Below are 556,960 nucleotides of genomic sequence, written 5' to 3'. Positions count from 1 at the left end.
TGCAATTCTGGACTTTGCTGTAAGAAGCCCCCTGACTATCCTACTGGAGTGTTCAATAACTGCGATAGTTACTGCAGAACACGTCGTAAAACTTGCGTCAGCGAACAGGTGCAAGTGTATGGCTTTTATCTTTCGAAGATCTCTAACAACACTTCTCGGGACTCTCACGTTTCTCAATTGCTGTCTCCACTTTACCCAATCTTTGGCTGTCTTGGGCGACACTTCACGATAGATACTCTTCCCCTTTCTCATCGCACGCTTCCCGATAGATACTCTTTCCTTCGTCCATCGTCGGAGATATTAATCCTAAGGGATCGTATACGCTACTAAGTACCTCAAGAATATGTCTCTTTGTAACCGGAGTCTCAAGGTTTGCAGGTCCTGTTAAAATCTCAAGCCTGTCATCCCTCTTGTCCCATTTGTGCCCGAGTATTTTGCTGGGATTTGCTTCGTTGTCCAACTCTTCGACGTTTGACTCCCATTTGTGAACTGGAAATCTCGCATCTTCCAAAATTATTGTCGCTTCCCTTTTGAAGTTTTTCAGTTTCGTGATAGCCGTTTTTCATTAGGTTGTCAACGTAAATGTTATCTTTCAAGGACTCGGCCGTGTTTCCGTACTGTTCTCGTTGTAGATCGAAGTGGTGTTGTAGCATGACGCATCTCGGTCCTCGTTCTTCAAGCCAACCTGTAAGAATGCTTTCTACAGGTCTGCGAGCAGTAGATGGGTTGACATTCTGGCTTGGATTAATATGTCCCATAACAAAGGTTGCAATGGGGGACCATTGTGCATGCATTCGTTGACACTATTTACAAGAGGGTGGGGTCGGGTACTGGCGTCGAATACCATTCTCACCTTCGTCGTAGAGGCATTCTCTTTAACCATGGGTTTGTGCGGCATGTAAAACACGCGTTCGCTGAGAGACTTTCCTTCGGTCTTTTCGATGATTCCATCTTTCAATTGCTCGTTTACAATCTTTTCGTACGTCTCTTTTAGCTGTTGATTCCGATTCAATTTCTTGTTGACATTGTGAAGTCTTTTTCTGCTGGGCTCTTTATTGGTATTCGACAGCACAGCTCCTGGGATCCATGGGACAGACACTTCGTATCTTCCATCATCTTGCCTAACGATTTTTTCTTGAAACTCTGCATATAGCGTCGACTGATCTTGCTCCCCTCGGTCCTCTACTTCCAACACGTCCAATGAATACAGCTGCTCGTAGTCACTATTCTCTCGAACAAACATGCACCTCGAGTCTGCATAATCATGCCCGCCGTGAAAAACCTATCCGAAGTTTGTTCCTTCAACAATTGGATCCTCTGGTTTACCTTTGTATAATTGGTCAGTTCGTATTTTGCAATAGGTTGCGTCCCATCATCTCAACGCCAGAATTTAAGCAAGAGCCATTACGAATGTCTCCTCTTACTACAGTTAGCGTGAACTGCTGAACTGCCGAATAAGGATGATTGAGCAAAATATTTCCGTTTTTTGGTATTCCAAGAAGACGGAAAGTGTGATAAACGGAAGAGTGATACCCATACCATGAAGATCCTTACCAGGTAATACAGAAGAAAGGAACTATGATCACTGCTCAGGTGGAAGAAGGGGAAAGAGCTACTAGACTAAACTAAGAATAAAGTATGAACTCTAAAACCGCTGTTGCTGCAGAAAATCCAATCCCAAGATACAAGACTCACGAATCTCTACAACACAAAACAACTGTAAAATGTCTCGATTACGTATTGTAAGTCTAAGGGTAATGGTTTCCAAAAAAGGCACTTTTTCCCCGGTTACAGATTTTAAGCAGTTGGGAACCGGTTGAATACACAGCAAATCTTTAGCAATGTACTTTAGCAATTCGGGAGTGACAATGGAAATATTACTCCCAGTGTATACAATCATATATACCGTTTTTCCTTCAAGCATTCCCTCGAAGAACAGTTTTTATTGACAGTCCCATTGGAGATATCCTTCTGAACCACAATTCCAACACTTCCTCTTTACTCATTGTCGCTTCTAACTACTTAACGAAGCTCGGAGGGCATTTTCTTCAATTCATTCAAAAACCCGCCATTTTCTCCATCGTTGCATGTCGCGTTCAGCCGCGAACCTATTTCTTATCAAAAAGAAAGACAATAAAAATCCCCCAAAATTGTCCTCGAACATTCAGCACATATATATTTCTTCTCGCCAACAATAACTCGTACACGCCCTATTCATATTTACATTTACATTCTTTCAAAAGATGTCCCTCTATTTATATTTATATTTACATTACCATACGCCTACACTGTACTTTCACATTTCCCATTTATATTTACATCACATTACGCCTACATTGTACTTTCACAGAAATAATAGAAACTACGTAATACAAATACTTTAACTTGAACGTCCGCAATCGGTTTTTGCATCTCGTGTTGGTAGTGGGGAACCTTCCGGCCATTTGGAGAGGTAATCCATAGCGAGCAACACATAACGATTTCCTTTTTCAGACAATGGAAAAGGTCCCATACCATCTAGTAACGGCTATCCTCTCCATCGTTGCCCCAACCAATATCTGAATTATATTCTGCAACGATTGTAGGTTCGTAAATAGAAACACTTGTTGTATAGACTTCTTTCCACTCAAGTTCCTAACTAATTTTTCCAGGCTCGGCTCGACAACGTTGTCGGAGACACGTCTGCGGGACATTGCATCCGCATTTTGTTGTTTCTCTTCCTGCCTATATACTGGAGTTTGAATATGCAGATCATATTTCTGTATCTTCTGCAAGCAGCGAGCTTTTTGTCCTTCAGGACGTGTAGAATTTAGAGACCAATAAAGCGTTCGAGGAGTGGTCCGTTTAGATCAGGAATAGTCTTTCTTCACCACCTTGCCTAGTTGCCTTAAGGATAAAACTGGCTGCCAAAAAATGACTCTCCAACTCTGTTACTAGGGATGAAGTTGATACGAAACCACTGTCGCATGACCTTTCAAGCTTGCTACGTGAAAAGCAGCTTTTTCTTCTTGTTTCCATTGGTGCAATACCAACATATAGGCTCCTATATTTACATATTGTAGTTCACTCACTCGTGCAAATCCCTAATTTAATTAAATATCTACAAGTTTATGTACATGAAACAAACAATAAGATTTTTATTTATCATTACGATCAAACTTTGAGTTTGTGCGCAATTTAACACGATAAATCAAGCTAATTGTATTCCTACTAGTATTCCTAATTTGCATTTCAACTAAATTTGTGTTTTCAAAAACGTTATGTCAGTTATGCGATTTGCACTACTACTTCATCTGCACTATTTTCACACACCTCTATGTGCGGATGTACGGATCGGGGTACAGGGAAACCCCCCGCAAAAACGTTTGAATCTAGAAAAGTGAAGGCAAATTTTTTATTGAATTTATCTATTAGTATACCAAAATTCGGGCAATCTGCTGAAATAGTTTTGATTAGTCCGGCAATTTGTACTCTTGAGTCGGGTGATTTGTTCTGAAGTTATTCTTTGAACCTTTCCAGGCTAATATTTCTGTAGAAAAGTTTTGACTATTTATGCATGATAAAATGCTTTAAAAATCGCGACAGTTAACAGGAGAAAATTATTTAGTACATGCTAGCCATTAATCAATAAATAGCCAGAAGAGTAGCCAGTTAGAATATATAGCGTTTACAATAGCACTCCCCTAATTTTTGCCAATTATCATTTTTGTTTCTAACAGATAATACTGTTAAAACTAAAGCAGATCCTCATGATGAGCAACTGTGGATCAATCAACACAAATCACCCTTGGCAAATGGAAAGATAAGTGCATTTAAGCATATTTCATGATATGGTTTTCTTATGGTCAACTTAAGGTCCTCTGTTTCTGTTTGTTGATATCACTTTTCGATTTGCTTACCGCGGTAGCGTTCATTTATTCGGCATCGTTCATTTTTTCGGCAGCGTTCATTAATTTTTCGGCATGCGTATCTAGTACTTTCGATATGGCTTTTCGTTTCGCTAAATGCGCAGCGTTCATTTCTCCAAACGTATAAGTCCCCTGTTAACGACGGAAGGTATGCTGAAATATGCCACTAGTACTTTCTTGTTTGTTGATATGGCTTTTCGTTTCGCTAAATTGCGGCAGCGTTCATTTCTCCAAACGTATAAGTCCCTGTTAACGGCGGAAGGTATGCTGAAATATGCCACTAGTACTTTCTTGTTTGTTGATATGGCTTTTCGTTTCGCTAAATTGCGGCAGCGTTCATTTCTCCAAACGTATAAGTCCCTGTTAACGGCGGAAGGTATGCTGAAATATGCCACTAGTACTTTCTTGTTTGTTGATATGGCTTTTCGTTTCGCTAAATTGCGGCAGCGTTCATTTCTCCAAACGTATAAGTCCCTGTTAACGGCGGAAGGTATGCTGAAATATGCCACTAGTACTTTCTTGTTTGTTGATATGGCTTTTCGTTTCGCTAAATTGCGGCAGCGTTCATTTCTCCAAACGTATCAGTCCCCTGTTAACGCGGAAGGTATGCTGAAATATGCCACTAGTACTTTCTTGTTTGTTGATATGGCTTTTCGTTTCGCTAAATTGCGGCAGCGTTCATTTCTCCAAACGTATAAGTCCCCTGTTAACGGCGGAAGGTATGCTGAAATATGCCACTAGTACTTTCTTGTTTGTTGATATGGCTTTTCGTTTCGCTAAATTGCGGCAGCGTTCATTTCTCCAAACGTATAAGTCCCCTGTTAACGCGGAAGGTATGCTGAAATATGCCACTAGTACTTTCTTGTTTGTTGATATGGCTTTTCGTTTCGCTAAATTGCGGCAGCGTTCATTTCTCCAAACGTATAAGTCCCCTGTTAACGGCGGAAGGTATGCTGAAATATGCCACTAGTACTTTCTTGTTTGTTGATATGGCTTTTCGTTTCGCTAAATTGCGGCAGCGTTCATTTCTCCAAACGTATAAGTCCCCTGTTAACGACGGAAGGTATGCTGAAAATATGCCACTAGTACTTTCTTGTTTGTTGATATGGCTTTTCGTTTCGCTAAGTTGCGGCAGCGTTCATTTCTCCAAACGTATCAGTCCCCTGTTAACGGCGGAAGGTATGCTGAAATATGCCACTAGTACTTTCTTGTTTGTTGATATGGCTTTTCGTTTCGCTAAATTGCGGCAGCGTTCATTTCTCCAAACGTATAAGTCCCTGTTAACGACGGAAGGTATGCTGAAATATGCCACTAGTACTTTCTTGTTTGTTGATATGGCTTTTCGTTTCGCTAAATTGCGGCAGCGTTCATTCTCCAAACGTATAAGTCCCCTGTTAACGGCGGAAGGTATGCTGAAATATGCCACTAGTACTTTCTTGTTTGTTGATATGGCTTTTCGTTTCGCTAAATTGCGGCAGCGTTCATTTCTCCAAACGTACAAGTCCCCTGTTAACGGCGGAAGGTATGCTGAAATATGCCACTAGTACTTTCTTGTTTGTTGATATGGCTTTTCGTTTCGCTAAATTGCGGCAGCGTTCATTTCTCCAAACGTATAAGTCCCCTGTTAACGACGGAAGGTATGCTGAAATATGCCACTAGTACTTTCTTGTTTGTTGATATGGCTTTTCGTTTCGCTAAATTGCGGCAGCGTTCATTTCTCCAAACGTATAAGTCCCTGTTAACGGCGGAAGGTATGCTGAAATATGCCACTAGTACTTTCTTGTTTGTTGATATGGCTTCTCGTTTCGCTAAATTGCGGCAGCGTTCATTTCTCCAAACGTATAAGTCCCCTGTTAACGGCGGAAGGTATGCTGAAATATGCCACTAGTACTTTCTTGTTTGTTGATATGGCTTTTCGTTTCGCTAAATTGCGGCAGCATCCATTTTTTCGGTAATGTTCGTTTTTTGGTAGCGTTCTTTTTTTCGGTAGTGTTCATTTTTTTGGTAGCGTCCATTTTTCAATTAGACCAATAATTTCTTGTTTAAGTGGCGTTGTACGTTTTCGCTAGTTACTGTTGTGTTTTAACAGATCATAACAAAAACAGTAAGAAATCTTATGATGAGCGATCGTGGATCAGGGCATCACAAAGAAGAGCTGTACAGATTGGCAAATCGTCGAGAGAAGTCGAAAGAAGCATTGAACAGAAAGTGCATTTGACCAGAAGACTGCACTAACATTCGCTCTAAATCAAGATTGTTGAAAGGCCACGTGAGATAAGGAAACAGCATCTTCATAAAAATGCTGATATTTCATCTGAGTGATACATAATTATCATCGTGCAGCATTGGACGTATATACAATGCGTCCCATTTAGCTGCTATCCACGTATTATGAACGACGCTGTAATAACAATTGGAAATGGTCAAATCTCAAGTGTATTAAAACGAAATGACTGTAAAGTAAGTTCTCCGTGGCAAACATTAACTCGATATTACTGAAATGTGGATTTGAATTTATGCTTCATCATGGTTGCTGGGCAGTTCGCTGCTGAACAACCTAGCCTCGTGGTGCTGGAGTCCCAGACGATAAGAATTAATTGCACGGCGGGTCGCCGAACGTTGACGAAACAGATTTCCGACCGTCGTCGACCAGAACCGTTTTAAAACATTTTTGCTAAATTCTTGACACCAGCTGTTAGCTTAAATCGGAATGCTGGACTTGAACAAAATCCAAGAGTTAGTGCTGGCGTAATCCAACAAAACCCCACGTGATCCAGCATAACGTGTAGCATTTTGCTTATGACTTATTTGTGCAAGGAAATGCTCACTTCTGGCCTAATCTTGTCATGTCATCGGCGTCAATGAAGCATCAATAGCGACCTTAAGCATGTAGGACGCGAACGCGACGACGACGGCTATCAATACAATGGGTCATTGAAAAGAAATGAAATATTAAAGACCCATGATGGGTTTTAGAAGTCGTCTTCGTTTTTTTTCACGAAAACGTGTTTTTTTTTACGTCTTGCCTAGAACGGGTGCATACAACCGAGTTGTTATCTGTTATAATGTTTTATAATATATTTGCTATTAAATTTATCTGTGATTTTTTTGTCCGGGTGAACAAATTCCAATAACCACTTAATGATAACGTATGGTCCTTCCGAAGGTCGCATCAGCTCGGTGCTCCCTTTTTTTGTGGGGATTGTACAGTCAAACCTGATCAATCTCGTTAAATACACAGGCTGCACTGTTCCCATCGTACCATTTTTTCATCACTTCAAAACTTTGTCCAATATACTTGCGCGAAAACTCGTGGATCATTTGCAAATTCTCTTGCAGCTCTTCAACATAGGTAGAGTATAAACTCTGACGATCCTTTGTATCAGGTCGTTCGTAAACCAAATCAATCGGCATTCTAATCTCTCGTCCAATTATCAATCGTAATAGGCTGCTTTCCATTGTTCATATGTGCAACTCCTTGTTTCTTGGGGGAGGGATTAATTGGTACCAGCGGATGTTGTTGCCACAATATTGGATTAGGGTTATCTTCGGTGGAGCATACTTTATCACTTAATTCAGGGTCTGAAATAGGTTGTCTTGGGGATTGAGAAGGACTAGTTGTTTGAAACGGTCGGATATTTGGGTCAAGATCACTTGGCTTCACTGTGCTTTGTGCGGGCTGTGTTATTACGTTGTTTACCAATGAATTGGAGCGAGTTCGTAGTGGTTGAGAGGTTCGTCTGGGTGAACCATTTTCAGTGGGATCTTTCATCCATAATAGAGACAATCGTACGGGCTTCCTCTGTTCTGTGTTTAGCTAGTTCCAATTCAGCAACTTTCCCAGTTCTCGAGGTATTTTGAACCGAATTTTCAAATTTCAAAAAATTGACGAAAATCAGGATTTTGTTTGGTTCCCCGTTACCAATTTGCCTAAAATTTCGAAATTCACCAAAGTATGATTTTTGGGTTCAAATGTTTTTTTATGAAAAAATGCAATTCTACTTAGTTCTCAACAATTTCGAGGTATTTTGAACCGAATTTTGAGATTTCAAAAAATTGACGAAAATCAGGATTTTGCCTTTGGTTCCCCGTTACCGATTCGCCTAAAATTTCGAAATTCACCAAAGTATGATTTTTGGGTTCAAATGTTTTTTTATGAAAGAATGCAATTCTACTTAGTTCTCAACAATTTCGAGGTATTTTGAACCGAATTTTGAGATTTCAAAAAATTGACGAAAATCAGGATTTTGCCTTTGGTCCCCGTTACCGATTTGCCTAAAATTTCGAAATTCACCAAAGTATGATTTTTGGGTTCAAATGTTTTTTTATGAAAGAATGCAATTCTACTTAGTTCTCAACAATTTCGAGGTATTTTGAACCGAATTTCAAATTTCATAAAATTGACGAAAATCAGGATTTTGTTTGGTTCCCCGTTACCGATTTGCCTAAATTTCGAAATTCACCAAAGTATGATTTTTGGGTTCAAATGTTTTTTATGAAAGAATGCAATTCTACTTAGTTCTCAACAATTTCGAGATATTTTGAACCGAATTTTGAGATTTCAAAAAATTGACGAAAATCAGGATTTTGCCTTTGGTTCCCCGTTACCGATTCGCCTAAAATTTCGAAATTCACCAAAGTATGATTTTTGGGTTCAAATTTTTTTATGAAAGAATGCAATTCTACTTAGTTCTCAACAATTTCGAGGTATTTTGAACCGAATTTTCAAATTTCATAAAATTGACGAAAATCAGGATTTTGTTTGGTTCCCCGTTACCGATTTGCCTAAAATTTCGAAATTCACCAAAGTATGATTTTTGGGTTCAAATGTTTTTTTATGAAAGAATGCAATTCTACTTAGTTCTCAACAATTTCGAGGTATTTTGAACCGAATTTTCAAATTTCATAAAATTGACGAAAATCAGGATTTTGTTTGGTTCCCCGTTACCGATTTGCCTAAAATTTCGAAATTCACCAAAGTATGATTTTTGGGTTCAAATGTTTTTTTATGAAAGAATGCAATTCTACTTAGTTCTCAACAATTTCGAGGTATTTTGAACCGAATTTTCAAATTTCATAAAATTGACGAAAATCAGGATTTTGTTTGGTTCCCCGTTACCGATTTGCCTAAAATTTCGAAATTCACCAAAGTATGATTTTTGGGTTCAAATGTTTTTTTATGAAAGAATGCAATTCTACTTAGTTCTCAACAATTTCGAGGTATTTTGAACCGAATTTTGAGATTTCAAAAAAATTGACGAAAATCAGGATTTTGCCTTTGGTCCCCCGTTACCGATTTGCCTAAAATTTCGAAATTCACCAAAGTATGATTTTTGGGTTCAAATGTTTTTTTATGAAAGAATGCAATTCTACTTAGTTCTCAACAATTTCGAGTATTTTGAACCGAATTTTCAAATTTCATAAAATTGACGAAAATCAGGATTTTGTTTGGTTCCCCGTTACCGATTTGCCTAAAATTTCGAAATTCACCAAAGTGATTTTTGGGTTCAAATGTTTTTTTATGAAAGAATGCAATTCTACTTAGTTCTCAACAATTTCGAGGTATTTTGAACCGAATTTTCAAATTTCATAAAATTGACGAAAATCAGGATTTTGTTTGGTTCCCCGTTACCGATTTGCCTAAAATTTCGAAATTCACCAAAGTATGATTTTTGGGTTCAAATGTTTTTTTATGAAAGAATGCAATTCTACTTAGTTCTCAACAATTTCGAGGTATTTTGAACCGAATTTTGAGATTTCAAAAATTGACGAAAATCAGGATTTTGCCTTTGGTCCCCCGTTACCGATTTGCCTAAAATTTCGAAATTCACCAAAGTATGATTTTTGGGTTCAAATGTTTTTTTATGAAAGAATGCAATTCTACTTAGTTCTCAACAATTTCGAGGTATTTTGAACCGAATTTTCAAATTTCATAAAATTGACGAAAATCAGGATTTTGTTTGGTTCCCCGTTACCGATTTGCCTAAAATTTCGAAATTCACCAAAGTATGATTTTTGGGTTCAAATGTTTTTTTATGAAAGAATGCAATTCTACTTAGTTCTCAACAATTTCGAGGTATTTTGAACCGAATTTTCAAATTTCATAAAATTGACGAAAATCAGGATTTTGTTTGGTTCCCCGTTACCGATTTGCCTAAAATTTCGAAATTCACCAAAGTATGATTTTTGGGTTCAAATGTTTTTTTATGAAAGAATGCAATTCTACTTAGTTCTCAACAATTTCGAGGTATTTTGAACCGAATTTTCAAATTTCATAAAATTGACGAAAATCAGGATTTTGTTTGGTTCCCCGTTACCGATTTGCCTAAAATTTCGAAATTCACCAAAGTATGATTTTTGGGTTCAAATGTTTTTTTATGAAAGAATGCAATTCTACTTAGTTCTCAACAATTTCGAGGTATTTTGAACCGAATTTTCAAATTTCATAAAATTGACGAAAATCAGGATTTTGTTTGGTTCCCCGTTACCGATTTGCCTAAAATTTCGAATTCACCAAAGTATGATTTTGGGTTCAAATGTTTTTTTATGAAAGAATGCAATTCTACTTAGTTCTCAACAATTTCGAGGTATTTTGAACCGAATTTTCAAATTTCATAAAATTGACGAAAATCAGGATTTTGTTTGGTTCCCCGTTACCGATTTGCCTAAAATTTCGAAATTCACCAAAGTATGATTTTTGGGTTCAAATGTTTTTTTATGAAAGAATGCAATTCTACTTAGTTCTCAACAATTTCGAGGTATTTTGAACCGAATTTTCAAATTTCAAAAAATTGACGAAAATTAGGATTTTGTTTGGTTCCCCGTTACCGATTTGCCTAAAATTTCGAAATTCACCAAAGTATGATTTTTGGGTTAAAATGTTTTTTTATGAAAGAATGCAATTCTTGTGCCAATTTTTTTTTTCGTGTCAATTTTTTTTCTTCAGTCCTTTTTTTCTTGTCCATTATTTTTCTTGTTTGACAATTTTTTCTTTGTTCAAATTTTTTCCAGTCAATTTTTTTTGTTCTGAAAACATGTAAAATATGTAAAATATATACATAGTAAAAACATGTTCAGAAAAAAAATTTCAAACTTCTAAAAAACTCGTGTTCACTTACCGTAATTTTTCTTCACGAAAATTTGGCAGGGTGATTTTCTCGATATTAAAAAAATTTATATTTTTTTACTTCTTTGAAAATCTGCTACCGGAATAGTATATACACATATTGAAGGCTGGTATTAACATGCCATCCGGTGGCCCAGTGGTTAAGGCTGCGGCCTACCAGGTTGTAAGGGTAGGTTCGAATCCTGCATGGGAAAGGTTCGATTTTTCACACCGAAATTACTATTTAATTTAAAATTCATCGAAAAGGATTAGGTCAAATAGAGAACAATAGCTTTCGACAAATGACGCGGTGGTCTAGTGGTTAAGACGTTCGTCTCTCAATCCGAAGACAAACGTTTCAACTCCTGGCAATGCAACGAAATTAGCCTGAAAAATCTCGGTGTGATTTTGGAATGTGTAAAACAGTGAAAAGACTTCTCGGACTTTGCGAAAGACTGTAAATTGAAAAAAATTTGAAATAAAAAAACTTAAAAAAAATTATTGCGTTCAAAAGTACCTGAAAATTGAAAGAAGAGCACAAGTAAAATAAGTTTTAAAAACACGTGTCTTCTAAAAAGCCTGAAAATGAAGAAAGTCAGACGGAAAAAAAATTTAACAATTTCCCGCTTTTAAAAAACTCATGTTTACTTACCCTAATTTTTTTTCACGAAAATTTGACAGGGTGATTTTCTCGAGACTGAAAAAATTTAATTTTTTTCACTTTTTTGAAATTCTCTTAGATTTTTTTTTTGACAAAGAAGTATTTTGTCTTGGGCTACCTGTGTCTGTCTTGGGCTACCTGTGTCTGGCTTGACACAGGTAGCCCAAGACAAAATACTTCTTCGTCAAAAAAAAAATCTAAGAGAATTTCAAAAAAGTGAAAAAAATTAAATTTTTTCACTCTCGAGAAAATCACCCTGTCAAATTTTCGTGAAAAAAAATTAAGTTAAGTAAACATGAGTTTTTTAAAAGCGGGAAATTGTTTAATTTTTTTCCGTCTGACTTTCTTCATTTTCAGGCTTTTTAGAAGACACGTGTTTTTAAAACTTTTTTTTTAACTTGTGCTTTTCTTTTAATTTTCAGGTACTTTTGAACGCGATAATTTTTTTTTTGTTATTTTATTTCAAATTTTTTTTCAATTTACAGTCTTTCGCAAAGTCCGAGAAGTCTTTTCACTGTTTTACACATTCCAAATCACACCAAGATTTTTCAGGCTAATTTTGTTGCATTGCCAGGAGTTGAAACGTTTGTCCTCGGATTGAGAGAAGAACGTCTTAACCACTAGACCACCGCGTCATTTGTCGAAAGCTATTGTTCTCTATTTGACCTAATCCTTTTCGATGAATTTTAAATTAAATAGTAATTTCGGTGGAAAAATCGAACCTTTCCCATGCAGGATTCGAACCTACCCTTACAACCTGGTAGGCAGTGGCCTTAACAACTCGGCTACCTCAATAACATATATATTAAGGCTGGTATCAACAACCAATCCTACGGCCCAGTGGTTAAGGCCACGGCCTACCAGGTGGTAAGGGTAGGTTCGAATCCTGCATGGGAAAGGTTCGATTTTTCCCACCGAAATTATTATCTAATTTAAAATTCATCGAAAAGGATTAGGTCAAATAGAGAACAATAGCTTTCGACAAATGACGCGGTGGTCTAGTGGTTAAGACGTTCGTCTCTCAATCCGAGGACAAACGTTTCAACTCCTGGCAATGCACCAAAATTAGCCTGAAAAATCTCGGTGTGATTTGGAATGTGTAAAACAGTGAAAAAGACTTCTCGGACTTTGCGAAAGACTGTAAATTGAAAAAAAAATTGAAATAAAATAACCAAAAAAAATTCATCGCGTTCAAAAGTACCTGAAAATTAAAAGAAAAGCACAAGTTAAAAAAAAGTTTTAAAAACATGTGTCTTCTAAAAAGCCTGAAAATGAAGAAAGTCAGACGGAAAAAAATTAAACAATTTCCCGCTTTTAAAAAACTCATGTTTACTTAACTTAATTTTCTTTCACGAAAATTTGACAGGGTGATTTTCTCGAGAGTGAAAAAATTTAATTTTTTTCACTTTTTTGAAATTCTCTTAGATTTTTTTTTTGACGAAGAAGTATTTTGTCTTGGGCTACCTGTGTCAAGCCAGACACAGGTAGCCCAAGACAGACACAGTAGCCCAAGACAAAATACTTCTTCGTAAAAAAAAAAATCTAAGAGAATTTCAAAAAAGGGAAAAAAATTAAATTTTTTCAGTCTCGAGAAAATCACCCTGTCAAATTTTCGTGAAAAAAAATTAAGGTAAGTAAACATGAGTTTTTTAAAAGCGGGAAATTGTTTTTTTTTTTCCGTCTGACTTTCTTCATTTTCAGGCTTTTTAGAAGACACGTGTTTTTAAAACTTATTTTACTTGTGCTCCTCTTTCAATTTTCAGGTACTTTTGAACGCGATAATTTTTTTTTAAGTTTTTTTATTTCAAATTTTTTTCAATTTACAGTCTTTCGCAAAGTCCGAGAAGTCTTTTCACTGTTTTACGCATTCCAAATCACACCGAGATTTTTCAGGCTAATTTTGTTGCATTGCCAGGAGTTGAAACGTTTGTCTTCGGATTGAGAGACGAACGTCTTAACCACTAGACCACCGCGTCATTTGTCGAAAGCTATTGTTCTCTATTTGATCTAATCCTTTTCGATGAATTTTAAATTAAATAGTAATTTCGGTGTGAAAAATCGAACCTTTCCCATGCAGGATTCGAACCTACCCTTACAAACTGGTAGGCCGCATCCTTAACCACTGGGCCACCGGATGTCATGTTAATACCAACCTTCAATATGTGTGTATATTATTCCGGTAGCAGATTTTAAAAAAGTAAAAAAATATAATTTTTTTCAATATCGAGAAAATCACCCTGCCAAATTTTCGTGAAGAAAAATTACGGTAAGTGAACACGAGTTTTTTAGAAGCGGGAAATTTTTAAATTTTAATTGAAATTTTTTTCTGACTTTTTAATTTTCAGTCCTTTTAGAAGACAACATGTTTTTACTATGTATATATTTTACATATTTTACATGTTTTCACAACAAAAAAAATTGACTGGAAAAAATTTGAACACAGAAAAAATTGTCACACAAGAAAAAAATGGACAAGAAAAAAAGACTGAAGAAAAAAAATTGACACGAAAAAAAAAATTGGCACAAGAAAAAACATTTTCGCAAGAAAAATAATTTTAGTAAACACGAAGTCCTTAGTCTGTTCACAATCTACTTGTACTTCTATACGCGCAATTAACTTGTAGTTATTAATTAAGCAATGTAATTAACTATTTAAAGCTACTAATTACAACTAAGGATTTACCACTTACTCTATAATTTCTTTAATTAACAACCTCTTTATACAACTAGACCAGTCTTGTTTTCAACGAGTATATAGATCCACTTGTTTTCTCTAAAGTTATAACTACTTGTTTTCTCCAAAATTATAACGAGCTATCTTCCTCGGCGCAAGATTAAAGCCCCGGTCAAAACGAGAATGAGAGTTGATGAGAATAGAGAAGAGAGTTTGAACGACAGTTTTCTAAACTCTGGTGCGATGGCAAACAAGAATGACACTTAAGAAGCGAGAGTTGACTAGTGAAGTTGACCGAATGCTATGCAGGGATGCGTGCGTAGCAGGGATTATTTTGTACTTTTTTTACTACATTGCTGAGCCTGCATGCTACTACAAAATGCAAACCGCTAGCTGTTATGCAACTCTCATCAACTCCCATGACCGACCATACCAACACGACATACCAACAACTCTCATCAAATTTTGAACCAGTTCGAAGTCGATGGCAGTTGATGCGAATGCACGATAGTGTGCTGTTGAAACTCTCATCAGCTCTCATTCTGGTTTGACTGGGGTTTAAATTCTGCCTATAAATTACCTCTTTATTTGGACCAAAGTTCTTGAATCACTCTAAAATACCATGCAGTAATCGCTCTGTACTGAAATTCAACAGGCCGGTCTGGGCGTCTGGCCGTTTTTAAAACCGCCGTTTACGCAACATTCAGACGAGGAAAACCCTGGGTACGAGTTTGCGGATCAATCAGTGGTTTTAAATGACGCAACTTTCAAAAGAGTTTGCTGATTTAAGAACCCTCTTTACAGGGAGTGTTGTCTTCATGGTTTTGAATTAGTGATAACATTATCGTACCGACGTTCCTAAAATAGTCCGAGTCGACATTTTGACCTAATTAAACCTCGCTATCAAAATTGTCTTCATTTTCCAAACTTATTTGGCGAGCTACGACAGACCAACGACGATTGATTTCCCAAAATGCTCTACAATATGGCTTCATACAATGTAGATAGCCACAACAATAGCAGAAATAAGCAACTGCTACAATACACAGGCAATATAAGGTGATGCAGAGAGCGGAGATACATCTGTTTTTTGCTATCCAGATCACCATGGCCAGAAACATAAACATTACTACGCTGTATAAGAGAGATAACGTTGTTACCGCATCACATGATTTTGGTTTTTGCCACTAGAGTAAAAGAAAATTCATATTTTAGCCGCGGAACAACTTTAACGATAACCACCGGCTTAGCTATACTAGAAAATATCGATCCCCACTTGTTTAATGAATGATGTATACATACCTTCCAAAAAGGTTTAATTCCCTTGCAATGTATTTCCATATTAAAGAGACAAAGTTCACATGTTCTTGATCCTTTGTAATTAATCCACTGCAATAGGCAGGTCTCGTGGGCATATTTCGTTGAACCAGAGCATAGACATGGTGTTATAAGCTTATCATAAGTCGATTCACCACCATAACAGATCCGGCATATTTTATCCACATCTTCTCTCGATGATATTGTAAACATTGTGTCGTCGGTGTACACAGAAAAGTCTCCATCTCCATTTGATTGATTAGGTGTCTCTTTCAAGGAGTCGTGATGATCGTGGTGCTGAGTATCGCTGTCCATAACATTGGATGTCTGGTTTATTATACAAAAGAATAATGTTTCCAATGTCGAATAAGGAAGTCATTTGTATGTGAAAGTATATGTGAGTATTAAGACTTAAGTCACTAAGATTTACCTCAATCCTTATCTAATTTGTACGTTAACCTCCTTTGTTGCACATGCAGTTGAATGAATTGCAACAGACAGCCAATGATACAGGGTGAGTTTGAGTATAGCGGCTACGGCTTATAAAACAAAATCGTTATAAAATTCGTTGAAAATCAACTATGGCGTGGAATAGAATCTACTTTTGATATAGCTGATATCGATAAAACACTTGTATATTCGCACTTTTTCCCTGTACATAAACCATAATTTATCTTCATCTTCATTCTCAACATTTGTGTGTGCTTTACTGCATGCAGCCACGGTGATGCTGTTCACGCGTTTCGAGTTTTAACAATGCCGATTAAAGTGATAGAGTATAATAAGTAATTCTTACACAAGTGTCGTTTCCTTATATGACTACAGATTAAGTATAATCATTGTGCAATAATTGAGTTAAATTTGGGTAAATTCAATAGGAATATCCTAGATATATTATTCCATATTGCATTATATAGCCTACTGGATTTTTAATGTTTATGAATTTTATGTTATTAAAAGCATACCATCACAAAGAATGTCTAAATTTATTGTAGCAATGGATTACAATCTAAAATTATGAAATGCAGAAAATTTGATATCTGCGACATGCAGCCTATTGTAATATTGGAACGTCTAATCTCAATGCTATATAGAGAATGCATGCTGTTTGTTACTGCATGTATTATAATTTCAAGTCTGTTCGCTTCAGCAGTACAACAATTTGTTCAAACGGAAAATTTTATTCGGATGAAAAGTTGTTACGTTTTGTGTTTTAACGCTTATTAATATATTTCTGAAATGAAGAAGTTTGTTGATTTCAAATGAAAAATGAAAAATCCACATCGCGTTTTTAAATTTGAATATATTAAGTAGCTTATTTGGTAAATATATACTGTCTGATAGATTTTTTGAATCATTGAAATGCTCATGAGTTGTCAACTGAGCATATTTTATATATATAGCTATATATCATATTTTTCTAGTTCTGCATACTATTTGATATGCCGTAATGCTATATAAATGATATATATAGTAAAAGCAGAAAGGCAACGTCAATGGACGTGCTGGTCGATATATTTTTTAGTGTCAATGTTTCGAACTCATTGTTATAATTTTTGAACACGATTGAAGACAAAAACACAATATGACAGCGACTTGGTTACTTACAATGTTACCTAACAATTGTGGTATATAAAAACATGTCGCCAATCGTGCTTTATCATCCTTGTCAGGTTCTTCCACGAGCCCTCCTTGATCCATTTTATTTTGAAGAACAACTGAAGAGACTGCAGGTTACTTCACAATATTAGTACACAACCGGGCCAGTGTCGATTGTCAAAACAATAAACAACCTGTTATCACGTGCTACGGTATAGATATTGATCTCATGTGTATCTGGAGAAGAACAATTCTTGAATTAGAAATTATTGAATACTGCGTTTATTTTCAACAACGTAGTTTTCACCCATCATTATGGTGGCCGACAAAAAGCAACACAAGATTCTGGTGACCGCATTTTACTATATTTTATCAAATTTAATTGAAACAATTGAAGTCTTTTACCTCTAATTGAATCGAGCTTATGGTGCAGTTTTTTTTCTGGGACGCCTATAACAAAAGGCTTCCTCTTTCGTCTTAAAAGGTTTGTCAAAAATTATGAACAAACCATTCAAGAAAGTCTCGATAGACATCTGGGGTCAGTTGTATAAAAGACTAGTTAACTTTTAACTGTAGTTAAGAACAAAATTGGCCAATCAGAGTTGTGTATTTCTGAGTTAACTAGGATTTAAAAAACTAAGCAAAGTGTAGTTAAAGAGTTTTATACAACCAGTCCCTGAAAGTCCAGTGCACTCATTACTTACGTAAAACATAATTGTTTGTAAATGGTAAAACGCACTTTGTTCTGTGTCTCGCTGCCGTATTATAATAAGAGGAAAATTGATGACTTTGATGAAACTGCATGACTTTTGAACGACTGCTGTTGGAAAGCACATAGAAATGAGTTAAAACTTAGCTATTTAGACAACTTAAAACGTTTTTAAGTTTAAAAATATGTTACTATAAAGACATCTAAGCATAGACCTTTTGTTTAAATCACGCACAGAAAACAGTTGAATTATGGCTTAAGCTATCACATGCATAACGTAGATGTCACTCGATAAATAATAGTTTTAAATTGGCGAATAAATGCCTTATGATCATGCTTTCTTCTCAAGACCAAATTCTGAGGGTCCCATCAGAGCCGGCAGAAAGCAAGAATTCTCCAGTTTTGTCAAACAAAACTGTTTGAACAGCCTCCTCGTGGCCAGTAAGTTGAGATTGTTTTCCTGAAGCAATGTCATACATTCTGACAGAACCATCATTACTAGCCACGGCTAGCACCGTACAACCTGGATCAAATGCTACCCGGTTAGCCGGGTGAGGACCAAGATCAACACTAGCAAGACATCCAACTGTACGAACATCCCATAACTTAATAACACCATAAGAATCGCACGAGGCTACTGTATCTCCCTAAATTATAGTACGAAAAAAGTTATATATACCATTTTAATTACATGCAAAGTAAAGAGGTTAGACATGAAGCAATACTTACCCTCAAATTGAAAACGCAGTGATTGATAGAATGCATATGACCAAAGAAGGTTTGACCACACAGACTCTGAAAATAAAGGAGAAAGAAGAGTCAAAATTTTGTTTTTCATTTTATTCCTCATTATAAAATAATTTTAAAATAATACCGTTCTTGCATCCCACAAAGAAATAGTCTTGTCAGCAGAGCAAGTCAGTAAATTATTAGAATATGGCAGAAAAGTAATGCTGTTTACTGAGTCAGCATGACCACGAAGAGTTGAGCGACATCTTTCGCTAAGAAATAAAGGAAACATGAATTGTAAAGAGCAACTATATTATCACACATCCTGCATGGGTAACGATATAGTGCGGTATATATCATACCTGTTAACATCCCATATTTTTCCAGTACAATCCATTGAGCAAGTGGCAAGAAAGTCACCGCAGGAGTGCCAGGAACAGCCCCATACCGCATGAATATGGTCAGTAAATGTCAAAACACATTCCGATTTGGTGAAATCCCAGATCTTGACTGTTGCATCACCAGAAACAGTCGCCAAACTACCACCACTGAAACAATTTTTAAGTTAAAATATCAGAATAAAGGAATGGTCAGGATATGATTTTACGGTACTGGAGATCTATCTATAATGTTAGGCTTTAAAAAGTTGCTGCAATTTGTAAAGAGCAATGTTCGTGGGGTACAGAACAACGTTGCTTAGCGGAACCTAGTTCATCTACCGAATTCTCTATAGTGTGACATGAATATATTATTCCATCAAAAACCGTTCGACGCGCCATTGCTTGTTTGACGATAAATCTTTCACTTACCCTGGATGAAAATCACAATCTGCAATCCAGTCTTTATGTCCTTCGCCAGTCATTATAATATCTCCACTGAAATAATAAACACGCATGCAAGAGTTTTTTACAACTTCCTCCTGTATTTTCCATATCGTGGAATAAAATTTTACTGCATGACGCTTTACGTTGACGAACACTGGCATATAAGTACCTTGGAACAGACCACATTTTCCACGTGTGATCATCACTACAAGTTGTTAATACTTGCTTGCGAGGATGAAGGGCAATGCTGAAATAAGATTCAGTTTTAAACAATTAAAAAAATTATATAAAATGAGTAAATAAACTGCAGTGTTTGTTCTCTTAGAAACTAAAAGTAAACTACTAAAAGTAGAATCAGTCAAGTAAGGCGCCAGGTGATAAAGACTGTTTACACTACAAGTACTATGCCTTCTCAACATCACATGCGATGGCAGCATATCAAATACATAAAGCTATACTTACGAACTAACAGCCATATTATGTGCAGTGATTGTATTGGTCAGTCTAAAACCACCAGCTCTAGTGAGATGAGGCGATGGTCCTTTGTGTTGAATAAGCAATGGATTGATTCCCATATCCTGAGGAAAGGCACTATCCTACACAGGATCAAAGGAGACACGTATTTATACAACACAATCATGCTGGAAAATAAATTATGGCTTGTGCAGGAAACAAGATTTGCACATGCTTCACATAGACGATGACTAACCTTTGGATGTTTCACAGGCTTGTTTTCAGCTGGGACATCATTTTTGTTCGGCGGACTTTCTGGATCACTTTTCTTCACTCCAAAATTTTCATTACCTGCATGATCGATGTACAGGAGAGCATCATTACAAACAAAAAGCTGTAATTTGTTTCACATGACCATAGTAGCTACATGTGGTATATAGAATACCGTACCTCTACTTGCGAGAGATTCCTCCATTTCCACGTTTTCAGCAGTAGGTTGAAAACTTGCTTGAAGACCAACAATCTGCAATTAAGCGACAATATTTATGTATGTTGCATTCGCTAAATCCACACATTTTTATAGACTCGATTATCAGGATTCACTATCGAATGACATGATTACAGAATATCTGTTGTTATACGGTAGCTGTGCTAAAATAAAATCAATAATGCGCACCTGTCCGACCGCTCGATCTCGCTCCAATTTTGTTAACATTTTTTCCTTTAAAGCGACCTAACAGGAATGTATTTTTTACACATTAAACAGTCACAAATGTCTCTCATGCATGTGCTAACGCACTTAAATATTTAATACTGAGGTATATATAGCTCAGCTGATTATCTGTGCATGACAGTGAAACATGCAGATCGTGTACAAATAGCACCCATGAATATTAAATTGCACGCTTACACGCTTTATATAATCTTAAAACGAATTTTATACCTCATATTTCTGTTTTAAAGTTTTCAAAGTTGGTTCATATGACGCATAATGCTTCTTGAGTCTGTACGAATGTGAGAGAAAAAGATGAATGAGACCAAGTATGTTTCTTCGAAAATTTCAACGATTACTGTAAGACCTTCGACCCAGCATGCATGTACTTTTTTTATCAGTATTTACTTTTACTCTCTACGTGGAATGTAGTTCTCACCTCCTGAGATCTGTAATCAGTTTATTTTTCTCTTGAACGACTCTTTTATGATGCATTCGATGAAAATCTCTTTCTTTTCTTAGACGCACATACGTTTGACGTGCACGACTGGAGAATGGAAAAATAGGACATAATTTTAACACAAAATTTTAGCATTTTAAAAAGTATTTTTATATCCGCGACAACCATCTAGACCATGCCAGTGTTAAGAATATAAAAAATGTTCTCTGTTGATACAACTGCAATAACATTATGAATCAGAGTGAAAGCAAAAAGAATTGTAGACGTACTCTGCAGCATCCTTGAATCGCATAACTTCGTCGCGTAAAGACTTAACCAGGTCATCTAAATGTTCATTTCTAAAGAAATAAAAGAAATTTCGACCATAGTCTATACAGTAGGAATTAAAGTAATATAAAAAACCAAAGAATAGAAAGACTAACGTTTTGGCATGTCGAAAGACAAATTCAAATCGTTTTAAATTTTTTTTAAAATACAAATACGAGCGGTGACGTAAACTGACAGCTTAAATCTGAAAAAATATTGAATGGATAGAAATGCAAACCTGACGTAAATATCTGGAACAACTTGCACCTCTTCTTTATTTATAAGCCCACATTCTTGTAATTCGTACCTTCACATTTGAACATAAAAATAACGAATATTAGCCACATGATAAAATGTAATACAGTGGTTGAAGACGTCTTGGACCATGCGACCAATCAATCCGTCCCAGAAAAGTTTTACTCCCAAAAGAATCTCACGTCATCGCACCGCAGAATTTCTTCTCTACGTACGGCCCTGCAAGCTTGTATTGTGGGCTATTTATTTATTTTACATGGTTGTTTGTTCCTATATAGTTAATAAACTATGTGCATAATAGTTTATATTATATATTATGAACATCTAATAGAGGATAATCAATTACATTTATGATTCATTATTGAGATTGGTGGAACTGTACCATACTTACCACTCTGTCTGAAAACAATCCAAGGTCCGTTTCATTCCCATTTTTACCAGAAAATTTCTCACAAAATCATCAACCACTTCCGGTCTCTGAGAAAAGTAATTATATGTTATAGTCATGCATTAGGGGAATGATACTAACTCTTGACCAAGGCCCTATACGTTTGAAAAAGTTTCAAGAAATATTTTTCACATTCCGGCAGTAATTTTATACCACATTTGACTAAAGTTTTAAGTCATAAAAATAAATAATGAACATAATGAATACTTCAGGTGTGAAAAACCTACCAATGTAACAGTAGCTTCAGATGATGTAGTTGTGGTTGGCTTTTGCTACAGTGAGAAATTATACTCATTAAATCATTAAATTAATCATTAAATTATTAATGAACCCAATACACATATAGCCTCATTGCAAAAAAAATATTAAACAAATCTTGATCTTTTTCCCTTTTGATATGGAAGCTAATTGGCAAAAAGAACAATGGCAACAAAACTATATTATTCAGAAAAGAGTTCCTTGGGTAATGTTCATGATCATGATGAATGAGAAATGCACTAAAACTACTGAAAATCGTGCTGGAGCTGGCTAGCTGAAATGTAGTTTTAGTGTAAATTAGATGACATATATTGACACTTTGACCCCACCAGAAATATTTAGGGTTATACTCCTAACAGAACTGAATTTATTCATTATCATGACAGTTCTAACATAACAGTGACACAAATCATGTTTAACTATTTACCTTCATTAAAGGTTTACTATTATCTCTAAAACCTATATTTCCTTAAATTAAATACTAATACCTGTAAAACAGTATTATCCACAATTTCCTCTTTCAATGCTTTGATTGCAGTTTCAAAATCTTCACTTCCTTCTGCATGGAATAAATTATATGTGTTTGTAAAGTATAAAAAATATAATATCAGTGACAATAACTCTATTTGGCCCAGAAGTACACATGTGTCTAGTTTCACAATGTGGTCTAGGTAGGACTTACTATGCACGCAAAAGTTCTTTAAACTTGGAAATAGTTAGTGTGCTTATATGGACATCTTGTATGTACTTTAAAATTGACAGACATGAGTGAAGAAATATTATATGGATGCCACATTGAAGATGTCCAAACATTAGTACTGTAATTAATCAGTCATACATACCTGACACAGAAAAGTTGTCATCAACTGGAACCTTTATTAAAAAGTGATGGAATATTATGTGTATTATATTATTAATAAAATTATAAAAGTGGTGAAGATTTTGAATGAAATGTTGATATTAGGTAATGCATATTTCTAGAGAGATGCAATTGTTTGAACTTCACCTCTTCATATATGAAATCCTCATCATTGTAATCAGGAATTGTAACCTCTAGTACAGTAGTTAAGTTAAAAGCATGTATAATCGCTCAACTGAGATAGTGGGAGTGCAATTTTTATGTCTTCTACTGAACTATTTATTTACTCGTATTTTTTGAAATCTCTGGAGCGCGATTTGCACACCTCCAGAATTCCAGTCAGCTTAATAGATAAAATGAAATTTATAAAATAATTATACATCATGAGGTCCTAAAAGCAGTCCGGTGGCTGTGTTATGTCAAGACCAATAGTGACTGGTCCCTGAACTAAGTGAACTAGTACAAGTACAGTACTCAAAGGAGGGAAATTGCAGCAATTTCGAGAAATTTGATCACATAAAGTGAACGAGAATGTTTTTTGAAAAAATGTTGGCAATATAAAAGGATACGTTCCAAAATATAGCCATCTTCGTCCATATCATTTGGCATTTCTGACTCTGGATCAGCCAAAACAGCCGCCATGTTTCGTTACCAAGGTGACGTGAACGTCTCACCGGCAACCACTGACCTGTATATACAGGTAGCATGACTGTGATCAGTGACATATTTGATTTGACTTACTTTTATTTGAGTTTACTGAGTATTATTTGTTTTTTGTTTTGTTAGGTATTAACGTTTCCCCCCTTGGCCAGCTGATCTAAGATGACGACGTCATAGGCCGTCACAACAAAAGTGAGTTATCATGTGAAATGATTTCTCAGATTCCTTGCTTCTGAAAGTTTTAAAATTAAATTATTAGGGCACCCAGTTTTATTACGCAATTCACGAAGAAATAAAAAGCTTTCTGTACAAAAACGATGGAATTATGAAGTACAAAAGTTGAACTGAAGAAGACGCTGGAACAACGATTTCGTCGATGCGAGGGCAAAGGGGGCAGATTTTGTGTAAGAGCCCTTCTGTAGCGAGGCATACAAGTTACGATACGATACGATACAATATGCCTTTATTTAGACACGATATTAATTTTTAAAGCTACAAAGCTTGTGGGTTCGTGTATTTAGTTAGTATTATAAGTATTATTAACTTAGAACCTAATTTTTTTACAGTCTATATATACACAAAATCACTTTTCCTAAATCGTGAAGTTGAAACAGACACAATATCGAATTGAAAGTCTTTAAAATAGTCCTTTGACTGTTCCAGTATGTCGGTTGGCTGCAGATTTTCCATTCCTTGAATTGGTCAGTTTTTGCTAATATTGATCAGGACGCTTCCTGAAAAGACTAGTAGATAAAGATTGGGGAAGTCTTTGTCTGTTTCCCTTATAAAATATTTTTAATATTTCCAGTTTGTAATAAAAGAAAAAAGTTGCATGTCCTTAGGCAAGTTAAAAATAATTTTTGCAATGCAAACAAGAGAATGTTTGCAAAACATCGTTTGTTGACTTTCATCGTGTTTTCTCTTTTCAAGATGATTTCGGTGTCTGGGGGTTTTTCCGGACGATTGTGCTTTTCTTGAAGCTCGATGGTCGCACTTTTACTTTAAATATAGAATTGAACAAAAAATGAAGACCATTTTTCCCCCTTGATCAAGCGTTACCGCTTACCGTAATAGACTGAAATGTTCATAACTGGTGATTGAGGAGAAAGATCGTTTATATAAAAGCTAGAGTGAAACACACTGCCTAATAACAAATAATTTAATTTGGCAGGTGGCATTTTAAATTGAAGGTTTTTAGGGCTACACTCACACCGTAAAAATGGATGAAAATTTGACCGCTTCTGCGTGTTCAAACGAGAAAAACGTGTGATTCTGTGTGATTTGTGAATGTAGTCTAACTGGCTAAATGTTTGAAAGTCGTTGTGTTTCACTCTAGCAATTTTATAGAAAAAATTACCAAACGGATTTTCCGTGAATGATTGCATGATCCATTCGATTTTCGGAATTAAGTCTCGCTATACATCCCTCCGTCATGCAATCCTGCACGGAATATTCCTGTAGTAATTGTAAACATAATCATATGCCAAAACCATGATGCTTTGCAAAACCATTTCTGACGTTTGGTCATGTTAAAAGCCAAACTGTATTAAAAAAATAAACAGGAAAATTGAAACAAGTAAAAGTGTATAATTACTATAAACATGTTTTACAAACGAGCCGAATATTAATTAATCGTGGGATAATGCCTTGATATTTACTGGTACAAACATTCCGATCACTAAAATATTACCCTGTTTATATTTTCACAAATCTCAAAGTCTTGGCTTGACCGGAAAAACGAAAAGTCGCAATTACATGAATTTTTCCCGAATATTAGGTTTCTCGAATCTATGGAATTAACGGATACATCACCCCAAAGTCGTCCGGCCATTCATTAGTGTCGACGAAAGACAATAAGAAAGACAAAACTGAATTCTCTGAAATCTGAAGATAATTGAACCGCGCCGTGCGTACAGCCAATGCACACCAATTTCTAGGAATGCTGCTTTGGCTTCATGGTCCTTGCATACATCAAATTAAGTTTAGCAAAGTTTTTAAATTGACCTTAGGAACTTGGGCAACAAAATAGCTATTTTCCCGACGGGTGTCTTTAGCTAATGAATCATTAAAAAGAAAAGCAACTGCATGTCAGCCAAAATTGTTCACTGACAAATTTCGAACCTATTTACAGATTTTTTGTGTGGGATTAATATAACAGCTAAGTGTAATCCATTCAACTCTATTTGCAAGTGTTAGTTAAAATTATTGCACCACCACATCAATAGCTTTGAAAAAACTGACCATTGAGCTTAAATCTAGAGAAATCCTATGTTTTACACCTCTCAGACGGGCAGAAAAAAATAATAACGGTATTGTTGAGATCGTTTTGACTCTCGACTGCTATTAGGCGGAACGCTATGAATATCTTTATAGGAGATCTGTTGTAATCTAAATTTAGCAAGCATTTTAGGATTATGATGATTATACAAATACATCCGCTCCCAGTCCCCAAACAACGGCCTGCGTTCCCGGAGGCTTCAAAGTCATGACAACATTTTAGTCATATCCAATAAAAAGTGGCAGAAAACGGGCCGAAAGCCATGTTTTATACTATATTTTGGTTTATCTTCGTAATGTTTTCACCATCATATTTTGTCCTTGCGTCATGTTTGGGTTTTGAAATTTCGATGAGAATAAAGATAATGATAACAATGAAAAAATATCTTAGCTCACAATCCTACGCAAAATAATTTAGGCATGCATGAATAGTTCACGTAAACACTTTTCAGTAATACACCAATGAGGTCGACTGGTCGACATGAAAGAAGTATAAGCATGTCGTTGAGATCGATTTGTTACCGTTTTGATTTTGATAGAATAAATACTCAACTCATGCAAATAACACCTGTATATTTACCTAAACAAGAGTTGCCCTAAAACCAGTTCTATGCATAATTAAAAGAAAATTTGAACGAAAGCCGGTGAACATGGATTTTTCTACCTTATTTATGCCTCTATTCATGTTTAACACTTGTGGAATACAAAACGGTGTTTGAATGACATGTCTTCTGTTTTATGTTTCATTGCATGTCTTTGGTGTCCGTGTACTTTTAGGTTTTACAGCCGATTTAACATCATGTGCGAGACGGGTTCTGTGGAGGCGACACCCTGGGTATGAGGTTGGGTGACATCTCGAAACTTCATCTGTGGTCTTATAAATTGATCTTATTCAAATCATTCCAAACAAAAAGGATATTAAAATATAAAAGTTTTAGTTGTACATCTTTCTCAAGGATAGAAATTTGAAACCAGATATAAAGCTTATTTTTTTTAGGTAACATCCTGTATGTTTGAAAGTGAAGCAAAACGTAGCAGCCATTATGACGTAGCTATAAACATCCAACGTGCGTAATCGCCTTTTAGCCATTTGTAATTGTCCTCGCTTTATGATAATATTATCAATATCATATTAAACAAGTTAGCAGCATAAAAAATGTTTTTCCCTAAATCGGTTTTAGAGAAAAATCACAAAATCTTGGCACACTATTGACGAACCGCGGGGACAAGAATGACTGTTGAACTTGAACGACATTAACATAATTGTTCTTTTTACACAAACTGTGAAGAACAGAACACTTGAAAACAACAGTATACTTTACAAATATAACTAGTCAGTTTTATAAAAACCACACCACACTGTAACTACAGTTGAATTCGTGACCGTATTGCATTAAGAGATATATGTATCGAGGGAAGCAATAGTTATGAAACAGACTGAATGACGTGGATTTGAATTATCCATGAGCTATTTGTTTCCATTTGTTTTCTTGGCCCTGTTTACTATGTAATTAGTCCATCATTTGTTTACTTCATCAAAAAATATGTAGGCTTTTTGACGATTTTCATTTGTAAAGAGTTCCATTTGAAAACAAAACACTATCGCTTCAGTATCGCCAAAATATTGATGCGGTTAAGATTAAAAACCAAACTCTGAATTGGGAATTTTTAGCTTTGTTTCTTTAATCTCTTGTGTTAATATTTAGCGGTCCAAGCGCATTGTGTTTGTTTCAAGTTGGGTTGTATCGGTTGAATGATCTCACAGCATGACTGTTTAACATTGTTAAAACCTGTTTATAAATCCAATTTACTGCACGAGCCGCAGTAATTAGTCCGCTCACACTTGAACTTATAACAGTATATACTACACATTCATTTGTCTGACCAGTTCACATAACCTGACGTAATCCCAATCGTATACCTGAATATACCAGCAAAATGCAGATGCTTGTTCAGAAATTTAACATATTGCGCGGGCGGGAAACTTTTGTTGCGGAAAACTGTGAAAGCAATAAAATTTCCATGCTGGTAATAGGTGTGTCGGGAGGCTCAGTTTAGTGGGTGTTCTGATTATAGGAATGTGACACGCAACAGCTTCGTGAAAGAGAAACTATATTGAGAATGTTTTGATGTTTAAAAGTCTGACAGAATCTAATAAACAAAACATGACCCATTTGATCTCAAAACGGAAGAGAAAAGTGAAATTTGCAGTGAAAAGATTCCGCGCGAAAAGAGCAGCGCGCCTGTAGAAAAGAAACGGCAAGATGAAAGGTATCATTTGTCTTTGGTATTCGCATCGTGGGTGAGGTTGCAACTACTGCGGTCTTTTCAAAGTTAGTTTATAAAGTCCACCCTATTGTTCTTAAAATACACATTTCTTGACCAAAATTAGACCCAACAGCAAGTGTTGGACCAGCATTATATCCCCCATCAAATCAAAATTAAAAGCCAGTTTTCATCACAAGTTGTCGATGAAAGATATTTTTATTATGACTATCTTTCCGCTGAATGCAGACATGCGCAATAATTATGTGCCCCGTTTCCGCCTTGTAGGTCCTCGCCGAATAGCATTGTGTCCCGGCTCTGATCAACATAGATCATCTGTAGATAGATCATTCGGTCGGTTTTTCTACTGTCGCAATTTTGCACAGAGGGTTCTGGAGTGCTGGTCTGTGAGACGCGACCGTGAGGGAAATCAAATATGCCGACTTTGCGAGATGTTTATTTAGCCAAGCCGCGGGTTGTGTTTTAAATTACTTCGGCGGAGGATGTTTGTTAATTTGCGACATATGGCTTACAGCCTACGATGGCCTGCTATTTTAGATCTCTTTAAAGCTACATGGATATTTGAATTTATTAACAATGAAGCATGCCTAGCTTTTTACATTTTTTATGAAAGCATTCTATCCATATTATGACTGCGCATTTTTTATAGCATATCCTCGCCTTTTATGTATGTTTTACCACTTTCTTTAAGAACTAAACCAGTAAAAACTATAAAGGACAATGTCATATTATTTTCTAAAAAAGGATAGTAAAATAATTGGAACATTAAATGGAAAATTAGATTGATTGAGATAAGTCGTTATGAAACAAAGAAACTTTAGTTTCAACCCTGAACAGTTTAAACAATTAAGGCAATAAAATAATGTATCGTGATTTTGCTAACAGGATTTTCGGGGCATCTCAAGTGCGGTGATGATGTACGAGCCAAGTGGCTCGTGGGGCTCTGAAAAGCCTCGAATCTGAAAAGCCTTATAAAGTGAATGTTAGAACGATAAGCATCTATCGAAGTAGAAAATATTTAAGAAGAAGCTGAGCGGAATCGTCTTTGATCTCTGTATCAGAACTCTTTAATTAGTTTTCTCCCGCCACTGATCTTTTGATAAAAGCCATAAAGTCAGCTTTCTACGAGGTTATTATAATGTAATTAGCAAGATAACACTTGTTGCTTTGATTAAATTACTTTCAACAAGATACCAGTATTGGCCACACTGTGAGTGGTCTACCTTTGCTAAAGCCCGTTCCACCGGCTTTAAACTCTGCAGCATAATTTTATATAGAATGAACCTATTTTGCATAATCTGCGCTCTGTAAAGGCGTGCGCTTTTAGTTAAACAATTCGAACATTTGAAATATTTTACTGCAATAGTTACCAATTGATAAAGTTGTAACTTATTTGCTTTACTGAATTTTAAATGATTTGTAGACAAAAAGCAAAATAACCCTTGGGAGGTATTTACTTATGATGCTATGAATTTTATATGTTTAAGTTAGCCTAACTAATGGCTTTAGCAGGTGATCGGGACTGCGGCTAATTTGTTAGCTAGTTAATAACACGTTCTCAATGTTTGTGTTGCCGTCGCACTGATAACTTGAGCCTCAAAAATATGTTCCTCACAGGAACACTTTCGAAACAAAACTTGAGTATGGCCGCTAGGTTTCTCATAAAACCAATTGTTTTGTTTACTTCTTGAACTCTGACGCAAAAGGCAATGTTTTAGATGCCTTGTGTTTCCGATGGCACAGTCGCCGCGTTAGCCGAGGTGATCGACATACAAGTGTATCAATTACCGTGGCTTCACGTGGTGCGTTATATACGAGTCTGACGTGCTTCGGCATTTTCAGTTGGCTGGCTGTTTCAGAGCACTGAAGTGAAGATCACGAGCTTGCTATTATACAGATGTATGTTTCACAACAGAGAAACATGTATTCCAGTCCCGCAGCATTTGGATATGCAGGAAGCCATACTGGTTATAATATTGGAACGCCAGAACAAAGCATACAAAATACACAATCCTGTTATTACAATTCTCCTGCGAGATATAACTTCAATAACTATGCACGAACTCCTTCTCAGAGTTTTCCAAACCGCTGCAGTTATTCGCTTCCTTCGCTGCCGTCTGTTCCTAATGCGGCCAGAGTTTCAGCTCAAAACTGTAATATGAACGTTTACAGTGATCCTCTTCAAAGCAACTTCAACAGATCTAGTCTACCTACCGAGGCCTTACTCCATATCCCACGACATCCAGCAAGAGATTTACTGCCTGAGCTGGACGAGAACCCCATCTCACCAATTTCTGATGGTAAGTTCCTTGGACATAGAAAATTAGGTTTAAAATTACAATACTCTCTAAAACACAATGTTAGCTGTTTATGAAAAGATTTTAATTTCATGAAGTGCTAATTCTAATTTATTTGTTCATAGACTATATAACACTAAACTATTTTCCTAGTCATTTTACGTTTAAATCTTAATCAAAAAGATGATGGATATGCCAGACCTGGCTGGACGGAATGATGTATATATATATATGGCGCGCGACATATACGTATAATTACTCTTCCACGATCGTTCACAGAAATCAAGCTACAACAAATTATCATCGTGTTTTAATGAAACTTAAAGGTTGAGGTTTTCGTGCGGAAACGAAAAATGTAGACAAACACGATGTGCTTGTTTGTAGATATATTTGCAAGTGAATATATATTTTGCCCTGGAATTTCGTTTGTATTTTAGTTGACCCAGCACGGGTACTAATTCACACTATCGTAGATAAAGGATGCAAATGTGATCACTTGTCAATTATATATCCATATTTTATACACACTGGTATAAAGTTGAACATTTTATAGCTCCGAAACTATTAATGTTACTCGTTCAAACCTGCTGAATTTAGACTATGCGCGTATTTTTAGGGCCTTTTAACCCTTATATTGTTGCATTTGGCTTCAAAGTCGCCTAATAGAAAGACTAAGTATATGTCTTAAGTGCATGCCATTTTAATCGAATTTATAACCTAAACCCAAAAGACTTAGGAAACATTTACGAGAAATATAAATATATTAAAAGTGTATAAAACTATTCAGGGTAAATATACACGAGAAAAAATTAATCTTCACAAAGCAAAATTAAAACAACACTACATGTATAAAATATTATTGCCTATTGGCGCACGCATGCATGCATAATTATTTCAACCCTTTTTTTATTTTACTCAATGAATAGTTTCCTTTCGGTTCCTCAAAAAAACGCGCGAATGTTTGTCACTTGGATTCTGTTACTCATTTGCACACATTCTTCTTGGCAAAGTTGTCATTCTAAACCAGCACAAAATAAGCCAAATCTTGAAGACATATGCTTCCCACCTTTTCTCCGTGTTTATTTAAGCGGGTTTAATATGATTCCGACGCAGATAAATTAAGCGAATATTTCTGCTAACAAATGGTGTAAAAAATTTTAATGACTAAATGAGGTGGGAAATTGTGAATTGCGATTATTTTTCACTGGAATAGTATAATCCCTATTAACTCCAGATATTCAATAACATCCTATTGGTCGGCATTTTTCAAGTAACCGAGAGAAATCGTGAAATTTTATATCGTAACAAGTTCCTCTTGATAAAGGAGTAAATTTCATCATAAATATTTCCATAAAATTAATCTGTTTACTAAGATATTTATTTTACTGTCCAACGTTCCAAGGGTCAATCATTCGGATATTATATACTAGTCAAAATTTTGCACCGAAAACGACATTTAATACTTCAGTTTTGCCGGTGATGCATCGCCTATATTGCCTATGATCCGTATATATATATAACAACGTTTATATATAAGACAAGAGATTAATGTATGAATGTATCATGTGAGTACACGTAAATATAGATAAATATACTTAGTGAAAGTTCGCTATGTCACATGCGAGCACTTTTCGGAAATTACAATCTATAGCCTACTCAGTTTTTCTCATGCATTGCATGGCAAATTGACCCGAGTCGATCAAGAGGTTGGAGTCGATCTTCCGCGTTTTGTTTGAGCATATTTATATATTCCTACATCATGTATCCAAGGTGAAAATGCTGTATAAAAAACATTATCAGGTTAATAGCTTGCAAAAACATGATTATTGCCATTTTTCTTAGTATATATTAGTTATAACTAAGAATCATGCATCTAATGTGAAACTATCACAAGACCGGAGCACTTCTTAAGAGACACAACTGTGTGTCACGAGAATGCGGGATTATTGGGTTGTATTTCCAAGGCTAAGCATTAAACGTTGTACTTTAATAAACATTCATTCGCGAGTTTTCCTTATTGTAAAGCAGAATGAAGATAATAGGATAGTAAATATAGATTTCTAACTATATATATAACTATACGTTAACGTCAAACGATTTAGGACGGTATCTATATATTGTCTTATAACCGCGCACGGAGTTTTAGTTCACATTCATTCCTCCTTCGGAAACATGCAAAGAAAAATATGAAAATATAAAAAGGTTTTCAAGCAATAGAATACAAAGTACATTCAAAATAAAGCAGTAATTTTCCGAACTTTTTCGTTCAATATAACAAATATGATCTCACTCTATATTTAGTATATATGACCAGCTACAAGTTAACCGCCCTCCTTCATAAGATGTTCTTATTGGCTTGTATCTTTATTAAAACTGAATGAAGTTGATATATATTCTTCTACATTTTCTAATATCTTGTTCGCTTTGAATTGTTTTTTTATCTGCAGAAAGCCTTTACAACTACCGACTGCGACTGATGAGTATGGCTTTCGAGATGCAACAGCATTTACCACAGTTCACAATTCCGCATGTCCTCGACCTTCATGTTCACACATTTCCTAATTAATTCTGCAGACAATCCTATCGGCATGATCTAGGAAAAAAATACCGCTTTGCCTTTGGAAAAACTGAAACAATTTTGTTTTTGGAATTTGAATATTTTTGTTTTGTCCCTGCTTAATATGCCTGCAGGGTTACACTGAAGCTTGTACTCCTTTTACCCGTGTAATAAATGATTTAAATGTTCCACCCTAGCTAGTCTATGCGCATTATTAAAAGTTATCCCCTTCAAAAAAGGTTTATCACTTTTCAAAAGCGTCGCTAATATAAATTTTCGTAGCCGCTGAGATCACATCGAGACTTTTCAGTTCGGACTGAATTCCAGCCAGTCCTGCTAACTGAAACTTCAGCCCAGTCTGGTCTTGTTATATAATCCTAATAAAACATAGCTCAGTCTTACATTCATGACAATGCAAGTTGTAAAATTAAAAGAACTTTAACCATGCATGCTGGCATTAACGCTAGCGCCCGTGAGACATACTTTGTCTTTTTCTATCTGCTGCAAAAATGTGTAACATTCTACAGCAAAATTAAGAATATAATGGTGTTAAATTTTCATTTACCCATGCATACTACTCTCTATATATAGTTATCTAATATATCATCTGCGTCATCATTTACGTATGATGATGAGTATAAAAAAATGGGCAATATTACGCGTGTTGTGGCTCAATTGGCTGTCAAACTATATAGATTCGTGATATAAGTTCGTTAATAATGTAATCGTATAAATACATGCATTTCTAACGAAAAGTTACTACGAAAATCTTTCTATCGTGGGAAGGCTGTATAGTTATTTTGAGTTTTAAAATATCGGTTCCGTGTAGGTCATGCATGCATTTCCCATAGGCACTGAAAATCAGAAACCAATCAGAAAGTGTAAAACAATCAAAATAATTGAGATGCAAAATAAATGAAGAGTAAATGTGTCAATATTTAACACATGAGAATATTGATGGTGATGAAGGGCTGATAGACCTGCGATCAACGATTGTTTTTTTGAAAGCATTTTTACACATCATAAAAATTGCATTAAAATGAAACGTATTTTAAAGCATCTTCGCGAGAATGTACTGATTTATTGCACCCTAATTCATATTCATAAGGTAACTTTAGCAATTCTTTTTCGGCGTTTCTGTCTCGAAAAAGGCCAAAATGGCAGCAGTTAATGATGTATCCTGGTGATTTTAATGAAGTAGGTTTGTTAAGCGTAGACCGAAACATTTGAGCAATTGTTAACACGAGCCATCTTAATGACATGTGGATATTAATAAAGTCGGCAAGAATAGAGAGCGCGCTCATGACAGCTTAAATTATGAAGTGCCCAACCCAATTCCCGACGTGGTCATGTGTGGCATGTGTAAAGGAAAATAGTCGAAGAAGGTCAATATAAACTGATCTAATTCTAAACCATCGCAATTTTTATATTGTGGTGCATGTATGATGATTAAATGATCAATATTTGGTCTTTTTTCTAGCTATATATTTTCATTCTCTTTGTATAGAAAAATAGATAAAACCGCCGAGATTGCACTTTTGCAAACTACAAAACAAACTTCTAAATATAGCAGAGTATGTGTTGCCAAGCAAAATAATAATAACGCATACGTGATAAAAAATGAATTGCTGACCTCTTGCATCACATGGACGCTTCAAGCCATTTCAAATGGAAACCTTTTGATAAAATATACATACAGCAACAGCAATATCTTAAGGTCATATGTTGATATTTATACATTCTGTTTCCCTGAGTGGTGAAAGGAGCATCACCTTTGATTAGTCCGGCCTTTGTCCAAAGCGGCAAAGCGCAAACATCGTATGAGACATGCAAACACATAAAATATGGAAGAGTTGATTATGAATATGGCAGTTAGGTGTAGGTCAAGCTGTCGAAATCTGCTTGGAGTTGACTAGCATGACGTGTAAAACTATAGAGAATGGTTTGCAGAATTTTGTGCGGGATGCTGTGATAATACAAACGAAAAAAGAGTTTAGGAACATAGGTATCAGTGCGCAAAAATAATCTCTGCGAATAATACTTTATGGCTTTCTCGCGCGTTCCGTGAAAATCATGATCGCATGACTGCATGCATGGTGCTGTATAGCGCGAATATTTCTGTAGCAGCGCACGCATAATAAATTATCTAATAGTATATTGTAGCTACGGAATGTTACTAAAAACACATTTCCACAAAGGATCTCTTGAGGGAGGGTTCTTGTAGATTAAATTAAGAGACAGATCTTTACTATAAATATTTCGTTGCCTATAAGAATAACAAATAACGGTTGCAATAAATCATGCAGGTCTGCAATCAAAAAACAAAGAAAACATACTGATAATCAGTAATGCGTGGTGAAGTCGTATATTAATTCAACGATGACCATGTTGCAGCCAGATTTCTAAAAACCAAATGTTTTAAATATTTGGTTGACAAAACCTTGATTTTCCATCGAAAGAAAACCACATATGAAAAATTTTACTTGTTATCGGTGAGTTATAAGAGCACTGTGCGCAATACCAGAGATAATCACGAAGGTAGATCACATACTTAAGATGAAAAAGACCCGTCCAATCTACTGATAGGATCTCTGTGTTTTATTCACAATTATTGAGAAAAAAGGTTTTCAGAGTAAAAGAACTAGACAACTTTTATTATTGCGCACAGCTTTTATTATTAGGCACAACTTGAATTATTGCGCAAACTTGAGATAGAACCCCTTAAGGTTATTTTGGTTTATGCAATATATTTTGGGTAACTGTTTCCTCGTATTCACGCCCACATTTGCTTTAGAAATGTTTTTCCATACTGGCCAAAAAATATTTTTACCTTTAAACCACGACGGATTTCATCCTTTGCGGTTAGGAAAAAGTGGCGATTAGGAAACAGGTTCAAAGAGAAAATGTAGTGAGCACCTAACTTCGTACCCAGGGTTTCTCCACCTTCGCTCAACGGCCCACGCTGCGGTGAACATCAAGCACAAAAAAGCACGAAATGAAAAACACCCAAACAGGGAACATGAAATATTGACACAAGATTTGCCTGATCTTCTAAGTTTTCGTTTTACCTCTTTGAATGATGAACAGCAATGTATTATAGTAAAATGTTAATTCAATCTTTTTCGTTATGGCTGATCAAAATGTGTGTGTTTTATCATTCTACCGGAATCAACTTCGCCGTTAGACTAACCTTAGTGCCACGCTGTCTTCATTCGGCGATGAAAAATTGCCTGATACTCATATTACCGTTAGGTCACATTGTCACAGGCAGATGTCGCCAGTATATGGCAATTTTGCCTATTTGCATAACGACCGTTTCTAATAAACGATTAGTTTTCCTAACTTTTCATTGCTCAAAATTTATTGACTGCACGATTACTATTCCAATTTGTTATGACATAGGTAACATAACGGACACAGTTAAATAGCCAGGAAACTTATATAGACCTTTATAAAAGTATGCGTTACGACTTAGTTGCGGACAAAGCATGCAGCTGAATCTAGAATATTCATCGTCCGCTACGTTACAGCACAACTTTTACAGAACATTAGGCAAAGGCGTACAAGGGAACTCCGAACTCGAAAGAATTGGTGAAAAATTGGCCGCAATTTGTGTTCGATAGCCTAGGAATTTTCTTTGAATGTCAACTCCATAGGAAAAATCTCAGCCCAAAAGGCAAATTAATCGCTTGTCAAACACTCCAAATTATTAAAAATTTCCCCCGTCATCCTAGCCTTCGTACCGTCGTATTTTCCTAGTTCATCGGGGGGTTGGTTGCTTGTAATTTATGCCCGGAATTTCGCACACTGGGTTGCCTGACACAAATAATCTAATGAATACAACTATATAATTGTTTTTTAGACAAAATCTCCTCGTGTAAATCAGCGAAAAAGAGAAAAGAAAGAACGGCATTTACGAAACATCAAATTCAAGAACTCGAAAATGAATTCAATCGTAACAACTACCTGACGAGACTACGTCGTTACGAGATAGCCGTGAGCCTCGACCTGACGGAACGCCAAGTCAAGGTTTGGTTTCAGAATCGACGGATGAAATGGAAACGAGTAAAAGGAGGAAAGAAACCGGAGAAAAAAGTTGCAGGAGTATATTTACCACAAGACCACACCACCGGACTTGAGAATCTTATCCCCGAACCAAGAACTAATTTATAATTATTTAATGTAAAATAAGGTAAAAGAATAATGTAGCATACGTAAGAACCGAAACTCACACAGACCGTCGTTTTATATATTTGTAAATATTTTCCCGCAATATATATTTTTGTGTTGGCTTTGAAGAGTTCTCCTATGGTGATCACATCTCGATCTGGAGAATATTTAGCGTATTACAATAATCCTAAGGCTATCATGATCAAGGTGGGTGTTCATTACGCCCCGGGCGCTTTTTTCAGTCCATCTGTCCCGGGCCGCGTGAGGAGACCTTCGCCCACACGGAGCCTAATTTACACAACGCACGATTTGGTTTGGTACGAATGAAATTTGGCCAGTTTTAAGCAATTTATTCAGAACATATTTTCAGATGTTATAATTGGCATAGATGACTGGGTGTAGGGAAATAAATATATGACCAAAGTAGCTTGTTACATTAATGCATAATAATTGAAAATATAACAAGCTTTCTCAGGAATTATTTGAACAAGATGAATTAAGTAGTTCCACAGGAGAAGAACATATTTTGTTTTTTCGTAGCCTTCATGAGATAAAATTGTTTTCGTACACAGTAACCCCCTCAGGATCTAAACAATCTTCAATATAAGCACATACAATACTACAAGTACAAGTGTATACATAGTCATTTGCAATGTCATTTCAAACATGGATTAAAGTGGTCTAAAAATCCCTCAGGTACTATTTACAGTTTCCATGATCTAGCTGCATGTGCTTTACACAGTCTGTTCTTGTCAGTTATAACCAATACTTCTATCTTTACTCATCTAAAAAAATGTAAAAATGAAACAATTAATAAAACAGAAGTGGACTAAAAACCAAACTGCAATTCTATTGTTATTCAAATATCATTCCCAGATGATGCTTTAATATATCACCTATTCACAGTATCAAATTATACAAAGTTGCTGAATGTCTTTCAAGACATAAGATAAATGAAATGAACATATTAGACACAAGATTCAAAGAAGTTACTATGGTAAGATAACCCAGGACATGAGGTTCTTATTGAACTTCTAAGTCCATTTTCATTAAACTTAACATTTGTATCTGGTCAGATAAAACTCAATTATATCTCTATAGTTAGAGGGAAGGGCGGTGCAGATTTAAGGGAGCCAATAATAGCTCTAAAACATTGCAAAGTGACCAGTTTTAAAAGAGTTAGTCACATTACCCTTGTCCCCACCATCATCTTCATTCTTTTGTATCCAGGTAACGCGATCTTCATAAAATTTAATTACTGTTTGTGGACATTTAGTGTTGCATTCTTTTGCAAGAACCAAGTCAGCATCATCTGAGCCTTTCCTAAAAAAATAAGAAAAAATGTTACCACTAAATGATCTGTTTTCAGACTTTGCTCTCTGAACACATTAAGTGTAGCTTTATAAAGATGTTTTTCTGAATTAAATTTAATAAGCTAAAAACCATTAAAAAATTAGTATGACATTATACTATACCATTTGACAAGAAAATGGATTTCATTATCAACTTCAGTAGCACCAAGAATTTTTTCAGCTTCAAGGCCTCGTTCAAATCCAGATACTTGATCAACTTCTTGACCATTAGCTGCACTTATTTCTATTTCTGCCTCTGTAGTAGTTGACTTGTCATCATCATTTCCATCAGATCTTGAAGCCTTTGTTGAACCAGAGTTAGTTTTCTTCTTCTTTGTTTTTCTATATGTGTTGTTTTTAGCCTTGTCAAATAACTAGCAAATAATGGCTCTATGCTAAACATTTTGTTAGGCAATAGGCACCATGAACCTTGGTGATGCTAACATAGATGAATTATCTTCCTTATTGCATTTTTCTTTTTTTCAATTAATTTCAAATGTTTTATAGGAAAACATATATGTGGATCTTAATAAAGGGTAAAACTGTGGGTTTATTTGCTGAAAGGTGCTGTTTTAATGCATGGCAGTGTATTCTATAGTTATTCCAATCCTTCAACCATATTGCAATGCTGAACAATAATTACGCTTGCTTCAAGTAAATTATGATGCATAAATTATCAAGAGCACATGCAGTTGAGAATCATCATACTATAATACAAGGACTATTGTCTCAAAATACGATAGCGAAAGAAAGAACAGCCCTTTTTTAATGCAGTGGACTATTTGACAGAATAACACATACAAGTAGAGTGCACATGTAATAGTGTAAATGTGTAAAATCTTACGTTTTAGAAATCTTTAAATCGGAACTTGAATTTGTATTTTCATCAGCTTTTCTCTTTCGCGAATCCGATTCTGAAGACGATTCTCTAGGGGGAACTCCGCCTCGGGTCTTCTTGAACTGTTCAAGAAGCTCAGGACAATCTAGATTATTTGCGGGTTCCCATGTGTTATCGAGCGAAGAATAACCCTTCCACTTCAAGAAATACTCGAGTCTACCATCAACTATTCGTTCGTCAACAATTTTTTCAACCACATAATCTTCCTCTTCTTCTTCAACTTCTGGTTTGTATTTTTGTGCATTCTTACCTCGTTTGCCCATAATAATGCTTAAAGATATGTTCTTGTTATAAACTAAATTGATGAAAAATACAGCAAATTCTAAGATGGTCCAAACAAGATGGCGATTGGCGACACAACAGTTTACGTCGCGCGAGCTTCGTCCTTCCCACGCGTGGAAAGTTTTAGCCAATCAAAGGAAAGAACTCTAAATTTGGGGGAAAATGGCGCCAAACTTGCTTGTTTTCAGGGACTGGAAAGGGTGGTGTTGCAACTTGCAGCTCCTCGCAAGAATGATTTTCATTGGCGTACAATAAATCTCTGTTTTAACCAATAGCATAGCTTCGTTCTTTAGAAAGCATAGAAAAGCATTATTCGATTGGACGAAAGCTTCCGAGAGACTGGAATTAAAGTGTCGGGCACCCAGAACGCAATGTTAGTTTTCTAATTTTAGAGATCAGATTTTTTGCGGCAGAGAAGGCTAGGATTCCATCAGATGCAGGAACACACATACAGAATATTTCAGAAGGAACAATAATCTTTGGTCCTGGCTTATATTAACATATGGTATTCTGCAGAATTTCGCAGTAGCGCACAAAAGATAATTTCGTTGCAACAACTCACAATTGCGCATTTGAAACGCTCTTCTTAGGATGATGCGAAAAATCAAAACTGCGCAGCTTACGCGGGCAATCATTTACGAGATGAATTTTAAAAATCAAAATACTCTGTTTGCCCTTCAAATTCGCTTTTCAACTCATTTTATTAACCAATGCAGTTAAATATGCATTGGTTATGCATACAATGAAAGATAGCTTGCAGTATAATTGTATAAATAGATGTGAGACGAGGTATCAAGTTATATCTTAATATCTACGAATAATACACCACAAATAAACTAAAGATATGTTTCATGGATACATAATGCATGCACGCATACAGAACTAAACAACGTTGAAGCCTATATGCAACAATGGCAATGCCAACAAATTTCGAAAAGCAACCCTCTACGAGTTCTATGAACGATTAATTAATAAACAGTAAATATTTTAAGAGGAAACCGCCGATAAGAAATCAAAGTTCAGAATGGGTCTTTTCAAAATATTCTTCAGGTGTTTGAAAGGCAATCCCAACATTTTCTGCAAACTTTCGATCAGAGTCACCATGGTCGTTTGGTCTTCCTGCAGCATCTCCAACATAAATGGCAGTTTTCATATTAATCATTTTAAATTGATTCAATGTACAATAGTAATATTCCCACATACCAACGTCTGGCTTGCGATAATTGTTTTCCTTTGTTGCAGCAAGTACGAAGATTGGTATATTTAACTGAGATGTTATATCTTCAATTTTTTCCATCCATTCCAGCTTGTCTTGTAATCCCAGACCAATGCCTCCTTGGTTACTCATAATAACGTTATTAATACCACCCTTTTGGTTTTCTTCTAACTTTAGTTTCACTTCTTGAGACGTAAAAATCCAGTCGTTCTTGTCAATTGGAAAATCTTTGCCACTTTTGGTTTTAATAATTGTCCCATCAAGATCAAACGCAGCGACCGATTCTCTACTATATATTCTGGAACTAGTTTCATAGATAAGCAGACCTCCAGGCAACTCCGTCCACCAACCTGATTGACTATCAAGAGGTGGATATTGTCTAGCATACCGACGCCCAGAGCTGGCATAAACCGTTTCCAATAAATATCCGGCCACATCTTTATACCAATCTGCCTCTGGAGATGCGATCATTGCTGAGGTTCGGAAGAAGGCTGATGAACCACCATCATCTCGAGCAACAACTTTCTTAGTTGATACGTATCCACTCGCTGGCAAGTTCAAGTCTGGTTCTTTATAAATCAGCTCACGATTGGCATCGTTCGCATGCTCCAAAACAGAACAAGTTTCCTTTTCGCAATTCAACTTAAAACAATTTTTGGATCCTGGTACCTTTCCTCCTTCGCCATGCCAAGCACCAGCCTTTTTCCACAAGCTATCAGGATTCACACCAGAATATCCTTGACACCAAACAACAAACACATACGGATCCACTTTGTGTCTTGGTCCAGATTCGCGTTCCACAGTGCTCGTTTCTTTTCGATTAAACTCAGGATAACTATCAGCATTGCAATAACTTGCTTTTCTCCTACCACTTAGCGTTTCTTTTACAAGAAAGTCAACAATCTTACGTTCATTCACTTCCTGAGTACAGACAATCGACCATTTAAAAATCATAGCTGATGTATCCTTTCCTGTTGATATCAAGTCTGGAGTCAAAGACACTTCAAAACACTGAAAACATTCAGCCTGCAGTCTCGACGTAATATCCTTTTTGACTCTGTTCAGGAATGGCAGATCCGCATCCTTCACCATGGGACTTGGTATCTCTACGCGAACTGCAAGCTTAATGTATTTTAAATACTCAAACTTTAACATGTCAGCAAGTTTTTCCCCCATTGCGTAAAGCGTTGCTGCTGGGTTTCCGTCGATTTGCGTAGCAAATGCGGAGGCATCGCAGACTCTAAGAGAAGAAACGCCTTTCACCCTCAAGAATTCGTCAGAACACTCGGGCATTTTACACGTACCTACTGGATGCAAAGCAGAAACTAACATTCCTCTCAACCAAGCATCAAATTTGTCATCGGTATCAATATCATGTCCTGGAGCTACTTCGCTTACTACTAAACGCTTTAGATCTTCCCTAACGTTATCACCAAAAAACATCTCACGAAGCAGTTTAACTTGTTCACGGAATAGTTGGGAAACTTTTTTAAATTCATCTGAGGGAACACCGTCTTTGGTGTATGACCAACCATATTCAATTTCAGGTTTGTCAAAAATATGTGGTGTAACTGATTTGACGGAGCCGCGATATTCAGGCCATTGGTCGATAATGCGAATGGTTCCCTGAATAGTGTCCTTGTCGTGTGATTCATCTTCTTCATCTTGATCATTATATTCCGGGGGGTCGGATGTACACAGCGCATCTGTCTCGTCAAAGAGTTTTGAGTTGCCCATTACATACAGTTGAATATCGGACATTTTTTTAGGGACTCGTGTGATATTAGAACGATAATGCAAGATCCAGGAGAAAGGGCCATTGATGGATTCCAATTTCTTTGTTTCATACGAAGCGCCATCAATATCGACTCTAGGTATAGGGTCCGTTTCATTTGTACAACATAACTCCAAAGATTCTTTACTTAGTTCTAGAACATATGGCACAGAAATATGATCCCATAAATTCTTTCCGACTTCCTCATTTTCGGCCACTAATTCTACGCCAATTTTTTTAAGAAGGTTTCGTGGACCAACTCCGCTGACTTGAAGTAAATGAGGGGTATCGAAGGTACCGCCACCTAAGATTACTTCTTTACGCGCATTTGCTACCTTTATTTCCCCGGTTGTTTTATCCCAATATGATACACCAACTGCCTTTCTTTCACCGTCAAAAATTATCTGTGACACCGGTGCAGAAACACTGAGGTAGGGTTTCGCGTCATTATGTTCGTAATAACCAGTGTAGCTACTACCACGAGCTGTTTTGGATGCACGATTTCTTCTAGCTTCGTCGCTTGGATAATAATCTTTATCGGTTCGGAGTTTATACTGCTGGAAAACGCTGCAGCTAATTCTGTCACTCTCTGGCCCATTGTAATCACTTTTATAACCATTCCATGGCTTCTCCTTGTCTTCACATAAATACTTCATTGTTCTTGGAAACTTCTGAAAAGCTTCTTGTACTTGTGAATTTACTTGCATCGGTCCACCGTGTCCATGCCATTTCTCACAAACATTTTTTGGTATTCCTGTGACGTTTGCCAGGTCATAGTAACAATAATGATCTTCTAATTTCTTGTAGTATTGCGTCATATCTTCATGTTTCCAACCATTCGGCCAGAGATCTAGAACTGCAGGACTAGCTCGTCTGACGATTGCCCCATAGACACGTGAAGTTCCACCACGGCCACGGAACCGAGGAATGTAAATCAAGCGGCCATCTTTGTTTGGATTGCTCCAGTAATTTCCCTTCTTCACCAATGTTTGAAGCGTTGGTTGAGTAAGCCATAATGGGTCATGCGGACTGGTAAATTTGTAGCTATTTGTGTACCAACCTTAGAAGCAAAGTGTTTAAGAATAAAAAGTCTTAGACAAACGACGAAGAGTAAGGTGTGGCGCACGGTCTAAAGTAGGTAATCTGTAATAATCAGATTGGTTTGTTTCTACCTTTCATTCTTTCTTCCATTGGTCCTCTTTCAAACACACATACTTTCCACGAGGAAACCTCAGCAAGTCTCGCTGCTAGGCCGAGACTGGATGTCCCAGCTCCAACAATGATGAAGTCACACCATAGTTCTTCTTCTCCTCTGTTCAAGACAGAATAAATAACAATAATATATAAATAACATCAACTAACATGTTTTAGATATAGTTACTCAATAGTCAAGGGCATTTTTTATGAATTTATGATCCTACGGTAAAGTGAGTTGTGAGTATTAGCTCACAACGCTTCAAACATATAATAAACGCGACAATGAAACAGATTTTTTTATTGTTTTCCACAGGGATAGAAGGCCTATACCTATGGCCCAGCAGTTACATGATAGTTAAAAAATGCCCTGTAAATATGCCCGTCTGAGTGTTACATCTTAAGATTAGTTACCTGACATGGGCAACAATAGCGAAGGCGAGCAGCAAGCCTACGACCAAGCATTTTTCACTTTCTACCATTATTCTTTTCAACCTAAAACAAATTGGCGCGTTAATCTGAAATAAAGTAAGTGGTATTTGGGTTATATAATTAATAAGGCTGTGTTCTGCAAAGCCAGTCCGGAGGCTGAGAGTTATCAATGAAAGTGGATGCATGCGCTTACCTGTCGCTTATCTAGCTGTGCTTATATGGGTGTGCTAATCTGTCGCCTTCCTGTGTTTGATAAATCGGGCTTGTTGAGTTAAGTCTCTAGTTTTAAGTACGTATGCCTGCATGTATTGTATTAATGGCAATAACCTACCAATATAGAGTATGATATAGTAGATATTGATCATGCAAAAAGGTATACTTTGGATGCCACCAGCAAAGAATAAACGAAGTAAATATACCGCCCATTGATACTAAAAACTATGGTTGATGACAGTATGTATCTACGACTATATTTTTATCGCATATCCTCTAGTGTTGAATATGAATTATTCGCTGAAGGCGATGTGATAGAAATAAAAATTACCTCCCGCCATTTCAAACAATTCAATCGAATTTGACCGACGGATAAATAATTAAAAGGCGTTCGATAATGCAGAAGTATTCGAGCATATTCGAGCATATACGCCTTGTTTTTAATCATTATACCCTGTCCCTGAGCTGCATGTTGATTTGTATCTGAATTGGTATTACGAGCACGGATAAAACACCGTTAGCCGTGCAGTGTCCATAAATTGAATGTGTGCATGCAGTGTAATCGGACATTAGTCAGATCAATATTAAAACATTTACTAGAATGTAGAAAATTTCATTGTGGTCGGACCCCCGTGCATGGGCTGTGTGGCATGTCTATATATGAAGCACTGATCAGTAATATAAAGGCGCACACGTCAGTTGGTCTCCATTTTCAATTTGTCTTTGGCTCATTCGTTCCAAATTGTCCAATCAGTGAATTTGCCTAATATGAGTCTTCTAAATTGGGAACACACTAAAACGTTGGATTCAAATAAAGCTCTTTGTTTTTAAGAACAATTCTTCTTTACTGGTTATCAACAACAATGACCATTTACACTGCCAGCGCTGCTCTTTGACAATTTTGAGAGTTAACTTGGTACCTTTTTTTGGCATTGCATTTATTTTAGTTGCTAAATCATTCTTCTAGCAAAGTTACCCAATAAAACGCTGGGCCTTGGCTTTGGGGAACTTTTTTGTAAAGCATGAAATATGCTAAAAGCTAAGAACAATATCCTGTTCATAGCTACTAATAATCAGTTTATTACCTCCGTCGTGTTTGAATATCAAAATAATGTATCACATTACATTGACAAAATATCATATCGGATGTTTGGCAAAGCTTGCAATGCCAGTGAAATGTATCCGGAACTGGTCGACCATGCGTCTCAGTCAACGTAACATATTCATAAAAGTATCTATATTCCATGCAAACTCGTAATTACTCACCAGTGGCAGTGCAAAGCGTCAATTTTTCTGCGATCAATGGAAAGCTTGCGTTCATAAATGTACTGACTTCTTGTAACGTAAACCTCGACGTAAACGGTAAACTGCCTGTAAGTGTCAAGGTGTGATCAAGGACTTACGTAATTACTTAAATCATAGGGAAATAAGTGAATGTGATTGGTCAATCATGACAGTGACGTCAATGCATAAAACAATTCCAAGTGTATAATTTGAATTTTTAGTTTAAATTTTGATCCTGTGGTCTTTCGGATTCTGGTATCGCGCTCGACCATGAATTAGTCGACCCATGAATACTGTAGAAGCAAGGTCATTCTCAGGTCAAAAACTGCTTTCTGACGAAGAAAAGCTCGATACTTAACTAGTATCCAGCAAAGTTTGGTAACACGATGTTTAGCATGACACAAACTTAGCCAGCTACCCTGGCTTAGACTTTAAGAGTGGTAGACTAGCCCGTATTACTGGAATAGTGCAGAACAGAAGGCAGCCTTTAGAGAAGGCAGGCTTTAGAGAAGGCAGGCTTTAAAGAAGCCAAGGCTTTAGAGAAGTCAGGCATTAGAGAAGGCAGGCTTTAGAGAAGGCAGCCTTTAGAGAAGGCGCCAGAGCACCCAATGAGGGCGTTTTCTATTAGGGAGCAAAAGCCGGTTATCAAGTAATGATGCTATCAATGCCAATGAAGTGATGGTGTACACAGTATACGACGCAATGATAAAGCCACACCGAGGAATGATATGTATAATTTGCATGGGATGTTCTATGGAGCAAGGCCAAGGGTCTGTAATCTGAGCTGCCCGTAAGGCTATTGCTAAAAATTCTCATCAATTCAAAAAGACCAAAACGAATTAATGCAGTTGGTTTGTATTAAATAATAATGCAATGTCCGTTTGAGGTGTTCGAAATATAAAAAGTATGTAAGTGAATTGTAATTGTGAAAAAGGGTAAAACTAATATTCGGATTTTGTCAGCTTAGTCAAGTGGAAGCATATATATATAATATATAGAACAAAATTAAAAAATAGCTAAACGAGCTGTACTTTATAATTCTTCCTTCTTGTTCGAAGTGGACGCGGTAGATGAAAACTGATCGAAAAAGGAAAGAAAATCTTCAGAAGTCCTCGAGTTTTCATAATTCACCGTATTGCGTCCATAATTATAATATTTAATAGTCGGATATCCGCTAACGTTTTCTTTTCCACACAATTCTATAAAGAACACAAAACACAAATTTTATATCGAAGTTGGCTGAAAGCTTCGGATGATAAAAAAGGTTTTCTCTTTTCTTGGAACCAAATGTTGAAATTTTTCTGTGAAAAATCTTGGAGCCAAGGCAAATGTTTGTGATGCCAAATTTGCCAAAATATCACAAGTAGCGATTTTTTAATGATCGTGGAAGCAATTATTGATACGATTGAATGCAGCCCAACTGTTGGGTAACAGAATTCATTTTTGTCAAATATATTTAAAAGGCTGCTCATGATACTAAGTATGTATATTTTATGAATAAAGCAGACTATAGTCTATTAAGTTACCATGCAGTTAATTTCCAGAAAATTCTGCAAAACCCAAAACGTTTCTTGGTTACCGTGTTGTGAAATTATGTAATAACTAACCTGTCTCCACCGTGCAGTCAATAGCAGCCATTAACTTATTTTTTTCATCTTGTATTTTCGATGCTGCTTCTTCAAAATGGGGTTTAGTATTCTTGCAATGACCGCACCCTACGAGATGAAATAGTTCATATTTAGAAATTAAATCTGGACAGAAGGAAGACAGACAGCAAAGTGCATGGAGGTTATAAAATGGATTAATATATTTAGTCATACTGGTAGTACTGTACTTACATGGTGCAAAAAACATAACTAAAGAATGTTCAACTCCAGCTAAAGTTGTTTCAAAATTATCCTGAGTCAGTTCTTGGACAATTTGAAATTGCCATTTGTCTTCATTTTCGTCACTCTTGTCCTCCTGGTCTTCATCTTCATCTCGGTCTTTTCTACAGCAAAACAATTCCTCCATTATTGCAACTACAAGTGAAACTGGTCGAAGTCACTGGGTAAGTATCAGGGTTTCCACAATTGAACCACATACAGATCAAGCTATGATTACAGTTCATGGAATATACGACTGATTTCCGTAAAAAGTCCTTACGTTTTGACGTATTTTATGATATCCATTTTACTTCTATTACCCTCATATTCCTCAATTTCCTCTCCATTTCTAAAAGCAACGATAGACAATTTAATTTTAGCTTTAATTGCTTTAGTTGTTTGACTGCATGGAATTAGGATACAAATGAAATCAAGAATCTAAATTATGTAGTTTGTGTGATTACAAAAGAATGGCATACGTAGAGTAGCTAAATGTTTTTCTTACCGGAAAAACTTTACTATAAAGACAAAAGAAAAGATGTAGAAGAATCAGAAAGACCAGTTGCATTGACGAGAATATATACAAAAATGCAAATATAAAACTAATGTTGTACTTGTTGGATAGCCTGTAGTGACATGTTCTTTAGCAGTTGTGAGGTGTTTTGTCGCATCCATTGCAGCCAATACTATATCAGACTGGCAAAAAATATAGAAAGTTTAATATACTGATTGATAGGGGGAATTTATCTGAACCTGGTACGATTGAACCTACCCCTTCTGAACTAAGTTGTTCAGCAGCTGCAATATAGTCAGGTTTCATAGTTTTGCAATAACCACATCCTGGAAAATATATGAACTATTCACCTAATCTTATATTTTAAAACTGTTAAAATACACGAGTACGTGGTTTACAGTCGACTTTCCACGCAAGTTCAGTATGGCGTCAAGTTAAACTTACTTGGTGAATAAAACATGACAAGCACAGACTTATGAGCTTTCAACACGTCATGAATGTTGTCGTCTGTAAGATGTTTCACTTTTCCAGGAATTGTATCCCATTCTGGCTCCGGTGGCTGGGGACTGGAAATTAAAAACGTTATTATGAGCACATGTTATAGGCACACACAGTAGACATCTGGGACCGGTTGTAGCTATGGACCGGTTGTAGCTATGGACCGCCTGCCATGCAGGCTAGTTGTATCTATAGGGCGCTTAACTACACTTTGAAAAGCTAAAAAGTTACACGCCATTTTGAATTTGTAAATCACTTACTTATAAATCATAAAATAGTGTATTGTCTACTTCATGTTAACAGTAGGGATTAGAAAATGCGAGTAGGTTGAAAACATGATAAAACTTACTTTGTCATGAATTCAGTGAAAGCTTTTGCAGTTCTTGCTTGAAAATATTTAAACGAATCCTCGCCCTCTCTGAAAAACACAAAAATGAACATGGGTAATAGAACCGAGCACCAAAAGAAAACGCAATAAAACGTTGTTAATCAAATAAAATAGTTTGAAACTTACTTGAAATACTTTACTGTAACAAAATTATGAAAATATTATTAGTAAAAGCGAAAGATGTTAAATAAAGCAAATTCAAACTTAATCAATTTTACATTTAATCAAATTAATTTAAATGAAAAATAGAACAGTGGCTAATGAAGGCTTACTAGTTGGATATCCTGTGACATCGTATTTTGAACAAAGCTCTTTGTCTTGTGTGCAATCAACAGCAGCCATTTTACCAAGTCCCTTTTTAAAGGAATGCAAATAACATTTTTGAGTGAGGAATAGTCAACTATATCTGAATCTGAAAATGGATTTTGTTTATATACAATAAAAAAATAAAAAGCGTTAATGATCTGCGATTTATTGTACATACATACAGTACCTCCTTAATATTGAACGTTTCTGCTGCTGTTTCAAACTCAGGTTTGGTTTTCTTGCAATGGCCACACCCTTGAAATCAATAACAGAAAAAGTCAGATTTGAGATAAGCAAGCTTCTTTATTCTTATGCATGTCCCCCTTCGTTCCCATGCATGCATCTCTACAATGAAAATGATCACAGACCAGAGGCGAAGTAAACTTACATGGCGCATAAAACATGACAAGAACAGAACTATGACTTTGGACAAATTCTGCGAAATTATCCCCAGTTAAGTGAATAACAGAGTTATCCTCATCACTCCAAGGAATATCATTCTTTACAATGTTGTTAGGATTCTTGTTTGCTTCAGATGGACTGTAAAAATATCATCGGGGGTTAAAGGCTCGTTCACACTTGCAATTTTTGTCGCGATTTTCTTCTTTTGATAGATGTGAACGAGTGATTAGTTACGAATGCTCTGATGTTTAAAACATCAGCAACTGAATTACTCATTCACATCTACCAGAAGAAGAAAATCGCAGCAAAAATTGCAAGTGTAACCGGGCCTTAAAACCTTTCACTCGTACAATATTCTCGTGAGTCGTCTCTACATTACACGGCGCAGTACGAGGTTTTAAAATTATAAATACATTTGCACTTACCTTCTCATAAAATCTACTAAATCATCTTTTGTTCTCGACCGAGGGTAGTCGTAAGCATATTTACCATCCCTGCATAAAAAGTTATTTGTTAGACTTACAGCAAATAAAAATGTTGTATGACATGAGTTTATATCAACTGCATGTAAATTACAGTAGGTATAACACCGAAACAGGCCTATAGAGGGAGTAAAAAACAAAGTACACTTACTTGAAATACTTGACTAAAATCATAGAAAGAGGAAGAAAAAGAGTAAAAACAAAATTAAACAAAAACACACCCGAATACATGTGCAATGTCTAATATCGTGTACCTGATGGAAAACCGCTGACTTCATATTTTTGCCGTAATTTCTGTTCTTGCATACAATTAACAGCAGCGAGCATGCCTTTGACCTGAAACAAAAAACAAGACTAAATAAGCTTTCTTTGTCACTGCCATAGACTACCTTATTGTTTACTATCACTATAGAAACCGTTCACATATAGGATTATGGGATACAAAAAGGAAAAGCATCATGATTCTCCTAAAATTTCTATCAGTCATAAACATTTCGCACACCTTTTGAGCTTTCATCTCCGCGGCTGCTTCCATATAAGCTGGTTTCATTGCTTTACAATGACCGCACCCTACGGTAAAGATCTGGAATTAATATCACTCCCAGTGCAGTAATGATGATTATCCTCAGAATATTCCTTGTGAAATGGTTATACCAACTCGATGGCTAAGCAAATATGGGCATTTCAGAGTTGGCCCATTTTTCCCTCCCTGCCTGCCTGAACAACGCTGGGACTCATTTCTGTTTTCATGGTCAAATGTAATGTATCGAATATTTTAGGATGTAAATGTAATAACTTACAAGGTGCATAAAACATAACCAGCACAGAGTTATGTTTTGACACAAAATCTTCAAAGTCTCCATCAGTCAAATGCTCAACAGCACTGGGTTCATCCGACCATTGTTCTTCCTCGGGTTCAGGTTTCACTGGTTCTTGTGGGTTCTCCATGAACTTAATAAAGTCATCTTTAGTACGTCCTCCAGTATATTTCTCGTCATTCTTACCATAGTTGAAGTACTTGAATGTTGGATAGCTATTTTGAGTAAACGTAAATCTGTTAGGACACCACCAAATAAGGAATTTTTTTTCAACCGTATCGTAGCGAGATGTAAAAGATATCACTACTTTAACTCAAAATATAGACATATAAGATATCGTATGATCTTTATCAGTACAATATTACAAAGGTTGTTTTCGTTATCATTCTGTACCATAAATGTACAGTATTACAAACCCTTCAACTCCATGGGCACCGCAAACTGCAGTCTCCTTAGTACAATCTACGGCAGCAAACCCAATCTTCATAAAAGAAAATTAAAAAAAACCTTTTTTACAAGCAGCTCAAGGTTAGGTGGTTATAATATAGACTTTCTTTTATGGATAAAAAGTTGCACCTTCTTATTTTCAGCATGATGTTTTGCCGCTTCAGTAAATTCAGGCTTCGCTTTTTTACAATGACCACACCCTAGTAAATACAAAGTGAATACACACAAGCGATGTAATCATTCGCTGATAGGAGTAACAAACAAAACATGACAAAAAGTACAGTATTTAGCCTTGAATTTCTTGGATAAAGAAATAAGACCCCTACTTAATAATTACTTAATAATAATTACTTAGTAAGAGACACGTTGATATCTCTAAAGAGTTTCCAGAAAGAGTATAGAAAGAACAACCCACCCCCCCCCCTAAAGACTGGTGTAGTGGTGATAGAAGAGACTATATGGAATGAAAGACAAGTGACTTATATAAGAATACGATATATGGAATAAAAGTGTTGAAATAGAACCATACAAGGTGCATAAAACATGACCAAGACATGCTTCTTCTTCTTTAGGAAATCTTTAAAATTATCATCTTTTAAATGATTGATCTCAGTTGCAGTTTCACTCCACTCAGGTTCAGCTGGCGGCGGAGGTGGAGGTTCTTTCGGACTGGAATATATCAAATATATCAAATCATCACAAGATTTCACGTTTCTCTTGCGAGCGGGAAAAACGAAACAACATTTATATCCGAACCATTTGAACATGGAGAATTACCAATCGATAGCTTACTAACTTTTCTGTCTAAGTCAGATTTTGTCAGAAATGAGACTTTGCTTCACTCTTACATCCATTTTCAGCAATTTAAACTAGATTCTCACTACTTGCAAAAGTTTATTCAGGCAGAAAAGTTAGTAGGCTATCGCATTGTGTTATGCCTCGGTTTGCGTAAGGTAAGGTAATCAGCCTTAATTTGGCTTCGCTTCAACCAAACCGGTCCCAGATCACAACAGAATATACTCACTCCTTCATAAACTCTACGATGGTATCAGTTTTCCTTTCATTCATATCAAATGCGAACTCACCATCTCTGAAGCGAACAAGTGAAATTAACAAGATCCTGACAGTTAGACGTTGAGGAACGTAGATAATGCGTTAAAACAACATAAACAGAATATTCCTTACTTGAAGTATTTAACTGTTTTCCAAAACGTCCCATTAAACCAGAAGAATCAAAAAGACAAAAAGAACATCCAAGTCAGTGCATTGTAAATTTAATGCCGGCAACAGATTTAAAGATCCAAACGTACCCGTGGGAAAGCCTTTCACTTCAAACCTTTTCCCAAGCGCAGATTCTTTAGTTGCGTCTACAGCTGCTAATGTGCCTGAAATCTAAAGTACAGTCTGTTGCATGAGACAAACCTAACGAAAGTTGCTTGGTATAACTTAGTATGAAGAATTTTTAACGTGTCAGTAGGTCAGTTTAGCGCATGTTTAGCGCAATGAGATACAAATTATTCTGTTCTTAGTTTAGAAATTTTCATTTTTGACTTACATCTTCATCCTTCATCCTTTGAGCTGCGTCGACATATTCAGGTTTCATTGCTTTACAGTGACCACACCCTTTAGAAAAACGATCAAACATCATGGTTCATTGTGAAAAGAGTAATGTTATCACGTACGTTTAGGATGTTGGTAAGGTACAGCACTTACAAGGTGCATAAAACATAACAAGCACGGAGGGATTAGCAGCAACATAATCATCAAATGTATCATCAGTCAAATGAACAACTTCACTCGGCGTATCCTTCCATTGCTCTTCTTCTTCATCTTTTGGACTATCGTCTGTGGGACTGAAAGTTGAGTAATTATGATAACTGAAGGATTTGTCTTTTTATTTAATAGTTTGGAGTGAAACCATTGATTAAGAATCAACGTTAAACCATAAGAACGCGAGACACGTCAACGCCAACACTAACGTGGAATAACAAGAACCAGTGACCGCAAATGAAAAATCTCAACATGCAGCAGCAACATTACAAAAGCAAGAACGTGACGTAATCACAACAATTATCATATCATCCAGCATGTGTCACTTACTTTTGTAACCATTCAATCAGAATTTCTTTCTCGTGCTTTCCTTTATATCTGTACAATTCCTTACCACCGCTACACAGAGGAATGAGGGAGATATCTGAATCTTATGTACATGAAATTCATTTACCCTGACAATCGCACATTTCTAAGCCAAAATTAGTGTAACAATTGGCAGTCTGTGTTCGATGTTTACGATAAATTGATTCAGATTTGGCTTATAGGGGTTTTAAAAGATACATACAACAATTAAACAAACAAGCTCATATTAATAACCACATAAAACACTCAGCATACAACTTACTGGAAATATATTAATGTTGGAAATCCAGTGATGTTAAACTGCACTCTTGTGTTCATACTTTCAGCATTATCAACATCCATGCCAGCAAGAATCTAGAAAGATTTTAATATTGTATAAAAATACAGATAAAGTAATTATGACCATATAGCTGTAGTTTAATAAATACAAATACAAAATACTTACAATAGACTGTTTTAATTCTGAGGCTATTTCCTGATAAGTGGGCTTTAATCTTTTGCAGAATCCACACCCTGTAAAAAAGTACCACATACACTGAAAACGTATTACACATTTTCTATTACAATTCCCTCTTGTTTGTGACGTCTCAAATCTGCATTTATCTGACAGCTTTCCATGTTTTCCGAGTAGTCAAAATTATGGTGGATAACTTACAAGGAGCATAGAACATAACAAAAACAGGTTTTTTCTCTTTGGCTAGTACCTTGGCTAAATCCTAAAAAGCAGCAAAAGAGATTGTTAAGGTCAAATCAACTAGTATAGTGACAGCAATTACTATGGAAGTTGCCACTATAAAAAGGATTGCAACATCGTTCGTATGTTTAATGTTGAATTTTGTTTCCCATAACCTAAACTCTAAGTCATTTAACTTTGTTTGCAAAGAGTGTTTTTATTTGATATGCTGTCACTTTTTTGTTCTGGTGATTTAGGATAAAGGTTTATAAAGTAAACAACACCTTATCACCATCAATATGTCGAACAGTTTCTGCCCCAGGTTCTTCCTCCCATGGAGTGTCTCCAGTTGGATTATTCATAAATGTTGTAAGAGACTGTTGTTTGAGAAAACACAAACAATTACTCAAAATTTCACATAAACTAACACCTGTTTGCAGTCATTTTCTAATGAAAGCAAATACAGAAATAGTATACCTTTAATGTGTCTTTTCTATTATAGTCTTTATTGAATTTACCATTTCTGTAGAGAAGAAAGCATGCTCTAACAAAATGCCTCTTCTACTTGATATTGGAAGACAAAAGTTCTGTGCAAAGAAATACACCATCATAAAATAATATAACTTACTTGTAATGTTTTAATACTGGACCATACTTTGCTGAAATTTTAAATTTCTTGCATAATTTTGAATACTCCCTTAAAAACAAGAAGTCACACACTTCACAAAGTGAGAAGAGAGGAAATATTTAAATAGTGGGGGGAAAAGCAAACAAAATTGAAAAAGATCAATAGCCAACTTGATTTTAGATCACTGTTCCACCATTACTCAATAGAGACATGGGTTGGAAACTGGATTGTATTGTAATACATACTTGTTCTATCATTTTGTTTGTGTTTACTTGGTGATGTGGAAACAATATAATTTTTAATAATTAATAAAGTAATAATTATAAAGGATCACACTATCAAATTGTTTCCAATGCTTCAGTACATGAGAGAAACACAATGTGCAAAACAGGCCACTACTGTATACCTTATTAGTTGTTATGTTGCTATATTTTTTTTTCAGAACATTATAATAATGTACAGGGATAAAAAATAGGCTAAGGATAAAATATACTATGCATACTGACACAAAAACACATACAGCAGCTGTTCATCTAAAACAATTCAACTTACCCACAATTTACAAAGGCTATTGATCCTTTGCCTTTGAAATCCTTTGCCAAAGTACCCAATAAGTTCAACTTGTCTTCTACTTCTTTCTCTACAAAAAAAACAGAGACTTATCAGTAGAGTCTTTTAAATTTGTCTATGTACAACTATGTACAACTATAGAATGATATTACCAATGGAAACATTGCCATATTACCAAGGAAAACAGAATGTTGCAAAGAAGGGGAGATTTGTTGAATTGTTGTATAAGTGTTTGAAAAATCTTGGACACTTTACTTTATGGTATTTTCTTTTGATAAATGATCTTAGTGACCAAGGGTCAGACATATGGGCTAACATGAATCTGAAAACGTCTATGACTGCATATCTGGCATATTCTGAATTACTGTATGAACAAATTGCATTGAATCATTCCATTTGAAAGGGCATCATTCAAATTGAAAGAGCAAGAGAATGCCTTGCAGCGCACCCTCCACCTGATCCTTCCTATTAGCGTAAGAGGACCTTAATTCCCACTAGTGACATTGATTGATAAACATCAACACTCAACCCTACCTGACTGTGAAAATAATACGAGGAGATTAGTGTGCGTTTTCATAACTTTTTTGAAAAATTTAACATCGTTGATAATTATAATATCTTTCCTATCACTATTTTTCTGCTTCTTACACTGCACCGTAAAAACGCACTAGAAAATATAAACAATGTATGCATTAATCACTGTCACTGCTTGCTCATTTGCGTGCATTCTGGTTGGTGTAGGTAAGGCTATTTTATAAGGACTCAGCCTAAAATTGAACTCACCAGTAGTAAGAAAAAGAACAAAACTCCCTTCATTCTTGTTGCTTGCAATATTCAGGTATAAATAAAACAAACACTAGAGAGCAACTGCTTTATGCCACGTGTGGACTCCACGACTTAAAATAAAAATTCCAATCAACATTAACTTTCTGGAAAGTGAAATGCGTCTGTGATCAGTGATTACAGCGCCTGGGTAACGACATGCACTGCTTCATGTAAGATATTTTAATTCTCACACTTCTTACAGCGTTGATTTCAGCATGAATGCATGATAAACAGCACCATTTCACGCATACGGGAGTAATTTTGAAGTCGTAGAAGTTCTGTAGAACTCTTACGAATTCGTTATGTAAACGATTGAGAATTCGTTTGTACCTACAAATGTATGAATCAACTTCTAATCAATTAACAGTTAACACCTCAGTCCTCATTTACTAAATCTTATAAATCTTTTTTAAACTTTCATCTACCATGCACAAAGGTGGGTGCATGGTACACAGAGATGATTAAGATAATATTGAATACACTGATTATACTCCATAAAAAATCCTTTTTAGAATTTATTTTCATTTACAGTTTAGCTATATTGTATATATATAGCTCAGTGGTTTGCGCGGTAAAATCCAATATGGCTGCCAAATTCCAGGATTTAGCTGCTAGTGAAAGCAGAATGAAAGCGTTAAAAAGAACGCAAAATGAACAAAAAAATTTGGTTATTATCCTTCTTGACTCTCAAATTGTGACTGATCAGTGGATCTAGAGTAAGACTTAATTGAATGTGCATTACTACCTTTCATTTAACTTGTAAACATGACATTTAATCTATGTTTATTATGCATAAACTATATTATAAAACGCCAAATTGAGGTTACAAAATTGCATATGTTGTTTGTTTGCTGAGGTTAAATGACTTAAAAAGACGAGATTGATCTATCACTTCATTTGTGCCTGAATTCATTCTGATATGTACGTTTATAGACAGTGAATAAGGTCATAAGGATAGGTACTATGAATAACAGCAGCCTGTCAGCACATAAAATAAGGCGATTAAGGCCTAGTTTAGATCTTACATTTTCGTCAATTGATAAACACTATTACCCCTAATTTTCATCTCATTATCTTTTGCTTTAATGGCATTTTATGCAGTGAAAGCATTAAAGCTATCCATTATACTATATTTTAAAATCATACACCAGGGGAGTTCATGCCATATAATAAGATAAATCAGTATCATTGCTTAGCATTAACTACCCGTCACAACTTTGAAGGCTGACTGAAGGATGCAGCTGGTCTTGAACTTAGTCTCCTCTGTTAGTATCAAACGAAAAAAACCATGGCCAAAACTATCTTGGATTGGGCAGGTACAGTATAAATTGAAATAAAATGATACAATTCACACAATCAAATTCACTTCTGAGGAATGTTTCTCGTTGCAACGTATATGGACAGAAACTCAACTAAAGGCAATGCAGTACTGCTTTATCAATCACAGGATACATTTCACGCATCAGAAGTGAATTGAATCAGACAAAATTGGATCCTGTGAATGGACCTTTATTTTGTCTGTAATTCCTAAGCAAAATAGTTCACTTGTTTTCTCCCATCATTTTCATTTCTTAACACAACAGACACATTGCTTGAAGGCTGCATGAAATACTGAGCTGTTTATAGTGATTCAGGTTTAAATCCAGTGTCAGTGGTCTTTGGGGGCCCAGAATATTTACTAAACTGAGCTCTTTACTTTTGTAAGAAATATTCAAAAACTGGCAATAAAATGCGTGTGAATTCAGAATTTATATTATTTACAAATGTACATGATCTTTTGTTCGTTTTAGTGGATCACAATTTATAATTCTAATCTTTCATAACACCATAATTGCGCACGCCTACAAAAGTAGTGACGTCGAGACGTACATACACGTGGGGCCTGAGACTAAGAGCCCGTATTTTTCTCCCAACCGCCAGGTCCGAAAATTGTCAGTCCGGTCTGGAAAGGAGGAAAGTTCTTTCCTTTTTAATGACCTAAAACAAATTGAAAATATATAATAGATTCTCGTGAACTTAGTGTTCTCACTGTAAGTGTAACGCAGTGGTACCGCCATGGAGTTTACAGCGGGTTCGGTACAGACGGGTTCGATCTCTTTGGAATCAGTTCGTTGTCCGCTTCTTTTTTGAAACGTATCCTGTTACCTTTTCATAATAAAGTAGTAAAAGTACGATCCCTCAAACATTTAATTTTTAAGCCCGCCTGAGCCCTGAGGGTAGCAGTGACCAACCAAAAATGTCAAGAGGTCGCCCCAGGCTACGCAGCTCAATTTATGGGTGTGCGGGCGAAGCATGTGTTGCAGGCGTATATCGTAAGCCAGTGATCGTAGGCTAATGGAACGAACGGAGAAACAACCAGCTGAGCATAATACTGTGCACGTGCACTATGCAGCCGATTCTTCACGCCATAATTTGCATTTGTCTAAGTTCCATTGTTTTATTACAGGAACAAGATGGTCTATTTATTTTGGATGGCAAACGGGTCAGTCAACTTTATATTCCTTCAGGGAAAGACAAAAAAGAAAATTGCTAAACTTCATACTTTGATGGATGATGTCTGTGCTTTGAATGTGTCACAGAATGGTGAGGAACTGATATATGCAAGATTTATCTTTCATTAAGAAAACGTTTTATTATCAAGCTGTTTTGCTTCAATTTTTTTGTCACTAATGTAACATAATTTTGCGCTGATTTTTTGGGACAGTGAAAAAATAATCTGCCTCGATTTATAGAGATAATGGGATTGTCACTAGTTTTCATTTGGCGCCTTACGTATATGCACTTCTTTCAACCAAATTTTTAATTTTATAGGTCAGTTTTTGTGTGGTGCTTTATGCGATGGCAAGATTTTTTTATGGGATCGAGATAAAGTTCAGTTTATTACGGGACTGCCTAAAGTATTCAATGAGGCGGATAAAGGTATTAGCTACATGCGTTTGTTCAATCATTTTCACTCTCATTCCTCGTTATACGTCAATTTATAAGCAAAAAATAGGCAAATTATAGCGTTTTCATTGTAGTTACAGTGTTATAATTTCAAAACGGCCCCGAATTAGGTCTCTGGCCAAGTTCCGGAAAGAGAATATCTTTACGTATATATGACATTTGACATCCAAAATTCATCATTCAGAATTATAGTTATTTTACTATTGTAGGTAACTCAAAAAATCGAATCTTTCTTTCCTCATGTGGAAGCATGTTGCTTTTAATGATTGGGTTTGAAAAGCTCTTCTTGTGGCAAAAGACTGAGAAACAAGATTCAGGTACACGTGCGTCTGAACTGTGAGGAAATTCCCTATCATTGTTCCTTCAGCGCCAGCTTTACGTTTCGATGAAGTCTTAACTTTTACCTTTTGCTACTGCTTGATAGATAATTCTCATAACATCATTGGAACATGGAGTCAGGTTCATCATGGTGAATATTCCCTACCTAGTCCTTCCTGTAAGGAAGCGACCGTTGATTGTGTCCTTTATTCAGACGAGGTAAAACGGTCGTGACGAATTAAGTCATCTTTGATTTTATGTATTGGCATACGTTAATGTTTACGCCTAATATTTTGCAATGAATGTTTAAGATTGTTGGTAGATGTGGTGCACTTTCATACGTCTTCAACAAAGGACCAGAACTTGCTGTTACCACTTTAATTGTGAAATCACGTGATGAGATGATGTTTTCTAACCTTGCACATAATATTCTTAACCAAGATGAAGAAACCACATCCCCTGAAGGTATTGTAATGGTTTTGTTTTTGAACATGAAGAATATAATAACATATACTGCATGAGCTCAATGATATACACTACTTGTATATACAATAATTGTAACTGTTGGGACATTCGTTGGTCCAATAAATACAACATTCTGCCGTTGTTTGAGAGTCAGTCGAAAATTCTCTAAAACTGTACAATAGATCTGTATTAACCAAAGCAATATATTTAACTTCTTGCTGTATAGTTGTTGAGAGCGTACGATGTTCCATCAAGTGGAAATCACTTACGGCCGTTATACAGTATAACTCCTGCCTCAAGATTAGTGAAAGGAAGGTTCGTCTATGTCTGTCGTTACTCACCGGACGGTCAGATTCTTGCGATTGTGCTCAATCAAAAAACTCGCCAAGAATACGAGATTAATATTTTGTTCAAGCCTTCATTCCACAACGTGCGTCGTAGACATGAAATGTTGTGGTGGTTCTGGCTTATCAACAGGAAGGTCGGTATTTTGTGATATCTCTGCTTAGTATTTTACGTTTCATACCTGCATGCTCTCTGCTACAGCCTGGCACGCCCTATTGCAAGAGTTTTAATGAGACAAAAAGATAGTGGCTGCATGTCTTCAGAAGGACTTCCGATTTAGATAATATTTGTATAATTGCAATAGTACTGTATATCTGTTTAGAACATGGTGGGTTAGTGACATATCGTGGACAACAGATAGTTTGTTATTGATTGGTATTACTCGTAATGGCGCATTGTTTATAACATCAAAACTCGGGGAGCCTGTCAAACTCGTCACAACAGGTCATGGTATGAATCTAGGACCAAGTCTTTTTCTGTCCCTCCATCCACGCATTACTGTAAAGTAAGTTGCATTGTTTTGAAGATTCAACATAATTTCGTAACGTTATATAAGAATGAACAATCTGTATAAATTGTTAAGCACCTATGGGGTTCAGCTAATAGAATCAACTGTTCATGTACAATAATTTATGACAACTGTTTCCATGTTTTAGATCTTTCCAGGAAAATATTCCACCTGAAAATTCCGAGATATCATCCGGTTCGGAGAAGGATATTTTCCATCAGAAGTTCTCGGTTTGTGTTCATCCCAGCCAGCCTCTTATGTTGTGCTCTGATGGATATATGGTTACCATATTCGATTTAAACTCAAAGCCTGATTATAGCGAACTCATTACAAAATTAACTAAAGATGCCACACGATTTCTGTCCAGCGATTCAACTTTACACGAGTCAGAAAATACAACTTTGGAGAAAAGCGTCACCGACGTGACCGCTGCTAGCACGTTTATGGCGAAATATGGAAAGGATGTTGGTGAACATAGCTCACCTGGAAGCACGTTATCAGAAACAGCAACAGGTATGTCAAGCTTTAGAGGAGTATGATGACTGGTTGACGTCGAGCCTGACTTGTATTTTGATAAGTTTCACAATTCTAAGTTTAAATAAGTTTTAAATAAGTTTCATAATTCCATAGGTTTTGGGATTGTGCAAGATATTGAAGCTGGTGTAATTACATTCGGTGACACGGAGGATAACAAGTGTAGCTTTCTCAACGTTGAGGAAATGAGTGTCAAGCAGAAAATAATGAAAGCAGAAAGCATTATTTTACAAGGATTCGGAATAGGGACATCATGTGGGATACACTGGTCAGCAAACATGCATGTGGCTTTAAACTTGCTCATTCATACGTGGGTTAAATTGTTAACAATTTTACTGGAAGATGAAAGCCATTGCGGTCTGGCGAATAATGATGCGTTGCTTCACAACATTGCATCATTTGTTCAGTCCTGTTTTGAAGCTTTTCGTTGGGATGTGATTTACCAACACTGTTTACCATGGTTAACTCAGTTCGTTCATTCCACCATAAAATGCTTGGTTAGTTCAAACAAGTTTGATTTTCAAGATATAATTGATTTATGTAAGACGATATTGCGGATGGCAGAAGTCTTTCTTCGTGAAATATACTCGTGGGCAGCTGCTGGTAACTGCACTAGTTCGCATTTCTTAGGCGACAACTATTCGCCGTCATTTGACAAATGTTCTGAACCTTGTTCTCATTATGGCGGTCCAACCATTGAGAAATGCGTTAATCACGACTGCAAGTTAGATCAATCATGGTTAACCTTGTACCATTATGTATGTAAGAAATACAAATCAAACCTCAAGACTGGGGTTCGAAAGACGCACACTTCTGATGAAAGATTGCTTCAGATCCTTTGCTGGATTCAGAGAAAACTGCAAGCCATGAACTCGTCAAGAAATCTTACTTTGCCAATAAGTTTAGAAAGTCTGTCTGATCAAGGTTGGTATAAAATATGTGAGATCAGAAAAAGGTTTAAAATTTGACTTAATGGTGTTGATGTTAAAGAATATCTTCATCATTGGTGCAAGGACTGTATCTACTGCCTTTTTGATGTTTGATATTTTTTTCGTGTAGTTTACTATAAATGTACATTTTCAGGATACAAGATGTACTTAGATGGAAACTACAAGCAGGCTGTTGACCTTTTGGAAAGATCTTTTCATGAAAACAACAAAGAAATTTGTTTATCCGAGGTGAAGGATTTTGTCACATCTTCTTCTTTGGAATTAAATCAACCTGATTCATTAGGGCGGCGACGTCTGTCAAGTTTCGGCGCTTCTCTGATAGAGGAAGACCTTTTCTCGAAGTTATCAGCAGATATAGAGACTCTGTTGACTATATTGTATATCAACCTGGAGAACTATGATCTCAAAGCAGCTTTAGGCTTAGTTTATTCATTTATTGATACAACTCGCGATGTTAATCTTCGGGATATCTTAAACACAACGTACGAAGGAAATCAAGCACTCATTACTGTCGATGATACGGAAGTTAAAGTAACATCCTCGTCTTCGTTAAAGATGGTACAGATGTCAGTGTTAGTGAAATATCCCCTTGCCTGGATTACAGATAATCGTGGGATACCTGTTGTTCAACAGTTAGCAAGATTTATGACTTGTTATTTCACAAACCTACCCCTTGTCATACCAAAGCCGTTTCGGTCTCAAACAACAACAACTTGTTTCAATGAATCATGCGAAGGTAATGATAATAGTTCTTATTCTTCTACAGGATTACTTTTCACCATTGGTTTGAACAAAATCACATATTGCACGTGATGGAAGAAAAGGGTTTCTTTAACTTCAAAATACTATACTAATTCTTTCTATACTAGATGTCATCCCCTCAACCCACACTTCTACCATAAAGAATCTTTCTCAACAAAGATTGACAGAAGTTATTAGTCAACAAAAACTCGAACATCTTTGGACCGCTGATCACACAATGGAAATGTTACTTGTTTCTGGTTTACTTGGAGAAGCCGCGTGGTTTGCAAATTGTTTAGGGGACTGGAAGATAGCATTTCTTTTGTCTGTGACGGAGCAATTTCGAATGAGAAACGAACGATATGTTAAGAAGTCATATGATCATGCAAAGATGGCCATTGAGGTGCCTGAACCAAAACGGTTAATGAAGGAAAGAATACATACTATTTTGAAACTTGATGGAAATTTTATGGTAACATTCATTTACAAAATGTTTCTTTTACTAACGATCTCTATTTTTAACACGTGGAAATTATGAATGCTACAAATTTCTGGGGCATTTAATGACAATTGGTGTGTACTGTTCAACCAATTACCTAATATTTTTCCAGGAAGGTGATGTTGTTGATGGAACACGAGAGATATTTGACGATGAAGGTATATCCAACCTGCGAAATCTTTTGGAAGCCAGCGTGATTACAGAACTCAACCTTGTTCCCGAGATAATCAAACAATTGATTGTGATATTAAGAAAGATTATTTCAAAACTTGATTGGATGGTTCCACAAGATCTTTATTTGCCTGCACCACCATTATACTGCCCTCAGCCAGCAAGAAATGATGGGGTAAGTCCATTACTCGTATTATAACACCCACATCATCATCAGGTCAGACCATCATTCACAAATTTGCGAATAAGAACAGTCGAAGATTCCTTCTTGGTGCGTACCAACGAGACCAAGCAACAAGACTGACGCGTACTGAAATTGTGTGAAAGTGTATTAGAAGAATATGTTCCCCATCCCCATATTAAATTGTGAAAGAATATACCCCCATCCCTATATTAGGTTGCGAATCCCCCCATCCCATAAGTAAGTGCTCAATGTCCCCCCCCTCCCTAAATTAAGTGGTCAATCTTTGTGGTATATTTTTAGGATGTTTTAAGTGAAGAAACACGCAAAGAAATTTCCTTACGAAGTGAGATCGCCATTATTGTTCAGAAAATTTTAGCAATGTACAGAGCTTCAAGTTGTTTCCTGCACTGTGCTCAAGAATATTGTAAACATGTTGTAAGAAACCGGAGTGATGATCATGCTGAAGCATTGCCGACTATTATTAAAGAAATTATCAGTACAAACAGCGTTTACATTGATACACGTGATTACGAAAATCTGGATTCAGGTTTGTCAACACTACTTCGTAATCAAGTACAAATATGTCTATTTTCTATAGGTTTACCCTATAACAGCTAAAAATATTATTTTCCTGAACTATTCTTTTAGTATTTCTCTGCGTGTATTTTGTTTTTTGTTCTAATAACTTTCATTTTATGTTGTGAGAAGTAACGCGAAGCTTCCAAGAATTCTGTATCCTAATGTGGTTACTTGATGTGAGGAACGAACTTGCTCTTTCATCACGAAAATACAGTAAAGTGAAGCAGAATCTATCCCCAGTACGTACTAAGCTATACTCTCGCAATATGTTATATCACTGCATATCACACACCTCATACACCTCCCAGCAAGTGACTTTGCACTGTTGAAGTTCATCTATCTTTTAAGTGGTAAAAGAAATTCGGTTGGAATATTTTAATGCAAGTATATCCATGCAGTTCGTGCTCAAAAAAATTCACGGGCCTCAAAAAGCCTGCCTCCCTCAGAACACAAAATCACTCCTCCACTTATTATTACGATTCGGATAGCATTTTTCATTCTAGTTTTTAGTTCAACGACTCACTCCGGTGCTGACTCAGTACATTTGGGGTTATTTTGTTACTTTTAACAACTTGAATGAACCTTCTATTTAACAAGGTTTCAAAAGACGAGGAAAGACAAGAAGTTTTCAAACATTGTACGGATGTGTTAGTGTGGTTGCAAAAATTGTTGCCATTTTCTAATTTTCTTGATGCTGACGCTGATGTGTTGGATGGTATTCTCACTTTGCTCTCTGAATCACCTCTGACTTATGAAACTGTTGATATTCTCGCACAACATTTCCACACTCCTGATCCCGCCATGACTATACCTACCACAGATAAACTAAATAGAATGACTCGAAAGATACGCAATTATGATGAGGAGTTTGAAAAAGGTGAATCACTTACAGTTCGATTTCAAAAGCAGTGTAAGAAACAAAGAAAAGAGAAGAAAAACGTTCCTGTGCAGCTTGAGAATCAATTCTTAGAAGTTCTCCCTGATTTCTGTGAGAATCTTGACTTTCAACATGATTTTGCTTTCCTGCGCTTCCTGGACACCTTTCTACTCATCACTTTAGCAAAGAATGTTACAAGCGAGGATTACAAGAAAGTACCGTTGATTCTTCCATATAAAGATATGCCGGTACTCGAAGCAGACTTGTCTTCAGTGGAGACAATGGCGAGGAGGAAGGTAAAGGCTCCTGGAAAGAGTAGCTTGAGAATCCAACGGAGTGAAAGTTTTCATGACGTAGGAAACATAAAGAAAAGAACAGAAAGTGGTTTGTTTTCATCAGATGATCACGACCTGAATAAGCATACACCATTAAAACGTACCAATAGTCTGATTGACTTGCGTAGAATTCAAATATCGAGCTTTAGCGAGGAATTACAAGCGTTTTTGCCTAAACTCTTGTGGTTGAAACGCTGGTGTTTGATAGACGAAACCCAGAAAGGAAATCCAGCAGTCAACAGGAGTTACTCATTTTTAAATACGACTACCTCACCGACTGCTATCAGAGTACAGCTCCCTCTCAAACTTGTTGTTAATACCTTGTGGTTGTTTGAGAATTATTACAACGATTTTGCCAAAGCAAAAGGGAAGTGTGTGCGAGGGAAACCATCCCGTGTAAAAAAGAAGAAAAGATCCTTTAAGAAAGGAGTTCCGCCATTAAATATGAGGAAAGATGATCCGGTTGAAGGTGAGTCAAAACAGGATGGTGAAGTTCTACCTGAGACTGCAGTGGAAGTGGAAAAAGGCAAAGCAGAGTTACAAGGTTTTGTAAGCAGCAAGGGAGCTGATGATCCTTCTTTATTTGCTGCCGTTTCGCAAGAGGACAACATGGAAGAAGCTGGAAAATCTTTTGAAAAAAGCGAGGTACAAGGATTGGAGGCAAAAAGCAAAAAACATGCCAAAATGGATGAGCAAAATCTCCTAAATGTGGAGTCTTTTAGTGAGAGGGGGTCACAAGATTGTGACACTGTAAGACGAAGACGCAAAAGAGGAACAAAGAATCAGGAGATGAGGAAACACGAAGTAGAAAAAAGTTTGACACAGGAAAAATTTGTAGATAGCACAGATGAAACTATGGGAGTAAAGACGAACGGCCAATTGAGCGCAACCGAAAGAAAAAAAGAAAGACAGAGAAAAGGAATCAGAAATATTTCAGTTATTCTTGATCACGACGAGGCAGGTAGATCTGACTCACAAGGTAATACTAATATTACTGAAGAACAAGCCGATTGTCGCCATAATCGTCCCTTGAAGAAAATACACGCACCCATATTAAACCAAACGGAAGGAGAAATGCGGGGTATTGCAAGTATGTCTGGAGTAAGAAATAAGAACTTCTCTCCAACCTCATCTTCATTAGGTAGCAAGTGGAAGAGTTTTGGATCCATCGACGGAGATATGCCTTTGTTTTCTTTCACATCTCAAGACGACTCTAAAATCGTAAGTTTATTTTTTGGGCAACAACGCAGTTGGTATCATTGCAATGATTTCCTGTCATCAGTAATCGAGGATGACTCGACTGGGTCGTGAAGGTTCGAGGGTATCACGACAATGTCTGACTTTATTTTTTTTCTAGGTTAATGGTAAGAAATATGGATCTTTAAGTGAGATGGTATCTGCAAGTGATGTTAACGAAGCTGGTGTAGTTGGTGCCTATCCAAGAATCTTTAGTGTGGATGACATGTCGCTATCCTCTGAGTCATTGAGGTAAATTTCGAAACGGTTTCCAAAATGGTCAACATGATAAAAATATTTCAAGGAAGATTGAAAAATAGTATTGACCATTTTTGATGTTCTATGTACACTTTTCCAATTTACACACGTCAGAACTTTTTCAATATGTCGCAGGAGAAAACTCTTCACAGAGTTGGGAAACAAGCGCAACAGAACTTGTATCCTAGGTTTTTATGAATTATTTGTACCATTACCGTTTAGTGTTGGACAGATACGTAATAATGTTGCAGTTAAAATGAAACTCGCAGCTAACATGAATTCGGATAGTTCGGTTACAACTGCAAGCAACTATAAACAGACGAGACATCGAAAAACAACCAAAAGAAAAGTACAAAAAGAAAGCAGTAGTTGCGATTCAGCAGAGCAGCCACGAGTGAAGCCTGTCGATGAGGGGGATTTGTTAAGAAGGATAATTAGATCTGAAATGAGAAAGTTTATAAAGGTAATTTAATGAATTGGGTTCTACTTCTATGTTTTTACGCTTTTTTAACCATTTCTTGTGGGTTTTTTTACTTTACAGGCGCAACAGGCTGAACACAGATCGCAGTCATCGACAAGTAAGTCATACCATGTTCTTAATTTTGACACAGGATAAATTAATCAATACTATCCTATATTTTACAGTTAATACAACTGAAGAGAATTCAAGTGCTTCCATATACAAAGTAAGTGATTAAACGATGCAAATATGTTTGCTTCTTCCAATAGAAACAACTTGCAGGCTTCAGACATATAAAGCGTTTTTCGGCACGTTCATAAAAAGCTACGGCTTCCTAATTTTCATATCATTTTGCACAATGCGCATGTGTAACTGAAACAATCAATCTGATATGATGAGAATGTATGCAATGTAGGTTGAATGTACATAACGTCTAGACCTAATTTGTTTTATTATTAAAGGACGAATTACACAGGACAAACAATACTAGGAAAAGTCGATTTAACCGGAAAATAAGGCAAGAACCTTCCACGTCTTCTGGAAAGAATCGTGGCAAAACAAAGAAGGATCCTGTGTATGCATCATCTCAACAACAATATAGAGACAGTCAGACATCATCAGCTCCTGTATACAAACAAGCAACGAGTGATCAAGGAAAAATATACCAACCTTCTACGGATGAGGGTAAAACATCACATCACAAATCATCCACCAATCATCACGATACAGTGGAAAACTCTCCTCGCCCACCTGACATCAATGAGCTCAAACTCTCCGAAGCAACGGCTTTTGTCCCAAACACTTGTCCAAGCAATGATAATAGTGGAATATTGAATGCTGCAGCACCAAACCAAACACAGGAGTCCGCTCACTATCCCTTTCAAGTGTTTCCACCAATTGTCAGTGACGTTCAATTTCCAAGCGCTACAGGATGGCCAATTTGGTACAATCCAACACTCCCCCCTCCACCCTGGCTTTGGTCAAACGCTGCTCCGAGAGTTAACAGTGACAAAGGAACACAAGTTGAGAAAATTGAACAAGATCATGTGACTGAGAATACCCGGACGAAACCTTCCGTAGTCGAGGTACCGTTGACAAACCAGGCGGTGGACTCCCATGATAATATCAAAGACAAAATAGTTAGTGTTGCTGTCCAAACAACAGATATTGTGGACAAGAAAGAAGAAACTTTAATCAAACGTGATATTAGCAGTGAAGAACCAACTCCGAATAACGTTCCTTTCTTGTTATCACTAAAAGACCAAGTTGATGCCAGGTATGTTCAAACAATTTTTAAAAATCAGCGAAGGGAAATATGATGTATTTGACGTCTTTTTCATTAGCAATGAAGACCACGAGATGAAAGAGCCAGATACTGCGAACTACATTCTACCTCCACAGAAAGCACAAGCATCAAACACAGGCGATGATCACGAGAAACACAATGTTTTCACAAAAGACCTATCCGATGTTGAATATTCGAATGACACGAGAGATCCTAAAATGAATATTGCTCCCACAAATGACGACCCTTTCACAATTCCTCTTCTAAAATTTCCAACTGAAGTTCATAGCCATACTCCAGACTCATTACCATTCAAGATTGCTTGGCCAGAACACGCCGACCCACAACGAGTTCCAGATAGAGAACTACCACTATTACAACTCAGTAATAACGAACAAACTCAAGATCCGGCGGAATATTTATCGTTCCCAGAACAAGAACCGATGATAAGGCATTTTGAAAACACTCCTTTCCTGCATTTCTCCAGACGAGACAACGAAGACAGAAATTTCGATGATTTTCGTTTAGTCCAAGTACCTGAAAATGACGATTTTCAGTTTCCATTACTTTACCTACCTGAAACAGATATGGTCCCACCTAACCTTTACCCAGAGTTTGAAAGTAGATATGCCGGTGATCCCGAGAAAGACAAATCAGGAAGAAATAAAGGAATTTCAGACAACGATGAATTAGTAGGCGAAAGATCAAAAGCAAGGTATGCCGAAAGTTATTGAGAATATTTCGGTTAAAATTGTGGCCGGAACAGTGGCCTCACTTTGGTAAATCATTTTTGAAATACTCTTGAAGATCAATTTTCACATTCATTTTTTACCACTATATAAAACATTTTTTACCACTATATAAAACGATTCTTCACCTAAAACAGAGTCGTTTTAACGAGTTGTTGGTATTAAAATATGTTTAAGGGTAAAAAGACGAAACCAGCTGTATATGAATGTCACCGCAAGACCAACTGGTGCGCCTTTCTCAAAGAAAACGTCCAGAGATGGTCCTTTTGAAGAGGCAGCAGGTGATGCCACGCATGTAACTGTTCAGTCTAACGATGAGAAATCTGCTTCTCGTAATGGCAAAAGCAAGAAAATGAAACCAAGACGTCGTAAGTTAAAAGAACTTAATGACATCATTCGAGATCTTCAACGTGACGTAACGAACGATGATGACCTGATTGTTTCTGAGGTATCTTCAATATTGAGCCCTGGGGTACGCTATGAGAATTTCGAAACAAAACCCAGTAAGAATTACAATGAACCTGGAAGTACAAAGAAAATACCTACCATGATGTCGCATAAGGATGAAAGGACGCATAGAGGAAGCAATGTAACATCAACAGCATCTTCACGTCTTCACAGACCTTCACAAGTGTCTGCTCGTGATATTCACACTGAAATACCGTCTTATATTCCGGAACCGTCAATAGCTATTGATGCGAAAGTTGGTACAGAAAATGTTCTTCGCTTTCCAGTTTCTGTTCAAACTGACACGATGGTGGACGTTGCTCGAGAAACATTTTCTAGTCCACGACACGAAACAACTGAACCTATTGTTGAGACCAGGAAACCCAGAGTTCAAACTAGAGAACTAAGCATTCAAACAGAGAAAGAATACAAAAATATGCCAGCCAGGATCGACACGTGTGACGTTGCCATTAACACAGATAACATACAAAAACATGAGAGCAAAGCTGTAAGTTTGGTTAAACAAAACTACATAAACATGAACATTTTAGCGTGCTTTTTTAAGCGTGTTTACCTTCTTTATCTTTAATTCAATTTCAATTGTGATATTATGTTTTAAATTGATAAGTGCAGCGTCTTATGAATTGCAGTTTATGACAAGTATACGGTTTTAAAAATTCAATTTCTTAGGCAACCAGTCTTTTCCCTCGTGTCCCAACTGATGTGTACCTCGATATTCAAGACATCGATCAAAAGCAATCAGAAATCACTTCATCGTCTAAAGATGCAGACCGAGAAAATGGACCGAGAATGTTTCTTAGTGTTGTCGATGTTACAGAGGAGGATGTGAGAAGGCAAACACAGGATAAAAAGGAAGCTATTGTTGAAGAGAAAGAAGATATTGATTATCGTAAGAATGAAAACACGCCTAATGTTGAGGGTTAGAAAATTTATCAATGTTCTAGTCCTATTGATCTATTCAGTCAGATATTTATCAGTTATTGCCTGCGAACATATGGGCATTCTAATCTTATATTAACGGATAAAATTGAATCGTCTCTAAAGTGGATGAGACTATAGAACTGGCCCTGCACGCCAAAATCGTTATTTTGTGAGAACCTCTGTAACTCTCATTATGGCTAATAGTGCTACCAAAGTTTGAGGTTTTGTAATTTTTATGACCTTTAGAGATTGCATGTAGTTACGTCTGTGTTCTTCAGGTATAAAGAATTATAGTCCCGTGTCACCGACGTCCCAAACATCTGAGAAAATATTGGTAAATGACATTGAAAAAGGTGATGGTACAACAGTTGCTGTTTTCTCTCCAAAGGACTTCCAAAGCTCAAGGTTGGTCAGTTCACCGTGCAGAATGCAAAATTACTAATTTAAGTTGAAGTGAAATGGTGCATTTCAAACCTATTGGGGTTTTCCCCCTTTCTTTTTAACAGATTGAATCAGCAAACTAGCCGTGGTAATACTCCAAATCAAGCACAAAGAATTTCGAAAGGAAAGCTCTCACTGCAACTGCAAGAAATGAATGAACAGTTTGATGCTATTGAGGAGTTAACCCAGAATATGGAACAGGATTTACAAAGGTCAAACAGAGTAAGTATATTCATATAAAGGATAACCAACGGAAAATACAGTATACCTTGCCACTGTCACACATGTGTGAGAGCCTGCAATATGTTTTAAGCCGAGAAGAAGAAGTTATCCCACCAGTCTTTGGCTGTCATATGGATGTCAAGAGAGCATACTGTAATCATACTAGCAATTCTATTATTAAGACTTTCTCTCTCTCTTCATTCATACAGTTGCTACGTACCATTGAGAATCTAAACAGGGTTACTGATCACGCACCAAAAGTCGACAAGTGGAAGAGAGATGTTGATGAAAACGTTGAAGGAGGAACCAGAAAGCAAACACGCAACGCTGCTAAAGTCAATACAAGGATGGCGATGTTTCCTGAAACTGAGAACACCAATTATCATGGTGAATTGACGGATGAAAACGAAATGTCACAGAAAAGCAGTCATGTTCAATACGAGCATAAGAAATCAGTTTTAAACACTCGTCCTTGGGTTAATAAACCTATGGAAGAATTAACAAACTTCGCCCCCGATGATCGCAATGGTAAACTTCGTATGTTATTAAAACACTTCATTATATTTTGTTACAACAGCACTCACAGTCAGAGTTCAGGAAATATATATATGAAATTTCCAACCATGTTTAACCTTACGATTGTTCTTGCGCGTTATACGTTATGCTGATCTTCAATAAAAATTTCCGTTTTTACTCAGAAGAGAGAAGCGTTGATTCTCTGGAGAACAGTCGGGAGAAAACGCCGATAAAGACTAATGCTGCAAATATGTCTGATGCCTCGGACGAAACGTCAAGCTCTAAAACTGACTTTACAGATACGAAACTCAATGGTGATTCAGAGGAATATAAGGATAAACGGGAGGGTATTCAAAGCCGGAGGAGTAGCGAATCAAGCCGTCCTATCAACATATCGGAGTCACGCGTAAAGAAGTCGGAGCTGTCTGAAACTATCGGAGCTGATACGTATGCCATTTAAAAGATTAGCTTAGTATCTTTTCATCATCCCATTATCAATTATTTGAAATGCATTTGACGTGACCAAAATGCGACGTATAAACCCAGCTATTGTCGATTGAGTGTACATCTGCTTTCTTTGTTATAGATTTAAGCTATCACTAACGCCTGAAGACGTATTAAATATCTCTAGAGAAAAATTGACAGAAATTTTGATGGGAACAGCGACCCCAACTGTCGCTAAAACCAGGTTTGTAATTTAGCATGATGTCTTCTTGTTAATAACAGTCTGCAGCTCTTAAGACACCAGTATACGATTACATTTTTCAGCGACATCTGTGAAAACAGGATGCCAGTCTACCTTGTACACCAGCCAGTCTTCAATCTTAAAAAGGTCGATGGTATTACGTTTGTTTCTTTATTTTAGAAGTCGCGATAAAACCCCCCAGAAACAAGAAGAGTTGCGAGAGTGGATGGCGAGAAGAAGAAAACTACGACATAAAGAATGGAGTCAGAAACTGGATGAAAAGAGAGAGACAGAGTTCAAACCATTCCAGAGTAAAATACAGAAAGAGAAAGTGAGTCTGCATGATGGTTTATATATCAAATTTAATTTTCCATGCAGGCTTGTGTTTGGTTAAACTGTATCGATTTTCAGGTCCAGCTATCGTCAAAGAAACTTAAAAAGTGCGAAAAAGAAAGGCAAGATAATCGAAGGTATTATATATATCTTCTTTCAAACTCTCTTGTATCATCGTTCGTCGAACTCTGTCCGACACGATTTTGTTCATTCACTGCATCTTATACTAACAAAATTGAACAAGGTGCAATCTTTTTTTTCTCAAGAACGCAAAAAAAGGAACATGTCGATGAAAGATTGCTGTCCGCTTACGATCTTATGAATGAAATGGTTGCAGAGCACGCACCAAAAAGAGCTCCTTTAATCACTCAAAATTCTGTGACAAATTCCCAGCGTAAAACCGGCAAGAAAACAACTCGGGTGAAGGCAAACAATCGCTACAAGGAGAACAGAAATCTCGACCGTAAAAAAGGAAGAAAGAAACCAACTGAGAAAGCAAACTGGAAATCAACGAGAGAACTTTCTAACACTCGAACCATTCCTAGTCAGGCTGGCTTGACAAGGTTAAACAGTTCAGTGAATACGGAGCTTAGCGTGCAAAACAGCGATTTACCAGAGTATGCATATGATGTTGAGGAGTCTGCAAGACAGTTTATCACAAGAAAAAGTTACGAAAGTTACCAAAAAAAGATGTCAGCGAGTTTTGATTTTAACCAGAGTATATCATCAATACACGGGGGTAGACCATTCCTTAGATCCACGTGTTGATGAATTGCTCGAAGATGTGTCTCTGGGTGACCCCCTTGATTTCCAGAGATTAGATAATATTGATAGTCTGCTCAGTGGAGATAGCGAACTACGAGATTTGTTAAACGATGTCATAGAAAACAAACAAAGTCGTCGCAGTTTGTTGGAAACCGACGGAAACCGAAGGAACTCGATGGAAGGCAGATGGAGGGATTCAAGCCCGTTTGACGAAAAGAGAATAATGTTGGATACTTTCAAAGTAGATCGAATGGAGAAGGCGAAAGATTCACATGAGAAACATCCTGACATTTTATCAGGTATGCGTATATATGCCTTCGTTCAGAATACAAAATTTCTCAAGTCAATCAATATAAACAGCAACCTCGAGGGACAATTTTGAATGTCGCAAAATTTGGACTTCTAATCACCAAAATAGTATTTGGGATTCTATCTCCTTCAACTGACATCACATTTTTTTCATTTTTTTATAAGTGAATGAAGAGGACAACTTAGAAATGTCTGATGAAGTCGCTGCACTTTTGGTATGTCCCCAAGCAACGTTTTGTGGTTAACGTCCACGTGTATTAGTACAGTTTACCCGATATTGTTGACCTATGCGGTTTTGTATATTTATTCAGGCGGAAGCCAAAGCAGCAATTGGGGATGATTTTTCAGGAACAAGCGAAGTTGGAGATATTGATTGGAATGAAGTTGACGCGGTGTTAGAACAAAATAATTGATGTAGAAGATAGTAAAGTTTATGCGTCTATTACTTCTGTTTACATCTCCAAATGTAACGTAAAAATAACTGGAGTTGCATGATCATATAGAAAATTGACTTTTTCGTGTGTTAAGTCCATTTGCTGCCACTTGAACTACTGTACTGTTGTAAATGCGTGAAGGGTGTCAGTTTTAAAAATACGGGAACTATTTATTAATAAATATTTATTTGAAATATTATATTGTCTCTATGCATTATTTTCTATGCATTATTTCCTTATATGTATTCAAAGCTTCATTGATTGTTGCTACTGAATGCAACCACTGCCTTTATAGACTGTGTGTTATGTGAGAATGATGTTGTGGTTTTCTCAGCTTCCCTATCTTAGGCACCGCTTTATTACACAGCTGTACAGGACACAATAAGCACGAAAAATACATGCAATTGTTTCCACAATGCTATAAGCCCGTTAACTAGACACAATAGTACTCTATTTCTATTAACTGCGCACGACAAAATACAAACTTACATTGGATGAATGATTGCATCATATTGTAGCACTCTTGAAATACGCGACCAGACATAAATTTTGGTTAAGCAGAAAGTCCCAACATTTCTTGTGTTGTTCCTCAAGTCTTTTTGCGCGTTCGATTAAACTACTCTCCGAAGAAATAATATCCCCGTGAAGCTGCAATGAAGAATTTCAGTGGTGTTATCGCTTTTGATTTTTGCAATGTTGGATAGTATTCGCATTGCAAACAAAATATCACTTTTTTCCAACATGACGGCAGTGATGTCAGCGGCATTCCATCTAAAGTTGTTCACCACATATCACAAAACTCTTACAGTACAATTACTGATTCACCTAAAAACTGTCGTATCTGAGCCTCAACAGTACTGTATGTATAAATAAACCATTCAAGCTATACCTTGAGAAATAAGGCCATATAACCTTGTATTAATTCAAAGTCGTTCCGTAACTCTAACTGAGTGATTAGAAATTCCATCATATTCTCCATTAAGACGACATCCCCTCCTGCACCTGGCGCCAAACAACGAAACTCAGCGTCAATGGCCGATGGTCCCAGTTCTTTTAACTTGCTTGACAGCCGCTGGTCTGAAATATCAAGGTACATCAATATTGCTTCAATTTATTGCATTACGTTTCTCTACCATGTACTTAACATTGAAATTACTGACGTAAATCACGACATGGACGTCAGAAAGTTTTACTTACAATCCTGTCTAGCGCGACACTCGACAAGTAGCTGTTGGAATTCGGAATATTCCGTAAAGTTTGTGATATGACGCATCTTAGACGGAGCCTAGGACAAGTGATTGTTAATGATGATTAACTTAATATCAGTGTTTTCGTTAAGAAGAGGATTATATAGGCATTTCCTGATGAATATTTTTCGCCTACGGTGTGTATTATAATGCTTCAATTTTAATCAGTCAAATACATTCAAGTACATACTATGTACATATATGACAACAGACTTTATCCTACCGCTGTTTCTGTGTCGTCTTTCCCAACATCAAATTTCAAGTCAACCCCAGGAATTGTTGGAAGAAAAAATGGCGCTGATTTAGGAGCTTTTGGCGGTTCTTTTGGTTTGTTACGTTGCTATGAAAAGAAATTTAGATTCATTGAGTTCTCGAGGGCAAAATAATTTCGAGGGTGATGGTTACATATGTAATGACCTCAGCTGAGAAGCTGCGTATCCCAAATTGGTCAAAACAACAAATTAATGAAGTTAAAATCGACACCACGATACGTAGTGAATGAATTTTGATCCTTTGTCATCCCAAATGATTCCTTACTTTGATCACATCAAGATTCAACAGAGTTCTCCATCGAGACTCCGGAAGTAAAGACAACGTGATGAGTTCAGAAGAGATTTGATCTGGTGATTTGTATTTTTCATCTGTTATCATTTCTTCTTCCATCACAGTTTCTTCATTCGAGTTTTCAACGAATTTTAAATCTTCATCCTCGTCTAAACATAATTATTAGAGTTGTTCGTTTTATGGCGATTGAATGAAAAATATCAGCCAGTTTTACATACAGTTTATTTTTTTTACTGTTCAGGTTTATTCACAATAAAGAATGTTCAGACTTACCGTCTTCGCCGAAACTGGTTTTTGCTGATGGTAAGTCAACAAATGATGGTTGAAAATCCGCAGGAAGTGGAATGATTGAAGCGTTTGAATAGAGTGCTTTGTTTGCCCTGTACAAAAAATAATGCCATTGTAAAAAATTACAATATGTGTTTCAGGATATTCCTAATAATTTCCCCCAAAAAAAGAAAAGTTGTCACGCACTGCCTTTAGTAGTCCATGCTGTGTGAAAATCGTGCGAGCCAATATTCTAATTTTGCCTACCATAAATATATTCCAACATCATCAACATGGGCAGTTGCAAGAAAATCTCCAACAGGCGATATTGATAAGCTTGTAGCAGGTGATTCCACAAGGAAGCAATCTAAAATACTTGAAGTAAAATATCGGTGAGTAATTTACAACCCATCTTGACATCCATAAATTATGATAAATATTTATTTCTGTAGAAAGGTATTTACCGTCCAGAAGGTAAATCCCATGTTCGAATAGTTGAGTCCAGAGAACACGTAATTAACCATCTTGCATCGGGGCTGAATGCCTAAGAAAGATATCTCGTTCCTATTAACCTTATAATGAAGTCACAAAATTTTGCCTGGTACACTCGCTTCATTTAATTGTAAGCTAACCGCCATGCGTCTTTTGAAGTGGTTCCCAGGCAATAAGGGTGTATTTAGACGTTGCTTTTACCGGCCTGACTTATCGAACGCAGAAAATACGACATCAAAATCTCAACATGAATACAACAGTTTAAATCTAAGTGCATTATTTCTGAGAAAAAGTACAATAATTGCTTGAAAGCAATTTGGATTGAAAACATAATACACAAGACGTAAATAAAACCATGTCAGCTTACCACATCAGTTATTCGGTTTCGATGACCTGAAAACTGACGTACAACTCTCTTGATATCAGTGTCAACAATTTTAATAGTGAAATCATCCAATGCGAAAGCCATTAGTGCGCTAAAACATGAAGTGGGAAAGATACATTTACGGTGCTTATGATTTGGGAAATTCTAATTTGCAGGACATTTACTATATCAAATAAGTATAAATACAGGAAAAATTAAGGTGAGAATGAACTCTAAGTGGCATTCGGTTGACGGATGATAACATTTGACGTAATCTTACCTCTCCCTGTGCAAAACTATCTGAGAAACACCAACGTCGAGTCTCAACGTCGCCTGAAGACGCTTTGATTTAAAATGCCAGAACTAAAAAGTTTGTTTTTAAAAAATGTTGATCTTCTTTTCAAATTCTTCCTTTTGCACCCGTCAGGGTAAGTTAGAAACGAGGTGAATTTTTATTCACTTAAGAAGGAAATTCTGCTTTTAAATAGCGAAATCTTTTTTCCTTCTATAAAGCAGTAATTCTAGTCAATGTCGTGCTATAGAGACGTAGTATCACGGTATCAAAAACATTTCTACACTACCTTCACTGATTTATCAGATGATGCTGTTATAATCTGTTGATTAAGACCATCGATCACAACGCCACGAACGATTCCTTCGTGGGCTAAACAAAACAATACACGTTTCAATAACAATGCACAAACAAAACATTACCATACTGTAGCTAATGTTACACATACTGTACCTTTGCCTTGTCCTAAGGAGCCACGATGTAGTCCTGACTGAATGTTGTAAATATCAACATGTCCAGAAGAATGGCCAATGATTGTGAAATTTCCACACGAACTTATTGTTGCGCACTAAAAAATGAAAAGCTAAAGACATGGAAAAATTGCAATATATATTATACACCTTATCATTTTCCAAACTTATGAGTATCGCATGTATATTACTAATTCTTTAGAGCTAGTTAAAGTCCTTTAAGAGAAGTTTGAGAGTTTCCTATAAATAAAAAAAGACGAGGGAAAAAATTCATGTTTAAAATATAAGCTTGTTTGAGAGAAGACGTTAACCTCTCAACCCTCCCCCCCAAATAAGACTTCAAATGGCGGATAATTCTCACCAGTGCAACAGAATCGTTTACTTCATGTTTTGGTTCAAGAGAATGCTTTCCAATACATTTATTTTGAAAATTCCACGTGCGGACTTGAGAAGTTCCATAATGACAGGTCACGATTCCATCCCAGTCTCCTTGTCGTGTTTCTTCTACAAAAGATTCAAAACATATTGATGGCGAATTGGGTGATTTCTTGACTTTTCAGAAAGTACGCATACAGATAATCATTTCTACAAGATATAGTAAAAACTTGTTATTTTCATCAATATTATGTGCAAATAAGCATCAAAACATTAACGACATTTTGCTCCGCCTTTGCATCTGTCGAATCTTATTTCCACATTTAACGGGCAAAATAAAAAAAATTCCATTCCATTGTTAAAAAAGATGTTTTGCATCTTTGCCCATTAGTTCGTGAGTGGAAGACTTAAATCCACTCCATTTAAGGTGGTTCTGGAGATCTCTCTTAAAGCATGCATGTCTGGTAAACTTGAATGTCTAACGGAATGTGTGATCCTTACCGGAGGCAAAATCAGTTACTATTGGTAACTTGAGGTTTTCCATTTTCACTCCAAGATTCTTTGATTTTTTAAGAAATGAACCTAATATGAAAACATTGAACTATACTTAACAGATTTATCAGCGTTTTCATAACTGACAACTACAGATCAATTGATATGTTTTGTTAGATTAATTTGGCAAAAAATCTTACGATTCTTTATGATAACAAAGACTGACTCGACCTTAAAACTTGAAATTTGATTAAATACAGAAAATGTGATTTAGTAAAAGCAAAAATGGCGAAAATACTGTGGGTACCTTGCGATAGTTCACAGTTTTGTGAATCACGAATGGTTGATGTTATTCTTAAACTTCTGTCTTGACCTTAGAATAAATCGATTTACAATATATTTACATGAGATTTTAAAGAGATTACGATATATCTACATGACGTTTGAGGTTTTGATGTTTTAATTCGTGACGAACGTTTTAACTGCCATCAGCGGTCATTTTGACACTTGAACATATCTTGGCCCTAATTGGTATTCGCCGTATTTTTTGTTACATTTTGACCCTTCCGTTTAACTGTGTCGGGTTCCCTAGACCCAGAATCCTAAACGTCGAAGTACTGTAGTATATTACGTAATTAGCTACGATCTGGTTCAATCCTGGCCAGACATTTAAGTTCATTTGATTTGCACTGACATTTTACATCATTTTCTATCATAAATAAGTAATTTACAGTACAACAAGTGAACTAACCTGCACTAAGTATTGTATGACCACGTGAACCATGAAAGCGTATTCTAGAAGGAGGTCCACTGTGACCACAGCGGGATTTAAGAACACGACCACTACCATCTGGTTGATCAAATATCCACATCTAGGTACACATAAAACATACATGTACTTCTGGGTGAACAATTGCAAAGCTTTTCGCCAAGATACACATTGTATTGCTTGGATAAAAGAAAATTGCATCATTCATTTTAGCTGTCTCTGCAGTCTCGGTAGATTTGTTAAATTAATCTTAAAAGAGAATTCATGAAGGTTATTGCAGGGACCTATAGTCTCTGGTGGTCTTATCTGGTGCATGCACAGACTATGGATGAAGTAGTTTACTCACTTTTAAAGAATTATCAGGACTAGTGGATATGAGAAGTGGTTGAGATTGAAGAAACCTTATTGCAGTTATACTTCCATCATGAGCATGACGTAATGTACTGGATAAGCATCTTTCTTCTAAATTCCAGAGAGCAATATGTCCCAATGCACTGCCTGTTGCCATAATAGCTTGACTATCTGAATAAATACGCCGATTTAGATCAAGGCATGGAAAATAGTGTGGCACTTTAAAAGATGGGCATATGACATACCAAAATGTCATCATCTTATTCTGTCAGATACATGACAACAGCAAAATAAGTTACTATGGCTTGACCTTAAACATTAAAAACATGTGGCCAAAAACAATCAGGGCCTGGCAGTAACTGCACAAACGAACCTGTCCTAAAACTGATGGCAGTAACTGCTCCCCAGTCTTGCATGAAACTCATCACGGTTTCATCAAACTTTAAATTGTGAAGAATGATCTTGCCATTTTGTAATCCAACTGCAACCACATCAACAACTGGAGCCTACATTAAATACAACACCGTGTACGTGGTACTCTGTAATTGTCAAGGAAATTCTCCAGTACTCCAGCACTTTGTTGGTTTCATATCTGTATAGTACTACATGCATTGCGTTTCAAACAAATATCGTACGCACTACGAACCTGTTCAATTACGGTGATTGGTTGAGACCATCCTGCAAAGGTGTAAATCATTTTGCTGCAACATAAGAAAATGATGAAGGCTGGTAAATTCTCATCTTGCATATCAATAAAATAACCAAAATAAATTTGTTAATTACCTGGTCTTGATGTTCCAAAGCTGCATTGAACCCTGCTTGCTGCCCAAAAGTATCTTGTTCAGATACGTACTTGGATGCATTATGGTTGTTATGTCAAATGATGATGCATCAAACTCAAGTTGCAAATATAACTCTAAATATAAATTTGAATATAGGGCTGGTATATATTCATTACACTAGAGTGAGCAAAAGAACCAAGCAGTTATGTATGAAAAAAGTATTTTCAATTTTCAAACCTGAATATAATTAGATTGATAAAACAGTGAACATTTATAAGATGTAAAATTCTCGACTACTTACCAGTAGATTTTATCTCCCAAATCCGTAGACAGTTATTTTTATCGACAGATAATAAATGATGAGCAAAAGGAAGGAGAAGGTGAACATCACTTTTATGACCAATATACTCATATACCTAGTAAAAAATATTATTAAATATGACATAAAAATTATATATGTTATATTATATTATATAATTAGATTAGACCTATGTGCCTGTCACAATCAACCTGTTTTCCTCTTTTCCATGCTTTTATTTGGTTTCCAGCAGCTGTGATGACCAGCTCACTATGAGTGGTAATACAGTTAATTGCATTACTTTGGGGTGTACCTAAAAATTATCAAAATTTATACATGTTAGACAATATATACATTTAACTAGTACTATAATAGACTAGGAAGTCGGGTGATTACCCATGGCCTAGAGAAAACTACATGTAGGCAGACTTTTTTAGACTGATTTACTCTAGCTGTTATTTATAAGTTGTGCTATTATATTGCCCCAGGATTAATCTACCCATTTGATAAAACCCTACATACATAACCATCTTACCAACAAATAACAGGTTTAACTTCTTACACTACAGAGAAAATAGAAGATACAGAGTTTACTGTTTAAACATCATTCTTATAACAAGGATGTCTGCAATCATAGGCAGTCATAGACATACACAACATTCTGTGTCCCTTATTACTTAAAAAGTCCGAGAAAATTTGATCTGGCGTGGCTGACCCATTGATAAACTGGTAGTCTAGGCAGCCGACCGTGTTTATATTTCTAGACAGATTATTACGAGAGAACGTGACTATTTGAGTACGCTCTCATTTTATATTGGTGTATAAATACAGTTATTACTAACATTATAGAGGTGGAAAGATCTTCCTACAACAGTGGCAATAAAATGTTCACTCCCTAGAGCTTGCAAAGCAAATGGCACACCATTTGAGATGTAGCCCAGCGCTCTAAATGGCGAAAACAGTTGACTGCCTGCAATACACATTCCTTTAGAAGACGCCATATTGAAACATACGCACTTCCACACGTGCACTTCTCGTAATAATTATTAAGTGTTAACCCGGGGGTATACGGTATGTTCGACGACGTCATTTTCGACATGTCTCGATCTTTTTTGTTAAAAGATTTTTCTGTGGTGAGTTTACAAAAAAATACGAAATAAATGCTTGGAAATTTACCTTTGGGTTTTAAGTCGAAAGCATAGAAATATTATGTAAAATGATAGGAATATTACGGCTCTAAATTTGGAATGGATAGGGTGACTTTTTGTTTGTTCACAATTCTTTCACCCCCCGTACATGCAGAGCGTTCTTCGTTCCCAATATACTTAAATGGTTGCGTTGACAGGAAGTGATTTCGCAATACATTGTCTTTGTCTCATTTATTTTATTTTGACAAGGAAGGACACCGGTTAGATAGCGTTTGCCTTTACAGCACCTGTATTTGCTTGTGTTGCCACAAAATACTCCTCTGTATCAAAAAGACGATGATTTATAACGTGCGGTGAAAGCTTTTCAACTGTAATAAAACCTACACCTCTGTCGATTCGTGCTGAGAGAATTTTGAGGTCCATAGTGATAGTATTTGTACTACTTTATAATTGGATGCAGTGTGCTCATTGTTTGTTCAGAGTGCGCACTTATAACAACAGTTTTATACCGAAGAAATCGCAAGATCTTACTTGGGTATGATGTTATTAAATCAGTCATTAAAGGTCATAGCTCTAACGACTTTATTTTGGTTCTCTGCCATGGTATTAATGTTCATGTCGCATGATGATTTTACACGGAACTCGTTAGAAATGCTCAATGCTCCATTGTATCGCAATGATGACTATAAATTCATGCACAAGGTCGGTGTTGAGCCTTTAAAGCCTATAAATCACGATATAAAATATCCCTGGCAGCAAGGAAGTCTAAATATTTCAAGACAGTATAAAAAGAATTCAGGATATTTATCAAGTTTATCAAAGAAAGTAGGAAAACTAATACACGGGAATCACAGACCTGTATACGATAATAGCAAACTCAAAGAAACAGATCCATATGCTTTAGGCGCTATGGGCAAAGCAGCTTATCTTGTTTCAGAGGAAGATAAAAAATTAGCACAAGACCGTTTCTCTGATCATTCATTCAATTGGGTTTTAAGTGATAAAATTTCACTGGATCGAACCTTAGATGACTATCGTGGCTCAAGGTAAGTTTTATTTTGAATTAGTCTTAAATACCTTACCAAAAGTAAAATCGATACTTTTACAATTGTGAATTTTCGATAAATATATGGTAAATATAAGTTAATTGCGTGACATTGTACACATGTATTAATGTGTATTTCAAGATTTGTCAGACAGCCCGTGTATGTGATGATTGTTTTTAATTCAACATTGCTTCCGGTTTGTCATAGCTCTTGTGTAAATGACAGTCTATATTGTTTCACCCGGTATTTCACTAGTATTTGTAATTTATGTACCAACATATCCTTCAATTTAACAGCTATAACAACGTTTTTAAAATTCATTGTGTAATACAGCACTAATTAGTTCTTTGCTTGGACCCTTCTTCCCCTTTAACAATGGAACAAAATTCTCTATCCAATTTAAATTACTGCAATTAAAATAGGGAATTATTGGCCACTAGTGTAATTTAGGAAATTGCCTAAAAATTACGCTCTCCCAAAATTCTGCTACCTTGCCTTCCCTATTGTATATAAAGAACTTTCAGGGTGCTTTAAAACATGAAAATGTGATAGTTTTCTGGAGACCAGAAGTGAGTATAATTTCAATGATGAGAATTATTGTAATGTACATGTAACTTGTGTATGTTTACAGATGTAAAGCAAAGCATAACAACTACCCAGAAAAGTTACCGACAACAAGTGTGATCATATGTTTTCATAAAGAGCGACTCTCTGTATTACTACGTACAATACACAGTGTTATCAATAGAACTCCACCAGAATTATTGGCTGAAGTTATTGTTGTTGATGATTTCAGTGAAGATGGTTAGTCTATGTATATAGTTTCATAGTCCAAACACAATTGTAGTGGAATTTTTCATAATTCCTGGCTTAAATTTAGAATGGATATGATTTTCAGTGGCAAACTAAAATAATCTGTTTGAATTTTCGTTTATGAGTGAGGTGCTGTAAAATAAAAATTTGATGTCATAATTAGACATATACACCAGGTCTTGCTGACACAGCAATGTCATAACAGTGCTTGTGTAAACCTTTAATTGCATTACGTACACCAGGAGTTTTAATGATTACAACTTAGTGATCTGTGTAAGGGTTGTCATGTACAACTCAAATAATTATAATTCTGTTAATAGATCGCCTTTCTGCACCTCTTGATGATGGTGTAAGGAACTTGCCTAAGGTGAAAGTTTTGAGGAACACGAAACGCGAAGGTCTTGTGCGAGCCCGATTACGAGGCGCAAATGAGGCTACAGGGGATGTCCTGACATTTCTTGACTCACATTGTGAAGCCACACCAGGCTGGGTTGAACCATTATTAGCACGCATTAAAGAAGACACAAGAAATGTTGTATGTCCTGCAATTGAGGTCCTCAATGCTGATACGTTTGCCTATCAAGCTTCATCAAATGCTGAACAGAGAGGAGGATTTAACTGGGATCTTTTCTTTAAATGGAAAGGCATACCTCCAGCAGAACAGAAACTAAGAAAAGATGATACCGATCCAATACGGTAGTTGTAGATTTTGTTTAATTAGTTTGTGAGAAATATATTACTATACTTGTCTAAATATTACTATATTTGTTTAGCAATCTTCTCTTGTTCACTTTAAAATTTCCCCCCCCCTAGAAATACTTGATAAATACAATAATTGATGACACCCCCAATCACAACCTAGATTCATTTTGAGGCATTCATTTCCTGATTTCATTTCATGCTGTTTTACAGTACTCCAACTATGGCTGGAGGATTGTTTTCCATAGACAGAAAATATTTCTTTCATATTGGATCTTACGATGAAGAAATGGATATCTGGGGTGGTGAAAACCTGGAACTCTCATTCCGTGTAGGTTCAACTTTTTTGCATCAGTGTTCAGAAGAAATTTTAAATGTTCAACAATGTCAAAGGAGTGTTCATTTGTGATCATGAGAGACATTGGATAACTAACAGTAAAGTTTTTTTAGGAAGACACAACTTTTAATAATAGAGAATTTCGTCATTTTGGAGCCATACTCTAAATTTCAACTTTTTTTCAGGTATGGATGTGTGGAGGAAGACTGGAAATCATTCCCTGTTCACGAGTTGGGCACGTGTTTCGTAAAGTAACAAGTCCATACAAATTCCCAAATGGCGTGGATAAAACATTAAGTAAGAACTTTAATCGTCTGGCAGAGGTGTGGATGGATGAATATAAAGAGTTGTACTATAATAAGAAACCGCAGAATCGCAATCGAGATTTTGGCGATATCACTGAAAGAAAGAAACTACGAGAGAGATTAAAGTGTCATTCGTTCAAGTGGTATTTAGACAATGTTTATCCTGATATCAGAATGCCTGAACTCAACCCACCAGCGCAAGGGGAGGTATACACATTTTATCAACTTACGTATCTTTCACTATTCCTTTTCAGGAAATAAACCCAGAGAGAAAAACAGAGTATTCTTGTTGTGTCGGGATATGTAGCTACATTTAAAACCCTTGCCTTCGACTAAATCAGCTTTGATTCATCTAAATAAGGAAAACGTTTTCGCCTTCTTCTGTTTTATATAGGTTCGTAATCCCGAAAGTAGTTTATGCCTGGATTCTCTTGGAATGAAATCAGGAAATAAGTTAGGTTTATACGGTTGCCATGGTCAAGGAAATAACCAGGTATACAATAATTACTCTTACACAAACGTGCTCCTTACAACATTTTAACTCACTTTTTGTAATATGTGTGTAGTATTTCGTGTTCTCTTCACACGGCGAAATCCTGTGGGAAAGCGAGAATTGTGTCGATAATTCAAAGTATGAACCTGGCGCCACCGTTGATCTCATTCCTTGTCATGGTATGGAAGGAAATCAAAAATGGACTCATGACCGAAAATCTGTATGTATTTGATAGATTTCCCTGTCTTGATTTTCAATTCCTACCGCAGTTTTTTAAAACCAATCAAATATCGATTAATGTTTTTGTTTGTATGTAAGTTGTCACTAAAGTTGCTAGTCTGTTGTAACATGATCGTTTCAAAACGGGAAAGGAAAAAAAACATGGAACAATGTGGGATGTTTGTAAAATCTCACAAAATAGACGTGTTTGTATAATTCTCAAACAAATCAGAAACATGTAAAACGTACTTATTTCTAACTCTATTGTGCTTTTAAAATGCAACGAATGCAACAAATTGAGACGAGTCAATTGTTACACATACCATCCACCTTAGCTTGTTGTGGTAATCCTAGGGATTACCTATCCTACGTATTACCTACCTATTTCAAGGTCGGCATGCAAAACCTCTCTGCTCTTATAATATTTTTTAATATTTCAGGGCACAATCAAACACGACGTCAGTGGCCAATGTCTCGATCGTGGTCCTTCAATGGATTCACAAAATCCCGTAGTGAATCCTTGTAATGGAAGTCCTTCACAAGTTTGGGTTTTCTCAAGATATAAAACTGAATAAACTTAATTGAAAGTAATACGGACGATTCTTTAATTTTGGATTATTGTATATTTAAATGAATTTTGTAGTATTGGTATATATACATGCGTTAAATACATAAAGATTTTCTATTAGGTTCCGATGTATATGTGTTATCTGATTTAACAAACAATCGTTTCAGAAAACTCTCCTGACAAAGGCTCAAAACGTCGAGTGTGTGTTTTTGTCAGCTATATTAGGAGTGTATTTGTCAGCTATATTAGTCAGTTGTTATACCACATTTAATGCAAAGTCATAACTTATAAGGATTCATGTTCATAAAGAAATAATCGTTATCCAACGAATCAGTGATGTCCACCCTCTGCACACTCTCTCCCCCCCTGGAACCGGATTTACCAAAACTGGGAAGGCTAAACCAAGGAAAAATTAGTTTGCGTTTTTAAAAGTGTTCGTAGTTTGGTATAAAACCTGCCTAAACATACTGGTTTAAAGGTTTCACTACAGCAGATGCCAGTCTTCTTCTTTCTCTCATTCCAGGCAGTTCTACCCAAAATGTATTTCCAATTGTCAGACATTCTATCGAGCTGAGATATCCCAGCTCCTGATTCCATCCACCCATAACATAAACGATGCCATCGACAATAACAGCCGAGCTCCCGTATCTGTTGTACAACATTGACGGCAGAAACTTACTATTTCCGCTCACAGTTTCATACATTATGACGCTGTTTAAAACACGATCATTCTTATCCGCCCCGCCGATTACGATGATATTATTGCCCCATGTCACTGTGGACATCCAGAAACACGATAAGGTAACGATTCGCATCGCTTGCGTTCTTTCTGAGCAATATCGTAAGACATTACAGTGTTAGTGGAATCTGCACTCAAACCTGTGTGTGTTCCTCCCAAAACGAACAGTAAATCATCAACAAGTTCTGCGCTGTGGTTTCGTCTTGCCTGGTTCATTTTAAATATCCGCTTTGAAGTGTAGGGTGGAAAAAGAGAAGTCTCATGGATTGCGTTTGATGTTTTGTTCTCAGTAGAGTTCATTCCCCCAATTGTGATCAGTTTATCTTTGTAAATTACGACACAATGACTAGACAAACTGGCTGGGAGTTTACCATCGAACAATCTCCACTGCAAAGGCTGCTGGTCCATCGATAAGATCTCTATACTCTCAATGCAAACACGACCATCATACCCACCTGTCACGATCACATCGTTGTTGTAGACACACGATGCTGACTCTACCCTCGGGTGATTCATACAGGCCAGCTGAGCGGATTTTCCTTCTGTCATATTGATGATTTCTACTGTATTTAATATTGTGTCTCTTCCTGGAGCGTTCCAACCACCCATGATGATAACCTCTGTTTTATCAATTGCTGGAAGTACTCCATTTCCATTTCCGGAGGTTGTGGTCTAATGTTTCTGTTGGGCCCTTGTAACAACTGGTTTAACAAGTCGGTCACTGTCTGAAACTGTTGCCTCATTTCATCTTTGAACGCCACTTGATCTCTTTTAATTTCTGCTTGTGCTTGTTTAACCTGGTTAACATTTTCCTAGATGGTGGATTAAATTGGGAATTAACATCGCATGGAATTGTACTTCAACAGAAATTTACATGCAATTTTAGATCAAGTAAAATATATAACAAAATATCTGGTTGAGACAAAGATCATGAGAAAATAAAATCTACATTTTCTTCAGAGAATTGCGGCAAGCAGCCACGCATGTTTTAGTGGAAAATCTTGTATAATACCATTACCAACTGCACTTACATTTAACTGGTCTACTTTACCATTTATCACATCGTGTTTCCTTTCTATCTCTGTTATTTGGACTTTCATTCGTTCAAGTTCAATATTTGTTTGATTCTGCCTGGCTCGAATTTGTTCTTGATTTTCCCTCATCAAATCTATTCCTACTCTTATTTTTTCCTGACGTCTTTTGGCATAGTTGCAGTCGTGACATTTTGGCTCTTCAGCAGTTTCACATGTTTTCCTTTCACCACTATTTCGACGTCCAGGGTTTCGGGATTTTCGCCGTGTGCTCGGCAATCTTGATTGTTTTTATCTTTTCTATTGACCACCATTCCACATCTGTCGCATATAACTGGTTTGAAGTCGCATTTTTTTATGTGGTTTTGCAAATTTTCAAGCCGAATATAATCAAAACACCCACGGTCCTTGTAATCACAGTTAATCTTGAGGTTTGATAAAAAATCCATTAAAAATCTTGGTGGATTTTTCAGTATCTCTGGAGTGAGATGTTCGCGGCATTCTGGGCATGTAAGAGAATACTCAAGATGCTTTGATATACATGCGTAACAAAATGGATGTTCTTTATTTTGACAAGCTCTTGGGTTTCTGAGCACGCATTGACAAATAGAGCAAAATAGTCCTGGGTCGACTGGAACTTCAAAACGCCTTTCATCAAAACCTTGTTCATCATTTGGCTCCATTCTACGCCATGGGTTGTGTACCCTATTAGACGAATTTTTAAATATATAGATATTTTACAGTTGTACACTAACATTGTTATATCGTAACCGCAGAGCATGGCTACTTTGTCGTAACAAGTAATGTTAAAAACATATTTAACATGCAATAGACTAAATCAATATTTAAAATCACTGAATTCTCTCGGTTGGTATCAATGGATTTTAACTTTTTACATCTAAAAAATGCACGAAACGAATTAAACTTGCGGTATACTGCGATATTTTTAGGCGAATACAATTTTGCATAGATAAAATAACCAATTCGTATCAACTCTTGCACAACATCATCTTATTAAAGCAAAGAAAGGTTGTTACCATTGGGGAATGGGGATGTTTTTAAAGTTAACCTGGGCCTGGGGGCAATCCCCATGCAGACGTAATCCCAGGGGGCATTACCCTCGCTACCCCATTCCCGCCGTTCATCAAAAGTTCTGTAAAGCTGTGATAATAATTTTAAAAGTTTTTTTTCATATTTTGCCTCATCGTCGAACAAAAGAAAAAAAAACCATGAGAAGCAGTCCAGCTCCCGATGTTAAAGCTCTCTAGAATGCATCAATACAGAAGTGCTCTTTCACGAAAATCCGCCCACCCTAATGAGAGTGTATTTAAGTAGATATATTTTTCAAGGGAAGCAAACATTGCATGATTTTGCGGTCAGCAAATGAGTGTTGCATATCTCATTAACAAATACCGAAAAACTTAAGTCATTTAATTTTTCTTTAATCACCAGAAATTCCAATTTCTGAACTACGTTCACTTAGACTTCGTGTTTGTGGCCACTACTGCAGCCGGAAATATTATGAACAACAACAATATGTACTTTTCTGATTGCTGTGTGGTGATCGTATTGATAGAATAACCACAAAAGAATACCATGCATCTTACCTAAATAACTAACATACCAGAAATCTTGAGACAACGAAGTTGACCTGTAACTAATATTCTAATAAATAATGTTCTTTGGGATCTTGAGCAATATCTGATATGACTCCTTTCTTCCCGAGCCGACAAAGAGCGTATTACGAAATCTGGACACCTATTGCATAGAAGCGTCTCGTGACTAGAGGTCGTGATCTCATTATACCCATAATTCCTATATACCTGCATACATAAATAACCTCTCACGATGACGAATGTGACGCCATTTTTGGGGTAATTTTTTTTAATTGTAAGCGCAAGACCTTGTCAGGGCGGCTGTCTTTAATCAGTTCAAGCTTAATTTATTGTTCAAATGGTCTATTGACTCTTAAAAAATGCTTCTTACATTGGTATTATTGTTGGAAAAAATTGAAAGTACCCCAAAAATGGCGGATATTCGTCATCGTGAGAAAGGCTAATTCTATATTTGCTTTTTTACGGTAAATATTTAATAAACTTTACTGCAGAAAAAGTTGATCGCATACAAAGTTTTAGTAGACCAAGTAGAACTCGAAATCCCCGAACTTTTGAATACGTTAGCCCTCTCAATATAAGTTGTTTATTAATATCAAGGAGGGTGATAAAATTGTGAATACATGCACGCTATGCTACAAAGCCTGTTTTTGAGTAACACGTTTCCACGCGCGAAGTAACTTTTCGTTTTACATTTGAATGTAATATTAGGTAATGTTATTTAAAAGTATAATAATATGAAAGAATGATATTATAAAGATTTTGTAATGTAACCGTACCTCGAACGCGTTAGCAGGTAACTGAATCAAATATTTATACAATGTATGCTTTAGAAATAAAATAGATAATTTTGAAAAACATTCTCTCTGAAGAACACCTCAGCGACAAAACCATTGCTATAGCTAATATGAGGAGACAATATTGCTCCTTGTACCGAGTCACTAGCTTTGGAAGGAAAGGTAAAAAGAGATACTCCTGCGTCCTGCACCGTTGAGGCGTTGACAGTTGAATAATAATCTTCATCTACATATCTACGTGTAATTCTACATGATGACAAATTTGATCACCAGGAGGCGAGCGTTCAAACGTGATTCTAATCACAAGCTATATTTGTCCCGGCGTTGAACCCCCGGTTTTATGAGGCCGATCCCAACTGCATGTTTTGTCGTCTTCAAGGTTTATTTTAAGCTAAGTTAAATACTGAAATATGTGCCTAACCCCACTATGTTTCAGTTAGCTCTTCCTAAATGCGTGATCTCGTGCAGAATGAAAATACTTGGGTTAAAAGGTCAATGTGAAAGTTGACGAATATATTTAATAGGCGTCAATGAAGGGCTGGGACGTCAATCTCAGTCGCGAATGAATTCGTGCACGCCATTAGTCATTCACTAGACGTGAGTATTTCAAGTTTGGAGCCCGAATACAAACACAGGGTTGAAACAAGAAAAAGTTTTAGACAAATTTGGCTTCTTTCAAACTTCTTGGCGAGAAGTTGTTGAGACTACCCAGCTCATAGGAGAGTAATAAGAGGAACTTTATTTAGTTAAATTACAGTGGGGAAGTTTTTCGTAAGGGAAGAAAATTATGACTATTTTTGACTTTCACATTTTCTTCCCCCAAAAGTGATGAGGCGGATATTTGAAACTCATCGTCTGCACTACCCACGCGAAAATTAAATTACGCAAGACAGCTTCCTTCTAGGAAATAAGGGATGAAGATTTCCTAAATAACGTTTTGTGATTTTACAAAACGTTTCGTTTCATTTCAGTTCTATTTTTTTTAGTGAATGACCCAAGCATCTTCAAGCATATTACGTAAAATCTTCTCTCGATCTAATCGCCGATTATATTCATTCATAAGGAAACTTTATGTCTTTCTAGATTTCCTTTCAATTTTTGGCTAAGTAACGTTTACATGAAGTTAAAATGTAGGCGGGTATAAAAAATGTTTAACTGGCTCACAACTTTCTGAGTAAGGCTTAGCTATATGTCGTAATCTGAATTTCCAATGATCATGCAGTGTCGTAATTCGATGGTATTCGTTGTTATGCAATAGTTAAGGAAGACAACGACCACCAATACAATGAAAATTATAATGAAATTCGTCTGAATATTTCTTAACTTTGTTCTCGCTCTGGTTTTACCCTATCATAGAGGTTTCCGTCTTGTGACAGCGGACAGCCCCTGATCTAACAGCAGCACATAAGCCAAGTGCCGTACTGTCCTCATGCAGGATAAATTGTGTGCATGTGTAAACTGACTATAATCATACATCGCGCGGTCATCTTTGCGGAAAATTTTGAGCAATTCAATTTTACGTATATATTTTGCCTTTTGTATATGAACAATAAAGTGGTCTCGTTCATTTAAAAGCATGATAATATGCATAATACACCGAAAGATATTTATTCCTATATTACCTTAATTTACCTATATATCAGTTTCAGACAAACGACGCTCCTATGACGTGCAACACGACTTTTCGCTTTTTCTTTGCATTATCCGCTTCTGAGTTTCTTCCTCTCGCTTGCCTTTTCTTTTCTCTTTCAATCTTTCAAGATATTTACGATTTTTTTGCTCCCGTATCCCTAAACCTAAAATTAACCATTCCGCCGTGCTTTTATCAGCGCCAATTTTATGAGCTTCCTTACCCAGCACTTCTCAAACTTGTTTCAAAGAAGCCTTTGCGCGCTTCTCGTCTCTTCTTATATTTCTAGCTATGCATGCATGATAAGCATCACTGTGGTTCGGATATGATTTCATATAGTCAACGAATGATTCTGCCCATTGTAGTCTACATGCATGCATTGTCCAAAAGGTTTAGTGCTTGAGGGCTGTTTACATGGAGCGAGTTTTCCCGACTAGGCGAGGTGAAAACTGCATATAATGAAAGACTAATCAGGTTAAGTCTTCGATCTGATGCGCTTTTTACCTCGCCTAGACGGGGAAAACTCGCTCCATGTAAACAGGCCCTTATTCCTAGACTACCGTTGTGAGTATTCTTTGGTCCTTGGCAGGGCTTATTTTGGTCTGATCCACGTTCTCTTCTTCCTATACCGTAATAAAATTTATACTGAATAAATATCGTGTTCACCACTCACCAGTGTTATATGCTCTTTTATAATGCCATGTTATTACCTATTGTACATGAACAATAGTATTCTGAACTCATCCTCTCAAACAATTGAGAGAGTCTTTAGTGATTAACTACAGTTCAAGACTTCAGGCAGATTTGACTGTGCACGATCAAACCGTGAGATCGGTGAGAACGGTGATGTGATTCGAATTTTTAGTTTTCAAAAGCAACTAAGCTCGATGTTATGACTTATAATATTCTCCATAATTATACCAACAACAGTATTTTTTTGTTTGGTGCACGAATAGCTCTTACAATTTCCTTCCACTTCCATGCAGAATTGAATCCATGCAGAAATGAATTAAAAACTGAAAATTCGCGTCGCGTTGCCGTATTGCGCCTAGTGTGTGTCTCGGCCATAAGGATAATTTAACACAAGAAAGTATGTGCATGTTTGATCTCAGGAATAGCATCAACTTAATTTGTCAAAGAGTACAAGCCCGTGCTCGTCTGTTGAGGAATGAAAGGATTTGGACACGGTCGAGCCGTCCGTCTTAGCTCACTGTAAGAGAGAAAATACTGATTATCTATTTATTGGACTCTATAATGATAATTCCTAACCAAACATCTCCATTTGGCTTAACATGCGTGGTTGAAAATTTCTACTTCTCAATTTACCCACTGGCAAAACGTGATCTGTTGAAACCTGTGTTTCTAATTGCATCTCTCGTCTTCCGGTCGTGTGTTCCGGACATAACTCTTAAAGTAACCTCTTAATAACTGGAGGAAGTTGAAACATGTCTGAATTGACTAAAGTGATGGCTAGAACTAAACATCCTCCTTGTTATGATATACTGACATGATGAACTCCAAATAGTAACACAGCAATATGTAAAAGCTTACAGGTGCCAACTTCAATATAACCAATTTGTTTGATTAAATTCCTCGCCAAGTGGTCTCTATGTTTCAATGACACCGGAATGGCAACAATGTGGAAGAATTTTCTTCCAGTTTAGACTTCTGCTCATTCAAGTTTCTTTTAATCCCGAATAGGTTTGTGGAATTACGTTTTTCGTGCAAGGATTTAAGTGCCAAGGAAATACCGTACATGAACTGCTCGCGGTATTTCCTCGCCACTTAAATTCTTGCAAACTTTTTTGGGAATCAAAAAAAAGTTTAAATGTTGACCACAATTAATCTGTTTACACAAATATGAATTTAATTTTAACTTTGGCAAAAATCTACAATTTAATTGCTACGTACAGGAGAATGAATAAAACGCCAAACTCGTAAAACGGGAAGGCTGGTGATTTCACTAAAAAACAACGGCACTAAACTGATGTAAAATATATCAACGCAATAGTTTTAAACAGAGTAAACCTGCGCTTTGAAAACTACTGTGAAAAACACGCCCGTCTGTTTTGAGAATCACTTCAGAGGGCGTTTTCCAACGATAACTCACGACTGGTACACGCAATGATTTTAATAATCAACTAGCTTGCATTTTCCCAGGTTGGGTTGCAAAGACGTGGGAAAATTCCGCGAAATAGAATTCTTTAAACTATGCCAATGCGTAATTCAATTCTTCATGGTGCCCCCATAATCCCCATTTCTCTGGCGAGGCCGGTAAAATAACGTCATAACAGGAGAGTCTGCGTGGGTGAAATGCACACAGCACGTGTAGTTTTGTTGATGTTATACAAACTTGCATGTGGTATGCGATTTAAAGGTTTACACAGCGATTTGTGTTGTGTCATTTGGACGCCCGTTAAATGATATTTTGTAATATGGTATTATAAATAAAACGTGACAAGCGTAGGCATGATGACATCATCAAACTACCAACATTCGCCAAACATTTTTCAATTGTCAAAAATTGGCATGAGAATAAACGATCGATGTATATCACCAAAACGTCATGTTATTAGAAGATATACAGTAGTTGGCTCAAATTTTCAGAGAGAAATATGTAGAAGTTCTTATATAACATTTTAGCTAGACAATCTAATCACCACCACATAAAAATGATACTATTCGAAAAACGTTCTTGTACGGACATTTTCCCACGTTCGAGTATATTATATATGACCAAGTCCCTGTGCCATTATTTATACAAATATTTGAGCGTCTTCACTTGTTTGAGCTTAAGGTACTTTATTTGAGGGGTGTTTTATCATGATACGGAATAATGAAAACTGATGGCAACATTATATTCAGTATATAATACTCATTTCAATGGATTTAAATTGAAGTTGTCAGATGAAATGTATAGGTGGGAGGCGGGACCTGGCGGGTACACATAATTCACTCGCCATTTTCACAAGTGTTATGACTTTGGGCAAAGGTCATAGAAGGTCTAATTTTCAGCCAAGTAATTACAATGAATTTGTCGCGGCAATTTTCGAAGAACGTTAGAGTAAACACAGGACAGGAACCCGAAAAACTGGCCAAAGTCAACAGTCTAGTTTTTGCGGACATTAATTATTTATACTGTTAGACATTAAACTTCATCTGCCACCGTGGAGTGTTTATACTGCTTAACAATTCTTAAACAAGACGTGTACTTTAGTCAAAATCATTATCTTTACGAGGTTTTAGGTCACGTTTGTTGGGGGTTGTTGAGAGTAACTGAGTGCATGGGAGTGCATTGCTCTTACAAATATATCAATACTCATCTGCTCCGCGATATTATTGTTTGATTACTTCTCGAGGCTAAAAGCAAAAAGGGTTTTCGAATTAGATGCCTTTTTAGATAGGGTAGCTCTACAGACATGAATTATATTGCAACTGATGTGCACTTTTGTTTGGTTCTTGTCTGCGACAGTTCTCCTTGAGCAAGGTAGAAAAAACTAAATCGCCATATTTGGATAAAAGTTTCTTTTCCGGCGGAAAACGTAGTAGGTGGTTATGTGGTAACTGGTATAAAGCACCACATGATTATGACACTGTCATCAGGAAGAAGCAATATATTATTAAGGTGTTTATAATACTATCTTAATTTATATAATATCTCTGTTTCAGTGGGCACTAACAATAAACTGTTCTCGAAAGTGACAAACTCTGGCAGAAATAACCATCTGGCCATTTTAAGATTTGAGTATAACGGTATTACCTAAAACATAAGTTAGCTATAAAAGCTTCTTTTAACGAACAGGTCAACCGAGTGTAACGAATAGTCGTCTGCACAAGTCTACAGACAATACTGCAATACTATAAACATCACTGAATACGACTGCCAAGAAAGTTTGGCAAACTTTCAACAGGGGAAACTCTTGCACGGCTGTGTTGTTTATTCTGGCGGGCAAATTTTATGCAAGCTTCTTAACGAGTTCCTTCTGTTGCCAAAGGAATTGATAAAAAAAACCCAACAAATGCCAAGAAACAGAGATTAGAGTTCTCAGACATGAATGTATTGTTTAGTTTAGCAGAAAATTAGCATTAGCAATCTTCGTGTGAACATGCCCGGTGTGAAAAGACTTCAGGAAGTACAGATACTATGACGCAAAACATGATAGCTTCACCATCCTGACAACTGCTAATGAACGGTAGTTGTAACGATTATTGTGTCATTACGCATCAATAAGAAATCGGCATGCATCATTCTTCCTACCTGGGTTTTGCATGTTAGTTATAAAGACGAAACATTTATCCTGAATTTATAATATGTAGACAAAACAAATTATTCATGATCAAAATGCACTTTGTACCATATATCAGTGATTTTGTCACTAAATAATCGAAGTGAAGCCATCTAAGGATAAGCACACACGATGATATTTTGAGCAAGGCCCAATATTTGTCACTCCTAAGTGGCTCAATGAAACCACAGTGTGAAATTGCAAATGAACGTCTCTACATGCCATCCTGATAGACTCAAGTAGTTACAAGAAGTTTCATACCAACTTTTCTTTTCGTTTATGTATTCGATGTACCAATATTGGTATTTTGTTTGAAAAAAGTGTAGCTCGATGATTATTAAACTAATGATTATTTATGAATGAGCCCTTTTTCCCAGCTTCTGAGGAAGAAATGTTAGCCGGACTGTTTATTGTTACTAAACTTAGGTTGTCAGCAAATTTGGTTACATCCGAACACCTGTAAAACATTCGCATTTCAAAATATGTGAAATATTTGATGGGTAGTCGATTTGTGTAAGAAGAAATCAACCAAAAATAAGCCACGGACCAGAAAAAGAGGTATTTTGTTCGAGAAGGAACCGGTAAATTCTAGCATGAAATCATTTGAAATATGTATACAAGTTACGTTTGTCATTCTCGGTAATGACACCAGCATGACATTGATAATTCAACCATGTGTAGTCATCAGCGCCATATAAGTAGGGTGTATACGAGATCATATTACTTTAACGTCACACTCCTCCCACACAAAGCAGAAATAAATTTAAGCTGGAACCCAACTGCTCATTCATCATTCAACATCATACTCGCTGGCTCCAACTGCAAACATCATATCAAACGGTATTGGATTGACCACTACTCAGAGACTTTACTCGGTGAGTATAACTGGCATACGAAATAATGTCATAGTTTGTAAATGTTGTATAAATTATATAGGTTAGACCGCAGGAGACCTTTTATGGTCTCATATCTTGCTGTGGATACGCGGAACAACATTAGAAAGTTTTGTATTTTAGTACACTTGTTTGTATTGTACAATCGTGACAAATAGTAAAGGCGTAGCAAAGTGTTCGTTAATACCACTGTCGCTTCATGCTAAGATTTTAACCTACAGGCCAATTTTTTCACGGGTTTTAAGAATGCATATTGTCATATACCTTGATATTATATTCAAAATCTTCGTAACGTATAGTCGAACACGTTGGTAGGATTCAAATGTCGTGAGCTACGTTGAATATAACTGGAAACTTGGGGCAGCATTGTTCAACAAGCAACCAACACAGGTCATCATATATACCTTTGTTAATGCGAGGAACACGCTTGGACATGCAGAACTGTTAATCTTGAAAACGTTTGCTCTGAAGGTTGCGAACAGTTCCATAATGGCAGTTGCCTTTACAATCGATACTGCTCCACTTCTCTGCGATTTCATTAACTACAAATGTTATAGCGGCCAAAAACAAATAAATCAATTATTCATTAGACTCATGTGGGTGTGAAAGGTCACAATAAAGAAAGCTGTTTTAAAAGCATGGCAAAGTCATCTGTTTCCTTTTCACATTCACTTGAAATCATTCACCCCCCACTTCTGCTGACGGGTGGCCATGATGGCTGTTCATCCTGTTCTCGTTTTTTAGAATGGTAAATTAATTCTATTTAGGCTACACTACGAATGTATTTCGATCTCGTGAGTGTCCAATCGCACATGTCTACGAAAGCATTTCGTATCAAATTGCAACTACGTGCGTCCTCCTGTTTCAATGATTCTAATGACATATCATAACAGTCATTCCAGAATTGTTTCCAGACACCAAAGACAGCACTTAGGATGTTCCTTAGTGAACAACAACTTCTCAGGAATTTGATATTTTCGTTTAATCCCTCGAATTTTGTGCATTTCTTTCATAGAAGATTTATAGCATCAGAAAATAATCTAATTAGTGAGATCGCCGCCATTTTATTTGTGTATTATAGTAACACATAATATTCCCGAACAAAGCGCTTTAGTCATTAACTGAATCGTGTTAGGCTATATCAAAATATAGAGTATAAAAGTACCTCTTAATGAATTACATTTAAATAGACATGTTTCGTTTAATCACATTCTCATCATCATCTTACTGACGCTTTTTGCAAGTTAGAAATATTTCATAATTCGTTGGGTTACTCGTTTGCACTTTGGCACTGAACTTGAGCAGTTACCGGAAACCGTTGAAAGTAGATTATTATAATTTAAAAAAGGCAAAAAACCCGTTGGCTCTCCACTGAAATGTTTTTAACTGCTGATATTTTTGTTGTACCTCTCACGTATTTTTCTCCGGGCATAAGAATGTAAGAAGTACCCTCATTGCACACGTTTGGACGTTCTTAATCAATCTCAGATCGAAATTACTACGAGCACCTATAATTATTATCCGGTTACGCTGCTCCTTAAAACTAAACAGTGGTTAATTTATAAAATAGCAAGTTAAAGTTAAAGTTACCGTTAAAGTTAAAGAAACGTCCTAAATGTTCAAACTTGAAGTAGGATTGCACTGCATATTATAGTTTAAAATATATTAGTCATCTCCTTCATTCACAAGAGATATTCCTGTTCAACATCAAAGATAAGTAGAAATTTTACTGAATGTTCGGGATGAGACAGAATTATGACCTTTGAACCACTATCAAGAAAGTAAATCAATTAAAAAACCAAAAAAATTCAAAATAACGTCATGCAGAAAATTCCGCTTCTATATCGTCTTCTGGCAGCTGCAGTAGTTGAAATACCTTAATTATATTTCGTGCGCGTTCCTGTCTAAAAATAAAGACGTGAATGATTGCATGTCATTTCACTTATTATATTAGGCCAAAGTGCGCTGCAAAGGAGCTGAAGTCGGGAATTAATCAGCACTGCTCAAAACAGCAATAATGAGACACAGCAAATTCATTGTGTGTAGGAATAGCATTCATTAATCATGTTAAATGAAGTTCAGATATGAATTATAGTATAGTGGAAGTTTTCTGTGTACAACACTATTCTACGTCTAGGCATGATTAATGATATTCTGAACAAACAATTTTAAGAATTAAGATTGTCATGAATAATTACCTAACTTCCGAACTAAGTTTGCTCATTTGCCTTGCGGTTATAGGTACAAATAGAGTATTGGAAGGTCAAAACAACAAAATATTCACGTTAGGTTAGGTTTGGTTATTAAAATGCCCTTTGACTAAGCCTCCTGTAGATTATATGGTGGGTGTATGAAGTATTTTCCTTTTGAAACTTCCTGTTTTTTAACATGTTGTTTATATATAAATTACCTACTAAATTGAACGATATCCTAAAACCAATCTAACCGTCGTCCTGACTTCTGCGTCCACTTCTTATCGCATGCATGGACAATTAAGATTTCTTAAGTTGTGATAATGAAGTCGCACGGACCGAGTTTGGAAACATAAACTACCTTAAAATTAATTAAAACAGAGTTGGTTTTACTAGAGCATATCCTTATAAGTTATAACTAGTGAATTTAATCTATTGTTTGATTATTTCACGTGTGTATTGCTAAGAAACTAAAGACTAAATTGCTAACGTGTATTGCTAAACGTGTATTGCCAAATTGCTAACGTGTATTGCTAAATTGCTAAAAAACTGGGACTAGAAAGTTAATGCTTAGTTTATGGTCAGTTTAACTGTCAACTTTTCATTTAAAGTCTGCTTATTCACTCGACCGTGATCTCAATCTGAATGTGATCTGAACAATGTCAATTTCGTTGCTCAAAGTCGACCAGCCGTGGAGGAGTGAATACAGAACAGCTGTCAAAAGTGTTAAGGAAAGGATTAAAAACCATAACAAGCTTATTTCGTTTTCTCGAAAGGTCGTTTCTGGTCATACTATTCTGTTATGGTGTCATTTAAAGAGAGCATATTGTTTATGATCAGTTCCAGTTTCCTTTGTCGTCATACGCACTAACTAACACAGGGAATCATGGGACAGGGCCAAGATAAAAAGAAGTTTCACCTCATTCATATATTACCACTTGCCTGTTCCATCTCTTATAAAATAGATATCAGATTACACGTAACCTATATCCTGTGTTTATTCTAAATAAAAATGCTCTATCTTTCTATTTGTTTGCTGTTGTTACATAGAAACTGTATCCAAACGCACTACAGAGCCACCCTAAACTACAATATAGAAATAAACCAAACAAATCTGTAGAACTGATATTACCTTGCATCAGTTGCACAATCTCTTTGTGCAAGTGACTCTAGGAGCCATTAAGCTCTTTATATATTGGACTTTATAATTTACATGGAGAAATATATTCGTCACACTTGATGATGCCTTGAGAATGATTATTACTCTTAGATCTTCTCACTGAATGCGATTTGGCATTGAACTTTTGAGCTTACACCTTTGGGTTATTGTGACATTGTGTCACCGCTGTCATGGTACGATTTATTATTGATTGTAATTGTATCATTCGAAACAAAGTCTGGCAATGTTTGAGCCTTTCAATCATCACTTCCACACGGAACGAAGCGGCCTACATTGCTGCATTGTCTGTCCGTGATATAATCTTTTATGTTCTATATCTCATTGTTTTCTTTCTTATATAGTGATTCTGGATTGTGTAATGAATTTGAGTGGCGTAAATACGAGATACATTTTACTCTTTATTCTGGTTATCTTCACTGGAATCGAATCACGTTCGTTGAAAAGGCGAGCACTAGGAAATAATTGTAGCCCTGAAAGTACCAAGATTACTGTCAAAGTACCGACGTGCAAACCTCGATCGAATGTACCATTGCAAACTTGCCGTGGAAAATGTCTTTCATACAGTACTCCACATGATAAAGATGGTTCTACGACTACAGTTACTACATGTCGTTGCTGTAAGGCTGTGTCTACGTATATCCTAAGAATTCAACTATTTTGTCAAGACACCAGTAGTGGGAAGATTGTTAAAAAGTATCATGATATTGTGTCCGCGAAAACCTGTACATGCAAACCTTGCTGACAGACTGGGAAAGTGAAACGACTGACTTTGCTTTTTTCTTGGGCGGACGAACAATAGAGCTCTGTAAGAATATTATTGCAAACTAAGAACAATAATGAAGTCTAAGAATATATTTATCAACGACGTGATTCAAAGGAAACGTGTGTACAATGAACTCTAGTAGAGAAAAGTAATATTTGATAGAAATAAGGTATTATTGCTTAAGTTATTTGAAAAATTCTTCTCTTAATGAAGTAGATGCAGCTGGTCTAACCCTTGCTGTTATTTGATGACACCATAAGCCTCTGGTTATAATTTGACGAACACAATCGTTTGACAAACATCTTACCAATAATACAGAGGGCAATGGGTAGTTGTTGAAATAAAATGGTGTTATACAGAGTGTCCGAAAAGGTTACCCCCCTGATAATAATTTGAATGATTAAGACACCCTGTATAGAAAGTTGTACATACCTGTGACCTGATTTTGTTTATAACTTTAATACAACGGGAATAGTCAGGACCTCACTTTCTTCTCTAAAGATCGAAGCAAACGAGTGTCAGTCGTTCAATATCATACTGATTATTTTTTAATTGAAATTATATATAACATTAGAAAATGGACAAACGGTCTTGTGACGTGGTAGATGTAAGATATTACTCAACTCTTTACACAGGACATACTTTATATTTAGTTCAATGTAAATATTATGGGTGGGTGTAGCATGCATGTAGTTATTTTATCTAGCAGTTATTTATATTGAAAAGATGTTTAAATTATATTTCAATAATAAAATATTTATCGCTGTATGACTGATGTATTGTAGCCGCTGCATTCCGGCTTCTGATTTCAGTACGCCTGATTTTATGAACAGAATTCATTTCAGCACGGCTGGAAGGGCTCCTGAGCAGGACTCTAGGATATTGCTAAACAGGGTTGCTGAACATGGATGCTGGGTGGATTAATTAACATAGTTATTTTTATTGTTTCATGCATTTAACACAGTTTGCTTACCTAGTCATTGAGGCATGCTTGCTTTTGGTTTTATCTGAGGATCGAAAGACTGCTGCAACATCGCCAACTTGGAAAATAAACGTGAAGTTATCCAGGTTTTACACTGAAGAACTTTCCCGGCTTTCTTGCTTTGTGTCGAATATTCCAGTAGAATAAAAGTCGAAAATGGACCAACTCCATGAAGAAGGCACTGAAGTGTGTCAAATGTTTAAATAACATTTTTCGACGTTCGTTCTTATAATGTACTAGAAGACTTAGAAGATCTATATACATTGTCATGAGGGGGATTAAAGCAGCGTTGCCTCGCGGTCTTTTAGTCTTTGACAACTCCGACCTGTTTCAAACGTTCATTTCGCAAGTCCTGATTATTTATTCAAAGCAAAAATGATCAGTACCTGTACAGCTAGGGTGTTCTATACAAAGAACCTAAAACTATAGAATTAACTATTGTTTAAATTTGAATGGCTTGTTTGCGATTTTTCCCATGGGGATTAACGCAACTTTTAAAATACAAATACAAAAATTTAAGCTTTGATTTGCTAGAGATGAGGGACATGTATGTCGAGGGTAATGGGTGTTTGAGTTGTCAATTCAAATCTTGTTACTCATACTTGTCATGCATAAAAATGCTTATGTCAAACATTTATATGTACACTTGTGGGCCCAAACACCGTGCTTAAGCATTCAAATCCTAACTATACATCGGCGATTTATCGTTGGTAACCGATAACAAATAATTTTTTTCAAAATAACAAGGCACTCAGTTATTCTCCAATGACCACTAAAATTAGACATTCCCGACCGTTGTGGGAACCAGGATTCAATTCTGATTACCAATGATCACCGACAACCGCGAAGCCAAAGGCTATTGTCGATGGTCGTTGAAGAATAAATTGCTTCGTTATTTTGAATAAATTTTCTTAGTCACCGCCGGCCGGCTGAATGGGAGTAGTCAGCGTGAGCCAAGCCTACACATAAACATGTTTACATCGGTAGGATATCTGAACACCCACACATCTCTCATAGAGATTTTGCTTCCTGTTGTTGATTTAATATCATTTTATCACAGGATGAGAGATGTTGAAAATGAAACAAACAAGCAAGCAAGGCGTTCTCGAAACTAGGCTGGCCCATCTTCCTACGCGTTGAAATAATAAAAAATTGAATGTCCTTGAAGGACGTTGATACGGAAGTAAAAGACTCAAAATGTACCCACGTGAAACGTGCTCAAAGACTGACGTATTTTATATCAAACCTTCAAGCCCTTTCTTCGCCGGATTTTTGCTCTTACCAATATTTATTTTATACACATTGTCAATAATTCCAGATATAATTGAACACTGAATCTTTCGACAATTAGTGTCAGCGAAATTTCCAGTGAAGCCAGCCTCAGCGTCAAATCTTAGAGCATTGCTTATTGACCATTATATAACAGTAGGGAAAGTGTAAACATCAAGATCACATGCATCATGCATGCACGTATCCGCCAAAGATCTGAAAAACACTTTCCGTATCTACAATTATCCATCCGGTGTTTTCGCCCGACAAAAGCGGATGCACCATGTGAGGGCGCTCCCAAACCGCCTCGGTTCATCAACCGTCTCTCTTTGGTACGTAGACACGTGTGGGCGGCCTATCACAGATTAAAACAAAATGAAAAATGATGAAACAACTTATCTGCTTATAGCTGATTTCAGTTTCAAAAATTCATATTAGAAACATCAAGAAGCGCATATAAATATTAATATATTTAAAAAATATACATGACAATTAACGGGAAACTTCATTCAAGCAGGAACTCACCTTTTCAGCCATAGCAATCAAATCAATCAAGTGCTTGCATTTCAGCGAAATTTGTCAACAGAAGGATCCATGCATGGAATCTTTTGAATTGCACTGACTTTTTTTCACCTTTATGTGTCGTGGCCAAAAGTGGTTAAAAAATGTGCATAAATACTTGTAGGACGACATTTTCTTTGGGAAGGAATACTAATTATAATCCGTTCTCAAATCTATCTAGTGTTTACTCACTTTACTGCTGATCTGAATCACAGATAAAATAAATTGTTTGTAATAAATCTTCATTCTCACACACATTTCCAAAAGTGTATATTATGTATATATTTTTTTAACGGTCTAAATTTATCTATATATTCTAGGCAAAAAAAAACGAACAACGACAGCAAGATGCTATTTACAAGTACATCTAAACAATTTCTACTTCACCGTGACCCTACTCCCAAACTCAATCTCAATGCAATTTTGGGAATATATCTTTCATTCACGAGCGTAAAAAATATAAAAAAGGTTAAAATATACGACCATGGTTTGTAATTTATCCTAACTTTATTCCAATCGATATCATGATTTCCACTTGTACCTAGTCCTAGCTAAAACAGACATTTCCAAGTTCTATACCAAAGTGTTCTCCATCATCTCCCATGTCATAAACTGCAATGTCTCGAATAGGAAGCCTTGACGTTTTTTCAGTTAAAATTTCTAAAACAGTGCTCCGTTTTTCGTCGTCCTTTACCTTCAGATTGAATGACAAAAATATACTTTGTGAGCCTAAAAATTCATTTCAATTTCTTCAAAAATGTTCAATGCTGGTCGGTCTTAAGAACGCAGAAATTATCAAAAAGTTGACAGGTTTTTCCTAATTTCTATTTCGCAACAGTTGGGGCCTGCCTTTTAGGCGAGAATTAGTATTATGTTACTAACATGTGCTCAACAGTAGAAGTTCTTAGGCGAAACCAGGATTCGTGATTAAGTTTCAGACGTTTCAAATATTTATTTCTTTACGAGCTTTCGGCTGCCAGCCTGCAGCCTTCGACGGGTAATCATTTTTTGATATTGTAGAGCCAAAGCTGGACAATGATTACGCTGTTCTTCCCAAAAACAAAAGTCTAAAAGAGCCCCTAAAGCGACTCCTAAAGTTATACGATATTCAAGTTACCACAAAGCCCCTCCGCACACTGCTACAACAAATATTCCCAGTCGGTTAAAGACAGGTCACCCCCCGAAGACCAGACCAATGTAGTTTATCATATTGCATGCTCAGACTGTTGTTCATGGATTTATATTGGTGAAACAGGAAGGTCCTTTTCAGAACGGCAAGGTAATTGACCAAGGCAACTATCGTCACCGAGCGATCTTAAAATCCTGGCACACCCCAATCACGACAAACGCAGATAACAATTCTAAGCGATTAACAGAACAATGTCGTTTTTTGGTCAAGAAACACTATTTGTAATATTTTTATATATAGGTGGGCAGAGTGGCTTCATCTTATATCACCTCTATAATAATATCACATGTAATCTTTGCTTATACCTTGTTTTTGTCACTCTAGTTGACGCTTTTATCATTGTAATTACCCGTCGAAGGCTGCAGACTGTCAATCGAAAGCTCGTAAAGAAATAAATATCTTAAAACAGAGAACGTCTGAAACTTTAAGTAGAAATTATATTCCAAACTAAAGGTGGACATACATGTACGCCATATGCATGTGGCATTGATCTTCCTGTGTTATTTTCATGGTCATAACAAAATCTCACGACAGAATACCTTGACAACAATAGAAACTACGTGAAGACCATACCTTACATTCATCGCTAAGCACTGTGGGACGGTGTTTTCGTGGAGTACTCGCTTCATATACCCTTTCGTTATCACCGAGCAACTTAATTGAATGCGTGATGTCATTCGCTTGATCACGCCATGCAGTGGAGTTAATGCAATGATAAATAATCTTTTGTTTTGCTTTGTCGCTGTGCAACTGCAAGAACGTGAGTTGGTTGGACTCCACCGTATAGCGGAACTACAATACAAAACGTATGATGGCTTATCACATGATGTTCTTCCAGTCAATAAATATTTTTTTAACATCTTACCTTGAAACTGTCAGCTATATCCTCTTTAAACCACAAATATCTATCACCGCCCCTATACCACTGTTTTACTTTCGTCTTAGAAACACAACAAAATTCAAACTCAAATGAATATTCGAGTTCACAAAAATCAAAGCAACGAGAAAGAACATATTGAAATACGTGGACGGCTAACGACTTCTAGGGCCGATTGTACAAAAGCCGGATAGCAATCTACTTGATTATTTCGGGTCGTTCTGAAATTACATCATTCTAAAACGCTTGAACCTATCACTCTCTGGTGATCAAGTGCTATCAAGCCTTCGTACATCTCGTAGTACAATTAACCTCGTGATGAATATAAAAACACGATAAGAGTTTAACCTTGTTAACAACAGGGGAAATACAAGTTAATTTCTCCTCGGAGTCACAATAAACTTGTACAGCGTCTTCCACAGCACCTTCGTTGGGATCAAGCCAGTACATACCTTGTGGAGAGAGGCATTGGGATTATCAAAATGCGGCATTACGTCGATTCATTAAACTTCCTAACTTAAAAGACTTTTTCGAACAAAGATAAGAGAGCTCAGAAACATTGAGAGTCAAGTTGGTTCATTTGTGTTTGATCATTAGCTATACCTCTTAGGATTTACTACATGCAATTTTTGTTAGATTGCGAGAGTTTTTTTCCTATATAGTTTGACTGCTATTAAATGAGCTATATTTCGCCAAATGAAACTCTTTTTTACTCAAGTTACCATCAACTCTCATCTTCATTAAATCAAGCTTACGAAATGGTCAATTGATTTGATCCATCTTACCACTTTTTAAATGTGAATGATCATTAAAGAGATTTTTGCAAGTCAATGCAGGGAATTGTTTGTTTCCAGTTGGTTTTTGAAAATTTGCAAAATCATTGTAGAGACGGTGCAATCTGGTTAGTAACTCGGCTTCCTATAAAAACATAAATAAGAGGACGCGTTACTAAAACAATTCATTAATGGAAAAATAAAATTTCCCAAAATAAAAAACTCATTTTAGCCAGCCCTAGTTAATACTATCGGTAGTGGAGGTGTGGAGAGTCTAACACAAGCTATGGATCACATCAACTGAATCACACATATGAATCATATCTTTATTATAAATATCGGTGAATTTCCCTTGCATTAATTAAAACAAAATTATTGCTTTCAAATTATTCCGAAAGAATGAGAATAAATTTATTTCCCCCTTACGAGTTCTTCCACTGACTTCGATACTCTATTTTCAATACCATGATGACTATCCTAAATAAATATAGGAACTCATAAGGCACACAAATACTTATAAATGAACTCTGGTTTTCTTTTCAAAATAAATATCAGAAAATCAATAGTTTCGAAATGAAAAGTATTATTAGAAAGTGTTTTGCCAGGAATAGAAGCTTTTGAAAAAAGCTTGCACCATTAGACTACCGTAGTTATAGACTTGCTGCACAATGATTCCAATTAGGGCGAAACTGATCCAACCGAGTAGTCTGAAACAAGTGCTTTTCACCTCGGAATGAACAGAACCGACCCCTGTTTGTGCAGTTATCTGACTATATTCAGCTTCAGTCACATGTGAGAAGAAAGCTACTGTTTGACTCCACTCACACCAAGCACCGCAGATTTTCTCCTGTTAACTTTTTCTGCAGTACCATTGGAGTAATAAAGGGGTTTCTTACTGCAATACCATTGGATTAATAAAGGTGTTTCTTACTGGAAGTCTATGTATAATAGTCATTTAAACCGAAAGAAACAAAAATATTTCTGCTACGACATTAAACGATATAGCCTGGACACCCACAGCTAGAACGAAAACGGAATTAACATCATAGAAGACAAGGCAAGGCAAGAAAACAAAACAAGGGTTTCCTCTTCTTCTGAATGCAACACTGGACCAATAAAATCAAGAAAATAATGCAAAGGAAATCCCGAGGGAAATCGATTTTTACTAACCTCATCTTCTCCATGATAATAATCGGGTGGTCTGCCGGTATCCAGGCCTCGCGCGCCTCCAGAATTTCGAACAGACCCAAATGATGTTTGCTTAAAAAATATAAATTTCGTGAGGAAGAATATATTCAGTATTTCATAAACAAAAGATATGAATTATCAACATGTATAATTTTCGTGGAAAAATAATTTATACCTGAGTACCACCTGCGGGACCAGGAGGGCCGGGAGGTCCCTAGGATTTACAAGATTACAGAATTTCATATTATAAAACTTAATCATAAACTACGCCGATTCACAAGTATTTTGTACGAACCAAATTTCGCACTCTGGGATTGTTTTAGAGAAGGTAGCTTATTTAACTTCAACACGCTATTGTGAGCAAAACCTTTGTTCAACCAGCGTAATTTCTCAACATTAACATAGATCTACGTTTTGCTGTTGAATGTCACTTCTTTTGCAACCAAAGAAAGAAAACCGGAATGACCTAAAATCTATGTTTCTCATTTGAATTCAATTCGGCACATGAAAAGTTTTGCGTCTGAAACAAGCACCAAACAGCAAACACAGAGGTTGAAATATGATATTATCACCAAGGTTTTTAATCGAATCTTGTTTCCTAATTTTACCCAAAATGGTACAAAACCATGTCATGCATTCAACGGCGAGACACTTGATCTATCTTGATATAAAAAGAATCGCCACTCATTAAACAAGTGACGCACAATACTCAATAGCGTGCTACGTGATCTCTTGCAGGTGAAAACCTCAATAATTAAAGCAGACAGAGGATGGGAAACCAGTCTCGTTTCAGACACTTCCATCTGTTCCCTGTCAAAAATCACACTCGAAAAAAATGGAAGAATGGAAGGAAGGAGAAACGGGAATAAATAAGATACTCGGAATGGATTGGGGATTAAGAATTTTGGCACGAAAATTTCCTCATACCGAACTTTTTTGAATGAAATTATTTGTCCTTTGAACCTCTCCTGAAAACAGGAAAGCCCTTCCCTGTCGCGATCTCCGACATCCGCTGTAAAACTAACCGTCTATTCTTAGCGTAACTTTAGGGAACGAAAGGAAAATGGATTTATACGCTAACAGAGGCGGCGGAACCACGGTACCGTAGCAGCAGGGCGGAGCAACGGAACTGCCTAGTCTGCCCCCATGGTCCTTTGCCAACGGAGGAGGGCGGAGGTCACCCTGCCCATACATTCATTATTTTAACTCAATAATTACAATAGTATTATTGAAAATGCGTTCTCCCGCGGTTTCCTTTTCGTGTAGTTGGTAAAATGAATGTGCCCTTTTCTAAAATCTACTGCCGTTGCCCTAAACTCATTCCTGCGCCCTAAACTCATTCCTGCGCCCTAAATGCATTCCTGTATTCACAATGTTTTCACAACAGACCGTCGGAGTCTCGAATCAGTAGCTTGATCCGTTTAAAGATACGATTCATAGGAGTTCTTTGTTTTTCAACCAAAAGTTGTTAGATGCAAACAACAAAAGATGTGTATGTATAATATTTACCCTTTTGCCAGGAAAACCCTAGAAGACAATAATGACTTATGTAAGTTAAAATAATACTTCTTTAGATAAATAAGGATCTTTATTAGTTTATGATCAGTACCTTTGGTCCTCGGTCTCCCTAGAAAAAAATATTGTTTTCGTTAGATGTGGATTTTTGGTTTACTTTTCCCTATCGGCTTAGACGTAACTGACTGGTTTAACGTCTGTGGGTTTAGGATTTGGAGAGACCAAAATTACGAGTACTTACTATCGGACCTGTTGCTCCCAATTGACCTTTTACTCCCTGTAAAATCATTTTAATTATTCTTTCTAAGAATGTTACCGTATTATTGAATCATCGGTTAATTAATTAAAATTTGCAATCAAAACTGAAGTACCTCTTCTCCCTGCTTTCCTTCGTCTCCTCTTGGACCTAAAAATCCTTTATCACCCTTTACGCCAAAAAAATAGTTCATAATAAACAACTACTCTTGATCTTATGTCTGAACAACCATGAAAGTTTCATTGTACCTAATTGTACCCAATTACCATGAGGACAAATGATAAGGCAATACATGCACAAGATGTGATAAAAAGTTAAATTTAATAAGAACATGTCAGATATCGCGTACTATATCTAGCCTTGTCTGACTATATCAGTACTGACATATCTTAATAGATAGCTTGATTACTTCGGAAGCTAGAGTACATTTAATTGTGATAAAAATCAATGGAAGTCAACGAGAATGAGTATTCAACTCTGATATATTACCATAAATCCCTTTTCTCCTGGGCTGCCAAGTTTACCAAAATCTCCTTGGTATCCCTGGTGTAAAAATACAAGTTCATTCCACAAGTTTATTTCATGAATACAACTTTATTCCAATAACCTGGTAAAGTTAATGATACATATTGAACACCGCAAAATAAGTACTGTAAGTTTTCAATCGAGTGGTTTGGAGGGACAATGCGTTACAAAAAGATGCAGGAAACATTGTATTTTATTTAAAACCACTAAGAACCACTTTAAAACCACGTTAATCAATCATGTTTCGGGCAAGCTCACAGGGTTTGGGATAAGTATATAAGGGTCCTGGGTTGGGAAAGGGAAATTATTCCTTATTGTTGGCTGGCGTACAGTGCACAACTTTAGCTGGCATCGGTTAGTTTATTTTATTCACATTATCGGTATTTGTGGCCGTCGGCATTTGAATGTGTTCTTTTTAAGAAATAGAAAGGAAGTAATTCTCTCCATGCATGTGATATACCGCGCATTGAAATATAAAAGCAAATGAAAGGCGAGCAATATTATGATCATTTTACCTCCCCCGTCGATAAAAACAACCGACAAAAAACCCAATACTGATATAGCTGGCTACCACACGTATGTATAAGATCAGTAAAAAATACTGTTTTTTTAATTAACGAGCAAAGGAATTTAACTTATACCCCGGCTATAACCAGTACTGTTCTTTATGGTATCAATCATTACCAAACTGGACAATTAATCTTACAAGAACAAGTCAAGGATTTTGTGATATATCTAATCACAATGATATATATTACATACCCTATCGCCGCGTTCCCCTTCAAAGCCGTACGGGCCAATCTCGCCTTGAATACCCTAAAAAACAAAAATAACTTTAAAACACCGCTTAAGACTTCATGTTAACTTCTGCCGCATCGCAACAGGCTTGTTTGTCTTCCATCGCATCGTCGAATATTTGAAGGTCAGGGGCTGGTTCGGTTAGTATAAGTTTTAGCAAAATTGATTAATCAGAAAAACTATGTAACTTGGCAAATCAACTCTTGGGGAACAAAAAGTTAACGTTCAGCGCACGTTTATATTGTTTGGTTACAAGTGTAAGCTACTACGTTTAATTCAATCCACAGTAACGTAACTAATAGATTAGGGAGTAAGTATATAAGCATGGTTCTACTTTACGTCAATGAAGCAATCAAACAACCTTAGTTCCCTCATAACCATAAGGGCCAGTCACACCACGCCTGCCCTTCCGTCCCTATATTGTAAAACAGAGATTTATAACATTTTTAGGTATAGAATGCATGGGAAATTTATATTGTTACATTGTAGTGCAAAAGAGATTTACATCTCAATAGATGTGGTTGTAACATCATAACCTAGAAACCTTGCTGCTTATAGTTGGCAACGGCCTTTTACTCAACTGATTACTTTAAATCTTGAAACTTTGAAAGTCTTAATTCTGAAATCGCAGCGAAATGGTAAGTCGCAGTACTACAATCTCAGCTGCATTCCGCAAGTTTGTTTGCTAGCCTATATTAACTTTAATTTGCCACCCGAAATATCGGAAGGCAAAAAGTACGATTAACAACGTGACGTGACTTGCGAGGGACTCGATATACTATTTCTTTATGTCTCAATTGACGTTCTACTGATTGCATAAGCAGCATAACGACGTATAGTTTCAGGGATTTTGACAACCATAGCAGCTCATAGCCTCATACGTATAGCACGACTGCACGAGAAACATGTGAGGACTCAAAAACTTACTCGTGGGCCCCGAGGGCCAGTTAGACCAACGTCACCGTCTACTCCACCGTCACCCTAAAAATACAGAATTCCTCATCATCCTACTCCGACGTCATCTAATTTGATGCATGTTGAGTTTATGATTTTATTGCTATAAAGATAGTTTAAAGAATCAAAGACACTTTTATTGATGTCATAGGATAGTCCTATATATTTTCAAACTAAGAGTAAAATTGCTGGGCATGAATAAAGTGTTTTTGATGCGTTATTTTCAAGTTCCAAACTCTCAAAACCTCTCTTCCTAGGCTTCGTATACCAGAAGTTTGTACAGAGGTAAAACAGTAATTTCTTAATCCATGGATTTTAAGATCCTAACAGAAATACTTATGCCCATTTCACAGTAATAGTATATTCAATGGTTGCCTCATCAAATCTTGTTCTGATAGGTTTTGTTTATTTACCTTTTCTCCCTTCGTTCCCTTGTCTCCTGGAGCCCCTGAATAACCAATTGGACCAATAATCCCTGGAGATCCTTGATCACCCTGGTTACCATAATCACCTGGCATACCCTACGAATTTTTTCCATGAGAAATATGTAGGTAATTAGTATGCGGGCAAGATAAAGGTTTGAAAAAATCAAATGTTTAAAATAAACCTTAAATCCAACTTCCCCATTGACACCAGCTGAACCTGGCGGCCCGGGAGGTCCCTGAAATAAATCAAACATTTAGTTAAGTGCTGTGATTAAATATTTCTCCTAAAGTTTCGCTAGTTGCAGTGGCGCCAGCAACAGGGAACAAGTACATGTACTGGATACTTTGATTATATATACGCACCTGCTGTCCCATGCCCCCGTAACCACCACGTATCCCTTTATTTCCTTTGTATCCCTAAACATATTTGGTTCATTAAAATGATTCAAACGTACCTTCGTAATATTTCATAACATGGGAACAATAAGAAGAGAAAATGCACTTGGTCTTTCATTGTCGGTAAATGCATATAAACTCGGCATATACGAGTTTCGGCATCTGTACAATCTGACAGATTCTCCACCGAGTGTTTCAGAAATACTCGGTTGTAGTAAAGTCGTTTGGAAAGGTGGCAGATTTGAAAAAAATTTTGGTAACCAACCTGTTCACCGTTTGGTCCCTGTTTCCCGCGCTTCCCATTTACTCCAGGTAGACCCTGGAAAGCAAATAAAAAAGGAAAAACAATGTATACACTATATGAATATCATATATAGATGTCAAACAATTTTATTCTTTAAGAAAACCTTACAATAACTTTTTTATTCACTAAACCACTTCACTGAAAGGGAATTATTTTACTTACAGACGGTCCTTCCTCCCCTCTTAGTCCTGGATAACCGACACGGCCGATATCACCCTGTAGTGAAAAATATTGAAACATATTGTCAAGAAAATATTTGTAAGATTTCGTTTATAGCTGTGCCATTTTTTTTAGCTGAGAAGAAATCTTGAATGTTGGCAGTACAGGTGTATAACTCAGCAGAGTGCCTGACGATTTACACTCGCTGTGTAATTTCTATGTTGTTATATTTATTTTGAAGTGCATGGATCGTCGGGCTAGTTACATCTCTAAAACTTGAAACAAATATGTAGAACAAAATTTTCTCTGCACTAACCGGAGGACCGAACGCTCCTGGAAGCCCAGTCAGACCACGAAGTCCAAATTGAGCCTAAACATGAAGAATAAGGTTGTAGTAAGAAGATTGCAAAAGGAAAGATAAGAGTTTACTCAGACTTTATATTAAAATAAAACTCACAACTTGCGCACTATCTCCTGGTTCACCCTGAGGTCCATCTTCACCTTTTTGTCCCTAGATAAGAAAAAGTTATTTAGCTCGCCATTATAATATTTATACATGCATGCTAAATAAATATTATATAAATCGTAAGCATGACCTAACATTGACATTGCCAAGTTTCTGTACTTACTTGTGGTCCTACTTTTCCAGTGTCACCCGAAATTCCACTATCACCATGGCCTCCCTAATACAATATGATAACAATTCAAAAAATGTTTACGTGACTGTGTCTTGTACGGGAAAAAATGTGTTGCATGAATTTCAGTGCATGAAATCTCATATTGCCGTCACAAAAAGAGCGAAAAAGTCAAACGTTGCGCGGTGATTTTATAGAACACCAAATTGCCTCGTACCTAATAGATAATAAAACAATTCCCCAAACATTTTCTCCTATTATTTTTACCTTATCTCCAGTTGTACCAAATACTCCTTCGGTGCCGCTATCTCCGCGAGTTCCCTGAACAGAAAAAATTAAAATTCCAACACGTAAAAATGATTCATCTCAAGAATTATACTTACAAGGAAAAGGCGAGCGACGTACCCTGTGTCCTCGGTATCCCTTAGGTCCAGAAGGTCCTTGAATACCAGAAGGACCCTAGGAGATAAACCTGCTTTAAATGATGATCAATAGGCAATTGTACAATATAAATACAACTCACTAATTGTCCTCTTTCACCTCGTGTGCCGGATGGTCCAGGAAGCCCTGGTTCTCCCTAAAGCACAATACAATTTAAAGGTTGTTGCAATGTCGTTGTTCTTGCTGAGAAAATGTTTTTTTCTAAATAAGTTTGTTTATCAGGAATTTCTTACCTGATCTCCAGCATATCCCGGCAATCCTCGAGCTCCAGGAATACCAGCGTCCCCCTTGAGAAAGAGTAGCACAGGCTTACAGGCATGCTCAGGTGAATCATACGACGGAGTATCTATATATTCCCAATTGACTTAAAAATAGTTACAAGCATGCATAATACAGAAGCAGGTAAATCTGGTTGTACACCGATGAGAAAGCACTTCAAGGTAACAGCAATATTATTCACCTTTTCACCACGCGACCCTGTCTCGCCGTGTGCCCCATATGCCCCCACAGCTCCCTAGAGAAACACAAATAAGAACATTCAAGCATTCGCCATTATTACATCAATATGGCGAATTTGTAAACTATTCATCACATTTATGTATACTTTTCAACTTACCGGAATTCCAGGTTTACCAGGTTTTCCAGGCATACCTGCAAGACCTTTCCGGCCCTAAAAAATATTAATTATGAAAGTCGTAGCTATATCTTATCATACACACTGTAACTAGCAAATAATATCATAACGATCTTTCCTACACCAAGTAGCTAATAGCAACTATAGTGGAAATGAAAGTTCCGAGCAAATTAGTACCGTTGGACCAAATTTTCCTGGACCACCCAGGATTCCTGGAATGCCTTCGCCCCCCTGCAATTATAATTTGATTTTTGTAAGTTAATAATTAGATTTTGCAATGCAACTTCAGCATTCTACAATCATGAATTGTCTCTACATAAGTTTTTTTTAATCAAGCAGTCGACGTCGATATCGTTTTTCAGAGTAACATGTCGATTTAACATATGCTTCGTTGTATTTCAGACTCAGATGTTGAATGTGCGTGATAGATTATAATATGGATGTAAATACCTTTGCTCCTTCTTCACCAGGATCGCCCACAGGACCAGGTCCGCCATGAACACCCTATATAACAGAAATGTCAGTTACATGACAAATGAGTTAATTTAATGTTCCTCCAACAAGAAATTTCATGATCCAGCACTTCATACGCTACTTACTGGATCACCATCACCCCCAGGTAACCCAGGCGCTCCTTCAATTCCTGCATCACCCTAACAAATGAAAGCAGAAACAGTGACTTTAAGAAGATCACAAACGGCAAATTCTATTTTAACACATATAAGATGCGACAATAAGAGAAAAATGGAAAATGCGGGGCAGTAAAGTTAAATCCTTATAGTGTGGTTTTCAACGGGCTCGGCTAATAGAGGTTCGAATTCCCTCACATATTTTAATCAACAAAACATATATTTCTTGAACAAATTGCAGGTGAGAAAGACTTTTTCGCATTTCTTTCTGAAAAATTTTTGATACTTTCCAAAGATCATATACCGGCGATATATCTCAAAATGATGAACTCTCTTTCTTTATTGCTTTTAGCAAGTTATCAATAGACAGGCGGAGTAAAGAGGTGTATATCCAGTACAAAGCCTAAATATGGACCAATGTTATTTTCTACCTTCTTGCCTTTTGATCCAGATTTCCCTTGCAAACCCGTGTTCCCAAGAATACCCTACATAAACAAGCGAGAAAGTTCAACAGAAAATGATGATTTTCAGGAAGCTTCATGAATGTTTATAATTGCATACAATTGCATACCGCAATGCCAGGTTTACCAGGTTTTCCTGGGATACCTGAGGGACCTGCAATGCCCTGTAAGAGGAAGGAAGAATATTGTATGCAACATTTTGTACGCTCAGCTGAATCGGCTCAGTTGTTTTGTCAAAAGAATGTAAACATGACTGCATGTTTACCAAAGCAAATAATAAAATTAAGGCTTTTTGTACAAACTTAATCAATGATCAAGGTGTACGTATAACTAGGTGTATATATAACTATAACATACTCTAATCATCTTGAAAGTGATTCAAATAAAAATTTCACCTACATTCATACCACGTTGCCCACGATCGCCAATTCCTCCTGACGTTCCAATTAAACCCTAATAAATTATCAAGGAAAATATTACTAAATTAAAGTAAAAAGAGCAAAAATAATACGATTGCAAGTTGTCATTCATTCCTTCTATGTCATTACAGTCGAAAAACTATTTTTCGCTGACCGAATATTGAGATACTCACTGGCGCGCCAATGTCTCCTTGACGTCCGGTATCCCCACGCTTTCCCTGTTAAATATATCAAAGATTTCGTTTAGCTTCACGTTAAAAAGTATTTAATATTTCATTTTTTAATTAAATCAGGCACACAAGAATGGTGATATTCGAAATATGAGAGATGACGCATAAACTATGCCCAGTAATTCTAGTTTATGCCCTTTTTCATAAAGTGTAAACCGACCTATAGAAAGCATTATATTATAGGGGAGAGTCTATAAGTGTTTCATCAAGATCAGGTCAGAACTTTGTTTTCGTGTTTTCATTCATTTAATCAGATGTCGAAAAGTAAACAATATAATTTATTTACTTACTTCATCACCAACTTCTCCATCTATGCCTTTCTCACCGATAGGTCCCTAAAGAAGAGTAAACGCGTGTAAATTTTTCTTTTTCACCTTTTATAAACCTGTCGTTAGATGAAATAATCACCAATGAAATAATGACGTGCCAAAATCGCATCTTATTCAAGTTGACATTCAACATTTTGTTAACATACCTTATCACCCATTGCTCCTTTCATTCCCTTGTTTCCCGGTTCACCTGGAGGACCCTTGAAACATAACAAAACATTTCACAACAGCTCGCAATACGGAGATGAAAGTACACCAATATTTGTTCCCTCTTTTACGTTAAATACGTTGCACTGTTGGAACGCACAGGTAAGAGTAGACAAGTTTAATATTAAACATTTTTTGTCGATTAGTATTTACTGCGACTTGCCTGTTGTCCTGACAATCCATCCTCCCCGTTTAATCCTCGTATACCCTGTTCACCCTGTCAATATTTTCATAACAATAATTAGAGAAAATGAGGTTGTCAATGAAGTGGTTGCAGGAAATGATCATAGACTCGCATGAAATAACTAAATTGCATAATGAACCTTCTCTTACCGACATTCCAAGAAAGCCTGGCAATCCTGGATCACCAGCGTTTCCATCCATTCCCTGAATTTTTAATTAAGCATGGATGTTTAAATTCATCGGCGATGCTTTAAAATCCATTGTCGGTGACCAATGAGGTGTATAATTTTTTCCAAATACAAAGCATTTTATGAATTATGGACCACCGACAACAGGATATCGCATAAAAATGAAGGGCTTTATAAGTCTTTACTGGTAGCAATTCTAATGTTGAATTTTTTATTCTCAATACCTTTGCACCTTGCCCGCCAAGCGCACCCTGTGGTCCCGCCAATCCTTGAGCTCCCTTAAGATGTATAGAAACCACTCACTGGTACGTGTTATAAATACTTTATAACATCATTATAATAGACTGAAAACCTACATTAAAGAACTACTTACTGGTGCCCCCTTAGGACCCATTTCTCCTTTAACCCCGGCATATCCCTTTATACCCTAAATAAATAAAAAGAGGTTACTTGATTGAGTCATCGTGACAAGCAAACAACTAACAATTGAATGAGGTAAATAACAGTTCAGTGAAAAATCAGAATTAATGGAACAATCACCTTCACACCAAATGATCCAGGAGCTCCATTATCTCCTGGTGGTCCCTAAATATAGCGAAATAAAAAAAATACACAAACCTTATTCTTCAATATCGATATCAAATAACTTACTGATTTGGTTAATTACCACATCTCCAGGTTTACCATCGCTACCAGGACGACCCAGGCGTCCTTTCGAGCCCTAAATTGACAACGCCGTCAGTTAAAAAATCTTATATTCTCACGATGGGCTGACTGATGGGCACCTTCATATGAATTTACTTTAAAAACATGCATTTTATCTCACCCGCTTTCCGGGCTTTCCCTGGGGACCAACTTTACCGTATCTTCCCTGTTAAATAAAATGAAAATGCAATACGAAAATAGATAAGTACATCCAACGTACAGAAGTCGTTAAATCGTTATACAAACATGCATAACAGTCACCTTAGAACCCTTTCTACCATTAGTCCCGAGAGATCCGCGATTACCAATCTTTCCCTGTCAATAAATATAACATGCATGATTTTATATATCGAGTGTTTAAGCCCATAAAAAGTTCACTATATATGCACCAAATCCACACAACACAGTCTTGCTCGCGTCGTACATTAATTTCGCTTAAGATTGTTAAGTAAAAAAAGTCTGTGATCCTAACATTCTGATACTGGTGATAATGCAAAGACTCAGGTGTGTATATTAATGTATATGTGATGTTGCTACTCTGAGTCACCAACCGGGCAAGCTGAAAAATTAGCTTGACGAAGAGCATTGGACTAGCAAACCAAAGGTCGCGGGTTCGTTTCCCACCGTGGTCAAGCTAATTTTTCAGCTTGCCCGGTTGGTGACTCAGAGTAGCAACATCACATATTCTAATACTGGTTGTCCGATGTAGGAAAAAAGGTATTTGTTAAAATCCCTTACTTTGTCACCTGTTTTGCCATCAATTCCTACAAATCCACGTGAACCTTGAATTCCCTAAGCAATACAGCACATCGTACACTTTATTTATAAGGGTATTTCAAAATGCCTTAGGAGTTGAGAGAGGAAGGCAACTTTCATGCACAAGGAGTGTTTTTTTTTTCTTCAATTTCTGGGGAGTTCAACAATAATTACTCCTGTTAAAACGGAATGAATCAAAGTACCTATCTTATTATTAGAAATCTAGCAATGCTGTTCAGAAATTATTATTTTTCGTTACCCTTTCTCCAACGCCACCTTCAAGACCAGTTAATCCTAAATCACCTTGGATTCCCTGAAGGCAAAAAAACAGTATTGAGGCTGTGCAAAAACACCTACTAAATATGAATATACGAAACGCAGCTACATAGACGAAACCTTCTGGGGGGGGGGGGTGAGCTTGGTTCAAACTTGATAAAGCATGGATAACGTTATTAATAAAATTCAAAATTTTTCCACAAGGTGTGATTAAATTTATATAGCTCAACCTTGAATTTTGTAAAATTTGAAGTTATTTGAAGTAGGTTATTTTGATTACGATATGCTTCAGAGTAGAATCGATATTCACGAATATTCTAATGCAGTTGAAGTATGAATTAATTGCGATCAAAAGTAATGATAATGTAATTACCATCTTCCCTTGCGCACCTTTCACACCATAAACACCTGGTACTCCAACATCTCCCTGAAAAGAGAAAGAAAACAACCAATAAACTCCACTTTAGCTGGATGCAATAATAACAAATTGGCGTCTCATACAGAAGTTACAGAACTATTAATATTTAAAAATAATACCATCGCTCCTTTACTGCCCATGGGACCTTTCAGACCTGCTTTTCCGTCGTCACCCTGAAACGTTTATAACATATTAATGTACGACACTTTCGTCAAGTTCAAAACGTGCACAGCGGAAAATCATGTCTCACCCGTTTCCCTTTCAACCCAGATGAGCCAACAGAACCTTTGAATCCCTAATATCAAAGAAGAACGTTAAACTGAGTAGCATTGAATTTATTACGGTTCACTTGCATATCTATATAAACGATTATTCCCAGAAATTAATAATTATATAGCCATACAACAGCTGCGAAGACCTGCCGAAAATTTGGCAGGTTATTAACCTTCAAGGTGCTCTTCATAGATTCCTGGAATGCACAAAATTTACCTGCAAGGCTGTCCTACTAGCAGGACCTGTTGCACCAGTTGGACCTGGGTCACCCTGTGGAAATCGTGAAAAGATTATTTTGGCAAAGTCGGAAACAAAAGAATAAAGATAAAGAATACTAAGACGAAAACAGAGAGAAACAAGAAAGAACTGGTATTTAACAGAGCCATATCAAACTGTTTGCAAGAAGAATGTTCATGTATTCAAAGCTGAGATTCAAACACGTTGAGTGTGGTTGATGGGTTATAAAAATCGGATTGGCCAACCACTGTCACTGCTCTATCATCGAGCACTTATTTTAGATTCGAACGAAAGATGTAAACATTTATAACTTTATGATAAACCTACCAAAGATCCTTTTGATCCAGGTTTTCCAATATCTCCTTTCTTTCCATCGGCAGCTGGCGGCTGGTCAAAACCAGCTAAACCTGGTGAACCCGTTTCTCCTTGATGACCACGAGGACCAGGAGGTCCTTTTTGCCCATGATATCCCTTTACACCTCGCTTACCCAACACACCGATTGTCCCTGGATTTCCAATAGGACCCTACATTATTACAACATATTATCAAATCAACAAACCCGCTTCAACCTTTTAGAAAAGAAATTACAAGGAAACACTTTTAACCACAAATTTCTCTAGCGAACTATTTCTCTGTAAGTCGAAATCCATCCTTATAGTTCGCATTTTGGTTGCGTCGAATGCAATTCAAACATTAAGAATGGATAATGAGATGATAATGAAGCTAGGTATGGACGATGAAGCTATGGACCAAAAACCTAGGCCTAGGCATATACGAAGTCACTGTATTTAATTTTGAATAAAATAGTCACTGAGTTTGACTTACTTTTGGTCCATCATTCCCTGCAGCCCCTTTTTTCCCACGATTGCCGATTACACCTTGTGGTCCATGTTTTCCCCCGGTTCCTGGTATACCCCCAGCACCCTATAACATATTGTACGGTTGTTATAAGTAAATTTCATACAACAATGAAAGATTCGTTACATCTGTGCTGGTTGCACAGCGAAATGAATTTTATATGCAGCTATATACCGTCGTTAACTATCGTCACCTTATTTCCTTGTTTTCCTCGTTTTCCTGGTGAACCAGTTGCTCCCTTCATATTAATAAACATAGTTAAGTAATAAAAGTAAATGTGTCACTGATAACAAGAAAACTTTTAACTAATCCTGCTTCACACGCATTTCCCAAACAGAATAACTTGACTATAATTTTACAAATAACAGAAATAAGCTGGCGTGGTGGTCACCAGGCTATTTTAGGCCTTGAGTCCATTGTTTAGTTGCCTAAATAGTCACAGCTTTCCCCGATATTGCCACATTTTCTAACAATACAACCACTCAACTTACAGATTGTCCTCGTTCTCCATGGATTCCTGGTTGGCCAGTTTCTCCTTTGTGACCCTAACCAGGAACAATATAGCAAATAAATGTGGCGTTATTGACTCTGTTCTTTCTTTCCCGGTTCCTTAGTTGAGCCAGATCTGGCGACAGTCATTATTTTTCTTCATTAATCTCAGTTCATCATTAACTCCTCTCATAAACTTGTAAATCGTTAATATATATGAGAACATTTTGCAGACCTTATTTCCTTTCCTTCCGAAACCAGCAGAGTTTCCTGCATCACCTCTCACACCCTACAAGAAATTTTCACCAAATTTTCAGAAAACTAACTTTATTCAATAAGCTCTAATAACCTTTCACTCTCCACCAATTCCTCCTACCTTGTCACCAGGTTCTCCCGGTCGACCAGGATTTCCGTTTGAACCTGGATTACCCTATAAAAAGAGTTTGCTTGAAGATTATTTAGAAGTGAAATACTGCAATTTTTTACATTGCAACTAGCTAAGCTTTGTGTTTCATAATAGATAATATTCATCCAAATAGACATTCGTTGCACACAAACCATTTTGCTATAGCCATATGCATGGTAAAAGCATTTATTATGCCAACAACAAGGCAAAGTCCTATGTCCTCACTACTTGTGGAAATCAACCTATACATACAGTATACACTTACAATGGATCCGAGATTTCCGGGTTCGCCTCGTGCTCCAGGTCGACCTGGTGTGCCCTAAAAATTAGGAAATTGTTTAAATATTGTTTAAATCTTCGGCTGTTAACTGCTTGCGAACCGCAAAAAGTCATGTAGAGCGAGAGTCGGGCAAAATATCAGTATCAATTATAAAGCTTACTGTTTCACCCTTACTACCATCACGTCCAGGACCACCTGGTGTTCCTGGGGCACCCTATGAGAGAAATGATCATATTGTTATCTTGACGAAATGACCATTATTCATAATACAATTTTCGAGATGAAAATCTTGAATATATTTACTCACCGTAACTCCTCGTGCACCTTTAATACCGGGTTGACCGACATTCTAAAAATATGATAGAAGTTTACTCATAAAAAGAAGATACTAAACAATAAAAAAGAAGATTGTTTTCCTTTTTGACCCTATTGCACCGAGAGTGGATTTTTACTGCGCTGTCGGTGAATAAGCACCGCCGCGAGTTCCAGTTCCAGTTGAATTATTGTTGATATTTCTTCTAAAGTATTGCCGTTCGAGAGAAAAGGTGGAAACATGAAAAGTATGTGACCTAATTTAGAAGTAGGTGTTTTATCCAAGTCACTATTTTTGTCCAACCTTTTTGTTCATTTTGTTGTTTTGCGGCACAGAATGTAGAGCTGTATATATTTACAACAATATACATACCCGGGGTGCAGATATCATCACTCGTCTTACTTGACCATTTGAATCTTGACCCGCCATTTGCAAATACTATAAAAAAATTAAAAGCAATTTTTCATTGGACGATTTTATGATGAATATGTTTTATTCGTCTGCTTTTTAGACTCAATCATTTTATTTCAAATCGACGAGGACAGAGAACTCTACACGCCTACACCTAGCATGAACTAACTATATTTTCACCCATCAAAACAGCGTAACTAAATACAAATCTCACGTGATTACCCCCTATCATTTTCTTGCGAGGAAGCAACTGGTGAACAAGGTTAGTTTAAAGATAGATTTAACTTACAATCGGTCCAGGTGGACCCGAAGCTCCTGGAATTCCTGGGGAACCTCGCCGTCCTTCGGAACCTGGTATGCCACCAATGCCACGAACTCCCTGTTGGTCAATCGAAATGAGACATCCATGCAGTCGCGGAGAAAGGAAGTTAAAGTTATTTTCGGAAAAATAAGGGCTGAAGATATAGAAGGGCATTAGCTTCTATACTCACATGTTGTCCACCAGCTCCTAAAATTCCAGGAGCTCCTGGTGGTCCTGGTCTACCCTGCGAAAATAAATCATCATTTCAGGTGAAGTTAAATTGAGTGAAGGAAAATGACAATTGGGAACTTAATACGACTGTGCTTAAGGGTTGAATAATAATAAATCATAGCATGTCCTTCAATAATCAGGAAAACAAAATCTGATAAATCCTACCCGTGGTCCACGGTTGCCATGGACACCAGGAGGACCTTTGATCTACAAAGTTTAGCAAGAACCGTTTGTGAGTTGTTACAATATTATTCGAGTGATAATTCTCTATACTAAATTAACTAAATGTTAAATAAATTCTTGCTAATCAACATTTGCCAAGCGTATGCATGGTTTAATATCCGGCTTACAATGTACTTACGAAACATACAGTAAAACGAATATTTTGCAACCCAATATTTTATCTGTACGTATTACTATACTGTATTATTATGAATATACTACAATAGTATATTACGTATACCCAACGTTTCTCAACTACACGCTATAGTGCTATTTTAAGCACCTGTAAGTGAATATAATTCCACTTCGCAGTTGAAAACCAGTGCGTGGCACAAGTGTAGAATCGAATATATCAGTAGATTTAAATAAAATTTCAAAATGACTTACCACCCTTACAGGTTTTGGTGGTGCCTCAGCTAAAATGAATGTTAATAAAAAGATACAATTTGACTGAGTGACGTACTACAGCAGTTCAAGGGTAACCCAAGCAGAAAATCATTTGACTTGGGCTAGGCGATGCATCAGTCCAATGGGTCTAGTGAGAAACGTGACTTTTCTGTAATATAATACACTATATACGTGCCTTTACAAGCTTCTTGTGATATTTGATGAACATATTGTATTATAGCAGGAAGGGAGGTTGCAAGAAACACGTGCTCAGCACTGGATTCTGAGGCAATTTCTTTTAAGGCAGCTATGTTTGGATTCTTCGAGGCAGCAATTGGATATATAGCAACGCCAGCTCTCTTTAATGACATTGCTTCTCTGAAAATATTTGTGTTATCGCCCGGTAAAACACCATCGGTTATGAATATTAAACCCTGAAATAGAAAAGCTATATGCGGAAAAGGCTTAGGTCGTAGTTAGAAGCTTATTTGGGGAGGGGGGCGATATTAATATATTTGTCTTATGTCCGACTGAGAGTGAAAATGTTGGATGATTAAGCAACGCGTTAAATGTCTCGTCAAGTAACAAAAAAAGTAAATTGCAGCACTTACTTTAACAGCCAAACTTCTTGAGCCACCAGCAGTGGTAAATAGTTTCCTATGTGCTCGACGTAATGCAAAATGGGCTGCAATATTGGTATCTCCACTGTACGAAACCCGATCTATTGCGCGGATGATATTTCTTTCTTTGTTCAAAATACCTATAATGTGGCCACAACTGATAATTCATTATCCAGTGGTATATTACAATAGATCTTTTCGGTAAATACGTCACACTATTTTAACATCACAACGTTTTAAATTTAGAACCACCTTAAATGAGATGGATTTCAAGTTTTTCTCTCACGAGCCACGTGCAAAGATGCAAAATATCCTTCTTCTACACATGTATGAAAAAGATTTTTATTTTGACCAATAAATGTGTAAATAAGCCAGAACACGAGAGCGAGACTAAGGGGCCAAGACCGCGAGCCTCGTTCCCGTGTTATGGCTTATCCCTATACTTATTAGTAAATTATGCACTGGTTATAGAAGGTTGTTTTGCATCTTTGCAAGTTGCTCGTGAGAGTAAAACTTGAAATCCATCTCATTTAAGATGGTTCTAAATTTAAAACGATAATGTTGTGACGTAATTACCGAAAAAGTCAATACGCAAAAGAATGTATGAATATAATTATAATATACCAGAGCTGAATTACCTTTATATTTTTTGAATTCAAAATGAGTTTTGACAGTGTCACTGTACGAGAGAAGGGCAATTTCAGTTTGAGAATTATCAACATTTAACGCCTGAACGAGATCTTTTGCAAACATTTTCACTTTACGAAAGTCATTTTCCTCAAGGTTTCGTGAAGATTCCAACACGATAGCAAGATCCAATGGCCTCTTACATACTGAAAGATAAACACAAAATAAACGGATTTTTAAAGCTAAGCTTCAACTAAGTGTTGGCATATCTACTTAAGACCTTAGTGCGAATAGTGCTTCAATTATTACGATCGTTATGCTAGTTATAGTGCCATGGTGATAAGTGGTGGGAATTAATACTCGAATATATGGTAGGATGATCTTTGCCATTGGGAAAACAGTTAAAATATAACTAACAAAATGACACGAAAAATATAGCTGGATATATTTTAATGATACGTACCCCAAGAAGGATTCAAACAGATTTTCCGACATCCATCATAGCAGCATTTGGAAAATCCTGGACATTCGTAGTCACTTTCACAAAAATTTCTCTGGCTCAAACAAAATGTTTTCACCGGTTTTGGACACTGACCTGCTTTTTCTATAAAATTGGTATTTCAAAAAAAATCATAGTCAAAATGAACTGCTTTTGCACCCGGGTCGGAAACAGGGGCGATAATTTTTATAGTTCATCTCTTAAAAACAAGAAGTGTTTTTTCCTATGCTATGAAGAAACCTTGGTGGTTCGGCTAAATCATGTAGAACAATCCAGACCATATGAACAATGCATGAGACAACACTACCTGAGCAAATTTTTGTAGTGATTGTAGTTGTGAATGGAGATAGGTTTTCAAAAAAAGTTGATCTGTGAGTTTGGGCTGAGGTGGTTGCGATATCTCTGAGATATTGTGAGGACGATTCAGGTCCACTTCCTACTGTCCAGATATCCACTGAGCTCTTTAATGATGTTGACAGTTCTGTTAATCTATTCAAATTACTAGTTGGAGTACCACCACTTAGTATAATCAAAACATTTGGAACTCCCTAAATGAAAGAAAAAAACAACGTAAAATGCCTTCCACAAACAGGTTTGAAATAAACCAGAGATGATAATACAGAAATACAGAATAAGGACTAACCTGACGTTTCCCTGCATCGAGTGAAAATACCTCGGACTTAATTTTTTCCAAACCAAGATGAAGTTGTCTTTCCGAATTACGTGTTTTGTCCAAGTTATTAATATGAGTAAAAACACTCTTTGCGTTACTGTTGTCTTTAAATTTCAATGGGACTCTTACGTTTCTATCATATGTAACGATAGAAATCCTTGTTCCAGTTTCAGAAATACTAAATCCATTCACAATTTCTCTCATAAAATCTTTCATCCGATGCAATTCCTCGTCACTCACTGAGTATGATGTATCTACCAGAAATGCTATCTCCAATGATTTGAAGCAACCTTGAAGTAAAGTAAACAAATGTAGAGAAGTTGAGAGCATCGTCATAATGACCTATGACCATTGATGGTTAATTTCTGCTCAGGAACACCAGAAAGAGCGGGGCTGTTGTCCCGCAATGATTTCCAGAATCTTTGTTCAGACTTTCACTTGCTCAAATTCAATGAGAGGAGGGGGGAAAGAGGGAAGGGAGTTAAAAATTTTGAAGTTTTAGGTCAGAGAATAAAAATCTATTCCTCCCAGACTTTATAATTTCCTAGATTTTGCCGCTCCAGAAAGAATCTGGCAACGCCACTGTCTGTGCTCAGCTGCGCAGGAAGGAACGTAAAGTTTGAAATAGTTTTTACGTCTTGATAGTTACCTTTCTTTGGTGCGCTGCATCTCCGATCACAGCCACGTTGACAACATTTCTGTTCATTTGCACAATCTTTATCAACTTTGCATTCTTCAAACCTATTGGCAGGACAACTTTCAGGAACTATTGTGTAAGGACACTTACCCATTTTACCTATAAACAAACTGTAATTAATCAACTATAAAACTGAAAAACGAAAAACGATAACGTGATTGCCCAGGCAGCAGAAAATCTGGGTTGGTGAAAACAGGACTAAGCAATGTCATGCGTGAAGGCTACACCCCACGAACATGGTTGTTAACAAAATGCAGCCCAACGTGTTAGCCTTCCAACAGATTGGAAGCCTGCAGTAGAAAACTATATAGTGAAGGGTTATATGACAACATGCATCTATCGTCTGACTAGATCATGGCGAAGGTTAGCTTACCTTTACAGGTGGATGTAACGACTGATCTCGGAACTCGACTTAAAAGTTCCGTGATGGTGGAAGCCACTTTAAAGTTTTCCTGTTTTGGACTGCTGGAAATCCGTCTAATGGTGGACGTATCTACATTTGAACCATAAGCCACTCCAATTACGTCTACTCCTAGTGATTTTAATTGTTCTTCAGCAGCATAGATCGCCGGCCTATTGGAGAAGACAGATGCCACACCAACTACTACCAACTTCTTTGATGCACCTAAACAGTATAACAAGAACCAATTAGGGTATAACCAAGATAAAAGTAGTTCGGTAAAACGATATGAGCCAATCTTTTATAGCAAAAGAACTTTCCTCTCTGCATATTATGGCCTGACTCTACTCTCTAAGTTTTAACATGGCATCATGAGAAAGTTCCTAATTGAATTATTACAATCAATCAGAGCAAACCATATTAGGCAGTTTATATACAAAAAACGGAAATGGTAACCCTACTGAAAGCCAAAAACCTTTCTATTCAAAAGAATTTGTTTACTAAATAATTACCTTGACGAACCCCACTACGAAGAGTAAATAAATCATTAGCCGCAGCTTGGAGTGCTAAATCCAATCTATTCTCATTCCGTCCAGTGTCGATATAAGGAATAGTGTCGACGAGCTTTTTAAGTTCTGATAAATCAAATTCTTGATCAAATTTGATGTACACTTCAGCATCTTTGTGATAAAGAATAAAACCAACGTGTACATTATGTGCCCCGGCAACGACATAATTCAAAGATCTTTTAACAAAGTCTCGGAGGTCTTCAAATTGGGCAAATGAATTCGACGGGATAGCGAAACCGATGTCAACAGCGTCACTGCAAGCTAAAAGAAAATCAGAAAAACAGTCAACTATCTGCCATAGGCCTTTTTTATACCATTAATAGAATTCTTGAATGATTCGTTTTTAGTACAGTACAGAATTTTGGTACAGTTGATCTAGTATATCTAGTATACAGTAGATCTAGTGTATATGAAATAGAACTAACCTTTGCATGAACGTAGAGCAACGTTTTTATATAAAGTTCTAAGATCAGAAAACTGTTTCGGATTGAACAAAGTATTTTCTCCGGATGAAATTGCTTTGAACTCATCCATTCTGACGTCATTGCCAATCGCAACAACGAGGATCTCAACTTGTCCATCTTTCAAAGATTTTGCAAGCTCTTGTAAGTCACCAAAGTTTTGACTCCACTCATTTCCAATCCCGTCCGTTACAATAACAAGAAACTGCATAGTGAAAAGTATTACGAAGGAAAAGTTAGCTTTATATTTGCTGTTGCTATTGTCATAATTGTATACGAACGATGTGGTGGGCGATGTAATCTAATTAGGTAAATATTACTACTATATAGGGCAAGTACGAAAAGTGATAAAGGAATTTAATTTAAATTTTAATAGATACGTTTTATCTGATATCTTTTATGAATAATTATAATAATTACCCTCGGTGTCTTATCTCGTTTTCCGCCAGCGAATGAGAACATGTTATCTTTAGCCATTGTCAGAGCTAAATCCATTCTATTTGACCCGGAAATTTGTGGAATTGCGTCTATTTTTTCTGCCAAGTTTGCTCTCGTTAGTTCACTTCCTTGCAATTCGTTGAAATCAAACACCATTCTAGCTCTATCTCCAAAAGCAATTGCAGCCACGTGTGTCCCGCCCTCACGAATGTCAAACTCGTTCACGAGGTCTTTTATGAATGTTTTCATTCTGTTGAAGTTTGATGGCGTTATGGCTGTTGAGGCATCTACCACAAAACCAAGATCTACTGCGATGTCACAGGAGACCTCTGTAAAAATCAGATCAGTTCATATCAGATAACCTGCAATTGTTGGTTGTTTCTTCGTTTATCTTCGTTGATGTACAGTATATCAAACCAAAATTATTCGTTTGTACATCATTGTCATTGCACCATATCATGCATGCATGGTTGATTCTACAGAGTTAATCGCGATGATCACTTTTTACTAAAGAGAGCACACTTAGTTGATTTACTTTTCTTTGTTTAGCTATTTGTAAATGCTCACTACCTTCCTCGTCTATTTGAGATAGTGTCACGATGAAAAATACGATTTGTGCAGATGCTTGGGATAAACAATCCATGCAAGTGGTAAACAGGGTTGATAGGTTATTGAATAAATAAGCCAAATTACTTATCATAACAAAGCACCGCCTATATATAACAATGTTTGGTTTATTTATTTAGTAATTTGGCAATCCTGTCGGCAACTGCAAGCTACATATAAACGTCTTTGCGATTGGCTGCGGCGCAGTGCGGGTGCCCGTCACTTCTCAGGCGTCTACTTTGAACAAGACGCTTCTCAATTGAATTGGGTACTATACAGGTTTAGCTAACCTGAGGTGGTATGCTCCAGTGGGTATACCCTAGTGCTTAGCGTGTTTGAAAATCTGTTTAAACACATGCAGGGCACTTGTGTCGGGCATTCAGTAGTCAGTCCGCAAGTAGTCACTTCAGTAGTCACTGCGCAAGCTCAAGTTTTAAGATGGTTTAATTGCATGAAGACTGCATCAAAACAGGTTTTCTTACCAGATACTGTATCCCGACAAACTGTGTAACCACAATTATTATCACAACATTTTTGTTCCCCGGGGCATTCAATGTCTGCAAAGCAGGCATCATTTAGTTGTCTAGAACAAATTGTGTGAGACGGCGGTGGACAACTTCCAGGTTTGGATCTTGTTCCTAAAACATGCAGAAAGCAAAGAATATTAACGAGCTTATAAAAATTGTTTTTCCGCAGACTAGGAATATGAGCAGGTAATAATTGTCACGAGCTAGTGACATGTGTGCATGCGTTCTACATACGTTCACCAGTATTCGCCAGGCTTTACGTAGCTAACACTCTATACTATAGCTCCGTGAATTAATGAAGCGAAATGAATAAAGCGAAAAAGTTGAGAATTTTGGAAGGTCTTTGTAAGGTCTTTCGAGAAATTGTGTGAGGAAAATGAGTTAAGGTAAGATATTCGTATTTCCGGATTTTAAGAGCATTTTAATGATTATAGACCAAAAGTATGCCGGATATGAATTAAAATATTTCACGCGAATTAGCTCCATTGAAGAAAATTATGGTTTAGACTGTGTCTAAGTCAGATTCTTTAATGCTATTTATAGTTCAGCTATTAAATAGCTATAAGTGATAGCAATCATTACTAAAATTTTTGACTCAGCTGGAAGATGTTGGCGCACAATCTCGCAGCTAGATACAAAAAATTTACTGGTTGTTAATATGTTGGATATTACGTTGAATCGGTTGAGCTGTCGAGGATTAAGTCTCAGGATGAAAACTCCTAATCTGCCCCTGCTTGCGGGCTCTCTCGTTTAGGTCGTATGGATTTGATTGGAACTGCGAAATACGGCCATATATGGAATGGGCCCATACGCTGAACTGAGTAAACTTATATTGTGATTATGCCTAAAAAAAGCCTCTATATATTGCCAGTTACAGATGAGAATCAAACGTAGAAAAAACTAAAATTTTCAACGTAAAAAATTCGTATAATACTGACATATTCTTAGGTAAATTTGCTAATAAATATAACCATTAATTTATAAAATATGACAACTAGGCTGTGCATGACTTTTTATGTGCACCTATATATTCCTAAAAACATTTGCTTTGTGGTCTATCTAATTTTTCTTTCTTGAGTAGATCATCAAGTACCAAATTCAAGAAACAAATTCTTCTACAGTTCTTAATCAATTTCCTAAACTTGATATTTAACGGGAGCAAAAAACTCAATCGCAATCTTATTGTTAAAAACCTGATTATGCATGCATGATTTCACAACCTGGTAGACATTCATAAAAACTTACGGGCTAATCACTAATGTATAGATTGAAAGTGTCGGTGCAAAATCTCGCAAAAAATGCTTTGTTTTATTTATTTATATCATTCATTTAAATCATAAAGCAAGGATTGGCCCAATAATACTAGTCATCGTTTGCGAATGGTGCAAAAATGTAGAAGTTATTAGCTGTGAATGGAATCTTCCGATAGCTTTTGGTAACTCTAAATGCTATTAAAGAGATTTCCTGAATAGCATTGGACTGTCATCACCACAGCGGGAAATGAAATGCCACGAGACATTCTAAATTCTAAATATGCGATAAAAGATGGACAAATGTCTCACATAGGCGCTATAAATAATGATTTATCATTAGAGCCTATTTTTTGGAAGTTGTATTTCTGTATATGATGTCAGGTAATCTTGTATCCAGCAAAGTGCTAAGCTATAACTGATCGGTGAGAAAAGCTTATCTCTGTATTTGTAATTGCACATTGAGTATCCACTCAAGGCAAATGGACTTGGAAGCCGATAGTTTCTAGCGACCTTAAACTATAGTACAAGGGCCGGTTGTATACGAAAGTCGCGGATAGCCCTATCCACCGAATAGTGAGATTTTCAACCCCTGTAAACATACCCTCAAAGCAATGAAATTATAGTTTTGGAGCGGACAGTTATGAAAGAGGATCATTAATTTAGGAATACGGAATACCAAGGTTTAATCAAAGCTCTACCACCTAACAACAAGAAATGACAGAGCGATTGAAAAAACCATGATCAAGTGGATAGCGCTATCCAGCTTTCGTACAACCAGCTCCAGCTGCATGTACAAGATAAGAAAATGACAAAAAATACGTAGCTGCAAAACCTGAAATATATATTATAAATTACATCCTCTCGATATATTCTAAAGTATGAGCACCATAAAATGAGAAAGAACTTTATCCTTATTGGCAGTTATGTAATGAGTAAGGTATGAATAAATAATGGTAAAATAGTTGGACATTAAATAAACAAAATGTTTGCAGAGATTTCTCCGAGGTGGCATTTTCACTCATCGAATAAGTGATAATATTACTCTACCAAATTATTTTGAGTAATCAAGCAGATGCTCTTTTATATCTACATATAACTCTCGCATACAAACTTAATAAACAGGGCAAAGGTGAGACAAGTGATTTCGCGTTTTTTCCGTTTCACCCATTGATGCATAATGTATGGCAGACAGTAATGGAGGTGGTTTCATCACCTTTAAACTGTCCGCGCATTTTAGGACAAAACGCTTATTTACGTAGTGAATAAGATATTCATGAACAAAAAATGTACAAAAAACTGTAAATGGTTCAAAATAGAAGCAATATTTCATTGATATTTGGTTTATTACCCAATTCATTGTACACACTAACTAAATGCTCGCAATTGACCCATTTAGTTCATTGGAAGCGACAATTGCGAATGTTGAATTTTCACTAAGATTAATTGACGCCCGATTTCCTTTCAAAAAATGTTCTTTTGAACTGAAATACATCGCCACCTGTTGTCACTACAGATCTTTTTTTAGGATTAAAACACCTAATACGACAGAAAGTTGGCGTGTTTTTTTTCAGGACTCGTCAAGCATGTATTGGAACATAGATTCTAGCTCATCGTACAATTATTGTTCATTGTGCAGACACAGAAGCACTTCAGATAGCTATCAAGTAAAAATCTGTTGATCGATTTGTGATTACTTTGTATGTTTTGATAAACCACCTTCTGGTTGACCTCCAATTTTTAAAAATCAGCATGTATTAGATATTCCGATAGAAAGGAAGGCATGATAGTATAACCGATTTGGGCATTGTTCAAAGATTGTGAAAGTAAAAATAATGTCACATCGATGCTTGTATTTTTATATTTGTATATCACACAAAACGCGCAAAAATATCCTAGCTTATGTCGTACTTAAACTAATAATATATCGCACTTACTCTGAGCATTTGTTGACAGTTGGTAGACGCAGGTAATCAGCAAAGATAAGAGGAAACGTCCTCCACCAAAGATAATCATGGCCAGGCTTTACGTACGGGAACAATGCTATCAGGCGATGCAATAATACCAACAATACGTTCAAAACAGCCAGGTCACCCCGCTTGAGCCTGTGAAACGTTGAACAAGCCCTTTACAAAAATATAAAGTAAACAGTTTTTATGTCATTTGATCCGCCGACCCATGCAGGGAACAGCTCGTTAGTTTTCAAAAATACCCAGGTAAGATATCCGTATTCTGTTCAGAATGAGCTTTTTCTATATTTATTCTTTTTAAAACAACATACCATTTGTTCACGAAAGTGCAAAAAAAAACTAAACTGAGAGAAGATTTTTAACAAAGCTTGAAATTTCCAGAGACGCAAGTTGACCTTGTCTCACCATGGTTTCAATAGCTTAAATTTAATAACAATGCCATAATTACTAATCGTTTTTTCAACTAATCAGTCAACCTAATCAGTATACAATTAACGATGAAAATTAAACTTTAGTTTCTCCCGTGTATTTCAACACGTTTTTTGTTTTAACACATCCTTTATCCTTGTAAAACAAATGAAACAATAGACCGTGCATGCAGTTAAGAAATAAGAGAAGAATCTTTGATGGTAAAGCATTTGATCACCAGTAGTCAATAACATGCAGGCTAACGATATTCCAACCACAATAATTCGAAAATGCACCGTTTCGGGCAGTGACGATCTCCTTAACGTGCCTCTTCCCCTCACTCGGCACCATATGTTTGTCCCATTCATCATTGAGATGTCAATGAGCATTTTTCTTGCATCTCAATCCTATCTGATAATGTTTGTCATCAGCAGAGTAAAGGTGTTCCACTTCCCGCCTTTTTGATTACACGAATAACCAAGTATTTTTCGTAAATATAAAAATATTTGACCACGGTATAACTATACAACCTTTCACATATAGAACTTTCATGCAACCTGTATTTTTTCCAAATGATTTAATTCGATTTGAAATATTTACAACATTTTGGAAACAAAATGCTTAAACAGAAGCCAGAAGGAAAAAATATACATTGTCATTGTAGCGATTGTACACAGCAGTTGCGTGTAAATACAACAAAAACATTGAACCATATAATAACAAATCAAAATGCCGAAACGTTTTTATTAATATACCAAACTTTGTCTAACACACCAGATCAATGACATAAATTATATCTAACTATTCCTGTCTTCTTTTTTGTTCTCTATTGCGAGAGGTTAGTTTCTTGTAGAAGCCATTATTTCGACAGATTACATGATCGAGGAACCTAGCTTATTTCACAAATCCATCAAATTAAATAATTTTTTGATAATGCTTCGGTACTTTCCAAACAAGGGCGTTGTATGGTTTGCTGATCTGACGCTATACATGTCATGAATCATAAAGAAACAGAGTATAGAGGGCATAAATTTGTTGAAACCTTTCATAATTTATTCATATTTTCAGTTTCTTCCTCTTTTTGGATTTCTTTTTCTCTGCTTCTTCGGCCAACCTCTTCTGCAGATTTTCACGACGTTTTAATTCCGTATCCTAAACACACAAAAAAGGTTGATAGGATTTGCCATGACTAATTTACCTTATGAAAGTTATGAAAAGCATAAACATTGTCACAACGATCGTTTGCTAATATTATGTTATTGTTTACAGTCACGTTGTCAAATGTGAACTATTTCCTCACTTGTAAAGATGATTTTTCTGGTGATATTTTATTTGGGCTTTTCGATGGCGAACTCATTGGTGAACGTTTTTCAGGTGACGTTTCATCAAGCAAGGATGGAGGAAGTCTTGTATCCCACGATGATCTAGGGTTACCAATGCTTGATAACAATCCAATTGTCTGTGAGTTCCCAATAGTTTCAAGTGTATCTTCTTCAACAGGGACTGCAAAATTCAATGAGAAACATAAATGCATAATAATACCTTCTCTTACTGCACTTGGCTCTTTTATTCAGCGCATACCTGGATTATTTTTGAATTCTATCCATTTTCTCTTAATCATAACTTGTTTGTACAATTCTTGATTTTCTTCATCGCATACTTTCTCTGCGCAATTCTCGACCACTTGAAGAAATCCCTACGTTCAATTGCGTTTGAGCACATTTTGCGCAAAATGAAATTAAATTACTTTTCTTGTATTTATAAATTAAATATATCAGAAAACAGTCTTCTTATTAATTTAATAATTGATTTAGTTTGGGCAAAGAATAGACAAACTGAGTCTTCTCCAGATTTGGGGGGGAGGATCCAGGCCGGAATCTGACCGTGTCTGAGGTGCAACCGCTATATAGGGGCGTCCGGGGGCACAAGACAAAAATGTAGTAGCTTGGCAGCTGTTTAAATATCATGGAGTCAAAATCATGAAATTGGACAATAACTGCAGTTATATATGTACCTCTGAAACAGTCATTCTTTTAGCAAAGTCATCTTGAAGAAATGGCTGTGTCTCAAATGATTCTGCAACACAGATTAGTTACATGAATCTTTTTTACTTTCTGTCTTTTTGTTTTTATGAAGTAAGAGAGTTTACTAACTTAAGCTAAAATTTGAATCCTATATTAAAATCCCATGTAAAATTCTATATGATTTTTTTACTTCACATATGTGACGAGGTAAGTCATCTAAGTACTGTATAAAACTTCACCTTGTAAAAATTTAATCACATCTCTTACTTCTTGGTAAAACAGCTCCAGTATTTTTATATTCCTGTATTTCATAATCTTTCCTTTTTAAAATCTTAAACAATTCTTTCTGTCTCCGCTGCAGCTCACCAACCATTGATATTAGGGGTAACACAAGATTATCTTTCATCTGTATGCATAGTTAAAATTAAAACAAGAAATTCAAGTAACCTATTAGAGTTGGTTTGTTATTAGCACCATTTATACAGTTATAATTTTTGAAAATAATATAAACGTTTTACATTATTTTCAGAAATTATAATTGTATAAATGGTGCTAATAAAAAACCAACTCTAATAAGAAAATATATCTGCCAATGATTCATTACCAAATATATTTTGTATGGAAGTAACAGTTTCATGTTGCTAACTTATATAAGCTCTATGACATACTCAATCATCGTACTGTACAAAAACTACAGGACATTGCTGAATTCCGAAGAAAGAAATATCAACCATTAGTACGTGCTAGCAGCTTATGACCCATAATCATGTCTATAGTGCACTTAGCCACTTACCATTTGCTTTTGTTCTGGTGCACAGTAAAATTCCCAGGAAAATGGAATACCAGCAGGTAGTTTAGATTTTAAACACAAAGAAAAGCAATCACTTCCAGTACCTGGCTACAAATAAATCACCATTAATTATTTTAGTTTTTACTGCAGATAGTCAGGTTTACAATTTGCAAAAAGTTATTAATAACATATTAATTGCGATTAATAAGTAATTTTAATTAATCATGACTAAAAAGAAGTAGAAATTTCACCTCCCGAGCAGAAAATGTTAATCCAGACAAACCAGTCAAGCAATCAGACAAGTGTTTTATGAGGTACGCACTTTGAGCCTCAATGTTAGGATTTAACTTCTAGAAAAAATATGAATTTCAAAATTTCAAGCAGGCACCTTCTTAGTCTCGATGACATCGTATATATTAAAAGAGTTCTGTACTTTGGCTCTCTCACAGAAAGTAGCCTCATTATCGACATCCTCGATCCAAATGCCTTCACAATCTGTCACGGCAATTTTGTACGAACACAACGATTCTTCGAAATAATATTTAATCCAATAAACTTTACAGTCCACATGAATAACTTTCCATGCTTCTGTTTCAAATTCAGGCTTCCAATTTCTGCGCCAGGAAATTTCATCCGCCATTTTGCTTTAACCTGCGATCAGGAATGCTAACCAATCAAAATCAACGATTAAAAAGAGAAGAAAATTTAAAAGTTGCAAATAACTGTCTCCGATGAAAGAGCTCGAGAGAGAGACGCTTGTATAAACCATTTGAAGTATTTACGTGCAAATTTAAAAAGTACGATAGTAATAAATGGATCTGAAATCTCCAGAAGGTGTTGCACACACTGTTTCCACAATTAACATCCCTTCATCGCCTTTTATGGCGAAGCTTGGTTGTGGAACAGGTGTATCAGTCTACAGATATAAACGGAGTCCGGAAAAAAATGGCAAGTACAATTCACCTTGGGCAATTAAAAAAAGCAATATGAAAGCCAGTGATAATATCAGAGAGAGGTTAGCTGTTGAAGCCAGTGTCTTGAAGCAGATTGGAAATCATCCATATATTGTAGGATTCCGTGCTTTTACTGGTACAAAAAAAGGAGAACTCTGTCTAGCAATGGAAGACTGTGAACGTTCCTTAATGGATATGATTGAAGAAAAATCTTTCCTTGAAGAAACCTTTACAGCTAACCAGATTCTGAAAGTTGCTTGGTGCATTTCTAATGCCTTGAAGTTTCTGCATAATTCGCATAAACTTTTACATGGTGATATAAAGAGTGCAAATGTATTAGTTCGTGGTGATTTCGACCAAGTGAAGTTGTGTGATTTTGGAGTTTCATTGCGTTTGAAAGAAGATCTCAGTGGCTTGAAAAACAAGGATGATATTTACATCGGGTCAGAACCGTGGAAACCCAAGGAAGCATTCAAATCTGAAGCAATAACAGATAAATCAGATATTTATCCATTTGGTTTATTACTATGGGAAATGTTGACACTAGCTATTCCACATGTAAATTTGTTAGGTAAGTTAATAAAGACATATATTTCTTGCTTGTGGTCACTAAAATAAAAATAATAGTCAATACAGTTTGCATATATAATATTTTATTGACCACACCATGGCCTTATTAAGTTTGGTTGATTTAAAAAAAAAGTTTACTTGTCAGTTTACAACAGCAGTTCAAAGTCAAAGTAACTAAATGATTTTCCAATAATTTTTTTTAGATATGTCATCATCGATTGATTCCTCTATGTCAGAGTTGATTGACACAAGTCAATCGATCAATTCTTTTGTTGAAGATAATGAAGAATACTTAAATGCTCTTGGAACAAGACCATCAATTCCAAATGACTTCATAATGAAAGATGAATTCATGCCAGTTGTTGCTCTGTTCCACTGTTGTACTGATGAAGATCCAAAAAACAGGCCAAGTGCAGCAACTATTGTTGCCTCACTTGAACCAATCATTAAAAAGATGGGAATAACTCCTTAGCATGACTAATATGACCTGTATAACACTGATAAATATCAATAAAAGATAAATAGAATACTTATATATAAATAAATACTTAAATATGTGTTGCACAGTTTTCTGAATGAAGATTAGACAGTTTCATTTTTTCTACCATTATAGTGGGACTGGGAAAATGTCACTTGTGAAAGTCGGTCTCGACTCTCGAAAAATATTGTACAACTCCCCCGAGAAATATTTGGAATCTTGTGGCGAGAGGTCACGCGCAACAATACGCAGACCTGGCCAAGATTTCTTTGAGTGGTATTATAGAGTGCTATCAAATTTAAAATGCTGCCTTCACATTTTAGCGCATCAAATTATGGTATCTTTGCTTGTGTTGTTATATTTGCGCTCTTATATTTCCTGGTTTATTTTGTAAGTACTGTACTAGTATACATACGCAGATTAAATTTACTACTCGGTGTACAATGTTGATGAGTAAAAAAATACTCAAGCTATAATTATTTACTTTCGTTTGAATCTTAAGAATACGAAGACACGAAATTCTAATTTGCCTGGTATTTGTTCCAAGCACCCAGAGTAAGTAATAAGTACTGTTGTAATTATGAAATTTGGCCATATAATATATTAAATTTACATTCGTTTTTCATTCGTTATGAACTTATGGTAACTGGAGACTCGTGCAGACATGAAACAGGCTTTGTTTAGACTTATAATAAATATAAATAAATATAATTTAATGTAAGATTTTGATTAACAGAGTGCATGACAGTGCAGTTTTGAAAACCCTGCATTGCATGAAGGTTGACAAATCTTTCTGTCTAATCAATATAAGTTATTTTTTATAGCAAAGGAAATTTAGAAGATATGCAGGATGCTGGAAGTCTTCATGAATTTTTAACAAATCTTCATAAAGAATATGGTCCATTAGCAAGTTTTTGGTGGGGAAAACAGCTTGTTGTATCACTGGCATCACCAAAATTGTTTGATGAAATCAAAGTACTTTTTGACAGACCAAGTAAAAAATTGCATATAAAATTGGAAATGTTTCTAGCAATTAAGGTTATATAATGGCTCATGAGTGACTCACAATGGCAGCCAATATCTTTTTTAAAAGAATAAATTTAGGATTTAATTGATGATCATGAATGACAATATAGCTTTTATTTTCAAATATGTGTATATATATATATATATATATATATATATATATATATATATATATATATATATATAAATAATTATACAGTAGCAATATACAGATGACATAATTTATAGTATCTCATGTAATCCTCACATACATCAGAAAAAAACAATGGTCTACTTTTCTATCTCTTAACTAGAATATCTATTTGAAGCTTATGTTGATTTCACTGGTCCAAGGAGTATTCAGTTTATGAATGGTGCTGAAGGTCGCAAGAGACGTCATTTGATGGATGAAGGGTTTAGTCATACAGCTGTTGCTTACTATTATGATGATTTTGTCAGGGTTTGTGGAATAAAAATTAGTAGTGACTTGACCAATGTTTGCAAGTCACAGTACAATTAACTAACATGTTTTTAGTATATAGAACCTTAATTGTGACAAAATATATTTAGAATTATTGAGTATCAAATGGAAATCTACAAGCTACAAATTAAATATATATCATATAATATTTTTTGGACAGGTTGCAACAGATGTTTCTGAGAAATGGGCATCTCAACCATCAGAACAACATATCCCTCTTGTACAAGATATGATTGCATTAAGCATGAAAGCTATTGTTCTTTCCGCTTTGGGAGATGGCATGAGAGATGAACAACAACTTCTCAAAATGTCCGAGGCTTATTCTATTGTAATTGTAATTTATAATACTATTTTACCCATAATATGCCCTTTATGCACAACTTGTTATATAATACAGTAATTCAATTAGTGTATGGCATGGTGCGCCAGCACTAAGACTACAATGTGGAATTAATCTTTTTGGACATTTCTTGGGCCCCCAGATTGATTACTGTAGTTGTTAATTAAACTTCTATATGTCCTAAAAAGAAGTTTGAAATTTAATTTGAGGTATTTTAAGCAAAAATCCCCTAATATATATTGTCTTTTATCAGGACACACGTTTTCTTTTCTCCAATCAAAGTAAATGACAGACAGACATGATAAACCATGTTAATTTCTGACAGATTATAAAAGGAAGAGTTTAATACCCTATTATACCGAGTTACTAATTATATAAAAGCAGGTTAAAACACCACATTAGTCCATTTTCTCTGACACGTGCATTTTTATGCCTAAATCAATGCATTTATGTACTTGACAGTGCTGGAGAGAGGAAGAAGAAGCATTGAAAGGAAATCTGCCAGAAGAAGGAGACGGACGCATGGAAAAGTTCGCAGAAAGTAAGAAAATAATTAGTAAAGAGAATAAAACTTAAACTAAAAGCCACTTATTCTAAAGTTTTAACCGCATATTTTAACTGACTCAACTAATCTATCAGTGCAATTAATTAAGGTGGCTCCCTACAATTTTTTGAAATATTGAAAACTTGTGGTTTTGATTTAAAATTTTAGCACAAGATTTCTTGGTAAGGAAGAGAAATTTCTCAAATATATTAACCAACACTCTAACAGTCAGAAATTGCCCATAAGCATGACGTCATTACCGTTGTTATGGTAACAATGGCGATTCAATATGGCCGACATTTTACCTATTCATGCATTTTACTCGAAAACAAGTTCGGTTACCCCAATTTTTTATTTTGTAAAAAGTTTTCTTACAAAAAAATGGAAAACATGAACCAGTTAAAAAAAATTCTATGGAGCCAAAATTATTAAAAATGAAAAAACGTAATTTTTCGTTATAGAAATTTTTTGGCTCCATAGAATTTTTTTAAACTTGCTCAAATTTCCTATTTTTTTGTAAGAAAACTTTTTATAAAATAAAAAATTGGGGTAACCGAACTTGTTTTCGAGTAAAATGCATGAATAGGTAAAATGTCGGCCATATTGAATCGCCATTGTTACCATAACAACGGTAATGACGTCATGCTTATGGGTAATTTCTGACTGTTAGAATGTTGGTTTATATATATTGGAAATTTCTTATCCCTACCAAGAAATCTCGTGCTAAAATTTTAAATCAAAACAACAAGATTTCAATATTCTTAAAACTGTAGGGAGCCACCTTAAGTTATTTAGTTTAACTTGCGTCGTAATTAAGGACCCACTGGACAATTGGTAGCGAATATTTACTTTAACAATCGTCTATTGACCATTGTGTTAGAATAGAGCCAAATGCGGTTGACCAAGCCTTGCAGATACCATTGTGTTTGTACATTGTGTACATTTCACCAATACTTTACAGTACATTGAGATTTCGTCAATTATTATTGAGATCGAGAGTATTTACGGAGGATCATAAAAGACGTTATTCGAAAAAGAAGAGACCAAAAAGATAAAAAAGATCAGATCTTTCTGGATAGCCTCATGGATGCTGATTTTATTGACGAGGAAGAGGTATGTTTTATCATGATTCCTTTTTAAAATAAAGTTTATTCATTGAACGCGAGTTACCCCACGCCAGTCTGTATGAATAGGAATAACGGAGCAACTTACTAGAATCCCGAGAAATGAACCAAATGACCTCCGTTGTATGAGTGTTCCTTCGTGTTTGATACGGGAACGTTTGTTTCTTCATAATTCAGTTGATGTTTTCGCATTTCATTCCTGCAGTTGGTAACCCAAACTATGACGTTCTGGGTTGGAGGTTTTCATACAACTGGAAACAGTAAGTGAAAATATTATCGCAGCTCATTTGAAAAATCATATTAGTTTCATAGGAGCTTCTTTGTGAAAGTTTACCACATTTTTACTATTTTTTCACTCTTCACTGTTCACTCTTCATATCCTTTTTCGCTTGCTTGTGTATAGCGTTGGCGTGGTGTTTGTATTTTTTGGCTACACACGAAGAAGTCCAAGAAAAACTGTATCAGGAATTTGTTGATGTTTTGGGAGAGGAAACAATTACAGCGCAGATTTTACCGCAATTGAAGTAAGAAGTTCGTAGTCTTCAATCTGATCCAAAACATGGAAAAACGTACTGTTCATAACAAAATTTTCCAAATAGAAGGATTCCAGCAAAAAAACAGAACTGCTTAAAACATTTATTCTCTTTTGTCCAAATAATGAACGAACTTGGCCTTGGGGTGGATGTGATACCCCAAGATACCCCTATATACCCCATTCTCGGCAGTACAAATTTCTTGCATGGAAAAAATTCTTCTTTGTTCTGCTGTGATGATTATCATATCAGATATTGTGGATAGATAATACAAATATTCCTCGACACAACAGATTCTGCAGGCAAGTGACTGATGAAACAATGAGGTGTTCTGTTCTTGCCCCTTGGGCTGCCAGATATGCAGACTATGATATACAAATTGGAGAGCACGTTATACCAAAACAGGTAAAATGGTCCGTAGCTTCAGAAACGCATGGTAAATTAACTCACCTTCTCTACACTGTCAGGGTGTTTTGTTGAAGAGAAGTTTGTTAACCAAACCAAACATTTCATTTCCTAATTATTTGTTTGTGGTTATAAGTCGTCGTTTCATATTCACTGTGCTGCTCTAGGTCTCGTTTGATAAATGCAATGTATAGTTATCATATGCTAATGCTTTACCATTATTTTAGACACCTATGATTATCGCTCTTGGTGTCGTTCTCAAAGATGAAGATGTATGGCCTGACCCAGACAAGTACGATAATAAAACTGTGCTCTATTATTACACACTGGTATATAGCCAAATTTTTAGAAAATACTGATAATATTTCACTTTGACCAATTTACCGGATAAATCCCAAACTGAAACATATATATTGTTATTGGTATTTCCGACATGAGTTTTAGATTGACGTTTTTCGCTCAACTGCAAACGATGGCTTGCATGCAGCATGCAGTACAACTTTTGCTATTTGACGTTTGTGATCCGCGGTTTTAACCTCGTTTAGTGTTTACCTCATGCAGTGTCGATCTTATCGTTTCAATTTTAGTCGCGTTTCACGTAGAAACTAGTGCCAGAATGAATAATTGATATCAAAATATTGTTTCTGACAATTTTCTAGCTCGTTAGCAATACGAGGACGGTACACTGATTTTTGCAAAGAATGCTGCTAAAATTGATTATCGCTTCGTAGCCGTAGACTTTGTCAGTGAAGTTAGATGTCAATAAAGTTTAGTTTTGCTGTAACCAAAAGTACCAATATTCACCGAATATAGTTTAGGTTTACATTACCTCGGCATTTCTCGACCATGGTTACGTTGAGTCATTTACCATCGCATCTATTACAGGTTTGATCCGGAGCGTTTCAATGCCGAAGAAACAAAAAAGCGCCATCCAATGGCTTTTCAACCTTTTGGCTTCGCTGGCAAACGTAAATGTCCTGGTTATCGTTTTTCCTACGCTGAAGTTGCAGTGGTCCTATCTGTTTTACTCCGTCGTTTCAAAATTCACTTGGTTGAAGGTCAAGTTGTTGAACCCGAGCACATGTTAGTGACTAAGCCCAAGGCAGAAATCTGGATCACTGTAACAAAACGATAGAATATCCCATTGAACTAAACACCATAACAAAGTTTTTTTACAATAGTTGTAAGTAGAGACTAAAGACAAATGAAGACGAAATAGAATCCGTATACGGTGAAAGTAGATTAGAGACTCAAGTAGAGATTGTCCTAAATTTGACACTAAACAAAAATTGACTCTCAATTACAATTTCAGAGGAAATGCTTTGTAAAGAGAGAAGATTATGAATCCAGCACTGTAATGTTTATAATATTGAGCTCATAAAAGTGACGCTATTGTTAGTAATTTTTGCGTTCCGTCTACAATTTGATACAGATAAGGAAGGGCAAGTAATTTACCAGAGTTGAAAAGTGAAAAGAGCGAAGTGTTGTAAAATGCGAAACATAGTAGCCTATATAGCGAAGTTTGCAAAGATGTTTGACACACGAAAATTTTTACCATTTTCGGCCTGAATTTCTACGGCCCATGGTTACTCTAATTCTAATTAGCTGATTTTTTCATAGCCTGTTGCACTTCCTTGTCTATATCGAAAGGTAGTCAATAGGCTAATTTTTTCACTAAATAACTGGTTACTGCTATTTTCTAATACAACCCCCGTTACCCGTCTGATCATTATTACATTTATCCACTCCTTCAGATCCTTCAAATGAAGGAAATAATTATAAAAATATAAAAAAGGATTCACCGAAAATTCATATATTGCTTTGGCATCAGTGCTATCCGCGGTTTTTGACGATGTACAACCGGCACTTTGTACCTATCGAAATTCTATAAAAACTTCCGGTAATCCGGTTGTACCTCTGGCATTTCCATAGCGCATTCACATGTAATGCTACGTTGCTTTGATGCATATTGCAGATCAATTTTCATTTAACTGATTTTCCAGTGTGTCAAAATTTAAAATGCTGCCTTCACATTTTAGCGTATTAGATTTTGGTATCTTTGCCTGTGTTGTTATATTTGCCCTTTTGTTGGCACTATTTTTCCTGCTCGATTTTGTAAGTATTTCCTATTTGTGCCATTTAACAATAATATATGTCTAAAAATTAAAGAAAATGTGATTGAAAACTATCATCTCTTTTAAAATATATAGAATGCAAAGACACGAAGTTCTAATTTGCCCGGTATTGACTCTACAGATCCAGAGTAAGTATTGTGTATGCAAAATCAATGAGGTTTGTTTAAATTAGAACAAGATTTTGGTATCAGAATAAGTAAACTCAGGAAGTGCTTTTTTCTCAAAGTGCTAATTAACCTTCTGTGATGATATGATATGAATTTTAACCATAGATGTATGCAGGACAAAATATAAAAAGATTTTTCTCAATATATGAGCAAGTCAAAATATAAATAATGGATGGTTTGAATCAGGGTTATTATTAGGGATAACGGTTGTGTATCAAGTAAGGGTAAAAAATTTTGCATGGGAATAAGATAGAGGTTTTTTTTATGCTTCACCTAAACAAATTTACCTTTTTTATATGACCAATTAGACCTTCATCAAATTAAGTGTTTCTATATGTACAAAATTTATATTATATAGCAAAGGAAATTTTGACGATATTCAGGATGCTGGAAGTCTTCATGAATTTTTAACGAATCTTCATGAAGAATATGGCCCATTAGCAAGTTTTTGGTGGGGAAAACAGCTTGTTGTCTCATTGGCATCACCAAAAATGTTTGATGAAGTCAAAGCACTTTTTGACAGACCAAGTAAGTACAATATTATAGAACTTGAAGTATTTCTAGCAATTTGATTCGTTGATGGACTAATGGTTTGATTGGTTCTCTGTTTCTAGAACTTCTATTTGAAGCTTTTTCTGATTTAATTGGTAACAAGAGTATTCAATATGCCAATGGTGCTGAAGGTCGCAAGAGACGTCATTTGATGGATGAAGGGTTTAGTCATACAGCTGTTGCTTACTATTATGATGATTTTGTCAAGGTTTGTACCTATCTCAAAGGCAGAAGGTTATTGTCACCTTTTGATCGTCTGACGTTTGCAAGTCAATGGTACCAAATCACCACTGGATCATTGAATAAAATTTGTAATCATGCAAAATTTTCTGCGCAGGTTGCTACAGAACTTTCTGAAAAATGGGCATCTCAACCATCAGACCAACATATTCCTCTCTCCCAACATATGATTGCATTAAGCATGAAAGCTATTGGTCTTGCAGCTTTGGGAAATGGAATGAAAGATGAACAACAGCTTCTCAAAATGTCCAAGGCTTATCATGTTGTGAGTAATTAGCAATGAGTTCTGTTTATGCTGCTGTTATACTGACTCAGGCAAGAGAGTTGTCTCTCAGACTCTGCAATTTCCGAGGAGATAATGTAATAAAGAGTTAAAGTTTAATTCATCAACAAGTTGATTTCAAATGTACTTATGTACCTGACAGTGCTGGCAAGAGGAGGAAGATACATTGAAAGGAAATCTGCCAGAAGAAGGAGACGGACGCATGGAAAAATTTGCAGAAAGTAAGAGTGTAATTTTTTACTTTTGACTACAGAATCTGCTAAAGTGAATTCCATAAACACTGCACTTTGGCTCAAACAGGCTATTACTAAATAATTTAGCTAATTGCACTGCAACACCCATTACTTGGGACATTTGGCAGCAACACTTTTATTATTGACAAGTGAGTTAAGATGTAGCTGAAGAGCAGTATGCTTAAAGACAAGAGTAATGAGGTTAATGGTGGTGGTGTCAGGTGGTGTTTATGTTATGCCCTATGTTTCCACTTTGAATTGTCACAAGTTTATTATTATAGGCCGAGACTACTTACGGAGTATCATAAAAGACGTTATTCGAAAAAGAAGAGACCAAAAAGATAAAAAAGATCAAATCTTTCTGGATAGCCTCATGGATGCTGATTTTATTGATGAGGAAGAGGTGGGGATATTGTTTTTGACATTGTATCCAGGATTCTATCAGCAGTCAGCACTCTCAGAATTTGGCAGTTTTTCACCGTTACGAACTCACCTACACGCAAACGGCATATTCTGTTGATGAGATTGGTCTCCTTTACACAGGTTATGGGAACGTTTGTTTCTTTATAATTCAGTTGATGTTTTCACATTTCATTCTTGCAGTTGACAGATCAAACTATTACGTTCTTGATTGGAGGTTTTCATACAACTGGAAACAGTAAGTAAAAATATTATATTATTCCAGTATAATAAAAAAATCAAGTTCATTATTTTTTCTTCGTATGTATCACTTTTCATGTTTTTGCTCATTTTTTTACTTTCCTTTCATAAACTCGTACGTTTTGTAAACTCATTTTGGAATCGCTTGCTTGTGTAGCGTTGGCGTGGTGTTTGTATTTTCTGGCTACACATGAAGAAGTCCAAGAAAAACTGTATCAGGAATTTGTTGATGTTTTGGGAGAGGAAACGATTACAGCGCAGATTTTACCGCAATTGAAGTAAGAGTTTCAAGTCTTCATTCAGGGAAGCTAAAATTTATTGTTCATTTCACTATTCATGTAGTTTTGTTTTATTCCTTTCGCTACATGGCTGTTAACCTTGGCTTTTAGAAGGATGTTGAGTTAAGCTTAATTTTGGAACAAAATTTGGGTGGGGTGTCGCCACACCCCATAACCCTTCCACATTACTGCTCTACTATATATATATTCTCGTTGTTCACCCTGTGATATTCATATATCAGACTTGATATTGTGCATGGTATGTCCAAAGATATTACTAATAGCCTCGACACAACAGATTCTGCAGGCAAGTGACTGATGAAACAATGAGGTGTTCTGCTCTTGCTCCTTGGGCTGCCAGATATGCAGACTATGATATACAAATTGGAGAGCACGTTATACCAAAACAGGTATTGTTTCATCATTGATGCTACCCCGGAACTTGATTGTTTACAATGTACAGCCGGGTTGGTTTAACATTTCTTATAATTTTAGACTCCTATCATTACTGCCCTTGGTGTCGTTCTTAAAGATGAAGATGTATGGCCTGACCCAGACAAGTACGAAATATATACTTCAATAATAAAATATACTATACAAAGGTGTATGTACGTGAACAAAGTTCTATACTTTGACATGAAAACAACCATTTAGCCAAATTTTAAAAAGGGAGCACGATGGCGGTTTTGATCTTTTGATTACCCGTGTGGATAAATTCGACTATAATGATTTCAGAGGTTGTTTCGTGAGTATTTTAGAGTTTTGAAATTTTTTTGTTCTTTGACGTTTGCGTTTCATGGTTTCAACTTTCAACCGACCTTTCATTGCTATTTTGTCTCATTTCAAATAATTACCAATCTTATATCGCGTGCATCCAATTAATCTTGTTCGTGACAATTTTCAATACAGTACTGTACGCTGATTTTCTTTAAGATTGTTGCTGCTACGATTCAGTATATAGCAGTTAATCATTATTATATCAAAGTTTGATAGTCGCGTCCTAAAATGGTACAAGTTCACTGTGTTTCTTGTGTAAAGACGGCGTTTAGTTCTATAAAATTTTGAAGCAACTGCATGAAGCCAGCGACAATGTTTATGGTCCAAAAATAGAGAACTTTAGATTTGACTGAACATTTGGTAAAAGATTTGAGTGAAGATTTGATTTCTATTTTACTTAACATTTGATTGCATGCACTACGGCTCCCGCTACGGCTACGAACTTGGTCAACGTGGCGCAAAACACACGTGCGTATGCACACACGCCACCTGGCGCTACACGTCACGTCACGTCGGCGCCCACTTCACACCTAAAAATCTCACATCTTGTTAATCTCACAACTTATAATAAACACGTGTTCTATAAAAGTACTTCGAAAATATTTACGCTTGCCATTTCGAAAAATACACCCACAATCAAAGCCTCTCTCAAGTGTTTCAACTGTATATGTTCTCTCAAAGTTCTCTCAAGTGTTTCAGCTGTATATTTCTAAAAATAAAAGAGAAAATATCAACTCGTGTTGTTTTAAAAAACACGTGTTGAAGGCTGACAAGATTTGTTCAAAATGTGATATGGGCGAGGGTGTAATATCGCGAATATCACGTCAATATGACAAATCTCGGAGCCATTCAAATTTTCACAAAAGCGAGCTTAAAATTTAGGACTATAGTCTTATGACACGAGGTAGTATGTGTACATGTACATGTAGATGACTGCAAATTAAATGGCGGTTTTCCGAAAAGGCCAATCATAAACTTCCCTGATGAAACATTCCCTAAACCTGCACCTGAATGAAACTTTAAACCCTGCATTTGGTGTTGTTTGGCAACAGCTATCCCGGATTCAAGTAATTTGAAATACCCATGAACATTCTTTAGAAGTTAGCTGAATATTCGACTTCTAATTGTTTACTGTTCTGACACACCCTGTCTTTCGAAATGCCAAGTGTCCGCATTCCTCGACCAAAGTTATGTAGGGTTATTTACCATCGCATCTATATTACAGGTTTGATCCGGAGCGTTTCAATGCAGAGGAGATAAAAAAGCGCCATCCAATGGCTTTTCAACCTTTTGGCTTCGCTGGCAAACGTAAATGTCCTGGTTATCGTTTTTCCTACGCTGAAGTTGCAGTGGTCCTATCTGTTTTCCTGCGTCGTTTCAAAATTCACATGGTTGAAGGTCAAGTTGTTGAACCCGAGTACCGTTTAGTAACCCAGCCCAAGGAAGAAATCTGGATCACAGTAACAGAACGATAGAATATCTTATTGTCATGCATGTTTCGCGAATAACAGTGCAGGATATTAAAAATATAGCTACTGTAAAATTATCGTTATAAGTGAGCATAATTTAGTGTATAATTTAAAGCTCCAAAATCCAAATTAGTCACTAAAATAGCTATTAACAATGAACTCAAAATTATAATAGTTTTTTCCGTTGCATGTTATTCAGACAAAATAAATTTAAGAAAGAATCCCTAGACTGAATGTAAAGGACTCAAACAGGTTGTCCTGAATTTGACACAAAGACGAAATTTGTTTCTTTGTTTGAGAAACGAGGAAAAGAATGCATAAATTGATTTTTGTATTTTGTATGTAGCTATCCAATTAATAAAAAATTCAGGATTATTATTGTGTTAATCATGTCAAATAAAACGTGTGTTTAGATTTAGTATTTAAAATACAATGAAATTGCTTCGATCACTGTGTGAATTTATTCATTGCATGGTTTGCAGTTTATATAGTGAATATAAGAGACTCATTTAACGCACTAGCGTTCGTTAAAGACGTGACTAACATATACGGGTTAACGATGAGTGGGATTTCAGTGCTACTAGCTAGTCAAATGTGGAACGTTATGCGCCACAAGGTATGAAATGATATCGATATTCAAATCATGCAACACGCAAGACGTTCAGATTTTAAATAGGATTTTTAAAAGGAATTAAACAGTTTAGTCAAGGTAGATTCGATCTTAGATAAACTTTAATAAGAGTAAAAATAAAATACAAAGATTTTGAACCTGCACGGCCTCATAGTGACTGACTAAACAGTTGCTCAAGATAATCAGATTAATATCCATACTTGCCTAAACCTTTTGTTAGTACTTTTTATATATAAGTTTATAAACCTGCGTTTTAACAATAGACATTATATATTTATGAGACACACTGACGCCTTTCCTGCAGACAAATACCAAGGTTAGGCTTACGAAGTCCATTTTAGAAAGTTATGTGCTAAAGGTATGTATATCAGTATGAAACCTTTTTATTATACTATACATATAGCATGCATGCGAATACCTTATGAGTCACATGCACTCACCCTAGTTCATCCTATTTTTGGAATGAATGCAAGGGCAACTGTAATGTTGTAAAAGTCTTTTAGTAATGTTGTAAAAGTCTTTTAGTAATGTTGTAAAAGTTTTTAAATTATGGGGCTGTATATATAGCATATGTATATGTATATGCAACTTCTAGAAATGTAATGACTGTTGCTACTTCATCATTAAATTATAATAATTATGTGATTTGCTGATTCTTATAAAATATGTTATAATATATATGTTATATACTATAGTTTTAAAATTGCGTTTGTAAGCTGTAAGCAATTTAAATCTATGTTTTGTTTTTCTCCGGACAAGAAATCATAAAAATTCCAAAAGAACTGATTTATAAAAGCAATTCTTTCACTAAATATATTTCCTGCAATTATATTTTTTCGTATAATTCATGGCGAATATTATCCAAAGTCAAAGAATATCTTTCAATTGAAATTTGGGAGTTTTTAATAGTGCATGAACCTTTCTAAGATAGGGTTGTTTTCTTACACTGCATTGTTCTCTGCATCTTTCATTCAATAAAACCGAATGTTATTATGTAATATTATAGTTCCATACAAAGGTTCCGATCAATTGATTTCTCGAGGATTCCTTCATTATATATATAATATTTCAGTCAGTATCTGAGTATATAGTAACTTATAAAAATTACTAATTCAAGTGTAATTGAGTCAAGAAGGTTTTTCTTACTTTGAAATTTTAACCAGTTTACTCATATGTGTATTGATCATTGTACTTTCATTTGCTAATGTTAATGAATAGACGCCTATGCTGGAAGCGTTGGCGTCACATCTTAATGATTTTTACAATCGCATTGTGACGTTTATAATAAGAGAGACATAATTGCAAAGAAGTTTTGTTCAAAGAAAGGTCAAGTTACAAGGAAACCGCTTGAATCCTCCGACCACAGAAAATACGTATATTTTCAGTAATTCCAAAGGAACCGGAAAACTAAATGCATGCCATAGTCCTTACTTGCGAAGTGTCATTCAGTAGTGAGAGTTTAGCTTTGTCCTTTCACTCATTTGAGGCTTCATTTTAGCCCGCTTATTCCACAAGTATGACAAAGCGTTTTAGAGAAACCTCTCACAGAGAATGATGTTAATTTGAACAACGGATATGCAAAAGCCCTCAATGCATGGTATGAAAATGCCATAGTCAGGCATGCAGGCAGGCTGATATGGTATATACTGATTTTGATATCATCAGTATTCGAATAGTCCAGTCAAGGATCGAGTGGCCATTTTGGATGGGGAAATTGTGTTAAAAGGCGCATAGCTAACACTGAACTAGTGACATGTAATATGGCAAGAGAAGGATGTTTTGCATTAATCGATTATTCTAATTCTTCATCTACCGGTATAACACGGATAACTATAAGAAATTACAAAAATTTAAATATTCTATATATGATATTATTAAATTGAAAAAAAATAATGCAAATAAAATCTATGAAATTTCGTGTGGTGTAAACGCTAAGAAAAATATATAAAGCCAGGCTAACTCTTAATTATAGATAATTTCTAATATTTTATTGTATATTACAACTAGCTATATACATATAGGAAGTGGTAATTTTGAGACAATTCAGGAAGTACTATATAAGGCCTTGACCGCATGGTTGGAAGCTAAGCACAAAAAGACTTTGTTACCTGATTACACTGAATTAATTTCGTTTTGAGTCTATTATATGCCCTTACTGCGTGGATCAATGCATGCATGTATGACTACATATATATTCAGTATTATGTTTATAAACGCCAACGCTTCAATAATTATATGATATGTAAATTTTTATCATGTGGCAGATGAAAATCTGCTCAGACTGTTCTTACATTTATGGTTGGTTACATTTATCTTCAAAGGTAATGAACAATATAATTAGTGATTATATAGTGTGACTATACGAGTCTATAGCGCTCAAAGTTTTTCCAACCAAGTTTTTACCCTGAATATTCTCTATATAGATACTGCATGTATATTATTTATATAAACAAATTTAGTTTTACCGTGCAATACAAAAAAATCCAAAAATTACGTTAAGCCGGTAATGAAAGATGAATTAAGAATTACGGCAGTTCAAATATCGGAAATAGCTACCGCATGCATGCACTTGTGTAGGCGATATGTGCGGGTGTGGTTTTCAAAAAAGACAACCATTCTTGTGGGCCACTAATTATATTGCATGGTCTTGTATCCAAATCAGAAAAAAGAAAAAATTCGTGACGAGTTTTTGGTTGACACGTCATATAAAAAACACACAGCAACTTTTAGCCAAACTCTAGGGCTATATAATATACATGCATGCAGATATGAGAAAAGAAGCAAAAAAGTATTATTCTAGTGGGTTGTATAAGTTTTTGCCTATATATAACTAAATTAATGTTTATATTATATACACGCGCTTTCTCCACTGACTGCCAAGCCAAACGTCAATTATTTCGGCATTTAATAAAACGTCTTTTAATAACTGTTTAAGTGTCAAGCCCGACATAGTTTTTGAAAGAATGACATTTTTGACGTTTTATTATGGTCAGAGAGCATAATTATACGTTATTCCTTTATTATAATATCTCCACTTCACCCACATTCTCTTGTGACTTCAAGTATCTCTGCAGACTTCCATTTATTCTGCAGCTGCACCCATTTTTTAATCTAAATTAAGAACAGCACTGAACACATAAAAAGAATTGTCGTTTTGTTTCGTTGACATATCAGCCAAAACTGTTATTGAATTCAGATAAAGAAAGAGAAATTGAGAAGGAATATTGGAAAGATGTTCAAGGTATTGTAATATTACACTTATAAATTTACAAATACATTGACAATCATTTACCAAATTGAGCTTGGCAATGCATAAAAACACATTTTTACTTGACGTTTAAAAGAAAGGAGTCCGAAGTGCTTCATACCGAATGCCAATGAAGAAAATTTTCATCGAAGATACTTTCATTTAAATTAGTGTCAACTTAGCTGTAAGACGCAGAAATGAAGTTAAACCGGCTTATAAATTTCTCATATAGCTATAGACCAAATGAAAAAAGTTCATTGAGCGGAAGATGTTGTCATAAGGCAATGAATTTAACCGGAAAAATTCGTATTTATACAAGGCACTGGAAGTCGATTGCTTTCGTGTACGTTATCGAATAGTGGCCGTGTGTAAGAAGACTGTATATAAACTATGTATATATGCAGCCAAGATATAGCCGAAATAACATTATCCAGACCAAGTAATTTAAATTATTTGGCCGCGGTTTTGTCGAAAAGTAGCTATACAACAAACGACTTCTTATAGTTACAAATACGTTACGATTCAGTTATTTTTCAGGTTATTCAGTTTATGTCAGAAGAAGCTGTTTTTTTGAAGAAATAGCATGCTCATGACCACTTTCAACTTCCTATAACATTAGCGCGGAACAAAATCAACACGGTTCTTGTCAGAAGTCTTTATAAAAAACATGCATGTATATAGTATTGCTATTTTTCCTCTATTTTTTATATGCAGGAACACAATTAATATGTTAATGAGATGACATTCAGTCACAGTGCATGTCCCATTTATACAACTTCATTTATCATTTAAGCATAACTCATACTTATCATATATCAAAACAAAGTAGTCCTTTTCAACAGATACTTTGAGCAAATGTTCATTTGGGTAACTCACTGCCTTTTTCCATATGTGCGACGGTTAAAAATATTTCTAAGATTGCAAGAAAGTAGCACACAAACAGCGCCAATCAATACGTCGATACTTTCTGGAGTTCTCTAAATTTCAACGATCCATTATCGTGTCAATTGTAATGTTTCAATTCATTTCACTTAAGACGTTGAGTAGAAATTAAAAAAACAACATTTCACTTTCCTTAACTGAAAAATATCAGTATACATCTGTCAAAGTAGCTACTTTGACAGATGAACTGCATGATAACAATTTACAGCAGAAATGTTTTATTCACTAATTCACCGTTTACAACATACATATATGTTAATTATAATATAGTAACGTTAATAAATATATTGAAAGTTAACCACACAGAAACTATATGTGAGATACGCTTTATATATTTAGGTCTTGCTGATCATTACTGCATGCTTCCTATCGGCAGATGCAAGAAAACTCGACCTTTTTGGGGATGATAACAACGACAAAAATATCATGTATGTATATTTGGAATAATCTTTGGTATATAACCATACAGGCTTTGTCTATATCTGAGCACTAGTAGCCTAGTGCATGTACATATAGATCGATCTGTACACGCATATAGAGGATTCTGGAGGTTTAACAACCGCCCTTCCCACGTCCTACATGAACACAATAAAAGCAGCTGGTGCAAGTCAAACAAAGCCCAACAACATTCACTTGGTCATTTCATACTCATGCATTATTGATTTGATAATTTGTAAATTTACACGGCTTTTTCGACAAAGTATTATAACAAGTCATGTAGCATGGCGTTCCTACTTTCACCGAAAAACCATTTGATACCTGTTTTATAAAAATCTGCATTTAAACAATGGCACATTTAATACCTTGGTAAATGCAAGTCAATGAATCGTTGCATACACTGTATATGGTTTCTTAGCTAAACATTATATTTTAGTGACGACGTTGGAAAAAGATCGTATAAACCAATACAAGTTTGTCGAGATCTTCGAGAAGAAAAACTGGTCGAAACTAGCACTCTTGTCAACAGTGCTGGCTATTTACATCCTCCCAAAATCCTGACAGTAAGCTGTTCTAAAGAACAAGGGGATGCAACAGGAGTAAAAGATCCAAGCATCATTTGTCAAACCAAAACGAAAACTTTGGAAGTTGTTGAATATGATGACGAAGGGACACTAATTAGACCGCATCAGGTCGACGTCTCTGTGGACTGTGTTGCTTATAAAATTTAGTGCATTTAGTAAATGAATACATGCAATGACTGACATTAGAAAAATAGAAATTGCATTGAATAAATGTATATTTAACTTGTACGTCCGATAGTCAATTTCGTATTTCTATATGCTGCAGTATGTCAATCCGATGTAACTTTAAATGCATAAAAGGAGACCATGTATACCAGGCATTGTTTAAAAACTAACTCTTCGATTCCGAAAGAAGGTTTGGAAGGATCTTAGAGACAGAAAACAACTACTATATCCTCCAATTAATTCCGTTACGTTCTTCTTCATCATGCAAATTATGCAGTTTGGTTTAGTGAAAGCCAGGTTTTGTTCAGTCAAAACCAGCCATGCTTGCGATATACGAAATCTGGTCTTTTACGATATACGAAATATTTGGCCTGTTGAGTTTCAATTATATGCAGTCAGGAAGAACTAATAACACTTTAGTCGGGGAATATTTCAAAGAAATTCAAAGACTTATTACATACTCATTCCGTTGAGAAACGTGTTCCTACCTTCCTGGAAACAGGCTTTTAAGGATTTGTGGTTCAAATGTGTAGGAAGTCAATATAGCTGCGGTATACGAGAATTTACCATACAGTTCATTTGGGAACAATTTCAATTAGGAAACATTTTTTTAAAACCAACGGCGTTATATATGAAATGACAATATAAGGCTTTAATTAACGACACTGTTGACAGAAAGCGTTTTATTGATGGCAAATGCATGTCTCATGTAGTTAAAAATCATTCACCTATATATTGTCTCACAAGTAAGGGGAACACCTCCAATATTCATAACGCATCATGTCGACCCAATCAATTACTGTTCTTGGATTGGCCGCATTTGTTTCTTTGATTGCTATGATCGGTACATATCTATATGCATGCATGTTTTTGTATTCTTGAGGTCGAAACTTCGAGAAGTGTTATTGTCTATTTTATAGCCGAATACCAATATATGAAGTGGAACTGTTTATAGGGACATGTGCCATAGCTAAAGATATTGGAAGTTGAAGCAAGGAGACCATTCGTTGATTAAAACTTCAAAAGTGCAGTATTCTTTTCCTTAATGACAATATAGTCCGATGCGACACTCTTAAATTTTAGACAAGGGGTCTGCATGCTTGTGTGCAAATTCAAGTATATATGTTTATAAACACTAATATATTTGCCTATATGCTTTAATTACAATATGTAAATGTTTCGCGGCGTGCAGATGAAAACTGAAGGTTTTTGCTTAATGTCAATAAGTTAAGGTCAAGTTATACAAACTCTAGATAAAAGGGCATGCATCTGCACGCGTGACTGATAAGAATTATATTGTGGCATTCATCGTATAATAATATATTGAAATTATGTCGATGAAGTCATTTCAACTCTTTGTTCTCCATTAAACTCCTTCAAAGCCTTACAAAACGAGAAAGAAAGTAGCCGGAAACTTAACCACCCCATGCATGCAGTTTAAATAGATGTTGTGCAGAAATGACACTATACTGATAGTATCAGTACTATATAGCTGCTAAAAACGTTTTGACGTTATTATTTATGGGTCATTAATGTGCACGAAGCCTTTCATAGCCAAACAGATACTGCATGAGGATTTACAACTATTCCGTTTTTACATATAAGAACTGATTTATACATTCAGTATTTCCCAAAAGGAATCTCATTACAAAAATGATTGTATATAATTTTCGTAAGTTGAAAGAAAATTCGGCATTATTCTCTGTCGTTCATTTACAAGACTTACGATTGAATATATAAATATAATGTCTTTCTCATTTTAGGAGCATTTGTAACGTTTTATAACGGTCAGGACAGGAACTTCAATTATACTCGAACATAAATATTTTTGCATAATTATTTAAAATGGCAGAAACCCGCCCACATTTTCTAGCATTTCAAGGATTCTGCCAGACTGGGCGTTTAACTCTCAGCTGCACCCAACAGGAATCTATTTTAAGTATGACTATATCATCGCGGTGTGAATGGTATAAAAAGGATGGGCGTTTGATTTTGTTATTATAAGAAGAAGTCTGCATTTGAATGCTGTTGAAGAAACAAGCAAAGTTTATACAGAAACTGTAAGAAAGAATGTACAAGGTATCATAGTTTATATACAATACAACTTGTAAATTCTTCATATAGCTTGCATGAATGTATATAGGACATTGTCCCCTGGGCCGTACCCATCTGATCTCTTCGGACCTATTCTTGTAATAATGTAATCAGTTTGGCGTTAATAAAACTCGTCAACTACAGCAACATTGAGCCACAATCAAGACTAACAAAGTTGTTTTGAACAGTTGAAGTCAGAGTCATCTTTTCTTTCGACAATTGCGAATTAATGTCGCCTAATTAACAAAATGTTGTTTTGTGAATGTGTAAAATAAATTAACTATAAAACTGAAGTTATCAGTATAAATAATAATGATTTTAATGCATCCTCTAAACAAAGAATCCTTTTGTCGAATGCATCATTTCCTCCTGAGTTTCAAGGCAAGCCAGAGCAATATAATGGGGCATCCTGAGGATGTTTAATCTAAATTAAAACATCACGTAACTCTCAACAGGAAGAGTCAAAGGAAGTTTACAGTCAGTGTGTTTCATATAAATTTTTTTGAATATGGATTTTGTGTTTTGTAGGACTAGGTTAAGTATATATATATATATATATATATATATATATATATATATATATATATATATATATATATATATATATATATATACATGCAGGGCGCTTGTTGAGAATGCACTTACATGTTTTTTTGAGATATTTTACTTGGAACGTTAGCTTTATATGTATACTTATCTATTATATTATATTTATAGCTACATTTTTTCTTAGGTTTTTCTGCTCGCTTTTGCATGCCTCATATTGGCTGAAGCACGAAGATTCGAAAAAATTTGGTCACGAAACGACAGGGGAGAAAACTTCGTGTGGGTATTTTATTAAAGTCAACGACAACATGCACCCGCACTTATCATGTCCTGAATGATCATAAGTTTATATACGAGCCGTCTTTCTTTTCTTAATTTCATTATATGAAACCTACATATATGTGTATAGGATGATGTCCCTCAACTTTCGAAAACATAAAACATGTTGCCAGAACTAAATGGATTGAAATGGCCGCGTGAATGCATGCACATGCAGCCAAACAAGAATGATTTGGCAGCGGCCGAAAAGCGTGCAATTTTCGATCACGGGTCATACACACAAGGAAGACAAAAAGACGTTTATTCATACACAGTTCTAACTCTATACATATTCAGTATCGATTTAGGGTGTTGTGAAACAGAAAATATGTTTTATAAAATAAATTATACGTACTTACACGACTACACAGCCGGCTCGCATCTATTTCAGACAGTTTAAATCCATTGAAAAGTCATATTATTGCATATTGACTGCAGCAAACCATGTCGTTGGAAGCCGAAATAACTTGTGATTGAGGGGCACAGCCCTGCGCTTCAAGAAGTATGTATATACATACACAACATCGTGCCGGCCAGATAATTTCAAACTTAAGCACATGAACGAACAAGTACCATTACAAGTGAGGTACCATGGCAAGTACCATTACATTAATTAGTGCATTATACAGGGTGTGTGCACAGAAAAGCAGACCTTGGGCCGATATACTATTGTTGGCTGTTGTTTTAATTTGAATACCAGAACGCTTTGCTTTGGTGCTATGGAGCGTGAACACAATGCATGCATGGAACTGAATTTATGCATGCATGGTCATCAGCAGAGGATGATTACCCGGCGCGTATTAGCGACGATTGCTCAAATTGCGTAAAATTCATAACATTATATTCGTGGTGCAGCGTTTCCCGACCTCCCTAAAATTGGAGCGTTTTTAGCCGTGTATTAGCTACATCCATACTGAGTTTGGGTATAACCTTATCTTAAATGAAAACTTTTTGTTAAAAGTTCACTAAACATTATGGTTTCAGGAACAAGAGATTGTTTGGACCAATACAAGTTTGTCGAGATCTTCAAGAAGAAAAAGTGGTCAAAACTAGCACTTTGGTCAACAGTGCTGGCAATTTACATCCTCCCAAAATTCTGACAGTACGCTGTAGAAAAGAGGACGGAATTGCAAGAGGAGTAAATGATCCAAGCATTATTTGTAAAACGAAAACGAAATCATTTGAAGTGGTTGAATATGATGACCAAGGGACATTAATTACACCGCACACTGTTGACGTCCCTGTGGACTGTATTGCTTATAAAATTGTGTAAATAGAAAAAGAAAAGACAATAAGTATATAGAAATTGCTTTAATAGACAATTTTGTTGTAGATTTAATAGAAAAAGTGTGTTCCATGCAGGTTGCAAAAGTAATCGTTTCATTGAGATTCTTGAATAAATAACAACAGTTCCGTTTATTGCTTATAGTTATTCTTCATAAGTAAAGATGGGGCATTGAATAATTCTTTGGATTATAAGTTTTGAACCAAGCCGGTTGACGTCTGGGGGGTGCAAGAAAACTGCATGATATATTCATAAATCCTCAGGTTATTCTTTACTTCTATCATCTTCGACTTGAATTAGCATCATGTTTTAAAATGAAAAGTCTGTTCTACACAGTAGTCTGTACTGTCATTCGTATATAATTATTTCTGTTTCTGCGAGGAACAGACAGAGAAGATAATTATTGCTTCGTATCTTTTTGCATTTCTTCCAGTTTTGCTAAAATTTCCTCATCGTTGTTGTCCGTAAATAGTTTAAGCATTTCAATTTCTAAAAAGTGCATCTTTCCTGGAATGACAAGGGAGTGTAGAGGTGATCCAATATCAGTGTCTTTCATTTTCCTCAATGTTGTGCACACGATATTTTGATCATCGCATCCCACTCGTGACAAACCAACACATAATGTATTTTCATCGTAACCTTTACAAACAAAAAATGATTGTCATTAGGCTTGCAGTAACTGCTCAACTTTTTGACACGTAGCTATATTTCTATTATCCATATCTCCCAACCAGACAGTGATTTCTTGGCAACTTAATATAATTGAGGAACATAGCACGCAATATAAATTCACAACTCACATGGCTGTTCCTGGAAGTCACGGTTTTTAAGAATTTCTAGAAGCTGATCAGCAGCTTGCTTTGCTGTCATATACCTGGGTGGTTCGAATACTTTATTCCCTCTATATAATAAATTTTACAAAATATGATCAAACATCATCAACCGAGATAGCTTAATGCTTCCTACGGCCCCTGATATTAAGTACATGCACTAAAGCTCCTCGACAGTCCTCCCCAAAACCTTGCAGCCTGAAAAAGTGCGTGTAAAACATGCGTAAGGAACGTACTGTGAAGTACGTTGCTGGGATGTTCAACAGGGGTGTAAAAGAGGTGGAACAGACGTGTGTGAAGCATGTAAAGTAGAAACATGTGTGAGGCGTTTGAATATGTTGCAAGTAACGTGCAAGGAACGTGCAAGGAAAGAACAAAGAAAGTGTAAAAATATATATATATAATTATATATATATTATATATATAATATATATATATATATATATATATATATATATATTGGATTATGGTAGAAACATGTACGGGTTTTAATTCCTACCTCATCATGTTTTCAATTGATTGTTCCTTTATTTTAATATCTACATGCATGTAAAAAGGTTATATGGTTATATCTGTTAAGATTTGACAAAGAAAACCAACCAGTGGTAGTTTCCTGGTTTCCTCTCTGTCGGTGAAAATAAAGATTTTATTTAATTATTTAATTCAAATTACCCAGAAGGCATAAGGTATGAAGTCCGTTTTTTCGATTTAAAGCAATCTTATCGTAAAAGCTGTCGGGTTTCCAGGTATCATCCCAAAATACAATAGAGACTGTCTCACCAAAGTTGTAAAGCTAAAGTAAATAGAGTTTTGAGCAGAATGTATCAACAGCAGAATGTATCTGACTGTGAAATAAATGAACGTTGCACTGGACCCACAATAAACAAATTGTCAAGTACCTGCACTACCTAGCAACTACATAATAAGCTTAATGAGAGTGCTGAAAAGTATTTTAGCCGAATCTAATAGAAAGATTTTGTTTGCTTTTATGATTAAAAATTTCTGCAATAAAATAATTTCTGTTCTGCTAAAGAAGTAATCCAACACAGTGAAAACTAAGAGACACTGCAAAATATATTTGTTTACCTGTAGTCCACAACATGCAACTGCATTCATTATAGAAGCATTATGAATAACTTTGTATGCAATTCCTTCTTTTCTTGCTCTTAATACTAAATCAGTGTGAGTTGTGGCTCTAGAATTGTTTGAAAAAATTGTGTGATGGCTTACAATGCCTGCTTGGTTATTAATGAAGTATGGTGTATAATTAGGTATAACTGGGAATTTAAAATATATAATACATATAATCAAATAAACTTTTACTAACCCAAATGGATCTCCAACAACAAGGAAAGCAACATCAAAATCTTTTGCATTCATTAAAATAGAATCTAAAAGTTTAAAAGATGAAGCAATTATAAGATGCCTGCAGGTTAATCCAACTGGGGGATCACACACAAATTGTTCCCAAGAAAGCTTTAACACATAAATTGAACATATAAATCTCAGAGCACCACAATTGATCACCTTTAGAACAGATTCCTAACATTAGTCCTAAGGCCAAGTGTTTCATAATTGTACTAGTCTATATTTACCTAAAAAGTAGTGTTTCTGTTGTTACCTGAGTTCTGCTCAACAGTTTCACGATCTGCCAGTATAACTTCTCGGCCATAAAACCTCTCCTAGAGCAATTGTGTTTGCATAGTCATACAGATATCATTTTGGAACCATAAAGAATTGTCAGAATTGGGGGGGGGGGGGAAAGAGAAGGAGAAACTGTTTAACTTCATTATTACGTACTCTATGTGATGATCTATATTTGCATGAGTTCTCTAAACATTTTTAGGAAGGATAAAATCAACAAATATTATATTCATGAAACTTACCAAAACATCTTTTCCAACTGTTAAAATAGAGGTGTAGGCCTCAAGATAAACTTCCTTTGCATTCCTAACAACTTCAACTCCTTTGACACTGATGTCTTTTGCATCACCTAGTCCTAATCCTATAAAATACAACATCCCGTCCTTCGAGTAAAATATCGTGGAGTCTATGGTGATAAAATGTTTTCCATTGCATGGGATATGTCATATGTGGGGTGGTGTGGTGGTGGTCAGTTCTGTTTCGAGAGGCACACGTGGGTAACCACGAGTTATTCAAATTTTCTTACATGAAGTTTTGGATAATCGTCATCCACTCATCGACATTTTCTGAGAGGTAAATTCAAAGATTTGCAATATTTTGTATTTTTTGAAAGAAATGGTGAGATCTTTAAAGTTTCACGAAAAGAAGTTACTAAAAAAAGTCGACTTTATTTCATGGAAAAGTGATAATAATATCCGTGAAGTGAAAATATTACGAAAATATCACATTCAGAAGCGGGAAGACTACACAAAATACAACAAACTTTGCAATATGTCCAAAGCTTTGGCACATAAAATCAAAGAACTAAATCCTAAGGATCCCTTCAGGGCTGAATGTACAGACATGCTGTTAGAAAAGCTTTATAATATGGGTGCAATTCCGACGAAGAAGAACCTGGCATTGTGCGAGAAGCTGTCTGCCTCTGCGTTTTGTCGGCGGCGTTTGCCTGTTGTGATGGTTAGACTACGTATGACACAAGCCATCAAAGATGCTGTGAAATATATTGAGCAAGGTCATGTCCGTGTCGGACCCGAGGTTGTCACAGATCCAGCCTTCATTGTCACACGGAATATGGAGGATTTCATTACATGGACTGATACATCGAAGATTAGGAAACATGTCATGGAATATAATGATATGAAAGATGATTTTGACTTGTTGTAACCTAGCATAATGCATACATTATATTCATCATTACCATAGGTTTTCAAATTTCAAATTAGGTTTTCAAAAATAGATTCGAACAATAGATAATGCGATGTTAAAGAGGAGATGATTGTTTTATTGTAATTAGTTTTATTAGTTTTATATTGGGGTTAGTAGACTGGCTGTCTAGAAAACAAAAGAACTAGTGTCTTTGTGTGAAAGGCTGCTCTTTCAACCATAAACCATTCTTTTTTCCAAAGACTGGGTGCATTCGCTGATATTCGCTGTTTTTTCGATCACAAAAGATCGTAGGCCCCCTAGGAATTATTGAGAGTGTGTTTTATATAGATACACACTGCGTGTTCAAAATTATTAATCTGTCTGGCCATCCTGATATAAAACTGAGTAAGGGTGTCATAAAGGCCACTTGTACGAGCACGTTCATCAAGAGAAACATTGAACTGACTTCTAAAATATACAGCAGACTGCGCAAGAGATCTTGATATTGTTTTATAAAATGACTCATGAAGGACCACAGTATCATGCAATCGACCCTTCAATTAAACCAGACAATTCTTCTTACACCGAGATTCAACTATTTGGAGACGCACCAAGCAAAGGCTTCAGCTGGCTTGATGGCTTCGAAAAACTTCATTTTGTCAATGTTAGTTCTGCAAAACCAGAAATTAAGGTTATATTCCCAGTGAGTGACAGTGTAGTGATGTTTAGAGCAAATAACATCGATAATAGTGGTATGGATTTGGTGCGAACAGCTTGTGGTCCGCATCATAAGTGGTGTGAAGCGACCTTTATGTACAAGAAACAAACGATGTGGCAAGGTGAACAGGTCAAAGGAAACGTTCAGTTTTACACAGAGGAGAAATACAAATGCCCAGATTTACCTGCATAGATTAGTTTGAAGTCAATTTGTATAAAACGCAAAGTACTTAAATTTATGATCTATAACTATGGTTTAGTGAACAAACACAAGATGAAAGTACTCTGGTCTTCACAATATTTCTTTGTAATAATTTTATTGAATGTTGAAGAAATTTAGCATTTATTTAATAAATTATCCCATATATCTATGTCAAACTATTGATTTTATTATTATTACTATACTTTGAAGGTATACACTACCGTTACTGCATATTCACTAGTTACGAAAGGTCGTTCTTTAGCTCTATCTATTAAAATTTTATGGGTTTTATATTAGGGTAATTTCGTACATTCTAATAAACTACGATATCTATATAAATTAGAAATGTGAGGGCGGGGGGGCAGTATAGCAAGGTTAGCATGCATTCATGGTTTTAGGATTTTAATTAAAAGGCAGTTTACATGCATGAGACCAGTTACCCGATATTTAACGAAGCGTAATATGACTTTGAGGTAAAGAAATAAGTTCTTATGACACCAAACAGGCACATGCTATTGTCAGGCTGATTACACGATTGCCAGAACATTGATTTAACATTGTCGTGTTATCTCACTAAAAACATCGCACTCTCTGGCACTGTCATATGCGCGAGGTCATGCTTGTAAACAGCCCTAAATATTTTTATTACTGCAAAGTTTCCATCGTTAAGTCGTGCCAGCGTTGTAATACACGTGATGACCTTCAAAAGGATACCAATTCATCCAAAATTCGTTCAATAATTGTCAAGCAGCACTGAGTCGCGGTTATATCAGCCAAGTATATGAGAAGAGTAAAAGCAGTCTATATATGGACGTTGTAGATTATAAACATTTCATACGATCCACTTGCAATTTGTCCGCCATTTCATCCTATGTTGTAGAAAACAGAAATAATCATGGACAACCTGGGAAAATCTTGTTGATACTAGTGAAAACGTGGTCCGTTTTTTACGCGACACTCTGATTCAGCAGGTGCATGCCTGCATGGCACTGACAGGAATGCACAGAATAGGATTATTCATTGAAAAAACGCTTAAAATTAAACGCTTTTGCCTCCATAAAAAACCTCCATAATAGTGAATATATAATATATTTGAATCCCCAAATACCGAACACGCACCTATATATAGGACGCAAATATATACTTACCAATGACTTCAGTAAATTTACATGATATTGTATCCCACCATTCTCTTTGACGTCAGATATTTTTTTTCTCTCAGGATCTCCAGCAACTAACACTTCAGACTCACCAGCCGCCTAAGAAATGTTTTGACGACAAACCGATAGTTATATGCTGCAAACAAAGTGGTGGATGATGTACTACCAGAAGCTTACCGGTTCCAAAGTACGACAGTAATTCATCAAAGAACTTAAACGGTCTTCAAAGCCTGGAGCAAAAACACTTGGATCTATAGCGACAAAACATTGGCCCTAAAAACAATAGGAAATAGTGTCCACAAATGCCTAGCATAGGTTCAAGATAACTGTTTTTATGTTAAGATTTGCGCACACATGGGTATGCCCTACATAATTTACTATCATTTTAAAATAAAGAGAAAATTACCAAGAGTTTGACTTACTAAATCAGCGACAACGTCACTTTTGTCCCATCTTCTTACATTTGGACCAAAAGCACTACCAGACATTATACCACAAAATAATTCGACCATAAAACCCAAACCATAACCTTTATAACCACCTGTGAACAGAGGGGGAAAGACATCAAGATTACTGCATTTTATCAGTGAGCAGACTTTGGGGTTAGAAAGCTTGAGACGACATTTTCAATGAGTGTCAGGTAAAATTGCAAATACAATGTATACTGACAATATACAAAATTCATTAAAATGTTTACACTGATTAAATCAATAAATGTTTATACAATTGTTTAGAGGTAAAAGATATACGTGCATGGTTGACCTAAAAACAGATAATTATATTTCTTACTTGTCTTCTCCCCACCACCAAGAGGCATCAGTCCGCCATCATTCATCGCTTTCCGACCATCGTTAGTTTCCTATGAAAAGAAAAAACGAAGGAAAAAGAATGGAAATATAACCAAATGGCATGCAACCAAACGTTTATAATTGTGTCAGCTAACGCCACAGAAATTGGTGTTTATGCAGTTTTAATGTGCAGTTTCGTGTCAGCTGAAAGGACTGTGGAGGATAAAATTAACCAACCTTTCCATCTTCATCCACTGCCCAGCCATTGGGTAATTCTTCGTTTTTGCGATTGCACATTTCGATCTAAATAATAGTGCATTTTTATGGCGAACTTTTCTGGCCAGGTATTGGTTATTTGATATATTCAATCGGTGACGATCATCTGCAGTCTTTCACATAATATAGTTGAATGTTTGATACTTTGAGTGTCAAGTTCTAATTACCTTTCCAACTGCTGCAGATGTAGTAGCCATATCTAAAACAAACATATCATTTTCGTTCTTGCCAGTTGCTGCCACTGATAATGCGTTTGTTCCCAGTGTGGTCTGAATGTGTTAACATAAATATTTAACAAAATCTATTCTTGTAAAAATACTTAAAATAAAACTGATAAGGCACGCTTTACACTGTCACAGCTCTACACTGCATACAATTATCCAAAAATGGTCAAAAATGTGATACAGTTACTGTCGCTAATATCGATATTTATTCACACCCCTTCTTCCCCCTCTCAACCTAAAAAACTTGTCAACCCTCTTGGCTTTGCAGGAAACAGCCATAAAATTTCCCATACCGTTTTTGCTCTTGTTGGGACCATAAGTGGAGAAGTATTAGTAAACGCCATTCCCTATTAAAACACGAGCATTACAGAATACAGATACAGAAGAAAGAAAAGAATTCCATTCAAAAAATTAGATTAAAAGACATACATTTAAAAAAAAACTCACAATTAAACCTTGTTTTGCTGCCATCATACTATAATAACCTGCAATGCCAAAGTGATTTGCCCCTATAACAGTACAATTACTAGTCAAATTAAAATTCATTGCTTGGTTGAAACAATAAGCCACCACGAGAGACCACGGCACAATTTCCAGTCATTAACCCAACAAGCTTGTTTGTTACATCTGGATCAACAGCCTCACATGATGCGAAAATGGCCAGTCTTTGATTCTTTGTGTGTGTGTCGGCATGATCTTCTATTTAACCTCTTCTTCACTTTTTTCAAAGATGTTCAATGAGGTTTACGTCATTATATCAGCAATCTTTTATAGCCCTGGGCTGGTCAATATCACTTTCTATCAGGTTTTTTTCTGTATGACATGGTGGCCTATCTTACTGGAAGATAAAATCTCCACCACAAAGCCATCTCATCTTTTAGGAAAGTTCTAGATACAAGCCAAACATACCATTTTCCATATCTAGTCGAAAATTTACGATCTTAGGACCTTCTAAAAGGCGGAGAGCTTTGCAGTCGAGACTTTATCTTTGAACAAGATAGGGCACCATGTGACAGAAAAAAAAAGCCCAATAGAAAGAAATATCAATCAGTACAGGGCAACGAAAGAATCCGGACCTAAACCTGATTGAATATCTTTGGGAATAAGTGAAGAAGAGGTCAGATAGAAGTCCATCTCGACATCTGGAGGAATCAAAGAGGCCATTTTTGCATCACATTCATGAGGCTGTTGATCCAGATGTAACAAACAAGCTTGTTGGGTCAATGATTGGGCATTGTGCTGCAATAATGTTCTCTAATGGTGGCTGTACCAAGTGCAAGATCACTACAAGCCTTTCTACCTAGCATATGTCTTGCAATACCATGAATTTTATTAACAAGTGACAATTTTACTGGCCTGGGTGCCTAAAACTTTTGCATAGTACTGTAAGTGTCAAACATATTTTAAAAATTATAGCTCTAATAACTAAATATAATCACAATTTAATGAAATGTTGACAAGTTTCACAAAGAACAGTAAAAGTTATAAAAGATTAAATATTGCACAATGCATTTCTATCTCGAGAACTCTTTAGAATTAATTAATTACTATAATTACTAATTGAGATGTAATACACTATATATATTATGAAAGAAATAAAATTTTATATAAATAATTACATTTTCCTCAATTTGTTTGCTTATATATGGTTATAAAAATACATGAGAGAATCATGCAGTCTTACCATGACATGACACCCATCCTATCCCAGTTTCCTTAGCTTTCTTCATTGCAAGATCCATACAAAAATAACTGCTTACCTGAAGAGTAATAATAGGAAACCACAATTGTGTCAATTAGAACACCTTTTTATTTACTGCATGTGTATTATTAAAAACAATACGAAATGCATTAACATATGAGTAACCGAACTTGTCTCTCCCTAAGTATAGTCCTGAATTTATCTGGATTTAGTATGTTTTTTATTTTGGTTTGCACTTATATTGACAAACACAATCCTATTTACTTACTGGACCTAATATATTATTAGCATTCACTAAGGCAGTTGAAACAGTTTCTTTATCGATAGCTGGTTGACCATCGGCCAGTGTTGTTCCTGATTTAATGTCACGTACATACATTCCTGAAAAATATACAAACAGTAAACAGTGAAGGGGCATCCTACATTTAGATTCTTATTTTCCCTTACCACAAAATTTTCCTGTCTTTTTGCTAATTTTAATATATAGGCAGTCCAAATCCATACCATATGGTATGGTACATATATACCATTACAACATTACATGGTACATATACAACGTTAACAATTTGGTTAGACATTGGTTATATGTGCCTTTTCATATCATTTGTTAATGTTAATGAAACATAATCCCGCATTTGAAGAATGATCCTCAAGTGAGGGGGCAAATAGTCAAGGAACGTGAATATATGAATATTTGCGCCCTTATGCTCTATTATCTTCTCCAGCCTCCATATGCAATGACATGTATTACCTAATCTATTCAAACCATGACTGAAGTGACCTCTACAATCAGCAGCAACTAGTAGCTCCGCAAGCTGTCTTGCGTGATCAGAATTGGTTCCAACACTACACATGCATCGTTGAACAAATCTGCTAACTTCGTCAACAGTTACGAGCCTAGACGCCATATTTCAATTTTGTCCAGTCTAGGTATAGAAATATTGACCACTGTGACTCTCTGAAATTTTGCTTTGTTTAAATGTGTTTGTCCGTCTTGCGGCTTATGATGAAACATTGAAGTGATTGAACCATTGAACTGTACCGGATACACTTCACCTGGGCATAGTGGGGTCACCACATCCGGCAATCTCTACAGGGTGTCCCCAAAAAAAGTCACCCCTATTGAAATGAAGCTTTTGTTTTGCCTATGCATCTATTCAATCGTATATTTTATAAGTAACATTTAAATTATTTTAACTTTTACGTGCGTGTACGTACGTGCAAAATATGTGACAGAGCTCAGAGGAACGTGACTTTAAAATTATACATTCATCCATTTTGAATCGAAGTTATACTAGTTACCCCAGAATTAAAAAGCTAAACCACCAAAGCTAGCAGGTTTATCGTTGGGTTTCGGTGATTTCACCTCTATATTCTTCATCAAAATTTCTATTTCAAAATATGACTGGCTTGACCATTGTAGCCGCTTAAAAGAGAACGCCTTAAGTTCTGCTGGGCATAGGGCGTAATGATATTTATCAATGATTTCATCATCTTCATCAACTTTGATGACACTTGGGAAAAACACAAAAAGATGTAGAATAATGTTCTACATTATCTGTACAAATTTTGAAAAAAGTCAGTGCTGTTCCTTTGAACTGATATTGTCTCAGCAAGGGTTGACATGGCCGTAGCAAGCCTAGCCGCTAATTCTAGGAGCTTTCGCCGCGTTGAAGTGCTTGCGGCCTTGCATAAGCGCTTTTTTTTATAAAATTTCGCCTGCTGATGTTTAGAAATGTTCTCTGTTCGGTAAATTAAGGTCTGAGACTGATTGGACGGTTATGTTAATTAAAACTGTTGTAAAACATGGTTAAAGTAAAAACAGTACTGTGTACGTGCTTGACCAAGGTCTTGACAATTTCACTTTGAAATGAAAATGGAAATTTCACTTTTTCATGGACCACGATTAAAATACAGCTTTTGAAAAATTACTACAACTAGGTAAGTAAAGATTTCTTGGAAAGTTGAGTGGACCTCTTCAGTATTTCTTGCGTTTGTGTTAAATACATTAAATATCCCATGCTGGCCGAATATCGCAAAATGTATAGTAAAATAAAACAAGTTGTTAAAAGAATAGAGTTTTCTAAATCTATTCCAGGTGAATTTATTCTCGCAAACTTGTCCAGTTATCTCTCCTCGTAATGAATGATCCCTAGCTTATTTTGTTATCTCATCTTCTTTCTAGAAAAGAGGGCAAATGCACAGTTTAACTTAGAAAGTGGATAAATTTACTCAAATAAACCCAAAACAACAGTGGTGTGGGACTTGGAGTGCACATATAAATGTCTACACACATTTAGGACTGACTGTGTACTCTAGCTATACAACTTTCAGACAACTTTACATGCCCTGAGATCTTTTACTGTAACAGGATCAGATTTATATCAGATTCATTCTTTCTACAAACAGGATTTGTCAATTTGGTGCCAGTATTTCGATCAATCCATAACACTAAGGTAGACTTAAGAGAGTTCTATAATGAATTACAGTGCAACTGCTGTTACTGCATGCTCACAAAAAACATTATGCAAGGCTAAGGATACCTGGCCATTAAATGATATATATTCCCATAAACATACAATTTGCTGCTCATGACTTAATTTATCTTTAAGATATCAATCTTGTATAAATACCTTATGACTTATGTAAGATAGAAATACATTCCATAACAAGGTAACAAAGCTGACATATGCAACACGATATTGTCCTGGAATAACATAAAAATTCACTGCTTGTGCTGCTGGCCAAACAGACAAATCCATCTGAAGTCAAGAGGAAAAAATTATAGATATGGTTAGATATATAGCTGAAAAAGTCTGTAGACAAATACACCTGCATGCCCCACCTTGTACATAGGCCAAAATTTAAGCTTCACTTCATTCCAACATCTTTCAAAAGATTGTCCTTCTAATTTTGCCATACCTATATTGGTATTAACCAGCATTTTTTAGTACAACATAGAAGATAAATCAAGATAATAACCACATGTAGACAGCAGAGCAACATGAACGCAAGATCCTTGAACCAGGAATGTTGAAGAGTTAATTTTGGAAGCCATTTTAATTTTTTTTAAACTTGAGCAACCCTCAAGGACCAAGCCATCCTGAAGGGGTTCAGGTATGCATGCATTAATTATTGCCTTATAACAATAACATCAATGAAATTGTTTCATCTTGCAAGGCAATGGCAATGGTGATGACTAATCAATATATGTTGTTTACTATTGTAAATATACTGCTATCCATTAGGTATGAGTGAAATAACGGCTTACCGCCCAAAAAAGCAACCCCAAGGACAGGTGACATTACCACTTCATCAGCAACAACTTTCTTTAACACCATTGAATGAATGTTACCGATTATCATTTTGTCCAAGACAACGTACCAATAGTGAATAAAAGGACTTAACAAACCACCAATTATCACCATGTCTAGAGTCCGTCGAAAATTATACGGTTTCATTTGTAAATTGCATTTCTTATGGCGTTTAATATCGTACCGCTCTCTTTGCTGTTCGATAAAGTCACCAAGACCAAACAGGCTGGCAAAGGTCACAGAGTTCGCGATGAAACTGTACCGTTGAAAAAAATTTTTTAATATCATTCATACGATCACAAAAACAACCAACATTCATTTGTCCATCCATTGATCATCAATCATTTACTCCATTCTCATTCTCATTCGGATCAATGATCATTTTCGAATATGTAGTCGTAGAGATCAGTGACTTTGCCACGTGTGATGGGTGACCGCATGTGATCTCTCCATTTGTTCTCCACCATAGAGATCAGTGACTTTGCTACATGTGATCTAGGATCTGGACCAGTGATCTAGACATGTGATCTCTTAACTAAAGTAAACTGGAGCAAAGCAACACCCGAACACGTACACAATTTAAAATTTTGTTTAAAAAATGTAATTCTACAGCAAATTTAGGTAAATAAGTTACGGGAATGTCAGAAAAAATTGGTGAAACGTATTTCCTATGTGACTACGTTGCCATCTACTTCATTTTGTCATATGCCCTGATTTTGTCCAACATCGACAATACGCTCAATTCGCCTCCATCTGTTGAATTAAATATATGCATATGGTGGTAAAAAATAAAAATGTCTGCAAGGCAGGCAGTTAATAATTTAGAATAAAGTAGTAAATGCGATAGGCGAGCGAGGCTTCAATAGTATTGCCGTGACAATCAATATAAAACTTTGTCCAATCGACTCACACATCACATACAAGGTGTGGTGATGTTTGTAATTCTAGAGAGGAAAACTATTGGTTCCATTCCTCTTCTGGCTACGAATAAAACACCTCAATCGATACAGACCAAACAAAACAAATTGAAAAATTGGCGATATTACAAATACAGTGGCTAGCATTGCAGCCGAGATTTGTCCAGGGTCGCCATTTTCGTAATCTAAAACCTTGTATATAAAAGGATCACCATTAACGGTCACTCCTCCAGCCGCCCAGAAAATAACACTGAATAAACTATACGCTATTGAAAATATCATCACATACAACACGTGAAGGATACGGACAGGCGTATTAGCAGTGAACAACTCTACCAACACGACAAAGGAATTGAGTGCATGGACAGCAATATCCATGAAATCTGTCGGGGGTTCGAATATCAGAACCCAATAATTTAAAGTAACAACTAATGCAGCATTTGATGAAACAATCCACAGAATCCATACTCCTAACAACAGAAAAGAGATTCTCATAAATAAATATTCTAATTCTTAGAAAAGATTTATCAATTATCATAGTTTTTGTATCCAGGACCCCAGGTGTAATTATTTGGTTTTCTATTTGACTTACAATAATTATTTATGTCAAGAATAGAATCAAGTTTGCAGTTTTCTTGTCCGTCTTTAGGAAAAAGTCCAGTGATTACAAACAAACAATTTAAATACTTTATGTAATGATATAAAAAATATCGCCTTGCCTTTCTCGTACCAAACCAATGAATTTGATTCCACGGCTTCATTTACTTCACTTTGAGCTGGCCGTCGTTCAGGCTCCGTTATTTCACCGCGAGTGCGCATCTCTTGCTCGTCTTCAGTACCTGTAGTAGTTTCAGAATTCTTTATTCTTCCGTGCATGGGGATCATGCTAATGAATGTAAGACCTGCCAAAGCCATCGTTAGTAGGAGTAAGCTCCAGTTTGTGAGATAAATAAACCATCTTGGATCTGCTGTTCGTACACCACTTACGAGTGTAATCGCAATGCAAAACGTAGTCAGAGCGAGGCGGAGCATCAACAGAGACCACGGAGGAAGAATCTACAAAAAAGTGCAAAACATTTCATAATAATGAATCGTATCCTTCATCTTTAAAATTCATCTTTTGCAGTAAAGATTGATCGAATACAGTCTCAATTAACGCCGATGGAAGACCGATATCTCGATTCATTATTGACCCCAACCTTCCCCATTAATTGACAATGTTGAGTTGATATTTTCAGCAAACCAAAAGCAATTGGTTTGAAAAAAGGTCAGTAGAGCATAAGACGGATATTCTAGCGACGACCCTGTTTGGTTGCACTTGGCAACATGAATGAAAAATCGTTAAGTGCGGAACTAATATTCATATATTCACATTAAAGATTAAAAGTTATTTTAATTTAATTGTTTTTACGGTCTGGTAACATAGAAATGTGAATATGATTATATACCACTGGTCAAAGTTTGGTGTTCACAGCGTTTTATTGGTCGAGAGCGAAATTTTGATGCCCCCGCACCACCACCCGCGCGTTCAGCGCATATTTCGGTGTTTCCTTGTTGTTTGATTTTTCTTTAACAAGACAGCGGTATATAACGAAAAACTTATTTACCGAGACCTCATGCAGCCGAAACATTATGTTTTGTGGACCCTGACCGTCGATATCGACCGCTCTTGGCTCTCGGGTCTACGAAACATAATGTTTCCTTCGGTAATTTCGGTCGCGGTAAACAAGCGTTAAATAATAGCTCCCAATCCACTTAACGATCTTCCGCATGCAGTCTTTGAAGAGTGAAATTCCGAGTTATTAGAGTGAAATTTTTCAGAATTTAAGTACCTTTAAATTTAGGTATGAAAAGGAAGCCTGGCGAGTTAGAATTTATATTTCATAATTTTTTTCATTCAGTACTATTAATCCTGACACCAGAGTATTGACGTCGTCTAAAAGTCTATATACTCTGCATGCAGAGAAGCGAGGGTCTGCAGCGGTCTTGTTTTATTCGCCCAGAATTACAACTAGAATGTTATAAAATCTTCCATTGAATTTCATAATATAATATCCACCTTTATTTCCCTTTCACTATATATCAATTTAAATTAAATTTAACAACGTAGCGGTAATTAGACGATCATGGATAAACTGCCTTTTCCATTAGCAGGTTCTCATAGATGTAGTCTACATAACGTCTGCAATATATATTATATACTTACCCATGACCTGTGAATACTTTCGTCTTTGTTGGTAAAGTTGAGAGACAATTTCTTCCAGGAAAACTCGCTCTTTAAAACGCTTTTTACTCCATTCGATGTCATTCTTGAGTATATAGGGATATAATATTGTCTATGAAAAATACTTGCTGCGTAGGAAACAATTGTCACTAAAGTGACATAATATGCAAATGCATACAATGCATGAGCTGGTTATGCAAACATTTCCGTTGTCAGGCAATGGACCTTACCTCCATTATGACGTTTCATCGCCTTGTTTAAGTAGGACAAAAATCCTTTGTTAAAATTATGACTGATTGCTCAATATAGTATATTCCAAATGTTTCTGGTCTTACCAGGGTCATCAGTACTTTGTTCATAGAGACCATACTTCTAAAAATCGCTTCTGTTTTGTTCTAGTGGCGTAGTCAGCATCGACAATTGAGGGGGATGATATTCATATATTCACGTTCTGCAATCTGCATTATCAAATTATTTTCAAATTATGATGCCCCCCCTCCAATTTTCGATGCTAGCTACGTCACTGTTTTGTTCATATTACTTTCTACTGTAAAAACCGGCCAAGCTAGCTCTGAAAAGATACCTTTGAGCTAAGACCTTACAATTAAATATATTTTTGACCCAATGATCTCATTAATAAAATCCTATTTAACAAAGCCAAAGAATTTATGTGATCTAAGTTGATAACAGATGTTTTTGCAATAATGACATTATCTTCATTATCTTTATAATGACATTATTTCATTTTCAAGGATCGTGCTTCAAGTAGCCTTACTGTTGCTTGATACCTTGGGCTTGACATCCCCGTGGAAACGTCAATAACAATCAACAATAGTTGATTCACACCACTTTACCACATTCAGGCATAATAAAAAGATAAGTAAATGAATGAAAACTTATATAATGATCAACGATATATTTAACGAGTAAATTACTCCTTATTTAGAACAATATTATACATAGCTTCATGGATTCTACTTTATTTACAAAGCAAGATTTATGTTTCCATAAATTGCGTCCCTTTTTTTCCGCAAGTAACGCTGCTTTAGTCGATGCAGACCAAACAAGGTTAATTGTAGAATTGGTGATATTAAAAATATAATGCCGAGCAATACCGCTGAGACTACTGCAGGTTCACCATTTTCGTAATCTAAAACCTTGTATATAAAAGGATCACCATTAAAGTGCCCCTGACACAAAATGCGATTTTTACACTGTGTAAAGGACTCGTGTGTCCGAGTATTTCGCTGAAAGAATTTTTCGATTTCATCAAAACGTCGCAATTTTAGAGCCGTTTGAAAGCCTCAAATTTGGGGTTTCCAGTGGTACATGTCCGTGTTATAAGGAAACTGGAACGAGGGTAATTTTTGACGTCATACAAGTGAGTCGGCTTTTGAGTGCTTTTGAGATATAACTATGTTCAGCTATATTCTGTATAAGCATACTAACTTATGTCTATCGTTGAGAGTTTTATGCGCATGACGCAGAAACCTGTCTCATTACGTGAACGCACATTTTAAAAGTTTTTTTGTAGCTATAAACATAATAACATACCCGATATTAAATATAGTTTCAGTGAGGATTTAATATATGCCCGTACGTAAATAACAAAGAACTATGGTGTAAAGTTACGTATTTTAAATTCGCGTCTTGGTCTCATATAAGTGACTCCGTACATTTATCTATCTGTAAAAGTATAAACAGACATTTCGCTTCGTGAGGAGATCGATCGGTTTCGCATTTTACACGTATAAAGACAAAAGACAACACACTGCATGATCACGGTCAAAATCAGTGTATTACAAATTCGGCATGTCGCGACTATAGGTCGAAACTGTGATGACTATTCGCTATATATAACCCGTCTGGCATTTCATACATTACACGCAGTTTGTTATGAGATCTTTCTGTGCCTTTTGCTTTTGGTAGGCTTCTGTCTATTCATTGTCATCTAGAGGCTTTTCACCACATGCTAAAGCGGGTACAATTCTGAGTCGTCATCGCGACTCATCATAGCATGCGCGCTTCAAATCGCGCTTCAAATACCCTTATTCTTCAGCATCTTCTCTTCCGACGATGCAACGTATAACATTTAACCTTAATCCTGATACCTAGTATAAAAATTGAATCCTGCGGTCGACGTGATTTGAAATAATGTGTATTAAAAACAGCATAGAACCCTAGGAAATACACTGTGAGTTTGCAGCGACTCACTTGCGTGACGTCACGAAAATCGCTAGTCCCAGTCTTCTGTTACGACGGCCATGGGTTCAAAAATATATCGATTCAAGAGGCTCTAAAATTTGTTCCTTTTTTTAAAATCGAAAAATTCTTTCACCATAACACTCGGACAAATGCGTACTTTCCATGGTGCAAAAATCGCATTTTGTGTCAGGGGCACTTTAACGTTCACTCCTCCAGCCGCCCAGAAAATAACGCTGAATAAACTATACACTATTGCAAATATCATTACATACAACACGTGAAGGATTCTCACGGGTGTTTTGCTCATAAAAAACTCTACCAACATGACAAAGGAATTGAGCGCATGAACAGCAATATCCATAAAGTCTGTTGGAGGTTGAAATACCAGAAGCCAATAATTTAATGTAACAACTAATGCAGCATTTGATGAAACAATCCACAAAATCCAAACGCCTAAAAATAAAGTTCAACGTATATTGTATAGAGATTGTTTTTAATGGCCCTAGCTCCTAGATATATGGTTAACATATTTTTTGCGTTTCTGCCGGTTCCCCGGCTTAAAATATTTGCATTCGTTTGATGAATTAGACTGTTTTACCTTTTTCGTACCAAGTTAACGAGGTAGGGCTAGGCCCAACTTTATTCGCATTATTTTGTGAAGACGCACATTCCGCGTTCGCGGTAATTATGGCACCACAATTGCGCATCTCTTGTGAAGCATTTTCAGTTGAACTCGATATATTTTCATATTCCCTGATTATGCTAACTAGCGTCAGTCCAATCATAGTCACGGTGAGAAGAAGAAAACTCCAGTTGGTAAGGTAAATGAACCATCTTGGGTCAGCCTTTAGTACACCACTCGCGATTGTTATAGCAGTGCAAAACGTAGCCAGAGTTAGACGGAGCAACAATAACGACCGCGGCGAAAGAATCTGTAGTGAACATTCATTCATTTAATTATTCATATATAATTAATATTATGTATAACGAGTAAGTTTCTGACTCAAAAGGAGTATGCACAAACGGGACGCGAAGTCCCATGCAAGGTGCAACCCTGTACGTACGAAATACGTTCACAAATACACACACAAATATATAATATCCATAAATAAGTAGACCCCCACTACACACCGTGAACAGCACCACAAGAATGATTCAAGAGTAGGTATAATGATATATAAATGATAATACTCACAAAGCATTATGTGGTGTATTCAGCTAATGCAATAATGGGAACCGTCTAATACAACTATTTATGGCATTTATTATTTGTGGCACGGGCAGTCCCGCACCAGTGTCCACGTGCATGGCATGTCTACGTCAAATGTTGTCGTAAGCAAGTTTGCATATATGTGGCTTTCAGAGATCTTTGAAGATTTTTCTGTAAGCTTTGACGTGATTTGGAAGCAGGGCCGACGAACGATGTAAAGGTGAGGAGAGGGGCAGGGGGACAAGTGGGACAACGGGTTTTCCTTGAAAGACACTTTTCAAGGAGTGTCTTTCAAGGAAAGTGTTGACTTAAAGTGTTAACTTTTCAAATTTACAAAAGTTGCCTTAGACAATTTCGGTGTCTGGAGGTTTTCCGCCAGACGATTGGACCTTTCTTCCAAATTTATAACGAATTGCAATGCCGTATGATTGGAAGCTATTAAAAGCTAAGCATAATTTGAGAATTATTTTAAACAGGAAATACATATAACAATACTATAGAAAATGTTTGCAAAAAAATTACGAACCCATGACTTGCATATATTTTCTTCTTCGTTAGTAAAATTAAGAGACAACTTTTTCCAGGAAAACTCACTTTTAAAGATGTTGCTCATCTTTTACTATAGTTTCATAAAAAATGCCGTTAACTGGTTTGAATTACGACAATTGTGTTTGATACCGTGATCCTGCTGCGCGCGCATGAAAAATCATCCGGGAACGCCTACGTCACAGAGGAAGAATATGTAGAATATAAGAATAGGAAGAAAATGATCTTTAGTTTGTGCCTACGTTGAAATGTACGTAAGAGCAGATGTGTCGTATTATTCTGCGACACGGAAGAAGATTCTAAGAAAACAATATATCTTATAATCTTTGTTATGAAAATTGTCTTCGTGAAGTAGATTTATTAAAATTTAAGTATATTATACTGCCTTCAGCGCCATCATCAGTCGTAGATCGTTTCACTGAGCCGCAAATAGCTTTTTGAAAAGCCGGCTAAAACAATCATTGGTCATTGGTGCAATATGTCTTATATATAGTATTACAGTAATTACACATCACTGATGGGAATACGAACTGGAGTTACAGTATATGATACAGCATACCTGATATATATCATAAAATAAAATCATTGACAAAGAAATATTACAAAACTCAGTTATATAGTTCGCTACACTCTGTGTTTCACGTTTCTTCTGAAACGATCATCAGGCGAATGATTACTCTTGAAAAATTGAAAATGCATCCAGCAATATTGTTCCCACTTAATTAGTATATCAATATTTCAATGTCACTTTTAAAAGTATAATATTGGACTTTCAGATGGTAACGTTTGCTAATTAATCGACGCGAAAGCCTATGTTTATGAACATCATGATATGCATGCATGCAGGTGTTTTTTTAGAACCAGACAGAAAAGCCCATATATGTGTACAACTCGAAGATGAATGTTACTGCGGCAAGACATGAAATCTTTATTAAACATTGCATTTTCTTAAACGAGGAATTCCAAGTGATTCTTCACTTTCCGGAGGACAAGCAAGAATATCTTATCAATCACGTGTCGCTGTGTGTTGTGAACAGCATTATGGTTTTTCCAATCGTATTCTTGAACTGCATATCGGCTATGACGATTTTAAGAAATCGTCAATTAAAAGAGAAAGCGACCTATTTTCTTATCTCACTGCAGTCCATTGTTGATGCGACGATTGGGGCACTTGTTTTACCTTCATTAGTTTATATCATAGCCAGCGAAATACACGGCTCTCCAAGTTGTTCTGCGCATTTTCTGCTTTTCAAAGCAACATACATGTTCACGGCGCTTTCCGTACTAACATTGTGCGCTATGACATTTGAAAGATACTTGGGCATATTTCACCCACTTACTCACCGTGCCAGCTTGACGAACACTCGCCTTTTATTGGGTATTTGTTGTGGAACCTTGTGGCCAATTCTGTCTCTAGTTGGCACTATTGTATACCCGAGATTTTATAAGATAAGTAGCTCAATTGGAATAACTTTGTTTTTATCTTTCAATGTATATGTCTATGGTAAAATTTGGATTTTCGTAAAATCAGCTCGTCGGGCGATATCACGAGGCGTAAATTGTTTGACACAAACGTCGGACATAAATGAAAGAAAAAAGATGGAAAGGGAGACAAAACTCGCAAAATCGTGTTTTCTAGTTATACTTTGTTGTGTTATCTGCTTACTGCCAATTTCGCTCAATTCTGTATATCAAAACCTGGATATATTTCGAAATAGGGCTGGATATATGTGGTCACTAACATTTCTCATGTTTAACTCTGTTTTGAATTCTTTGATATTTTTCTGGCGAAATCCACTGTTAGCCAGAAGCGCAACGGTTTTGAACTGTACATGTAAATAGTAGAGAAAAAATCACTGTAACTAGCTATATAGTGACAATATTGTTGACTGCATATAAGAGTGAATAGCCGAATCTATATTAGAAGACGGATTTTCGTCTGAGACGCAAAACTCGACGCAGACGGGTAACTCGTCTTGATATCAAATTCGGTAAGCCACAGGTTCTTCGTCTTAATGTCTCCGTCCAACTTTTCCGTTCAAACGACGGAGATATTGGACGAATTTCTTGTCTTTGACGGAAAACTCATCCTAAATTTATATCTGACGAATAAATCAGACAAATTTTAGCCCAAAATAGAAATAAAAGACTGGTAATTAAGCTTCGCGGTGTATATTGGGATACAAAATGTCGTCCAAGAAGAGAGCACAGGTATCAAGGCGAGTTACCCGTCTGCGTCGAGTTTTGCGTCCGTCAAATGGAAATCCGTCTTTTAATATAAATTGGGCGAATATAACCTTTGGTAGTAGCTATATAATGTATCAATATATTTTACAGTCAATATAATATTAATAATGTGGGATTTCGAAATAATCTTACTCACATATTCATGCCTGGATCCAGTTTCAGTGAATGGTTGCTTGATGGAGCCAGGGAAGCTATTATAAAACAGTTTATAATTTATAAGTCAAATATACCTTAATCAACTATTTTTATTTTTTATGTCCCGGGGCAACTGTATACAATTAGCCTTTCTCACGATGACGAATAGCCGCCATTTTTGGGGTACTTTTTTCAAAAACCGTGATTGTAAGACTTTGTAACGGCGGCTGTCTTTAATTTTAGCCTGAATTTATTCTTCGAATGGTCTGTTTATTCTAAAAAAATGATGATTGATGTATAAACATAACTTTTAAATCCATTTCAGAAAATTGAAAGTACCCCAAAACGTCATACTATAATTCCTATACTATAGTCTATATAGGAATTATAGTAAACCTCAGTGACTCTAATCTACTCGTGGCCGTGTGAAGCCATTATATAGAGTTTCCCTAGCATTCAGCGAACAATCACACGCCTATTTCATAGATTATCGTGAGTTTAGTGTGAAGAGAAAGGATGATTTGAAAAGGCCGGCCGGTATGAGGACCCTCAGTTACCACCAGTAGCTATGACTGATGTTATGCACAGGTTGCAACCTGATATTACAATCAGAGATTCACTGACACTAACAAAGCAACAAAGCATTGCCAAAGTTTCTATATCATGACAACACTCAACAGCATTATGAGTAACAGGACGGTGATATGTAAAAAGAAAATATATATGGTATCTAAAATGTCGAAATTTCATTTCCTCAGCGATTTCCATAAATTAATTTTAATAACGGAAATTCTTTTTATAACATATTTTTGCCCATGTAACTCGTCGAAGGCCCCATGGTGTAATGGTTAGCACTCTGGACTTTGAATCCAGCGATCCGAGTTCAAGTCTCGGTGGGACCTCTCGTTTTTGTTTTACCCCAAAATCCTTCTTTTTCGTTTACTTTTTAAAAAATCCTTCGATTTTCATTTAGCGGACTTTTGTCGCATGTTTTTTTTACCAATTTTACAATCACGTTTACCAAATATTGATTAAAACTCCGATAATATAAATGTTATTTTGTTGAATAATTTCGTTTCTTTAGGTAACCTGCGAACGGGTTGGACAAGGAAGTGGTTGCTCGGCAACGTCGGACAACAACATCGGTGGACAAGACGAACAAATTGCCATCGATATCTTATAAGAAGAATACAGCTGAATTTCACATGAAATTTTAGATCAACAATCTTTTAAAGATACTTTTTGAAATTTTCGAGTATAAGGGTATCCAACAATGTCTATTGCATCAATAACTGCTAGGCATGCGTTTGGTATCAAAGGCGATGTTCCCAACAACATTTTTCATTTGGATGAACAAACTATTGTCTATCCAACTGGATCAAATTGTATCTTGTACAACATCGATCAGAAATCACAACGATTTATTCCTGGCACAGATAAAAGTCCTGGTATTACAGCCATGGCGGTTAGCCCTAACCGACGTTATCTAGCCATCGCTGAGAGGGGAGAGAAAGCAACGATCACAATTTATGATTTACACACCTTGAGGAAAAGAAAAGTGCTTACATATACAGATGGTGCGGCGACAGAATATGTTAGTTTAGCTTTTTCCCCTGATTCCAAGTATTTGATATCTCAGGGTGGCAAACCAGACTGGATCTTGTTGTATTGGACTTGGGAAAAGGCAAAAGTTATGGCCTTTGCGAAAGCAACAAATCAGACAAACTCACCAGTGCATCAGGTATATTTATATGGATGTGTATAGATTACTACCATGCCTCCATGATACTTTGTAGACTGTAAAATGTAGCATTTGAGCCCTGAAATACCCAGGGTTGAGGGGGAAGATGCAGGTAGGTCCCCAGATGCAGCAGAATTGATGTTTAGTCAAGCCTAAAATGCAGAAAATTACATTTCTGTCCTCCTCCTCCCTAGCTATGTATTTTTTATTGTTCTTGCCACATTCTTTATACCCAGTGTGATGCTTCTCTATATTACTTCACAGACAATGGTCAAATGTATATATAGTCTTTTGATTAGAAGTGAAAAATATAGCTGGTATAGTGTAGTTATAATCAGAATGCGCTATTTGCAAAAATGTAGCACGTATACTCCATCAAGCTTTAATGCTAATTAAAAGAGTAGTATACTTATGCTGATAGGCAGGTAATGAAAGCAAGAACCAGGACCTTAGTGTGTTACATCAGTCACCTTCCTCAATTAACTAATTCTTGCTAGTCTAAATAATGAAAGCACTTTCTTTTTTACTTGGATTTTAGGTGTCGTTTAATCCTCAGGACAACACACAGCTTTGTGTTGTTGGCCAAGGAATTTTCAAACTTTTCCGCTACAGTGAAGGAAATCTGAAACAGTTTGCGTTCCAAAAATTGGATCCACAAAATTTTCTATCTCACGCTTGGCTCTCTGATGAAAAGATTGTGGCAGGTACAGACACTGGACGACTACTTTTGTTTGAGTCAGGAGAATTGAGAAATGAACTTCATGTAACAGGAGCTGCATCTACTGGAGTAAAGTAAGTTTTCTTGGTTTTCTTTTGAAGATTAATTCCCATTAGTTTGCTAGTGTAAAGTTGTTTGTTGCATGCTATTATATGAAAGATCTTATTGCCTAAATCCCAGAATCTTTGGCTAAAATGGTGTTTCCATTTTTGTTATAGTAGGTGACAGATAAAAAGTATTGTTGATAGTTTTCTACGCATTGTTGCAAATACACACAGTAGATCGAATAAAACAGCTGAGTGTGCTAACAAGTACTAAACTAAATAGTGTTATTCTTATTTAGGATGGCAGGCATGGCTGCCATACCTGAAACAAGCTCTGGTCAAGATCTGCTACCAAAGGTCACAAGTATAGCTGCATTTTCCAAAGGATTTGTTTGTTCAGGCGGAGCCGGCTTCGTTCATTTGTTTGAGAAAACAGACGAAAAAGACGCGTTTAAGAAAACGAGAGAGATCAAAGTTCCAGTAGATAGTCAGAGTCCTGATCCGCAAGCCTCGATCGCAAATCAGATCATCTCTACATTGACAGTCAGCCCTTCTGAGGAGACTTTGGTGTGTAGTACCAAGGCAAATCAGATGTACTGTATTACAATGTCCAGTGCTGATTTAGGCAAGGTAAAAACGCTTTTTTCTCTGTGAATTTTTTTGACGAAAAGAGATCGCGCGAACAGCTACTTCTGGCCGGTTGAAAAACAGACAAAACAGACCGCTGCATGTCTATAAAACAGTCCCTTTTTTGAGGTAATTTTCTGACAATATGTAAAAATTATTCAGGGTGATCAAGTGACATTTGAGCTGCTCTGCCAATCATTTCATAACGGTGTAATAACAGGTTTGGATGTTTGTATTCGCAAACCACTCATCGCTACGTGTAGTCTGGATCGTTCCGTTCGTATATGGAATTATGAAACTTGGTAAGTTTCGAAGGAGACATTTTTTTCAAGGTTTCCGATCATTTCAAGTTTATTTTCTCCATCCTGACACAATCTTGCTCGCTCATATCATTATGCTCACATTACTATATGCTGTCCTACTCCACTGCTTTTGTATGTAATTCACATCATTTGTTGTGGCACATACCGTGTCCATACCGTAGCATTTACTATTCTTTATAAACTACACCATACATTGATACATAGTCCATTTTTTCACCAGTTCCCTGGAGTTATCTCGCGAGTTTCAAGAGGAGTGCTATAGTATCGCTCTTCATCCATCAGGACTTTACATATTGGTTGGATTCAGCGATAAGCTGCGCTTAATGAATCTTCTCATTGATGAGATCAGAACGTTCAAAGAGTTTACAATACGAGGATGCCGTGAGGTATAAACACATGAACACAAAAATTCCATGTTAATGACATTAGAGAGATGGACACTCGTTTCGTCCAAGCCCAGCCTATTAGCTGATTTACATAATGGTTTTGTGGTCTGTCACTTTATATTGGTAAAACAGCGATATATGGCAACCAGCCTACTCGTTATTACCTCGGAATGAAACAGTTTATGTTTTGGGCTTTAATTTAAAGCAAATCTTTGATTTCCTACTATCGTTAATTTGCCTCTTCATAGTATGATTGGATTGTTGAGAAAGGAAATATTTTTAATACTAAAAATATTTTCATTATTTCTAGTGCTCGTTCAGTAATGGTGGACATTACTTTGCCACAGTTCACGGAAATGTTATTCAATTGTACTCGACCACAACGTTTGAAAATGTCGGAAATTTAAAAGGACACAATGGAAAGGTGGGTACGGAGAGGGAAGATCCAGATTATGGCCAAAAGGAATTTTGTTCATGCAACAAATCTTTGTTTTATATTCATAATGCATATTATATTATTTCTTCAAAATAGGTTCGGTCAGTTATCTGGAGTCAAGATGACACTAAAATTATATCTTGTGGTATGGATGGAGCAGTGTATGAATGGAATGTGTACACTGGAAAACGTGATGGTGAGAGTGTTTTGAAGTCGTGCAGCTATACTGGTGTGGCTGTTTCCCCTGATGGTAGAACCACATACGCTGTTGGTTCAGATAAGACTCTGAAAGAGATTTGTGACTCACAGGTATGTATGTATATAATTGTGCATGTCTTCTCGAGAGGTTATGCTGATTTTAAGAGGATTTCTTTGATTCAAAAATCTTACGATTTCTTTAAAGTAGTGAAAGTATTTTATACTTTGCTTCCCGGGCGTTCTTACAGACGACGCTGGCCAGAGTGTTAAAAGAATGATAGATTATTAATAATTGGCATGATGCCGACACGTTTATCTGCATGCATATACTACTTTATTTTATAGATTCTTCGTGAAGTGTCGTCGAGTGAAATGGTCCTAACTCAAGTGAGCATGTCTCGTTCAGGTCGTATGCTGTTTGTAGGGACCAGCACTGGTACTGTTCGTGTTATGAAGTTCCCTTTAACAGTTCCTGGCGAATGGCAGGAACATCAAGCACATACCGGAGCTATTACGAAGGTAAAGTTCACGAAGTTCACGGAGGTTTGAACTGTTGATCTCATCTAATGTACCGTACAGTGACTATAGTGCTCCATGAGGATCACTTAATTTGAGGCTCAGAATGCAGCATTCATTTCGAATTCGACTATAACTTCAATACCTTTTACATCTATGACCGAATACTGTAGTTAGGAAGAGGACTAATGGTCTAGTTGATTACAAATTGTATAATCAGATCTTTCCAATTTCTCGAGCTAGATGCGAATGTCGTTTGACGACCAATATCTTTTTACCGTGGGCGAGGATGCATCCTTGTTTATCTACAAAGCAACAGACAAAGAAGGCCGTGGTTTAAAAAGAGACAAAGAAATTGTTTATGCAGACGAAATTCTTATCACCAAGTCGGATTTGGAAGAAAAGGTACAGCTAGTAGAAGGAGTACAGAATGGATGCATGAAGACAAAAAATGCAACCTTCCCTTTGCCATCACAATTCCATTATTCATTGTACAGTACAGTATAGTACAGTACAGTACAGTGCAATTGTATTGTCGCCACTTGAACCAGAATACCAACAGCATTAGGAACATGCAACAATAAAAGTATTTGGAAAATATTTCCTTTTTGTAAACTCTCCACACTCTACTCAATAGAATTCTATGATGGCTGAACTAAAAACGCGCGTTGAGGAATTAAAAATGGAGAATGAATACCAGTTGCGACTGAAGGACATGAATTACAACGAGAAGATCAAAGAACTCACGGAGAAGTTTATCCAAGAAATGGAATCGCTGAAAACCAAGAATCAAGTTTTAAAAACAGACAAAGAAAAAGAGGAGGCAAAACACGAGGAAGAAATTTCTGATGTTCGAGAGAAACATTCTCGTGAACTTCAGGTAGAGTATTTTCAGAATTCGTATGATTGCTCTACTTTAAAGCAATCAGGCCCATGCCTCCTCCTAACACCAATATAAATGGCGAGATATTTGTATACGAATGTATAAAACGGAACAAATTATTTTACTGCTTTATATAGGATTTAGAATCAGCAAATAACCAGAAATTAATGTCTGAGTATGAAAAGTATCAGGAACTACAGTCGAAGAGTCAGAAAATGCAAGAAGACTATGATCGACAATTGGAAGAAATGGAAGCGTCGAAAGGACAAGCTTTGTCCGAACTTACAGAATATTTTGAAACAAAACTACAAGAAAAGACTGGCCATCTGGAGCAGGTGCATGAGATATTTATTATCAGCATAACCAACCGGCTTGCAACAGCAGCTTAAAATAGCCTGCATCAGCATTACGTTACCTTAGGCCGGTGAGGCATAGTGTGCAACAGCCTTGCCCGCAACAGCCCGTAGTCCTACGACAGCCTCGCCCGCCCGTAAATGAGCTTGCTTGATTTTATTTAAAGCTACCCTTTGTTAGCTAGGTCACAGCTAGTACACTTTATAGGAAAAATGTTTGCCAATGATTGTGTTTATAGTCTCAAGACGAATCAAGACAGCAGGTGCGCGAACATGAAGAAACAAAACGTCAAATAGAAGAAGACGCTGACCGTGAAATACTTGATATAAAGAATAAATACGAGCGACGTTTGAGAGAAGAGAAAGAACAAAATTTAAGATTGAAGGGAGAGACAGGAATCATGAGAAAGAAGGTAATTATATCTTGCTAATAACATGAATATGCTAGACGTGTCGCCTCACCTGGCTAACCTACTTCATTCCGTATTCTCCGTTTCATCATGTCCTGGCAAGTCCATTTCATTTCGTAATCTTACTTTTGAATGCGTCGTTGTCCATTTAATGCAGGAAGCAAGCTAGCTAGGAAGCATGATATCATATTATCCACGCCGGTTTTAAGTTTTGCTCAATTACAATTTTAGTTTACCAGTCTTCAAAAGGAAATTGATGATTACAAGACTGAGATTCAGCGTCTCCACGGGGAACAAAACAAACTGCAAGGTGTTATCAAGTCCTTGGAAAAGGATATTTATGGATTAAAGAAAGAAATTCAAGAACGAGATGAAACCATACAAGATAAGGTACCTGCATGCAGCTAGCTAGCATTTTATACGTTTATGCATGACTCGCTTGGTTTATGAGATTGTCTTTGAATGCATGCTTGACAAATATACTTCATTGTATATACGGAATTGCATAGATGTTGATGAGAATCTGCGCATTGTAGGAGAAACGTATTTATGATTTGAAGAAGAAAAATCAAGAACTGGAGAAGTTCAAATTTGTCCTGGATTACAAGATCAAAGAACTAAAGAAGCAGATTGAACCAAGAGAGAATGATATAAAAGCGATGAAGGAACAAATACAAGAGGTAACTAATTAAACCCCAGTCAGTATTGGCAGGACACCCCACACACGGCATAAGAAATGATTTCATGATTTCACGAAATCATTTCGGCATTGGGATTATGGGATTAGAATAATCGTTCAATTGTGCACCACTTGGGTGTCCACAAAAAGCTTTACTGTGGAATATGCAACTGAGCTTTGTTATACATCCACACTAACGCTGGACTATTATCCTACCTAAATTTTAGATGGAAAGTGAATTAGAACGGTTCCATAAACGTAACACATCATTAGAATTAAATATTGATGTGCTGCGTCAAAAGTTGAAAGCAACAGACAAAGAGATGCATATGGAGAGACAAAAGGTAATAAAATAATAAAAACATTAAAATATATACACGATTGTCATGTGAACTATCAAGCCTGGTCAATGCAGTTCAACAGCAGATATTTTACTTTTGGTAAACCGACAAGCTGCATGGTTATAGCTACAGCACCCCACACCGTTCAGACCTCATGGTCTTTTATCCATGCCCCTACCCTCTCGTTGCATGCGAACATAATTTATTTTCTTCCGACAGGTTACCGACATCGAGGCGGTAGTAAAACGGTTCAAAACAGATCTTTATAATTGTGTTGGATTCATACAAGAACCTAAGAAATTAAAGGAAAGTGTGAAGCAGTTGTACCAGAAATATGTTCAAGACGATACGGTACGTTAGGAACTTGAGCACACTTCGCGTGTTTGCCTCAATCATGCAACGTGCACCATTCGCGTGCAACAATTTGGCACAAACATTTTTACATTTACTGTAAAACTAACTTTCTCTATTTCCGTGCAGAACGAGTCGTCGGCCAGTGTTGACGCAGATATTCAGCGTGAGTACGCGCGTCAAAGAGAGCACTTGGAACGCAGTGTAGCTTCCTTAAGGAAGAAACTTGAAAAAGACAACGAAATTCATCGTGCAGATAATGTCAGAATTATGCAGGTACGGCTCACATGCATGCAGGTGGAAGAGATCAAATGGAATAAGCGATAAAAAAAGATGCTTGAAAATTTTCACGATATATGAAAATCTCAAATAAAACTTTGTTGTTCTTTAAGATTCTTGAGAGAGAGCCCTAGGGCTGATAGCGGTGGACATTTTAGGGACGGGATTCTTACTAAAGCATATTAAATTAACCCTAGTCTTATTGTTGCTCACAATTTCAACGAAAAATCATCAAATCATCACGCGCAGGCTGCATGGTTTAGACTGCTGCGTGGAACAGGGTCTAACGTAATATTCTGAACTCTTCTCTTGCAGGAAAATGTTTCACTGATCAAAGAAATAAACGACCTCCGCAGGGAGCTGAAGATCGCTCGCACTCAAGTACACGACCTCGAAGCAGCCCTCGGGGTAATGCGTCGAACACAAGGAAGTGGTGGAAAAGGAGCGAAGTCAGCTCCTACGAGAAAGAACGCCTCACGGGAGAGCGCATCCGATGATCTAGAGAAAATCATCACCATTCAAAAGAATGAAATAAGAAAGTTGCGTGAACAAATTCATGAGTTGGAGAATCTTACCGTAAACAGACCACCGTCAGGAGGACGACTTCCTCCGGTAAATTGATGAACCATTGTATAAATGTCATGTAATATAGCTACCGCTTTAGATATTTGGCGCAAAAATAATCTCACAGAAAAGAACTTGGTAATATATATTTGTACGTAGTAAAAACGTGTATATATTAAAATGCGATTCATTGAAATTGAAAAAGGCATGCAGGTGTTCCATTATATGGCCTGGTTTTTAACTAAAAAAATTAACTGATTGAATTGTCGTCAAAATGTTAACTCGACTATTTAAAATTTTATCTATGATTACTACATGGTTTAGGAATAAGAACGCCATGGTCTTATTATATGCGACAATATCATTCGGACTTTCATGGCAATCTGCAACAGATAATATTTGTGGTAGTGTTTGCATGAAGAAATGTTTGCTTGAAAAAAAAGCGGGGCTGGATTGGACAGCCCTGTTGGTGAGAATAGAGAATTACGGATTTGATTATATTTTAAATTTTATAACGTTTGCAAAAACGACGTCTATAAATAGAGTAGGCAATAGACGTACATACCTGAATTACAACCAATTTAGTGATCAGGATCAACCTCATAGAGAAATCCCGTGTCTGGCATCAGTACACGATTATATGACGTACTTTGAACAAAAACCCGCCATTTCTCCAGATCAGTTGGCTTAATTTTGCCCGTGCCACCAGCGCCAATCATTCTGCATGCTTCAGGCCCAGTATACATGTCACCAGAGACCTTATCTACCAATACAACCTCCTTTTTATCCGAGATCTTTTCAGCCTTCGTGAATTCGTAAAAACCTCGCCCAGTGCGAAATAACAGACTGTTGCGTTGAACGAATGTTTTAATATCGATACGCTCGTCTACATCAAGTATTTGAAATCGAGAAGGACTGATTGGCACCAGATCACACGATACCGCTTCTTTATAAGTTGAAACTTCTCGACCAGCGAGGGTGTCAAACAATGCATGTAATGAACGGTTCATACCAGCACCTGTGTTTGAAATAAATTGATAAACTGATGACTGAGCACGTGTAGAACAATATAAATGATCAGAATTAAGACAAAGAATATAGAGAGGACCTCGTTTCTTTATGTAAAAATATGCAATCAACTGATCAGAAGGAAACGAACCTTTCCCGCGTCTTTTTACTTCCTCTTCAAATGCTTGTAGTTGCTCTATCGACTGTTCTCTGTAGCAAATGGCGGTCAGGAAATCCACAATTGATGCAAATTGATCCAGCTTTAGATGCCAACCACTTGTAATTTTCGCCAGTCCACTACACGAAAAATATTTAAACAAATTTGCCAGTACTGCCATGTCTAAAAGAATTACTTATAGTTATAGTACATTTAAAAAGAGGGCTAAAGCCAAATCGTGGTAACGCGTCTAAATACCCAGGGGCCAGGGATTCACAAGAAGTCAATGTATATTTAACTCTACATCTGACCTACAGTACATGAAGATTACTGCATGTACTCTGACCTGTAAAATGAAGTGGAGGAAGCGTTCCCTAAAGCTTGGACTGCATAAATATGAACATTCATATCTTCATACAACGTCTTGGCTTCATCTTTCCAGTTGATTTTGAGGGTATTGAGATGGTACGCGGGACCATGTGGAGGTGCATCTCCGATCATTACCAGAGCACGTTGAGAATTTGGACTCCACGACAGCTCCGTCCTAACCTAAAGGATAATAAAGAGAGAAAAGGCGTTGCTAATGCAGTGATGAAACATCTCACATGCCGGAGTTATAATGACGCCATTAATTCCCGCTCTGATCGGACATAACTGGACGATAATCATTTCTAAACTCCAAGAGTCCAAGATCCAAGGCAAGATAGTATATTAGCAAACGCAGAATTGCAAGAATAGATTTATGTTTCTTTTGGAAAAATTGCTTGCATTGGTAAATGTCGTACGAATTCATAATTCGCGATTGTAGAACTAAAAGTATTTAATTTGAAATGAGGTGAAATGGTCCCGGCTATGTACTGGTTGACTGGTGAAGAAATATCATACTGTACCTGTCTTAATACAAGTTCATAACATTCCTCAAAATCATAGCCACATGTTGCAGATACATCCTTTACAAACGTACAGAGCTTATTCTCGTCAGTAGTAAAATCTACCCATTTCGTATCGTATGTACTTTCCTTGTCCTGATAATCACCATGTGCAAACACTGCCACCCTGATGTTAGGAATGTCTTGAAAAACACGTTTTATTGTCTCTGCAACTTTACGTCGAACCTAAAACATAATAATATAATCCTCATGCATTGGTGTATTGATCAGCAAAAGGAATATGTGGAAGAAATTTCTTTCATTCTCGAGACCTTCGTCTAACAATAATCACCTGTGTGAGACAAGGATACATGGACCCTGTTGTATCAAAAGAAAACACAATTTCTTTAACACCAGATGTTTCAGTTGGGTTGGTTACAGTGGCTGGTCTTGGCTTTTTACTTGGCGATGGTTCTGCCTCGTCCTCTTTTGCCTCATCAACTTTCTCTGTGTCACTCTTTTCTTCAGCCTGCCAAGGGTAATTATACAATGAAATAGTTGACAAATGTGGAAGATTGTGAAAATAATTAAATGAAAACAATTCTCAGTTACATACACAGAGCAAGCCATATATAAATGAGCAGAAGGCAGTATGTATGGAAATCAATATGACATATATAACCTGTGGTGATTACAATACCTTTCCACCGCCTTTGGCAGTTCTGCCTCTTTTCACAGGTTTGGTTTTTTCTTTGGCACCTGTGTGAAAACATTTACAATTATGTAAATGTACTTGTATTTTTGATTTCATCTTTGCACTTTTTCCTCTTGAATTTTTTATTTCATCTTTACACTCTTTCCTCCTACATTATTTTTGTTCTCTTTCCTCTTGGATATTTGCTATTTCCGCTTGAAGATCGAGTGCAGCAGTATCAGAATATTTAACGAGTATGTGTTTTGTCTTAGACTACAGGTAAGCAAGTGGACATATTTCTAAAGAAACTTTGCAGGATGAATTGCATGACTTCTTTGTTATGGAAAGGATATTAAAAAAGAAGAAATACAGCAACATAATTTAAATTAAGTAGAATCATGTGTTTAGCTGGTTTGGTAACAATTTGCATGGTGGATTATGATTAACACAAATTACTAGTAACCTGTATCAGTTGATGTACTGGGGGTGCCAGCACCATCCTTTGCGTCGGATTCTCCAGTATCATACAAGAAATCCGAATCTTGTACCAAAATACGATTGTATGATGTTGACTGGACAAACACATCAAAATCTTGCAGCTTTTCACGATCTAGTTTAAACTTGGCAGTTGCCTTGGGAATATCCAGGACATCACGTACCTTTAATTTTAAACAACTTAGAAGTTAAAGAAAAGTACTAAATTTACTATAGATAACTCCAGATGCTCCTGTATATTTGTGGTCATCATTTTATAGTCATTCATGTTATATGCATTGCAGTTTCACCTTTCTCCTGCACCACAAGGGCAGGAATATGCAGAACCTGAGGGGTATAGAACATGCAGAATTTGTTAAAAGGCTATAAAAGGCTCTGTTTTTTAAATCGCAATATGAATGTAATAATTTGGAAGACAATTGCATCTAATTTGCAACTATATTCTGCAGCAGATGCATCTATAAAGATGATGATAAACGATATAACGTTTCATGGTCCCACAAACCTCGTCGCCAGTCACAATTTTGCCATCAGACTTTCTTCTCACGATAATTTCTTTATTACCCTGGATAGTTTCTGGCTTTGTGAGCTGGTAAAATCCTTTTCCTGTTGCAAATTCCAAGTCGTTTGCCTTGAAAAACTCGCGAATAGAGATACGTTTCGTTACTCGTAAACACCTGAATCTCGAAACTGAGACAAGTTTCTTTGCTTCAGATTTCTTAGCTTTTCTTGGCGGCATGTTTAAACTCCTTTATCAAAATATATCGTACAATTTTCTTAAAAATTCTTTAAACTATTTTGGAAACCAAAAGCGTCCAAACTATTGTGGTTTAATAATAGACAAACAATGAGCAAAACAATCACCCGATTCGTACATTCTATTGTACGCGATATTGAGTCATTGACATTTAGATCAAGTTAAAATATAAATTAATCCTAGCCATTTTTCGTGGTTTTACATTATTTGACTGATAATTGGCACATTCAGTGGTCCTTATAGAGTCGTGAAGTGTATGCTACCCGGGATAGGATGATGTCATGGCAAAATTTGGTGCCTATCAAAAAATTATTTAAAATTTCGATACCCCATGATAACCATGATTCAATAACAGCAAACAGTATTAAGTCATTTAAGTGTTAAGACTATATTCCATCACATTAAACAGCACCTTTACTAAACCTGTGATGATATCTTTTTATTTTATACTCGCTCCAAATACATACCATCTCATGATAATTGCTGCATTTAATTAAAACACATAGACAATTAAAATTAATATAATTTAAAAATTCAATCTTCTTTTTAAAGATTATATACATTCCATTGTTGAAATTAAATAACATTTACATAATTATAGAGTCCTAAAGGTGTTAAACCTTAAGGATTGCTCAGTTTGTTAAGATAAATCAACGCACGTGCACGTGCACGTGAAGCATGTTTCAGACGCCGAACTTTTCATGTGCCAAATCGAATGCAAATGAACTTAAGAAAAGTTCAACGTTTGGAACGGGCCTGAATTGAATGTACATAGACCCAGAATTGATTTTTTCACCTGCCACCAACAATACATCGTCGACTATCGGTGAGATCCGGGGTTAAACAGTTAAATCGTTAAATGATCAATTTTCTCTAAAAACGTGGGATGATTGTGGTACAGGTTTTTCAGGTTTCGAATAGATGTATGTTGCAACTAGAACAGCTGTCGCACCAGCTAAAAATTGTCTAAATGAAAAAAGATATTTGTGCAAATCAAGGAACCACAAGGTGGTTAATAAGAGAAACTAAATATCTGAAAAAATTAACAACCTTTTAACTGGCAAAGTTCGTGTTTGGGGCAAAAGTTTAGGGCATAATAAAAGTCTGATCCATGAACCCATTGCATGCATGCAAACGGAGCAAAAATAACGAAACTGGAACGGCTAAAAACATGGTAGCTACACATCAACTGCTATTTCCGTTGCAAGAACGTATGCGCTTTGGATCCCTCAAACAAAGTTATCTATATATACCGCCCCGTTGAGCTATAAATGGGATGAGTAGTGAAAAAATCCTTGGCGGAAAAAAATATTGAAATTTATACACTGTTTTGCAACATACCTTGATACTTCAAAATCATGAAGGAAATAATATGATATAATGGAAGATACTATGATTGATATCGATGTGGCAAAACCTTTTAAAATATTATCTGCATACTTGACAACCGTCGCAATAACCAAGCCATTAAAAGCCTACACAATTTAGAAGAGATGTAAATTTATCAAAAGTGTAATACTTTTAGCGATGAAAAGTCTTGAAAATTTAGATCAATAATAATTGTCTATACCTGTAAAAATATAACTGCCCAAGCATATTTATTGTATCCTTGAAAAAATCCATTTTTTTGAATTGCAGTTCCATCATTGATATATACGGCACTAAGGCCAAGTATTATACCAAATAACGCTGTAAAAAGAAGATAAATAACTTAAAATAAAAGTCAATCATGAATGAAATCATAATATCAACCGTCAAATACATGCACAAGTTGCATGTGGTGTGGTGAGAATATTTTCCTTGGTTTAAAACAACTAGAAATTTATTCTCAACAGAAAGTGAGGCGGTCCAGACCTCCCTTTGAGGCCACTGGATGCGTGCAGTGACTATCATCCTTACCTAGCTGAACATTTCTCATCCATAGAGATAATTTAGAGGTTTTCAGTACTTTCTCAAAATATACTCCGGCGAATCCACTAGAAAAACATGCACACAGCACCGCCACAAGTCCTACTAGGGATTTAGAAATATTTCTTTGTTCGGCATTATCTTCTACATCTACTTGTTTACGCTCATCTTCGACTCTCCACTGTAGCAATAAAAAAGTTTTTATTACGTAATTTTCAGTTCAAACCTCTGCTATTTTCATTCTTTTTTATTTAACCGTCGGACCATAAACACGCCAAAATGGAGGAGATGAGAAAATACCTGAACAAGTGTGACTCCAAACATTAGAATAACTAGTGATAACCATTTCAGTCTACCAAGTTGCTTTCCAAGAAGTAATACACTGAACAACGCCGTTGTTAATATCTTGAGTTGATACGTAACCTATGTGAGAATCAATTCATTAAATAACATACGCTAGAAAGAGAAAATCGGCTACAGAAATCGTGCATGGCCGTTCAAAGATGAACCAATACAATGATATTGGTTGTATCATTTTAAATAACTGAAACTGTTGCGTACGATGTAGTCTGCTTCCTTCCCCTAATTCGTGGAAATGGACAACTTGCACACTGCATGGAATGGAAATGCACACACTGTATCGTTTTTTATCAGGGCACTTATAATATATATAGTGTAAGCGCCCTGGTTTTTATTGCATGGGGTGCACGGTTAGTGGACGTTAGTCCCATATCTTCATCACATCAATAGGAGGTCCCTTAATTTAAAAGTCGTTTTCAGGTCAAGTTCTACTCTCAGTAGCTATCTACTGCGCACTACCTACTATATTAAGTAAGGCTGGGTTTTCAGTTGCAGAGAAATAGTTCGCTAGCGAAATATTTGCATATTTTTTTAGTTTTGAAATCAGAACAGTCCAGCTGAACTAATTTATTTATTCTGTCAAAATCCAAAAGAAAATATGCAAATATTTCGCTAGCGAACTCTTTCTCTGCAAGTGGAAATCCAGCCTTATAGTTATACTGACATAGTATAAGAAAGCAGAAATAGACTGATTTAGGAATGCTATAACTTAGAATCATGACGTAATGCACAATTTCTGTTTATGTATAAAAACAAAAAAAATATTCGTTTTCGAGATGAAAGGAAAGTCGAACTCGAGTACCTACACGTTTGCGAAAGCGCACATTATTGTCACGAATCAAAAGACACATGATAAAAATGATAAAATAAGGCAGGGTATTATCAAAAAGATGCTAAAAGATGCTATCCATTCCGTGGAAGTACGTTTGTCTTTTTCTGCTTTTTCATATTTATGGTCCAGAAATAATAAGCAAGAAGTTTGAAGAATACACAATGTTGCTCAATCAAGAATATTGCAAAGACACAGAAAATAAACAACAATGTACTGTTGAGCAGATAAGAGGTTTGGTATTGCTTGCGAACGATACGTATCATTCTTTGCTTGCCAATCTAACGAAATATTTCGTTGATTCGGGTCTTAAGCGAGCTTTGAAGACGTATTTTAGCCCTTCGGAGAAAAAACGAGACCTGAAGAACCTTTACAAGAACCCATCTCGTAAAGAAAATCAAGAAAATGTCAATGTAAGCCTGGCTATGGCGTCAATGATAAAAAAGTTTCAGGAAAGTTATGAAAGCACCTTGGAAGGCAATGCAGCAAAGAACATAAAAGAACGATTAGATACGATTGCATACGATTACAGAAAGACCAACGCTTTTTGCACAACAAAGTTTGGTATTGACCCAATAGATCTTTTCAACCTTATCAATGACGTTGCAAGAATGACAAACATGTCGCAAGAACTTCAGAATATTCTTGAGACGTCGGTTACAGTGGTGAACGAGGAAAGCAGCATGGTTGAAAACACGGATTTTGCTGTTGATGGAAAGGTGCATTATATTCTTATAGCAGTTTATCGCAATGGTAAGGATATCATTAGGATTATATTAGAATTATACAGATCTTTTGTGATCGAATAGAAAGCATTTATCATGAATATTTAGTGGTCGCGTTTTTTTATACACGCTGTGGTGATATGTGAGTGCATATGACTCGGGTGTATGATAGTGATGCTGAGTTATCAACCAGGCAAGCTTAACAATTAGCTTGACCACGGCGAGCTCTTAACTAACCTATTGGAACTTTTATTTTAGCGTTTTTTTCTGTTCTAAAATCACACTGTAACTCAAGAGTCAGATCCTTGACCTAGCGTGGGCTGTGGAGGTGCAGTGGTGGAATATGGGTGGTGGAGTATGGGTGGTGGAGTGTGGGTTGTGGAGTGTGAGTGGTGGAGTGTGAGTGGTGGAGTGTGGGTTGTGGAGTATGGGTTGTGGAATGTGGGTGGTGGAGTATGGGTGGTGGAGTGTGGGTTGTGGAGTGTGAGTGGTGGAGTGTGGGTGGTGGAGTGTGGGTGGTGGAGTGTGGGTTGTGGAGTGTTGGTGGTGGAGTGATGGTTGTGGAGTGTGGGTGGTGGAGTGTGGGTTGTGGAGTGTGGTGGTGGAGTGATGGGGTTGTGGAGTGTGAGTGGTGGAGTGTGGGTGGTGGAGTGTGGGTGGTGGAGTGTGGGTGGTGGACTGTGGGTTGTGGAGTGTGGGTGGTGGAGTATGGGTGGTGGCATGTGGGTGGTGGAATGTGGGTTATGTAGGGTAGCTCCAAGCTTTAAGTAAAAGCCAGAACACATTTCTTGATTGTGTAAAAATTATTTGATCATGTGAACAGCTAAGATTAGAATACTTCTAATTGCTCATATAACCAACATTTACTCACATTTCCAGCACACAACTCATTTGATATTGCCCTGGCAGTGTTCTACACTTACTATAAGATCAGCCCCTACGGTTATCAGAAAGATGCTGACCAAGACTTATTGAAAAATTTAGTGCGCTTCCTAAAGACCGCCACAGACGAAGCTGATGGTCGCCTGGTAAGCAAAGGGCAGGATGATTTGGAAGCTTATTTCTATAGAAAAGCATATGAAATGTTTATGAACAAATGTCCCACTCTGTTGACTGGATTTAAAAAAGTTCAGGAGGAGATCAAATCAGATGTTGATGATTGAAATATATATACTAAAGATGGTGGATTTATTTGTGGAACATTTTTAAAACACATTCTTTTAATTTCAGTTGTTATGTAAAAATATTTTATTATAGCAAGGCATTTGCTTCTATTTGCTTTGTCAGAGACAATTGGTTTAGTTGCAAATATTTCATAAAGATGAGTCACATTAACGCTGGGGTAGACTAGAGATGAGTGATGCAGGGGGGTCAACCCCAGATGACTATTAAAGTCATTAGATTGGCACCCATGCACCTTCTGAAACATGAAGTTATTGAAATGTCACAAAATCTGCCCCATTTTTTTACAAATATACAAACAAACCTGATAAGTAGCAGCATCCAAATTCGACAGTGCCAGGTACAAAAGATTATTTTGCACGGTATATAAAAATGCAGGAACACACATTTTTAAGTATCACTGTTGGTTTAGAGAAAACATCCTGATATAAGGCGTTATAAAACTCTTTGGGATGAAATCTTGAGTCTTTAAGAACAATAAAAAGACAAATAAATAGTTTCAGGACTTCAGATAAAAATACAGCGGTCGAAGATAAGTAAGGTTCTTGTCCAGTCCTATTGTTGACAGTTCTTGAGTAGCGAAGCACCAAAACCATTGTCGACGTTTGAACAGTTAAAACTCCCAGAGCCAAGTATTTTAGGCGAAATCGAAATATTCCGACTAGAAAAAATACAACTATGGTTATCAGTAATATTTTTAGCGTCAAGAGTTTAAGAACAAACATATTTAATACCTGTTACGAATCGTTCAACTCCTGAATGCACGACCGCCATATTGGTTAATTTCTACTGTTTGTAGAGTCGGAACTGGTCGGAAAGCTTTGGTCTTCGGCGCTTCCCTCCACTGCCACTGGCTTCGGCCCGGCCGCACGTTTGTAAAAATGTTAAAAGTATATATGTTATGTAAACTTATGCTACACTGTATATGCAAACGAATCGGACAGAGGAATGCAGAATAATACTTCAATTATCGAAAGAATAGTGTTAGTGGTTCACGCAATAAATCATCAAACAAGAATTATTTATTTCGCCACGAGTACAAATACGTTTAGTTTTACACGAGTACAACTATTAAAAAAGACACATTATCATCTTATTATCATTATTAAACATAGTTCACGCAAATACATTCAAAACTCAAATCCATCCGTAGCTTTTTCACGTCGGCCAAAACATCCACAAGATGAAATAAAATAAAACAGAAATTGAATTGAGAGAAATCAAGTTGTTTTGCGCAAATGGAAAATCTAAACACTTTCTACCATGTTTCTATCATGTGGTATGTGCTTACAAAACTACGCGTCATGGGCACAGGGGCGGATCCAGGGGTGTTTAAGGTGTCTTGAGACACGGTCAGATTTTGTGTGATGAAAATTTATCCCTTTAGTGGCTTTATACTGATTACTCATTCGCGTCAGTGTTCATTACTTATTATTAGTTGTGGATACAATTTGTGGATACTCTAATACATTGCTTTAAAGCAATCTGAGTTTCACAATAACACTTGCCAGGTTGGCATTATGCAAAATAATAACAATAAATATATATGTGATAACACTTGCCAGGTTGGCATTATGCAAAATAATAACAATAAATATATATGTGTACTGTGTACACGCCTATGAATTATGATGTGGATAATATATACTAACAGCTGTTCCTTTTAGGTTCAACACTGTTATTCTTAGATTTAAAGGGTCTTAATTTCGAGTGGAAATTAAGACACTTTAAACCTTTACGGCTTTAGAATTTACCTGCATCGAGTGAAGCGCAAAAAATCCTAACTGATTTACCCTAACTATTATTCTTAGTTTTCCGGCAGACTTGATAATGGTCGAATACGCCGTTTTTACGACGTATTTCAGAGTGCGATACACATGTCAAAACTATGCCTATTGAAAGCCAGAAAAATCTGAAAAAATGGAAAAATGTCCACAATCCTGCGCCACCGCGTTGAATCTGCAATTTATTTAAAATATTTTGAGACAAATATCTCTACAACTTTTTACTAAGTAAGAAGTTAAAGCCTACGATCTGGAATATTGTAAAAATATACTGTAGTTCTATGAAACTAAATCCTTGCAAAGCCTTAACACTTCCATAAACTTGTTATTCTTGTACGTGCTTTCTGTGGAAGAAGAACGACATACCCGGGAGCTTTACATGGAAGAACGAGGAATGTGACCAAGTTGCAAGGATAATCTTGTTATATATATGTATATATGTAAATGTATCTAATATACATAATTGTATATATTATGACTCACTCAAACGAGGCAACAATGATCTCTTTTTAGTTCCAAACCTCTCGACATTACCCAAAAAAAAGTTCGAACAGAACCAACAATAATACTTGTCAGTAATGGCTACCGCGTTTGAACGAGCGTCTCTATTTTTCTATAAGTGTTCTACTGACTTCTAGTATAAATGAAATCGCATGAATAATTGGAAACGAATGATTTGGTAGAATGAATTCAGACTAAATATTTTTACTGTTTAAATCAACCACTTGTTGAACGATTCTCGCCATTTGTAACGGATTATATATAGGTACTTTAAAAACTTATGTTTTGTGTTTAAAAGCTAAAAGTTGGTGACTAATCTATTTTTATCGTCCTTAGTTGTTTTTGAGTAATCACCACCACCATCACCATCATGTTCATCTTCAGCTTTCGCGTCTTTTCCTTTAAAGTTGGCGTACATCTGTTCATCAAATGACGTCAAAAATGCTGATACGACGTCATAACAGAAGATATATTGTGCCTACGAAAACCAATATTATAATTAATCATATTCATATACTGTAATAGCTCACACCTTCTGTATGTCACCTCCTATATCTGTATGTCGAGCCTGCGAATTGTTTTTTCTGGCAGGCTGTGATCGTTAGTTGACACGTGAAAAGCAAAAACGGACGAGAAGTGACAGTATTAAAAAATAGAATGATAGCATGAAATAATCTCACATCCTATACAATATAGGCTACAACATTTTGTTTGCTAACAAACCTATATTGCGCAGCGAAGCCTAATTGATAGCAAAGAAAGTAGAAACCTAGCCTAATGAAGTTCGGACAGATCTGACGATTTAAAAAATGGACCTTTCAACTCTACTTATATTTCACTCATACAGGAATAATATGCTGAGTCTTTTATACAAACAAAAGTACCTCATTTGCTATCATCTCCTTTCTTTGTGCTTGAAGATTTCGAAGAGTCATTTGTAAATCGATGTTGTTTTCAACTTTGACACGTTCGATGCAAGATACCAGGGCGCAAAATGTTCCAGTCCGACCCCCTCCGTTACTGAGGAAGAAAAAAAATTCAATGTACATCTTCGTTGTTTTTTTACCAAGTAATAGACCTTTCTTGAGACGTAAAATGAGAAGAGCCTGGTGTTACACGAAGTTTGATTGGCTCGTTATAGTTTAGCTGAGGAAATCAAACTCCGCAATAGTTGGCCTGTATTATCTCATAGACGCGTCAACCTAGGAACCTTTTATTTCAGTAGTGTTTAATCAATTATTGCCACTATTGTGGCCTTTCTGCCGTAAAACGGTGGGTGGTCAATACTTACTCGCAATGGACTGTAACCAGCCTATTTCCAGATGATCTTTGAGCCTTCTCGACCTCGGCTAACAGGCAGAGCATCGACGATGTCGAAGGCAAAACTCTTTGGGACCAGCCATCAAAATGGAAATGTGTCACTGATAAAGAACAGCCAACATTATCCTAAAATAAAAGAGAAATAATTCTTTGTTACACTGTCGTGTAGGTATAGTCTGTAGGTATACACAAACTGCACTAGGTGTAACTGTATGCAGTTGAAAATAATGCACTTCACTGTAGCTATCTCGAAGAAACACATGAGACCGTAACGAATACTACTTCCTGCGTGTGCAAAAACTTATAGTAGACTTACCCGAGTATCTGACAGTTTGAAATTTCTTATGGTAAATCCAGAAGCAGCAAAATCTCTGTTTATTTCTTCAAAAGCAACTGTAATCGGTCCATACGAAGTGTAACCGTCCTCTGGCCAATATGGACCAAGCGCATTCTTAAAAAGTGTGAAGAGTAAAATAAGGCCCTTTCGAATTAGCGTGCCGGTGTCTTCAGATAGAACACTGCATAAAAAAGAACTACTGTAAAAGCTTTCACGCCCCCCATTGTCTGGAAGTTACTACAATAAATGCTCCTGAGGTATGTTTATGCAAATTTTGGTCACCTTGATATCAACTTAGACGACACAGAATGATCATGATAGGCCTAATTACGATTATCATATCATTTGTATTTGACGCGATCAAAATTGTTGAAAGAAATCATGAGCAAAGTTCTGCAAAATCCTGCAAAATCACAAATTTGTGCACGGTTTACTAGAGGGGGTTCACTAAATCAATTACCCGCCATAGTAGTCAGATGGGTGAATTAGAATTTCTCTAATAATGGTGATTGGTAATCTACCAAAGGGAAAAGGAATGGTAAGATCCAACGTCTCCTGATCCAAGGTATCTTTTGTAATTGTAATCAAGGTGACAGCAGTTCAGATATTTTGATAAATGTATCTCCTGGTCAAAGGGTACTTGCAGAAACTCGATTTTTTTAACTCACCAACTCTTCCCTGGTCGAAATTGCTACAACAACGGCGGATTTCTGTTCGTGTATCATTCTCCAGAAATCATTCACCGTATTAGACATTGGGTGTTGAGTTGCAATGAAGTTCTCGGCAAATTGATATCCCTGGAAATGGTAAGGACGAGAATCTTAAGGCTTGTATGCGGTATGATTTTCGATATAAATTTACCTAATTTAAACTTACACATATAAATGAGGCATTTATGTAATCAGTTCTGTTTTGAACCTCCTCCAGGTGGACCCGATTATAATCAACTATATTAAAATAAATAAAACGATGAAATATCAACGTACAATATATTCTCTTTTGTTCCCGATACTTACAAGGTAGAAGTTGAGATCTGTTTTTCTTCTGGTTATCACTTGAAAATCCATCTTCGCAAGATTCTTGCTCGACTCTCTTTTGTAGGTTCTAGAGTTATTTTAAACATGCAGAGGTATTGCTTGAAAATGTCTTTAAATCGTGCTGCAAAAGCCAGAAGCATAACTATTTTTTACGACACACCAATTCTTAACAGAATCTTATCCCCCCTAATTCTAACTTCTAAATTTTAACGTATGTATTGTCCAACTATTAACTAATAACAAAAACCTTTTCCTATTTCTATCATCAGTCCGGGAATCGCAATCTTGATCCTGTATCAAACTCAAAATAGTTAAAACTCATAATACAAAGTTCTAGGCTCTAATACCTCGAAAAGCTCTTTCCCTTTTGTTTTTATGGTGCCAGGAATATTTTCCCGTAATGAAGCAGCTCTTTCACGAATATCAGTAGACGATTTTTCCGTATCAGGAAAGGAAATTGCTTCCAAGATTGCATGATGGATAAATCTGTATTGTGCCTAATAACGAAACAAAAACAATTGCCAATAACCAAAAAACAACTACAGAACCCCCGCCACCCACAAGAGCAACAAATATACACACGTAAAAAGAGAACAAGAACGACCATAAATAACCCAAGAGAAACTAAAACAATAACACTATATCACAACGATGGTAGACTGACAAAAAGAAAGCCATACGAGTAACGTGAATACAAGAATAACAATCCAATTAAAAAGACTATGGCCGAAGCTAGACCGTTACGTAACTAGGGAGTAGGGGCGAGATTATTAATATTTATGTTTAAGATCAGTGGCGCGCGGATCTAGGCTTTATACTCAAACTCTATTTCATTGTACCTGGATAAGGATGGGATTATTTCCAACTGGAAGGATATAACAATAAAAAAATCAAACACTTACCTCGGTTTGAACCATGTAAACACGTTGTTTTCGCATCTCTCTAACAACATTTGGAATATCAATCGAAGGATCATCATCTTTTTCCTCATCCAACTTATGCAATATGTAATCAACGGCAATAAAGGTTCCTGTTCGACCCACACCAGCACTAAAAAACCAACCATACCTGTTACCTACCCCATGGTGTGAAATAACATGCAAATATATGCTATATAGGGCTTGTCTGCCTGCCGGCACTAGGATTGAAAATAAGCTAATAATTTGGGACATCAAACAATAGAAAATTCCTGATATTTATAAGGAGGCAGCAGGGGAAGTACAATATTTAGTTAGTGTTAATATTTTTAAAATAAGTTTTATTTTAAACTATGATCAATTTGAAAGACTTCACCGCTAACCTGCAATGAACTACAACTGGTTCTGGGCCTGACTGCCCTGCCAATCCTGATCGGTATCGTTTATGGAAATGTAGGAGCGGCCCTGGATATTTGGGGACTCCATGATCAGGCCATGCTGTGAAGTGAAGATGCTGAACGAGACGAACCTGTCCCGTCTCTATCTCCTGAAAGAATTGAACAAATATATATAAAGTCATGCATAAATAATCCTACTTAATTAACTTTTTGAACGGGTTAAATCTAAAATTCGTGAAAAAGTACACATTTTAAATTAAAAGAAATTTTTTAATCGCTTCTAAAGTTGGGTTAGATGCCGACACGTTTTCGGCTTTGCTATATTATCTCTTGCTAAGCATCTTGCACGCTATAAATTTAACTGCCTAAAAAACCTCAATCACCTTGCGAACTATGTTTCGAAAATTGTGATAGAACGTACCTTTATTTCAAAGTATCGTGTTGTAAAATCAGCAAGTTTTGTTTCACCAGTTAGTTTGAGTTGTAATTTGCCGTATCGTTTCTCATCACTGTTAGCAGGCCAGTATTGGTAACACTTCACCTGTTATTATAATAAACAGTCTTAATAGCGGCACTAGAAAGAATATTTCAGAGCAACAAATTGCTGCCATGAGAGAGTTTCGAACTTGCATTTCCCCGTTGTCATGCATACACCGCCGTTTTACTGTATCAAATAACTTCTGCATGTACTTACAATGCCTTTTTCCTCTAAACCTGTCAGCATTACAATGATGTTTACATCTTGCTCCCAAACCATTTGCCAGAAGTCATCACATGTGGCAGGTAGCGGCCCTTATAAGAAAAATATAGCTACATTGAGTCAATCATACATAATGCATGCATGGACAGGGATATTGATTTTGAAAATATAATATTGAACATTTCAGCTATGATACTTTTAAAATTACAAGCAATCAACGAACTTTAATACAGCATTAAATACAACGAGGTACTAAGAATGAGAACACAAATGAAAAAGAAAAGTATAAAAAGAAAACTCCATTAGCAGAACCTTACTGCATGATGAAAGAAAAATATTTAGTTGAAATAAAAAGCAAACCTTGGGTTGCGATATATTTTGACGGAACTCGGTATCCCTACGAGAAGAAATAAATATTTAACAGAAAATATTTAAACTTGTCTTATGACAAGTGGCAACTTTGGGTGAGTTTACTTTACTAGAAGACGGCCACTAGTGAAAGAATACTTCTGATTCTCCCTTTACCCCAGAGTCAAAACGCCTTAAAAATGCCCTGCAATTAAGTGGGAAGAGAAATTATATTACAATTCAAAGACAATAGAACGGTCAAGCAAGCATTGTCCAACCTTTATAAAACTGGCGTTAATGTAATCTGTATTTTGATCTCTTTCTTCTCTTTGAAGATGTACTCTTGTGTAATTATCTTTAATCATGGAGAGAATTGATATTAGTTTTTATAAATTAAAAAAATCATATCATGATTCCATAAACTTACAGTTGCACCTACAAAGAAAAACCTAAGTTCTACTCGCTATACGTGTGATTATAGAGCAACAGTGAAAATGGTCCAGGAGTTTTATTTACTGACATAAAGTCATTCTTTCTAATTTCTTTCATTGTCTTTTCCATTGCATGCGAAGCAAGAAAGTTTTAGCAACTTGAGGAAAGATTCAACGAGGTAAATTTTACAACTGAAGCACTTTTTGCCGCTCTGTGCCCGAAAGTTAGCCAACTAGTCTTTTCGTCCAGGGGCCGGTTGTTCGAATGGCGTTTAGCTTATATAAACGATGGATAAGCCAAAGTTTAAAAATACTCTCATATACATCTTGTGAATGACTGAGCCTGCATCTTATGCATCTAATATCTACTTCCATTAAAAATAAAGCTATTATATATTTTGTTTTTCATTTTCAACTTACCCGCCGTTTAAGTTATACGCCTTTCGAACAACCGGCCCCTGGTCTATGCTTATGGCGTAAAGACCGGTAGAAGACACTGGTAATTGGTAGAATTAAGAGACTTACAAGGTACAATGTTTCTGTATCGATTCTTTGACATATTAACGTCTGAAGTAGCATCGCTCGTCTCTCTGCTCACTGTGGCCGGAATGCTCTAAAAAGGTTGAAAAAACGTACATGCTTGCTGCATGCACTCAGAAACTCATGGTTATATAATATTATTGACATAGTTTGAAATAACCTCACTAACAAAAACCATAGCTGCTAGCGGCGCTTTGGCGAGGCAAGTATTTAACGTCTTTAACTTTCCCTAGGCTCAGGAACTTTCCCTAGGCTAATTGTCACTAAAAATCGACAAAGTTCTTACTCGGAATTCGTTATCCCCAAATTCTTTTGATCGAAGGTAAAATCTAAATTCAGCGAGTGGTATAGGACTAATGATTCCTGTAAAAACATTGTGCAACATCAAAAACAGCAGAAGATTGCGATAAAAATACTGATCGCTCTGTGACCCTGTAATCATGAGCCTGACTAAATTATAAAACAGTAATATTTATATGACAAATCAGGCAAAACATACCGGTAGGTGGATGTCTATGGTATGGTGAATCTAGACTGGTGTTGTCTCTATAGAAAATTAAAAAAAATGTGTTATGCTTTATACATGGCATTGACGGAAACATTTTCAAATATTTTCGTTTTCACCCAAGAAATGCTTAGAAGCTAGCACCTGGAGCTAAGTAATTTATAAAAATTTGCCAAATATGTATTCTATTTCCGATTGAGATCAGAAATAATTCATCAGAAAGAGATCAGAAAGATTCGTATACGAATGAAACAGACTGTAGTGGACGATTTTTGTTATGAATATGCTTCACCTCAATTAACGTTCGATTGACGCCGATGACGATTGAGATATACGTGAAACACAGTTTAGCGCCAAATTTCACGATCGTAATTTGTTGATTTACTGTTTTGTTTATTTGCTTTACTATTTATTAAGATTTTTAATATTGTACCTTTTTTTACACTTTCTCTGAAACCAAAGAGCGACAAAAATGGCACCCAAAATTGATATTATGACAAGCGGAACGATCCAAATCAAAGGATTAGAATCTAAACGATGATTAAGTCTAAGAGCTATGTCGTATGTGAATGTATACATTCCAACTTTACGCTAGTTTAAATCACCAGGGTTTCCGAAATGCAAGGAAATCTCTTTGCAATTGACAACCATAAGCGAGGAAGGGAGGGAGGGAGAGAGGGAGAGAGGGAGGGAAGGATCTGCTTTAATAGAATATTTTCTGCATTTTTAAAAAGTTGTTTGTTTCTCTCTTTTGTCATTGCTATATCCCCCTATGAGGACAGTCATATGCAAATAAGTTGTGGAAACTCTGTACATCACTCAAAAAGTGGCATTTAAAGTACGACTATGATGGTTCTGTTCTTTAGAATGCTATTGTTATGTAAATAATTTGCAATTATTTATCAAAACTATCGAAGCATATTAAAAATAAAGTAAAAATATAATAGTTTACAGTATATAGCTATTCAATAAAGGAAGAATGATCTGTTAAAGAGAGTGCCTGTTAAATATATGAAATGAAGAACCAACATAATTCGAAAGACATCCAGGTTTCTTATGTTTGATTCCGGGTATTGATTAATTATTTTCAACTTACCTTCATCTGTCCTAGATCCACTGTCTGCGGGTGAAGTACTAACCACTAATGCATCGGTTGTGGCGTATTTATCCTAATTTTGTAAAAGTTTGAATAAAACAAATCGATCTTGTTTAGTTGACCAAACGAGTGATTTCGGCATGTAGGTATATCAGGCCATCCAAACACGGAAATTTAAGTAATTGTTTAATAATAATCTTGTATAAAGGTATACAAAAATCACTGCATCTGGTGAATAAAATAGGTCCTAAACAAATATAACAGACTGCAGACATGAATATGTCTACGAAATAAACGCAATGAGAATTCACCTTTGTTGTGTATCCTCGGAGAGCCACTGCATACTTCCTGCTGGATATCAGGGGACCATTTTCGTATTCCGTTATAGCTCTTTTTCTTCTTGGCTCGCTTTCTTCTGGGAATGGGTCGTCGTATTTCTCGCCATTCCCGACAATAAAATACTTGTATTCTTCAAATACATTGCCTTTAAATGCAAAAACTACATATGGAATTCCAGTTTCACGTTTATTCCATTGCTCGGACGAAAACTGAATATTTTTATCAAAAATATCATTTGTATCTTCTTTCGTATCATCCAGCATTGCCACAATAACAATGTAAAAACTAAACAAGAAATAAGAGTTTATATATCTCTGTCAGTATAGGTAATTATACAGACTGCACTAACAAAAACTCCAGCAAATATTCATTACGTCAGGCTGTATATAGATCATATAGCATAGAAAATCTAGAAAACATCTGTCTCTGTAGATTGTCTATGATCATAGAGATCGAGGAGTTGCAAGATGCATTATAGTTTGCAAATATCTCACATGCACGAATTCCGAAAAAATAACAAATAAATAGTCAAGAGGGTAAAGCCTCTCACCCACTCATCGCAGAAACCATACACAATCCAGAAGACAATCCAATGTCTTTTGGATTGTCTATGCAGAAACAAACTCGCAAGCTCGATGCGTGTAATTTTGTCCAATCACGATGCTTGACAGTTTATTTTAATAAGATGCATGCAAACAATGATGAAAACACTCGCAGCGAGCTGATTTTACGATGAGTGGAAAAGAGCATTAATAGCTTCCCTGTGAATAAATGTAGACATAAACTCATAAAGCATGACATGGTTCATGGTTTATGGGCAGACGACGAGTCTCAAGGACAAGGAAAATAAAAATTCACGAGAAGCAGTTTTTATAAATTTCGGTTATATGCATGTATTACTGTAAGTAATTTAAAAAACTTACGAGATTTCTCCATTCTTGTCCGCGAACTTCGGCAGTTCTAAGGCTACCATAGTCTTAGAATCAAAACTGCTTTCGCTAGGCTTAAACGTTCCCGGAACTTTTGTTGGCGATACAGGATCTATATAAAGAATCAGAAACAGATTACATCGGTGTTGTATGTCCATTTGGAATGCGAAAAAAGCAACAAAATTTGGCCTCTCATTTAACTAACGTCCTTTTTCAGTGGTCGAATTTATGATTTCACTCCTCGCTCCACCTCCAGCAGAAGTAAATGCCTGGACCAAGATATGATATTCAGTATTCACTTCGAGTGAAGTCAAACGCACAAAATATTCATTTCCCGATACGCTTCCTTTTTCCCAACCATTTTTGTCAGTCGTTTTTCGGTAGTAAACGACATACTTGAGAATTATACCAAACGTATTCGCAGGTTTCGTCCAATTTACAGAAATTGATGTGCTGTTCAACGGTTCTGCCGTAACGCTTTGTGGCTCCGTTGGAACTAATATTAATAATATAACGTAGGATAATATACACATAAGAATATAAGCTGCTTTGAAAGGCACTTCTCCTTACAGAAACAGAGGAATTGTATCAGTTTATATGAATCTAAAAAATCTTGCTTGTCACTTTACACTACGGTTTGTAAACCCTCCTTTATACCCGAATCATTCTACACCCCGGCTCCACAGTACTAAAAGCAAGAATCACAATATAAATACATAAATAATTTACCTCCTTCAAAAGTCATGTTCCATATTGTTACACTTTTATCGCCCCTACCGACCGAAGTCACAGCGTAAACCCAGAATGAATAGTTGGTGTAAGGTGTGAGTTTGTCAATCCTATATTCCGTTTCAACAGTTGAATTGGAGATGTTACCGTTCTTTTCTTTTGTTTTCTTATAGTATACAAGGTATTCTAGTATGATACCGTTACTATTACTGGGTGGTTCCCATGATAAATGAACGGTTGTGTTTGACGTCACATAGGCAATCAAATTCAGTGGCTTAGATGGCGCTAAAAACAAGACAATGCACTTTAGCAAGTACTTTGAAGTAATCCTGCCTGGAGCACGCGAGATCTCGCAGCTGAGCTGATGACCTCAAGAAGCAGGCAACTTAGTCCAAAAACAATCCTAAATCATAAAAAATTATAAAAAAGATATTTGTGAATATAATCGAGATAAGTACACTCGGCGTTTGTTCTCTTGCATGATTGATTAACGGAATTAATGTCTTTGGGAATAAAATACTAGCTACCATGCATGCAGCAGAAATCTTAAACTTCTTTCATATATACGAAAAAGACATATCGCCTTGTATAATAAGAATTTTACTTACTGTCTTCTTTTGTTTGTGCGGAAGTAGAAGCCACATCACTGACACCGATGTCATTTTCTGCGGTGATTTCAAAGGTGTAGTTTCGGTAAGGCTTCACTGAAGTCACATATGACATTACGTTAGATGGGAAACTTTTTTTCAGCATTGTAACGGACTTTCTACCAACGACAAAATACGTCAGGTTATAAAATTTTATATCGCTGTTGCCCTGAAAATTTGCCTTCCATTGTAGGAGCGCGGATCTGGCTGTGATATTCTTAGCTGTTAGGTCGACTGGATCAGGTCGTTCTAGGTGTTGAAATGAACGTTAAAGCAAGTTATTGGAACAAACACTTGGCAACTAAATGGAAATAAAGAAATGTAAGTTACCTAATACAACAAGTGAAACGTGGTCGATGTCTGTTCCAGCATCATTTCTTAGAAAGCAGCTGTAATTCGCAGAATCATTTCGCGTAAGATTTTTAATCTCGAGATAACTAAACCAAGAAATTAGATTTGAAATATTTCTCTGCGGAAAACTAATACTGTAGCGCGAGTTGTTTCTAGTCAATTCTTCTTTATTTTTCATCCATGATACTTGAGGTCGAGGGAAACCATAAATTGTGCAGGTAAACAAGACAGGTTTTTCAATCTTCACACGTTTGGTGTTTGGAGTAACCGCGATTGTTGCAATAGGACGAACTAAAAAAGATAACAAATTATTGTGAATGTGACCATGTAGATATGTATCTTCATGCAATTTAACCCCTCGCTTCTAGTTGTGACTTGCTACAGAGAAGTGAGCTCCAAGCTGAATCCATTCTTTAGTAACTTCCTGTTCGTCATAATTTTGATCAGTTAATGGTTAATAGAAAATATATATCTTATCTTTCTGCTATCCTACCGTGAACAACCAAAACTGATGTTGTTCTATCTCCATCTTTTCTGTTTTTCAATTCACAGGAATATTCTCCTCTGTCAGCATAACTTAGGCTACTTATTCTTAACCATGATTTTATGGTGTTATACGGTCCATGAACATTATTCATGAGTTTCCTTGAAGAGTTCGATATTGACCGATTATTTCTCCTCCAGATAACACGAGGAGTAGGAATTCCACTACCACCGCACGAAAATATTGCACGTTCAGTCTCATTGTGAGTTTGATTTACAGGAGAATTAGATATTTTGGGTCGTGCTATAAAGCAAAAAAATAATATTAGTTGGAAGACAGGCGTGTAACCCAGCATTTTGAATTGGATTTCTATATAACAGCTTAATTATAAATTTTACCAAAGTCTCGTTTCGATCATATAGTGAAAAAAAAGAGGTGAGAGTCTTTTGTTGTCGTCGATAGCTATCTCTTGTCGGCAAATATTTGTTTTTATTTTCTCCCATTTTTTACATTTTTTTAAGAGGATCGTGTCTCAAGGTGAAATATAGTTGTCGACAATTACTACTTATGATTACCGATCATTTAACTTGTCGCCTGTAATTATGAGGTGGCTTTCAAGGGTTTTTTACCGACGTCAACAGTAGTAATGCATAAACGCGGTATGGGAAAGAAATTTTCACCAAACACACTTCACAAAAAAATGGCAAAATGGCAACGCTACTCATTCAATGGAACAGGTTTTTCCATTCTTCTTACCATTTTGATGACTTCACTGGGTGAATTATATATAAAATTCGTACGAAAAAGAGACCGCATGTATTAAGTATTAACCAAGTACTCTCTGTACTTTTAATGGCTTTACAATTTTGAATATACTTGTTTTGCCTCATTACTTCATGAAGCAAAATATTTAGAGGGATACACGCAGAAAAACTTACCAAAGACAGTAATATTCGCTGTTGTTGTCTTATTTCCTTCAATATTTGAAACCATACATGTATATATTCCTTCATTATCGACCGTAACTGGATTGATGTATAGAGAACTTTTTGTATTATTTTTGGCAGCATTTGGGATTGACTTTTTGCCATTGAAAAGCCAAGAATATGTCAATTTGGGGTCACCATAAGCGCTACAGTTGAGCACATATGAAGTACCATTTTCAATGTCATTGTCTTTTAGGTCTTGCAGTATTTGTGGTCGAACTATAAATAAACAGATGAAATAGTGAAACTACAACACCATTACACGATCCCGCCCTTAAAGTTACCGCATACATACAAATTCGGCTAAGCTTATTGAAAAATTAAATGTGGATTTCAAACGACAAGTATAGTAACCATTCTTCCATCAGAATTTTTCTCGCGCGCATATCGACAAGCTTTTTTTGTAAAATTTCAAACCAGTTGAATATCAGTCTAGACGATACAGATATCGAAAGACGAAAGTCTGAAATAAGCCTCCGTGCAGATATCAGTACAAGTATAACGTCAAAAATATACGCATTTTAAAACCCAGAATAGAATCTTATTTGCGAATTAAAAGGCCAACTACAAAACAATTCTTTTACTTGCCATGGACAATTAATTTAATTTTCCTTTTCACAGGGCTTCCTCTATTATGAGCAGAACATTCATACATTCCCTCATCTTTATTAGTTACATTCTTTAACGCTAAAACACTTGTTCCTAAAACACTGGGTACCAGTGTCGTGTTCCTTCTGACTGCCGTGTTCCAGGTTACAGTGGGTTTTGGAACACCAATCGCTGTGCAGTTAAATGTGACGTTTGTACCCTGCAAAACTGTGCTTGTGTTGGGGGATTTAGTAATAAAAACACTGGGTACCACTAAAACAAAAAAAACATAGAGGCGATTAACTTAGATGATGCATACGTTAGTCATCAACTCTATAATTAAGACATCAAATACAAATAATAAACAATAAACATGACTTAAATTATACGTCAACACTTACGAACTATTTCAACATTTTTAAGATCTTTCTGACTATCCTTCAATTTTGTTACATTGCAAGTGTAGTTTCCAAACTGAGCGTGACTCGCGTCTGGTTTGACATAAAGAATCGCTGAGATCCATCCAAGAAATTTACTTGGTTCAGTGTTACCAATACGCTGGTAAACACCCGGGGTCACTGATCTGTTTGTAGTTACCATTCCTCCATCTCTGAACCATCTGACAACTGGCGTAGGATATCCTCTACCTTCGCAACGGACGATTACTTGCTCTTTAATACTCGTAAAATTTATGACTGATGAAACATTTACAATTGCTTCAGGACGGACTAAAAGAAAGAAAAAGGAAAACAAAAGAAATGGAGTATTCTTCGCAGCAGAAAGTACACTCTAAGAACATTATTTGATATAAAAAATACAAATACAGATAGGAAACAGTGATAAAAAAGAACACGAAAAAATTCCGTACTAAACATCACTTTCTTAGTCAACTCCTTAAAATCTTCACGTTTTTTGTTGAATCTTTTGATAGCCTATTTATTGCTCACGGTGTCAGGTTAACTGTAGAGTTGTTTACATGTCGTAAAAATATATGGCATAAAGAATTCTATTACTAATTATAGCAATATAAACATGCATATTGCGATTAAATGAACGAACGTGCAAACATACCTTCGACATTGACAGTAACATTTCTTTGGACGGTCGCATATTTATTTCTTGCCTCACAAAAATACGTTCCTTGTTCTCGCAGCGTCACATTTACAATTGTTAGTGATTGGTCATCATTTGACAGGAGGAACCTCGGAGGTCCTAAAGGATTTGTGCCTTTTGACCATGCGATATTTGGTCGTGGATCACCTGATACGTTGCATGTTAAAATTACGCTGTCATTTAGTTGATAAACTTCAGTTTCTGATATGCTCAGTATTCTTGTTGCAACTAGAAACAGACAACATGAAGCATTCTCATCAGAATTTAGTATTTTTTACCCCATATCATCATCAGGTTGACCAAAAATAAAACAAATACTGAAAACTATTTATAATATTTCTGTTTGGATGTTCATGTATGAGGTGATGAAATGTAGTGATTTGGAAAAGAGATTTTTTCAAACGTTTCACAGACTTCTCAACAATATATAATGCTCACGTGAGTATATGTCTAACCATCGCGAAAAAGTTTGCCCGCCCACGTGACATTTTACGAATTTTTTTTTATGAATTGTGGCAAATTAAACTTATGTATCAAGCAGAATATCATATATTCAAAAAATTCCAATTTGCTATATCGTTCCTATATAAAAGGAATTTTTGTGTTCTTACATGTTTCCTTAGTTAATCATGCAAATATTTTGTAAACCTGACGTTTTGAACAAAATGTCTTATGCAGTTTCACTGACTTCATCGATTTCAATCAACGACTCAACGTACCATGGACTGTGAGGAAGGCATTTGACTTTTTACTTGAACCTGCTTCATTTTTAGCAAGACATGAATAACTTCCTTCGTATTCTGCGTTATTTTGAACAGAATATAAGAGTAAGCTGCCATTGGACAAAGTGCTGTGGTTGGTAGAGACAGTTTGGTTCTTGAACAACCAGGATGTTTGAGGAAATGGTCGACCATCAACTTCGCAGTCAAAACGTACGTTACGATCTTGCAAAGATGTTTTATTTCTCGGTGGAGTCAAAATAATAGGGTAAACTAAAAATATTAAAAATGTGAATAGAAATCATTTTAGGCTCAGCTAACAATTTTTGGAAAGGTATTCATGCCGTAGGGAATCACTTAACACAATTACGTATACTTTTTGATCGATAGACAATAAACAGCAAACCAGGGTCAGGGATGTACTCAGTCGGCGAAAATTAAATAAACTAATCAAGAAATTAGACAAAAATACACCATTACAATGAGTGGAACTATAATCAGCGACAATCGTTTCGAATAAACTTAAGACTTTAAAACAAAGCCGTAAAACTTACATATAACTCTCACGATCTTCGAGTCATTTTTTGACTCTTGTCCTATAGAAACTTCACATGTGTAATTTCCAGAATCGTCAAACGTGCTCCCAGATTGGTTAAAATACAGTATACTGCTGACATTTTCTAGAGCTTGGTTATTCGCTGATCTTTGCTGATACATGCCATTTCTTTTTGATAATTTTGAATCCTCAGGGATAACTGTGTTGTTGAATTTCCAGGTTGCTTTAGTATTGGGATAACCATAACCAAGACAAGTTATACTACGGTTCTTTTGTCCTTGTCTAAGCTTCACTAAGTTACCATCGATGATGTACGCTATAGGCAGTACTGAAATAAAAAGAACATATAATTGATAGGGATAATAACAGAAAAGCTGAGGTATAAGAACCACACGATGCTCCGTTCTCATGCGTTGAATTGAATGTGTAAATCTACTTACCTTTAAAATCTAGTGTTAAACTTTTATTTGTGTAAGATAAACTGTTCCTTGCATGGCAATAATATTCTCCAGCATTATTTAGCACAGCTCTCGTAATAATAAAAGTTTTGTTATCATTCGAGATCTGAACATTGTTTCGGAGATGTGCCTTGTTACCATTTACCGTCCACCAAATCTGGGCCGAGGGATTTGCCAAAATTTCGCACTTTAACACAATGTCGCTGTATAATTCCGCGGTAAGGCTTGAATTCAGGTGAATAATTCTTGGCTTTACTAAGAGTGAAGAGAGATATTAATTGTTTCATATATGCAGATACCAATGAAAATATTGGGTGCTAAAGAAATATAAACTGACGGAATGATGCTCTTCGATGTTTACTTTTTCACTATAATTCGTCCGTGGCAAAGGACGAAAGGGCTATAAAATTATGACATTCATGATCACCCAATCTGACCAATGAATCTGCATGATTGGCGATATATAAAAATCGCACACAGCCCCGTGGCCCGTACAAGACCAAACCGCCGACCGCCTAAATATCTAAGGCCAAAATCATGCATCTATAGCTTGCATAAATATATAGACTGATTGGATCATAGATCTGCAAAAAGTTTCTGTGATCTTTAAAAAAGTTTCTATTACTGTAGGAGGCCTCAGTAATTACGCTCCTTCTCGTTCTGAATAATACATGTAGTTTAATAGCTATTTATTGACTATTATATATACCGTAAAAAATTAAAATAAAACAAGACTCACCCAAAATTTGTACAGTTGCATTTGTTGAAACATTTCCTGCTTTGCTGGAAGCTCTACATATCACTGTGAAATAATAGTTACCAGTACTCGTCACATTTCTTAGTTCCAAGACATTTTCATTAATAATCTTCTTTCCAAATTTGATATTTTTTCTGACAATATTCCAGAAAAATGAAGGTTTGGGTGGACCTTCAGCATCACACACAAAAGTGATGTTACCACTTTCATTCATTTTCGTATCGTTTAGATGTCTTGTTATGTGCGGAGGAACTAAAATTTTAAAAACAAAACTGATACATTAAGACTGATACATTAAAGCCCGTTCTCCACTAGGCGAATTTGTTCGCGCGAACAGATAAAAAGTAGGAAGCGATTATACTTTTTCGCGGCGAATTTTTTCGCCGGATATCGCGTCGCGCGAATAAATTCGCCTAGTGGAAAACGGGCTAAGACTGATACATTCAGACTGATATAATTAAACCGCCACTGTTTCTATGTTAATGATACGATCAATTTGAATTTATTCACTCACATTGTATTTCCACCCTTTTACTCAATGGTATACTACTTTCATCGACATTTAAAACTTCACATGTGTATATTCCATGAACTTCTTCCTTGACTCCATTTGTTCTTAAAAACAACGTACTTGTAACTTCTAAATAAGCTTTTGTTTTCTCATCCCATCCTGAATTCGTAATTATCTGGTAAACAGAGTCACCAGCAACTGTCGTGATATTTTCTCCTGAAGGAATTAATGTACCGTTCTTTTTCCAAACTACGCGCGGTGTCGGGTAACTTTTTCCTCTGCATGGGATGGTGTTATTTTTTACATTTAGTTTGACAATTCTTAGGCTCGGTCCGTCCAGGTATATATGAGGTCCAACTATAAAAATAACAAAATATGAGAGTACAATGTCAAAAAGCTATATTAGCTAGCCATATTGCATTCTAGGGATCTTTATGTAGGTGTATACCGTAGCGCATTGTGCGAGAAATTTGAAAGTACAGAATAATTACTTATTTTAAAATTATGTTTTTGGAAAAGAAGGATAATATTATACGTTAAAAATTCAACTCACACAATGTCAGAAATGATATTTCAGTGAATTTGCTGATAGCGATTTCACTCTCAGCCGCGATGCTAACATTATAGAATGTATACTCGGTGAGATTTTGCAGCTTGTAGGTAAAGTTTTTTCTTTGTATTTCAGAAGTAATATTATATTGCATCGTTTGATTATCATTTACAACACGAATGACGTATCTTTTCAGTCGACTTTCCAAATAATCATCCGCCGCTCTCCAGGTTACTACCGCTGACCGTGATTTGATGTTGATAACTGACGGATTTCCTGGAGAATCTGGAAGAACTGAAAAAAACAACAAATGTTATATTGTACTTCCTAGTTTTGTATTCGAAGGAAAAAATCGTCAGCTTTATTTGAACGAAATATTGAAATCAGTTTTATAATCTCTCGATGATATAGTATATGAATTATAGTATAGCAACGCACTAGATGCACGAGTCTATAGTTAGGGGGTATAATTTTCGATGTAGTTACGATTTTTTGCGCTAGTCAAAGCAGTTGCATGATTTTTGTCTATTTCGCCTCGATAACCCTAAAAAAATCTAGCTTGTACTTTTTTGCACCTTGCAGTGTTTATGGCTTCACAGCTTACGTTAAATATATTGCTGAATGAAATAGCATCTAAAATGTATGAATAAAATTCTAAATTTCTATTGTTGAAGACAGAACTACGTAGTATGCCAATACCTTACCTATATCTGGTGTAATAGTAACGAGGACATTTCCTTGTGACGCAGTAGATGATCCTGGATAGCTTGCAGAACAACTGTAGACTGTCCTACAAAGCAATCTGCGGGAATTGTTCTTGCTTCCGGTACAGTTGAAGTTATAAAAAATATCTCTGTCATTTCTATAATTGATATTTATCTCAGTAGTCGTCACCGTGGAGATCACGAGTTCTTGGGAGTAATTTATCTTTACACTTTCGAAATCAGATCCTTTGATAGTTTTACCATCCCTTTTCCAAGTCACGATCAATCCTGCTTGCCCACGAATTTGACAGTCTAAAGTGATTCTTGCGGCTGAACTTCTGTTCAGTGATTTGGAATCACTTCTTTTTATGATAGCTGGCATCACCACATCTAAAATGGGAGTCCATGCACAAGAACGTTAACCAATCACTCCGGTCCTATATATTGTCTAAGGGTTATTGGAGGGAGCAAAATCAAGGAACTAGGGGTACCCTCACTACTCCACGCCAACCAGAAATGATTGAAAGCGGTATCGGGTTTACGGTAAGGCCTAGGTCAAACGTCGCTCTTTTCATGCACCGAATTTAATGCAAATGATTAAAGTCTTTGTTTGAGCTCATGCATTCGGCTCATGAAAAGAGCGACGTTTGGCCTGGGTATAAGTCTGAATAACGGCCCAATTTTAAATTCAAAATACCTTAATAGCAACGTTGTTATTATTTAAAAATTGGTTATTAATTTTTAAAGAATATTTTTACATAAGAATCTACCGGTATGATTGCATGTTAGAACTGTAGTAATTTATGCCTGGATCCGTCAATGATTAAAAGCAGTATCATTCATTCATTTTTTTTTATAATTTAACGCATCTAATTAATTTCTTACGGTATTATCCTTCAACCTTGGTTGGGCACGTTATAAAGTGTATTAATTAAATGTATACAATTTTATAGCTCTTCCTAATCGTTCCTGGATATTCTTTCTCTGCATGAGAAATATATAAAAAAACGCGGGAACTAAACGAAAAATTAGGGTTCTACCCTGAGCAAACAAATATATTAGAAAATTTTCAGGGCGGACTCTGGGTATACGTTCGGCTTATACTAATGCATTAAGTATTATTATTAGCTACATTTCTGAATACCTGATCTACAGCCATAAAATTCAAGGCGAAAACATGGAAAATTTTTATAATCGTGACTCTCAAGTAGAATATGTCGCGCAGTTATAGAATTGTTCAACCAATTCGCAAATATCTCATCTTCAGGTCCCGAATTACCAGAAAATATCTGAAATGGAAATTGTTAAAAAATCAAGTTGGTCGGATTGAATAAAATAGCGAATTGATATTTTGCAATGTGAAATGGTATTTTGCAATATGAGACAAATGTCTCGTTAGAAGATAGAAGGATTGGAATATTACATGCAAATGCTAAGCTAAGACTAAGGGGCTGATTACATGGTGTCTTTTCAGCCTGGGCTGAGTTTCGGCCCGGCAAACTGGGGCCATAATAATTTTCAATTACATGGTTAGTTTCAGCCCGGGCTGTGTTTATGACACATCAGAATTATTTTAAGACCAGGGCTGAAATTTCAGCCCGGGCTGAGTTTGTAAAGGCTGGTAATAATCCCGAATGACAATAACTTGACCTTTAAGGGACTATGACTGCACATAAAAATGAAATAAACAAACGAAAAAGCATTGTCAAGGCAAATTTTTCTGTCCGTGTTTAAGTTTATTTACGATTACATGACAACAACACAAGTTCAGCCCGGGCTGAAGTTTCAGCCCAGGTAACTCAAACCGGGCTGAAATTCCAGCCCGGGGAAATTCTTGTCATGTAACTGAAACTCAGCCCGGGCTGAAAACACTCCATGTAATCAGCCCCTAAACGGGAAGATTGCTAAAGATACAAAGTACAAGAACATTGATAAAGATACTCCCGCGGGAAACAATGCACTTGCGAACATCATTACATGCAAAAGGTGAGGCGGTAATAATTCAAATTTCCTTGAGGTTTAATAAGTTAGGATTAAGGTTAGATTTAGGATTGGGATCAATTTAAACCATAAGTCTCTTAGACCTAATCGACCATTCCCCTATTAAACTAAATCTAAAACTAGAAGTTACTATCGCAAGTGAAGTGCTGCCTCACAGGCATAGGGTATTGCCACAGAACACAAACAAATAGAACTATAGCAGAGTTGCAAAAAGAGTTCAACCTTCCTCCGGTTGGATTTCAAGTTTTGAAAACCTTCCTCAAAATGACGTTACGTCACTGAGTCATGTAGCAACCAGCATAATGAAAATTTTGGTACAAGAATGTGATCAAAGTAGTGTTCAACTTTAATCCTTCCTCACAAACCTCATTCAAAGCAAACCTTCCTCACGGGTGGCACCCGCGTACCCGCAGCTTTTTTGCAACTCTGAACTATAGGAGTACAATGTACACAAAAGTGACAAATATTTTAATTTAGATATTAAGTAAAATGTTGTTTTTCGAAATAACGTGATTATTTCTCATTCTCCCGAACGCGTGCTTCGATTTAGCAATTAGACAACGAGTCCGAGTTGTGTAATTGTCTTAGTATACACCCTGCACCTAGATATATTAATTTCAGGAAAATAATCGATACACCGCAATTACACCGAAAAATAATTTAATTAATTCAATTTTATACGGTCGCGCGAGCGAATTTTTCCCAAACGTTCACCATCACGAATAGACAATGGTTGAGTAGCCATTTAGAATGTAGGATTTGTAATAGACAATAGTCGGGTGTATACTAAAACTGTATAGAAACACGGAAAATGTTCTCTATCTCTTAAATAATTAATGAAATCTTGCACGAGTGCTAGTTTCGATGAAGACCAAAACATCACATCAGCACATGTTTTGAACTTGTGGAAAATGTCCGGGAAAATTAAGGGAAGGTGCATAATTCCGTTGAAAATGTTTTTTTTTTGTGAAAATGAACGAGGCCCAAAAACTTGAATAAAAAACGAAACAAACTCCAAATAACATCATCTTGCAAAGCCAGGATTTGTGTTCCTTTAACACACAAAAAGCAGAATTCTGGTGATACCTAATCGCTATTTTAACTTTTATTTTGGCGTGCTCAGCTTATGGATTAGACCTCTTTTCTATTGTGCCGTACAAATATAAAGTAATGTCTCCCTGGCTAAGAAACGAATTTGCAATTTTTACAGGGTGTATAAAAAAAAGGCAACCACTTGATATTGTGGTATTACCAAGGGATGAAAGTCATAGCTGTAGTACCACAATCAATACAACAGCAAATGATAAAACTGATGCACAACGTTAGAGAGTGCTGTTAACGTTATAAGAGAAAGGTCACATACACATAGCTACCTCCAGTATGCTTTCTGCTATAGCAGGAGCCCCCATAACAATTTGAATATTTGATTAAAGCTCTTACCTGAAGAGAACTGTTGCTTGGATAACCATACCAACTACTATTATCATAGCTATAACGGATTTTATATTCAACGACTTTTCCCAATATTAATTTACAACCTTGTGTCGCAACTCCAAAAACACTGACCAATTTTCCAAAGTCAACCCTTACGGCCTGATTAGGTAATGTTTTACCACACCAACACTTGTCATCGCCCTTGCGTAATCGAGCAAACCAAGGTTCAAAATTTAGACCTTCTAATTTTGAAGATGCTGTGATACTATCGTCTGGAATTACTTCTGCATGGCTGCTAAGCCCCAATGGATATGCTTTTTTACAATGGCCTTCAAAAAATAAGAAACGGACAATGTATGGTGTTGCTCCTGCAATACAATTTTGTAATCCTCCCACAGTTTCAATTGATTCATTTCTACTATATATCAATGATTTGCCTGACAGTCTTGAGAAATCAACCCCATGCATATGCTGACGATACAGATCTTCTCATCTGCGAAAGACTGTGTTGAATTTAACTCGAATTTAAATCATGATCTTAATAAATTTAGTCAATGGCTGGTTGCGAATAAACTTCAGCAACACTCAACCAAAATCAAATTAATGTATGTCGGATCTAATCATAACCTTGCTAACATTAACAATGGGCTTCCCGTTATGATTGAGCTTCCCGTTGACACTCCCGGATCAACTGATCCCAGAGTACAGTCAATGTCGTGCTTGGGAGTCAAACTTGATGAAAAAATGAAGTGGGATGAACATATTGAATTGATCTGCAATAAAGTTGGAGTGGGTCTTGGAATTTAAAAGCGAATCAAACCCTATGTTCCTGTTAATATTCTGATTTCCATTTATAACGCTCTAATACAGCCTTACTTTGATTACTGCTCTCCCCTCTGGGGAGTTTGTAATAAAACAATAATAGAGACGATTAACAGAAATTGCAAAGTTGCGCTGCTAGAATTATTGCTGAGGCCAGTTTTGAGACTAGTGCCTTTGGGGCACTCCACCGTAAACTTCTGGGGCTTTTGGCCTCCTTGAATATATTGTAGCTATATATTTTAGTTGTATGTGTTCTCATTTTCTTTTACATTGTAATTTTCAGTATTAGACGCCCCCGTGGAAATTAACTTTGGTACCTGTCAGGGCTATATAGTGCCATATATATATATATATATATATATATATATATATATATATATATATATATATATATATATATATATGTATATATATATATATATATATATACAGTAGGGGGCAAAAGTTTGAGTCCAGTTGTTGTAGAATCCCAGTATTAAATCCTGGCAGTGTATTCGAGTTAAGACATGCGTGCTAGTGTTTCAATACTGTAAACCATATTAATTGCACATTGTTTTGGTCCTATTGATCTAAATTATAACAAAATAAAGTTCTCATTCCTTTACACAACTCAGGATGGGTGGGAAAAAGGGCAAAGTGATGGTGCACAAGGACAAATAGTTGCATTAAGTATTGAAGAATTCTTTCCTCGTAAGATCGCAGAAAAAGTGAGAATTTCAAAAGGTGGTATGCAACTAACCTTGGAGAAATTCGAAGAAACTAAATCCTACTGAAGCAAACTTTTAGCTGCTTTGGTCATGCTGGGTTTGGCAATATTGAAAGATATAATAGGATCCTAATTAAAGAAAAGTATCATCCAATTCTTCAAGGACATGGAATTTCATCTGGCACAAAGATGATCGCCCGTCTAACTACATGATAATCACCCTAAAGACATGCACATCTCCTATGTGCCAGAAATCTTTTAGAAGCAAACTCGTTCTGGTGATCTCTTTCTCATGGCTTTCCACCTCAAATTCCAGATCTAAAACTTATGGAACACTTTTACGACCGTTTTAACCGGAAAAGGGCGAGGCACAGACCCACCAGCCAGGATGACTTGAGGCAAGTGGTCAACGAAAGCTGGCAAGGTATTGAACGTGCGACATTAAAAAACCTATGGAATCTATGCCAGCAGGAATAAAGGCCGTTTCAAGAGCAAAAAAGAGGGATACTAAGCATTGACATGTAATGAATTTTTGCACATTAACATACGTTAAATGAATATCATAACATCCCATAGTTGTTGTGCAGCATGTATTTTTCAGTTCACTTATTTACTTTTTTCTAATTCACTTTTCAGTAAGGTTTTCTGTAGAAAATTAATATATGCTACTAAAACAATGAAATTTAGTCACTGGACTCAAACTTTTGCCTCCTACTGTATATATATATATATATATATATAAGAACAGCGCGAAACTTGAATATATATATATATAAAAGAACAGCGCGAAACTTGAATATATATATATATAAAAGAACAGCGCGAAACTTGAATATATACAGCTAGTCGACACATGTAAATAATTTAGATATTCTGAAGAAGACTCGAAGTACCGAGTCGAAAGCTTTCTATATATTTATATATATACATACCTTGTGATTCTTCGACAACAATTCCGTGAAGCTCAACTCGCAGAGACGATTTTTTAGGGGATGTGTGCAGATGAATCCTCACTATCCGAGCTTTAAACGGTTTGACAAAAGAATGCTTCATGATTTTATCATCAAAGTTGACCTAATAAAGAGGCACACTTATCGTCAGTGTTTGTAGTTTACAACATGTCAGATTTAAGGACAGCAATGATGTTTATGCGACACTAGTAAATATATACATGCACATGACAAAAAAACAACGCAACACGACTCATTCGCGAATCTGGTTTTCCACTAGGCGGAATTTTTCGATCGACAGAAATTTTTCGCTCGATTTACCTTTCAATTGTGAGAATTCGACCGCACTAGCAGATTGCCTTCATCGATCACAATTGAAAAGAGAAAAATTCGATCGCCATGAAAAATTCCGTCTAGGCGTTCTGGCATAACAAGCTAATATACGTATATATGTATACATATATGCAAATTTGTGAAACGCAGAGGCAGGATAAAAAGCAACATTTCTTCATTATTAGATAAGGATGAGCTAAAATCATTACCAACAGCAGCAGACGTGTTTGTAATGAAATATCGACGTTGTATGATTACGGCGCACAACAAATTTACATATATTTAGCTTGTTATGCATGGCAGAAATTCGCTCTCCTTGCCCACACGGGGGAAACATGTGTCGTTCATGCACCAAATTATTCAACATGTTATTATTCTGTGCAAATGACCAATGAAAAAAGATCACAAAGTGACGAAACGTCACCGCACACTAGGGGATGTTCACGAGTGACTTTAAGCTCAACAGATAGCTCTCGTGTGCGGCCGGGTTAAAAGACTAATAGTGCAGCTCAGGCTACGTATAGATAGAACACGGTATACCGGACGAATTTTGGACTGGATACGTCCTTTTCCACCGTTTACACGGAACCATGGAAATTCTGGTCTTCTTTGTCGAGTGTTTACACGGTACCGGACGAATTTCCTTTAGACTGAATTTTGTTCATAATCAATCATCTACGGCGCGCTATCTACAAAAACAAGCCCGAGTCCGGTCGAAATTTTTGAGTCGCGAATTTGTCCTGTTTGGGGATCTCAAATTTTGTTTAGTTCTGTGCTTTTCGTGTAAACGAAAGGCCGAAAAGGACGTATTTAGTACCGGTTCCAAATTCGTCCGGTACCATGTAAACGGGGCCTGAGCGTTGAGATTTAAAGGCCGACAACGCCGGTCTCAAGCAAAATGCTTTTTCTTTTCGCAGAAATGCCTGACTTATGCTGGGTATGGTTTGAGGGGTCATGGGATTAAATTTAACCACACCAATTTCTACATTAACTTCGTATATCAATACTGATATCAATTAATACTGCAAAGTTTCACATAAACTTCGTACTAAAATGATTGCAGATATGCATGTACTTACAATGAACTTGGTGTTATAATCTTTCCAATTTCTGTAATTATCAGAGAAGGATACACGAAAGTCTTTCATGTAATTAGAAGTTGATTGGCCTTGAACTGAAACAGCGAATAAATAATATTGTTGAACGAGGATGAGTTCAAGATAAAAAGGCAAATATCGATTTTTTGGACTCCACCATTCCCATGGTTTGTACAGTCTACCATCGCGTGGATTATGAAGAACCTTATCAAACTGGTTTGAAGAAGTTGCCAAGCTTTCGTCAGGAAAAACATTTGAAGAAGCTCCGTATTGAAAACCAATGTCATTATTCAGAAGATCTAAACACAAAATGAATCAACGGCTAAAGTTTAAATATATATAATAATCTTTTGCATATATAAAAAATATGTCATATAGGGAGATGGTGCTCTGCATTAACTTAAGGCCCGTTGACGATTTACAAGATGCACAATTCTTCCTTGATATACATTTCAACGAGCGGATATGTAAGTAACTGATGTTCAAATATAGCCATATTATATCGCAGCACCCAATAGCTAAAAGAATTGCAAATGCATACAAGCCTTTAATGTTCCTAATTTCCTATCGCGTGAAAAACGCGTACTGAAACAAGTTCTATATAAACACGATTATAATTTAAAGCTTCTGAAGAATATGGGCTATTAACTAATTTTTTATTTATCAAACCATAATCTTGAAGTTCTTGAGTGTTTAACGATTCGCACAAGATCGGAACTCGGCCACGCAGTTCCTGCATGGTCCACTATAGTACGATCGTATACTTGTTGTTTTAAACAAAGAAATTAAAGGGCCGATACAAAGTCGTATTCGCATGAAATAAAAGGCGAACGTATACCTTCGGTGAGATAGCCAAACGTCTTTACAGAAATACAAGTTGTATTTTTAAAATATGACACAGGCTTCAATTGTAGAAACGTAGTCAGGATCTTCTTATCTTGGCCATAAAATTTTGATCCATTAATTTCCTAAATGGCAATGGTGTTTTAGGGCACATTCCAATAATTTTCCTGTTATAGCTATATAACGCTGATTTGCCTAAATATTTTATACCTGAGCATTCGTGGACTCGTTGTTTGATATTTCTACCACACCGCTGAAATTAACTTGAAGTGCACAAATAACGATATACGCTCCGAAGTTTATTCGAAGGTAAGGTTCAGTGTCACTTGATGACCAACACCACGGCTCAGTGCCATTTAAGATGGCTGCATGTTTGTTTAAAGGAATATTTGGTAGCGAAGAGACAACTATACCAGGAGCGTTGACGTCATTTATGACATTTTTTTCACATCTTTCTACAAAATACATAGACTTGCTCTTCATATTTGTCCCATTTATATTTTAGGGTTGTCTGACTAGCGATCTCAGATCTAGATAGGAAGAACTATTAAAACTTTATACAGTACGGAATTATACGTGATTTCTTTCATAGACCTTTAGCGGGATCGAGGTATTCGCCAAAAAGGAGGAGCAAAAAAGGCCTCCATTTACGAATACCCCCTGACGGCTTGACATGCATGGAGCTATTTGCAGTTAGAATTTGTTGTCCTAACTTTAAAATTTCATCTACACCTATATACTTACGTCAGAAATAATTTAAATACCATATGTTTATATAGAAGAGTGGCTAATGCGGCTATGTCGTATATATATACAGTATATATATGTCTGTGGCCGAATCATGCATTACGGCCATGACAGCGATATAACGGCATAACGTACCTTTCACGATTTCTTGACCATACAGCTCTACTCGAATGCAGGCACTGGTGTTATAGGATACGGGATAAAAACGTACAAATCTCGTTTTTCTAGTGGCGTTCAATTCATTATATACTTCTGTTGTAGAGTCGTTGTTGCCTTTAAACACCTAGAGAACGTCGTTGTAAAATGTACTGAGCCAGGACGATGATGGAGGTGGGGTTATTCATATATTCATGTTACGCAGGATTAATTTCTTTTAAAATCAATTGTCTTTACAGTCTTTCAGCATGAATATACGAATACCCCCCTCCCAATTATCAATGCCGGGCGCGCCACTGGACTAAAATGATATGAATATACAAGTTCGATGCCCTAGCTGTTCGGTCTTCTGCATCTATTGCCATTATGGTTTGATGATCATGAACAAAACTCGATCAGAAAACAAAACTTTTCTGTCAAAAATCCACCATATTTTATCGCCAAAAATGGTTAGAGTTTGAATTACCAATCTCGCTTTCTTCACCAATTAAAGGGACTAAAATAAGGCTAAAAGTGACTGAAATTGAAAAGACTGCTTTCCACTTTGGAAACACGATAATTTGGCTAAAGGTAACTAAGGCTAAGGTAGAGCAGCTGCAACATGCACATATGGATAGCGGAGCCAGGAATCTACGAATATAAGGTAGTGTTTTTTTTAAAGTTCTTACATATGTATACATACCTTGTCACTGTTTTTGTAATAAAACTCCCAATGAATTCTTTCCGGTGATAGTTCAATCTTGTAACTCTTGGTAAAACCATTGCTGTCACCTTGGGTGGATACCCCACATAAAGTATATTGTTTACCAAGGTCCACTTCAAGAAAACTCTTATCCTCTTTGCCTTTTTCAGGACACCATGTTGCCCCAGAAGTTGCATTTTTGTTTATGTTTTTATTCATGCATTCAGGGCTGTACGATGTGCCTTGAAAAAAGTAGTATGGAAGTCCAGCATCGTCACGTAGACCCAAAGATTTTTTTCCACATTCTGCAGTCAGAGAAATATAAATTTAGGTTTGTCATTTAAATGCTATTCACTAGGATGCACAAAATAGAAATAGTAAATAGAAATTACGTGGTTATAGATCTGAGACTCGAAAAACGAACACCTCGTCCCAGCGCGCTATGAGCACAAACCCTGGGGACGAGGTTGGGAAAACGAAAGCCAGAATTTTAGAACAAAACGAAACTTCGAAACGTTAAATATTTCTTAACTACCAACGCATGACTAATATCAATTCTCGAAGTAAAGCGAAATTAAAACATAACTGAACTACTTTAACAACAACCAAACGTGGAGCAACATTAAGATTATTGCCATGGCACACGATTCAGTTACAATTTCTATAATCCGCAAATCATGCGAGGGTAATACGACGTTTTAGGTTTCCATGAAGTTGTCCAGTAACAAATTAACAAAGCAGGGCGGTTATATAAGACAACTTTCATTGTAAATGGAACAAACACCTTCATCAATGAAGACAAAGCATAGTTACAGTGTATCTTAAATTAGATATAAAAGCACGGCTGCAAATTCCTGAATCACAGTTTGTATAAACATAAACATTTTGTCTATTCACAGTTATTGCTTATGCATACTAATGACACTATAGTCTTATTAAAACATGTTCCGTAGTCGTAGAGAAATAACGTTACTTTGGCGCCTATGGTCAAGGCTCCAAGTATAATATACATGCTTCCTAAATCGCATGCACAACTTCATTTTAGACGAAAAATATGACGATATCTGGCATATTTGCGAAGGGCGATAGCAGTTTACTTCCTTGTTCCCTAGCTAAATCCATAGTTGGCTTGTTTTATGATAGTGAAATTACCTCGCAGTTCGACAAATTTCAGCATACATACACTGACTACAATAAATCCCAACATGAAGTACGCCATCATTGAGAATTAACACAGGGAGATAAATCATCGATCAGTATAGCGTCATATATAAACGACTAGCCATGTTTCTTTGCATTGGACATAAGAAATATGATCCTCAAAAGATGTTATCATATTAACTTGTCTGCATGGCTAAGTAAACACGCAGTGGGTTGGCATATTACCATAGAAATAATAGATAATGTCTATTATTTCTATGCATATTACTCATAAAAAATATCCGAGAATTCCCTAATAGGTCACACCTAAGTTAAATATTTTTGTGCACGCTAGAGCCAAATAATAAATAAAAGCGTCGAAATTGTGGGTGAATCACTAAAAGCACAAGAAAAACAAGGGTAAGAGTACGCGACAACAGAATGATAAAATCGGAAAGGCGAACGCGGAGATATAGCAAAGAGTCAAAGCGGAAATAAATAAACTGACGCGGAAAAAAAGTTAAATACGAAAAGGTACATGCATTTCCATACAAAGAGACTGAGTGGATAGAAACACAAAAGAGATGAAGCGGAATATTTTTTCATGACAACGTCCGCTGTGTTCAAACAACTATATTATTAAGTCCACTAAAGCCATAATTATACATATAACAGTGTAATTATCTGTCTATTCTATTGTTAACAGACGTTTATTATGTATATTTTTGGCATTTTTGCTATGATTTTTGCGGCATCAGTTGACTGGTGATTTATGAAGAGGTGTATGGGTCGAAAAAAGTCGCTTTTTTCGGAGGGGAGGGGGCGAAATGACTTTAGCCAAAATTGCTCAACTCTCGCGTAAAACTTGCCTGTTCCACAATTCCTCTCATTCTGCCAGTGGCTGCGATACTCCTCAACTCAAGTCCAAAAGCTTCATGGACCGACTCCGTCCTCTCCATTACGTCCGCATTACGTAAGCGCGCTTTACTTTTCAGGCCCCTCACGGTCGCATAAGCAGACTTTCAAATGTCGCTTCGCCCGCGCGGGTATAATGGAGAATCCATCCAAAGAAAGCGATTTGCGTTTCACGCCCAAAGTAGTATGTTGATATAGTCCAAGTGTGATAACTCAAAGTGGTATCTTTTGCGATTGGCGTTTCACGCTGAATCACGACCACCAGGGTCTTTTTGCTGGATAGGATAAATTAATTGCACAGAAGAGTGAAAGTTTTTTAATAATAAAATTGATAATAGAATGCTATTTGGCATTGTTTTGGATCCGCTACGACATGTTATAAAACACTTTTACGGTTTCTTTTTTCTTTCGAAATTCGTATGTTACCGACACTTGGCGAACTATTGTTTGTGGCCGGTGACGAAGATGGCCATCGCTGACCGTCGGTGATATATAAAAAGAGGGCTTAATAAATTATATCAAACGACAAACGTGAAAAGAGGAAAAATTTGCATTAGAAACTTATTTGAATTTAATATCCGGGAATGATATGCAAACATATCAGATATCAGAAGAAGTCATAATCCAAGTTAATACCTGACTTTACAATCGATTTAATAATATTCTTGACATTTTTTACGGTCAATAAATAGCTCTGCTTAAAGCTACAGTTGACAGTCAATATATTCGCACGACACCCGACCGTACTTGGCTTTCGTATTCGTAGACCTTGGTAGCATTAGACGTGCCGTGACAATAAATTGAATGTTGTGTAAAGAGGATAAATAATATGATGTTGAACTGAAATTGGAATTGCATCTTGAATTTTTGCTCTCTACTCTGGAATTTTGGACATGCTGATGCACTCACAGTAATGTGGTTAGGTTTAGGATTAGTAGGGTTGATTAACTCTCCGCCAAAATCGGTCACAAAGAGTCTCAAATTACACATATGATTATATATACAATTATGATAATGAGCTGAGCTGTTAAATCAATCTCTAGCTCAAGGCCTTCAACAATGTTTAAAATCAGAGAAAAATTGTGCTGGTGGAAGTTGTCTTATTTCTATTTACAGTTTATGTGTTTGATCACGTCTCGGAGTGCAACTTTTGGTATGAAATAAATGTCTTTATGCATGGGACTTGCTATTTCCGCATTCTGTCCGGTTGTACACATCCATCATATAGAAAATTCTAAACCGAGAGCGCATGTTTTAATGTAACCGTGACGGACTTTCATTGTAAAAAATTGATATATAGCTAATACAGATTAGGATACCATGACACAAAATATGATAACAAAGTCGAACCTTTCTCTGGTTTGTCCTTTGATAATTTGATCCCATCAAACACTGTGGGCAAACGACAATATGCTGTATTGAAGCAAACGAGGAAACTATATGTTAGAATACATCGACAGTCTCCAAAAGGGAATTTTGAGAGCGGGGATATGTTAATTCTTTTAATTGGTACGAGTCTAGTATCAGACTAAAGGCGGATTTCCACTTACAGCGAAATCGTTCGCTAGCGAAATATTTGCATATTTTATTTTGAATAATTTTAACAGCAAAAATAAATTAGTGCGACTTGACTGTTCGGACATCAAAAGAAAATATGCAAATATTTCACTAGCGAACGATTTCGCTGTAAGTGGAAATCCGCCTTAAAGTAGGCGTTTTTCGTGGTATAAAAATTCAATTAAAGGTCACATTCCAGGTCATATATTTAAGCTTGTTTCCACGAGAAGCGTGTGCAACGATAAAATACAATCCTGCATATATATATGCAATATACATGCATATATATCACTGGAATTTGTTTTCAAAATCCATACTATACACCCATACTGTTTCAGTACTGCATAGTACACAAATGGCAATTAGTATGGATATTATAAACTTCCATACTATTTCCAACTATAGCATGCACCCACACTATTATCATCATCCATATATGAAGCCGGACAGAAAGGCGGCTAAAATAACATTTTTCGCAATATAAAAAATCGCACTGTACAGAATTTTTTAAAAACTTTTCTATCGATAAACTTAATTAAAGTATCCGAAGTGTGAAATTTTTAAGCAAAAAAAATCGGGGGTCACCAACTTATTTGTATTTGGCCGCCATTTTGAAACGTCTCTGTTGCGGGCTTGCGGCTGCAACAACGGTTGCCCAGCGAATGCTCAGAATGGTTCAGAATTGATTTCAACTCTACAAAAGTCACCTAAAAGTTATATTTTAAGTTTAGTCTTCTAGGCAAAAATTTAGATGGCTTAATATTCCCATTCAAAATGTGTATTTGACAATTTAAATACACCGTAGGGCATAGAAAGCCACGTTAAAAACACAGTTATGAATACATGAACACTGACCCCTTGTTTATAATTGAAACGTTTCAACAACTATCCATGATTTAAATAGTGTAAACTCACAGACGTATGTCCTCCGATATAGATTGTAAAAAAAAATCTTTGGGTCTACGTGACGATGGTGGACTTCCATACTACTATTTTCAAGGCACATCGTACAGCCCTGAATGCATGAATAAAAACATAAACAAAAATGCACCCAAAGGAGCAACATGGTGTCCAGAAAAAGGCAGAGAAGATAAGAGTTTTCTTGAAGTGGACCTTGGTAAACAATATTCATTATGCGGGGTATCAACCAAAGGTGACAGAAATGGTTTTACCACAACCTATAAAATTGAACTATCAACCGATAGAATTAATTGGACGTTTTATCAAAATAACCTCATTGACGTGGTACGTATTGTCCAGACATCAACAACTCCGATTCACAATATTTATTAATTAAATTTATAAGATTTATGATATTTATTAATATTTAATAAATTCACAATGTTTATATATTCACAATATTAATTATTCATTTCTAATTGAGAATTAGTATATGCATGTCATCTCGAATCATCCGAAGAATTTATATTGAAATTTTGTGTTTCATATTATTATGAGTCACCCTAGCTTTTTCCTTTTGTGATAACCCAAAGTGATATCTTTTAAGAAAGAGTGTAACAAAAATAACGAATAGAAGAATTACGACTGTGAAGCCGACATCATTCAACTACGACATTCCTTAGGTGTTTAAAGGCAACAATGACTCTACAACAGAAGTATATAATGAATTGGGCGCCACTAGAAAAACGAGATTTGTACGCTTTTACCCCGTAACCTATAACACCAGTGCCTGCATTCGAGTTGAGCTGTATGGTGAAGAAATCGTGAAAGGTAAGTGATGACTACTTTTCATCAAACATTTTAGACAAAATTCTCTAGCAACAAAGGCAGGTGGAACTTAGAAAGAATTATATATAATATATTATCAATATGTATAGGTAATTATGCGACACGAGTACAATTTTTAAGATTAATTAATACTACGAGTGACGTTCCTCCAGGTTTTGTTTAGTATTTGTGCATGAAAATAACTTTCCGTCATTTTGTTTAATATGTACTTGTTTATTTATTCTCTGGTTAGTAAAAGACTAGTATTTAAATTTTATTTTGTAGAAAAATGTGAAAAAACTCTTGTCAATGTTGACTCTGATGTCTTTATCACTTCCGCACCAAATATTCTTCCAACCAAACAAGCGACCATCTTAAATGGCACTGAGCCGTGGTGTTGGTCTTCAAATGACACTGACATTTTCCTTCGAGTAAATTTTAAAACGTATATCGTAATCTGTGCGCTTCAAGTTAATTTCAGTGGTTTGGTAGAAATATCATACAACCAATCCATGGAATCTCAGGTATTTTTGACTTTTCAACGATTATTTAAATGAGATAAATTTAAAGTAAACATAATTATATCGCTGTAAGTTGTAACACTCCTGTATTTTTACTAGAAAATCGATGGATCAACGTCATTTATTCCCAAAAGGAAAATCTTGACCACGTTTTTTCAAGTCAAACCGCTTTCGCCTGTTAATAATCTAACTTGTCTTTCTGTAAAGATGTATGGTTATCTCATGAAAGGTACAGTCAAGTTACAACGTATCTCCCGTTTTCCACTACGCGAAATGAAAGCCTAAATCCAAAAAAGTCGTTGCTATAAGCGTTTTCGTTAGCCAACGTTGCAGATAGTTATATTCAAAATAATTATTGGATGAGGTTGTGTATGATATTAAGAATAAATCGTAATATATTTAACCAACAGATAACATTGAACCGTTGCCTGTTCAGCTATAGATAAACTGATGACGTCATTTGTGATAAGAACAAAGTGGCCACACTTTAATTATCAAAGCGTTGATATTTTGTAAAAACCAAATTTATAAAGGATCTAAAATTTAGTTTCATCATTTGCTTAGAGTTTGTGAATAATGATATTGGTTTTCAATATGGAAATTCTGCTGCTGTCTTTCCTGACGAAAGCTTAGCTACATCTTCAGACCAGTTTGATGAGGATCTTCATAATCCACGCGATGGTAGACTGTACAAACCATGGAAATCGTGGTGTCCATTTGATCCCACTTCTCCATCTTATCTGGAACTCATCCTTGTTAAGAAATATTATATATTCGCTGTTTCGATTAAAGGCCTTCTAACATCTTCCAAGTTAACGAATTTATTCAGCGTGTCTTATTCTGATGATTACTCAAAATGGATACAATACAAATACAAATATACAGTAAGTAATTTTTACATTACATTGCATGCAGGATATGCCTTAAGGATCCTATTGAAACGTCCTATAGGTTTCGGCTGCGGAATTAGATACCCCTAGTCTGCGAGGTATAGGAACGAAAAGAAATATCGATGTTTGATGATTAGGCTACTTTTAAAGACGAAAATTTAGCAGTAAACGCGATCATACAAAACAAGTAATAGTCTAAATATTTACTGTAGTTTGTTGAAAAAACTCCTTTCAAAATCCCTGCGTGTACCTTAAACGGTTAAGGCCCGTTTTAGACGTCGAACTTTTCATTTCCCGAATTGAATGCAAATGAGCTTAAACAAAGATTTTAGTTTATTAACTAGAATTAGATAAAATAGTTGTTCAGAATTTATGAACTGCATAGAGTACAGCAGTTTATATTGTTTTGCATTTGACTAGCCAGGTCAGTTTTCCTTATGTTAGCTTTGGATGATTTTAGGCTTGGGAGCTCTCTTAAATCTACATTTAATTTTGACCATATGACAGACACAAGAGCTCTTTTCTTTACGCATTATTACATGCAGTACTGACGATTAACGCATATATCTTTTCAACAGATCGACTTCAATAATGCTATCAAAAAATATTATTTCCTCAAACCATTTGAAGCTCGTTTGGTGAGGATTAACCTGGCTGAAGAATATTCAGGAATTTTGCAGTGTATAAATGTGGAGCTGCACGGAATTATCGTCAAAGAGTCGCAAGGTTTCATTTAATTTCCTCGTATTCCGATATAAATTATTCTTCTGTATCTGACAACAGTAGGGGAGCCAAAATGGTCAAACCTGGAGATTCAAAGTAGGGTATTATCAAATAGATGGAATATTCAAAATATTTCTTTGCAGTGGGTGAAGGTCAGCTACGTTCACTAATTGCAGTTTCACGTATCTAGAGAACGATACAATATTTATTTTCTTATTTATACTTACAGTCAACTGTAGAAAACCACATCCATTAGGACTCAGCAGCCATGTGAAAGATATTCCAGACAAAATCTTTTCAGCATCTTCAACGCTGTTTAATAATCGTTTCCCCAAATATGCTCGATTGAGAAACTCAAATTGTTGGTGTGGTAAGGCATCCTCTAACGAGACGATCAGCGTTGACTTCGGGAAATTAGTTGGCGTGTATGGAATTGCGACCCAAGGATGTAAATTGGGGAGAGTCACTGAATATAAAATGCGTTATAGCTTTAATGGTAGGAATTGGTATGGTTATCCGAGCAACGCGGCCCTTGAGGTAACTTTTATAGTGAACGTACAGCACTTAATAGTCTTTCTTCTTTGCATTCAATATCACTCGTTGAGTTCCTGCATGGGTATTCCACCAGCGGGGGGCATGTAGATGCCTGCTCATGCCTCAATCACTTCAGATTTTCAGTCCTATGTTTTGTGAAAAGATATGCGGGAAAATAATTTTAAACGTCAGTTCTTACAGCTGAATTACTAAACAGGATGTACAGGTGGTCGCCAGAGAAGATACGATAAATACGATTTTGTAGGTTTCAAGCAAATTAGTCCAGCGTTCAAGAATGGACAACCATATGTATAGCTATGTGCATGCATATTGATTGAATCATCTGTGCACGATCTTGCACCAATCCATGAATTGATTCTTAACGATTCAGATATATTGTGTATATTGATTTGTCTTAATATTGTGTAGGCTCAGTTTGGTCTTTTTTTCAGATATTTCCTGGTGGTGGTTCATCATCACTGAATGGAGATACGATATTTGCAAATTGGTTGAACGTTTCTCTTACTGCAAGACATATTTTACTCCAGACTCGTGAATATCAACGGTTTCCATGTCTTCGCCTAGAGTTTTATGGCTGCAAATCAGGTATTTGGAAGAGTAATTGATATTATTATATATATTTAATTTGATAATTATTAATTGCGTTTCTGCATGTTAAAGTTCTTATAAAGAGGATGATTTGCGAAAATACTGTCGATAACTTCAAGATATATCCGTCGAGTAACATTGCTGCATGGCTAGGTTCGATCAATACTAAATAAATAATACGGCAGGTTGAACCAAATCATTTTTCTTGCACTTTTTCGTTTGGGTTAGCTTTCGGTTGAGGATTTTGCTTCTTAAGTAGTGATATAAAGTTTGGGAGTGTTTCATACAGGAAGACTGTAGTCGGTGTAAACTGGGGCAAAAAGGTTTATTTCCACAATGATGATGCGATTCTACGGTTGCTTCTGGTAGTTGTTTGGTTTGATTCATTGCATGTGAATGTAAAGTGGGTCCGTTATTGGGTTTTCAGTGTGGTTTGTTTAACTGTGTAACCTATTAGTGATGTTGAGCGAAATATAAATAAAAATAACTGTTTTGTGGTATATACTTCGGATCTTTGGCACCAATTCTTGGAATACGGAACACAGAACACTAAAATTCATAGAAAACTATTGTTTTTAGACGTGGCGATGCCAGCAATAAAAAAAAGAAGTGGAGCAAAGTCACTGAGCAGGATTATGAATGCAAACATTGCTTTAGACTGTCAAATCCAGGGACAAGCAGGATTGGAAGTTGCGTGGATTAGAGATGGTAAAATTATCAATGGATCTAATTTTGAAAATATAAAGATAAAAATCCCTCAAGAACTTTCGATCTCCGTAATTGCAACAACTCAGATAGTTATTACGTATAAAAGTGACAAAGACATTGTTGATAACTTCAACTGTACAGGAAGCAGAAATAATTTCCGAAGATTGCTCTGTAAGTCAGTCTACAGTTGCTCTGCGAGTTATCCAGGTGCAACTACTTCATCACAAGGAAATATTCCTGTTATCATTACACCGACCATAGGTGAGTTCTGTCTAGCTAGTTCTGTTTCACCTGACAAAAAGAAATTAGGAATTCTATAGGCCTTCCGATTTTGTATATACTTCTGGTGAGTATTTATGTTGTTATGAAAGAACATGCCATAAATTCCTTAACTACTGTATTTTTCCGCTCATGCGAGATCTCTGATTGAGATACATTGAAATGTTTTTAAGAGAAGTAACCTGAAGAACACAAACTATACGAAGAAGACATTACATTTCAATAAAGCGTTAATCTTTTATTTCAGTTCTTCCAGATTCTCCAGGAAATGCGTCAGTCATCAACATCAAATCACGGTCAGCGGTAGTGACCTGGAGAGAGGCGGATGATTATTTGGAAAGTCGACTAAAAAGATACGTCATTCGTGTTGTAAATGATAATCAAACGATGACATTTAATGTTGCTTCTGAAACACAAAGAAAGAACTACACCTATGATCTGCAAAATCTCACCGAGTATACATTTTATAATGTTAGCATTGCGGCTGAGAGTGAAATCGCTATCAGCAAATTCAGTGAAATATCGATTCTGACATTGTGTGAGTTGGATTTTTAACATAAAATATTGTCCTTCTTTCCAAAAAACATAATTTTAAAAGAAGTAATTATTCTGTACTTCAGAATTTCTCGTACAAAGCGCTATATACGGAATACACCTACTGAGAATACACCTACTTTATAGACACCTAACCGAACATATATATGACGTAGACACTCCTCAAACTTTTAAAACAGTATGTATTAAATGTCATCTGTGTCGTTCATTATCAAGTCTAGTGTTAAACTGTGTTGTTAAGTCATTATTTGTATAGTTTAATTTTAATAATTGTTGTAGTGACTTGTATCGTCTGTATTCTGCTCAATTTCTTGCCTATGAGTTATGTAGTACTGTAATAACTATGTTTGTAATTTATAAGGCATACCATAATAGGAGTAAGTACTCTGTGGGGTTGCCTGTCGCTTGCGACCAAGTAAAAATGAGAAGATAATGAACATCCCTAGAATGCAATATGGTTAGCTAACATAGCTGTTTTGTCATTGTACTCTTAAATTTTGTTATTTTCATAGTTGGACCTCATATATATGGACGGACCGAGCCTAAGAATAGTCAAAGAGAATGTCAAAAATTTCACCATCTCATGCAGAGGAAAAAGTTACCCGACACCGCACGTAGTTTGGAAAAAGAACGGTACATTAATTCCTTCACGAGAAAATATCACGACAGTTGCTGGTGACTCTGTTTACCAGATAATTACGAATTCAGGATGGGATGAGAAAACAAAAGCTTATTTAGAAGTTACAAGTACGTTGTTTTTAAGAACAAATGGAGTCAAGGAAGAAGATCGTGGAATATACACATGTGAAGTTTTAAATGTCAATGAAAGTAATCAACCATTGAGTAAAAGTGTGGAAATACAATGTGAGTTACATTATATAAATTCAAATTGATTTGATGGTAACATTAACATTATTAGAAACAGCGGCGGCACCAGGTTAAAATGAATGCGGGTCAATTGGGGGTCAAAAAAAAAGAACAAAATTGGGGCGAATTCCCTTAGCGTCTCCTCTGTATCAGTCCTAATGTATCAGTCTTAATGTATCAGTCTTAATGTATCAGTCTTGTTTTTAAAATTTTAGTTCCTCCACGCATAACAACACATCTAAGCGATACGAAAATGAATGAAAGTGGAAATATCACTCTTGTGTGTGATGCTAAAGGTCCACCCAAACCTTCATTTTTCTGGAGTATTGTCAGAAAAAATATCAAATTTGGAAAGAAGATTATCAATGAAAATGTCTTGGAACTAAGAGATGTGACGAGTACTGGTAACTATTATTTCACAGTGATATGTAGAGCATCCAGCAAAGCAGGAAATGTTTCAACAAATGCAACTGTAGAAATTTTGGGTGAGTCTTGTTTTATTTTAATTTCATACGGTATATAGTCAATAAATATAGTTAGAACTATTAAACTACATGTATTATTTAGAACGAGAAGGAGCGTTATTACTGAGGCCTCCTACAGTAATAGAAACTTTTTCAAAGATCAGAGAAACTTTTTGCAGATCTATAATCCAATCAGACCTAGTCTATATTCATACAAGCTGTAGATGCATGGTTTTGGCCTTAAATATTTAGGCGGGCGGCGGTTTGGTCTTGTACGCGGCTGCATGCGATTTTTATATATCGCCGATCATGCAGATTCATTGGTCAGATTGGACAATTATGAATGTCATAATTTTATAGCCCTTTCGTTTATATTCGGTCGACTTTTGCCACGGACGAATTATAATGAAACAAGAGCATCATTCCATCAGTTTATATTTCATTAATATCTCTCTTCACTCTTAGTAAAGCCCAGAATTATTCACCTGAATTCAAGCCTTACCGCGGAATTATACAGCAACATTGTGTTAAAGTGCGAAATTTTGGCGAATCCCTCGGCCCGGATTTGGTGGACGGTAAATGGTATTAATAAGACACATCTCCGCAACAATGTTCAGATCTCGAATGATAGCAAAACTCTTATTATTACGAGAGCTGTACTAAATAATACTGGGAAATATTATTGCCATGCAAGGAACAGTTTATCTTACACAAATAAAAGTTTAACACTAGACTTTAAAGGTAAGCTATTAGTTATGTAGTTGTGCATCTGTTATTTAACATAATATTAATATTAATAACAAGATGAACATGCAAGATATATTATATAAATCCTGGTTAATATATTTGTTCTATATATGAATATATGTGATTCCCTTTGCATGTCTCAAGTCAAAATGTTTTGTAAGACGCAGCGTTCGCAGCGTCGCAACGCATGCAGATCGCGCGTTTGGTTAATTCTTACGCCTCAGCTTCTCTGCTTTGTTTCCATTTTAGTTTTAAAGTATGTTATATATGTATCTTCATTTCAGTACTGCCTATAGCGTACATCATCGATGGCAACTTAGTGAAGCTTAAACAAGGACAAAAGAACCGTAATATAACTTGTCTTGGTTATGGTTATCCCAATACTAGAGCAACCTGGAAATTCAACAACACAGTTATCCCTGAGGATCCCAAATTATCAAAAAGAAATGGCATGTATCAGCGAAGATCAACGAATAACCAAGCTCTAGAAAATGTCAGCAGTATACTGTATTTTAACCAAGCTGGGAGCACGTTTGACGATTCTGGAAATTACTCATGTGAAGTTTCTATACGAAAAGATTCTAAAACTGACGTGAAGATTGTGAGAGTTATATGTAAGTTTTACATAGTTTCTCTGTTTTATATAAAGTCGCCGAATTAGTTACCAACATATACATGGATATATTTTTGTCTGATTTCAGCTTAATATATGATTTCTATATTCACATATTAACATTTTTAGTCTACCCTATTATTTTGACTCCACCGAGCAATAAAACATCTTTGCAAGATCGTAACGTACGTTTTGACTGCGAAGTTGATGGTCGACCATTTCCTCAAACATCCTGGTTGTTCAAGAACCAAACTGTCTCTACCAACCACAGCACTTTCTTGTCCAATGGCAGCTTGCTCTTATATTCTGTTCAAAATAACGCAGAATACGAAGGAAGTTATTCATGTTTTGCTAAAAATGAAGCAGGTTCAAGTGAAAAGTCAAATGCCTTCCTCACAGTCCATGGTACGTTGAGTCGTTGACTGAGTTTTCAGTATTAATTTTTTTGTTTTATTTTTGGGTCAACCTGATGATGATATTACCCGGTGTGAAAAAAACACTAAATTCTGTTGCGAATTCTTCGTGTTGTCTGTTTCTAGTTCCAACGAGAATACTGAGCATATCAGAAACTAAAGTTCATCAACTAAATGACAGCGTAATTTTAACATGCAACGTATCAGGTGATCCACGACCAAATATCGCATGGTCAAAAGCCAACTTCACAAATCCTTTAAGACCTCCGAAGTTCATTCTGTCAAATGATGACCAATCACTGACAATTGTAAATGTGACGCTGCGAGAACAAGGAACGTATTTTTGTGAGGCGAGAAATAAATATGCGACCGTTAAAAGAAATGTTGCTGTCAATGTCGAAGGTACGTTTACACGTTCATTCATTTAATCGCAATATGCATGCTTATATTGCTATGATTAGTATAAGAGAATTCTTTATACCATATATTTTTACGATATGTAAACAACTCTACAGTTAACCTGACACCGTGAGCAATAAATAGGCTATCAAGAGATTCAACAAAAACTTTTAAGATTTTAAGAAGTTGACTGAGAAAGTGATGTTTAGTACGGAATTATTACGTGTTCTTTTTACGTGTTCTTTTTTATCACTATCTGTATTTGTATTTTCTATAATTATAAAGTGTACTTTCTGCTGCGAAGAATGCTCCATTTCTTTTGTTTTCCTTTTTCTTTCTTTTAGTCCGTCCTGAAGCAATTGTAAATGTTTCATCAGTCATATATTTTACGAGTATTAAAGAGCAAGTAATCGTCCGTTGCGAAGGTAGAGGATATCCTACGCCAGTTGTCACATGGTTCAGAGATGAAAGAATGGTAACTACAAACAGATCAGTGACCCCGGGTGTTTACCAGCGTATTGGTAACACTGAACCAAGTAAATTTCTTGGGTGGATCTCAGCGATTCTTTATGTCAAACCAGACGCGAGTCACGCTCAGTTTGGAAACTACACTTGCAATGTAACAAAATTGAAGGATAGTCAGAAAGATCTTAAAGATGTTGAAATAATTCGTAAGTGTTGACGTATAATTTAAGTCATGTTTATTGTTTATTATTTGTATTTGATGTCTTAATTAGAGTTGATAACTAACCTATGCATCATCTAAGTTAATCGCCTCTCTGTTTTTTGTTTTAGTGGTACCCAGTGTTTCTATTACTAAATCCCCAAACACAAGCACAGTTTTGCAGGGTACAAACGTCACATTTAACTGCACAGCGATTGGTGTTCCAAAACCCACTGTAACCTGGAGAGGAAGGAACACGACACTGGTACCCAGTGTTTTAGGAACAAGTGTTTTAACGTTAAAGAATGTAACTAATAAAGACGAGGGAATGTATGAATGTTCTGCTCATAATAGAGGAAGCCCTGTGAAAAAGAAAATTAAATTGATTGTCCATGGTAAGTACAAAAATTGTTTTGTAGTTAGCCTTTTAGTTCGCAAATAAGATTCTATTCTGGGTTTTAAAATGCGTATATTTTTGACATTATATACTTGTACTGATATCTGTACGGAGGCTTATTTCAGACTTTCGTCTTACGATATCTGTATCGTCTAGATAGATATTCAACTGTTTTAAAATTTTACAAAAAAACTTTGAAAAATTCTGATGGAAGAATGGTTACTATACTTGTCGTTTAAAATCCACATTTAATTTTTCAATAAGCTTAGCCGAATTTGTGTGTGCGGTAATTTCGAGGGCGGGATCGTGTAATGGTGTTGTAATTTCACTATTTCCTCTGTTTATTTATAGTTCGACCACAAATACTGCAAGACCTAAAAGACGATGACATTGAAAATGGTACTTCATATGTGCTCAACTGTAGCGCTTATGGTGACCCCGAATTGACATACTCTTGGTTTTTCAATGGCGAAAAGTCAATCTCAAATGCTGCCAAAAATAATACAAAAAGTTCTCTATACATCAATCCAGTTACGATCGATAATGAAGGAATATATACATGTATGGTTTCAAATATTGAAGGAAATAAGACAACAAAAGCGAATATTACTGTCTTTGGTAAGTTTTTCTGCGTGTATCCCTCTAAATATTTTGCTTCATGAAGTAATGAGGGAAAACAAGTATATTCAAAATTGTAAAGCCATTACAAGTACAGAGAGTACTTGGTTAATACTTAATACATGCAGTCTCTTTTTTTTGTACGAATTTTATATATAATTCACCCAGCGAGGTCATCAAAATGGTAAGAAAAATGGGGAAAACCTGTTCCATTGAATGAGTACCGTTGCCATTTATACGAAGTGTGTTGGGAAAATTTCTTTCCCATAGCGCGTTTATGCATCACTACTGCTGACATCGGCAAAAAACCCTTGAAAGCCATTTTATAATTACAGGCGACAAGTTAAATAATCAGTAATCATAAGTAGTAGTTGTCAGAAAGAAAAATTTTAAAAATGGGAGAAAATAAAAACAAACATAGGCCGACAAGAGATAGCTTTCGACGACAACAAAAGGCTCTCACCTTTTAATTTTTTTCACTATGATCGAAACGAGACTTTGGTAAAATTTATAATTAAGCTGTTATATAGAAATCTAATTCAAAATGCTGGGTTAGACGCCTGTCTTCCAACTAATATTATTTTTTTGCTTTATAGCACGACCCAAAATATCTAATTCTCCTGTGAATCAAACTCACAATGAGACTGAACGTGCAATATTTTCGTGCGGTGGTAGCGGAATTCCTATCCCTCGTGTTATCTGGAGGAAAAATAATCGGTCAATATTGAACTCTTCAAGGAATCTCGTGATTAATGATGATGGACCGTATAACACCATAAAATCATGGTTAAAAATAAGTAATCTAAGTTATGCTGACAGAGGAGAATATTCCTGTGAATTGAGAAACAGAAAAGATGGGGATAGAACAACATCAGTTTTGGTTGTTTACGGTAGGAGAACAGAAAGATAAGATATATATTTTCTATTAACCATTAACTGATCAAATTTATGACGAACAGGAACCTATTCGAAGTAACTAAAGAATGAATTCAGCTGGGAGCTCACTTCTCTCTAGCAAGTCACAACTAGAAGTGAGGGGTTAAATTGCATCAAAATACATATCTAAATGGTCACATTCACAATAATTTGTTATCTTTTAGTTCGTCCTGTTGCAACGATCACGGTTACTCCAAACACCAAACGTGTGAAGATTGAAAAACCTGTCTTGTTTACCTGCACAGTTTATGGTTTCCCTCGACCTCAAGTATCATGGATGAAAAATAAAGAACAATTGACTAGAAACAACTCGCGCTACAGTATTAGTTTTCCACAGAGAAATATTTCAAATCTAATTTCTTGGTTTAGTTATCTCGAGATTAAAAATCTTACGCGAAATGATTCTGCAAATTACAGCTGCTTTCTAAGAAATGATGCTGGAACAGACATCGACCACGTTTCACTTGTTGTATTAGGTAACTTACATTTCTTTATTTCTATTTAGTTACCAAGTGTTTGTTCCAATAACTTGCTTTAACGTTTACGTTTACCTCAGTTTTTCTTTTATTATCCCTATCAATTATATTTTCTTTTTATTTCAGTACTGCCTATAGCGTACATCATCGATGGCAACTTAGTGAAGCTTAGACATGGACAAAAGAACCGTAGTATAACTTGTCTTGGTTATGGTTATCCCAATACTAAAGCAACCTGGAAATTCAACAACACAGTTATCCCTGAGGATCCAAAATTATCAATAAAGTATGGCATGTATCAGCGAAGATCAACGAATAACCAAGCTCTAGAAAATGTCAGCAGTATACTGTATTTTAACCAAGCTGGGAGCACGTTTGACGATTCTGGAAATTACACATGTGAAGTTTCTATAGGAAAAGATTCAAAAACTGACTCGAAGATCGTGAGAGTTATATGTAAGTTTTACGGCTCTGTTTTATATATAAAGTCGCCGAATTATAGTTGCCAACATATACATGCATGGATATATTTTGTTTGATTTCAGTTAAATATGATTTCTAATCACATTTTAACATTTTTAGTCTACCCTATTATTTTGACTCCACCGAGAAATAAAACATCTTTGCAAGATCGTAACGTACGTTTTGACTGCGAAGTTGATGGTCGACCATTTCCTCAAACATCCTGGTTGTTTAAGAACCAACCTGTCTCTACCAACCGCAGCACTTTCTTGTCCAATGGCAGCTTACTCTTATATTCTGTTCAAAATAACGCAGAATACGAAGGACGTTATTCATGTTTTGCTAAAAATGAAGCAGGTTCAAGTGAAAAGTCAAATGCCTTCCTCACCGTCCATGGTACGTTGAGTCGTTGACTGAGTTTTCAGTGTCAATTTTTATGTTTTATTTTTGGGTGAACCTGATGATGATATTACCCGGTATGAAAAAAGCACTAAATTCTGTTGCCAATTCTTCGTGTTGTCTGTTTCTAGTCGCAACGAGAATACTGAGCATATCAGAAACTAAAGTTCATCAACTAGATGACAGCGTAATTTTAACATGCAACGTATCAGGTGATCCACGACCAAACATCGCATGGTCAAAAGCCAACTTCACAAATCCTTTGATACCTCCGAAGTTCATCCTGTCAAATGATGACCAATCACTGACAATTGTAAATGTGACTCTCCGAGAACAAGGAACGTATTTTTGTGAGGCGAGAAATAAATATGCGACCGTCCAAAGAAATGTTACTGTCAATGTCGAAGGTATGTTTGCACGTTCGTTCATTTAACACAATATGCGTAATAGTATAAGAGAATTCTTTATGGCTTATATTTTTACGACGTGTAAGCAAACCCATAATTAACCTGACACCGCGAACAAAAGCTAAATAGGCTTCTGGTAACTTTGATGATATCAAGCATTAGTTGTGACCATGTTATTTCAATCCTATTCATGTTAACCCCTTCTTTATATATAGTCCCAGCTTTCCTACATGTGACGCCGAACAGTCCAAATGTTTTTGAAAACAATACTATTATTCTGTTTTGCAATTGTGGTGGCTGTACCTTGCGGCCATTTTGGTTAAAAAATAGCCTGCCAATCTATTACAACGAATCAGGAACTCCCTACAGTTTGTTGCCAAATGGGAGTTTAGTCATCAAAGCCTCGAGACATACCATCGGAAACTACAGCTGCGAAATAAGAACGTCTAATTGGGTCAGGTTATCCAGGACAGTTAAGCTAGACGTATGGTGTAAGTATTTATTATATCATAATGAAATATAATCAACTTGCTCCTTTTGTGATGCATGAATTGAACGATCATTTAAATCACCGGTATCAACTCTGTCAGTTGTTTTTAATTCGCCTTAATAAATATGCCTGAATTGACATACATGCATGCTTAAAAGAAGTCCGAGCTATTGCCCAAATTTCGAGTTTGATCTTAAAAGCCAGGAGATATCTTGAACGGATATATTTCTAACTAAACTGGTAATTGCATGAACAATGTATATTCATTCATATATAAAGTTAAGAAAGCAGCCTTTGCAGGTACCTTACTTCAGATTTACTATTTAGACCTAAGAGTAGTTTATTTCACTACTTATAGATTCCATTATAATTTCAGATTTAAATGCTTTTCATGTAACTGGTGATGAAAATCCTTATCGAGGAGAAAACATCAGCCTGAGTTGTCAAGGAGACGGGAATCCTTATCCTTCGTTCACCTGGTACTTCAATGGTCAACCACTTGAGCAAAATTCTCGAATATTACTGGAGAAAAACCAGTTGAATGTTTTCAATGCAACGATGAATGATAATGGGGAATACAAATGTGTCGCGAACAACTACGCCGGCAGTGTTGGGCATACAGTCTTTGTTGCGATAAAAGGTTTAAATAATAGGAGTTTTTTTTCATTCAGGACAACATTTCAATTTCAACATCTAAAACGTTTTTGTATCGTCCCTTAAATTTTGTTTATCTTGTTTCATCCTGATTTTTGTTTTCTTTGCCGCCGCGCAAACTATAATGCTTGCATGGTTATTATTGTTTCACACGCAACTGAACGTCAGGTGATCTTGTAGCCACTAAAACGTCTATTGCTTTTAGATATTCCCATTGTTGAAATTTCGACATATTCACCCAAATATATCCTTGTGGGGACAATAGTTTATCTCACATGTCAAGGAGTGACGCCCATTCAGTCTATTCATGACATTCAGATGATGGAACTAGTTAAGGATGGAATTTCGTTTTATAAATGGCCGCTTATGTCGAGAGTGCGTTATACGATACTTTTTACAGCAAGACAAAATGACACAGGAAAATACCAGTGCAAAGCAACTATTGGTGCAGCATCACGCTTCTCTACGCCCTTCTCCCTAATAATCGGCAGTAAGTGTATAGTTTCGCCTTTCTCAACATGTTGTTTTCTATATTGGAGCATGCAGGCAGATTCCCTTCAGTCGATATATTATTTTGAAATATTTAACCCCGTAGTGCTTATTTTTAAATTTGGTTTTCCACATAGCCACTTCTCTTTCCAGACAACAATAAAATTAATGCATTATAATTTGCGTAGTATTGCATGCTTAAACTATAATAATATTATCTATTTTATAAGTTCCTTCTGGACCCGTCGTTTTGAAAGGAGACCCGGAAACAAGTGCAACAGGAATCAGGCTTTCATGGCATCCTATCTCCAAGACGTTTTGGAATGGAGAGGAAGTATCCTTTAAAGTAAATGTGTTTTCTGTGGATCATATCTTGGAAAAAACACAAATAACTAAAACAAACAGTGCAATTATCTCTGGTCTACGTCCTAAAACAGCATATATTGTCAACATCACTGGAATTACAGTTTTTGGGCGTTTCAAAAAAAGTGCCGTGACTTCAGTGAATACCAAAGAAAGTAGGTTTTGAATAGAAAATCTATTTTTTATTTAAATTTTACACTTCCCATTTTACTGTTTCCTATCACAATTGTGATAGCGCAGGCATGCATATAATTATGAGATATAGAATTGGAGACAAAGCTCATGCAGAATGAGGGGAAAAAACTCAAGTAATTAGTTTATATTAGACATATTTGCTAAAAAAATTAATTCGCTCGTATTACAGATAAGAACAATATGAAATACCAGCTGCAGATACGATTGACAGATTATAAATTTTCAAACACATTGTTGGATGAAACTTCTAGTGAGCGGAAGAAGCTGAAATATGAACTGAAAATTTCAGTAAGGAGTGGAATAGCTTTTAGCATGACTTTTATATAGCCTATAGTTCCTCTTTATATAGTTCTAATTTGCGAAAACGATTGTTGTGTGTTTCAGCTGAATGATATATTTGAAAAGTCCGCAATTCGCTTTGATTACATAAGTTCAAGTGTGTCTAGATTTGAGTAAGTACGCCAATTACTATGTTATTTATTCAAGTTTAGAAGTGACGTGTAAAGTGAAAAACTGAAGATACGTTTATAGTGTACACTGGCAACTTTTGCGTTTTCCTTGCTTTGATATAAGTAGTATGAATCCAACCATTTATCTAACTCCTCATTTCAAATAAAAACTTAAGCTCTGATTTATTGGCAATTTGGCATGATACGGCTAAGATGGGTACCCATGCCAATTTCATCTTTGCTCGGCCTTAGTATTATATTATATATAACCTATATAGCTATATAATTATAAGCACTATAATAAAACTTGGTCTACGATTACCAATTATAGACGGACTGTGTTTAGTAATAAATTGACTGTAGCTATATAGTGTAAACGGGGATTTAATGCACATACTTTTATTCTTCTTTTAGAAAGGGAAGTGTAATAGCGGCGATTGTTGTCTCATTGAGCAGTCAATTTAAGGAAGATCCATCCAAACTTGTAAGCGAGTTAAACAAAGCCGACGCAATCGCAGGGTACAAATTTGACAAATCATATACGAGAGAAGAAGGTACAGTTGTAGTAAAGAGCACAAAATATAGTTTAACAGTTCTGTATTTATTACTCCTATGTCCAATTCCACACTTCGTCATCGAAATTTTTAGATGCCTTGTGTTTTCATTTTCAGTGCTGTTTTCATTTTACTGATTTTGAAGTTAATAAATGACAGTGGCGATTTTTAATGCGGAGAACTGCATGAATAAATATACCAAATCTTCAAAAATTAAAAAGCATTTCATAACGACAAACAAAGATGCCGTGCATGACGAGAATTCGATCGACACGACGCAATGCTACTGTCCAAACAGCTCTCAGGGTTCGGCGCACGTGCTTCTCATTCGATAGGATAAAATATTTATACTGGGTGCATAAAAACAACTTGAAAAATAGCTTCTAGCTTTATTCCAAAAGCATGCATCTGAAATTGTTATGTATATATGCATTGCATTGATATATTACTGTTGTAGATTTTGATGAATGTGGGAATTCAGGTTCCAATACCTGCCATGAATACGCACATTGTGAAAATGTTCCTGGAACTTATATTTGTAACTGCTTCGAGGGATTCTTTGGTGACGGAGAAAAGTGTCAAGGTACTGCAGACAAAAAATATGAAATTTTTGTCCGTATACATGTACCTATCAGTGGAATTTCAAAAATTGTTGTCGACTGTCAACCCTGCGACATGTTAGTTGAATTTCTTGCATATTTAGGCAGCATCAATTGCACCGTTTATCAAGTTATCAGTTTTTTAAAGAGCCCGATTAAACCGTTTTTCATCCATAATTGAAAGCACATATTGTTTTACAGGTCCTCCACAAATTAGATCAAAGTCATCAAATATTACCCAGTTTGTTGAAACAAACGTCACCCTTGTTTGCACGGTGTTCGCCAATCCTGATCCCACCATTTCTTGGAAACGTGCTGATCGCGATGGGAAGTTCACAGAAGTAAAAAAGACACGGAACAAGTATGATGGAAATTATTCCATTTCAAATGCGGGTTTAGAGGATTCAGGAACATATTTATGTTATGCGTCGAACGAGCTTGGTCATGACTCTTACACAACAACCGTAACAATCAAACCAGGTAAACTTGGATACGCATGTCCATGACTTCCATGACTCCATATTACAAATTACTCTTTAGGATTTTTTTCTAATCATTATACGTTCAAATTGCTCTTTTTCATTCTGCATATAGTCATTGTTGATATCGATGTGGAGATAAAGCTTTCTAACAAGACATTCAAAGAAGAACTTAAGAATAAGTCTTCTCCTGCTTATAAAGAATTAGAGGAAGACGTTTATGTTGAGGTATAACAATCCGGCCGAATCAGTAACAGCACAGCCGAGTTAACTTTATACCTAGATCACATTTACTCTATAATTATATAGGTTTCCTATAGTATATAGCTAGTATAATTTCTTTATGTTAAGTAAAAATATATAAAATTAAAGCGAGCACAATCTATTCTGGCTTAAGATTTCACATCGCTCCATTATATAAAAAGATGATTCGTAGTCGAAATTCTGCATCTGTATAACTAATTTGGTTAGTTTAAAGGAATATATTGTTAGTTTTTAATTATATATATGTATGATAATTATTTTCAGCTTTATAATTTCTTCAACAACACACCTGGGTTTGAAGACATAGAAATTCTTGGATTCGTGTAAGCACTCAGATGTATATAGATGTTTACTGTCACGTTTCAATTTTAAGTCGAGACAAGTTATTAACTGTTGCAGGGTCAACGATTTTACTGTAATAGTTCACTAAGTTTACTTAACGTGCAAAAATTTATTAATTTTAAAAAATTGGATAAACGCGTCTTCATTTTTTTCATTTTTCATTCATATTTATCTTTCTTCAGCAACGGAAGTGTCAAGGTAATATTTCGAGTCATTGTCAAAGTTCTAAAACCATCAAAAGAATCAAACGATGTTGTTGCAGTAAAGATTGGCCGTAAAATTAACAAGCAATTAAAGACAGGTCGTATTGGTAACATACAAGTTGTCCCCGATGCAATAAAACTTAAAGGTAATAATATATAAACTATATATTGCTTTATGATCCCTAAATTATCAATGCGTTCCGGTTTACAAATTACGTCGTTTTCATTTGAAAGTTATGATAAATCATAACTAAAATTGGCATGCAGAAATAACTAAGACATTGCTCTGACTATTCTCAATGCCATTCTAGTGCCACCTCCTCCACCAGCCAACGTTACATCTTCCGATGTTAAAGAAACAAGGGTTCATATTTACTGGGAACCTCCGGAACTTCATGAGATGTTTTCTATCGAGAAATATTACATCACTTATTTAAAGTATGGTTCGAAGATCTGGTCTAATAACACTATCAATGCTGAACAATTAACCAATACTCAATTGGATAACCTGGAGAGTGATACGTTCTATATTATAATAATAATTGCTGAGAACGCGTATGGTCTTGGTAAAGAAAGCAGCAGAATAGAGATTAAAACTAAAAAAGTGGAAGGTACAGTTCAAGTATTTGGTATAAATAAATTTAGATATTTGATATAGATAATTAGCGAAGAATAGCACATAAACCTTTATCATAATTATAATGTATAGAATATATAGAGAGAATATTATACGGTTGCGCGGAAATATGGAATTTACGTGTGTTTTAATACGATTTTTGGTGTAAATGCATGCATGTTCATATAATAAAGTCATATATTATATATTATCGTATCAATATCATAGTGAATTATATTATCATGAAATGAATTAGGTTTCACCAATATCGTGCGATTATTTTAGTTGTCTCACCGTGGCACTATGTTGGTCCTATAATCGGTGTTGCTGGTGTTGTACTTCTGGTGGCGATTATCTTTGTTGTAAGACGTGTTTTACATAGTCATGCTTGGAAACTTTTAAATGGAAAATCCGATCGGGACAAAACCGATGGGAAAGTAAGTTATTTTCTAATTAATGCAAGATAATTATAATAACTTGTAGGTACACCACGTAAGTATTAAATACTGCAAAGCTTTCGGTCCGAAACGAAACAACGGACCGAAAGCTTTGCAGTATTTAATACTTACGTGGTGTACCTACAAGTTATTATAATTACTAAAGTCGCCATGCAATCATACAAGAAAATTATTAATGCAAGATAGCTGAATAAAAAAGCTGGTTGCATGCATGGTATTGCATATGTTTCAATGAAAATCAAGAACCATCCCTCTATTAAACTAAAACTGGACAAGGAAAGACCATCGGCTCTATATGTACTTGCAGCTGGACGGAGCATCCCGAAATAAGTTAGATCGTGTAGGTTCGTTTGGTTCCGAAATGTTGAAAAGTAGGAAAAGTTGTAACGCTTTTTGCGTGTAACTAACCTTTTCAGATTTTGTACTGCTGAATATTCCTATCCTAGTTTTAAATTCAGTTTATCCTAGTTGTAAATTTCAGTATGGTGATTCTCTGATGTGATTTACTCTTTACATGCAGGCATCTTTTCAAATGAAAGAAAGCTTAAATCAAAGTGAGAACATTTACATGAACGTAGCATTTGAAAACACTTCGATAACTCCAGCATGGAAGGAGCTTCCAAGAACATGGATTGAAACATCTAATAAAATATTAACTTCCGGAGATTTTGGCTACCACGTTGTACAAGGAACATTCGTAAGTCCTCTTGAGAAAGAAAGAAAACCGTGCTCAGTTAAAAGAGTAAAAGGTAAAATAATCAAAATGTGTATAAGTTTTATCATTTTAAAAACTGGCAGAATACACGAATTGATCAGGTTTTTTCTGTTTTTTACCAACCTCCTGCACGTACAATTGTATATATGCATGTGTTAATGCTGATGTTAGCGAATGCTAGCGCGCTAATTTTACTTTGTATCAGCTGGGAAAATGTTTACTGCATCGAAAGATACTTTTTCAAACTTTGAATTGTGAGCTCAGTATGACTTATGGGGCTGTGGCACTATAGGAATTAAACACGGATCAATATATTTAACAGAAAGAACTCCGAAATCTTCCCCTAAAAGTAGCTATGATTTTTTTAGAAAACACGAAAACGGATGTTCTCTATGATCTACTGGATGAATTGAACATTATTTCTGCGATTAGCAGTCATGAAAATATTGTGAATTTGATTGGTGCTTGCACAAGTGAAAATGGTGAGAAAAAAGATCTTTTTATGTAATATTTCTCGGTACTTAGTATATGTATATACTATTGCTTTCTTTCGAATTAAACAACAGCAGTAATATTCGTATTTGAAAATGGAGTTTAAAGGTGATTTCAAATTAGACATTAGACATCCCCACCAGGACGATTCACTTCGGATGGAAGAAAAAAGCCTTCTCTTCTTAATTTCAAAATAATTTATTAGCTATAAGCATGAAAACAGAATCGAAGCTTTTGATCCACAAGCCACATTTTCGTGATTAAATCTACTTGTTGAAATTACATACAAATGTGTTATTCATTCGGTCCGGACGCAAAAAGACTATGCTCTTGGTCTCGAAAACGTTTGCTTTATATTACGATGTATATATCTGTTCTTGTTTTGTAGGTCCTTTACTTTTGGTACTTGAATTTTGCCCTCGTGGTACTCTTAAAAACAATCTTAGCGATAGCAAGAGGAATGAGCAGTTGCTTATGAAGAAGACAGGGATAAATTTAGCCAATGAAATTGCAAAAGGCATGACACATCTTTCAAAACTGGGGGTAAGAAAATCAAACTTATACACGAACACAGTTGTTTGAAATTTGAATAGCTCTATCCGGTGACTTCAGTGATGGATGTACTACGAAGCTAGGTTTTGCAGCGGGTGCTGGGTGGGCGCCATGTGCATGAAACCCAGAAAATCTATCAATCGCAACGTACTGTATGTTATGTATGCAACGTAACACTGACCTGTATACTATACTATATTTAATTTACTGTACTTAGTAAATTACTATTACTATATCTAATTTAGTTCATCTGCACTGATGACTTAATATAAAGTTTCATGGCACACCCGAATGAGGCATTTCTTTATGACTTAATAAGCCATGTAAAATACGACGTTTAAAGACAAATTATTGTTGATTGATTTATGTTTTTAAGATTGTTCATCATGATCTGGCGGCCAAAAACATTCTCTTGACCGAAGATTTCACCCCGAAAATTACCAACTTTGGTCTACCTCATGAATTGTATGAACAAAGCTCGTACCACAAAATTGCTCAGGTTAGCCATATAAAATATAATCTGTACATACCCAATGACCAACGCTCGGATGATACTACATAAACTGATGCATGATATTTGGATCCAGGAAAAAGGTCACAAACCATAAAGCAGCACCTATAAATGCGAACAGCCGTTAGTACCAATGTTTCCAGACTTTTGATTGATAGTTCTTGGGGCTGAAGGCACTAACGAGAATGCAGAGTTGACTGTCTGAATGTCTTTGTCGCTGTTTTACTGCCGTAAGGTTGATGAAGATGCTGATCTAATAGAACAAATGTTTGATGTTTATGAATGATCTCTGGTATTGTTTAATTCAGAGACTCAGCCATGCAGAGACTGGGAAGAGTATTCAGGGGTTAATTAAGGTGGTTTTTAGTCGATATAATTTTTTTTTCGATCCATATCCGTTCCATATATGTTTAATAACAGTATTTGTTTGTATATAAAAGAAAAATTCGGAAAGCACGCCAAAAAAAAAATTTGGAATGAACCTAAAAACACCCATTTGATGTTTATGAATGAACTCTGCTATTGTTTAATTCATTGCCTCCTATATCATTAAGAAAAGACTGGGGAGAGTATTCAGGGGTTAATTAAGGTGGTTTTTAGTCGATATAATTTTTTTTTCGAACCATATCCGTTCCATATATGTTTAATAACCGTGTTTCTTTATGTAAAAGAAAATTTTGAAAAGAAAAAAAATTTTTGGAAAGAACCTAAAAACACCCAAAAGAGATCATCCAGCTCTATGCCACAATCTAACCGGTGATATTACAACCAGCTGCGATATACCAGCATAGATTACAACTACGAAAGGTGCAAGGACAGTTGCTATAGGAAGAACTCCCCCCCATAACTCACATCTTAACGGCCGCCTAAGGGGGAGATGCACTACGGCCCCCAGACCATGATGTATGTGCACCTAACCGTTACGTCTCAGTGAGAAACAGAGTGGGCTGTATGCCACACGCCTAGCGCGTCATAGACGAATCAGCTACAGTGGCAAGCCTTGAGAGCGATGATAAATTTAACGTATTTAAGCTTTTCCTGGTCTCGAGGGGCGGTCCCTAACAAGTTTTGAAACAATCCTTGTTGGTTTTTAACGTCAAAATAGTCATCATTCTCGAAAGCAAACTCAATATAAATCACTGAACGGCTTAGTTTACAAAAATGAAGTTCCCGAGTACACGAGTTCCCGTAATGGATCTGAGCGTGAAAGATCAACAAATCCTCAAGACTGTTATCCAGTTTATTGTAGCCTTGGGTAATTGTCCCAACCTTTTTGAAGGAGTAGGTGCAGCCTTTGAACAAAGAACTGGTTTTGGTGATGCTTTGTGTGCTGAGCAAGACATCAAGTGTCCAAAATGTTTGTATAAGTGTGTAATGGTCTTGGTTAATTGTCTCGACGAGCCTTCATTGAGCGGAGAGATGTTGAAAAGCACCCCCTGTGCTGATGTTAAGTTTAGCTAAAACTCTGGGTTCAGCTTATGTTACCTGCGTGGTTCGATTTATTGTGGCGAGGATTCGAATGGTCGCAGTAGGTTTGTCCACTTTCTTTACAAGTGCCGTCCCAAACTTCGAAGTTATGTATTTGAAATTAAATCAAAGTTGGGAATATATAACAATTGAATGTGCTCTTAAAATGGCCATAAACATGCCGTGTTGCTTGTTGTGGAATGAAAATTTAGCTACAGAAGAATTCAGGGTGATTCGATAACCTGGATTACCATACTGCACTGGTATACCCAACAATGGTGAAGTCTTTGTTCAAAGTATCTCATGGAATATTAATGAATAAACCAAGTCCACAATTAGTAGAAAATCTCGAGTTGTTTTCAATGTCAGATATTTTGAAATATGAATTTGAAAACTCGTAGGGAAAGCCAGGTGATTTATCCAGACTTTTGATCGACAGTTCTCGGGCTGAAGGCACTAACGAGAATGCAGAGTTGACTGTCTGAATGTCTTTGTGGCTGTTTTACTGCTGTACGGTTGATCAAAATGCCGATAATACAGTAAATGTTTGATGTTTATGAATGAACTCTGCTATTGTTTAATTCATTGCCTCCTATATCATGCAGAAAAGACTGGGGAGAGTATTCAGTGGTTAATTAAGGTGGTTTTTAGTCGATAGAATTTTTTTTTCGACCCATATCCGTTCCATATATGTTTAATAACCGTGTTTCTTTATGTAAAAGAAAATTTTGAAAAGAAAAAAAATTTTTGGAAAGAACCTAAAAACACCCAAAAGAGATCATACAGCTCTATGCCACAATCTAACCGGTGATATTACAACCAGCTGCGATATACCAGCATAGATTACAACTACGAAAGGTGCAAGGACAGTTGCTATAGGAAGAACTCCCCCCCATAACTCACATCTTAACGGTCGCCTAAGGGGGAGATGCACTACGGCCCCCAGACCATGATGTATGTGCACCTAACCGTTACGTCTCAGTGAGAAACAGAGTGGGCTGTATGCCACACGCCTAGCGCGTCATAGACGAATCAGCTACAGTGGCAAGCCTTGAGAGCGATGATAAATTTAACGTATTTAAGCTTTTCCTGGTCTCGAGGGGCGGTCCCTAACAAGTATATGCATAGAAAACGACTAATAAGACACACGCTTGGAAATGTCAAGATTTAAACGCCTAAACGTTTTTTAAGTGTTTTTAACGACAAATTTTAGTGTTTTGATATTCTTTTAGAAATTTTATTGTTTTGAAACAGTCCTTGTTGGTTTTTAACGTCAAAATAGTCATCATTCTCGAAAGGAAAGTCAATATAAATGACTGAACGGCTTAGTTTACAAAAATGAAGGTCTGAGACTGACTTAACACGAGTTCCCGTAATGGATCGGAGCGTGAAAGATCAACAAATCATTAAGATTGTTATCCAGTTTATTGTAGCCTTGGGTATTTGTCCCAACCTTTTTGAAGGAGTAGGTGCAGCCTTTAAACAAAGAACAGGTTTTGGTCATGCATTGTGTGCTGAGCAAGAGATCAAGTGTTCACAATGTTTGTATAAGTGTGTAATGGTCTTGGTTAATTGTCTCGACGAGCCTTCATTGAGCGGAGAGATGTTGAAAAGCACCCCCTGTGCTGATGTTAAGTTTAGCTAAAACTCTGGGTTCAGCTTATGTTACCTGCGTGGTTCGATTTATTGTGGCGAGGATTCGAATGGTCGCAGTAGGTTTGTCCACTTTCTTTACAAGTGCCGTCCCAAACTTCGAAGTTATGTATTTGAAATTAAATCAAAGTTGGGAATATATAACAATTGAATGTGCTTTTAAAATGGCCATAAACATGCCGTGTTTCTTGTTGTGGAATGAAAATTTAGCTACAGAAGAATTCAGGATGATTCATCGAGATTATAGTCTACCATTGGGATCTAACTTGGATTACCATACTGCACTGGTCTTAAGATAGATGGCAAGACAATATGGACTGATATAGACCGATTGCCCAGCTTATTCTACTATATATAACTGATATTTAAATACTCTGGCTACTTCGTTAATCACTTCACGAATACTTCTTTGGCCGTCTAAGAACACACGCAGCTAATCGAATCAAAATTTCTTTAATGATTTCATCCAGGTAGAGAGAGAGGTTAGAAAGTGTCTGTTGAATATATTAGCTGCAAATATTGGATAGCATACCTTCTTTTATTTCCTTTAGAAAAACGCTTCTATTCGATGGTTGGCCATAGAATCTCTTACTGATGGACTGTACACAACAAAAAGTGATGTGTAAGCTAAAGCCTGGTTTAAGCCTGGTTTCCATATGACGCCGACCTGTCGCCGACTCATTGTCTGTAATCATCCAAGGAGAAAATGATTTCAGAAAGACAAAAGATTTCACTCATCAGTAATCACCGACAATAATACTTTGCCGACGTCGGCGTCATATGGAAACCAGGCTTTACACTAGTGAATAAGCTCAAGCTAAGCGCGCCATAAGCATCGACATAAGCATCAAGTACAAGTGTAAGCACAAGACTCGAAGCATAAGCGAAGGTGGAACAAAAGACATTTGAAAAGAAAATTCCTTTGGCTTTGCGTTTTTGACCCTAGGCTAGAGGAAAAGATTTCTTTTGTATTTCTGTTTATGCTGATTTCACTCGTGTTAACCAGGCTTTAGTTAATTTGGATTAACCAGGCTAATTTGAATTTCAAATATTAGCTTTTTTGGGACACCCTGCATTGAGGCTGATACTGAAAGCAAAATGCACCTAAAAGAAGTCATTTATCACACTGGCTTTATGATCAGTGGCGTGGCCAGCCTCACGATTTTGTCCCGCTATGTAAATTTCGAGTTATTATGAGTATTCATTTCTTTAGAAATTCATTGTTTTCACAGTCAATGTTCACCAAAATATTAGCATAGCGGGACAAATCGTCAGGCTGGCTACCCTACTGCCCGTCGCTCCTACGTCTCTTCCCACCTCAGTTTTTCGTTAAAAGGCTTTATGATTAACACAACCTATCACTCGTAAAGGTACTTATTTCGTATTCTTAAAGGTGGTCGTTCGCTGTTGTCATATGGGAAATTGAAACCAGTGGTAAGTATACGCAATCGTGCAATATTTTGCTAATGCTATACGCTCGGATACTCATTTTAGCATTGCCGTGCAAATAAATTGATGTAATGTGAACTGAACTGTTTATATTTGTTATAATAATGATATTTACTTATTTCTCCTCAATTTTCCAGGCTGCGTTCCATACCCAGAACTTGAAGTAGAAGATCTTGTTAGCCAAATTCGTGAAGGATATCGTTTGTCTAAACCCGGAAAATCATCAAATGAAACGTTCGTGAATATTTAACATTTTAAAAATTGCACTGTCTATGGCTATGCACGCCATCTACAGATAAACACCTATAGATGTGAGATGCTATAAAACCATAGAAAACATCTTCTCCTTTCTAGGTATAAATTGATGCTTCAGTGTTGGGAAACCAACCCAGATCACCGTCCAACATTCCTTGAAATTGTTGACATCTTGGAAGAGAACCTTGAGAGTAATAAGCTGAATAAGGTGCGCTATGTCTATGCATGCAAAGTCAATATTAATCTTTAATAGCTGAATGTATGAATGTTTTGTCAAATAGCCTTTTAAATATATTATTTTTAGACTTTCACTGATGTCCCCTCTAAACATTGGTAACTGAGCAGCGATACCACAGCCACGGGTGGTGCCTACTGTGTTTGCCACGTTCATATTCCAATCAGTAGTTTATTGATATGATTTATACATATCAATTTTTGACTAACTATATTTTAAGTGTATCTGTAAAACTATGGTAAAAGTATAACAGTTGACCCAGTCACGACATCATACAAAAGCAGTACCAGACTACCAGTGCTATTTAGAACACTAAAAACTCTTCTTTGACATTTTATAAGCAAGAAAAATTGGATATTTTTCATGTTACTTTGAAGTTAGAGTTTTAATGTTACGGTCTCCATTCCTCGAGTGCTCAGAATTCAGAAAACCTTTTTCTATTTTGTATCTCTCTCTATATAGCTAGTGAATGGTCGCAGCCCGAATTAAAGATCACTATTTCATAATTACTTCTTCGTCCACGACCATATTGTTGTATTCACAATAAAATATAGAATAATGGGAGCTTCGTGAAAAGATAATTACATAAAATCTATTTGAAGCCATTCAAGCCTCACCTCTTATCTTCCAAAAGTATACTCAACAAACACTGGGCTATATAACTATCTGGATAGACTATATTTTGGTAAAACAATACAACATGGCGGAAGATTCTGGGGAGAATTCACTAACACTGGGTAGTTTTTTTGGGAACACAGAGCTTCAGGTTTCGTGTGCTCATGAATCGTTAGTGAAATTACCTCATTCACAAGAACTTGTAGCTAAAACAGAAACTGTCTCGAGAGAAGCTGCTTTTGTTGAAACTGAATCAATTCATCGTACGTCCACAGATGTACCTTTTGTTGACACCGAGGCTTTGAAGATTTTAGAAAACAAAGCTACTGAAGTAGACAGAAATTTGCAACGAATGATGGGCAATATAACCAGAAATCTGAACGGCATTTCCACTACAAGCGTCCAATATGCAGAGTGTTATCGAGATTGTGTTAAAAATGTTGGAAATGCTAGTGACAATGCAACAAAAGCTATGGGTAAATTAATAGGAAAGTGTGAAGAAATGAACAAAAACATGGAACCACTTTATAATATGGCTGAGCAAGTTAAAATGATCATTGTTCTACTTGATCAATTTGAAGAGAAGTGTAAATAGGAGACAATTTTATTAATTTTCTTCAGTATAATTGATAATAATTTAATTTATTCTACAGTTTAAATTTATTTAACATCTTAATTTAACATCAGTCAGTATCATATGACATATGCAATTTGGAGTTTCACATTGTACCATTTGTACATAGTACTAGTAAGAACATTTACTGTACAATATATGAAGCACTTAAGATTTTTGTCCCAAAATTCACTATTAAAACGGTTAAAATCACTAGAATTTGTGATAATTTTTGCAAAATCACTTGGTGGCAGCAAATTGGTAAAATTCTCTACACATAACATTTTGGTGACTTGAGAAATAAATAAGTGCTGTATTAATAGCCAGGCAAAGTCATTTAATCTATTCATACATAGATTCTCATTGCATAAAATTTCATTTATAGCATGTTTACCTGAAACCAAACACAACCTCTAGACAGTTGCGACTAATTCCAGGCACATTTTGTATGTTTCTGTTTTTTACATCAGCCAGATCCTAATCGACTCACTGTTCATAAATTTTTTTGCTGCACCCTCTGTACCATCATTACCATGCTGTCTTTTTGTGACCATTGCAAATCAGCAAATGTACCGCCAAAAAGTGTTACATTATTATAGATACTACAAACCATTATTAATTTACTGATATTAAATCTAATTGAAGTCCTTCAGTATTTTCCATCTTGTAATTTTTTGCAGGTGAAAAGTTGTGGTTATTGAATAGCAAAAATTGCAAGGTATTCATAATGCGCTTGTACAAACAGATTTACCTAGTGAGATATAAGCTTTATTACATCAGAATAGCAATAACTGTAACTGCATACTTGACTTCTGGTTTCTGGTATAAAATAAGATCATGCATGACAGGAAGTCTGACTTGCATGTTAGATTGCGTATGTTGTCCATGACATCTTCCTCATTGGTCTGCGTATTTTTGGACATAAATTATGACACTAGCCCGGCCTATGACACTAGCCCAGCCTGCTGGTTGACATCCCCGCCATCCGTCCAGTGTATATTCCATGATTCCAAAAATTCAAGGGAAACGTTGCACCACTGAGTTGCCTTTCTTGTTCTAGTTGTTTTTTTTCTATAGTGGCTGGCGGGTTTTTTTATCGCTGATTCAAGTGTCGCCTGACAGTTTTCATATGATCGGATTAACGTATCATATTACACGTATTATCCTTGCGTCTGAAACAATGTTTACTAATCTCAAAGACAGCTAAAAGATGAAGACGCACTAATAAAATATTAATTCACCTTATTTTATTTAGGGATGTGTAAAATTGGGAAAAAACTGTTCTGGTGGTGGAAGTTTCTTTATTTTTCTTCACTTTTGGTGCCCTTTTTGGTCCAGTCTGAGAATTCAACTTCAGGTATGATATGTCTAGGAATTCTATTTCCGCATTCTGTTCGAATATAAATATCCGCGTCGTGGGATACATTGCACTTGGGTCGTTACATATATACTGTCATTTCTTATATCATTTTTTAACGTACAACGAGTTATTGTAGGCCTCATTCGGGTTTCCGTATACATTAATGTGATAGATTATAAAACTGTGTTCGTGTTAAAAAAACTACGCAAAACTACGCAATGAATTCTATAACAGTGCAATAATCAGTTGTCTGTTTTACTTTTGTGTAATAGATTACCTTGATTTGCCCGTCCCGAATCCTAACATTTTTGTAAGCCATAGAGACAATTAAGAAACTAGGGTCTCGTGAACGTCTCATTACACAATGCTGCGTCTCCACCATCTTCTTTGCCGTAAGGCCCGTAAAGGACATAATTTGACAAATAAACATGCTGTACTGGTTGCCGGCTATTTTACCTTCTGGCTAGTACTTTGACTTTGTATATTTTCATAAGGGATACACTCGATTCGTCGTTGAGTGTCCCTTTTAAATTGTAATCTCACCGGTGTAAAAAAAAACGAAACGAGAAATAATAGCTTATTGACAGACTTGAAAGCAGGATATACTGATATAAAATAAGTAGAATTCCTGCTAAAATGAATATATTAAGTGTAATATTCATATAGGCTCGCTTCTATTCAATAACAAAAGATCGTAGGCCTCTGGGAATTATTAGGGTTGCGCTTTTTTTTACACACCTGGTATATGTATTATCTGATAAAAACTGTAATAAAACTTCAGTATACTAAAAACCGTCAGTCAGCGTGTTTTTGATTACCAAACTCTTCGACATTAGAGAAACACTCTTGTTTACTCTACCAAAGACCAATTCACGTAATACCATCTGTGGTTACTGGCTCAGTTGAAGTACTGGGTAAGGTTAAGTCAAAACTAATGACAGCTAGTAATGTCTTCTGCGATAGCGAAGTGGTGTTTAATTATCATGTATAGCATGTGGTTGACTGAAGACGGGAAGAAGAGTTGATGACAAAATTTTATAAAGCTCTACATTATTGCACTGCGATATATAGGAATACGATCTAAATTGTGAACATCAATTGTGCACATCATTGGAAATTTATAATCTTCATAGTGAAATGTTTCGAGGAGGTACTTTAATAAATAATAAAGGGGATCCATTGTGTCCCAACCAAGACCTTTTGCTCGAACGGATGTCTCGACAAAAACTCGCAGGACTACCAATACGCTTCTTTGTATCTAGCTATATACTGTATGCCCAGGATATCTAAAAATGAGGTATACAAAAGTAATCGTAGTTAAATTTTCATGGTCGAGAAAGTATGTGGTAGCTATGAGATAATTGCTTTTGTTCTTGTTTTCTTCTGTTTTTTTTTATTCTTTGAAAGCCCGGCCTGTTGGTTGTACTGAATATTTTATATTTTTGTCTACAGTTTTAAGTACGCCGGTGCTATCAACGACACTCTGGCATGGTTTGCGTAACCGTAGGTTAAACTTGTTGTTATCATGATATTAAAAACATTTATTGTATGTATATTTAAACAAGAAATGAACAGATATTATAGAAAGCCATTTTCTTCTCAATTGTAGAACTGAACAGCAGTGCTACTACGATAACCCCAACACATTCATCATGGCTAAGTGTCATCGATATTGACGATATAGTACCGACGGCGACGGCGTCAAGTCCTTTTTGTAAGCTATATAAATTATACATAAATATACTTGAGCTCAGCTAATATGATGCAATATTTTTATTAAAATGTTTTATTGTCAAACACGTAACGTTTATTATCGGATAGTCACGTTTGGCATAATCAGACATACAACTACACTGCATGGTTGCCATAAAAGGTTCTGAAATTAGCATCTTGAATCAAAAGATTTTATAATTCATGTTTACAAATTTCGGTGGGGAAAACACTATTATAATCAAAATGAATTATTTGTTACTATCATAATTCTTAAAACTTTACAACATCTAATTTCTTTCACTGAAAAGGGTATTTATCAGTGATGCCTTATAGAGCCCAAGTGCATGTACATCATTGAAAACCATTATTCTCTTCTGTTTTTTAAATATTTCAGTCTTGTCGGGAATTTCAGCATCGTCAACGGCATCCATTTATCTTGGTAAGTACAAAATATAACGATTCATATAATAATAATATCGTATCACAACAACATAGTCTCTACGTCTATACCATTATATTGAACATAGTTTTTCGTCAGTGCCTTACCTCAATGACTCACTCAGTGGCTCTAAATGTGATCAGTTGAAAATTCTTCCCCACAGATCCATGCGGAAAAAAGTACCTGTATTCCCCTGGTACACTTAAAAGCCCACTTTATCCCGCTGTATACCCTAACAACATAGACTGTAACTGGACTATATCTGTCACCAACGGAAAGAATATTCTTCTGCAATTTTTATCCTTTTCGGTAGGTCACTTATAACTTTGAATTAATGTTCCATGCATGCCTGCATGGTAATATCACATCCTTGCTGTTTATTCAGAGACTACACGGTGCACTGACACGTTTTGAGTGCCGGTGCTTCATAAATTCTTCACTTTATAATTTTATAATACCTTGCTACTAGACTCCAGTATGCATGCACACATACAATCCGTTTCCGTCCTTCGAAATGAATTCTTGTTTGTGCAATATTAAGAATGTTGCCACCTCGTCAATTCAAGGATTTCACAGTCTTCAGTGACCGAAAAATTTTGACATTAGCATAGTTTTAAATATTCTTCTATTTTACAACCATCTTAAGTTTAGACAAGACCACACAACCCTAAATTTCGTGTTTAATGTATATTGCACGTTTTCTTGCATCGTGCAGGCAAGTACTTCCAAAGCTTGACTGTGACTGGGCACTGTATGTTTTTATCCTGTAAGACAAATTACAGTTCGCGTAGTATTTTGTGTTTGCTGCATTTTTAGCTGGAAGAAAATTCGCATGCGCAGTGTTCATATGATTATTTGGATGTTTATGATGGCGACTCTCAGCATGCGATGACACTGGGGCGGTATTGTGGAAATCGTTTACCAGTGAATCTTGTATCATCTGGATCCAAACTTTTTATCGCATTTCATACAGACGGTAGTGTACAAAGGCGAGGATTTGTTTTGAATTATACAACAACATTCAGTGAATTGAATGGATTATGTGATGTGTATGTTGGCGATGTAATCACAGCTAAAAGTGGTTCTTTGGTTTCAAGTAAGGGTAAAGACTGTACGAAGATTATACTCGCTCCTAGTGGCTGGCGAATAAAGTTCACAATTTATCATGTACGTGATTATAATGCATCTATTTCTGTACATGATGGTGGAACAACGGTCGGAACAAAAAAATATGAAATTGGTATAGGGCAAGTTGTCGGCAAAGGTGGTCCCTTGGTGTTTTACACTTCAAGCAATGCACTTCTGGTCCATACTAATACTAGAAGTTTTGCGAATAGCAGCAAGTTTTATGCAGAATTTGAGATGTTTTCACAGCCAGGAGAAAAATGTCTTTGCCCTCCGACTGTTAACAGCCGAACAATTTGTTCATTTCCAGCGATAGACAATACAAGTACTTTTTATTTCAATAATGACAGTCCAAATGTCTATAACAAAAAAAGATGCACTACATCTTGTAATGAAGGGTATGATTTTGTGAAGCGATTTTCATTAGGTATTCCTAATGTCGACAGAACCTGCCACTTGGACCCGGACGAACACTCAAATTGGATTTCAAATCCACCATTCTTTGATCAGTATTTCATCGACCAAAATTTGATTACATGTAACAAACGCATTCCTGCCACTCAACTTGCAGCGTCCTATGCTTTCGAGTATCCTAACTCAACTTGTCAATACCTTAACTTATCATTTATTGAAAATGAAGTGTATCGTTTTCTGGTAAACACTTCATTCAATTTTTCATATGTTGGGGAATGTTATAAACATGTTATAGGAAACTGCACAGTGAAACCAGTTGATGCTTGGTGTGATTATTATAACCAAGTCGTTCTAAAAATAAAAGACAACGTTATATCGGACAAAAACTCAACGAAGACGAGAAAGATATTTAAACTTTTGTTTGATGATTTTCAAGTTCATTTTAAGGGCATGATTCAACGAATTGTGGAAAAAAAATTAATTGTGAATAATTCAACAAATTTTCATGTTTGGCGATATCGTGAGGTCCACATCTGGTGCCCTACCAATTTTGTAAATGGTAGACTGCATAATTGGGAGACGTCTAAATCTTGTATTTCCTGTCCGGTGCATTATTATAAGAATAGAAATTACTTCCCATATATTTATGAACATTGTCGACAGTGCCCCCCGTTCAAACGGCGCTTGCTAAATGAATCTACGTGTGTAAATGGATCTCAGGCGTATCCCAAACCTTCAAACGCTAACTGTCAACACACGTGTCCTCTTGGGAAATACTTCGACAATATTTCTGGAATTTGCGTGTGGTGCGATTACGGACAATTCCAAAATTCTACAACAGTTTTAAACCCAGTCTGCCAAAGTTGCCCGGCCGGGAAAACCACGACTTTCGTCGGGGCGCAAAGCGAAACGGATTGCATGGTCAAATGTCTTAAAGGACAGTTTGCAAAGTTTCCTTCATGTTTTAATTGTGACAACGGATACTACATGCCATACGAGGGGAATCAATTCAATAAATGCTTTCAGTGCCCGCTGGGTAAAACCACGTTAAAAACAGGAGCGGCAAACTTGACTGACTGTGTGCATGATATACTGTTATACTGTCATCAAGGGGAATATTTTGATTTCAACTTCCATCGTTGCACGCAATGCCCACTAAATACGTTCAACGACCAAAAGAATCATACAGCATATATTTGCAAGCAATGTCCCCAAAACAAAAAAACCCGAAACGAAGGATCGACGAATGTCTCCCAGTGCATTTGTAGTCGAGGAGAGTTTCTAAACGTGACGAATCAAGCGTGTGAAAAGTGTCCCAACAATACTTATCAAGATAGTATGGGCCAAAATTCATGCAAATCTTGTGCGAGAAACACATTTACCTTAAAACCCGGTTCAAAGACGTGCATCAAACGTTGCCATTTTGGGACGTTTTTCAACAAGTCTGCCGAAATGTGCCAAGATTGTCTGGTGGGTTATTTTCAGAACATTACAAACCATACCTTGTCTAGGTGTTTACCATGTCCACAGGATTATTATGCCAATAAAATAGCAAGTAAGACTTGCACTCAATGCCCTAATAAACGGATAACGGCCTCTAACGCATCATCTGACGTTTCCGAATGTCTCAGAAGATGTGAACCTGGTTTTTATTTAAACGTGACCCTTGGAAGTTGTGTAGGATGTCCAAAGGGGTTCTACCAAGGTAGGAAGGAATATAGGTACCATTTCTGCACAAAATGTCCAAGTGCTAATATGACAACTCTTGTATCAGGTGCGACCTCAATCGGACAATGTGTCGAGTATTGTGCATCGTCCCCTTGTTACAATGGAGCTGAATGTACTAACATTGATAATGATTTTATCTGCACTTGTCCTTTGTATCTTTCCGGGAAGCAATGTCAGACTATTCTAGATAAAAACAATACGGACCTAATGGTGATATCAATCAAATTTTCAAGCTTAAACTGGAATAGTAATCTAAGTAACCCCAATACCAGAGATTTCATAGAATTGGAAAAACAGATTGGAAACTACGTGGTGGACATATTTAGGAATGACTCAACTTTCCGCACAGTCAAGATCAAGAGGTTCATGCCAGGAAGTGTCGTAGCTTTTCTTGAAATAAATTATGTAGCTGGCGTTGTTTTTAATAACCCACTGGACACCTTGGCAATTGCTGTTGTTGATGGCAAATTTGGTGAATTAACAGTCGATCCCTTCTCGTTAAACCTTCGTAATTACACATGTGGTACCTCTTTAGGGATGGAGAACGGGCGTATTCCTGATGGTGCAATTACCTCAGGAGTCAAACATAATTACCATCCTTTAACGAATGCTCGTTTGAATCACAGAGGTCCAGGTTGGGCTCCACAGCCTGGCCGTTTGGAAGACGCATATCTTCAGGTAGATTTTGGCTTGATTGTGGAATTAACGGGCATTGCAACGCAAGGATCGTCTTACGGTGGTGGTAGATGGTTACCAGGTAGCTGGTTACAAGCATATCAGCTCAATTATAGTACTAATGGCAGTGTATGGCAGAGATATAAGGCAAGAACAAACGTAGCTGTGGTAAGTCATTTCATATTTGTCGAAATTTTCATATGTATATCATTTTAATTAAAGATCCATATTAATGTTATCATATGCTATGTCATGTACGGGCTGTATTAAAAAACGAAATCTTAATTTTTCCAAAAGGCCTACAATCTTTTGTTATCGAAAAGAAAGCGAATATGAATTGTATAATTTGTCGGCGATGTCTATTGTGATTACACTGATTAAATGCTTTGTCAGAGTTTGTCTATCGAAAAAAAACATCCACTTCATTGATCACTTAACAAAGCACTTTATTCTCTATGGGCCGGTTGTATCAAGCCCATTTAGCTTAAACGGTGGATAAGTCAAAATTAATTCATTTCAAACATCTCTCTGGAATGAGTCAGCTTGAATATCATGCGCTGAATATGTAGTTGTAAACAGTGTCTTAGTTTGTATTAAGGTAAAAAAAATTTAGTTCGCTTGTTGAATAAAACGTTAGACTTGCTTTCTATTTTGCCTTATCCACCGTTTAAGTTAAACGGGCCCAGTGGCAGTGATCACCGACAATCCCCATCGCCGACCGTCGAGAATCATGTTTATATATATTGTTGAAAGTCCGCAAACATCCAATTTAACAGTTTCTGGCGCTCTAACTATCACAAGTTGTGGTTGTTGTCGACTTTATTCACCGACGAAACATAAAGAACAATTTTCTTTTAGGTTTTTATTGCAAACGTGGATGTAAATACCACCGTTCGCAACGACCTAGAATACCCAGTAAGGACAAGATACGTGAGAATTTTACTCTTTACAGTGTTCAATGCTATCAGTTATCGCTGTGAGTTTTATGGTTGTCCTATACCAAAATATGGCGTTTCGCCAACGGTCGTGCCCCGAAGTACTGATGTCCTGAAACCAAGCAGCGGTATGTTTCTTTTTGCCATTATGATTTCAAGATAAGATTGAAGTTTTTCAACCGTCAGGTTTTAACTTCTTGTTAACCGTGCGCTTTATTTGAAACTTTGAATATAGCCTACATGCACACTGCTTGAGAGCTATTATATACAGTTGTACAATCTTTAGATTAAATTTGGTATAGAGGTTGGGGATTTGTTGGATTAAGTACATGGCTAAAAATAACAATACGCCTATAATGATACACGACGAAATGAAATATAGCCTCGTTTACCCTACACATTTACCCTACACTAAATTCTTGGCAATTTGATCCGAGCACGTCCTTTGTATTAGTAGATTGAGGCGTAGCAAGAAATATCGCGTTTAGTGTAAACGGGACTAAAATTTGCACCTGAATAAGACGCCATGCATAACACAGAGGACTCTGGAGACGAAGCTAACAAGACACTAATAAAATTCCGCACCTAATTTATCGAAACTTTAATTTGCCAGTTACCGTATCTAGGGAAATAGACGAATCCCCGCATAATGTTTGCAAATATTGAAATTAAATAATCCCATGGTTAATCTCAAGGAAGTCTAGTTGCTGATCCAAAAATACATGAAAGTTGATATCCTCTACTAAAAAGATTATCTTTTCATTCCTATCAATACATGTTAATCCTGTATCATTACGATAGCCATTCAAATGAGATCAGATGAAAGTGTAAAGTTTACACAAAATATGCGACAGTGACAAGCTAAGACTAAAAACAAAGACTCTTCATCTGGCTTCATAAATGTTATAACATGCATTTGAGAAATACAACTGAATTTGATGATGTTACGATATTTGAAATTAGTTCTAATATTACCTGGTACAGTATATCCAATTTAGTTTCTTCAGACGTATGTATGTAATATTTCAGGGAGTTTTTGGCACGTTTTTCCAATGTATAGAGATACTACGTAAATATATGCAATATTTATTTATCTGAAGTTAATTTTAGAATTCATTCGTTAACAGGGGCAGACACTCAGTCAAAATGCTGAAAATAAATTAAAAATGTCAAATGTGTATAGATTTCGCTTGTAATATTTATGCTATGAGAGGCCGAAACACAAACGTTTTTCGTCTTAGCTATATGTTCCCTTGGTGTTGTGCACTGATGATTGTCATTTGCTACTTCTTAGTACTGGGCCCAACAATTTCAACGGCACATCGTCCGACACGTGAGTCAATCATTTTCCACAACGAGAAAAGATACAGAAAATCCTGATGCTACATGGATGGTTTCCACCCAGGAAAATTATCTTCCATAACCAGATTAGACAAATATAGTATCTTTTGTGTTTGAACCAACTTGTTTTGGCCAAGAACTTCCTGACAAAGAAACTTTTCTTTCCATTAGTAAAACTGTACTCATGATGATTTGCGCTGGGTGGAAAATTTTTACAATATTCTTTTTGGAACATTCCACTATGCATGCCCCTTGTAGCTCTTGTTAACAGCAACATGCCCTTACCAGATCCAGTTACCAGATTTATTTAATCTCAATTGCAGATCTGAAAAGTAGCTATATAACACCAACACCGTCCAAAGCCTCTTGTAAGTTATATAATCGTATTTACATGCATGCATGTAGCGCTAATTTTTATGTTAATTGAATGGCTTTGACGTGCAATAATTATATTAGTTGTTATTAGACAAGGTAGCGTGTATTCAGCATTGCAATACGACTAATACGTCTACTATCATGCGATGTATATCTCAATATAAATTTATACTCATTTCTCTTTTTTTTCAATTTTGCAGCCTCGATTGCAACGCCAAGTACTTCTATGACTCCAGGTGAGAATTAATTATGACTTATCTCATGCATTCCTCGACACATTATGTCATAACTTTTAATCTACTACTCTATACATACAAGTAAAGAATTTGCTTGACGGCACAATTTCTGGCCTAAACTTTACGATAAATTGCAAACTAGTTCCTATTGCATTACTACAATAGCCGAATCTTAATTACCTTGCAGCAATACCTCCTAATTTTACATTGTATACATAGTTTTATGCCAGGGGAAGTTTAATTGGGGGAGGGTGGTTGCATATATAAATTCGTCTTATGCCCGACTGATTTCTTTTGTTAGCCATTTAGCTATTGTTTCTAAGGTTGTACGAATATGAATATATGAATATACACCCCCCCCCTCCAATTAAGCTTCTAGTGACGGCCCTGCAGCCCCTGCCTTATCCATGGCCTAGACTTTACGTTAAGCTTTATCGTTAACAGTCCCAGTTTACTTAAATGTGACGCCGGTGAATCCAAAAGTCGTTGAAAACAGTATTGTTATCTTCTCTTGTGATTGTGGTGGATGTAACTTACGGCCATTTTGGTTAAAAGACAGTCTGCCAATTCATTTCAACCAATCAGAAACGCCCTACAGTTTGTTGCCAAATGGGAGTTTGGTCATCAATGCTTCCAGACATACTGCCGGAAACTACAGTTGCGGAATAAAAACTTCCTTTCGGGGCTGGATGTACAGAAGTGTTGAGCTAGACGTATGGTGTAAGTAATTTTGTACTGTAAGTACCATAAAAACAGTATCAATTTCATTGGTAATAAAAAACCCACACTTTTTCGCTTATTTTTACCAATTAAATTGATTAGTTGATTAGTTGTTATAACAATTTGCTTACAGAGCAAGAAGTATCGGACTTCTTGTACACACCATGCAGCCCTAACTAAAATACCTTCATCACTCTACCATGCCCAGTGCCATTGAATAGTCGTCGTTTTATGTCTGGTATTTGTAGCCGTATACTTGTGCATAGTTGATGGTTTTTATAGCATGACTAAATTATAATGTTATTTATAGTTAGCTAAGTTGATCTGAGAAAATATTTTTTGAACAATTTTCCATTATAATTTCAGATTTAAATGCTTTTCATGTAACTGGTGATAAAAATCCTTATCGAGGGGAAAACATCAGCCTGAGTTGTCAAGGAGATGGGAATCCTTATCCTTCGTTCACCTGGTACTTCAATGATCAACCACTTGAGCAAAATTCCCGAATATTACTGGAGAAAAGCAAGTTAAATATTTTCAATGCAACGATGAATGATAATGGGGAATACACATGTGTCGCTAACAACTCCGCCGGCAGTGTCCGACGTACACTTGTCGTTGCAGTGAAAGGTTGGATTATAACTTGTTTTATTTTCCGGTTCACATCTTCCAGTTTATTTTTACTTTGGTTATTCTCTATTGGAATTTCATATATTTCTAAATCAGCGGAATTAAGACGTATTTCCTCGCGGAAACATTAGAAAATACTTGAAAAAGAAATGGTCGTAATGACTGAATCTCTGACAAGCAATGAACAGCGCTGCATGACTGCTTTTTTAAACTTTTGATTAACTTTTGCTGTTTTAATTAATTACCATGCAATCCTCAATTTCTTACCTGTTAATGTGGGATTCCTCTTTCAATTAATGCAAAACTCCACCCGGAAATTTCACTAGGATCGCTTCATTTAAACTGTGTGCAGTGACACAATAGCCTTTTTTTGCTACATTAACTATGCACATGTTTTAAAAGAGAACAAAAAATTGATTGCCCAAAAAATTGTACTAAACGAAATTCATCTTTACTCAATAAATTGCATTTTATTATAGATATTCCGTTAGTAAAAATATCAACAAACTTGCCCAAATATATTCTTGTGGATAAATATATTCTGTTCGCTTGCCATTCTGAGAATTGGAATTTTACTCATCGTCTTTGGAAGATCGAACTTGTTAAAGACGGAATACCAATAATTACCAAACTGCCATTTCCTGCAAGAGAAAGTGACACAGGAAAATACCAGTGCAAAGCAACTATTGGTGCAGCATCACGCTTCTCTACCCCCTTCTTCCTAATAGTCGGCAGTAAGTCATATTTTGTTTTATATTGCTTGTTATGTTGCTACTCATAGACGTAAGGGCTGATCACCTCTTTACAAATAGCTCCTTCTAGACCCGTCGTTTTGAAAGGAGACCCGGAAACAAGTGCAACAGGAATCAGACTTTCATGGCATCCTATCTCTAAGACGTTTTGGAATGGAGAGGAAGTATCCTTCGAAGTAAATGTGTTTTCTGTGAGTCGTATCTTGCAGAAATCACATACAACGAAAACAACCAGTGCAATTATCTCTGGTCTACGTCCTGACACAACATATATTATCCATATCACCGGGATTACCGTTTTTGGCCGGTTTCAAAATAGCACCGTCACCTCGGTGAATACAAAAGAAAGTGAGTTTTAAAATATATTTCAGATTAATTACATTCCTTTATTTCTTTGCAGAACTGAATATATGAATAAACACCCCCACCCCCAATTGTCGTTTCTGCCCTGTTCATTCACGATACCTGCGATGTTCCTTTCGGAATGGTCAACTGAAATTAATTATAATCAGAGTGGAAAAAGTTCAACCTATATTTCTGTATTAATATAGACATAATAGACTTATGAACATGCGGTCAATGAACATGTGTTTTTTTATGCTTTATCAAGTTACACTATGATGTACATTTGCAGATAAAAACATTATAAAATACCAGCTACACGTACGATTGAGAGATTATGAATTTTCAAACAAGTTGTTGGATGAAACTTCTAGTCAGTACAAGAAGTTGAAATCGAAAATGGAAAAATCGGTAAGGAACAGAAAAATTTAGTTACAGGGCGTTGTCAACAAGTATTTGAGAATTGAGATTACACACCTGGTTTTCACAGTCAATTGTAACTCTGCACTGAGGCAACTGAGCTATGTTGAAAATGTATTAGTGAAAATGAAAATGAGAAATAATAGTCGTCATATATCTTAGTATGCGTCTACAGCAGCTACACAAGTTTGAATTTTATCCATTTTTCTTTTTTGTAGCTTAAGGATATCTTTGGAAGATCAAAAATTCGTTTTTGGTTTATAGTTTCAACTGTTTCCAATTTTAAGTACGTGTATGAAGTATTCTTTACTAAATTTAACCGTTTACTTAACTCTCAGTTTAAACTTAGTTCTCAGTTTGAACTTAACTCTCAGTTTAAACTTAGTTAACATGTTTTTATTCTTGTTTAGAAAGGGAAGTGTTGTGGTAGTGATTGTTGTCTCATTGAGCAGTCAATTTAAGGAAGATCCATCCGAACTTGTAAGCGAGTTAAACAAAGCTGACGCAATCGCAGAGTACAAATTTGACAAGTCATACACAAGACAAGAAGGTAGAGTTGTGCATGCAGAATATTAGGTAGTTTTACCTTTCTCATATCTATATCCTAAATTTTTGAGACTTTATTTAGGAAGTTAAGAATTGTTAATCATATTATTATAATCATTTTTTGTATGCGTAATGTACGTTACAGAGTTTATATAAGATTGATCATACTTTGTGGTTTTATTTTACATGCTTGCTTGTTACATACAGATCTATTTTATTCCTAATATAATTATGGTTCCAATTTAATTCAGTTTTAATTTTGTTACCTGTAGATTTTGATGAATGTGCGAATTCAGGTTCCAATACCTGTCATGAATACGCACATTGTGAAAATGTTCCTGGAACTTATATTTGTAACTGCTTCGAGGGTTTCTTTGGTGACGGAGAAAAATGTCAAGGTATTGTACACATGCAGAAAAGTATAAGCATAAAATGCATGAATGCATGAATGCAATCGTTTACTGGTAAAACATGATTGAATTCATTATATTGCAGAAAATGGATATATTCCGTCATTTCATGACATTACTGGCTTTCATGCAGTGTAGCACGCATGTGGATCTGACCATTCGGACCTGACACAAGTTTTGCTACAGTCATACATATAAATGAAGCAATAATTATTCGCATCCCTCGTTAGCTGGAGTAATTTAAATAGTATCGAATTAAACAAAACTTATAGTGATTTGGTGATCAATTTTTAAATTGAAAGCACATATTGTTTTACAGGCCCTCCGCAAATTAGATCAAAGTCATCAAATATTACCCAGTTTGTTGAAACAAACGTCACCCTTGTTTGCACGGTGTTTGCCAATCCTGATCCCACCATTTCTTGGAAACGTGCTGATCGCGATGGGAAGTTCACAGAAATAAAAAAGACACGGAACAAGTATGATGGAAATTATTCCATTTCAAATGCGGGTTTAGAGGATTCAGGAACATATTTATGTTATGCGTCGAACGAGCTTGGTCATGACTCTTACACAACAACTGTAATAATCAAACCAGGTAAACTTGGATATGTCCATGACTCCATATTACAAATTACTCTTTAAGACTTTTCTAATCATCGCATTCAAATTGCTCTTTCCCATAGTCATTGTTGATATCGATGTGGAGATAAAGCTTTCTAACAAGACATTCAAAGAAGAACTGAAGAATAAGTCTTCTCCTGCTTATAAAGAATTAGAGGAAGACGTTTATGATGAGGTATAAGCCCGTATAACGTATTGACTTCTTACAATATATGAGGATGAAGATGTGGAAAGATGTCGCGCGTGAGAATAAATAAAAAAGTTTATTCGTTTTGTGTTTCAGCTTTATAATTTTTTCAATAACACTCCTGGATTCGAAGACATAGAAATTCTTGGATTCGTGTAAGCACCAGGATTTGATTTTCCATATACAATGATGAGTTACTGTTGCACGAATACTCCTCCTCTTATATGATATTGAACATGGAATCTGACCAGTTTTACATTCATTTTTCTTCAGCAACGGAAGTATCAAGGTAATATTTCGAGTCATTGTCAAAGTTCTAAAACCTTCAAAAGAATCAAACGATGTTGTTGCAGTAAAGATTGGCCGTAAAATCAACAAGCAATTAAAGACAGGTCGTATTGGTAACATACAAGTTGTTCCCGATGCGATAAAACTGAAAGGTAATATAGATTATCCAACAAAAAGGTCAAAATATCGCTTATGTGTCCGTGTATAAAATTCTTTAGCATAATAGTCTTTTTGATATATTCTATTAACAATAATAAAGCTTCTTGAACAATGTAAAGTTTTCATATTCGGCTTCATGAAAATTTTTTTGCATTTATCATCACATGTACATGTAAGGCTTATGTATAGTGACTGTAAAGAAGGAGAATATTGTGACACTGAAGGTAAATACGATATTATGATCTAATTAGATTAATTTCCATAATGATCAAGTTCTCTATTTCTTGAACTTTACCGAGCATATATAATAGGTATAAGCAGTAAGAAACTGAATTCCCCTACAATGTATTAACTGGTGTAACTCGATCATGACCATTTGCAGCTTTAAAACCAAGATGTTGAGACTTTTTAGCATCCAACTCACTCTACCCCTTCATTTCACTTTTACTTAATTATAAACGAAAATTAATGAAACAATACTTGAAATGGCGTGTCGTTCTACTAATGTTTTAGAACATGTTATATTTTTGTTGACATTCCAGTGCCACCTCCTCCACCAGCCAACGTTACATCTTCCGATGTTAAAGAGACAAGAGTTCATATTTACTGGGAACCTCCGGAACTTCATGAGATGTTTTCTATCGAGAAATATTACATCACTTATTTAAAGTATGGTTCGAAGATCTGGTCTAATAACACTATCAATGCTGAACAATTAACCAATACTCAATTGGATAACCTGGAGAGTGATACGTTCTATATTATAATAATAATTGCTGAGAACGCGTATGGTCTTGGTAAAGAAAGCAGCAGAATAGAGATTAAAACTAAAAAAGTTGAAGGTATTTGACTATACTGACTGAGTCTATAATGTATGCATTCCCAATATCAACAGAGAATAACTAGAGCGGCATTATGTCGTTATTTGATACAAGAAACAGAACAAAGTAAAGGAAAAAGACCTGATGAAAGAAAAACTCTTGTTGTTGTGATATTTTAGTTGTCTCACCGTGGTACTATGTTGGTCCTATAATAGCTGTTGCTTGTGTTGTACTTCTGGTGGCGATTATCTTTGTTGTAAGACGTGTTTTACATAGTCATGCTTGGAAACCAGTAGATGAAAAATTCGATTTGGGCAAAAAAGTAAGTTGACTTTCAGCTTATAATCGTAGGAATACTGTATGACAATGCTATGCAATGCCTTCTTCTGATTTTGAAGATACGTACTACAGGAAGTATAGAAACCATAAGCAACGGTATGACTGGCAGTGCATTTTTTATAAAATTTCAAATTAAACCAAATTATATATATTTTACAGCCATTTTTCCAAATGCAAGAACGAAAAAATCAAAATGAGAATACATATACAAACGTGTTTGCTTCAAATGCCCAGAGTAATTCAACGTCGGCGGAAATTCTGAGAACTCGGATTGAAATATCAAATGAAATCCTAATTCCTGGAGCTTTTGGCTTCCACGTTGTACGAGGAACGTTTTTAGGGCATCTGGAAAAGGAAAGAAAGACGTGTTCTGTTAAAATGCTAAAAGGTATATATAAAATATAATCAAAATTAGTTTATGCAGCCTATGCAATGCAAGCGTCTTGTTTGTTATTTTTCGTTTCAAAGAAAGCACTTTCAAGGATACACTAGAGCAGCGAGGGTTATTGCATTTAACGTTGAAAACTGAATGACATCAATAGCAGTGCAGATAACATCTTCAGTACGGAAGAAACATGTGTTATACTCTTCATTATTCCTTATATATATTTCAGAAAATGCGAACGAAAATGACCACCGTTACCTTATGAATGAACTGGCCACCATGTCTGAAATAGAAGACCATGAAAATGTTGTGAATTTGATTGGTGCTTGCACAAGTGAAGATGGTATTATATAATCACGCGCAGTTATTGGAGGGGGGGGGAGGCTTGTCAGGAAAAAAGAATAAACTTTTTAGTACATCGGCAAGAATACTATATTGATAGGTGCTTACTATACATGCAGGTGTGATATGAAAAGTCTGTTTTTGTTTTGTGTAGGTCCTTTACTTTTAGTGCTCGAGTTCTGCTCCCGTGGAACTCTTGAAACCAATCTTAGAGATAACGAGAAAATTGAGCAGTTGTTTTTGAAGAAGACAAAAATTAATTTAGCAAATGAAATTGCAAATGGAATGGCGCATCTTACAAGTGAAGGGGTAAAATAATTTTGTATGTCCTGGATATAAATGAGACATTTAATATTTGATATATCAATTATCTTTTCTCATCGTGACACTGATCTCAATGCCTTAAATCCACTCGACAAATACCAAAGGCAACGTTCAAAATTCGAAACTAACGTAGTTTCGTTTTTTTTTAAGATTGTTCATCAGGATCTTGCAGCCAAAAATGTACTTTTGACAGATGATTTTACTCCAAAAATTGCCAACTTCGGTCTTCCGCGTGATCTTTATGACTCGTATCACAAAACAACTCAGGTGAGAGATTACTGAATAATATCCATACATCATGATGATTAAAAAGTCATAGACAAATAACTAGCATCTGATGTCTCAATATGCTCTTCAGTTTTTCTGAGATTATTTTTATTATTTTGGAGCCTCTTGTGTTGATAAGGTGCCGTATAGTAAATTATACATGCATTGAATAACTATATGCATTGCCAAATCTTGATTGTCCATGTTGACACTCGCATAAACTCTACTTGCCTTTCCCATTTTCAGACAAACTCCTCAATTCGATGGTTGGCGATAGAATCTTTAACTGATGGACTGTACACAACAAAAAGTGACGTGTAAGCTAAACTTTAAGCTGCTTCATTTGCTGGATTTATTGGAGTCAATTTAATTTGTTTTAAACATGTTCAATTTAAATATTTATATTGCAATAATACTGTTATAAGGTGGTCGTTCGCTGTCTTAATGTGGGAAATTGAAACTAACGGTTAGTTCTCGCTATGCACTTTCGACAATGTGTGACTTTATATAAGTGTATTTGGATATTACATTACTACGTTTTGTTCATTGTAACTTTAAAAAAGTTGAGTTTATCCAATATTTTCATGGTGCGTTTTTTACTTTAGGCTGCGTTCCATATCGAGAACTCGATGTCGAAAATTTGGTAAACCAAATTCATGGAGGATACCGTTTGTCAAAACCTGAAGAAACATCAAATGAAATGTATGTGGATTTTTTAAGTATTTTTTTCGTTTTGCAGCCTAGATCAGATAGTATTCATGAAAAGCTTTTTACCTGTATTTATGTGTAGGTATAAATTGATGCTTCAGTGTTGGGAAACCAACCCAGAAGACCGTCCAACATTCCATGTAATTATCGACATCTTGGAAGAACATATTAAAAACAATGAGGTGCGTTAAATATGCTACCATAATATCAAACTTATGCATGTCTGAATTATCATAGGCAGTACAATTAGCCATATACACGTCATATATTGTTCAAGTTTTATTTCATTGCTTAATTACATTGATATAACAGCAATATTAAAGCGTTAGCTATGCATGGCAATATAACCACCCAGTCTTCACTGAGGAATTTCATGTGTCATAATTATATACAACTTAATTTTGCCTTTTTTAGTCTTTCGTTGATGTACCTCTAAGCATTAGCACCTGATCAACGAGATCTCTGGTGATATGTTTTAATCATTCATATACGTGTTGGCTAATAAATTTAATCCATGTTAATTGCTTTTATGGTAAAATAATTACAAAGGTGATCATTAAGAATGTGGCGATACATACACTACACAAGGTGATCATTAAGAATGTACTACAGTCGTATCTTATATACGTAATTTGATGCTAATTTGAAATGTTTTTTACACAAATTGAATTGATGTGGATATATCGATTTATTAAAATATAAGTAAAACAAATATATATGTGAACAACTTCACTACTTCAGTACTACAAGTCGATATTTGTAGGATTACTCTATATACTAGATTGACTTTTTATAAGTAATTCACTTTAAAAATTATTATATTATTACATAATTAATAATTCATATCATGTGACTTAATAGTATTTGATATTTACAACTAGTCTATCAATCAAAGTAAAATGTGCACAAAAACTTCGTGATCAAAAGTTCTCTTTGCGGAATCCAAATCCGTATTTCCTGCAGTAAATTTTAATAACTTTACCCATCACAGGAGCACCACAGAAGAACACTGTTACCTTTCCCCGTTTTTCCTTCGAGATTTTTTCAAACACCTAAACAAAAATAAATATGAGACTATATTTAATAAAATATTCGCTCGGTTTAATGGGTAATAGAATTTCTTCTGAATTCTGCACATCTTTTCATCCCATCAGCAGGTTGAATTTTGTCCTTGGTTGAGCTTATTTAACTTCTTGAGCTAACTAATAATGATAATATTTCACTCTTACCGTATCCCAGTTTGGTCGTCCTGGCGAGGTCTTCGTTCTTAAACCAGTGATCATGTCAACTGATTTCTTCGCGTGCATTAGATCAAGCGCTAGCTGAAGTCCGATTCCTTTCATATCATCTTTCTTTAAAGCAGAAGTCATGTGGATGTGCATGTCCAAGAAACTTTTTGTCAGCCTCTGACAACACTGCTCCACTTCCAGTTCGTTCAATAAACTCAGAAACCATTCAAACGAACGCTGGCAACGATTGATCCAGAAGAAATCAACCTGAAAGGTATCGGTTATTTAAGTTACATAAAAGTCCAATTCGTTTTTTGAGCAGGTTGAAGAAATTATTGTATGAATTAATTAGCTTGTGGTGGATAGAATGGCAGTATAAGATGTTGGTAAAAAATTGGCATCTGGTATGAAGTGTCATACAAACTAGTGAAACTACACACACAATGCAGCATGAAATATGATGGATGGAATGATTCGGACTAGAATTATAAACTAGCAACGATCAGTCATAGTTCAGACGTGAAGTCCGTGAAGACATACCGATGCAGACAGATGAAGAAGAGGCAAGTTATGTCGAAGTAGCTGAAGGTGTACTGAGAATATGCAAAATGGTTTTAGTTATTTACGCACCTTCTTTAGTTTCTGTAATCCTTCTGGAATCATTCCAACCCATTTATGCTCACAATTTGGACAATCTATTGTAGCATTTTGGACTTTCTTCATAATACTTTGAAGGATAGATGCGAAAGGAGTAACACCAATTCCACCAGCTATCAAAACAGCATGTTCTGCTTCGAATATATGGACAGAAGGAGCACCGTATGGTCCGTCGACATAGATCTAAAAGATTGCATGACCATTTTGAGAATATGGAAAACAGAAACTAAACTATTTGAGTTAAAACGGGAACATAATATTATGGCTTAGTTATGTGTTGTTTACCCTCAACTTCTTCCTTCTCTGTCTCACAGGTTGTCGCACAACAGTTGATGATTTTTCCTGTTCAACAACATCTCCATTGCGATTTTCATCATCAGCTTCCGCACCTTCATTTTCTGTACCGATGTCATCTTGCTTGTGTCTATACGTAAACATGTTGAATTGAACTCTTTTCCTACTTAGTGCAATTCAACCTACAGTATGCATGCAGCCCAATCGAAAACCATGTGTTTGCTTAGTGACAAAACTATATTGATAAAAAATGAACATTTACCTTTTCTTATCCTTTATTCTGAAAGTTCTTTCCCGCCTAATGGCAACAGAGTTATTTACCAAACGATGTCGGCCTTCTTCCATAATATCTTCTTCAAAATAATCGTATAATTTTTTCGTCCATGTGCCAACACCTCTGACATGCACCCATAAAACGTCTTCTTGTTCCGGGGAGCTGCTTATTGTAAATGGATGCCATTCGTTTTGTGCTATGGCTGGAATATTGATGTGAACATAGTCTCCTGGTTTATATTTGAAGTTGGGAGGTCGAGTGATGACTAAATGTGTTACCTATAAATAAACATAGAGAAAAGCATAAATCGAAATTCAAAACAAAGTGGGTTGTATGTTTCGTGTGCAATTCTCTTCAATGTTATATTCTTCCGATATCGGGTAAACTATTGATTATTAAACAGGTAATTTTATGTAGTTTTTTTATTTTACCGATTGAACATTTACGATGGTGGTGTAGTTAGAGACGATGGTTACCCTTATGATTAATTAGTCTTATGATTAGCATGTGGTAATGCGTTGGCCTGGTGATGAACCAAGCAAGTGATAATAAAATAAGGATGTACCTTGGATGGCATTGTTATGCCTTCTTCAATATATGTTGGTCCATATCGTGCCAAGTTGAACCAACGCAAACGAATGACTCTCTCAATAATGTACAGCACGCCAGGAACAATGATCCACTTCCAAAAATTTGGAGCATGGAGTATGATTAACACCCAGAAGGCGATGAAAAGATGATGAGTCCAGTAAAACAGCTGAGAAATAATAAAATACCATTTAAAACAAATGATTGGAGCTTGTATTTGGAGTCCACATATTGAGTCTGTTGTTTCGTATTGAAGACGTGGCAATGGCAAACAGCTGGCAACAGAAATATATTTACCTCAAAATATCCTTTATTTCTAACAAATGGCTGAGAACAAATAACCATGACGATAAGTATGAGTAATAATATTAGTCCTGTTATCCCGGCACTTCCATGAAACCATCCTTGGCCCGCTTTTGTTGTGAAAAGATATTCCCAAACTGCGATCTGGGTTCCGTTAATTTCGGGAGTAGAAACTATACGAAATAGAAGACAGTTGGTTATATCATCCAGCGTGTTACACGCGTATATATAGATCATTAGGTAGAATTAGGAAGCAAACTTACTATAAAAGCCAAGATGACCAATTGTGTGTCCAAAACTGAGATAGGCAATAAAGAAGCCGACGAGTTTGTGAAACATTATATGATCATCGATAGGCAGAACATTCCTGAACCATGTCGTCCTCACCCACGTTAAGCAAAGTTTCAACATTAACACAAGAACGAAAGTACAATTCAGGTTTAAGCACATTCCGTGAATTCTAGCCAGGACTACGAAAACGCCCATTGGAGCTCGTACTATTCCAACCCATATCATAAGAGCGGCGTTAATCAAGAGGTAAACGAAGATGAAACCAACACGATCTGGGTTGTTGCTTATGTAATTCCACGTGAAGTATTTCGGAATGTAACGAGAGATTGGTTTCTTCTTTGGTTTGGTCGGTGGAGTTAGCCATTTGCCAGCACTAATAATGCGAGAACAATTATACTTAGTAAAGGTTAAGTTGATTAACATAATGTTCTGGAAGGAGACTGCGGAGTTATGATATATTAAACGCCACTACATTTAAACTGATTTTCATGGAGGTATGTTTGGCAACGCAGTTGTGTGAATGGATAAAATGGCCACAAATTACCAAAAAATCTTTCCTGCCTTTGTCAGAATTGGCAATATTGTCAGATTATCTACATGCTGCAATCATTAATACCTGATTGTTAAATTTTCAGCGATTCCCGGAAATTTGTCTAAGAAATTTCGTAACTCATCAAACGTGATGAATCCTTTCCTTTCTGTATCAGACTCCTCAAACAAGACCTCCGTTAATTCTTCCAGTTGCTGGTGATCCATACTTAGAGAGCTTTCTTCAACGCACGATTCTAGAACGGTTCTCATCTCGCCACGATCAAGCTCACCATTTCCTGAAACAAGGGCAAAACATGCACATAGTCATATGTATTCCATTGGATTTGAAAATAAATTCCAATACAATATTATGTTAAAAAAGCATTTATATAGCATTTCCAATATAAAAGGAGTAATTTTCATAAGATTTGCTTTTATTTTTTGCATGGTACAAAATACAGAAACGACTGAGAGAGAACTTACCATCGATATCATAAACTTTGAACAAAAATTGCAATTTATCAATTTGACTTCCATTTGTCAGTAATTCCAAGCCTTGACAAAGATCTCGCATAGATATAGAATCATCCTCATTCGTTGAGTCCGCTTTGAACAGGGAGAAGAAACGTTCAGCAAAGAAACTCTGAAATTGGTTAAGAACATGATGTGATCAATATTTGTTCATCCTATGTTTATTAGACCTCAGTTCTTGAAGGAGATGTTTTCAGAAGGAAGTGCGCGCTAATTTCATATTTACAATTAACTTCTCTGGGTAGAAATCTAAGCCCAGAACTTCTTTAGTGCATGCCGTAATGTTGTTTATCATGTGTTCCCAAGAATCTGTGAGATGCCCACCTTCTCAATGTGCAATCCCTTCTTGAATTGCTCAAGAGTTATCAATCGTGATTCGTTGCTATCGACTGAGAATTTTTCTTCAATCCATTCGTACCATTTGGAATCTGCTGTTGAACTATAGAAATACAAAATAGGCGGTTACGTAGTAAGATCACTAGTGCAATGTCTTAATACAACGCAATATATACAAGCGAGCTCATCACAGGTTCTAGCTTACCATTCAAGTCTATCCATGGCAGCAACGATCTGGCTTAAACTAATTTCACCCTCATTATTTACATCCATCAATTTGAAGATATTTTCTATAAACTGAATGAAACATAAAAAAATTATGCATCAAACCAACTATATTTCTAAATGCGGTTGTATTGATGACATACTGGAGTGGGGATGCAATTGTGGCGCGTAAAAAGTTAATGACTTCTATATAGCTAACAATTTATTTCAATACAAAGCATGTTTGTAAAAAAATATACGACATAATGTATACCTGCGGTTGTCTCAACTCTTCTTTAAATTTCTCAGCGTCAATATTACCGTTAGCGTCAGACAAGTTTTCTAATCTGTTGCTAAGCCATTTTAGCGGCTTTGTATTTCCTTTTCCATTGTTCGTTTTTGTACGCCTATTTGTAAATACGAGAATATTTATGTTTTGCCTACTAATTCTTTCATAATGTATAAGATTGGTGCGCAAGGTTGTATCCAGGATCGATATATCGATAGCGTGATAGCCAAAGCGCAAAACTTGACTAGATTGCATCGTCTTGAATAGGTTATAAACATATCGTCAATTTTATATTTAATGCATGCACGCAACTGGTTTTAAGTAAATTGTATTCGGAAAAAATACTCACTGAGATAACAATCTAAGAGATCCAACGATCTCTTGAACTTGAACGTATCCAAGATCTTTCGCATCAAACATAGCGTACAGCTTCGAGCTAAAATCCTGTCAAAGAAAAACATGCTCTTTCAAGTTTTACTTCACAATTTCTTTTTGGTATCAAATTAACAACAATTAGAAACGGAAGAGTTTACTTCAATGTTTCAAGGGACGTTTCAAGGCCGGGAAAGAAGGATGGCTGTTGAAAGAGGATTTTTTATAATATTTTAAAAGAGGATTTTACTGTCTATTAATTTCCCGTTGTACTTAATGATTCATTATTTACATCGCAACAGAACTGGTTACTGGTTATGGAGGAAAAAACAACATCTGTATATACGGCCTACGGGATAATTGGATAGTAGCTAATTATGAATCATTCCAAGCTTTCAACTCGGTAAATCTTATAACTGCATTTCAAATATTGTTTCGTCTAAGTTTTGGCTTGTAACCAAATCGTATAAGAGCGGGAAGGAAACCAATTTATATATATGCCTCGCGGAAGTAAGTGCAGACAACACAAAGTCTGTAACTAACAAAGATTGAACTAGTTAATATTGTTTTATAGTTAAAAGAGATTTGGATAATAATCAAATCATGAATAAGAGAAAACAGTTTCTACTGAGAAGTTGATTTTTTCCTTTGCTAGTTTAACTCGATCAAATCGAATGCTTAACTGCAAAAATAGTTTTAACGAGGAGCAATATTTTAACTCAACCGAGCCCAATTCTGCATGTTATGATTTCCTGTCGGCAAAATTTACCGACTCTCAGATAAATGCTGAGTGCTGACCCCCTTGGGGGCTAACTATCCGATAATAAATATTTATATGGTGCATTCGGTAAATGAATGTATTGCATGCAGTACGTAGTAATAATACTTTGAAATATGATTGATATGTACAGTATAGTATTATTTCTAAACATGATTGCTTGGTAATGAGTAGCTAGTATAGACTTCTTTTGCTATAAGTGAGGTGATTTTGGCCCTCTAAACACGAATTAGTTATATAACTTACTTTGTATATATGCACGGATGTGAAAGTGCCGTTCCCAATATATGGCGGCTATAGTGACAACACAACTCATATCGACTCCACGCCCTCAGATCGCCTTATTCCGAACTATTAAACTAGGTAGTATATGTTTTCTATATTTAGAATCATCATATTATCCAACAAGACTCGGGAAACCCAAGTTAGACTTACCCCAATATCACCAGAGGCTCGGATGAATTGATCTTTGGAAATTTTGCCATATTTTCCTAACAGACCAAAACTATCCCTAAACCAAGCAGATGGCCTACGGTCATATTTATCCATGGCGATTGTGACGTTATTTTCCTTTTCGTCTTTCATACTGACCTTAAAATAGTAAACGTGAAATTGATATGGGGTTTTACAGCGGAAAGATTTTTTCGGCATATTACCATGTAGCTAAGAGTCTTAGATTGAAATGCGGATGTATATACCACTGAACGGTCTGAGCCACTTTCGACGTTTAAAACATCATGGCATAAACCTGTGTGAGTAAAATGTTTGATCGTATATCATTGGTATACGAGCATTCAGCTAATAAACATCGTGAACAGCAAAAACATTTTGCAAAGGGAATGAGAATCAACTATAATATTTCCATTCAATCGAGTAAGGGGTGAGTAAAGGAAGTGGGTGATGGTTTATTTCCCCCCTCCACTCCTTATAGGACTATTTCTCACAAATACGCCCATATTAATTATGCAGTTATATAACTTTAGCACCCCAGCATGATATATGATAATATACTATTATATAACTGCAAAATTTTCACATTGCTGTTTTCATCGGTTGTCAATGAAAACAAAACAGCGGCCCATCCTTTAATTATATAACATATGACAATTAGAATAGTAAAATAAGTTCCTTCTCTCCATATTGGTGTAGGCTTTTCCTTTTGAAGTCAATTATCAAATTTCACAATGATATCAAAAAAGCGACAGGAGCTCCTTGAAATCCTTGACTGAATGGTAGGGAAGGGGATTGCATGGGATGAACGAGAAGGGATAAACTGAACAAGAAGCGAAATGGGGAAGTTATATAATCCGCTAAGTTATAATAGTCGTCTGAGAGAGCTAATATAGTCTACCGTTAAGACAAGCCCGCAGAATAGGAAATTTTCGTGTTCTTGATCACGTTCATATATAGTCCTGATTATAGGGCTATTTTACGCTATGTTACTATTCGAATTGAAAACCTATGTCCAGCATTGATCTATTAAATTCATGTGCATAGAACGAAACTGATGATAGTAGCTTAAATCTGGTCAAAATGTTTAGCGTTGTATTTTGTCCCATCACTTAGTTAAACCGCTCTGACTTCGCTTTTTGTCTGATCATAATGTACCATGCAGTTTTGGCGCAATAGACTATAAACTTATGTATATACCCATGAATGCATTGTATTAGTTATCCCATAATATATAACACCAGTATACAATTACCTCCGTAGTTGATCTGAAAGACTGTAAAGAGTATCCTCAACTTTCTGCACTTCACTCTTCCCGCTTTCTTGTCGATCTTTAACTAAGGCTTTCAAATATTTATTTCGTTGATCCGATGACAGAAGCTCTCAAAATTGTCTCGGTTTCCTCCTTATATATAGCGTTTTGTTAGGAAACCGGATACCATCATCCTCCATCTGATAATTATTGTCCTCGCATTCATAATGCTCACCACAAAGAACGTCAACTTAATTCATTAGTATATATTGTGTATACAGTAAAAACTGCACGCAATATCACATACTGTTTGTAATGTCAAGTGGAGTCACCTTTAAGGCGTTATAAAAGTCCCCACCATGTACGACATTTCGCTTCCTGGAGTTTACCGTTTAAATCTCTCATGAATACTAAATGAAAAACAATTCTAAACCTTCAGCAATATATGTATTCATATACGTGACTGACTGTATTATAGCAACGTTTAACGAACGTTATTAAAAACTAATAACAACCAACAAATATATACCTAATTGTAAAAACCCAAAATTTTCTATACGTTTTTATGGAGCTAATGGATTTTTAATAGTTTTTTAACGTATTTCAGGTTATGAGACTACAACGTTTAACAGCACGACCTTACTTGAGCAGAAAATTTAGGGCTATATTAAGAGGGATATTGACTCAGATTATCCGCTGAGCAAAGCCTTCATAAAATGTTTTTAGTCTTTACTCTTCGAAAATCCAGTTCAAATCTAGACTTAGACGAGGTCGAAGTCGAGACTTGTATTTTAAAATTGGTCATTAAACCGTAAAAAGGGAGGAATATACGTACTTCCTTAATATACTGCACAATACCGCCCGTCCCAGCACTCCCACGCTTTGCCGGATAAAACAAATTCACTTGACCAAATACTCGCTTATCTGCTTCATCTACATCCTGACAACGTGGTTGCGGCAAGAAAGCGGCCGACAGCGCCGGCATACTCTGTTGGACTGACAATAACTCACTTGAAAACTATGGCTACGGAGAGTTCTCGAAAAGTTATTTTCGAAGATCGGCTATATTTGTGATTCGACTTAGTATTGCCAGGGTATCAGGGTATGGCACTATCTTAGTGACACCAGCTAGCCCTTTTTCGCTTCTTCGCCCTTTTTACTGGAAGACAATTGGTACTGCATGACGATACTGCTAAACCAATCCAGCTGGGTTTAGGCCGATTGATCATGCAGGTTTTGATTTTTGAAAAAACTGCTTGAACACTGTACACTGTTTATGCTTTACAGGTACGATTTTTTTATTAAATAAATTTGCACAAAATACAAATAGAAAAGGTAATTCTATCCACCCGAACCCCTAGATTGATATGAATTAGATGATTGTTCCACTATCAGGCACCGAATATTTAAAACGCTCATTTAGCAACTACAGTCGGATGCATTGTGGTAGAATGTTTGCTGGGAACTCGCAGATCAACCATTGAAAAAACCAAGCTTGGGTTCTAATCCTGCTTGTTGCCTCCTTTTTAATTAACTGTTTATCTGCTCATTTTGCAATAATTTTGTAAACTGAAATGCGCAGATCTGAGCGCTGTGAGTCAGCCTTGCGCAGAGGAAATATGTTTGCGGTCATCGGGTCATGTGACTTGCTCTATTCAAAGATGGTGGACATTTTGTATTCTTTTCAAATGGCTTAGATTTATAGGCAAGAAAACTTAGTTTTTCAACCTCCAGAAATCATGGCTTATGAAACTTCAAGTGGTTCAACGTACCATTTGATAGTCTCCTATGTTACTACGTTTGTAATAATAGCAGTAGGTATGTATGGCAAATAAAATGTCATAATTTGCACCCATTTGCACGAATCCAAGACAATAAGATTGAAATGCATTTTTTCTTCGGTCAAGATATGAAATTTGAAGTCCTGATTTATACTTGAGATAAATGGATTCTATTCGGGTTCTTTAGGATTATATTATATTATATTATATTTTTTAGGATTATATTATATTTTGACGGGTCAAGGAGGACGTTTTGACATTGGATGGTACGTGTATGTTCTAAAATTAGTTGATATTTTCATTTTAACCATTTCACTTCAGCCCTAGACTGCACAGTAGAGCAAGCGGACACTTGAGATACTATTTTACAAATTGTCATAGCTCAATTGAGTAAAACAGCCTTTACAACACATTTTGGCAACACCCCTTAAATTACACTTACATTCCAAATTTCAACATGAGACATAAAAAAGACCAGACAATTCATACAACTGTGCACAATATATTTTGACCATATACCCCCAACTTTCTTATCTTGAAAAGACAATATTTATTTTTCTAATTCATTATGAAAGGTATGTAAAATAGTGTCATGCACTTCTTGAAGATATATTGACAGTTTTCCCCTGACAACTTGATCAGCATCCTCTAGCAACATTGTAGACGACGTCACAAACATTCCTCTCAAAATACAAAACTTAACCAACAAGCTTTTACAATTCAACGCTCAACTGGAAATCGCAGTAATATTTTATCACTGGTCATGACATTTTTATTTCTTTTAGGGTTCTGTCATCAACTTCACCATTTATGTGGGCTGGTCTAGGGAGTGGTTTGGCTGTTGCCTTATCAGTTGTTGGTGCTGCATGGTAATACAATCTTTTGCGATTATCTTAGCCAATGTAGGGATCTGATGATTGTAATTCCCTACGAACAGTTAACCTTTGAATGAGGTAGATTCAAAGTTCAAAGTTTTGTTCAATTTCATCATTAATGTATATATTTTAATAAAAAATTTAGGGGAATTTTTACAACGGGAGCAAGTATCTTAGGTGCTGGTGTTAAAGCTCCCAGAATCAAAACAAGAAATCTTGTGAGCATTATATTTTGTGAGGCAGTAGCAATTTATGGCATCATTATGGCTATTGTTCTAATTCAAAAAGTCGAGGTACTGTTTTATTCTAAACTGTTTTAGTGTATAATGTGAATAACTACATATATAAATAAATTTATCTCTTCATTCAGCCAGGTGTGTCTGATTGTGTGATATATCCTATTTACGTATAGGAAGTATTATTATAAAGAAACAGGAAGTTCATATTGTAACATCGCCTCTTTTTTGAGACTATACTGTCAATTCCTACTATTGAAATATTTTATAGCTAACTTAGAATGTTCTGAAAAAACTCATAAAGTATGCATCCAGTTTGGTTACATCATTGAACATCTTTATATCTAGCATAATCTTCAAACATAATCTCTTATTTTTCTGGTGCTTTGATTGTCCTTGAACTTCTCCTTACAAGTATGTTATCTTTTTTATCTGGATTCCCATAATTTGGATGTATAATCCATTATAGGCAGGCAATTATCAGAATGAAACTGAGGATAAATTGAGAAAACTTTATGGTGCAGGTAAATATATATTCACTAAATAGTTTTTTTATTTTTGCATCTTTAACTTTGTAGTCAATAGATTTTTGGTTATTTACATATAGAAAATGTCTCCACAATCATTCTATAAACTTCACTATCTTTTAATTACAAATAATGTAAAGTGAAAACAATATATAAACAATTTCATTGTCAAGGTATATAATGGTTTACACCTTGGAGGACAACCAAAATTAATTATATTGTGAGGCTAAATTGCTCAGTAACTATGGAAATTTTTATGACTCATAGACGTAATATATGTACATACTTATTTTGAGGAAAACAGTTATATAAGTCTGCTATATAAAATATTTATGCAATTTTTTTGCAATTTCAGCTTATAAAATATTTGGAGCAGGTTTGACAGTTGGACTTTCAAACTTGTCTTGTGGAGTATGTGTAGGTATCATTGGTAGTGGAGCTGCCTTGGCTGATGCACAAAATCCTGCCTTGTTTGTGAAGATTCTTATTGTTGAAATTTTTGGAAGTGCTATTGGGCTGTTTGGAGTAATTGTTGGTATCATTCAGGTAATGTCTAAGTAGGTTAACATGTGTAGTATGTGAAATTCAGTAATATTAGTTTAACTAGATGTTAATTCTCTTTTATAGACAAATAATGCCAGTTTCTCATTCTGAAGATTTGATGTATTTTTCCAACTGTCTGTTGTATTGTGTTGTTGTGTGCAAGACGACTGTAGACTGGACTTTTGATGAATGTGCATAGTGAATGAAAATGACTGCAATATGTTATTTAATTTTAACTTAATTGGATAATTACAACATAGCCACGCCAAATTATCACAAAATTGTTACAAACAATTAATGAGACTTTAACAATTATTAAAACCCTTCCATAATTACAAAGAGATTAAACTCGGAATTTTTTTCGAATGGTACAGTATAAGTATAACACACAACGTATTCTTCTAGAATCCAGTCAATACTGTATACAGCAATGACACATTCAAGATGATTTGAATAAAGCGGGTTTTTTCTCAAAACTGATGCGAATTATTCTGCATATTCAAGGATATTCCTCGGCTACGCGCCACTGAATCAAACTTATCAGTGATGTCAAAATAATATCAAAAGATGTTTGTCTGATATTACTTTTGAGTGGAGCCAATTGTCCAAGCAGAAACTAGTCCAATACACTAAACTTGTACTGACACAAGTCGAATGTTATTTTTGCTCTATTGCCAAATAAACAGTCTGTATGTGACACGTATCCAGATGCGTTGCCTTTTCAAAATGTTTCCACGGTCGCCGACGGATGCGTGTGGACTTGTGGATACGTGATGTCTGATGAAGGACGTGGTTTTTGTCACGTTTAACTCTGAAGTACTGAGAATCCGTGTTTAATTTCAAAGCATTTTCTTGCTCCTTTTCAACTAATATTGTATGATTCTATATATATTCAGTATAATATTGTGGCTCTTTTTTTATTCAACCGAAGATTACGAAAGAACTAACATGAAATTGAAAACTACGCCATGATAAAAAACTTATCGTCAGTACGATATGCTCCACTTCCCACACAGCCTTCTGTAAGTAGTTATGTCCTGCACTTAATAACTTTCGATAAAATTGCATAAATTTACAACAATTCGCCAAACTGTTTCATACATAGTCATATAGTAATTTATATGCGTGCCAAAAAATTAAAATTAGTGCACTATACTAACAGTAACAGAGCTTGCTTTTATTTAAACAGGTTTTCAAAGCATTTATGATTTATAGTAAAGTCTTAGGGAGTCTGCAAGCTGCCAAGCACAGCCACAGGAATAACCTAGTCAACCTACTAAGCAAGAAATATGAGAGTAAGTTTTGACACGAAACTCAAAAGTGAGGGCGTTGAGTGAAAGATGAATAAACTGTAAATTCTAGATCCCGGAATGTTTCATTGACTTACCGTATCTAAATGATATCCCATTAAAAAAAATCGAATGTCACACGTATAAGAGAAGGCACTTGATTGGTTTCCTTGGTGGACATATCGTAAAACAGACAGCAATTTAATAAATTGGCACCTCAGGCTCAAGAAATTTTAATACGACAAAAGTTTATCACAGAAGAAAAAACTCAAATTTATAGAATTCAAAGTTCTTCAAAACAACTCGCAGGTGTAGCAAGGAAATGAGGGAAATATAGTCTCTTGCTTCAGTACCCAATTGGATATCGGTCTTGCCTAGCCTTTTTGTTGTTGGATTTCTAATTATTAGTAGTCTAGTACCTCCTCTTTAGTCTATATACGACTGTACGTGTTGTATTTACATTACTGGATTGTCTTGGTGATGTAAAGTTTTAGTCCGATATTGTCAGAAAATATTGTTTGATGACAAGAATTTTGGCATTTCGTCAACACTGCGCTCGCATACAATGTATATAAATAATTACTCGTTCCTAGGCGCAGTATAGCAGCGTTGTAACGATTCTCTTTGTTGCCGCATTTTTTTCATTATCTTTTTCATTGTATACTAGAATTTACGATGGATACTGAAAAGAGAAAATGTGAATGAGTCGGTGTAGATAGACATAATTTCTCTCGGCAAACAAGTGCTAATCTCGTGACTAGTGTAAACAGAGGAAAGAAATGGCCTCCGAATTACGAATCCATATTCAAGGCCGAGTTGTGAAAATCGTGGTGAATATTGTCAAGTAATCATTATGCAAACAAGTCACTCCGTGTGTCAACTGCTAAACACTAATTTGCATTCCAAAACAGTTAAGACAGAATAGTGCTTCTACTAATATAAATGTATATTTTTGGCTTTTTACTGATATTGTATGAGCAGCCTTTAAGGAAGAATCAGCAATATCTTGCGATGTAGTACTTTTGTGCTGATAATTATTGTCTCTATGTATAGCTTTGCTGTCTATATTATCTCTGAATGATCGTCGGAAAGGATTCTTTGTTGTGATGTTCCACCAAGCGAGTCAGCGAGAGGGGGATTTGTGTACTTTTTAACAACGGATATACAACTAATGTCGTTTAGTTATTTTCACTAAAAAAATGGACCAACATATAGATCGAAATGAAAACTTTAAACAAAATGAGCTAAAAGACTAAAAAGTCCAATGAGAAGGTTAAACATCTGCAATTTGTCAGACGTTAAACAATAATGTATCGTTTACATTTGCGACTTGTTCAACGAGTTATCATAATTACAACAAGTATATCATTGTTTGGAAGTATATCTGTTTGGTTGAGTATGTTTACGGGACTCGAGTTACAACCGTATGGGGAGCGTCATTTGAGCCAGGTAACCCACGATTTATCGGCGAAGGTTTCGTCTGAAAATGGTTTAAACGACGGAGCTGGTTCGCGTAGTTTTAAACAAGATGTGGTTGCAGGTATGAGAAATAAGACAATGACTTATTCCTCGTCTATTATAAAACGTGTGTTTGGTATACACCCATTTCGCATTTCAAACCGGCATCGTGCTGATACAGACGGCAAACAAGAGATTATATCAATCGCAATGGATCAACGAGAGGGTGAAGAAGATAAATATATATTTGTCTTCCATCATTATGAGCAATTTGGTAAAACAACAGAAAATTTTGTACAGCTGTGTTCTATAGCAGTATATGGCTCGAGAGTAGTTGTCGAACCTTTCGTCCGTGATTCACGAATGTGTGGCTTAAAAACTGGTTGGTGGGGTAAAGAACTTACACCAAGTCGTTTATTTAAGCCGCTTGGTCTTTATTTCGATGTGAAAGCAATGAACGAAATACTCTCTCAAAATCAATATACGACAGTGCGCCCACTAACTCAGTTCAAGAGGGTTTGCAACAAAACGACATCAAATATAACTTTAGTTCACTTCCTTTATAATGACGGTAAAGAAACAACCAAAATGTGGTTTCAGTTAAGTGAAAAGGACTATCAAAATATTTATCTGCAAACTAATAATACAGGTTGGTACGAGTGCCCATTTATTGACAGGGGTTTAAATATTTCAAAGAGATTAGGTGATACCACGGCGGGCAGACAGTTGTGTGTTAATGCAGAAAGGATCACAGATCATAAAATGTTTGAAAATGATATTCTTCAAGGTGATAAATGTGTTGTGATTACCTACTGGAAAGGCTTTGGAAAAAATAGAACTCATTTCAAGCCACAAGTGAAATTAAATGCACGCGAAATAGTCCATAGACTTCATCATAGTAATCTTATTTTACAAGAAGCTGAACTCTATAGACGAACGTTTCTAGAAAGAACATATATTGCGTTGCATGTGAGGTCTGAACGGCAACTCTTATGGTATTCTGAACAATCGCTCTTGAAATGCGTTCATGCCGTACTAAGAAGAGTTTTTAAATTGAAAAAGGAACATGGCATTCAAACTGTGTTCCTTGCTACAGACTTAACGCGGTATGGCTCAGATACTTTAGTGTCTAATAAACCAAATAGTCTGAAGAGGTTCGAGAAACTTCTCATGAACTTTTTAAAGCCAAAGCGATACAGTCCTCATCAAACTGACCCACTATTAATGGACCACGGAGTTGTGGCAATTGTTGAAATGAATATACTAAGTCAGGCAAAACACTTGGTGACACTCGGGTCTGGATCATTCCAAGAATGGGTTATGGCCCTTTTCATAGAGAGAAAAAAAGGAGAGGAACAAGACTGGACTATAACAAGAGTGTGTTCGAAAGAGAAGAAGGCCCATTGATTGAAAATTTTTACTACATTTGTGAATGTATATAGACGACGGTTAAGTTCAACTTTTCACGAAATTTAGGAGCAGTGTGCCGGCGCTTCCCGTAACAACTTCGAGGTATAACAACTGTCTAAAACTAAAATAAACAAAAACACTGCTCTTTTTTCAATGTTCCCTACCCTATTCTATTTTTTTCTCTATAATTAGACAGTTGCTCAAACACATTTGACGCGATTTTATAATTAGGTATAAAAAAAGGTATATATAACGTTAACTAATCAGGTTTTTACTAAGAGAAAGTACAATAAACAAAACGATATAGGTTATATGAACCACTGTGCACGTGTATGAGTGGGGAATTAACAAAAAACAAACGAAGTGCCTAAAAACAAACGACTACATATTTATAAATTATAAAACTGTATTGTGATGTGGTTACAGCACGCTTCGCTTCACGATAGAAAACAACACTAAACATGCAGTTAACATGTTTATTAAGGCAGGCAAAATTATTATCAATTTTAAATGATATATGCAAATACAACCACATATACGTTCGTATACAGAGTGAAAAATATAATTTGAATCATATACTGTATTTATAGAATTAAAACACAAAATCTAATCAAAAATTATAAATTTTTATAATATTAAAAATTTGTTTCGCCACATTGCTTGTTTCTCGTGCAAAAAGGATTGTGGGACTACAGCGGGGCTTTTGCGAAATTGGGTTAAGAAGAGTCAGTGCAGGGGAGAGAGAGGAAGTATTGGTGCATGGTGTTTCCATTCTGTCGTTAGCTGTTTTCAACCATGGCATGCAAAGTAGTCGAAATTTACCTTGTTGCACGCGCCGTTTGCATGTACAGAGTATGCAAACCAGTCGGTTTTATTGATCGTAGAGACCGCATAATTACATCCGTCACTCGTCGTCGTGGCGAGTCAACCGACCCCATGTCATGCACCCTGACGTACTTAACAAAGCAAGTAAATTTCAGAGTGATACAAACGTGAGGAAGTGACTTTTTCAGAAAACTGCGAATAGCTCTTCGGTTCTGTAACCTGCCTTAAAGGTAAAATGGCCCTAAAAATCCTGTTTAGAATTTGCACATCTTGGATCTTAATCTCATGCGATGACGTCAGAGTGCAGTTTGTCTTGAAGTGATTGAACTTGTTGTCGTTTTCTTTAAATACTAATGCGAAGTTTAACTAAGCATTTCATTAGATTCTTAAACTAATCAGAGGCTCTGCTTAACTTATAAGACCGCTGCGTATCCCATTATAAGCTGTGAAATTTCCGAACAAATAATCAAAATGGCGAGCTTCAGGACGGCAATGGATTTTGTGAAATCACCTAAATTTTTAACAGTTTAACTCAAATTCAATATAAATGAGCTTGAAATAACAGGTAATTCAGCAGGAAACAGATTTCTTCATGTGTTTAGTTTTCAATTTTGATAAATACAGAGACAGTTAATATAACAATACAGAAGAGAAGGCTTACAACTCCTTCATACAAGAGTTTTGGTGAGAAAACACTCCAGACAAACAGATGATAACAGTTCAGCCATGATAATATCGTGCAAACAGTCAGATTGAATGATTTGATCATCAGAAGAATTGTACAGAGTTGACCAACACCACCTCGTGAACTCGACCTAATAAAAATTCGACATCTTAACTAAAAAGTCAGCCAATAAGTCTACGTTGTCTCATAGAGTTATAAAGGCATGAGGTACTAAGGTATGCTGCATTGCTATGCAGTCAGTGAAACCTTACCTGTTGCTGGTATTCTGTCTACTCTGGATAAATATGACTGCTTGGATGATCCAAAACAAAGGTCCAGAAAATGTTGCTAAAGATGTTTGTAAGCCAACAACTGCAGGCCAGTAGTTTTTCCCTAAGCCAATATACCCCGCTCCAATATCGACCGTAGCAAAACTATTAGAATTCCCTTGTGAAAAGTAGGTGAACCAACCAATATAGTAAGCACTTAATATAATCTCCGTATCACTCTCACATCTAAAAATAACATATAGCATCAGATTTATTATAGCAGGCGTTTATCTGACATTACAACAACTCCCATGTACCAGGAGGTGTAACTATTTATCCGTTTATCTGTTGAAATAAAATGCACGCGACATTATCATTTGCAGCACTTGCAGCTTAGTTGTTTTAGGGATGCTGCAAGCGTACAGAATATGTTCACAACTTCACGTCTCTGATCGCGGATATAATTTATTTACCTTTTCCATACAACTTCACGATGAACATGAACTTGCAAAAGCATTATTGCCACCAGTGGAATGTTATGAGTTCGTAGAAGAAGCATTATTAACAGCAAATAACCAGTAACGAAGACCTCAACAGGGGATTTTTGGGTAGAAAATCTCTTTCCTTTCCAAGAGTACATAAATTGAAACAATGACATTAGTACCAGCAGAACCACGCAAAGCTGGGTTATTTGAGCAAATTCAATTCCAGTTTGAGATGTCTTGATAATCCATTGACTAAAGTCAACACAATCCGTGGCAGCTCTATACAGGTACACGCTCATTACGCCTGATGTGAAGATGGCAAATGTAAAGAAATCACATTTATTTTGTCCTTTTCTATAAAAAATGTTCAACGTTATCCCAACCAAAAATATCACTGTAAGTAAAGTCAATGGAGTCTTATTTTCGGGACTAACCAACCAATCTCCGACATCAGGTTGGTCCGCCCATTTTATTCCAGTTTGATTCCAGCTTCGTACAATTCTATCGCACAACAGCAAAATAAAGATATATGATGAAGTCCTTGGAATATTTTGATCCTCGTATTTTGTCAATTTCAAGTCCTTGATCGTGTCGGTTGTGAGATCGCTTGTTGATGGCCTTTTATTATGAAGAGAAACATCTTCTGAAGATTCTTCTCGGCTGAAAATGGAAGGAAATATTCGCCGTTCCTTGATGTATATTTCATAGAATACGATAAGATGGTAGGATGTTGTCAAGAAGTACCATGACTGATGTTCCTCTTCAATGAAACTTGTCGAAAGCAAACTTATGTTGTGTAACAGCATTCCGAAGATGAGGAAAGTCAGGGTTTTAGAATTTCCATTGGTGGATGTGCGAATCCAAGACGGAAAACCACAATTAATCACGTTATGAAAAACAAATACAATACCCAATAATGTACTGATCGCAGTTGAAAGGATGAAAATAAATGACAGTAACAAAGAGGAGAAAGATGGAGCACAGAACACTTCGCTTGTTCCTGTAAAAATAAACGTTGAAAATTTAAAGAACCAGGCAAAAGTTACGTCATTTAATAGTAATTTGTCAGCGAGTTTTGTTTGGTTACGTTTAGCATCTACATTTATATAAAACATTTATATGCAAGTAAATAACCGTGAAATAATTACCTAATTGTGGCGTTGAACAAAGGAGAACGTGAACTAGGGTGATGAAACAAGCAATGACAAAAAATGTAGCCAGCAAAGAACAAACATGTGCCCGAAAAAACGATGAAAAATCTTGTGAAAAAATGCCGACAAATAAACCAACAGAGCCCAGGAGTGACTGCAGCAGAAACCATATCCCAATATGCAAAGCATAAAAGTCGTAGGAGGACATAAATTTTGTAAGTTTCTCAGTCATTGTTTGCATTCCTGAATAATAAAGTTTTGATATTGTTTCAGCACGAGCATCTACATCAATTCCAATGTGACTTTCATATTCGTTTAGCCATTCATTGTGCAGTCTTTCAGCTAAATCCAGATCAACGACTGACTCGTTATCTGTGTTGGATTGATAAACGTCGGAGATTTGTAATGCATTCATTCGGATTGCGTCCAACCGTTCCTTCACCGAGTAACGTGCCAGAAGATCAGGGATGACAATTCCTATGCTTAACAATAAAAATATTTTTACTGTTACTTGTGATAGCTATAAACACAAAAAATTATTGTTGTCCTGTTCTTAAGGGTTAAACAAACAATATTAAAGTGTAAACAAGTGTTATGTACAACCAACAACGAACAATTGTGAGCGAATATGAGGTATTTATTGTATATCCTAATACCTGTTCTTTGGAATAGATAAACCAAATAAAACAGCCAAAGTAGGTGCAATGTCGATCTGATTTACTCTCTTCATGTTGTACAGCTCTCCTATCAACAGATGGTTGGATAAAATATAATAGGATTCAACATATCCCATATAAATCTTTGGCTAATAACGAACTCGAGAAATTTTCCTTATAAATCTTTAATTATCGAATGCACAATTAAATTGTTTGTACGATTTGAGCATGAAAGATTTGATTTCGATACCTTGTCCCTGCTCGAATGATGAGCTCATAAATACCAAAGGCGTGGTAGTTTCTGCAAAAGATGATCCACCATGACTACCACCATCACTCATACCATGATCACCACACAGCACCAACAATGTCGTGATATTGTGGCCAAGATCTTGTCGCACTGTTGCTTTATAAATCTTCTCAATAATTTGATCCATTTCAACGAGTTTTGGTCGTACCAATGGACTGCATGGTCCTGCTAGATGACCAATATGATCTAAACCAAGATAGTGCAGTATCATCACATCCCAATCTTGTTTGTCCATTTCAGGAACTATGTGACGAGTTACGTTGTTGTCTACCTAAACAATTATAAAAAACACTTTCGTAACTCCCTTGAAAATTATCAACGATTTGTCTTTTCTAGAATTAAACACCACGTAAGTATTTAGTACTGTCCGTTAACCTGGGTCTTCTTCAGTGCAATTACCTGAATACACATTGAACGGACCGAAAGCTTTGCAGTATTAAATACTTATACGTGGTGTACCTACAAGCTAAATCACTTATTGACGTCACCATGCAAACATACAAGAATATTATTTAAGATGTCATAGTAGAGCTGTCCGGTAAGTGTTGGCAATTTATAAATTGTGAAATGATATATGTACATTTCAGGTAAAGTCTTGGCATGTATGATTTCTTCATGTGCTGATTTAAAAACTAAAAAGCCTGCGATAAACTACATGTATATGAACCTCTGTATAATCAGATACAAAGAATGAAGTCGTTCCATCTTGTCTTTGAAAATAATTCGGAAATAACTTAATCCAAGTATCGTCACCAAAAAATATTATCCTTTTATTAGATTTCTTCATCTGCTCAACAAGGTTGTCCTCGTGTAATTCCTTGGAATCTACGTTTAATATGACGTCAATGAAACCAGGGATTGTTCCAGTTGTGATTGCCTATAAAAGAAAGTAAGACGGTGATTTCCTTTCTGCAAATTATCTTGAATATCGCATTTGCAATACATATTTGCATGCAACCTGATTTGTGAAAGTAAATTGACGATATTGCTCGTAATATCACTAGAATTAAAATTATATTTTACTGACTAATAATTAAGAGTTATTATTAGCGCAGTCATCTTTAATTGTTGTCATTCTCAACAATTTTCTCAAGATATTTTTGTTCAGCTAAAGCCGATGTAGGGATTAGCCTCACTCTTCAGGAAATCTCTGGCGCACAGCAAACATACCTTTATTCGTGGCATCGTCACAGTCGGAGGATTGGAGTGAGCTTGAAAACTAGGTAGTGAAAAATCGGAAAACGTGAATGGAAAATATGATGAAACTATTAATCAATAGGGGATTAGTGGATACCTACGGGTAATCGGCAGGTATATTGCAGAGGAACGTAGGGGATTTGTTTTTCTTTATTATCGATGGGTATAAAAATCAAGCAGTAAAAACAAAAAACATCCATAGACGAAAACTAGTCACATAGACGAGGTATATACCATATTCCGGTATTATTTGACCTTACTAAGGTCTAATATACTATATTCCGGTATATTCGACCTTACTACGGTCGAGTCATTCTGGTATAATTGACCGTACCAAGGTTGGATCCATAAAAGCGACCTTACTAAGGTTGAACATACCATATTCTTGTATATTCGACCTTACCGAGCTCTATAAAACCCCTTACGTCCCCTACGTCTCAAATAAGGTTCGTTACACACATACCTGGCTACCCTGGTAGGATCAAATATACCCGGCTGGAATATAGTATTCGCGCTTGGTAAGCTTAGAAACCTTACTAACCTTGATAAGGTCGAATATACGGGAGAATGGTATATTCAACCTTGATAACCTTGGTCAAATATACCGGAGTTTTGGCTAACTAGTATGGTATATCCGTCAAATTTACCCTTCTTTGATATATTCGACGTCATCCAGGTTGAATTTACCATATTCCGGTATATTCGACCTTATCAAGGTTAGTAAGTAATATCTACGTTAGATATCAACCTCGTACCCAGGGTCTTTTCTCTGTTTACGATACAGTATCTAACATGACCAGTCTCGTTCTCAAAGATTCAGACAGCTAATTATTTACTATCGATTATCGTAATCTTGATTAAAATTCAGACACCTACCAAAAGGAATCGCCTGAATCAATTAATTTCTTGGTGAAATTCATGTAACAATTATTTCCCAAAACAAAGTCGGCTCTGAGTGCATCAACCAAGACAATAATTAGACGATCGAATTTACTACGAACGGTAGAGCCATTCAAATTACTTTCAGAAGTCCCCGGGGAATTTTTCTTCAAAGGAAAAAATCCTTTAAGAAAAATTGCGATGCCAAATATTTGGCAGAAGATAAAAAAATACAACAGAAGTCGCTTGGCCGCCATTAGAGCCTGCGGTATATACTAAAACTACAGCCGTGATTCTGGATTCCCGATGAGAATTCTCAAATTCCTTATCCGTGCGATCCGTTGACGTTTTTATTACAGAAGTAAGTGCCTTTCCATTGACAAAAGCAATAAAAACTGAACAAAATAAAAACAGAAATCATCACGTTGTTGATATTTTGCACTTGTAGCTTGTGTTGTGAAACTATTAGAAAGATTGCGGACATACATTTGCCAGGATGCAACATACATGCATGATGCATGAGTGCATGACAGGAGAAAATGAACGAAGAACATCAAATAATGTTTTTTATGTCTTCATTTTAAATAACAGCTGCGACTTTAGACTGTCCGCGAACTATAATATCAACCCAATTACGTTTATAATAACAATTTCCGAGTGCATGCATGCTGGTAAAGTTTACTGACGATCATAGTGGTGTCATCAGTATCAGACGGGGCAACAGATTCGAAATACAAGTTTATTTAGGGCCAGATCTGGTGTTGGTGGGCTTTACGGCAGTCTTGTGGGGTAAACAGTAAACACAGTTTTCATGTACGTGACAGGCCCATGCTTGAGGTGAAGAAAGAAGGGAGAAGCAAGCAAGCAAGCGTGACGTGAGTTTGATAAGCCAAATTGAAGAATTGTTGTTGTTGCTGTGGAGAAGCATTGGCAAGGGGGAAGAAACTCAAGAAAGGAGGCGCTGCATGCCACCTTGCCTGGATCCCAGCTACTCGTCAATTAAACACAGTAGACTCTATATCACATGCTCAAGGCATCCTTGGACTTCTTTTGTACAAATAAGTTTCTCAAAGCTTCTGTTACCCTTTTAAAAGCTTTATGATTTGCAAGATAATCATACAAGGGGCATTCGATAGGCCGAAATACTGATGTCAATCGTAACGACGACGACGTTACCATGAAGGTAAAACTAAAAAATAATGGGTCGATAGCTTAAAGATGGGTTGATAGTAAAATACGATTACACAAATGAAGTCTTGCAAGTTGCAAGTCAAAAGAGGACAACCATGCATGTATGGACGACTGGAAGCTCTATGTTTTCCTTGTTTCAAGGATAAATGTTATTTTATGAGAGACTTGATTACGTGTAACATAAAGTAGATGCATTGTAATTCAAGATGGCGGATGGAATGGAGTACGAAGACTGCGTTTTAACGGTAAATCAAGCCTACGCTGGCAAATTTCAGAAGAAAAGTGAAAAAGCAGAACTTGATCGATGTAAGAACCATATCCCCCCTATTATTAAAACATGTCAACTGTCAAGGTCCTGTTATTGAGTAAAAAAACCTTGAAACGTCTTTGGTGGGCTTCAAATAAATGAAATAATTGTACTACAATTTATAGTTCATATGTATATTAAAAAAATGCTAATTTTGGTTAAATTAAGATAAAAAATATTTATCAAATTTTGATGGTTTCAGTGAGAGATAAATATGGAGATAATAATGAAGATTCAGAAAGTTCTAGTGAGACTGAAGATGAAGATGCTAAGGTAAATTATATATAGAGTGGACATATGATTTTGAATAAATCTGTTTAAATATAAAGGCATAATGTAAAATTAGTCACTTAGATTGTGTGAACAAAATATTTTTACTGTCCGTATCTGTTTAGCATTTATAAAACATTGAATCTAAGATTCAATGTAGTCGAATTTAGTTTCACTTTTTTATTCATTTAGGACCTTAATATGGCAAAGGAAAGAGATTTTCTCAAGACACTTGCACTTATCAAGAACAAAGATCCTAAAATCTATAAGAAGGATGCAAAATTCTATTCAGATGGCAAGTGTTGAAATCTAAATTTATTACCCACTTGTCTAAGTTTCAGTATGATATGTGTATATCCATAAAATTATATATGTGTATATCCATGTGTTTATCCATAAAATTGCACCTGTAGGAAACTATATTGTTACCTTTATTGATTATTATATACCACATATATTGTTCACTGCAGATAAAAGCATAAATGCAGAAGATGAAAAGTCAAAGAAATCTAGCAAGCCAATTTATCTTAAAGATTATGAAAGAGAACGACTTTTAAGGAAAGGAAGGTAAGGTTCTCTATCAAAGTTAATCATTGCATTTCAAAAGTCCTGAATCTGAAATTATGAGCTTACTACTAAAATTCAATGCATATTATTTTGTCCTGTATAGTGAGGCTTTTGAGATTAGCTCAGACGAAGAAGAAAAGCAGGTACTTGTAAGATATTTTACATGATGACTAATATTTGACATAAAATATTCTGCAAAATGGTCCATGTTGAGTGGTGAAATAATTTCATGTCCTTTCCAGCCATCACTGACGTATGTTGAGGAACAGGAAGAGTTGAAGAAAAGGTGTTTAAATAGATGAAATAAATTTTTATTATATATAATTATAGACATATTACTTTTATTCCATTCCAATACTAATGTTAACCATGCATGTATACATATACTCTTACTGTATATATACATATGCACTATTGTGACACTTTTCTCACCGTTTATTTTTCAGTCTAAAAGATGCAGTTAATGCGGTTGAGAGTAATAAAGATGATTTCTTAACAAAACGAAAGAAATCGAAACAGGAAAAGGTAATGTGTGAAATTTTTCACCTTACATTTGGAACTCTAAAATTTAGATTCTGCAAAAGGTACAGCCATACAGGTATATGTACTAATTAATACATAGGCTTCAAATGAAAACAGATAAAATGTTCTGTATTAGTATCAAATTAATGTTAATTGTAACAACCAAGCTATACCAGCACATCACAGAAGCCATGATTGACATGTGTAAAATGCTCCAACCATTCACAATCATTTAATTTTATTGCTTAATGGACAAAGAAAAAAGAGTTATTTTTTCAAAGTAATCATGTGCTGACATTTTTGTTCGAACCTATAAATACAGTACAAATACGTACATGTAGTATATCCAGCAATATCATGATATATTGTTCTGTCATTTAGGAAATAGACGACAAGAACTATGCTGATTGGTTGGAAAAAAGAAATTTTGCGGAAAACGATAGGAAAGAATTGGTTTGTTTCTTCAAACTTTGTAACTACGTACCATGAAGAGTTTTTAATCATGTACAAAATGCTTTCTTCTATAAACAAGTGTTGGTCATATTGGGTATGTCAACTGTTCTGTTTATTTTATTCGATCTTAGGAACCGTTAATGAAACATTGGAATGATCCCAATCTTGATGAAAACGAGAAATTTCTAAGAAACTTCATTTTACAAAGACAGTATATTGATAGAGATTCTCTTGAGTAAGTTGTTTGTCGTATACGTATCTTGAATAAATTAAACCAACCGAAATTATGATTGAAAAATCACACAGGGCACTAGCGCGTAAATAAAAGTACCAGATTTTTCATATCTGATTTGATGTTTTTACACTTTTTAATAACAATTCTTTTTTAGAATTAAAACATATGATGAAGTTGTTGCGGATTTTGATGAGGTAATGCATCCAGATATAATTTACCATGCTTTGCAATTACTATTACTTCATGTACACTTTGTACTCCGGAGTATTTTGGGAAAGAACTACGTTCTTGTCATTAGGAAGAAGACGAAATTGAAGAGCAAGAAGAATTTGAAAGAGTATATAACTTTAGATTTGAAGAGCCTGATGCTGTACATGTGAGTAACCTCTTTAAATATACAATACTTTCTTTCTTAAAGAAGAATCCACCAAATTGAGTAAAAAAGACTATCAAAAAGGATTATATTATTGGTCGCGTTAATGATCAAGACTGTCAAACCTTTTGGGTTACGAAGATGTGACTCAATTTCAACTATTTTACACTGTATAACTATGATGTTTTATAATACACCAGATACGTTGGTCATCATTATATTTCACTGAATAATGATATACATTTAGCTCAATATGTTCGTTTGATAATTTAGTTAAAAAGCTACCCAAGAAATGTTGCCGGTTCCCTTCGTCGCAAGGACGACAGTAGAAAAGACAGAAGGCAGAAACGCAATGAACGAAAGTTAAAGGTACATTGTTAGAGCATGGCTGTCCTATACACGTCTATTTCCGTGAAGTATAGATTAGATTGATCCTGAAGAAAACTGGGATTTTCTATATCTGAGTAGCGTAAAAATTGGATTACTGTATTCAACATTATATGACTTTTTACTGTTGTTATAATGAATGTCATGAATGGTACAGCTTATTTGTACAGTGTTTACAATTTCTTTTGCCCAGCTTTTCTGTACTTGTTTTTTAGGTTTTTTACTCCGTCATCCACATGCAGTATATGATATTTTGTTTCGGTGTAGGAAAAAGAACAGAAGAAAGAAGAACTAAAGCGGTTAAAGAATCTCAAAAAGAAAGAAATTTTAGAAAAACTGGAAAAACTAAAAGGTACGTGTTTAGAACGCCTTGTGCTAATAGTTAATTTACACTGCAAGAAAAGTATAGAGAAGCAATAGAATCAATTGTAATACAGACCTGAAATATTGATTATTTGATTATAAACCTGATGACTTACTTTTCTCGTTAAGAGGTGACTGGAAATCCTAATGTAGGCTTTGGTGACGAAGATCTTGAAGGTGATTTTGACCCAGCAAAATATGACGAGGCTATGCAGGTACATCGAACTACTGTCTTACAGCACGTTACTGTACGTTACTGTACGTCACTGGACGTTATACTGGACGTTACTGTACGTTACTGTATGTACGTGTAGATCTAGGGTGATTACATCATTCTAACATAACTAACATATTCGCCTACAGAAAGCATTTAATGATGATTATTACAACGAAGAAGAAGCTAAAAAGCCAGAATTTAATGATGATGATTATGATGATTTTGAAGAAGGTAAAGAATAATGCTTGAAAAGATTTAGGGAATATTGCCAATTTAGCAGGTTTTATTGCAACATTAGGCATTTTTCATTAATCGTTGCCCACCATAGTGCATCTGCTGAAACTCGTGTCAATACTATAGCTTCCTATATTCTCCGAGTAAACAATTTCTCTATTTACCTCAACATTTATGAAAATTTTTACATCTAATTGCTTTTTTACGTATAGAAAACTGGGATGATTGGGAAGGTCACACTGGGGGAGGTAAAATAGCAGTTGTAAATTTTGAATTTGATAGCTTAAACCTGTCGACGTCTTCTACAGAGTGCTTGTTATATGATTGTAATTGTTTTTTTAATTCATATATTTAGAACTGCATTGTGACGATCCTGGATTCAATGTAAGTTGTGAATTTTTTTATTGTATTGTTTTGTAGCGTTTAATATATCACTTTAATATGTAGCATTTGGTATATCACTTTAATATGTAGCATTTGATATATCACTTTAATATGTAGCATTTGATATATTTAATACATCTCAACTGAAGCGGACATTCTCATTGACTCTAAACTGTTGTGAATTTCAGATGGATGCAGATTATGATGTGAATACTCAAACCACAAAAAACGACATGAATAAAGGAAAAGGGAAGTCAGCCTTTTCGAAAGCACTTTATTCAGCTAAACCGACATTTGATCCGGGTGAGAAAGTACAAGTAAAATCTACAGTAAAGGAACAATGAATAGAGTGACTGTTGTGTTTATAAGTTAACAGCCGTTGCGAAAAATGCAACCCTCTCTGGCAGGAACGAAACTTTTCTCATGCGGGTTTTAACCCCTTGGATTGTGATTATTCACTATCCTGGGCTTATGATAGAAGTTCTATCAGTAATTTTTTTCGTTTAAATATGTATATCCGACAACAACCTTTCTTTACGTGACTCTATTTTAGAAGAGAAATCCTTCGAACAATATTTTGATGAATATTATAAACTGGATTACGAGGATATCATCGGTGACCTGCCATGCAGATTTAAGTATCGAGAGGTGGAACCGAATGATTTTGGTCTCACCGTCGACGAGGTAACAAATGTATACTTTGCCTTGCATCGCACTCACAGTAAGTGATCTTGTTGCAAATTGCAAATTCTTTATTAAAGATATTGAGATGCGATGATAAAGAACTGAATCAATGGGCGTCTTTAAAGAAATCAACACAATACAGGTACAGTACGTGGACTGATAAAGATAGATGATATTTTGCAGTGCAGTGCTATCAAAATTGTTTTAGTGATAGCTGTCAGTAATAAACTAGTAGTATCATTATTCTAACAGGACAAAAGAGGAAGAGAAGAAAGATGTGAAGAGATATCGTCAAAAAGGAAGAGATTTAAAAAAGAAAATGTTAATACTCCAATCTCTCGCGACAACGGAGTATGTATATTTATAGACTTACCTAATCTCTTTGTCAAACACAGTCATGATTTACTCAACGAATGGTGTGAAATACGTTCGCAATAAACGCTGTTCTTGGTGCAGTTACAAACGCTTTGCATTTCAATTCGCTTGATGTATTAATGTAAAGTTTCAATTATTTTAGTAATAATACTGAAGAAACTGCTGAAAATCATAACAATAACAATGATGCCCGAACAAAGAACAGCAATTATCCAACAGAAAAACGCCTCAACGAAATAGCAAAGAAAGTAAAGGGAGGTGGGAAATGGCGATGGAAAGGTAAGGGTAGAATTTCGGTAAAAGATCGCGAGGAACAGATTAAAAAACGACGTGTAATGAGACATTTTCGTGGAGCCAAATCAGACAAACTGTCGAAATTGTCTTCCTCAAGACTTCTGTCGTATGGCGTAAGGAAGAAAAAAAAGTCAAATAAAATGTAATTTTTTAGGTTTTCACAAGCTTTATACTATTGCATTGTATATATTTTAGATAAACAATGTAGTTTGATTAAGATTACTCAACTCCTACCTTAATCCCAGAGGCCGGAACTCTTTAAATCATATTAAACTCCAAAATGCACCATTGTGAGTGCCCATGCATTGTTGTCAGTAAGCCTACGTTAAATGTTACACATGCAATCAGCCGGAGGTCTCGAGTTTAAAACTTTGCACACGACCGCAAAAACGAGCAAGCAGATTATTGCATTTAACAGCCAAATTGTGGAAGGTTGTATTAAAAGGTATGGTTGGCCCTAAACTTCAAAATTCGTCAATTAGAATCGTGTAATTTTTGGTTAATTGCAAATTGTAACTTCGCATCAAATTTGGTGTAACAACGCTTTTAGATATATGACAAAGAAAACGCGTCCAATTAATCTGCTGCTGTAAAACTCCCACGGTGCAAATAAGTGTAGCTAACCGGCCCAAGGTTTTGATTCAGAGATAAATACTTCATCATAAAGTTAATTGACGCTAACTACAGAAAATTACTTAATTCGTCCGGTGAACATATTAGCAAATCAAATCGTCGGTTAATGAGTCTATATCAGGGAAGGGTTTTCATCAGCATACTCTTTCAGTTACTTCAAGTCGTCAGCGTTGACACCCACCCCTCCCAGGATGTTCTTATCCCAAGTATTGTGGTACATGCTAGCCGAGGGCAGACAGGTGTAGCAGCCTGTAGTAGTATTAGGCTTTTCTTTTCTTTCTCTCCCTGTGCTAGACATGCAGATGACTTGTCCGGGCGGTGAGGGATGGAGGTGGTCACAATGGTTGGTGTGGTACCCACGCCTGTTTATGGGGGTTAAGACGTTGCTGACGATCCATAAACAGTAACCAAATCCCATCCCCACCGAACGGCAGCAGGCAAATATATATATGTTATTTACCAGATTGGAGGGCCGTATAGGGAAGTATTTCCCAATGTCTCAAAAACAGGCCGAGGGACGTTTTTGAGAGAGGGAAATACTTCCCTAAACAGACCGACTAAACTGGTAAATAATAGATTTATTTTTTTTCTTGCGGTCCGAGTTCATATTTTAGCGTAGCCTCCTCCGCAGGCATCTCTTATGTATTTATATTAGGCATTCATATTTGGCTTGGGTTAGCTGTAATTTTAGCGTTGGCTCTGTACGGCCTCATACGGATAAATAAAATATCATAAGTGTAATAGACAATGATAGTTGTTATCATCATAAAATATTAATACATCCTGTATATACGTGGAGGAAGTCATACTTCGACGTTGGGGGGCTGTATTCTTCCAAAAATACCGAGAATCAAATATTAATTACGCTTGTATGCACGAAATACTTTGTTTCATGTTTTTTAGTGTATAGCCAATTTTCCCTATGACTTTGTATACCTTATTTGCGATGCTTCGTATATATTTATAAGAATTGAATTATCAAGGTTGGCCATCAGTTGATTAAATCCAGAAACCGTTTGTGTAAGTACTGAAAGTATAATTTTTGAATTTCTAATCAGTCATGCGGAATAAGTGTTTAACAACCTGCTAAATTAAAATAATCTTTATACATTGTCTTAGTGTAGCGTATGTGCTTTGGCCAAGATGGCAGAAGGTGTAGCGCACGCTACGATTGAAGATCTTTTGACATGCTCCCTTTGCTTGGAGCTGTTTAAAGAACCGAAGACATTAACCTGTCTTCACTCATATTGCAAAGAATGTTTAAACGAAATGACTAAAAAAAACAATCAACATGATTCAATCCCGTGTCCATTATGTCGCGACGAAACTTCTATACAAGAGTCGGGAATTGAAGGCTTACCAACAAATTTCTTCATTAAGAATTTGTTGGAAGTTGCTGAGTTGAAATCCAAGAACGAAAGTCTGCAGTGTTCCAATTGCCAAGACGGTTTAAAAGCGATCGTGCGATGTGTGGAATGCGACGAGTTTTTCTGCCAGAAATGCATCGAGGCACACAATCGTTTAAAAGCTTATCAAGAGCATAAAGTTGTGGAATTAAAGATGCTTCTCTCCCCGACTTCTGCTAAGGAGTTTCATCCAGCTATGAAGTGTATCGACCACGATCTTATCTGCAAGTTTTACTGCCGAACTTGTAAGATGTTGGTATGTCGTGATTGTACTGTTGTTGATCACCCTCTCGCCTCTCACTCTGTCGCGAACTTGAGGGATGTTGCGGACCAGTGTCGTCAAAGATCCCAAGAAGCAATAATCAAGGCTGAAAAACACATTGCGCAAGTAAAACAAGTTCAACATACTTGTCGTGAAAAGAAAGAAACGCTGAAGACATCTGTCGATACGATCACTAGCAAGTTAAACGAAAGAAAGGAACACTTAATTCAACAGTTTACTCAAACTATTGAGGGTATATTCATATTCATATTTAAATCATAATTTTATTTTATGACTTATAGATAACATATCTTTAAGTTATTTACATTTAGTTATAGGCAGGGCGCTAAGTGAGGGTTAATAAATTAATATTGGATAAATTTCTCATTCCTGTGAAATCCAAGTCTACAAATTTCTTTCTCCTTTCAATGTTATTTTACTCAATCTGAAACAGACTGAAAGAAATAGAGAAACCTTTCAAATCTATCGAGTGTATGTAAAGTATAGCGTGTTTATAATGGACGTATATGGGTATAAGCATGCATAATTATGAAAGAACAAAATTAATTTTATGTTTTTGAAATTTAGTCAAATTTGTAATACGTGTTCCTTTGTTTTCCAGGTCGTTCGTCCGAAATGATATCGCAGCTTGAACAACTAATTTTAGATAAAGTTGAGCAGAACGAGAGAGATGAAGGCCAATTAGACTCAGACTTGAGACGAATGGGGAACTACGTGTTGTACATGCGAAATCTTCTCGTTAACGGAAATGATGATGAGATAATGAATATGTATGATCATCTGGAGAGATACGTCAATGACACAAGTGGTAGAAATCCTTTCTGGCTTGATACGAAAAATCAAGAAAGTCCGTGTGTATCCCTTAAATCCGAAGCAGGAGAAGATGTTGTGAATAGCTCCGTTGATCATCTGGTAACAACGTGTCTTGGTGAACTAATTGTCCCAAATTTGGAGGCTGATAACTTTGAGCTGGTTGCAGAGAGAGGCAAGGTATCGCAGAATACAATATTAGTTTTACTATAATATATGCTATGGATATAGTGCATGCGCGTAATATTAGGCTACACTAGTTGGTGCATTTGCCCCCCGACCCAATCATCTCCTGGAAGTTTAATTACCAATTCAAATCATTGCAAGTAACGCAAACAGTATTCGCGGCGTTCTGACTTCTAAGGAAATTGCCTTAGAAAAGTTCGACGGGAGGTAGGAATAGTTGATACGTTCTTTGTCTCAGATCATTCAAAAGAACCTCCCTCACAGTAAAAAAGTATGCATATTTAAATCGTGAGAGCATTGAGTATATTTGCGTAGAACACACGGCACCATAACAACATATAATTTTTGTTTCCCTCTATACTATAGGTGTTTGGTGTTGGTGAAGATGTTGATGTTATCATCAAACCAAGCAACCAACGGCAACGTAAAGATCCACCGACGCCACCAGATCCTAATTTGTTTAAAGCTAAAGTTCTTACACCGAAACAAACGGTGATTCAAGCGAAGCCACAAATTCACCACGATGAAACAATCTCTGTGCATTTTGGAAGCTATATTCCAGGTCGACATCGCTTGGCTGTTGAAGTCGAAGGAAACTCTCTACGAGGGAGCCCATGCACCTTGGAAATCAAGGGCGAGCTTGATTATTCCACCGGCACAAGTCTGCTTCAGAAATTCCCAATTGATAAATTGACTCAGAAGTTTACGTCATATACGTTCTGTATGCGAGCTGACTTGGCTGGCAACATATTTATCCTCACCGCATCCGTTATGCGTGTATTTGATGCTGATTTTAACCTCCTGTACACCTTCGAAATACAGGATGGCATCAAGAAACCCTGGAGTTTCGCAATTGATAGTGCAAGACGAGTCATTGTATCAGACACATCTGTTCATAAACTGTTTGTTTTCGACGCAGATGGAAATTTTCTTACTGAGATCGCTGGTGAAGGCAAAGGTCCAGGAGAATTGAATTCACCACTGGGTATAGCAACTGATTGGTATGATAATATAGCTGTGTGTGATGCAGGGAATCGTCGTATTCAGATATTTCATCCCGACGCCTCATCCAAGTGCTCATTTGGTAATGAACCGGACGGTGAAGTAATGTATCCTGTTTCGGTTCAGTTTAATAGTCACGGCCACATCATTGTTACCGAGTCGTCATTGTGGTTTTCCAATTACCTCCCCTCGTCATCCTCTGATGGAGGAGGATTTGATGAAAAGAACGCCGTGGAGTGTGTTAAGATCTTCAGCCAAGAAGGCCAGATCCTGCATAAGTTTGGTGAACCAGGAGAAGGAAAGGGTCAATTCTGGGCAGCGACGTCCTTGGCCGTTGATTATTGCGATCATATTTGGGTGTCAGATTTCACGTATGGCTCTATTCAAATTTTCGACGAGAAAGGAAATTTGAAGGAAGTTATGCCATCCAAAGACAAGGAGAAAGGAGCCGGGTGGTTGTCGTCTATGACAAGAGCTTCCAATGGTGCTGTACTCTACCTATCCGCTAAGCTTTAAGATCAACTCTTATTTATATGCACTATTCATTATTGTACTGTTGTATAACGACATTGCTTGAAAATAGATAAATTTTGACCAGGATTTTATTCAACATTATATTTTAAAAGAAATGGAGTATAGAAGAAACAAACTATTGAACTAGCATTGTATAGTTAGGAATCACTCTGTCTGTTTTGTTTATGGAAAGAATGTAATGCTTTTATCATTTGCATGTTGAGATTAATATTGTAGTATTAGCTCGAACTTCACGTAATGCACAATGCGTCATGTCAAATAAATGTGACGTAATGTAAACGCCAAATTTTTCAATGTTTGTATATGCAACGCAAGGTGAACTTCATTTCTGATAAATTGTCAATCTACCGTCAGAAAGTTAACCGTACCTATTTTCTATTCCATGCATCGTAGATAGAATGCAAAACTAATATTTGATGATCTCTGTTCTTTTCAATGAATAATATCCGATGATCTCCGTTCTGTTCAAGTGCAAAAATACGACTTTTTAGCCAATTTTTTCCCAAATAACGATATCAAGAATACTGCTTTTATACGAATTAAAGGTGGAGCTAAGTTAAATAATCTAGCAACAAAAATCCAACTCCCAGTATGGTCGACTGTAGGCTTTTTTAATGTTTCCAGTAATTTTTGTTCTAAAAAGCATATTTTTATCTCAACCTTTTTGCCCGAACGCTGATAAAAGTCAGATCCATTTGATTAAACATTAGGAGAATGTCAGAAGAAATACTGTAGTCACGTCACCTACGGATAATTGAATCATGAATCATCTAGCGGAATGTTGAATTATCTGAAGGTTGAGCCCGCATTACGCACAACTTAGCAGCGCAGTTTAGGGATAACGTTTTCCCGGACTTGATCATTCCTGATATACAACATTCAACAATTGTTTATAATATTAATTAAGGAAATACTTTGGAAATACTTGTCCTTTTTTGCGTGATTGCTTGTGATCCACGCTAATTAAGCCAATTTATGACGTCACTGACGAAAAATGTGATTTTTAGTGCGTATATAATTGGGCACATATTGCGCTGAAATTTTAGCAGAATAAAATGAATCAGTGTTCTTCCATGAAGAGTATAGATAATGTCCAAGAGGAAGTTGTTACCGATGGTGACAATTATAAAGGAACAGTAGAAAGCAGTTTGGAAAACGCACAAAAATGCCGTTCCGTGGCAGTGAAGAGTACAGGGACAGAGGAAATGTATGTTTGTATTTGTGGATTATCTGTAAAACAGGAAATGACAAAATCACATAACTGTATTTATGAGCTCCGTCAGATTATTGAAAAGCAATCTTCATCTATATTCGCACTTCAAGAAAGTTTGAAGAAACTGCGTAAATATGTTCGTATCACCGAAAAACGGCTTCTCGAGAGAGATACAGAATATAGAGCTAGCATGAATGAAAAATTCGAAACACTTTCTGAGAATCTAACAAAAGTGATGATGCAAGATTCACGCCGATGTACCGGGAGGTGTAGAAAGCATGTTCAAACAGAGAAATGTTTATGTCGAGGTTTTACTACAGCTGCACCTCATGTGTGCTGTGGACGACAAGGCGGAACCTGTGACTGTTGAGCAGATATAATGAAACTATAGTTTAAATAGTCTGGTATGAATGTGTAAATACGCGTTTTAAATTCCTTTACGCCAGCAGCGATTCTCGGAAATACAGACAACACCTGGCTTTAAAATGGTCGCAGACAAAAATTTGCCATTTTTTCCCATTTTTTTTCGCAGATTTGAATATAATGACTTTATATAGTTAGTAATTTGTGTCCTGTTTGTCAGCACTTATGTCGTACAGTCGAAAAGCGCAGGAATAATCATGCCATTGAATTGCATTAGTCGGGTCGTGCCTAGCTATACCTTGTATTATATAACTCGTAATTGTGTCCTCCTGAGACGGAGTGATGTTTTGGTATTGTATCATTTATGCATACAAGTATTTTAAATTTGATGTTCACATAATTTGACATCTGGCATCACTGTGGAGAGTTAAAACTTCCTCCACTTGACTCCAGGATGCTAAAGACCTCCGATTCTGTAGACTGCTCTTCTGAGTTTTCCTCGGGATGTTGTTGTTTCGTTTGTAGACACGTCCAGTATTTCTTACACGGTGTCTTGGTATACGTATTTCGTATTAACCTGTCCGTACATACCCTAGGATAAAGAAAAAATACGGTTCCAAGTCAACTGTGCCCCATATAAGTAAGTTCTCTTAGGTAGAGGAGTTGCATGAGGACAAGTATTACAATTTACCGAGTCAATACCTTCCTTTCTGTTTCCAAAGAAAATTACTGGGAAACGTTGAAGATCCTACCATGTAGCCACAGTGGTCAAAAATGATAAAGTCATTTGTATTAATCCCCAATTCACTGGAAAAAGTACTTTCTTTTGGTTCCTGATAGACGTCAAACGCCGCTCGTCTTTTCAGATGCCTAATTCCAGAGTCATTCTTTCTGTTTATTGCCATGAAATTAATATCCAAAACGTCCCTATAAAGTTTATCTACACGTTATTAAGCTGCAAAAACAACTCGTACTTCATACGTCATATTACTAATTATTTATTTTACTGTAGGCGTTGCCTAATACGGCTACGTTTGCTCCTTTGAAATCAAGGGAATCTGAAATAGCGTTTTCAGCATTTTGCGTGAACATTTTGAGAATATTTGCCACATTGGCAATTTTTAGAAACATTTTAGGCTTTAGAACTAGCCATTTTTCCAAGGGCATAAGTAATTATTATAGTATAGATTGTTCAGTGGACACGTGACGAACCACCTTTGCATGCTAAAATATCATGTAATCTCCAAGACCTTGCAATTCGCATTTTATTCGTTTGGTTCCATAGAGCATAATCTACACTGAATCGTGGGGCTAAAGCTTTTCATCTTCGCTGTTTATGTTATTTAAAGGATCGATCAACATTGCCACCCACCACATGGCAATTAAGATTTTCACCTGTTGTTTTATATAATATTCTTACAAAAAACACTTGAACAATTGCCATGGTTTAGGAATTTTCCAAAAATAAACGTACTAAAGTACTTTGAGCATTGTCATAAATGTATTGTTTTGCACACTCACGTGAGCCACGTTCAAGTGTTTATAGCTGTTATTATTGAAGTTATTTTTTGTTTATCCAGCTGGTGTTTTCAGTCACAATACTTTGTTTTTTGCATAATGATGTGTCACAATGGGGTAGTAGGCAGTTCATTATTATTATTATTTTTTGTTATATATTGACAGTTCACTTTGACAACAATCTTCTTTTGAAGCAAATTTTATTACTTCATTCTATACTTCAGAATTCTATGCTATACTTCAAAGGCTGATTCTTCTGACGGGCAACATGATTCACATGACCAGACCTGAGTCGGTGTTGTGACGCGTTGATTGGAAACTCCACATAATATTATTACATGCATAGACGTTTTTTTAGTTTTCACAAATGCATTAGTTGTTTTAGAAGAAGTGTAAAAAAGTGTTTTTTGACTTCCGTAAAAGGTTCATTCTTTACATGCACTTGAAACAGCTGTGTGTTTTTTCATGTGAAACGTGATCACTGCTTTACCACCCTCGCTACAAGTATACTTGGGCTATTTTTAGGCATGCTTTTTAAACGAATCTTTAGATTATCAGATATATAATTCTGATACTCGGTTGAATTAGTCTTAGGTGAACTGCATAGTTACTTGTTACCTAATTTGTACATTGTACGACTTACATGTTTTTGAAATTATACAATATCAAATCCAATCCTTTTACTTGCTTCCTTGAATCTTTGCGATTTCCTTCCACAAAAGCCACAAGCGTATGGCTACCCTTCTTTTCGTCAAATATATTTTTTCCATCAATCATAAGTGGAGGTAATTTTGTACAACAACGAAGCTGTAGTCCAATTGAAAGATATGGAAACAAAAATATGAATACACCAAAAAAACCGTATTGCCACATTTATCTACATGAAATGGAAAATGTACTACAATCATAATTCTTCTCAGTCTTATTGTTATTATTAATATTGATACTGATAATTCCACAGTTGGGCTTCACTGAGGGTTGGCGGAGATTAGAAATTAATGTGCTGTAGCTAGACCTATATTGTTTGACGTCTAGTTGATACATGCAAGTTATTGTAACACGTTAGCATTTCATAATGTATCATATTATTACGAGTCATCTCCATTAGAGGAAGATAATACTTGGGAAACGTTTGGAGTAAAAATGTTAACAATTTACGGAGTCTCAATAATTCTGCATGTGTTTTATGAACTGGTCTATATATGGCAGTTGTAACATAACACTGGCAGTGCTAGTTTCTGTCTTGTATATGCATTATATGTTGCGGATTATGAGACAGTTAGAAATTGTTTTTTGAAAGAACAACTTAGAGTCGGCTGAAGAAGACTTTCAAATGGCATAATTCGTACTCCTTGTGAGTTATGTTGTTCGTTAGCGTTGCTATGTTTATGCACACCCCATCACAGAAAATTACATCGCATTACGAAGAATTGCATATGAAAGCCGCATAGCTTTTTCCGTTATTTCTAACACCTTTGGAACGATGGAATATAGTTAGATTGATCAGTTTGATTATCATATACTGGCTTCGAATAGTCATGAGTATATACATATATAAATTACTATATGTTCTGCCTATTTACCGAAAATTTACCGTTAAAAATTCTTTGAAATATTTAGCTGCAATGATCCAACAAGTATTTTGCGGGAATTACACGCAATACGATATTCTTTAAATGCTGTTAAACACTCCCATCGCCATCTTGTGTTACCTTGCGATATTTTACAGCGGAGATTCTGCGATGTCCAACGCGCAAAACACTTGGAAATATAACCACGCATGCAATTTGTCTCCCATAATTCGAAAAAGCGCATTTTATGTAAATAGTTTGCGATGCATGGGTGGCAAACTTCTAGAGTATTAAATGAATACGTGCAGATGTAATTAAAAATATTTCGGTGATAATTCGAAGCCTGGTCTAGGGCGATGATGTGATTCAAAAAGCGAGAGAATGGATGAATATGAAGTGAAAGTATTTGGGACGAAACTAACTACTGAAAATAATAACTTGTGTGTCTCTACAGTCACTCAAACGTTTTCTCTCTGGCAGACGTCACGACTTGATAGCAGATATAGTTCAGAAAGCAGATATGTTGGCTTTATTGTATTCGCGTGTTTTTGACATTACTGTGGTCTAGGTTACATACCTTTTTTGTGAGCTAATTACCGAGGCAGCAAAACGTATACCAATTCAGGAGCTGACCGAGCAGTTATGAGATGCTCCGTGTTAGTGTTAGCGCTATATATGTTGAGGCATTGTGTTATTAGTGGCACATTTATGACACTTACAAAGGTCGAAATTAATATAAATTGATCCTCTTACCGATGATTAATACCCAAATACATCTTAACTTAGGATTTCCTGATTTCGATGTCTGCTGGATCACCTTACTCATCGCTTTGGTCCATGTCAGTTTACATCGCAAACTAATTCTCGAGAACTAATCAACTATATTTGTTTAAAGTAACTTTGCATGTATAATCTCTGGCGATTAGTACGACTATGTCAATATTTAAATCTAGTTTGCATGGTGGCATTTACTGTAAAACATATACATGCAGAACAGGTGACAGAGTATGTATTAGGCCTAATTGACGCTCACAGTTTAAATGGTTTGCTGAGATTATTTCCTGTTTTTTAATTTTTAGCGCTATTGTGAATAAGAAAATATATGCTATCGACACAGATGCGTTTGCCTGTCTTTGTTGTCCATTTTGAAGGATGCCAATTTAAACCGATCCCATTTTTTGAACTTTTAGGTCCTGAAAGGCGCTGCATGTTCTATCGCTAATCGTTTATATTAACTGCATGCATGGGGGGCTTAAGGCGTGTTAGAGATAACGAGAGCCGGAAAATATCCTGACATACTCCTCTCTCAGAAGGGGCTTGCTTTGGGCTGTGGGAGTGTGGGTATATACCTACATCGTGTGACTGAGTAACGTTTAGCCCATTCACGATTATATTGCAAAAATTCCTCTGCGGGAAAAGTAAGCAGGTATACGAATTTTGAACTCTGAGTATTTATCGAAGAAGATAACACAACCATGGTAGTATAACAAACGTTATATTGGGAAAATACCATAATTTAACTAAAGTGACGTCAAAAATGCGATTCTTGAGAAAAAACGTGTTCCCATTTGACCGTAAGAATCACAGGAGACAAAAGAAATCTATGTTGATTTGTATCCAGTTTGTGAATAGCAAGCTCTCCAGTTAGCCAATTATAATAAATAGAGATAGAAAATAAGTACTTTCAGTCAATCATTTGAAAAGACCACCAGGTCAACAGAATGTAGAATGGACGACTTAATTTATTTTTTATTCATGCATGTATAAGTTACACATCACATGATCTATTGCATCCATTTCACTTCAAACATGTCAGGTCAAAATCAAGGCGCTAGACTTGATTGAATCTGCATGATTTCGTGCACAGGAAAAATTTTAGAAAGACATTTAGCATTTTCGAAACAGGCCTAGGGCTGTTTATATAATCTCGATTGCCTACGCAAGATTAATTCTATAAACGGAGCGTGAAAAGTGTGTGAGGTATTGAAATGAGGCGTTTTGTAAATGATCCTGGCAAACCTTTTCTAACACTTCCGAAAACAGGATCACGTAAACAGCCTCGTAACTGCATGCAAAATTCTGCATTCTTTTATCGAATGCAAAACAAATTTCTGAGCTGAGCATCAATTCTGCAATTATTTGATTCAGTACAATTGTCTAGGTAAATAAGTAATTTCTGGATACCTTCTGTGTACTCTGGTATGTGCCGGATCTCGGATAAATCCATCTAAACTTTTAAATTCCTGGCCAAACATTCAGATGTTAAATTTTTCTGCTAGCAGAAAAAAACAAAGTAGGTCGATTGATTTCAACATAATATTCGAATGGAGGGCGCGACCGGCGGTCATTAGCAAAAAGAGATGACAGAACAAATTAAGTATAGGAATGCTAATCATGATTCCAGAAACGCCATCAGTCCTGGAGGCTGACCATATTCAAATTTGTTCCGGTTAAGATCGTAATTTATCTGTACGTGTATTTCAAAAAAAAATAAGCATATTAACGTGTAGTACCAAATTGGGTTGAAGATACAACATGTGTGAAAGTGGAAATTCATCTTTATTGGAGCATTTTTTTCATGAAGAAGAAACACACATTTCTTGTGACCAAGCATGATTGCAACGTGCAGTGGAGTATTACCGTAGCAGTCTCTTTGACTAATACCATGATCTCGGGTTGCTTTCATTCCATCACTGAGGTGGTGTGTCACTTTAACAACCGCCCGTGGTTATGGAAAATGTCTTGCAACGGAGCAGCTCTACGTCCACGTTTGACGATAAAAGAACTGAATTTAATTTGCTAAAATAAATCGGTATAATGTTTGTTAGAGTAATGGCCTCGCCTCCCAGTCTATAGGTTAATTAAAAGGCTTTGCAACTACTGAAAAAAACAAAAAACTTCTTGATGTTTCGACCTAAGGGTCTTGGTCAGGAGAGTTAGTATGATCAAAGCCCTTTTGGTGAACGTCAAGAAGTTTTTTGTCCACTTTATGCAGTTATATACAATGTTTGGTGAGGTTGTAGGCCCTACATTTTCAAAGTGAAAAAGTTCAAAGTTCAGGTCTAATGATTCAAAGCGCTTATCGTTCTTTCATTAAATATCATCGCTCTTACTCTGATCCTATTCTTTGACTCTTGATTCGTGCATGATTCGTGCAAATCTACGCTTTCGTAGTATTGTGTCGTAAGCGGGCTGTTTTAATCCTATTTGGATCTATTATCAAGATGGAGACATGATACGTTGAAACAGTGAGCGGTTAACATCCAAATGACAAACGGAAATGAGCAATTACTACAATTATATTCATTAAACATCCTCATGCCGCCGCCTGGTGAAGATAACAGGCAAGCAGCTGCGTGAATTATACCAGGAGCTCCGCGGTTGTATATTTATCGTTTAGTAATGCTGAAATCAATATTTTTGAGCAAAAAACTTAAAAAAAATTTAATATTTCTGTTTTATATGTATTATGTAGCTAGTTTTCATGTACAAATCAGTGAAATCACTGAAATCAGGCAAAGGCGGCAGGCTCTCCAATGTCTTATGAGAAAATATATTTATTAATCCACTTAAATCAACATTTTGTCACCTGCATTTAGCATTAAGTATTTTGACCGCATTGATTAATTGATGTAAAATGAAATGCATTGATGCTTTTAGTGCATAAAGAATTCTAAATTACAAATTTTGCACTAGTTCCTCTATCGGGATCGGGCCAAACCTTCGGCTAACAATCAGTCTAGTTCGTCGATGTTTTAGCTAACGCTGCGAAGTGCTTAGTGAATTTGGTCGTTATCAGATGTTTATGTCCAGAAGAGCTGTAATCCATCAGTCATTCTGACGTCGTCTTTATCAGTTTTGTTTAGAATTGCTTTATAACGATAACGATAATTGCTTTATATTGCGAATTACTCCATCCCGAAAATTATTCCTATCGGGAAATGATTGACATGCAAGTACAAAGTATAGCCGAACCCAGTACAAGACAACATATTTTCCCATTTTTCTCCATGCATACTAGATATGGATTGTCTGTCTCATTCATCAAAGCAGTTTTTTTATGGTAATATACATATAGTAACGTCTGGCTTTCATGCGTCGTGATTCATCGACGATGATTTACGTCTGTTACGAACTTACGATCCATTGTCGGAGATCAATCCGATAGATTATTTTTTTGGATAAACAAAGCATTTTACGTATAATTGACCACTAACAATAGACATCGCCCAAGAATTGCGACATATGAGGCCAGGCTTAGCCCTGGTTCACACTAGCCCTAAAAATCGGGGATCTAACCCGATCTACTGTATCATTTTCTAATAGACAAAGCGTTGTGTGCACTTGAATTCAAACAAACCCTTCCCAGATTCTCAGGACTCAGTGTGTGAACCAGGTTTTAATCAACGTCTTTGAGATTCTTGTCATCAATTTTTTTTAGGTGAACGCCTAATAAAACACTTGCTTCTGGCGAAAGCCCTTAATTAAGAAGCCATGTTTTCATCTTGCCGTAGTTGTCGTGAACATGTCATTTTCACCGACGTGAAAGTGAAATTGTCCATAAACTGTATCTTAATTGTGAATGTTGACTGCACGCACATGGCAATAATCTAATTCATCAATGGCAATGATGGTTATTTTGTGCTGATTTACATGAATATCACCATTCTACTGGTAGAAGCGTCTGAGGTACCGCCAAGGTACGCAACAGGTTCTTTACGTTATCTAATCTGACCTTCGCTCATTATCCTTAATCTAAGCCTTGAGCTAATCCTTGTGACGTCATGTATTTCAAAGTAATACACCTAATAGCAATGATTTATAGATAGTATTTATAGATAAGATACATGCATGTAGAATGGCATGATCTCATTACTCGTGATCATCTAGACCATGTATTATTGCCTGGAATTGCAACGCACCCAGCCAGTGTAATAACAAGTAGTTGTAGAACTTCAACGGATAATGCTGATTTTCACGGGGATGTGTCCAAAATATACGAGGAGTTCTGTGTCACTTTACGAACTTAAAAAGTCCTAAAGCAGCAACTATTCACATGAAGCGAGGTAACAAGCCAGCTGCGAAAATACTGTAAAGAGAATGCCAATTAAACAGCTGCTCATTCATGGCTCTTGGAACTAAACGAACGTTCAATATAAATGAAACGTAAATTACGATAATATCAAAAAATGCAAGGCTGATTCGTGATATATATTTTTTTATTTCAGTTGCACGATACATTTCCTTTTGATTTATTACTTTCAAGGATTAATTTCAAAACTTCAGGCATAAGATTTACCAGAAGTCCGTCATAAACTTTTCACCCAGCAATTATCTAGGAAAGTTACGTTATACTTCATGATACTTTGAATGCTCTATTACTTATATATAACATTTTCAATGGCAACCAATTCACGTTTAAACCATCAAAAATCTTGAAGGAAGCGTTAATTCATTACCTTTATCAAGATTTCATCATAAAAACACGAACATTTGATTGCAATTGTTCTTCGTAAATAACGAATTTTAAACATTGATTTATAAAAGATATAACACGTCTCTGTTTTATATCTACAAAGCTTCATAAGGTAGCAATTGGTATTAAAAAAGTTAAGAAAATATATGAGTGGCGTTATCCATAGGTTGGCTTTTACAAAACAATTACTATACAGTTTATATATAGCGTTCAACGTTTTCAGGTTGATCGTCCAGTGCTAAGCCTTGGCCTCTCCAGAAAGAAACCTAACATTAGCAAGGATGTTGATAGAGTAATCGTGTTAAACATTTTGAAGACGTGTTATATTTTTACCAATTTTTAGTGCCTATTGCTGTTTAAAACGATTATGAAATGGGGCACATCCACTTGCATCGCCGTCTGTTATACGCCTTCGCAATTTTATTCCTAGGAAGCAAAAATTAAACATTAATTACTTGTTAAAGGACCTGTTACACGGTGCAATTTTTCCGGCAATGCAATTCATTTTTTGCACGAGAGATGTAAATTTGCAACTACGAAACTTTTGTGTTAATAACACTCCATAGATGTTTCGTATACTTACATTTCACTAATTTATAGCTCTTAAAACTTTCTATAGAAAGTTTATATTTATATTTTTTTGTCAACGTTGGCCAGACAGACGTTTGTAGGACAAGAATTTTAGATAAAAGATAATAATACTTACCAGGCTTTTTTGAAAAACTTTCTGAGTTCTGGAGTCTTCATATGTGAGATGAGGCGACCACATTTATCAAAGACTAAGAAATGATCTTTACCACCACCAACCTGTGACCAAAAATTCCACGACGCTGTGTCTTGAAATACGGGAAAGCGTACGATTCGTTTTAGTACTGAAATTTGCTTATCACTTCTATCGTTCACTGCGACGAATGATACATTGTAACTAAGAAAAATCAAAAATAATCCAAAATAATTTTTTATTTATTAAGAATTTATACTCATTCTTTATACGCGCGGGAGAGGAGGGAAGCTATATGCTCTCTTCCCAATATTGCAAATCCACATAAAATGAAATGTTTTTTTTGAACAAGAGAATAAAATCCGTGTTTATAGTCCATGACTCACGGAATCTGCCAAAAGCGAAACAGCGATGATATAAATATTTCGCATGCCAACTTCAATAATTTGAATTTTTTAACATTACCAAGTACCATTAACATAACTAAGTGCAATTAGATATCTAATTATCTATGCGACAATCTATACAAATATAAATAAAAATATAAATACAAATATACACTGGAGCTAGCTGTCTATGCCACTATTAAATCATTAAAGAAACGTAATATAGCCCGCCAGAATGGGACCTTTTTGCGTCAGACATTCTGATTTAGCTCAACGCCTTACATCGCTAAACCTCGAAATCTCTAAAGCCCCATCCTTTATTAGGTCAATGTATGTTGAGTGTTGAGAGAGAGTACCGACAATGTTTGATATATGACTGTCTGAGCAGTTACAGATTTTATATGACTTTGTGATCATGTTACATTTCTCAATGACGTGTTTACAAGGTTTTTTCTTCCAATTCCTATTAATTTTAAATAATTTTTAGTATTACTATTAATGAAATTTCAACGCTAATTCCCCTTAACTATTCGCTGTCAAATTATTTTTTCACTTCAAGGACTCTCGACTTTTTCTTGACGCAAATGACCCTCGACAAAAAACTTTATAGACTCTATATATATGACTATGACTATTGGCATTTCCATTAACTGAATATATATTAATTTATCAAATCCTCCTGCAAATTAGACGGATAGAGCGCCGAGTTTCAGCCAGCCTGTCAACTGCGGGAGCGAGAGCCATGCATGGACCAGGCAGCTCCTTTTTCGTGTTAAACCTAATATTTGGTTTTTAAAAACTAAAAAAGGATAATCTAATTATATCTGTCTAAAGCTATGTCCCTGAAATCAAATTCAAATCAAGGTGGTGAAAGAAACCAGTTATATGGAGTCATCATTCTTCATTGGAAAGGTTTGCTGGGCTGTTTTTCTAACAAGAAACTATATAGGAGATGAAGTCGATGAAGTACGTAATACCTACTTCAACATGTACTTGTGCATTCTTTGTAAGATTGCCGCATAACGCTGACACAATCGTCATCCACCCTTGAGTAAAGCAACAAGAATCACATTCCCTTTTCTCCAAGATATTGGTGGTCGTGATATGAACGGCGTCGTCTCACATTTCTTAAGAGCACTTGCGCAGGTCACGAACACCAAGGCAAATGTCAGAACAGCAATGGTGTTTGCCATCGCAAGAAACTCACTGCTGAAACGTATTTATAAAAAGTTAGAGCAGTTAGAGCATTATATTTCTGGTCAAAGTGGTGCAATTTGGTTTTGTTGCCCAACACGTCAAATATATAAATATATATCCTGAGGTTTGAATACCTTTCCTGCCAAACAATGGATGGAAAGTGTTTGGAGCGAAAACAATGCCCCAATGTGTCAAGTGACAACTATATTACATGTCGGTCAACGGTCATGAAATGCCAATCGTGGGGCAATTACCCAACTTTTCTCTTCTACAAAGTCACAGGCTTTTACTTTTAGGCGTGCGTGTATTGGAAAATAATTTTCAGTATATTCGTATATCGATAAATGTCCGAAGGTTTTAGAAGAGAGAAACAGGAAATGTCTTGGGTGTGTTTTCCGTTCTACTTGCCAGCCAGCATTTGATACTTGCCAAATCCATTGATATCATGATATGCAAGGGATTTATGGATCGATTACGCTCAGCTGTGGCTTAAGATTGAGTACTGACAAGACAAGAGTAAATACACAGCCGTACTTCTATAAAATCCAGTACAAATAAAAATGCGCCAACCTTAAGTCTCGACGACTTCTAAAATTTGAATACGCTTGCGCACACGCGCTAACTGCTAACACAAACCCTATCTATATATAATTGAGTTTATTTCATAGCATACGAGCATGTTTTTAAAAGACAACCATGATTTCTCAAACATATGGAATATTTAAGCAAACCATAGCGAGTCTGTGCTAATACATAAGGCGACATATAACACGCGTTAAAACTAGTGTTTAGTGTACTTGGCGCAAATACCTCGCCTCGGTGTTCAGGTTTAGTTACTTGAGTGAATGCATGAGATTGTGATACAAACTTTTTGATAATAATAAAACTGCGCGAACTAAATAGCTCGTAATTGATAAGCGCTATACACATGAGCCAACAATTTAAATATTGTCTCTTCGTACAAGAGATCAGCCATACGGTAAATAAACTAGAGATGAATAATATTCATACCTGCTCCGCTGTGTACGCTCTCCCAAGGAACACTGTGATTGTCGTCCGGAATCCGGATATGAGATTTAAATATTTCTTACCAATTGTCACATGACGACGCGTAATGATTACGATGATGAAGTAAATCCTATATATAGCCACATATAGCTTGGCATTGTTACATCTGCCAAGATGTCAACAGGATGGAGCTGTTACAACCCAAATGCTAGGTACCCCAAACCGTGCCTTTAAATGTGTGGATGATTGTGGGGGTTGAAATACCAATTCGGGAATTCTAGTTGCTAGAGCCACTAGAAGTCTCGTTGGAAGTTCCTCGAAGAACGAATGGCTTTTGCCCTTTTTTTATATTTTCTCTTTTTTTGGAAAATTTGGTCACCGCTTCCTACGGGACGTAGCGGGTCGCTCAAAGGAAAAGGACTGAACACAAACTTCGCGGAAGCATTTTATTTTCTCTGAGCCCCGGGGTAACTACCCCACTTATCGCCCCTGCGATGCTAATGGCTTTACAAACCCCGGATAAACATACCAATCGGATGAATTTTGCAAAGTGCACCCTCAGTAAAATACCACAAGTCAAACTATATCTTGCTAGAACTGATTGTTATTTATGGCAATTATGCCCCTTGTTGGGCCATTTCGTCAGTAATAATATAAAGCAAGAGTTCTTTTTATTGTTATTCTTCTATTTCTTTGCGTTCAGTGCACAACAAAAGTACTATTTCCAAATCAGATTTATTTTTATTTAATTTAATTTAAGCAAGTACAAAAAAGTTTCTTAGGGCCTGTTTACAGGGAGCAAGTTATCCCGGCTAGGCGAGGTAAAAAGCGCAACAGATCAAAGACTTAACCTGATTAGTCTTTTATTATACGCAGTGCCACTATGCAGTTTTCACCTCCCCTAGCCGGGATAACTCGCTCCTTGTAAACACGCTCTTACTGTGACAGTCCTACCTGAAGAAAGGTCTGTGGGATGAATATCTCAATATCTTAAACAATTCAAGCCACTGCAGAGTTGCTTAACATAATACTAGATAAACTTAATTTTTAAATTAAAAAGCAATTATTCTTTCGGATTCTATAACATCTGGTTTTGGTTGAGAACAAAACCACTAAACCAAAGCTAAATGTACTTAAGCCTGGTTTTCATTTAGCCGTAATCATTGTGAACAATGCATGAGAAATATCCACGTTGACATATTCACGACACTTACGATTAAATGGAAACCAGGCATTAAAAAGAGCTATAAAATCTAGTGCACAAAAGAGTGTTTCATTAATTCATCCTCTTTTACCAACGACTACAGACTACAGTGTATAACACAAAAGTTTAAGCACTCCAAAACATCCACCGCCATCTCACGAATACTATAATTAGTATAACTATTCAACAATTCTTAGGTTTTCTAAAAAAGATATCAGTTCAACATTCGTTGACGGGTTGACGGCTGCAACTTGTTCCTGCAACTTTCGTCCTTCTTTTGTTGCTTTGGCCTTGAGTAGGTCGATTTCCATCATTGAATTACTGCAAATCAAAACCTCGTTGACTTCGTTTTCAATATTAACTTTTGAAATTTTTGGAAACATGAGATGGATCGAATTTACCAGCTCTGCCCTTTTTTCTTCATCACGACAAACTAGATTCAGAATGAACAATCCACCAGGGAATAGAATCTCTTTCACACAATTTAGAGTTTCCTCGCTAAGGAATACAGGTGGAGGACAACTCAAGGCTTTAGTTGTATCTTTTGCATCAATATCAAAGATGACAACATCATATTTCTTTGAACTTTCTTTTAAAACTGCAAGACCATCAGCAACGATCAATTTCATCCTTTCACTTTCCTGAAAACCAAACCAATTTCTGGCCACATCAACAATATCTGGATCAAGTTCAACAACAGTTGCATAAATGTGAGGAAAATGAGTGTAAATAAACATTGGCAAGCTTCCCCCACCAAGGCCAATAAGAAGGACTTGCACTTCACTATTTTGCACTTTTTCTAGTAATGCAAAACCAGCTACGATTGCTTGATGGTGTTGACATGCTAAGTGCGACAAATCAACATTCAGCATTTTTGTTTTCTTCGCATTTCTTCTCTTTTTAGCACTCTTGCTCTCCATTTTCTTGTTGACTTGGCATAACTTTGCTTCGGACTGTACGACATTCTTATTTGATAGAAATACAAGATGTCGGAACATTTCTGCCTGATCAACTTCAACATCTTCAATGACATAGTCACCAGTGTATGCTGAACTACCTTGATAAACAACCTTCCGATTTCCAACATCATCACCGATTGAGAGGAATGGAACTTGAGAAGCTGAGTTCACACCCTTTTGAGCAAATTCCATAACCTTACCAGACAATTCTTCTTTGATCATACTGATACTTTCATATGAATGACCTCGATTAAGAGCGACAATGACAAGTCTCTCAAAACCTGCTGAGGTAGCTAACTGCTTCTGGCCTTCTTTTACTGAAAACATCCACTCATGTTCACGACCTTGGGGAACAATGAAAATAGCAAACTTTCCTGCAAGAGATTGTGAAGGTTTCAAATCCAAAATTGTCAATGAATACCGAGGATCCGCAAGGCTATTGGAGGACCACAAATCAACCTGGAAATCTTCTCCTGGATGTAGTGCTTCCAAATGTTTTTTAACCGTGGAAAACTCTTGAACAGCTTGAATAGATTCCTGTAATTTTTCCACATTATCTAATCTGTTTACTTTCTCAGATAAGTCAGTTACAATTTCCAATATCTGAGGCATTTTTACTGACATGTCTGGCTTGGGTCTAGTTTTTGTGAACACAAAAGCAAATACAGGTAATGGAGATGCATTTGAAGGTGTTTCAACCTTGTGAACTCGAACAAACCAATTCAGTTTTGGAAAATATTCCAGCAACAAGTTTAGGATATGCTCTTGAGCCAAAGATATACAAATGTATCTACCACCAACTTTTAGCACTCGAGAAACTTCCCCCAACATCTTTTCAACAGATTCAACCACCTTCTCTTCATCGCTGGTAAAGATGGCATCTAATGTACCTTTGTCTAAAACAACCTGGAAATATTCACTGTCGAATTTCATGTTAAACAAATCCATTTTAACAAACGTCATTTCTGGCCGGATAAGGTTGTTTCTTGCAGTCATTTGCTTTATAACAATTTCAGAGATGTCAACATTAACTAATGAGTGATAGCCAACATCATACAGATCTTCACTTAGTTTGGAATTCCCACAACCTGTGAATTAACAAACCATTAGAACCACTTCATCTATGATAACTCAGGTCAGTCAGGTGGAAACTGAAAACATGCATGTTCACTATTATTCGAGTAGCTTTAGATGCAATATAAATAGACAGTAATTAGGAGGAATTTATTTCAGTTATTCTATCTCATACCTGCTATAAGCACCCGATCTTTTGGCTTACAGTACTTATGAAGAATGCCGCATAGGTCTGAATATTCACCATACCACTCAAAAACATCTTTTCGTTTGGTAAAAAAGGTGTCCCAGTAGCGTTTGGAGCCAAAATCTTTCGTAGATTTCGGTAGCAAATTCATTCTTTGAATGCACACAGCTCGTTCTATATTCACTATATCCACGTTATATCCACGTAAGATGAAGTAGTGCGTTCATCCGAAATGACGTGTGCAGCATGGTGAAAAATATGGTTAATTTCTTCTGCATCCGAAATACAAACTCAAAAATTCTTCTAGAAAATAAATGAATATGTTTGAATGTGAAAGACTAGGTTTTCTGAACACATTTGCGTGTTTTGTGTTTGTCATTTGCTTGTGTTTTGCCGAAGAGCAGGCGTCGACAGCGGATTCTGACTATGCACAGTCAGGTCACTCTAGTGAGCATGTCGAGGAGTCAAATCCTAATTGGGTCGATCCTGCAGATTTGTTATCGTCCGATTTCTCATCTTTTCCTGTGGTAAGATAAATATAATTTACCTTATCTGGTTTAGTATATCACGTGTAGTTGAATTAACAAATTAGGATTCAGGAATCCAGGAAAGGGAAAAGACACTAATAATAAAACCAAACAATCTTAACAGTATGGCACAAGCGTTCTTTCCGTGTGACAAGTGAAATAGGGTTATAAATCCCACTTTTCACTGTCATCCAAGGTGCAAAAAGCCCAAATTACAGTTCAGGTGTGCAAAATCCTTTTCAAAAATCCTGGCTGCTGAAAAGAATTTCTTGTAGAGACAATTATTTTCTGTTTCTGTTTTTTTCTGTTTATAACAACATCATGTTTGCTAATGTTATTCCTAATGTTCATAATTCCTAAAGGTTTATATGGTGGACAATTTAGAATAGTTGCAAAAGATAATTTGTCCTATTTAGGAATGTAATATTAGAAAATCTTTCTCTGCCACAACCATACATGTACCAATACCGTGAGGAATAATTCAATGGTGCTAAACTTTAGTACTTTTTTTGGAATGAAAGATGGTAAAGGAGTTCTTAACTAAATGTTAGGTGTATTTAGATTTTTTGCTTTTACATAGACGGATAAGAGGGATGTGCGAAAACAAGAGTCTACAACAACACTCTCCCTAAAAAATTATGACAATCACAATATCAATGAACAACAGAACTGTGAATTATCATATTTTAAGCAACTGACTCGGCATATTATGGAACGGTTTCAAACACCTGGAAAACACTATTCCATCAAAATACAACTGTCAAAAGATGACTTGAAGATGTTACAGGAATTCAAAGAAAATGACAAGAAAGGGGAGAGAATTTCAGATGTATTCAAACTTTTTCTTGACATTTTTAATCAAAAACATGAGGATGAAAAGATTGAGCACATTTTATTTAGTCGTATTTGGGCATTTGTGGAGTACCACAAGGATGTTTTTGCTGTTTTTTTTATAATCTTTGCTCTGATCTCCATTTTATTCATATTTGAAACTCGTACTTCTATGCCTTGGTATCAACAGGGCTGGTATCTATTTGGATTGTTGTTCATGATTAGTATACCATGGGAATGGTTTAGATTGTATCGTAAACAATTTGCTGAAAAACAAGCTGACCTTATCAAACATATTCCCAAACATTGTGCTCCAGAAATCATGTCAATTGCTGAAAGAATATCTTTATGGATGACTGGTCTATTCGCTTGGAGGGATGATGATTGCATTAAATACCAAGAAGCAATTTTAGTTGATCCAGTGTGGGAAGTCTCACCATCGCTGGTAAGTGAAGAAGTTAGTTCTTAGGTATAAAAACCTGTTTGATGCATATATGTAGCTATAACGTTTCTTTTCCTTGCAGGCCCTTTCGATCACGGCTACCCGTTTATTTTTTAAACCTTTGGAGTATGTTGCTGACTCATGTGGCAGAAGTTTGAAAGCTTTTTTCATCCACATTCCAACTGTGTGGCAGCCGATCATGGTCATTCTGATGACAATTTTTTTACTGTTGTTCATTTTGTTAATGACTAAATCTCGAATTAAGTTCGCTTTCTTTGAAATTGGTCCCGCTACAACACAGGCGAAAAGACTGGAAAGGCAAGAGATCGATGCTTTAAAACATTGTATTCGTCAAGAAATATGTGACGTTCTTAAACGAAAAGTTGACGTTTTTGATCGAAAAGATCGATTAAACAATTTGGAAGAATCGCCACGACTCAGCAGCAGTGTGGAAGAGGAACGAGTTGATCACCGGAAAATTACTGGTGGGGTGCAAGAATATGACATACCTCATACATAGAAATGATAGAATCCCGGTGTCTGTAGTGACAGACTGACAGTATTTATATACTGACACTCAGTGATCGACAGACATTTGTTGATAGAGTCAATACAGGAGGATACTGCTTGATAGTGGAACATGACCTTCAGTGTGCTGCAGTGTACAGTATATAAGCAACGAACCTATGACAAATAAAGTAACACAAGATCCGTTCTTGAATCGATTTACTTCGCGGATTCCTTTGGTGTGAGCTACGTTAGCTTGAGCACCATCATATTTTATTGGAACAATTTTAAATCAGTTTTACAATACAGAGTAAAAAACTATTACTAGACTTTGCCCGTCAAAAATGCGCAAAGATAACAAAATGATATTTAATTAATCACATTTAACACCAGCCACATTCAAGTAAAACATGCAGAAATATTTTTCGCATTATATCGAGCGAAATTCAAAGTTTATCTAATTTTTATATATTTGCCAAATCCATTCATTACGTCAGTCAGCAAACCCACCAGGCACACTCGTCTTCCATAAACTTGCACCAAAGGACTACCACTTTTTTTCGGCCCCACAGGCAACCCGGCAGGCAGCGTGCAAACATCTTTAAAACCATTGAACAGATAGAAAACATTTTTGCAACTTTTCGGAGCTGAGAGGATAACCCTGGAAATTTGAAGAGATTGCCGGGTCCCCCAGGCTGTGACGTAAGTTGGTCGTTGGGATGAGATAAAACCGGTACTGATGGGATGTACGTATCTACTTCGTATTATTCGCCGTGCCAGCTCGACTACCACGATATTCTTGTGCAATTTTGATTTCCTGATAGACTTAATGCGAATTTCGTTATGCCATGTGATTGTTTTCCAATACCCCAGGCGGACGTGGCCATTTATGGACGCACGTCTTGCACAACTTGCTGTGGTTAATACATGTTTCCTTCCAATAAGCGCCCCAGAGCAAACAATTTTTTTCGCGGAGTTAAGAAGGGTTGCATGCCACGCAACTGATGCACGTGCCAGTTTATCTAAACAAGTGAAACAATCACTATGAAATCAGCGAGGCTCTGATCCTACTTTCTCTACCACTAACGTTCGTTTAACTATTGTGTTGTCATTAGTTAATCTGCATGGTAGACATATAGCATCTCATGGGTGTATTTCCTAGAAAAGAAGGGGAAGCCTGTTCTATAGCGCCATATTATCAAAATAATGAAATGAAAATGGTTACATCAAGTTTGCAGGTTTGCAGATTATAATCTGTTGAAATGAATCTGAAATTTCGACGTACTATTTGTGGGTTAAAAGAGGTTATCGTGCAAATACACTGTCACTAATGACTAAATTGTAATATATGCCTTGAATTGTAAAATATGCCTTGAATGAATGAAGAAAACATATCTTAAATATTCCTCCCATGCTAACATAAAGTAAAATATAATTACTTTCACAACTGTCACCAAACCATGGTCGTTTACATTGACATACACATTTCCCGTTTCTTGAAAATTTTTTGCCATACAAGCATAATTCTGAAACGAAAAAAAGCATCCTTCATTGGTGAGGACTCAAATCATCTTCGTCAATTTGTACTTTTCTAAGAGCGACAAAATTGCAGGAAGAGAAGGGAAGGGAAAGGAAAGAAAGGGAAATTGCACAATTGTTTAAAGCATAAGTTGTTTTTCTATTGCGTGCAGTTACCTTTCCACTTGCATAAGTCCATACGAGGGATTCTGTCACAGGTGATTCTTGTATTTTTTCCAGTTGGTAATTTAAAAGCGTTTGGTTGAATTGAAACCACGTTTAAATTATCACAGTACATACGAGACAACGAACTTTTCTTGATTTCTGCAAGCATGTCTTGTGTCAGGACTCCGGGTAGTTCGTGGAAAAATCGGTCACCGTCTCTTGTTCGCTGAAATTGTTCTCCAATTAAGCACTTGAAGGTCGGGCCAACACTAGCCCCTTGAACTGGCGTTTCTGCTAAACCAGCAACCCATACTTCGACCAAATTAGGGTTGTCACCGTAGAGTTGTTTTAAAATATTTCTATTTTGCGGATTCTTAATCTCTTTCCGAGTGTCTTTGAATGTCTCTGCATTCCCTAACTTGCAAAACTTTCTAAATTCGTTGTATCCTGGAATTCCGTGATCTCTCGAACGATGAATGTTTAATGCCGCCAGATTACTCCCAGGAGCATTTTCACGTTCAAAAAGATGCCGAGTGATTCCTGGGGATAGGATTCGATCAACCCTCTCAGAGAAATTTCCAATGAGTCCAAGAAGCAGCGCGTTGATTCCATTTCGTTGGATAAAAGTGTTATTGAAGAACATAAAACGCAGATCAATTGGGTCGCCAATCGGGTTGAAACCAGTGTCCAGAATGTCAAATTCGGGCCGAATGAGACTGTGGCCAAATCTAAAAGCACCCGTAGCAAATACGTTTGAAACTCCAGGGTCAACATTCGAGCGGTAACCCTTGTATTGTGGTATAGCGTTTGGTCCGAGGATTAGGGGAAGAAAATCATCGTATGTGATCTTTTGCATCACGGCACCCATGATTTTTCGTGTTTCTTGGTATATTTTCTCACCATCCCAGTGACTATTGATTTTTTTGAGACTTTTGGCGATACGGTTGTGTTCACGTAGAAACAGAGAATGGAATGCTGCCAGTGACTGTTGTTCATTTGATCTAGAATCTCCGGCAATAAAACAACCCCCAAGGTTTCGGCAAAGCTGTTCTTCAGCCTCCTTGGATTGATCCAGTGGGAGAAGTTCACCGTCAAAACCTTGTAATGATCTCAGCAACCCGTTATCTTCTGCAAATTAAAAGTTAGATCATTGTTATTGAAATGAAAACGTTTTATATTGCTAGGTGTTTATGATGGTGCTATATTCTTTGCTTGTGTGATTATTTTTAAAAAAGATTTTTCATAATCTATGTACGGTACCCGGTTTTCTTTCTCTAAGTCCATTCGCAACTCTTAGCGTCGATCCATAAATTTGAGATGCATCAATGTATGCAGTATTAACATTGATTTGTTCCCGTGGTTTGAAATGACCATGTTTTTGGCAAACAGCTGCGGATCTTGTCACCCTGATACAACCAGCATTTCCGTTTGGAAGAATTGGATAACATGGACACGTGAAGTCGGCAGATGATCCATTGCATCTATTGTAATTATAAACTTTTTGTTGTAATTATCGCTGATTGTCGCATTAAGACACAGAGTGCGTGTCGACGGGGAATATTCGTTATAGTTTTGTTGACCAATTAAAATATGTAAAAAGCCTGGCGTACATGCATGCGCAGTGATAATGCTCGATGTTATATAATTATAACAACAGAAAGTTGAATCATGTACTTACGGTACTTCAAGACACAAATTTCTTCCTTCAAATTCCACCTCAACGGCCAAGTCTAAGTCGTGATCAATAAACTGACCAAACTGCATAACAGCGTGGGTTAACATGGATGGCGATGCAGCTACTTCATCTTTGATGAAATCCCTGCTAACTTGGTGTGGTGAGGGTACACTTGGGGCATTTGGTTGGTTGGGATATCCAATGGGATCATTAAGTCCATCTTCATCAAAATACTTTGCTTTTAGTATTCGATGAAATCCTCTGTCAGATGCTCCAGCATTATGATAGTATAAGTTATTGCAAGTGCCATCAAATGTTCGATATTTCATATACCGAACACATTCTTCGGCATTAGTTGGTTCGTTGCATTCTGATTCCTCTTCCATTTCTTCTATCATTTTTTTAGAGAAAAGTGCATTGATGTGTAGATACACCTTAATGACACTATCTTTCCCAAACAATGCCGCTAAAATAGACAATTTTATATTATTATTTCGTTTTCCGGCCCTGTACGTTACTATTAGAAAAATCTTCATCAGTTTACATAATATGTTATACCCGTTCGGCTTACCAAATATTTTTCTGATTTTTTGTTTGATTTTCATTACTTTTGTTTCCAATTTCAATGTAGACAATGCCATTTGTTTAGCCGTTTGCGACGGCTTTCTGAGAAACCGAAGCAGGTCACGTGGTGTGATTCGTGTGTTCTTTGGTTTTTTGTTTTTCTCTTTGGATTTTGCTTCCATTTTGATCTGAGAAACGAATTGGTCACCAAAATTTTTGGGTAAAACGATAATGATAACTGTTGTCGACGCTTTTTCAGATGTCCCCTGTTTCTTGGCTATAACTGTTATCGCTGTGTTGTTTATTGATGCCGCCATTTTATTATCGAGTTTCTTCATTAACTTCAATTTCCCGTGGTTATCAATATCTACAAGCGAGCGTGACCCTTTGATACCATATGAAATTCGTGATGACGATGTTTCTACTTGGATTTTCGCGATTGGACCTTTTGCTGATCCTGCTGTTATCAATATGACGTACTTTTTGTGCGAGAATTTCATACCTAAGAAAATTAAGATTTATTGAGGATTTTTACCTAAATTAAGCATTTATCGTTACTTTTACACTTTCTAAGATCAATCAATTTAAGATAATCTAAGATCATCCTATGGATTAAACAAACCTGCCAATCTTATCACTGAAAAATTAGTTATTACATACGTATACAAACGTAAAAGTTTAAACTGAATCATTTGCATTCATCTTCTTCGTAGAAAGAGTAGTGTACAATAAATAAAACATATATTCGGGTATATCAGTTTACTTATAAGTTCAAAGATGTCTCGATTTTAAAATAAAATTTTAATTTTCTTATACTAATAACAGAAAGACGATCTGATCGCAACGCTGCGTGGAGCTACTTCCTTCGCTCAAAGTTAGCCCTATGACTAGGACGTAGCTTTCAGACACTCAGACGTGGTTATTCAAGTATGAATAAACGTAAATTTTTTGCTACAATATATTAACTAGAGAAGAAATTTTGCTTCGTTGATTGTTTTTGTGCATGTGCTATATATAGAAAGACCTTCACCTAGTTCCCGCATAACAATTCAGTAAGGCAAGACAACATCTGAAGAACTCTTAGACCTAGGTTAAACTTCGCATTTTGGTCGCGTCGAATGAGATGATAATGAATGCGAACTTGAAAATCCACGGGAGAGCATTTTCAATAATATTACCGGTTAGTTTTTATGCGAAAAGTAGGAATTGTGATTAAATGGTGAATTTATGACACTTTTACACAGTAGCAAAGGGCACAAGGCTGCCCTCGCTCGCCCCAGTAAGCACAGGGCTGCCCCCGCTCGCCCCAGTAAGCACAGGGCTACCCCCGTTCACCCCAGTAAGCACAGGGCTGCCCCCGCTCGCCCCACGGTAAGCTGCCCCCGCTCGCCCCAGTAAGCACAGGGCTACCCCCGTTCACCCCAGTAAGCACAGGGCTGCCCCCGCTCGCCCCACGGTAAGCTGCCCCCGCTCGCCCCAGTAAGCACAGGGCTACCCCCGTTCACCCCAGTAAGCACAGGGCTACCCCCGCTCGCCCCACGGTAAGCTGCCCCCGTAGATCCGGCGCCACTGATACCGTGGGACTATCGAAACTGATTTAACAGAAGCCGATCGATAAGAAAGCAAATAATTGGCACTCTGCTTGCCAGGTTAACTGAAGATTCTAGGCCGCACTTGAAATGATACTTCACTTATTCCTACTCATTGACTGCCTTTCAAGAACAAGCTTGCATGCTAGATTTGTAATCTTTACATCGGGTGATGAATCTTGAATAATGAATCAAAATATTTAATATATAAAATCTGAATTATACTTCATATAATTAATATACTTCATATATGCAATCATTAATTTTAGTATACAAAAAACCTTTCAATTACGCATTACAAACGTTTTTGTTTGTATACTCTTTATAAAACGTTTTTGTCCTCAAGTTGTATAATATCTGTCAACTGAAGATATAAAGACATAATATCCAATATTGCGGAATTTTCTAACTCCTCCTACACGCAATGAAATCCGTTTATGATAGAACCATTCCTAGTTTCCTTGATGATTGTATTTTTAAATTTGTAGTAGTTGGGAAGATGATCAATAATTTGAGAATTCGTGCAATAATATATATGTATGGGTTTTTGTCTTAATTTTCACATTCTTCACTCACTTCAGTGAGCATGATACATAAAACCATTTTCTTCTGTATCAAGAGGAGCCTTTCAGGTTTGTTTTTAGGGGGCATTAATTGAGCTATTTTATTATTCAATTAATTAAGTAAAGATGGTTAGCTGAAATCCAATCCGGGTTTCCCAGAATATAGGTATTAGGTAAACAAGCAGTGTGTATATTCTTGTGAGTGTCTTGCATCTCTTTGCTAATTTCAGTGGTTCAGGCGACAGTTTGTTTTCAGGCGATGCTTTCTATCATGAATTAGGGCAGTTTTCACGTTTCTTGCACGTACGTACACGCACGTAAAAGTTTAAAACCTAAGTTGTTGTACAATTTTATGCTGCAGAAAATAACACACCGAATCGCCAACAGAATCCAACCATATGCATTAGGAAAATTGTATATGTAAAACTATTTAAAATGTATATATAGCTATATATTAAGCATATCTTTGTTATAGATTTAGTGAATCAAAAACTTAATTACGTGCATGTTATTCGAGTACATATACATAAATTGATATACCTTCAGAGAGTAGAAAGTTATTTCCAGCACATAGAATGAAACAGAAAAATGCGATCTTGCAGTCCATTTTCATGCAGTGATACTTCTAGCACCTTTCTGTATCGAGCGTTTCGCAAATCTGTGACAAATGTTCTTGAGTAATCTCTTTTTATGCAATACGGGGCTCGCTGCTAGCACTTAAAACAATACTATTTTACACGGTAAAGACCTTTTATTCAAAGAACTTCCTTGTTCCTGTTTCATAATATTTGCTGTAGGAGCATTCTACTCCTTTTCAAACGGAGATACACCCTAAAGCCTAATGAAGGACATCTTGCGTCATTTCATTTTTGAAATATGAGTGTAAAAATGCGTTACTTAAGCACGTACGCTATATATACTATCCACTACGCATGTACTTATCCGATTGGTCCTGAAAGCATCACCAGAAGGAAATTGGATGTAAAAAAACTGAACATCATAATGACGGGGAACTTTCGTAAAACAAAGAGCTTAATTAATGAGGGGAACTTGGATAAGACAAAGCCTAACCTAAATATAACTTGACCTAGTTTTCATTGTACTTGCCGATACGTCTTAAATCATCCTGGTTTAACATTAGAAATGATACATTTCGGCATTTCATACACCGCACGTTTCATTTTTTGTTATTTTCTTGAATTTTCGTGAATTTGGGTGAGGTATTATCCATAAAAAAGCCATGCACTTTCTTTATTATTGACGAGTAAACACATGTATATGTCAATCAAGTTTTGCTTCTTCGTCTTAGACGCCAACCAAAATATCTGAAGTAATGTAGATGAGAAATTGCATTGTGTTGGATATTGCATGTCTACTACTTACAGCTACGTGATTGAAGTGCCTGCTTTTAAATGATTTTTAAGTTTGATTTAAATAAAGTCTTAGCCGGATAGTCAATAACAAATAGTCAAATTAGGACATTGTGGACATTCCCAAAACCATTTTCATATTTAAAGCGCTGTATTCATACACAGCTATAATGTCTATACAGGGCAAAGCAGTCGCATTGGAGGTAACATTTACCGCCAAGTCATCAAATTCTCCGTTAGATATTTGTGGTTAATCAAGAGAAACGACTGTTTTTATAAAACGAACGAGCAATGCATGCAACTGTTTCTTCAGTTGAAAAATTATAGATTTCCAAACATGACGTGAAACTTCAAAGGCAAAGCAGTCATCGACATAATCCAGCACCAAAAAGACGGCATACATGCACTAAAGTCGCGAAATTTAGTTGTAAAATGTGTACTCCCTGCATGCCTATTATATGGGTATGTCGTTTTCTTCATAGTTCTGACCACGTACGGAAAGTGTTCACATGACTGACTGCCCAACTTACAGAAATGAAAGATACAGACTGACAAACACCTGTTACCGTTTTACATGCATACATACATTTTTGCATCCATCCGATGGCAACGAAATATCTTTATTTTGAGTAAGTTAATAACTTGAGCTCGAGTTTGCTATAATTTAAAAAGTGGTAAAATCAGTCTCACTGCTTGCCGAACAGAACATTTATTTTATATGAGGAGTGCCGATCTCTGTGCCGCGTAAGGATATTCGTTATAATTATTATGTGTAGCCCGCTGCGCAGGTAGTAATGTATTACTGACGATGACTAACAAGTATGGATAACAAACTTCCGTAACTCTTTGATATAATTCTAGATAAAACATTCGTGTATTAAGGTTTTCTGTTTTTCGTTAACCACGCACTTGCTTCCCTTACCTTGCCCATTTGTCGGGAAAATTAACCCTCGTGCTAATGCAGTTCAACTTCCTTTGCGGCAACCCCGGCACCCAACCGTTTTGGAAAATTCTAAATATACATTTTGTACCTAACGGATTAGATCAGTTATTCCTCATCGCTCAATATTTACTCATTAATTACTTCTGAAGTTAATTTTCAAAACAATAGAGAAGGTATGTGGAAGTTCAGGATAGTGAACTGTCCACAACTTCTGGTCACGCAAGTGATGAAGTATCCACATCATCGACATTAATATACACCGCGGTTTCTTTACATTATTTACAACGCAACTATTTGGCTAGCCTATTCCTATGAAATGACGGATAAATTGTTGCCATCATATAAGTAAATGTGGTCACAGTTGTTCGACGAAGAAAAGAGACTAAACTGAGAAAACGCGCCACCTATATGTAGTTCATTATATTTTTTCTGGCGTAAGTCAAAATGTTTATGTTGGGACAAACGTCTGGTTGCTTAGGTAATATAGGGCATGGAAACTTTGCACTATCCTTGGATTTCTAGTTAATCATAAAAATGAAGATGAAAAAATTAAGCACCTTTTATTTATCATGGTCATTCTGATGACAATTTTTTTACTGTTGTTCATATTGTTAATGACTAAATCTCGAATTAAGTTCGCTTTCTTTGAAATTGGTCCCGCTACAACACAGGCGAAAAGACTTGAAAGGCAAGAGATCGATGCTTTAAAACATTGTATTCGTCAAGAAATATGTGACGTTCTTAAACGAAAAGTTGTTTCAGATCGACTAAACAATTTGGAAGAATCGCCACGACTCAGGAACAGTGTGCAAGAGGAACGAGTTGATCACCGGAAAATTACTGGTGGGGTGCAAGAATATGACATACCTCATATATAGAATCCTGGTGTCTATAGTGATAGACTGACAGTATTTATCTACTAAAACTCAGTGACAGACATTAGTCAATACAGGAGGATACTGCTTGATAGGGGAACATGACCTTCAGTGTCCTGCAGTGTACAGTATATCATGCAACGAACCTATGACAAATAAAGTAACACAAGATTAAAATCGCCGTTCTTAAATCGATTTACTTCGCGGATTCCTTTGGTGTGAGCTACGTTAGCTAAAACACCATCATATTTTATTGGAACAATTGCAATTTTAAATCAGTTTTACAATACAGAGTAAAAAACTATTACTAAACTTTGCCCGTCAAAAATGCGCAAAGATAACAAAATGATATTTAATCACATTTAACACCAGCCACATTCAAGTAAAACATGCAGAAATATTTTTCGCATTATATCGAGCGAAATTCAAAGTTTATCTAATTTTTATATATTTGCCAAATCCATTCTTCACGTCGGTCAGCAACCCCACAAGGTACACTTGTCCTTGATAAACTTGCACCAAAGGACTACCACTTTTTATCGGCCCCACAGGCAACCCGGCAGGCAGCGTGCAAACATCTTTAAAACCATTGAACAGATCGAAAACACTTTTGCAACTTTTCGAAGCTGAGAATATTACTCTGGAAATTTGAAGACATTGTGAAGGCCCCCAGGCTGTGACGTAAGTTGGTCGTTGAGCTGAGATGTAACCGGTACTGATGGGATATACGTATGTACCTCGTATCATTTCCCATCCCAGTTCGATTTCCACGATATTCTTGTGCAATTTTGATTTCCTGATAGACTTAATAGGAATTTCGTTATACCATGTGATTGTATTCCAATACCCGAGGTCGACGTAGCCATTTATGGACGCACGTCTTGCACAACTTGCTGTGGTTAATACATGTTTCCTTCCAATAAGCGCTCCAGAGCAAACAATTGTTTTCACGGAGTTATAAATAGTTGCATGCCACGCAACTGATACACCTGCCAGTTTATCTAACAAGTGAAACAATCACTATAAAATTAGCGAGGCTCTGAACTGCCTTTCTTTACCACTAGCGTAGTAACGTTCGTTTAACTACTGTTTTGTCATTAGATAATCTGCATGGTAGACATATGGCATCTCATTGGTGTATTTCTTTGAAAATTGAGGGGGGGGGGGAGGAAGTTAAATATGAACTTTGCTAATAACGTTGTTGCATGGGCAAGATTAATATTTGTCGAATAATACCTGACGAACGGTACACACTGTTCTAAAGGGCCATATTATCAAAATGATGAAATAAAAGTGGTTATACATCAAGTTAGCACTGAGCTCGTCTATTGCTTTGCGATTATGTTTTGTTGACATAATCTGAAATTTCGACGTACTATTTGTGAATTAAAAGACGTTATCGTGCAAATACACTGTCACTGATGACTAAATTGTAAAATATGCCTTGAATGAATGAAGAAAACATGTCTTAAATATTCCTCCCATGCTAACATAAAGTAAAATATAATTACTTTCACAACTGTCACCAAACCATGGTTGTTTACATTGACATACACATTTCCCGTTTCTTGAAAATACTTCGCCATTCAAGCATAATTCTGAAACGAAAAAAAGCATTTCTCATTGGTGAGGAATGAAACCATGTTCGTCACTTTGTACATCTCGAGAAAATTGCAGATAGAAAGTGCAAAGGCCGCGGAAGGGAAATTGCACAATTGTTTAAAGCATAAGTTGTTTTTCTATTGCCTGCAGTTACCTTTCCACTTGCACAAGTCCATACGAGGGATTCTGTCGCAGGTGATTCTTGTATTTTGTCCAGTTGGTAATTTAAAAGCGTTTGGTTGAATTGAAACCACGTTTAAATTATCACAGTACATACGAGACAGCGAGCTTTTCTTGATTTCTGCAAGCATGTCTTGTGTCAGGACTCCGGCTCTTTCGTGGAAAAATCGGTCACCGTCTCTTGTTCGCTGAAATTGTTCTGCAATTAAGCACTTGAAGGTCGGGCCAACACTAGCCCCTTGAACTGGCGTTTCTGCTAAACCAGCAACCCATAATTCGACCAAATTAGGGTTGTCACCGTAGAGTTGTTTTAAAATATTTCTATTTTGCGGATTTTTAATCTCTTTCCGAGTGTCTTTGAATGTCTCTGCATTCCCTAACTTGCAAAACTTTCTAAATTCGTTGTATCCTGGAATTCCGTGATCTCTCGAACGATGAATGTTTAATGCCGCCAGATTACTCCCAGGAGCATTTTCACGTTCAAAAAGATGCCGAGTGATTCCTGGGGATAGAATCCGATCCACCCTCTCAGAGAAATTTCCAATGAGTCCAAGAAGCAGCGCGTTGATTCCATTTTGTCGAATAAAAGTGTTATTGAAGAACATGAAACGCAGATCAATTGGGTCGCCAATCGGGTTGAAACCAGTGTCCAGAATGTCAAATTTGGGCCGAATGAGACTGTGGCCAAATCTAAAAGCACTCGTAGCAAATGCGTTTGAGATTCCAGGGTCAACATTCGAGCGGTAACCCTTGTATTGTGGCATAGCGTTTGGTCCGAGGATTAGGGGAAGAAAATCATCGTATGTGATCTTTTGCATCACGGCACCCATGATTTTTCGTGTTTCTTGGTATATTTTCTCACCATCCCAGTGACTATTGATTTTTTTGAGACTTTTGGCGATACGGTTATGTTCACGTAGAAACAGAGAATGGAATGCTGCCAGTGACTGTTGTTCATTTGATCTAGAATCTCCGGCAATGAAACAACCCCCAAGGTTTCGGCAATGCGGTTCTTCAGCCTCCTTGGATTGATTCGATTGATCCAGTGGGAGAAGTTCACCGTCAAAACCTTGTAATGATCTCAGCAACCCGTTATCTTCAGCAAATTGAAAGTTAGATCATTGTATTTGAAATTTAACGTTTTATATTGCTAGGTGTTTATGATTGCGCTATATTCTTTGCTTTGTGTGATTATTTTTAAAAAAGTGTTTTCACAATCTATCTACGGTACCTGGTTTTGTTTCTCTAAGTTTATTTGCATCTCCTAGCCTTGATCCATAAATTTGAGATGCATCAATGTATGCAGTATTATCATTGATTTGTTCCCGTGGTTTAAAACGACCATGATTTTGGCAAACAGCTGCGGATCTTGTCACTCTGATACAACCAGCATTTCCGTTTGGAAGAATTGGATAACATGGACACATGAAGTCGGCAGATGATCCATTGCATCTATTGTGATTATAAACTTTTTGTTGTAATTATCGCTGATTGTTGCATTAAGACACAGAGTGCGTGTCGACGGGGGAATATTCGTTATAGTTTTGTTGACCAATTAAAATATGTGAAGAGCCTGGTGTACATGCATGCGCAGTGGGTAATGTTCGATGATTTTTAGACACTTGCATCCTAAATTAAGTTCAAACTCCTAAATTATGTTCAAACTCTATTGTATCATTTCTATTAACATGCGTTTTGACTGAATGTCACGAGCTGTCAGCTGTGCTAATTAACAGAGACGAAATGAGGACTAAAAAATAACAGCGTTTCCTCATCATGAAATCATTGGTCTAGTCACTTTTAGAGTTCAAACTGGCCCGGGTTAGAGCAGGCCATTATGATTTTTTCAAGGTACAGCAGGCACCTTTACCATAATGAGAACAGAAAGCTAAATCACTTACGGTACTTTATGACACAAATTTCTTCTTTCAATTTCCACCTCAGCGGCCAAGTCTAAGTCGTGATCAATAAACTGACCAAACTGCATGACAGCGTGGGTTAACATGGATGGCGATGCAGCTACTTCATCTTTAATGAAATCCCTGCTAACTTGGTGTGGTGAGGGTACACTTGGGGCATTTGGTTGGTTGGGATATCCAATGGGATCATTAAGTCCATCTTCATCAAAATACTTTGCTTTTAGTATTCGATGAAATCCTCTGTCAGATGCTCCAGCATTAGGATAGTATAAGTTATTGCAAGTGCCATCAAACGTTCGATATTTCATATACGGAACACATCCTTTGACATTAGTTGGTTTTTTGCATTCTGATTCCTCTTCCATTTCTTCTATCATTTTTTTAGAGAAAAGTGCATTGATGTGTAGATACACCTTAATGACACTATCTTTCCCAAACAATGCCGCTAAAATAGACAATTTTATATTATTATTTCGTTTTCCGGCCCTGTTGCTATTAGAAAAATCCTCATTCTACATAACATATTATACCCGTTCGGCTTACCAAATATTTGTATGATTTTTTGTTTGATTTTCATAACTTTTGTTTCCAATTTCAATTGAGACAATGCCATTTGTTTAGCCGTTTCCGACGGCTTTCTGAGAAACCGAAGCAGGTCACGTGGTGTGATTCGTGTGTACCGTAATTACTCGAATGAACGCCGCGGCGTTTATTAAATTTTTAGCAATTAAGATGCGGCGTTTATTCGAGGGCGGCGTTTATTCAAGGGAGGCGTTTATTGCAAACTCGTAACAACTCTGAATTTATTGTGTAATTTAAACGCCATTTAAACGCATACTTGAATTTCTTACAGTGGTTATAAATAAATGCTTCGAATAAACGCCGCAATGACGAAAAGGTTGCGGCGTTTATTTGAGGGCGGCGTTTAATGATATTTTTGCTTTTCCCTGCGGCGTTAATTCGAGGGCGGCGTTTATTCGAGGGAGGCGTTTATTCGAGTAATTACGGTACTTTGGTTGTTTGTTTTTCTCTTTGGATTCTGCTTCCATTTTGATTTGAGAAACGAATTGGTCACCAAAATTTACGGGTAAAACGATAATGATAACTGTTGTCGACGCTTTGTCAGATGTCCCCTGTTTCTTGGCTGTAACTGTTATCGCTGTGTTGTTTATTGATGCCGCCACGTTATTATCGAGTTTCTTCATTAACTTCAATTTCCCGCGGTTATCAATATCTACAAGCGAGCGTGACCCATGGATACCATATGAAATTCGTGATGACGATGTTTCTACTTTGATTTTCGCGATTGGACCTTTTGCTGATCCTGCTGTTATCAAGATGACGTACTTTTTGTGCAAGAATTTCATACCTAAGAAAATTAAGTAAATATGTATTTAATTAGCTAAAGCATTCATAGCTATATTTTTACACGATTTAAGATCTAAGATTTAAGATTATTTAAGATCATGCTAAGAATGTAAACAAACCTACAAATCTTATCACTGAAAAATTAGTGATTGGACATTAATATAAGAAAACTAACATTTTCTTTTAAAATCAAGACATCTTTGGATATATTAGTAAACCGTACCTGATGAATATACATTTTATTTACTGTACACTATTCTTTCTACCAAGAAGATGAATGCAAATGATTCAGTTTTTGCGCGCGTATACGTAGGTATAAACTGAAAAACGTATGTATAAGAAAACAGCTCATAAGCGGCCTATATTAAAGCTAGAGCTGGTTCCTATACACTCAAAGTTAAGGCTATGACTATGTATAGTACATAGGTTTCAGACACTCAGACGTAGTTATTCAAGTACATATAAACGTAAATTTTTTGCTACAATATATTAACTAGAGAAGAAATTTTGCTTCGTTGTTTGTTTTTGTGCATGTGCTATATATAGAAAGACCTGACCTTCACCTAGTTCCCGCATAACAATTCAGTAAGGCAAGACAACATTTGAAGAACTCTCAGGCCTAGGTTAAACTTTGCAATTTGATCGCGTCAAATGCAATTCAAACAAAAGATAATTAGATGATATCGTTTGATTTTGTTCTTAAGTTGTATAATAAACAATTATTGGATGAGGTTTTTGTGATATGCAGAGTTATCAAGGTCGAGGTAAGCGTTATCAAATTGCTTTTACTACTCTAATGTATAATAATATGTTTACTGAGGATATAAAGACATAATATCCAATATTGCAAAATTTTCTATCTCCTCCTACATGCAATGATCGCCGTTTAAGATAGAACCAATCCTATAGTTTCCTCGATGATTGTATTTTTTTGTAGTAGTCAATAATTTGAGAATTCGTGCAATAATATATGCTTGGGTTTTTGTCTTAATTTTCACATTCTTCACTCACTCACTCACTCACTCACTTCATTAATTGAGCGTGATATATAAAACCCTTTTCTTCTGTATCAAGAGGAGGAAAATACTTTTGACAGAGGTTTGTATTTAGGGCATTAATTGAACTTTATTTGTAAATCAAGTAAAGATGGTTAGCTGAAATCCAAACCAGGTTTCCCAGAATATAGGTATTAGGTAAACAAGCAGTGTATATATTCTTGTGAGTGTACTGGCATCTCTTTGCTTTCTATCATGAATTAGGGCAGCTTTCACGTTTCTTGCACGTACGTACACGGTACACGCACATAAAAGTTTAAAACCTAAGTTGTTGTATAATTTTATGCTGCAGAAAAAAAACGCACCGAATCGCCAACAGAATCCAACCATATGCATTAGGAAAATTGTGTATGTAATAGCTATAATAAGCATATATATAATAACTTAATTACATGTTATTGGAGTATATATACATAAATTTGTATACCTTCAGAGAGTAGAAAGGTATTTCCAGCACATAGAATGAAACAGAAAAATGCGATCTTGCATTCCATTTTATGCAGTGATACTTTTAGCACCTTTCTGCATCGAGCGTTTCGCAAATCTGTGACAAATGTTCTTGAGTAAACTCTTTTTATGCAATAGGGGACTCGCTGCTGGCACCCAAGACAATACTATTAGTTGACGCGCGGTAAAGACATTTGATTCAAAGAACTTCCTTGTTCCTGTTTTATAATATTTGCTGTAGGAGCACTCTACTCCTTTTCAAACGGTGATACACCCTAAAGCCTAAAATTAAGGACATCTTGCGACATTTTGCCAATTTTTTTTTCATTTTTGAAATATGAAAATGCGGTACTTGAGCACTTACGCTACTACCTACCACGCATGCACTTACCTTGTTCCTGAAAGCATCAGCAGAAGGAAATTGGATGTATAAGAAAAAAAAAGTAATAATGAGAGGGAACTTGTATAAAACAAAACCTAATTAACGGGCGGTCGAAACTTGAATATAACCCAGTTTTCATTGTACTTGCCGATACGTCTTAAATCTTCCTCGTTGGTCATCAGAAATAATACATTTCGGCATTTCATATACCGCACGTTTCATTTTTTGTTATTTTCTTGAATTTTCTTGAGTTTGGGTAAGGTATTATTCATAAAAAAGCCGTTTCTTTATTATTGACGATCAAGCCTTTGCATGCTATACTTATACTCTTTTAGACGCCAACCGAAATATCTAAAGTAATGTAGATAAGAAATTGCATTGTATTGGATATTGCATGTCTCTATTCATTGATTACTTACAGCTACGTGATTGAAGTGCCTGCTTTTAAATCAGCATTTATTTTTAAGTTTGATTGAAATAAAGTTTTAGCCGGATAGTCAATAACAAATATAGTCAAATTAGGACATTGTGGACATTCCAAACTGAAAGGCAAAACCATTTTCATGTTTAAAGCGCTGTATTCATACACACAGCTATAATGTCTATACACAGAGCAAAGCAGCCGGATAGGAGGTAACATGACCAAGTCACCAAATTTTCCGTTAGATTTTTGTGGTTATTCAAGAAAAACGACTGTTTCTATAAGACGAAGGAGCAACGCATGCAACTGTTTCTTCAGTTGAAAAATTATAGATTTCCAAAGAAGACGTGAAGCGCCAAAGGCGAACTATTATTCATCGACATAATCCAGCATCAAAAAGACGGCATACATGCACTAAAGTCACCAAATTTAGTTGTGAAATGTGTACTCCCTGCATATCTATTATATGGGTATGTATAGGATATTCATTATGATGTGTAGCCCGCTGTGCAGGTAGTAATGTATTACTGACGATGACTAACAAGTATGGATAACAAGCTTGCGTAACTCTTTGTTATAATCCTAAATAAAAAAGCGTGTATTAAGGTTTTCAGTTTTTCATTAGATACGCTATTGCTTGCCCTTAATTACCTTGCCCATTTGTCGGCAAAATTAACATTCGTGCTAATGCAGTTCAACTTCCTTTGCGGCAGCCCCGGCACCCAACCGTTTTCAGAAAATTCTAAATAATATTATTATACACTTTGTACCTAACGACCGGCTAACGGAATAGATCTGTTATTTCTCGTCTCTCAATATTCACTTAATGATTACTTTTGTTAATTTTCAAAACAATATTGAAGGTATTAGGATGTGGGAGTACAGGATAGTGAACTGTCCACAACTTCTGGTCACGCATGCAGTGAGTAATCGTTTTTAATGCAGGTTTCACTTTGTTCCGTTCCTCTCATAAGGTGCATGAGGTATATATATTCGTTCCATTGAGGTATATATTCGTTCTGCATTTGGTTTAATGCAGGTTTCACTTTGTTCCATTCCTCTCATAAGGTGCATGAGGTATATATATTCGTTCCATTGAGGTATATATTCGTTCTGCATTTGGTTTAATGCAGGTTTCACTTTGTTCCATTCCTCTCATAAGATGCATGAGGTATATATTCGTTGCATGAGGTATATATTCGGTATATTGAGGTATATATTCTGCATCGATTTATATGTAGCCTTCTGCTTGTTGATGTATAAATTAATATTTACAAATGTTTGACTTCTGTATCATTTAAATTGAATTGTCAGTTGATATATTTTTGTGAAAATGTTTGAGCTATGCTAACCCCCCGGCAATCTAACTCTTTCGCCAAATAAAGCTATATATACCGATTGTGGCAAAGGCTAAAAAGAAAATTCGTTCGCGCGCCCTGAACATTCATGGATGGCTCATGCAAATCCGGCACGGAAAACATTTGGTATTCCTTTTATATCATTTTCATTGACCTCTAAAACTGATAATGAAGCAAGGACACAAACTCGTCTGATTTGAAAGAATCCATCTACAAAAAAAATTAGGAAATATAATTTAAACACTGGAATAAAACGGACCTATCCGAGGCTACTATACTTTGAGGCCCAGGAAAACTGGATATTGCTATCCAACGCCAAAAACGGATAGCGATATGAGAAACCCACGCACTATGCATTGGAGAGTAAGAGCAGGGTAGGATTGGGGTTAAGAGTGGATATGGGGTACAACAAAGGAAGTTGAGGGATACCGCTGACTTCCATATCTCTTCCGGCGTACTCGGTTAGTAATAATAGCCTACAAGCGAGTAACAGAATGTTCTGGCAGTTTTGCTGCCTGCATGACGTTTCTTGCCATTTACACTAAATATTTCCGCAGCGTTCGTACTCTTGAGCGGTTAACCCTTATTTTCATCACTCACAGACGGTCGAGGATGTCGCAGACTTCAATGGCGAATGGAGAAGTATATTTTTTACGGCGTAAGCTAAAGTATATTTTATACATCAATCATGACTAATGATACAGAGGTCACCTTTTGTCTGCGACTCATAAATACCAGACATACCCGACATGTCTCATACCGCACGTAAAATGATAAAAATATTGGGAAATCAGTCGGACAAAAGACCGGAACATATGAATGCAATCACGCGTCCAGTTTCAGCTCTGCTAACAAAAGAGAACTAACAACAAATGAAGTATTTTTGACAAAATATTTTGGTATAGGAATTAGAACAGAAGGATGCATAAACTTCCGTTCTTTTGAGTTAAATAATTCAAGTAGACTCACTCTGATTCACCGTTCGCATGGTAGAATACACACCACTGAAGTATTACGTGTGGATTGGTCGAGTGCATGTGTTAACCATCAGTCTATGATTTGCGATTACACCTGACTGATCTGGGGATTCAGCACACCGCTTTTATTTAACTTCCAAAAAATATATAACAGTGAAATAATTTCTATTTGGGGGCAAACCTTGACAATTAGTTAGAACTGTATAGTTAAAAGTTACCACTTTTTATACACCTTGCTCCAGGGGCCTGTTTCAGTTATAGCTAGTATACAGGCTCATTTTATGACTAAAACGTAATAGAAATCGACATGAAGACAAAGCTGAATGAATATTATACTGAATTCCACACACACAAGTCCTATTTAACCCAAATCCGATTTTCATCCCCATTTCCGCATGCATATCCGCGTTTTCATCCACCCGAAACTCGATCCATACTTTAGCTAGAAGCCTAATCCTTCGTTTTATATATGATACATGACCTGTACATGTTGTTGTCCTTTTGAACAACAAAAAACACCTCAACTCGACATTGACAAAGTGCTTTGATTCTCAGCATTTCACGTTTACGTATACAGTGTCAGTGAGAATTACGCAATGGATATTCGCGCAGAAATGACAGAATATCGTTCGTTCATGGTGGGATTTGCGAACGAATTCACAGATGATGATTTAAGGAGCATCAAATATGTTTTGAAGGATTATATTCCAGCTGGCAAGATGGAACAACTTTGTACTGCACTACAGGTCTTCTCTAGACTCGAAGAACTCGGTCTTCTTGGACCTAGGAACTTCGATGTGTTTTTGGATTTGGTCGAGGCGATGCATCAACCAGAACTACTCACAATGCTAAAGCAGTTTGTTGTTTCGAGTAAAGTACAACGTATGCGAGAAAAAATTAGGCACTTCAAATTACGCACGGGTATGAATTTTCAAAACAGGGCATATGAAATCGAGCCATATCGCGGAATCCAAACTAGACGAATGGCGTTTTAAACCGTGCATGGCATAATAATAGAGACAATCCGTTGTGTTATTACACGGTTGTCGGGTATATACGTTTGAACTGAAGAAATCAAACCGTTGTTTGTTGTAGTTGCTGCACCGTATCGCCAACGTGAATGAAACACTTTAAATCCAACCTCCCCATTCATAAAAGTTGTCAACTCATTTCGTGGAAACATTAAAGACAAACTGAGTTACATTTTCAGTCTGCCTCAAAGAAACTTTACTTGTGTGCAATTATGCTAGCTGTCATTTTACGCCTTGCTGGTTCTAATGAAGATTATGCTTACTGAAGAACAAAACGCTCTATATCTATCTCAATAACACAAGTACACAACCTTAAAGATCGAACATTTGTTGTAATAAAAGAGTGAAATTACTGAAATAGTTGGTAGGAGAAAATGTTCAGTCACACGAGAAATTCGGCGAACTCGCCATAGAGGCCACTCAGGCTAGGTCATATAATTGTATTTACATATTTCTATATTGTAGTCATGTAGATAACTATTATACGAAAGCTCAGGCAGAATTATTTTGCCTTTGCCTTTGGAGGTACTTGGGGAATTTCGTTTCACATGTAACTATCTGCCTAATATAATTCCACCAAATTCCAGTTCCTCCACTTCGACTGCATGCAATTTGATGATTAAGGTGAAATATTTTTCATATGAATGCATGCATCTAAATGAATTTGAAAACAAATTGAATATGGGAAAATCGAGCAATTTCGGAGCCTCTTGTTCATTGGGAGAACCGATGCTGCTCCACTGACCTAGTTGCACTAGAATAGGTCAGAGTGCTGTACCTCACCCCCCTCACCCCACTTCCCCCTCACACTGAATCGTCTTTAAAATATATAGTATAATTAACCCTAGGAACGAGAATGTATAATTAACCCTAGGAACGAGAATGTATAGTTAACCCTAGGAGCGAGAATGTAATAAAAGAACAATTGTACGACTTATTTCGTTTTATTACTTATTAATGATGTATCTTTTGTGTAATCAACTTGGTGGTTATCAATAAAAGACTGTTTACAGCTGATTTGGGGCGGTGCTCGTTATCTGTATATATATACATGTATATATATCCGAATATATTTTGTTCTCAAGTCACATGATATAAACAGTAAACTATCATTATTTGGTCGTGGACGGTTGTCTCTTCCACTCGTCGACGTAGAAACATAAATAACACCACGATTGACTATAACAAAAAAGATGGCGGATGTACATTCTACCGGAATGCAATGCGGTCGGAAATCGTTTAAAGAAGCGAACTGACGTCTTTTAAAGGACAGGCATAAAAGAGGAAGTTATTTTTTTCGCTGTGTTTAAATTTCACGTCATTAGGAATTTTTCTTGCCATCATTTTTTAGTGTTACGCTCAATTTCAACTAACATGCATAACAAAGCCAGCTACGATGTAAGCCATGTTTGGGAAAGACAACAACTTCTTTTCTAATCCTATAAATTTAAGATACAGCAAATACATTTGGTAAAACGTATGCTTTAGGCTAAGAATCTTTGTGTTCATTGCTAATTTTAGTGTTGTGCTCATTGCTAATTGTATAAAAGGGGAATAGTCTATTGTAATTAGAAATTCTACAACACCTGAAACTAGTTTCAAACTAGTTTTGGTTTATCTTCATCGTAATTTTCTACCATATTTTATAGATGACTAGAATATACTTTAAGTATTATCAAGCATAGGTAATATCAAAATTTTTTTATCACTCAACATATGATTACAATAGTATAGTACCGGGTATAGTAGATTATACAATTGCATGGTACTAATTGGAAATTGGTAATTCAAAGATGGATGCATGAGATGTAGGGGGTCTGCAGTACCTGCCGCAGAAAATTTTCCGTATTTTGAAGTCCCTATGACTTGATTTCCAGCATTTTGGGGGACAACTACTGACGAATCCGTCTCAACAGAGTGAGTTCTGTTGAGAAAATACCATTTATCACTGCACATTTTCTTATTTTATCACTGCACATTCTATTTTCATCACTGCACAAATTGAATATCACTGCACACTAAAATTAGGTATGATGGTCGTATTTGCCATTTTCGGGCGAATATGACCATGGTCGTATTTGCCATTTTCCGGCGAATATGACCATGGTCGTATTAGCCATTTTCCGGCGAATATGACCATGGTCATATTTGCCATTTTCCGGCGAATATGACCATGCTCGTATTTGCCATTTTCCGGCGAATAGGACCATGGTCGTATTTGCCATTTTCCGGCGAATATGACCATGGTCATATTTGCCATTTTCCGGCGAATATGACCATGCTCGTATTTGCCATTTTCCGGCGAATAGGACCATGGTCGTATTTGCCATTTTCCGGCGAATATGACCATGGTCGTATTTGCCATTTTCTGGCATATATGACCATGGTCGTATTTGCCATTTTCCGGCGAATATGACCATGGTCGTATTTGCCATTTTCCGGGATAGATGACCATGGTCGTATTTGCCATTTTCTGGCGAATATGACCATGGTCGACATCAAGCAGTTAGGCATGATTCTGTTAAAAATATGTAGCTAAGATCGTCGAGCTGACAGGCTGTGTATACGTTTAATCCGCTGATTAAGCTTGATCGAAATAGGGCCTTTCAGTTGCATGCATTAATTAAATTGATACCCGGATGTTGTTCTCTGAGCAAGGAATGCAAAAACAAGGTCAAACTTGTTTGGATGACCCTGTATAAGCCTTATGGCCTCTGTTCTTTTTTAGAATGTCTCCAACGAATTAAACTAAAACTCAAATATGTATTAAAGAAGCTATAATATAGTCTCTTGACCGAGGTCATGCCAGACAGGTTTTCTCTCCTCCAGCCACATTAGGCATTTTATTCTATTTCTACTTCTTTAACATTTTCTAATGTCTGTGCCAGCAAGTTATCAACAAAAATTTTAAGGTGATCATTATTTCCGTTTTTGTTTTTTAAAAGTGCATAGTTTATAACGCCACTGATCTATATGTAGGCCTGTATGCCGGAGTGAACCATTGCGTACTGGCCAATGTGATATTTCAATGCATGGTCTTAATTCATGACTTCGTAAATGAACGAACTAAACAGTGGTAAAGAGATGCATGATCGTGACCTTAATATTTCTTTCTATCTTTGTATATCTATTATAATCTACTGATAATTATTCTGAACTTTTTCAATTTCCTACCAGACCTACATTACACGAAATAGTCATTCATTTTAGCATGCGATAATCTTCTTGAGTAATACGTCTGTCTCATCAGACCAGTTTTGGTGAAGACATGTGGATGATATTCGTTCATTTATTCATTCGTTTATATTTTTAAAATTCTTATAATACACGATCTTGTGATCCTTAACAGCCATCTAAAGAAAGTAGCTAATTGTCGTATTTAGCCAAGCATAAGTTCAAATTTCGTATTTTACACAATATAACACTGCTTTATTTAATCAGTGCGACGATCACTATATCAATAACGACAGAGAAAATCAGCCAAAGTCTGTGTAAGGGACTGTTCTTGTATTTTCGAACTATACGAACTTTTTATATATATTTGCATGCATCAGAAGGTGTAAATTCATGTATATGACTGACCGATATGTAATACAGCATGATGTTTTATCTGCCAGTAATGCACACAGTATAACTGTGTATCTCCTCTGCAATGAATTAGAATTTGGCATTTATGTGTTTAGTATATCTGTATATCTATTACCAGATTGCTGCTTGCATGCGAACAGGAACATTCTCTATAATTGGCCCCATTTATGATCTTCAATTCCATTCAGCTTTGGATGGCAGCGGTGCGGCTCTCTTAATTTGAGAGACGATTTCCTGCATGTACGTAATATACTTAAGCCACTTGAGACAAATTGTGCATGTTATATAATGCTATTAACGCGATTGCATCCGTGTGATTCTCTAAAGCACAGAGAAAATCTTTTTTACGTTGGAACTGCTGCTTTTCCTGTCCCTGTCAATCTGTCATAATTTCATAACTACTGATGAGTGAGCATCAAATGTGCTAAAAGAACTGCCTAAAATAGACAAAACACTTCTCGACGTTTCTACCTGAGGGCCTTCGTCAAAAAAGTTAGTATGTAGCTGCGAATGAACCAATCACATTTAAAATACACATGCAGCACCTATTTAACAAATGTACGTTATATATATATACAGCTAATTTAATCAAGGTTGTCCGCTAAGGGTCAAAACCCCAACTACAAATCTTCGACCTCTACGACCGAAAAGCACACTGGGTTGGTACAAAAGTTTTTAAATCGTTTTTAGTTGGTCATGATATTTTGCAGTTACCAAGTTAGGTCATGAAGAGTCTTGCTAAATATACTAACAGCTAAAAGTTACATCAGAATGGAAATTTATTGAGGTCTAGTTGTGCTTTTCGGTCGTAGAGGTCGAGGTTTTGGAGTTTTGAATTTTAACCTTCAGAGGACAACCTTAATTGAATTAGCCGGGCCGGCTGTACATGGACAATAATGAACTGCACTGCTGAAGTAATCATCAGAAAACAATTTTCGAGTGATGTTTCTTATGATATTTGTCCAAACTTTGAGATGAGGTCCAATATACTTTTCATATACGTGCATCAGAAATTTCGTCTTTATAGACTATCAAATAATTCAACTGCATGGAAAACTTCCGTCTTCGTCTATATATAGATATAAGAAAAGGATTTCGACCGGTAAAACTATAGCTACAGTATTTATATGCATGTATATACATTGTATATATACGATAGGAGAATAAATGCATGCATGTATTCAGTCAGCTTAAGTGAATAATTACTTTGTCCAAAGAAGTTCTCGTATATATATTTATCATCGTTGTATTCCTAGCTATATAATATAAAGTATTTTATACATGACTAAACTTGAACAAAAAATATGCATGCTGTTTTTTAGATCATGTTACATGTACCACAGTTAGTAAAGGGAAATCTATTGAAAGTAAAATATACCCATGTCGGGTTTAAGGAGAATCGATAGAAGATATACAATTCAGATGCAGACTAAAAACTAGACCAATTAAGCAGCAATAACTATATCCACAATGTCAATGAGAAACGGACGGCTATATCATTTCACACAGGGTAATTATTATTCTGGCAAAAAAACATGTCATGCACTATGAAGAATATATATTACCAGCAAACAATTATGTTCATCCTGTCGAGGAGTGCCGGCGAGATTCTTAAGGCAAAGAGCATTTTTGTGCACGTCTCAGCGCCAAGCGCTGGATAAAATTAGTTTGTTTATGTAACTAGGGAATTATGTACAACAACCGGTCAATGGCTCACTTTTGTCTTGATGATTATGCACCGTCGTTTTACATGTTTATATTTTTATAGCCATTTCGGTTTCCACTGTCGCCTTTTTTGCAAAGTTATAAAACTAAGTTGTTATATAATTCAGCCGGTAATTTTAGGTTGGCAAAAACACACTAAATTATCAGCAGAACCCAACCTCATATATACTTGTCTTCATTGTGTTCAGTGGTTTTTCACTGTATAGCTATATATACGTAAGTTCATGCACGCAAGTCAGTTAGCAGCAATTTTAATGATATATTATTACGCGTACGTCATGTAGTATGCAGAAAAGCTTTTAAAAGTGGAAAATTAATGACCTGATTAATGATCGATCAACTTCAAGGCTGCTTCTATTGCGACAATGCTTATGTATATTGTATACTTATATATCTTGCGTTCTTTAAGTCGGACGATAAAGAAATTTTCCAAACTATAACGCATCTGATTTGACGTTCGCGTTTTGAAGAATAACGGTCTTCATCTCAATTGCATGTGAGATCTCCATAATTGAGACCTTTAGCTTAACCAATATGACAAACCGCGAACAGCAAATTTCAAAGAACATTTAAAATAAGATTTTTGGCACTTTCTCGGCCACAATTTGTCTTAGTAGTTACTCTACGTTTGAAAATAATGCACCAATTTTCTCGGCCTCAGAAACCTAGCTTTTGTTTTGAAACTTCGAAATGAGTTTTTTTGTTTGCCGTTAGAGGGTTGTCATAAACGTCAAGCTAAAGGTCTCTAATAAAGACGATTTTACCTTTAACTTCAAATGTTACACTACTAAACGAGTTTTTTTTCTGCGATGACTAGGATTACTAACTATAATTTTAGCAAAATGAGCAAAAGTATCTAATTAACTATTTTTGTATCGTTTAAATTTAAATTCAATGATATTGCAAGCTTACCAATATAGTCAATTGCTCTTAACGTAATTGTGAGCATATAATCTTTTTAGAATATCACGCAATGTAGATATTTCTTGTCTTCTTTTGAAACATGTTTAGATACAATTTTGTTGTAGTAGCATGCATTTTAACGAAATTTCTTTATATTAATTCTATTTAAAATACATATATTCCAAATTCTATATAGTCCAGAAACCCGGATCATTTTATAACCAACAAATGCATGAATATTGTGTTACGCATGTCTGTTCAGATAAAGCGATTTTTTTATTGTTTTGCCTAATGTTTGGGAAACCGCTAATGTTTGTAAAACTGCACGATATTCGTGAGTTTCAATACGGAAACGGGATAGGGGGCGATACAACAACCTTTTATTCGCCTCCCAGGCGGATTAAAGTTCACAGCCGACGATGACGTCAAATGCTGGCTATAAAAGCTGCAGTGTTTGAACCTTGCAGTAAGACACAGTGGATTCATACATCCAGCAAGGGACACAACAGCTCCACAAAGAAAAACTGAGAAGATAGTCTTCAAGATACTCGCCATGGGAATCATGAACTTGATTTCCGTTGTTGTATTTTTGGCATTTATTTCACCATCGCAATCTGCGCGTAAGTAACTACAATTTGAGTATAGAAAAGTATATGATTGGATTTATGAGGACACGAAAAAAAAACAGAAAGTGAAGAAGGGTTAACTTTATTCAAATCATTTTTTATCTTCGTATAATTATTTTAATGATTAAATGAAATATAAATCCTTATATTTTTCTCAACTTAGGTTATTCCCAACAATGTATCATCAGTGAGATTGCAAGGGAAAACGAAATTATATATAGATTCAAGACACCCGAAGAAGCCTCAATTTTTAGCATCGAGGTGACAGATTCATCCTACCGGGACACATTTAGTCTCAGTGATGCCAATAAAGGAACAATAAAGTTGGCAAAGTCATTTCTGGGTATTCTTAATTGGAGAACCGATAAGACATGCAGAATCATGATCGTTTTGACTCAGACGAAAGGCACAGAAGTTATTAACACCATTGACATAGAGTTTATCGTTCTGAAAGAGGGATTTGCTAATGATTTGCTTCCAAGAATCATCGAAAATGTAAAAAATTTGGCCAAGCCAAGCAATCCATTTCGGCCAACAACAAATACATTTCCTTGGCCAAAAAAATTCCATCGAATTTTGTTGCAAGGAACAGCAAAATCCAAAAACACTTCACTCGCTGAATGCAATTTCGGGGCAGCTATCAATCAGCTGTTTAAATTAATTCTTGCTAAACTTGAAGGTAGGACAGTATATCCCAACATTAATTTTACGACGCCGATAAAGACGGTTTTATAGAAATCGATACAGTTATATAATTACTTTTCATACTGAAACGATCTTATAAGATATATTTTACTGCAGTAAAATATATAATTTCAATAAGTTATTTATATTACACAAATGCATGAGTTAGCTGTGTTATGTTTGCTAAATGAAAACGTGCGCCGTGACCGGTCCTTCTCGAAATACTTTTGGAAATAAATATAGACGAAAACATTATGTTAGTGTGCGACATATTACATGATCATCTCGTGCTGAAAGGATGTTTCACTCAATTGTTTCACGTTCACCGACGTAACAATTACTAATTAACACACTTTATCTCCACTTTTAGTAAATATCGGTGTTAGTGACATTCATATTGGACCTCAAGGAATTCTAACTCCTGAAAAACTGGAAGAGTTGATTGAAGAAACAGGTTGCATACCTGAAAATGAAGAGCCCAAATGTCCTCGAGAAACATTACGTTATCGTACCTTTGATGGTACTTGCAATAACCAGGTAGATCCGACTGCGGGTTCAGCTCCAACTGGTTTTAACAGGTTTTTACCAGCAATATATTATGACGCAGAAGGCCTGAACGAACCACCCAGTAATCAACCAAACGCACCAGACTTACCAAACCCTTCAACCGTTACCGAGCTTTTCATAATAATTCAATCAAAAAATCAATTAAACAGAGACGGTATTTCACATATGTTTATGCAATTTGGACAATTTCTTGATCATGATATGACATTGGCACCGGAGAGTGAAAATGGTGATGTGTGTGAAGATATTCCGTAAGTAAAATAGTCCATTATCCAATGCATTAAATATCTTGTTTGTTTACAACAACCTCTGCTTTTTCTTTTTACTAGATGTAATGGTAGCTCCGCAGATTTCACAGACCCATGTTTCGCTATTCTCCCTGCTTCTGGCAGACCCTGTATTAGATTAATTAGATCAGCTGCAAGATGTCCAATCAATGGCTTCAAACTATTACCAAGAGAACAAATGAATGTAAATACAGCGTATTTGGACGCTTCCATGGTTTATGGTTCCTCTGAATCAGTAGCAAACGCTTTACGAGATCTCACCAGTAAGTGCAAATTGCAAAAATCTAATTGTTTATAGCACGGGCAAAGCCTATAGTTGGGTTTACTTGCAAGTATGGGACTAAATTTGCATAACGGGACTAAATTGTCAGGCTGGCGTTGTGATTAATAAGAACCACTGAAGTTGAAGAATTGCTTTGTTATTATAGATGCACCAGATGATTTAGGATTACTACGAACGTCTGGTGCAAATCTTTTACCGATTGATAACAGCCAGTTGGGTGAACCACTATCCTTGTGTGAAAATCTTGGTTCCTGTTTTTTGGCGGGAGACGTTCGAGTAAACGAACAAGCTGCGTTGGCGGCAATGCATACACTCTGGGTTCGTGAACACAATGACATCGCGACAAGGCTAAGAAGTATTAACCCGCATTGGAATGGTGAAAGAATCTATCAAGAAACAAGAAAGATCCTTGGTGCATTAGTTCAACAAATCACGTACGAGGAATGGCTTCCAATATTGATTGGTCGAAATGTCTTACCTCGCTACAGGGATTTCAGAACTGACGTGAATGCTGGGATAACCAATGCATTTGCAACAGCCGCGTTCCGTTTAGGTCACAGCTTGGTCAGACCGAAGTTTGAATTTCTTAAAAGCGATTTTAAACCTTTTCCCTTCTCTCCCATTCCTCTGAGGCAAGTATTCTTTAACAACACACAAACGCAGAGAAGTGGTATCGATGGTTGGATTATAGGCATGATCGGAAATGTTTCACAAGAAATGGACAATGAAATGGCAATTGGTCTTACAAATGAACTTTTTCAACGTGATAACAGAGAAGGTTTAAACCTAGCAGCATTGAACATGCAACGTGGTCGTGAACATGGTTTACCGTTCTATAGCGATTTTCTGGCTGAATGTGGAAGACGTTTCCCAGAACTGTACCCTGTTAATGTCACAGATGTACGAAGCTTTGATCAAATCAATGAATTATTCCGACCAGAGGTGTTTGTTAGCATTAAGGAGGTTTATAGAAATAAACCTCAGGCCACTGATCTCTTTACTGCTGGAATCAGCGAAAAGCCACGAAATGTTAACTTCCGGCGAGCAAGGTTTGACGACGTAGATCCAATTCTCGGACCAACCTTCACTTGTTTGTTAATTGACCAGTTTGCACGTCTTCGAGATGGAGATAGATTCTTCTACCGTAATAGAGGAGTATTTACCCCAAAACAACTGAGAAGTATCGAGAAAAGGAGATTTTCAGATATAATTTGCAATAATGTTAATGTTGTTTCTGTTCCTCGCAAAGCCTTTTTTGTTGATGCTTATCGAAGCTGTACAAACCGTGATAGACGTATGAACTTGAACCCCTGGAAAGGTAAGATTACATGTGTGCAATTTTGTTTATAAACAATTCGATAGAAGAATTTGATCAGCTAATTTATGTGGTCATCATGCATATAGTGTGACTATACGTCAGCGCAGAGACAAAGATATTCGAAAGAAATATCATCTCAGTCAAACGGGACCGGTGCGCCTCTTTCAAGACATGACATGTTACTTCATTAGATACACTAAGAAATGTTCGAGCAAGGATTTTGCTGCTTTGCTAAGATCTAATTTCTTTTCCTAGAACGTGTGACAAGTTGTCGGCAATCTCCCTGTCGTAATGAAGGAATCTGCCGTAGTTTTAGGTCACGTCGAGTGTCTCGAGTTCATTGCGTGTGCCCACGTGAATTCAAAGGCAAATTCTGCCAACTGAAAAGAGTCTCTTCTAATGTAAATGCGTAAACCTAAAATGCAGTTACAAAATAATATCAAACAGTTTGTACAAAAGGATATAAACGTTTTTCTCACAGACAGTTTTTTTTTCATTAATCATTACAATGATAGGTCTAGTGTTGTAACATGCATGCATATGCTGCTGAAGAAGTAACCAGTTAAAGCAATACGGAACTATTTTATATTAATATTAACAATGACTAGAAAATATGTGTTTATCCTCGAGACTGACTCTCGTACGTAGCCGTAGGTTTAAAATTGAATATTTAAAAGTAATTACAAACAGGTTTTAGTTATGTAAGTTTTTGTAAATTCGTATTGTGTTTTGTTTGCAATGAATTGGATCTCCTGAACTATGGTTGGTGTGAAGTTCTTTATTGATTGCTACTTGTTAGGAAATCGCTTACATCATGAATTGTCAAAAGCAATGGTCAAACGTCGCAATGGGAAGTGCTAAGTAAATTCGCCACAAACACCACATGCACGACAAGGCTATTTTGAAATTTCAGTTGTGGCGTTTCCACCCTCACAGTGTATATTACGTTTTCTAAACAAGAGCTTTAGATTGATAACGCATACATTAAATTATTCTGTAGTATCCCAGCTCTTCGAGTCCAGCGCTGGCGCTTCGAAATGTTTGATTTGCCGTTGTACAGGGTGTACAAAAAAAAAGACCTTGAGAAATAATTAATTATAATTTAAGTGCACGACGTCACTACACTAAGCCCTTGGATGCGTAAAAATTAAACTGATATTGTCAGATTTGTGCATATATTACATATCTTTGTCACAAGCAGAAAAGCCTTTCTTCTCCTGTGAATTTGACATAACTTCTGAAAGCAAAATTCTGCCCAATAATGCATGGCAAAGAAAAGTTTTTATCGTCCAGACATGCATGAAAAATACGCACAGTACAAAACACGTTTTGAGAAAGGTTCCCCGAAATCCCCCGGTGAAAAGCACAACCTTGAACAACGCCGGTGCGAAATAACAATAGTTTGATTTCTAAAGGTCTTCTTTTTTAATACACCCTGTATGTGGAACGTCGTTGCGACGAAGTTTAAGAACTTCGGTAAATATTTAATACCCTAGTGCCCTCCAGATAAATCAATAAAGAAGCTTTCAGCTTAAAGTCTTTGCTCTATCTTATTGTTCATGCTTATGCAGTGAAGAAAATAAGTCTAAATTGGCCTCTTCATTGTGTTAAAAGTATATGCTTAACAGCTAAATTTCATATGTGCATACGTAAGATTAGGTAATTCATTTAATTTATGTGCATATGTAGCATTAAGTAAGGGTGTAGTGCATGTGTTCGCTTTAGTTTATTTAGATCGCCAGTCTTCGTTTCTCCATTTAGCTTTCACTATTAAGGCAGGCTGTTTGGGTCGTCGTTCTCGGTGTTTTTCATGATAGGTGAGTAGTGTTTCAGTTATTTAAATAGTTCTTCAAGAAACTTGGCAATGTTTCTATATTTACTTGCATCATGCAGTTAAGCCAACCACTTTAATGCACATAGACGGAGATGTCAACTTTCACGATTTAAGTTTCTCAGGTACAGCGAAGAATATATTTCTCTGATCATCTTCTAATCAGTTGATTCTGTCTTTAAATAGGAAATGGCCTTGGAAAAATCACCAGCTCACGAGCACAAGTTGTTCTTTATGGACACAACAAGCCTTTTTGCCACTAAAGATTTGCCATTTTGGGCGTGTGATGCTTGCAAACGAACATCTAAAGAAATGAAAGTTACCCATTCCTACCGATGCATGAAGTGTGATTTTGATCTTTGTAAGGAATGTACAGAACCCATCACGTCAAGCTATCATATTCATAAACTGGTCGTCTCGAAATCGGCTTATCCAAGTGGAAAATGGATTTGTGATAACTGCATGGCTAGTTACAAAAGTCAGGGACCGTAAGTCCTAATAATATATACTCTAGCTGTTTAAGCTGTGTGACACCAACACGCCTGCATGGAACTAAGCTGGGAATATTGAAGTCTATAGACTGATTTTCCTCGCGAGCAAAGCAACAATATCTCATTTGATTAGATTATAGCTAGGTTTATAGTTTTGTCTTTCAATGCATTTATAGTTCAGACTTTTATTGTTGATTTAGTATATGCTAACGTAAACTAACGAGTTAAACCGGCTATATCAGTCATATCAGTCTTGCACGTATATAATAAAGCAACACTACATGGATTGTTCGGAGAAGTTTGTCGTATTTAATTGCTCGCCTCAATTCATATGAATATTTGTTTTGACTTTAGTTTATGCCGACATTGCGAAAGCGGGTGCAACTTTGACCTTTGCTTTGGCTGCACAAAGGATCACAAGAGTTTTGCGCATCCTCATTATTTGCTAAAAGCTAATCCGAAAATCAACTACCCCTACTCCTCTGGGTGGCAATGTGAAATGTGTCACACAGTCTACGATAATGACTCCGAAGAGAAACCTTACAATTGCAAGCAGTGTCAATTTGATCTTTGCTTAAAGTGCCTTGAAGGTTAGTATATATATTATCAACGAACAAAGGTATCTAAAAAATTGCACAACAACAGCTCTTAGCGAACTAAACAACAGACCTTTTTCATAATGACGTCAAAAGCATAAATGAATATTTTCGTGAGAACATGAAATATTTCTCTGTGTTTAGCTACGATTGAAATTCAACCGAATATTGTGAAAGTTGACAAAAGTGTTGAAGGTAAGAGATAACTTAAAATTGTAAATTTCCGCGAGGTACTGGTATAATTGTACCAAATATCTGTCACCGAAAGCTTGTGTATAATCCCCGTTACAGGGGGGGTTAGCTAGAAGAGCGTTAAATCTCGTCGGTTAGAAAGCTGGGTGGGCGGAGTTTGGGTGCCACCACTGAAATACCTACACCTCTAAACTGGAGTGTAGTCGGTGGTTTTTTAGGTCAGTCCAACGTTATCACTTGCTTTTATACTTTTCAGTATTCATTTCAACGATATTTTCATGCGGAAATGTTTTTTTTTGACAAAAAATCAACAAAGCGAGATTCTCATCATTTCTCAACTTCCCAGCTCTTTGCCGAAAAATATTTTCTTCTACGTTCATTTCGTTGCAAGTTGTAGTAAAATTGTCCCAGGCAACACTTGATATCCTCATCTTTGCGGCGAAATTGCCGTAACGATGCAGTAGTTCTCGCTGAAACCATGGAGATGACATTCGGTAATTTTTTTACGCTTGTGGCAGATGGTCACTGCTCGCATCATCACCCTGATGACACAAAACAAACGGACGGAGAACCCCTTGCTCAGGTATTTATTTCATACAACTGGAATATACAAGATAAAGTCTTGGAGCTAAAGAAACGTCTTGAATCAAGAAACATCAAATGTTGGATGGATACTGGAAATATGGTGGGAGGAGATGATTTAAAAAAGGAGATTGATAAAGGAATGCGCAGTTCCAAGGTATGAATTCAGCACTTTTTAGCCTGCAAGGTTAAATAATCTATTTTATGCTTCTCTCACCATCTTGAAATCTTCTTTTCAGATTGTAATATCTTGTGTGACAAAAGCGTACAGCCAGTCAAATGCTTGTCAGCAAGAAGTTGCTTTAGCTGATGTCTTGAAAAAACCAATTCTTCCAGTTTTATTTGAGTCAGTGACGTGGCCTCCGGAAGGACCAATGGCAATGCCATTTGCACCGTTAATTTACGTCAGCCTTGAAAGTGGTATGACGAATGAAAACTTGGATAAAGTCGTTAAAACAATCAAGTCAAGAACTGGAATGAAAGGATAGAGATATATAATATTACCAATTAAATAAAATAAAAAAAAATTAAATAGCTAGTATTTCGGAAATTATTATGTTAGAATACAGATATGTTGTGTGTCGTATAGGCATAACCACGCACGGAGAATATATTTGATTGTGTGAAATTATGCAAAGACTGATATAGAGAAACAAACTGATTATGATACCTTATTTTTCTAAGTATATTAAAGGTGTAAACAACGTCTTATAGTTGAACTTGGTGATTAAACCAGGTGAAACCAGCTATAAAATACAGATCTAATAAAAATTATTATTGCTCCGAGAAGGCTCTGAATCTCCTTTCTTCTGATCAGAACACCTGTGTTCTAGGAGCTCATGCACAATAAGTGAGTATTTAGGTCACTAGGTAACAACAATGACGCTTTATATATTTCTAAATAATTTATGAGCATTTTAATCGCTTGCCATATCGAATCTTTTACAACCCCTAGTTCAAAGTACGGGCATATAAGGTAAGATTTATTAAACTTTTATAGCTTATTCGTGTATAATTATAATGATATATATATTCATTTTGATTACAAGTATCAAATACGAACAAAATTAATTGTTCATTCATAAGAAACCGGTGCCCGTGGCATGCTTTGCTTTGCTTTGTGATGATATACAGCTGTCAGTTTAATGAATATTCTTCCCTGAATCGATAGTAAATCATAAAACTAACACAAAGTAATATATATTTACAGATAATGTCTGTAAAAAAGTGTTAAATATTTTGTTACCAGGCAGTGGCGTAGCCAGCCTGACGATTTAGTCATGCTATTATGTAAATTTTATGTTACAATATAACCAAGCCAAGGAGCAGCGTGGCAGCGTCTTCAAACAACTTAGCATCAAATGTGGCCTTATAACAACTGCCTAAATAGACAAAAACACTTCTCCACGTTTCGACCTGAGGGCCTTCGTCAGGAGAGTTACTAACTCTCCTGACGAGGGCCCTCAGGTCGAAGCGTCGAGAAGTGTTTTTGTCTATTTAGGCAGTTGTTATACCACATTTGATACTAAATTTTATGTTATTATCATTACTCATTTCTTTAGAAATTCATTGTTTTTTCAGTCAATGAACACCAAATAATTAGCATAGCATGACTAAATTGTCAGGCTGGCTACGCCACTGTTACCAGGAACTCTCGTTTACCGTTTATTAGCATAGGAAAAATAACTGTTCTTGATGCAGCCAATGCAGGTGTTTTACATAATGCAATAGCATGAAATACAAGTAATTCCACGAGTGAACTGCGTGTCTCGTGTTAGCTATTTTATAGCAGTAAGGTGGTGTCAACTAAAGACGCCATTATGTAAGGTTCTTTCAATGAGCCTGGATTAGCTACGCTGTTTATTGTCTATAGTATACAGGGTGTATAGAACAAACTGCAACCACACTTAATATTCAGGGGCCGGTTGTATGAAAGCCGGATAGTTTTTTCAATCGCTTCAAAATCGCCCGTTGTTTGCTATAACTTTGATTAAATCTTAGTATTCCTAAATCGAGTATCCTCTTTAATAATTGCTGGTTCCAAAAATAAAATTTTATCGCTTTTCGAGCATTTTTAGAACGGTTGAAAAAATCATTATCCGGTGGATAGCGCTATCCGGCTTTCATACAACCGGCCCCAGGAATGTTCTCATCTGATTCAATAACCAAAGATCGTAGGCCCCTATTGCTATGGGAATTATTAGGTTTTCGGGGGGTTTTGTACACCCTGCATGTATACGTGCATGCATGCATGGAATTCGGACAATTGAAGTCGCGAAAATATTTTCTTGCCTCATGCACGAAGTTTATTAAGCCACGTTTGCACTTGACCGCCGCATCGATGTCTTTTAGATTCTGCATTCTATGCGTTTTAAAGCTACTGCATTAACGGTCGGATTACAGAAAATTCCGAAGTTATTCCGAGCTCAAAATCAAATTCAATTTAGCGTTGATGCCACTAATATGACCCAAATGAAACCGCACGAACCGCATAGCATATCCATTATCCAAACAAACTGAATGGTTTTGAATTTAGATCTTACTCCGTAAACCTCAGGCTCAGTATTGTATATCGCACATTCTGTGGTATATTTTGAGGTAAAAATGAATTCCATCATGACAAAGGCTCACAAACACAAGTTAACGTACAAGAACACAGTGAAAGAAGGAGCTAAAAATGGTTTTACCTCGTGGACATGTGATGCTTGTGGCAGGGGTTCCAAAGAGTTACAGCAGACACATTCTTACAAATGTGAAAAATGTGATTTTGATTTGTGTAAAGAATGTCCTCAGCCAATCAAGACAAAGAAACATGCCCACAGTTTGGCTGTAACTATTTTAAAAGGTTCTTGGACTTGCGACAATTGTGGAACTAATTCTTCAAGACCCGGAGGAGGACGGTAAGCTTTAATCAAATCTATTCATATAAAATGAGCTATGTAATTATTAAATAATTTGCCATTTGCTAATATATAAAAGGGGGTGGTACTTGTGTCGTGGACGCTGTAATGGTGTCTGTAAAACTGGTTAGCCATTAGAAATTGTCCTTTTATCCAACCTTGTCCTCGGCAAAGGCCCAAGAACAATATTTCGCTTTTGGTCCACTTGACAGTTTATGCTCAGCAAGGTCTATACTAGAAGGGAGGGGGGGGGGTTGACCTTGTCAAATGAAAATAAACTGAACGAGAGTTTTTTCATTTAGTCTACCTTGGCATTGCGAGGAAGGATGCGATTTTGATTTGTGCTTTGGCTGTACACGAAGTCATAAAAGCGCAGCACACCGTCATCTTTTGTTAAAAAGCAATCCGAAGAAAACTTATCCAAACCTGGACGGTTGGGGTTGTGATATATGCGGGGAAGGCTATCACCATGAAGACAATGAGAAACCGTATGAATGCAAAAAATGTGAATATGATTTGTGCGAGAAGTGTATGAAAGGTAACATGAGACCATCAAACCAGGTTTATATAACAGAAAGACTTCAATGGTTAGGTTCAGGCGTACGGCCAGGCTGTATTTGAACACAGGAGCCCCGTTTACACTACAGTCAATTTATTGGCACGGCGGGGCCCGATTTTAAAATTGTTAAGGCTGCCAAAACAAAGGTCGGGCACGGATGAAATGGGCACGCGTACTCATTTAGCCATGTCGTGCCAATAAAATGCGTGTAGTGTAAACGGGCCTAATTCTCACATAATTGTGGAGAGAAGAGAAAAATGTAGAAATGCGAACGTCTTTAGAGAAGGTGCGAGGTATAAATTCGTTTATCCTCTTACCCATCATGTTTCATAGCAATTGAAGGCATAACGAGCTGGCTATTATATATATTCTCTAATGATACTTCATGCAGTAGGGGCTGAATGATGGATCTGAAAAACACACTTTAAGCATGCATAGGGGGCAGAAAATGCAAGACACCCGAATAACTTACTTCATTATCATTATCATAGAAACTGAAGTTTTAGAAACTGTTGAAAACGTACAAACGAAGATGGAGAAGAGCCTTGCAATTACGGACAGTAAGTTTTTAATCTCCAATAATTAACGATAATACTGAAACCTGCATTCGCGTGCATTCTAAATAAGTGACTCAAAAATTAATCACGTCTTGCGAAAAACTAACACAAAGTTTGTAAGGGAATGGTTTCACCATTCTGTAAGAGATCATTGTAGAAAACTCTACTGGTGTGTATAGGTGGTGCTTCTCCAAATACCAAGGGTGGACAAGTGCCAATGGTGTTTATTTCCTACCAATGGGACATACAAGATAAAATTTTGAAATTGAAGAAGACACTTGAATCAAAGAATATAACATGTTGGATGGATACTAACAAGATGATGGGGGGAGATGATCTGAAGAAAGAAATCGATCGAGGAATAAGAGGATGCAAGGTGAGCACTTTGATCTACAATTGTCATACAGAAACACAGATTTACGTTCAAAGCTACCTTATTTATTCTACATAACACGATTATTGGCTGAGAATTTATTGGCTAATTGTTTGTTGTTGTTTTGCTCATAACATCTTCAGAGCAATTCAACATATCAACAAAGATCGTATTATCTAACTAACAAGTTCCTTTCCTAATCCTACATTTTTAGATTGTGGTATCTTGTGTGACAGAAGCGTACAGTCAGTCACATGCTTGTCAACAAGAAGTTGCTTTGGCTGATGTCTTGAAAAAACCAATTCTTCCAGTTTTATTTGAGTCAGTGACGTGGCCTCCAGAAGGACCAATGGCAATGCCATTTGCACCGTTAATTTACATCAACTGCGAAAAGGGTCTCACAAGTGAAAATCTGGATACAATCATCAAGACAATAAAGTCGAAAACAGGATGAACTTTTCTTGATATCCATTTTCATTTAATCAATTACAGGATTGTACCTTGTTAGTTATTACTTATTCTACCTAGTTATTCACTTAATTTGTTACATAAAATTAACTGTGAGATTGTTTCTAACGTCAAGGCTCGTAATGAGATATACATGCATGATGCTTATCAAGAGAAAAATCACCATGCAAACACGGGGACAGGAATATAAAACCTAAAGGCGCTGTTACACTACTCAATTTTTCTTGCAACTTGCAATAGAATTCTACTCCTGAGGCATCTAAAGTTTTCAAATACGAACATTTCTTACGATCTGCTAACGCGCAAAGAACATTCCGAACACTCTTTGCTAATTAAGATCCCTCAAAATTTTAATTGCATGGCAAGTCGCAAGGAAAATTGCATAGTGTAAAAGCGCCTTAATGCAACTTGGAGATGCCGGCACGGCGTCAACTTCATCGTCTGATTGTGAACCAGCACACGTCGAGTGCTTGTGGGTGGAATTTTGAACTGATAACTGCAATTAAAGCACTACGCGCATACGAAAAATTATCGTCACTTCACTTCACACAGCTTTTCATCAAAACGGGCGTCATCCAAAATAAAAATAGAAAAACAACGTCTTATAGTTAAACTTGGTGATTAAACCAGGTAAAACCAGCTATAAAGTATAGATCTAATAAAAATTGTCATTGCTCCGAGAAGGCTCTAAATCTCCTTTCTTCTGATCAGAACACCTGTGTTCTAGGAGCTCATGCACAATAAGTGAGTATATTTAGGTCACTAGGTAACAACAATAACGCTTTATATATTTTTAGATAATTTATGAGCATTTTAACTCGATCGTTTCACTCACTGCGGGTGACACTCGACTTCCTACACGGAAGAGAAAATTTGCTGGTAAGACTTGTAAATTTATCACCCGTACGACTTCCTATACACCTAAGACAAAACCTCTAGTAAAACGTATAAATTTATGGTGCCAAGCGCTTGCCCAACTGGCATTCCTGGAGTCTGGAGATGAAATTTGAACTGATTCTTCGTTGTTAACAGCATTATTTTGTCCCAAAGACGATGCCGCAGTTTGACTGCTGGACGCTGAAGCTCTATTGAGACTAAAATTCCACTTACTGCGGCATTTGAAAAATCTCGATTACTGTCTGCCATGTTTACATGAACGCAATTTTTCGGCACTTAACGTAGAGGATTCTCCAAAATCGCACTTGCAGGACTCTTAACTTCAAATTTTTTTAGTCTGCCACACACCTTCTGCGTTCCCACTGCGCCATCCAAAAGTTAGAACCTAAACACTCGCATTTCATTCTAAGTTGAAAAGTACTATAATTTTTTATATGTTATGGTAAAACGATATGGTTACACGTTTTGTGCTATACAAATGTAGTCAATGTACATCACTAACATCTCGTTTTGCTACTAACAGAAATGAAACTTGTGCACGTGGTTGGTTCATTCCCAAAAAAAATCACTTGGGGTTTCTAGGACGCCAAAAATTTGCTTAGAACGAGATTGCACCGTAGCAAGCCACGCCACACTGTTAATTATGATCGTAAGCGTAATGTGGTGCTGACTTCACATTGTTTTTCTCAGCCAAATCCACTAAGGCCAAGTGTCTTACAGGTCATTTGCGGAGAAACTACTGCTGTTTTGACATTCCATGCAGGAAGTCGTACGGGTGATAAATTTACAAGTCTTACCAGCAAATGTTCTCTTCCGTGTATATAGGAAGTCCGACGGACAAAAAATTTAGTCTTACAAAGTCTTACTGGCGGTTTTTTGGTCCTACGCGAAGGAAGTCGTAGGTAAGGATTTAAAAGTTTTATATGCGACTTATTTATGAATGGTGCCATGAATATATGTGTGATGTTTTTAACGCGTGCATTCTAGTCGCACGAGAACGTTGACGAAGTATACTCGCGACGTTTTACTTAAATGAATTGGAAGTATTTTGTCCATTATGGCGTTTAATATAAGGCGGAATAAATTTACACACGATGTGTGATGTTTTAGATACATGCATTTTAGTCACACGAGAACGATAGCGAAAAATACGCGCGAAATAAGTTTTATTTAAATGAACTTGAAGTATTTTTGTCCACTATGGCGTTCCATAACATAACTTTCGATTCTACATTGTATGCGTTTTAAAGCTACTGCATTACAGAACATTCCGAAGTTATTCCGAGCTCAAAATTAAATTCAATTTAGCGTTGATGTCACTAATATGACCCAAATGAAACCGCACAAACCGCATAGCATATCCATTATCCAAACAAACTGAATGGTTTTAAATTTAGATCTTACTCCGTAAATCTCAGGCTCAGTATTGTATATCGCACATTCTGTGGTATATTTTGAGGTAAATATGAATTCCATCATGGCAAAGGCGCACAAACACAAGTTAACGTACAAGAACACAGGGGAAGAAGACATGTGGATGTGGACATGTGACGCTTGTGGCAGGGACTCCGAAGAGTTACAGCAGACACATTCTTACGAATGTGAAAAATGTGATTTTTATTTATGTGAAGAATGTGCTCAGCCAATCAAGACAAACAAACATGCCCACAGTTTGGCTGTAACTATTTTAAAAGGTTCTTGGATTTGCGACAATTGTGAAACTTATTCTTCAAGACCCGGAAGCGGACTGTAAGCTATAATCAAATCTATTCATACAAAATGAGCTATGTAATCATGAAATAATTTGCCAGGTGCTAATATATAAAAGGGGGTGGTACTTGTGTCGTGGACGCTGTACTGGTGTCTGTAAAACTGGTTAGCCATTAGAAATTGTCCTTTTGTCCAACCTTGTCCTCGGCAAAGGCCCTGGGAACGATCGGTATTTCCGATCGGAACAATATTTCGCTTTTGGTCCACTTGACAGTTTATGCCAAATGAAATAAACTGAACGAGAGTTTTTTCATTTAGTCTACCTTGGCATTGCGAGGAAGGATGCAATTTTGATTTGTGTTTTGGCTGTACACGAAGTCATAAAAGCGAAGCACACCGTCATCTTTTGTTAAAAAGCAATCCCAAGGATACTTATCGAACCGGCTGGCGTTGTAATATATGCAGGGAAAGCCATCCAAATGAAGATAATGAGAAACCGTATCAATGCAAAAAATGTGAATATGATTTGTGCGAGGAGTGTATGAAAGGTAACATGAAACCATCAAACCAGGTTTATATAACAGAAAGACTTCAATGGTTAGGTTCAGGCGTACGGCCAGGCTGTATTTGAACACAGAGCCCCTAAAGCCCCGTTTACACTACAGTCAATTTATTGGCACGGCAGGGCCCGATTTTATAATTGTTAAGCTTACCAAAACAAAGGTCGGGCACGGATGAAATGGGCACGCGTACTCATTTAGCCGTGTCGTGTCAATAAAATGCGTGTAGTGTAAACGGGCCTAATTCTCACATAATTGTGGAGAGAAGAGCAAAACGTAGAAATGCGAATGTCTTTAGAGAAGGTGGGAGGTATAAATTCGTTTATCCTCTTACCCATCATGCTTCATAGCAATTGAAGGCATAACGAGCTGGCTATTATATATATTCTCTAATGATACTTCATGCAGTAGAGGCTGAATGATGGATCTGAAAAACACACTTTAAGCATGCATAGGGGGCAGATAGGGGGCAGAAAATGCAAGACACCCGCATAACTAACTTTATTATCATTATCATAGAAACTGAAGTTCTAGAAACTGTTGAAGCTCTAGAAACTGTTGAAGTTCTGGAAACTGTTGAAAACGTACAAACGAAGATGGAGAAGAGCCTTGCGATTACGGACGGTAAGTTTTTAATCTCCAACAACGATAATACTGAAACCTGCATTCGCGTGCATTCTAAATAAGCGACTCAAAAATTAATAATTTTTGTCGTCTTGCGAAAAACTAACACAAATTTTGAAGGGAATGGATTCACCATTCTGTAAGAGAACATTGTAGAAATCTCTACTGATGTGTATAGGTGGTGCTTCTCCAAATACCAAGGGTGGACAAGTGCCAATGGTGTTTATTTCCTACCAATGGAACATACAAGATGAAATTTTGAAATTGAAGAAGAAACTTGAGTCAAAGAATATAACATGTTGGATGGATACTGACACGATGATGGGGGGAGATGATCTGAAGAAAGAAATCGATCGAGGTATAAGAGGATGCAAGGTGAGCACTTTGACCCACAATTGTCATACAGAAACACAAATTTACGTTGAAAGCTACCTTATTTATTCTGCATAACACGATTATTGGCTGAGAATTTATTGGCTAATTGTTTGTTGTTGTTTTGCTCCCAACATCTTCAGAGTAATTCAACGTATCAACAAAGATCGTATTATCTAACTAACAAGTTCCTTTCCTAACCCGTAACAATGTTCAAATAAAAGTGAGGATTTGAATAAGAGTATACAGGATTAAAACAACTTTTCAGAAACTAATTAGTACTGAGATATAATGGCTATAAAAGCTGATGAATGACACGCCTACTTAGAGTCGAAGTTTGTACGAACACTTTTTAAACACAGTTATACTCCATGCAAAACAAAGCTTCCTCTAGAGAAAATGATGTAATTTTCAATTCATGAGGGTAACATGTAGTAGTTGATCAAATTGGACTTGCAGAATATAAAACTAATCCTACATTTTTAGATAGTGGTGTCTTGTGTGACAGAAGCGTACAGTAAGTCAGATGCTTGTCAACAAGAAGTTGCTTTGGCTGGTGTTTTGAAAAAACCAATTCTTCCAGTTTTATTTGAATCAGTGTCGTGGCCTCCAGAAGGGCCAATGGCAATGCCATTTGCACCGTTAATTTACATCGACTGCGTAAAGGGTCTCACAAGTGAAAATCTGGATAGAATCATCAAGACAATAAAGTCCAAAAAAGGATGAACTTTTCTTCATATCCATTTTCATTTAATCAATTACAGGATTGTACCTTGTTAGTTGTTCCTTATTCTACCTAGTTATTCACTTAATTTGTTATATAAAATTAATTGTGAGATTGTTTCTAACGTCAAGGCTCGTAATGAGAAATACATGCATGATGCTTATCAAGAGAAAAATCACCATGCAAACACGGAGACAGGAATATAAAACCTAATGCAAATTGGAGATGCCGGCACGGCGTCACCTTGATCGTCTGATTGTGAACGAGCACACGAGTGCTTGTGGGTGGAATTTTGAAGTGATAACTGCAATTAAAACACTACGCGCCTCTTGAAAAATTATCGTCACTTCACTTTACACAGCTTTTCATCAAAACGGGCGTCATCCAAAATAAAACTAGAATTGAAAGAAAATTCAGATAAATGCAATGAAAGGATAGAGATATAATATTACCTATTAAATAAAATACAAAAAAATTAAATAGCGCTAGCTAGTAATATTTCGGGAATTATTGTATTAGAATACAAATATGTTGTGTGTCGTATAGGTATAACCACGCACGGAGAATATATTTGATCGTGTGAGATTATGCAAAGACTGATATAGAGGAACAGACTGATTATGATACCTTATTATATTAGAGGTGTATTAGTAGAAGTATATTAAAGGTGTAAACAACGTCTTAGTGTTAAACTTGGTGATTAAACCAGGTGAAACCAGCTATATAAAATATAGATCTATTAAATGAAAATTATCATTGCTCCGAGAAGGCTCTGAATCTCCTTTGTTCTGATCAGAACACCTGTGTTCTAGGAGCTCATGCACAATAAGTGCATGAGTATATTTAGGTCACTAGGTAACAACAATAACGCTTTATATATTTTTAAATAATTTATGAGCATTTTAACTCGTTTGCCATATATCGAATATTTTACAACCCCTAGTTTAAAGTACGAACATATAAGGTAAGATTTATCAAACTTTTATAGCTTATGCATTTTACTATGAACAATTGTGATAAAAATGTACTTGGAATTATCTCAAGATAAAATGATAAAATATTTATTGAAGGTTTAAATATTTTATCATTGTATATCGAGATGATTCCAAGTACATTTTTATCACAATTGTTCATAGTAGAATGCATAACAAAACCGCTTCTTATTCGTTTATAGCTTATCCTTGTATAATTATAATGATATATAATTATTCATTTTATTACAAATATCAAACACGAACAAAATTAATTGTTCATGAACAACAAACCGGTGCCGGCTGTGCATTGTGTTATATATGGGCAAGTCAGCTGTCAGTTTAATGATTATTCTTCCCTGAATCGAGAGTAAATTATAAAACTAACACAAAGTAATATATATTTACAGATAACGTCAGTAAAAAAGATTTAAATATTTTGTTCAAGGAAAGTGCTTTCCGTTTTTTGGAATAGGAAAAATAACTGTTCTTGATGCAGCCAATGCAGGTGTTTTACATAAATGCAATAGCATGAAATACAAATAATCCCACGAGTGAACTGCGTGTCTCGTGTTGGCCATTTTATCGCAGTAAGGTGGTGTCAACTAAAGATGCCATTATGTAAGGTTCTTTCAATGAGCCTAGATTAACTATGCTGTTTATTGTCTATAGTATACAGGGTGTATAAAAAAAAACTGCAACCACACTTAATATTCATATATGTTCGCATCTGATTTTTTAATAATGGAATTATTAGGTTTGCAGGCCGGGGTTTTTTGTGCACTCTGCATGGTATACGTGCATGCATGGAATTCGGACAATTAAAATCACAAAAATATTTTCTTGCCTCATGCACGCGAAGTTTATTAAGCCACGTTTGCACTTGACCGCCGCATCGATGTCTTTCAGATTCTGCATTCTATGCGTTTTAAAGCTACTGCATTACAGAAAATTCTGAAGTTATTCCGAGCTCAAAATTAAATTCAATTTAGCGTTGATGTTACTATAATATGACCCAAATGAAACCGCACAAACCGCATAGCATATCCATTATCCAAACAAACTGAATGGTTTTAAATTTAGATTTTACTCCGTAAATCTCAGGCTCAGTATTGTATATCGCACATTCTGTGGCATATTTTGAAGTAAAAATGAATTCCATCAAGACAAATGCTCACAAACACAAGTTAACGTACAAGAACAGAGTGAAAGAAGGAGCTAAAAATGGTTTTACCTCGTGGACATGTGGCGCTTGTGGCAGGGGTTCAAAAGAGTTACAGCAGACACATTCTTACAAATGTGAAAAATGTGATTTTGATTTGTGTAAAGAATGTGCTCAGCCAATCAAGACAAACAAACATGCCCACAGTTTGGCTGTAACGATTCCCGCTAAGAAAATGTTCTCGAAAGGTTCTTGGACTTGCGACAATTGTGGAACTAAATCTTCAAGACCCGGAGGCGGACTGTAAGCTTTAATCAAATCTATTCATATAAAATGAGCTATGTAATCATTAAATAATTTGCCAGTTGCTAATATATAAAAGGGGGTGGTACTTGTGTCGTGGACGCTGTACTGATGTCTGTAAAACTGGTTAGCCATTAGAAATTGTCCTTTTGTCCAACCTTGTCCTCGGCAAAGGCCCAAGAACAATATTTCGATTTTGGTCCACTTGACAGTTTGTGCTCAGCAAGGTCTATGCTAGAAGGGAGGGGGGGACCTTGCCAAATGAAAATAAACTGAACGACAGTTTATTCATTTAGTCTACCTTGGCGTTGCGAGGAAGGATGCGATTTTGATTTGTGCTTTGGCTGTACACGAAGTCATAAAAGCGCAGCACACCGTCATCTTTTGTTAAAAAGCAATCCCAAGGATACTTATCCAAACCTGCAGGGTTGGCTTTGTGATATATGCGGGGTAGGCTATCTACATGAAGAAAATGAGAAACCGTATGAATGCAAAAAATGTGAATATGATTTGTGCGAGAAGTGTATGAAAGGTAACATGAAACCATCAAACCAGGTTTATATAACAGAAAGACTTCAATGGTTAGGTTCAGGCGTACGGCCAGGCTGTATTTGAACACAGGAGCCCCTAAAGCTTCGTTTACACTACAGTCAATTTATTGGCACGGCAGGGCCCGATATCATAATTGTTAAGCCTACCAAAACACTGTACTGTGTGAAAGGACTGCTGTAATTGGCGTGAGCTGTAGCAATACCCTGCCTCGATTATTGTGAATATTCATGCATTTGTATTAATTTTGTGCTGTTCGTGTTTGTAATATTGTATGTTGTATTCAAGTGGCAAAGCATAATAAATAAATAAATAAAACAAAGGTCGGGCACGGATGAAATGGGCACGCGTACTCATTTAGCCGTGTCGTGCCAATAAAATGCTGTAGTGTAAACGGGGCCTAATTCTCACATAATTGTGGAGAGAAGAGCAAAAATGTAGAAATGCGAACGTATTTAGAGAAGGTGCGAGGTATAAATTCGTTTATCCTCTTACCCATCATGCTTCATAGCAATAGAAGGCATAACGAGCTGGCTATTATATATATTCTCTAATGATACTTCATGCAGTAGGGGCTGAATGATGGATCTGAAAAACACACTTTAAATTGAACACATGCATAGGAGGCAGATAGGGGGCCGAAAATGCAAGAAATAACAAACTTCATTATCATTATCATAGAAAATGAAGTTCTAGAAACTGTTGAAAACGTACAAACGAAGATGGAGAAGAGCTCTGAGATTACGGACGGTAAGTTTTTAATCTCCAACAACGATAATACTAAAACCTGCTTGCGAAAAACTAACACAAATTTTGAAGGGAATGGATTCACCATTCTGTAAGAGAACATTGTAGAAATCTCTACTGGTGTGTATAGGTGATGCTTCTCCAAATACCAAGGGTGGACAAGTGCCAATGGTGTTTATTTCCTACCAATGGGACATACAAGATAAAATTTTGAAATTGAAGAAGACACTTGAATCAAAGAATATAATATGTTGGATGGATACCAACAAGATGATGGGGGGAGATGATCTGAAGAAAGAAATCGATCGTGGAATAAGAGGATGCAAGGTGAGCACTTTGACCTACAATTGTTATACCGAGACACAGATTTACGTTCAAAGCTATCTTATTTATTCTACATAACACGATTATTGGCTGAGAATTTATTGGCTAATTGTTTGTTGTTGTTTTGCTCCCAACATCTTCAGAGTAATTCAAGTTACTCAACGTATCAAGAAAGATCGTATTATCTAACTGACAATTTCCTCTCCTAACCCGTAACAGTATTCAAATAAAAGTTAGGATTTGAATAAGAGTATACAGGATTAAAACAACTTTTCAGAGACTAATTTAGTAGTGAGATTGGATATATAAGCTGATGAATGACACGCCTACTTAGAGTCGAAGTTTGTACGAACACTTTTTAAGCACAGTTATACTCCATGCATAACAAAGCTTGCTCAAGGGAAAATGATGTAATTTTCAATTCATGAGGGTAACATGTAGTAGTTGATCAAATTGGACTTGCAGAATATAAAACTAATCCTACATTTTTAGATAGTGGTGTCTTGTGTGACAGAAGCGTACAGTCAGTCACATGCTTGTCAGCAAGAAGTTGCTTTGGCTGATGTCTTGAAAAAACCAATTCTTCCAGTTTTATTTGAGTCAGTGACGTGGCCTCCAGAAGGGCCAATGGCAATGCCATTTGCACCGTTAATTTACATCAACTGCGAAATGGGTCTCACAAGTGAAAATCTGGATACAATCATCAAGACAATAAAGTCGGAAACAGGATGAACTTTTCTTGATATCCATTTTCATTTAATCAATTACAGGATTGTACCTTGCTAGTTATTCCTTATTCTACCTAGTTATTCACTTAATTTGTTACATAAAATTAACTGTGATATTGTTTCTAACGTCAAGGCTCGTAATGAGATATACATGCATGATGCTTATCAAGAGAAAAATCACCATGCAAACACGCGGACAGGAATATAAAACTTAATGCAACTTGGAGATGTCGGCACGGTGTCACCTTCATCGTCTGATTGTGAACCAGCACACGAGTGCTTGTGGGTGGAATTTTGAACTGATAACTGCAATTAAAACACTACGCGCCTCTTGAAAAATTATCGTCACTTCACTTTACACAGCTTTTCATCAAAACGAGCGTCATCCAAAATAAAACTAGAATTGAAAGCAAATTCAGATAAATGCAGATAAACTCGTTATTCATAAGATGATGCTTAATTGAAGTGCAATGAAATGATTAAATGCAGTCCTGCATTCTTTTATATTTACCTGTACCAGAAGTAACAAAATGGAATTGTTGTGAAATGCCATATAGCGTGCGCATCCAGAATACCCCAAATTGGTGGGAAGTCCCATAGCTGAACAAACGATGAGTTTTATATCAGCTATATATTAAAGCGTTTTATCGCCCGGGAGGCTCCTAGGGAGAACATAGTCCCTAGATTATCCTCCAGGGAGAAGAACATAGTTCCTAGATTACCCTCCAGGGAGAAGAACATAGTCCCTAGATTACCCTCCAGGGAGAAGAACATAGTCCCTAGATTACCCTCCAGGGAGAAGAACATAGTCCCTAGATTACCCTCCAGGGAGAAGAACATAGGACTTCCCTAGATTACCCTCCAGGGAGAAAACATAGTCCCTAGATTACCCTCCAGGGAGAAGAACATAGTCCCTAGAGTCCCCAGAGAACCCTAGATTATTTTGATAACAAGCATTACTGAAACGACGATATAAAAACTTATAGTAATACATACTTCTAACGCAACAAGACAAAACAGCGAGATGTTGATAAAAGCACATTTCCATACGTAGGATCGATTTTTCCAGTTCTTAAATATTACAGAGAATTTCGGCAAATTATATAAGCAGGACCTTAAATCGGTAGATTTTTTAAAGGGCAAGACCATGTAGAAAAATTGAAGGAAAGAAATAAACGGACTAAAAATAATCGATACCTTTAAACACCAGGAAATCCAACCAACAATATTAATAATACCTACAACATAAACCCATCAGAGGAATATTTATGGGTGTATCAGGTAGCAAATCCAGGATGAGGCAAAATAAATCAACACAACCGTCTAGTTTTCAAATATCGTATATTTGAAGATTTTGAATACAGATTTTTTTAACAATTCATGTTTTGCACTGATGGACTCACCGACAGTGACACTGGCTTTCATATTGTAACCATAATCAAAACGAATCAAAGAAAGGTAACCACAATGACAGCAGAACAACGTTGCAATAAATAACCCAAATAAACGACATCTAAACAATGCAAATAGTTGACTATTATAGGCTATTATAGTATTATAGTATTATATTATAGCATAATAGCTGGCTTTATATATCAAAACCGGCTTTACTGAATTTTCTCAATTGCGAGTTAAGAAACCAAGCGCATTTAAAGAAAAGCTTGAACTAATATATAATCAATATTTATAACTATCAATATTAGTAACCGTATACGCTGTAAAATAATAAATCTCCGATAATTTATACATGCAGTCATAGATTAACATTTACCTCCAAACGTATTCTGGACCAACAATTCTAAATAATATGATTTGAACAAAAAAAGATGATCAAGCAAAGATATTTACATCTATAAATTTTAGCTTGAACTAATAAATAAAGTAGGTCGCAGTCATCGGTGGCTGCACCCCTGTCGCTGTCAAAAGTGTTTAATCAATTTTCTCCAGTTTATCAGTTTAATCAAGCTTCTTTTCTATCCTGCTATACTTCATTTTTCATTCCTATATCTTATTATAAGGTAAGCGGTGGCATATGAATGCCTCAGGGTCATGTAAACTGTGTAATCAGTTGACATTAAAATACTCTGATAAGATCGCTCGCCAACTTTATATGTGAGAATATAATTAAACACGCTAAGAAGTGGGATGGTGCCTAGCTGTCCTACCTTACAAAAGAAGAGTATATCGATGCCAAAATCAGCGAGACTGCCCCGAAATAGTCAAGGCGCTATATTTAAGGAAAGTGACGTCTTTGAAACAGTTTGCAAAATATTGTTTTCTGTTTGATATAAATATAATATATAGTGAAAGTATACCTCAGTCCATGTTAGATCTCTTGTGTGAAAAACAGCCGACCACAGCCAAGCATTTACACTAATCTTAAAAAATAAATAAGTAAATTATACAAAATGTCGTGTTTTCCTAATAAATAAGCAGGTTTTCAAATTAGTGTAACGGATACTTTGCTCAAGGTGGAATTCGATAGTTAAAACAGCTACGTAGTTACACTTAACGGTGTGCATTGTTGAGGCTTTCACGCCAGCTTGCAGATGCAGTAGTGAAAATTATAGGCTAACCAGGCCATTCTTATCATTTAGGGCGATACTAACTCGAAAAAACAACATACTATGTAGTACAACTTCCATGTGCTGTACATTGAATAATGTGGATTAACATGGTTCTTGAACATTTTCCATCCAAAATAATGCCCCAGGCCATTACCAATAGAAAACAACACAGACGCTGGCTCCTGGATACCAAAAAGACGAATAAACGGCCACTACCAAAAGAAAAAAATAATTTATTCATTTTCTTGCGTAAAAAATTTACACGTAACCTCGTCATTGTTGGTACTTGAGTGATTACCATAAAACAATAGTGATGCATTATGCATAGAATAAGCGAGATTTGGTTGACCACCACTAACTATTACGCTTGTGATTGGTTAATCTTATAGACATATCACATTGGTTCATTCGCCTTCACTAGACGCCGTGATGGTAGTGGCGGTTTTCAAATCTGATTACAATTTCTGTGCTGTAACGTGTCAGAAGTTGTAACGTGTCAGAAGTTGGTTCGTGATACTGTCCCATATCGGACGTCTTTATTCATTCCACACACAAGCACATTTCCGAATCTCGGCAGCACGTTGTCATAGTCATGGTCAGAGTGGGTTTCAATTGTCCTGGCAGCTTGATCTGATTGTTTATGGTACGTAAAGTAAGCAGAAATCTGCTCTGTATTTTGGTTATCATTTTTACTATACTTTTTACTATATGTTATTACCTCTTATTGTTCGTGCACATAAATTGTATACAAAATTGTATGATTATTATCATATGGTATACAGTAAGTTACATGACCTGGCACAATTCATATGCACAATCATATACTTGCCAACCAGACATAGTTAGTCAACATTTTTCACATATCTTAAGTCTTATAACTGTGCTTCCATAATTCCATAAATCTAACACAAACAAAGTTAATTAGATTATCATTGTGATAAATACTTTGCCATAAAATTGTTCAATCTTCCGTCCTCTTGCAACAGCGCGATGGGTGACTTTGTGCATACATGTATACTTGCATTCATCTGGACATTTCCAACCAAATATCACTAAATACACTGGCAGTTTCGCAGGGTAGGAATCATCATTCTTACATAAAACAAGACAACTGGTTAAACATCTCTGAAATGTCTCACTTCTGTCACCACTTGAGCTATTGGCCATTGAGATTGCACAAAGAAGTAATGCCCACAGTAAGAAATATTTAATGGGTCCATAATGTTTAGGCATCCCTGCATAATAAACAAAGACTAGTATTTCATTGATTTGCTGCTTATGATCAACATTGGTTCTCCATTTGATGAAGATTAATATGAACATAATACAAATTGTTCATAAGTACATAAAGGCTACAGCTTTACATGTCATATGGCTGCCATGTCAGTAGCACAACCAGGCAACCTGACAGATTATGGAGAGGATTAGTTTTCTATTACTCAAGTTTTGTTGTTTTGAATTTCTTTCGACACTACACATGCATTGTATTTTAGGAATTATAGCATGTCTATAAATGAACACAGTTGTTTGTTTATATAAATTATGATAACAACTTGAATGACTTGTTGGCTAAAAGATAGCCAAAGTGAGTTTGAAATAAAAAGTTACATAAAAATCTGTTACATAACAATGATGATGAAAGGTTGTATATATAACTGCGAATGAAGAGTGGGGTAAATGGCATGGTCGACTTTTATCATCTGCTAGCTGCTGACCTGCAATACCCTCCTCTGAGAATATCATGCATATCTGTCTTAATTCTAGTGTAGTGTATGTACTTCTTCAGTTTATTAAGCATGGACTAGCTCAGACTTCACTATTAGAATCTACTATATTTCTATATGAATAATAATCTCCTAAATTATTAAAATAAATTTATATTGTCAGAAATCACCATGGTTGATTTTCTTCATAGGTTGTAATTAATTGGTGGTGGCATAAATTATCGTAAACACATAAACCTAGATATAGTGAATTTTAGTATCTTATTGGCAAATTAAAGCATGCACTGGACTTTTTTATTCAATATGCATTTATTTTTTATCCAATTCACACAATTTCGTAAAATGTAAAAGTGAATTACCTTATTACACTGCAGAATTATACTGGAGATGCTTTAGAAGTGTAGATTGTGTAGAACTAGAAGTCTAGAACAGAGTTGCGGTTGGAGTCGGGGTTTCCCCAAACCTGGGTACGAGTTGGGCATCCTACGGTATCAGGGTAATATATATGGTATCATATATATGCTTGGTGGTATAAACTATGAAGCTATATATATAGGACTCTAATCTAGACATACTTGCATGCAGCAATCCTTAGCCCTTAGATGACCAGGGTTCGAGAATTCAACTTTTAAAAGAACAACTTTAATTAAATCTAGATTTGCTAACGGAAAACCTGGTGAATTCGTGTATGATGATTCTCGTGACCCTACAGTTTTAAACTTATTTCCTGCCTTTGAATTTCTTGAATGGTAAATTAACGTGGATATTGAACAAAAAATTCTCCAATACGTGCCACAATTGCATAACTGATTATGTTTAGCGATGGTTTAGATACAATTGTTCCATTCCAACACCGTATTTAGTTGAAGATGCAATAATGCCAATATGATTTATGCAATGATCCAAGTTTTATATCATTGAAATTATACAAATTCATTAAATATTAATTGCCGTGTAAACTGCTAACTGTGAAAAATGACTTAGAGATCCTATCAGTTTCGGTAGTTCTATTAACCGTGAGTGAACCGAGAAAATAACCCAAGTGCATGTATTAACTGTTTGTCAATTTGGAGTACTTCACAGATACTCCCAAGTTTTAAAAAAGTGATTGTTTTTGTGGAGCGAAATGATTCACATGTTTGAAATTAGTAGTGCACACTGCACGGTCTACAGCAGGTCCACGGAGGTTCCAAATTTTAGCGCCTGTGGAGATGTCATGAACTCATGATACTCAAACAGACAAACTATTACATCAAGAGGCTTTGCCTTAATCGACCGATAGTTTTAAACCATTGTTTAAAATAATGCGAAGCTCGTGCACAGATTAGCTTCCTTCGCGTTGCAATTTTGCTGCAGAGAAAAATATCTATAAGTTATCTGATCTAATGGAAAAATTAACATGACCTGTTGCATCAAATCAATTATGCATAATGCCCATGCAATATTTACATTACAGCCATCCCATATTCCAATGAATTGCTCTTTCTAATTCCATTTTTTAAAACTACACAATTTGACGAATAAGAGTAGGATACCCAATATCGATAGTGACCTTTTTACCAGTTTCTTTTTCAAATAATAACTGTTAAAAGAAAGTCTGATTAAGATTCAAGAACTGAAGTGAACGTTCATGCCGGACTGCATTAACGTCCCTCTGCTGAAATTCTTTGTTTCTGGGCGAAAATCACCAAAGATGATAGAATCTTTAAATGCATGCAATAAATGCAAGCTATGACCATTGAAGACGTAAGTGTAAATACCTGAAGAATGAAGTATATATAGTAAAAAAACTCCCTAATTACATTTAGCGGTACATGGGATGGGACTTTCCCTCGCTGCTGTTTTTGGCATCAATATAAGTATAACAAAGGATTTCCCCTTTCTTGTTCCAATGGCAATATAAAGGGGAAAACAGAAAGCATTTTTTGTGTTACGTCAAGTAGGATACGATATGTCTGCAGAGAAAGATGAAATCTTAACTGGACGTGGAGGTGATTTAGTGTGCTGGAATAAATTGGTTGGATCTATGAACGCCGTTTGTAAACTCACAATAACAGATAAATCTGACAGCATAAACATAGCCAAAGCCCCCATTGAAAGGTATCCTGTATTCCGTGTACTTAATCATAGCCTAAGTCTATTTTATCCATACAGATCTTGAACTTATTGTTGCTACATAATCATTATTTGGATTTGGTTCACCTTTTTACGTCAAATATATAGCACAGGAAGTGGATCCCTTGTACAAGTGAGACTTGGTGAAGAAACGATCATTGCAGTTCTTACCAATCATCATGTGATAAAGAATGAAGGAATGGCAGTAAAAACATTAGCTACATTCAATTATGATGGCCAAAGTGAACCAATACACGTTAATTTGTGTCCTGATATTTTCTTCAGAACGAGTGAGGTAGGTTACAAACACCACAACTTTGTTCCCCGCAAAATTATAGAGAGTTATATGCATGGGTATTGTTTCATATTCTTTATTTCTTCATCATTATAGAATTACGATTATGCATTGGTCGGTCTAGAATCGGAAGGCATTTATTCATTGTACACAAGACTACCGGGCATTTGTCCTCTTCAACTTCACCGTATCCCAGAACGCGACGTACATCAAATAAAAAACGTCCAAATTGCACAGCATCCTCATGGAAGGTCAAAACGTTTTAGTGTCGGTAGAGTCTGCGAAGTCCAGGATAAGTTCATTCTTTATGATGCAGATACCACAGCGGGTTCTTCTGGGTCACCTGTGTTCTTTGTCAGTGACGAAGATTGTTACGTCCTCGCCTTGCACAAGTCAGGTGGTGTGATGACGTCAGAGCGTCGTGAAGCAGTGAATAAAGGGATGTTCATAAATATTATTTTGGATCATCTCAGTGGTGGTGAGCCAAATAATTTATAGTTTACAATCAAATAATTTATCAAGGAAGAAATTACTAAAATAATTTTTGCACCAATCACTGCAGGCCCTGTCAAGCTTCTACAACCAACAAAAGATAAAATTAGACTTTCTCAATCAAAACCAACTAGCTTTTCTCCGCAAGAAGCAGTTCGGATTGGTAGCAGAATCCCAGATAAGTGGGAAAAGATTGCTCTAGCAACTGGGAAATTCAATGATAAAGAAACGACCATTATTAGGCTTAATCACAGCAACCATGATAGCGCAATGCAAGCAACTGTGATGATAAATTATTATCAGAGAAGACAAGGCACAAGAGAGGAGTTCGTCTCGGCCTTGAAAGAGTTCGGAGAATATGAGTTGGCCGAAAAAGTCGAATCAAAGTATTTTCAAACAATGAAATCGTGAAGTTGATATATATATCATTGTGTAATCGGTTGCAGTTAAAATTTCGGGCAGAGTTGATTTACGCGTTTTTCAAACTACGGGTTTACTTAAAGAAAAGACAACGAATCTGTTTATCAATACAGGGTTGTGTGCATTTTGAGAATAATTTGAAATGAAGTAGAAATATTACCATAAATTGTTGTCTTGTTTTATATTTAAGTTATTTCTTTATTTCTTGAGTCTACAAGATGTTTTTTTACGAAGCATGTTTCTTAAAGAAAAAGCATAGTTCTATATATTAAAACGGGAGGGCTAATACTCGGGGGCCCGGTTGTACAAAACTCTTAACTACATTTTAAGTAGTTAAATCGTAGTTAACTGGAAAATACATTATTCTAATTGGCCAATTCTGCCACTAACTATACTTAATTAATAAACTACCGCCCCCCCAGTGAACCCTGCCAGTAAGGAAATTTAAGGAAATAAAGTAATTATCTGGAGAAATAAAGGATTGAAAGAAGGTGTTGGTAGTCACTGAGCTCTATGGTAAAGCTCAGTGACACGTAAAAATCAAACATTTGTTTTATTAGATCAGCATCCTCATCAACCTTACGGCAGTAAAACAGCGACAAAGACATTCAGACAGTCAACTCTGCATTCTCCTTAGTGCCTTCAGCTCGAAGAACTGTCAATCAAAAGTCTGGATAAATCTCCTGGCTTTCCCTGCGAGTTTTCAAATTCATATTATAAAATATCTGACATTGAAAACAACTCAAGATTTTCCACTAATTGTGGACTTGGTTTATTCATTAATACTGATCCATGAGATAGTTTGAACGAAGGCTTCACCATTGTTGGCCGGTATACCAGTGCAGTATGGTAATCCAGGTTAGATCCCAATGGTAGACTATAATCCCGATGAAACACCCTGAATTCTTCTGTAGCTAAATTTTCATTCCACAACAAGAAACACGGCATGTTTATGGCTATTTCAAGAGCACATTCAATTGTTATTCCCAATTGATTGCATATAAAATCCAACTTTGATTTAATTTCAAATACATAACTTCGAAGTTTGGCGGACGGCACTTGTAGAGAAAGTGGACAAACCTACCCTCAGTTCTCGCCACAATGAATCAAACCACGCAGGTAATATATGCTGAACCCGGAGTTATAGCCAAACTTAACAACATGCTTTGTTAAGTGCTTTTCAACATCTCTCCGCTTAATGAAAGCTCGTCGAGACAATTAACCAAGACCATTACACACTTATACAAACATTTTGGACACTTGATCTCTTGCTCAACACACAAAGCATCACAAAAACCAGTTCTTTGTTTAAAGGCTGCACCTACTCCTTCAAAAAGGTTGGGACAAATACCCAAGGCTACAATAAACTGGATAACAGTCTTGATGATTTGTTGATCTTTCACGCTCAGATCCATTACGGGAAATTGTGTTTTCAGACCTTCATATTTCTTTTTCAGACCTTTCAGTTTTCAAGCCGTTCAGTCATTTATATTGAGTTTGTTTTCGAGAATGATGACTATTTTGACGTTAAAAACCAACAAGGATTGTCTCAAAACACTAAAAGAATATCAAAACACTAAAATTTCTCGTTAAAAACACTTAAAAAACGTTTAGGCGTTTAAATCTTGACATTTCCAAGCGTGTGTCTTATTAGTCGTTTTCTATGCATATACTTGTTAGGGACCGCCCCTCGAGACCAGGAAAAGCTTAAATACCTTAAATTTATCATCGCTCTCAAGGCTTGCCACTGTAGCTGATTCGTCTATGACGCGCTAGGCGTGTGGCATACAGCCCACTCTGTTTCTCACTGAGACGTAACGGTTAGGTGCACATACATCATGGTCTGGGGGCCGTAGTGCATCTCCCCCTTAGACGGCCGTTAAGATGTGAGTTATGGGGGGGAGTTCTTCCTATAGCAACTGTCCTTGCACCTTTCGTAGTTGTAATCTATGCTGGTATATCGCAGCTGGTTGTAATATCACCAGTTAGATTGTGGCATAGAGCTGGATGATCTCTTTTGGGTGTTTTTAGGTTCTTTCCAAAATTTTTTTTTTCTTTCCAAATTTTTCTTTTACATACAAAAAACACTGTTATTAAACATATATGGAACGGATATGGTTCGAAAAAAAATTATATTGACTAAAAACCACCTTAATTAACTCCTGAATACTCTCCCCAGTCTCTGCATGGCTGAGTCACCAGAGATCATTCATAATTGTGGGGCAGTCATATTAATTTTTGATATCGAAAATGAAACTTTGGTTGTAAAAATAGTTATTTACATTTTATTGCCAAGTAATAGTTTTTCAATGAAATTTCTCAGAAGTCAGAAGTGACATTGATTGTTACAGGTATTCAGTAAGGAAGTAGTAGATGCTTTGAATTTCAGAAGGTTCCTTGAAAGCCGTGTAGCTTTGGACGTGCCTGTCCGCCTGTATAAAAGTGGTTGAATAGATATCAAAAAATATATGTGGTAATTATATTTAAACGTTCTATTCATATCATGTATAGCGTAGATCCTGCAGTATTTTCTTTGACTATATTCAAATTGAGCATAATAACCTACAATACATGACAGTTTCGGATTATTGATCATAAATAACTTGGATAATCTTTTGAGTGCGCCCTATTCTTGAGGACGATTTTCTATGATATATTAAGGACTATTGAAAATAAGGTTTTATTGCGCTTAATGTGTCAGATTGGTTATGTACAGTAAAACATGTGGTCGGGAGTTTACGACGGAAGAATTTATCCGTTGAACATTGAAATCTCTTGTATTAATATGAAAATATTACAACCTTATTGCAGGCTTTTCATTGTTTTTCACCTTTTGAGTATTAAAGTGATCCAGCATGCATGTAGGTAGGGTGTGAACGTTGGTTACCAACACAACATGCTCTTTCATGCACTACAAAATTATAAACAAAAATATTCTCTATTGGCTGAAATATTTTAAATTGAAAGTCTTACCAAATGTGAGCTCTCGAAACATTATATTAACTATATTTATACCCCACATGAATTATATTTTAACAAGGTAAAACCAACACCATAAAAGTTGATTAAAAATGGCAACAAGAAATGCTGACAAAGAAAATCCTGCCAGTGAAGAGAATCCTGTCAGTGAAGAAAATCCTGTCAGTGAAGAGAATCCTGTCAGTGAAGAAAATCCTGTCAGTGAAGAAAATCCTGTCAGTGAAAAAACTCAGAGCAAGATGGTCATACATATGAAAATTGCAGCTCACCAGCTTCTGTCTAAGTTACTGAGACCTGACGGCCTTCGAAGTAACTGGGAAGATTTGGCTGGTCTGATGGGATTTAGCACTGAGGAAATATGGAATCTTAAATGCGACATAGACCCAGTGGAATCTATAGTCCGTCAATGGGAGAGGCGCCCTGATGCAACCATTGATAAGCTGCTATTATTTTTAGAAGAAATTAAAAGACCTGATGCTATTGAAGATCTTGAACCATTCATAAGTATGTGATATGTGTATAGATACATGTATACTCTATTTGCAATGATAACCATCTTAGAATTTTATGCCTCCCATCCTACTCTTGTTGCAATGGAAATGTTGGTAAAATATTGCATAATAAATTCAGTACCTGGTTTGATCAGGACATTCATTGAAAAAATAATCAATTTTCTCTCTGTGCAAATTGACCAATAGTTTTTCTTCTCAGTGACTGATCAACCAATTAGGAACAAACATGTCAGTAAACTGAAGTCGATCAATTTTAAGGCAAATGGTTTGATAAATTTAAGGTTAAGGTTAATGAATTGATGCAATAAAGCTATGATTGCAATAAATTCAAAATTATCTCATTGCAGAGGCAACACCTTTTCCATCAGAATTTGAACAAAAGAGAAGACAAGGTAACTGAATGGAAACTACTGTCAAGGCCATAGCTTTCACCACTATCTGTTCGATATATAGAACTCTTTTAGAAGTTGTGTTTTATAGCCTTCAATTGAGTATCATTGTTCTCAGGATGCATCCAGTATAATAGATATGAAGGGCAAATACTTTTAGGGGTCAGGGGTTAACTAGCAGAACTTTAACCTTATTGCCCTGAAAATAGAAACATATTTTAACCTCTTAAATTTGAAGATTGGGCTCAGGTGTGATTATATTAACTACTCCCTGTCTCTAAACTAATGGTCCATCATTTGGTAGATTTTACTAAGCATTTAATTGACATTTGCTGGCCCAGGGCATGTATACTTAAATAAGCATATCTATTCCAATACAGTTTTAGAAAACTACAGTCAAAGTCCTGCTGATAATAAACTTCCAATAGATCTGGAAAGATTAACTGGTAAGGTAATGGATAAACCAATACTGCAGCTATTAATTGGAGCTTGAAAAATGTTAGAAGCACAATACTTGGATTCGACTTATTGAAGTTGAAGCATTTCACTGGGTGGATTTATCTATGAGTAAATTTATACACAAGACACAAATATGGAATACAGGACAACAGCAAAAATAGCTAGTTTTTACATTATATATAGCTTATGCAAACTTTGAAAATTGAAATAAATAAAATCTTGCCCTTTACTTTAGTCTCCGATGAGATTTTTGATGGATTCATTTGTTATGCAAAAGAAGACAGAAGTTTCGCTCATGAAATACTAAAAAGATTGGAGGCTCCTCCGTACAATCGTAAAATATGTATTGATTATCGCGACTATGTACCAGGTCATTGTAAACTGCAACAAACAGCTAAAATTATCGAGCATCGATGCAAACGTTTAATTGCAGTCCTGTCACCAAATTTTAACAATTCTTCAAATGCTGGTTTTCAAGTGAAGATTGCATTAAACTTATCACCAGGTAAACTAGATATACACAGTGAGAAATTTCGCCATTGTACAATCGATTGTTCTCTACTTTTTATAGCTAATATTTTAGTGATTTTGTATGGCGAATAATTATACGATGCTCAACTTTTTCACTGATATTTTATCATATATACAATAACCAAATAGCCGAATGAAATGAGAAATATAATTAATGGAATATGGTTAGTCAATAGACCTTTGAGGTGCTTACGTCATGTCGGTCTCGAACAATGAATCGCAATGCAATCTGGGAAACAAGTGGGACAAAATTGTATAGATAGAAAACTGTGTGACGTAAGCACTTCAGAAGGCTATTCATACATATCTATTTTCGATGATGATAATGATGACTCGTAAACATGATGTAATCGACCACATTAACAGTCTAACATTACAAGCGAATGCATACATGAAATTTATATAAGATTAAGCATCTCCCTCAAACGGATTGATAACGTTTTTCCTTGTCTCGAAGATTATGATTTGTTGATGAACACTAACATAGAACGCAATCAATAATGGATACTTCTTAATGTGCATGCGCATTAATGTTTTTTTTAGATTTTGTTGAACGTCGGGTAATTCCAATTGTTTATCAGGATTGCAATATTCCGGAAATCTTAAAACCAATTTATCATCTGAGATATGATGATTCCTATGACCAATTGTTTTTCTGGGAAAGACTTGCTACGTCCCTTGGATACAAAGATCCAAGAAAACCCAGAGGCAGTCCGCGCACTCAAACAAGAAAAATGGAAAATGGGCAGAGTCCACGTTCAGAGAAGAAACTGGACACTGAAAAGAAAACTGGAGGTGGATTGTTCAATAAATTTAGATCGAAAAAATGATATTCAGTTTTTTATCTGTACACAGTCGCAGGTGAATTATGGCTGGAACGCGAGAATAGACATTTTTCGTGGGGAAATACAGTTTTACAACACGTGAGACCATCTTAAGATTCAGTCATGACTTGTTAGCTATGGTTGGGCAAGGTTTTCATAGTGGGCTAAAAACATTTTTGTACGAAAATCATCCAAGTCAAAGTAAGATTTTCCTTCCGATGTAACTACACCTTGCGCAGGCGCACTAGTCCATCACGGATCTTCACAGTCGAACAGTGGGCGAAGCACGAAAAGTGGAAAGCGGGAAAACATAATAAAGAATTTTCAATTTTTGTACGAAATTCCAATATAGTTTCTAGTATGTTGGCACAATTAACGAGACGACTGACTTTGACAAAAACAACTTTTATTGAAAGCACCATCAAAATATTACAATATATATCTTCGGGAAATAAAAAATTTAACATCGTAATTTGTTCATTTATTGCTCTGTTTGTTTATATATATGTATATATATATATATATATATATATATATATATATATATATATATATATATATTTAAGTTCCAGCTTAATTTTATAAATCTTTAATGCTAATAAAATTCCGGTCAAATTTCCTCGATTTTCATATGAACAACTAATATCCTACAATGAAAAGATACCGTTTGTGAGTAATTTTAATTTTGTTTACTCCCAGTGTTATTAACAAAAATATGTAGCTTTGCATAGGTTGTAAGGGGGGGGCGGCGGATTGAATAGTAAGCGCATGCGTGCAAACACTTGTGTGGTTGTGTGAGTGATTTCCATTCTCTAAACATTAGGCCAATACGTTTGCGAATCGCGTGTATATTATGGAAAATTATATTTATGTTCGAGTGAACACTATGTACTAACTAAACTTACTGAATTCGCAGAATTTGCCATAAAATCTCCGTCGACATACGCAACAAGCTTGCCCTGCCCGGTTCAAACGACATCGCCCGCCATTGCGACACCGAAAGTTGTTACAAGATGTGGTTTCTATGAAAAATGAATGAAATGTTAGCATATAAACAACAGATGTTGTGACTTGTGCGCTGTTTAATGCACCTTTACTCTAAATTCCAACTCTTCGACTTCGTTAGTATAGTTATACCTGGTCATCTGCTTCTAAAGATGTATTCTTAAAACTTACCTTTCCAGGGGCTCAGGTCCATACGTCTATCCGAGTTTCGACAGCTTTCATATTGATAAGCAAAAAAGGCTTTTTTAGGAACAGAAACAACATTTATGTTATTGCAAATGATATCAGAAAGGCTCCTTTTCTCGATACTTCTCAGTTGATTTGGGGTAAATACTCCTTTATTGCGGTAGAAGAATCTATCTCCATCTCGAAGACGTTCAAACTGGTCAATTAACAGACAAGTGAAGGTTGGTCCGAGAATTGCTTCTCGACTTGTTGGCTTTTCGCTGATTCCGGCAGTAAAGAGATCAGTGATCTGAGGTTTATTTCTGTAAACCTTTTTAATGCTAGCTAACACCTCTGGTCGGAATAAATCATCGATTTGATCAAAGCTTCGTACATCTCTGACATCAACAGGGTACAGTTTTGGGAAACGTCTTCCACATTCAGCCAGAAAATCGCTATAGAATGGTAAACCATGTTCACGAGCACGTTGCATGTTCAATGCTGCTAGGTTGAGACCTTCTCTGTTATCACGTTGAAAAAGTTCATTTGTAAGACCTATTGCCATTTCATTGTCCATTTCTTGTGAGACGTTTCCAATCAGGCCTATAATCCAACCATCGATACCATTTATCTGTGTCTGTATGTTGTTAAAGAATACATGCCTCAGAGGAATAGGAGAGAAGGGAAATGGTTGAAAATTGCTTTTAAGAAATTCAAACTTCGGTCTGACCAAGCTGTGACCTAAGCGGAACGCGGCTGTTGCAAATGCATTGGTTATCCCAGCATTCACCCCAGTTCTGAAATCCCTGTAGGGAGACAAGGCATTTCGACCAATCAATATTGGAAGCCATTCCTCGTACGTGATTTGTTGAACTAATGCACCAAGGATCTTTCTTGTTTCTTGATAGATTCTTTCACCATTCCAATGCGGGTTAATACTTCTTAGCCTTGTCGCGATGTCATTGTGTTCACGAACCCAGAGTGTATGCATTGCCGCCAACGCAGCTTGTTCGTTTACTCGAACGTCTCCCGCCAAAAAACAGGAACCCAGATTTTGACACAAGGATAGTGGTTCACCCAACTGGCTGTTATCAATCGGTAAAAGATTTGCACCAGACGTTCGTAGTAATCCTAAATCATCTGCAGGGGTAAAGAAAATTTTGAGTTCAATCTTACTGCATGTGCATTTAAAACCGGAAACCATGGGGACGCTAAAACATGAAACATGAAAAGTGGATAATCGTTCATTGATGCAGGTGCGCGGCGGGACGAAAATCGCGGAACATGAGACCGCATGCACTTGAGAAAATTAACAGCTTAAAGTTATCTTGGTAATTAAAATATATTCGCTTATTTATACCCACGTACTGGTAAGATCTCGCACAGCATTTGCTACTGATTCAGAGGAACCGTAAACCATGGAAGCGTCCAAATACGCTGTATTTACATTGATTTGTTCTCTTGGTAATAGTTTGAAGCCATTGATTGGACATCTTGCAGCTGATCTAATTAATCTAATACAGGGTCTGCCAGAAGCAGGGAGAATAGCGAAACATGGGTCTTTGAAATCTACGGGGCTACCATTGCATCTAGTAAAAAGAAAAAGCAGAGGTTGTTGTAAACATACAAGATATTTAATGTATTGGACAATGGACTATTTTACTTACGGAATATGTTCACACACATCGCCATTTTCACTCTCCGGTGCCAATGTCATATCGTGGTCAAGAAATTGTCCAAATTGCATAAACATATGTGAAATACCGTCTCTGTTTAATTGATTTTTTGATTGAATTATTATGAAAAGCTCGGTAACGGTTGAAGGGTTTGGTAAGTCTGGTGCGTTTGGTTGATTACTGGGTGGTTCGTTCAGGCCTTCTGCGTCATAATATATTGCTGGTAAAAACCTGTTAAAACCAGTTGGAGCTGAGCCCACAGTTGGCCGTCGTAGGTTATTGCAAGTGCCATCAATGGTACGATAACGTAATGTTTCTCGAGGACATTTGGGCCTTTCATTTTCAGGTATGCAACCTGTTTCTTCAATCAACTCTTCCAGCTTCTCAGGAGATAGAATGCCTTGAGGTCCAATATGAATGTCACTGACACCGATATTTACTTAAAGTGAAGATAAAGTGTGTTAATTACTATTTGCTACGTCAGCCAAAATTAAACAATTGACAGACAAGTGATTTCACTACGAGATGACCAGTATCTAAAGTCGCCTGTTGAGAGTAATATTCATTTCTTTAGCTTATTTATTCCAACGTGACTTTATTTTTGTTAAGCGAAATTAGTTTAGCATTTCATCTTTGTTGTTCACTATTTTAGTTAAGCCTAGCACGACTAACTTATTTACAGGAAATAAAAGAGGCTGTAGTATGTCTTCAAAAGCTTGTGTATCTTATCAAAACGTTTTTATCGTCTGAAAATGAACTGATATATGCAGTCCTACCTCTAAGTTCTCTGATAATTAACCTCACAAGTCGAGCGAAAGCTTCTTGGAATTTGCATTCAGCCAGCGAGGTTTGTTTTGATCTTGGTGTTCCTTGCATCAAAATTCGGTGGAATTTTTGGGGCCACGGAAATCTACTTGATGTTGGTCGAAATGGATTGCTTGGTTTCGCCATATTTCGGACATTAGCAATGATTTTTGAAAGCAGATGATCAGCGAATCCCCTTCTCAGGACGATAAACTCGATGTTAACGGTGTTGATAACAAAACCGTATTTCTGGTTTCTCTGTGTTAAACGTATCCCAATTCTGCATGTATTGTCGCTTCTCCAAGAACGAATGCCCAGAAGAGACTTTCTCAGTCTTATTGTTCCCCTGGTAGGGTCACCAATAGCGAAGGTGTCACGATATCGTGTATCTGTAACTATCAGGCTGAAAATAGATGCTTTTTCAGACGTCTTGAATTTATATATGATGTCGTTTCTCTTTGCAATCTGACTGATGATACATTGCTGAGATAATTGCGCGGATTGCGATGGAGAAATAAATGCCAAAAACACAACAAAGGGAATCAAATTTATGATTCCCATTTTGAGTCTCTGTGAAATATCTTTTCAGTTTTTCTTTGTGGAGCTGTCGTTTATCTTCTCTTCAGGATCTTTGTGATCAATTCACTGTGCCTTTCTGTTTCAGAAAACCCAGCTTTTATAGCCAGAGTTTAGGGTGGTTCATCGGCTGTGAACTTTGATCCGCCTTGGAGTTGTAAAACTGAAGGGTGAATGATATTCCGCCCTCTCCCGCTTCCGTAGTAAATTCGACGAATATAGTGCAGCAGCTTTAGAGACAAAAACGCTTCCCCAAACATTAAACCAAACAACAAGACAATGCTCCAGATCTGTATCTGTAGTCAGTGTAAAACGAAGGTGGTATTCGAACTGATTCATACTGAACGAAAAACATAATTAAAATATGAAATTTGGATATATCTGAAAATTAGAACATCCTCATTTTGTAGCTTGCCTGGTGTCGGTATAGATTTAGCGTGCAAGATCATGAGTATTTCATATAGGTTGAACATAAATTAACAGTTCTTTAATTTCCGGCTATATTTATTAATTGTTAATCATTTTATGAGACATGATATTCTATCCACACTGCAAGCATATGCATGGCTTGGCCGCGCTGTTCAATATTTCATGCAATGTCTATAAACACTATCCTATATAGCAAGTATTATTTTGAGCAATTGTTTAAACTGTGTCACTGGAAAACATCATTCATTATATAGAAATACTACCGGTATATAGATACTACGCGACATTGTAAATCCGTAATTGTTATATGCATGTGATTGTGAATCCGTACAATTGCATGTTATATGTATGCTGAATAAACTGAAATATAAGTACGTTAGTTATGATACTGAATTATCATACAAACTCTCCTGATGAAGGCCCATAGAGATCGAAACGTTGACGAGTTTTTTGTCCATTTAAGGAGGTGCACATTTGGTGAAAAACGCTTCCACGTTACCACGCTTCCTTGGCATGTATTGCACAATTTCATATTGGACCACACGCGCGAACTTATTTAGATAACAAAAATACATATAGCCAAATATGTACAATGATCCTAGTGACCAATGAAGAAGTGAGAGATAAAAATATTGAAACTGTAACAGTTCCGTATAGGGTCCGCCCCTTCCACACGATATCCGCCGGGAAAATCTCCGCACACACTGGACTCCATTCGCCAACGCGATGCGAATTCAGCCCCGTTTTTTGAAGTAAATAAATTGAATTCTGGAAGAAAATTTTAAAAGGGCGGCAGACATGTCAAAATGTGCTATTCCTCAGTAATTTTATATCAAGAATATCATGACATGATCAAACTTATATCAGTTGCTTTTGAAAACTCAAAAATTTGTAAACTGAATCGCGTTGCGTTGGCGGATCATGTTCGGCCTGTTGTGTGTTGCCTGCAATGTTACATAACGGTGTCTGCCGTCGAACCCACCCGTGAATGCGCCGACCGCCCTTCAGGATATTTGACGGTAATAAACGGTTATTAAAATAATAATTGACGTCCACGGGTCAGATTTTTGGGGTCAGTAAGGACGATATGGCCAGTTTGTTAAACTATGGGCTCTATCGATCAAGAAGTTATCAATGGGAAACTCTTCTTAAATCCTTTTCGCCCGTGTCGACATATGCCGATCAATTTGTTTTTGAAAATGGGGAAACATTTAGCTAATAATATATGCATTACACGCTTCCAATCATTACCGGATAAACCTTCGTCGTATCCAAGTCACCGAAATCTCATTTGTATACAGACAAACTGATCAGTTCATTCGTAAATAAACAGTATAAAAATAGCTATCTTTGTTCACATACAGTGCATTGACGCCACGCCAACAAAAATTCTCTTTGTCCGACATTTGCATTATGCCGGATCAATTTAATTGTCTGCCGGGAATGAGGGAATAAATTATTTTCGCAAGTATTGCATGCATCTATATATCTATAATCTATCTTGCTTGTGCGAAGATGTATATATAAATTAATATATTTCGTTATTTCAATTTACAAATCTATTGAATTAATTATAGAACTGAGAAAGGTTATTTTGCTTCTGAGAAAGATCAGCCTGACAATCTTATATAAGAATGCGAAGGCCGCAGTTTTAAAAATTACACAAATTTCGTCTATTTTTATTTTTGTGGAAACAAACTCAATTCCAGAGCCCTAAGATATAGAGCAAGGGTATCAGATAATATTTTTATATGCATGTTTACGGAAAGAGTACTCGAATCCTCGTGTACCTATATAGTAATATAGAGTTCAAATCCTGCGCGCGTCAATGAAATCTCTCATTGCCTCGAGAACCCTGCAGTGTCAAAATAAATTCTGACAGATGTGGTTCTCGCCCGAAATTTCTATACTATACCGAATTGTTATGAATTTTATGTCAAGCCTCAAGGTACCGTATGGTTATATAAGTTTTACGTTTTTCTCTGCAAGAGGCTGGAACTCGCCCATCATTATTATGCACGCACACCCATGATAAATAAAGAATATACTGGACTGCAATCATGATATTGGTTACAAGTAGGAAAAAATAATAACTACTGTATGTTTGTTCCTCGCTGAATAATCGGCTACATATTGAATTTGCGTTGGGTTGTGCAGACAACCTATAATATAACACGTAGGTAAAATTTCCCCCGATTTCCCTAGATACGGATTTCATTCACTGCCTAGGAAAATTTACTGACAACATTCAATAGATTTCGCCTCCGAATCATGACGAGCATGTATCAATTTTTTTCATTCACAGGCAGAAGCAAAATTTTGAAAATGTTTCAGACGTCGAACATTAGAATTCAAATTACAAAAATAAAAACGCAAATAAAATTTTATTCAAAACTGCAAAATATGGGAAAATATATTCAAGTAAGATCACAGGATATAAAAAAGGGTACCCCCTATTTAAACGAAGCTTTTTATAACGCACTGGGGACAGTTGTATACTGAAAGGCTAGCATATGGTAATTAGGTTAAGGCAGTCAAATTCCCCTTTTCAATTTTACACATCCGTTTGTTTAGCATAATATAGGGCATTCAAATTTTATCACAAGATTTATTTGAATAGAGGTTACTTTTTTACACACACAGGGTGTGTCAAAAAAGGCAACCACTTAACATTAAAAAATATGCACTTTGTGAGCTGCTCAATTAGAAGTAATGTTGTGCTTTTGTGATTAATAACAATGTGAATATTAATTTGATAATTTGATACACCTTTTGTCGGAATAAAATAGCGGGTGTCGCCATGTTCTTAAATAGGACGATAATAGAGACCTTTAGTTTGACGTTGACGGCAAACGTTTGTGTTTTAACTCCACTATCTTTAAGTGTGCCGTGTGCGGCAATTTCGCTAAATTAAGAAAGCAATCGGCTATTTCTGATGTAAATTTAATGTTTGAACGACTGTATATACACCCTCAGTCGAAATTGCCGCACACTTAAAGATAGTGGAGTTAAAACACAAACTTTGTTAGCGGTTTGGCGTTTGCCGTAAAGGTCTCTAATGATACAGAACTATACTTAATAGAAAGGTGATAACCCACTACACTAGGCTAGGCTACACCCTTACATGGACTGAAACCTAGGAGTTTTAGTTTCGTGATTGCAATTTTATCTAATTTAAGCAATAATATAATGAGAGAGACTGAGAGACGGCATTTAATCCAGACCACTGATGCTGCATGGTTGGCAAGTTCTTCGTTTTACTTTTTACTTTTTGAAACCTGCATGGAAGCAGGAAGCAGCGACTATCTCCTATCCCTTAACACTAATTCGACTTTTTTTGAACTGTTTATAGTTTAACATTCTTGTATGTTTGCATGGTGACATCAGTAAGTGAATTAGCTTGTAGCTACACACCACATAAGTATACTAATATTGCAAAGCTTTGGGACCGTTAACCCGGGCCTTCATCAGTGCAACGATTCACTTATTGTTTATAGTTGAATTCTTTATTCCCATTAAAAGAAAGAGAAACGTTGGAAAGGCACGGGAAAGGGTGAAAGCCAAGGTAGTAACTAAAGTGCCGAGCCCCAAGCTGTATGGCGATAACCTGCTCACTCTGATACAACTGTGATGATTTTTTCAACTATAATTCTTTACTCTATTTGGACAAAAATCAATTAACTATCACAGCATATAGAATTGAAGGAAATCATAGGCATAAAATATAATGTATACCATACCATGCACCTGTACCAGGGAACTTTTACACTACACTTATAACACAATTAGTATATTGCAACATATATATTATAAGCTGACCATGACTTTCAACAAAAACAATTTTATTACTGAAAAAAAAAACAAAATAACAAATTGCAAAATATATTCATGCATATCTATCATCATGCAATCTCGGGTCTCGACGTTTTGACATGCAGCACTTGCAATATACTAACTATATCTGTATTTTTACTTTTAAGTTCCAAATTAGTTATATATGACTTGTCGTATAAATGTAAATTCAGTAAGTAAATTCAGTAAATCTTCTCGACGTGAGTGTGAACAGTGGAACAACTAGAACTCTGCAAAAGAATTGAGAAATTTTTTGTTATTAAATTTTTATTGTAAAACAAGACGCACGCAACTTTTACTAGGTTTTAACAGGGAGGGGGGATTTCCAGTACATGTGATTTTCATTCTTCAGTCATTTCTGACAGTCAATATTGAATCATTGTATTCCACCTATTGCAACATACAACCACTGAAATTATCTTTTCATGCAGGGATTATATTGGGGGAAAATTTGGAGAAAATAAATTAAACGTTAATTTATAGCGACGGTAAAGGTGAAAAGCTTAATTGGAGGGGGGTGTATAGATCCATACATTCATGTTTACATATCATAAAAAAAGAATAGCGTACAAAAGAAATCAGTCAGTCATAAGACGGTTATATGCCATACACCCCCAAATTAAGCTCTGAACTACGGTCCTGATGTCACTTTGAAGGTAAATTCTAACCGTTTTCTTACATTAAGTAGTTGAGAAAAGATATAGATGTAGTAAATATATCTTACCTTTCCAGGGGCTCAGGTCCATACGTCTATCCAAGTTTTGACAGCTTTTATATTGACGAGGATCAGGTTTAAAATTGAAGGACTTTTCAGGAACAGAAACAACATTTATGTTATTGCAAATTATATCAGAAAGGCTCCTTTTCTCGATACTTCTGAGTTGATTTGGGGTAAATACTCCTCTATTACGGTAGAAGAATCTATCTCCATCTCGAAGACGTTTAAACTGGTCAATTAACAGACAAGTGAAGGTTGGTCCGAGAATTGCTTCTCGACTTGTTGGCAGTTCGCTGATTCCAGCAGTAAAGAGATCAGTGGCCTGAGGTTTATTTCTGTAAACCTTTTTAATGCTAGCTAACACCTCTGGTTGGAATAAATCACCGATTTGATCAAAGCTTCGTACATCTCTGACATCAACAGGGTACAGTTCTGGGAGACGTCTTCCACATTCAGCCAGAAAATCGCTATAGAACGGTAAACCATGTTCACGAGCACGTTGCATGTTCAATGCTGCTAGGTTGAGACCTTCTCTGTTATCACGTTGAAAAAGTTCATTTGTAAGACCTATTGCCATTTCATTGTCCATTTCTTGTGAGACGTTTCCAATCATGCCTATAATCCAACCATCGATACCATATCTCTGCGTTCGTATGTTGTTAAAGAATACATCCCTCAGAGGAATAGGAGAGAAGGGAAAAGGTTTAAAATTTCTTTGAAGAAATTCAAACTTCGGTCTGACCAAGCTGTGACCTAAACGGAACGCGGCTGTTGCAAATGCATTAGTTATCCCAGCATTCACGTCAGTTCTGTAACCCTCGTAGCGAGACAAGGCATTTCGACCAATCAATATTGGAAGCCATTCCTCGTACGTGATTTGTTGAACTAATGCACCAAGGATCTTTCTTGTTTCTTGATAGATTCTTTCACCATTCCAATGCGGGTTAAGTCTTCTTAGCCTTGTCGCGATGTCATTGTGTTCACGAACCCAGAGTGTATGCATTGCCGCCAACGCAGCTTGTTCGTTTACTCGAACGTCTCCCGCCAAAAAACAGGAACCAAGATTTCGACACAAGGATAGTGGTTCACCCAACAGGCTGTTATCAATCGGTAAAAGATTTGCACCAGACGTTTTTAGTAATCCTAGATCATCTGCAGGGGTAAAGAACACTTCAAGTTTAATTATCTTACTGCATGTGCATTTAAAAACAGGGTTTCATTTGGGAATAACATGAAAGCCTTATTCAATCAGTTGTTATGTAAAAACTTTTGGATTGCATTGGGGAAAGTGGATATGTGCCACGCCAAAACGTCCTAACCTCGTTCTTAGGGCTTAATAGGACTTTGGCTTAGGGGCAACACTGACTCATTTTTTTATTTGTGGGGAGCCAGAGGAGGGGACACAGTGTCAAGGTATTTGCCCTAACACTATATATGACGTTGAAAGGTGCATGGATGGTCCCTATCGACGAGAAAAGCTGAGTTTGCAGCCAAATTTTTTCTTACATGCTTTATATACATAACATGCTTTCACAACAGTCATTTTGGTAGTTAAAATATATTCGCTTATTTATACCCACGTACTGGTAAGATCTCGCACAGCATTTGCTACTGATTCAGAGGAACCATAAACCATGGAAGCGTCCAAATACGCTGTGTTTACATTGATTTGTTCTCTTGGTAATAGTTTGAAGCCATTGATTGGACATCTTGCAGCTGATCTAATTAATCTAATACAGGGTCTGCCAGAAGCAGGGAGAATAGCGAAACATGGGTCCTTGAAATCTGCGGGGCTACCATTGCATCTAGTAAAAAGAAAAAGCAAAGGTTGTTGTAAACATACAAGATATTTAATATATTGGACAATGGACTATTTTACTTACGGAATTTCTTCACACACATCACCATTTTCACTCTCCGGTGCCAATGTCATATCGTGGTCAAGAAATTGTCCAAACTGCATAAACAAATGTGAAATGCGATCTCTGTTTAATTGATTTTTTGATTGAATTATTATGAAAAGCTCGGTAACGGTTGAAGGGTTTGGTAAGTCTGGTGCGTTTGGTTGATTACTGGGTGGTTCGTTCAGGCCTTCTGCGTCATAATATATTGCTGGTAAAAACCTGTCAAAACCAGTTGGAGCTGAGCCCACAGTTGGCCGTCGTAGGTTATTGCAAGTGCCATCAATGGTACGATAACGTAATGTTTCTCGAGAACATCTGGGCCTTTCATTTTCAGGTATGCAACCTGTTGCTTCAATCAACTCTTCCAGCTTTTCAGGAGATAGAATGCCTTGAGGTCCAATATGAATGTCACCGATATTGACTAAAAGTGAAGAAAAGTGTGTTAATTACTATTTGCTACGTCAGCCAAAGTTAAACAATTGACAGGCAAGTGATTTCATTACGCGATGACCAGTACCAGTATCTTTAGCTTATTTATTCCAACGTGACTTTATTTTTGTTAAGCCAAATTAGTTTAGCATTTCATCTTTGTTGTTCACTATTTTAGTTAAGCCTAGCACGACCAACTTATTTACATGAAATAAAAGAGGCTGTAGTATGTCTTCAAAAGCTTGTGTATCTTATCAAAACGTTTTTATCGTCTGAAAATGAACTGATATATGCAGTCCTACCTCCAAATTTAAAACGAATTAACCTCACAAGTCGAGCGAAAGCTTCTTGGAATTTGCATTCAGCCAGCGAGGTTTGTTTTGATCTTGGTGTTCCTTGCATCAAAATTCGGTGGAATTTTTGGGGCCACGGAAATCTACTTGATGTTGGTCGAAATGGATTGCTTGGTTTCGCCATATATTTGACATTAGCAATGATTTTTGAAAGCAGACGATCAGCGAATCCCCTTCTCAGGACGATAAACTCGATGTTAACGGTGTTGATAACAAAACCGTATTTCTGGTTCCTCTGTGTTAAACGTATCCCAATTCTGCATGTATTGTCGCTTCTCCAAGAACGAATGCCCAGAAGAGACTTTCTCAGTCTTATTGTTCCCCTGGTAGGGTCACCAATAGCGAAGGTGTCACGATATCGTGTATCTGTAACTATCAGGCTGAAAATAGATGCTTTTTCAGACGTCTTGAATTTATATATAATGTCGTTTCTCTTTGCAATCTGACTGATGATACATTGCTGAGATAATTGCGCGGATTGCGATGGAGAAATAAATGCCAAAAACACAACAAAGGGAATCAAATTTATGATTCCCATTTTGAGTCTCTGTGAAATATCTTTTCAGTTTTTCTTTGTGGAGCTGTCGTTTATCTTCTCTTCAGGATCTTTGAATTCACTGTGCCTTTCTGTTTCAGAAAACCGAGCTTTTATAGCCAGTGTTTAGGGTGGTACATCGACCGAGAATTTGATCCGGCTAGAGGGCGGTTTTACCGCTCCCTCGCGCGCATTTCCGCAGTAAACTCAACGAATATCGTGCATTTTATAAACAAAACCGCCTCCCCAGACATTAACCAAATAAGACAATGCTCTTTGTCAATAGAGATACGTGATTTAAGATATTAAACTTGTTCATACCGCTATAAATAAGAAAGAAATTTAAGAAGTCGGTCATATAATAAGAAAGGTTTGGTTAAAATGGTGATGACTGATTGTATTAATTGTGATTGTTCGCAGATATTCCAAAATTACGAATAAAAGAAGTTTGAATTTACTATGAAGCTACAATGATTAGTGCTTGGACGGTGCATGTGCACGTATTTAATTAAAAGGTCATGCATGCTATGGCTAGGTTTAGCATCGTTTATTTCGTATAATATATAAAGACTTGTAGGCTATTTTGGTAGTAAATCGGCCATATACTATTACTATACATATATTCGTAACTGATCGATTCAATATATTTAGAATTAAAAATTCAGCACGCTGGGTCGGAGGATTTCCATGAAATGTCATTAAAGAATGTCAAAAAAATCATTTTATAGAAAGTACTGCAAAGGAGTCGAAATCCAGGCAAACTTTGGACAAATTGGTGCAGTTTTCTTAGTATATGGTGTATGAAAAAGTTTACACACATTATGGTCTACCTTGACAAAGCATGCATGCATAAATGTCTAGACTGAGTAATTATTACATAACGCTACCTGCCGAAATTGGCGGCCGCCCTCTAAAGTTGAATAAATTTAAAAACACGTCATTCAACGACTTAGTTATATAATTGCATGCATCCACGCCTTTTTTGATTATATATACTGAGTCAATAAAATTGACATCCAAGCGTTTTTAGATCATTAGGACGAAAGAATCAAAGAAAAATCCTTTTAAAATCGTTTTCGCCTTTTTGGGTTGACCTCCATCGCTATCTGGATACGTGGACAGTATCTTAGTTACCCGAATGGTTATGCGTGGACAAAGCATGGATATATAGTTTCCGGATACGCCATCGTCTCTCTTAAAATTTCCTTGCATGACAATATCTATTGGTTTTAGTCGTAACCAACATCATTAGTTATGTAACTGTAAGTTTTAAATAGCTCTCAATATTATTATGTGTTTCATTGGTTAATCGCGTTTTGTATTATATAAGTATATTGATTAATGGTTATATAACCATAATTAATGGTATAGGTTTGCCAAGGCTAAGGCCAAGGCCAAGGGAAAACGGCTTAGTACACTAATAATAGATAAATAGATAGACTTGCCTGATGAATCACTATTTTCGCATGCCGAGTGAATGTATTTTAACTTTCAAACGCTAACGAAAGCCGATGATATACTCAAAGTCAATGATGGATTACGATGTCGACGAATGCATGGTTATAAAAAGCCTGCGGTAAAAATTAAAAAAGATTTACAATTCAAAATACGAACTGTTCATTTTATCACATCATGTTGAAATGTTAAATCTTGAAAAAACCTGTAAACGGGACTTTTTCATTTAGCTTTTATCAGATGCCTAATTCCTGCTAAAATTGTCGTTGCTATTTCACTCAGCGGTTTGCTGAAAATAATTCAAAATATGTCTACGTTTCACGTGTATAACTGTTGTCAGATTATCTTAGCGTTTCTCAATGTGACGAATATCCACCATTTTTGCGGTACTTTTAGCATAAGGACATGATAAGGTAGTTAATTTATAATAATATACACGTACTTATTTTTTAATGGTTACCTTAAAAGATTATTATAATGATTATGCCGGGCAAGGCCATGCAATGACAATGCTTCTTACGAAGGTGGTGGTGTTCACTGTTTTTTTTTTTTTACTTGAACTTCACGTTTTTGCTGCAATTTATATCAAATATCCTGGAAATATCGAAGTGCTTTTATTGACGACTTTAATTAACACGGCACCATGTTGTGAAAGCTGTGTGTCTTAATTCTTCATACACTGAACACCTTGTTTTTTTTCTAGTTTGTTGCATCTGCATGTTGCATTGGCAACATGCATGCTTTGTTTAGTGTATGTATATATAGCTATATAATATGAAGGCGTAAAGAAGAAATTATCGCAGTAATTCACGTTGTCATCCTGTTTATATGCTTATCCAATATGAATAAGAGCGATATAAGAGTAAATGATTAATTGCATTGCAAGTTGCAAGAAAAATTGCACCGTGTAACATGGCCTTTAGATTACTAACTTCATGAGCTCTTGAAAAATATTCACTCCACGCGGAAATATATATTTAATTTTATTTCCAAACAAGCTACTTCCTTTAAGGTTTGAATATTTTATTTGGATATATCCATGAATATATATAAAAATAATAATCATATATATAATTTACAAATTTATATGTACAATATGATTACTTAAATGTCTCTGTTAAATCACTGAGAGTATACGAGATGATTTGAATGACGAAAATATTAATAGTTCTAATATCGCAGTCTTTTAAAAAGATAAATCTATTGTTGCACCCCAACAATCAGTGTGCTTATATATGATGGGGTTCATTGCAGGCGTTTCAAAATATTTATTAGCCGTGAGGCGTCGTTTACAACTAATATAATATAATTATATACAAATAACTTAAAAATAAGTTACAAAATAATGTCACAATAGAACTCTGATGTCAAATTAAGGTCGAAGAATTATTAGAAATAGCAAAACTACTCGCAATATCACTTTGAATGCTCGTCGCGGTTACAAAGCCGCATTGGCATACATGAAAATTGTACGATTCTATTGCAAGGTGTCACTACCAAATTCTCAGTGCTAATATTCTGGTATGACTGAGTATGAACTAAAAACCCTAATTATTCATTTTAAAGCGATGCTTTGCGTTTTCTGTTTTTCAAACATCGATGAAATATGATATCAGCTACTATAGTCTATACGCGTGAGCTTCTTTGTCTTCCAACTGAGAACATAATCGATATCAAGATAGGTCAATATCTGAGAAAACTCCATCTTCTCTACTATTTCCCTCGCTGCCGGTGACAGAGGGCCTCTCCCCCCTGGCGTTAATTCTATCTGTGGCATCGTCATTATCAGAATCAATTTCTTCGTCACCATCACTAAGAATGCGTTTTGAAAGAAAGTCTGATTTTCCATCCCTGTCCAACCCATCCACGGTTTCGCCTAATAGGAGGTCGCCATGGTAACGATTTTCCGTTTCGACCTGTTTCTTCTCGTCATCTGATTCGGCCCCGACACCTTCCTCCCGGGGCATTGACGCCAAAGCCTCGTTTAGTTTATTTTGCTTCCTCCGCTGATGAATATCGTCACTAATCTGTTCAAGTGCATGGAGAGCAGCGGCATATTCCTGTTTTGCCATGCGTAGGCCATTTTCCACAGAGAAAATTCTTTGCTTGTATTGCTGAGAGATACAGTATAAAAGGATAAAAAAGGAATAGGGTTATATACGTACTGGAAGGAATAGAGTGGACTCGCCAGTCTGCACTGAAGAAGAACACTACAGTGGAGAAGAACACTGCACTGAAGGAAAACACTGTACTGAAGAAGAAAGAGTCTGCAGTGGAGAAGAACACTGCAGTGGAGAGGGTTACTGCATTTGAGAGATCTTCTCCAGTACAGCGTCCATCTGCACTGAAGAACATTGCACTGGGGAAGAACACTGTACTAAAGCAGAACATTGCACTGAAGTAGAACGCGCACTAAACAAGAACATTACTGAAGAAGAAAACTGCACTGGATAAAAACACCATGCTGAGAGGGTCTATAGAAATATCTAAATACAACAGGATATTAAAACTTACATCTAACTGTCTATTTAAAGCTGCAGTCAGTTCGAAATACCCCCTACAAAAAACCAAATACAATTGATGTTATACATGTATTTTGACATAACCACAGAGATGCAGAAAATTAGCCCTTACAGTACCTGGTATTGCTATAATTTTTAAACTTTTAAATTCCAAATTCCTACCTTGACTTCAATATAGCCCCCTTTAAATTTTTGTTCAACTCCTTTACTTTCTTTTGAGCTGCTTGGAAGGTTAATGATGCTTGCTGGTGTGAATCACTACTTTGACGTTTTAATTTGGCAGCTTCCATAACCTAATAAAAAAGATGATAATATAAGCATATTTTATGGAGCAAAGTTTGCTCGAAATTGAAGCAACTAACCCCTACAACCTTATAAAATAACTCTAACCCTCTAAGCTAACCAATAGCAGCACTCTCTGTCTCTGATACCCACCTCCACAGTAGCATGATTAAGTAGCTCCTGCAAGGCACCATCAAAAGCGCGACTCTTATTCATCATAATTCTCTCCAAGTCAGCCACTTTTCCTTTGGCTGAATTGTATTTTTCATTTGCTCTTTCAAAATTACCTGCTGCTTCCTGTTGCTGTTTAAATGCCTTTAAATAATGATCAAAGAATTGAAAGAAAGCTCTGCAAAACTAAATTCATGTGGTATTTGCACAAACAAATGTCCAAAATTATATATCACCATGCAAACTTTCAAAGAACTTTTAAAATATTCATATTGTTGTCGGGACTAACCTGTCGAGCATCTCGATTTGCAAGATAGAATGGTCTTGCTCGGTCCACACACTTTCCCAGTTTTTTATGTTTATGCTTCAATTGCTCACTAGCTGATGAAAATACTTGTCTGTAAAGTTGTTGAGCTTCCTATGTTTGGTACAAAGTTAGTAATTAGAACACACATTTAAATAACTACAATTGTAGTTACGGATAATGAAAGTTGATAAAAAAAATGTTATAGGCAAAGCACTGGAATATTAATTCCTTAGGGGTAATATTTCATTGAATTTCTCTTACTCCTTGCCTACAAATAATAACCATGCTAATGTTTGAGTGATATGCATTGGCTAATTATATGGCTTCTATTCTGATTGGTTGACAAGTGGACGAAGCAGTCTGTAAAGCCCATATCTGGACTGCGTATCCCGGATGTCTCATGCAGTGCAGCCATGTGTGATACATAAACTGATTATTGACCTCGCTTGTTCGGTGTACTGTTAATATCAGACCGAGGTTTTTGGCCTCGCTCCTTTGTTGCTCGGTCCTTTGTTGCTCGGTCCTTTGTTGCTCGGTCCATATCAAAAAAACTCTGTCTGATATATCACAGTCCAGACCTCATGCTTGGTCAATACAGTAATCAGTTATCACACCATGCTCACATTTAATTCCATCTCCAAATGATTAACTCCTGTACAGAAACCATTCAGTCTGTCCAGTTGCCCCTTAGAAAAAAATTAATACCATACACAAAGATTGATAAAGGAAATTTCCACCAGTGTGCAAGATAATCTGATCATATTCATGCTTTCATGATCCTTGAGGGTTGAGGGATGGTACTGCATGCCTACTGGTCAATAGTTGAAAGAACTTGGGGTTTTTTATACCACGTAATTATACCAATGTTATCATAGAAATAGCTTTATAGCTTAGAAGGCAAACGCTTTTAAATACGCAATACAAACTTGCATACGACAAAAATATATAGACTATGTATGTGACCTTTGTCTGTGCCAGCCGTGCTAGGCCAACTGAAATCCGTTCAGACAGACCCCATTTAAATACCTGTATCCGTGGATCCAATCCTTCGTCGTCTTCGTCAGAACTACTCATATTAGATTTTTTATCCATAGTTAAAACGTGATTAAATAAAGAAGTAAAATATATTGAAATTACTAATATTTATTATTTACAATGAAATAAAGTATTCGTCGATATTCCGTGTTACTAATGTTACCGAAGGTCTCGCAATGGTTTCATGTATTAACCAATCACAGCTCAGAATTGTGCGTATTGGTTATGAATGGAATGTCTGGAACAGGAAATTGTGTGAAATTTGATAACTTATAATTTGAGGTCTTACCCAAATGATCTATGTCACGAACGCTTGATAAATCCTGTATATTAAAGAAATAGGTTGCCCTTCATGAAGACAGACATTATCTTTCTCAAACATGTCTGACGAATTTAACGAAACCTGTTTCAGCATCTTTATATAATGAAGCTTGATCAAAATGTTTTTAAAATACGAGAAACTGATATCATGAATATAAATTGTACCAAACAATACGGCAGCCTCGACGGCAGCTATATTATACAATAATATCAGAACAATTAGATTGGAACTTAGTCAGAAGTCACGTTAAATACAATATTTTTTTATAGTATTATCGCTGGGCGTGGTGGCGTGCGCCTGTAACCGAGCTACTTCGGGGCTGGTGGTGTCGAATGACTTGAGGTCGGGATTCCTGTCGCACGTCGATCTATGTCGATCGGGTGTCCACACTAAGTTAGGCGCCAATATGGTGAACATGGGGGAGCCCTCGTCCACCAGGTTGATTAAGGAGGAACGTACCGGTCCAGGATGGAAACATAGCAGACAAAAGTTCCCGCGTCAAACAGTAGTGGGATAGCACCTGTGAATAGGAGGCGTGTAACAGCCCGGTCAAGATAGTTGGACCCACTACCATTTTTCTTCTTTGTTTTCCAAGTTCTATTTTAAAAACGCGCAATTTTAGAATGTTCAAAATTCAGATGTACGCATTAAAAACGTTGAAACAAAAAAATGAAAATTTAAAATGTCAATCGTCATGGATCCAAAAATGAAGATAGAAGCAGCGAAACGTCCGGCTGTTTTTCTCCACAAAATGAATATTTAGCCTTAATCAAAGGAAATCAATCCATAATTTATTTTATGTTATAACGATTGTTAAAAAACATTAAAAATTTATGTCAAATCTTCAAATGGTAGGACAATATTAATCGACAAGCACCACCACCACTCGTTCGAACTAGCTCCAGTCCCCACCGAAGCGATTTTCCTGTGGGTTTTCTTCCGCTTTTCTCCCCCCCCCGCGAATAATGTATGACGTAATGAGTCATAAGTCATTTGTAAAAAGTAAATTCAAAATGGAAAAATATAGGTGGCAGGAATTTGTGATCACGAAGAGATATGATGGTCTTTTCCATTCCAACACTTTTATTTCATACAGAAATTGCAGCAGACGTTGTGAGCTGTTGATATTATAAAGTGAACGGTAAAGTGAACGGCTGTTGTTCATTTCGAGTTGTTATGGAAACGTTTACATCAAGAAACGAAAATTCAAAGCAAGATATGAACAGAGAAGTTTACAATAAATCTGCTTCTATTGTTAATTCTAAACTCAAACAATTTAGAATCAGTCATGAAAAGACAGACTTTGATAAACGCGTGGAAGGAAAACCTCCTGTCGATAAAAAAGTAATTTCAAATACTGTCAATAAACGACTTGTGAAATATGGATTAGTCACGCTACCAAGTTCTGCAAAGACACCAAAGCCACCAGAAGTACCAAAGTCTGCTACATTTTGTGGTAAGGGTACACCTAGTAGGTTAGGAGGTGATGGGGAAGCTTGCAAAGAGGAGGTTGAAGATGAGCAGATTGACTATTGTTGTATGGAAAGATTACCAGGAGATGGCTGCATTTCTGAATGCAATGAAGATGATGATATTGACAATCTTTCTGATGGGTTCTATGAAGATGATCTTTTAGAAGAAGGAATTGATGATATACATGATGAATCTTGTTCAGAAGGTATTGATAGGCATAAATTTGGGTAATTATTAAATATATAATATATAGTGGGATAAATCATGTAAGGATGTTAAAATTAACCCAATTAATTGGGAGTTTAGAGTCATTAGGAATCTGAAACTCTGACAAACAATCTTGGTACGTACATCATCTTATTTTTAGAATTTTCAAATAAACCACTATTACAAAAAAAGCAAATAGCTAATCAACTTTATACTGCAAAAAAATATCAAAATATCTGTATTATAGATATTTTTATACATTAATATCAGTTCTTACAGTTATCAGTATCAGTTACCACAACAGCCTACTTTGTGATTGGGGAGATCAATAAATCCGAATGATCAATTTTGAACATTTTGTCTAAATTTGTCAACTGATCATCCACCAGTAGCCAGATTATAAAAAAACTACTGATGAATGCATCACCTAAGAGTGGTATATTTATATATCATTATCTAGAGTTTTCCCAGCACAGCAGTTCTGGGGAATCTCGACCATCCACAGCAACATCGAGAATCAGTTCAGCACCAAGTGCAACTCTACGTCGTGAGAAACTTGTAAAATCATTAAATGGCAAGATCTCGAGATCTTCATTAAAATCAGCTGATATTGGATCATCTAAAGGTCGTTGGATTGCATGTGGCACAGAAGAAATCCGATCTCCATTAACTCCTAGTCTTTTTCCTAATAAACCATCGACTATTCACTTTACAGTTGATGGTGAACGAGGTAATATTTATTATTTTGTTTTTGAGAGAGACAGCTGTATACTGTATGTATATAAGACATATTTTGTATATTTTTTAATAATATATATGTATACTCGAATGAAGAACATTTAGTACATTTGTTGTGAAGAAAAAAAATCAGTTTAAGTATTTTAAACATGTTTACAGTTTCAAATTGTCTGCAGTAGAAGACAGAATGTTGTTAAATGCAAGATTATCTGATTAGTTTTGTAAAATTTGAGTATCACCCTCCAACTCAGACCTTTCTATTCATGCTTGCTGAATAACTTCATTGCCTTCTGTAAACTGCGAATATATACAGCCCCTTTATGCTGGTGTACGCTTCTTAGGTATAATAAGTCGCTTACAAATTTCTATTCTTTATTGTCATTTTAGTGCATTCGTTTCCATTGAAGATCAAGAAGTTGCTGAAGTGGAAAATGAGCACTATCACTCCAAATGTCGTAAAATTATGTATTGCACGATCTGGTTTTCGACCAACGAAAAGTAAGTCTTTTGAAAGTGGGGTAGGCTGTAGCTTAAGCTTATATTGTACCTCAAAATTAGTTTTCATAATGATTTTTTTTCGTTTGTCACGTACAGAAAGCGACTGGCTTGGATACTGGGGAAAGCACATGAAAGCCGCAGCATTTAAGTCAGTGCGAGAGCATCAAAAGGTACCATAGATATTTTTTATTGACTCCATGAGTACAGATTAACATCTTTGTTTCGTCTGACTGCTCTAAGTGCTCTTGCCTACAGTTCATCTTCGATATTGTTGTGTAGGTCAATCATTTCCCAGGATCTTTTCAAATTGGACGTAAGGATAAACTGTGGAAGAATCTTTCGAAACTGCAAACGCGTCACGGGAAGAAGGTATAATAATGAAAAACTTAATTCAATTATTCATATTTTATTATGGAGGTATTTTTTATATTTAAACAGAACTTCGCACAATAACTAATGGATTGGTAAATGCATTTTCTTCTAATCCTTCGTCTGCATTACATAAATTAAATGTTGACGGTTTTTCCGGAGAACGAGACAGAAATTAACATACGATTAATAAACTAGAGTCCTATATAATCTACACCTTTGCTCACTGCTTTGGAGCAAATGCTCTGAAGTCATAGAGATGTACAGTAGCTAGGTTCGATTCCTGCCGGAGGACCGAAGTTGCATTTTTCGCAATGTTCTCTGTTGTAGGTCTCTATAATCGTATATTTATTTCTGCTTTCGTTCTCCGGAAAAACTTTCGGCAACATTTATTTCACATAGAATAAATCCATGCGATTCAATAATATAAATTAAGCTATTCTGTAATATTAGATTTCGTTCAATCGTAAGATGTACGTACTGACGTTGCTACGTGTACAGACGTACTGTATTAGTATTACTTTTCTTTTTATGCAGGAATTTGGTTTCATTCCCCAGACCTTCGTGTTGCCGCACGATTTTCGAAATCTTAAAAGAGTTTGGGAGGAAGTGGGAAGTAGACAAAAGTGGATTTTAAAACCAGTAAGAATGAATATAAACTGTGGCATGAATAATTTAGTTTTCTGTACATGCATGCATGTTTTCATTATGGTGACGATTTCTTTCTGAAGATTTTTCAAAAACGCTCAACTAATGGCAATAGTAAACTCAAGTCTATATTTCCCCCGACCCTATTCGATGAATAGATTAGATGTCATTATTTTTTTATTATCTTCATACGCACGTATAGCCGGCTTCGGCAAGAGGAATTGGAATAAGAGTTGTACATAAATGGACCCAAATTCCTAAGAAGAGACCAGTTATTGTCCAGAAGTAAGTATTAATTAATGCAGCTTGATATGATGGGATGGCCCTATAATTATAGCATATAATATTTACGAATCACGGGAACAAAACACACTTGACTGGTGTACTGAAGAAAAAAATTCAACCGTATGGTACATGGCTACATAAGGGCATTATATACTTGATGCACTAGCTAGCTTCAGCGACATCTCTATTCTACCTATATATGTATGAATGTGTCATGCCATTTTCATGCTATATATTCCCTCACATGCACAGCCTTAATCTAAATATCTGCCTAAATAATAGCTTGCGTTGAAGTGGAATCATCCAAGATGGCGGCTAATGACACATTATGACGTCACACGCAAATGAAGAATGTGTCATACAAGCATATAACAAGAAATGTTTATTTCTCTTCTATTTCTAGATATCTGTCAAAACCGTATCTTATCAACGGGAGAAAGTTTGATCTTCGCATTTATGTTTTTATCTCATCATTCGATCCCCTGCGCATTTATTTGTTCGAAGACGGCCTCACTCGCTTTGCTACCTGCAAGTAAGTTGAAAGTGTGCTATGGTACTGTGTTAATTGTTATGGTGTTGTAGTCGGGTCTTTTCCATTAGACACGCTTTTTTAAAAAGGTAATAGTTATTGTTATACTTGTTCGAATAAACTGGAAAAAGTTACACGTTTTCTTGCTTTTCTCTGCTTAAGGTATTCTTCTTCAAGTAAAAGTTTAAGCAACAGATTTATGCACTTAACAAACTACAGCATAAATAAGAAGAATGAGGATGTGTATACGCCAAATAACGATGAAGATGCTTGTCAAGGCCACAAATGGTTAGTCAAACTGTTGTTGTTGCTTATATAAATGTAGCTACTACTATTATAGATGTCAAGGTCACAAATGGTTTATAGTTAAACTGACTACATTTACGGTTGTTGCCTAATATATACTAGACGCCAAGGGTAGGCATCCCTTGTGATTGAATGAATTAACTCTGAATAACTCAGAATATTCTCTCCTGCATGTAAGTTGAGATTCGTTTGCTTTGTTGTTCAAAGGCGCTCTTTAGGCCATTTCTCTTTCCCTGAAAAATTACATACAAGAATAGCTCAAAAAGTTCCAAGCCTGGGAAACGTTCTAGATTTTGTTGCAAAACCCGTTAAGGAGATATTTGTTATACATGCAGGCTTATTGAGACTAATCTACTGGAGTTTATTAGATTTATATTCTCACTTCAAGAAGCATAAAAATATCGAGTTATATCCTATATACACAATAGATACAGTAGTGAAATGGTCATGATATTTAATCCTATAACTATGCATTTTTATTCCCAGGTCTTTAAAAGCTTTGTGGGGATACTTAAAAAGAATGGGTGTGAATACAACACGTATTTGGGAGGGTATCAAAGATATCGTGGTCAAGACAATAATAAGGTTATTACACTGTATATTGGAATGAATGAACGAGAACTTCATTATTTGATTGAATACTTATCTGATGATGATTGAAATAATTACTTTCTTAATAGTTAATATTTTTTTCCTATGTTATAGTTGCGAATCGACAGTTAATTTGCTAATGAAGCAAAATGTCAGAGACAGGTATTTTATTGTATATCTTTTTGTCAATTATTAATTTAAGAGTCAAAGAGATTTCTTTGACCATCGCCACTAACAACAAGCATACGAACTGCCTTAGTTTAAAAGGCAGAAGTTCTTTGACACTCTTGCTGGCCTAGCTATGTGTCAGGTGTCTCAAGTTTACTTTCCTTCAAACCATGCGATTTTTTACAATTCATTATAGTTACAGCTGTAACGAGTTGTTTGGTTTTGATATTATGTTGGACGAGAATTTGAAGCCGTGGATTTTAGAAGTAAATATCTCACCCAGGTAAGTGTTAACAGTTAATTAGCCCAGGGTTTGTTGTACATTGCAGAAATTAAATAATTTGCAGAAGATATGGGTAGCTGATGCATGATGTTACTGCCAGTTCATGAATTATTGTTATCCATGCATACTAGATATGATTATGAACTATGCAGTAGTAAATTGTTCTATTTAGGGAATTATTAACATGCATGTATGATAATTAAGGTACTAATCAGTAATAGAATTCACTAAATTTGACCCCTATACAGCTTACATTCAACGTCACCACTTGATATGAGCATCAAGGGTCAAATGGTCCGTGATCTGCTGAACATATCTGGCTATCGTATTCCTGAGAATGGAGCGAGCAATTCAGCAAGGTTAGTTTGGTTTGAGAGAAAATCCCGCTGGAAAGTGATCTACATAATGATAATAACTCCATGTATTGGATGTTCTCAGTAATTCTAGTGGTGGCGCTTCTTCTTTGGACAAAGGAAGATTGGTTTTAACTTCAGACCAGAAGGCAAAGGTTTGAACTATATCGTCTATATTGTACAAAAATGCATGACCATCATCGTGACATCGTCATCTGTATACTTTACACTTACGTTAAACTAATTCCTATTTGGTTGTTTAGCATGGATTTTATGTTAACCATCAGGGTAACGAGGTTGGTGTTAAATAAAACTTTCTTTGCAATATTTTTTATCATTAATTTTAAGCTATTTTGAAGACGCTACCTATATACGCCCCCCCCCCTCGTTTGTTTACTAAATTTTGTCTATTTCAGCGGGTACGAATGACTATATTGGATATTTTGACCCCGGAAGATATGAAGATTTTAATGGAGACGGAGGATGAAGTAAATCATTGTTAATTTTATTGTTTATTGTTACATGTCTTATGTAAAAATCCTTCAGCAAATCAAACTGCAGTAATACTATAAGTGCAACCCTAGATATATAGCGCAATCTGTATATATAAGTATTCTATATTTTCGGACATAAAATGTTTGCATGCTCAAACGCTAATACTTTCCATAGAATCGCCTCCTTTATATTTCTGTTCAATTCGTGTACTTGAAATTTTCTTTCATAGTATAGCAGACGAGGCTGTTTTCAACGGATATTCCCATCAGAAAACTCTCAAAAGTACCTGAAGTATTTTGAAGCCCCGGTAAGTTTTCATCTGCAATCATATTTTATAGGCTGTACAGGAATTAGTATTGGTAATTAGTAATTTCCTGTTCCTTGTAAACAGAGATCACGATATAATGGCCCATGATCAACCATTGAATGCAAACACTAATTGAGATGAACGAATTTTCTGCTGCTCTTTCACAGAGATACCGAAACATTTTGTTAGATGAATGGACAAAGAAATATTTACGAGAAGGTCGTCGAACAGCACTAGGTACTGTAAGTCTGCCGGACTAACTTACTGTTTCCGTCGAAGTTTATTCCGGTGATTATGAAATTGAAATTACATGCACGTTTTGAATTTGCAATTGCTATAAAATCTTTTTGCAGGTGTTGCGTTGCTCTGTACATATGCTCAACAAGGTATTCATTTGAAAACCTGTACCAGCGATCCAAACCACCAGGTAAAGATGAACTGCATGTACATAATTCACTGTCCGTCCACTTTCCTGTACTGACCTATGAGATTTAAATAAAATACATTCAATGTTCGAATGCCAAATATCGCGATGACGACACTCTCTTGGATCGGATACAGCTCAATAGTTAGTGCACACAAAATTTCACCAAATGCTCTTAGATCTAAAATTTTGCTGAATTATTTAGTGGGTTCCTCCTCAACAAATGTTGAATAATCAAGCATGTCAGCCATCCATATTATCACGATCACTTTCTGCACCTGTAACGACCAGATGGCCAGAAGAAAAAATAAGGTATTGTCAAAGCTTCGTTACAATGGTAACTAGTAATGTCTCACCGTACATTTTCTGGAATGTCGTACAGATGATCAAAATTCCTCTTCTCCCAATGTTCTTAGTTCACCAAGTCAAGTTTTACTACCGAATATAAAGAGAAAGATTGCTCGTTCTCAAGCACCAAAGGTACCATTGTCACTTATAAGCGTTATAATTAATGAAGACACGACTAAGTTCACTCGGTTATTTTACTTCATCTTATTTATTATAGAGCATAACAAATACGGGAACGAAAAACAAGACAGTTCAAACCAAAACTGGCAAAAACGCGTGATTATCTGAAGAAGCCATTATGTGAAGTGTTCAATAATCGACAAAGAAAACGTCCAGTACGAGGACGTACGAGGTTGACGTGTGTAGATTTCATGTGGACTCAGGACTGAGCCAGAGATGAGAAAAGGTGGGGAGAGCAAGGAGTCCTGAAGGGGGGAGTTGACGCTGACACGCCTTCAGGCCGTCGTTTCAATACTTAGACTCCGATATCGTTTGATTTAATAATTCGCCGTTTGTGATGTCGAGGGAATTATTTGCCCGTTAGAAGTCTATATGAACACTGAACAGATGAACTTTTTTATCAAATTCTATACGAAACATTTCACATACTTAACTATTTGAATATATTGTACACGGTTTATCTTATAGAAGAACATAATCCAACTTAGGCATGCACGCTAATGCATTTCAGATATTCAGAGTGGAGATTGATAGATTTTAATGAATCAAACTCTTAATTGCTCCATATGATATGAAAAGGTGCCTTTAAACGGCTGTGGAAACCTCATCTATCTGATCACCAAATGTTATACGCGTTCACAAAGTGAAAGGACAAAGGCTTTCTCGAGTCCACAAAACACAGATGGTCTTTTATTGAACTGCTTAGACAGAAAACACACACATAACTATTCAAAATAGAAATGAATTCTTCATGCACTTCGGTAAAATTTAATAGATATGTAGAAGATTACAGAACATAGCATATTACATCAAGTATCGTCAACAATTCCTTTTAAAGGTATACAGACAACATGTTTGCCCAAATTATTTTGACATAAACCTATTCTCTGTTCAAAAGTTCTCGTCTTCGTCCTCTTCTTCGTTTTCCTCAAATTCAGCACCAACTTCTTCGTAATCTTTCTCCAATGTCGCTAAATCTTCGCGAGCTTCAGAAAACTCTCCTTCCTCCATTCCTTCACCAACATACCAGTGAACGAAAGCACGTTTGGCGTACATCAAATCAAATTTATGATCCAATCTTGCCCACGCCTCAGCAATTGCTGTGGTATTACTTAACATACACACAGCACGCTGTACCTTGGCCAGATCACCTCCTGGTACCACAGTTGGTGGTTGGTAGTTGATACCAACCTTGAAGCCAGTTGGACACCAATCTACAAACTGAATGGTACGTTTGGTCTTGATGGTTGCGATGGCGGCGTTCACATCTTTAGGCACGACATCACCACGATACAACAAACAGCAAGCCATGTATTTACCATGACGTGGATCACATTTCACCATTTGATTGGCTGGTTCAAAACACGCGTTGGTGATCTCGGCAACGGACAATTGCTCGTGGAAGGCTTTCTCTGCAGAAATTACTGGAGCGTACGTCGCGAGGGGGAAATGAACTCTTGGGTAAGGGACAAGATTGGTTTGGAATTCAGTGAGATCAACATTCAGTGCCCCGTCGAAACGAAGGGAGGCGGTAATTGACGATACAATCTGACCAATCAATCTGTTAAGGTTGGTGTAGGTTGGCCGTTCAATGCCCAGGTTTCTGCGACAGATATCGTAGATGGCTTCATTGTCGACCATGAAACAGCAGTCAGAGTGTTCCATTGTTGTGTGAGTGGTCAAAATGGAGTTATAAGGTTCGACTACTGCGGTGGATATCTGAGGTGCTGGATATATTGAAAACTCCAGTTTAGATTTCTTGCCATATTCAACTGATAGACGTTCAATTAGCAATGATGTAAAGCCAGATCCAGTGCCACCCCCGAACGAATGGAACATAAGAAAGCCTTGAAGACCTGTACATTGGTCAGCCTATAAGGACAATTATTATAATGAAGAGGATAAATGGGTTTTGTTACATGGGAGTGTGAAAGATAATCGGTTGACTTACAAGTTTTCGTATCTTATCCAATACTTTGTCAACAATCTCGCGACCAATAGTGTAATGTCCTCTGGCATAATTATTTGCTGCATCTTCTTTCCCAGTTATCAACATCTCGGGACTAAACAGAGATCTATATGTTCCTGTTCGTACTTCATCTGTGAACAGATTTAAATGAAATTTGGTGAACTGAGAGACATTGAATTAGATCTTCGAATGATACATTTTAAAGTTGGCAATCCAAAAATTGTGGATAAGTGGAAAGAATAGAGGTGCAAGTACACATATATTTCTATCTTTCATGTAATGAAGCTCCAAACGGTGGAGATTGTAGTTTTTCGTGATAAACATACCTATCACAGTTGGTTCCAAATCAACATACAGTGCACGTGGTACATGCTTCCCAGAATCTGTTTCACTGAAAAATGTCGAGAAAGTGTCCACTCCTTTCTTTGCTTCAGAATTTTCAACAAGTTTCCCATCTGGTCCAATACCGTGCTCCAGACAATACAGTTCCCAACATGAATTACCAATCTGGGCTCCGGCTTGACCCACATGTATCGATATACACTCACGCTAAATATCAATTATTTTCATTCATACCGTGCAGTTAAGAAATGTTTTTGGTTATAAAATAGGAAGACGTCCCCTTGACGTTACTGTGGTGAATTACTATAAGACAATCTGCCCACAGCAAGAAGTTTTTATGTTGATATTTCTTTCAAATGGATTTCTCATGTTTTTCTGTTATATGAACATTTTATGTTAATTTGCTCCTCCAGAATCATCACTACAGCCAAATCATCTGCATTATTTGAATGCTTTAAACCGAGGCTGATACTAAAAATCGCTATTTGCAAGTGGTGTGAAAAGTGTCCTAGATGTATTGTCATTTACCCGAAAAAATCTAGATTGGAAACTACTGTGATCCCATAGGAGGCGTAGATGGAAGTAACAGTACCAATGCGACAGTCTGTATCACTCTGAGACTGATAATTATATAAATGACAGAAGCAATTTCCAGCAGTTTGGTCATTGGTGGAAAACCTCGCTCCTTCCAGCGAAGGATCATGAAGAATTTGCTGCTACGCCCTTTAATGGAATTTTGGGGTTTTAACTCGTTGTTGCAGTGATCATGAATAATAAATTGCATTGATAAATCTGCGTGATCATTTATTGCTAGTTCCTTACATCAATTGTCTTGCCTTACTTAGTTCGTTATGTCTAGCATTATAACTCCCTCCCGGCCAGCTTAAAGATCTCAGCTACAATCACAGTATAGAGGCTGCACTTTTAAAGCGGAAATCTAATCTCTAAATTTGCATAATATTAACATTGAGAGGCAAGACTTTGCTAGAAAACAAGCACTTGGGAAAGTTATTCTTTTGACCAATGGAAAAATATACATTGTTAATGATATTGAAAATTGACTTCACCTCTTCAACAGACTCTAGGGGTGAAAGAGAGACCCGATCACATAAAGGGCTTCTCTCACATTGGCTAAGAAATTCCCCATGCAGTCAATAGCATGATATCTATCATCGCAATGATATTATAAACACTATGAAAAGTATTGCCGATTTTCACAAGAAATTTCAATTGCTATTGCTTATAGTTGTTATAACTGTCTTAGTTTATATATTTATGTTTTTTTTCAAATTTCTCTAGCAAACATCAACGGCGTTTATCAGTTTATCATTTTTAATATGTCTTCCAAACTTTGAAATATTCCGCGGCGCTTTTTAAATGCCGTCTGAGTAGTATAAATTAGTGCGAGAATGTACCATATTATTCATATTTCTACTCACCATTTTGAAATGCCTTTGTTGATGTTGTTTTGAAAGTTTGCTATTGGTGGGAGAAAATTTCTCTAAAGTTGAACTTGAAGTGACGCGTACAACTCTAGTTAACTCTCAGAGGGTATACTGCCGCGTCGTTTTGTCCTTCGTAATCTTTTAAGTGGGTAATTTTTTTAGCACCGAATGAGGCATGCGTGAAAAACATCCAATCACATATCGCACATCTGTCGCGTTTTGTGCCCTGCAGCTGGCCTCTTATGGGAAACTGGTTAACCACACCGCGCGGAGGATTTGCAAAGTTTTGTTGTTCTGAATACTGATGTTTTTTTATCTCATTTGCTTCAGTAATAGGTTGTGGGCAAATCACTTTCAAGATGAACGAGATAAAAGTTTTGTTTTCGTTTCGATTGTATATTTCATTGTTTCCATACGGTATATCGGGTGCTGTCTGTTGCGCTATATTATGAGTGTGTATCTCTTTAAAAGGAATGGATGGTATATTAGTGCGCATACTAATTTACTATCAATTAATGCCGTTTTTACGGCAATACTCCCACCGGCTTAACTCTTAAGAGGTGAATAGTGAATACACGGCCAAATCAGCATGTGAAACAGACTTGATGCTGCACACTGACCATGCTTTAATTAAGGTGGTAACACAATAAACTAGTTTTCTTTCTATTTCAGTTTGGCTGGGAAATTTCAATCTGCATGATATTACTGACAAGGGGAGGCATCCCTTGATTGCCAAATTTTTCTTTCACATTACATTAATGCGATATCACCGATTGATATCACGAAAATAATACAGTGTAGGCTTGTAATGTTCTCATTTGCATGCTTCACGTAGACTGTTTTTGTTCTGAAGGAAATAAGAAGTGGTCGTATAAACGAGGCGATCGAATTCCACTCTAGTATAGTGCAAAATCATTGTCAGTCAGTGATTGGCAGGCTGACCCGTTTGTAGGATTTTCAAACTAGTAAGCAGTGATGATCTCTTCACAACACATTCAAATGATGTAACATTACAGACTCCCACTCTGCTCAGAGTAGCAGAGAAATTTATCTTTTAGAGGACAGTGCCTCCTGCTCCTGCCGAGCCCTCGCAATACGGCTCTAATGATTGGTAATATTTGTAGCTTTGTGCGGTGTACCGGTATATGTGACTAACTGAGTCATGAATCCAGCCACGAGTTCTCTTTTGCTTTGCCCGGAAAATGGGCTTTGAAGTGGGCCGAGATACATCTTTTTACCGACAAAAAGTGTTGCAGCGAGGATGATATTAGGCTTAGCAGTGTCAATTCTCACGTTTGTAAAACGTTTTAGAGAATAAGAAAAAGGTGTTATCATTGATAGATGGTCCTTAAAATCAACCAAAATTTTGAAGAGAACGCATTGGGGCCATATCGATATTTGTTGAAGATCTTTTTAGTAATTTCCAATTTCCAGTCTAAAAAATAGGTAGAACAAACAACATGAAGCATTGAAGCTATAAAACTTGTTTAAAGCATGGCAGGCTCGCAAAGGAAAGGCCTGACAGGCTCCCTCAAAATATTGATTGCCAAAAATAGGAAATTTTGATTTTGAAAATGGAAGCATCGTCAAAAGCTGAAATAAATTATTTTCAAGAACCGGCGATCCGGTAACCAAACTCCAAAGTCCTAAACAAATAAAGTCAAATACTGTATTGTATAAAATGGCGAGCAAAATTATTGGGAATCTGGCAGGTCGTTTGGCCGTTGTTACAGGCAAGTTTTCACTCACATCTTCAATCAGAATTAAGGGACAACAATTTGAACGGTTGTGGAGTGCCATCGCTCAAAATTCTAGTTTTGTCCGGACTTTGTCATGTCATACAATAAGTGCGAAAAAATAACTAACTTTATTAAACCTCAACCTTTTGATACCACTTATTTCTAGAGGCTATATGATTTTAATAAAATCATGGTTTGTTGATAAGACTTGACATGAAGAGAAATATGCGTGCATGCTTGCATGTTGCTTTAGCAAGTGAAAGTACATGATCTGCTAAAAATAGTAGGTTATTAAACTGCACGGTTTATATCTGTGTTTATATATATATAAAACAAAACTGTACTAGCATGCTAACCAACCTATTGTTGAACAATTATTTATAACTTATGGTGAAATCAGCAAATTTCACGCCAAATTTGGAGATTTTTATATAAAGTTTGAAATAATGGTGCATAATTATCAAGGTACTTTTAACTATTTTAAAACTTCTATAATTTTAAAGAAAGATTTAGCACTGCATTTTAACTAAACATTTTAAACATGTTTACCGTATTTAGTGGCATATTGAATTCAGTAATTGAGATAGTTAACTATTAAAAACTATATGCTATAATAGATCCTATTACTAAGTTAAGAATTCAGATCGAGCTTCTGATTGGCCAATAGCCATGTTGTAAAGCCATAATTTCCTAGTGACATCATAACTGGTAATGTCTTTTTTAAAGTATTGTTTTATTTGACCCATCTTTATTATATATTACATCTCATCAGCGACTGCCTATAAACCTAAATCTATAGACCTCCGGGCACAAATTCCTTATTTGTTGGAAGAAGCTAGATCTTTACATTTTTAAATCAGGTATATATGTCATAGCTCTAAAATATCTTACATAACATTAAGGTGCTGGAGGTGGGATAGGCCGGACAGTATGTGAACGTTTTGCAAATGAGGGATCTTCTGTGATTGTCGCTGACATTGATGGATCTAGTGCAAAGAAGACAGCAGAGGCTTTAGGAGGTAGTGATGCAAATCATTCTCATTTTGAGATGGATGTAACATCATCACAGCAGATTGAACAGTTTATGGAAGATATCAAGAAAAAGTACAAAAGATATCCTTGTATATCTGTCAATTGTCATGGTATAACTCGAGATGATTTCCTCATAAAAATGAGTGAAAAGTCATTTAATGAAGTTATCAATGTCAATCTTAAGGTAAAATAACTATTTGCAATTGTAATTTGTGCATCTCTATTCCACGTTTTAATGGTTATTTATTACTTTGATTATTTTGATATATTTTAGGGCACATTTCTTATGATTCAAGCAGCTGCGAAAGGAATGATTGAGTCCAAGGTGGAGAATGGTTCTATTGTCAGTATTGGAAGCATTTCGGGGAAGGTACAAATAATGTGATTTATTTCATTCTTATATGTATCCTTCCTGCATGGAAATTATTGGTTTCCCATCCTGATCCATCAAGCCTCAATCTAAAATGAATTGTCTTAGTTTTTAGGTAATGCCTTGATTACACATCTATTAAATATTTGCACCTTTAATAATAATCCCCTAATTTTAAATCTGTAGGTGGGAAATCTTGGTCAAGCAAACTATGTTGCATCTAAAGCAGCTATAGAAGCTATGAGTAGGACCTGTGCTAAAGAACTAGCTTTGTGAGTTTAAAAAAATTATTGTTGAAGTTAGAAAAACCTTGTGTTAAACAACCAATTGTAAACAACATTCACGCCAATTTCATCGTCAACTGCGTAAGGATACATTTTTGGAAACATCCATACTATAGAGTAATACTTCTATCATAAAAATGAATGATTTTTTTCTTTGTTCATGTGCTAGGTATGGTATTAGGTGTAATGTTATCCTACCAGGGTTTATCCAGACATCCATGCTAAATACAATTCCTCAAAAAGTAATAAAAAAGGTCAGTGTCTACTTCATATACCTTTTAGATTCATTTTATCTTTAAAGAGAAAAGAACTAAAAGTTTCACTCCAGATTGTGATAATTTGAATCCAAAGCATGAGAGGGATAGAACAACATTTATAAGTGATCAATGCTAGTCAGCCAGTAGTCCTTATATTAATGCTTACTATATGATACCTGGATATATAATATATGTTCATTATATTATACCTAGCGATGATCACTAAATAATATCTGGATATATAATATATGTTCACAATATTATACCTACCTGATGATTACTATATAATACTGTACCTGGATATATAATAACTGTTCATTGTTCATTATATGATAGATCTGTGAAGATTAACCTTAATTTTCTAATTATTGTTCAAATTATGCATCATGATCCAGATATACCGTTTTTTCCCTTTGACAATGTAATATTTTGATCTTTGTTTTTCCAGTTCACGTCAGCTATACCTCTCCATCGCCTAGGAACGTCAGAAGGTATATTATAAAACGTACATGATAAAGATTGATTCGCATGTCTCAAACAACTATTTCATGTATTTTGGAAACATGAGAAGCTAAGCTTCATGAAAGTCAGCTACCTGGGACGTACCGAACAAAAGGGATAATGTATGGGTTAGGGCACCCCATAGTCTTTCGTAGTAAAATGCACAATTCATTACATTAGCACAGCTGGAGAAAGCGTCCTAAATTCTGTAAAACTAAAATTTTGGTCGCTAAAATTATGGCCGTTTATAAGTCGGTATTTGCGTATTTTTTTGCATGTAAATGTCGGTGGTAAATCAATTAGTTAAGCTCAAAATATAGTTTGAACTTAACTGTTTTAGCTCAAGGTCAAAGGCCCTCTGTTTGCCTCTTAACTGTTGCGACCGAATGGAAACCCTGCAGACTTTGTGTTTTCAAAAAATGCCGTGTCTTAACTAAATCTCATTTTTTTAGATGTAGCGAATGCTGCTTATTTTCTTGCCTCGACAGAGAGCAGTTATATTACTGGATCGAGTATAGAGGTCACTGGTAAGTAGACCCATTCACAACTCTGTACCCTTTATAGTACTACATTACTGATTACTTACAAGAGTATAGAAGTTTAGTATAGAAGCTTTAGAGTTATTTCTTTGACTTAATTCTGCTTCAATTTATGATAGCAACAGCGATAGAATCCTGAGTCTCGGGATAGTTTTCTTGAATGAAAACTAGCCATTAACAAACGCTTATGTACATATAGTTGTTTATTTCTCTTTTTTTAACCTTTCAATTCTTGGGCAAAATTTCACGTTCTCTTCCCCTTAACCAGGTCTTTCCCCTCTTTCGCAAAACACAGCCAAAGTCAGCCATCTTAAAAAAGATTTATTAACCTCGCTGGCTCAGTAGTCTTGACCGGAGAATGAATAGACCTCGCTCTGATATTTCACTATTTTTTGCAGGAGGAATTTATATGTAACCTTTATGAAGAAGATTTAACGAAGAAGATTTAATGAAGAAAAGTTGAAATTTGTTATATAATAATTATATATATTATCTCTATATAGTATATTTTATCAATGTAATTATTTACTGAAAGAACAAACTTCTAAATGTGTGGGTTTTGCCGTTTGAAATATCAGGCAGTGAGGCGCTGGTTCTTCAAACTGACAAAAGCCCGGGCGGTTAAGTGTTACCCTAGCATAAATTCACAAATCAATATTTCCAACAGCTGGTTGATACCGTAGTAAAAGTTTTCAATGAATCTTTTCTGGTTTAATAAAGTTCTATATGTTCGAAGGCTTGGATAAAAAAAAGCAGCCTGGATTAATTAAACGTAAGGTTAGTGCTAACCGTCCGGCCACTGTTTTGACATTGATAGTCTGTCTATTTCTTGAAAACCAGAAGGAAAATTTTGATGTTTTTATGGTAATTAAAAGACGTAACAAGTAGAGACGATATCAAATTAATTAATGGTTACATTCCGACTACTCTTCAGGAGACCTGGAAACTCTTGCAAAATAGATGAGATGGGAGGAAATGCGATAGATACCTATGATAGCTATGGATACAATATACATATTTCACCTACTGCGTCCCCCGTGCCCTATATCATCCCGCGTTGCTTCTCTAAAACCCTAGAGACCCTGCGTTCTTGATTCTATGATTTTCAATGGCTGATCGACCTGGATCTGAAAATGCATTTTCTTCTTCGCAAGAATTCAATTTGCACCTCAGTAACGAGTCAAAATCACCATTAAATCGTAGCAAAAGAAGTCTAGAATTTTCTTCGATGGAAGGTAGCCAAGTTCTTGAAATATTTCTTTGTTTTTTGTCCGCATATTTTAGTTGTATCTCTCAAGTAAACAATAAACTGTGATAGTAATCGTGCAAGTTAATCACAAAATTATCTCATTGTTTCAGGTTCTGGACGGGAATCTTGCAATGCGTTTTCAAGCCTGCAGGGTTTAGATCCACAACGCAGAGAGTTGTTAGAAGCGAGGTTTTTTGACAACAGAGTGGATAATAGGGTAAAGTTCTCTGAGAATTCAAAAATGCAACCATTTCAATCATTTATTCACATCAAGTTTCAAAGCTTATATAATTTATAACCTCGTGAATATAGAATATATCAATTAAAGACTCTCTATGTACTCTGTATTTTAGTTACAATAATTCCCTACGATGATCATTATGTTGCCAAATTTAGGTTGCATTATTTCCAATTTGAAGCAATTATAGATTAGAAAAATATTTGCAAGAGTTCATATTAGGAGAACAGCAAACGCTATTTGCTCACCACACTATCAAATCCATTTAAAAACATATCTTTCATACATTGTAGTATTCAAATAGTATTGTGAATGTATATGTTCATATTCATAACATTAAACACAGTCATTCAATACTTTTCAATTAGTCCACTTTGATTGTTAATATTGATTAAATTTTAACATATTTGTTAAAATCTTTTATTTTGTTTCTCATATACAGGATTCAAATTTAAGCAATGCTTCATCTGGAATCTCTGATACATCAAGAGATTTTGAGGTAATTTTAGTGTGCTGAGTATGCAGGTTTTGAAAAAAAATAAAATCTTGTAAATGGAACACATGTGCCAAATTGACTCTCAGAGGCAGATTTACTGTAGGCATTTAATGCTGACCAATTCTCTATATTTACGACTGTGATGGTATGTTACCTTATATTTTTTAATTGCAGATTGGTACAGAAGTAAAATCCGAGAAATATGTTAAACGTAAAAGAAAAGCTCATGATGGCGACCATCCAGGTATTTGATCAACCTTGTACCCAGGGTCTGGGTACAAGGTTGGTATGTGATATACAGTATATAAATTAGAAATAATTTAAAATGGAAAATAGGTATGGTAAATAACATAGTAATATAATATAATAATAATATAAATTATTAGTAATATAGTAATTCAGGTAATAATTAATCTGTTACAATATATATAATATATGTATTTATATTGGTGCTTTGAATAATTATATAGGTCAACCCAAGATGGGAAAAGCTGAATCCGGTTCCAAAAAAATCACAGGGTATTTTTCAAGGGTAGGTTGAATAAGGATTAAAATTTGCATTTATATAAAATCATTTAAATTTGAATTTAATATGAGCATTCTGGCAAAAACGTTAATTTGTATCAGCCAAAATTTATCACATATTACTCAAATAGAAATTTTTGGCAAACGAAGGAGGTTGATAATAGTGAGCTTAAGCAAGTGACGTTTTTGACATCACAAACGGCATGAGTAACGCCAAAAGACTGGGTCAAGAATTGTGATTGGTGAAAAATAAAAACTTTACTTCCGGTCAACGTACGTGTTGTCAAAAACGTCACTTGCTTAAGCTCACTATTATGCTTTTGAATATTGTTACAAATATAAATGATTGTTTTCATTCTAAGAGATTTATTTAATTGTTAATAGATGAGATATAACTGCATTCAGTCAAATTATTTTCATGTAGACAAATGGAGTGACAACACCACCAAACAAAGTTCTTTCCACACCAAGCCCAAAGCACACACCAACAGTTGAGGAAGAAGTCTTTGTAAGTATAAAACTACTGCATCCTATGTCTCTCCAAATGCTCTCTGCAAATTCATTATTGCAGCTAGGTTATTTAACAGGTTCATCAAACACAGATGCTGTACATCTTCCTGCTTCTCTGATACACAGTAATTGTATAAATATTTTTTAACAGACCCCATTGGAAAGCAGCTCAACCCTTCCTTATCTTTTGGGTCAACCTCAGAGTATGGTGCGTAGATCAAGTGAATCTTGCTTGTCACCGCCACAGATTATTGACAATGGTAAAGAAACAATATGTGTTCATGAATCAACTCAGGTATTGCACTACATGGCCTAAATTTTTCAATTTCATAATTGGTTATATCACTGTTTGCTGTTTTGAATCTATCTTCATTTGCTAATACCGGTATGTCTTTCTTTCTATAGAGTGATTTGACCATGGAGAAACTGATGGTGAATATATGTCATTTTTTATGAGATATTGTTGTGTATTTTTATGATGTTTTAATCATGCAATGGCCAAGACTTTGTCTTCAAACAGCCTGTTATCCGCACTACACAGTTCAGTTTTTATTTTTCAACCAAGTCTTGTTAATTACGTACAGTAAAGGGTGGAATGAGGCCAATATGAAATGTACAGTATCTACGAGATGATATGTATTGCATATTATGTTCCGTTGTTATACAACATGAACTGCTACTACTGGGCTCCATGGTTGTGTCAACCACGTTATAACCAGTCTTTTTTTTTGGACACTGTGTTCCTCTTTCAACCTTGGTAAAAAATGTTTTTTCATCTTTTGCTATCCAGAATTTAATATAATATTTACGTTTGGTGTAGGAATATGAAACATTGGCATCTGCGTCGTCCCAGGAAAAAGATAACAGAATTAAAGAGCTAGACACCGTATGTTGTTTCGTATTCTGGAAAATATAAAATCTTCTTCCAGGAAAACACCTGGGTATCTTTCAACAACGCATCTGTAAACGTCATTGTGTGTCGCCAATAGGGCAATAACCGTCTGTTTCCTTCAATGTTAACATGTTTCGTATAAAACACTTTTGACTAAAAGTTCTAATTTATTTAACTGTACTTTTCGTGAGGTAGTTAATAATTTCTTCGTTATTTTATTTAGATGAATAGTAATTTGGTACGCCAAATTACAGAACTGAAGGTAGGGCATTTGTGCAAGTTTAAGCTACGTGAAAATGTCTGTGAAAATATGAGAAATGTTTTCCCTATAGTCCTATATTATTTCCTGAATACGATGAGGACAATCTTACCAGTGTTTTAGCATCGCAGTTTATCATTAATCTACTGTACTGAACTTGTTTTAGAAAATGGAAGATAAATTAAAGAAAACTAATGACAAGGTACAGTTCTTGATGTTTTAGTCGTTAAATATACAAGAAAAGTTCTCAACGTTTTAACCTAATGGCGTTCGTTATTATATTTTAGTGTACCGAATTTATAAAAGACCTCTTAATAGAACAGGTGCGGTGTAAGACGGGATTTGTCCCATGAATATTATTTATTTTTCATGTGAATGTGAGGAAATGTCGCGTTAACAATTATCATGAATTGTATTATTTTTTAGTCAAGACAATACAAGCTGAAAGCGAAACGCGACAGTATGAATAATCGTCTTAGATTGGGTCAATATCTTCCTACCAGGTACTTGAATATTTTACTTTATTTTACTTTTATTGTATTGTTATGTATACAGTGCTAAAAAATGTGCAGACTATTAATATACAGAGTTAGAAATACACGGAGTACGAAATATACAGAGTTAGAAATACACAGAGTACGAAAGAAGGGTTATGTGCATTAAAAAAATCACGACACAACGACAATACAATCTCCATTCTGATTTTTCATTTGTCGAAGGCAAGGTGCTCATTTTGTGGAAACGTGGGAAGATGGATTTGCTTTCAAAGAAATTCACAAGTACGTACATAGGTTTTCCTCTTGTTGCTTGCATTTTAATAGCAGATATCACGACTGCTTTTGATATTCGTATTATGGTTAGGAAGAAAGTTAGTAATCTGGTGAAAATTCCTGAATGTTTTAGACAACAAGACGGCATCAACCAGCAAAAGGAAGAAATTGAAAAAAAGAAGAAATTATTATCGAAACGAAAACCGCCAGCGACAGGTTATACACAGTATAAACGATCATTTTGGGTCATCTTTTATGTTTTCTTTTGTTTGGCAGTTCATGCGTTGGTAGTTCATAATATCTTGCAAACAGCAGAGGAGGGTAAAAAAGATTGCGAGAGAAATATATCTGCAGTAATACAGAAATATTGTATTTCTCACAGGAAAAGAAAAGAAGAATTCCAAAGTTGGAACCGACTCGGAATTTGCCAAACCACCGATACCAGCAAGGTGATGATGCAAGGCAGTAGATTTTTATGCATGGAGTCAGTGCATTCACATTTTGTTGTACTTGTTATTTATCTTATTAACTCTGAACAAACTTGCCACTTCTTGTTTAGTTTGACGCCTTTAGAATACTATGAACAAGATGAAATATTAAAGTTACGAGCAGCGTACTCAAAGAAGGTGCAGTCTTGTTTTTTAATCCTAAAGTAATTCTTGGTGTTAAACTTGCAAATGCTCGAGTGCAGTGTTGTACTCTGTCTGCTGTCTACGGCATCAGTAGCGAACATTAAGTTCGTTACATAAACTGACGTTTAACAAGCTAAATGTGTACTGTACATGTATGGTTATAGGAAGAAAGTGACCTTGCGATAGAACTTGAAAAATTAGAGAGAGAAAGAAACCTTCATATTCGAGAGATGAAGCGACTTCAAAGTGAAGATAAGTCCAGGTGTAATATTTTGCGCCATGTTCATTTACTTTTCCAGATAACTTCAGAATTCACGAGGAACGAGATTCATCTGTATTTGGTCTCAAATCTAGGTTTTCCCCTTTCCGGATAAGAACTGTCCGATGAACCAACTATATTACCTTACGCACAGCAACCGTTTAAGAAAACCATTGAAAAAAAACTGCGTCAGACACATTCTCTTCGTTTCCCGCCCAACCCAAAAGTCACACTTTTTACAAGACGTTTGTTTTTAATGCAGTCACCAATACTTACCAGGTTCAAAGACAATCCAACCTTGTCAGAAAGATATCTTCTTTTGCATCTTCTGGGAAAGGGAGGGTTCAGCGAAGTTCATAAGGTAGTTACTGTGTCTCATACTGTATCTAGTATTTAATGATTGAATTCAGTGTCGTGATTTTTACGTAACACATATGAAAGACACATTAATTTTAAGACAATTTGTACCACAATTATGATTGTAGGGATTTGATCTGAAAGAGCAACGCTATGTTGCGTGTAAAATTCATCAGTTGAACAACGACTGGAAGGAAGACAAGAAAACGAATTATATCAGGTGCTGTTTTATAAGATATTCTGCAATGTGTGTGAGATGTTGTTTTAATCTTAAATGTATTTTATCTTCAACTCAGACATGCCATTCGAGAGTATAACATTCAAAAGACATTGAACCATCATGTAAGTACATAAAGACTTTGTGCACTCAATATATAAGATGCTCTTAAGTGCTAGGATACAATTTATTTGAAGATACATCAAAGGTTTGAAAGGATCGATGATTTTAACATGTTAGATCTGCATTTTTTATCTGGAGCACTATAATTGTCCCCATCATCAGCCATGCAGCAAATGTCTTCGCTGGAAAAGCTAGTGCCACTAAAATTTCATGCATGTAGCTATCATCCCGTTTGTTAAATAATATAATATACTGTTAATCCATGCAGTTTCATGATTGTCACTATTGGAAAGATTTCCTTCATTTTTAGAGGATTGTTCGCTTGTACGACGTATTTGAGATAGACTCAAACTCGTAAGTTCAATGTTCTTATTCAATGTTCTCTTGTATACTGTATATCTTTCTGCTCATTATAACGTAATTTATTTAGGTTTTGTACAGTATTGGAATATTGTGATGGAAACGATCTTGATTTTCTACTGAAACAGCATAAAACAATATCCGAGAAAGAGGTATGCCTTGAATATCTTAGTTTTCTCCGTAAATATATGCTAAATAGTTCCTTTTTTTTTTAACAGGCGAGATCAATTATAATGCAGGTATTTGAATTAACTGTCATGTCTAGGTCGGATTTGCTACAACTTTAGGACGATATTTTTTAAGCAAATTGCCTCATTGATAATTGTTTTATTATTGATTCCCGATGAGCGCAATTTCTCGCCCTGAATTCAATAATTTAGCTCGGAAAACTACTAAGATTAATTAACAAACTCCAATTTCGGCATTTTTTGCTTCAAATGAACGCCCGTGTTTATTCCTTTCTAATTTTCTATAAAATTCTTTAGGTTGTCAGTGCGCTCAAGTATTTGAATAACAGAGAACATCCTATAATCCATTATGATTTGAAACCAGGTACATCTAATTCTGTTTGTAACGCTGAAGATCACTGCAGTATACATGTAGGAGCCAGTTGTATGAAAACTGGATAACACTAAACACCGGGTAGTGATTTCTTCAATCGCTCCAAAATTGCCCGTTGTTCGGTATAACCTGGATTTTAATGATAAACTTCGTAAAACTTTTACAACAAAGTGAAGCACCAAACTTTAATGATAAACCGGGAAAAAATAAAAAGAGAAGAAGACTTGATGGTGCTGGTAAATGGTTCTCGAGTGCGTACACCGTCCCGTAATCGTTTGGCAGTCTCAGTTGCGTGTCGCGGTCTTAATTATGTGCAAGGTCTTGGACGCGTTGCGTTATCCAGCAATGCGTGAAGCAGTGCTCGAATTCGTTTCAACGTTTGTGAACAGAGCATGAATGTTCTCTCTATTCTCAGGAAATATACTTCTTGTTGGAAATGGATCCCTTTGTGGTGAAGTAAAAATAACTGATTTTGGTTTGAGCAAAATCATTGACACAGATGACGATAGTATGGAGTTGACGTCACAGGGGGCTGGGACTTACTGGTATCTTCCACCAGAATGTTTTGTAGTGAGTAAAGAACCACCAAAGATTTCCTCCAAGGTTTGTGTTTTAAAATAAATTTTGTTATAATAGACCTTATGCATAATGACGTAATAGGCGTCTGCAAGGAATTCTGGTCTTAATAGTCACGGCGGAAAATTTTGAAGTTTGAATCTCTCGCCGTGACTACTAAAACCAGAATTCGCTGCAGGCGTCATGGGTTGATACGTCATTATGCGCAAGGTCTATTACATTCAACACTTATGGACCGCAGAAGGGATAATATGTGAGGAATTCGCGCTTCTCAATCTTCGTTAACAATGGTCAAATAATGTCTTAATGGTACAACCTGATGCAACCTGATTGTACATTTGCTTGTTACAGGTCGATGTTTGGTCAGTTGGGGTGATTTTTTATCAAATGTTATACGGTAAAAAGGTGAATATAAGAAATTAAACGTTCTACACCTGGTAATTCGATCATATAAACTTAGAGTTTATTTATTTCTTGAACGTAATATTTATTCATTATTTGTAATTCGTCTTTTTAGCCCTTTGGTCACAATATGTCACAGACAGCCATTCTTGAGAATCACACAATTCTAAACGCAACAGAAGTCGAGTTTCCATCCAAACCAAGCGCTAGCAACGAGGCAAAGGTACATATCTGATGGATATATATAAAGTAAAATTGATGAATTTTTTGTTGTTAAATTTTGACATCAAAGTAAAATTCCGATCCACATACACGTCGCCGAACAACACACCATGCATTTCTCTCTTTTCCCTTGCAATATAATTATAATCCTCATTGGATGAGTAAAATACATACCACACAATGCCATACCATACCATACAATACCATACCACACCACACTACACTACACTATGTCACAATACCGTCCCTTTTCTGTGTAAATAGTTTAAGAAGTTCTTCTGTTTTTTGTTGCCATTAGAATTTCGTTCGTCGATGTTTGGAGTATAACAAAACACTTCGAAGTGACGTTTTTGCTATAGCTGATGATCCCTATCTAAAACCTGGAGGGGGGAAGAAATCCTCAGCGTCCACGTGACAGAGGACGTGACAGAGGTCGGCTATGGTGTGTATGGCTGATGATAGGCTTTGGTTATCTTATATGTTTATATTGAGTAAGACAACATTGTCCTGTATTTTTCATAAAACACATTGATTGGAACAATACAGCTTGCTGTAGTTTGTGGTGATATCCACCATGACCAATTGTAAAATTGTACAGAAATTATGTTAGGTTATTGGTGCGACTTGGCATGACTGCGTGTGTTGTATGCCCGGTTGGAAAATATGCCTTTTAATAAATATTTCCCATAACACAGGAATATAGTCTGAGCCATCATAGCTGAGCGATGCCACTGTCAAATATGAGAAAGTGCACGAAATGACATCATATCCCTCCGTTAGCATTTGGAATACTGCATGTGCAGTGTGTTGCTTACTTGCTAGATGCTCTAGAAATTTCTGTAAATGGAAATTGCAAAGGCATATAGAGTATATAAAAAACGATGCTGTAAATGTTATATTGCATGTTCTTTCAGAATAGATATTTAATTTGTATTGTTCGTTGCTTCCATTGAGTTTGTCGAGAATATTATTTCTTCTGTATAGTTTATCATTTAGTAAAAGCGGATTCCTATTTTGTGGCAATATGTAACTGGTTCATTTTCTGCAACACTGAAAATTCCGCCATACTGTTCAGTATTATTATATCTAATCTTTTGTTCAACTGATAGCTACTAAACCGTAGGACCTCAACTATTTAACGATTCATATATATTGACGTTCGGCATAAGTTTCTTTTGAAATTGTTTTTCAACCCCCCTTATGCCTTGTGGCAATATGGGAAGTTTTTAAAATCAGGAATATATAAATTAAAGTACGGTGTGCCAATGGGTGTGACCTAAAAGCCCGTCAATATTGATTAATAATGATTTGTATAGCGCTTTACATTGATTCTTCGCCACGTTTCGCATTAATAATTAACACATATAGTCATTGGCATGATGCAGACAGGTGATGCATGTTTTGCATTATTTATTATCGCCGACGGAATATATTGGGTACAATAATTCAATAAATACACTATCTACGCAGTTTCTCTTGCCTTTATACACCTTTTATGAGGCTTAGAAAAGCAATTTCTTTAAACTTCGTTTAATGGTATTAATTGTAACGAGCCAGGCCGGGGTAGACTGAATTAGTTATTTAAAGCAGGTGGATGCGCTCTGTGTGCTTTAACCAATCAGAGAAGAGCATGCAGCATATTTAAACCACAACCTAAGTAATTGTGCCATATTTGCAAGAGAATTTCGGTGATTATCTTGGTGTCGTTACTTCAACCTTCGCTCAAAATCCTGCAAAATGGTGAGTGTAATGCCTCAAAATCGTTCTGTGGGTGGCTTCTTCTCTAGTTTTCATCAGTGCATCCCACTTCACTTGTATTTGAGATATATTGAATTTTTATAAAGTATTTTGTGTTTTATACCGCGCGTATTCCAATCAAGGATGCGATAAGTGAAAACCGCTTATCTCAGGCGGAACGTTTCGCGAATCAAGTCTTAGCTTGCTTTACGATAACGGCGGAATGTGACCAAAATACCTGACGCTTGCTATTTCACACTTTCGCCTTAGGCCTAAACGTGTTTTTTGCATGTTATGTAGTGTCATATATTCTGTCCGAATTGCCGGCACTTAAAATAACATCCGAACAAACAAACTTTAGTTTAGTCTTCACGGCTATAATGTTTAGCTATTATTGCGTCTAATGTTTTACCATGCAGGCTCGATTTTGCAATTGCTGTGGGGTTAATATATGTTTGCCTGTGAAATTTAACTTTCGGGAAACTGAAACAAAGCTCGGAGATTTTATATGCTGTGATTTTTGTTTATAGTCGGTTAAAGTCGGTTTTTAAATATTTCCTTTCTTCTTTAGCGTGAATGCATCTCAATCCACGCCGGCCAAGCCGGTGTTCAGATGGGCAATGCCTGTTGGGAGTTGTATTGTCTTGAACACGGCATTCAACCAGATGGCCAAATGCCCAGTGATAAAACTATTGGTGGTGGAGATGACTCCTTCAATACGTTCTTCAGTGAGACTGGCGCTGGAAAACACGTTCCCAGGGCCGTGTTTGTTGACTTGGAGCCAACTGTTGTTGGTAATATTAACAGTTCTATATATCTGCTCATGAACGCTTGCATGAAAAACTAGCCGGCCGCGCTATATATTATCTGCTAAGAGAAACGATACGCATATGGGCGGTTGTATGGGCTTGATTCGTCCCCAACTCTGAATAGTTGACTTCTTGCTTCGTTTAGTTCCGTGAATTCCAGGCTGATATAGTATGTTGATTGTAGGATCTAGTATAGTGGCTAGCCTAATAGCATCGAAAGGCCTTCACGGGCGTGGAATATACTATTTATCATTTAACAAATAGTTTATCAGTATTTATTCAACATTCTTGGATAGTTCTTTAGTTTTTCAGTTGCTTTAGAAAACTGCGCGACAAGCTGGCACCTGCCGAGTAGTCGCTGAATCAGATCAGTGCGTGCAGTGCGTTGGTTTTTAAAAGCTTTGCTTTGCACGAAAGAACCCTATTGAAAATAAAACTTACAGCTAATTTTGATTTAAATCTGCTTTTCGTATATCTCTAATTGATGGCCTTCTACATTTAGATGAAGTCCGAACTGGTACTTATCGGCAATTATTCCACCCCGAACAGCTGATAACAGGCAAAGAAGATGCAGCAAATAATTATGCTCGTGGTCATTATACTGTTGGGAAAGAACTCATTGATCTAGTATTGGATAGAATTCGTAAATTGGTACGTACGTTAGTTACTTTGCTAAGAAATCAGGCTGTTGGAGCGTTAATGCGACCGATGTTTACGGCCGGTTGTTTCCATAGTGACATCACATAATTACCTAGAACGTTTTTTTTCAAACTCGCACCGAAATTGCATGATAACGTGTCGAGGAGAGTTTTTATCATGGCCTATGTAAAACCAAATTGTTTATGTGTGTAATTCTTCTTATGTTGTCTGTTCAAGTATATAACGCCTAAAATGGAAATTCTCTACCCTGCATCTATATAGACTTCAGAGGATCAGTTGAACGACCTGTTTAGTTGTCATAGCAACTTTAACTATACATATTGGCTCGCAAAGTTAAAATGAAAGCGGCAGATACTGATTGAAAACAACATACATTAATTATACATAAACATAATACAGCGACTCTACGTCTATGTCTACTATTACCATCGTTAAAAAGCAATACGTTTTTTATTAATCATTAAACAGTATTGGACTATTGGTCACGCATTATTAAATCATTGAAGTGGCTTTTAAATTTATTCGTATTGAAATTTTACAACGCATATCTCAACAGTATTTCAGTCAAAACGATGTTTTCCTGTTTATTTTTTATATTCGCTTTAGACTTTTTCATAAATTTCTGTGTATTCTGCGACTATTTGCTAATGCTTTTAACACTATTTCCATCGGTTTATTTATTGACTATAGGCAGACCAATGTACAGGTCTCCAAGGTTTTCTCATCTTCCATTCGTTCGGAGGCGGTACTGGCTCTGGATTCTCTTCTTTGCTCATGGAGCGGCTATCTGTCGATTATGGCAAGAAATCCAAACTCGAGTTTTCTATCTACCCTGCGCCCCAAATCTCCACCGCAGTAGTTGAACCCTACAACTCCATCTTGACAACCCACACCACCCTCGAGCATTCAGATTGTTGTTTCATGGTCGACAACGAGGCCATCTACGATATCTGTCGTCGTAACCTCGACATTGAACGGCCAACCTACACCAACCTTAACAGATTGATTGGTCAGATTGTATCGTCAATTACCGCCTCTCTTCGTTTCGACGGGGCACTGAATGTTGATCTCACTGAATTCCAAACCAATCTTGTCCCCTACCCACGAATCCATTTCCCCCTCGCGACGTATGCCCCAGTAATTTCTGCAGAGAAAGCCTACCACGAACAACTGTCCGTTTCCGAGATCACCAACGCGTGTTTTGAACCAGCCAATCAAATGGTGAAATGTGATCCACGTCATGGTAAATACATGGCTTGCTGTTTGTTGTATCGTGGTGATGTCGTGCCTAAAGATGTGAACGCCGCCATCGCAACCATCAAGACCAAGCGTACCATTCAGTTTGTAGATTGGTGTCCAACTGGCTTCAAGGTTGGTATCAACTACCAACCACCAACTGTGGTACCAGGAGGTGATCTGGCCAAGGTACAGCGTGCTGTGTGTATGTTAAGTAATACCACAGCAATTGCTGAGGCGTGGGCAAGATTGGATCATAAATTTGATTTGATGTACGCCAAACGTGCTTTCGTTCACTGGTATGTTGGTGAAGGAATGGAGGAAGGAGAGTTTTCTGAAGCTCGCGAAGATTTGGCAGCCTTGGAGAAAGATTACGAAGAAGTTGGGGTTGATTCTACTCCAGACGGAGATGAAGATGAAGAAGGGGATGAATATTAAATGACATCTCTTTATGCATTGGTGTGAAAATAGAAAATTGTGATCTATTTCTTTTTAAACTACAAATAATAAATTTGGTCTTTAAGCTTCTGCATTAACTAGTCGGGTCTTTTGTTTCGTAAGCATTTATGCAATATCAATTGCTCCTTAGTGAAACATGGAGATGATACGCCGCTTCTGATACGTCTCTGCTAATATACTGTCTGCATTCATGTTCGGATTTTTAGGCCTTACTCCCCCGTCGTTGTTTGCTCTTCCTGTTTACATACACATCAGCTGTTTCCTCTTTACGTATCTGATCATAATATACCGGATCTTTTTCCTTTTTTCACCTGTTACTTTGAAAATTTTCGAAGGTCGGTGAAAATTGCCAGGCGAAAACTAGAATTGCTCGAGCTTGATAGAAAGGTGTTTCATTTAACATTCAAAATCATATACCATTTTTATTATATCAAATCAATTCACTTAATTTGTGTTTGTTTTTATAACACGGGGAAACGCGTATACCATGTACTTTAATTGTAATTTTATCCCTTCTGTATATTTACAAAACTTGGTTAGTCTGACTAAAATGACAAAAATTGGTGTTCACTGTACATACAAGGTGTCTCGGAATAAACGGAAAAATCAATTGGAATCATTCGTTGTTAAAGATGATTGCGATTATTGCATGTGTGAAAAAAAATCCTGAGTAAGTAGCTAATTATCGTTCTTGCATAAAAACAACTGTATTAATTGTCATTATTTGTAAAAAATGTCAAACATACAATCGCGAATCTAAACAGAGTGCTTAATTGGGAATTTCAATTCTGTTAATGAAAGTATGTTATTTCTATACTTTTCTGTCTTTTGGAGACTGTAGAATAGAAAAACCAGTCCTTCATGTCTCCTTACATTGAATCCAGACTGCTCTTATATATAAAGTATTATAATTAAAGTATAAGAAAATGATTTTCCACAGACTTGTAATTTGAGATATAGTATTATAGATCCAAAAATTGTTTACGTTAACCTTACGGAAATACATTGAATAGTTCCATCTGTCCAACAATATTCAGGTGTTTGTTAGTGAGCAGTCCGGAAGCATGCAGTTTTGAGCTGCGGGCACGCCAGGCAGTGTTTTAGAAAACGGAACATTCATTTTACCTTCGGAACTACACGCAGATCTACAGAACGACAAGAAAACGTATTTCCAGTCAGTTTTAATCCGAGCACTCATGCATTTTAACACAGTCTTTTATGAAAAATTTGGACCAAAGTCACAATAATCAAGGGCTGCCTACCCTGGCAGTGGGGACTGGGACAGCTGCCTCCGTGGCTTCAGCTCCCCTTTGTCCGGTGCTGTCCGATGAAGCATGAAATGTTTATTGTTATTAGGTGAGAAATAAACAGATACCTAGCTATATATAAGCAGATCGTTTCTATATTTGTATGCATAAGCTGAAATCTTTTGTGATGAATAAAATGCAGCAAACTATAACTCATGAGAAGTTGGAGAGACGAAGGAAAATCTCAGCACATAATATCATTCCTACTGTGGGATTTGCTGTCACTCTTGGTCTGGTAATATATTTTTTTAACGATGGGAGTAAAGAAAATAAAATGTCTTTATTAAACGAAAAATTGCCGTACGCTCTACATTTTGGTCATCTCCTGGTATTTGCTATATGGGTTGGCATTCAGTTTTGGGTGCATGTTTCAGGTACGATATAAGTGTATTTGCATCTTTATATCCGTGTAATGAATATTGTTTTCTAAATACTTCAACTCAATTGTCGTTTTCTTTACTTCTACAGGTTTCACAATGTTTAAAACGTTAACGAGAAATGCATTTGCGCAAGTCCAAAGCAAAATATTTCCGTTGTACTTCATGTCTGGCATAGTAATGAGTGCTATTTCGCTTGTTACGCATCTGTTTATGTATCCTAAGAACTCCTGGAAGAATGAGAGTTTCTTTTTGTATCAGGTATAATGATTTATATGTGTTTGTATTAATGTAACATACAGTATAGTTGCCTGATCTTACGTCGTCAGGGTATCACAAATATCGGAACATGGCATTGAATCATGCATGGTTAAGGACAAAAAGGACAAAAATATGTGAAACATATATACCGGGTGTCCCAAAACCCCCAAAACTATTGAAATCACCGAGTTTGGATACCTAAGTCTTTTAGGAAGGTGTTTGTTTGGGTATTTAGTCTTGCTTGTTTTACAACACATCTTATATCACAATTTGTACAAATACATTATAGCAGAAGGCCATATTGCAATTTTTTTTCACTGTTGTGGTGTCCCTGCCATTCTTGTCCTTGTTTTGTCCAGACGCCTGTTCGACGTCCTGTCATTTGTATTGGCAAAGTTAAATAAATAAATAAATAAATTGTGCGAAAATGTAGCAATGCGGGAGACTTCACATGCAGTGTACGCAGTATCACATAATCGTTACGAGACTGTAATACTTGGGAAAATGAAAGTCCAATAATAATTCAACTATTTTAACTTACAATAGGCGAGCTAAATATCAGTGAAAGAAAGAACATAATACATAATACATTGTACATAATATTTTACTTCATCTATAGGCGCTTGGTTTATCAGTTTCCTTATTGTGTTCACTTGTAAATTACTTCTACCTCGGACCTGAGACAATCCGAATGATGCTAATCAAAGCTCAACGTGTAACGTTTCTCGGAATCGAGGATGATGTGGGACCAATTGCTCCAAAGCTCGTGGAACATGATCTCACATACAAAGAAATAAAGGAAAAGTTTATTAAACTGCACGCAGCATGTTCCATCGTGAACATGATATGTTTTGGTGCATGTGGTGTTAACGTATGGTGCTTGGCTTGTAAGCAAGTATTATGTTAGTACATACAACAATTACTGTCGGGTCTAGTAAAATTATTTGCTTTCCTCTGTTTCTTGTAACTCGGCGGGAATATATAGAACGGTGGTATAAAGGTTAAAATTGTTTATTCAAATCAATATATGCGTTTCTCAGAGTTGCTGCATGAATAATTTCTGGAATCATCATAATGAATACAGAAACATATTATTGCACGTAAATTTCTTTGATTTTCAAACGAAAAGCTGTTAGTAGCTTTAAGGATTGTACACATTATGGATACAATATATGTTATGATACATAAGTATTGTACTGTATATTTTGTCTGTTTTCATCCAAGATATGGAAAAATCAAGCCATATCAACAGGTGTTATGACGGGTGAGAGGGATTTATAGCTACTTAAGGTGGTCTTCCACCAAGAATTTGAAATAAAAATTAGAAATTAGGAAATTTTTGAAAGCTACATTTTTAAATTCCCTGATTTATAAGCTCTCATTTGATGTATTGTTCACCCACTAAATCTAAGTAGAAATGTAATATTTTGGCGATTTAGTGAGAGAATGTAAGATTTTTCCCCTTGACAACGGCCTTAGCAACGCATTGTTGTCCTAAAAAAATCCTGATTGGTTTGCTTTGAAGCGATATATTTGCATTTATTTACTTGCTTACCCCTCCCCCAGTTAGTTAGCTATTTGGTGTGCGATTATATGCTGCTGACATGAAGTATAGGCCATGAAAACCACGAGTTATCTTCCGGCAGACAATCAAAGCTTTGAGCTTCACAAACACAACGACTAAAAATCCAAACAAAAAGTTCTTCTTTATCGACGTTATTCTCATTTTTGTGACGATGGGGAGAAAGAAATCTTCTGGATACAGTAAAAAGCGTAAATTTTCTGGTAACCAGTTTACAACTGCAGCAAAAAAGCCGAAGATTCCCGATCAAAGTGAGACGACCAAATCGAATACGTCTGCTTCTGCTCAAAAAATTTCCGCAACGATTTCGACCGCACACACAGAAACGAAAGAGGGGAGTGTTTCTGGCTTTCGTTTAGTCGATCTGGAAATTTTAAAAGGCACACTTGAGCTCTTGCCGTGTTGAAATTGTCTACAATTTAGCCTTCAATTTCTCGAGGATCCACACAAGCGGATGGGATGTGCTTCATATCTGTATTTGAGGTGTTCTTCCTGTGAGTGGACAAATGAATTCTACACCTCGAAACTTACTAATAACTTCTATGAAGTGAACAGGAGGATGGTATATGCCATGAGATCTATTGGTTGTGGACGTGCTGGAGCTAAGCGATTTTGTGGACTTATGAACATGCCACCACCACCAAGACCTACTCCATATGCTTTGCACAACAAAGCTCTTCTCCAGAGTGCTAAGACTGTGTATGCAAAACAGTAGTAGATGCTTCTAAAGAAATCCATGACCTGAAACAAACAGCGTCAAATGAAGTTGTGGATTGTGCAGTGTCGTGTGATGGGACTTGGCAGAGGAGAGGATTTTCATCACTTAATGGTTGCGTCGCCACAATCTCCATGGATACGGGGAAAATTCTAGATGTGGAACCACTAAGCAAAGTGTGCCATACCTGTAAGAAGCTCAACACGAAGCCACAGACATCTGAAACTGCATCTTTGAAAGCTGAACATGAGCCAAAGTGCAAGGCAAACTATGAAGGATCTGCACCTGCAATGGAACCAGAAGGTGCTTTGAGAATTTTTAATCGGTCGGTGGAGAGCAACAAGCTTCGTTATTCAGAATTTTACGGTGATGGAGATAGCAAGAGTTATGCTGCTGTGAAGGATGTGTATGAGGAAGACAATGTAACAGTCACTAAAAAGGAATGTGTGGGACATGTACAAAAAAGGGTTGGAACAGCACTGCGAAAGTTGAAGAAAGAGAACAAAGGTTTGGGAGGAAAAGGTCGTTTAACGGATGCCATGATTGACAAATTACAAAATTATTATGGGATAGCCATTCGAACTAATTGTAAAGACATAGAATCCATGAAGAAAGCAATATATGCTGCTCTGTGTCATTGTGCTTCATCTGGTAAAGATGATTACCATATCCATTGCCCAGATGGTAAAGATAGCTGGTGTGGCTTTAAGCGGGATAAGGCTAATGCCACAAAGGAGTACAAGCATGGTGCTGGCCTCCCTAAGCAAGTCATTGGCCATGTTAAACCAATATTTGACAGACTAAGTGAGTCCAGTCTGCTGCAAAGATGCCTTGATGGAAAAACTCAAAATCAAAATGAGTCATTCAATGCCATGATTTGGAATCGTGTCCCAAAAGAAGTGTTCGTTGGATCGGATGTGTTTTCGTTGGGTGTTTATGATGCTGCTGCCCATTTCAACACTGGTGCATCTGCTGCAATTGAGCTGCTGAAGGATATGGGCCTTGCATCTGGCAATTTTGTTCAGAGGAGTGCTTGAATTCTGACAAACTGCGTGTACGGAAAGGAAATTACAAATGTCAAGACAAGAATAAGAAACGGCGGAAGGTGCTACGGGGAGAAAAAAAGAAGAAAGGGGACAAATTAGTGGCAAAAGAAGGAGAAACCTATGCATCTGGTGCATTTTGACTTAAATTAGTTATATTGACTTGGTAATGTTTTAATACTTGTATATTTCTTGATTTGTATTCAATATATATTCTCAGTCATCTTTATTGCTCGTTTTCTCAAAATAGCATTTTCCGCCATCCAGAAATCTTTTAAAAAGAATAACTCAAAACTATTTAATGAAAATGACTGAAAGTTTCTATGTGGTAAGATAGATATGTTTTCTTGTTCCTGAACCTAAAATTGCATATATATTTTTAATAGGGCACAAATAACTGGATTTGATGCACTCTACTGCATTGTAAAAATTGATATCTGCTGTTTCTTAATGAAATAATTTAAATCTTGGAAGGGTTTTTAGGTTCATCCCCTAGATTGGTCTATAGTGAATACAGAAATAAGATTTATTTGTTTTTCTAGCCCCTCTTTGCTTCTCTATACTTTTTGAAAAATGGAGACTAAAATCACAGTTGGGGGTCATTTTCTTGGTTGCCATGGCAACATATGGTTCAACAACTATGTTGTTGTCATCACTATACCAGTACCTCTTTGGTTCATGCATAAGTAGTTGAGTTGAAGCTAATTTATTGATAATTGAAATCAGGGTGGAAGACCACCTTAATGTGCTACTGGATGAATAGTGCCTTCGTCGATTTGGACGTTCATATTCAAATTTCGAGCTTTGGTTCTCGGGCGGCGGTAACACCGCCACTCCTGATGGCGAAACTGGCTCCGTGTTTTGTTTCTTGATGTATTCATGTAAATACGCGCGAGTTGCTCTTCTGCCAGACTAAAAAGTAAAACAAAGTTATGCATAAATTGCCATTGGTGCATAACACTACATATAATTGCATGAACCTCCATTTATGAGATAAGAAGTGGACTGAAGAAGTGGATATAGAAGATGCAGGCTTTGCTATGAAAAATAATTTATTTAAATTTATATGTACCAACTGAAATAGATCCATATTTACCTCGATAAGAAATGTTTTGTCTTCAGTTTCCAAATTAAAGTCATTTGACTCCACATAATCTGTGTCTATACCAATAGTTCTATTCACGTCTCGCTTCTATAAACGAGGCAAAAGTGAAGTTATCACATGAAGTCAGTATCTTGGAGTGGATTTCTTTGCATGCATGTATATCATAAAATTAGCATGCAGTTAATGGTAGTAATAACTGTTCTCAAGTTGCAGGTATTTTATACCCAGAATTACATGAAAGTTTAACTCCGTTTGCATGTGTTAATATAAGATAATGAATGAAAAGAATTTATTGTTTCGTAAAATTGAAGCTATATAGGTGCCAAAAATACAAGTGTATACGGGTTGCGTTATCCTATTCAATGATTTCTTGTTTTTTCTTTCTACTTTACCTCGACATACACACGTTTCACGTTAACCGCCAATGCAGTCTAAAGGAAAAAGTTAAGTATCATCTATATATATAAATGTTAAAAACGATAACAATTTTTATTCAATTATTGATAATAGCTGTATATACTGAATGGCGATATACTTGCAAAGTTTGTACAAAATCTCCAAGGTTTCTGATTTCTTTTCTTGTATATCCTAGAAACCGTTGCTGTAAGTTGACTCCCCTTTTCGCAACAAACGCCATCAACTCTTGAAAAGTGATCTGTCGGGAAAATAATTTCTGTGAAAACTAGCATATTAAATCCGCAGATTTTTTTTCGCAATGATTGAAGAGAAGTTGGATGAAGAGAAGTTGGATTTAATTGATGTGGCACATGCACATGCTGGCGATTTTTACTGGCGATTGTAGGTGCAATATTCTTCTTTCGATAGATGTGAATAAGTGAAAGGCTTATATATATACGAATGTTCATACATGGGCACTTATATACAGAGCAATAATATCTATTTCTTCGTTTGCATCTGTCAAAAGAAGAATAGAATCGCAGAAAAAATTTCAAGGTAAAACTGGAGTTTCCAGCGCTTTGTGTCATAAACATTTCACAGATTTCATACGAGCATGTCATCTCACATGCAAACAGCTCTCACGGATCATTTAGATATATGAAACGTTTATTTTTCAATGTCTATATTATTTTTGTGCTCTTTACCTCTCCGTCATGGTCTCTATCCACTTGATCAAACGCCTCCATCACTTCGCAATCGTCTCCAAAAAGCAAGCGCAAATCATCGGGAAATAGACTGACTGACTGTGAATAAATTAATAGATGCTACTGATAAACCTTTCGGTTAAATACTGATTTTTACTCCCGGATCGGATCGTTCTCCATCAGAACTAGTGTGATTCAAACACTTGCAAACTGAAGATATTATCCTTCCGATCAGGTCCGAAGGATAACATTCCTCAGTGGAAATCAGCCTCGAATTCTCGAAATATATTCAGATGTAAGATGTTGACATTAAATCTTACGACTACAATATACTCATTCAAGACTTACATTTTCGAAAACTGCACGAAATTCCTGCTCATTGATTATACTGTCTTCATCTAAATTGTTCACCTCAAGTTCCTGAAATATAGTTGTATATACACAGACTAAATCAAGTGTTCATGCATATAATTTTCAGTCCACGAATTTTTCTAGAACTATATTCGCAAAACATATTTTGACGGGAATACTTCTACCTTCATAAATCGTCCAACGACCTGTACCATGTGTTCATGTTCAATTCTTGTTTGCTGCTGTTTTCTCTTTAATTTATTTCTCTGTCTATAATGTTCAAGAGTAGTTCGTACGTAGTGAGCCCAATTCTGAATATGGTCTCCGGAGACCATATTTCATTAATTCAATCATTCAATCTAGAAGATATATGCAACTATAAAACTTGGAGATTCATTAAAATAAATAAATATTAAATAAATGTATAATGATTATAACTGAATCCCTCATCGGCTTTATACTTACTTTGCCAATTTTGTATTTGGTGCTACAGGTGGTTTGCTTCCGGGTCTCTGTGAAAGCGTTGTTTTCATCAGTTCTGTTTCTGTATTTGAATACTAGAAATTTTAATGAAACCAAGTGCTAAATATTTACTCAATGTTCTGTTACTGAAACTAGGCCCTATGTAGATATATCGCTGAGATCATGAATTATGTAGCTAAACACACAAAAAGTGCATCCGAAATTTTGTAATGATCAAAGTCATGATGATGGTTTTTTACGTATGTATTCGTACCAGAATCATTCCCAGCGTTTTTGGATTCCAAGTTCCAAACCTTTCTGACTTTTCATAGAGCCTAGCAAAATCTTCCAGCGGCTGTAGACGTTTGAAGAATGTGTCTTCTGGCTCCGTAGATAGCCACCAACCTTAATTGGTAACAAAATAATTATATTAAACTAACGTTAACATAAGAGACCTTTAGTTTGACGTTTACGGCAAACGCCAAACCGCTAGCAATGTTTGTGTTTTAACTCCACTATCTTTAAGTGTGCGGCAATTTCGCTAAATTACAAACGTTCTACATAAAACTTGTGATGTTCAGCAGCAATGTAAGAAAGCAATAGGCTATTTCTGATGTATTTAGAAAAGCAGCAAATTCAGCTTTGCCGTATATGTTTCACGTTCGCCGTATAAATTTTAATGCTTGAACGGCTGAGGGTGTATGCAGTCGTTCAAGCATTAGGGAGGTTAAGATCGACTTCCACTACGAGTACCGATACCAAAAATCAGTCCCGCGCATGGGCACACGTAACAATCGTCCAAAATGTGATAACACTGGAAGTTGCGAGTACCGTTCTGGAGCTGAAAATGGAAGTGGATAGGTAAGCGAAGTACCGAATTAAATTTACTGTATTATTGTCATTTTCTGCAGTAGTTTTATAATGATATTATTTAGTTTTTAGTTAATATTATTTAGTATAATGTTTCTGCTTTGTTTGGTGACACTTAAGGATTGTGATTAGAGTTTTTGATGTGAATATAGCCGCTATACTCCACCATATTTATTTACCTCTTACGGAAGTCAAAATTCTTAACGCTTTAAAATTTCGGCGCTGCCAAACAGTAATACGTCATGTATCTTCGTATCGGTACTGGTAGTGGAAGTAGATCTTAACCTCTCTATTAAATTTTATACGGCGAACGTGAAACGATCTTGTCTAAAAGTACACACGAATGACCACGGATGACCACGAGTGACCACGGATGACCACGAGTGACCACGGATGACCACGAGTGACCACGGATGACCACGAGTGACCACGGATGACCACGAGTGACCACGGATGACCACGGATGACCACGTGTAACCACGGATGACCACAAATTATTTTTATGGGTTTTTTTAATAAAAAAAACCCATAAAAATAAATGACACAAAACTTCAAACTTAAAACCAAATCTTAAATCAAGCAAGCTTTCCCTGTTTTTCGTTTTAACTGTTCTCCAATTTTCATCGATAGATAGCCAATCCAAAAAAATCACTTGTGGTCATTCGTGGTCACTCGTGGTCACTCGTGGTCATCCGTGGTCACTCGTGGTCACTCGTGGTCACTCGTGGTCACTCGTGGTCACTCGTATGTACTTTTAGACAAGATCACGTGAAACACATACGGCAAAGCTGAATTTGCAGCTTTTCTAAATACAACAGAAATGGTCTTGTCTAAAAGTACATACGAGTGACCACGAGTGACCACGAGTGACCACGGATGACCACGAGTGACCACGAGTGCCCACGAATGACCACAAGTGATTTTTTTGGGTTAGGGTTAGGGTTAGGGTTAAAAAAATGACACAAAACTTCAAACTTAAAACCAAATCTTAAATCAAGCAAGCTTTCCCTGTTTTTCGTTTTAACTGTTCTCCAATTTTATAGATAGCCAATCCAAAAAAATCACTTGTGGTCATTCGTGGGCACTCGTGGTCATCCGTGGTCACTCGTGGTCACTCGTGGTCACTCGTGGTCACTCGTGGTCACTCGTATGTACTTTTAGACAAGATCAACAGAAATAGCCTATTGCTTTCTTACATTACTGCTGAACATCACAAGATTTATGTAGAACGTTTGTAATTTAGCGAAATTGCCGCACACTTAAGGAGAGTGAAGTTAAAAGTTAAAACACAAACTTTCTTAGCGGTTTGGCGTTTGCCGTAAACGTCAAACTAAAGGTCTCTATAAACTATATACGTCTACGGCGAGAATATATTCCTATTCTGATAAGTAATTGTCATATTCAAACTATTTGTAAAAAATGTATAGCAAACTAAGAATTCGTTTTCTGCCGCCCAAATAGATAATATCTTTAATACAATCCGTTCACGTTTCAAGATAGCTTGTTATAGTCACGACATCAAGGCACAGACAGGCGGATCATCTTACCATCAAAGACATGTATTGGGTAATTGCAAATTAAACCTCCATCGACATACACATCTTCTTCACCATTAAAAGTTTCACGAACTACCTGAAATACTCCTAAATAAAATAGTTTTGTATTTCTTGAGTAAAACATCATTGTTAGTAACATTATTATTAGTATAACTGAGACACTGGGATACTATATCATATGTGAGTAAAACACAGGCTATCAGTGATGAGTATATATACCAGGTAACGCCATTGACATTTTGACTGCTTTTCTCACTGGAATATTGGGCGTTGTTTTTGGATGAAAATATTCTACCGACATGTGACTCAAATTAGTTACGACAATGCATATTTCTGTACCAAAAAGACGTAAAACCTAAAAGAATGTGTAAAATATGATCAGTTAAAATGAAACAAATTAGAAAAGTTTATTGCATGAATGAATTCTCGCACAGAATGATCTTTATTTAAAAAAGATAGGAATGATTTTGTACGTACATCTTTAAAAGTGATATCGTAATCACCAGTACGTTCTCTCATTTGTTCACCAAACCAGTGATTCATTTTCTTCCCAGGATTCCAACCGAAACCCTTCTTTAAATTTGGAAGCAAACTGCAGTAGCCGCATGAATGATCTAAAGTGAAAGATCTAATGTAAGGGGAGAATCTTTCGAGCAAAGTTATATGTCCTATAAGCTTTTAATCATTATCAACGCCGGAAGCGTTAGTTTTTGTGTTTTAATTAGGACTACTGGAGGAATCAAGAATGGGATCTGGTCAGGCGTGAAGCCCAAAGATGCAGTAATGTGATTTAATAGTCTGCGAAAAAAGTCGCTGTGAAAAACCTGGGTCGCGTCCTACTTTTTATCAGTTCGGACGAATAAATTTGCCTGGTGGAAAAAGGGATAAAAATATTACCAGACATTATTTTGCGCACATCCTGATCGAGAAATTCTTGTAATTCCGCTGAGGATATACCAATTGCTGCCAAAGACGCAACCATTGCGCCAACGCTAGCTCCCGCGAAACGCTTGATGTTTTTTAAAATACCAGCATCTTCCAGGACCTACAAGAGTTCATTCAACAATCACCAATTATTCAAAATCCATTGGATCGTTACAGCATTGCCAAAGTATATCAAGATTATCAAACGTCGATGACCAGCTTACTGAAAACACAGTTGAGTTTTCTAACAGTTCATATACAGATCAGGGGCCGGTTGTTCGAAAGATGGATAACTTATCCACCGGATAAGTCCTATCCAACGGATAAATCTGCTATCCAGTGGATAGTTATCCATTGGATAAAAACGCGTTGCACGAAGCATGGATAGTGGAGTGGATAGCTATCCAATAGATAAGTTTTTAAACTTAAAAATTTACTCGGAGAAAACAGGATTATCCTGAAATTTCGTACCACAACGTCAGCTGTTGCTAAGCATTTATAACATTGAATTCATAATCATTACGAAATCTCGATTAGTTACTGGAAAGACTTGAACAAGTGATTTGCTCGAACTTTGCAATTCACACAATAGTGATTTTATTAAACACATTGCAATTTTATTCCTTGACCTTGCGAGGCTTTGCCTTTCGGTTCCATAACAAATTTAGGAACAATATTTTAATGTTTTGATTGGCTAGTTCCTGGTTAATCTAAGCGGAGAACAAAATTCGTAGCCTTGTTGTCTATACTTGTCTATTGCGTGAATGAAATTACTTAGATATTAGCAAGTTTCCTTGGAATAGGTCGAATCTTTCTTTGCATATTCGCGCTTATAAACTGATTAGAAGCGTATAGTAAATTTACCGCCTGTTATCGATGTGAGGATGCCCAAAAAATCGCCGCTCGGAACGGAATGTGTAGGCAATGTGAAACGCTGCTGCGACAAATATATCAGTAAACATTGGTTGGATTTCACTTCGAAAACATTTTTAATAGTGAGTACAATCATGTACATTAGTTTGTTGAAACACAGTAACAGGAATATTGCATTTTTGTCCTTTTTTTATCGTAAATGTTTACAGCGTTATCTTGTATCTTTCAATTTATCCACTGGATAGTGGATTTAAACTACCTCCGGACCTTGGATAAATTTATCCAGTAGATAGCGATTTTTATCTGGGGCCGGTTGTATGAAAGCCGGATAGCGCTATCCACCGGATAGTGATTTTTTCAATCGCTTTAAAATCGCCCATTGTTGGGTATAACTTTGATTAAATCTTAGTTTTCCTAAATTGAGGATCCTCTTTAACAAAATTTGGCTACAAAGCTGAAATTTTATAGCTATTCAAGCATTAATTTTTTAGAAGGGTTGAAAAAATCACTATCCGTTGGATAGCGACTTATCCACCTTTCGTACAACCGGCCCCTGCTGGATAAAGTTATCCAAGCTTCGTGCAACGCAAATCACACGCTGGATAAAACTTATCCGTTGGATAGCGAGTTATCCGTTGGATAGCGACTTATCCACCTTTCGAACAACCGGCCCCAGTTAGGGATGGGGCACGCATTAAAACAATGGACATTTCATTACCCATTGTTGTTAATGCACTCACATGCACGAGGTTTAAAGTAAATCAAATTCAATATGAATCTTAAATTGTCACCTTGCGGTCAATGGCCGATACGGAAAAAAGCTAGCCACATTTTGAAGGTAAACTATATGAATGAAGAACTTATAGGCAGAGATGAGATGTGCCACTAGTGCCAACCATTAGGAATGAAAGTTTGGAAGCGACGACGAAGCGGCGTGATGTCTTACAGTTTACTTCACCTGAGCAAGATTCACATGCACATTATTTGTTCACGTGTATATATATACTTTCGTCGAACTGAATTGATCATACGGTATGAAAATAACATTCTTATTATGCCAAATTAAAAGTAAAATGGTGATTACAGCTATATTGGGTGCATGTTTATGGTTAGCTCTCAAATTAGCGAGCTTCTGCAACACATGAACAAGAAAATTTGTACACAACAGATCAATGGTTATAGGCTAAAATTATATGACAAATAAGTTGTTAGACTCATGCAATGCCAATATTGTACTAAAGACTCTGTTTCACGGTGCAATATCTCATGTCATTTGTCTCGAAACCAATGGAAGTCCGCTCTACTTATAGTGAAAGGCTCAATGCGACTTACAGTGCACGGACGTTAAACGCATTAAAAATTGTAACAGGGCCTTATAAACTCTGCCTTTGTATTTTGAAATATGAATTTGAAAACTCGCAGGGAAAGCCAGGAGATTTATCCAGGCTTTTGATTGACAGTTCTCAGGCTGAAGGCACTAACGAGAATGCAGAGTTGACTATCTCAATGTCTTTGTTGCTGTTTTACTGCCTTAAGGTTGATCAAAATGCCGATAATACAGTAAAAGTTTGATGTTTATGAATGAACTCTGCTATATATATTGTTTAATTCATTGCCTCCTATATCATGCAGAGACTGGGGAGAGTATTCAGGGGTTAATTAAGGTGGTTTTTAGTCGATATAATTTTTTTCGAACCATATCCGTTCCATATATGTTTAATAACAGTGTTTTTGTATGTAAAAGAAAAATTTGGAAAGAATAAAATAAATTTGGAAAGAACCTAAAAACACCCAAAAGAGATCATCCAGCTCTATGCCACAATCTAACCGGTGATATTACAACCAGCTGCGATATACCAGCATAGATTACAACTACGAAAGGTGCAAGGACAGTTGCTATAGGAAGAACTCCCCCCCATAACTCACATCTTAACGGCCGTCTAAGGGGGAGATGCACTACGGCCCCCAGACCATGATGTATGTGCACCTAACCGTTACGTCTCAGTGAGAAACAGAGTGGGCTGTATGCCACACGCCTAGCGCGTCATAGACGAATCAGCTACAGTGGCAAGCCTTGAGAGCGATGATAAATTTAAGGTATTTAAGCTTTTCCTGGTCTCGAGGGGCGGTCCCTAACAAGTATATGCATAGAAAACGACTAATAAGACACACGCTTGGAAATGTCAAGATTTAAACGCCTAAACGTTTTTTAAGTGTTTTTAACGAGAAATTTTAGTGTTTTGATATTCTTTTAGAAATTTTATTGTTTTGAAACAATCCTTGTTGGTTTTTAACGTCAAAATAGTCATCATTCTCGAAAGGAAACTCAATATAAATGACTGAACGGCTTAGTTTACAAAAATGAAGGTCTGAAAACTTAGCACGAGTTCCCGTAATGGATTAGAGCGTGAAAGATCAACAAATCCTCAAGACTGTTATCCAGTTTATTGCAGCCTTGGGTATTTGTGCCAACCTTTTTGAAGGAGTAGGTGCAGCCTTTATACAAAGAGCGATTATATACAAGTTATTATCGTGATACGAATAACTTGCGATATCATAAAGTATGAGAATATTTTATTGGAGGTTGGTGCAGCTATTTTCTCATACGTGCTAATAACATGCATGCACGTATAGTCTCATTCAATTTAGAAATTTGCGCAGTGTTTTCCCTGTGATAATTATTTAAGAAGATATATTATTTGTCTTATTATTTGTATTATTTAAATGCTGAAATTATATTAATATATCATAGGCATCAACTGAAAGAAGAAAAATATTATTCTGATTATTTATCACCTGTAATGCACCAACGTAGGCCATGCCTTTACTTCCCCCTCCTTCAAAAACTAAATTCTCAAATGGATATTCATGGTTGCTGATGTATAGGTCTTCTAATGTTCTGTTCCCCTCAAGGAACTTCGATTCCAAATAGGGTGATGCGGTCATAATCAAACTTGTTGCTGAAACTATCGAATCTCCCGGTGTTGCCATCTTGTTAGGTGTAAGCTGAGGTGAAGAAGTTTTAGTTCTCAAGTCGCTAGGAAAACTGCTATTCCGAAGTTTAACACTAAGCGTTGCTGGTGAATGCTGGTGATGATTCATTTCTGACGGTTCTTCGTACAGATTCTCTGGGACATCGACTTCAGCTGTGACTTTGACGAGTGTTTTGCGATAACTTACTTTTTTGGTGTTTTCCATGTGCTTTGGGGATTTATTCGGATAATTTTTGGCATTGAACGAGGTTTTAGGCAGCGAGCACGTTGTTGTATTAGGATTATGCATGATAATCTGTCCAATATCTCCTCCACCTCGTCGATTAGGAAGACATACGCGATTAAACTTTGGTAAACCTAATTTGAACAAAGAACTGTGTATTTGCTGGACGAACATCACGAATTCCATTAATTACTACACAGTCATCACATTGACACATATTTACGTCATTATTACGTGATTTTTAAAAGCTTTGCTTTGCACGAAAGAACCCTATTGAAAATAAAACTTACAGCTAATTTTGATTTCAAATCTGCTTTTCGTATATCTCTAATTGATGGCCTTCTACATTTAGATGAAGTCCGAACTGGTACTTATCGTCAATTATTCCACCCCGAACAGCTGATCACAGGCAAAGAAGATGCTGCGAATAATTATGCTCGTGGTCATTATACTGTTGGGAAAGAACTCATTGATCTAGTATTGGATAGAATTCGTAAATTGGTACGTACGTTAGTTATTTTGCTAAAAAATCAGGCTGTTGGAGCGTTGATGCGACTGATGTTTACGGCCGGTTGTTTCCATAGTGACATCACATAATTACCTAGAACGTTTTTTTTAAACTCGCACCGAAATTGCATGATAACGTATCGAGGAGAGTTTTTACCCTAGCCTTCGCTATAAAACCAAATTGTTTATGTGTAATTCTTCTTATGTTGTCTGTTCAAGCATAATGCCTAAAATGGAAATTCTCTTCCCTGCGTCTATAAAGCAGTTAAGAGGATCAGTTAAACGACCTGTTTAGTTGTCATAGCAACTTTAACTATACATATTGGCTCGCAAAGGTAAAATGAAAGCGGCAGATATACTGATTGAAAACAACATACATTAATTATACATAAACATAATACAGCGTCTCTACGTCTTTGTCTACTATAACCATCGTTAAAAAGCAATACGTTTTTTATTAATCATTAAGCAGTATTGGACTATTAGTCACGGATTATTAAATAGTTGAAATGGTTTTTAAATCTATTCGTATTGAAATTTTACAACACATATCTCAACAGTATTTTTGTGTATTCTGCGACTATTTGCTAATGCTTTTAACACTATTTCCATCGGTCTATTTATTGACTATAGGCAGACCAATGTACAGGTCTCCAAGGTTTTCTCATCTTCCATTCGTTCGGAGGCGGTACTGGCTCTGGATTCTCTTCTTTGCTCATGGAGCGGCTATCTGTCGATTATGGCAAGAAATCCAAGCTCGAGTTTTCTATCTACCCTGCGCCCCAAATCTCCACGGCAGTAGTTGAACCCTACAACTCCATCTTGACAACCCACACCACCCTCGAGCATTCAGATTGTTGTTTCATGGTCGATAACGAGACCATCTACGATATCTGTCGTCGTAACCTCGACATTGAACGGCCAACCTACACCAACCTTAACAGATTGATTGGTCAGATTGTATCGTCAATTACCGCCTCTCTTCGTTTCGACGGGGCACTGAATGTTGATCTCACTGAATTCCAAACCAATCTTGTCCCCTACCCACGAATCCATTTCCCCCTCGCGACGTATGCCCCAGTAATTTCTGCAGAGAAAGCCTACCACGAACAACTGTCCGTTTCCGAGATCACCAACGCGTGTTTTGAACCAGCCAATCAAATGGTGAAATGTGATCCACGTCATGGTAAATACATGGCTTGCTGTTTGTTGTATCGTGGTGATGTCGTGCCTAAAGATGTGAACGCCGCCATCGCAACCATCAAGACCAAGCGTACCATTCAGTTTGTAGATTAGTGTCCAACTGGCTTCAAGGTTGGTATCAACTACCAACCACCAACTGTGGTACCAGGAGGTGATCTGGCCAAGGTACAGCGTGCTGTGTGTATGTTAAGTAATACCACAGCAATTGCTGAGGCGTGGGCAAGATTGGATCATAAATTCGATTTGATGTACGCCAAACGTGCCTTCGTTCACTGGTATGTTGGTGAAGGAATGGAGGAAGGAGAGTTTTCTGAAGCTCGCGAAGATTTGGCAGCCTTGGAGAAAGATTACGAAGAAGTTGGGGTTGATTCTACTCCAGACGGAGATGAAGACGAAGAAGGAGATGAATATTAAATGACATCTCTTTATGCATTGGTGTGAAAATAGAAAATTGTTATCTATTTCTTTTTAAACTACAAATAATAAATTTGGTCTTTAAGCTTCTGCATTAACTAGTCGGGTCTTTTGTTTCGTAAGAATTTATGCGATATGATCAATTGCTCCTTAATGGAACATGGAGATGATACGCCGCTTCTGATACGTCTCTGCTAATATACTGTCTGCATTCATGTTCGGATTTGTAGACCTTACTTACTCCCACCCGGTTGTTTGCTCTTCCTGTTTACATACACCAGCTGTTTCCTCCTTACGTATTTGATCATAATCTACCGGATCTTTTTCCCTTTTTCACCTGTTACTTTGAAAATTTTCGAAGGTCAGTGAAAATTGCCAGGCGAAAACTAGAATTGCTCGAGCTTGATAGAAAAGTGTTTCATTTAACATTCAAAACCATCTACCATTTTTATTATATCAGATCAATCCACTTAATTTGTGTTTGTTTTGATAACACGGGGAAACGCGTATACCATGTACTTTAATTGTAATTTTATCCCTTCTGTATATTTACAAAACGTGGTTAAAAAATATAGTCTGACTAAAATGACGAAAATTGGTGTTCATTGAACAGGGTGTCTCGGAAAAAACGGAAAAATCAATTGGAATCATTCGTTGTTAAAGTTTGATTGCAATTATTGCATGTGTGAAAAAAATGCTGAGTAAGTATAGCTAATTATCGTTCTTGCATAGAAACAAGCTGTATTAATTGTCATTATTTGTAAAAAATGTCAAACATACAATCGCGAATCCAAACAGAGTGCTTCTGTGCTTGGGAATTTCAATTCTGTCAAATGTCAATGAAAGTATGTTATCTCTATACTTTTCTGTTTTTTGGAGACTAGAAAAACCAGGCCTGCATGTCTCCTTACATTGAATCCAGACTGCTTTTACTAGATTATATATAAAGTATTATAATTAGAGTAAGAAAATAATTATCCAGAGACTTGCAATTTGAGATATAGTGTTATAGATCCAAAAATTGTTTACGTTGACCTTGCGGAAATACATTGAATAGTTCCATCTGTCCAACAATATTTAGGTGTTTGTTAGTGAGCAGTCCGGAAGCATGCAGTTTTGAGCTGCGGGCACGCCAGGCAGTGTTTTAGAAAACGGAACATTCATTTTACCTTCGGAACTACACGCAGATCTACAGAAGGACAAGAAAACGTATTTCCAGTCAGTTTTACTCCGAGCACTGATGCATTTTAACACAGTCTTTTATGAAAAATTTGGACCAAAGTCACAATAATCAATTAGGGCTGCCTACCCTGGCAGTGGGGACTGGAACAGCTGCCTCCGTGGCTTCAGCTCCCCATTTGTCCGGTGCTGTCCGATGGTGCATGAGATGTTTATTGTTATTAGGTGAGAAATAAACAGATACCTAGCTATATATAAGCTGATCGTTTCTATATTTGTATGCATAAGCTGAAGTCTTTTGTGATGAATAAAATGCAGCAAACTATAACTCATGAGAAGTTGGAGAGACGAAGGAAAATCTCAGCACATAATATCATTCCTACTAACAACGGTTCTACGGTGCCGTTCTCATGCTGTGGGATTTGCTGTCACTCTTGGTTTGGTAATATATTCTTCTAACGATGGGAGTAAAGAAAATAAAATGTCTTTATTACACGAAAAATTGCCGTACGCTCTACATTTTGGTCATCTTCTGGTATTTGCTATATGGGTTGGCATTCAGTTTTGGGTGCATGTTTCAGGTACGATATATGTATTTGCATCTTTATATTCGTGTAATGAATATTGTTTTCGAAATACTTCAACTCAATTGTCGTTTTCTTTACTTCTACAGGTTTCACTATGTTTAAAACGTTAACGAGAAATGCATTTGCGCAAGTCCAAAGCAAAATATTTCCGTTGTACTTCATGTCTGGCATAGTAATGAGTGCTATTTCGCTTGTTTACGCATCTGTTTATTGTTATCCTAAGAACTCCTGGAAGATGACAGTTTCTTTTTGTATCAGGTAAAATGATTTATATGTGTTTGTATTAATGTGACATACAGTATAGTTGCCTGATCTTACGTGGTCAGGGTATCACAAATATCGGAACATGGCATTGAATCATGCATATGGTTACGGACAAAAAGGACAAAAATATGTGAAACATATATACCGGGTGTCCCAAAACCCCCAAAATTATTGAAATCACCGAGTTTGGATACCTAAGTCTTTTATGAAGGTGTTTGTTTGGGTATTTAGTCTTGCTTGTTTTACAACACTTCTTATATCACAATTTGTACAAGTACATTATAGCAGAAGGCCATATTGCAATTGGTTTTCACTGTTGTGGTGTCCCTGCCATTCTTGTCCTTGTTTTGTCCAGGCGCCTGTTCGACGTCCTGTCATTTGTATTGGCAAAGTTAAATAAATAAATAAATAAATTGTGCGAAAATGTAGCAATGCGGGAGACTTCACATGCAGTGTACGCAGTATCACATAATCGTTGCGAGACTGTGATACTTGGGATAATGAAAGTCCAATAATAATTCAACTATTTTAACTTACAATAGGCGAGCTAAATATCAATGAAAGAAAGAACATAATACCGCATAATACATTGTACATAATATTTTACTTCACCTATAGGCGCTTTGTTTATCAGTTTCCTTATTGTGTTCACTTGTAAATTACTTCTACCTCGGACCTGAGACAATCCGAATGATGCTAATCAAAGCTCAACGTGTAACGTTTCTCGGAATCGAGGATGGTGTGGGACCAATTGCTCCAAAGCTCGTGGAACATGATCTCACATACAAAGAAATAAAGGAAAAGTTTATTAAACTGCACGCAGCATGTTCCATCGTGAACATGATATGTTTTGGTGCATGTGGTGTTAACGTATGGTGCTTGGCTTGTAAGCAAGTATTATGTTAGTACATTCATAGCCGATACACAGAGTTATACAACAATTACTGTCGAGTCTAGTAAAATTATTTGCTTTCCTCTGTTTCTTGTAACTCGGCGGGAATATATAGAACGGTGGTATATAGGTTAAAATTGTTTATTCAATCAATATATGTGTTTCTCAGAGTTGCTGCATGAATAATTTCTGGAATTATCATAATGAATAAAGAAACATATTATTGTACGTAAATTTCCTTGATTCAAACGAAAAGCTGTAGCTTTAAGGATTGTACACATTATAAATACAATATATGGTTATGATACATAAGTTTTGTACTGTATATTTTGTCTGTTTTCATCCAAGATATGGAAAAATCAAGCCATATCAACAGGTGTTATGACGGGTGAGAGGGATTTATAGCTACTTAATGTGCTACTGGATGAATAGTGCCTTCGTCGATTTGGACGTTCATATTCAAATTTCGAGCTTTGGTTCTCGGGCGGCGGTAACACCGCCACTCCTGATGGCGAAACTGGCTCCGTGTTTTGTTTCTTGATGTATTCATGTAAATACGCGCGAGTTGCTCTTCTGCCAGACTAAAAAGTAAAACAAAGTTACGCATAAATTGCCATTGGTGCATAACACTACATATAATTGCATGAACCTCCATTTATGAGATAAGAAGTGGACTGAAGAAGTGGATATAGAAGATGCAGACTTTGCTATGAAAAATAATTTATTTCAGTTTATATGTACCAACTGAAATAAATATATATAGATCCATATTTACCTCGATAAGAAATGTTTTGTCTTCAGTTTCCAAATTAAAGTCATTTGACTCCACATAATCTGTGTCTATACCAATAGTTCTATTCACGTCTCGCTTCTATAAACGAGGCAAAAGTGAAGTTATCACATGCAGTCAGTATCTTGGAGTGGAGTTCTGTGCATGTAGCTATACAGAATTAGCATGCAGTTAATAGTAGTAATAACTGTTCTAGAGTTGCAGGTATTTTATACCCAGAATTACATGAAAGTTTAACTCCGTTTGCATGTGTTAATATAAGATAATGAATGAAAAGAATTTATTGTTTCGTAAAATTGAAGCTATATAGGTGCCAAAAATACAAGTGTATACGGGTTGCGTTATCCTATTCAATGATTTCTTGTTTTTTCTTTCTACTTTACCTCGACATACACACGTTTCACGTTAACCGCCAATGCAGTCTAAAGGAAAAAGTTAAGTATCATCTATATATATAAATGTTAAAAACGATAACAATTTTTATTCAATTATTGATAATAGCTGTATATACTGAATGGCGATATACTTGCAAAGTTTGTACAAAATCTCCAAGGTTTCTGATTTCTTTTCTTGTATATCCTAGAAACCGTTGCTGTAAGTTGACTCCCCTTTTCGCAACAAACGCCATCAACTCTTGAAAAGTGATCTGTCGGGAAAATAATTTCTGTGAAAACTAGCATATTAAATCCGCAGATTTTTTTTCGCAATGATTGAAGAGAAGTTGGATGAAGAGAAGTTGGATTTAATTGATGTGGCACATGCACATGCTGGCGATTTTTACTGGCGATTGTAGGTGCAATATTCTTCTTTCGATAGATGTGAATAAGTGAAAGGCTTATATATATACGAATGTTCATACATGGGCACTTATATACAGAGCAATAATATCTATTTCTTCGTTTGCATCTGTCAAAAGAAGAATAGAATCGCAGAAAAAATTTCAAGGTAAAACTGGAGTTTCCAGCGCTTTGTGTCATAAACATTTCACAGATTTCATACGAGCATGTCATCTCACATGCAAACAGCTCTCACGGATCATTTAGATATATGAAACGTTTATTTTTCAATGTCTATATTATTTTTGTGCTCTTTACCTCTCCGTCATGGTCTCTATCCACTTGATCAAACGCCTCCATCACTTCGCAATCGTCTCCAAAAAGCAAGCGCAAATCATCGGGAAATAGACTGACTGACTGTGAATAAATTAATAGATGCTACTGATAAACCTTTCGGTTAAATACTGATTTTTACTCCCGGATCGGATCGTTCTCCATCAGAACTAGTGTGATTCAAACACTTGCAAACTGAAGATATTATCCTTCCGATCAGGTCCGAAGGATAACATTCCTCAGTGGAAATCAGCCTCGAATTCTCGAAATATATTCAGATGTAAGATGTTGACATTAAATCTTACGACTACAATATACTCATTCAAGACTTACATTTTCGAAAACTGCACGAAATTCCTGCTCATTGATTATACTGTCTTCATCTAAATTGTTCACCTCAAGTTCCTGAAATATAGTTGTATATACACAGACTAAATCAAGTGTTCATGCATATAATTTTCAGTCCACGAATTTTTCTAGAACTATATTCGCAAAACATATTTTGACGGGAATACTTCTACCTTCATAAATCGTCCAACGACCTGTACCATGTGTCATGTTCAATTCTTGTTTGCTGCTGTTTTCTCTTTAATTTATTTCTCTGTCTATAATGTTCAAGAGTAGTTCGTACGTAGTGAGCCCAATTCTGAATATGGTCTCCGGAGACCATATTTCATTAATTCAATCATTCAATCTAGAAGATATATGCAACTATAAAACTTGGAGATTCATTAAAATAAATAAATATTAAATAAATGTATAATGATTATAACTGAATCCCTCATCGGCTTTATACTTACTTTGCCAATTTTGTATTTGGTGCTACAGGTGGTTTGCTTCCGGGTCTCTGTGAAAGCGTTGTTTTCATCAGTTCTGTTTCTGTATTTGAATACTAGAAATTTTAATGAAACCAAGTGCTAAATATTTACCCAATGTTCTGTAACTGAAACTAGGCCCTATGTAGATATATCGCTGAGATCATGAATTATGTAGCTAAACACACAAAAAGTGCATCCGAAATTTTGTAATGATCAAAGTCATGGTGATGGTTTTTTACGTATGTATTCGTACCAGAATCATTCCCAGCGTTTTTGGATTCCAAGTTCCAAATCTTTCTGACTTCTCATAGAGCCTAGCAAAATCTTCCAGCGGCTGTAGACGTTTGAAGAATGTGTCTTCTGGCTGCGTAGATAGCCACCAACCTTAATTGGTAACAAAATAATTATATTATAAACTAGTTAACATAAACTACGTCTACTGCGAGAATATATTCCTATTCTGATAAGTAATTGTCATATTCAAACTATTTGTAAAAAATGTATAGCAAACTAAGAATTCGTTTTCTGCCGCCCAAATAGATAATATCTTTAATACAATCCGTTCACGTTTCAAGATAGCTTGTTATAGTCACGACATCAAGGCACAGACAGGCGGATCATCTTACCATCAAAGACATGTATTGGGTAGTTGCAAATTAAACCTCCATCGACATACACATCTTCTTCACCATTAAAAGTTTCACGAACTACCTGAAATACTCCTAAATAAAATAGTTTTGTATTTCTTGAGTAAAACATCATTGTTAGTAACATTATTATTAGTATAACTGAGACACTGGGATACTATATCATATGTGAGTAAAACACAGGCTATCAGTGATGAGTATATATACCAGGTAACGCCATTGACATTTTGACTGCTTTTCTCACTGGAATATTGGGCGTTGTTTTTGGATGAAAATATTCTACCGACATGTGACTCAAATTAGTTACGACAATGCATATTTCTGTACCAAAAAGACGTAAAACCTAAAAGAATGTGTAAAATATGATCAGTTAAAATGAAACAAATTAGAAAAGTGTTATTGCATGAATGAATTCTCGCACAGAATGATCTTTATTTAAAAAAGATAGGAATGATTTTGTACGTACATCTTTAAAAGTGATATCGTAATCACCAGTACGTTCTCTCATTTGTTCACCAAACCAGTGATTCATTTTCTTCCCAGGATTCCAACCGAAACCCTTCTTTAAATTTGGAAGCAAACTGCAGTAGCCGCATGAATGATCTAAAGTGAAAGATCTAATGTAAGGTGAGAATCTTTCGAGCAAAGTTATATGTCCTATAAGCTTTTAATCATTATCAACGCCGGAAGCGTTAGTTTTTGTGTTTTAATTAGGACTACTGGAGGAATCAAGAATGGGATCTGGTCAGGCGTGAAGCCCAAAGATGCAGTAATGTGATTTAATAGTCTGCGAAAAAAGTCGCTGTGAAAAACCTGGGTCGCGTCCTACTTTTTATCAGTTCGGACGAATAAATTTGCCTGGTGGAAAAAGGGATAAAAATATTACCAGACATTATTTTGCGCACATCCTGATCGAGAAATTCTTGTAATTCCGCTGAGGATATACCAATTGCTGCCAAAGACGCAACCATTGCGCCAACGCTAGCTCCCGCGAAACGCTTGATGTTTTTTAAAATACCAGCATCTTCCAGGACCTACAAGAGTTCATTCAACAATCACCAATTATTCAAAATCCATTGGATCGTTACAGCATTGCCAAAGTATATCAAGATTATCAAACGTCGATGACCAGCTTACTGAAAACACAGTTGAGTTTTCTAACAGTTCATATACAGATCAGGGGCCGGTTGTTCGAAAGATGGATAACTTATCCACCGGATAAGTCCTATCCAACGGATAAATCTGCTATCCAGTGGATAGTTATCCATTGGATAAAAACGCGTTGCACGAAGCATGGATAGTGGAGTGGATAGCTATCCAATAGATAAGTTTTTAAACTTAAAAATTTACTCGGAGAAAACAGGATTATCCTGAAATTTCGTACCACAACGTCAGCTGTTGCTAAGCATTTATAACATTGAATTCATAATCATTACGAAATCTCGATTAGTTACTGGAAAGACTTGAACAAGTGATTTGCTCGAACTTTGCAATTCACACAATAGTGATTTTATTAAACACATTGCAATTTTATTCCTTGACCTTGCGAGGCTTTGCCTTTCGGTTCCATAACAAATTTAGGAACAATATTTTAATGTTTTGATTGGCTAGTTCCTGGTTAATCTAAGCGGAGAACAAAATTCGTAGCCTTGTTGTCTATACTTGTCTATTGCGTGAATGAAATTACTTAGATATTAGCAAGTTTCCTTGGAATAGGTCGAATCTTTCTTTGCATATTCGCGCTTATAAACTGATTAGAAGCGTATAGTAAATTTACCGCCTGTTATCGATGTGAGGATGCCCAAAAAATCGCCGCTCGGAACGGAATGTGTAGGCAATGTGAAACGCTGCTGCGACAAATATATCAGTAAACATTGGTTGGATTTCACTTCGAAAACATTTTTAATAGTGAGTACAATCATGTACATTAGTTTGTTGAAACACAGTAACAGGAATATTGCATTTTTGTCCTTTTTTTATCGTAAATGTTTACAGCGTTATCTTGTATCTTTCAATTTATCCACTGGATAGTGGATTTAAACTACCTCCGGACCTTGGATAAATTTATCCAGTAGATAGCGATTTTTATCTGGGGCCGGTTGTATGAAAGCCGGATAGCGCTATCCACCGGATAGTGATTTTTTCAATCGCTTTAAAATCGCCCATTGTTGGGTATAACTTTGATTAAATCTTAGTTTTCCTAAATTGAGGATCCTCTTTAACAAAATTTGGCTACAAAGCTGAAATTTTATAGCTATTCAAGCATTAATTTTTTAGAAGGGTTGAAAAAATCACTATCCGTTGGATAGCGACTTATCCACCTTTCGTACAACCGGCCCCTGCTGGATAAAGTTATCCAAGCTTCGTGCAACGCAAATCACACGCTGGATAAAACTTATCCGTTGGATAGCGAGTTATCCGTTGGGTAGCGACTTATCCACCTTTCGAACAACCGGCCCCAGTTAGGGATGGGGCACGCATTAAAACAATGGACATTTCATTACCCATTGTTGTTAATGCACTCACATGCACGAGGTTTAAAGTAAATCAAATTCAATATGAATCTTAAATTGTCACCTTGCGGTCAATGGCCGATACGGAAAAAAGCTAGCCACATTTTGAAGGTAAACTATATGAATGAAGAACTTATAGGCAGAGATGAGATGTGCCACTAGTGCCAACCATTAGGAATGAAAGTTTGGAAGCGACGAAGCGGCGTGATGTCTTACAGTTTACTTCACCTGAGCAAGATTCACATGCACATTATTTGTTCACGTGTATATATATACTTTCGTCGAACTGAATTGATCATACGGTATGAAAATAACATTCTTATTATGCCAAATTAAAAGTAAAATGGTGATTACAGCTATATTGGGTGCATGTTTATGGTTAGCTCTCAAATTAGCGAGCTTCGGCAACACATGAACAAGAAAATTTGTACACAACAGAGCAATGGTTATAGGCTAAAATTATATGACAAATAAGTTGTTAGACTCATGCAATGCCAATATTGTACTAAAGACTCTGTTTCACGGTGCAATATCTCATGTCATTTGTCTCGAAACCAATGGAAGTCCGCTCTACTTATAGTGAAAGGCTCAATGCGACTTACAGTGCACGGACGTTAAACGCATTAAAAATTGTAACAGGGCCTTATAAACTCTGCCTTTGTATTTTGAAATATGAATTTGAAAACTCGCAGGGAAAGCCAGGAGATTTATCCAGGCTTTTGATTGACAGTTCTCAGGCTGAAGGCACTAACGAGAATGCAGAGTTGACTATCTCAATGTCTTTGTTGCTGTTTTACTGCCTTAAGGTTGATCAAAATGCCGATAATACAGTAAAAGTTTGATGTTTATGAATGAACTCTGCTATTGTTTAATTCATTGCCTCCTATATCATGCAGAGACTGGGGAGAGTATTCAGGGGTTAATTAAGGTGGTTTTTAGTCGATATAATTTTTTTCGAACCATATCCGTTCCATATATGTTTAATAACAGTGTTTTTTGTATGTAAAAGAAAAATTTGGAAAGAATAAAATAAATTTGGAAAGAACCTAAAAACACCCAAAAGAGATCATCCAGCTCTATGCCACAATCTAACCGGTGATATTACAACCAGCTGCGATATACCAGCATAGATTACAACTACGAAAGGTGCAAGGACAGTTGCTATAGGAAGAACTCCCCCCATAACTCACATCTTAACGGCCGTCTAAGGGGGAGATGCACTACGGCCCCCAGACCATGATGTATGTGCACCTAACCGTTACGTCTCAGTGAGAAACAGAGTGGGCTGTATGCCACACGCCTAGCGCGTCATAGACGAATCAGCTACAGTGGCAAGCCTTGAGAGCGATGATAAATTTAAGGTATTTAAGCTTTTCCTGGTCTCGAGGGGCGGTCCCTAACAAGTATATGCATAGAAAACGACTAATAAGACACACGCTTGGAAATGTCAAGATTTAAACGCCTAAACGTTTTTTAAGTGTTTTTAACGAGAAATTTTAGTGTTTTGATATTCTTTTAGAAATTTTATTGTTTTGAAACAATCCTTGTTGGTTTTTAACGTCAAAATAGTCATCATTCTCGAAAGGAAACTCAATATAAATGACTGAACGGCTTAGTTTACAAAAATGAAGGTCTGAAAACTTAGCACGAGTTCCCGTAATGGATTAGAGCGTGAAAGATCAACAAATCCTCAAGACTGTTATCCAGTTTATTGCAGCCTTGGGTATTTGTGCCAACCTTTTTGAAGGAGTAGGTGCAGCCTTTATACAAAGAGCGATTATATATACAAGTTATTATCGTGATACGAATAACTTGCGATATCATAAAGTATGAGAATATTTTATTGGAGGTTGGTGCAGCTATTTTCTCATACGTGCTAATAACATGCATGCACGTATAGTCTCATTCAATTTAGAAATTTGCGCAGTGTTTTCCCTGTGATAATTATTTAAGAAGATATATTATTTGTCTTATTATTTGTATTATTTAAATGCTGAAATTATATTAATATATCATAGGCATCAACTGAAAGAAGAAAAATATTATTCTGATTATTTATCACCTGTAATGCACCAACGTAGGCCATGCCTTTACTTCCCCCTCCTTCAAAAACTAAATTCTCAAATGGATATTCATGGTTGCTGATGTATAGGTCTTCTAATGTTCTGTTCCCCTCAAGGAACTTCGATTCCAAATAGGGTGATGCGGTCATAATCAAACTTGTTGCTGAAACTATCGAATCTCCCGGTGTTGCCATCTTGTTAGGTGTAAGCTGAGGTGAAGAAGTTTTAGTTCTCAAGTCGCTAGGAAAACTGCTATTCCGAAGTTTAACACTAAGAGTTGCTGGTGAATGCTGGTGATGATTCATTTCTGACGGTTCTTCGTACAGGTTCTCGGGGACATCGACTTCAGCTGTGACTTTGACGAGTGTTTTGCGATAACTTACTTTTTTGGTGTTCTCCATGTGCTTTGGGGATTTATTCGGATAATTTTTGGCATTGAACGAGGTTTTAGGCAGCGAGCACGTTGTTGTATTAGGATTATGCATGATAATCTGTCCAATATCTCCTCCACCTCGTCGATTAGGAAGACATACGCGATTAAACTTTGGTAAACCTAATTTGAACAAAGAATTGTCAGTGTATTTGCTGGACGAACATCACGAATTGCATTAATTACTACAGTCAAAATGAGACGAAATATCACGCACAGCGTTTGCGTTAGTAACCAAAGTCCAAAGATGAAATACACCAACAATATTGGAATATTTTTTTTGAAACGAACCAGCGGAAACAAAAACGAAATGCAATATAGTCGTAGGTCGATCGTGGGGTTATTCACTTCCACGCTAAAGACTTTATATGACAGAATGCTAATAAAGTTGCAATCGTTCTCTTCCTGTCCGATATTCCCTCGTGGGTCATAGGCCTACATATATGAGAAGTATAGAACTGTCGCGAAGAAGAGTCGCCTAAATCCAAATCTAATAACGTTTCGCTCAACTATTTCATTTACAAAAATACCTATTAATAGTTCTCGAGAACAATATTCTTCAAAATTTTAATAGGAAGCCTATATTTCCAGCATTCAGTCCTTAGTAAAATCAAATCTGATTACATATTGAAGTTCCCTTCTCTCCTATATATAGCAACTATCATTGTTGATGCTAAAGAGGGAAATAGACGCATATGCTATTGTACATCATAGTACTGTTTCCTTTCTTGATGTTCCTTTGATTAAGATAGGAATTTCGAATGTTTGAGTACTGTACTATCATTTTAATTGACAACGTACTGACGTATATATAGAACTTCATAAATTAACAACACAACATGGACAAATAGGTAGGCAGTTTATCACACTACCCGTGTTGTTGTAATGACAGAAAAATAGCACTTCGACAATAGAATAACGATGAAACAGATCTGATCTCAGTTTTCCATATAATATTTATATGGTTGCTATGTATACTAAAACTATAATATCACTGTACAATTAAAATGCATCTCCTTTATTTACTTACTGACTTCTGTGATCTCAGATACTTTATTAACGTTGTCCTAGATAGAAGCTCTGCATTCGTCTGTGAACCCCGAACTATGAAGCTCTTTGTTGTTCTCGACTAGGTCACGCTTTCATTTAGCGAAAGTTCTCCGGCTTTAGTATTGACGACTGAAGTACTAATGTATCAAAGCTTCCAGCCAGTGAAAAGCAGTAATCTTCTGTTCATTAATTAAACTTCGATCAATATTATGAATTTATTAAGTAATTATGTAAATCAAACTTGCTCTTGGTTTGTTAACCCGTGTATTACCGCGCATTTTAAACAAAAAAATAACAAAATCAATCAAACTTAAGTCCAAATTAAAATTCTCTGAATAGCTACGTGTAAATGATCTGTGAGAAGTTCACAATTTGAATCAAAAGTGTGTAATTCGATCTATTGAGAATTGAGTGCATCCTCGGATATTAATTACAAACTTGTTCATCATGATTAACCATGAGAGGGGTGAACAAAAGTTAGTGCATTAGTGCAAAGACGTGAAACGTTGAATCAGATCATAGTTAATACAATACGACAATATGATAATAATAATATTACGTTAGGTGTGATGTTTTTTACAAACTGACTATTAGGCATGACCAAAATGATCTATCGAAAAAAAGAACTTCATTATTATATTATTTCGGATAAATATTTACAACATTTTTTTTTGTTACCAATTAAAAAGACGTTTTCCCAATGCCGAATATTTAACAAGAGCATGATTATAGGTCCGAGTTCAAGGAGTTTTCATTATCTTACATAATTTTGTATCTACGGAAAGATGTGCCAACTGATGAGATCTATCAGGGTGTTTTACAGCGCCCTGGATCTATTAACCTTGTGCGCGAACGTTTGGAGCAATTATTTTCACAAAATCTCCATATAATATTGACACATACACGCACGTTTTCAGAAAGAGTCCGATATAAATTAAATATTAAGATACTTATTTTGCATATAGTGCATACTGAGAAAGAACACGCAATGTTATAAAGTGCTTTCTCTTAAATAATTATATGCCAAACAAAGGGCTGTGAATTTTTTTCTATTTTTTGAAAGTTTCATGTTTGCAGCCTCACACCAAAAAGCTCTTGGTACCCAAGATTGCATATGGACTACTTTTGGGATCATTTCCTATGAGATAATCCCCCAATACGCTGTCCAATGCTTGAAACAATCTTCCTGTAGGCGTTTACAAACTAAAATGAGATAAAATTTACATTATGGTTGGATCATGATTCTTTGCTAATTTAGTTAGTTTAAAGTCGCAATTACAAAATATAAATATTAAATTAAACCTTGTTGTCATCGTTTACATCAATCATCATGCATACATACTTTATAAATTTGCATATTAAAAGAGTAACGAAGATGATAAACATTTGAAAACTGACATTGTAACTATTATTTACTTTCCTTGAAATGAGGAAAAAGTATTTTTTATTGCTATTTCCCGGCATGGTTGGTATAACTGAGTGCGGCGGTAAATGAAAATATAGCTACGTACGGTCTATAAATTCCAAGACGAGTCAGAAGAGCAACCATACCGACATCAAAAAACTCCAGAACGGTCAAGATACTAGCACCAAGAAACAATCCCATCAATCCACCGATCTCACCTAGAAGGTTGAAAGAGTAAACTACTCTGTATATCTAACACTCGCGGTTAACTTATAAATACACGATTCAGGTTGGCCAATTTCGTCACAAACTACAGTATATAGTTAAAAGTTACCTATCTTTTATACAACCGGCCCCTACAGATTTCTATCAAAATAGTATTCTTTGAATATCCTGCTTTTATATTATCTCTATATCAATAGCATATTTCAATAGCATATTTACCAAGTAAATTCGGCAAAGAATACGCCGGCACTTGTTTGATAACGTGATAGTTTAAATCTTCGTAAAATATATCCATTGCAAGTAGATTTTTGCTGCAAATAGATAGAAACTTATCATGATTATTAACTGCTGAAATACAACCCAATGTTTTCCTCTAGGCACGTCGATAGTCTATATTACCCTGCTTGGTTCAAAAATATTACTGAAGTGAAAGGTTGTGCATGCATGCATTAGGAAACTATAAATTGTTTAAGTTTAAATCATCTGGTTATATTTTTACGTTTAAGCAAGTTAACAATTTTTAAGAAATTGGACTATGTTTGTTTATAGTTATATATGCCTTTGCAAAAATTGCTGTATCTTTAATATGTTTTTAAATTTGATTTAGCTACTAAAATATTTACAGGGTGCATGAAAAACGGAGCCCAAACTTAATGCTTACACTTCCAAGAAATCAGTCGTATTCATTTTGCTCGATCAAGACATGCAATTGACTTTAATTAGTTCTTTTGTAGAAAATGATATTGTGCATGTCGGGAAGGCAGGAGGAAGTCGTGGTCACGTGGCGTATGAAGGTAAGTTAAAAACATTTTAAAGATACAGGAATGTTTAATCTATTTAATGTTTTCTTTTTCATAATAAGAATAACAAATACCATGTAAATTCATCTTCCTCGTCTGTATCATTAACCTCGTCATATTGTCTTAGTGCCGCACTTATGTCATCACATTGCCTTAAACAGAAATAAAGACGTTGTCGCGAGCTTCTTTTGGTGTACGTTTGTTAGTATCACAGGCAGGGATAATTTCATGAAAGTTCATGGTATTTTTATCTGAATTTATTCTTAATGTTTTTTTTATTATGTCATTCTTTTGAATGCCTAACCGTACGAAAAGCTACACTTTCCAATAATTTAATCGTAGTAGTTACGACGATCACTAAAGTCAGGACTCCGTTTTTGACACACCCTCTTGGTTGATAATCCTGGTATAATTCTATTTATATAAAACCATCGAAGAAACAGCCTGAGAAGCACCATTTAGTTTGCATTCAAACCATAGAGACAGTTCTTCTTCAAATATATATATTCCTGGGACCATCTTGGAATTAGGAATTCGATAGTTAAACTTATTTCTTATACGTATTTTTTGGTAGAAACGATATTCTTCTTAATTTACCCTAATTTTTTACTATTATTTTCCACTGCTTAAAGTTTACTTCCAGCGGTACATTTTATGAACTATTCGAATATGTGTGAATGCTTAATTTCACTGGGTTATGGTAATATGGTTAACAGATATTGTATCTGTGGTTAAATAATAAGACTTGGTGCGTATACATGCATAAATATGCAGTGGAAATGTAATAAAGACTTTCAAAATACCGGAAAGGTGACAGAAATGTTAGCACATCGGAAAAGAGCATAAAGTTGTGTTTTTCTTATCGTTGCACGAAAACACGATACAAATAATCAAAATGAATGCGAGTATTTTCCTCCTGCATTCATTGTGACCATTTACGTTCGACAACGGGTTTGAATTATTTTTAAAATATTTAAATCATCATGTCACATACGTGAAACTCTTCAATGCTTTAACTGAACCATTTGCATATTCTTTCGCTGCTTCTACACCAGGAAATGTACCATAAGATAGATAAGTAGAATACTTCATTGTGTCACACGGTTCTGTACATTGACAATTATCCAACGATGAACTGGAGAATTCCCCTAAAATAAGAGAGAAAAACGAAATGAAATCTAAAGGATTAACTGACGACAGGTTTTTCATACGAGGCATACAAACCTTCAATGCGAAGAACACAGTCAAAATATTTTTCAACGGTACATTTTTGTTTGAACTCTGTAATATTTTCTATATGAAGAGAATATTTACAACAAATAGACGGAGTTGCCAGTGATGAAATAAATACAACGATTATCAAAAATCAAAAATGAAATGAACGAATCACTAAAAATCTAGTTTTTCGTGAGCTTTGAAAATTTGAAATACTCGATTACCTTTCATATAGAATGGCCGACAGCGGCATTCTTTGGCAATGTGATTTTGCTTGCAATTTTCATGGCATGCAGCAATAGTGTATGCTTTGATCCCAGGCAGATCTTTATCTTGGCACATTGTTTTGAAAGGGGATTTGAGAGACTTCGTCTGTAACAAATAACCGGCAAAGTTATACTCCCAGATCTGCCCCTCATCTTTATGACTTATTTGCTGCATGATAATCGTCTTTAGTTACAGAGCACATAAATCGGAAGTAAACCTACAGGGCCGCTCTCAGAATGTTTCTCAGGGGGGGCTGAATTCTTCTTTCAACCGACTGACTATATAGTTTGTATGTATAGTTTATAGTCTTATATGAAAACTATTTTTTAAGATATACTAAATGACGCCCGTTCGTACTAGTAACTAGTAACTAATGCATTTTTTTTTCAACCTGTTTGAAAAAATGCGTTACGTTGTACCGCGCGCCATGAACACAGAAGACCCTGGGAACGAGGTTAATTTTTCTTAAAAAAAACACGCGAGGACGAATTGGCCAATCACAACTAGTGTAAGCGCTAACCATTCAAACGTAGACTCACTCTTTGTCTTGATATACTTGCGAAGACATGCGAACCAGGCATGACTGCAAAACCCAAACTCGACACAAGTGGCGGTTCATCTGGATCATGAATTCTTATTCGTAAACCTGCCGAAAATGCCACGTGACCTACATATTCGTCTTGTTCAACCGACATCCTCAAATGTAGTCCAAATTGTTTTCCTGGGGCGTTCACCTTTCGAATTGGCGTATCTTTCCCTGTGGGATAAAATCACAATAATTGCAATGAATCTTATGATACAATGGAAATATATTAATAAAAGGAAATCACCCAGGTGCTTTTCTAGGCCAACAAAAATAAACAAGCATTTGATAAGACAGTATTGACTATTCTGCTGTTTCACAGATAGTTTTGACTGTAGTTTACCCAGGCATAATTATATAGACTGCATGATGCATGCGACTCATCGACACTGAAGTACCACAAAGTATACCATAAAGAGACCTCGGGATAAAGTACATAAATACCTGAGTTAAACATATAACACAGTCCCATATCTGTCAGTATTCTTGTGAAGTTCATTTCACCACATTTCTTTCCTTTCCATTTGCAGCCATAGAGCATTCCCTTTCCGGTAGTCTCATTATAACTCATTTGATGTCCTGCTTTCAGAATTAGGTCCTCGACGTCTATAGTATTTACGTTGGCATATTTCTTCCAATCAATTGTAATATTTTTAGGATAGAGCGGATTTTTCTCTTTTAGTACTTCGTAGAACTCAGTGTTGTTTATTTCACTTTTCCGGTACATGTTGAAGTTGCACAATGTGACAGCAGGAAAACTGCTTTCCCGTTCGGTTACAAACTCAATCGTACTGCTCACATTGTAATCTAAAAAGGCTAAAGCTAAATTCAGTGTTTGCCACAAGAACAAAGAGAACATCAACGCATTCAAAATAAGCCAAAATAGGCGCTGTGGAACTGGACGCTTCTCGAAAACGTAATGCAAGCCATGTAGTGTTGACTGTGCTACAAATTGGTCCCAAATATTGCGAGAGTATCTCTGTCTTTTATCTTTATAATGAGGTTTCTGGTACCCGCCATTAAATTCTTTAACGTCATCAGCATCCATTATTCTGTCTAAAATCATTAAAAAGGAATTAATAGTTTTTCCATGTGTATGCTGAAGAAATCAATTTTGCTTCAAGCTTTTGAGTGTAAGGCGGTTCTAATTTGAAAACAAAATCATATAGCCTTTAAAAAATTAAGAATGATGTTGTGATGTTATGAAATTAAGTGTATAGCTATAGAACTAGGTTTATTAATTAAAATAAATTTATCCCTGCAAATCAAGGGAATGAACGTGTCAATGAAGCAAATGAATTGCTCAATATTTCTGGCCTGTTTCAGACGTCGAACGTTTCATGTGCCGAACCTATAAATATAATGTTAATAAACTAAACTTCATAAATTAGTTCATTTCCACTAGACTTGGCACATGAGAAGTTCGACGTCTGAAACAGGCATGAAACAAGCCTTCTAAACTATTTTCGCAACTATAATCGATTTTGTTGATTTGGTAATACAGAATGATCTATCGTGTTTTATTCGTACTTCGACATGGGTTTCTCGTCAAATGTACGTACATGGTTTAACAACCGTCTGAAATGGACAAAAACAACTTCCTGACTAACCCCTCCCCCTGACAAGGTCAAAATGAGGACGTTTTTTTCCACCATTTATTATGTCAGCTTCAATTTTAAAAATTACGTAGTTAATGAATTACGTCATAAGATGGGACCCGGGTTCAAGTTATATTTAAAATTGTTCAATCATTTCCAAAAATTGAAATGCTTCGTGTCAGCCACACATTAATTTTTGTCTATAGTTTGCTAGTTGAGTTGTAAATTAATATAAATATTTAACAGTGAATATACAGTGATATACTCACTATATTCATTTCGAGATTTTATTATATAGTGACCTGATACTAACGTCTATAGTAACGAATATAACCAAGGAGCAGCGTGGCAGCGTCTTCAAACAACTTAGCATCAAATGTGGTATAACAACTGCCTAAATAGACAAAACATTTCTCGACGTTTCGACGTGAGGGCCTTCGTCAGGAGAGTGGAGGCTCTCTCCACTCTCCTGACGAAAGCCCTCAGGAGGAGAAACGTCGAGAAGTGTTTTGTCTATTTAGGCAGTTGTTATACCACATTTGATGCTATAGTAACGAATGTTATATCATATCAGATTGCTCTTATAGTAAGTTCAAAATGGAAAACAAAATTATATCTTTATTGGACGAATAAGCTGAAATATGTCGATGTAAATAGTTTCAATGTAAGTACATATGTTTAATGCATAAGATGTAGGTTCAGTCATTCACAGTATGTATGAGAGTATTTTTAATTTTTGGCTTATCCTCCGTTTAGCTAAACGCCTTACGAACAACCGACCCCTGTATCAAAATTCACACCTTTAAAATATAATTCCTCAAAAGTATATTCTGCATGTAGACTAGCTATATTTTCATTGACACTTTTCGTAACACCTATGATCATCTATTGGATATTTAAATAATAGTAATATTAAAAAATATCTCCACATAATAATGTATAGAGTCTCACCTTTATTACAAGATAAAGTAGCCCATGCAGCGATAGTTTATTCCGGAATAGCTAAACGTATCGTTGGTAATGTCAGTAAGAACTCGTTGGATTGGACGACGAAGAGAAATTAATTCTGCATGAGCTAAAAACTACAGTGTAGTATTGGCTCTGCTGCCATATATTTTGGTAGAAATCCCGTTGTAATGAATAATGGAGTTTTTTTTCAATCAGCTGTAATTAGTATTTTCCTCATCTATTCTCACACGTGGAACTACTGAACATTTAATCTTCTAAACGCTTAATAAAAATATCGAGTAAATTGCATTAATTCTATGTATCTGAGTGCCTTTCATCTTCCATTAAAACCACGGGAATTCCGGCAAAGATAGGTTTACCATGACGATAGGTTTACCACTATGACGCACGTCAAGTATTTCTAGAATAAAACGTTTCACATCATACGGTATTTCTTCTATGATGTGTTTCAATCAGGCGCACGTATTTTAACTTCAAGACATTAACAATGGATAAGTCCGCGGTCCCAATATTATATAGCTATGCCAGCTAATAGGCATGCCAGCTTTGGAGAATGAACCATCTCATATATATAAAAGTATCCAAAGAGGTCGGAATGTTATTAGTATTCAGATAGTTTTATCTTTTTTACAATTCATTAAAGATTAAAAAAGCTCGTGTTATTGCAATTTTAAATTCTTTTAAAAGAATTTGCCGGCGCATGAAAACAGGGGCACGAAAACAACCTTGTTGCGTTTGCAAAAGCATTCTTTAAAGGAATTTATTTGCTGCCATTTTGTCATCCGCAACAACATTTCGGGCCCAGTTGTTGGAAAGGTACAACTTTGGAGAATTATTCCATTTTTAGTGCACACATTTCTGAAGTCATGGGCGAACACTTCTTCATGTATAATGCCTGAATAAATTATGCATGCATGCATGCGGCTCTCTTTTGTAAACGGAGTAATACCATGCAAAGTTTGTTTTGTAATCCCTGCATACTTTATATTAATTTAATTAAAGTTTTAATACTGATACGCACATTTGAAGAAATACCGAAATCTATACTGAGATACGCGCAAACTGCCACACAATTGGTCGTGCATACATACATAAACTTGATGAATACAAACGCGACACGTATTTCTTTATTGACTGATTGATAACACTGTCAGCTGCAGCTGCAAAACATGCAGTGAAGCTCTATATTACTTTCGTATTTTAGAAACTAAAACAAATTTGACGTTCTCTCTTATAATATACGCGCATAATTCACAAGCGGATGGACAGTCTATTATACTCTAAATGTTTTCGGCCTTAAAAAGCTCATATATGGCGAGCAAATGTTAAAGGGATGTCTGGCATCGTATTTTTAGTTGTACTATACGAGAAAATCATTTGATTCATGTGGAGAACGTAACCAACACTCAACAATACTATATATTATCTATTGATGTCCGCTGACCGTAATTAGCCTCTATTATGTAAAATACAAGAAGACTTAGATCAGGATGTCACTGTCGATCTCACATCTTATGATTGTAAAAAAATATATAAGGAAAATGTCGGGTGATTTAACTGATTTTGTACCTTTTTCTCTCTAACCGATTAACTCTGTTGGACACACGTTGTTTTGGACTTTTTCTTTTTGCGTCAGGAGTTAAATCATGCATTATTGAAAAAACTGTTTTAATTTTTCTATCAATAAACGTCAAATTTGTTTAATGAAACTGCTTAATTGATGCTAACTGGGCTAGTTAACCGAATATCCCTGCCTGCGAGCGTGGTTCAGTTATTTTCGAAGATAAATATAAATATATAGCAGAGACTTGTTAAAAATTTATAAAATTAAGAAAAAGTGGGAGTCCCATAAAACAACAATTATTTAAACAGTCTCTTCGTGATCGGCTTATCACTATACGCTTCTCAATAAAACCCCGTACAGCTGACGGGCACGTTTTCCTTGCCAAGTTTTATTTGCTCGTGTATACAATTTGACAAGTTTTCCTTGACATGCAAGAAGCTTTGTTCAAAGGATAATCATGCCAGCTTTTCAAAGACAAAAAGGAAAAATGCTCGTATGTACGCCTGCCCTGCATGATAGTGATAATTCCAGTGCAGTCTTCTCAGATAGAGAAGTATATAATGAGCCAAGCTGGAATAACTATACCCGTGCTGGCAGGGAGAGCAAATTGACTTAATCAACGCGCATGCATCTGAAGGATTGATATTGATCATCATGACTTATTCGGAAATCAAGCAGTTGATTTCAATCAACACCATCCTAAATGGAACAATTAACACTTGGCGTTGACTTCTGTGTTGCATCCAGAATTTGAAATTAAAATAACACTGCCGAAACAAGCGAATATTGTATTTTATTTAACAACCTCCTAGCTACCTGGCATCAATCAGAACTCAATCTATCATTAAGTTAACATGCAGGTTTTATTATTTGACATGCATGGCCAAGCAGTTATATGTAGTTCCTATGTATGGCTTAGCTCGCGTTGAGTTTTGTTCATGTTCGGAATTCCTATAAAGACTCATCTTTTTGAACAGTTTAAATGCAAAACATTCTATGGTTTAAATATTGAGAGTTGCATGACACAGTTACGCGAGACAGAAGGATAAACAGTGGATTGGTTATAGCTTGCATGCATGGTACTGTATTCTCAAAGGCCAAGACAATCTTTATTTCAATTCTTGCAGTGGAATCATAGGGTTATAAACTTCAAAAAGAAATTTACAATCCGTATACAAAATCCGTATACAAGCTAACTAAAAAATCTGTTTTAAAAGTATAATATATTTGACCATATGTCAAAATGTCGGTTTAAAACAGTTTAGCTTCTGTTGCACTAATACTCCAAAATCGAGTCGCAATTTAAAGAAGAGTAGGTAAAAACTAAGAAGACTCAAAATTAAACTTTGGCAACGTAAAGGAATGTCATCATTTGTGATAAATAAAGAATTTATAGGCAAGTTCAAATTCCACGAATTAGAAAATCCTCATGCATGCAGTTCATGAGTCGGTTGGAACAACGATATAAGCTAACGGTGGAAGCCTGGTGTTTTAAAGATGTCATTAATGAATAATGTATACCCAAATCCACCAAATCGGGCTCACAAATCGCTTGCATGCATGTCTTCACCGCAAACACGATCTTCCATTTGGCAACTGCAGCATGTATGAATGGCATGGTTTTCAAAAAAGCGATTAATAAATAAACTAATCTTGTCAAAGACAAAGGGAATTGAATGTCCGAGTTCCCTCTACATCTGCTCTTCGACAGTCATATGTAATCGCATTTATGGATAGACAAATAAAACGCTTTCTTAACTTCGTTTTCCGGAATAAGTCCCTTATAAAACCTCTCTCTATATATACTATGTAATGTCACCATGATTGTACATGCAGTGTTTGTATATATACATGCGTGTGCTACTTGAAACAATAATTATATAGGGAGCACGGAACTTACCCTATATTCTGTCACTTGTTATGTACTTCACATTTATATATCTTGTGTTGATGATACTGAAATGCTTCCTTGCAAGCCTCGTTTCTATTTAGTTCGTGATTTACAGTCTGCCTACTGCTTTATATTCAACAATATATATATAATGATAAAAAAAAGCGAGTGTTGATTCGGTCTGATTGACCTTAACCACTGAGATATTGTGAAACAATTAACATATACTCGATTTCCTAACCACAACTTCCACAAAACATCCTAATTTTGACATTTCATGCATATAGAAAATTAGGTACAATTTTGATATGATGTTTTTAATTTAGTACTTACGTCTTACTCAATTATTCATCGGTTTTGTTGAGAACTCTTTTTGTTCGAAAAGGCCTTCAACTTAAATCAGGCATCTAACAGCGTACATTGGCAGCTAAAATTCTTAATCATATGGACACCAAATGGCAATTTTTGAGTGATAGTGATCTAAATTAACATATTTTGAAAAAAGAAAAAATTCATTTAATCATAGTCAAATAGATCATTAAAGCAATTCTGTCATTGACACAATGTCAGTGGATCGGTTGTTTTTTCAAATGATGAACACCTAAAAAAGCATCCAAATTAAGGCGGACATTAACATCTCTCCACACCTATAGTTTTATTGCTATACGCGGAAGATTTTAAATCTCAAATAGCGTCTGGTAAAATTTAATGTTACCTCATTAATATACGCCGATTTTGATCTGTTCTTTTTGCCGGTGTGAGAAATCGTATACGATTATACACGTATACGTGCTTTATTTCAAAGCAAATTAAACATATCTGCATATAAGGTTACTTACTTTTTTACTGGATTTGATCTGTGTATAATTAATATAAACAATGCTATTTGTATACGGATAATCAGCGTCAGTGGCGTAGCCAGCCTGACGATTTAGTCCTGCTATTTAAATATTAAGTTATTCTTCTTTAGAAATTCATTGTTTTCACTTTCAATGAACACCTAAAATATATACACGAATATAGCTGGACTAAATTGTCCGGTACGCTATTTACGGCACGCTGTCAGCGTTGTTTTGTCTATGTTCGGTTTTTACAAGCTTGCTAGAAAAAATTAGCTAAAAACATTTTCTCAATTATATATATGGTTAATCGTGAGTTATAAATTATTCAAGCTAAGTACAATTAATGGTTTCAAGTGCAATTATAGTGATTAACATATGCATGCACCAGATCAAGTGAATCTTTGCATGAAAACCGTAGTGACTCAGTCAATCATAATACCAAAAAGATTTTCGAGACAAAAATAAGTGACGTTGACCTCATAAACACTAGGAAGATTGGCCAGATTTATAAATTGAGGAGGGAAACGTCCCAGACGACGTAAAAATGATCAATTTTTCAGTTTTTAAAATTAAAAATATGTTTCAGAAAACAAATTTTGTAAAGTACCGACGCCAGAACAGTCAAAATATGCTATCTTAATTGATTAATCCTCATGAATATCATGACAGGATAAAATTTATTTTATTTGTCTCCAAATGGCATCCAGTTTGTGTAGGATTTTAAGGCCATAATATTATGATTGCTTGATACAAATGTGCGAATACCACATTGGTATAAGAGAAATTATAAATCGTAATTTGGTCAAAATCAATCACGTGGTTTCTTGTTGCCTGGCGACAGATCATGGAATATGGTATACTCGACCATGATTGAATATAGCAGAATATTCGAGAACACTGGAAAATGCTATACGCCAATCTCGTATTTCATTTTTTGTGTTTGTGAAATTTTGACTAATGCAATCGCACGAGTCGCATCAGTCTGGATCCGGCCCTGACATGCTCAAACACAAATACGGATCTGGCAGCACTGTATAGCCTTATAGCGTATTTCTCACGTAGCACCAAGCGTGCTGTTTCTGTATGTTGGCGAGTGCTGAGTCATTACTATATACATTTATCAATATAGTTACACCCCATGCGGTTTTAAATGCGTTAAATTGACGCTGACGTGAGCGAAGTGGGTACCCGTATAGGAAAAAAATTACTTAAGTGCATGGCTTAACAAAAAAGAAACCGCGATTGATGCTATAATAGAAAAATATCTGACAAAGTGAAATACGTGGCTTACCAATAGTCAATCGGTGATTACTATAGTTACGAATGATATATAGAAGTTACATAACTGATATTTTTACGTACATGCGTTCGAAAGGGCATTGTCAATTAATGTTAGATAACGTTAGTAATTTTCGTTTGATGCTATAAAACTTCTTGTATGGATTTGCTATGATGTATTAAAGTTTAGCTATTTCTAGGCGATATATATCTTGCCTTTTACCACGTAGTTGTGGGCTATTTTACTTCATTTACCGCGGACGTGACACTAGCCTATAATGTGATATATGTCCACTTATTATATCCGTCTTTGACTGACGCCATCAGTTCTCAATCTAAATCTTTTATGAGCGTAAAACAGTGCTGTGAATATATTTTTGTCGTAGTGAAATGACATACCTTGAAGTGGGATATAAAAAGGCATCGTTGATCAATGTTGAGAATATTTGACCAAAAATATGGCTGACGTGTGCTCACTGCATATTATTCCACCATATTCAACATCTCTCTGCGTCTGAAACGGGACTGACGCTTTTATGTCACGCGTACCAGTCGCCAACTGCTCTTATGAGCTTGAGATCTACATATTTTTTGTGACAGGGAACCAATAAGAACCTGGAATAACTAGGGCACGAATTTATTTCAGTTTTGGCATTTCCATCCGTTAAACAAACAACTTAATGGCTATCTAAATTGAGAGCATGCACGGGTTATTACCACTGCATGCATAACTCCTATATATAGAAAAAGTAAAAGGACTCGATTCAATTCAAATATCTTAGTTGGGACATGATGAAATAAGCAGTATAAAAGCACAAGAAAACAAAGCGATTCAACTCCTTTCCGTCTCCATATATTAAAATAGCTACTCTATAATACAATCTTTCAGAATATATCCCATGCATACGTGCATATAATTATTCAATGAATGAAACTGGCAAAAGTCGTTCAGTTTCAAAAGACAAACGATAAAACATTTAAACAAACGGTATACAACAAATGATAAATTTAAACAATAATTAAAACAGGAAAATTATAATAAGAAATAGGCATTGCATTATATAGTAGGTCAACCAGACTCAACCTAAAGTCATTTGGAACGAGATGGATAATTCTTTCATTATTTATTTATGATATAAAAAGAAGTGGTAGAGGTCATTTGTACTATAGCTGTATATAGATGGCGTCAACAAGTCTAATGTATGAACTTATTGTCATGGTGATATGGCGCAAACGCGACCACGTTCTCGTCAGTCACAGTTTAATATAGATATATTGCACGAAGATTGTATATTAAACTTGGTTAGCCATTGGGTAGATATAGCAGTTTTGACGGTTGGAGATAAAAAATCCCGAGTTTCGATAAACATAACCAAAGGTTATGGTCGGAATAATATTTGGCTACTTTTAGTTTATTCAGTTATAACCTGCTCAGGCTGCTCGCCATTTGTAAAGAACCCTCCGCTACCCTCGTCAGGCTTTAGCACATTTTAAGAATTGCATTTCTTCAGTTTATTTCATTGGTCTAACGTATGTAATAACTTCGTGAACGAATATTGCAATTTCTAAATTGTATTACCTACAAAGACTTCAACCATTCGCCGGACCATCACCATCAGCTTGGTATGCGAAACCAATATTGTGTTTCATGAGGCACTCTGTAATCAGAGATGAAAAAAATGCAACAAGTCAACACCTCCTATTGAGCGCAACGTTACGCGTTGGACCAACACACAAGAACCTTATATTAAATTGATAAACTGACAACATTTTCTGCTTCGAAATGGCTGTGCAAACGAAGTGGTCGAGAATTGTAGAACTTCTCAAACCACATCGTCTATTATTGAGTGTTCTTATTGGTGTCGTGCTTGGCTGTGTTATTGGTATCTCTTGCCATGACGCTGTTCAGAATTCTCCTAATCCCTCACCTCGAAGACTTGCTATGTATATTAAATTCCCAGGTGAACTTTTCATACGAATGCTGAAGTTGATTGTGATACCTTTGATAACTTCAAGTATTATCGTTGCATTGAATGATATTGATATCAAAAGCGCTGGTCGTCTTGGTAAGAGAACCATGATCTATTACATATCAACCACAATGCTATCTGCAATACTTGGTTTGGTACTCGCGTCCATCATTAAACCTGGGAGTGGCGTCAATGAAGAAAAGAAAGCATCGGATAGTGTCAATCGTAACTCAGTTGATTCATTCCTAGATTTACTCAGGTTTGTTGTGTGTTTATCACTTCAGTGATTCTGATTGCGTGCAAAAATATCACTTGGTATTTTTGGCATCTCAAATTTCATATATTCTTGATTTATATGTAAAACGACCATATTGGCATTTGCCATTGGTCACGTGCATACCGTTGCGAGAGTAGAATGTCTTTATTGTCTAGTTATAATTGGGTACCATTGTTTTTCGAATAAATTGATTGATTGATCGATGGATATAAACTATTATAACTCAAGCCCTGGTACACAAAATACCTGGGTGCGAGCCAGGCTTTCAGGTAGACTATCAGCGATATAACTGTTGCTGTTTTCCACTTGGCGAAATTTTGCGCGAGGAGCTGAATTTTTCTTTAGCTCTGTATAAAACGCACAGACAATGAAACATTCCGCTCCGCGCGAAAAATCCCGCATAGTTGAAAACAGGCCTTAAGGCTGCTTTCCACTTACGCGTTTTTTATATACGCACGTACACGTACGGAAAATTTTAAGTGCTTTTAAATTTTTATTATTTAACATCTAGGTCAACTAATGCCTACTAAAATATGCAGAAAACTAAAGTTCCTTCGATTTATTCACTTGGTTTTTTCAAAGGTAGCATGTACAAGGATTTAGACTTTTACGTGCGTGTACGTGCGTATGAAAAACGCGTAAGTGGAAAACAGCCTTTAGTTCTGCAGACAGTAGTGAACTGTATTGGGAAATAATAAAAATTAATGAGGTTTATACCCAAATAAATTTCGTGAATTAGGTCACAAGCACACCGTGTATACCCAATACAAATAAGATTGATAAATATGCCAATTAGTTATTAAACACTAGTGGCTGTATCGGAAAAATACAACACAGCCGTTCGTGTTTTAAACATTACATAAAACCTGAAACCCTAACCCTAAACACTAAACGTTTTTGACTAAAAACATTTTTGACTAAACTAAGAGTTTTTGACTCTGTCTCCCGTTCAATTTTTATAAATTTAGCACATGATTGCACTTACAGTAACATAGTTCCAGACATTCCTAGGTAATTACTCTGTATGTCATTCTCAAACGATACGATGAGATAACCTACCTACTCAAATGACTCAGATAACTTACCTTCAAATATGGCTTTACGTTAGCCTTCCGTCTGGCTTTATTACAGTTCACTGACAGACAACGGCCGAAAACAAACCTAGTCTGAAAATAAAATACAAAGATTCCGCCAAAGGAAAACTGCCTATATTCGTTTACTATTCAATTTACCATGGATGCTATCCAAATGAATTTTTCCTTTTTAAGGAATGTTTTTCCAGATAACTTGATGGCAGCCTTCTTTAGATCGGTAAGTAATCGGGATTATTTAGAATCCGGCGTTTTATATATTTTGGGAAATGGTGGCAAATTAAAAAGTAGTTTACTTTTCAGGTTTATACAGATTACAAAAAGAACATGGTAAATTACAGATATGTGGAGAAAAACACTACCAATATGTCTGCAAAGGCGATGTTTCAACTTCTGCAGAAGAACAAAGTATCAATGTCAAGCGAAGGTCATGTGACACTTATCAAGAATGACGTCACTTATGAATATGGTGGCATTTCAAGTGGTGGAGGAACTAACATGGTCGGTCTGATTGCCCTCTCAATTGCGTTTGGGGTCGTTTTGAATACCATCAAAAAAAATGGGTTACCTTTGGTGAACTTGTTTAGATCATTGTGGCACACAATTATGAAACTTGTGGAAATTATTATGTGGTATGTTGGCTTGAATAACTGATTGAGGTTTAGTAATCTCATGTGCCAATCTTTATTTTATGTCCTACACTTGCATTTATTCTGCCATCTCAAACAGTACGTTATATTTAATGCATGGAAGTTGATTTATCAAACTAAATTTTTAAAGACAATGTGACATTTTATACAAGAATAAGATTCATCTGGACGAGCAATTTTCATTGTTTATTGTTTTCCAGGTTAGCCCCAATTGGAATTTGCAGTATAATTGCAGGAAATATCGTTGAAGCAAGTGATATCACTTTGCTATTCAGAGCCCTGGGTCTTTATGCGTTAACCAACATTGTCGGCCATCTTATTCAAGGAATTATCATCTACCCAGTTTTGTACGTTGCCCTTGTACGTGCAAACCCAATAACACATTTGAAAGGCATCCTCCCAGCTCTGTTCACAGCATTTGGTACATCATCCAGGTAAGCTGTGAAATTGTTTTGTTTTCGTAAGATTTTATTTGCGTGGCGTGTTCTTAAATGCGTTCTTTTCTAAATTCTGCATGAGCAGACTGAGGCAGGACTTGCAGAGGAGTTAGTGGCATTTGATGTGTGATATAAAAATAGTGGCGTTGCAGAACAACTTCTTGCACCTATATATTTTTATCATTCTCAGTGCTGCCACTTTGCCAACAACAATTGAATGTTGTGAATCCAAAGTGAAGATAGACAAACGAGTAACTCGTTTTGTTTTACCCATCGGCGCCACATGTAACATGGACGGCGCTGCTTTGTATTATGCTATCGTGGTTCTGTTTGTGGAACAGATGGAACCAAATGTTCAACTGGAAATTGGTGAAAGAATCATGACGGTGTAAGTAGCTATAATGCTCCTAATAATCCTTTGTTACCAGCGTCTGGGTACGAGGCTGGTAAATTGTGAAAAATATAGCCCTTCAAACTTTTCGTGGTAGTGTAACCTTTTTTATGGCTTTTTCATGGTTTCGTTATACAAATGTGTATGAAATTCGGAAATTACGACTTTAACTACTAACTCCTAATCCAACACTCGTTCCTTTGACTTCGTTTGTAGATTGATAGCCACAGTTGTATCAATTGGAGCTGCAGGTATTCCCAGTGCAGGACTCGCTAATGTAGTTGTCGTGTTGAAGGCAGTTGGACTTCCTGTTGACAAAATTGGACCAATATTTGCTGTAGAATGGTTTATGTAAGTACGGCTGTATGAGTATCCCATAACACATGTTTCTCTAAATCAACAGATCAGTTAAACCGATAGTCAAGAAATGCAGATACCCCAGCAGCAAGCTTTCCTTTATTGTGCCTTCAAAAATTCCTTTTGAGTAAAAATATACTGGAAAATATTTTTGATCGTCGCAGAAATAAAGTTGATTTCTAAATTAGGGTACAACTTTTATCAACCCTTTAGAGATCGACTGAGGACGGTAATCAACGTAATGGGTGATACAGTGACCGCAGCTGTTGTAGCCAAATACTCACAAAATGATTTTGCGGAAGATAATTTTCAATCTTTGGAAGTGTGCAAAAATCTGCCAGGGGAAACTTCCCCTGAATCGGAGGAAACAATCTTATAGAGTTTGCATTATTTGATTTTCTTTTCTCTTCCGTGCGTTTATAAAAATTAAATAACTATTTAGGGTTCCAATATAACCAGAGAGCAGCGTGGCAGCGTCTTCAAACAACTTAGCATCAAATGTGGTATAACAACTGCCTAGATAGACAAAACACTTCTCGACGTTTCGACCTGAGGGCCTTCGTCAGGAGAGTTAGTATAAACTAACTCTCCTGACGAGGTCCGTCAGGTCGAAGCGTCGAGAAGTGTTTTTGTCTATTTAGGCAGTTGTTATACCACATTTGATGCTAAACGTTTTAGGGTGTATAAAGAAGTACCTCCTATTGAGATAAGGTTTTGTAACAATTTGAATGCACTGATGTCGGTAAAGTACACCGATTGAATTATATAGTAATATAATATATATATATATATGGATTATTAATATATATTTTATACAATGCTCATCATCGTATGAAACCATAGACAAAATTGCATTACACAGTCAATTTAGTATTCGTAATTGATTCGTCCCTAAACCTTTCGACATGTCACTCCTGATCTTGCACTATATGTAGCTATTTATGCAGCTGGTTTAAAAGCTGGTTTTCTCATTAACATAATTTTGTCCTAATTCACATATCGTAACTTGTTGTAATTCAGGGTTTCATAAAATGTTGGATTTGGCATAACAACGAATTACGATATGTCAATTAGGACAAATTACGAGGAAAATGTACCGTCTTAAGGACCAATATAACCAAGGAACAGCGTGGCAGCGTCTTCAAGTGGTATAACAACTGCCTAAAATAGAAAAAACCTCTTCTCGACGTTTCGACTTGAGGGCCTTCGTCAGGAGAGTTAGTATGACTATTAACTACTAAGTCATACTAACTCTCCTGACGAAGGTCGAAACGTCGAGAAGTATTATGTCTATTTTGGCAGTTGTTATACCACATTTGATGCTAAGTTGTCTTAAAGACCAATTTTATACGTCGCATGATAAGATAATGAGGTTCATTGAGGTCATCATCACCTCATAACCTGTTGTTCGAACTGCATTCGAGGTTGTTCAACTGCATTCGAGGTTGTTCAAACCTGATTTTGAAGGGGGTATTTTTTGGAGGCTGACTGATAAGTTAATAATGGATTTTCATATTACAAATATTTTCCTTGCATAATTAAAAGAAGCGAGCGATGCTGTCAAGGGAATCCGCTGCGGTCGAATTCTCACAATTGAAATCAAAATCAAACGGAAATTTATTTTTTCGTTCGATCAAAAATTCAACGGAAAACCGCATTGACGAAGTAGCATTTGCGATAATCCCCCCGGCTTCAGGTTTATTAAATTTCATACGCCACATGCGCACTACACCACATGTGCACACTAGAATATGTACACTGTACATTTTGTGCATTATCAGACTAATTCTAATTATAACATTTCGCTTGGTATATAAAATGGCATCTGATATATACCATATACGTATCACTGAGTCGAGAGCTGACATGATAGCGTTGCTTTGGTTGACACGGCCTGACACGACCTGAACGGGGGGAGGGCGTATATGGTCAGATTCATGTATGCATGGTAGATTTTGAGAGATTATTTGTTTTCTTTGTTTAAAGCAAAGGAATCAAAGAAAGCCACTAATAATGTTTGGCTTATTTATTCAGTGACTTACATGCAACCCTGCCACGTATTAACCCGATGCAGCTGTAGATATTCAGATATTAAATCGGATTGGATTTGCTCACGTTCGTGTCACTTTACACTCGTCACTCGACATCAGTAAATCGCATCAGAAAATTCGGGAAAATAGCGGTGTTATACACATATTCGTAGCTGAAATGGCTGTGCAAACAAAACGGTCGAGAATTGCAAAACTTGTCAAACCACATCGTCTATTATTGAGTGTTCTTATTGGTGTCGTGCTTGGCTGTGTTATTGGTATCTCTTGTCATGACGCTGTTCAGAATTCTCATAATCCCCCACCTCGAAGACTTGCTATGTATATTAAATTCCCAGGTGAACTTTTCATACGAATGCTAAAGTTGATTGTGATACCTTTGATAACTTCAAGTATTATCGTTGCATTGAATGATATTGATATCAAAAGCGCTGGTCGTCTTGGTAAGAGAACCATGATCTATTACATATCAACTACAATACTGTCTGCAATACTTGGTTTGGTACTGGCGTCCATCATTAAACCTGGGAGTGGCGTCAATGAAGAAAAGAAAGCATCGAACAATGTCGATCGTAACTCAGTTGATTCACTTTTGGATTTATTTAGGTATAGTACGATATTACCTGTTAGTGTCTAAGACTACATATTTATTTCGTCCTAAGTTTTCGGCTTTTTGCTTTTTTCAACGAAACTGCTAAATTTTTATCCTTCCTTTTTTTACGTGTGGAGACGTTCCGTGGTCCTCAAGCCGATTTCAAGTTTGTCCAGTAACGTGCAAACGAAATCGTATTGTAATCTATAATATTTACTCAGCTTGGACAACACTGAATTTCATCTACATTTGCTGATGTGTGATTGTGTATAATACCATGTCTTTTATATCTTAACTATCTAACTATCTTATCTTATTTTACCTGTGCCTAACGCTGAACGAACCGGTGTCGTTTATACTTTTAAGAATAATAATAACGTGCGAACGGACAATTTTGGCGTTCACATTTATATGCAAAGTAATGCCTACTACAACAATTTTGGCGTTCTCATTTAAGGCGGATTTCCACTTACAGCGAAATCGTTCGCCAGCGAAATATTTGCATATTTTTCTTTTGAATTTTAACAGCATAAATAAACTAGTTCGACTTGACTGTTCTCAATTCAAAAGAAAATATGCAAATATTTCGCTAGAGAACGATTTCGCTGTAAGTGGCAATCCGCCTTTATATGCAAAGGTAATAGCTACTACATACATGCATGCAACTGGTGCAACTGATGCAAGTACCACGAATGAATTTTTTTCATATTGCATGGGGAAGAACGGCAAAACGTTACAAGAGACAAAAACCGCCTAAAGCGATGCTGGTTAGACACATATTACACATGCATAATACAATTGATGAAATCAATTATATTGGCAACAATTGGACCGTATCTTTGTTATCATACGTGTAAAACAAATATTGATGATGGCATACCATTCATTCATATGTCAACAAAATATTAAATGAAATGGTGTATGAATGAAAATAAACTGAGCAGACTGTTGGATTATATGCAATTATCCTTTAAATCGCGTTAATCATGTAAATACATTGTAGGCCTTTTAACTATAAGGCTTGTTTCCCGTCGTCACCATGCATGACAACTGTGTTGCAGTTGAAAGAAGAAAAGAAAGACGTTATAATAAATACTGTATAATATCCACTTTTTCTCTTTATTCTCATAGGAACATTTTTCCTGATAACCTGATAGGATCATTCTTTCGATCAGTAAGTATAATTTATATCATAAACATGCCTAAATCTATTATTGCTGTCGCTGTTTATATAGGTTTCCGTGAGTATATTAAGGACTAAATTACTAAAACAACACTGTGCGTCATTATTGCCACACTGATATTTTTCTGTTAGAGGAATATTGAATGCCGTATGCATACGCGAGTTTAATTAGATTTAATCAGAGTTTCAAACGCACAATCCTTTACAGCGCCATCGTCGACACACTCTTTTATATATTTATTGATCTCATGTCGATGCTAAACATTTGGGAAACATATTTCTCTGCTTCATTTTCTTTAGGCTTATACGGATTACAACAAAAACATGGTTAATTACAAATATGTGGAAAAGAACACTACCAATATGTCTGCAGAAGCGATGTTTCATCTTCTGCAGAACAACAAAGTATCAACGTCAAGTGAAGGTCATGTGATTCTAATCAAGAATGACGTCACCTATGAATATGGTGGCATTTCAAGTGGTGAAGGAACTAACATGGTCGGTCTGATTGCCCTCTCAATTGCGTTTGGGGTTGTTCTAAATATCGTTAAGGAAGATGGGTCACCTTTGGTCAACCTGTTTAGATCATTGTGGACTGTAAGCATGAAACTGGTTGAAATTATTATGTGGTATGTTGACTCGGGTTTTACGTAAATTATAAATATTAAAGTTCTGCATTTTTCGATCTAATGAATGCTTAGTTCAAACACGTAGAGTTTTATGCTATATTGAATGCGTTTGTGGGGGTTTAAATTTACTGAATGCTTTTGTTTCGCACAAGTATGACATGCATGTGTTTATATAAAAGGGGAAAAAGTTCTGCATGTCTTATTAAGGAACTTATTTTGAGTATTTTCATGTTTTATTGTTTTCAGGTTAGCCCCATTTGGAATTTGCAGTATAGTTGCAGGAAATATTGTCGAAGCAAATGATATTTCTTTGCTATTCAGAGCTATGGGTCTTTTTGTTTTAACCAACATTGTCGGCCATCTTATTCAAGGAATTATCATCTACCCAGTTTTGTACGTTGCCCTTGTACGTGCAAACCCAATAAAACATTTAAAAGGCATCCTCCCAGCTCTGTTCACAGCATTTGGTACATCATCCAGGTGAGCAGACCTTGCTTATATATATTGACTGACATTAACTCATGAAATGAATTTGATTGGAACTCTACCTCCGACAAGAAAATTTATTCCACGTAGTATCGTATTTGCATGTTTTGACATCCAGTGATCCAGACGCACGTGAAACACGCGATTCGCGGCGTTTTGCTGAGATGTCTTGCATTCAGATTTCAGACTTACACGCCTAAGATTGGCATAACTTTCTTGCTGGAAGATATTTTTATCGAATCTCAATTTCGATCATTTTCAGTGCTGCAACTTTGCCAACAACAATTGAATGTTGTGAATCCAAAGTGAAGATAGACAAACGAGTAACTCGTTTTGTTTTACCCATCGGTGCCACATGTAACATGGACGGTGCTGCTTTGTATTATGCTATCGTGGTTTTGTTTGTGGAACAGATGGAACCAAATGTCCAACTGGAAATTGGTGAAAGAATTTTGACCATGTAAGTAGAGAAAATTTGACGCAATAAACGCATGCAGTGGCGAAAATTATATTCAATTTAGGGCTGGAAAGTGGGTGGATCCGAACGATTTCCCACAAATTTGTTCATTTTTGCATTTTATTACGTGGCGGGTTACTTGAGTTGTTTACCACGTTACATGACACGCAGTTCTACCGCGTTATTTTTGAGCGCAGATTTGATTTTATAAGCGCAGAACACGAAGCATAAATCGGAATGATTGATTACTTAGCTTATCATCGGGAAATCAGGAACATGCTTCCTCTGAAGTGTTTTTCTAAGTCACTTTTATCAAGGTCTGTAACAGATGAATGCGTGATAATACATAATTCCTTCCAGATTGATATGTACCGCAGTGTCAATTGGTGCTGCTGGTGTTCCAAGTCCAGGACTTAGCAACTTGGTTATTGTGCTAGAGGCAGTTGGACTTCCCATTGAAAGGATTGGCCCAATATTTGCTGTGGACTGGCTTTTGTAAGTTACATTTTTAATTTTTAATTCTTGCATTCTGAATAGATTTCATTCTGAGTACATTAGTGTGACTAATTTTTGGTAGTCAAAGAAATGTTGCCGAGTTTATATAACCTTAATTTCACATTATTTTCAATCATATTAGGGATCGACTGCAGACGACTATTAATGTGATGGGTGATACGGTTTCCGCTGCTGTTGTAGCCAAATATTCTCAAAACGATTTTCCAACAACTGTTGAAAATGTTTATTGTCTTGAACTACTTAAGGGTTCTTCAAAGGAAATGTCACCTGAAACTGAAGAAACTAACTTATAGGTACTGATATAATTTCACCTTTCTAGTGATTCAGTTCCAATTTAAGGAACACTAAAAGCTATATAATCTTCGTGCTCATGCGTTTAAATTGAAACTATATAATTCAGTCTCTGGTTTTGTTGTCTGCACCTCAAAAGAAGCATTGCTCTATAGATCTACCGTAAGGACACAGATGCAAGGTAGGTAGGCTCTCAAGATGTCCTGTTTTCAGTTCGCTGCGCTCACTCGTTCGATGCCATTCTCAACACTCGAAATAAACTCCATATTCTCAAGCAACCACGTATTATCCTCTATTTCATTAAAATTACAAAGTGTGTAGGTCTCAGATTATAAAGTTTTATTCAAGATATCTAGTTAATCTGTATATAATCACAGCTGTATTGTGTGCAATTAGAATTAAAATTCACTGTTTTAACTACGACTGACTCAGTCTTCTTTTAATAAAATACAATAAATTATTATCTATATCATATAGAAAAATATAAAATCAAGATAATTGATTTTTGATAAAATATTTATATAATCCTCCATCTAAAAATTTTTATTCTTGTTTAAATAATTATACTGTTTATGATTGTAATAAATAATGTTTTATTTTGATTCAATATAGTGATAGTATAATGCTATTAGAGAAATCGCTTTTTTAATTGCTGAAAGTTCAGATATCTATTGATCAGCATATTTTACACGATTATTCGCATCCATGAATGAACTATCTCTAGTAAAAACAGACCAAGAGTTTTCTTGAACTTCATTCGTCTTAATTCAATCAAATTTGAAGCGACTGATCTAAAAATCAAACTGATAATGCACGAACACTCCCTGTTTTTGCTTGAGTGCCCACAAAACAATAGCCTGAAAACGAGGCAGGCCAAAGGAGTTTCTAAAGCCGAAAATTTGAGTTTTCTGAACTTTAAAGATTAACTTTTTGTGTGAAATTTTTTGTGACTCAAAGAATGCTTTTTCCAGTGATGTTCATATTGGTGGATGCAAACCATGCATCTATAATATAAATTTGTATGTCATATGTAAGATTATATTTTGGCTACCATTAAGAACTGTGAACTTTTATGAGTGGATGAAAGTTTTTTTCCCTTTTTCGTCGTTCCATCGGCTCGTAATCCAATGAACATTGCCTTTCCGTTGTGTTTATATTTATAAGATGAAAACTGAATATATGGAAAATGTCCTGTCAAATATCTAAAGAGGACGTCCTCACAAAACGTTTTCTAAATAGATGAAGAGAAAATGTCAGACATGCGTAAACGTTTATATCGAGATAAACGTTCGTGTACAAAAAATAGCTGACCTACTGTACGTACCGTTGAATATACAGTACCATTACTATTCATCGCAATATATCTTTTGTTTTTGGGATTCTGTATAGTTGCTAATCCTCCTTCATATCTTTCTAAGTCCAACACAACTGTGAAAAAAAAATCATGTTTCTTTAATTCCCATACATTAAAATATAAACAGTTTCAGTATGCAAGTTATGGGATACTGGATACAGACAGCCATTAACTTGGAAGAACATGGACAAGATGTAGTGATGCAACAAGTGCATGCAGTTGGGAAATATTAAGCTTATAATCTTATTATGATAAGCAAACAAAATAGATATAATGAAATACCATTAGGACTGGATTGATTTTTCACACCAATGACCTTTCCATCATCCATTATTGCCAAATTATAATTTAATAATTTGCACGAAAGTAGCTGAGCTTTGCGGGAGTTTGTTGGCTTGAGAACAACAACTGATCTTCTTTTTCTCTGATGCTCTTCCAGCGTTCCTTCTTCAAATATAGTTTCATGGTTTTTTAATAGCTGATGTCGCAGGTCATTCCAGCTTTTTGATTTAATGTTTTTCATTTCCATGCCAGTTTGTTTCTCATTGGATCTCGACAATGAGCGTGATTGTTCGAAAATACTCATTGGTTCAACCAGACTAATTGCGTAAGTCATCAATACAAAAAGAGATATCTGTGGAAAAGAAAGTTATATTTAATAAAAAAAAACAATGGAAGCTAGCATGCTATAAATCAGATTGTGATATGAGGCATGGATTGTGAAGATCGCACGAGAGCTCGAAACGAACGGAATCGATTTATTTCGAGATCATAAATTGAATGAATGCACTGTTACAACGACATCGCTGGTCGCTGGTCGCTGGACACAAATTCGTGTTAATTACTGGAGTCATAGTTTATCGCCAACAACACAACAGTTAATGATACCGCCGGATGAATTTGTTTCATACGTTTTAAACATGACCATGAGTGGTCTGAAATCACGAAATAATGTCGAAAAAGCTCTTTGCTGCTTTCATTCATTAATTGTGAATGCACGCAGTACGCGGAAAACCTGGAGACGAAATTGGACGAACACCTCGAGGCTGATACCTGTCGGATTAGTCGTGGCATGCCATATGCCTACTATAACCACTATTCAATAAACAAAAAACAACATCTGTTCTTCTTTAGTTTGTTTTTTCTTTAGATAATATGCCTGCGGAAACATGAAACAGTCATGCAAGCTTTGCATTTCGTATTTCGACATCCACTCCGTTATTACCTGCACGTATACAGAAACATGCCAATATATTTGTCGCCAATTGAAACAAAGAATGGGTATTAGCTTTCAAGTTTCGTTCATTATATTTTCATCCTTATTTATGATAATTACTGCATCTAAGGCGACATCAGCTTTTTCGCACTCATACTGATTTCCTCTACAGAGATAACAAAGACGTTCTCTCTAAATACTTGTATTGTTATTGCAAGAGAAAGTCTGGATAAAATCTGCATGATCAGTGTAAATCCTTGCAATTTTCTACTAAGTTTTCGATCCAGTTCTCTGCTATCAGTATCAGTCCTAGTTATTGTTATATGTGATTGTTACGAAAAGTATATAGGTCGACTCACCAGAAGTTCAGAACATATCTATTTAGTGGACTATTTCTGTTATAAGCGAGTTATTAGTGACTACAAATATACTACATCAGATCGATATATCATCAAAGACATTATGAGATTTATAATCATTATTTATTTACTCACTCAGGAAGTAGTGCCTTAAGTCATACTTTTATCTGCATGACCGTATTGTCTGGACAATGGATAAGTGGGTAATGTAGGTGGCAGGATTCATTAGATTTTTAGCTTTATCAGTACATTTTATGAAAATACTGCATGTGTAAAGCGAATTTTCAGTTATGTGCCGGTAGTCAATCAGTGCATGTAGTCGTGTCTACCGTGATGTTGTACTGTCCCCAGAGCATTAGTGTTGACAGATATAAAAGTTTAAAGACGATCCTGAACTTTCCTAAATTTGCTTGAGCCTGTACTATATAAAGTGAACAAGCTCTTATCGGTCATGCATCATGATATAAAGTTACAAATAGCCAAATGTTTGCTCTAAGCAATTATATATAATTTTGTTAATAAGATTTACCTTTAGATATGAATAACACAGATATATTATTTGTCATATATGTATTCCAGTTCAACATATAAGTTCTGCATTTAGCATGCATGCAACATATGGCTATTATTTAAATAATATTACATGTTGCGAAATGACCGTGGGTTCTAGCAACTGTAATCTCATGATATTGTATATATACGTCATAGTTGTCTGGCTCTGTTTACTCAATTTTGAATTCGCTCAGCCTGCAGGCTGCAGTTTATGATCAGCTTTTTACAAAATTCAGTTTTACGAATCAACAAATGTTTGCCATTGAACTTGCTGATGTCATTTATTAGGGTACAACCCACAACCGTCCTGTAAAAGTATTATATGCTTGAATGTATATTACATATATATGCCCATTACAATTCAATCTCATACAGTTCTTACATCAGTTTCAATCGGTCTGGAGGGCTTACCTCAATTTTATTTGCTCCTGGTATGTTCCTTGACAACCACATCTCGATTATATATAATGTATATCAATTTATTGGTCAACTATATAGAACTGTTCTTGACCTTTGCTGTGGTGTTTGCTTCTTCTATCACTACACTCAGTTTCCTCAACATATGGCTGTTGTTTGATAAGTTTAAGCCAGATTATATCACTTCAATACCGGAAAGCGACAAACGTTCTTTAAAGCTACCGGCCACTTTAGACTATACAGCGTAATATAGGCGCAGGTAGAAAACGTAAATAATATACCTAAAATTAGCTTGTATATCAATATTAATATCAATTGAACTTCGTCGATTCCTGAATTCCAAGCACGCCCATTCTAGAGGGCTCCTCGTTTCCTTTTAAAACGTGATTTAAGACAAAGAATTGTTTCACACAACTCGAGGTTCTATAAATATTTTCTACTTCCAAACTATTAACATTTTTTAATATCAATTGAATCCGTGAGAAATAATGCAACAGAACTAACATTCCTGCCCTTTTTCACATAACTGGCTGGTTATATAACTATAGCTATATATGACTATTTTGACTATATTTATCAGTTATTTATATCCATATATAACAAAATACCAAAATCCTTTAGTTTCGCTGCTATACTTAATTGCGAGTATGCTATATAGATATCCAGAGATGTCTTGTATGAAAACTCTAATGAACTGACATAATATCACCCATGCATTTATTGTCAATAAGGCGGTATATTAACCATGATTGTTTTCACAGCTATTATATTAGTCAAAATATAACAGCTTTATTATTAAAGAGGGATTTTATAGTCTACTTTTGAAGTGCCCACTCTGTTAGCCGGAGAATGCCAATCATATATAAGCAGTCAATGACCCAATATACCACAGCTATAGCTGGTGCAAAAATGACGCAAATCCTTGACGTAAATGTATTTTGGTACAGGAAGGTCATGGCGAATAAATGTGACCGAACCGTTTCTTGCATGCTCTCGGACTGCCTCAATTTTTAGCATCATTAACTGGTGGTACTATTTCTTTTCTGTCATAAATAAACCTGGTCATTTTCATAATATTAGTAAGTGTAACATTCGTTTACAAATTCATTCTAAAATGTCTTGTCCAACTTATATCACTTTTTGCATGTTCTCAAGATGTTAGAGTATTGAGATGTCTTAAACTTAAAATTAATAAACTTGGTAAAATGTTTAAACGAAAATCGAAACTCAGTAGATGATATTTAAGGCAACGTTCACACAGGACCAGATGAAATTGGGACGGTGCTCGAATTCGTCCCGTTCAGAAGTTCACCGGCGATAAAAATGGAAAATAGTTTCGCTGCATGGTTCTACGTGTTAACACACCGGAAACGGACGAACCCAACTGACGGACGGACTCGAGTATTTGTATTTTGTATAGGGTTTTTTGTGATACTTCGATTTATCTTTTTCTTTACCGTCTGGAACTCGGAATTTTACTGAGACAAAAAATATTTTTAGTGCAGAAAATGACATTCTTAATTTATTTTTTATATTGTCTTCTCAGTCTCAACTGCCAATATAGACCAGGATATCAACTTCTCGTAAGTGTTGAAAATTTCTTCCTCGCATATATGGGCTTGGTTGGTCTTCACAGCGAGTTTTTTTTCCCTCGTAGTAAAACAAGAACCTTGCAATAGACGTAATAGGTAATACAAGAATTGCCAGATTGCATGCTAATTTGGGCTGCATGGTTATTTACTTATTTTGTTTTCCTTGTTGTCGCTATAATGACACCAATCATGACAGTGTTTTGCCTATTCAGCTATTCTGACAGACATACTTTCTATATTAGCAAACACTGATGCATCATGCCGTCCGATGCCTCGCGATCAGTTCTACCGCAATCACAATTTTCGAACATGTTCCTTCCGGTTGTATAAAACTCTTTAACTACATTTTGCATGGTTAAATCCTAGTTAACTCAGAAATACACGACTCTGATTGGCCAATTCTGTCCTTAACTACAGTTAAAAGTTAACTAGTCTTTTATACAACTGGCCCCAGACCTTTAGTTATTTGTTTGCCTCGTTTGTGATATTTGACAGACGATTTGTAAAGACAAAAAAGAATTCTTTACAGGTTGTATAAGTATGTTGTATATTTGTTTGGAATTTTGAGGTGTCAAAAGCCAATATAATTAATTACAAAAAGTCATTGTCGCATGCATAAATGTGGTGAAAAAAAGCCACATTCCATTTTATTCAGCATTCCGATATTGGTATAGACCTTGCAAAACATTAATTAATATCCCAAGGTTCGAACACTTTTTTTTACAATTTTATAAATTGAATCTTACGATCTACAAGTCTCACACATGTAAACCATGCATGGCACCAGACGATGTCCTGCTTTTTATAAATCCTCAAATGAATCCACATGAATGAATCCAAATCCACACAGGTTAAAATCAGTTTAAAATTTTACGTTTTACGGTATTATTTGTAATAGTTCTCAGCGAGTTTAATTCAATTATAACAAAATTTGAACTAATTGAACTAATTGAATGAAATATATAAATATACACTTATAATATTTATATTATTTGTTAATGAAATTTGATATCACAACATATTAGAAAATTAAATTACCTTCCATGATGAGTTGGTCAGCATGATTTAATATGTTCTAGCAAGTGTTGCGAGTTCTTTTCCAGCCAATTCAGTACGGCAACTTAGGTTATAATCAGAGTTCTGTCCTGTACTGTACTCAATGTAGTTTTTCTTGAAACGCAGTGCTTTATGTAGGCATAATGGCGTGGTTATAAATAGACTGATATATACATAATGCGGTAATAAATATTTTCAGTGACCCACGCTTAATGTTTCCATCCGCCCAGTTGCCCGCACTACCAAATTACATTCCATTCAATACACATCCGAATATTCTTTCTGCCGCCTATATTGATTCCGTTTTACACGAAAGTACGAGAAGATTGAGAAATACAAAAAAAGTTTGCAAAGATCTTTCGACAGAAATACTGGACTATTCCTTGTGAATGCAGCTGTTTCTTCGATCATAGCAACGAGAATTTGCTTCCCAAACCCATTTCGAATTGAGGAAAAAATTTCCTGTATAGCTACTCGAATATCACATGATTTAGCAGATATCTATATTAAATGTCGTAACAAAGAAACTATACTAAGCTAAAAAGCACCTGCATCACGAAATCATCAAGAGTACTAATAGAGTTTGAAAAATACAATCAACACGAACAAGCTAGTGTGGAAGATACCGCAGATGTCGCTCATGTGTACCAGTGCATGTGCAATGTTAAAACAAATCATGATGTTATGAGGGAAATGGTAAGGAAGTCGCAGTGCATAGCTCGCTTTATAGGTGGGCGTTACATGCCCGGGAATGGTATGTGACATAAGAATTAAAGCATGCATATGAACATTTCAAACCTATTGAAATCTTTAAACCTGGAGTTTAAATCACAATTTAAGGAGATATAATCATCATCAAGTATTGAGCATTTCGTGCAAGAAATGTGCTTCGAAGTTCGATGTCATGCCGCCTTTCTGCTCCATATCACAGGTTAATTTAGGCGAATAAATGCAAAATTATTGGAGTTCAGAGGATTGTTCAGCTCACAATATCCTGGACTTGATTTTTTATGACCATGCAGTCGAGCGTCGGTTCGCTGAACTATACTATAGTCAAAGATTTTTTAGTTTATATATAGTTGCAATTTATGTACAGTTTTATAGCACATAAACATGCGAATATATATACTATTCTTATATAGCTTTCTAAAAAAATAATAGTCTAAAAAATTTATGAAGGAAGTTTAATGGAAATTTCAAAAACTTATGTGGGAGTTGCACTAATGAATGATGTCATTCCCCCAATTTATCAATTTTTAAAGGATACATATATAGCAACTAAGCGATGTACTCCTGACACATTAAATAATCACTCGCCATGCGTGGACATCATACATGGACATTGTACTGTAGTTGAAGTACATCCTTAAAACGCCAACCTGGATTTGACCTACATGCACAGGAACTCTGCTTGCAAATATATCTCACAAATAACTATAGCTCGTAATGCATGACGAACGATCGGAAGGAAATTTCAACTGGGTTGTGTAAGCTTTATTGAAATCAAGCAACTTTAACTTGGTAGAATGATTAAAAATCTTCTCATGTGTGAATGTGATTTTATATTTTGGTTCAAAAAACTCACATAGAGATCTTCTAGTCATCGTGTATACGACTTTAGACACTATCAAAACATCAACACCATACATGTATCGTATATGATTTTGTTGTAGTCGATATAATTCGTGGGCGCGTTTCCGCTTCAAACAAATTACTTACGTGGTATGATTTACTGTGTGGGATATTATAATTGTGCAGATTTTTTGTTTTCTTACAATTGCTTTGATAAGCACAATAGCTACAGTTTCAGAGCAAGGCCGGACACTCGCAATTATCAAATAGGAAATTCATACGACTGACACAAGCTTCCTACATTGATGCTTTCATGCACGTCTTTTTTAGAAATTACTGCATGGTTTCGAAAAAGTGAAATCAGTTCGTTGAAAGGCGCGCGTTGAAATTATTTTGGTTGTTTCATGTTTTTAGCTGTACTTGCCCATGCATAGTTTTAATTGCATGATACCAAATAAAGGGTCATATGTCATACATTATATTACAACATTTGCATCCCGGAAATTTGACAAACTTGAATAAAAATTACAATAAGGAAATAGTGATACGTTTCAGGTCACATTCCCGTTGCATTATTTATTGAAATATCTTCACCTGCATGCATACAGTTGTAGTAGGTAGCTTTGATGCGTACAGCTGAGCATAGCCTCTGAAATTTTGCGCGGGGGAACGAGTAACCTCAACTATCATTATAATTATACGGGTTGCGTTTTCGAAATACTGGACGTTATGTTATGCAAGTCGAGCTCGCATACATTTCTAAGTATCATGTAAAACCTCTTTATATCGTTTATGATTTCTTTGAGGCCAAGTAGTTCATCAACAATTGACCATTCCGAAGTCGCAGCATATTGCTAAGGGACTGGCCAAAAAAAGGCTCTACCCCCGAATCAGCCCCATGATGCATACTGCAACTTTAAAATCGTAATATGTCCTCTTTTTCATCATTTCGTCGCTTCACGATAATATGAAAATATTTGCAAGTTTTACTTCATGTCCATAAACTTTACGTCACTCAGCAGGAGAAACTGTCTGGGTAAGGGCCTGGGGGCGGGTGAAAGAATCTTGTATTGTTGACGCTCCATATCCACGTCCGTTCTATATTTAGATTAAAAATAATTTGATTTTTATAATCGAAAAAAATCAATTTCACTTGATCACAAACTCTACAGTGAACATGCAGCAAGCACGAATTCAAATAAAAAAATAGCAAAGCCAACAAAACAACTATGCATGCAGAAAACCGAATAATATAAAAACAACCAATTAAAAAGAGGTTCTTATATATTTTCTTAACATTATGGCGCAAAAAGCTAGGGCAAATGTTTGACAAGCTTTCAGCCAACTTACATCACAATATATCCTGCTATGTTCGTCCGAACAAGATCTTCCTCAGGATCTGACGCCATACTTAGACCAAGAACGCAGTGAATAAGATCTTTACCTGAAAATAAAACAAGTTGTGTTAGTAAACACACACCACACACATAAAATGAGATAAGGAAATGATCATTGGAATGAATGGATAATTCATTTCTCGCATGCAAACGCTAATTTAGTAAATACGATATATTCTGGGATTTTCGATGATAACTAAACTGATGCGTTAATAAGCCACATAGCTTGCTGTCCTTCACCTGGTTGCATTGGTACTAGTTTCGTTTCAATTTCATCCTTTTGCATTCCGATGGGAAGACAGGAATCTGGCACTGCAGGGGCTGTTGGAAGGAACATCAATACATTTTACCCATACGAAATTGATAAGCAACGCGAAATTGTCTTGGGAACACATCATAAAGAGCTACCTTGGTTTAAAAAACACTGAATCGTGCGTATAGCGCTACTGAAAGGGTCTGGGCATAATTTTTTCCCCTTAATTGTGAAGTTAAAGCAGACGTTTTAATTCGAAACAGATACAAGTTAAGGTGGTCAATAGAAGCAGCAAACAAGAGTCATTACTACCTATTGAGTTGCTGTATGGAACTGTATAGTATCTATAACAATTAGCACTCATATTCAATAAGTATATTAGCTGTAAGTGGTACAAGAATATTATTTAATTTCAGCCGATGGCAAAGACAAACCTCCTATTTTAAAAACCTTTACATCCGAGAATTTTACTTCAAATGTATGCGGATAAAAATTATTTTTTATCCCGTAAAAATATTCACGTATCCTTTCATTTCTTGATTCTCGCCTGAACTGTTGACTTCGGGTAACAACCTAGGATATACATGAATAGATTTCAGTGTAGAGTAACATAGTAATCTAATTATTATACTGTACGTGCAGTACCCAATTCTTACCCCACCGGACTTCGGAAGATGAAGTACTTCAATATCTTCACCAAATTGTTTCTTGAAGTCATTATAAAGTCTCTCTTGATCAAGCACAACGATCACATTGACTGGAAATAGGAAAGAGTAAAATAAATCACATACAAACATCTAATTTTCATATCGCTAAACCATCACTGAAAACCAATTCAGAAACACGATGAAAAGCAGTCAAAAGTTTGATTTTTCTTGGAAAAAATACTTTACATAATGGATGATGTTTATCTTAATTACGTTACACTCCGAGATTTTTTTATTCCAATACTTTCGTACCATCAAAGGCTTTAGCAGCATGAACCAACATCTTATAACCAGCCCCAGTGACCCAACCACAAGTATTAACAACAACACCACCAATACGAGCTGAAATGCAATAAATTTATTAGCGCGTATTTTTCACCAGACAAGTGCATTTACCCGCCCAACGAACACGTTGCCCTGGATTATTATTATTGTCATTGAATAAACCAATTCACCTAACTACTGTGGTACCTTCACTATTCTTTTCAAATCTTTCTTTAACAACATCTGATATTTGAGATGTTAAAACATCGTACAATTTTGAATTGGCACTTGGTGATGTGTGTCCAAAATTATACACTAGTGGAGCATGAATGGCAAATCCTTAAAAACAAAAAAACATCATTAATTAATACACAGTGGATTATAAGACGTTATTGGTATGAATGTAAGTCTATGATTGAATTCTATCTATTTTTGGTCACACTGAAAGGACGAGTATAGTGGATAAGTTATTTTATATTTCAAATTTTAAAGTGTACATAAGTTTCAATACCTTCTTCTATATCAGCTGGTCTTTCTATTAAAAGTGCACCTGGAAATAAAGAGTATTTTGGATTTTAAGGGTTATTTAAAGAAGGGAAGCTTACTGGAACATTTGACAAGAGCATAATTACAAGTACACTTCTTCACATAGTGAACACGATTTTACCTGTGGATCCTGGAATTGAGATGGATCCCTTTAAACAAATCAAACATATATTGTAAACAAATTGCAAGATTAAAAGAAACTATACAAGATTGACCACAAATATTCAACAATTTACATTCAATAACAAACCTGTCCAACATCAAGATCGCAATAAATCGGTCTTCTCCCAAGCCTAACAGCATAATTCAAAAGTATCCGGCACAGAGTTGACTTGCCAACATCTCCTGGACCAGTTATCATGATCTAAGTAAAATTTAACACCACTAATAAAATACTACGATTACTATAAAACACTAACATTAATAAACTAAGAAGCTTTTCTGGAGTTTTCCCACGTAGTTTTCTTGCAACCTAATTCAAAAATCACACATTATATATATGATAAAAACTCGCACTTTCATGCTTCCCCTCTGCCACCCACTTTACTGATTATGTTTGAAATGAGAAAACGGTTGAGAACTGATAGCCTCAGTCTGTCCTGACTAAATACATACTCTTGGGCCTGTCAAACCAGGATTCTTCTTGGCTTTTTCCCTCATTTGATCAAGAGCGGCATGGAGATTGAGATACATCAACATTGGTGTTTCTCTTGAAACATACGCCCCATCAACAGCTCCGGAGATGTGAAGAAATAAATATTAAGGAATATATTTCATCTGACATCTGGCATTGATTTCCCTTCTTTTTCTTTTTCTGATTCAATATTAGATTTTTAATGTAGGAATGTGTTAAATTGTATTCACCGATCATTCTAAGCTGCTACACATGTCAAAAAGGATATTTCAACAATGCAGCCATCCCATGTAAACACAGCAATTTTATCACCAGGTTTAAAATTAAATTTCTTGTGCAACACTAATTCTGTGCCAAATATTTCTGCCTGTCCTTTCAACAACTAAATATGATGGAGGACTAGTGAGAGGAGTTGTATTAAAGGCAGGAGGGGTCTGATGGAGGAGAGGTTTAGAGAGTTTTAACATACAACTAATTGTGCCGACTTTTTGCCTTGAGAATCATCAGTTTCTGGTACTTCAAACCGTAGTTCTGTCTCGCGTTCTAAAGTCCATCTTGAATCTTTCTGCTGAATTGAGGACATTTAATTGAATTAAAAGCATATTCATAATAAATAATTGTCTTATATAGTATTCCCTAAAATCTACTATGAAAGAAGGGTTAAAATATGAAAAAAAAATTGTTTCGAAGCGTTTTCGAACTCGTGGCAATTTAATAGCCAGGACGTAACACCTACATTCATAACCTTTTGGCCTAATTTTCGTCTCGAATTAGCTGAGCTCTCTATTAAACAACGTATGACAAACGTTGTGAATAGCGCTGGTCGTCACTCGTCAGCTTTTAATATGTAGCAGCACTATTAGTATTTATTACTATGGGGTTTTATTCCATTAATTTCAAGTCAGCGAAGAATCGAAGATTAAAACCATATAAAATACCTCCTCCAACTTTTTCTTCTCCTCACTCATACTGACAAAAATTTTAATAAGGATAAAATTCTAACGAAATGTGTACTAAAATCACTGACTAAAATTCAGAAAATAATGTTGAAAAAAATGAAAACATTTCGCCAGCGGCGGCGGCCATATTGTTTTCTTTGTTGTGTTGACGCTGGTCAAAAATTGTGCAGAATCTTGTAGGCCCCAGTCCCTTTCAGGAAGAAAAATTAAAAAAGAGAAAAAGAGCGGGAAAGTTTAAAGACAAGAAAAGTATGAAATGAAACTCACGACGTGAAAAGGTTGAATATTTCATTTTATATATATTTATACATATTTGGAAAACGCAGTATTTACATACATATAGTAGATGTGTTGCTGGTGGTTTGCAATTACTTCCATTTCTTGTGTGAGCCTATATAAGTGGGCCATATCACTCAATTTACTAGTTCAATATTAAGTCATTATATACACTATAATTTGATTTAACATTTTTTGTATTTTATTAACAGGTGCAAGAGGAGACACTGTAGGTTAAAATGACTTGGAGTAAGGTTTGGTTTGCTTGGATAACAAGTGATGAATGGCAAAGTGGATTATATTATTTTCTTCATAACTGGCAATTACCAACTACCACTAACATTACCAGTGGCAATGGTAACCCACTAATCAATACAACAATGCATGCCTCACATGAGTGGTTTATGAAATCATTGTTGCTTTTAATAGCATTACTGCTGCTCAGTAATTTTTTTAAAGGTAAGGCAATTCAAACTTTAATTGCCTTTTGATTGCTAAAACTTAAACTGCCACTTCAACTATAACTTGTGACATCATTTCCCTTCCAAGACCTATTCTATCAGTAATATAAGAAATAAGCAAGTAAAGGATATCTTAGACAAACTTATATAAACTAAAGTCCAAGTGAACTACACATTATTGATTTGCTGATACAACCTCAAATACAGTTGGCACTAATTCACTAATAGGTACAGGCAAATCCAGAAAGAAGATAAAAAATAGAATCCCAAGATCTCTTTTTGATATGGCAAAGGTATATATAAAGTTGATCAGTAAAATATATTATACATTGAAGCATGATGCAGCCTTTTTCCCTAGCACCCAATACCATTTTAAGGACCCATCTTCCAAATGAAAGATTGGTGGAAACGTGTGGTGCATGCCTCTTGGTCTTTAATGGCTTTGTGAAAAAGAAAGCCTATGAAAATGGGCTTGGCAAAGCCTATTTATTGAGGTAGAAAATGACATGTTATCCCAATAGCACTGTTATTGATTTTTAGCGTGCGTACAAGCCCGAGACATGCGACGCTTTGATTCGCTTTCTAAAGGATCAAAAAGATCTTGATGTGAATGAAAGGATGCCAGTGGAAACGAATGATAGCCAAATGACATTGTTCTTGGTAAGTATAACTCTTATGGATTACGTTCCAATATAACCAGGGAGCAGCGTGGAAGCGTCTTCGAACAACTTAGCATCAAATGTTGGTATAACAACTGCCTAAAATAGACAAAACACTTCTCGACGTTACTACCTGGGGGCCTTCGTCAGGATACACTCGGTTGTGTGCAGTCATCATTCTGTATGATTTGAATATATGACAATCACGGACAGAATGGATCGAAACCGGGCTTGAATTGTAGAACATTTTGATTAATCAAAGTTTTCTTAATTCTATGTTTCTAGTGTGCTTGTTTTTCAGGCGACGAAAGATTGCTGAGATTTATGCTTTGTTATGGTAAGTGAGATTGCCATTGACATTGAACACAGTTACTAATTGACGGCATTGTTGAATTTTGAACGACTTTTTTAAAAACTGAATAATTGGGTACTCATTAAGTAAATCGAAATGACCGCGCTACTCAACAGCGAGCTTGAAATAGCGTTTATTAAGCGAAGTGAATAAGCTATATATCTCATCAAAATTGCAATGAAGTCGATCGCACACAATTTTAGATTTCTTCAATTATATATTACTACATTTAATGAGAAATCCTTTAAATATACATTTTACAGGTGCTGACATTCACGGAAGAACAAAATGGGCTGATAGTCCCCTACATCTTGTCACATTTACGCTTTCTAGCAATAAGAACAAACGTTTTGGTGCCATTGATGTTTTGTTAGAGGCAGGTAATTATGACAAGGCGAACTCTCTCATCCCTCTCAGAGACTGACATGACCAGTTGGTTTGCAACCTCTCGTACCCAGGTCTTACTTTCGTGACAGGGGTGGAAAGTGCCCTGCGACGGAGGTTGGTTGGTTTGTAGGCTACACTCTACCAATCTTCCTTCACCTGCATTCTAGCTATATCACAAAAAAAGACTATAGTTACAATTGAATTTCAGGTTGTGATATCAACTGCAAAAACTGGATAGGTAATACTCCACTATCTGTCGCTGCATCACACGGAAATACAAGACTTATTAAGTATCTTCTTCGCAAAGGTATCAAAATTTTAATTGCATCTGATAAGCCTTCTCAATTCAATCGCGGACATGCCGACCAGTGTTACAGCTGTAGCCACTTAAATGCATGACATGAATCATGTTCCCACATTGTAGGTGCAGATCCAAGTATTGGCAACAACAAAGGAATATATCCAATTGATTTTGCTAATAATGCAGGTATTGATATTAACCATCAATATAGAATGCATGATGTGATTATACTGTTTGAAAAAGAAAGCCATATGACGTACGGTATAGAAATATGTAGAAACATATTTAATATATATGTTTACGCGTTTTGGGGGAGAACGAAGGTTTTAATTTCTCCAAAATAGTAAAATTACATAATTTTGAAAAACGCGATCTTCTGTATAGCTGGTACCAGCTGGTACATTCTCCAACCTCCGCGCATCAACATTCGATTTTTCTGTTTATATCCAGACAATAGAGAGGCTGCGGATTATCTTAAATTTGATGTACCGAATCCATATGTTTGGGACGTCATTGAACCCCATACTCCCCCGCGCATTAAACTTGGCTTACAAAGTCCATCTAAGCAGCATCTCGTTGACTCAACGTTTACAAGAAGACAAACAATGAGAGAAAAACATGTTTTAAACTAAGTACGGTAACACAGATTTTGATATTTCATAAAATTTTAAAGAATATTGGGACATTTGTTATAAATAATTTATATACTGTGCGTGAATATATGTATTTTATTAAAAACCAATGAGATTGAAATTTATAACCTTGTTATTCACATTTGAATATAATAAAACTTGAAGTATTTAGCACTTCAACGTTTAACCTTTATGTGTAGATGCGCATTCCACCTTTTAACAGGCAGTAATGTTAAACAAGGCAAGCAAACCTGCAGGGATGGATCAATAATAACCCTGACATGCAAAGATACCAAAATATTTGAAATTTTATTGAAATATTTGATCGAGACAACATTTGTCATGCAAAGCAACTTCAGGGGCCATGCAGTTGTATAAAAGACTAGCTAACTTTTAACTCGAGTTAAGGACAGAATTGGCCAATCAAAGTTGATGTGTATTTCTGAGTTAACTACGATACAAAAACTATGCAAAATGTTATTAAAGAGTTTTATACATGCAACCAGCCCCGGACCATTTTCATATCACAGTCGAAATTACACATTTTGTATGCGTCTTGAAAATTATGCTTGGCCTGTTTTCGCTGCTGAAATTGAATGAAATGATATAGTATAACTGTCAATATAGATAAGAATATAAAAAGTCTAGGAACCCTCGTCTGAAAAACGCTTGGACTTTGGGCAAGCCCATGCAGGAAAAATGTATTTCTACATTAAATGCAAACCTGCATTTTATGCGTGATAACGTTCGTCTATTTGCCACAAACAGAAATTTTTGACCATAATTCTTTATCTTCGCGATGATTTGTTAGAAATGTTCCTGTTACCCAACGTACAAATGAAGATCCACTTTCTCGTCCCGCAGTTATGAGATATTTTGCCTGTGACAGAAGAGTCAAATCCACTAGGGCGATAGCACCACGATCTGAAATCTCACTCGTAGAAGGATCGTAGTTATATACCACTCCGCCGACTCTGGATTTGAGAGAGCTAAACATCCCCGGGAACGGATTGTGGTCAAGTTTAGCATCAGAAACATACTTTTGTAGTGTATCTGAGCCGTATTTTGACATGTCTGAGGCAAGATAAACATGCGAGACTCCTGATCTTTCTTTAAGTACCTCTATTACCCCAGCTATAGCATTGATGCAATTCTTCAGAAACTTAATGTCGTATTGATGAGGAATTAGAATAAACTCCGCACGAAGATATACGGCAATGAAATGATCTGGCAGAAATTCCTTTCTGAAACGACTAACTTCATTTTGAATTGGTTGGCTGGGTTTAAGTGCATATTGAATTGTATTATGTGGGAATTTTAAATTGTTGTCCGTGAAATGACTTCGATACGTTCCGCCTCCAATTCCTCTCCACAGATAAATGTTTAAACATTTTGTGCCACCAACTATGTCTCTTTCAAGAATATTCCAGTCCGTAATGATCGTGGGATTTATGCAAAACTGTTTTTTGCTGGGAGCAAGGCCAAGGTTTTTGTCTAGAAACGAACAGTCGGTCCAGCCTCTCGTTTTTGTTTTTTCGAGAATGGAATCGTATGTTTCTTTGGAGATGTTTAAGTTCTCACTGTTCCATTTTTTCGCTTCTTCTCCGATGTACAGAAAATGTATTGTTACATGGTTGGGGTCCGTCGGTTTGCATTCGACATGGTAATCTTGTTTATCAACCATTGGCGAATACCCCGACTGGTCTAATAGGTTATCTAAGTGTTTCAAGTCAAAAAGGGTTCCTAACGATCTAACATTCTTTTTTTTCTTGCTAACATATATCGAATTGCTTACGAACGGTCTTACGACTTTTCGACCTCCAAATTGCGCTTGACCACACAGACTTAAAAGGCTAAGCGTCCCCATTGACAATTGCTCAGTATATTGTGCATGGACGATAACGTATTTGTCAAAAGAACGATCGACACGATTTTCATCTTCGATCTTCGGGGGAAAATTTATTTCTTGATAGCCGAATGATAAGGTTGGTTTCTTGTCGTAATTTTCCTCATCAAAATCTATCTGCAGCCCACGTCCTAAACCCTTATTAATCTGGCTAATTAAATCATCATCATGGAATTTGGCAGTGATCTCGTTTCTAAAATTTGCTTGCAAAGGAATTGAAGTGGGACTTGTTTTCTCCACATTTAAATTCACTCTTTTGAGCTGAAAGTTCGCACACCAAGTTGCAGATAACGACAATATGGTTAACAGACCAGGGAGATAATATATTGCTCTTTTTAGAAACCTGAGGAAAAACAGAACGATAAGAATTAATCGTCGATTAATGACGTGTCTGCATCTGCTATTATATTAATTATCACGCATATATATATGGTTTGTCGAATGCTGTCCGATACCGACCATTCACTATTTCAACTGATAAGGAAAAAAAATATTCAGCAACGAATATTTGACTCTGTGGCACAATAGTTTATGATCCGTTCCATATAAGGAAGAAGGTATCTTTCAGAATCAGGCATGCATGGTTGTACATGAATGATAGCTTTCATATAAACCATTTACTCTAGTTAGAAATAATCGTCTGACAAAGGAATAGAAATTTATTTAAGGATGCTTCAGTTCTATCATTTGTAGTATGTAATATGGATGTACACACTAGCAAAGGCAGAGTTAGAATAAATACTACAACTCCAATTGGACATCTAATTGGTTGATTTTTATTCAAAAATATTATCTCTCCATAGCATATCATAGCACTGTTTTAAAAAAAGATTTTTTGAATTTAGAATTAAGGCGTGCAATTATTCAATCTAATATAGGCTATATATATACTGATTGAAAATAATACTCACATGATGAAGTTTGCAACAAATATTCAATATTGATAAGATAATATTCGTGTATGAAGACCAGTTATTAGACTTCCTTCTATATTAAGCATATATATAAAAACATTGTAAGGATCACGTATCTAGTATTCCACGATTTGATGTTTTTTGTTGTTGTTGACCGATTTCTTCTCTAGATCCTGCATGAGTGCTTCAGCAAGGAAGCTAGAGAGAGGAGATACATAAATGTGCCTGAAATTTGTCTGTAGTAGGAGTTTTGAAAAGATAATCCAGTAGAAAGGAGGGATTAAGAAGGTCAAGAATGTCGTTTTTGTCTAAATTAGTTAAGCTTTTCCATGAGTTGCTGTTAGTACTGAAGTAGTTCGTATGTAATGCGTTTAGCTGTGTCTATATAGTGGTATGGATGTGAAAAGAGAAACTACGTCAAACGCCAGATATCATGATATAGTACTAGGAATGTTGTTAAATATCAGACGCCACTTAAAAACAACCAATCAGGCGCTTTCGCCGTGTAAAAAGTATTAAAGAACACTTCCAAACTTAGATCATTTATATAACAGCTATACATATCATAACCATGTAAATAATGAAATAATGTAGATATTCTATGAATAAAACGCGAAGTACCGAGTGGAAATATTTCGAAAGCCCAATAAATTTTTTTCTCAATCCGGAGAACTTCTATTGATAAACATAATGATATGCCTGGATTACAAATCTCTAAAATTTATATAATTTTTTTTGGATAAGGACCGTTACGAGTTACGTTCACAAATGCTAAACTTGCATACCATAAGACAACATAGTTTAGTATTTTTATAAAATATAATATTTGTTTTTGGATTGAAAAAGACTCAAAGTCACATTTCATTCATTATAAATTTCCTACAAAAGGGTCTTTAGTTTATATTTTATTTGACTTGTTTAACTTTAAAAAAGCAATGAGACCTACCTGAAATGAGAGAAACTTCTAATAACTTTTGAGTTCTAACTTGGTAAATTGATAACTTGAGTCTGACTTGATAAGTTGCAGGTCGTGAGTTTTATGTGGTTAATTGCTTTGATCTTGATGCATAGTAATGAAGTCACGTTCACCACTATCATCATAATACCACTATCATCACAATACCACTATCATCATAATGTATACGAATATATGTATGTAGCTACGTTCGTATGCGACAATCGGCATCGCAGATCCAGTGTTTCAATTTGATAAAAAGTGTACAAAAAATTTGCGGTAAATAATAAACCGCTGTTGCTAAACTGCATGACATGCAGGGAAGAACTCGCATGGATGCATGGCGAAGTTTCTTTGAAACCTACAAAGCTGCATTATAGCTAAAATACGGTAATTTTCCGCACGTAGACGTATTCCACTAATCATATACTTTCCTCTCAGACTATGTTGTTTAATTGTTTATATTGTTTATGTTTTATTGAGTGGAATTTTAAATTATTAATGATGTTCGTATGGTGTTCGCCACTGACACTGATATCTTTCAGTCAACTGAATCAGTTCCGAAAACCTCTTGTTTCATTGAAAGAGTTCATCAATATACGACTTCAAATTGGCGTTGAATGTGGCATAGCAACTTCCTAAAATAGACAGAAATAGTTTTCGACGTTTTGACCTTGAAGTGCATGTGTATGCTATATTGAAAATGCAAATTTGACCGCATAACTCATATAAAAAGTTTTAAAAACTTATTTCGAGTCTCTGTCACCATTGAAACTTGATATGTTTCTCGCCGGCAGTCTAGGGATTTAAAGCACTGAGCCTGTTTTTTCATTGTTCATTATTAAACCTTGACTAATTCACAGCTAGTTACACCCACAAAACTGATTATCATCATAGGTATCAATATCCATCTCGAATAAACATTTTTTAAAAGGCAGCGAAAAAATGTGAACAGATTCCTTTGATGCACAAGAATTCGGCCGAACTTAGCAAATCAGAGGAGAATGATGATGTATGTTTCGTTGACGCTCAGGGACGACGGAAGAGGTTAAGACCGGAAATTTAAAAGTATAGTGTAGGTATAAAGTCTTTTATAGAAATTCTACTGTACCATTAAAGATATTTGACGTTTTGGAACGATAGAAATGGATGCTACCAGTTGTAAAAAGTATACAAATATAGGGCGTACATCCCTAGCAACTTGTGCAAAATAAATGTACACTGACACTATACATTAAGGCTATATGATGCATGCATGATCTAACGTTACGTCGAACAAATTTCAGACCAAAAATTTCCAGCCGCGCAAGGCGCAACTGATCCAATATGAAGAATTTGCTGTAGATGGCTCTACTGTCATTGAAAAACGTCATGCATGTATCATTTGATATAACAGTATAGGAAAGATTTGAAATGTCAAAACGTTGATAAGGTATCCAGACTTTTATATAAACATAAACGACTAGCTACTAGTTAATAACACAGACCCATGAGACACCGCGGAATTGGGATAGATTTAGCCGCAATTCTCAATACTTAGACTTTAAACTTGGTGAGAAAAAAGATTTATAAATATTCAAGAAAATATGTCTTGCACAAAAGATTTGAAGCTTGCACACGGTAAAAACGAATCGTCTGAATTAATAACCTTGTGTATATACTTTAAGCCTCAAAATGGCCATTTCACAGCGCTCAGATGTGTATGATGAGCTGCCAAAAGATTGCAGAGTGCTTAAGATATCCAAAAGGTTTCTCTTTGACAGCCGTACAGAAATGCACAATTGTGAACCAGCGATTAGATTTTCGGGTTGAAACGTCTTAAAACACCAATTTCTGCGGTGTCGACCCATGACCGGTGTCAAGATCACTATCGTTCCAGGACTAACTGGCATAAAAAATAGAGCACTTGCAAGTGCTCCATGACCAGTTTATAGGAGACCTAGCTGTTAAAATTAGACTCTGTGCCAATATGCTTCCTATATATACAGTTTATTGTCTATACGTCTTTCACAGTGAACATAACTACCGTTGCATGTATGGGCATGTTTATATGTTTACGCACGATCAACTGAACAGAATATCGCATTTTCAGATACATATTCAAATACATATACGTTAAGACGATAAACCTTTATTGTCTATTTACTGAAAACGGTACTCTCATGAGTTTATCGGCCACATGTTCCAATTGCATGCATATTCCGCACACAAATTTTCCGAAAACAGGATTGCTGCATATAGTTATCTTGATTTTGTTTTCATACACATGCGTATGCAAATAATGAGAGGAACGGAAATTGTTACAATAAAGGCTTTGTTTAAAGCCATAAAAAAAGACCAAAATAGCAATCAGGGCGGTCTTAAAGAAATTAAATTTCAGTCTGCCATGTGCGTTTATCGGTTTATACGTGACCTATATTTCACACATTTCGGTTCATACGTGACTAAATCAGCTCCACACAAAATTAGAGTCATACCAGACACGCAAAACCATTCAGTAAAAATAGACATTGATGGATTCCGCATATCTAACCTATGTTAATATTTCTAGCAAATGTGTAATTCATCTTATCAGTCAATCACGTTTTATAATCCAAGCCAAATTTGGTCGGAAGGTGCCAGTATACTTCAAAAATGACCTGACTGAGTGTTTGCAGTTGTTTCCATTGATGCAAGTGAGTTTGTATAACCACGCGTCAATATATTCAAGTGGACTGATGGGTATCTGTGGAGGGAGTCATAGCTACTATGAGACTCGGCATGAGAAACGTTTTCTTGATTAGACCATCCAAACACGGACACCATTAAGTAATTGTTTATAATTATTATAGAACAACATATGTATACTTGCTGCAGAAACAAGGAATGGGTCAATCCTGAACTATTTTTTTTAATATGACTATTAGAATAACCATTGTTCTGAGAAAATAGTTAATACAGTAATTTGAGATTCATGTGGTCAAATTATCTAAATAATGAAAGGTAAAAAAAAAACTTTCATTATCATTATTATTAAGAAAAAAAACTAACATTGTACTTCCGAAGCTGGGATATAAGGCCTGTTTAAAACGTCGCATTTTGCATGTGTCGAATACAATTGTTTGAATTATCTGCATGCGAAATACGACGACGTCTGAAACGATTGAATTCGCCGTGTTTAATTGCGGTTGACCGTGATGCTAAATTCGACTGTTCCAGTCGCATTATGCGAGCTGAGTGCGACGTGGCTCCAAAGGTCGCATTTTGCATGTGTCGAGTTCAATTCGCTCGAAGAGAAAGTCATGCATGTTATGATATTGAAAGGCACTCGTATGGAATATAGAGGCCATAGACAAAAGAATTGAACCAGCACAATCGTATTGTATCACGTGTGCAAGAAAGTTGACAAAATACATTTGTCTACCGCGTCTATATTTGCAATCGTTGCACTGAACTTGCACAGTACACGAACAAAACGAAGAATCCCAAGGCTGGCTGGCTTGCTAGCTAGAAGCGGCTGGGAAGCAGTTGGATATTGCATAAAGTGCAATTATATATTTAGGCAAGAATATAAGGAAAATAATAGCAAGAAAAAGATTTCTAGAAATATGACATTTTTTATTTACGCCCAAGCGGACTGTCGCTGATCATAAGGAATAGAGCCCGCAACTATTTGAATTCAGAACATGCAAAATGCGACATTTGAAATGACGGTCAGATTGTTGTTTCTGGGTCTAATCTAATGGGAATTGTATTCGACGCATGCAAAATGCGACGTTTGAAACAGGCCTAAATTGCGTCAAGATTTACACACTAAAAACAAATTAAAAGTAATACCAACTAAACTATATTAAAAAAAGACTGAAAACTATATTGTTTTATGATGATAAATGATAATACAATTAGTCACGTTCTTCGCAGACAGGTATGAAGTGACAATATCGCATGCATATGGGTGACCCTGGCTTGATCCAAACGTTTCTAGATTAAGAAAAATTATATTCTTCGACACCCAGCCTTTCCGTGTCAGTGGCTTGATGAGTTGTTGCAAGTGATTTTCCCTAATGGACGATCTCAGATCCAAGAATTGCTAGTACTTCGTAAAAACTACATGCAGTTTAGTTCCGAAAAATTAGCAATATAGCTATTATTAGCTATATATATATATATATATATATATATATATATATACATATATATTATATATAATATATAATATTATATATATATATATTCTATAACTACAATTATATATTTATATATTCTATAACTACAAATATATATTAGAATTCCATAACAAATATACTGAACAAGTGATCGATATTTCACAATGGTTTTTTTGCTTTTGATCATGCATGAAATAGCTACCGGAGACGCGGAAAATGGTTTATAACGGCAACTATCGTATCCAATTCAATCTTCGTATAGAAGTAATATGTGTAGAGAATATTCAATTTTACATCTATCAGGTCGGTATATTTTGGGCAGTTTAGTAAATTTCTGAGCGAAAGCCAATTTATTTTATAGATAATAAAAATTGTAATTTGCTGTGTATGGTTGTGGCCTTAGTCCTGAAAGAAATTTTGGTTCAGCGATAAGTTAGATCTAGAAATATTATTTGGATCAGTAAATACTAACTACACCCAGTTTATTTTATACTTCTAACATTCATTTCATGCCGTCACATATGTATTCTTTATTTTTTTTCTTGCGGTCCGAATTCATATTCTAGCGTTTCCTGCAATCTGATTGGCTACGCGAGCGGTCCGTATGAGGCCGTACGGACCGCGCGAGATTTAAAAGCACAGAGCCAACGCTAAAACATGAATTCGGACCGCGAAAAAAAATAAATCTATTATTTACCAATTTAGTCGGTCCGTATAAGGGGCCGTATAGGGAAATATTTCCCTCGGGCTGTTTTTCATACCTTGGGAAATATTTCTCTATACGGACCTCCAATCTGGTAAATAACATATATATAAATATGGTTATTTGAATCGATCAACAATTTTCTTTTTCAAAATCAACACTATGATGATCGATGCTTATTTAGTTAAACTGTTTTCATCATTTATAGCAGATAAAAGAGTTTGATTTCACTCAGGTTAAAATCAGTAACGTGTGGGTAAAACCGGTGACGTTTATTTAGTTACATGTGAAATATTCCTGACATGCGTTATATACTTTCCGTCTTCCAAGTATTAGCAATTAAGTGTTAGGCCCACATACACAGCACGCGATTCAATTCTGGAAGAAATTTGAGAGCTATAATGTATATGGGCGGCAGACATGTCAAAATGTACTATTCTTTAGCAGGTATCCAGAATATCATGACATGATCAAACTTAGTTGCTTTTGATTTTTGAAAACTCAAAAATTCGTAAAAAAAAGTGAGCGAGGGTGTGTCCCAGTGAGCGAGGGTGTGTCCCAGACTCCCAGTGAGCGAGGGTGTGTTCCAGTGAGCGAGGGTGTGTCCCAGACTCCCAGTGAGTGAGGGTGTGTCACTGATGACGTCACGCAACGCGAGGTAAAAATTGGTTGGTGACAATGTTGCTGCGAAATAATTGCCATTCTTTTCTCTTTAAATATTTAAATTAAACAAAGCTCGTTTAATATATAATCAGTGCAATAATTTTACGCCTATACCAACTTGTATTCGACCAATGGCACTACCGTACCTTGGACTTTTAATCTCACGGGGTTTTTCACTTCGAGTAAGGCCAGAAAAAGCTACTGCATGTTTAGTTTAATATATAAAATTGAATTTTGGTTGCATTTATCTGAGCCTTCGTCGATCAACGTTCGTCGATAATTTCCTCAATAAAGTTTAACTGAGAGTCTTACTGATTTCCAGTGGAAATCATAGACGTCAAGTTCAACTGTTCCTAACTTCAATGGTATATCATGTTTATAGCAGAATTATGGCTCATTTATATGCATTTAAATTACTAGAATATTGCTTCGTCTCTTACCTATGATATTCGCTGTAGTTATGATAGTCGAAGATTATACCGTCCACGCTAGTTTTCGTGTTTTTACTTACTCCTAGTTTGCGGTATATACTACTTCTAATCCCTGCCTCTGTAAATTTCCAGGACGTGTCCACATACCTGACGCAAGATCTTGTACAGATTTTCACCTCACGTTCTTCGCCTGCATGTTCATAATTCCGTTCGTCCAGGACTTTTTTTCCGCCTATGAGAAAGGTCGGCGACGGCAAGGAAAATACGCAAACAATTAAGTCACACTGAACGCTGCTTGATTCAAATCTCCTTTTGTGCGGTTGTTATTCTTTTGAGATCCTTTTCAAACTGATTACAGAGATAACATTGAAAAGCTTGTAATATTACACCGCCATGCGCGCGGTACATTCGTTTGATATGATTCTAAAACTGAGACGTTTAAGTGCCAACTACTGATAAAACAAAATTAAAATATTGAGCATAACAACCATAAATATATTTTTTCCGCCATCTGGATATCTTCCAATCGATTCAGTTTTTCCTGTATACTCCTGCATATATGGCAATTATACAAATTGAACAGATTGAACCATAGTAGCCTACTTCTCTCTTCGTATCTCAGTTGTAAAGAAAAACGAGAAAGATGTCTTAAGTTAAAGACGAAACGTTACAAATGAAATTATTTTAAAATCTTAATTGTTTTTATGGCCACCTTAAAAATTATATGTTGGACTCTCATATTCATTATAAAAAACGAAAATGAAGAGTCTTCGCTTTTTATTTGTAATTTTCATTTTCTTAAATGGGACTGTTTAATAATTAGTTGCCTCAAGGTTTTTTACAGAGGCTCCATGTGTAAGAAGAATTAGCATGATGCCGGAGTGGCGGAGTATGGGGCCTTGGTTGGAACAGATGTTCGATAGACACGCGCTTAAATACCCGATAAACTCTTTAAACCATGCATGCAGTCATGTATGAACCCAGGCAGTATACGCAACCTGTAGCCAAATCGGCAGTCAGTACTTATTTGAGGCATGTGCTGACAACCCGCTGTATAAACAAAACGCCATAAATTGACCTACTTAACCAATGTCAGCACGTGGTTGGTCAGTTTAAAATCTCGTCATAAAACCATTATAGAAATTGTGAGATTTTTAACCAGGCCACATGCATACAAGGATTCCTATACAGTTATTACTTGTATCTCAATAGCACGCTTCAACATTAAAAAATCAGATAACATTGAGGGACCGACGTGGCAATACCTTACTTGTCTATCAAAATAACGAGATGATTTTTGCTGTTAGACCCGAGAAAAAAATCTAATGAATACCACACATCTTTAATGAGATAGGAAAGATAAGATGTCTGTGCAACAAAAAATAAAGCGAAGTAACAACTGTCGATTGACTGAAACTCGGAAGTTGCGAGCAGAACATAACTTGGACAAATAAGCCTGCTGACTTCGGCTTTATTGTCGGCGCAAAAACATAAATTATTTTGCATGTTTCGTCATATAAAGTCGACGAAGTAATATATTATATTATCTGGTAAGTTATTTGGTCTAACTGATATCATTCTCAGTGCTTACTATGTAAATGATGCAGTGTAGTGACTGTAGTCATAACATATATACTTGTTATTGTAGTGTTACAGATTTCAATTTGGGCAAAACGCGAGAGGTTCCCAATACCGACAAGTGTTTTAGAGACGGGAAAACGTCAGTCTTTCAAACATATGTGAGTAAAGTTCAGTTACATATAAATCAATTGCCTGCATGTCTGACTGGCTTCAATTGCCATGGAGATAGCTACAATATGACACAACTCTCATAGCAAAAACCTCTGGCAAATTTAATTCGGAACGTCAGGATTGCGGATCATTCAGGTTAGTGGCCTACACAAGAGTTTCCTCTGCAATGAGTTCTGCACGTACCATCATGAAATAATAAATGGTTAAGTCTAGTCTATTTAGTACCATGTAACTACATACATAACACTTCACGTAATTTAACCCAATCTGGTACCCTGTGGCTTATATCACTTCACAGGAGAAGTGAAAAACACAACGCCATTCTATAAGGGCATTGTGTAGAAAAAGTGAAAAACAAGCTGAAACAACCCAAGATAAGCTTTGGATATAATCGAAAGAGTTGAAATAGCTAAAATTAGACTGCGACCTCTGCATGTATCTAAAGTAAGGAAGTTTGTATAAAGTTTATTATTGGAATGGAGTCAGTGGTGTAGTCCATAACCATTGGCATACGATTATTTTTTGCGTTCGCATTTCTTTTAGTAGATGAGTGTCTTATATGCAAATAAGAGCACTAATAGTTACTTAAACAATAGTTTGAATTTATAAATCATTAAATGATACTAATTAAACTTTGCACCAACCGACCAAAAGGCTGTAGGTTTTCTTTGGTGCGCTCCAAGTGCTCGTCGGTAAAACGTCGGGGGTGCATGCCCCCTCCATTTAGGATAGTCACGCTACCCCCTGCTGGTTAGGCTGGTAACTATACCATTTTGCTTGCCCCTGGCCTGGAACTAGATTCGCATCAGATTTCGATAGACCATTGTGACGACATTACTGAACCGCCAAGGCCTCGATTACATTGTACCAGATTCCTGTCGGAACAGTTCAAAATTTGCACATGCTAAAAGTTTTAGCCTAAAACGTGTGCAGTTTTTGAAATGTAAGAGAAATTAATATACTCAATCGGTGTTGTTTTTAGGCATTTGCTACTATCTTTTTCTTCTTAAGGATAAATGGAGATCTAAAGGTCCTTACGATCGAGTCCACTACACTTGAAAGAAACCTATGCTTTGTAATTTTTATCTTTCCCGCATTACAGCCATAATTGCATCAAAGCATGCTGGTCTTTGTAGTTAAATAATGCTATTAAACGGTATAACGATAAGGTCTCATTGGCTTTGATGACTACGCTGAGTCCTTACGAAGAATTATGTACCCCATAAACTCACTAGAACCCAAATGAACATCATTGATCCTTGGATACAATGAAAGCGAGTTCTAATTCCTTGATTTGTGTATCGACGAACACATCGTTAATTGGTGTATCGACGAACAGTCGAACACGGCACATTGATGCATCATTTGATTGCTATCTTGCATGACCATTATTTAGTTAACACAAAACCAAGTATAGACAAACTTGTTGTCGACTTGTCGGACAAAACTGATCTTGCTGGAGGCCATTTGTCTTTGAAGTTTGAACAAACACGCTTTACTATGAACCCAAGGTGAAATAGTTCGCACATTTTTACATCCGTTGCTTTACAAATAGGGTCCAATTATAAATTCGTGTGTCATTTGTGGTCTAAAATATGCATGTTTGCTTCATTGACAAGTGAACGGAAGCTCCCGCATTGCTATCTAACGCCGAGAATGCTACACTCCATACGCGTACGAAAGCGATAATTCTGTTAATTGCTGCACTTGCAGAGTATGAGTGGTTCCTCACCACGTTTGTCACAGGTTTCACTTTGGCACATAAGATTATATTGTGGAAAATTTTATTTGTAGTTTTGACTGTACAGTTTGTTTACAATGGTGAGTAAAATTATAGGTAATCATCGTTATGGATGAAGAGAATTGAGGTATTTAGATTTTGACAACCCTGCCCACTGACACTGTGCCTGTTCCTAACATTCGAAGGATAAGAATAATCTTGGACAGACAGGCTGGCCGTAATTTTATCATTTTGTGTTTACATTTTTTATGTTTACATATAGAAAAATGGCTAAAACGCCGTGGAAGATACAAACAGCTCAGTCTATCTTCTTTGCCTTGGTTTTACTATCATTTCATGTGAATTATACTCATTCTTCTGGTAAGCATACAAAGGCTATAAGGCCATATCTTTTCGTACGTCTGTTGATGACTCGTTACAACCCAGTATTTTTATCAGTTAATTAGAAAGAATTTAAATTTTTATGTGAAATAATTGCGATCATGAAACGATCATTAAAGATAGGCTACCTTAATTCCTCGAGCAATATTGCATCATGTAATCTGTATTCTATATAAAAAGTCAAATCATTATGTATAATATGTACGTGGTACCGTAATGCCATATTTGCAGGAAGATGGGAACATATATATACATACCGTAACACAAATAATTGCAACAAATGGAGCACACTGACATGTAATGTAAAGTATTCTTTGTGATCTGTCCGTTTATTTCTTTTGAATAACCAATCATGGCATATGGGAAAATGTTTTCACCAAAGTTTTTCAACACACTGGTTGAACATTTTACTATTGATATTTTATTTGGTCTACGGATGTGATGGCTAGTTCTTATGTAGTTGAATAAGGGTAAACGTTGATAAATATACACTGAGATAGCATGCAGAAATCACTTACTTATCTACGTCCGCGAAAGGTTCACTACTCGTAGAATTTTTTCTAATTTGTTTTGATTATATATGTGACGAAATTTGCTATCAATTTCACCTTCAGATAATATAGATACTTTTTTCCGGCGTATAGGTCAATACAACAATAATATGCCAAATTATTCCAATTCTTAATTTACATATTAAATATTGATTTGAACTTTGTGAGTGTGATTATAATCCTCTTTTTTTAATCGAGTACCGCTTAATTTAGTGATAGATGATATTGCCTGTATTCGTTTGGCTTGTTATCAAATATGCATAACAGCGTGTATTGTAAAGTATTTTTAGGCTACTTGAGAATGCTAATACTTGCTTTCGCATAGACTGCCTCTCGGAAATGGCAGCTAATTTGAATTTTGGAAGAACTTTGAAAATGTTACTTGGTTTGATATTATGTAGAGACTCACTGAATTCGAATTCTATAGTCAATAGGCGGACGAATGATTTTAGAAAAAATTACTCTCTCTCTCGGGTACAAACTGCCCGGGTAATCACCGATATGCGGTACTTTTCTCACCCACTGATACCTGATAACAGCTAACTAAAGACTAAGTAATCTTTTTTTAGTTTGCAGTGAAGATATTATTGTTGAGAAAAAAAGTCTATCAAGTCCAAATTATCCATATCATTATCCTTCAAATGCAAGCTGCACTTGGATTATAAAATCGTCTCTGGAAGATCATGAAATTGTGTTGAAAATTCAAGATTTGGATATAGAACCTCAGGCGCTGTGTAATTTTGATTATATTCAAATTGGTTCTGGAAGTGTTCCGGGCGAAAACGTCATAGTAAATAGACTCTGTGGGACTGAAAAACCTGGTCCTATCAAATCAGATTCGCATGCATTGTGGTTGAGATTTGTATCTGATGCCGCTAAAACATTTAGAGGTTTTCGTGCAACATGGAAAGCAAAGAAAGCCCGTAAATCTCAAGTATTTCCTAACCCCGCAGTTGAAAAGAACGGTAAGGTTACAAAATAAAAAAAATCGGTATAGCTGTGCAAAAATATTGCGTGGAACGTTTTCTAACTTAGCATTATAATCGGTTATTCGAAGCCAATTTGTAACTTGTACTCGTGGATAAGGAACTTTTTGTGTTCCAGCTATTCAAGTTCAATGACAATGCAATATTCTTTCAATTAAACAGATTAGAAAGATGTTTAGTTCCTTTAAAAATCCATGAATTTGTTCTCCATTTTGAGCTAAACATTGATTCGAACAGCCGGTCCCAGATCACCAAGTGCGTCTGGACTAGTTTTTTGTGGTCAAGTTTAGGACTGAAATGTACAGGAGTTAGTTTAAGCCTACTAAACATAGCCAGAATACGAAATTAATTTAGACAAGGCTCAAGATTGTGATCTCAGTTCTGTATTTTAATTATGTCTAGTATGTGGTGAAAAGATCCTCAATGGAGTGGAGGGTACCATTAAATCACCCAAATTCCCTCGGAAATATCCTTATGACCAAAAATGTCACTGGGTTATCATGGCGCCAAGAACAAATCGTGTTGTGATTAGATTTCAATATTTTGATTTGGAAGGAGCATCAAATTGCCGCTTTGACTACTTGCTTGTAAAGGATGGTGAACACAACAACTCAAAAACTATTGGTCGTTATTGTGGCTCTAGTAAACCAGCTACCATTACGACATCAAGCAATACTGCAAATCTCAGGTTTAATTCCGATACCTCGATTGCTAGAGGAGGTTTCTTGATTCGATGGAATGCCGTTAGTCTGTTGACTACAACACCTCCCGGAGGTGTCATCACAAAGACAATTGCAACCGAGAAACCATCAAAACCAGGTATAGTGATTGGCATTTGTAGGTATACTGTAATAACATCATGACGTGCATGTGGGGAGTGTTTGGTCAAAGAATAATCAGTACACGCTACAATCAGTTTCATGTCATTGGACCTTTCCTGTAATTACGTCGCCATTTCATTGTTCTCAAATAATACATATTTTTTCTGTCTGTGTTTGAAAAAAACCATCTTTCTTAGACCTAGCCCGTGAGAAAAAAGTGAAATACATTCCATTTAGATACAGACAAGAATGTTGTTTCCTTGTTACCTTGACGTTACAACTTTTACGTTTTAGAATGTGGTGGACAGTTGACATCAAATGAAGGAAGTATTCAATCACCTTTATATCCAGAGTTCTATCCTAATAACATGCTCTGTACTTGGGTAATTAGCGTGGAAAAACCAGCACGAATCCGATTAACATTTGGTACGGAGTTCGATTTGGAGAACGAAGAGCAATGTCCTTACGACTTTCTAAGTATCAGAGATGGAGCGAATATTGTGGATAGCGAAATAGGAAAATATTGCGGCAAAATTATCCCGAACACCATTTTGTCAACCACAAGTAGCGTACATATAACATTTCGTTCAGATAAATCTGGAGGTGGGAAAGGGTTTTCCTTGGAATGGATAGCTGAGAGAATCATGACCCTTGGGCCTATAACCACACCTGTTCCAACAACTACCTCGCCAGGTATGATTTAATGTACACTCTGTTTCTTTAAACTCGACTTATGAATCTATTCAAGGTATATCTTAATCTATATCAAGCATAATATTTCGTTCGATCAAAAAGTCTCCTTGAAGGTGGCTTTTCACTAGAGAATTGGCTACAGTGGAGTTCCCGCAATTGAGAGAAACATTGAGAGAAAATTGGGAGAAACAATTCGTTCGAACCAAGTGTAATGGAAACACTGGTTTAATGTTTATAGATACGTACGCGTGTTATTTCTTCTCACTGAAACAGCAGGCAGATTTTACTTTTTCCATTGTCTCTACAAAAAAAGCATGCAGTACAAAGTTATCATCAATCCCTGCCATTTTTATCTATTTTAGATTGTGGTGGTCATCTTACTGAGTCAACTGGTATCATTACGTCGCCCAAATATCCCATGATGTATCCATCCAACCAAAATTGTGTGTGGTTGCTGTCCATGGCTAGTGGCAGTCAAATTCGACTCACATTTGATTACCTCGAGTTGGAAGATGATTTGAATTGTGCATACGATTATCTGTTAATACGTGATGGTGCTAGTATAGACTCACCAGTTATTGGAAGATATTGTGGGTCATCAATAAGGATTTCAGAGAAATATATCTATTCTTCAGGGAAAGACCTAAGAATTGAATTTCATTCAGACAACGTAGGATCCAAAGGTGGTTTTCGCCTTTCATGGCAAAGCATTTTGGAAGCAACTACCCGACCGACATTATTAACAACACCAACAGTTCTTGGAAGACATAGGATTATGAGAGGTCGGTAAAGTGTTTTTTGGACAAACAATCAATCGTCCTATAATGTCCATTGTTTATTTTCTTCTGCATAGGTTGTGGTGGTTTTTTCCAACTTGGATTACACAGTGGTACAATCTTTTCGCCAGCCTACCCTAACAAGTACGCTCCTTATCTCACCTGTACTTGGACTATACTTGTGGAAGAACAAAATCTTGTTGCGGTGTCCTTCAATGAATTTGAATTAGAATATTCAGTCGGGTGCTCATCTGATTACGTTATCGTAAAAGATGGTATTTCTAAGAATTCTGAGGTTCTTGGAAAGTATTGCGGAACTGATGTGCCGCTTTATCTTCTCTCAAGTGGCAGCGAGCTGTCAATTGTGTTTCGCACGAATGAGGTGAATAGCGCAAAAGGGTTTGAAATATCATGGATGAAATATGAGGCTCCACAATCATCTCCAACAGGAATTAAACCACCTCCAGGTAAAGCTTTTATGATTTTTGGTGGTCAAAACCCTTCATTTGTCCGGGTAGGCATATGATCATGCATTATGATGTAGCAATGTAATGAATGCTCCTGTTAATGGCATGAGATTGTTGCTAGTTTCTTCATTATAGTAAATGTTTAGCTACGCAAAAAATGTGGTATAAAACGGCCTAAAATAGAGAAAAAACTATTTTAAGCATTTGTTATACCACATTTGATGTGAACGCTGCTTCCTTGGTAATTATTGGAACGTAATGTTTAGCTATTTCGAATTTTGACTTGTGAATTTTCAAATAAACATTGTTATTATTATTATTTATTCTCTCCAGCAGTGAATAAGGATAAGAAAGAACCCGTATGTCTAAACGAGTATGGTTCGCTTACTGGTGAATCAGCGCCATTTGTAAAAGAAAGTTGTCTCTGGGACCTACGTGTAAAAGTCGGTAATCAAATACAGGTTGATTTCGAAGAGTTCAGCTTTCATACCAACTGTTCTGAAGATTATGTTGAGATACGAAATGGTTTAACAAAGTATGCCCCGGTGGTTGCCAGATTTTGCAGCGGGAATCTACCGTATCAAATCATGTCGACAAGTCGTTTTATGATGGTTCGTTATGAAATGTCCGGTAAAAATCAAACCAAATTCAAACTGAACTACAAAGAAATAGGTAGTGGTAAAAACGATGTGCACATTGCATTCAACACAGGTAAGTCATTTAGTAATTGTGTTATCAGGTTTTGCGTCAGCGAAGTGTGGACAAGTCTTCCCAAATAAAATGGAAATGATTTTATAATTATTAACAACGTGGCCTTATTATATCTGTTCCTTTAGACGGATGTGGCAATTCTGCTCTTACACGAGAGTCAGATGACGGTGAGCGACAGAATAACAAGTTGGGAGATTGGCCTTGGCAAGTCGCTCTCATGAAGAAAGGAATGTCGTTAGTCACTTGTGGAGGAGTTTTAATATCACCACAGTGGGTAATGACTGCAGCGCATTGCTTTACAAGGTTTGCTTTACATGCTTTACGTTAATTTAAAGTCTTTAAGGTGTCACTGGAAAGGGATAAAGATCGAGAGGTTGTAATGAGAATTCTGTGAGTTTTTTTTGTTCTCTCGTTTTCAGGAGTATTTCCTCCTCTCAGTGGATTGCAAAACTAGGCTCAGTGGATATACAAGCTGGTGGCAAATCTGAACAGACTTTTGATATTTCTGTTGTACGCGTCCATCCAAACTACAACAGTTCTAGCAACCAGAATGATATAGCTTTGGTACGACTACAAAAACCCGCCAAACTCAACAACTACGTCAATACCATATGTTTACCGGATCAAGGCTCGGACAAACTTTTTGAAACCGGTAATAACTGTCACGTGGCTGGTTGGGGGACTTATCAAGCTTCTAGTGATTCTGTTTATCCCTTATCGTCACTGACTTTACCAATTGTTTCAAACACTGAATGTGATACGTTTGATGACTTTGCGGTGACAGATAATATGTTATGTGCTGGATCCAAAAATAGAATTGATACCTGTCATGGTGATGGGGGTGGATCGTTGATGTGCAAGGATAGTGGGGGATTTGTTGCAATAGGTATTAACAGCGTAGGTGAAGGTTGTGGTAATTCCGAAAATTATGGAGTATATACTGACGTACGACCCTATCTTGACTGGATTAAGGTCCAGATATTTATGTAGTTATATATTGTTCACTTTTGTAAGTTTTGCTATCTTAGCAAGTAGCATTTTTAAAAATTTGTAGCAGATTCTTGTAACAGCGTATTGAGATAAGAATAAAAGTAGATTTCTTAAGGGTGTTTTTCGCAGCGATAGGGGCGCCTCTCTTAAATAACTACGATACTGGTTGGGGGTCTTCTATCCAGTTATAATGGCTCTGGCCAGTGGCAACTGCAATCTGGTGCGCAGACACAAGATTAAGACCTCGTTTACACGAAAAAAATTGGAACCCGTCTTGAATTCGTCCCGCTTGGCAGTCCTACGTCAGGAGTATGATAGTCGAGAAATACCAAAAGAGGGTCTTTTCTCCGCCCGGCGCAACTTTCTGCAGTGGGCAGTTCAGTGGCAGTGGGTTGACCAGACGCGTGTGGTTGTATCACATTATATGCGTTATTATTTGAAGTATCAACCACAGTTTCAATATGGCAGCAGAGAAGAAAGCGAGCGAAAATGGCGAAAAGAAACCAGACTTAGGACTCCTCGAAGAAGACGATGAATTCGAAGAGTTCCCAACTGAAGGTATGGATTTTTACATGTAGAACCTAGATTGCCTGTCAATGCCATTAAAAATCACCAAAAGCAATGGTTTGTATAAAATATTTCATAGCTTGGACTGGTGAAGAAGAAGATCAGGACGAAAACCATATTTGGCAAGATGACTGGGATGATGACACTGTTGAAGATGATTTCTCAAACCAGTTAAGGTACAGAGAGGATTAAAATCTATAAATTCACTTCTGATGGATGCTTTATAGTGTGTATAGTTTTCAAATTCTTAGTCTCAGTCTGGAAATAACTCCACAGCTCTTTAATAACTTTATTAAAACGCACACATACATATATAAGCATGACTAATACGGAATGCTTACAGAAAATATGATAACGAAAAGCTGACCCACAAACAAAAAGTTTATGTAGAGTATGAATAAGAAATTTTAATTTATATTTAACCTTGTAGTAATTCTATAGTTGTGCCAAAAATGGAAATATGTTATCACCAGTCATCAAAAAATTGTATCTGACTTTGTATTTTTAAAAATTTTTGTTTAGAGCTGAACTAGAAAAACATGGATACAAAGTTGATCAACCAGAAACAATGAAAACGTAATGAAAGGAGTTGCATTTAGACAACATTGTTGTACAGAACTTTTGTGATTCTTTTAATTATTGATTTAGCATTACATTGTACTGTAAGCTTTTATTTTTAGTGACCACTATATACTGTACACAATTTCAATAATGGTTTCTTAGCATTATACAGCAGGGTACACAAAAGTATGTCAAAGAAGAGTAAAAACTTGCCATTCTCAAATAATTTTTGACAGTGTTTCATTGTGGAATTAGAGCTTCCCACTTGTGGATTGGGTGCACATAATCATTAATGGGTTTCATATTTGTATCTTGCCTCCACTACTTTTCGCTGGTTAGGTTAATCTGATAGACCTACATAGTACAAATCAGTTGTCACTACTTGATTGGTTCAAGGTCTGTTGAAGGTATTGGTAGTAATATCTGAGTCAGGGTAATTTCAGTGACAAGATCTTTTTCCCCCTGAATTTTGGAAAGAGACGTTGGGTATGAGCGGTTGAAAGGCAGTAAAACCAGCAATATACCTTTAGTTGGCATAGTTGCAAGTTCAGTTACAGACACCCCCCCTCCTGAATATAACAGCCTGCGAACAGGCGTGCTCTGCTATTCATCATGTAGATTTGTAAGAAAACTACTCAAAGAAATACGGTTTAATTTAAAAATGCGTGTCCTAACACACAATATGCTTATGTCTAACATTAAAGGTGTTAAAAATGGATATCCATTGCTCATTGAAGTAAGTTTTGTTATATGGATTTTTAAGTTATACATACTTGACCATGCATGTGGGCCATGGCTGCCATCTATTACATAGATAATTTCATGATTTACATCTCTTGGAGAGTATTAATGTTGATCAATTTGTACTGATAATTTGTTGGACACTAATCAAAGTGAACACTAAAAAATCTGTATCCCACTTTTTCATGACATCAGTTGTTGGATATTGCAATCCACACATGGCTATAAGCTAATCAGAAGCTCTGAACTCTTTTTATTAGATAATAATATTATTTACACTAGGCTTTGGATATTACAATTAATGAAGTTGAATTCAATGCACAATTCATATCACGTATGATACCCAGATTGGATTGGAGTGCTGTTGTCCAGGCTGCCAAACAGGTATTCAATTTGACATTTGTGGTACATAAAGCTTATAATCATTATGCAAATGTAATCTTTCAGGCACAGTAAACTAACATTGTGCTTTGGATGTTACTAAACTGTAGTGTGTTAATTTTGAATGTCTAAAGTTTCTATTTGCTTTTGTTCATGACTGGCAAATGCCCAACTAGCTTGGAAAGGGTGAAGATTTTCCATGTGAAGTTGTTCCAGATTTTGAAAATGATGAAGACTTTCTCAGGAAAGCACACCACATATTGTTGGAGGTGAGATTCTGTTCCTATTGGTCAAACTTCAGTCACATATTTGTACTTTTGCATTATATTACACATATGTTAAATTACTATGTGCCGAACTCTAAACTATTATTTTGTCCAACCACTGATTTGTCTATTGTAGTGTAACAGCATTTTCATGTCTCTCAGGTTGAGGTACAAAAAGGTTTCCTAATCTGTCCAGAGACATCAAGAAAATTTCCTGTTGAGAATGGTATACCTAACATGCTACTAAATGAAGATGAAGTATGACAGATCCACAGAATAGAGATAGTAAAAAATTCAAGAGAAATATTAAATGTGAATAGTTCAGAGATATTATTTGTGAATTGTGATACATTCAGCAACATTTTCTAGTATGCATCATTTCCTCTGTGTTAGGCATGCTCTCATCTCTCTCTCAATTCATGTGTTAGTTACACCCATCATATAAATAAATTTAGTTAGTGGACATTTATCGAAACAATGTAAAGAGTTGAAAAAAATAAGCTTGGATGTTTGTAAGTAATTAAGTAATAAGCTTGGATGTTTGTAAGTAATCTCAAATTTCTTAATTGCTTCTAATTTCCACAATTAGAATTGTCTTACAAAAAATTACTTTGTTACAAGGCTTGGGATGTTTTATAAATAGATATGCATGTTGACTGGACATGATATTGATGATAAAGGATGGGGTCAGGTGTGCTCTTTAGCGTTGTATCATATTTCCCAGAAATACACACTAGACTAAATCGTAATGTTACTGTTATAGCTGAGGGGACTTTGCTCACCCAACTACCTCACCCTGCCACTCCCCCAAGATGCCCACAATATAAGACACTTGGGTCATCATCTAAACCACTTGACCAACCGTGCAACGAGTACTGCGAAAGTGGTAGTCAAAATTTTATCATACAAATTGTTGGAGTGTTTGCAACACTCTAAACAAGAATAAATATATAACAGATGTTGAAAAAAATAGACATACACAATCACATTCTACCGAAAGAATGGCCGGATCTTAAGGAGGTTAGAACAAATGTAAAACATTTGATGAATATTATTTAATACCGTACGTTCCATAATTAACTTTGAACTCCAAAATTTGGAGCATAAATTGGTACGATTATAGAATATCAGAGCAATAGTCCATTATGTTAAAGATCTGTTAGATGATCAATTTTAGAATGTAGAACCGCCCCGTTCTTTAAAAATAGAGTTTATTCTTGTTCTCTGGAAGTCTAATTCAAGGTACATGTATCTAGAAGATTATATGACATTCACTGTTAAGATGTGCGTTGCAATCGCCAGGTATTCTATAATGCTCCGCTCTGTTGTTAATCAAGTATTGGGACAACTCGAAACAAACAAGTTACAAGAACTTTGTTAATTTGATGAGTTCATAAACTCATCAGTGCAAGAACTTAGAACTGCAGAGGGCACCCTTATTTTGGCATGGGCATGCATGTGGTAGCAGTCCTGCACACCTTTTGTTACCCTATAATAGTATCATATACATCCACAATTTGATCTTAATTTTCATTGTAACGGCTATTGTATTATTATGATTGATGCATGATCTTTGCATTAAAAATAACTAATAATACTTATATTGTTTTCCTGTGGATCTTCCTGCTCTTATAAGTTTAAGCGAGCTTAATTGCTCTGTGTGGTTGCTAACTTGCTATGCTGAAATGAATGTGCCCTTTTCTAAAACTCCCCCCTCAGCCCCCCTTAGTCCACCACCCCTGAACCAACTTGTTTCAGGATTGCATGGCACAACAAATTTAGTATGTACATAATATTAAATAATTAATTATTTAACACATATTTTTAAGAGCTTTGGGCAATACACAGAACCAAATGGTTGTTAAGACTATTGTGTGTGGCCTGTGCTCACCATTTAGGCCCCAGCACTATAATCAAAGGGTCTCTCTAAGCATTCAAAGAATCAGGTATTTTTCCCCTCTTGCCCCCTTCTCACTTGTCAGGATGGTTGTTCTACAGATGCTGCACTAACTTGATATGCAGTACATGCCAAACACAACTTGTTGACAAGAGGCAATTTTTAATCAAAAGGAATACATGGGAGGTGCATGTTTATTTCCACTCCTTATTTGTAATCTATATGATGAAATTACCCCCCAATATTTTCGTATGAAATATTTTCCAATCTAAATATTTAGTGTATCATTAAACATAATTTATTTTCAAGCTTTAATATTAATTTAATGTCACTTAATTATTTTAACTGGTTGTCTTAGTGATTGGCCTCATGTTGTTGGTTGGAACATCCCATCTTTTTAAAATATTTTAACATTGCACTCATGAACATTCATTATTATTTAAAGCAGGATCTTCCCCACTTGCAAGCCCTGCATCCTTGTTTTTTGGGGAATTCTGACATGACTATACTAATACTAGATTTACTGAGGATCATGCGCATCCTAGCTCATACACTACTACTTATTATGACGCCTTTAGTCCAAACAACAGAAGTCGGAAATGCGGATTCAATCATTCATGAAAAAAAAAACAGTGAAAAACAATTCTGCTGTACTGGTTAATGCTTCGAATGCTAGCCTTTTTCGCAAAAATTACATTCAGTTTAAGCTTCGTACTCCGAAATTTTGGAATGAATTCACGTCCTTCGACAATTATATAACAAATCAGTGAATGGAGAATGGAGTTTCATTTCTATACTTCTTTTTTACAGAGGTACGGCTATGGTGGATTCATTAGATTGCATCACCATTGCGAGGTAAAAAAAGTGTGTTGGTACTTGGGATTGTCGGACTGTATCAACCACTGATTTGTCTATCCTTTAAATCGGTATAGATTACCATATGCGCAGCACAGCGAATGTACGTTTTCTCCAAGTGCATGACTGACGTTGCGATTTTCTTTTGTACTGCTTTCGAACTGCATCCTTGTGAGAGTTTTTCTGAGAGAACAGCTTTTCCGTAAACATGGACATAGATTTACAATCACAATGTATTAGAACACGTTTACACTTCATTTTAGGGAAAGGCCGAAATGTGGAAAGATGAAACACTCTTCCGGGTTATAGATGAAAACTGTTGGAACCCAGAAGCAAGAATAAAGGAAATGGATGAAACAGGTATGCAGGTTTAATGTGCACTGGAGTTGCCTAGTTTTTATGGGTATATTATAGGTCTTTATATACTCTATACGTATAGTATATACGGGAGTCGCCCATGGTGGTGAAGTAGTAGATGTTTTAAAATATAAGTAACGTAGTACTTGAGTCGTATACTTTTACTCTTGGTAATATTGCCTGACCCGGAGCCTTGGAGATGAAGTTTCACTTCAAGTTTAACAAACTGAATTTTCCAGGCGTTACTGTGCAAGTTTTATCAACTGTTCCTGTTATGTTTAGCTACTGGGTAAGATTTCATCCTTTCATTTTCAATAATGTTTTATTCCATCTTTCATACCAGTTTTATTTTTACCTAAGGCAAAACCTGAGGACACTCTTGACCTATGTGAGATCTTAAATGATGATATTGCAGCGAAAGTTTCATCCCACCCGAAGCGGTTTGTTGGTCTAGGAACATTACCAATGCAGGTACATTTCTCTGTTATACATTAGAATGAAGGTTTATTACTCTTAAAGTCCGAACTGCTACCACTGGCTTCTTCACAGGGGTATATACATATAACGAGACATTCTTGTACATTCTGAGAATGTAAGGTTTTCACTAAAACAAAGGATTTTATCCAGGCTCCAGACCTAGCAGTTAAGGAACTGAAGAGATGTGTTAAGGTGAGGTATTATACTATTATATGTGGAGAAATGTGCACGTCGCTTTGGAGAAATGTGTAAAACCACGTTAAAACAAATTGTCCAAATTTAGCTATCATAAAGCTCATTTACTGAGAGTTTGCATGTGCAATATTTGCTGGGATTTTTATTGCGATTTTCGTCTTGCAATGCAAGTTGCAACTGTATTAAGTGGCCTTACTTTGTAGGAACTCGGATTTCCAGGAGTTCAAATTGGTTCACACGTAAATGAGTGGAGCTTAGACGCTCCCGAACTTCGTCCAATCTTTGCTGTGAGTTGTAGTTAATTGTAAAATACTTATTTCAAACTATATTTAATATATAATATTAATGACATAATACATAATATATAATCTTAATTTCATTTGCACCGTATTTTAAATCCATCTGCACTGTATTATTTCCTCCGAGCTCAGTACCACAATGACTTTGCCTGTCGGCAAAGCATATTAGGTACAATGTTGAATGATCATGCATGTAGTAACATTCAATAATTTAATTAGGCTGCTGAAGATTTGAACGCATGTATATTTATTCATCCTTGGGATATGAATCAAAGAATAAAAAAATATTGGTTACCTTGGTTAGTGGGTAGGTTACCTGCTAATTATATTCAGTATTTTATATTTCACAATTTATAAAATTAATGACTAATGCGAATAATAACGGAATAACCGTATCACTTTTTTTTCATATTTCTAAATGTTTTTTTTATAAAGAAATGCCAGCCGAAACGTGTTCAGCAATCTGTTGCCTGATATTTGGAGGTGTTCTAGAACGTTTTCCAAAGTTGAAAATTTGTTTAGCTCACGGAGGTACGGTATTGTCGGTATAATATTAACCGTATATTAGCTACTTGTTCGTATATTACTTGTTCGTATATTACTTCACCATTTCTCTCTAGATTAGCGTTAACTTGATCACTTCTGCAAGCTAAACTATGCATATCATTCGTCAAATATATTAAATTTAGATTTTTCTTTTAGGTGGCTCGTTTCCTTATACAATTGGCAGAATAATTCACGGTTTTGATGTAAGACCAGATCTTTGTGCCATCGAGAACAATATTTCCCCCAAAAAGTACATTGGTCATTTCTACACTGATTCATTAGTACATGATGAAAACGCTCTTAAATTCCTTGTGAACCTTGTTGGTGAAGTAAGTCATTATTTTAACAATATGGCCACTTTTTCTGTTCCATGTGTTTTTTTTCATCAGTGCAGTGATTTAATTATCTTTTGCTGTACAGGATAAAGTTATACTTGGAAGTGATTATCCCTTTCCACTTGGAGAGCATAAACCTGGTGGTTTGATTCAGTCAACATATAAAGATAATCCTGAGATTAAGGTAGAAATTTATCACTGCATACTGAGCATGCATTTTACAAACCAGCGTGGAGATGTTTGGTTGTGTCAAAGTCAAACAATAGAACCGTTAGATCGTTGAAATCTTGTCACAGAAACTCGCACACATCCCTAATCAATCTATCATTTATTTTTAGGCAAAATTGCTGTACAAAAACGCTATTGAGTTCCTTGGATTGGATGAAATCAAGTTTGCATAGACAAGCATATGAAATCTTCTCTAATAATTGTAGAACTAAGATAAAGTATTTGGTGTAGATTTTGTGGAACATAGATTATTCGCTAATATCTTGCAGCAGCCCTGCCTCGAATGATTCAAATTTGCAGTTTGCTTTTACACCTTAGGGTTGACCTTAGGGCAGACACCTCTCGTACACACAAGCACGTGAAAGTTTGAAACCTTCTAAGCTGTTGCATAATTTATTTTATGTCAGAAAAAGCACATCAAATCGTCAACAGAATCTAACCCTATGAAACGATAAGTATCATATGTAAATTATTTCAAATTCAAACTTTTACGTGTGCGAAAAAATTCAAATGTAGTATAATCGTTCCCAAGCCCAAGGTTTTCCGGTTCCCTGATCTGAAAAATTAGAATTGAGCCCGCGTTTAGGCAGTCGGCTGCAGTGGTCGGCTGATGTAAGAAGAATTTCCAAAACAAAATCTCTCTTTGGTTCCACTGCCGGTTGATTGAAGGACGTTATTGTCTGATCGCTGAATGCTACCTTGTTTGTTGAGGAAAAAAACATTACAAAGTGCGTCTCACATTCCTACTTATATCAGGACGTGTTACTTTTCAACCAAAGTTTTGAAAAGAAACTGGAATAGCATTGGTAAAACAATCGTTGCTCTACGGAACATGGGTAGCAAAGATAATTCTCCCAATATTGATACTTTGAGATCCTCGGTGAAAGAACAGGTATTTAAACATTAAAGATGATTAATCACTGTGTGATTGGTCCATTCAATTGCCTTTAATAATTTTTGTATATCCGACTCTGGTTGTATAAAATTATGTACAGTCAACCTCTGTTGTTGTAAATGTTGTCACGTGTACTTTTACGATTTGTCCACTATAATTTACTTGGTGTGAAACAAGTAAATGAAATCGAATTGTAATGTCCTCAAAAGCTACCGTTCTTTTACTATGCCAAAATCATATTTGGATTATTCTGAATCACTTACTGAACCACAATTACTGGCGTTACTTGCTCGATCTTTACAATATCCCTGTAGTAGTGACTGGTGAATTGATTGGCCCTGATTGATATGCTGTTTATCCTGGAACTTAGGAAAATATGTGTGCCTAAATACTACCGTTTATCTTGAATCAGAACATGCCATAATATGAGTCTTTGGGAAAATGTAGATTAGGGGCAGGGTAGTACTTTCCTTTATATTATAACATGTATTATTGGCCAGTTTTATTGAGCCTGATAATATACCGTATTGTCAATTCATAGAAATGATAGAATGTAGAATGTGTATATAGAATGCAACCAGGTACAATGTATTAAATAAAATGCTCCTGTGTACATGGTCATTAAATCTCTACATGGCCACTACAAGCAAGCAAACTTGGAGAATTGTAATTCTGCATGTTGTCTGCTGTTTCCAAAAAGAAATGTTTTTCTAAGTGTTCATGGTTATGATTAGAATTTGAAACCCTAAATTATGATTGAAATATCAGAAGGAGCTTTCAAGATAACTGCTTATATGTTTTTATTAAGCAGCCTGCCAATCAAAGTAAAACAGTAACATACGGTTCTATAAACCTTCAGAAAGTCAGGCATGCATAGACATAGACTCTTGATTTTATGTACTAAATAATTTGCCTGTAAAATCTAGGGAGATCTTATACGAAAGTTGAAGGAGGAAAATGCCGATCAAATTCAAATACAACAAGCTGTCAGAGAATTGAAACATAGAAAGAAAGTGTTAGAGGAGAAGGTGTGTTTATATTTCTCAAATGTTCATCTTGTGTGATTTGATAAAATGCAATCTGTAAGACTATTTGACTAACTAATAAAATAGACTATATATTCGTTTCTTACATGGTAATAATTCATGCATTTTCAGGAATTATTGTCAGACTCAAGATTTACAAAATTTGACCGACCTAAGTTTGAGGACTTCCTAAAGAGACGGTTCTTTTTTGCACCAGCCTTTGAGATTTATGGAGGTATGGCAATGTCAAATGCATATGCATATATGTCTGCTTTACATTAAATGCCAGGGCATGACAAAGGTAAATTTTTGCTTGGTAATGTGGCTGGTATGCTGAACCAAATTACTTGATCTGAATCACTTGGGGGTACTCATATTTTGCCATACACCACAGACTTTGGGAAAGTCAACTCTTTTACCCAAATGATATTTTTAAAATTTCCAGTCTAAATTTCTTTGATCTCTCTAAGGGCCACTTGTGTATATGGTATTTAACAACATTTTATACTGAAATATTTATTTTTAGGTGTTGCAGGCTTATATGACTATGGACCTTCAGGTTGTGCAATTGAAGCAAATGTCTTAAACTTATGGAGGTCTCATTTTGTGCTAGAAGAACAGATGTTAGAAATCAAGTCCACACAACTTACACCTCATGTTGTTCTCAAGTAAGGCTGCTTTACATTTGTACATTTTGGAAGGTACATTCTCATCCTGGTACACTGAATGATACTGATTGTGCATGGTATTCATTTAAGGGCATCTGGTCACGTGGATAGGTTTACAGACTATATGGTCAAAGATGTAAAGACTGGAGAATGTTATCGCGCCGACCATCTCTTGAAAGGTGATTGAACATTGCCATGATTGCTGACAAACAAAAACAATATAAGTTAATTTGCTCTTCGTACCAAAGGTTTTAAAGCGCAATTCTATCACATCTATTTTTCTGAATTTAGCTATTTTGGAAGGCATTATAAATAACAAAAACACTTCAGTTGAGAAGAAGAACGAATGCGAACTCGTCCTCGCGCAGGTAATTAACAGCAGGGACAGCCAGGAGTTGAGTTGACCACCCATCGATGAATTTTTCGCTCGTGATTAGTTAATCCATCGTTTATCTGATCAATTATTTGATCGTTTCATGTTGCTTCCCTAATGGTATTGTGGTCAAGGACATTCTTGACGACTGATACGTCTTTTTATATACGGTATTTCACGCCATCTTCGACGTTCTCAAGCTAAATCTGTTAGTTATACTGGCATCATTACCTGAACGTTGTGCGAGTTTGGTCCGTGGGTGGCGACCAATCTTAACGAAAAACTAAGAATAGTTATGTTTTTCAGCTTGACGACTACGACCAGCCGGCACTGGCCGCAAAACTTAAAGAATACAACGCCAAATTTCCTGGAACCAATAATGACATTACTGAGCCTGCTGAATTCAATCTCATGTTTGGGACTTCTATCGGACCTACTGGACTCCTTCAAGGGTAAATATCATGGTTCGTTTTCTCTTGTTTCAGCTGTTGATTGACGGAATATGTTTGTCTTAGTATTGTGCAGTAGGCTAATTTGAAAAAATCTTTTCACAGAGTAATTATTCTTCTGTTATAAAATAGTCCAATAGGTTTAATATAATCAGGTCGCATCCTCGCCTATTCCCGGCATTACCATCCTTACACATTAACCACGCTTGCTTGCGTCAGCTACCTCTTTAGCTCAGTGGCAAGAGCATTGCACCTGCATCGCAAAAAGCGTAGGTTCGATTCCTGCCGGAGGACCGATAGTTGACTCATTTTTCCATCAACTGTTCCTGGCTTGAATTTCCGACATTTTTGTCTAGATTTTTACGTCCAGAAACGGCGCAAGGAATCTTCGTGAACTTTAAACGTCTTTTGGATTATAATAATGGAAAACTGCCTTTCGCTTCTGCACAAATTGGGGGTGCATTCAGAAATGAAATATCTCCTAGGTCTGGTTTACTTAGAGTCAGGTTAGTAATAATGCACTCGTGTTATTATATAGTAGTGTTATCTTTTGTGGGATGATCAACTCCTCCAGATGATCTTAATACAATACTTGGGGTAAAATTATCTAGATCATCAAACAGTGAGAAAAGTTTGATTTTTTGTGCTTTTCGATCAACTCGATATTTGGCTTGAAATCAGTTGAAAGCTGGGTTTACATTGTTTAAAACGAATTAGAAAATGTGTACCATACGGACTCTTATATGAATTTTACTTTTCAGAGAATTCACGTTAGCAGAAATTGAACACTTTGTTGATCCATCAGACAAAAGTCATCCTAAATTTGAGAATGTGCAAAACGTTCAAGTAACAATGTTTCCCGGTTCGTATCAAATGAGTGGCAAGCCAGCATTTGAAATTACCTTGAAGGAAGCGTATGAAACGGTAAGTAGATGTACTCGTATAAATGTTCTAACAACTTTTTAACGCAACCCGTATTGCACGGTCTGGTATTAGCTAATCACACCCTCGTTCTTTCTCGTATCTAGAATGTAATCAACAGCACTACAGTTGGTTATTTTATTGGCCGAGTTCATCTCTTTCTGTGTAAGATTGGGGTTGATCCTTCTCGGTTAAGATTCCGTCAGCATTTAGCGAACGAAATGGCGCATTATGCCTGTGATTGTTGGGATGCAGAAATTAAGAATTCTTATGTAAGTATGAAAACAACATTACTATTCAATGAAATGTTGTCATACAGTACAGTATGTAGAGCCAGTGGGTTTTTGACGCAAGAAGGAAAAGAAACGTAGAATTTTTGGCCGGGCGAAGTACATCTTATAATTTGTTTTAGGTAATCTATACTCGGTATTAATATATTGCAGGATTCTTTTTAGGGTTGGATAGAGTGCGTTGGGATAGCAGACCGTGCTTGTTATGATCTGAGTGTTCATACAAAATCAAGTGGAGTAAAGTTGGTTGCTCAGGTCGACTTAGCTGAACCTGTATCCAGATTTATTATAAATTTTTGTCTTCATTTTAGGGTAAACCTTAATCACCGTGTTTTAACACACATGTACATCTCGGGGTTCTCTTCATTTTATAAGAAACGTGGGGCAACTTGTTTATTTTCTTCGATATATTATGTAATAGATTTCAATATCTTTGAAGCGAGAATTAAATCATTCTAGCTTAGGTGAACGTATTCAACCTTAACTTAGTATCCAGACTACGGTGAAAGTTGTTGAACCTGTGTTGAACAAAGCACCAATCGGAAAGTCATTCAAGAAAGATGCCAAACAAGTCACTGAACATTTGACAAACTTGGCGGAAAGCGATCTCGATAAATTAGAAAGTTCGCTTGATCAAAATGGGTGAGTCATTACCAGACTAGTTGTAAGCGACTTTGAATGGTATTGTAATATATAGTCGTGCTTTATTTAGAACTTACGTAATTAAAATTGGAGAAAAGGAATACACAATCACGAAAGACATGGTCAAGGAGGTTAAAAGATACGAGAAAGACGTCCACGGTAGGAATTTTCTGCTCTTAATTAGCTAAATAATAGCACATAATTTACAACTTAACTACCACAAGTCAGCTGTATATATATGTATATAGCTACCAACAGTACTGGTCGAACTTAAGAGAATCTGAAAAAGAAACTGTAAGGTCTATATAACGCACCCGTGTACCCTACATACCTGAGGCCATGTTCCTCGTGTTTTCTATACATACCTGAGGCCATGTTCCTCGTGTTTTCTGTACATACCTGAGGCAATGTTCCTCGTGTTTTCTATACATACCTGAGGCCATGTTCCTCGTGTTTTCTATACATACCTGAGGCCATGTTCCTCGTGTTTTCTATACATACCTGAGGCCATGTTCCTCGTGTTTTCTATACATACCTGAGGCCATGTTCCTCGTGTTTTCTATACATACCTAAGGCTGAGATCCTAGTGTACCCTACATACCTGAGGCTATATTCCCCTTGTGTACTCTACATACCTGAGGCCGTGCTCCTCGTGTTCCAGCTATACATACCTAAGGCTGAGATCCTAGCGTACGTACTTACCGCTTTTTCAATATGACGCCTTGGCATGCATGCGTCTATAATTGAAACGTTGCGTTATTTGTTAATGGCTTTCATGTTGAGTCAATTTTTTTTCAGTTCGGGAAGTTGAGCCTCATGTAATTGAACCATCTTTCGGTATTGGCAGAATTATTTATTCATTACTGGAGCATAACTTTCACATAAGAGAAGAAGACGAACAAAGAACGGTTTGTTACATATATGTCACCTTTCTCAGAAAATTTTATTCATTCTGTTTCACATATCGGTTCCCCGACGCAAAATCATCTAATTTTATTTCTAATTAAAAATACATCGTAACTTCAGGTACTTTGGGGTCGTCTTGACATTTAACTTTGTCTAATTGTGTTTTATCTGGATGCTCAAGTCACGACAAAATTTATTGACTAATAATTTTCTTTCTTTTAGTGGCTCTCTTTACCTTCCATGATCGCTCCGGTGAAATGCTCTATTCTCCCGCTGAGCAAAAACAAAGAATTCGATCCTTTTGTCAAAACATTATGTATGTATAACCATGCAATCTCCCTATGAAACTAATTCTTTTATTGCAACTTCTAGCTATGATATAAATTGGCAATATTGTTTTAGTGGTGCATCTAATCTTACTTTTGCTTTTAGCCAATCGCCTGAATGAGTACGATATCAGCCACAGAATTGATGACTCTGCAGGTTCCATCGGTCGAAGATATGCACGAACTGATGAGATTGGTATCCCATTTGGTGTCACAATAGATTTCGATACCGTCAATAAACAACCTTCTACAGTTACTTTACGTGAACGAAATTCAATGAAACAAATTCGACTTCCGGTGAGATAAGTTACGCCTTAATTAATAGGCTTTTTTACCCAATCTACTCGTAAGACGATAGCTATGAACAGCTTTAAGCTCAGCTCACGCGAGAGCTCCTGGTCATGTTAACTATTTCAAAAGACAGTTATAACTACTATTCAAACACCAGAGAAATTTGCATGCTCAGGTCACCTCCTTCCGGGGTCGTTATCTCTCGTGTGCGTTGGCGTTGAAGATCGCAAATATTGTGTCAAGCATAGATTTTCGTCAATTTTTGAAATTTCAAAATTCGGTTCAAAATACTTCAAAATGGTTTAGAACTGTGTAGAATTGCATTCTTTCATGAAAAAAACATTTGAACACAAAAAATCATACTTTGGTGAATTTCAAAATTTTGGGCAAATCGGCAACGGGGGACCAAAGGAAAAATCCTGATTTCGTCAATTTTTTGAAATTTCAAAATTCGGTTCAAAATACCTCAAAATGGTTTAGAACCAAGAAAAATTACATTCTTTCATCAAACAAAAACATTTGAACACAAAAAATCATTTTAGGCAAATTGGTAACGGGGGACCAATGAAAGGAAAAATCCTGAGTTTCGTCAATTTTTTGTTGAAATTTCAAAATTCGGTTCAAAACACCTCGAAATGGTTGAGAACTAAGTAAAATTACATTATTTCATGAAACAAAAACATTTGAACAGAAAAAATCATACTTTGGTGAATTTCAAAATTTTGGGCAAATCGGTAAGGGGGGACCAAAGGAAAAATTCTTATTTTCGTCAATTTTTTGAAACTTCAAAATTCGGTTCAAAACACCTCGAAATGGTTTAGAACTAAGTAAAATTACATTCTTTCATGGAACAAAATCATTTGAACACAAAAAATCATACTTTGGTGAATTTCAAAATTTTGGGCAATTCGGTAACGGGGGACCAAAGGAAAAATCCTGATTTCGTCAATTTTTTGAAATTTCAAAATTCGGTTCAAAATACCTCAAAATGGTTTAGAACCAAGAAAAATTACATTCTTTCATCAAACAAAAACATTTGAACACAAAAAATCATTTTAGGCAAATTGGTAACGGGGGACCAATGAAAGGAAAAATCCTGAGTTTCGTCAATTTTTTGTTGAAATTTCAAAATTCGGTTCAAAACACCTCGAAATGGTTGAGAACTAAGTAAAATTACATTATTTCATGAAACAAAAACATTTGAACAGAAAAAATCATACTTTGGTGAATTTCAAAATTTTGGGCAAATCGGTAAGGGGGGACCAAAGGAAAAATTCTTATTTTCGTCAATTTTTTGAAACTTCAAAATTCGGTTCAAAACACCTCGAAATGGTTTAGAACTAAGTAAAATTACATTCTTTCATGGAACAAAATCATTTGAACACAAAAAATCATACTTTGGTGAATTTCAAAATTTTGGGCAATTCGGTAACGGGGGACCAAAGGAAAAATCCTGATTTCGTCAATTTTTTGAAATTTCAAAGTTCGGTTCAAAATACCTCAAAATGGTTGAGAACTGTGTAGAATTGCATTATTTCATAAAAAAAAACTTTGAACACAAAAAATCATACTTTGGTGAATTTCAAAATTTTAGGCAAATCGGTAACGGGGGACCAAAGGAAAAATTCTTAGTTTCGTCAATTTTTTTGAAATTTAAAAATTCGGTTCAAAATACCTCAAAATGGTTGAGAACTGTGTAGAATTGTATTCTTTCCTGAAAAAAAAATGTGAACACAAAAAGTCATACTTCGATGAATTTCAATCCTGTTTTCGTCAATTGTTTGAAATTTCAAAGTTCGGTTCAAAATACCTAGAAATGGTTTAGAACTAAGTAAAATTACATTATTTCGTGAAACAAAAACATTTGAACAGAAAAAATCATACTTTGGTGAATTTCAAAATTTTAGGCAAATCGGTAAGGGGGGACCAAAGGAAAAATTGGGGGACCAAAGGAAAAATTCTTATTTTCGTCAATTTTTTGAAACTTCAAAATTCGGTTCAAAACACCTCGAAATGGTTTAGAACTAAGTAAAATTGCATTCTTTGATGAAATGCTCCATAATCAATGATCAAACACCATACTGCCTTTCTTTGTCAATCGAAAATACACCAAAATTCCTTTCGGAAGTGCCCCATTACACATGATGAATAACATCTGCATCGTTCCAAAGAATTTCAAATTGCTTGCACTGGAAAAATGTTTGCATCTTCCCTATAACTCACAGTTGAAAATACTCCAAAATTCCAGTCGGAAGTGCTGCATAATCAATGCTCAAACACCATACTGCCATTCTTTGTCAATCGAAAATACACCAAAATTCCTTCGGTTCAAAACACCTCGAAATTGTTTAGAACTAAGTAAAATTATATTCTTTCATCAAACAAAAACATTTGAACACAAAAAAATCATACTTTGGTGAATTTCAAAATTTCGGGCAAATCAGTAACACGGGGGAGAAAAGGAGAAATCTTGATTTTCGTCAATATTTTGAAATTTAAAAATTCGGTTCAAACTTCCTCGAAATGGTTGAGAACTAAATAGAATTGCATTCTTTGATGAAACAAAAACATTGAACACCAAAAATCAAACTTTGGTGAATTTCAAAATTTTAGGAAATTCGGTAAGGGGGGACCAAAGGAAAAATACTGATTTTCGTCAATTTTTTGAAACTTCAAAATTCGGTTCAAAACAATTCGAGTGGTTTAGAACTAAGTAAAATTACATTCTTTCATCAAACAAAATCATTTGAACACAAAAAATCATACTTTGGTAAATTTCAAAATTTTATGCAAATCGGTAACGGGGGACCAAAGGAAAAATCCTGATTTTCGTTAATTTTTTTTGAATTTCAAAATTCGGTTCAAAACACCTCGAAATGGTTGAGAACTGTTTAGAATTGCATTCTCTCTACTACTAGAATTCTGTGTGTGTGGGCTCATTTTTTTCACTAGGTTTGGCATATAAAAAATTTCAAATCAAAATGTGGCCAAAGCCTTTTTTCACGCCATTCCTTAGCTGCATGCCGCCACTCCTTAGGCTCAGTGATTATCGGGGAATTTTCCTTCGGCGAATAATTGTTAAATATTCGCTAATCATCTACTATACCACTTCTCGTCGTTTTAGACATCATATTTTTCATTATAATGTTAAATTGTCCTGGGAAACTCAATACAACAACGGAGAAGTTTGCGCAATCTAAGACTAACCAACTACACCAGTGAACTTGATAGCTCTCTCAATAATAATTTTATGAACTTTATAAGCTGTTATGGTTTTTTTAGATTGACGTTTTGCCAAATTCAGTTAGCGACCTCATACGCGGGGGACGAAAGTGGGAAAGTATGGTCGATGAGTATGGAATTTTTTTAGGACAAGAAACAACGAAATGAAGAGAAGATAAAAAATTTAGTTGACTGTTGTATAATGTGGCGCATGCAAAGTATCTCTTGGCAAATACTCTTTTACACGCTCTGGGAAAATTGAATAAAATATATTCAAAGGAGATAAAATTAGTCTTTTAAAAGGTATGCGACCAAGCATGCATTCCGTATTTAGTGTCATTGGGTATGGTTATCACAAACAGCAGTGTCTGTTTGTTTTATGGGTATCTATCTTCCGACTTTTAACTGTTGCCGCTTTCCCTGACAGTGGTGAAAATTCTGTTTCATTTATTTTTTTTTTTGTGCAATTTTTTTTTCATGTCAAATTTATTTTCTTGTGTCAAATTTTTTTTCCTATTCCGACCCGACCTAGGCAGTATAATAATATATATGTAAGATTGGTATCAACACACAACCTAGTGGCATGGTTACGGCTACGGCCTTTCCAGGTTGATATTTTTTCTTGTGTCCAATTTTTTTTCTTGTGTCCAAATTTTTTTCCTGTCAATTTTTTTTACGTCAAAATTTCTTCGTTTTCTTCGATTTTTTTTCTTTCCACCGGAAGAAATATATATCGTAAGATATCAACATATGATCCGGTGCTCGGTGGCCCAGTGGTTAAGGCTACGGCCTATCAGGTTGTAAGGGTAGGTTCGAATCCTGCATGGGAAAGGTTCGATTTTTCCCACCGAAATTACTATTTAATTTAAAATTCATCGAAAAGGATTAGGTCAAATAGAGAACAATAGCTTTCGACAAATGACGCGGTGGTCTAGTGGTTAAGACGTTCGTCTCTCAATCCGAGGACAAACGTTTCAACTCCTGGCAATGCAACAAAATTTAATAGCCTGAGAAATTTCGGTGTGATTTGGAATGTTTAAAACAGTTAAAAGACTTCTCGGTCTTTCCGAAAGACTGTAAATTGAAAAAAATTTGAAATAAAAACTTAAAAAAAATTATCGCGTTCAAAAGTACCTAAAAATTTAAAGAAGCGCACAAGTAAAAAAAATTTTAAAAACACGTGTCTTCTAAAAAGCCTGCAAGTGAAGAAACGGTCAGACGGAAAAAAATTAAACAATTTCCCGCTTTTAAAAAACTCATGTTTACTTACCTTAATTTTTTTTCACGAAAATTTGACAGGGTGATTTTCTCGAGAGTGAAAAAATTTAATTTTTTTCACTTTTTTGAAATTCTCTTAGATTTTCCTTTTGACGAAAAAGTATTTTGTCTTGGGCTACCTGTGTCAAGCCAGACACAGGTAGCCCAAGACAGACACAGGTAGCCCAAGACAAAATACATCTTCGTCAAAAAAAAAATCTAAGAGAATTTCAAAAAAGTGAAAAAAATTAAATTTTTTCACCCTCGAGAAAATCACCCTGTCAAATTTTCGTGAAAAAAAATTAAGGTAAGTAAACATGAGTTTTTTAAAAGCGGGAAATTGTTAAATTTTTTTCCGTCTGACTTTCTTCATTTTCAGGCTTTTTAGAAGACGCGTGTTTTTAAAACTTCTTTTGCTTGTGCTCTTCTTTTAATTTTCAGGTACTTTTGAACGCGATAATTTTTTTTAAAGTTTTTTTATTTCAAATTTTTTTCAATTTACAGTCTTTCGGAAAGACCGAGAAGTCTTTTAACTGTTTTAAACATTCCAAATCACACCGAAATTTCTCAGGCTAATTTTGTTGCATTGCCAGGAGTTGAAACGTTTGTCCTCGGATTGAGAGACGAACGTCTTAACCACTAGACCACCGCGTCATTTGTCAAAAGCTATTGTTCTCTATTTGACCTAATCTTTTTCGATGAATTTTAAATTAAATAGTAATTTTGGTGGGAAAAATCGAACCTTTCCCATGCAGGATTCGAACCTACCCTTACAACCTGATAGGCCGAACCCTTAACCACTGGGCTACCTCAATAACATATATGTTAAGGCTGCTATCAACAACCAATCCTACGGCCCAGTGGTTAAGGCTACGGCCTACCAGGTTGTAAGGGTAGGTTCGAATCCTGCATGGGAAAGGTTCGATTTTTCCCACCGAAATTACTATTTAATTTAAAATTCATCGAAAAGGATTAGGTCAAATAGAGAACAATAGCTTTCGACAAATGACGCGGTGGTGTAGTGGTTAAGACGTTCGTCTCTCAATCCGAGGACAAACGTTTCAACTTCTGGCAATGCAACAAAATTAGCCTGAAAAATCTCGGTGTGATTTGGAATGTGTAAAACAGTGAAAAGACTTCTCGGACTTTGCGAAAGACTGTAAATTGAAAAAAATTTGAAATAAAAAAACCAAAAAAGAATTATCGCGTTCAAAACTACCTGAAAATTAAAAGAAAAGCACAAGTAAAAAAAGTTTTAAAAACACGTGTCTTCTAAAAAGCCTGCAAGTGAAGAAACGGTCAGACGGAAAAAAATTAAACAATTTCCCGCTTTTAAAAAACTCATGTTTACTTACCTTAATTTTTTTTCACGAAAATTTGACAGGGTGATTTTCTCGAGAGTGAAAAAATTTAATTTTTTTCACTTTTTTGAAATTCTCTTAGATTTTTTTTTTGACGAAAAAGTAT

At 36.1% G+C, this 556,960-nt stretch overlaps 74 protein-coding genes, 1 non-coding gene and 2 pseudogenes across 106 annotated transcripts; 42 read left to right on the top strand and 35 right to left on the bottom strand.

The window, feature by feature from the left end:
• Positions 1-14,232: 14,232 nt before the first annotated feature.
• LOC114527507 (E3 ubiquitin-protein ligase MARCH4-like) lies at positions 14,233-17,390 on the bottom strand. Its single transcript, XM_028549225.1, has 3 exons — positions 17,274-17,390; positions 15,651-15,992; positions 14,233-15,535 (listed from the first exon to the last, which is right to left on the bottom strand). The coding sequence occupies exons 1-3, from the start codon at positions 17,364-17,366 to the stop codon at positions 15,239-15,241; spliced, it is 732 nt and encodes a 243-aa protein (XP_028405026.1). The 5' UTR covers positions 17,367-17,390; the 3' UTR covers positions 14,233-15,238.
• A 905-nt stretch (positions 17,391-18,295) lies between these two features.
• LOC114527231 (sperm-associated antigen 16 protein-like) lies at positions 18,296-23,952 on the bottom strand. Its single transcript, XM_028548917.1, has 20 exons — positions 23,847-23,952; positions 23,425-23,471; positions 23,261-23,291; positions 22,907-22,977; positions 22,388-22,432; positions 22,104-22,189; positions 21,696-21,764; positions 21,421-21,489; positions 21,131-21,238; positions 20,923-20,983; positions 20,656-20,712; positions 20,430-20,502; positions 20,236-20,330; positions 19,989-20,122; positions 19,696-19,773; positions 19,512-19,577; positions 19,065-19,250; positions 18,848-18,974; positions 18,703-18,768; positions 18,296-18,620 (listed from the first exon to the last, which is right to left on the bottom strand). Exons 1-20 carry the CDS (start codon positions 23,917-23,919, stop codon positions 18,318-18,320), a joined length of 1,845 nt encoding a protein of 614 aa, XP_028404718.1. The 5' UTR covers positions 23,920-23,952; the 3' UTR covers positions 18,296-18,317.
• Positions 23,953-30,335: 6,383 nt separating this feature from the next.
• On the top strand, positions 30,336-37,547 carry LOC114527332 (homeobox protein MOX-2-like). Its single transcript, XM_028549006.1, has 2 exons — positions 30,336-30,800; positions 37,217-37,547. The coding sequence occupies exons 1-2, from the start codon at positions 30,398-30,400 to the stop codon at positions 37,525-37,527; spliced, it is 714 nt and encodes a 237-aa protein (XP_028404807.1). The 5' UTR covers positions 30,336-30,397; the 3' UTR covers positions 37,528-37,547.
• Positions 37,548-38,220: 673 nt separating this feature from the next.
• Positions 38,221-40,131, bottom strand: LOC114527428 (chromobox protein homolog 1-like). The gene is made up of 4 exons (XM_028549106.1): positions 39,721-40,131; positions 39,000-39,218; positions 38,717-38,847; positions 38,221-38,309 (listed from the first exon to the last, which is right to left on the bottom strand). The coding sequence occupies exons 1-4, from the start codon at positions 40,035-40,037 to the stop codon at positions 38,302-38,304; spliced, it is 675 nt and encodes a 224-aa protein (XP_028404907.1). The 5' UTR covers positions 40,038-40,131; the 3' UTR covers positions 38,221-38,301.
• Positions 40,132-40,887: 756 nt separating this feature from the next.
• LOC114520949 lies at positions 40,888-46,243 on the bottom strand. Of its 2 annotated transcripts, XM_028541302.1 has the most exons (4): positions 46,152-46,243; positions 44,655-44,735; positions 44,219-44,358; positions 40,888-44,106 (listed from the first exon to the last, which is right to left on the bottom strand). In XM_028541302.1, exons 2-4 carry the CDS (start codon positions 44,720-44,722, stop codon positions 41,069-41,071), a joined length of 3,246 nt encoding a protein of 1,081 aa, XP_028397103.1. In that variant the 5' UTR covers positions 44,723-44,735; positions 46,152-46,243; the 3' UTR covers positions 40,888-41,068. The 2 variants fall into 2 exon arrangements, with proteins under 2 accessions (XP_028397103.1, XP_028397112.1); XM_028541311.1 differs by lacking the exon at positions 44,655-44,735.
• A 785-nt stretch (positions 46,244-47,028) lies between these two features.
• LOC114518512 (protein disulfide-isomerase A5-like) lies at positions 47,029-75,762 on the bottom strand. 2 transcript variants are annotated; one of them, XM_028538534.1, is made up of 37 exons: positions 75,745-75,762; positions 56,680-56,792; positions 56,431-56,563; positions 55,879-55,966; positions 55,327-55,395; positions 55,176-55,221; positions 54,983-55,075; positions 54,681-54,741; positions 54,471-54,538; positions 54,288-54,379; positions 53,990-54,058; positions 53,603-53,742; positions 53,445-53,512; positions 53,200-53,281; positions 53,075-53,087; positions 52,914-52,979; positions 52,419-52,558; positions 52,019-52,089; positions 51,859-51,923; positions 51,425-51,657; positions 51,127-51,194; positions 50,879-50,960; positions 50,776-50,788; positions 50,568-50,636; positions 50,129-50,280; positions 49,928-49,995; positions 49,707-49,788; positions 49,561-49,573; positions 49,396-49,464; positions 48,993-49,114; positions 48,807-48,874; positions 48,649-48,730; positions 48,540-48,552; positions 48,315-48,383; positions 48,008-48,159; positions 47,777-47,884; positions 47,029-47,368 (listed from the first exon to the last, which is right to left on the bottom strand). In XM_028538534.1, the coding sequence occupies exons 2-37, from the start codon at positions 56,710-56,712 to the stop codon at positions 47,202-47,204; spliced, it is 3,027 nt and encodes a 1,008-aa protein (XP_028394335.1). In that variant the 5' UTR covers positions 56,713-56,792; positions 75,745-75,762; the 3' UTR covers positions 47,029-47,201. The 2 variants fall into 2 exon arrangements, with proteins under 2 accessions (XP_028394335.1, XP_028394344.1); XM_028538543.1 differs by lacking the exons at positions 52,419-52,558; positions 52,914-52,979; positions 53,075-53,087; ... (1 more) ...; positions 53,445-53,512; positions 75,745-75,762 and having other exon boundaries at positions 56,680-56,817.
• Positions 57,299-61,209, top strand: LOC114518525 (ciliogenesis and planar polarity effector 1-like). Its single transcript, XM_028538556.1, has 9 exons — positions 57,299-57,437; positions 57,945-58,037; positions 59,168-59,304; positions 59,533-59,640; positions 59,877-59,984; positions 60,092-60,204; positions 60,297-60,450; positions 60,677-60,931; positions 61,118-61,209. Exons 3-8 carry the CDS (start codon positions 59,175-59,177, stop codon positions 60,850-60,852), a joined length of 789 nt encoding a protein of 262 aa, XP_028394357.1. The 5' UTR covers positions 57,299-57,437; positions 57,945-58,037; positions 59,168-59,174; the 3' UTR covers positions 60,853-60,931; positions 61,118-61,209.
• LOC114518472 lies at positions 60,894-75,415 on the top strand. Its single transcript, XM_028538474.1, has 29 exons — positions 60,894-60,931; positions 61,118-61,300; positions 61,452-61,816; positions 61,934-62,761; positions 62,921-63,523; positions 63,657-64,000; positions 64,140-64,373; positions 64,683-64,929; positions 65,088-65,200; positions 65,559-67,394; positions 67,531-67,661; positions 67,890-68,130; positions 68,209-68,245; positions 68,313-68,353; positions 68,589-69,403; positions 69,471-70,127; positions 70,339-71,116; positions 71,299-71,548; positions 71,829-71,955; positions 72,057-72,213; positions 72,423-72,750; positions 72,912-73,176; positions 73,316-73,417; positions 73,595-73,745; positions 73,826-73,884; positions 74,014-74,364; positions 74,465-74,811; positions 74,987-75,036; positions 75,133-75,415. The coding sequence occupies exons 1-29, from the start codon at positions 60,894-60,896 to the stop codon at positions 75,232-75,234; spliced, it is 9,780 nt and encodes a 3,259-aa protein (XP_028394275.1). The 3' UTR covers positions 75,235-75,415.
• Positions 75,763-83,020, bottom strand: LOC114518431 (WD repeat-containing protein 36-like). Its single transcript, XM_028538426.1, has 24 exons — positions 82,861-83,020; positions 82,554-82,581; positions 82,231-82,331; positions 82,022-82,136; positions 81,722-81,854; positions 81,585-81,639; positions 81,312-81,444; positions 80,934-81,109; positions 80,570-80,690; positions 80,126-80,191; positions 79,828-79,908; positions 79,313-79,455; positions 78,935-79,049; positions 78,771-78,853; positions 78,470-78,552; positions 78,193-78,301; positions 77,798-77,877; positions 77,601-77,708; positions 77,340-77,446; positions 77,040-77,215; positions 76,726-76,842; positions 76,453-76,540; positions 76,145-76,332; positions 75,763-75,903 (listed from the first exon to the last, which is right to left on the bottom strand). The coding sequence occupies exons 1-24, from the start codon at positions 83,017-83,019 to the stop codon at positions 75,763-75,765; spliced, it is 2,706 nt and encodes a 901-aa protein (XP_028394227.1). The 5' UTR covers position 83,020.
• A 381-nt stretch (positions 83,021-83,401) lies between these two features.
• LOC114518505 (polypeptide N-acetylgalactosaminyltransferase 13-like) lies at positions 83,402-87,769 on the top strand. The gene is made up of 8 exons (XM_028538521.1): positions 83,402-84,212; positions 84,844-85,016; positions 85,346-85,721; positions 85,938-86,055; positions 86,247-86,573; positions 86,761-86,859; positions 86,933-87,079; positions 87,519-87,769. The coding sequence occupies exons 1-8, from the start codon at positions 83,704-83,706 to the stop codon at positions 87,651-87,653; spliced, it is 1,884 nt and encodes a 627-aa protein (XP_028394322.1). The 5' UTR covers positions 83,402-83,703; the 3' UTR covers positions 87,654-87,769.
• A 670-nt stretch (positions 87,770-88,439) lies between these two features.
• On the bottom strand, positions 88,440-89,650 carry LOC114517741. The gene is made up of 2 exons (XM_028537555.1): positions 89,417-89,650; positions 88,440-89,197 (listed from the first exon to the last, which is right to left on the bottom strand). The coding sequence occupies exons 1-2, from the start codon at positions 89,546-89,548 to the stop codon at positions 88,955-88,957; spliced, it is 375 nt and encodes a 124-aa protein (XP_028393356.1). The 5' UTR covers positions 89,549-89,650; the 3' UTR covers positions 88,440-88,954.
• Positions 89,651-105,828: 16,178 nt separating this feature from the next.
• Positions 105,829-137,982, bottom strand: LOC114515587 (collagen alpha-2(I) chain-like). The gene is made up of 81 exons (XM_028534875.1): positions 137,898-137,982; positions 135,166-135,354; positions 131,934-132,089; positions 130,828-131,174; positions 130,372-130,612; positions 129,890-130,207; positions 129,351-129,602; positions 128,930-129,076; positions 128,251-128,570; positions 127,915-128,155; positions 127,572-127,712; positions 127,120-127,314; positions 126,473-126,621; positions 126,058-126,295; positions 125,862-125,890; positions 125,418-125,459; positions 125,212-125,265; positions 125,010-125,099; positions 124,682-124,747; positions 124,304-124,345; positions 124,157-124,210; positions 123,982-124,035; positions 123,687-123,740; positions 123,546-123,599; positions 123,313-123,366; positions 123,015-123,059; positions 122,789-122,887; positions 122,290-122,487; positions 121,942-121,995; positions 121,703-121,747; positions 121,572-121,625; positions 121,408-121,461; positions 121,018-121,071; positions 120,741-120,794; positions 120,264-120,317; positions 120,124-120,168; positions 119,965-120,018; positions 119,838-119,882; positions 119,671-119,724; positions 119,522-119,575; positions 119,260-119,313; positions 119,090-119,143; positions 118,866-118,919; positions 118,681-118,725; positions 118,334-118,378; positions 118,141-118,194; positions 117,852-117,905; positions 117,712-117,765; positions 117,251-117,304; positions 117,102-117,155; positions 116,829-116,882; positions 116,634-116,687; positions 116,478-116,531; positions 116,251-116,304; positions 116,100-116,153; positions 115,982-116,035; positions 115,844-115,897; positions 115,571-115,624; positions 115,399-115,452; positions 115,258-115,311; positions 114,945-114,998; positions 114,744-114,797; positions 114,446-114,499; positions 114,265-114,318; positions 114,071-114,178; positions 113,631-113,684; positions 113,065-113,118; positions 112,668-112,721; positions 111,870-111,923; positions 111,496-111,549; positions 111,366-111,401; positions 111,219-111,236; positions 111,119-111,136; positions 109,785-109,823; positions 109,592-109,681; positions 108,848-108,898; positions 108,434-108,566; positions 107,997-108,100; positions 107,637-107,711; positions 107,345-107,563; positions 105,829-106,276 (listed from the first exon to the last, which is right to left on the bottom strand). The coding sequence occupies exons 2-81, from the start codon at positions 135,242-135,244 to the stop codon at positions 106,130-106,132; spliced, it is 6,966 nt and encodes a 2,321-aa protein (XP_028390676.1). The 5' UTR covers positions 135,245-135,354; positions 137,898-137,982; the 3' UTR covers positions 105,829-106,129.
• On the bottom strand, positions 136,343-137,673 carry LOC114515594. Its single transcript, XM_028534885.1, has 3 exons — positions 137,188-137,673; positions 136,907-137,109; positions 136,343-136,758 (listed from the first exon to the last, which is right to left on the bottom strand). The coding sequence occupies exons 1-3, from the start codon at positions 137,225-137,227 to the stop codon at positions 136,663-136,665; spliced, it is 339 nt and encodes a 112-aa protein (XP_028390686.1). The 5' UTR covers positions 137,228-137,673; the 3' UTR covers positions 136,343-136,662.
• Positions 137,881-139,065, bottom strand: LOC114518422 (non-homologous end-joining factor 1-like). Its single transcript, XM_028538413.1, has 4 exons — positions 138,854-139,065; positions 138,672-138,770; positions 138,424-138,528; positions 137,881-138,036 (listed from the first exon to the last, which is right to left on the bottom strand). The coding sequence occupies exons 1-4, from the start codon at positions 139,058-139,060 to the stop codon at positions 137,881-137,883; spliced, it is 567 nt and encodes a 188-aa protein (XP_028394214.1). The 5' UTR covers positions 139,061-139,065.
• Positions 139,066-139,179: 114 nt separating this feature from the next.
• LOC114518528 (lymphokine-activated killer T-cell-originated protein kinase-like) lies at positions 139,180-140,438 on the top strand. Its single transcript, XM_028538569.1, has 2 exons — positions 139,180-139,944; positions 140,147-140,438. Exons 1-2 carry the CDS (start codon positions 139,233-139,235, stop codon positions 140,413-140,415), a joined length of 981 nt encoding a protein of 326 aa, XP_028394370.1. The 5' UTR covers positions 139,180-139,232; the 3' UTR covers positions 140,416-140,438.
• A 139-nt stretch (positions 140,439-140,577) lies between these two features.
• LOC114517417 (cytochrome P450 20A1-like) lies at positions 140,578-152,049 on the top strand. Of its 4 annotated transcripts, XM_028537154.1 has the most exons (13): positions 140,578-140,811; positions 140,924-140,976; positions 141,246-141,415; positions 141,741-141,809; positions 147,839-147,915; positions 148,045-148,212; positions 148,373-148,451; positions 148,745-148,866; positions 149,067-149,121; positions 149,281-149,401; positions 149,700-149,811; positions 149,897-149,961; positions 151,404-152,049. In XM_028537154.1, exons 1-13 carry the CDS (start codon positions 140,725-140,727, stop codon positions 151,651-151,653), a joined length of 1,428 nt encoding a protein of 475 aa, XP_028392955.1. In that variant the 5' UTR covers positions 140,578-140,724; the 3' UTR covers positions 151,654-152,049. The 4 variants fall into 4 exon arrangements, with proteins under 4 accessions (XP_028392955.1, XP_028392947.1, XP_028392938.1 ...); XM_028537146.1 differs by lacking the exons at positions 147,839-147,915; positions 148,045-148,212; positions 148,373-148,451; ... (3 more) ...; positions 149,700-149,811; positions 149,897-149,961 and adding exons at positions 142,068-142,235; positions 142,710-142,788; positions 143,783-143,904; ... (2 more) ...; positions 144,742-144,853; positions 145,081-145,145 and having other exon boundaries at positions 140,584-140,811; positions 141,741-141,886; XM_028537137.1 differs by lacking the exons at positions 147,839-147,915; positions 148,045-148,212; positions 148,373-148,451; ... (4 more) ...; positions 149,897-149,961; positions 151,404-152,049 and adding exons at positions 142,068-142,235; positions 142,710-142,788; positions 143,783-143,904; ... (3 more) ...; positions 145,081-145,145; positions 145,739-146,329 and having other exon boundaries at positions 140,588-140,811; positions 141,741-141,886.
• A 3,344-nt stretch (positions 152,050-155,393) lies between these two features.
• On the top strand, positions 155,394-157,667 carry LOC114522099. Its single transcript, XM_028542732.1, has 3 exons — positions 155,394-155,519; positions 156,807-156,895; positions 157,342-157,667. The coding sequence occupies exons 1-3, from the start codon at positions 155,511-155,513 to the stop codon at positions 157,634-157,636; spliced, it is 393 nt and encodes a 130-aa protein (XP_028398533.1). The 5' UTR covers positions 155,394-155,510; the 3' UTR covers positions 157,637-157,667.
• A 1,939-nt stretch (positions 157,668-159,606) lies between these two features.
• LOC114515730 lies at positions 159,607-161,948 on the top strand. The gene is made up of 3 exons (XM_028535016.1): positions 159,607-159,733; positions 160,482-160,557; positions 161,590-161,948. Exons 1-3 carry the CDS (start codon positions 159,725-159,727, stop codon positions 161,883-161,885), a joined length of 381 nt encoding a protein of 126 aa, XP_028390817.1. The 5' UTR covers positions 159,607-159,724; the 3' UTR covers positions 161,886-161,948.
• Positions 161,949-162,152: 204 nt separating this feature from the next.
• LOC114515703 (diphthine methyl ester synthase-like) lies at positions 162,153-164,863 on the bottom strand. Its single transcript, XM_028535004.1, has 8 exons — positions 164,614-164,863; positions 164,349-164,409; positions 164,055-164,118; positions 163,814-163,922; positions 163,400-163,520; positions 163,227-163,266; positions 162,698-162,798; positions 162,153-162,536 (listed from the first exon to the last, which is right to left on the bottom strand). The coding sequence occupies exons 1-8, from the start codon at positions 164,746-164,748 to the stop codon at positions 162,298-162,300; spliced, it is 870 nt and encodes a 289-aa protein (XP_028390805.1). The 5' UTR covers positions 164,749-164,863; the 3' UTR covers positions 162,153-162,297.
• Positions 164,864-164,887: 24 nt separating this feature from the next.
• Positions 164,888-166,300, top strand: LOC114515717 (U3 small nucleolar ribonucleoprotein protein IMP3-like). Its single transcript, XM_028535005.1, has one exon. It carries the CDS (start codon positions 164,987-164,989, stop codon positions 165,533-165,535), a length of 549 nt encoding a protein of 182 aa, XP_028390806.1. The 5' UTR covers positions 164,888-164,986; the 3' UTR covers positions 165,536-166,300.
• Positions 166,301-166,581: 281 nt separating this feature from the next.
• Positions 166,582-171,619, bottom strand: LOC114515694 (uncharacterized oxidoreductase YjmC-like). The gene is made up of 12 exons (XM_028534996.1): positions 171,338-171,619; positions 170,855-170,967; positions 170,569-170,644; positions 169,332-169,393; positions 169,178-169,231; positions 168,828-168,929; positions 168,622-168,687; positions 168,386-168,455; positions 168,019-168,137; positions 167,774-167,869; positions 167,585-167,695; positions 166,582-167,305 (listed from the first exon to the last, which is right to left on the bottom strand). The coding sequence occupies exons 1-12, from the start codon at positions 171,492-171,494 to the stop codon at positions 167,258-167,260; spliced, it is 1,074 nt and encodes a 357-aa protein (XP_028390797.1). The 5' UTR covers positions 171,495-171,619; the 3' UTR covers positions 166,582-167,257.
• A 439-nt stretch (positions 171,620-172,058) lies between these two features.
• On the bottom strand, positions 172,059-174,295 carry LOC114517620 (mpv17-like protein 2). The gene is made up of 4 exons (XM_028537411.1): positions 173,858-174,295; positions 173,432-173,508; positions 173,220-173,348; positions 172,059-172,767 (listed from the first exon to the last, which is right to left on the bottom strand). Exons 1-4 carry the CDS (start codon positions 174,186-174,188, stop codon positions 172,744-172,746), a joined length of 561 nt encoding a protein of 186 aa, XP_028393212.1. The 5' UTR covers positions 174,189-174,295; the 3' UTR covers positions 172,059-172,743.
• Positions 174,296-174,651: 356 nt separating this feature from the next.
• Positions 174,652-177,295, bottom strand: LOC114522085 (protein rolling stone-like). Of its 2 annotated transcripts, XM_028542719.1 has the most exons (4): positions 177,272-177,295; positions 177,024-177,126; positions 175,537-175,873; positions 174,652-175,287 (listed from the first exon to the last, which is right to left on the bottom strand). In XM_028542719.1, exons 2-4 carry the CDS (start codon positions 177,123-177,125, stop codon positions 174,845-174,847), a joined length of 882 nt encoding a protein of 293 aa, XP_028398520.1. In that variant the 5' UTR covers position 177,126; positions 177,272-177,295; the 3' UTR covers positions 174,652-174,844. The 2 variants fall into 2 exon arrangements, with proteins under 2 accessions (XP_028398520.1, XP_028398511.1); XM_028542710.1 differs by lacking the exon at positions 177,272-177,295 and having other exon boundaries at positions 177,024-177,157.
• A 729-nt stretch (positions 177,296-178,024) lies between these two features.
• On the bottom strand, positions 178,025-180,199 carry LOC114518411 (protein rolling stone-like). Its single transcript, XM_028538404.1, has 3 exons — positions 179,845-180,199; positions 179,404-179,699; positions 178,025-178,198 (listed from the first exon to the last, which is right to left on the bottom strand). The coding sequence occupies exons 1-3, from the start codon at positions 180,197-180,199 to the stop codon at positions 178,025-178,027; spliced, it is 825 nt and encodes a 274-aa protein (XP_028394205.1).
• Positions 180,200-184,214: 4,015 nt separating this feature from the next.
• Trnaq-uug lies at positions 184,215-184,286 on the top strand. The gene has a single exon. It is a non-coding gene; the product is annotated as a tRNA-Gln (tRNA).
• A 238-nt stretch (positions 184,287-184,524) lies between these two features.
• Positions 184,525-192,441, top strand: LOC114515551 (cilia- and flagella-associated protein 57-like). The gene is made up of 18 exons (XM_028534837.1): positions 184,525-185,125; positions 185,664-185,917; positions 186,187-186,517; positions 186,677-186,816; positions 187,058-187,223; positions 187,534-187,647; positions 187,756-187,968; positions 188,203-188,376; positions 188,617-188,778; positions 189,011-189,253; positions 189,394-189,591; positions 189,849-190,022; positions 190,251-190,409; positions 190,556-190,699; positions 190,926-191,042; positions 191,259-191,390; positions 191,520-191,666; positions 191,985-192,441. Exons 1-18 carry the CDS (start codon positions 184,658-184,660, stop codon positions 192,288-192,290), a joined length of 3,642 nt encoding a protein of 1,213 aa, XP_028390638.1. The 5' UTR covers positions 184,525-184,657; the 3' UTR covers positions 192,291-192,441.
• Positions 192,442-192,556: 115 nt separating this feature from the next.
• Positions 192,557-196,279, bottom strand: LOC114515562. The gene is made up of 9 exons (XM_028534847.1): positions 195,962-196,279; positions 195,425-195,620; positions 194,968-195,026; positions 194,620-194,796; positions 194,289-194,513; positions 193,745-193,947; positions 193,393-193,538; positions 192,799-193,251; positions 192,557-192,616 (listed from the first exon to the last, which is right to left on the bottom strand). Exons 1-8 carry the CDS (start codon positions 196,193-196,195, stop codon positions 192,815-192,817), a joined length of 1,677 nt encoding a protein of 558 aa, XP_028390648.1. The 5' UTR covers positions 196,196-196,279; the 3' UTR covers positions 192,557-192,616; positions 192,799-192,814.
• Positions 196,280-196,840: 561 nt separating this feature from the next.
• On the bottom strand, positions 196,841-202,074 carry LOC114519612 (UDP-N-acetylglucosamine transporter-like). Its single transcript, XM_028539777.1, is given in 8 exon segments — positions 196,841-197,179; positions 197,555-197,688; positions 197,784-197,902; positions 198,113-198,302; positions 198,422-198,544; positions 201,522-201,611; positions 201,613-201,878; positions 201,952-202,074. Coding segments are annotated over 8 exon segments (1,065 nt in total). The 5' UTR covers positions 201,992-202,074; the 3' UTR covers positions 196,841-197,076.
• A 1,080-nt stretch (positions 202,075-203,154) lies between these two features.
• Positions 203,155-232,637, bottom strand: LOC114532921. The gene is made up of 46 exons (XM_028554541.1): positions 232,476-232,637; positions 231,324-231,628; positions 230,621-230,768; positions 229,949-230,193; positions 229,734-229,863; positions 228,878-229,194; positions 227,448-227,589; positions 224,994-225,316; positions 222,697-222,841; positions 221,553-221,942; positions 220,852-221,142; positions 220,302-220,655; positions 219,770-220,039; positions 219,013-219,285; positions 218,571-218,900; positions 218,017-218,289; positions 217,256-217,525; positions 216,586-216,912; positions 216,185-216,457; positions 215,549-215,815; positions 214,620-214,913; positions 214,106-214,417; positions 213,737-214,024; positions 213,129-213,413; positions 212,605-212,895; positions 212,394-212,511; positions 211,443-211,755; positions 211,132-211,204; positions 210,469-210,565; positions 210,030-210,076; positions 209,817-209,893; positions 209,516-209,603; positions 208,838-208,914; positions 208,572-208,608; positions 208,206-208,303; positions 207,933-208,052; positions 207,497-207,660; positions 207,099-207,246; positions 206,544-206,693; positions 206,176-206,263; positions 206,036-206,106; positions 205,828-205,956; positions 205,139-205,273; positions 204,794-204,948; positions 204,387-204,522; positions 203,155-203,980 (listed from the first exon to the last, which is right to left on the bottom strand). Exons 1-46 carry the CDS (start codon positions 232,543-232,545, stop codon positions 203,801-203,803), a joined length of 9,114 nt encoding a protein of 3,037 aa, XP_028410342.1. The 5' UTR covers positions 232,546-232,637; the 3' UTR covers positions 203,155-203,800.
• An 8,741-nt stretch (positions 232,638-241,378) lies between these two features.
• LOC114518941 (hemicentin-1-like) lies at positions 241,379-263,135 on the top strand. Its single transcript, XM_028538988.1, has 38 exons — positions 241,379-241,465; positions 241,995-242,346; positions 242,565-242,834; positions 243,279-243,554; positions 243,845-244,174; positions 244,303-244,578; positions 244,713-244,988; positions 245,330-245,656; positions 245,781-246,044; positions 246,398-246,664; positions 247,261-247,554; positions 247,765-248,076; positions 248,203-248,532; positions 248,659-248,934; positions 249,069-249,344; positions 249,560-249,835; positions 250,211-250,474; positions 250,694-250,978; positions 251,208-251,495; positions 251,705-251,823; positions 251,920-251,987; positions 252,399-252,538; positions 252,996-253,121; positions 253,339-253,617; positions 253,732-253,844; positions 254,145-254,203; positions 254,405-254,571; positions 254,737-255,036; positions 255,327-255,478; positions 256,020-256,248; positions 256,583-256,696; positions 257,095-257,249; positions 257,635-257,757; positions 261,441-261,511; positions 262,283-262,323; positions 262,476-262,572; positions 262,693-262,801; positions 262,898-263,135. The coding sequence occupies exons 2-38, from the start codon at positions 242,010-242,012 to the stop codon at positions 262,928-262,930; spliced, it is 7,719 nt and encodes a 2,572-aa protein (XP_028394789.1). The 5' UTR covers positions 241,379-241,465; positions 241,995-242,009; the 3' UTR covers positions 262,931-263,135.
• A 393-nt stretch (positions 263,136-263,528) lies between these two features.
• On the top strand, positions 263,529-264,106 carry LOC114518369 (BLOC-1-related complex subunit 6-like). The gene has a single exon (XM_028538352.1). The coding sequence runs from the start codon at positions 263,529-263,531 to the stop codon at positions 264,036-264,038; it is 510 nt and encodes a 169-aa protein (XP_028394153.1). The 3' UTR covers positions 264,039-264,106.
• A 4,315-nt stretch (positions 264,107-268,421) lies between these two features.
• LOC114518358 lies at positions 268,422-283,509 on the top strand. The gene is made up of 28 exons (XM_028538341.1): positions 268,422-271,678; positions 272,369-272,573; positions 273,740-273,778; positions 274,110-274,154; positions 274,362-274,397; positions 274,842-275,117; positions 275,484-275,747; positions 276,227-276,481; positions 276,560-276,847; positions 277,134-277,252; positions 277,480-277,547; positions 277,672-277,811; positions 278,080-278,205; positions 278,537-278,815; positions 278,904-279,016; positions 279,125-279,183; positions 279,302-279,468; positions 280,018-280,317; positions 280,476-280,618; positions 280,795-281,023; positions 281,250-281,363; positions 281,517-281,671; positions 281,837-281,953; positions 282,200-282,270; positions 282,379-282,419; positions 282,559-282,655; positions 282,744-282,843; positions 283,076-283,509. Exons 1-28 carry the CDS (start codon positions 268,457-268,459, stop codon positions 283,109-283,111), a joined length of 7,104 nt encoding a protein of 2,367 aa, XP_028394142.1. The 5' UTR covers positions 268,422-268,456; the 3' UTR covers positions 283,112-283,509.
• Positions 283,496-291,436, bottom strand: LOC114518951 (NADPH oxidase 5-like). The gene is made up of 16 exons (XM_028539001.1): positions 291,044-291,436; positions 289,774-289,929; positions 288,538-288,632; positions 288,174-288,306; positions 287,901-287,992; positions 287,684-287,798; positions 287,312-287,471; positions 286,914-287,124; positions 286,270-286,670; positions 286,001-286,179; positions 285,681-285,872; positions 285,104-285,393; positions 284,833-284,971; positions 284,521-284,730; positions 283,891-284,157; positions 283,496-283,713 (listed from the first exon to the last, which is right to left on the bottom strand). The coding sequence occupies exons 2-16, from the start codon at positions 289,921-289,923 to the stop codon at positions 283,582-283,584; spliced, it is 2,766 nt and encodes a 921-aa protein (XP_028394802.1). The 5' UTR covers positions 289,924-289,929; positions 291,044-291,436; the 3' UTR covers positions 283,496-283,581.
• Positions 291,437-292,673: 1,237 nt separating this feature from the next.
• On the top strand, positions 292,674-295,345 carry LOC114515921 (V-type proton ATPase 21 kDa proteolipid subunit-like). The gene is made up of 7 exons (XM_028535241.1): positions 292,674-292,858; positions 293,039-293,087; positions 293,607-293,690; positions 293,842-293,989; positions 294,402-294,456; positions 294,815-295,005; positions 295,087-295,345. The coding sequence occupies exons 1-7, from the start codon at positions 292,780-292,782 to the stop codon at positions 295,111-295,113; spliced, it is 633 nt and encodes a 210-aa protein (XP_028391042.1). The 5' UTR covers positions 292,674-292,779; the 3' UTR covers positions 295,114-295,345.
• Positions 295,346-296,945: 1,600 nt separating this feature from the next.
• On the top strand, positions 296,946-299,478 carry LOC114522160. The gene has a single exon (XM_028542793.1). It carries the CDS (start codon positions 297,600-297,602, stop codon positions 299,154-299,156), a length of 1,557 nt encoding a protein of 518 aa, XP_028398594.1. The 5' UTR covers positions 296,946-297,599; the 3' UTR covers positions 299,157-299,478.
• Positions 299,479-300,474: 996 nt separating this feature from the next.
• LOC114521932 (GPI ethanolamine phosphate transferase 2-like) lies at positions 300,475-304,755 on the bottom strand. The gene is made up of 8 exons (XM_028542510.1): positions 304,690-304,755; positions 304,187-304,396; positions 303,460-303,790; positions 303,210-303,297; positions 302,551-303,035; positions 301,391-302,402; positions 300,921-301,163; positions 300,475-300,799 (listed from the first exon to the last, which is right to left on the bottom strand). The coding sequence occupies exons 1-8, from the start codon at positions 304,702-304,704 to the stop codon at positions 300,583-300,585; spliced, it is 2,601 nt and encodes an 866-aa protein (XP_028398311.1). The 5' UTR covers positions 304,705-304,755; the 3' UTR covers positions 300,475-300,582.
• Positions 304,756-306,907: 2,152 nt separating this feature from the next.
• On the top strand, positions 306,908-312,864 carry LOC114517510 (protein KRI1 homolog). The gene is made up of 22 exons (XM_028537272.1): positions 306,908-307,092; positions 307,296-307,366; positions 307,556-307,658; positions 307,834-307,930; positions 308,034-308,073; positions 308,173-308,216; positions 308,377-308,455; positions 308,834-308,905; positions 309,037-309,140; positions 309,295-309,334; positions 309,439-309,516; positions 309,787-309,882; positions 310,168-310,252; positions 310,393-310,478; positions 310,627-310,711; positions 310,927-310,962; positions 311,070-311,098; positions 311,287-311,401; positions 311,652-311,782; positions 311,860-311,924; positions 312,035-312,133; positions 312,300-312,864. The coding sequence occupies exons 1-22, from the start codon at positions 306,993-306,995 to the stop codon at positions 312,595-312,597; spliced, it is 1,953 nt and encodes a 650-aa protein (XP_028393073.1). The 5' UTR covers positions 306,908-306,992; the 3' UTR covers positions 312,598-312,864.
• Positions 312,865-314,086: 1,222 nt separating this feature from the next.
• On the top strand, positions 314,087-317,646 carry LOC114518704 (E3 ubiquitin-protein ligase TRIM71-like). The gene is made up of 4 exons (XM_028538709.1): positions 314,087-314,104; positions 314,204-315,005; positions 315,375-315,763; positions 316,136-317,646. Exons 2-4 carry the CDS (start codon positions 314,228-314,230, stop codon positions 317,285-317,287), a joined length of 2,319 nt encoding a protein of 772 aa, XP_028394510.1. The 5' UTR covers positions 314,087-314,104; positions 314,204-314,227; the 3' UTR covers positions 317,288-317,646.
• A 1,313-nt stretch (positions 317,647-318,959) lies between these two features.
• Positions 318,960-322,672, bottom strand: LOC114518726 (selenoprotein Pb-like). Its single transcript, XM_028538726.1, has 4 exons — positions 322,548-322,672; positions 321,043-321,276; positions 319,584-319,808; positions 318,960-319,473 (listed from the first exon to the last, which is right to left on the bottom strand). Exons 2-4 carry the CDS (start codon positions 321,270-321,272, stop codon positions 319,296-319,298), a joined length of 633 nt encoding a protein of 210 aa, XP_028394527.1. The 5' UTR covers positions 321,273-321,276; positions 322,548-322,672; the 3' UTR covers positions 318,960-319,295.
• An 8,822-nt stretch (positions 322,673-331,494) lies between these two features.
• LOC114521986 (eEF1A lysine and N-terminal methyltransferase-like) lies at positions 331,495-334,359 on the bottom strand. The gene is made up of 2 exons (XM_028542576.1): positions 334,171-334,359; positions 331,495-334,009 (listed from the first exon to the last, which is right to left on the bottom strand). The coding sequence occupies exons 1-2, from the start codon at positions 334,331-334,333 to the stop codon at positions 332,142-332,144; spliced, it is 2,031 nt and encodes a 676-aa protein (XP_028398377.1). The 5' UTR covers positions 334,334-334,359; the 3' UTR covers positions 331,495-332,141.
• A 71-nt stretch (positions 334,360-334,430) lies between these two features.
• Positions 334,431-336,514, top strand: LOC114539770 (chloride channel CLIC-like protein 1). Its single transcript, XM_028560385.1, has 3 exons — positions 334,431-334,709; positions 335,290-335,985; positions 336,065-336,514. The coding sequence occupies exons 1-3, from the start codon at positions 334,497-334,499 to the stop codon at positions 336,500-336,502; spliced, it is 1,347 nt and encodes a 448-aa protein (XP_028416186.1). The 5' UTR covers positions 334,431-334,496; the 3' UTR covers positions 336,503-336,514.
• Positions 336,515-336,923: 409 nt separating this feature from the next.
• LOC114539563 (lactoperoxidase-like) lies at positions 336,924-343,210 on the bottom strand. Its single transcript, XM_028560234.1, has 7 exons — positions 343,104-343,210; positions 340,419-340,913; positions 339,851-340,313; positions 339,433-339,653; positions 338,185-339,300; positions 337,929-338,015; positions 336,924-337,511 (listed from the first exon to the last, which is right to left on the bottom strand). The coding sequence occupies exons 1-7, from the start codon at positions 343,174-343,176 to the stop codon at positions 336,943-336,945; spliced, it is 3,024 nt and encodes a 1,007-aa protein (XP_028416035.1). The 5' UTR covers positions 343,177-343,210; the 3' UTR covers positions 336,924-336,942.
• A 2,789-nt stretch (positions 343,211-345,999) lies between these two features.
• Positions 346,000-350,126, bottom strand: LOC114539667 (peroxidase mlt-7-like). The gene is made up of 6 exons (XM_028560312.1): positions 349,996-350,126; positions 349,435-349,897; positions 348,765-348,985; positions 347,508-348,629; positions 347,263-347,349; positions 346,000-346,752 (listed from the first exon to the last, which is right to left on the bottom strand). Exons 1-6 carry the CDS (start codon positions 350,063-350,065, stop codon positions 346,184-346,186), a joined length of 2,532 nt encoding a protein of 843 aa, XP_028416113.1. The 5' UTR covers positions 350,066-350,126; the 3' UTR covers positions 346,000-346,183.
• A 234-nt stretch (positions 350,127-350,360) lies between these two features.
• LOC114518308 lies at positions 350,361-352,406 on the bottom strand. The gene is made up of 2 exons (XM_028538285.1): positions 352,303-352,406; positions 350,361-350,821 (listed from the first exon to the last, which is right to left on the bottom strand). Exons 1-2 carry the CDS (start codon positions 352,367-352,369, stop codon positions 350,361-350,363), a joined length of 528 nt encoding a protein of 175 aa, XP_028394086.1. The 5' UTR covers positions 352,370-352,406.
• Positions 352,407-355,914: 3,508 nt separating this feature from the next.
• Positions 355,915-357,473, top strand: LOC114517069. Its single transcript, XM_028536716.1, has 2 exons — positions 355,915-356,381; positions 356,556-357,473. Exons 1-2 carry the CDS (start codon positions 356,057-356,059, stop codon positions 356,582-356,584), a joined length of 354 nt encoding a protein of 117 aa, XP_028392517.1. The 5' UTR covers positions 355,915-356,056; the 3' UTR covers positions 356,585-357,473.
• Positions 357,474-362,987: 5,514 nt separating this feature from the next.
• On the top strand, positions 362,988-367,229 carry LOC114522127 (eosinophil peroxidase-like). Its single transcript, XM_028542761.1, has 6 exons — positions 362,988-363,327; positions 363,497-364,012; positions 364,388-364,835; positions 364,914-365,134; positions 365,300-366,472; positions 366,728-367,229. The coding sequence occupies exons 1-6, from the start codon at positions 363,261-363,263 to the stop codon at positions 366,883-366,885; spliced, it is 2,583 nt and encodes an 860-aa protein (XP_028398562.1). The 5' UTR covers positions 362,988-363,260; the 3' UTR covers positions 366,886-367,229.
• A 704-nt stretch (positions 367,230-367,933) lies between these two features.
• Positions 367,934-370,945, top strand: LOC114517227. The gene is made up of 6 exons (XM_028536886.1): positions 367,934-368,289; positions 368,490-368,791; positions 369,149-369,384; positions 369,535-369,585; positions 370,101-370,321; positions 370,404-370,945. The coding sequence occupies exons 2-6, from the start codon at positions 368,493-368,495 to the stop codon at positions 370,650-370,652; spliced, it is 1,056 nt and encodes a 351-aa protein (XP_028392687.1). The 5' UTR covers positions 367,934-368,289; positions 368,490-368,492; the 3' UTR covers positions 370,653-370,945.
• Positions 370,946-371,057: 112 nt separating this feature from the next.
• Positions 371,058-375,696, top strand: LOC114517246 (zinc finger X-chromosomal protein-like). Of its 2 annotated transcripts, none has more exons than XM_028536908.1 (6): positions 371,058-371,140; positions 372,701-373,064; positions 373,367-373,602; positions 374,115-374,183; positions 374,360-374,556; positions 374,768-375,696. In XM_028536908.1, exons 2-6 carry the CDS (start codon positions 372,769-372,771, stop codon positions 375,005-375,007), a joined length of 1,038 nt encoding a protein of 345 aa, XP_028392709.1. In that variant the 5' UTR covers positions 371,058-371,140; positions 372,701-372,768; the 3' UTR covers positions 375,008-375,696. The 2 variants fall into 2 exon arrangements, with proteins under 2 accessions (XP_028392709.1, XP_028392718.1); XM_028536917.1 differs by having other exon boundaries at positions 374,790-374,935.
• Positions 375,697-377,389: 1,693 nt separating this feature from the next.
• LOC114517237 lies at positions 377,390-380,621 on the top strand. Its single transcript, XM_028536896.1, has 5 exons — positions 377,390-377,667; positions 377,947-378,176; positions 378,708-378,812; positions 378,991-379,187; positions 379,671-380,621. Exons 1-5 carry the CDS (start codon positions 377,396-377,398, stop codon positions 379,908-379,910), a joined length of 1,044 nt encoding a protein of 347 aa, XP_028392697.1. The 5' UTR covers positions 377,390-377,395; the 3' UTR covers positions 379,911-380,621.
• Positions 380,622-380,823: 202 nt separating this feature from the next.
• LOC114516118 lies at positions 380,824-384,710 on the top strand. Its single transcript, XM_028535503.1, has 6 exons — positions 380,824-380,872; positions 381,963-382,344; positions 382,641-382,876; positions 383,575-383,643; positions 383,771-383,967; positions 384,457-384,710. Exons 2-6 carry the CDS (start codon positions 382,031-382,033, stop codon positions 384,694-384,696), a joined length of 1,056 nt encoding a protein of 351 aa, XP_028391304.1. The 5' UTR covers positions 380,824-380,872; positions 381,963-382,030; the 3' UTR covers positions 384,697-384,710.
• Positions 384,711-384,736: 26 nt separating this feature from the next.
• Positions 384,737-391,220, bottom strand: LOC114516130 (post-GPI attachment to proteins factor 3-like). 6 transcript variants are annotated; one of them, XM_028535554.1, is made up of 12 exons: positions 389,559-389,772; positions 389,343-389,406; positions 388,205-388,351; positions 387,319-387,471; positions 387,008-387,070; positions 386,858-386,919; positions 386,464-386,490; positions 386,096-386,205; positions 385,890-385,930; positions 385,689-385,763; positions 385,204-385,292; positions 384,738-385,089 (listed from the first exon to the last, which is right to left on the bottom strand). In XM_028535554.1, exons 3-12 carry the CDS (start codon positions 388,265-388,267, stop codon positions 385,038-385,040), a joined length of 735 nt encoding a protein of 244 aa, XP_028391355.1. In that variant the 5' UTR covers positions 388,268-388,351; positions 389,343-389,406; positions 389,559-389,772; the 3' UTR covers positions 384,738-385,037. The 6 variants fall into 6 exon arrangements, with proteins under 6 accessions (XP_028391341.1, XP_028391333.1, XP_028391324.1 ...); XM_028535540.1 differs by lacking the exons at positions 389,343-389,406; positions 389,559-389,772 and adding an exon at positions 391,186-391,220 and having other exon boundaries at positions 384,737-385,089; positions 388,205-388,494; XM_028535532.1 differs by having other exon boundaries at positions 384,737-385,089; positions 388,205-388,494; positions 389,343-389,772.
• LOC114516097 lies at positions 387,680-392,527 on the top strand. Of its 3 annotated transcripts, none has more exons than XM_028535484.1 (5): positions 387,680-387,902; positions 390,927-391,083; positions 391,207-391,393; positions 391,490-391,871; positions 391,956-392,527. In XM_028535484.1, exons 2-5 carry the CDS (start codon positions 390,935-390,937, stop codon positions 392,294-392,296), a joined length of 1,059 nt encoding a protein of 352 aa, XP_028391285.1. In that variant the 5' UTR covers positions 387,680-387,902; positions 390,927-390,934; the 3' UTR covers positions 392,297-392,527. The 3 variants fall into 3 exon arrangements, with proteins under 3 accessions (XP_028391285.1, XP_028391293.1, XP_028391276.1); XM_028535492.1 differs by lacking the exon at positions 387,680-387,902 and adding an exon at positions 390,683-390,729; XM_028535475.1 differs by lacking the exon at positions 387,680-387,902 and having other exon boundaries at positions 390,918-391,083.
• A 2,003-nt stretch (positions 392,528-394,530) lies between these two features.
• On the top strand, positions 394,531-398,462 carry LOC114516060 (myeloid differentiation primary response protein MyD88-like). Of its 2 annotated transcripts, none has more exons than XM_028535432.1 (6): positions 394,531-394,656; positions 395,346-395,788; positions 396,144-396,188; positions 396,566-396,631; positions 396,880-397,149; positions 397,719-398,462. In XM_028535432.1, the coding sequence occupies exons 2-6, from the start codon at positions 395,377-395,379 to the stop codon at positions 398,003-398,005; spliced, it is 1,080 nt and encodes a 359-aa protein (XP_028391233.1). In that variant the 5' UTR covers positions 394,531-394,656; positions 395,346-395,376; the 3' UTR covers positions 398,006-398,462. The 2 variants fall into 2 exon arrangements, with proteins under 2 accessions (XP_028391233.1, XP_028391225.1); XM_028535424.1 differs by having other exon boundaries at positions 394,531-394,778.
• Positions 398,463-398,564: 102 nt separating this feature from the next.
• On the bottom strand, positions 398,565-402,275 carry LOC114517783 (lactoperoxidase-like). The gene is made up of 6 exons (XM_028537607.1): positions 401,622-402,275; positions 400,837-401,284; positions 400,538-400,758; positions 399,176-400,309; positions 398,905-399,021; positions 398,565-398,646 (listed from the first exon to the last, which is right to left on the bottom strand). The coding sequence occupies exons 1-6, from the start codon at positions 402,208-402,210 to the stop codon at positions 398,639-398,641; spliced, it is 2,517 nt and encodes an 838-aa protein (XP_028393408.1). The 5' UTR covers positions 402,211-402,275; the 3' UTR covers positions 398,565-398,638.
• A 4,204-nt stretch (positions 402,276-406,479) lies between these two features.
• LOC114516510 (lactoperoxidase-like) lies at positions 406,480-410,552 on the bottom strand. Its single transcript, XM_028536017.1, has 5 exons — positions 409,860-410,552; positions 409,108-409,549; positions 408,809-409,029; positions 407,231-408,376; positions 406,480-406,736 (listed from the first exon to the last, which is right to left on the bottom strand). The coding sequence occupies exons 1-5, from the start codon at positions 410,446-410,448 to the stop codon at positions 406,729-406,731; spliced, it is 2,406 nt and encodes an 801-aa protein (XP_028391818.1). The 5' UTR covers positions 410,449-410,552; the 3' UTR covers positions 406,480-406,728.
• Positions 410,553-412,977: 2,425 nt separating this feature from the next.
• Positions 412,978-416,714, bottom strand: LOC114521452 (SH3 domain-binding protein 5-like). 2 transcript variants are annotated; one of them, XM_028541920.1, is made up of 8 exons: positions 416,507-416,714; positions 416,209-416,248; positions 415,806-415,868; positions 415,165-415,293; positions 414,858-415,019; positions 414,585-414,715; positions 414,415-414,457; positions 412,979-414,014 (listed from the first exon to the last, which is right to left on the bottom strand). In XM_028541920.1, exons 3-8 carry the CDS (start codon positions 415,815-415,817, stop codon positions 413,574-413,576), a joined length of 918 nt encoding a protein of 305 aa, XP_028397721.1. In that variant the 5' UTR covers positions 415,818-415,868; positions 416,209-416,248; positions 416,507-416,714; the 3' UTR covers positions 412,979-413,573. The 2 variants fall into 2 exon arrangements, with proteins under 2 accessions (XP_028397712.1, XP_028397721.1); XM_028541911.1 differs by having other exon boundaries at positions 412,978-414,014; positions 416,209-416,714.
• An 815-nt stretch (positions 416,715-417,529) lies between these two features.
• Positions 417,530-425,302, top strand: LOC114521942 (tubulin polyglutamylase TTLL4-like). 2 transcript variants are annotated; one of them, XM_028542520.1, is made up of 22 exons: positions 417,530-418,217; positions 418,680-418,949; positions 419,345-419,455; positions 419,552-419,625; positions 419,735-419,824; positions 420,362-420,466; positions 420,675-420,757; positions 421,161-421,289; positions 421,449-421,574; positions 422,079-422,177; positions 422,298-422,345; positions 422,548-422,634; positions 422,883-422,993; positions 423,073-423,142; positions 423,251-423,283; positions 423,404-423,475; positions 423,712-423,789; positions 423,957-424,026; positions 424,143-424,216; positions 424,419-424,525; positions 424,630-424,693; positions 424,779-425,302. In XM_028542520.1, exons 1-22 carry the CDS (start codon positions 417,716-417,718, stop codon positions 424,839-424,841), a joined length of 2,466 nt encoding a protein of 821 aa, XP_028398321.1. In that variant the 5' UTR covers positions 417,530-417,715; the 3' UTR covers positions 424,842-425,302. The 2 variants fall into 2 exon arrangements, with proteins under 2 accessions (XP_028398321.1, XP_028398329.1); XM_028542528.1 differs by lacking the exons at positions 424,143-424,216; positions 424,419-424,525; positions 424,630-424,693; positions 424,779-425,302 and having other exon boundaries at positions 423,874-423,964.
• A 100-nt stretch (positions 425,303-425,402) lies between these two features.
• Positions 425,403-428,584, bottom strand: LOC114521960 (tubulin alpha-8 chain-like). Its single transcript, XM_028542540.1, has 4 exons — positions 428,492-428,584; positions 427,037-427,259; positions 426,693-426,841; positions 425,403-426,613 (listed from the first exon to the last, which is right to left on the bottom strand). Exons 1-4 carry the CDS (start codon positions 428,492-428,494, stop codon positions 425,633-425,635), a joined length of 1,356 nt encoding a protein of 451 aa, XP_028398341.1. The 5' UTR covers positions 428,495-428,584; the 3' UTR covers positions 425,403-425,632.
• A 1,562-nt stretch (positions 428,585-430,146) lies between these two features.
• LOC114543107 (estradiol 17-beta-dehydrogenase 8-like) lies at positions 430,147-434,115 on the top strand. Its single transcript, XM_028562284.1, has 8 exons — positions 430,147-430,230; positions 431,139-431,452; positions 431,543-431,638; positions 431,825-431,910; positions 432,092-432,176; positions 432,628-432,670; positions 433,133-433,207; positions 433,618-434,115. Exons 1-8 carry the CDS (start codon positions 430,179-430,181, stop codon positions 433,632-433,634), a joined length of 768 nt encoding a protein of 255 aa, XP_028418085.1. The 5' UTR covers positions 430,147-430,178; the 3' UTR covers positions 433,635-434,115.
• Positions 434,116-434,163: 48 nt separating this feature from the next.
• Positions 434,164-442,800, top strand: LOC114542946 (serine/threonine-protein kinase tousled-like 2). Its single transcript, XM_028562282.1, has 29 exons — positions 434,164-434,454; positions 434,579-434,685; positions 435,149-435,205; positions 435,377-435,446; positions 435,673-435,734; positions 436,152-436,235; positions 436,389-436,532; positions 436,643-436,669; positions 437,058-437,123; positions 437,353-437,391; positions 437,555-437,590; positions 437,676-437,711; positions 437,815-437,891; positions 438,108-438,167; positions 438,292-438,374; positions 438,541-438,607; positions 438,718-438,784; positions 438,955-439,052; positions 439,329-439,410; positions 439,535-439,626; positions 439,703-439,748; positions 440,057-440,100; positions 440,177-440,258; positions 440,325-440,345; positions 440,592-440,658; positions 441,083-441,270; positions 441,595-441,648; positions 441,761-441,868; positions 442,166-442,800. The coding sequence occupies exons 1-29, from the start codon at positions 434,328-434,330 to the stop codon at positions 442,280-442,282; spliced, it is 2,208 nt and encodes a 735-aa protein (XP_028418083.1). The 5' UTR covers positions 434,164-434,327; the 3' UTR covers positions 442,283-442,800.
• A 716-nt stretch (positions 442,801-443,516) lies between these two features.
• On the top strand, positions 443,517-446,841 carry LOC114522138 (tubulin alpha-1 chain-like). Its single transcript, XM_028542772.1, has 4 exons — positions 443,517-443,607; positions 444,176-444,398; positions 444,916-445,064; positions 445,764-446,841. Exons 1-4 carry the CDS (start codon positions 443,605-443,607, stop codon positions 446,745-446,747), a joined length of 1,359 nt encoding a protein of 452 aa, XP_028398573.1. The 5' UTR covers positions 443,517-443,604; the 3' UTR covers positions 446,748-446,841.
• A 1,370-nt stretch (positions 446,842-448,211) lies between these two features.
• On the top strand, positions 448,212-449,620 carry LOC114518297 (transmembrane protein 205-like). Its single transcript, XM_028538274.1, has 3 exons — positions 448,212-448,449; positions 448,544-448,713; positions 449,333-449,620. Exons 1-3 carry the CDS (start codon positions 448,212-448,214, stop codon positions 449,618-449,620), a joined length of 696 nt encoding a protein of 231 aa, XP_028394075.1.
• LOC114529148 lies at positions 449,327-462,838 on the bottom strand. Its single transcript, XM_028550938.1, has 16 exons — positions 462,804-462,838; positions 462,094-462,647; positions 458,398-458,545; positions 457,978-458,114; positions 457,720-457,855; positions 457,492-457,587; positions 455,349-455,479; positions 455,078-455,169; positions 454,798-454,882; positions 454,610-454,681; positions 454,262-454,360; positions 453,694-453,813; positions 453,551-453,589; positions 453,150-453,245; positions 452,793-452,965; positions 449,327-449,997 (listed from the first exon to the last, which is right to left on the bottom strand). The coding sequence occupies exons 2-16, from the start codon at positions 462,577-462,579 to the stop codon at positions 449,949-449,951; spliced, it is 1,959 nt and encodes a 652-aa protein (XP_028406739.1). The 5' UTR covers positions 462,580-462,647; positions 462,804-462,838; the 3' UTR covers positions 449,327-449,948.
• A 78-nt stretch (positions 462,839-462,916) lies between these two features.
• Positions 462,917-464,655, top strand: LOC114530184 (annotated as a pseudogene).
• A 1,642-nt stretch (positions 464,656-466,297) lies between these two features.
• LOC114518256 (transmembrane protein 205-like) lies at positions 466,298-467,573 on the top strand. The gene is made up of 3 exons (XM_028538225.1): positions 466,298-466,397; positions 466,490-466,575; positions 467,286-467,573. The coding sequence occupies exons 1-3, from the start codon at positions 466,298-466,300 to the stop codon at positions 467,571-467,573; spliced, it is 474 nt and encodes a 157-aa protein (XP_028394026.1).
• A 229-nt stretch (positions 467,574-467,802) lies between these two features.
• On the bottom strand, positions 467,803-477,258 carry LOC114529238 (annotated as a pseudogene).
• Positions 477,259-477,611: 353 nt separating this feature from the next.
• LOC114529412 (acid-sensing ion channel 4-A-like) lies at positions 477,612-491,709 on the bottom strand. 10 transcript variants are annotated; one of them, XM_028551426.1, is made up of 12 exons: positions 491,545-491,653; positions 491,196-491,274; positions 490,016-490,240; positions 481,919-482,530; positions 481,431-481,648; positions 480,849-480,996; positions 480,634-480,702; positions 480,404-480,557; positions 479,484-479,561; positions 478,829-478,920; positions 478,491-478,602; positions 477,612-478,182 (listed from the first exon to the last, which is right to left on the bottom strand). In XM_028551426.1, the coding sequence occupies exons 3-12, from the start codon at positions 490,038-490,040 to the stop codon at positions 478,176-478,178; spliced, it is 1,515 nt and encodes a 504-aa protein (XP_028407227.1). In that variant the 5' UTR covers positions 490,041-490,240; positions 491,196-491,274; positions 491,545-491,653; the 3' UTR covers positions 477,612-478,175. The 10 variants fall into 10 exon arrangements, with proteins under 10 accessions (XP_028407227.1, XP_028407183.1, XP_028407244.1 ...); XM_028551382.1 differs by having other exon boundaries at positions 490,016-490,196; XM_028551443.1 differs by having other exon boundaries at positions 490,016-490,141.
• Positions 491,297-495,253, top strand: LOC114529334 (excitatory amino acid transporter 1-like). The gene is made up of 7 exons (XM_028551136.1): positions 491,297-491,845; positions 493,132-493,174; positions 493,258-493,586; positions 493,805-494,038; positions 494,232-494,429; positions 494,649-494,783; positions 495,003-495,253. The coding sequence occupies exons 1-7, from the start codon at positions 491,400-491,402 to the stop codon at positions 495,166-495,168; spliced, it is 1,551 nt and encodes a 516-aa protein (XP_028406937.1). The 5' UTR covers positions 491,297-491,399; the 3' UTR covers positions 495,169-495,253.
• A 1,446-nt stretch (positions 495,254-496,699) lies between these two features.
• On the top strand, positions 496,700-501,452 carry LOC114522212 (excitatory amino acid transporter 1-like). Its single transcript, XM_028542849.1, has 7 exons — positions 496,700-497,443; positions 498,561-498,603; positions 498,913-499,241; positions 499,488-499,721; positions 499,990-500,187; positions 500,545-500,679; positions 500,822-501,452. Exons 1-7 carry the CDS (start codon positions 496,998-497,000, stop codon positions 500,991-500,993), a joined length of 1,557 nt encoding a protein of 518 aa, XP_028398650.1. The 5' UTR covers positions 496,700-496,997; the 3' UTR covers positions 500,994-501,452.
• A 367-nt stretch (positions 501,453-501,819) lies between these two features.
• Positions 501,820-507,949, bottom strand: LOC114517501 (fibroblast growth factor 1-like). The gene is made up of 4 exons (XM_028537260.1): positions 507,520-507,949; positions 502,628-502,979; positions 502,316-502,419; positions 501,820-502,222 (listed from the first exon to the last, which is right to left on the bottom strand). The coding sequence occupies exons 1-4, from the start codon at positions 507,541-507,543 to the stop codon at positions 502,028-502,030; spliced, it is 675 nt and encodes a 224-aa protein (XP_028393061.1). The 5' UTR covers positions 507,544-507,949; the 3' UTR covers positions 501,820-502,027.
• A 1,653-nt stretch (positions 507,950-509,602) lies between these two features.
• Positions 509,603-513,993, bottom strand: LOC114515992 (protein CLP1 homolog). 2 transcript variants are annotated; one of them, XM_028535333.1, is made up of 14 exons: positions 513,849-513,993; positions 513,380-513,478; positions 513,179-513,292; positions 512,892-513,020; positions 512,527-512,640; positions 512,398-512,425; positions 512,242-512,280; positions 511,938-512,069; positions 511,719-511,808; positions 511,416-511,516; positions 511,194-511,332; positions 510,747-510,827; positions 510,460-510,553; positions 509,603-510,207 (listed from the first exon to the last, which is right to left on the bottom strand). In XM_028535333.1, exons 1-14 carry the CDS (start codon positions 513,876-513,878, stop codon positions 510,096-510,098), a joined length of 1,302 nt encoding a protein of 433 aa, XP_028391134.1. In that variant the 5' UTR covers positions 513,879-513,993; the 3' UTR covers positions 509,603-510,095. The 2 variants fall into 2 exon arrangements, with proteins under 2 accessions (XP_028391134.1, XP_028391142.1); XM_028535341.1 differs by having other exon boundaries at positions 513,380-513,475.
• A 76-nt stretch (positions 513,994-514,069) lies between these two features.
• LOC114518212 (DNA-binding protein RFXANK-like) lies at positions 514,070-516,981 on the top strand. 2 transcript variants are annotated; one of them, XM_028538177.1, is made up of 9 exons: positions 514,070-514,147; positions 514,358-514,502; positions 514,835-514,899; positions 515,147-515,266; positions 515,551-515,602; positions 515,881-515,997; positions 516,213-516,311; positions 516,429-516,491; positions 516,756-516,981. In XM_028538177.1, the coding sequence occupies exons 2-9, from the start codon at positions 514,385-514,387 to the stop codon at positions 516,935-516,937; spliced, it is 816 nt and encodes a 271-aa protein (XP_028393978.1). In that variant the 5' UTR covers positions 514,070-514,147; positions 514,358-514,384; the 3' UTR covers positions 516,938-516,981. The 2 variants fall into 2 exon arrangements, with proteins under 2 accessions (XP_028393978.1, XP_028393969.1); XM_028538168.1 differs by having other exon boundaries at positions 514,358-514,604.
• Positions 516,982-528,188: 11,207 nt separating this feature from the next.
• Positions 528,189-536,613, top strand: LOC114526467 (cubilin-like). 4 transcript variants are annotated; one of them, XM_028548253.1, is made up of 11 exons: positions 528,189-528,204; positions 528,303-528,393; positions 530,410-530,507; positions 531,649-532,044; positions 532,468-532,884; positions 533,181-533,579; positions 533,942-534,361; positions 534,433-534,822; positions 535,156-535,533; positions 535,659-535,836; positions 535,953-536,613. In XM_028548253.1, the coding sequence occupies exons 3-11, from the start codon at positions 530,414-530,416 to the stop codon at positions 536,521-536,523; spliced, it is 3,243 nt and encodes a 1,080-aa protein (XP_028404054.1). In that variant the 5' UTR covers positions 528,189-528,204; positions 528,303-528,393; positions 530,410-530,413; the 3' UTR covers positions 536,524-536,613. The 4 variants fall into 4 exon arrangements, with proteins under 4 accessions (XP_028404054.1, XP_028404017.1, XP_028403966.1 ...); XM_028548216.1 differs by lacking the exons at positions 528,189-528,204; positions 528,303-528,393 and adding an exon at positions 529,964-530,227; XM_028548165.1 differs by lacking the exons at positions 528,189-528,204; positions 528,303-528,393 and having other exon boundaries at positions 530,353-530,507; positions 535,159-535,533.
• A 350-nt stretch (positions 536,614-536,963) lies between these two features.
• Positions 536,964-537,750, top strand: LOC114526876 (26S proteasome complex subunit SEM1-like). Its single transcript, XM_028548447.1, has 3 exons — positions 536,964-537,081; positions 537,170-537,266; positions 537,613-537,750. The coding sequence occupies exons 1-3, from the start codon at positions 536,985-536,987 to the stop codon at positions 537,668-537,670; spliced, it is 252 nt and encodes an 83-aa protein (XP_028404248.1). The 5' UTR covers positions 536,964-536,984; the 3' UTR covers positions 537,671-537,750.
• A 474-nt stretch (positions 537,751-538,224) lies between these two features.
• Positions 538,225-539,568, top strand: LOC114526782 (multifunctional methyltransferase subunit TRM112-like protein). Its single transcript, XM_028548334.1, has 4 exons — positions 538,225-538,387; positions 538,675-538,776; positions 538,950-539,042; positions 539,202-539,568. Exons 1-4 carry the CDS (start codon positions 538,313-538,315, stop codon positions 539,301-539,303), a joined length of 372 nt encoding a protein of 123 aa, XP_028404135.1. The 5' UTR covers positions 538,225-538,312; the 3' UTR covers positions 539,304-539,568.
• Positions 539,569-542,066: 2,498 nt separating this feature from the next.
• LOC114518136 (2-amino-3-carboxymuconate-6-semialdehyde decarboxylase-like) lies at positions 542,067-544,401 on the top strand. Its single transcript, XM_028538075.1, has 9 exons — positions 542,067-542,151; positions 542,492-542,619; positions 542,764-542,817; positions 543,024-543,107; positions 543,339-543,426; positions 543,555-543,650; positions 543,822-543,994; positions 544,086-544,184; positions 544,339-544,401. The coding sequence occupies exons 1-9, from the start codon at positions 542,067-542,069 to the stop codon at positions 544,399-544,401; spliced, it is 870 nt and encodes a 289-aa protein (XP_028393876.1).
• A 431-nt stretch (positions 544,402-544,832) lies between these two features.
• On the top strand, positions 544,833-554,534 carry LOC114516052 (glycine--tRNA ligase-like). The gene is made up of 17 exons (XM_028535411.1): positions 544,833-545,120; positions 546,050-546,151; positions 546,281-546,383; positions 546,675-546,816; positions 546,907-546,995; positions 547,108-547,184; positions 547,496-547,641; positions 547,995-548,144; positions 548,400-548,562; positions 548,667-548,831; positions 549,015-549,122; positions 549,346-549,491; positions 549,562-549,650; positions 550,290-550,399; positions 550,620-550,713; positions 550,830-551,020; positions 554,297-554,534. Exons 1-17 carry the CDS (start codon positions 544,920-544,922, stop codon positions 554,402-554,404), a joined length of 2,184 nt encoding a protein of 727 aa, XP_028391212.1. The 5' UTR covers positions 544,833-544,919; the 3' UTR covers positions 554,405-554,534.
• Positions 554,535-556,960: the final 2,426 nt, after the last annotated feature.

Source organism: Dendronephthya gigantea, unplaced genomic scaffold (genome assembly GCF_004324835.1).
Source record: "Dendronephthya gigantea isolate DGI-Jeju-01 unplaced genomic scaffold, DenGig_1.0 000000F, whole genome shotgun sequence".
In the NCBI taxonomy this organism is placed as follows: Eukaryota; Metazoa; Cnidaria; class Anthozoa; order Malacalcyonacea; family Nephtheidae; genus Dendronephthya; species Dendronephthya gigantea.
The sequence above is the reverse complement of the archived record's forward strand: the minus strand, read 5'-3'. Positions and strand labels throughout refer to the sequence as shown.

Excerpts from the sequence above, each read along its gene's own strand:
- LOC114527507 (XM_028549225.1), bottom strand. The coding sequence starts at position 17,366 with ATGGATCAAGGAGGGCTCGTGGAAGAACCTGACAAGGATGATAAAGCA. Across the intron at positions 15,993-17,273 it reads CACAATTGTTAGGTAACATT|ACATCCAATGTTATGGACAG; the intron begins GTAAGTAACCAA and ends ATAATAAACCAG. Across the intron at positions 15,536-15,650 it reads GAATTAAACCTTTTTGGAAG|TGGCAAAAACCAAAATCATG; the intron begins GTATGTATACAT and ends CTTTTACTCTAG.
- LOC114527231 (XM_028548917.1), bottom strand. The coding sequence starts at position 23,919 with ATGGCGGCTGTTTTGGCTGATCCAGAGTCAGAAATGCCAAATGATATG. Across the intron at positions 23,472-23,846 it reads AGATGGCTATATTTTGGAAC|AGGTTACAATTCCTGATTAC; the intron begins GTATCCTTTTAT and ends CTACTGTACTAG. Across the intron at positions 18,769-18,847 it reads CTTTGTGGGATGCAAGAACG|AGTCTGTGTGGTCAAACCTT; the intron begins GTATTATTTTAA and ends CTTTATTTTCAG.
- LOC114527332 (XM_028549006.1), top strand. The coding sequence starts at position 30,398 with ATGTATGTTTCACAACAGAGAAACATGTATTCCAGTCCCGCAGCATTT. Across the intron at positions 30,801-37,216 it reads CATCTCACCAATTTCTGATG|ACAAAATCTCCTCGTGTAAA; the intron begins GTAAGTTCCTTG and ends ATTGTTTTTTAG.
- LOC114527428 (XM_028549106.1), bottom strand. The coding sequence starts at position 40,037 with ATGGGCAAACGAGGTAAGAATGCACAAAAATACAAACCAGAAGTTGAA. Across the intron at positions 39,219-39,720 it reads GATTTAAAGATTTCTAAAAC|AAAAACAAAGAAGAAGAAAA; the intron begins GTAAGATTTTAC and ends CAACACATATAG. Across the intron at positions 38,848-38,999 it reads ATCCATTTTCTTGTCAAATG|GAAAGGCTCAGATGATGCTG; the intron begins GTATAGTATAAT and ends TTATTTTTTTAG.
- LOC114520949 (XM_028541302.1), bottom strand. The coding sequence starts at position 44,722 with ATGGTAGAAAGTGAAAAATGCTTGGTCGTAGGCTTGCTGCTCGCCTTC. Across the intron at positions 44,359-44,654 it reads GCTATTGTTGCCCATGTCAG|AGGAGAAGAAGAACTATGGT; the intron begins GTAACTAATCTT and ends TGTCTTGAACAG. Across the intron at positions 44,107-44,218 it reads AATGGAAGAAAGAATGAAAG|GTTGGTACACAAATAGCTAC; the intron begins GTAGAAACAAAC and ends TTTGCTTCTAAG.
- LOC114518512 (XM_028538534.1), bottom strand. The coding sequence starts at position 56,712 with ATGAAGGGAGTTTTGTTCTTTTTCTTACTACTG. Across the intron at positions 55,076-55,175 it reads ATAGAAAAGACACATTAAAG|TCTCTTACAACATTTATGAA; the intron begins GTATACTATTTC and ends CTCAAACAACAG. Across the intron at positions 52,559-52,913 it reads ATCGTAGAGTTTATGAAGGA|TCCGAAAGAACCTCCACCTC; the intron begins GTGAGTATATTC and ends GATATATTCCAG.
- LOC114518525 (XM_028538556.1), top strand. The coding sequence starts at position 59,175 with ATGGTCTATTTATTTTGGATGGCAAACGGGTCAGTCAACTTTATATTC. Across the intron at positions 59,641-59,876 it reads ATTCAATGAGGCGGATAAAG|GTAACTCAAAAAATCGAATC; the intron begins GTATTAGCTACA and ends TTACTATTGTAG. Across the intron at positions 59,985-60,091 it reads GACTGAGAAACAAGATTCAG|ATAATTCTCATAACATCATT; the intron begins GTACACGTGCGT and ends ACTGCTTGATAG.
- LOC114518472 (XM_028538474.1), top strand. The coding sequence starts at position 60,894 with ATGAAATGTTGTGGTGGTTCTGGCTTATCAACAGGAAG. Across the intron at positions 64,001-64,139 it reads AACTTGATGGAAATTTTATG|GAAGGTGATGTTGTTGATGG; the intron begins GTAACATTCATT and ends ATATTTTTCCAG. Across the intron at positions 72,214-72,422 it reads ATTTACAAAGGTCAAACAGA|TTGCTACGTACCATTGAGAA; the intron begins GTAAGTATATTC and ends TCATTCATACAG.
- LOC114518431 (XM_028538426.1), bottom strand. The coding sequence starts at position 83,019 with ATGGCGTCTTCTAAAGGAATGTGTATTGCAGGCAGTCAACTGTTTTCG. Across the intron at positions 82,582-82,860 it reads GATCTTTCCACCTCTATAAT|TGTAAGAAGTTAAACCTGTT; the intron begins GTTAGTAATAAC and ends TTTTCTCTGTAG. Across the intron at positions 77,878-78,192 it reads GAAACCGAATAACTGATGTG|GCATTCAGCCCCGATGCAAG; the intron begins GTAAGCTGACAT and ends TATCTTTCTTAG.
- LOC114518505 (XM_028538521.1), top strand. The coding sequence starts at position 83,704 with ATGATGTTATTAAATCAGTCATTAAAGGTCATAGCTCTAACGACTTTA. Across the intron at positions 84,213-84,843 it reads GATGACTATCGTGGCTCAAG|ATGTAAAGCAAAGCATAACA; the intron begins GTAAGTTTTATT and ends GTATGTTTACAG. Across the intron at positions 85,017-85,345 it reads TGATGATTTCAGTGAAGATG|ATCGCCTTTCTGCACCTCTT; the intron begins GTTAGTCTATGT and ends TTCTGTTAATAG.
- LOC114517741 (XM_028537555.1), bottom strand. The coding sequence starts at position 89,548 with ATGAGGGAAAATCAAGAACAAATTCGAGCCAGGCAGAATCAAACAAAT. Across the intron at positions 89,198-89,416 it reads GTAAAGTAGACCAGTTAAAT|GAAAATGTTAACCAGGTTAA; the intron begins GTAAGTGCAGTT and ends TCCACCATCTAG.
- LOC114515587 (XM_028534875.1), bottom strand. The coding sequence starts at position 135,244 with ATGATTATCTTTGGTGGAGGACGTTTCCTCTTATCTTTGCTGATTACC. Across the intron at positions 119,576-119,670 it reads TGGGTCCTAAGGGGGCACCA|GGAGCTCAAGGATTGGCGGG; the intron begins GTAAGTAGTTCT and ends ATACATCTTAAG. Across the intron at positions 119,314-119,521 it reads TTGGCGGGCAAGGTGCAAAG|GGAATGGATGGAAACGCTGG; the intron begins GTATTGAGAATA and ends TTAAAAATTCAG.
- LOC114515594 (XM_028534885.1), bottom strand. The coding sequence starts at position 137,227 with ATGATTAAGAGAAAATGGATAGAATTCAAAAATAATCCAG. Across the intron at positions 137,110-137,187 it reads AGAATTCAAAAATAATCCAG|TCCCTGTTGAAGAAGATACA; the intron begins GTATGCGCTGAA and ends TGAATTTTGCAG. Across the intron at positions 136,759-136,906 it reads CAGAAAAATCATCTTTACAA|GATACGGAATTAAAACGTCG; the intron begins GTGAGGAAATAG and ends TTGTGTGTTTAG.
- LOC114518422 (XM_028538413.1), bottom strand. The coding sequence starts at position 139,060 with ATGGCGGATGAAATTTCCTGGCGCAGAAATTGGAAGCCTGAATTTGAA. Across the intron at positions 138,771-138,853 it reads CTTTCTGTGAGAGAGCCAAA|AAGTTAAATCCTAACATTGA; the intron begins GTACAGAACTCT and ends TATTTTTTCTAG. Across the intron at positions 138,529-138,671 it reads TAACATTTTCTGCTCGGGAG|CCAGGTACTGGAAGTGATTG; the intron begins GTGAAATTTCTA and ends ATTTATTTGTAG.
- LOC114518528 (XM_028538569.1), top strand. The coding sequence starts at position 139,233 with ATGGATCTGAAATCTCCAGAAGGTGTTGCACACACTGTTTCCACAATT. Across the intron at positions 139,945-140,146 it reads TCCACATGTAAATTTGTTAG|ATATGTCATCATCGATTGAT; the intron begins GTAAGTTAATAA and ends AATTTTTTTTAG.
- LOC114517417 (XM_028537127.1), top strand. The coding sequence starts at position 146,873 with ATGCTGCCTTCACATTTTAGCGTATTAGATTTTGGTATCTTTGCCTGT. Across the intron at positions 148,452-148,744 it reads CATGGAAAAATTTGCAGAAA|GCCGAGACTACTTACGGAGT; the intron begins GTAAGAGTGTAA and ends TTATTATTATAG. Across the intron at positions 149,962-151,403 it reads GTATGGCCTGACCCAGACAA|GTTTGATCCGGAGCGTTTCA; the intron begins GTACGAAATATA and ends TCTATATTACAG.
- LOC114522099 (XM_028542732.1), top strand. Across the intron at positions 156,896-157,341 it reads AACAACGACAAAAATATCAT|TGACGACGTTGGAAAAAGAT; the intron begins GTATGTATATTT and ends ATTATATTTTAG.
- LOC114515730 (XM_028535016.1), top strand. Across the intron at positions 160,558-161,589 it reads AATTTGGTCACGAAACGACA|GTTTCAGGAACAAGAGATTG; the intron begins GGGGAGAAAACT and ends CTAAACATTATG.
- LOC114515703 (XM_028535004.1), bottom strand. The coding sequence starts at position 164,748 with ATGTTGTATTTTATAGGATTAGGACTAGGTGATGCAAAAGACATCAGT. Across the intron at positions 164,410-164,613 it reads CAGTTGGAAAAGATGTTTTG|GAGAGGTTTTATGGCCGAGA; the intron begins GTAAGTTTCATG and ends CAATTGCTCTAG. Across the intron at positions 163,267-163,399 it reads TCATACCTTATGCCTTCTGG|ATATTAAAATAAAGGAACAA; the intron begins GTAATTTGAATT and ends ACATGCATGTAG.
- LOC114515717 (XM_028535005.1), top strand. The coding sequence starts at position 164,987 with ATGGTGAGATCTTTAAAGTTTCACGAAAAGAAGTTACTAAAAAAAGTC.
- LOC114515694 (XM_028534996.1), bottom strand. The coding sequence starts at position 171,494 with ATGGCGTCTAGGCTCGTAACTGTTGACGAAGTTAGCAGATTTGTTCAA. Across the intron at positions 170,968-171,337 it reads TCATGGTTTGAATAGATTAG|GAATGTATGTACGTGACATT; the intron begins GTAATACATGTC and ends TATATTTTTCAG. Across the intron at positions 167,696-167,773 it reads ACTGTCGTACTTTGGAACCG|GCGGCTGGTGAGTCTGAAGT; the intron begins GTAAGCTTCTGG and ends AACATTTCTTAG.
- LOC114517620 (XM_028537411.1), bottom strand. The coding sequence starts at position 174,188 with ATGATATTAAAAAATTTTTTTCAACGGTACAGTTTCATCGCGAACTCT. Across the intron at positions 173,349-173,431 it reads AATTTTGGCCTATGTACAAG|ATGGATTTGTCTGTTTGGCC; the intron begins GTGGGGCATGCA and ends TCTTGACTTCAG. Across the intron at positions 172,768-173,219 it reads TATCTTACATAAGTCATAAG|AAAGAAGATGAGATAACAAA; the intron begins GTATTTATACAA and ends CCTCTTTTCTAG.
- LOC114522085 (XM_028542719.1), bottom strand. The coding sequence starts at position 177,125 with ATGACATCGAATGGAGTAAAAAGCGTTTTAAAGAGCGAGTTTTCCTGG. Across the intron at positions 175,874-177,023 it reads AAAGTATTCACAGGTCATGG|ATTCTTCCTCCGTGGTCTCT; the intron begins GTAAGTATATAA and ends ACTTTTTTGTAG. Across the intron at positions 175,288-175,536 it reads ATTGGTTTGGTACGAGAAAG|GAGTATGGATTCTGTGGATT; the intron begins GCAAGGCGATAT and ends TTCTGTTGTTAG.
- LOC114518411 (XM_028538404.1), bottom strand. The coding sequence starts at position 180,199 with ATGAATGAATGTTCACTACAGATTCTTTCGCCGCGGTCGTTATTGTTG. Across the intron at positions 179,700-179,844 it reads GTTAACTTGGTACGAAAAAG|GCGTTTGGATTTTGTGGATT; the intron begins GTAAAACAGTCT and ends CTTTATTTTTAG. Across the intron at positions 178,199-179,403 it reads CGATTTTTGCACCATGGAAA|GTTTTAGATTACGAAAATGG; the intron begins GTACGCATTTGT and ends TTTATATACAAG.
- LOC114515551 (XM_028534837.1), top strand. The coding sequence starts at position 184,658 with ATGTCTATTGCATCAATAACTGCTAGGCATGCGTTTGGTATCAAAGGC. Across the intron at positions 185,126-185,663 it reads CAAACTCACCAGTGCATCAG|GTGTCGTTTAATCCTCAGGA; the intron begins GTATATTTATAT and ends CTTGGATTTTAG. Across the intron at positions 190,410-190,555 it reads ATGAAACCATACAAGATAAG|GAGAAACGTATTTATGATTT; the intron begins GTACCTGCATGC and ends TGCGCATTGTAG.
- LOC114515562 (XM_028534847.1), bottom strand. The coding sequence starts at position 196,195 with ATGCCGCCAAGAAAAGCTAAGAAATCTGAAGCAAAGAAACTTGTCTCA. Across the intron at positions 195,621-195,961 it reads AAATTGTGACTGGCGACGAG|GTACGTGATGTCCTGGATAT; the intron begins GTTTGTGGGACC and ends TTAAAATTAAAG. Across the intron at positions 193,252-193,392 it reads AGTAAAAAGACGCGGGAAAG|GTGCTGGTATGAACCGTTCA; the intron begins GTTCGTTTCCTT and ends TTTCAAACACAG.
- LOC114532921 (XM_028554541.1), bottom strand. The coding sequence starts at position 232,545 with ATGATGGCGTACTTCATGTTGGGATTTATTGTAGTCAGTGTATGTATG. Across the intron at positions 225,317-227,447 it reads TGTTGTCGAAGAATCACAAG|GCCATTGTAAAAAAGCATAT; the intron begins GTATGTATATAT and ends TATTTTTTGAAG. Across the intron at positions 206,694-207,098 it reads TTTACATGGTTCAAACCGAG|GCACAATACAGATTTATCCA; the intron begins GTAAGTGTTTGA and ends TTTCGTTATTAG.
- LOC114518941 (XM_028538988.1), top strand. The coding sequence starts at position 242,010 with ATGGACGGACCGAGCCTAAGAATAGTCAAAGAGAATGTCAAAAATTTC. Across the intron at positions 244,175-244,302 it reads GAAGATTGTGAGAGTTATAT|TCTACCCTATTATTTTGACT; the intron begins GTAAGTTTTACA and ends TAACATTTTTAG. Across the intron at positions 261,512-262,282 it reads TACACAACAAAAAGTGATGT|GTGGTCGTTCGCTGTTGTCA; the intron begins GTAAGCTAAAGC and ends GTATTCTTAAAG.
- LOC114518369 (XM_028538352.1), top strand. The coding sequence starts at position 263,529 with ATGGCGGAAGATTCTGGGGAGAATTCACTAACACTGGGTAGTTTTTTT.
- LOC114518358 (XM_028538341.1), top strand. The coding sequence starts at position 268,457 with ATGACACTGGGGCGGTATTGTGGAAATCGTTTACCAGTGAATCTTGTA. Across the intron at positions 276,848-277,133 it reads CTCGGTGAATACAAAAGAAA|ATAAAAACATTATAAAATAC; the intron begins GTGAGTTTTAAA and ends GTACATTTGCAG. Across the intron at positions 282,656-282,743 it reads GAAGAAACATCAAATGAAAT|GTATAAATTGATGCTTCAGT; the intron begins GTATGTGGATTT and ends ATTTATGTGTAG.
- LOC114518951 (XM_028539001.1), bottom strand. The coding sequence starts at position 289,923 with ATGAAAGACGAAAAGGAAAATAACGTCACAATCGCCATGGATAAATAT. Across the intron at positions 287,993-288,173 it reads AAGAGTTGAGACAACCGCAG|TTTATAGAAAATATCTTCAA; the intron begins GTATACATTATG and ends TGTTTCATTCAG. Across the intron at positions 284,972-285,103 it reads AGAATAAAGGATAAGAAAAG|ACACAAGCAAGATGACATCG; the intron begins GTAAATGTTCAT and ends GTTTACGTATAG.
- LOC114515921 (XM_028535241.1), top strand. The coding sequence starts at position 292,780 with ATGGCTTATGAAACTTCAAGTGGTTCAACGTACCATTTGATAGTCTCC. Across the intron at positions 292,859-293,038 it reads GTTTGTAATAATAGCAGTAG|GATTATATTATATTTTGACG; the intron begins GTATGTATGGCA and ends TATATTTTTTAG. Across the intron at positions 293,691-293,841 it reads TCAGTTGTTGGTGCTGCATG|GGGAATTTTTACAACGGGAG; the intron begins GTAATACAATCT and ends TAAAAAATTTAG.
- LOC114522160 (XM_028542793.1), top strand. The coding sequence starts at position 297,600 with ATGTATCGTTTACATTTGCGACTTGTTCAACGAGTTATCATAATTACA.
- LOC114521932 (XM_028542510.1), bottom strand. Across the intron at positions 303,791-304,186 it reads TTGTATCTGATTATACAGAG|GTAGACAACAACGTAACTCG; the intron begins GTTCATATACAT and ends ATAATTGTTTAG. Across the intron at positions 300,800-300,920 it reads AGACAGAATACCAGCAACAG|GTCGAGTTCACGAGGTGGTG; the intron begins GTAAGGTTTCAC and ends AATTTTTATTAG.
- LOC114517510 (XM_028537272.1), top strand. The coding sequence starts at position 306,993 with ATGGCGGATGGAATGGAGTACGAAGACTGCGTTTTAACGGTAAATCAA. Across the intron at positions 308,906-309,036 it reads AAAACGATAGGAAAGAATTG|GAACCGTTAATGAAACATTG; the intron begins GTTTGTTTCTTC and ends ATTCGATCTTAG. Across the intron at positions 310,253-310,392 it reads AAAACTGGAAAAACTAAAAG|AGGTGACTGGAAATCCTAAT; the intron begins GTACGTGTTTAG and ends TTTCTCGTTAAG.
- LOC114518704 (XM_028538709.1), top strand. The coding sequence starts at position 314,228 with ATGGCAGAAGGTGTAGCGCACGCTACGATTGAAGATCTTTTGACATGC. Across the intron at positions 315,006-315,374 it reads GTTTACTCAAACTATTGAGG|GTCGTTCGTCCGAAATGATA; the intron begins GTATATTCATAT and ends TTTGTTTTCCAG. Across the intron at positions 315,764-316,135 it reads TGGTTGCAGAGAGAGGCAAG|GTGTTTGGTGTTGGTGAAGA; the intron begins GTATCGCAGAAT and ends TCTATACTATAG.
- LOC114518726 (XM_028538726.1), bottom strand. The coding sequence starts at position 321,272 with ATGTGGCAATACGGTTTTTTTGGTGTATTCATATTTTTGTTTCCATAT. Across the intron at positions 319,809-321,042 it reads TTGTATAATTTCAAAAACAT|GGACGTTTTGGATATTAATT; the intron begins GTAAGTCGTACA and ends TAAACTTTATAG. Across the intron at positions 319,474-319,583 it reads CTTTGGAAACAGAAAGGAAG|GGTATGTACGGACAGGTTAA; the intron begins GTATTGACTCGG and ends TCTTTATCCTAG.
- LOC114521986 (XM_028542576.1), bottom strand. The coding sequence starts at position 334,333 with ATGAATTTGCTACCGAAATCTACGAAAGATTTTGGCTCCAAACGCTAC. Across the intron at positions 334,010-334,170 it reads AGATCGGGTGCTTATAGCAG|GTTGTGGGAATTCCAAACTA; the intron begins GTATGAGATAGA and ends GTTAATTCACAG.
- LOC114539770 (XM_028560385.1), top strand. The coding sequence starts at position 334,497 with ATGAATATGTTTGAATGTGAAAGACTAGGTTTTCTGAACACATTTGCG. Across the intron at positions 334,710-335,289 it reads ATTTCTCATCTTTTCCTGTG|ACGGATAAGAGGGATGTGCG; the intron begins GTAAGATAAATA and ends GCTTTTACATAG. Across the intron at positions 335,986-336,064 it reads GGGAAGTCTCACCATCGCTG|GCCCTTTCGATCACGGCTAC; the intron begins GTAAGTGAAGAA and ends TTTTCCTTGCAG.
- LOC114539563 (XM_028560234.1), bottom strand. The coding sequence starts at position 343,176 with ATGAAAATGGACTGCAAGATCGCATTTTTCTGTTTCATTCTATGTGCT. Across the intron at positions 339,654-339,850 it reads AATTTGTGTCTTGAAGTACC|ATGCAATGGATCATCTGCCG; the intron begins GTAAGTACATGA and ends TAATTACAATAG. Across the intron at positions 339,301-339,432 it reads ACTTAGAGAAAGAAAACCGG|AAGATAACGGGTTGCTGAGA; the intron begins GTACCGTACATA and ends TTTAATTTGCAG.
- LOC114539667 (XM_028560312.1), bottom strand. The coding sequence starts at position 350,065 with ATGGCATTGTCTCAATTGAAATTGGAAACAAAAGTTATGAAAATCAAA. Across the intron at positions 347,350-347,507 it reads GGACTTGTGCAAGTGGAAAG|AATTATGCTTGAATGGCGAA; the intron begins GTAACTGCAGGC and ends TTTTCGTTTCAG. Across the intron at positions 346,753-347,262 it reads GTTTGGTGACAGTTGTGAAA|ATAAACTGGCAGGTGTATCA; the intron begins GTAATTATATTT and ends TTCACTTGTTAG.
- LOC114518308 (XM_028538285.1), bottom strand. The coding sequence starts at position 352,369 with ATGGAATGCAAGATCGCATTTTTCTGTTTCATTCTATGTGCTGGAAAT. Across the intron at positions 350,822-352,302 it reads TACCTTTCTACTCTCTGAAG|GTATGAAATTCTTGCACAAA; the intron begins GTATACAAATTT and ends TAATTTTCTTAG.
- LOC114517069 (XM_028536716.1), top strand. The coding sequence starts at position 356,057 with ATGGATATTCGCGCAGAAATGACAGAATATCGTTCGTTCATGGTGGGA. Across the intron at positions 356,382-356,555 it reads GCACTTCAAATTACGCACGG|TTGCTGCACCGTATCGCCAA; the intron begins GTATGAATTTTC and ends TGTTTGTTGTAG.
- LOC114522127 (XM_028542761.1), top strand. The coding sequence starts at position 363,261 with ATGGGAATCATGAACTTGATTTCCGTTGTTGTATTTTTGGCATTTATT. Across the intron at positions 364,013-364,387 it reads AATTCTTGCTAAACTTGAAG|TAAATATCGGTGTTAGTGAC; the intron begins GTAGGACAGTAT and ends CTCCACTTTTAG. Across the intron at positions 365,135-365,299 it reads CGCTTTACGAGATCTCACCA|ATGCACCAGATGATTTAGGA; the intron begins GTAAGTGCAAAT and ends TTGTTATTATAG.
- LOC114517227 (XM_028536886.1), top strand. The coding sequence starts at position 368,493 with ATGGCCTTGGAAAAATCACCAGCTCACGAGCACAAGTTGTTCTTTATG. Across the intron at positions 369,385-369,534 it reads TTGCTTAAAGTGCCTTGAAG|CTACGATTGAAATTCAACCG; the intron begins GTTAGTATATAT and ends CTCTGTGTTTAG. Across the intron at positions 370,322-370,403 it reads AAGGAATGCGCAGTTCCAAG|ATTGTAATATCTTGTGTGAC; the intron begins GTATGAATTCAG and ends TCTTCTTTTCAG.
- LOC114517246 (XM_028536908.1), top strand. The coding sequence starts at position 372,769 with ATGAATTCCATCATGACAAAGGCTCACAAACACAAGTTAACGTACAAG. Across the intron at positions 374,184-374,359 it reads GAGCCTTGCAATTACGGACA|GTGGTGCTTCTCCAAATACC; the intron begins GTAAGTTTTTAA and ends TGGTGTGTATAG. Across the intron at positions 374,557-374,767 it reads GAGGAATAAGAGGATGCAAG|ATTGTGGTATCTTGTGTGAC; the intron begins GTGAGCACTTTG and ends CTACATTTTTAG.
- LOC114517237 (XM_028536896.1), top strand. The coding sequence starts at position 377,396 with ATGGCAAAGGCGCACAAACACAAGTTAACGTACAAGAACACAGGGGAA. Across the intron at positions 377,668-377,946 it reads TCAAGACCCGGAAGCGGACT|TCTACCTTGGCATTGCGAGG; the intron begins GTAAGCTATAAT and ends TTTTTCATTTAG. Across the intron at positions 378,177-378,707 it reads GTGCGAGGAGTGTATGAAAG|AAACTGAAGTTCTAGAAACT; the intron begins GTAACATGAAAC and ends TCATTATCATAG.
- LOC114516118 (XM_028535503.1), top strand. The coding sequence starts at position 382,031 with ATGAATTCCATCAAGACAAATGCTCACAAACACAAGTTAACGTACAAG. Across the intron at positions 383,644-383,770 it reads GAGCTCTGAGATTACGGACG|GTGATGCTTCTCCAAATACC; the intron begins GTAAGTTTTTAA and ends TGGTGTGTATAG. Across the intron at positions 383,968-384,456 it reads GTGGAATAAGAGGATGCAAG|ATAGTGGTGTCTTGTGTGAC; the intron begins GTGAGCACTTTG and ends CTACATTTTTAG.
- LOC114516130 (XM_028535514.1), bottom strand. The coding sequence starts at position 388,582 with ATGTTCATATTAATCTTCATCAAATGGAGAACCAATGTTGATCATAAG. Across the intron at positions 386,491-386,857 it reads ATATACTCTTCTTTTGTAAG|AATTGTTGGTCCAGAATACG; the intron begins GTAGGACAGCTA and ends CATATTATTTAG. Across the intron at positions 385,931-386,095 it reads GAAAGCCAGTGTCACTGTCG|GTATTATTAATATTGTTGGT; the intron begins GTGAGTCCATCA and ends TTTATGTTGTAG.
- LOC114516097 (XM_028535484.1), top strand. The coding sequence starts at position 390,935 with ATGTCTGCAGAGAAAGATGAAATCTTAACTGGACGTGGAGGTGATTTA. Across the intron at positions 391,394-391,489 it reads TTTTCTTCAGAACGAGTGAG|AATTACGATTATGCATTGGT; the intron begins GTAGGTTACAAA and ends TCATCATTATAG. Across the intron at positions 391,872-391,955 it reads TTTGGATCATCTCAGTGGTG|GCCCTGTCAAGCTTCTACAA; the intron begins GTGAGCCAAATA and ends CAATCACTGCAG.
- LOC114516060 (XM_028535432.1), top strand. The coding sequence starts at position 395,377 with ATGGCAACAAGAAATGCTGACAAAGAAAATCCTGCCAGTGAAGAGAAT. Across the intron at positions 396,189-396,565 it reads TGAACAAAAGAGAAGACAAG|TTTTAGAAAACTACAGTCAA; the intron begins GTAACTGAATGG and ends ATTCCAATACAG. Across the intron at positions 397,150-397,718 it reads TGCATTAAACTTATCACCAG|ATTTTGTTGAACGTCGGGTA; the intron begins GTAAACTAGATA and ends TGTTTTTTTTAG.
- LOC114517783 (XM_028537607.1), bottom strand. The coding sequence starts at position 402,210 with ATGGGAATCATAAATTTGATTCCCTTTGTTGTGTTTTTGGCATTTATT. Across the intron at positions 400,759-400,836 it reads GATGTGTGTGAACATATTCC|ATGCAATGGTAGCCCCGTAG; the intron begins GTAAGTAAAATA and ends TCTTTTTACTAG. Across the intron at positions 399,022-399,175 it reads GGACCTGAGCCCCTGGAAAG|AAACCACATCTTGTAACAAC; the intron begins GTAAGTTTTAAG and ends CATTTTTCATAG.
- LOC114516510 (XM_028536017.1), bottom strand. The coding sequence starts at position 410,448 with ATGGGAATCATAAATTTGATTCCCTTTGTTGTGTTTTTGGCATTTATT. Across the intron at positions 409,550-409,859 it reads AATTCGTTTTAAATTTGGAG|TCAATATCGGTGACATTCAT; the intron begins GTAGGACTGCAT and ends CTTCACTTTTAG. Across the intron at positions 408,377-408,808 it reads TGCTGTGCGAGATCTTACCA|ATGATCTAGGATTACTAAAA; the intron begins GTACGTGGGTAT and ends TTACCCCTGCAG.
- LOC114521452 (XM_028541911.1), bottom strand. The coding sequence starts at position 416,274 with ATGGATAAAAAATCTAATATGAGTAGTTCTGACGAAGACGACGAAGGA. Across the intron at positions 414,716-414,857 it reads TTAATCATGCTACTGTGGAG|GTTATGGAAGCTGCCAAATT; the intron begins GTGGGTATCAGA and ends CTTTTTTATTAG. Across the intron at positions 414,458-414,584 it reads GGGGCTATATTGAAGTCAAG|GGGGTATTTCGAACTGACTG; the intron begins GTAGGAATTTGG and ends GGTTTTTTGTAG.
- LOC114521942 (XM_028542520.1), top strand. The coding sequence starts at position 417,716 with ATGGAAACGTTTACATCAAGAAACGAAAATTCAAAGCAAGATATGAAC. Across the intron at positions 421,575-422,078 it reads GCTTGTCAAGGCCACAAATG|GTCTTTAAAAGCTTTGTGGG; the intron begins GTTAGTCAAACT and ends TTTTATTCCCAG. Across the intron at positions 423,790-423,956 it reads TGAAGTATTTTGAAGCCCCG|AGATACCGAAACATTTTGTT; the intron begins GTAAGTTTTCAT and ends GCTCTTTCACAG.
- LOC114521960 (XM_028542540.1), bottom strand. Across the intron at positions 426,842-427,036 it reads TTTGGAACCAACTGTGATAG|ATGAAGTACGAACAGGAACA; the intron begins GTATGTTTATCA and ends ATCTGTTCACAG. Across the intron at positions 426,614-426,692 it reads TGGATAAGATACGAAAACTT|GCTGACCAATGTACAGGTCT; the intron begins GTAAGTCAACCG and ends TTGTCCTTATAG.
- LOC114543107 (XM_028562284.1), top strand. The coding sequence starts at position 430,179 with ATGGCGAGCAAAATTATTGGGAATCTGGCAGGTCGTTTGGCCGTTGTT. Across the intron at positions 431,453-431,542 it reads TTATCAATGTCAATCTTAAG|GGCACATTTCTTATGATTCA; the intron begins GTAAAATAACTA and ends GATATATTTTAG. Across the intron at positions 432,177-432,627 it reads CTCAAAAAGTAATAAAAAAG|TTCACGTCAGCTATACCTCT; the intron begins GTCAGTGTCTAC and ends TTGTTTTTCCAG.
- LOC114542946 (XM_028562282.1), top strand. The coding sequence starts at position 434,328 with ATGGCTGATCGACCTGGATCTGAAAATGCATTTTCTTCTTCGCAAGAA. Across the intron at positions 435,206-435,376 it reads ATACATCAAGAGATTTTGAG|ATTGGTACAGAAGTAAAATC; the intron begins GTAATTTTAGTG and ends TTTTAATTGCAG. Across the intron at positions 438,608-438,717 it reads AAACCACCGATACCAGCAAG|TTTGACGCCTTTAGAATACT; the intron begins GTGATGATGCAA and ends CTTCTTGTTTAG.
- LOC114522138 (XM_028542772.1), top strand. Across the intron at positions 444,399-444,915 it reads CTTGGAGCCAACTGTTGTTG|ATGAAGTCCGAACTGGTACT; the intron begins GTAATATTAACA and ends TTCTACATTTAG. Across the intron at positions 445,065-445,763 it reads TGGATAGAATTCGTAAATTG|GCAGACCAATGTACAGGTCT; the intron begins GTACGTACGTTA and ends TATTGACTATAG.
- LOC114518297 (XM_028538274.1), top strand. The coding sequence starts at position 448,212 with ATGCAGCAAACTATAACTCATGAGAAGTTGGAGAGACGAAGGAAAATC. Across the intron at positions 448,450-448,543 it reads GTTTTGGGTGCATGTTTCAG|GTTTCACAATGTTTAAAACG; the intron begins GTACGATATAAG and ends TTACTTCTACAG. Across the intron at positions 448,714-449,332 it reads AGAGTTTCTTTTTGTATCAG|GCGCTTGGTTTATCAGTTTC; the intron begins GTATAATGATTT and ends CTTCATCTATAG.
- LOC114529148 (XM_028550938.1), bottom strand. The coding sequence starts at position 462,579 with ATGCATAATCCTAATACAACAACGTGCTCGCTGCCTAAAACCTCGTTC. Across the intron at positions 457,856-457,977 it reads ACGATATCACTTTTAAAGAT|GTTTTACGTCTTTTTGGTAC; the intron begins GTACGTACAAAA and ends ACATTCTTTTAG. Across the intron at positions 453,814-454,261 it reads ATAGAGACCATGACGGAGAG|ATCACTTTTCAAGAGTTGAT; the intron begins GTAAAGAGCACA and ends TTTTCCCGACAG.
- LOC114518256 (XM_028538225.1), top strand. The coding sequence starts at position 466,298 with ATGTCTTTATTACACGAAAAATTGCCGTACGCTCTACATTTTGGTCAT. Across the intron at positions 466,398-466,489 it reads GTTTTGGGTGCATGTTTCAG|GTTTCACTATGTTTAAAACG; the intron begins GTACGATATATG and ends TTACTTCTACAG. Across the intron at positions 466,576-467,285 it reads TGTACTTCATGTCTGGCATA|GCGCTTTGTTTATCAGTTTC; the intron begins GTAATGAGTGCT and ends CTTCACCTATAG.
- LOC114529412 (XM_028551323.1), bottom strand. The coding sequence starts at position 491,232 with ATGGTGATGGTCCGGCGAATGGTTGAAGTCTTTGTAG. Across the intron at positions 480,703-480,848 it reads TCGGCCATTCTATATGAAAG|AAAATATTACAGAGTTCAAA; the intron begins GTAATCGAGTAT and ends CTCTTCATATAG. Across the intron at positions 479,562-480,403 it reads AAAGCATTGAAGAGTTTCAC|GCAATGTGATGACATAAGTG; the intron begins GTATGTGACATG and ends TTTCTGTTTAAG.
- LOC114529334 (XM_028551136.1), top strand. The coding sequence starts at position 491,400 with ATGGCTGTGCAAACGAAGTGGTCGAGAATTGTAGAACTTCTCAAACCA. Across the intron at positions 491,846-493,131 it reads TCATTCCTAGATTTACTCAG|GAATGTTTTTCCAGATAACT; the intron begins GTTTGTTGTGTG and ends TTCCTTTTTAAG. Across the intron at positions 493,175-493,257 it reads TGGCAGCCTTCTTTAGATCG|GTTTATACAGATTACAAAAA; the intron begins GTAAGTAATCGG and ends TTTACTTTTCAG.
- LOC114522212 (XM_028542849.1), top strand. The coding sequence starts at position 496,998 with ATGGCTGTGCAAACAAAACGGTCGAGAATTGCAAAACTTGTCAAACCA. Across the intron at positions 499,242-499,487 it reads CTGGTTGAAATTATTATGTG|GTTAGCCCCATTTGGAATTT; the intron begins GTATGTTGACTC and ends TATTGTTTTCAG. Across the intron at positions 500,188-500,544 it reads GGTGAAAGAATTTTGACCAT|ATTGATATGTACCGCAGTGT; the intron begins GTAAGTAGAGAA and ends AATTCCTTCCAG.
- LOC114517501 (XM_028537260.1), bottom strand. The coding sequence starts at position 507,543 with ATGCTGACCAACTCATCATGGAAG. Across the intron at positions 502,980-507,519 it reads TGACCAACTCATCATGGAAG|ATATCTCTTTTTGTATTGAT; the intron begins GTAATTTAATTT and ends TCTTTTCCACAG. Across the intron at positions 502,223-502,315 it reads ATGGTACTGTATATTCAACG|AAAACGTTTTGTGAGGACGT; the intron begins GTACGTACAGTA and ends TCATCTATTTAG.
- LOC114515992 (XM_028535333.1), bottom strand. The coding sequence starts at position 513,878 with ATGAGTGAGGAGAAGAAAAAGTTGGAGGAG. Across the intron at positions 513,479-513,848 it reads AGAAGAAAAAGTTGGAGGAG|CAGAAAGATTCAAGATGGAC; the intron begins GTATTTTATATG and ends TCCTCAATTCAG. Across the intron at positions 510,554-510,746 it reads ACTAGTACCAATGCAACCAG|GTAAAGATCTTATTCACTGC; the intron begins GTGAAGGACAGC and ends TTTTATTTTCAG.
- LOC114518212 (XM_028538168.1), top strand. The coding sequence starts at position 514,385 with ATGACTTGGAGTAAGGTTTGGTTTGCTTGGATAACAAGTGATGAATGG. Across the intron at positions 514,900-515,146 it reads CTCTTTTTGATATGGCAAAG|CGTGCGTACAAGCCCGAGAC; the intron begins GTATATATAAAG and ends ATTGATTTTTAG. Across the intron at positions 516,312-516,428 it reads TAAGTATCTTCTTCGCAAAG|GTGCAGATCCAAGTATTGGC; the intron begins GTATCAAAATTT and ends CCCACATTGTAG.
- LOC114526467 (XM_028548114.1), top strand. The coding sequence starts at position 530,396 with ATGTTTACATATAGAAAAATGGCTAAAACGCCGTGGAAGATACAAACA. Across the intron at positions 532,885-533,180 it reads CGAGAAACCATCAAAACCAG|AATGTGGTGGACAGTTGACA; the intron begins GTATAGTGATTG and ends TTTACGTTTTAG. Across the intron at positions 535,534-535,658 it reads GCACATTGCATTCAACACAG|ACGGATGTGGCAATTCTGCT; the intron begins GTAAGTCATTTA and ends CTGTTCCTTTAG.
- LOC114526876 (XM_028548447.1), top strand. The coding sequence starts at position 536,985 with ATGGCAGCAGAGAAGAAAGCGAGCGAAAATGGCGAAAAGAAACCAGAC. Across the intron at positions 537,082-537,169 it reads CGAAGAGTTCCCAACTGAAG|CTTGGACTGGTGAAGAAGAA; the intron begins GTATGGATTTTT and ends AATATTTCATAG. Across the intron at positions 537,267-537,612 it reads GATTTCTCAAACCAGTTAAG|AGCTGAACTAGAAAAACATG; the intron begins GTACAGAGAGGA and ends ATTTTTGTTTAG.
- LOC114526782 (XM_028548334.1), top strand. The coding sequence starts at position 538,313 with ATGCGTGTCCTAACACACAATATGCTTATGTCTAACATTAAAGGTGTT. Across the intron at positions 538,388-538,674 it reads GATATCCATTGCTCATTGAA|GCTTTGGATATTACAATTAA; the intron begins GTAAGTTTTGTT and ends TATTTACACTAG. Across the intron at positions 538,777-538,949 it reads TTGTCCAGGCTGCCAAACAG|CTTGGAAAGGGTGAAGATTT; the intron begins GTATTCAATTTG and ends ATGCCCAACTAG.
- LOC114518136 (XM_028538075.1), top strand. The coding sequence starts at position 542,067 with ATGTGGAAAGATGAAACACTCTTCCGGGTTATAGATGAAAACTGTTGG. Across the intron at positions 542,620-542,763 it reads TAGGAACATTACCAATGCAG|GATTTTATCCAGGCTCCAGA; the intron begins GTACATTTCTCT and ends ACTAAAACAAAG. Across the intron at positions 543,995-544,085 it reads TTGTGAACCTTGTTGGTGAA|GATAAAGTTATACTTGGAAG; the intron begins GTAAGTCATTAT and ends TTTGCTGTACAG.
- LOC114516052 (XM_028535411.1), top strand. The coding sequence starts at position 544,920 with ATGCTACCTTGTTTGTTGAGGAAAAAAACATTACAAAGTGCGTCTCAC. Across the intron at positions 546,996-547,107 it reads CGCCGACCATCTCTTGAAAG|CTATTTTGGAAGGCATTATA; the intron begins GTGATTGAACAT and ends TTCTGAATTTAG. Across the intron at positions 548,145-548,399 it reads TCTGGTTTACTTAGAGTCAG|AGAATTCACGTTAGCAGAAA; the intron begins GTTAGTAATAAT and ends TTTACTTTTCAG.